Raw genomic sequence first — 440,665 nt, 5'->3', positions numbered from 1 at the left:
CTAAATCCAGCAGGAAGTGAGCTATTTCCTTTCAAAGATTTTCCTCAAAAAAGAAATTCCTTTAAAAAACATCTCCTCCTAAACCTTTTATCTTATCGGCTTCAAACTCGAAAAGATTATTCTTAAACGTTTCCTTATCAATTTTTGTGCGTAACTTTTTAAATCATCGACTGGTTTTGATGTTATGGCGCGTTTCAGGTGATGTGCGCCAAAACCTCCTGATGATTTGTTGTGCCACCTAGACACACTAAAATGCCGGTGTGGGTAGGAACCACCATAGAAAGACCAAACCAAAACTGTCTCGTTCGTCTCATCAAGACCTACAAATGTCGCGCTGCAACCCCTGACCTAACTCCAACAGGAAGTGAGCTGTCGGTCTTTGAATGTAAGATGGCGTTTTTCACAAATTCTGTCGATCAAAAATTATTTGCTCCTACACCGTTTATCATAACTGCTTCAAACTTGCACAAATTACAGCTCTACCCCTGCTGAACATTACTTGTGAAGGACTTTGTCATAACTTGAACGGTTTGGATTTTAGAAGCGTTAGAAGGTGCAGGACACAACTCCTCATGATGATCTCTGGAAGAAAAGATGAGGGCCAACACACTGTAAACTTGTGATTAAGGTGACATTTTTCAGGCCATAGACATACAAGCTTTATATGTTTGCGTTCAGAACAAATTTATCTATCTGGTGATGCTTTCAGATTGAAGATGGGACCCACGGTTTGGCATCTGGAAGGATTTGTTTGAGAAAGTTTCAAGCCATTCTGCTCTGTGTCTGAGCTGCATGCAGTCCTTAATTAGCATAACAAAGGCTTCACTCTGACACACTGTCAGAGTGAAGTGTGTGTCACACACACAGACATGACAGTATAACATTTACCAAACTCATTCCTAAAACTTTGTCATACTTATGTGACAATAATCATATGTGTATAATAACAGTAGAATTATGGCACACACAGACAGACACGGACACACAGAGACACACAGACAGACAGACACACACACACTCCACTCCCTTTTATTATACACATATGATTAGTGTCACATATGTATACAATCAGATATTAATTCAACATATTGTACACACACTCCACTCCTGCACCCTCTCTCTTTCTCTGTCTCTCTCTCTCTCTCCCCCCTCTGTCCTCTTTCTCCCTTTTCTCCCTTTCTGCATGTCTAACTCGGTCGTCTATGTCTGTGTGTGTTATACTTCTACTGTTATTATACACATATGATTATTGTCACATATGTATACTATCAGATATTAATTCAACATATTGTACCACAATTGCTAGAATTATAATTTTAATATTATTCCTTTCATTAATGTTGTTGTAAGCTACTGTCATGATCATCTCTCCTGCATCTCTCTCTGTCTCCCCTTCTGTCTCATGGGGTCCTGAGGACAGAGGAATGTTGTATGCTGTAAAGCCCTGTGAGGCAAATTGTGATTTGTGATATTGATTGATTGATTGATCGATATTTGTTTCTTGACTCAACAGCATTCAGTGACAGTATTTCAGTTACAGATGTAGTAAATTTAAAGACTCTGCAATGTTGCACCATTGCTCACTCAGAAATATTAACAAATAATTTGCAATATTAGGCTATAGGAATTATGTTCCATCAGTGTGACTAATAACATCATTGATAGAGATTATTAGTCATTGATAGTACGTCTTTGAAGCGTCATAAAGATTTTTAAAATGTAAACAATAAGACCTACATATTATGAGCATTAAACATTTCAGAGCTGATCTGACAGACTGACAGTCTGGTCCTTGTGCACAGTGTTATTAAAACAAATAAATATAAAACGACAGAGGTTTGATTTGATCATCACACATGTCGTTTCATTAGGTCACATGGCTTATGTCTACAAATTGCAAAATATATGCTCACACCACCTTCATAAGAACCCTTTACAGTTTTTAAAACTGAGTTTGACTTATGATTCTGGCTATTGTGGTACAACATGTGGGAAGTATATATTAATATCTGATGGTATACATATGACAATAATCATATGTCTACAATAGCAGTAGAAGTATGGCACACACAGACAGACACAGACAGACACTCTCTCTCTCTCTCTCTCTCTCTCTCTCTCTCTCTCTCTCTCTCTCTCTCTCTTTCTCCTTCTCCTCTACTGTAAACCTGTGATTAAGGTGACAATTTTCAGTCCATAGACATACAAGCTTTATATTTTTGCGTTCAGAACAAATTTATCTATCTGGTGATGTTTTCAGATTGAAGATGGGACCCATGGTTTGGGATCTGGAAGGATTTGTTTGAGAAAGTTTCAAGCCATTCTGCTCTGTGTGTGAGCTGCATGCAGTCCTTAATTAGTATGACAAAAAACTCGCACCCATTATTCTTCAACGTGTCCGTATCAATTATGGTGCGTAACTTTTTCAATCCTCAAATGGTTTGGCTATAAGGGCGTGTTACAGGTGATGTGCTCCCAACCCTCCTGAGGATTTGTTGTGCCACCTGGACCCGAAAATGCCGCTGTGACGGGTAGGAACCACTTAGAAAGACCAAACCAAAACTGTCTCGTTCGTCTCATCAAGACCTACAAATGTCGCATTGCAACCCCTGACCTAACTCCAACAGGAAGTGCGCTGTTGTTATTTGAATGTAAGATGGCGTTTTTGACAAATTCTGTCGAACAAAAATTATTTGCTCCTACACCGTTTATCATAACTGCTTCAAACTTGCACAAATTACAGCTCTACCCCTGCTGAACATTACTTGTGAAGGACTTTGTCATAACTTGAACGGTTTGGATTTTAGAAGCGTTAGAAGGTGCAGGACACAACTCCTCATGATGATCTCTGGAAGAAAAGATGAGGGCCAACACACTGTAAACTTGTGATTAAGGTGTCACATTTTCAGTCCATAGACATACAAGCTTTATATGTTTGCGTTCAGAACAAATTTATCTATCTGGTGATGTTTTCAGATTGAAGATGGGACCCACGGTTTGGCATCTGGAAGGATTTGTTTGAGAAAGTTTCAAGCCATTCTGCTCTGTGTGTCAGCTGCATGCAGTCCTTAATTAGCATAACAAAGGCTTCACTCTGACAGTCTGTGTGTCAGAGTGAAGTGTGTATGTGTGGTCACACACACATGAGGTTTTAAATTACTTTAAAAATGACCTTAAAAGTATTTCCATGTATTTTATCAATTTTATGTCTCTGAACCCAAGAGACTGACCTGGAGGGTTGCAGTAAATCACCTCATTTCAAGTACAAGTCAGTAACAGTGTTACAAACATCAGGAAAGAATATACATCTTTGAGGAAATGTTACATTCAACAACACAGTAGTCTCATCAAACACCTTTCTTTTGATGTAATTGACAGAAAAATTAAATGTAGTCTTTTTGAATACAACATTATATACTGAATTGAACTCCTCTGCCAAAAACAGGAAGTATGTAAACATGTGAGATATGTCAAAATGTCAGCAAACACTCTCTCTGTCTCCCTCCTGTCCCCCATCTCTCTGTCTCTCTCCTGTTACTGCATGTCACTAACTCATACTGCATGTCAGTAACTCGGCCTCTTCTTCAGAGCCTTTGTGCTCCAGTGTCTTGCAGGTTGACTTCTATCACAGCGGTGCCTGGATAGTGTGATGTGAGAATTTTCAAATATAACCTCACAATACCTTCAAAAGCACCCTTTACATGTGACATTGAGCTTGACAATGATTGCATACATTAGTTGTATACCCAAGCTTTTAACAGATGAAGAGGTTTTAAATTATTGTAAAAATAACCATAAATGTATTTCCATTTATTTGCACTAATTTGATTTCTCTTAATTCAAGTGATTGACGTGGAGGGTTAGAGCAAATTACATAATTTCAAGTGCAAGTCAATCATAGGAAAGAATCTATTTCTTTGAGGAAATGATATATGAAAAATTACAAGCTATTTTGTTTAATAACTGATGAGTCTTTGTAAAACTCATTGTCTTTTGTTATTCACTGTCCTTTATGTTCATGATTTTTCATGGTAATGTTCTGGTATTGTGTTAAAATTTTGTTTGTAGTTATGCATTATTATATTTGCAGTATAATGTTTACAAAGCAAACCAGAGTGTGTGTGTGTGTGTGTGTGTGTGTGTGTGGTCACACAGACAGGACAGTAGAACATTTACCAAACTCATTCCTAAAACTCTGAAAGAAATGCCTGATACCAAAACCTGTAAATACAAGATGTCCTGGTGAAAGTCTTTAACTCATGAAGAATGGGAATATATGTAGTCCTGCTCACTCCACTGACATTAACTAGTATATATTTGTGTGTGATTGCTGCACCTAGATCATCAAAGCAGCCAGTTCACATCACTCAAACTTTCACTAGGTCACATGAATTCAAGTGAATATGTATGTGTTGTTTGATCATCACACATGTCAAAGTTTCATTAGGTCACATGGCTTATGTCTACAGCTTTCAAAATATATCACACCACCTTCATAAGAACCCTTTACAGTTTTTAAAATTGAGTTTACTTATGATTCTGGCTATTGTGGTACAACATGTGGGAAGTATATATTAATATCTGATGGTATACATATGACAATAATCATATGTCTATAATAGCAGTAGAAGTATGGCACACACAGACACACAGAGACACACATACACACACACACATACACACACACACACACACACACACACACACACACACACACAACCCCAAGCCGCTCTCTCTCTCTCTCTCTCTCTCTCTCTCTCTCTCTCTCTCTCTCTCTGCATGTTGAGAACTCGGCCGTCTATGTCTGTCTGTCTGTGTGTGTCATACTTCTAGTGTTATTATACACATATTATTAGTGTCACATATGTATACAATCAGATTTTAATTCAACATTTGTAGGTCTTAGTATATATTTGTGTCTGTTTGCTGCACTTAGATCCTCAAAGCAGCTACACTCACTCAAGCTTTCACTAGGTCACATGATTTCAAATGAATTTGGATGTGTTGTTTGATCATCACACATGTCAAAGTTTCATTAGGTCACATGGCTTGTGTCTACAAGTTTCAAATTATAAGCTCACACCACCTTCATAAGAAACTTGCATTTTTAACCTGTGGGCCCCCTTATAAAAAATCACACCTGTCCCCTTCGGAACGGTGTGAACAACAGAAAAATATTAAATATTAACATATTTCTCTACATTTTTTTGCTTAAATCTTTTAAGCAACTTGTATTCAGATTATGCATATCTAATATTCATTCCTTTTGAGGATTTTCACAATATATTTGCCATTTTATTTACATGAAGTCACTGTTACTTTAATGAAAAAAACATGAATTAAGATTAACTTTATAATAAATGTTGGATGGATTTTTTTTTTTTATTTATCACAGTCTGTGATATGTGAATGATAAATAACAACACCAATTTTGATGCATTATCATTTTTGGGGCAGTTTCTATTTTTCAATAAAAATACACACTGTTCCCCTCCAGGACTTTTGTCTTTGTTGAAAAGAACCATAAAAATATTAATTTTTTTTTGATTTTTAACTGCATGTCAGTAGTATACATACCAAATATTCGTTGTGCGTGTATGTATGAGAGAGAAAGACAGGGAGAGAGAGATAGACAGAGAGAGAGAGAGACAGAGAGAGAGAGAGAGATGGAGAAAAATAATAATGTAACCTTAAAGCAACCTGCAGCTCATAATTTGTAATTTTTAGCGACACAAATACACACACATACATACACACACACACACACACACTCCACTCCCTGCCCCCCCCTCTCTCTCTGTCTCTCTTTCTCCCCCCTCTGTCCTCTTTCTCCCTTCTCTTCCTCTCTGAATGTCGTAAACTTGGCCTTCTGTGTCTGAGTGTGTCATACTACTACTCTTATAATACACATATGATTAGTTTCACAAATGTATAAAATCAGACATAAAATCAACATTTCTAGGTCTTAGTATATATGTGTGTCTGTTTGCTGCCCTTAGATCCTCAAAGCAGCCGGTACATATCACTCAAGCTTTCCCTAGGTCACATGATTTCAATTGAATATGGATGTGTTGTTTGATCATCACACACGCTCAAAGTTTCATTAGGTCACATGGCTTATGTACACAAGCTGGGAGATGACGGCGTGGGGATTTGAGCTGAGGTCCCTCCCAACGCTGCTTGCAGCTTTAATTATTATTAGGGACCTCGGCTGAAGGGCGAGGACCCTCTTGTTCTTGTAGTGTTTATTATTATTATTATTATTATTATTATTATTATTATTATTGTTTCTTTCTTTCAGCGTACGCGACTTTCAACTGGAATTTGACATGCTCGAAAACTCACCAAATTGGCATGCCTGTCAGGACTGGCAAAAATTTTATAAACTGAGAAATTAATCTGAAAAGTGCCAAAATGGGCTCTCTAGCGCCACCTAGAAACACAAAATGGCCGCTGCAGTAGGAACGTCGTAGGAAGATCAAACCAAAACAGCCTTGTTCATCTCATCAAGACCTACAAATCACGCGCTCGCACCCATGACCTAACTCCAACAGGAAGTGAGATATTTCCCTTTCAAAATAAGAGTTTTCCTCAAAAAAAAAAAATTCCTTTAAAAATCAACTAGTCCGACACCGTTTATCGCATCGGCTTCAAACTCGCACACATTATTCTTCAACGTGTCCTTATCAATTATTGTGCGTAACTTTTTCAATCCTCGACTGGTTTGGATGTTATGGTGCGTTTCAGGTGATGTGCGCCAAAACCTCCTGAGGATTTGTTGTGCCACCTAGACACACTAAAATGCCCGGTGTGACGGGTAGGAACCACTTAGAAAGACCAAACCAAAACTGTCTCGTTCGTCTCATAAAGACCTACAAATGTCGCGCTGCAACCCTTGACCTAACTCCAACAGGAAGTGAGCTGTCGGTCTTTGAATGTAAGATGGCATTTTTCACAAATTCTGTCGATCAAAAATTATTTGCTCCTACACCGTTTATCATAACTGCTTCAAACTTGCACAAATTACAGCTCTACCCCTGCTGAACATTACTTGTGAAGGACTTTGTCATAACTTGAACGGTTTGGATTTTAGAAGCGTTAGAAGGTGCAGGACACAACTCCTCATGATGATCTCTGGAAGAAAAGATGAGAGCCAACACACTGTAAACCTGTGATTAAGGTGACATTTTTCAGTCCATAGACATACAAGCTTTATATGTTTGCGTTCAGAACAAATTTATCTATCTGGTGATGTTTTCAGATTGAAGATGGGACCCACGGTTTGGCATCTGGAAGCATTTGTTTGAGAAAGTTTCAAGCCATTCTGCTCTGTGTCTGAGCTGCATGCAGTCCTTAATTAGCATAACAAAGGCTTCACTCTGACAGTCTGTGTGTCAGAGTGAAGTGTGTGTGGTCACACAGACATGACAGTATAACATTTACCAAACTCATTCCTAAAACTTTGTCATACTTATGTGACAATAATCATATGTGTATAATAACAGTAGAATTATGGCACACACAGACACGGACACACAGAGACACACAGACAGACAGACACACACACACTCCACTCCCTTTTATTATACACATGATTAGTGTCACATATGTATACAATCAGATATTAATTCAACATATTGTACACACTCCTCCCTGCACTCTCTCTCTTTCTCTGTCTCTCTCTCTCCCCTCTGTCCTCTTTCTCCCTTTTCTCCCTTTCTGCATGTCTAACTCGGTCTATCTGTATGTCTGTGTGTTTTACTGTTATTATACACATATGATTATTGTCACATATGTATACTATCATATATTAATTCAAAATAGTGTACCACAATTGCTAGAATTATAATTTTAATATTATTCCTTTCATTAATGTTGTTGTAGCTACTGTCATGATCATCTCTCCTGCATCTCTCTCTGTCTCCTTCTGTCTCATGGGGTCCTGAGGATAGACGGATGTTGTATGCTGTAAAGCCCTGTGAGGCAAATTGTCATTTGTGATATTGATTGATTGATTGATCGATATTTGTTTCTTGACTCAACAGCATTCAGTGACAGTATTTCAGTTACAGATGTAGTAAATTTAAAGACTCTGCAATGTTGCACCATTGCTCACTCAGAAATATTAACAAATGATTTGCAATATTAGTCTATAGGAATTATGTTCCATCAGTGTGACTAATAACATCATTGATAGAGATTATTAGTCATTGATAGTACGTCTTTGAAGCGTCATAAAGATTTTTAAAATGTAAACAATAAGACCTACATATTATGAGCATTAAACATTTCAGAGCTGATCTGACAGACTGACAGTCTGGTCCTTGTGCACAGTGTTATTAAAACAAATAAATATAAAAACAGAGGTTTGATTTGATCATCACATGTCAGTCAAAGTTTCATTAGGTCACATGGCTTATGTCTACAAATTGCAAAATATATGCTCACACCACCTTCATAAGAACCCTTTACAGTTTTTAACATTGAGTTTGACTTATGATCCTGGCTATTGTGGTACAACATGTGGGAAGTATATATTAATATCTGATAGTATACATATGTGACAATAATCATATGTGTGTAATAACAGGAGAAGTATGGCACACACAGACAGACACAGACAGACACACACACACACACACACACACACACACACACACACACACACTCCACTCCCTACCCCCCCCCCCTCTCTCTCTCTCTCTCTCTCTCTTCTTCTTTATTGACATGTTCTATAATCAATATTCAAAGCACTTAGAATTAATATAAAATAAGTGTTGTATAACAACAATGTAATTATGTTAGTAGAGTAGTAAATAATAGTAATAATAAGTAATCAATGATATATAAAATTAACATTAAACATACATGTATTTGTGTCTGAGGTTAGTATTTCATTGTTGATTTATGTGTGTGTGTGTGATGTGTGTGTGTGTGTTCATGTGTGATGTGTGTGTTGTGATGTGTGTATTAGTTGTGTATCTCAGTGTCCACTGGTGCTCAGCTCTTCAGCAGCAGATGAATTTTGCTGCAGTCGTTAAACATTTGATTTCTCCCATAAATAAATTTCTCTGTGTCTGTTTAATTCAAATTGGCATGTTTGTGTATATATGTGTGAAATATTTGTTTCTTTATGTTTTTGGACATTGAAAACTTGTCTCTACCTGTCCTCTGTCACACTAAACACTGTCCTTCTGAAGCAGAATCTGTATTTGACCTGTTTCATCAAGACTGATACAGTCTGCCAACACTTTTCACTGAAGCACTTTGGATTGTGCTCAGATTTTGCTAACGTGTATTCTCTTTTCAATAACACATAATTTACTCTGTGTTTGGTTGCTTTCAATATGTAATGTATTTTTCTTTCTGATGTTTATCATTTGGTTGGGTCTGATTGGTTGGTGTTTTTTGAGACCTTTCACCAGACTCTTTCTCTCAGCTGACTTTGTGATGTATTCTGTGGGTGACTTGACAGTGTGTTGTAATTTAATTGATCTTTTGTATTTTTAAAATATATGTCGAGTTCTGCTCTGCAGTTGTTTATCTTTCTCTGGACCTGTAGATGTTCTTACAGAACTCAGTAAATTTCTATGACTGTTTGTCCCATTTGTGAAATTTTGATTTAATTTAGGACAAATTTACTTCCACAGGAGAATTGGTTCAATTACAAATTGGAATATTTTGTATTCTGGAATGTTTGTTTCATATTTCTTTTTATCAGCTCTTCCAGCTTTGTCTCTCAGATCCTTCAGCCATGTTGGTGTTTCCTGTATGTGATGTTTCAGGTATGTAGTTTTTTGTCATGAATTTAGTGGTCCAAATAGAAATTGTGTGTATCATTAGATTTGTATTGCTGAAGATCATTATCTTTGTTTTTGTGGTATTTGCAGTCCCAGGTCTGTATCCTGCAGGATGTTCAGGTGCTGTTGTACATCTTTAGTCAAGCACAAGTGTCTGCATATAAGACTTTTGACCTCTGTGTCTTTCAGGATGACCAGGTGCTGTGGACCGATCTATTTTTGTAATTCATTGATATATAAATTAAAGAGGATGGGACTGAGGTTGCATCCTTATCAGCCCTGGGAAACTGTTTGTTTGTCAATTTTAGGCATATCTGCACATCTTTGATGAAATCTTATTTTAATTCCACTTTCAAGGAGCCTGTAGAAAAGACCCTCGTCAGATTCACCTTTCTGAAATCAACAAAACAGTACCTTTCTTTTCTTTACAACTTCTTGGTCAATTAATGTATAAATATGTGTCAGTTGTTGAATTTGGCAAAAATCCAAGCATTTATGTAAACTTATCAAGAAAGAAAATTTACTATTGTTTGTGTGATGTTACAAATGTTTTTCCGACACAGATCATGTGTTATTTGGGTTGTGTATCAGTGAATTAGTTATTAAACCTTTGTTCCAGATGTCTGGAAAACAACTGATATAATTATGTTGAATAGTTTGAGAATCTTTTAATTTTATTGTTTTATTTTGATCATTCGTTTATTCCATCGACTCCACAGCTCTTTTTGTTTTTGTGGTTGGATGGTTCTGTGAGTTCTGTTATTGGGTAATATTTGGTTTTCTTTGCGCATTCAGGGTTTTCCATTTATTGTAGATATTGTTTGATCATATTTTTGTGATATTACTATACAGATCTCTGAAGTGATTAGTCAGGTATTGCCATCTTGAAGTGCCAGTTCACTCTTTCTGGTTTTGTTTATGGTGTTCCATTTCTCCCAGAACCTGACTCTAAATTCTCACCAGAGCTGGTTCTTGGTGTGCTTTCTTTGTTTTAATATTTGTATTGTTTGAACATCATCCTTACTGAAGGTATGTTCTGAGTTTGTCTGTGATCATCTCTGTGTTTTGATTGATAATCTTCTTAGTTTTCTCATTTTGCATTCGATGTCAAACCATTTGTTGTTGTGTTTATGTTTTGGAGATTTTCAAATTAGATAATAAAGCCAAATGATGAAAATTATTGATTTGTCACAAGTTCAATGTTTTATGAAACATTTCAGACAGAAATAAATGAATTAAACTCTGTGTTGCTGATTTTCCAGCACCTCCTGGTACTTCCCTACACTGTCTGGTTTCCATCTGAATGAGTGTGTGCATTATAAATGACATGGTCGGACTGTGTTGTTGGATGGTGTTTTTCAGATTGATCTTGCTGTGGTTCTGAGTGCTCACACTTGTAGATCTGATGACTGCTCGTGCATGAACTATAAGTGCCACCAGAGTCCCCTGCACGGCAGTTAATATATTACAGACCCTGACCACAGAGCTGCAAGCTGGATGCCACTTGTATTGTACTTTATCAAAGCTCTTTCTGTTCATTCTCCCTCAGGTAAATGTTTATCTCCCTGGGTGTTCAGATATGCTCTTTCCCTGTGAGCATTCAAGTCTCACAGATCAGAATATTTCCCATGCTTTTTATAATGTAATGTCTTTCAGGATAGAAAAAACATCAGGTTATAGTATAACTGATTATGTAGACTACACATGTAGACATGTTCAACACAACATCTGTTAATTTTCAGAAATATGATTCTGTTTTTGTTATTTTTAATGTGAATGAGTTCTGATTTATACCATATTTGAGTCTCTTTGATTTTTTTGTTGATGGGATAATAATCTCATTGTATTTTGACTACCAGTAAATCTTCTCTGCACCATGTCTCAGACTGTCAGAGTCTTTTCTAATTCTGATTTTTCTGCTTTAGAAAAGCAAGTTCTAGATAATGTTCAACATGTTGTGGGTGACTTCATGTACTGAGAAAAAAAAGCATAAGATGACACTGAAAGAAAGAAAAATCATGTGTAGATAAATAAAATGGAGAATATATATGATAAGTGAACTGATAATATGTGGTTTGAAATATTTATGAAGTGTTTTCTAACAAACCATAAAAAAAAAAATCTAAACATCATGTTTAACAGTTCTATTATTTGATCATTAACTCTCTGTCAACAATCAATTTAAAAATCTAAACCCATGTTTAACTATTATTTGCTCATTGCCTCTCTTCTACAACTATCTGAGAGCATACAAGTTTGATGTGTTGTATGTCCCTGATGTCACAATGATGCTCCTCACAGCTGCAGCGTCTCCTCCATGTCTCTCTGTCTCACCTTTCCCTCCAGGCATGTTCTCCGCTTATTGGAGGTCTGTTGGATCAGCTGTGGTGTACTGCTCGTTGTGATGGTGGTGATCATTGTTCGGCCATTCTCTGCTCTTGAGTGTATCTGTCTTTCTGGATTAAATCTTGATTCTGGTGATCTAGTGTGGTTGTTCCATCTGTATTCCTGCTGAACTGTCTTTCATTACAAGATACTGCTTGTGCATCATTGTCATAAACAGTTTAGATTGGATGTTGAGCCAGAACGTGGGTTTTGAGGCACTGGACTGTTCACTCTGTCTATGTTGACAACTGCAGCAAATGTACTGCTGTTAAAGTGGTGGAGGCCTTTCACTCTTCAGAAAGTCTGTCTGTTCTGGTGCATGGATGATGATGTGCTCCTCACAGCTCACGCACCTCAGCAGCTCCAGAGCTTTCTTCTGTGCACCAGATCTTTTCTGCTCTGTGCCTTGTGAACAGGGTTTTGTCATAACCAGGAACTTTCCATTAGAGTCCATGAGGAGGAGGATGTGATGATCTTCTGCCTGGGAGTGTTTGTTGACTCTGGGCTGTGTCTGGATGTGGGCTGTTCATAGTTTCAGGTCCAGAGCTGCAGGTTGGGTCTCCAGTGGACACTATTGGGTCAAGGACTGCCCTGAGGTGTGACTAGATGGTTGACAGTTTGGTATATCTGGAAGCATTTGTTTGAGAAGGTTTCAAGCCATTCTGCTCTGTGTGTGAGATGCAGCCTCAGGATTAGGACTATGTTGTTCTTCAGCCGGTGTAGTCTGACACACTGTCTGGATCTGAGGGGGTCTGTGGACACAGGGACATGTATAGAGTTCAGTCCTCATTGCTGACTAAACTCTGTCCCTCTCATACATATGTGACAATAATCATATGTGGCCAGCTCAGCTAATAACAGTAGAATCTCTGTCTTTCTGTAGTTCCTTCACCTCACGACACACAGAGACACACAGACAGACAGACACCCTCCACTTTTGAATCTCTCTCAGTTGTGAGTTGACATTGTCAGTTCTACAGTGATGTTACATGTCATTTTATATTTTGTTGGTCCATCTGCCCCCTTTCTCTGGACTCTCTCTCCATTTCTGTCCTCATGCTCCAGGTCCTCCCTCTCCATGTCTCGGCATCTGTCGGCTTTGTCTGTGGAGGAGAACAGGGCGCTTTGACTCCCAGGGTTGTGTGCCTGTGAGATTCTCTTTCTACTATCAACACTTGGTAATTCATAGCAGCAAAATCTTGTACCACAATTGCTAGAATTATAATTTTAATATTATGGCAGTTCCATTAATGTTGATTGTTGTTCTACTGTCATGATCATTGTCTCTCCAATATACTGCATTTCTCTCTGTCTCCCCTTCTGTCTCATGGGGTCCTGAGGATAGAGGATGTTGTATGCTGTAAAGCCCTGTGAGGCAAATTGTCATTTGTGAAGATATTGATTGATTGCAGGTCCTGCCATCTTGTTTCTTGACTCAACAGGAACAGGGTTTCTGGTCTGTTACAGATGTAGTAAATTTGACTCTGCAATGTTGCACCATTGCTCACTCAGAAATATTAACAAATAATTTGCAATATTAGGCTATAGGAATTATGTTCCATCAGTTGACTAATATTCATCATTCTGAGATGTATTAGTCCTTGATAGGGAGGCTTTGAAGCTGCTGCTGCTATTGATTTAAAATGTAAACAATACACAGCCAACTATTAGCTAGGCATTAAACATTTCAGAGCTGATCTGACAGACTGACAGTCTGGAGCTTGTTTTATTAAAACAAATAAATATAAAACGACAGAGGTTTGATTTGATCATCACAGTGTCAAAGTTTCATTAGGTCACATGGCTTATGTCCTCTCCTTCCTTCCTTCTTTGTTTGTCACCTTCCTTTGTTTGATGTCTCTCTTTCTCTCTCTCTCTCTCTGAAGTTGAGTTTGACTTATGATCCTCTCTTGTGGTACAACATTTGCTCTATATCTCTATCTGATAGTATACATATGTGACAATAATCATTGTCTGTAAATCTTCTGTGTTCATCCACACTTTTGACAGACACACTGGTTGATTCACACACACACACACACACACACCACTCTCTCTCTCTCTCTCTCTCTCTCCTCACTCTCTCCACTGTCTCTCGTCTCTCCCTCTCGGCATGTAGAGAACTCGCCCGTCTCTGTCTGTCTGTCTGTGTGTGTCATACTTCTAGTGTTATTATACACATATGATTAGTGTCACATATGTATACAATCAGATTTTAATTCAACATTTGTAGGTCTTAGTATATATTTGTGTCTGTTTGCTGCACTTAGATCCTCAAAGCAGCCAGTACATACATCACTCAAGCTTTCACTAGGTCACATGATTTCAAATGAAGTATGGATGTGTAGTTTGATCATCACATCATGTCAAAGTTTCATTAGGTCACATTGGCTTGTGTCTACAAGTTTCAAATTATAAGCTCACACCACCTTCATAAGAACCTTGCATTTTTAACCCTGCTGGGCCCACTCATAAAAATCACACCTGTCCTTCGAACGGTGTGAACAACAGAAAATATTAAATTTTAACATATTTCTCTACATTTTTTTGCTTAAATCTTTGAACCAACTTGTTCTCAGATTATGCATATCTAATATTCATTCCTTTTAAGGATTTTCACAATTTATTTGCCATTTTATTTACATGAAGTCACTGTTACTTTGATGAAAAAAACATGAATTAAGATTAACTATATAATAAATGTTGGATGGATTTTTTTATTTTATTTATCACAGTCTGTGATATGTGAATGATAAATAACAACACCAATTTTGATGCATTATCATTTTTGGGGGCAGTTTCTATTTTTCAATAAAAATAGACACTGTTCCCCTTCAGGACTTTTTTTGTCTTTGTTGAAAAACAACCATAAAAATATTAAATTTTTTTTTGATTTTTAACTCCTAGTCAGAGTATACATACCAAATATTCATTGTGGGTGTATGTATGAGAGAGAAAGACAGGGAGATATATTATATATATGTATATATATATATATATATATATATATACAGTACAGGCCAAAAGTTTGGACACACCTTCTCATTCAATGCGTTTTCTTTATTTTCATGACTATTTACATTGTAGATTCTCACTGAAGGCATCAAAACTATGAATGAACACATGTGGAGTTATGTACTTAACAAAAAAAGGTGAAATAACTGAAAACATGTTTTATATTCTAGTTTCTTCAAAACAGCCACCCTTTGCTCTGATTACTGCTTTGCACACTCTTGGCATTCTCTCCATGAGCTTCAAGAGGTAGTCACCTGAAATGGTTTCCACTTCACAGGTGTGCCTTATCAGGGTTAATTAGTGGAATTTCTTGCTTTATCAATGGGGTTGGGACCATCAGTTGTGTTGTGCAGAAGTCAGGTTAATACACAGCCGACAGCCCTACTGGACAACTGTTAAAATTCATATTATGGCAAGAACCAATCAGCTAACTAAAGAAAAACGAGTGGCCATCATTACTTTAAGAAATGAAGGTCAGTCAGTCCGGAAAATTGCAAAAACTTTAAATGTGTCCCCAAGTGGGTGCATAAAAACCATCAAGCGCTACCATGAGAACTGGCACACATGAGGACCGACCCAGGAAAGGAAGACCAAGAGTCACCTCTGCTTCTGAGGATAAGTTCATCCAAGTCACCAGCCTCAGAAATCGCAAGTTAACAGCAGCTCAGATCAGAGACCAGATGAATGCCACACAGAGTTCTAGCAGCAGACCCATCTCTAGAACATCTGTCAAGAGGAGACTGCGCGAATCAGGCCTTCATGGTCAAATAGCTGCTAGGAAACCACTGCTAAGGAGAGGCAACAAGCAGAAGAGATTTGTTTGGGCCAAGAAACACAAGGAATGGACATTAGACCAGTGGAAATCTGTGCTTTGGTCTGATGAGTCCAAATGTGAGATCTTTGGTTCCAACCGCCGTGTCTTTGTGAGACGCAGAAAAGGTGAACGGATGGATTCCACATGCCTGGTTCCCACTGTGAAGCATGGAGGAGGAGGTGTGATGGTGTGGGGGTGTTTTGCTGGTGACACTGTTGGGGATTTATTCAAAATTGAAGGCACACTGAACCAGCATGGCTACCACAGCATCCTGCAGCGACATGCCATCCCATCCGGTTTGCGTTTAGTTGGACGATCATTTATTTTTCAACAGGACAATGACCCCAAACACACCTCCAGGCTGTGTAAGGGCTATTTGACCAAGAAGGAGAGTGATGGAGTGCTGCGGCAGATGACCTGGCCTCCACAGTCACCGGACCTGGACCCAATCGAGATGGTTTGGGGTGAGCTAGACCGCAGAGTGAAGGCAAAGGGGCCAACAAGTGCTAAACACCTCTGGGAACTCCTTCCAGACTGTTGGAAAACCATTTCAGGTGACTACCTCTTGAAGCTCATGGAGAGAATGCCAAGAGTGTGCAAAGCAGTAATCAGAGCAAAGGGTGGCTATTTTGAAGAAACTAGAATATAAAACATGTTTTCAGTTATTTCACCTTTTTTTGTTAAGTACATAACTCCATATGTGTTCATTCATAGTTTTGATGCCTTCAGTGAGAATCTACAATGTAAATAGTCATGAAAATAAAGAAAACGCATTGAATGAGAAGGTGTGTCCAAACTTTTGGCCTGTACTGTATATATGTAGAGAGAGAGAGAGAGAGAGAGACATGGAGAAAAAAAATAATGTAACCTTAAAGCAACCTGCAGTTCATAATTTGCAAATTTTAGCGACACAATTACACTCACACACACACACACACACACACACACACACACACACACACACACACACACACACACACACACTCCACTCCCTGTCCCCCCCTCTCTCTCTCTGTCTCTCTTTCTCCCCCCTCTCCCCTCTCTCTCCCTTCTCTCCCTCTCTGCTCGTCACTAACTGCCGTACTGCATATCAGTAACTCGGCCTCTTCTCCAGAGCCTTTGTGTTCCACTGTCTTGCAGGTTAACTTCTATCACAGCGGTGCCTGGATAGTGTGGTGTGTGTGGTTGTCTTGCTGCTGTGGTGTCAAATGCGTCCTGCTGATTCTGTTATCATTAGTCATTAGTCAAACTGAACTTGAAGTGCCTGTGCTGTCACCTAAGTACGTGGTCATTAATTAGCATAACAATGGCTTCACTCTGACAGACACAGGCCTGTGTGTGTTTGTGTGTGTGTGTTGTTTGATCATCGCACATGTCAAAGTTTCATTAGGTCACATGGCTTACGTCTGCAACTTGAGCTGGGGGACGACGGCGGGGGGCCGAGGTCCCTCCCAACACACATTATTAGGGACCTCGGCCTGAAAGGGCGAGTACCCTCTTGTTCTTGTAGTGTTTATTATTATTATTATTATTATTATTATTATTATTATTGTTTCTTTCTTTCTTTCAGCGTACGCGACTTTCAACTGGAATTTGACCCCCTAAACATGCTCGAAAACTCACCAAAATTGGCATGCCTGTCAGGACTGGCGAAAATTTTTATAAACTGACGAAATTAATCTGAAAAGTGCCAAAATGGGCTCTCTAGCGCCACCTAGAAACACAAAACTGGCCGCTGCAGCCAGTAGGAACGTCGTACGAAGATCAAACCAAAACAGCCTCGTTCGTCTCATCAAGACCTACAAATCACGCGCTCGCACCCATGACCTAACTCCAACAGGAAGTGAGATATTTCCCTTTCAAAGTAAGAGTTTTCCTCAAAAAAAAAAAAATCCTTTAAAAATCAACTAGTCCGACACCGTTTATCGTATCGGCATCAAACTCGCACACATTATTCTTCAACGTGTCCTTATCATTTATTGTGCGTAACTTTTTCAATCCTCGACTGGTTTGGATGTTATGACGCGTTTCAGGTGATGTGCGCCAAAACCTCCTGAGGATTTGTTGTGCCACCTGGACCCACGAAAATGCCCGCTGTGATGGGTAGGAACCACTTAGAAAGACCAAACCAAAACTGTCTCATTTGTCTCATCAAGACCTACAAATGTCGCGCTGCAACCCCTGACCTAACTCCAACAGGAAGTGAGCTGTCGGTCTTTGAATGTAAGATGGCGTTTTTCACAAATTCTGTCGATCAAAAATTATTTGCTCCTACACCGTTTATCATAACTGCTTCAAACTTGCACAAATTACAGCTCTACCCTTGCTGAACATTACTTGTGAAGGACTTTGTCATAACTTGAACGGTTTGGATTTAAGAAGCGTTAGAAGGTGCAGGACACAACTCCTCATGATGATATCTGGAAGAAAAGATGAGGGCCAACACACTGTAAACTTGTGATTAAGGTGACATTTTTCAGGCCATAGACATACAAGCTTTATATGTTTGCGTTTAGAACAAATTTATCTATCTGGTGATGTTTTCAGATTAAAGATGGGACCCACGGTTTGGCATCTGGAAGGATTTGTTTGAGAAAGTTTCAAGCCATTCTGCTCTGTGTCTGAGCTGCATGCAGTCCTTAATTAGCAAAACAAAGGCTTCACTCTGACAGTCTGTGTGTCAGAGTGAAGTGTGTATGTGTGGTCACACACACATGAGGTTTTAAATTACTTTAAAAATGACCTTAAAAGTATTTCCATGTATTTTATCAATTTTATTTCTCTGAACCCAAGAGACTGACCTGGAGGGTTGCAGTAAATCATCTCATTTCAAGTACAAGTCAGTAACAGTGTTACAAACATCAGGAAAGAATATACATCTTTGAGGAAATGTCACATTCAACAACACAGTAGTCTCAACAAACACCTTTCTTTTGATGTAATTGACAGAAAAATTAAATGCTGTGTGTTTGATGCATACAACATTATGTATACTTCGTGCAATCTGTAACTTTGTCTGCCACAAACAGGAAGTATGTGAACGTGTGAGATATGTCAATATGTCAGCAAACTCTCTCTCTCCCTCCCTGGCCCCCCCTCTCTCTCTCTCTCTCTCTCTCTCTCTCTCTCTCTCTCTCTCTCTCTCTCTCTCGTGTCCTGTTACTGCATGTCAGTAACTCGGCCGCTTCTTCAGAGCCTTTGTGCTCCACTGTCTTGCAGGTTAACTTCTATCACAAACTGTCAAAGTTTCATTAGGTCACATGGCTTATGTCTACAAATTGCAAAATATACGCTCACACCACCTTCATAAGAACCCTTTACAGTTTTTAAAATTGAGTTTGACTTATGATTCTGGCTATTGTGGTACAACATGTGGGAAGTATATATTAATATCTGATAGTATACATATGTGACAATAATCATATGTGTGTGTAATAACAGGAGAAGTATGGCACACACAGACAGAGACGGACACAAACAGACACACACACACACACACACACACACACACACACACACACACACACTCCACTCCCTGTCCCCCCCCTCTCTCTCTCTCTCTCTCTGTCTCTCTTTCTCCCCCCTCTCCCCTTTCTCTCCCTTCTCTCCCTCTCTGCATGTCACTAACTCTGCTGTACTGCATGTCAGTAGTATACATTCCAAATATTCATTGTTGGTGTATGTATGAGATAGAAAGACAGGGAGAGAGAGATAGACAGAGAGAGAGAGAGAGAGACAGAGAGAGAGAGAGAGAGAGAGAGAGACATGGAGAAAAAAAATAATGTAACCTTAGAGCAACCTGCAGCTCATAATTTGCAAATTTTAGTGACACAATAACACTCACACACACACACAAACACTCCACTCCCTCTCCCCCCTCTCTCTCTCTCTCTCTGTCTCTCTTTCTCCCCCCTCTCTCCTCTCTCTCTCTCTCTCTCTCTCTCTCTCTCCCCCCTCTGTCCTCTTTCTCCCTTCTCTCCCTCTCTGCATGTTGAGAACTCGGCCGTCTATGTCTGTGTGTCTGTGTTTCTCATACTTCTACTGTTATTATACACATATGATTAGTGTCACATATGTATACAATCAGATATTAATTCAACATATTGTACTATAGTTGCCAGAATTATAATTATAATATTATTACTTTTATTAATGTTGTTGTAAGCTACATTATGTGCAATAAACATTTGGGAGCTGCTATGACAGATTGCCAGTCTGATCCTTGTGCACAGTGTTATTAAATCAAATAAATATAAAAACGACAGAGGTTTGATTTGAGCTGAGGATGAATTTGTGCAGTGTAATATTTGAACGTTAAGACAAAAAGTGATGCTCAAAGAAATGACTGATCTGCAAAAATTCAATAACTTAAGACAGTCCTGAGTAACAAAGAAATGTGCAGCAGGTTAACTTCTATCACAGCGGTGCCTGGCTGGTGACATGTGAGGTTGTGTTGCTGCTGTGGTGTGAAATGCCTCATGCTGATTTTGTTATCATTAGTTATTAGTCAAACTGAGCTTGAAGTCACCTAATGACATGGTCATTAATTAGCATAACAATGGCTTCACTCTGACAGACACAAGCCTGTGTGTGTGTTTGTGTGTGTGATGTTATTTGAATGTAAGGTGACGTTTTTCACAAATTCTGTCGAACAAAAATTATTTGCTCCGACACCGTTTATCATAACTGCTTCAAACTTGCACAAATTACAGCTCTACCCCTGCTGAACATTACTTGTGAAGGACTTTGTCATAACTTGAACGGTTTGGATTTAAGAAGCGTTAGAAGGTGCAGGACACAACTCCTCATGATGATCTCTGGAAGAAAAGATGAGGGCCAACACATTGTAAACTTGTGATTAAGGTGACATTTTTCAGTCCATAGACATACAAGCTTTATATGTTTGCGTTCAGAACAAATTTATCTATCTGGTGATGTTTTCAGATTGAAGATGGGACCCACAGTTTGGAATCTGGAAGCATTTGTTTGAGAAAGTTTCAAGCCATTCTGCTCTGTGTGTGAGATGCAGCTCTCATCAATTAGCATAACAAAGGCTTCACTCTGACACACTGTCAGAGTGAAGTGTGTGGTCACACAGACATGACAGTATAACATTTACCAAACTCATTCCTAAAACTTTGTCATACATATGTGACAATAATCATATGTGTATAATAACAGTAGAATTATGGCACACACAGACAGACACGGACACACAGAGACACACAGACAGACAGACACCCACACACACACTCCACTCCCTTTTATTATACACATATGATTAGTGTCACATATGTATACAATCAGATATTAATTCAACATATTGTACACACACTCCACTCCCTGCCCCCCCCCCCCTTTCTCTGTCTCTCTCTCTCTCCCCCCTCTGTCCTCTTTCTCCCTTTTCTCCCTCTCTGCATGTCTAACTTTGTGTGTTATACTTCTACTGTTATTATACACATATGATTATTGTCACATATGTATACTATCAGATATTAATTCAACATATTGTACCACAATTGCTAGAATTATAATTTTAATATTATTGCTTTCATTAATGTTGTTGTAAGCTACTGTCATGATCATCTCTCCTGCATCTCTCTCTGTCTCCCCTTCTGTCTCATGGGGTCCTGAGGATAGAGGATGTTGTATGCTGTAAAGCCCTGTGAGGCAAATTGTCATTTGTGATATTGATTGATTGATTGATCGATATTTGTTTCTTGACTCAACAGCATTCAGTGACAGTATTTCAGTTACAGATGTAGTAAATTTAAAGACTCTGCAATGTTGCACCATTGCTCACTCAGAAATATTAACAAATAATTTGCAATATTAGGCTATAGGAATTATGTTCCATCAGTGTGACTAATAACATCATTGATAGAGATTATTAGTCATTGATAGTACGTCTTTGAAGCGTCATCAAGATTTTTAAAATGTAAACAATAAGACCTACATATTATGAGCATTAAACATTTCAGAGCTGATCTGACAGACTGACAGTCTGGTCCTTGTGCACAGTGTTATTAAAACAAATAAATATAAAAACGACAGAGGTTTGATTTGATCATCACACATGTCAAAGTTTCATTAGGTCACATGGCTTATGTCTATAACTTTCAAAATATACGCTCACACCACCTTCATAAGAACCCTTTACAGTTTTTAAAATTGAGTTTGACTTATGATCCTGGCTATTGTGGTACAACATGTGGGAAGTATATATTAATATCTGATAGTATACATATGTGACAATAATCATATGTGTGTAATAACAGGAGAAGTATGGCACACACAGACAGACACGGACACACACAGAGACACACACACACACACACACACACACTCCACTCCCTATCCCCCCCCCCTCTCTCTCTCTCTCTCTCTCCTCCCTCTGTCCTCTTTCTCTCGTCTCTCCCTCTCTGCATGTTGAGAACTCGGCCGTCTATGTCTGTCTGTCTGTGTGTGTCATACTTCTAGTGTTATTATACACATATGATTAGTGTCACATATGTATACAATCAGATTTTAATTCAACATTTGTAGGTCTTAGTATATATTTGTGTCTGTTTGCTGCACTTAGATCCTTAAAGCAGCCAGTACATACCACTCAAGCTTTCACTAGGTCACATGATTTCAAATGAATATGGATGTGTAGTTTGATCATCACACATGTCAAAGTTTCATTAGGTCACATGGCTTGTGTCTACAAGTTTCAAATTATAAGCTCACACCACCTTCATAAGAACCTTGCATTTTTAACCCTGCGGGCCCACACCTGTCCCCTTCGGAACGGTGTGAACAACAGAAAAATATTAAATATTAACATATTTCTCTACATTTTTTTTGCTTAAATCTTTTAAGCAACTTGTTCTCAGATTATGCATATCTAATATTCATTCCTTTTGAGGATTTTCACAATATATTTGCCATTTTATTTACATGAAGTCACTGTTACTTTAATAAAAAAAAACATGAATTAAGATTAACTATATAATAAATGTTGGATGGATTTTTTAATTTTATTTATCACAGTCTGTGATATGTGAATGATAAATAACAACACCAGTTTTGATGCATTATCATTTTTGGGGGCAGTTTCTATTTTTCAATAAAAATAGACACTGTTCCCCTTCAGGACTTTTTTTTGTCTTTGTTGAAAAACAACCATAAAAATATTAATTTTTTTTTTTTTTGATTTTTAACTCCTAGTCAGAGTATACATACCAAATATTCATTGTGGGTGTATGTATGAGAGAGAAAGACAGGGAGATATATATATATATATATATATATATATATATATATATATGTAGAGAGAGAGAGAGAGAGAGACATGGAGAAAAAAAATAATGTAACCTTAAAGCAACCTGCAGTTCATAATTTGCAAATTTTAGCGACACAATTACACTCACACACACACAGACACACACACACTCCACTCCCTGTCCCCCCTCTCTCTCTCTCTCTCTCTCTCTCTCTCTGTCTCTCTTTCTCCCCCCTCTCTCCTCTCTCTCCCTTCTCTCCCTCTCTGCTTGTCACTAACTGCCGTACTGCATGTCAGTAACTCGGCCTCTTCTCCAGAGCCTTTGTGTTCCACTGTCTTGCAGGTTAACTTCTATCACAGCGGTGCCTGGATAGTGTGGTGTGTGTGGTTGTGTTGCTGCTGTGGTGTCAAATGCGTCCTGCTGATTCTGTTATCATTAGTCATTAGTCAAACTGAACTTGAAGTGCCTGTGCTGTCACCTACGTACGTGGTCATTAATTAGCATAACAATGGCTTCACTCTGACAGACACAGGCCTGTGTGTGTTTGTGTGTGTGTGTTGTTTGATCATCGCACATGTCAAAGTTTCATTAGGTCACATGGCTTACGTCTGCAACTTGAGCTGGGGGACGACGGCGGGGGGCCGAGGTCCCTCCCAACGCTGCTTGCAGCTTTAATTAGGGACCTCGGCCTGAAAGGGCGAGGACCCTCTTGTTCTTGTAGTGTTTATTATTATTATTATTATTATTATTAGGGACCGAGCCCTAAGGCAGAGGACTGCTCACAGAGCAGTCCTCGCCAAAGGCGAGGACCCTATTGTTTTTGCTGTGTTTATTATTATTCTTTATTCTTTATTCTTTCTTCCGCCGCCTCTTTGAACTGGAATTTGACCCCCTAAACATGCTCAAAAACTCACCAAAATTGGCACGCACATCAGAACCGGTGAAAAATTTTATAAAATGGTGACATTACCCTAAAGTGCCAAAAAGGTCTCTCTAGAGACACCAAGGCACACAAAATGGCCGCCACGGCCTGTAGGAACGTCGTAGAAACATGAAACCAAAAGTGGCGTGTTCATCAAGACCTAAAAATCACGCGCTGACACCCCTGACCTAAATCCAACAGGAAGTGACATATTTGCCCTTTCAAAGTAAGATTTTGCCTTAAAACTGCCTTTCCTAAAAAAATCATCTTCTCATACACCGCTTATCCTATCGACTTCAAACTTGCACAGATTACAGATCAACTCCTTCTAATCAAAAGTTGTGCGTAACTTTTTCATTACTCGCTGCGTTTGGATTTTGTGGCCTCCATAAGGTGAGATGTCAGAAAAACGTCCTGACGATCTTCGAAAGCTGTCCCATAGGAAATGAATGGCAGCGGGGGGGAGAAAGAGACCAATCTTAGGGCTTTTTCTAGCATTTACAGCGTCTCCATACTTTGTGCTACAGACTCCATTCCAACTCTCAAATGTTGCCACAGGTCTCATCTATTCACTCATGTTTTCATCTTTTTCATATCTTTTACCGTTTTTGATCTGTGCCTCTCAAAGTACCATGAGCAAAAGTGGAGAAATTCTCACTTTACAATGGGTGTGTATTGCATGGAATGCTGTGAGCTAGAGTGGAGAGGGCTCTAAAAATCGTCTAAAACTTTTGTCTTTAACTCGCTGCCATGGCCACAATTTTCACTGTACAGACACAATTTATACCACAAAACGTAGGAAAATTTGTCCTGCTCAGATATGTTGACATGGAATCTCTCACACGTACACATTTTTGCTGAGTGGCTCCAAAGCGAAGGAGCGCCGATTTTCTCTCATTCACTCCCATGTAAACTCAGAGGAGAAATTTCTGGAAACAGCTTAGGTGCAACACATTTTAAACTCGCTCCCTGACCACATTTTTGACTCGAGAAATATAAAACGCGACACGTGCGTTCACGAGAAGTGGCTGTCTCTCAAAATCACTTTATTTTCTTGCTTGGACCAACGGTTTGGGCATGCGAAGCATTTGTTCGAGGAGTTAAAACCATTATAAACAGCCTTTGGTGAGCTGCTCTCCTTAGCTGTCTGTGTGTGCCACAGGTGCTGACAAGTCATTAATCGCCATGACAACGGCTGCACACACACACACATAACCACACAGCTCTCTCTGTCTGTGTGTCTCACAATCTATAAAGGACAGATTACAGCAGCAGAAACTTCATTTGAAACAGCAAATACACATTATTAACCCCTACAGTGCCAAAATGGGCTCTCTAGCGCCACCTAGACACACTAAAATGGCCACTACAGCCCGTAGGGATGTCGTATCAAGATCAAACCAAAACTGGTGTGTTTGACTTACAAATCACGTGACACCCAGGACCTGATTCCAACAGGAAGTGAGCTGTTTGACCTTTCAAAGTAAGATTTCGCCTCAAACGTGGTCTCAAGAAAACACATCTCCTCCTACACTGTTTATTTTATCAGTTTTAAAGATGCACACATGCCACCTCAACTGCTACTAAACAGATCTTCTGTATAACTTTATCTCTCTCATCATCACATTATTTTCATGATTGGACCAACAGTTTGGACCAACATTTACACAGTAGATTTATTTTGTTTTGTGTTGAGTGTCGTCTCTTCCTCAAAATAAAGGAAGAGGAATCTGATGGGAAGAAATTCGCTCATCTAATTTGCATAATGTGACATCACTTGTACATACCTACAGCTACAGAAAGCATTCAAACATCAAAACGTTCAGCTCTGTAAGGATTTTCTGATGTTTGTGGCAATATGTTTGATATTTCTAAATAATTCACAGTGACGAAATGGGCTGGGGGCGGAAATGGGCGTGAGTGCGAGGTCCCGCCAAATGCTGCTTGCAGCTTTAATTATTATTATTGTTTCTTTCTTTCTTTCAGCGTACGCGACTTTCAACTGGAATTTGACCCCCTAAACATGCTCCAAAACTCACCAAAATTGGCATGCCTGTCAGGACTGGCAAAAAATTTTATAAACTGACAAAATGAATCTGAAAAGTGCCAAAATGGGCTCTCTAGCGCCACCTAGAAACACAAAAATGGCCGCTGCAGCCAGTAGGAACGTCGTAGGAAGATCAAACCAAAACAGCCTCGTTCGTCTCATCAAGACCTACAAATCACGCGCTCGCACCCATGACCTAACTCCAACAGGAAGTGAGATATTTCCCTTTCAAAATAAGAGTTTTCCTCAAAAAAAAAAATCCTTTAAAAATCAACTAGTCCGACACTGTTTATCGTATCGGCTTCAAACTCGCACAGATTATTGTTCAACGTGTCCTTATCAATTATTGTGCGTAACTTTTTCAATCCTCGACTGGTTTGGATGTTATGACGCGTTTCAGGTAATGTGCGCCAAAACCTCCTGAGGATTTGTTGTGCCACCTAGACACACTAAAATGCCCGGTGCGACGGGTAGGAACCACTTAGAAAGACCAAATCAAAACTGTCTCGTTTGTCTCATAAAGACCTACAAATGTCGCGCTGCAACCCCTGACCTAACTCCAACAGGAAGTGAGCTGTCGGTCTTTGAATGTAAGATGGCGTTTTTCACAAATTCTGTCGATCAAAAATTATTTGCTCCTACACCGTTTATCATAACTGCTTCAAACTTGCACAAATTACAGCTCTACCCCTGCTGAACATTACTTGTGAAGGACTTTGTCATAACTTGAACGGTTTGGATTTTAGAAGCGTTAGAAGGTGCAGGACACAACTCCTCATGATGATCTCTGGAAGAAAAGATGAGGGCCAACACACTGTAAACCTGTGATTAAGGTCACATTTTTCAGTCCATAGACAGACAAGCTTTATATGTTTGCGTTCAGAACAAATTTATCTATCTGGTGATGTTTTCAGATTGAAGATGGGACCCACGGTTTGGCATCTGGAAGCATTTGTTTGAGAAAGTTTCAAGCCATTCTGCTCTGTGTCTGAGCTGCATGCAGTCCTTAATTAGCATAACAAAGGCTTCACTCTGACAGTCTGTGTGTCAGAGTGAAGTGTGTATGTGTGGTCACACACACATGAGGTTTTAAATTACTTTAAAAATGACCTTAAAAGTATTTCCATGTATTTTATCAATTTTATGTCTCTGAACCCAAGAGACTGACCTGGAGGGTTGCAGTAAATCACCTCATTTCAAGTACAAGTCAGTAACAGTGTTACAAAGATCAGGAAAGAATATACATCTTTGAGGAAATGTTACATTCAACAACACAGTAGCCTCATCAAACACTTTCTTTTGATGTAATTGACAGAAAAATTAAATGCTGTGTATTTGATGCATACAACATTATGTATACTTCGTGCAATGTGTAACTTTGTCTGCCACAAACAGGAAGTATGTGAACATGTGAGATATGTCAATATGTCAGCAAACTCTCTCTCTCTCCCTCCCTGTCCCCCCATCTCTCTCTCTCTCTCTCTCTCTCTCTCTCGTGTCCTGTTACTGCATGTCAGTAACTCGGCCTCTTCTTCAGAGCCTTTGTGCTCCACTGTCTTGCAGGTTAACTTCTATCACAAACTGTCAAAGTTTCATTAGGTCACATGGCTTATGTCTACAAACTGCAAAATATACGCTCACACCACCTTCATAAGAACCCTTTACAGTTTTTAAAATTGAGTTTGACTTATGATTCTGGCTATTGTGGTACAACATGTGGGAAGTATATATTAATATCTGATAGTATACATATGTGACAATAATCATATGTGTGTAATAACAGGAGAAGTATGGCACACACAGACAGACACGGACACACACACACACACACACACACACTCTCCACTCCCTATCCCCCCTCTCTCTCTCTCTCTCTCTCTCTCTCTCTCTCTCTCTCTCTCTCTCTCTCTCTCTCCTCCCTCTATCCACTTTCTTTCGTCTCTCCCTCTCTGCATGTTGAGAACTCGGCCGTCTATGTCTGTCTGTCTGTGTGTGTCATACTTCTAGTGTTATTATACACATATTATTAGTGTCACATATGTATACAATCAGATTTTAATTCAACATTTGTAGGTCTTAGTATATATTTGTGTCTGTTTGCTGCATTTAGATCCTCAAAGCAGCCAGTACATATCACTCAAGCTTTCACTAGGTCACATGATTTCAAATGAATATGGATGTGTTGTTTGATCATCACACATGTCAAAGTTTCATTAGGTCACATGGCTTGTGTCTACAAGTTTCAAATTATAAGCTCACACCACCTTCATAAGAACCTTGCATTTTTAACCCTGCGGGCCCCCTTATAAAAAATCACACCTGTCCCAGTCAGAACGGTGTGAACAACAGAAAAATATTAAATATTAACATATTTCTCTACATTTTTTTGCTTAAATCTTTTAAGCAACTTGTTCTCAGATTATGCATATCTAATATTCATTCCTTTTGAAGATTTTCACAATATATTTGCCATTTTATTTACATGAAGTCACTGTTACTTTAATGAAAAAAACATGAATTAAGATTAACTATATAATAAATGTTGGATGGATTTTTTTTATTTTATTTATCACAGTCTGTGATATGTGAATGATAAATAACAACACCAATTTTGATGCATTATCATTTTTGGGGGCAGTTTCTATTTTTCACTAAAAATAGACACTGTTCCCCTTCAGGAATTTTTTTTTGTCTTTGTTGAAAAACAACCATAAAAATATTAATTTTTTTTTTTTTTGATTTTTAACTCCTAGTCAGAGTATACATACCAAATATTCATTGTGGGTGTATGTCTGAGAGAGAAAGACAGAGAGATATATTATATATATATATATATATATATATATATATATATATATGTAGAGAGAGAGAGAGAGAGAGAGACATGGAGAAAAAAATAATGTAACCTTAAAGCAACCTGCAGTTCATAATTTGCAAATTTTAGCGACACAATTACACTCACACACACACAGACACACACACACTCCACTCCCTGTCCCCCCCCTCTCTCTCTCACGGTGGTGGTGTACTGAGGTGGCCTCCTAATTTTGTCTATTTGAGGAGGACAAAATATTAGGAACACTTTTAAATATATTGCATTTCAGTACACCAACACCACCCAGTACGACCTCAATAATAAAGTAGAATAATCACCTTTCTGACAAAAGCTGAAAAAGTAAAAGCTTTGTAAACGTAGAATGTGTGGCAGAACTATTGTATTGACTTGTATTAGATTGCACAAGTGTACCTAATAAAGTGGCCAGTAAGCCCCACATTTACACCACCAACAGCCTCAGCCCCTGAGACCATGCTGATCAAAAGTTATTAAAAGCTTTTCTCTATGTCAAGGGGTGTGGCTACTATGACGTTGCCCTCGCCACCAAATATGTTTGGCTTTTTGATGGCTTCAGCAACATCATATTCACATGAAATTGATACACAGGTCAAAAATGGCGAGCTCATACATCTGATAGGGGCGTCGCCCATAGGGGATGACAAAATGCCTCCATAGCGCCCCCTTGAAATTTTCAACATACCCTTCCCATAGGGGGTTTTTTGGAGTAGGAAGATGAAACGTCACACCACGTCAGGGTTAACTTACTCTGAGTTTTCACATAACCGCTTCAGTGATGCGTGCTGCTGGCCCCCCGCATAGATGCAGGAGAGCGAGGGCCCAGTCATAGCTGCTTGCAGCTTTAATTATTCTTTATTCTTTCTTCCGTTGTCTCTTTGAACTGGAATTTCACCCCCTAAACTGCATTAAAACTCACTAAAATTGGCACGCATGTCAGGACTTGCAAAATATTTGATAAAATGAAAAAATTAACCCCAAAAGTGCCAAAACAGGCTCTCTAGCGCCACTAAACACACTAAAATGGCCACTGCAGCCCGTAGGAATGTCGTAGAAAGATCAAACCAAAAATGGCATGTTCGTCTCACCGAGACTTACAAATCACTGACACCCCTGACCTAAATCCAACAGAAAGTGAGCTATTTGCCCTTTCAAAGTAAGATTTCGCCTCAAAAATCCTTTTTCTTCAAAACATATATCTTCTCCTACATTGTATATTGTATCGGCTTCAAACACACACACATTACAGGCCAGCTCCTGCTAAACAGAGCGTCTGTATAACTTTGTCATTTTTCATGACACAAACGGTTTAGATTTTATGGACTCTTACAGGTGACGTGTTACAAAACCTACAATTTTACTAGAATTTCTACGCCACCTAGACACACTAAAATGGCCGCTGCTGCCTGTAGGAATGTCATGGAAAGACAAAACCAAAACTGGCTTGTTCATCTCGTCAAGACCTACAAATCACGTGCTGACACCCCTGACTTAAATCCAACAGGAAATGAGCTAGTGCCTCTGAAAGTATCTCAAGCAAATGTGGAGAAATTGTCAGCTCTGAGCTAGACATCTTAAACCTGTGACCAAGATTGCATTTTTGTAATGTAATCTCTTACGTTGCAGATGGGCGGTTCAAATATACCAATTCACATTTTCAAGTAAAGCTTGTAGAGTAGCTATTACTATGAAAAAAACACCATTTGATTACATTTCAACTGTTAATGACCCAAATGGTAGTTTTATTATAGTGACAGGATATCTGTATTCCATGCATGTAACATTAGTAAACATCTATGGGCCGAACTTAGATGACCCAGGTTTCTTTCGTAGAATTTTCAACAGGCTGCCTGACCTGTCTAACACCAACCTGATAATTGCAGGGGATCACAATCTAGTCCTTGATCTGCATCTTGACAGGTCTTCAAGCAGAGGCTGTACTCCCTCTAATGCCTCTATAGCTTTGAATAATATTATTTCTTTTACCAATGTAGTTTACATTTGGAGGATTCAACATCCTGCTGACAAAGAGTACTCTTTCTTCTCCAGCGTCCATAAATCCTATTCCCGAATCGATTTTTTCTTGGTAGATGTTAAACTTGTGCCCACTGTGACGAGCTCAAACTACCACAATATTCTGATTTCTGATCATGCCCTGACCTCTATTGTCCTTGATCTAAATAGACCCAAACCAAGTTTCTCTTGGCGATTACATCCATCATTGCTCAGTGATGAGGCCTTTTGTAAAAACATGGCTGACAAAATCAAAAAAAAATTTGAAATAAATGACACTCCAGAAGTGTCAGACTCCACTTTGTGGGAAACATTCAAAGTTGTCATCCGAGGCCACGTCATCACTGATGAAGCCAATTTAAGAAAATCACACAAGAAATGCTTACAGGACATCGACATCGAGGTCTCTAAGCTTGAAGTGTCATACTGAAATACTAATGATGACCAGATACTACATAACATACTCAACCTGAAATATGAATATAACACAATATTGTCTAGACAGGTCAGTGATCAAATCCTCTGACTTAGACAGCGATACTTTGAGCTCGGAGATAAACTGCACACGCTACCTGCTCGTCAGCTTAGAGGTCAGCAAGCCAGCAGGGCCATTCACAAAATAAAGTCAAGCACTGGTGGTTTACTTACAGACCCAAAGTCGATTAATAACCACTTTAAAGAGTACTATGAGGAGCTATATAATTCCAAGGCTAGAGGTAACGTTGAAGCATGGTTAAGTGGATTCAACATCCCAAAACTGGATATTGACTCATGTAAAGCACTGAATGCCAGTATATCTCTTACAGAAATCATGGATTACATTAACTCAATGCCCAGTGGTAGAAGCTGTGGTTCAGATGGCATAGGTATTGAGTTCTTTAAGAAATTTGCAAAACAGATTGCACTCTTTTTGCTCAGAATGTACTCCCATGTACTGATTTTAAAATATTTACTAAAGTATTAGCAACTAGGCTCAACAAATGTATTGGTACTATCATCCACCCAGATCAGACGGGTTTCATCCCCAACAGGTTTTCTTTCTTCAATGTAAGGAGAGTCATGAATTTAATGTTTCATAAATTTTCCAAATCATCAAAACAAGCTATTATTTGTCTCTATGCTGAAAAAGCGTTCAACCAGGTTGAGTGGGAGTACCTCCTAAAAGTTTGAGAGAAATTTGGACTTTTGTTTCTTGGGTTCGTCTAATATATACACGCCAACAGCATCCATTCTTACTAATCAGGACAAATTGTCCCCCTTCCCTCTTTCTAGGGGCACGAGACAGGGATGCCTGTTATCAGGACTTCTCTTCGCGCTTGCCATCGAGCCACTGCCTATCAGTATAAGGGCACATAATTTAATTAAACCAATTAGGCTGGGAGGGGTTGATCATAAGATTTCGCTTTATGTGGACGACATCGTACTTTTCATATCCGACCCTGAACAATCTATCCTGCATCTTCTTCAGCTTGTTAGATCCTTATGTGAGGATTTTGGCATTACCATCAATTGGCAAAAAAGTGATTTTACACCCGTATCTTCAAATTTAGACTCAACGTGTTTATCTACACTCCAATTCAAGTTAACCACTGACTATGTAAAGTATTTGGTCATTAAAATATCAAAAAAACAGGTGACCTCAAAATGAATTACCTTGAAAAACTAGACAAACTTAAAGATGACATAGAAAAGTGGAGAACATTGCCCCTTTCAATGATCGGCCAGGTAAATGCAGTCAAAATGGTTTCCCTACCTAGATTTTTGCACCTTTTTCAAAACATTCCCATTTTCATTTCCAGTTCATTCTTCAAAATAGTAGACTCTTTAATTATGCCATTCATTTGGGGCTACAAAGCACATAGAATCTTGAAAGTACACCTTCAGAAGCCCAGAGACTTGGGAGGCCTAGGGCTACCACATTTCTCACACTGCTATTGGGCAGCTAATACTACAGTCTTGACTTTATGGCAACAGGGCTAACAGGAAACAGACCAGTAAAACGTACCACCTTGGCTGGCCATTGAAATTAGCCTAATTTCCAAAACATCTCTCCCTGCTATTCTTTTCTCTGCTCCAAGGCTTCCCAAGATGTACTCGAGGGGTCACTTTGTTCTGTCTGACACCCTTAAAATCTGGAACCAAATCAAGAAAGCATGCAGACTCCCAGACTTGTCAATACACTCCCTAATTTGGCAAAATCATGCTTTTCCACCCTCCATGACTGATTCCACATTTAAGGAGTGGAGCCAAATGGACATAATCACTATAAAAGACCTCTACATAGACAAGCCCTTCCTATCTTTTGAACAACTATGATCAAAATGGCACACATGTCAGGACTTGCAAAATATTTGATAAAATGAAAAAATTGACCCCAAAAGTGCCAAAACAGGCTCTCTAGCGCCACCAAGCCACCTAGGCACACAAAAATGGCAGCTGCGGCCCATAGGAATTTCGTAGAAAGATCAAACGAAAGCTGGCTTGTTCGTCTCATCGAGACCTACGAATCACGCACTGACAACCCTGACCTAAACCCAACAGGAAGTGAGCTATTTGCCCTTTCAAAGTAAGATTTTGCCTCAAAAATGCGCTTTTTCAAACTTTTTCAAAAAATATCTTCTCCTACACTGTTTATCCTATCAATGACAGAGCAACCCCTGCTGAACAAATCCTCTGAACAACTTTTTCATTACTTTAACGGTTTAGATTCTATGGGCTCCTAAAGGTGATGTGCCATAAAACCTCCTGACAATTTTCGCGCCACCTAGACACACTTAAATGGCCACTGCGGCCCGTAGGAATGTTGTAGAAAGATCAAACCAAAGCTGGCTTGTTCGTCTCATCAAGACCTACAAATCACCCCTGACCTAAATCCAATAGGAAGTGAGCTCTTTGCCCTTTAAAAGTAAGATGTCATTTTATTATCTTTCTCAAAAAATATTTCCTCCTACACCATTTATCATATCGGCTTCAAACTCGCACACATGACAGCTCTACCCCTGCTGAACAAATTTTTTAATAACTTTGAATAACTGTCATTACTCGAACAGTTTGGATTTTATAAGCGCTCAAAGGTGACGAGACAAAAAAACCTCATGACGATCTTCGGAAGAAAAGATGAGGGCCAACACATCTTTAACTCACGACTAAGATCGCATTTTTGACTCCACAAACCTAAAAACTATATGTCTGTGTTCGGGACGAGTGTATCTCTCTGCTGGTATGATCAGATTGATGATTGGACCCACGGTTTGGGAATGGGAAGGACTAGTTTGAGACATTTTAACGCATCTTAAAGTGCTTGGGCTGTCACCTTGTCTCTCCCTCAACTACATACAGCTCATTAATCAGCATAACAATGGCTTCACTCTGACAGACACAAGCCTGTGTGTGTGAGTGGTTACAGTCTTTAAAGGACAGATTATAGCAGCAGAATCTCCATTTGAAACAGCATCTACACATTATATATCAGTGTTTTCCATCTCTCACACAGTACTACAGCCTTTATTACTTCAATTCAATTCAATTTTTTTTTTTTTTTTGCCTGGATAGTGTGACGTGTGTGGTTGTGCTGCTGCCATGGTCCTGCCAGATGCATCCTGCTGCTGCTGTTATCATCAGTCATACTTCTACTGTTGTATACTATCAGATATTAATATGTTCTTTCAACATATTGTACCACAATAGCCAGAATTATAATTATAATATTATTATTTTCATTAATGTTGTTGTAAGCTATTATCATTACCCTCTGTCCTGCATCTCTCTCTGTCTCTCTCTCTGTGTCTCTCTTTCTGTCTCATTGTGTCATACGGATTACTGTTAATGTATTACGTTGATCTGTTGTTGATCTGGGATCCATTCATTTGCTATGTATTGAGAACAGGGGTCCGTTTCAGAAAGGAGGTTCAACAAACTCTGAGCCTAACCCTGAACTCTGAGTTGAGTAACTCTGAGATGGGAAACTCTGGGTTATGGGTTTCAGAACAGGTGATTTCAATCGGTTCAATCAACACAGAGTTTCTTCACCCTGAGTTAAGCACGTGCACCACGACTTTAAAAAGCCGTCATCAATGGAGCCCCAATACCACGACACCATGGCAACAAGCAACAAGAAAAGGTCTGCATTTTTTACTCCTCTGGAGTTGGATATTTTAATGTGCTAATACAGCGAATTTGAAGCTGTTTTCAGGAAGAAGAGTAACACGGCTGCAGCAGCGAAGGAACGGGAGTCGGCGTGGGTGAAAATTACTGCTCCAGTCAGTGCATAAGTTTAAATTTATTTTATACATTTATGCAATCACAATAATATTAGGCTACAGATGCAAACAGGTGGCATGTTGTTAAAGCTGAAATTTAGTTCACTTAGATGCAATCCCACCGGTGAAAAAAGAACATGAAAGCAGCTCAAGATGAAATATAAAAACACTGTTCAAACAGGTAAGACTTCAGCATAATAGTCGGGGTGCCTCTTTTTAATCATGTTTACCAGTAAATATCATTCAGCGGCTGTTTCAGTGTGCATTATCCCCAACATGATGCTTTTTTTCACACACATAAATGTCCTCACCTGTATCCTGTTAAATTAGGCCTATTAAAAGCAACATCTGACTCCTACTCAGCCAACAGAAAGAGGGCAGACGCCCAAAACTGGCGGAGGACCACCACCACGTCTTACAGAGGCAGAGGAGCTGGCCGTGAGTCAGACTATTGGGAGGCCAGTCGCAGAGGGAATCCCTGGAGGGATCCATCCTACTGTACTGTTCTACCTGTTTCTATACCATGCTCTCTGTCAAAAACCGGACTAAACTCACACGCATAACTGGCACTGCCGCAAAAATCATCGGTCTTCCCACACCCAACCTCACTGAACTTAATAACAGGGCCATCACACGTAACGCAACCGCAATAGAACAGGACTCCACACACCCACAAACGAACATCTTGTCCTGCTGCCCTCAGGACGCAGGTATAAAACGCTGAGGTGCAGAAAGGCTCACTTCGGGAAAAGCCTGATTCCCGCAGCCATTGCTGCTCTGAACAACAGGCCCCGTTGATTGTGTCATGTTTATATGCTGTATGTCATTGCTTTTTGTGTGCTGCTCGCCAGTGTGATGTGTTCTGATGGTGTCGGTGTATGTGTGTCATCATTTTTTTATGCTGAGTCCAACAAGTATAGTGCTGTGGAAAAGAATTTTCCCTTGGGGACAATAAAACCTAACCTAACCTAACCTCATCTTTGGACACAGTCACACAGGAGCCACCAGCCTTGATAAGATGTAATAGGCCTAGGCCTCCAACTTCTTTTGGGCCTATAGTTCAATGTTCATTTCCCTTTCATGGGTTTTTCTTTTGTCCCAACAGATTCTGAAGGTGTACTCGGTCTAATGGATCCTTGTGCCACTTCGACTGTAAGTAGCCAGTAATCCAGAGATTATGCTTTATTTAAAGTATAGCCTACTGAAACACAACACTCATCTTCACAGGATGATGAAGATGATGGGACCACAATGTCAGCTGCCTTCTCTGCAGTGTCTGAGAGGGAGCCTGAGAGGCCTACAGAGGTAAAATCTTGATGTTGTTACTGATAGTTTCCTCCCTAATTACAATAAAATAAAAAAAATAATTATTTGTCTTTCTGTTTATTTGACTGCTCTGGGTGGTGGTGATTGCTATTTTAAACAGTGAAGTGATTATGGCATATGATCTTCCATCCTGGATGTCTGCAGGGTGGATAGGGTCGTCATCATGCTCTTCCATTTGTAGGGCAGGGTGTTGCTCTCCTCTAATTGTGGTAATATTATGGAGAACAACACATGCCACAATAATGTCACAGGCTCTCTCAGGTGTTACCCTGAGATGACGTAGGCAGTGGCTTTCAGCAGGCCTATGGTCATCTCCACCCTGGCTCTCGTCCTGCAATGGGCCAGGATGAAGTTCTGTTGAGGGCCTGGGTCAGGGTCAGGGTAAGGGGTCATCAGAGTTGCCTGACATGGGTAACCCCTGTCACCCAGCAGACAGCCATCAAACGCTCCTGTAATGTATAGTGGATATATTTGAGTGCATTAAAGGAGGGAGACAAGAAATTGTGCAAAACTTTAGGCTGCTTACCATGTTCCAGTTTGTTGCTGATATTAGACTCACGATACATCCGTGAGTCATGTACCGACCCAGGCCACTTGGCCTCCACATTAGTGATAATGTGGGCTGCATCACATATGATCTTGACAGTGCAGAGAATGACAGATGTTAGATGCTAGTCTGCATTTCTCATTTCTAATCAAATCAAATGTCTTTACATTTAAGACACATCACCTACAAAGTAACTTGCTTTTAGACAATTTTCACTTGTTTCAAGCACATTTTCAATTGAAATAAATAGAAATAACAAACTTGCTCCACTGACAGATTTTTCTAATTATTTTTCAAGTGAAAATGTGCTTGAAACAAGTGAAAATTGCATAAAAACAAGTTACTTTTAGGTGTGATTTGTTTTGACTAGAAATGAGACATTTTGACTAAAAATAAGAAATAAATATTCTTGGTATGATTTTGAGTTTTTGCAGTGTGATACAGTCTGACATTTTGAGACAGTCAATCTACCTGCACATTAATGCTGTGAATGGACTTCCTATTCACATAGTCTCCTTAATTTTGTGAAGGAGCAATGATGGGAATGTGGGTTCCATCAATGTATCCTATCACACCGGGAAATCCTAAAAGAAATTAAAATTACTAATCCCAGTCTGAGGTTGCAGCACCATGTCATTAACTTGCCATTCCTGTAAATTTCGCCTAAAATGCCTATCCAAGGCGTACCCAAAGTAAATTGAACGCTGTTCTTGAACCGTTTGGAGTATATGGATGGTTTTGGTCTCTTTTGAAAGCAAACACTCGAAAGTTTTTCCCCAAACTGTAAGGATCACTGTAAGTGCTACTGTCATTGAGTAATCTAAGTTTGAACACACTGAGGTGGAAGGTTTTTTATTCTCGCCTGAATTTTTGTTGCAAAAAGATGCCTGCAGATGAGTGTAGCTGGGAGTTTTTAGCTGGAAAACACAATGGGACCATGACATGAAGCCTTACCTAGTCCCAGTTCAAATGTGATAACAATTCTACAGAAAATTAGTATTTTACACATGTTTTTCTAAGGGTATGTCCAGGCATTTCCAAAAATGTGCCATTTGGAGACTCCAAAAGGACTCTTGGACAACCATGGTCACATAGCTGGATAAAAGGGCATAACCTTTGAACGCCTCAACGTACAGTCATAATTCTGGGCTCTAATGAAAGGTGACACTTAGAGGTATCCTATCCCATACTCAGAATCACTATCAATATTGCTGAAAAAAAGTTACTGAAGCATAAACTAAAATTTATATGGATATGGATAACAGTTAGTTATTTACAAAACTTTCCATCTTTTCTGTATTCTACAGTTTTGCACAGTGAAACACAGAGGGGTGTAGGACACACACACAGGCACACACACACACACAGGCACACACACATACACACACACACCCCTCTATATTCATTATAGTATAATATAGTATAGTATAATATGGTAATAATATAATAATAATAATACAAGATATACATAACATTATAATATAATGTAATATAAGTTACTTTCCATCTTTTCTGTATTCTAGTATTGCAGGAGGGGTTGGGGGCCACACAGACACACACAAAACTAAAAACAAACTTTGTATTCATTACAGTAATACGTATAATAACACATAATATAGTCATAATATAGTCAAAATAATACAATATATACGTAATATTATAATATAATGTAATATAAGTTATAATATGATCAAATACTTGTCAAGAGTAATGTCTTCTCCCCTGAGAAACATTTCCTCTGCAACAGAGTCATCAGACGAGATTTCACTGTTTTCCTCAGATACTTAGTCCTCTGAGTCATCACTTGCACGCCCATTGCACTGGTCTGCAGCTTCTTTGGCAGTGTATTTACTTTTTGGCATCCTTTTCGCCATTGGTAACTCTAAAACTCCGTAAAACACCGTCAAACTCCCACCGGATTCGCTCTTCCGCATTTTGTGCGTTCTGAGCGCATTACGCACGATTCAATACTCTCTGTTATGCATGGGACGGACAGTTTCAGCGTTGATGACGTCACGTCAAGCGGTATAGTTGTTTTCAGAATTTCATTGGCTATACAATGCATCAGTCATCCAACCAATTGGTTCCAATTGGCTCAGGTTATACATGCTAGAAGGGAGGCAGAAGCTTTGTTTCAGCACAGGCTCTTGTTGGCTGTTGCAGGCTGTAGATGGGACAGGGAAGCTCCTAACTGGTCATATGAGGTGTCAATCGAAAGCTCAGAGTGCAGGCTTCATTTTGAATGCAGGACCGGCGGTGAGCTCGCATGTAAGCCAGTGTTACAAGGAGAAATACGGCGGAGTTTTTTGATATTGACTGGCGCATTTCCAACGAGGCAGTGGGCGTTTGTGGATATTATTGGAATAATAATGTGTTTTGGACTAAATACTTTACTGGATTCGATTGACTGGACCTTTGTGAATGTAACAAGACCATGTTTGTGGAAATACTTTTGACCGAAGGATGACTATGAGGCTTCATTGCTGAGTCACGTCAGCTTTGTAACTGTGTGTTTGTTTGTTTGTAGTCTGACAAAGGTGTTGATTGTACCTGCTGTGATGATTGTATCTTGAAATGATTGGCATCAATTGAATCACAAGAATCATAGCTTTCCAGGGATATGCGGCATGAGTAGCTCACGTAACATACACGCTGTGTAAATGATGTCGTCTGTGTTTAAATACCCTTTGGGCCCGCGGGCGGGCCGTCGGAGTGGTAACAGGTTCTGAATATGATTTATAATCATAAATTTTAACTGATTTCTACATCATTCAGCTGCAATCCTGTGGAACTCCTCCTTGATGACCCTCACAGGTTTATGTCCAGGGAATACAAAAAAAGAGTTTAATAGACGTTTCAGAGCTAGGGACACTTCTCACAGCACTGCAGACAGTGGCCTTACTGATATTTTCTGCATCTCCGATATTATACAGAAAACTCCCGTTTGCAAAAAACGAAGAGTAACACAAAGAGTCTGGGTAGATGAAAGTGCACGTTCACGGTTGGTGACGTTAGTTATGTCATGACAGATGAGGTTATGGATATAAATGATGGACTGTGATGTGAAACAGTACCGTTCAAAAAGACAATGTTCTGGAAATGATAATACGTCAGTTCTGGGCCTGTGAATAATCTCCCGACGAATGCGTAACTCCCTCCTCAGTAACACTGCCTCTTCGTCCACAGGGTCCTTCAAGAATGGACATGCCATGGTCGAAAAAAGTAGATTTAGAACTAGAACACACTTAAGGATCCAACTTTACCTTGAAGACAGATGATCAAACTCGCTGAAACCCACGCGACACTAAACGAATGAATGAATGAATCACACTGCGTGTGTGGCGTAAGAGGGAGGAGACAGCTAGAAACTCGAGGTTCATTGAAGAAAACCTGCTCCCGACCAGGTTAGGTTCACAGAGTCAGTTGCCATAGTAACTGACACTGGGCTTCAGTTACCTCTCTTTCTGAAATGGGCTGGAGTTACTCTGCTCTCTCTGGTTTAAGTTACCTCCCTTTCTGAAATGGAAAACCCAGAGTTTCCCTCATTTCAGGGTTAACAGACTCAGAGTTTTCACTAAACCTGCTTAGTGAAACAGACCCCAAATTTGTCACGTGATGGAAAAGCCTGGGGACATGTGAACAGTGGCACTTTGCAGTACCTAATATTGCAGAAATATGTTGGGGTTTTTTTAAATCTTTTTTCTATACAATGGACTAAAATGGACTAACTCACTAACCTGATCCCCAACCAAGAATTGGAATAATTCGAAAGAGCGGGTGGTGGGGGGGTTGACATGTTTGTTCAAGACATGTAATTGTATTTCTTTGTATTTCTTTGTTATGGTGTGATAACAATAAAAAGAATGTTGGTAAAAAAAAATATATGGCAACTATAACTACAGCAAGAAGTGAGAGAAAAATGAAGTAAATAAAAACAATTTGGTTACAATACAACATAACATTAACATTTATAACAGTCAAATTTAAAGCTGAGCTAAAAAGATGGGTCTTTAATTTTTTTTTTATTTTTTTTTTCCCAAGGCAGTTTGCTGATCTAATGGGAGGGAATTCCACCGTTTTGGGCCATAAAAACGGAAAGCAGCTTCACCAGATTTCTTGTGGGAGACTTTGGGAACTTCCAAAAAACGGCAGTGTAAGATCTGAGGGTTCTTGTTTGGACACAAAATGAAATGCAGTTGCTGATATTTTGTGTTAAAATGTAGACTTTCTTAAAATACCAAACTAAATACCAGCTAAAATCAGCCACCTTCGATGGTACCAATTAGTTAAAATTCTGGCCTGGGTGCCCGCCATGTTTCTACAGTAGCCCAAAATGTAAAAACTCAAAGAACCTCTTTATATTAATTGTATATGTTATAGTCTTTAAATGTGTAGTTTTATGCGTAATGTGTAAACCTCAGATTCAGGAGGAGTAATGTGGATTCCATCCTGGCCGTGGAAAAATGGACCAGCTCTTTACCCTTGCAGGGCTGCTGGAGAGGTCATGGGGGCTTGACCATCCAGTCTACATGTGTTTTGTGGACTTGGAGAAAGCTTAAAACCATGTAAGGAGGGTACTGCAGGATTACGGGGTACAGGGGTCATTGATACAAGCCATCTGGTCCATGTATAACAAAAGTGAGAGCTGTGTCCACATACTCGGCGTACCACTGGGGTTCAATTCAATTCAATTCAATTCAATTTTATTTATAAAGCCCAATATCACAAATCACAATTTGCCTCACAGGGCTTTACAGCATACGACATCCTTCTGTCCTTATGACCCTCACAGCAGATAAGGAAAAACTCCCCAAAAAAACCCCTTTAACGGGGGAAAAAAACGGTAGAAACCTCAGGAAGAGTAACTGAGGAGGGATCCCTCTTCCAGGACGGACAGACGTGCAATAGATGTCGTACAGAACAGATCAGCATAACAAATTAACAGTAATCCACATGACACAATGAGACAGAGAAAGAGAGAGAGAGAGAGATGCAGGTAATGACAGTAGCTTACAACAACATTATTGAAAGTAATAATATTATAGTTATAGTTCTGGCTACTGCGGTACAATATGTTGAAAGTATGTATTAATATCTGGCAGTATACAAGTGTGACAATAGTCATATGTGTATAATAACAGTAGAAGTATGACTAATGACTAATGATGGCAGCAGCAGCAGGAGGCATCTGGCAGGACCACGGCAGCAGCACAACCACACACGTCATGCTGTCCAGGCACCGCTGCGATATGAGTTAATCTGAGAGACAGTGGAGCACAAAGGCTCCGGAGAAGAAGCCGAGTTAGTGACATCCAGAATGGCCGAGTTAGCAAGATGCAGTAATAGAATACGAGAGAGAGAGAGAGAGAGAGAGAGAAGGAGAGAAGGTGCCCGGTGTATTATAGGGGGGTCCTCTGGCAGACTAGGCCTAAGTCAGCCTAACTAGGGGCTGGTACAGGGCAAGCCTGCGCCAGCCCTAACTATAAGCTTTATCAAAGAGGAAAGTCTTAAGTCTAGTCTTAAATGTGGAGACGGTGTCTGCCTCCCGGACCGTAACAGGAAGATGATTCCACAGGAGAGGAGCCTGATAGCTGAAGGCTCTGGCTCCTGATCTACTTTTGGAGACTTTAGGGACCATGAGTAACCCTGCGTTCTCAGAGCGCAGAGTTCTGGTCGGATAATAAGGCACTATGAGCTCTCTAAGATATGACGGAGCTTGACCATTTAGAGCTTTATAAGTTAACAGTAGGATTTTAAATTCAGTTCTGGATTTTACAGGGAGCCAGTGCAGAGAAGCTAAAACAGGAGAAATATGATCTCGTTTCTTAGTTCCTGTTAGTACACGTGCTGCTGCATTCTGAATTAGCTGGAGAGTTTTTAAGGACTTACTAGAGCTACCTGATAATAGAGTTACAGTAATCCAGCCTTGAGGTAACAAAAGCGTGGACCAATTTTTCTGCATCTTTTCGGGTCAGGATAGGCCTAATTTTCGCAGTAATAAGCGAAATATTACGCAGATGAAAAAATGCAGTCCGTGAGGTTTGTTTTAAATGAGAATTAAAAGACAAATCTTGATCAAATATTACTCCGAGGTTTCTTACGGTAGTGCTAGAGGCCAGAGCAATGCCATCTAGAGAAACTATGTCATCAGATAAAGAGTCTCTGAGTTGTTTGGGGCCAAGAACAATAACTTCAGTTTTGTCTGAATTTAACATCAGGAAATTGGTGCTCATCCAGGTTTTTATGTCTTTAAGGCAGTTATGGAGTTTAGTTAATTGATTACTTTCTTCTGGCTTCATTGATAAATACAACTGTGTATCATCCGCATAACAATGGAAATTTATAGAGTGATTTCTAATGATGTTACCTAAAGGAAGCATATATAGAGTAAATAGGATTGGTCCAAGCACAGAACCTTGCGGAACTCCAAAACAAACTTTGGTACGTAAGGTTGATTCATTATGAACGTGAACAAACTGAAAACAATCAGATAAATAAGATTTAAACCAGCTCAGTGCAGAACCTTTTAGGCCAATTAAGTGATCGAGTCTCTGCAGTAGAATTTGATGGTCAATTGTGTCAAACGCCGCACTAAGATCTAATAAAACAAGTACAGAGACAAGTCCTTTGTCTGAAGCAATCAGAAGGTCATTTGTAATTTTAACTAGTGCTGTCTCAGTGCTATGATGCACTCTAAATCTTGACTGAAATTCCTCAAATAGATTATTATCATGGAGAAAATCACACAGCTGGTCTGCGACTACTTTCTCAAGGGTTGTCCCTTGTTGGTGATTCTGTTGATATTCATGGTCACACAGCAAATTCTGGCCTTTGGAATAAACTCTCTGTGAGTTTATATCAACTATATTTGAGTGTACATGTGAGACCATTGAATACACTCTAGGGAAAAGTTAAAGTAACTCTTTTCTCGGAGCTGATCTTTCAACACTTCTCAGGAGTTAAAACTGAACTCTTGTGGGAGTTAAAATACTACTCCCATGTAGGTTAAATATAACTTTCACCTTGAGTTCATTTTAATGTTAACTCTTTCATAGTGTTAACAGTTAACACTAAAAAGTGTGTTTTATTTAACACTTATGGAGTTAATATTTCAAAACACTACAAAATATTCTAGGTGAAAATGACTACAAAAAAACATTGATTACCACACATTTTTATTTAAAAAAGTGCAAAAATGCTGTGTGGATACTTGTAATATGACAAGTAAAATTTTGAATCAGTGTAAACATCTTACAGCAAACATTTACATTAGGGCTGCACATTAATGAAAAAATATCTAATTGCAATTATTTTGACTGCTACTGCATTGTGATAGAGAAAATGATAATTTCATCATTATTCTCATTTTCAATTAAAAACGTGTGTGTGTGATTTTTGTAGGTATCTGTACCAAACAAAGATAACGTATTAAGTCTAGAATATGATGTGTAGGCCAGGACATGTCTGCAGCACAATATTTCTTAAAATGCTATTTTTACACACATTCAAATATTGTTCCTTCCTGCGATTTGAACAATGCAGTAGACCATATCGCAATTTCGATGAAAATTTGATCATTTGTGCAGCCCTAATTAAAACATTTAAAACAAACTGCTTTAACGGCAGCTAAACAGTTGGGACATTGTGTGGTCAAATAAATGACAAAAAATAATGTATGTCAATAAAAAAGAAATGTAGATATTTCATGAAAAAATATATAACTAAAGAACAATGTCAACACCACATCTCTAGTATGTACTGTAGTGCATAAAATCTTCAGAGTAAAATGCAGAATATGCAAACATTGTATACTGTAAATGCACTGCACAGACATCTGACAAGATTACAAAAAAACATATCTGTACTGCAGGACTTTAAACCTGTAATTAAAGTACATAAACATGTACATAAAAGCAAGGCTCAATTCCATATAGATTACAGTAAGTCAACAATGTGATAAATTAAATACAACCCTCTGACACAACTTAAAAATGTGAATCTGACATCTGCGCATCAAATGATTTGAAATGTCTTAAGAGGTACACATGTGTTATCAGTAGGAGCATGTATCTTAATCAGATGTCTTCTAAATCCAGAATAACTTGAGAATTGCAAGCAACATCCTACTTGACCACATTTTAGTGTCAAATTTTTCCCAGGGTACATTCCATGAATTAGTTTGAGGTGCCTGAACAAAAGTAAAGCTGTATCGAAGGATGAAGCACAAAGGAAACATTTTCATTGTATGAGCTAATTACTGCTTGTTCAACAGCTTTGCTCGCAGCTCTTTGACTTTTGGAGTTTCTTCTGTTGTGCCTATATCAATGTTGTACAGCGTTTGAACAGTTTGAATATTTCACAAAGTAGAAACATCATAGAGCTTCAGTGAAGAGCTGCAAAATGATACTCAGCATACAGGATATAGATAATCAGGATTCCCACACATTTTCACAGACAAAATTTCAAAACCTATTCATGAATTTTTAAAAACCCAAAGTGTAATTTCCATGACTTTAAGAAGGTTTTAGAGGTCCTGGGGAAAGTTTTAGAGGTCATACAGGAAGATTGAGGGGTTCTGGAGGAAGTTTTAGGGGACCTGGAGAAACTTTTAGGGGTCCTAGAGGAAGTTTTAGAGGTCATGGAGAAGGCTTTTAAGTCCTAGGGGGTCCTAGAGGAAGTTTTAGGGCCCCTAGAGAGGAAATTTGAGGTCCTGAGGGAGGTTTAGAGGACCTGGAGACAGTTTTAGGGGTACTAGAAGAAGTTTTAGAGGTCCTGCAGGAAGTTTTATGAAAAATGGAGCTTGAGTGCCCATGATTACTGTAATTCCTTGACTTTTCCCAAACATTTGGTGATTTTACTTGATTCCATGACTTTTCAAGGCCTGGAAAATTACTTTTTAATATTCCATGACTTTTCCATGACTGTGGGAACCCTGGATAATACTGCCAGAGATGATTGTCAAATTGTATGTCGAAGTCCAGCTGAAATTACATTTAGTCATCCTTTTTGTAGTAAAAAATAATGTCAATGTGTTATTTAAATGCATTGTTATTTTTAATTTGTTAATTTTATAATTACAAAGGCAGAGCAAAGGTCTTTGGGGAAATATCAGAAATGTTCCTTTTTGTCTGCAAACTGTTGAGATTTTTTGACAATTAAGTACTAATGATGAATGACTGTTGAAATATTACCTGGCTTATTGGCAGTGTCAGATTCTTCATTCAGGGCAGATGTCAGCAGTTTTTTTCAGGAGAGACGTCTCTCTGAGGGTCCTGGCCTCTCGGATAACCTTGTCTTTAAATCCGGTGTCCCATTTTCCCAGGAATCTGGAAGCAGTCTCTGGACCAAACATCAACAAGAAGTCCTGCAAAATCTGATAAAAAAGGGAAGGACTACCATTACAATCACTGAAAGTAAATCAAGATTTTTTTACAATTGCTTTTCAAATTCATATTTGTTGCCTACCAGTCCCTTCGTGTCCAAGAAACGAGGAAACATTTGAAGTATGTCTGCAGATTGCTGTGGGTCAGGGAGCATCTGTTGACAATACTGGAATGTTTCTTTCATCTTCTGGAAGACTAAGTCACGATCAGTGGTGTGGTGAAGAAGAGACATGGCCTCCATACAGTCATCTCCTGTTTGCTGGTCATCTGTGGAACCAAATGTTCTTGATGATGTGGGACCTCCTTTTAGCGCCACTCTGTTATGGGATGTAGATGTGGTTCTGGATTGGCGTTGCACAGTCTTGACACGCCACTCAAGAAAGCCTTTGTTGCTCTGAATGTCATAGAAATGTTCCTGAAAATAGAAGAGTACTTCTGGTTGGAGTGCAGACAATATTAAGTGTTTGATGGCCCAAGTGCATATGTGCTGCATACACAAAAGGTCTACAAACCAAAATGTAACTGCCTGAATCTTTCAAACTCCCGGTCTCTTCATACTCTTTGATCACAGTCATCCCTGCTGGCTTAGAAGTGAGAATCTGCTCCACTGCCTAAATACAAATGATATAAAATACAAAACAACAATTAACAACAACAATAAGACATTTTTAACCAAATCCACTACCGAAATCTACAGATCATCAATTGCAATGCTCAGTTCCTTAATCCCAATTTGTTTAAGCTTGGTTTTGAACAAAGGCCAATTTAAGAACAAAGTGTATGTAAGTAATAAGATTACATTTTTTGCACGGGGGCTGTCCATGACAGGTTGAATCTTTTGACACCCAGCATCACTTGATTCGCTGCTTAGACTGCTCGAGAGGGACAATGTATCTGTCAGACTTGGGGAGGAAGGCTCTTCACCATCTTGCTGCGGGAGTGCAAAATCTGAGGATCACATGCATACTGTCAACAGTTCGATATTCTCAAGGTTTAGTTCACCTAAAACAACTTGCCCCATTAGAGTTAAAATGCAAAAATTTACTCAAGGACTGTACTTAAGTACAATTTTGAGGTACTAAACTACATCTCAGTGGGAAATATTGTACTTTCTACTCCACTACATTTATCTGACAGCTTTATTTACTCTTCATATGAAGATTTTAAGGTTTTACATGAAATAATATAAGTTAATACTCCCTTTTCTATATCCTATTTAATTGTTGCCCTTTCAAAATTTGCTATGCACTTGGTGTGAAACGTGCTTTACAAATTTTATGATGCAGTACTATTGCTATGAAATGAATCAACTTAAAGTATCTAAAATTGGCTCGATGTAAATTACCTACAGCATTAAAATTATTTTTAAATGCATGTGTTGGTGATACAACCAAACAATTTAACAGTCTGCATGATGAGTACTTTTACTTTTGATATTTTAAGTATATTCTGTTGATAATACTAATATAACGTTACTTTTACTTTACATTTAGAATTCAGGACTTTAACTTCTAATGGAGCATTTTTACACTACAGAATTTTACTTAAGGATCTGAATGACATACTTCTCCCACCATGATAATATTAACCCATGAACAGTTTCACATTAACATTACTGTGTTTGCCTGCCTCCAGCTCAACTGCTTGCTTGTTAGCTAGGGTAACAAGGCAGCGCCTCCATTTTAATCCAGTGGATGTAGAGATATCAATGCATGTGTAGCAGACGGTGCATGTTTATCTTTAAAAGAAGAGCCTGAGTCAGAGCGAAGAAAGTGTAAATAAGTTAACCATAAAGTTAATAAAAAAGTTTTATTCAGTGTTGTCCGTTTATTCATCATTTATCAGACTTACATTTCCTTAATGAAGATAAAGTGGTAGAATCTGACTGTGTATCAAGCTGTCGATACATTACATTATATTAATAATATATAGTAATATATTTGTTCAGATTTAATCTGATGGGGAAAAACACAGGAGGCAGCAACTGAAAAATAGGAAGATTTAAAACATATAGGCTAGGCTATAGATCAAAGACATAAAGACATGACTGTAAACTCACAGTCTGACCCAGTAATAATATGTTTGGTGATTTGCACTTGAAAAGACGTTTAGGTTAAAATACAGTAGATTTTAAAATGCTGGACATCTATTTGTATCTTGACTCAACAGCATTCAGTGACTTTATTTCAGCTACAAATGTAGTAAATTTAAAGACAGTGAAATGCTGCACCATTGCTCACTCAGAATATAATCCCCAATATTAGGCTATAGGAATTATGTTCCATCAGTGCGACCAATAACATCAGTGATGGAGATCATTAGTCATTGATACTACGTGTCTAAAGCTTCATACCGATTTTTAAAATTTAAATAATTAGAGCTACACATTATGTGCAATAAACATGTGGGAGCTGCTCTAACAGACTGACAGTCTGATCCTTGTGCACAGTGTTATAAAAAATAATAAATATAAAAAGGACAGAGGTTTGATTGTGAGCTGAGGGTGAATTCTCGCTGTGTAATATTTGAATGTAAAGACAAAAACCGATGTCCAAAGAAATGATTGATGTGCATAAATTCAGTAACTTAAGACAGTCCTGAGTAACAAACTAATATCCAGCAGGATTTAGACTGTGACAGACGGTAAATCTCCGCTAATTAATGCGCTTCAATACAAGCTTTGACACGGACTGAATGAATGAGGAAATGAAACAGCGTGCAAGAGGGAGGAGACAGAGAAAAACCTAACCAGCGAGCAGGTTAGGTTCACAGACTCAGTTGCCATGGTGATTGACTCAGATTTTGATTTACCTCTCTTTCTGGAACTGAAAACCAAGAGTTTCCCTCATTTCAGGGTTAACATACTCAGAGTTTTCGCGAATCCCACTTTCTGGAATAGGCTACCCCTCTGGCTCCACTCAGTTTTCCAAACAAAGCAGTCTCTTGCTGCTCTGGCGTTATCTCATGCTGCATTCACTGCAGTCGGACATTGGAGATTCGCGCTCGTAAATGTCAAATTGGCCATAACTTTTCTTTGAATTCGTTGCTGCCAACTGGGGTGGCAGCAGGGGTGGCATGGCTTTCTTTTAGGGTGGCATTTGCCACCCTATGTCACCCCGGTAGATCCGCCAATGATTAATAATCAGGTCAAATTTTCAATTTGTCCAGCGCTTTTGTTTATGACCAAATACCTGCAAAAGCAGGCTAACTAAGATGTGTCTAAACATTAACATTTTAAAACTGTCTATTGCCTATGACTTATTTGCGACACTGCTGTAGCTTTATTCAATTCAATTTTATTTATAAAGCCCAATATCACAAATCACAATTTGCCTCACAGGGCTTTACAGCATACGACATCCCTCTGTCCTTATGACCCTTACAGCAGATAAGGAAAAACTCCCCCAAAAAAAACCCTTTAACGGGGGAAAAAAACGGTAGAAACCTCAGGAAGAGCAACTGAGGAGGGATCCCTCTTCCAGGACGGACAGACGTGCAATAGAATAACAAATTAACAGTAATCCACATGACTCAATGAGACAGAGAAAGAGAGAGAGAGAGAGAGAGAGAGAGAGAGAGAGAGATGCAGGTAATGACAGTAGCTTACAACAACATTATTGAAAGTAATAATATTATAGTTATAGTTCTGGCTACTACGGTACAATATGTTGAAAGTATGTATTAATATCTGGCAGTATACAAGTGTGACAGTATACAAGTGTGACAAGTGTTTCTTTAGAAGAAATTGTTTCTGTAATGTATTTGTAAAGAAGTTTATGTTGGTCCTATTATTCATTGCAGAATAGATCAAACACAGATCAAATCTATAATAATTATATCAATCGTAAGATCAGGAGTTCATAGAAGGGTCTTTGGGATCCATATTTCTCGTTAAAATGTTTATTTATCACTCTCACCTGTTTATGATTCTGTTTTAGATTTGGAAAAAAAAAAACAAGGATGGAGCGAGATAAGAGAGAGACAAAGTGGAGGTAACAGGCAGAGAGGGAGGGACACCACAGTAGTCCATCAATGAGATAAAAGCAGACAGGAAAAAAAGTCAGTTAGAAAAATAGTAAGAGCAATACAGCAGTGAGGTTGGAGTGTTTGTATATAGGTCAGTCAGCAGTGAGGGACATTCACCCATCAAGGCTCCATCAAAAAAGCACCACTTGCAGCTTTTCTGATTAGCAGTTAGATTAAAGACACATATAGAACAGCTCTGATCATCTGTCAAACTGCTCAGCCAGCAAGACCAAGCTGCACGCTGTTAAGTAATGAGGTGTTCAACTTACCGTCCTATTTCAATTTTAAATGCTGATACTAAGTTATTTGCCAAAGTCTTAGCTTCCCGATTGGAACCACATCTGGCTTCATTAAGAAGCGCCTTGCCTCAGATAATGTCCGTTGCCTTCTCCACATCATAGAAGCTTCCAACACCGCGGATTCTTCAAATGCCATTTTGTCGCTTGATGCAGAGAAGGCATTTGATCGCCTTGAGTGGCATTTTCTGTGGCAGGTTTTGCATCATATGGGTTTTGGACATAACTTTTTTATCTATGATTCAAACCTTATATAATGACCCAACTGCATTGGTGTTGACAGGGAGCATCTGTTCTAGGCAATTTCTCATACCTAGAGGATCTCGACAGGGTTGTCCCCTCTCGCCTTTGTTATTTGTTTTATCTCTTCAGCCTCTTGCCCAGGCAGTCCCGCAGTCAATCAGCCATAACCCTATTAGTATACATAATACCAAACACTTTATATCTTTGTATGCAGATGACATCCTTCTTTTCCTCCATAATGTTTCTCATAGTCTTCCTCACCTTTTAAACATCTTCAAGGACTTTGGCCAGGTTTCAGGATACAAAATCAATTGGGAAAAATCTGCACTATTACCTCTGAACTCTTCCACTGGACAGGTTCCTACCATCGCAGCCACACTAAACATACTAGTTGTCCAGATGTTTAAATATCTAGGAGTCTCAACTTTTCCTACAGTTTCAGCCACAGTGACTAACAATTATAAGAAAGTCCTTGCTGAGGTGGAAAATAGTCTTCAAAAGTGGAGCTCCTCAGTGATTAAAATGAATACTCTCTCCCGAATAAACTTTGTTAGTTCTGTGCTTCCTCTGGCACCTCCCAAAGGTTACTGGAAGAAAATTCACTCACTACTCTCTAAATTTATTTGGGCTGGTAAAAGACCCAGAATTAAATTATCTGTCCTTCAAAGACCAAAAAAATTTGGCGGTTTAGGACTCCCAAACTTTCAGTTGTATCATTGGTCCTTTGTGTTGCACCCTCTCTCCACCTGGTTTGACACAGCATCTTGTGTATCTTGGCATCCTATTGAGGAAAGTATTGTTCAGCCCCACTGATTACAAGTTCTTATTTACTCCAACATCTCTATTAAACAATCTAAGCTGAAATTCGGGTCTATCATCACTGAGCTAATTTCCACCTGGAGCGCTGTTGAAAAATTTTGTAAAGTGTCTCCCAATTGGTATCTCCAGTCACCCATATTCTTTAACTCTCGTCTCCAGCTGGGAGGGTGTCCTATATATTTTTCCAGTTGGGCAAATAATGGTGTATTTACATTATCTGATATTTTTGGGGCTGAAGGTCTCCGCTCATTCTCAGACATTCAGAAACTCTTTAACTTACCTGGTTCCTCCTTTTTCTTTTATCTTCAGTTGCGTACGGCAATGCGCACTTATGGGGTGCCTTGGGATGGCACACTAGGTTTACACCCTTTGCATAAGGCTCTGACTGGGAGTAAGGGTTTGGTTTCTACTGTTTATGCCATTCTGATGCAGGCATCAAACAAACCACTCTCTCTTGACAGAGTTTGGAAGCAGGACCTTCCATCTGATGACAATAATCTGGACTGGCACTTGATCTGGCAAAACTTGTCTTTTTCTTCCAGAAACCCCAACCACCAAATTATTCATTACAATTCCATACACAGGTCATATTTCACTCCACGCAGTTGGTTCAAATTTAGAGCTTTGCCTTCTCCTAATTGCACTCTGTGTTTACAAAAGAGCTTAGGCACCTTCTTCCATATGGTTTGGGAGTGCCCAGGTGTTGTGGTTTTCTGGAAGAATGTTTGTAGTATGCTGTCCACAATATTGTCTAAGCAGATTCCTTATTCGCCTACCATCCTATTACTTAATGACACTTCTGGTTTGAACCTACCTGCTAAACTTAAATGCCTTTTTCTGGCTGGTCTCACTGCCGCTAAAAGGCTGATAGCATGTAGATGGAAACCCCCTCATTTGTTATCCTTAAATAAATGGTTGTTAGATTTCATAGATATAGCCATTATGGAACGTTGGGCAGCTAACTTGCACCTAGCCAAACCTGGAAACATTTCATGTTGGGATGATGCCATCTCCACTCTAAAATCTTTATTGTAGCCATCTCCTTTTCCTACTTGGGTGGGTGGGTGGGTTGGATGTGGGGTGGGGGGGTGGGGGCGTTGTGGCACTCCGAGTATATATTTTCTCATTAATTTCTCCCTTTTATTTATTTTTTTCCTCTCTTCTGGTTTTATTTACTTATTTTGTATTTATTTACTCTTTGATAAACATTATTGAGTTTCTTATGACATTGACTCCATTTAAGTGGTCCAGCCCCCTTTCAAGGGCCCTATAGGCGTTGGGTTTTGAGGGCAGTATTGGTTGAGGCTTGTTTAAAAGCTCTGAATTGTTTGTATGTTCATCAGTGTATTTCATAGAGACAAAGCCTGTGGACCCCTTGAGATTTGGGGGGCGGGAGGGGGGTTGTCTATCTATTTTTCATTATTATTATTATTTTTTTTTTCTTATTTGTCAACACTCAATATTGTTGATATGTTTGGTTGGTATTATTGCCATTGTTATTTATTTATCTATTTTTTGTTTGTTATGCTACACTACCATTCTATTTTCTTTGTTGATGTTGCTATTATTGTCCAATTGATGCTTGCCACATCTGTTTGTTTGTTTGTTTGTTTTAAACTAAATGGAAAAACCAATAAAAAATTGATCACAAAGACACATATAGAGCAGCTCTGATCATCTGTCAAACTGCTCAGCCAGCAAGACCAAGCTGCACGCTGTTAAGTAATGAGGCTGCATATGAATTACCCCACAACACACACATTTCTAAAAATGTACAGTACAGGCCAAAAGTTTGGACACACCTTCTCATTCAATGCGTTTTCTTTATTTTCATGACTATTTACATTGTAGATTCTCACTGAAGGCATCAAAACTATGAATGAACACATGTGGAGTTATGTACTTAACAAAAAAAGGTGAAATAACTGAAAACATGTTTTATATTCTAGTTTCTTCAAAATAGCCACCCTTTGCTCTAATTACTGCTTTGCACACTCTTGGCATTCTCTTGATGAGCTTCAAGAGGTAGTCACCTGAAATGGTTTTCCAACAGTCTTGAAGGAGTTCCCAGAGGTGTTTAGCACTTGTTGGCCCCTTTGCCTTCACTCTGCGGTCCAGCTCACCCCAAACCATCTCGATTGGGTTCAGGTCCGGTGACTGTGGAGGCCAGGTCATCTGCCGCAGCACTCCATCACTCTCCTTCTTGGTCAAATAGCCCTTACACAGCCTGGAGGTGTGTTTGGGGTCATTGTCCTGTTGAAAAATAAATGATCGTCCAACTAAACGCAAACCGGATGGGATGGCATGTCGCTGCAGGATGCTGTGGTAGCCATGCTGGTTCAGTGTGCCTTCAATTTTGAATAAATCCCCAACAGTGTCACCAGCAAAACACCCCCACACCATCACACCTCCTCCTCCATGCTTCACAGTGGGAACCAGGCATGTAGAATCCATCCGTTCACCTTTTCTGCGTCTCACAAAGACACGGCGGTTGGAACCAAAGATCTCAAATTTGGACTCATCAGAGATCAAAGCACAGATTTCCACTGGTCTAATGTCCATTCCTTGTGTTTCTTGGCCCAAACAAATCTCTTCTGCTTGTTGCCTCTCCTTAGCAGTGGTTTCCTAGCAGCTATTTGACCATGAAGGCCTGATTCGCGCAGTCTCCTCTTAACAGTTGTTCTAGAGATGGGTCTGCTGCTAGAACTCTGTGTGGCATTCATCTGGTCTCTGATCTGAGCTGCTGTTAACTTGCGATTTCTGAGGCTGGTGACTCGGATGAACTTATCCTCAGAAGCAGAGGTGACTCTTGGTCTTCCTTTCCTGGGTCGGTCCTCATGTGTGCCAGTTTCGTTGTAGCGCTTGATGGTTTTTGCGACTCCACTTGGGGTCACATTTAGAGTTTTTGCAATTTTCCGGACTGACTGACCTTCATTTCTTAAAGTAATGATGGCCACTCGTTTTTCTTTAGTTAGCTGATTGGTTCTTGCCATAATATGAATTTTAACAGTTGTCCAATAGGGCTGTCGGCTGTGTATTAACCTGACTTCTGCACAACACAACTGATGGTCCCAACCCCATTGATAAAGCAAGAAATTCCACTAATTAACCCTGATAAGGCACACCTGTGAAGTGGAAACCATTTCAGGTGACTACCTCTTGAAGCTCATGGAGAGAATGCCAAGAGTGTGCAAAGCAGTAATCAGAGCAAAGGGTGGCTATTTTGAAGAAACTAGAATATAAAACATGTTTTCAGTTATTTCACCTTTTTTTGTTAAGTACATAACTCCACATGTGTTCATTCATAATTCTGATGCCTTCAGTGAGAATCTACAATGTAAATAGTCATGAAAATAAAGAAAACGCATTGAATGAGAAGGTGTGTCCAAACTTTTGGCCTGTACTGTAAATGCTGTGAATTCGTGCAAGCACCAACACAGCATCACTTGTAAAGTCTGTACCAGAGACCTCTGCAGCGTCAAGCTTTAAGATGGATTACAATTTAGTCTTTGTGTTTGTATGTGTGTGTGTGTGTTTACCTGCTGCATGTGTAGTCGTGAATGCATGTCACGTCATACGTGTGTTTTTGTGTTTTCAATAAGTACATGTCTGCATATAAAATGTTTGCGTGTGTGTGTGTGTGTGTGTGTGTGTGTTTGTGTGTATTTGTGATGGAGAGAGTGTGTTTATTTGTGTACAGAGGTGCCATCTTTTGTCATACACAACCTCACTTGCGGGTAGTCATCCTGTGTTTGTGCTCATATTCTTGCAGTAGTCATTGTGCGCTTAGCTGTCATACTTGCAAGGCTGTGTGCGTGAGTGCTTGCGTGCGTGCGTGCGTGCGTGCGTGCGTGCGTGCGTGTGTGCGCGTGTGTGTGTGATTACGTGCTGTCTCTGCTAGTGTCTCTACTACAATACAACGAAAGCAGCCGGCAGAGAAACAGACCATTTGCCTGGAATCTTTATGACTGATACTCTGTCAACAACTCTGAATGGTGGGGTTTGGGAACAAGTGAATAGAATAAAATAAAAAGAGAGGAAGAGGTAGACAGAGATGCTCTGTCAGAGTGAGAGAGATACGTTTAGTGACATTTTCAAGAACAGACAGTTATGACTGAGAAACAGCAACACAGAGAGAAAACATTAAAAAAAAAAACATGGATCTCATATCTTTATGATTCGCTTTCAACTATTTGTTTCCCTTCTACTGTTAAAAACAATTAATGTTCATATTTTTTTGTATTTTCTAACAGTGAAATGAAAAGTGTTTTGTGTGTGTGTGTGTGTGTGTGTGTGTGTGTGTGTGTGTGTGTGTGTAAAGCAGAAGTCAGGACATGTTTAGCGTAGCTAGGCATGAGGACTGGAGGTAGTGTGACCATAGACTGTATAAATAATGGACATAGCAATTGTGCATCACCCATTGGTTTGTGGACCCCCATTTAAAAGCCTCAAGTTCAGCATTTCATCCGTCACTGTCGTGGTTTTTTAGAGCCAGAGGCAACCATATGTGGATGAGAGGGTGGGGCTGTGGGGGAACAAGGAGTAGATCTGACTGAGAAGCTGAGGACACTATTGACAGACAGTCTGTCACTTAAGCTGCCCAGCTCTTAAATATACATAACTTTGGGCCTTGATAAAATGTTAACAGATGAGTTCTAAAAACAATCCCACACCCTGTACAGGTCACATGAATGTTAGCTATAGAGACCAAAACCGTTTTTGTACCAGGCTGTAGATATGTTTATTTCTGCTGTAAAGTTGGACAGTTTAACATGGGGGTCTATTGGGTTTGACTCTGTTTTGGAGCCAGCCTCAAGTAGCCATTAGAGGAACTGCAGTTTTTGGCACGCATTGGCAATCGGCTTCATCTTTCAGCCTCAGAGGCTTAAGTGCAACACAGCTAACTCACACCAGTGACTTAGCAGCAATACACTACTGTAGTTCTCTTAGTACTTCTCTTCAGCTAATATTGTCACAATACAGCAAAACAGCTGACAGAGAAGCTCCAACATTACGGTGACCAGACATCACGGTTTGTCCGACACTGTCGTGTGTTTTCAAGGTGGCTGTCTTGCGTTCCCACATATATTTGTAAAACACCAAAAATATTATACTTGTTTTTAGCATTTACACAGATTTATCATGTTCTGTCCCACTTATTACCTAGCCCAAAATAAAATCATAAACAATGCAGCACATGTCTGAATTCAAAACTGATTTTTCTGTTAGTGTCAATAAAGATTTGACTGTTAGTGTCAATAGTGTAAATAAATATGTTAGTGTCTGTTAGTTGTCAAGGCTGTTGCTATGACACTTGCAGCTCTTTCAGTACAGTCTGACAGAAACTTTCACGCCAAAGAGAAAGTCGGTCTCGAGAGTTTCTGAAGAGTACCCAGCAGTGAAAATGCTGCATTCTGCACACACTGCAAGTGCTCATATTAAAAGATTATACTAGGATGGCCAAACATAAGAGGTGGATATAAGCATTGCAAACACCACTGACATCTTCTTGAGACAGGCAGCTCAGGAGGGGATATTTGCCTACCATTTGGTGAGACACAATCAGAGTTTTCAATCCATGGACTGTACAGCTGGTTTTGTGTGGTTTAGTGTCATCATACAGTTGTCAAATTAACTATTCTGCAAAGGAGCTGAAAGGTGCACTTGATTGGTGTGCTAAACAATGAGATAATTATCCCCCAATCTTGATTAAAAAAAGGCCTATGGTGCGTGTGTAAGCACACACGTGCATGTATGAATGTGCAGTACACTTCAGTGTCACAGTTAGGGAGTTTGAAAATATGGTTATCCTATCCATAGTCTGATGTAACCAGACATATTGCCACAGTCCTCTGTCAGTGTCAGAGAAAGGTCTTGAATCTGCTGTAGGGGAGAATAAAGAAAACACTCTGGCCTGTTTGTGTTTCTTCAAATCAATTATAGTCATCTTGGGAGGTGCAGGATGCAGTGATGGTGCTCTTGCAAAACAGTGTCATGGGTGAACTTGTTTTGGTGGAACATTTGCATGTTGGGGGGCGAGCACTGCCATTAAAATAGCCCTGCAAAAGAAAAGGCCACAAAAACATTAACAGTCATATGTCACCTGTTAAATCCACAGACAATTTGCTGGCTGTATGGTGCTCTAGCAGGATGTTATTATGGCAGTATGACAGAAGCTGGAGTGAAGTGGAACGGTTTGGTACTGGCCGTGTCAGAAAACAGATCAACATTCTGCATTAAAGTTCTGTGACATAGAGTCTGGGGTTTACAGAACTGTGTTCACAAGTTGTTTTATTTGTTGTAGATCTTTACCACAAGTCACTGAAAGGACAAATCAGGCATGCCTTATTGCATGATCCAAATCTTTGTCAAAATGTTCCAATTTTAGTGTGTAAGTTGTTAGCTTGGAGGTTGTTGCTGTTCCCCTTTACAAATGGGATTTGGAAACGCTAACATACAGATAGCAGAACAAAGAGAGAATACTGGCCAAAATCAGTGGCCCAGTTGCAAATATTTGTTTTCTTACATTTCAGTTTATGTGCAGATAATCAAACAAGATAAACTGTGTTCACCTTGTCACTTGTACAGTTTGACCTTTTACTGCAGTCTGTTTATTTGCCACAATGTACAGATTGTACAAACTTAAGCTTTAGCTAGCAAGCAACCTGCACACCAACTGTAACAGGGTAGACTTGTATTGTTTGGTTGCAGTGATTTATTTTATTTATGATTTGAGCACCCAGTGTGTGTGTGAGAGTGCAGTGGTTAGTGGGTGTGGTTTCCATGTTTGGTGAATTGCTGTGGTGATGGGCTGATGGCATGCAGGTGTGATGGGTGTTACCTCCTAATTCGCTGAGTACTTATCAGACACACACACACACACACACACAGACAGACACACAGACACACAGACACAGACAGTTTGTTCATTTCGGCTGTGAATCTCCTCTGCAGGTATAGGCTTTTTTCGTTTTCTCTGGAAACGTTTATTGAGTACTGTTTGTCTGTTGATGTGGGATGCATTGCATGTTGTGTTGTATGTTAAGCCATGTTTGCTGTTCTTTTGTTCATTTTGGCTGTGAATCTCCTCTGCAGTTTGGGTGTGCTGAGAGGGCTGCTGGGTCTACCACACGGCTGGGTCAAGGTGGAGAGATGCCTGGTCAAGCAGAGCTACTAGAAGCGTCGTGCAACGCCGGACCTGACCAGCCGCATAACAGTGACCAGATACAGATACACCGACCTTGTTGTAAGAATATCGGCTTCGCCATACACAAGGACAGCACACCCAGCCACATTCCCCCTCTCAACTGAACTGGCTTCCAGGCCCATTTTATCCATTTTCTCCCCTAACTTGGGCCCCCATTTTAACTTTTTTTAATCTATTGAATTGTAATAAAATTACTTGCAAATTTCAGCTTGTTGTGTCTTGCCCATTTCTTCACTGGTTGTTTAAGCCGAACTGGGGTGTTCTACACAACTGTGTGTGCAAAGTTCGTTTGTGCTGTGCATGTGTAACAGCTCAGCCTTAAAATCTCAAAATTCACCTGAAACTCCCATTCTCAATATTATTTCACAATAGATCTTCTCCTCTTTATGTCCTTGAATTTATGTTATAAAGCCTCGGGGCTACCACAACTTTAGTTTTAGCTGAAAATTCTCAACTTGTGCAGTTGTTTCTTTGTCACAATTTGCACAATTTAGTGTGTTCTACTTGTTCCAGTCCTTTTTTCAACCAGTTTACATAGCCTCCTCATTGTAATTACAAATCACATGGAATTTCTGACAGCTATGCAATGCATCCTTGAAAATGTGAAAAGTATAGAAGTGTCAATAAATAAACTGGCTGCAAGCTAACACTGCTGGCAATTACATGTAGAGTGGATGAAATCAGTATTGAATGTGTCAACATTTTTTTCATTAAATATATTTCCAGTGCAGCTATTCACATGAAATTTACACCAGACATTGATATGAATTCAGTAAAACAGATAAAGAAATTATAACATTTCAGTCCCCAAAGAAAGTTATTTGCAAGAAAGTGGATTAACACAGAAATATTGAACATACAAACTGAAAAGTATATAATTGTTGGAGAAACCTTTGTTTGCAATGTAGCTTTTAAACTGCTTTCTGTGTGAAGAAATTAATCAGTCACAGATGGGATTTTGGTCCATTCTTCCACACAGACAGTTTAAATCTAGAAGATTCTAAGGTGAATCTTGATCTTCAGCTTCTTCCACAAATGTTCTATCAGGTTTTAGTCTTGTGATTGACTGGGTCACTCAAACACCTTTATTTTCTTCCTCTAGAACCAAGTTGTCTCTTTTGTAGAATGTTTTGGATTCTTGTCATGCTGAAGGTCCCCCAGCATCTTAGCCTCACTGTCCTGGTGGATCAAGATCAGATGCATAGACATTTCTGCTCCAAACATGACACATCACACTATTTGCAGAAAATAAATTGTGATTGTTAAAATTGTTCTCCTAGTAATCTACAGGCTTCTTCAAATGTTGCGTAGCAAACTCAAAACAAGCTTTTGGGCAACAAAATGATGTGCCATGTTTGGAGGAGAGACTGGATGGAAGTATAGCAGCAGACAGCAAAAGAGAGAGAGGTAGGGAGGGGGTCAAGGGATGTGTAAGCGAGAAAGAGACAGAGAGGGAGGGACTTAGAGGGAAAAGATAAAAAGAGCTGAGAGGACACACAGAGAATGGAAGGGGGGGAAAAGGGCAGATACAGCTCGCTGTTAACAGGGTGAACTAACAGAGAGAGAGAAATCACCACGGAGAGAGTTACAGGAAATATATGGACTTCACTTCTACTCTGCAGCAGCTCGGAGGGACACTGAGAGGCTTGTGTGAGGTAACTGCTCTGCTTTTCACTCCTAACACTGCTGCTTGATGAGAAAATGAACAAAAAAGCACTGACTCTATACCAGAGTTTTTAAATTAAGTCTCTGTGGTACTTGCTCGTTGACAGTTTGTTTCACGTGTTGCCAAGTATCAAGGTTATTCCTTAAGTATTTAACGTGAGAGGTGGGACAGTAAGCCGGAGGGGGTTGGGGAGTCTTTAGGCTCTCTTAAATCAATTAAAGAAGTGACAGCTAAAGTAGGGGAGCTGCAATCAGGACATGTTGTGCATTTCTAAGCAGGAAAGCCTGTTCACCCGGAGGAAGAACCTGCATTTGGTTTAGCCCTTTGATCAGTCCATGATTGTGTGATGTGAAGCTTGATTGTAGGGGTTATTTTTGGTTTTGTTTTGTTTTGTTATGTCCCCCCCCCCCCCCCCCCAGGAAGTTCAGTCTTCACTGAGCTGGCTGTAAGGCTTACTAATAGGCTTAGTGGACAGGAGATGTAGGAATTTAGAACTGTGGCAGACTGGTTGGTAAACACATAAAGGTGAATCATTCCTTTAAGATATATTTACACATTTTTCTATATTAGCCCCTTAAAACTTAGAACTGTCTTGAAGTTGACTTTTGGTCTTTTACAACTCGACTGAGAAACTGAGTTCTGCTATGAGATAATGTGGTGCTCACAAAAGTAAGGAATGCATCTTCAAGCTTACACAGTAAATCATTGATATATTAGCTTTTTTTTTTAAATGATAACCATTTACATTTTCCAGTGAAGTCATACAAATCATTAATGTAGTGAACCTTTTCCTTTTAATTCCACATTCACATAGTTGCATTATCTGTGCAGTTATATGGAAAACTGAAGGGTGTAGCTTATCAGATTTTACTGCAACCATCATATTGACAAACAAAAAGTTTTCATCCCAACTTGTCACATATCCCAGGTTTGTCAGTGAGCTTTCAAGTCTACAAAGTACATGCTAGGTATCCTCCTGCATGTCTGCTAATGAAGTTCTGGGACACTGCAACCAATGAGTGTCAACAAAAGGACATGGTTATGTGTAGGCAACAAAAGCACATGGCTAGGTTAGGAAAAAAACATCATAGTTTGGCTCTACAGTAATATGGGAAGCAAACACAGATCTCCCAGGTGAAAGTCCAGTCACAAAAAACTGAGTGTGAACTGTGTTTGGATTCTATGTGAAGGAGTGGACTTTGAGTCATTTTAAAGTACGGTCCTCACCATGTTTCTTTTCCTACACCTAACCTCCGCAACTTGATGTTAATTACATAACTGTACGTTAAAGACGCAACATCATTTGTGGGGCGCACATTCGTAGGATGTCATACAGACTGTTGTGAATGCATTTTTGTTGTATATCATACGAACCATTCTATGAGGATACATTGCACTGATGGATTTTATTTGAATTTAGTTGAAAGGCTGTTGCATGTCATACAGATGCAAAAGGGTGCCTTGTACATCGGAATCATTCGCAGACGACCACTTATCAGGCTGCTGTACCTGAATGAAAACAGGCTGGGATGATACAACAAAGAACACCGTGAATGTTTTGGAGGCTGCTGTGGATCTATAATCTAATGAAGAAAAAAACAATTCACAATACCATGGGACCAGTGACTGATGATGACTTAAGATACAGCAGTATGAATGATAACATTTGACACCTGACTCAGATGTGTTAGTTGATTTTTTTGGTCACTTTTTTTGGACACAGCATATCAGCAGCTTATGAAGTTATGCATTGGCAAACATTTGCCTATGTACTCATTCAATATAAACAAAGCAACAGTAGCATTTATTTATAGATGTGTTAGTTAATATTAAAGTATTACAAGTAGCACTATAAAATTTCCTCTGTGACTGCGATAGTCTGCTACTACATATGATCTAATTAGATAGCTCTGACTCATGCATCAGTGTAAAAGCAGGATTTTAATGTTGTAGCTGGTGGAGGTGGAGCTGTGTTTGAACTATTAACCAATGATTAGTTTCATTATGGGTTTATCTGCTGATGATTTTCTCCATGAATCCATTGATTGATTGATTGTTGGGTTTTTAAAAACGGTGAGACTTACCCAGAGCCCAAAGGAACACCTTCATAATGTTTGTTTTGTCCAACCAACAGTTCAAACCTTAACATAAAAATAAAAATAAAAATAAAAATAAAAATAGCAAAAAGCAAAAGCAGAAAAAGCTCCTCACATTTGTAAAGCTGGAGCCATGAAATGTTTTTGCATTACAAAACAACTTTGATATTATCAAAATAGAGGCAAATTTATTTTCTGTCAAATGAATAATTGACTCATATTTCCTGCTGTACTTGTACATTTTCATATGTTTTAAGTGCAAAATCTTTGTAAAGTAACCAGTAACTAGAGCTGTCAGATAAATGTAGTGTAGTAGAGGTAGGTGATGGGATAAGAAGAAAAGACTAGATTTAGATTTAGATTTAGATTTAGATTTAGATTTAGATTTATACGTACAATACCTGAGTAAATGTATTTAGTTACATTCTACCACTTAGTGCAGGTTATGTTTTATTATCTTCATAAGTATGTGAGTATGACATCACTTGTGACTTGCGTGACCTTTGCAATGACTTGACTCAACTTGCTTGACCTATGGCAAGGACTCGACCTGCTTGATTTTCACTACAGTGACTTGGGACTTGCTTGAGACTTGAGGATTATGACTTGAAACGTGCTCATGACTTGTACATGTGTGACTTACTCCGACCTCTGCTAATCATGTACGCTCCTAATGACTAATTGTGATGCTGCTTTTTATGGGTCATTTGTTGCTATACAAACAGTGGTGTAAGGTAGTCTCGATGGACCCCAGTGCATGCTACTATGATGGGCCCTTGTGCATGCTCTTGCACATGTATCATCTCGTCACATGATCAAACTGAGACTTGACACTGGACAACATCAACATTGTACATACACTGCTCAAAAAATTATGGAAGCACTTCAGTCAGACATCAGATCTTTATAAACCAATTATTCAAATTGATGTACATTGCATACTTTGTTGAGGACTAAATGATATAACAACAGTCAATGGAAACCAAAATCATTAACCCTCTGAGGCAGAGGTCGTATTAGACTTTCAGATTGTCCGTCATTTTGACGGACGGAGACATAAAAATTCCGTTATAATCAATTATTATTCGTCACTGTATTTTTTTTTTAATTATAACACATGTAATCCTTTTCATTCATTCATTTTTATTTTTATGAAATAAACACAACAAGCCATGGCATGAAGAGAATAGATGAACAGCTGACACCAACCGTGCACTCACTTTCCATGTAGACACACATTGTGCACTGTGCCTATTTTTCTCAAATTTTTCCTGCTGTATGAAGTTTATAAAACACCACCAATGATTTTTTCCCACAGATTAACAGCAAAGGTCACCATAAACACTGTTCCATTGTGTATAAACGAGCCAACAAACAATGCAATTTTACAAAATTAGGCAATACCAATTAAATTATGAACAGACTACTGACAAAAAATAACTAAATCTAAGTGAATTAACCTGCTGTAGCCTAGACTGAACTCAGACCTTCCTCCTGGTCTGTATGGATTTAAACCGTGTGCTCACTTGTGCATATTCAAATGCATCAAGTGTGATTGGTGTCATCAGGTTTTGTGTTTTTGCCTTGGACAGACAACTTCTCATCACCATTTTAATTTTGTTCTGGAGGCTGAAGCCACATTCTGCTGCCACACTGGAGACGGGGATTACCAGTGCCACTTCAGCCAAAGTTTTGAAGTCAAGAAACATTTCTCCTAGGGAAGTGATCAGGAGGAGGCTGTGGCTCAGAGTATCCTTGAGTAAGATCTTGAAACCCAAATTGCTCCTGACGGCTGTTCCGCTGATGTGTGAGTGTGTAAAAAACTGAGTAGTAGGTGACACCTTGTATGGTAACCTCGGCCACCAGTGTATGAATATGTGTGTGAATGGGTGAATGTGACTCATGGTGTAAAAAAAAAAGTGCTTTGAGTGGTTGGATGACTAGAAATGCACTATACAAATACAGGTCAGATTTCTTGATCCTGATCCACCTATTCATCCGGAGTAAATCCCGCTGCATGAGCTCCTTCTGCACCAGTGGCACAGCTTCAACCCTCTGTGATCCGTAGTGGTCACAGGCCTACAGTCAGAGGCCTACAGTTCATAGTTCTTCAATTCACTGTCAGCGTCTGGATAGCAAAATGCATTTAGTACGGTATCCAGGTCAGCAATGATGCCTACATCCTCAGAAAGGAATCTTTTTCTGATAGATTTAGTTACCTCCATGATGTACTCTGTGCGCAAAATGGAGAGGGGTTCTCCAGCAACAGTCAGTGTGTAGCTGATGGTTGTTTTAGGCAGGTCATGTTCCTCCATTTTCTTTTGGAGTTTATTTAGTCTGTGTTCGAATGGGGGAATTCTTGTAGTAAGTGTAAATATTATTTTGGGAAGTTTTTCCTTATCCGCTGTGAGGGTCCAAAGGACAGAGGGATTGCATATGCTGTAAAGCCCTCTGAGGCAAATATTTGTGATATTGGGCTTTATAAATAAAATTGATTGATTGATTAATAGTGGTGACATATGCACTTATTTCATGCAAAGCCTAAGAGGCCAATGCAGATCTGTGCGCACCATAGTGAATGTTTACAAGGTATGGACAGTCACTCTGGCGCAGCTGTTGTGCAACTCCAGCCTTTCATCCCACCATGACACTTGCTTTATCACTTGCCAGCCCAACTAATGCCGGAATTCCACTGGATGTGTGTCCGTTGCGCAACGGCTGCACTGGTTATCCGCTGCGTGCTCCGCCGTCTGTCAACACCCACCGGCTGTGTTTGTGGTGTGGAGCAGTCCAGCTCCACTGGACAGCGGGAGTCACGATGGCCCACGAGAGTGAATTCACGCATAATCGTGCGATATAACAAGATGTAGTTTCTTTAAACAGAACCACAAAACCAAAAACATTTTATTGTTTCCATCCAGAGGAGTAGTAGGAAGACATCTCGGTGCTTCAACTCAATCTGGCCTATCTACACTGTATGATCATAGTTGTGCCTAAATCTTTTATTGCTAATTAAGTACTGACATGTCTGACGACATGTCTCTGATTAGAGTGTTAATTCTGGTGTATCATTGTGTAAGCTGATCTGGGTGGAGCTGATTCACCTACTTTAAACACAGTTAACCATTTTATTTTGGTGGTCCCCACCAAACTGCAACCTTCCTTTTTTTTAATAACCCATTTAAATGTTATTAAGGCCTAAGTCATGCATATCTAAGGGCCAGGCCACTAGAGTGACAGGCTTTGTCAGATCCATTCCTTGCTCTTCCACAGCCCCAGCCTCTCACCCAAATATGGTCACTTGTGGTTCCAAAAAAAAAAAAAAAAAAATAAAGATGGTGAAGGCTTACTGCCAAACTTGAGGCTTCAAAATGGCAGTCTACAGACCAGTGGGTGATGTCATGATAGCTGTGTCCATTATTTTTACAGTCTATGTCAACAACCTGGGAGGGCTGGGCCTTTCCAAAGTATCACAAGATAAATCTGTAAGGTCAGAGAAAGATTAATGGGAGAGAAAAGTTCTGTTACTACACAATTTACAGACTTGAAGTTTAGAGGGGAAATGCAAAATGCTAACAACTTAATTCCATGTCCTTCAGTAACAGAGGTTTACCAACTTAACCGATCTCGAATTGATCATCTAGTCGATAGTGCCGTAGGCTCGCTGCAAACAACACTCGACTCCGTAGCACCTCTTAGAAAGAAGTTAACAAAGCGAAGAAAGTTCGCTCCTTGGTATAACTCTCAAACCCATAAGTTAAAAGAAAATATCGTGAAAATTTGAAAGGAACTGGCGATTAACCAAACTGGAAGAATCTCGTCTAATCTGGGCAGACAGTCTCAAAATGTATAAGAGGGGCCTTGGCAATGCCAGAGCAAACTATTACTCATCTTTAATAGAAGAAAACAAGAACAACCCCAGGTTTCTTTTCAGCACTGTAGCCAGGCTGACTGAGAGGCTGACATTAAGCCTTGTATTCCTTTAGCCCTTAGCAAAATTCTAACTATTAGAGGCAAAATTCATGACCTCCTGTCCTCAGATAGTACGTATCTGCCCTCAAACACAGCTGTAAGACCTAATATATATTTAGATTGCTTCTCCCCGATTTCTCTTCAAGAATTGACTGCAGTGATTTCTTCATCTAAATCATCAACGTGCCTCTTAGACCCCATCCCAACTAGGCAACTTAAGGAAGTCTTACCTTTAGTTAACACTCACTTATTAGACATGATCATTATATATTTATTAACAGGCTATGTACCACAGTCTTTTAAGGTAGCTGTAATTAAACCTCTACTAAAAAGCCCACCCTGGATCCAGAGGTGTTAGCCAACTATAGACCAATATCTAATCTTCCCTTTATGTCAAAGATCCTTGAGAAAATAGTCGCAGACCAGCTGTGTGATTTTCTCCATGATAATAATTTATTTGAGGAATTTCAGTCAGGATTTAAAGTGCATCATAGCACTGAGACAGCACTAGTTAAAATTACAAATGACCTTCTGATTGCTTCAGACAAAGGACTTGTCTCTGTACTTGTTTTATTAGATCTTAGTGCGGCGTTTGACACAATTGACCATCAAATTCTGCTGCAGAGACTGGAACACTTAATTGGCCTAAAAGGTTCTGCACTGAGCTGGTTTAAATCTTATTTATCTGATTGTTTTCAGTTTGTTCACGTTCATAATGAATCATCCTTACGTACCAAAGTTTGCTTTGGAGTTCCGCAAGGTTCTGTGTTCGGACCAATCCTATTTACTCTATATATGCTTCCTTTAGGTAACATCATTAGAAATCACTTTGTAAATTTCCATTGTTATGCGCATGATACTCAGTTGTATTTATCGATGAAGCCAGAAGAAAGTAATCAATTAACTAAACTCCATAACTGCCTTAAAGACATAAAAACCTGGATGAGCACCAATTTCCTGATGTTAAATTCAGACAAAACTGAAGTTATTGTTCTTGGCCCCAAACAACTCAGAGACTCTTTATCTGATGACATAGTTTCTCTAGATGGCATTGCTCTGGCCTCTAGCACTACCGTAAGAAACCTCGGAGTAATATTTGATCAAGATCTGTCTTTTAATTCTCATTTAAAACAAACCTCGCGGACTGCATTTTTTCATCTGCGTAATATTGCGAAAATTAGGCCTATCCTGACCCGAAAAGATGCAGAAAAATTGGTCCACGCTTTTGTTTCCTCTAGGCTGGATTACTGTAACTCTCTATTATCAGGTAGCTCTAGTAAGTCCTTAAAAACTCTCCAGCTAATTCAGAATGCAGCAGCATGTGTACTAACAGGAACTAAGAAACGACATCATATTTCTCCTGTTTTAGCCTCTCTGCACTGGCTCCCTGTAAAATCCAGAATTGAATTTAAAATCCTACTGTTAACTTATAAAGCTCTAAATGGTCAAGCTCCATCATATCTTAGAGAGCTCATAGTGCCATATTATCCCACCAGAACACTGCGCTCTGAGAACGCAGGGTTACTCATGGTCCCTAAAGTCTCCAAAAGTAGATCAGGAGCCAGAGCCTTCAGCTATCAGGCTCCTCTCCTGTGGAATCATCTTCCTGTTACGGTCCAGGAGGCAGACACCATCTCCACTTTTAAGACTAGACTTAAGACTTTCCTCTTTGATAAAGCTTATAGTTAGGGCTGGCTCAGGCTTGCCCTGTACCAGTCCCTAGTTAGGCTGACTTAGGCCTTGTCTGCCGGAGGACCCCCCTATAATACACCGGGCACCTTCTCTCCTTCTCTCCCTCTCTCTCTCGTATTCTATTTCTGCATCTTGCTAACTCGGCCATTCTGGATGTCACTAACTTGGCTTCTTCTCCGGAGCCTTTGTGCTCCACTGTCTCTCAGATTAACTCATATCGCAATGATGCCTGGACAGCGTGACGTGTGTGGTTGTGCTGCTGCCATGGTCCTGCCAGATGCCTCCTGCTGCTGCTGTTATCATTAGTCATACTTCTACTGTTATTATACACATATGACTATTGTCACACATGTATACTGCCAGATATTAATACATACTTTCAACATATTGTACCACAGTAGCCAGAACTATAACTATAATATTATTACTTTCAATAATGTTGTTGTAAGCTATTGTCATTACATGCATCTCTCTCTCTCTCTCTCTCTCTCTCTCTCTCTCGTTGTGTCATGCAGATTGCTGTTAATTTATTATGCTGTTCTGTTCTGTATGACATCTATTGCACGTCTGTCTGTCCTGGAAGAGGGATCCCTCCTCAGTTACTCTTCCTGAGGTTTCTACCGTTTTTTTCCCCGTTAAAGGGTTTTTTTGGGGGGAGTTTTTCCTTATCCGCTGCGAGGGTCATAAGAACAGAGGGATGTTGTATGCTGTAAAGCCCTGTGAGGCAAATTGTGATTTGTGATATTGGGCTTTATAAATAAAATTGATTGAACTGAATTGATACGAAACATGATATGACATGGCACGGAGAATTCAAGTCACCTCTGCGTGAGCTCCGATAAAGTTGTGCCAAATTTAGACTCTTATGTCTATTTTGCAAGTCTTGGTGGTGCTTTTTGTGGTTGGCTTTGGTGTGTGGTTGTGAGTCACTCATCAGGATGAGGAAATCAACTCACCATTCTGTGAACTCTCCTCCTGCTGATTTCTGCTAGCTAGCTCCTAGGCAGTGAGGTCAAGGTTTTCAAATGTAAAAAGGTAAAGCACCAACTGAAGTGGCGTCCTACTAGCTATTGTACAGACATTGAAAAATAAACTGGACAACCTCTGTGCTGCATCAGTTTCCAATGGGATATTCTAATATTCTTTGATTCACCAACAACTTGGCTAAATCCTGGACAGCACCATTCAACCCAGTGACTCTTTTTCTGTATGCCAACCTGACAGAGCAGAGGACTCAGGTGAGAGAAGGAAAGGAGCTGGGTGCTTTACCATGAATAAGGGCTGGTGTGATGGTGGAAATGAGAGGTGCTGTCCCATTCCTGCTATGGATCACTCCTGTACACGGTTCAGAGGCAGCTGCATTGCAGCACCGCTTGTGTTTGGGAGGAGCAAGCATGTAAAGATAATTCATCGTACAACCACAAACCATGGATTACCAGAAACATGGACTACTATAAAGCAGCAGTCAACAATGTAAGAAGATGTAAAAGAGGACGAAACCACAGTGCACAAGTTAAGGGAGCTGATGGGATCACATTTCACTGGAGTTGGACCTTGCATAATTCCATGTGACAAATAAATAATTGATTGATGACCACCCCCACCCACCAATCTAAATGATACAGTGCTACAATTGACCTGAGCTGTGGTGAGATAGTGGGCATCCTGACAAATTTAAACAGTACTGTACATGAGGAAGAAAGCTACTTTTAGACTTGGGAAGAATTACCAGTCAATAGCCATGTTTCCATCAGCCTGTTTAGATGCGCATCTAGAAGTATTGTTTCATCTACTGGGACCATGAATATCTGGCCCAGACTAAATTATCTGGATGGATTTCCATTAAATTTTGTAAAATGACTGACAATGTCATCTTCAGAGCCATGGTGACAAAAAAAAAAAAAAGTACTGAAACATTTTTGTGTAGGTGGTGCAAATGTTAAATAGTTTATTCATCATTTATTTATTTAGTAATTATAGCAAATGATCATATTCCCCAGGGTGGGTAAGCACTGGACTATGGAGGTATTTTGCTGTGGCATTAGAAAATCTATTGCTATTGATTGGTGAAAAATATGGTGGGCTTCTTTCCACAGTCAAGTTAACATGGTTTTATTATTTATTTATTGTATTTACTTCTAATAGACATTTACTGTTCTGCTCTTTTTGATGAATGAAGCAACTATGCGCATCACTCTCTGCACTTTACAAAAAAAATCATCTGAATACAGAAGCAGTGAAAGGCCATTGAAGAAAAGCTCTAAGTTATCTTACGAAAAATGACGAAAACTCTGTCTATGGGTGTGTGGGTGTGTCTTGTGTCTCTTACACGTTTTTCTCCTCCCTGACTTGGTCAACCCATGTGAAATTTGGCACAGTGGTAGAGGGTCATGCGAGGATGTGAATTAAGCAATATTACATCAATTGGCCAAAAGGGGGGCGCTATAGCAACTGATTGAAATTGCAAAATTTGAATGGGCATATCTCATGCCCTATATGTCGTAGAGACATGAAACTTTGCAAAGAGATGCCTCTCCTCATGAGGAACAAATCTGTCTCCAGAACCCATAACTTCCAGTTATATAGATTTTCCGCCATTTTGAATTTTTTGAAAAACACTTAAAATCAATCTCTTCCTAGGAAGTTTGACCGATCTGCATGAAACTCAGTGAACATAATCTAGGGACCAATATCTACAGTTCCCTCTTGGCAAAAGTTGGAAAACTTACTAAAACTGAGGTTCTATGAGGCAATGAATATTGCAGAGGGCGTGGCTCATCACATAAAGGTGTATAACATCTCAAGGGTTTCACCAATCACCACGCAACTTTGTAGGCATATGACCACACATAATCTGAGGGGACCCCTCCATTATTGACCCGATCAAACAAAATGGGGGAACCACCATATGGATTTTTCACAAAACTTGATAGATATGTAGAACAAGACGCCCCAAGGTGACTGGACAAATTTAACGCTATAACAACAGAAAAATGCTTAAAAATGGCAAAAATGTGACCGATCACTGTGGCTCCCCCTGTGGCTCCCCCTTTGGCCAAATGTCTTTTTTATAATCACAGTCACATACTAACTAAGGATCTCAGGTTTGGGTTTAATAGCTTTTAATTTGCAAACATATGGAACAGTTCGCGTTTTCTTAGCTAGCTACAAAAATTTGGTCGTCAATAATTTGTACATTTTTTGACTGGGCAAAATTCTTTTGATAACTTTAACACTCTTAGGTCTTCAAGTGCAATTTCTTTTAGTACAGTCGCAGCCAAAATACTAAATAAATCCTAAAAAAGCCATTAAAAACTTAAAATTGATTGGTTCCATAAAAATACATAAGAAATTTTGAGTATTGGGTCATTTTGGTACCAGTGATGAAGGTCGTTCTTTTTATTAAAAGACACAATTTTTGTTGCCAAGCTTCGTGTCTGCATAAAGCCAGCACATTTGAAAGTTCTTCAGACACAAAAATGGCTAAAACAAGGAACCTAACGCAGGAAACACGCCTGAAGATGAAGATTCTCAGCCAGGAAGGATACAGCTGCCGCCAGATAGCCAGGAAGTGCAGATGCAGTCCTTCAGCAGTTGGATACACTCTGCAGAAATACAGACGAACTAACAGCTTGGAAGACAAACCAAGATCTGGGTGTCCAAGGGTTTCTTCAACAAGAAATGACCGCATCCTGATCCGCATGTGCAGGCAAAACCGCCGAATGACATCACAGGAGCTTCAGCAGCAGTGGTCAAACCAAACTGGTGTCCAGTGTTCCACCCGCACTGTACGTGGCCGACTTTTAGATCATGGCTTAAGGTCGTACAAGGCTATCAAGAAGCCCCTGATCAATGAGACAGAGGTTAGCCCGGCGTCGTTGGGCCCAGGCACACAAGAACTGGACAGCCAGGAATTGGAAGAAGATTTGTGGTCAGATGAGTCCAGTTTCCAGCTTTATCTTCCTCCTACTAATGTGAGGGTACGCAGAAGGCCAGGCGAAGCATTATCTCCAGCATGTACAGTACCTACTGTCAAGCATGGTGGAGGCAGTATCATGGTTTGGGGATGCATGAGTGCTGCTGGTGTTGGTCATCTCACTGTCTGTGATGGCACATTGAACTCTACCAAGTATTGTACCATTCTACAAACCCACATGCTCCCTTCTGCGTGCACTGTTCTGTCGAGGTAAAAACTGGATGTTTCAACAAGATAATGCCCCTTGCCACACATCCAAGGCCAGTAGAACTTGGCTGCAGGAGCACAGTATCCAGGTCTTAGAGTGGCCAGCTCAATCCCCGGACATGAGCCCCATTGAAAATCTGTGGTGGATTATCAAAAGGTCTGTTTCAAAGCATAAACCAAAGAATTTAGAAGAATTAAAAGCAGTAATTCAAGAAGAATGGGACAAGATTACCCCTCAACAGTGTGAAAGGCTCGTGGGGAACATGCCAGCCAGGATTAGAGCTCTACTACGTGCCAATGGCAGGACTACTAAATATTAATTTGATGATGTGATGGTTTATTTATTTTTTGTTCAGTTTTGAACACATTCTCTGTTATTTGTTGACTTTGATACCGACAATGTTGAGAACTGACATATTGAAACTGTCAAGAATTTAGTTTTGTTAGTTTTTCTTGTAAACAATGAACAAAGAAATATAATTTGTATTTGTTTGTATCTGTCTAATGCAGCCACACCTTTTGAAACACAAAAAAGATTTTTCCACAAATATTTCATGATAATATTTGAGATTGTGTAAAATTTTAAGGGTGTCCGAAAACTTTTTTCCACCACTGTAAGGCTTTCGAATGTGCGACATACAGTGTGGGAGTTACATGCCAAAACGCATTGACCTTGATTGTAGCGCCCCCTGCAGGTGCACATATGTACTTTTTTGTGTCTGTAATCCCTGCAGGGGTCTGGACAAACCCACCAAATTGCACCACCCTCCCTTGCACGGTGTAGCCTGCAGCAATATTTTTACTTACGGAAAAATAATAATAATTAAAGCTGCAAGCAGTGATGAACAGGTCCTCGCACCTTCATGCAACCTGGGGGGGGGGCTGGCTGGACGCCTTCTGACGCATCAGTTCATTTTTGTCAAATTTAGATATCGCATGCAGGAGTGACTCTGCATATCCTTGATACAGTGCTGGAATGACATATTTCACATTTTGTATCACTTCCTCTTTCCACTAGAGGGAGTTAGAGAGTGCACTAATTATACATCATGTTTTTGTACATCAGATATACACCACAGCATGTAACTTTCAGATAAATCAAAAGATAAGTGTGTTCAGGGCAGGACTAATATGAATCATGTTAAGTTTGGTGGAGACAGGACCATTTATGCCAAAGCTACAGCAATTTTGTTTTTCATGGCGAGACCTCAAGATTCAACGCTCGGCAGCGGGCGCGCCATTCAACATTGGGCAAATCCTGTGATAACTTTTGGTCACAACGTAGTCAGGCATGAGGGCACCAGAGCAAGAGACAAAACAGGTACCGTCTGCTCTCCTCCAGAAATTTAGGCTCAAAATTAGCATTACCACTTATGGGGGAGTTGCTGGACTGCTTGTCGCTCTAGTGCAAATCAGTCAAATCACCTAGGAGGAGTTCGAAATAGTAGGTTTTTCATTGTTTGCTATTTTGCGAATGAAAATTTAATGCAAAGTGGGCGTGCCTTACATCACACAATTCAGCTGAATTCAGGGAACACTGAGATATAAGGTTTCAAAACGTGCGACATGTTATGTGGGAGTTATTAGCCAAAAACGCTGTTACATTGAAAATATTCGTTTCATTTCCATAAGTGTTATGGTGTTGGCACAGTGCCAAATATTAAATTAGATGGCCACCAGAGCGCCACCTAGTGGCGGATCGGTAAGTCCTTTGTCAGATATCCTCAGGAGGGCATTGACAATAATTATACCAAGTTTCATGTTAATCTGCCCAACCGATGTTGAGATATAAAATACTATAATTTAAAGAGCGCCACCTTGTGGTCATCACCCGAAACTTTGCATAGAGCCTCAGGGGCTCATGGGAAAGTGCTAACCTGAGTTTCATGTCATTTGGATACACCAGTGTGGAGATATGCAGCACTTCCTGTTTAGAATGAAATCTGCAGGAAGTTGTTATTTAATAACTTGAGTATTCTTTGGAATATCAAAATTCTTTTAATAACTTTTTGTCAGGAGAGTCCACAGATGCTGTGTGCGAAGTTTCATGCCAATCGGTGAAATTGCCTGGGAGGAGTTCGAAAAAGTAGGTTTGCGACATTTTGTGAATTTGTGGAAAAAAATGGTAGGCGGAAATGGGCGTGGCCTATACCACAAGATTCAGCACAAGTCGCTGAATGCATGGATATAAGGTTTGAATGTGCGACAAAGTATATGGGAGTTATGAGCCAAAACGCACTTTCCTTAATAATAGCACCACATAGTAGTGGAAATTCAAAACGACAATAGATTATAAAATTTGGCAGGACGCCTTCTGATGCTTCAGTTCATTTCTGTCAAAGTTAGACATCGCATGCTGGGGCAACTTGGCCTATCCTTGGGTTTAGAGCACGCCTCCAAGAGGCTTTTTTGTATGTCTCGGAGGGTTACGTAAGCCTGCCAAGTTTCATACATGTAGGTTAAACTAGCTTCAGGGGCTGTTACCGCAAACTTTTGTAGGGGGCGCTTTTGAGCCATTTTTTGGAACCCGCGAACGAGACCCTTAAAATATCAAATTTTTCACCAGTTCTGATATATCTGCAAAGTTTCATGAGTTTTCGGGTATGTTAAGCCTCCCAAAAAGGCAATTCATTTGGAGGAGGAAGAATAATAATAAAAAAATCCTTGCATTTCAGTAGGGTCCTCGCACCGCTAGGTGCTCGGGCCCTAATAATAGTAAACAGCACGATTACAATAGGGTCCTCAGGGACGACTTCGTCGTCGCTCGGGCCCTAATAAATCCTTGCATTTCAATAGGGTCCTCGCACCACTAGGTGCTCGGGCCCTAATAATAATAATAATAATAGACAGCGCGATTACAATAGGGTCCTCGGACGACTTTGTCGTCACTCAGGCCCTAATAATAATAATAATAAACGGCACAATTTCAATAGGGTCCTCCGCGGACAACTTCGTCGTTGCTCGGGCCCTAAAAATCTGAACAAAAACAACAGGTTCCCCAGCACCACTGGTCCTGGGAAACGCGTCTGCTTGCATACGCGCTCCCCAGGTCCCGCGGGCTTGGACCCCTAATAAATAATAATAAACAGCTCGATTACAGTAGGGTCCTACGGACGACTTCGTCGTCGCTCGGACCCTAATAATAATAATAATAATAATAATAATAATAATAGTAATTAATAATAATAAACAGCGTGATTACAATAGGGTCCTACGCGGATGACTCCGTCGTCACTCGGGCCCTAATAAATAACAATAAACAGCGTGATTACAATAGGGTCCTACGTACAGCGAAGTCGTTGGTCAGACCCTAATAAACAGCACAGTTTCAATAGGGTCCTACAGACAACTTGCAGTCGTTGCTTGGACCCTAATAAACAGCGCGATTTCAATAGGGTCCTACAGACAACTTGCAGCCGTCGTTTGGACCCTAATAAACAGTGCGATTTCAATAGGGTCCTACAGACGACAAAGTCATCGCTCTGACCCTAATAATAATAAACAGTGCAATTACAATAGGGTCCTACGGAAGAAGACATCGTCGCTCAGACCCTAATTTCAATAGAGTCCTCCGGACAACTTGCAGTTGTTGCTCGGTCCCTAATTTTGAATTTAATTAAATTTTTTTTTAATTTTATATACTTTATTAATCCCCGAGGGGAAATTCAATTTTCCACTCTGTTGTCAGTTACACACAGGTCCGAACACACACATGCACAAACTGGACCTATACATGCACTAAGTGGAGAGATGTCAGAGTGGGCTGTCCATGACAGGCGCTCTGAGCGGTTGGGGGTTTGGTGCCTTGCTCAGGGGCACCTCGGCAGTGCCCAGGAGGTGAAGTGGCACCTCTCCAGCTACCAGTCCACGCTCCATATTTTGGTCCGGACAGGAACTCCCTATGGACTGAGCTACTGCAGCCCAGCAATGGATAAAAAGTGAGCAATGGATTAAAATGAACATATTTAGTGCAAAGTGAAAATTGTATATGCAAATAAACAACAACAAGGGGGACAGTTCTCATAAACGTGTCCCTAAAGGTGCAGTTTATTGTGAGCAATGCTACTTATGTAGTCTGATGGCAGCAGGCAGGAAGGACCTGTGATAGCGTTCCTTCACACACTCTGGGTGAATCAGTCTATCGCTGAAGGAGCTCTCCAGAGCTTTTATCTCCTCCTGCAGGGGGTGGGAGTCATTAGTCCTCCTTTCTCCCACCACCTGCACAGAGTCCAGAGAGACTTAATACGGCCAAGAAGAGAAACTTCTCTGAGCTAGAAGCGGAAACTCTGACGTCTCAGGTCCAGTTTAACCAACTGGTTGTACTTAGCATCCTGCAACGAGACATCAGAGGAAGTCAAAAAAATGCAGTATGGAAAGAATTCACTGTTACGATCAACAGCGTTGTACTGGACAGTTGAATTTGAGGTTGGAATATTTAATTTATACATCCATGATATGTACCCATATAGTCTCTTCATATATTAATGATAATAGCCCATATATTAAATAATATTCATATTGTTATAATAGCTTATTTCTATAATTGAGGAGTGCATGGCTGTATGTATTGGGTCTGCCTCCATTTCAGGCATAACAAGATGCAGGAGACACAGACGCACCACCTGTGTCACAGTCTAACACCGCTAAAAATTTAATAACCCATAGGCTACAAGTATTTCAGTATTTACATTATTGTGTGGTTTATTTGTTTCTTTTTAATTAGGTTTTGATGATAATTGTTCAAAACATGCTTTGATTTGGGAGTGTTTAAAAATAAATAAATAAATAAATAAATACGAGCCAGGCACCCATGGTGTTCCAGTGATGTTCATCCTCCAGTCAGCCTGGAGTCAGCCCCACAGAGCTTGGCAACTACGAGTTGTGACAGAGAGCGCACGTCCATGTGGCTGCTATTTCAGTGATATAATGTGGCAAATACTTCAGTGCCAGTAAGAATATGATCCAATGACAATTCTCCAACTCAGCCAGATTTACAATGCTGCACCACATGTCCACGCACTTGTGCACACAAGTTAAGACCTGATGTGAGATTTGATCATCCCTCGGCTCATATCGACATTGATAAATGCTGAGCTATTTTTTCTGTCGTACATTTGTTTTATGAATGAGGGCCATTGCAACTCAACACTTTCTAAAGATGTCATTATATTTGATGTCCATACGCAATAAACATCCGTAAAAAGGTAATATCGATAGCTAATTTGTCATACCAGCAAAGCTGCTCTGACTTTCAAGATGTATTTTAATTTATGAATTATTGCAAGGATAACCCCGTATGTCTGGAGATGAATGTTTTAAAATGCAATGTGTCCTCATGGAATGGTTCGTATGATATCTTACAAAAATACAGACACAACTGTTTGTATGATATCCTACAAATTAGTGTCCCATGTATGACGCTACATTCTCATTGTTCAGTTATGTAGTTAAGGTAAAGTTGTGGAGGTAAGGTTAGGCAAGTAAAGTTACTGTGGTTAGGTTTAGGAAAAGAAACATGGTGAGGACATACCTTAAAATCAAAGTTCACACGGTTCTGAACATGCGACTCCAGGGGAAAATCCCAGGGGGAAGTTCTTCTTTTTTTTTTTCTTTTTAAGCAAACATTCTCTTCATTAGCTCCTGCATGTGCAAGTACCTTGCATCAGCTGTCACACTAATTCACCAAGGCTGCCAACCCTGCATGCTAAAGCCCTTTTCTAATTAGAACCCTGTGATCCAATCTGAGATCCCTGGTCCTTGGCCTGATGTGATGGTGAGACTGACTGCAGCAATGACAGCAGTCATTCACATTAAGTAAACACTTCACATCTCTTCTCAGATGTCTTGAATAAATTACCATAAGAGTAGGCATTGCGTCAAGTGTTCACTTACAGTAAATCATAAAACAGGTGAATGTTTCCTCCTCAGCTGTTATGAGGTTGAAGCACTGATCTACCTGTGTTTATTGGATAAAATCAAGCTTTTGATAAAAGTGGGAACATTTTGATCATATTTTGGTCATCAGGCTGGGACTCCAACATCACAGGTTTATAATTAATTTTGATTAAGCAAAAAGTTTGATTATTTTTATGTACTGGTTATAAAGCCTGGCGGTTGCTCAGGGAATGATAGCTGCCATAAAGTCATTCCATTCTCATTCCAAAGTCATCAAATACCGCCGCTTTGTTAGCGATTTTGGTGTCAGACGCTGATGCCAAAAAGCCACCGCGTGCCATGAGTTTGTAACGTGACCGGACAGAACTTTTCGTGGTGTTATGATAAGCCGCCGGTTGGCTGGACAGCACCTGTTGCAACAATATGCTATACAGCTGGACAGTGACAGGTTGACACACTGCTGGTAATGACTTGATATAAGTGACTAAAAAGTCCTTGCCTGGTGTTCACTCCCCATATAAATGTAGAGCCAAACCATGATGTTTTTTTCCAAACCTAACCAGGTGCTTTTATTGACATCCAAGCAGTGGTTGCAGTGTCAACAGCAGATGCAGTAGGACACCTAGTGCATAGTATGTGTGTGTGTAAGAAAGTCCACTGACAAACTGGCAATATGTGATGAAATGGAATGAGAATGTGTTGATAAAGACCCTACTCTACTCTGTTAAAGCAGATTAAACACCACTGAGCCACAAAGTACATATAGTGAAAGAGGAGAGCAGTAACAGTTTATTAAATGACAGCTGGCAGTAGTGAGAGATATAAGCAGTAGTGAGAGATATAAGAATGTCTGCTTCGCAGTTCAGAAATGGTTGTTCTGAACCTAACAGTATTTCAGTGACATTCTATAAATTACTGACACCTCACACTGAACAAAATATTATCAGAAATCAGCAGGTTATATATTTCATTAATGCAGAGTCATTCAGCTGTAAAACAAACAAATATTTATAAATATTATATATATATATATATATATATATATATATATATATATGTATGTATATATGTATGTATATATATAGATAGATAGATAGATAGATAGATAGATAGATAAATAGATAGATAGATAGATAGATTGTTGGGAACATAATTTTAGGTCTTACACGGCGGCACCAAGTATGTTGGGGTCAATTGGCTATCAGAAATAATTAATAATTATGTAAAATAATGTGACTTAATTAATATTAAATCACCTCGTGGGGCACCATTCCCGTAAAGGGAAAATAGTAGCCAGTTAAAGATATCAGTCTCATAAAATATGCTAAACTATTAATTTGGAGTTTTGATTAATAATTAAATCAATGACAACAACTAAAATTAACAGTAACGCCTGAAGGATTTCGGAGTTCTTGATGCAGCAGAGGTTGACTATTCATTCACTCTTGTGCAACATTAAACAGACAGCAAATTCTAACTAACTATATACAACCTTAGTGTGTATGTGTGTGTGTGTGTGTGTGTGTGTGAGAGAGAGAGAGAGAGAGAGAGAGAGAGAGAGAGAGAGAGAGAGAGATATGCCCCATGGCCTAGGGCCCGGCCACCAGACGCTCGCTGGCGAGCTCTCCCCCCGGGTCTGGCTCCAGGAGGAGGCCCCGCTGTCCCCATACCAGTGGAAGTGGTGGAAATGAGTTTCCTCCGTGGGGTGGCTGGGCTCAGCCTTAGAGATAGGGTGAGGAGCTTGGACATCTGGAGGGAGCTCGGAGTAGAGCCGCTGCTCCATCACATCGAAAGGGGTCAGTTGAGGTGGTTCGGGCATCTGACTAGGATGCCTCCTGGGCGCCACCCGCTGGATGTGTCCCAGGCATGTCCCACTGGTGGGAGGTCCCGGGGCAGACTCAGAACACGCTGGAGGGATTACATATCTCGTCTGGCCTGGGAACACCTTGGGGTCCCCCAGGAGGAGCTGGAAAGTGTTGCCGGGGAGAGGGATGTCTGGGGTGCTTTGCTTGGCCCTTATGCCCCCATGACCCGGCCCCGGATGGATGGATGGATGGATATTTATATATATATATATATATGTGTACATATATATATATATATGTGTACATATATATATATATATATATATACACTCCGGCTTCCTCCCACAGTCCAAAGACATGCGGGTTGGGGATAGGTTAATTGGTGACTCTAAATTGTCCGTAGGTGTGAATGTGAGTGTGAATCGTTGTCTGTTTCTATGTGTTAGCCCTGCTCAGCATTGTTATTTTTATCTTTTCCTCCAGGTGTCTAAGCTGAGGACAGTTGTGAAGAGAAGACAAGGTGATCATCTCGGTTTGTCTGCAGTCAAACTCCAGATATCACCTGGATATCCCAAAAACAGACCAAAGACTTTTTACTCTCAACACAAGCCCTTTGACTTCAGCAGTGACAGCACATTAACAGATTTCTCTCATTGCCTTGGATCTTACTGGAATTTAAACACTTTGTCATATTCTTACCTGCAGGGAGAATACAGTTTTGGATGCATATTAATTTCCAATTTGGAAATAGCCATTTTTGTAAACCTTCTATAAGTTTTCCTTTAACAGCGATACTCCCTGATGATCACAGGGGAATATGTCATTCTGTTTCTGGTGGGCTCCTGTTTCCTGTTGGACTACAGCTCCCAAATCCCTCTGCAGGCTCAACTCCAGAGCAGAACTAAGGCTGGAGTGATGTCAGCCAGGGGAGGGACAAGAGGTAACACTGTGAGGTCTTCTTTGGGAGAAGGGACATCATTAGAAGGCAGGACGAGGCTAAGGAGACATGGGAGGTCGAGGGTCCAGCGTATGAAAAGAGGATGGGTGTGGAACCAGTTCTTTGTCCTGGAGGAGTACATGGGATCTGAACCACAGTATGTTGGAAAGGTAAGTATATATTCTACACATTTCACCTTCAGAGTTTTTCTACCAGTGTCTACTTAGGTGCAACTTTAAAAGTGAAGGGCCATTTAAAAGGTCACTTAAAAGGATACAGACATCTAGTATTTAACATGACAAACTAAGTTAAGTAGTAAATACAGTAGGATCATAAATTTAAATTAAGTGAACTTGCACACAAAAAGCCCAATCAAAACTGAAGAGTTGCTGTTGCTAGTTGGTCTTAACTATGTGACAATCCTCTCCCTGCAGGACACTTCTGCATGCAGGCTGATGGCAGGCAGTCACTCTTTTATTCTCCCCTGGCTTCCATCATCTTGGTTTTGCTATGTTTGTTTGTCTTTAGTGTGATTGCTATTTTGGTTAAAGGGATAGTGCACCCAAAAATGAAAATTCAGCCATTATCTAGTCACCCTCATGCCAAGGGAGTCCTCACTACACTTGCAGAGATCCGAGGGGGGAGTGGGTAGCAGCACAACTGCACACCTAATGGCAGACAGCGCCCCAGATTACTGCTCTTCCGTAGTGTTCAAATGATGTTTTTCCAAACAACTTTTTATGTCTGGGCTTCAGGACACTTGGATCACTACGGACTAAGTGATATGGAGGTATTTTGTGGTTTCAATTATGTGTTCTTGGACATTTTAATCTGGGGCGCCGTCAGCCATTAGGTGTGCAGTTGTGCTGCTACCCACTCCCCCCTTGGATCTCTGCAAGTGTTGTGAGGACTCTAAAACTTCACCAGAGCCTCCCTTGGCATGAGGGAGAGTAGATAATGGCTGAATTTTCATTTTTGGGTGCACTATCCCTTTATTACCTTAATTTTAAAGGTAAAGTGATAGGAGTAGCTAAAAAAAGTTGAAAGGGGTCAAATGAGTATTAATGAAGTTGTAATGTTGAATGATACCAATACTTTTGAATATTTCAAGGTTCTTGAAAAGCTGCCGCTACACTGCAATGCTGCCTTAAATGTGTAAGAAGAAGGTGAAGTAGGAGTAGTTGGAAATGTGTGAAAAGGTTTAATTAGTTTGGATGTCATTGAAAAGTTGAATGACACCAATACTGTGGAATGTTTCAAGACTCTTGAAAAGCTCATGCTACACTGCAATGCTGCCTTAAATGTGTAAGAATGAGGTGAAGTATTAGAAATAGGTAAAAGAGTGGAAATGGGTCCAATTAGTGTGTGTGACTAACTGCATTCTTGAGCTCAGGCTGCCATGCCAAGCTAATGTTACCATGTTGACTCCTGTCTGAGGCAGTTAGTCTCATAGAGATTTAAGAGAGGTGTATCTCTCAAACTGTTGGCATTTCTTCAAAAACAATAACTCAAATCATTATAATCTGTAGACCCTGAGAGACAGGACAACCTGGGGAATAAGTAGTGTGAAATTTGTGTCTGTAGTCTGAAAATGTGAGCATGGTGGCAGGTTAGAAAACTGGCATGATCTTCTGTCCTCTAGAGATTTCTGGTCTCACTTAACATGAAGTTCAATGCGTCAGTGGAGTTTCTCTCACTTTCAGGCTCACTGTGCCAAATGTGTACGTTTGATTGCTTCCAAAGTAAAATTGATGGAATACAAAAGGACACAAAAGGACATGTTATTTATTTTAACAGAGGCAGTTCGGTCCTGAAGGTATGAGGCAAACCACTGAAGAGCCTGTCCCTGAAAGTCAACAACATGTTCAAGGTGATGCAGGAGAATGGAATGATCGACTGTATCGAATGCTGTTGAGAGATCTAAAAGAATTAAAACAGTGCAATTTCCTGAATCTAAAAACAAGGACAGGTCATTTGTTATCCTCAAAAGAGCAGACTCTGTACTATGGTGTTTCCTAAAACCAGACTGAAATGTATTCAGCATGACGGAGCTATCTAAGAAGTTGCTGAGTTGTGAAAAAACTACCTTTTCAAGAATTTTGAGTATAAAGAGAGCTTTGAAATCGGATGGTCATTGTGGAGAACAGATGAATCTAAGTTGGGTTTTTTGAGTAGAGGGTGAATGACAGCATGTTTAAAGCAAGCAGGGACAGAGCCATTTACCAGAGAACTATTGATTATTGATAGAATATTGTGTCCAATAGTGTTCAGGGTTTCCTTAAGTAGGCGTGAAGGAATAATGTCTAAGGGACATGTGCTAGGGTTCATATTATGTGACACTATATGTGTCAAAGAGGAGAGAGAGATTGGTGCAAATTTGTTGAGAGCTGATGAACACAGGCTTAAGCTTGATGGATCATAAGAGGGTGGTGAGATCTGGACTCGTATATTGTCAATTTTGCTGATGAAAAATTTGAAGAAATTTTTCACAAATTTCTGGTGTTGTTTCATGGCAGGTTGTGACTGTGGGGTTAAGAATTGTGTTAATTGTTTTAAATAAAACTTTAGGTCTCTGTGCATGTTTAAGGATGATACCAGAAAAATATTTGGTTCTCTCGGCTTTGACACAGAGTTGATATTTAGCCAAACAGTTTCTCAGATGTTGGTAGGACACTTGGAGTTTATCTTTTTTCCACTTACGCTCTGCTCTTCTGCTTTCCTGTCTGGCCGCACGAGTTGTGGAGTTAAACCAGGGCTGAGTTCTAATCTTAGTTTTTCTGATTTTGTAGGGGGCAATTGAATTAAGAATATTGGTGCGAGTGTAATTGAATACAGTGACCAGTTCTTCCGTGTCCAGACCTGCAGGGGGAGCTTTAGTAAGAGCAGAGGAGAAGGCATCAGAAAACTGTTTGGCAGTGTGAGGGGTAATAGACCTGCAGTAGTTTCCTGGCAGACTGGGTTTAGGAGTCTGGGAGGGAAGAGAGGTGGAAAACATAACGGGCCAGTGATCAGATAAACTGACATTGTTTATCTGAACATTGGGAACTGCAATGCCAAGAGTTAAAATAAGGCCACCTACTGCAGCAACAGCAGGGGGGTGGGCATTCTGATTCACAAAAGGATACCTTTTTCCCTAACAGCAGCCCATAAAGACCAAGAAGGTCGATTTCTGGTGTTGGTTTGTAATTTATATGGTGAGAGGTTCACATTAATTTCATTATATATATCTCCAGGAGCAAATTTAATTTTTCTGGATAAAATTCAAAATATCCTAGATACCTATGAGACAGGGAGTATAATTGTGGGAGGCGACTTCAATAATACTTTTGATAAGCTTGACCGACAGAGTCATAAAAAGGGGGGCTTCAGAGACCCTCCAAAAAAATTGAAAGACTTTTTATTGACAAATAGATTGGAAGATACATGGAGAATATTATTTCCAACAACAAAGGATTACACATACTATTCCAAGTGTAAAAACAGTTATTCAAGGATTGATTATATTTTTATCTCAAAAGCGGCTTTAGAAAATGTATTGAGTTCAATTCATTTATGAAATTGTTATTTCAGACCATTCCCCTGTATCCTGTCTAATTGTGCCGACGGAAAATAAAAAGAGTAATCGCATATGGAGAATGAACAGAGCACATTTATTTGATGCAGAGTTTGTGAAATATGTTAATGAAAAAATTGATAGCTTTATTAACATAAATGTAAATAATGGACAACAGGATACACCATCCCCTGATATAATTTGGGATACGTTTGAAGCCTACATGAAAGGAATGATAATTTCATTTTCGTCAAAGAAGAAAAATGATTTAGATTCCCAAATTAAAGATAAAGAAAGAGAAATTAAGACATTGGAATCATGTCATAAAAAGTCTTTAGAACTGGGGGACAAATTGGCCAAAGCAAAACAAGAGTATGAACTTTTACTTTCAAAAAGAGCCAATAACTATAGATTTAATTCAAATAAAGCATTTTATTTAATGACAAATAAATCTAGTAAACATTTAGCATCACTTGTAAAGAGAATACAGTCTAGACCAACAATAATTCTCAGAGACAATGAGTCAGATGCACTCATTAGAAACAATAAACTTATCAATAGTACTTTTAAATCGTTCTATGAGATGCTGTACAAATCTGAACAAGGCAATTTAAGCGATCCAAATTCCTTCTTAGATAGAATCCATTTAAAACAACTCTCAGAGGATAAAAGGGAAATTTTAAGTTCAGAGATTACCGGAGCTGAAATATTACAAACAATTAAAACATTTTCACTAAAAAAAGCACCAAATATGGATGGTTTTCCAATTGAATTTTATTCGACATTCTGGAGTAAACTGGCTCCAATATTCATTCAAATAACCAGACATATGTCAGAAAACCAGGTATTGCCCAAATCTATGTATCAGGCAATTAGCTCAGTTATACTGAAACCAGGAAAATCTGGGGAATCAACCGCTGATTACAGACCTATTAGTTTGATCAACTGTGATAATAAGATATTAACTAAACTCATGAGCAACAGACTTTCAAAGATCCTACCAGACTTGATACATAAAAACCAAACAGGTTTTTATTAAAAACAGGCGCCTGCAGACAAATACAAGAACTTGTTTTGGTATCATTCAGCATGTTAAAAAACACAATTTAAATTTGACTGTTATGGCGGTTGACGCTGAAAAAGCGTCTGACCGCCTCGAGTGGCCTTTTCTTTTTAAAGTCTTGGAAAAATTTAATTTCCCAGGGGAATTCCTCAATTTTGTGAGACTTGTGTATAAATTCCCTAAAGCTAGAATTTTTACCAACAGTGTTCTTTCAGAGGAATTTACTTTGGAGAGGGGTACAAGACAAGGTTGTCCTCTGTCCCCACTTCTCTTTGCTTTAGCAATGGAACCTCTGGCAGAGAGAATTAGACAAGATCAGCAAATCACTGGTATCACTATAGGAGAAGAACAATACAAACTGAATTTATTTGCTTATGATCTTTTGATGTACTTAAATAATTTCGATGAATCTATTCAACCTTTGCTTACAATATTTAATGAATATTCAATGGTGTCAGGCTATAAGATTAATTTAGGAAAAACAGAAGTAATGGCAGTAGGAAAATCCAAAAATACAGTAAATACGCTACGACAGGCATTTAAATGGACTTCTAAAATTAAGTATTTGGGATGTAATATTAATATTAGTAAGAAACAGATATACAACGATAATTATATTCCACTACTTAACAGCATGCAATCCAAAATGAATAAATGGTCAAATCTTCCGTTAAATATCACTGGAAGAATAAATTTATTTAAAATGATGTGGCTTCCAAAATTTCTTTTTCTTTTTTCTACAGTTCCTGTAGCACCACCAAAAAATTTCTTTAAAAAAGTATATTCCATTATTTCAGAATTCATCTGGGAAAAGAAAACTCCAAGAATAAAAAGAAAAGTTTTACATATATCAAAAAGTATGGATCCAGGTTGAAAAAGCTCAGGTCTGTCCTCAAAACCTGTTTTCCTATTTGTTTTCCAAAATTGAAAAAAATACCTCTGCCAATTTATGGTTAGAAATTTAGCAGCATCATGGAGAAAGATGAAGAGTCTTTTAAGGGAATCTATAACACTGCCGAAGCAAACTTTATTGTGGAATAACCCTTGGATAACTCTCCAGAATAAAGTGTTAAATTGGTCTACATGGCGGGAAAGAGGTATAGAAACAGTTGAAAATTTAATGAACGGTAATAAATTTATTTCCTGGACTGACTTTAAAAGCAGATATGATCAATCTAATGGGGAATTTTTCAGGTACATGCAGCTGAGGAGCTTATTCCAAAGTTTTGATTTAGAATTTTCAGGACAACATAGTGAACTAGAAAAACTTATATTCCATTCTGAAACATGTCACAGATTGACAGGCAAAGTCTATAAAATTTTGCAGAAGTCATATTTAGTTGATAATTTGTTGAAATCTAGAACTTGTTTATGGAACCAGGATTTAGGAAGGGAGGATATAAATTCCAAGTGGGAACAATGTTGGAATATAACAAGAGATATTACAGTCAATGAAAATTTACGCTTGATTCAGTATAAAATAATGTATAGAATATATTGTACCAGGGATAAAATGCATAAGTATGATGGAAAGGTTTCAAATAACTGCTTAAAGTGTGGAACCCCAGACTCTCTGGTTCATGCGTTCTGGGAATGTTATAAAGTTCAGAAGATTTGGTTGGAAATAGAGAATTGGCTATCTGAGGCTCTTGGTACGAAGCTTCATTTCCATCCATCGCTTTGTATTTTGCAAGATGTTTCAAATAATAATATGTATTTTCCACAAAAATGGATCATTCTTTTCTCATCTTTGATATCAAAGAAACTAATTCTACAACATTGGAAATTTACATATCCTCCCTCTCTTAGTCACTGGAAAAATGAACTGTCTTTTTATTTGAACATGGAAAAGCTTATAGCCACTGAAAAAAATAAAGTGACTCAATTTGAAAACATATGGGGAAAAGTATTACAAGTGTTGAGTTCATAAAGTTGTATGTTTAACAAATGTGTTTAACTAATATAGTATTCTGGTTCTTCCCACGGTTTGGGTATGAATTATCTGTGCTGATGTTATATTTAATTTATTCAGTAGGATAAATAAATAGCATGGCTTAAAACAAGGGACATCTATTAAACTGTTTAACATGAGTAAATTTAATTCGCTGGATGATAGAGATTAATGTAATGATAAAGGACATGAAATTAGAAGGTTGAGCTTGTTTGTTTTTGCTGTGGTTCTGTTATAAATTTGTGTTGTGTTTTTATTTATTTTTTTGTGTAATTGTTTTGTTTGGTGTTGTTTGTGTCTGGGTTTTTGTTTGTTCTTTCGTTCGTTTGTTTTCTCGTTTTGGATGTTTTTATTATAATCGTGTATCGTGTATCAACCGTGAAATTTTTGTTGTTTGAGAAATGAAAATAAAATAATTATATATATAAAAAAAATAAGGTCAAGAGCATGACCTTGTACATGAGTAGGGCTCTTGACTAACTGAGTAAGATAGCCATCAGGCTTTATAATTCTTTGACATATAATAGATGAGCTGGCAGAAAATTGAATTTCCCCTTGGGGATGAATAAAGTTATTCTTATTAAATTTAAGATAATGTTTAACACTTTAAAAATATTAAGATTGATTTTAGTTTTCAGGTCCTATACATGGGAAGGACATCACAGCAGCTCCTTTGCCTCTCCAATATGTACATTTTTGGAATGATGATGGTTGCCAGCAAAAAAGCAATCACGTAATAAAGGTTTAATCAAGAACCACCCACTTTTACTGGTTGTTCAAATGTGATGCCTGAAATTTTTGTTATGTAAAAATTAACCTTTGAATTGAGACTCAAGACAGCCTTATTTAAAAAAGTTGGAAAGAATGGATTGGATTTATTAAGCCATATATAATAGATTTTAAGTAAGTGCTGGCGGCTGTACTGAATAATAGAGTGCACTGTTGTTGATTTTTTGCATGATGTTAACTCTATGCACTGTCATGCCATGGGCTCTTGGTGGTGATGCCTTCAATAGGTGGTTATAGATGTATGTAAAATGCCCAAACCAGATATTTCAAGAGGTGCTGTGATGCACTGCGATACTGCCAAAACCCAAAGAAATGTTGTGATGCAGTAGTTTGATCATATCGCCCATTACTGCTGTAACTACCCCTGGTGACCTGCTACACTTGGACCCTAGGGTCTAACAAAACATTAACATAGCAAGGCAAGCCAGTCGCTAATGCCCTTGGTTCAAAAGAAAAACAACCAATGCTTTGAGATGGCTGTCAGAGGTGGCAGAGGCATGAACATGTTTTCACGTCTCATGTGTAACAGGTGGTGTGTTCCATGCTTTATTAGGGGCCGGGCAGCCTAAGCTGCCAGGACACTATTGTTTTGCTGCATGTTCTTCTTCTTCCGAGGAAATCATACTTCCCATGTGCGAAAAATCACCAAACTTTGCACAAAGGTCCAGTCCCATGCCAGATTGCCTCAACTGCAAAAACAGGCCAATAGTCCTGATGGTGGCGCTACAGCAAGCTTCTAAATTTCAAAATTTTGAAAATTCACAACAAATCAACCATATGTGCCACAGATTTGCAACTTTCACCAAAATGTAGCCCCAGTACTGAAGAAATGTTTGTACATTTAAACCTAATGCAAATTATGAAGTCCATCACTCTGTTTTGGTTTTTTTTTTTTTCAAAAACTGTAAAACTAAAAACCTGTCTCCTCCCACAATTTTTGCTCAATTGACACCAAACTTGCTACAGAGCATCTTCAGACTGTCCTACACAAACAATCCACACAGATTTTTGATTTATCAAAAACTGAGCCTACAGTGCATCAAAATGTTTGACTGTAAACAGTATTGTAAACATATACTTGCAAATTCTTGCAAAATACATTTTCAATGTTATTAAAAAAAAGACAAGATTTTGGAGTCATGGTAGATGATGTTTGGAAAATATCAGAATTTTATCTCAAAGACCGATTTTTTTTACAGCATTTTGAATTTTTGAAATTCTGTTTGCCAATTAGCTCAGTGAGATAGAGGATGGTTCTTGGTGTTGAAGATTGTGAGTTCAAGCCTCAGCTCGTGCAACATTTCCATATGAGAAATCTACCCAAAGGTCCAGTCCCATGCCAGATGTCCTTAACTGGAAACACAAGACAATAGTCCTGATGATACAGCAAGCCTCTAAATTTCAAAACTTTGAAAATTCATAACAAATCAACCGTATGTGCTACAGCTTTGGAACTTTCACTTTGAAATTTGCTTTTCCATGGCATGGATGGCTACTGTCTGGCACCCTGATGCTTGGCTTAGTCAATCTGTGAAGCCACACATGAACTGTCACTTGCCAATTAGCTCAGTGAGATAGAAGATGGACCTCAGTCTCAGAAGTTGTGAGTTCAAGCCTCAGCTAAGGCAGAACAGACATTCTAATGTGAAAATCCTATGTTCAGGCATCATGCTATGTGGATTAGAGACTACCAAGGTTAAAATAATTATGATCCAGGCAGTTTTGTGGAGAGACAAATACTCTTTATCAACACTTTTCCCTGTTATCCCTTGTCTCTTTTCCCTGTTTATTTGGCTTAGCTATCAGTCAATATGCAGAGTCTATCCAATAGCTACTTTTACATTTTAAAAAATGTTTTCATCTTTGTCACCATGGATAATGTTTAGCTTTATGTTAGATCAGGCCAGTTTGTTCATAATTGCTAGCAGTTAATGTTATTCTTACTTTCTTGTTCTTGAGTTTTTTCTTTCCTTTGTATATTATGAGTCTGATCACTTCAGCCACTCATCCACAATTTGAAGGGCATGCCATAATTATATGATGTAACTTCTATGTTGTGATATGCTTGGTTTTAGTGTGTGTGTGTTGCTCAGAATTGCCTAATTTTACCTAAAATTGCCCGGCCCCGACCATTGCTGCACAGCAGCTATAATTTCCTAACTGCTCTGGGTAAGAGTATTACCGTACTATTAGCTAACTGTTACCATTGGTGAATGCTGGTTCCAGTTCAGTACCGGAAGTCACCTTCATAATTATGCAATGTATCATGGGGGCTAGGAATAAGGTGAATAGTCTTGCAACTAGACCAGGTGACATAGATCTCCCCGGTGACCCAGCTACTCCCACAAGGCTCCTGCAGGGAGAGTTCAAAGAGTCCTGCAAGAGTGCTGTTAAAGCAGTCAGACTCCTGCTATGATTATGTCATTCTATTAACAGACTGCTATAAATAAATACATTTTGCAGGTAAGCAATTGGCACCCATGAATGTTACATTACCCCCAACTGCTGAACTGTCCCTTTCCCTTTGTATTCTAGAATTTTCATGACGATGTGTAAAAAAGATGTAAGACACTCATGTTCCTAAATCAAATTCACCAGTGATGCATGAAAGGTTATACCATATCATTTACCAGGAACTATATGTGAAGAGGTTATACAGTATAGCAGCATCAGACTGTCATCTTGACATGAACTAAAAATGTTGACAATTTAGAAATAGAATATATCTTTATTGTCCACCAGGAATTTGTCTTTGGCTCAAATAGCAAACAAACATAAACAAACAAGGTAATTTAAACACTTAACACATTAAATCAGCTCATTGTCTGTCTATGGTTTAAAACTCACTCATCAGTCACTTTTTTTAGTTAAGGATAATGATGGCATAAGCTGATGGGATGAAGGACTTCTTAGAAATATTTTTAGTTGCCAGAGGGATTCTATAACGCCTCCTGGAGTTCAAGAGCTCAAACTGGCTAAGGAGTGGGTGGGAGCTATCTGCCAAAATAGTCCTTGCTTTCTTCCCTGTCCTTTCTGTAAAGAGTTGGGTCAAGGGCTTTTGTGGCCCTTTTACTTGCCATTGTCACAACCCCAGAGAGTTTATTCTTGGATGTACAGTTAAGATGACAATACCAGGCTGAGAAGTGAGAGGTTAAAATACTCTCAAACATAGTTTTGTACACTAATTCTAAAATCTTCTGGCTAATACCAAGGCAGCTGAGTTTCCTAAAATTGAATCACTGTGAGCATCTCTTTAAAATAAACTCAGTATTGTCAGAGAAACTTATATGGAAGTCCAGGGGTCTCATTTATAAACATTGCATGCACACAAAACGAGACCTGAGTGAGGGATATGGTACTTCCCATGGAAAAGTTGCAATCTGTAAAAACAGACTTGATGGAAGAAACTTTGACCTATGGTTACGAACATTTTTGGGATGGGAGATTGGCGATGCAGATGTTGAGGTGGAAGCCTGATTGTAGAAAATTATAATATATATATTATAATATATAAAATATTTTTTTGCGCATTGTATTTTTGGCATTTGTACCTACATACATCTTTGGATCCTATGCACTATTTAAAAAAATGAGACCTCAGAACTGTACCAGGACTGTACCAAGGTATTTTAAGTTTTCCACAGTTTCAACATGTTGGCCATCAAGTGGCTCTGTCCTCAGACCCTGCTTTGTGCAAATAATCCATTCTTTAGTCTTGACCACATTAATTTCTAACTTGCTGGTGTGACACTATATTTGACCAACAATCTAAAATATATCTCATTGATCATAAATTCAGTGGTAAACAGAGAGAATAGTACAGGAGAAAGAACACATCCCTGTGGGCAGCCTGTGCCCACAGTGAGTACGTCACTTTGTCAGTCAAAATGCAGTGATTCAGTCTGTTCACCTCCTGCTGCAGAAATATTTCTCGTGAATTTTCGAGTGTGCTATTGTTCTACCTCATAAAACTGCTTTTGTTGTTTCCAGGAGAGTATTTGCAGTTATTTTAGGGGTGCTGTTGGTTTCCAGAAAGGATACCCATTCTTGTTCAAAGTTTCAGGAGTGAGGCAGTGAGATGCTATCCAGGCAGGGTATATGGGTTTATTCCCATTATTAGTTTGTGCTTGGTCCGAAATAATAATACTATTGATCCTGGATTCTATTGCTATGTGCGTAAGTGAGCTATTGATCAGAAAATAGTCAATGTGAGAGTATATTTTGTGATATGCTCAGCAGTAGCAACATTCTCTATTGTCTGGGTTGTGTAGTCTGCAGGTATCCATAAGTCGACATTCTGACATATTCTGACACATTCCTTCCCACTCGTCATCAACAACTAAACAATATGTGTCAGAATGGGTTGGATTCAATTTAATGGTTACGGACATGCAGCTTACTGTAAAATCCACTGTAAGTGACTGATGCTGGGTGAGTCTGTCTCTCCCTAGCGCTGTTCCTAGTATCATTATCAGTCCTGTCATTATTACTTATAGAGCTGTTAAACAGGACATGCATGTACACAGAAACATGAACACTCTGGTTAAAGGTGAAGTATTTAAGATTAAGGGGGATATGGTGGCATCTAGAGGTGAAATGCAGATTGCAACCAGTTAAAACTTGCCGTGGTTAGAATTCCTTCAGTGTTCATTGTCCGGGTGGGTTTCATCAGGAGCTGAATTATCCACAGAGGTCTCTTCGTCTCTATAACAAACAGAGCCTGTAATTTAAACTGGTAAAAACACTGAATAATACAGTTTCATGTCACAAATCCATGTATTTCTGACACAGTTTGGCATATCGCTTCAGGCAGCTAATCCAACACATGCTAATGTGTGGTAAACTTTCTTCTCAGATAACATAAGATCCAGATGTTCAGGAGGTGTTCAGTGTAACTTCGTTGCTGCTCATTGCAGTTGGGTTTCTTAGTAGGTGGCTGTCATGAAAACACATAAACACAAATGGCCCTGTGTGGAGCCAGTGTTTGGTCTGTCTGTTCTGGGCCAGAGTCCTGCAGGGGTCCATTTTTGAAAACCCACACCCGCCCATACCTGTAAAGCTCAATACCAGATCCAACCCATTAAACGTCATTATGTCTGAGTCAAAGCTGCAGCTCCAGCTGAGGAAAAGTCTCTTTCACTGGCCTTAATGCTTACTTAATGCTGGAATGTTGAAAGCATTCTGCTCAATTACTGCCAGGTTAGGAAATATTTTAGCATGCTCCTTCCACCACCAGAAAACCTCAAAAGTATCCTCCTTGGGTGTCTTGAACTGGATGTAGGCTGCCACCTTATCATTGGGCTGCAAAGTTTCATTGCTGGAGTCCTCCACGTCAGTGACAAATGTGATGACAGGGTCAAACATTTGACTTATGTCATTGACTCAAAATAAAAGGAACTGCGGCTTAATAATAGTGATTTAGATGTCAAAATATTACACATATACTGCACATCTATTTAATTTGTTTTATTCTGAAATATAAAAGCTATGTTTTTGTTCACATCTGCTGCCTGCCCACGTGTAGTTCATTTGTACACGTGCATCTTCCCGTGAATTTATACATGTATCTTTTTTTTTTTTTTTCCCGATTCACAGCTTTTTTGGTTTGGGTACCTGATGCAGGGCTCTGTATTGGGCTACTGTAGCAACATGACAGTGCAACATGGCAATCTCCATAAACAAAGACATGCTTTCTATGTTGATATAAACGGCTCATTCTAAAAAACTACTTTCCGTGGAAGTACAGACTAACACTGGGGAACCGGGCTGGATTATGAAGTTTGTACTGTTCTCCCCTCCTTAGTGTGTAAGTAGAAACTACTCTCCTTGGAAGTACAGACTAACACTGGGGAACTGGGCTGGATTATGAAGTTTGCACTGTTCTCCCCTCCTTAGTCTGTAGCTTGGCACTCAGATGTTAACCCTTTAAACACAGTTAGTTCAATGCTTCACAAGGTAACATTACCAGAAAATAATACAAAGACGAATCAAAGCATCCCTGACAAAAAAAAATAACAGAGTTCCACTGGTTGTCTTATTCAAGTTCAAGTTCAGTTTTGTTCCTTCTGTTATAAACTGTTCAGTTTAGTTTTAATCCTTTATTGTGACAAATGCACTATTTAAGTCAGAAGTCAAGTGGAAAAGGTCGTCATGATACTACTACCACACTGGAGTGTGACGCTCAAGTGATGGTGATGGAAGAATGGATGGGCTCCTGCGGTTAAAAGGTGATCTTGATCCAACTCCTTGGGTCAAGGCAGAGATCAGGTTCATGGGTGGCTCGCCGTCTCTCTCATCAGGTAGAATCTCAAATCCATATGTAATTTTCCATAGGATCTCAAAAACCTCACCTGTGTAGAAACAGAGCTATTACTATTTTGCATCATTAACTTCAAATGTTTTATGGCCATAATCAATATCACATAAATACATCACAGTAACACAAAGTGAGCAGATGAATAGCTTTTAACTGTACAGTTTTTCTCAGCATAGAATACTTTATCCTGTCTTTACATTTCATATCATGAATTATTAGCCTTTGAATCCATAACGTGATTATTAAGTATATTAATCAACTACAAATAATATGCATTTCCTTTTGAACTACAAAGTTAATGTTTTTAACCATTTCTTTAACATTTTTCAACTTAACTATGAATAACAAAATCATGTATGCTATTAACACGCATATTTTGAAACTAGGGATAGACCGATATGGATTTTTTAGGGCCGATGCCGATACCGATTTTTTTCCATCACCCATAGCCAATGACCGATTATGGACTGCCGATTTTCTTGAGCCGATATTTGGGGCCGATACTGCTTTTGCTCCCTCAATTTACATAAAAAAAATGACACCATGATAACAAATATTACAGGTCTCAAGTTTAAAATAAGAAACATTTATTGAACAGTAAAAAATACTAAAACAAGATGGAAAGTTGAGGTAGAACAGGTAGAATATTATTATTATTATACATTCAAATAAAAAAAGAGTTCAGTCCTCTTAAATCTTCCAGTAATGTCTTTATAAAATAAACAAATACTTAAGCTGAAGTATAAATAAAACAACAACTACTGCACACAGTAGGATTCGCTGCATGTGCGCTGCAGGGTCTTCCGGCAACACAGAGCTGCCCGTGGATGCCTGTCTGTAAATCATGCCAGGGAAAAATAAATCCGCGAACCCACGCGCGTATCGGCCGATGCCGATACAAGTAAAAAACTCAAATATCGGCCCGATATATCGGCCGGCCGATGTATCGGTCTATCCTTATTTGAAACTGTAGTCTACACCAGTACACACACTGTGTTACGCTTGACTATTCATCATTAATAACATCCATAACCAACTGTAATGGTGAAAAAGTATACAGTACACTACTAACACAAATACAAACAGCAACGACCTCGAGGCAAAACAACTGTAGCATTTTACACTTACGAGTAAGTTTGGACTGGACTCTGAGGCACTTCTGCATCCTATGCAGTACGGCTTCAGAGTTAATCATTCAACAGAAACAGCGTGCTGCTACTTCATTGATAACATTAAAATCAATCTAGACAAAGGAGGAGTTGTAGGAGGAGTGTTTTTGGACTTGCAAAAGGCTTTTCACACGGTTAATCATTCTATACTTCTGTCAAAGCTGTCCAAATACAAACTGTCCATGAATACTCTTAACTGGTTCAAGTCATATCTGTCAGGTCATACTCAGTGTGTGCGGGTAAATAATGTAATGTCACCGTCAAGAGCGTGTACCATGGGAGTTCCACAGGGTTCAGTCTTAGGCCCATTACTCTTTAGTTTATATATTAATGATCTTCCATCAGTATGTGATGATGTGAACATCGGGATGTATGCAGATGACACAGTCATCTACACACATGGGAAGGATGCTGCACAAGTGGCAGAAAAATTATCTCTTGTCATGGAGAAAGTGGCAAAGTGGCTCCAGGACTCATGTCTCGCCCTTAACGTAGGGAAAACAGCCACCATGTTTTTTATGATTAAACAAAAAGGTAGGGCAGGTCAGGTTCCTCCAGATGGAACTGTGTTTGGAGAGAAAATAAAAACTGTTGATGAGTTCAGGTATCTGGGCCTAACATTAGATCCAACTCTCAGTTTTAAAAAACACATAAAAAGGATGAGCCACACCTTGAAATATAACCTAGTTACTTTTAGATATATAAGAAACTCTCTCACAGATGAGGCAGCTAAGACCTTTCTGCATGCTATGATTTTGTCCTACTTCTTATATTGTATAACTTGCTGGTCCCAAACAAATCGTACAACTCTTATGTCACTTGTATCGCTCTACAAGCGAGCGCCGAAAACATTTGATAAGAAAATGCGAATGTATCATCACTGTAACATACTCGCTAAACATAACATGATGAACTTTGAGAACTTCCTGATGTATTCCAATCCCAGGCAGGTTTTTAAAATTGTCCATGGTACTGCACCTCTCCCACTTAAAAAATTCATTCAGCTCACTTTGGAGCAGTCAAACAGAGCCACTCGATCAAGCTCAAGGGGACAGTCAATCAGTCAATCAATTTTATTTATAAAGCCCAATATCACAAATCACAATTTGCCTCACAGGGCTTTACAGCATACGACATCCCTCTGTCCTTATGACCCTCGCAGCGGATAAGGAAAAACTCCCCCCAAAAAACCCTTTAACGGGGGGAAAAAAAGTGCAGTGCAGTATCCCCAAATGTAAAACAGCTTTTGCCCAATCATCCTTCTCCTATAAGGGAATAAGAGAATGGAACAAGCTCCCCACAGACCTGAAAATCTGTGTTAGCATTAAGGACTTTTCTAGAGACTTAAAAAAATACATTCTGAGTAAACAAATGTGCACTGATCTGGATGCATCATAACGTTCTCATTTGTGATCCGAGTTTATAACTGTGTGGAGCTACTGGGGGGAGGGGTGTTTGGGATGGGTGGGGTGGTTGGGGGGATAGATGCAGCACTTTAGTGGGTCATGGGAGGGTGGTATGAATCATAAGCACTTTAGTTGGTGGGATATGACTTATTGTTGTTTTTTTTTTGTTATTTGTTATTTTATGTGGGACCGCAGATGGAAACTAGCTGTCAGCTAAATCTGGTGTTACGCATCTCTTCTTGTGATTCGAGATTAATGTTTATAACACATGGTCTCTGTTAAATAAAATTATTTAAAAAAAAAAGTTAGTGTGGTATAGAGGGAAGCACACATTTTACATGGCAGGCGCCGATATCATCTGTAGCACGAGCTAACATCGCTAGCTGCGTTAGCATTAACTCATCAAGACATTGATAAACGCAGTAAAACCCCCATCGCACAAGTCCTCGGTTCCTCCCTCATGTCTCCCGCGAGTATCTCGGAGTGTTAGCTTTGTGTTTACATCAACATTTCTCACTGTAGACATTGTGTAATTTCACTTGTTTCTCTTTGTCGTCTGCTCGTGTCATTCCTGCGCCTATGAGTATTTTTTTTTTTTTGATTGATTGATTTTTATTTTAGAAGAGTGTCGTGCACCGAATTTAAATGCCCAGCCCACATGGACTTATAAGACACTACAAAAACAAAACAGGTTCAAGACAGGATACTTAGTACATAAATGGCTCAAAACATTTGACCACAGTGGTGAAGGCAAAAGGCCAAGCAGAAACAGCTTAGTTAAAATAACCATAGACTAGAGTCTTTAACGCCTTTAAACATAAAGAGTCTTCTTACGCAACTGGAAGGCATTCCAGATAAATTGAGCTAGATGAAAGACCTTATTTGTAAACAAAAAAAGAAGTCTTGACTCATTGGACATAAGAAGTAAATGAGAACATTCAGCTGCAATTTTACAAAAAAATTCATGTCTAAGATCATGGTATAATGGACAATAAAACAGAAAATGCATTTCATCCTCAACCACCCCAGATCACATAGTTGACACTTCCTATCTTCTTCTGGAACAGAATAAAAACGACCGGTTTCCACTGCCAGAGGTAAGATACCACATCTCAACTGGGCGCAGACAGATCTCAAAGCTCTGGTCAGGTTAAGAGTGACATAGCGCTCTGGCTGATAGATGGATTTTATCGTACAAAATGTTCTCAATTTAGGCTTATATAAGACCTCTTCGGCCCATCTCTGCTTATAATTAGCAAATAATAATGCTTTGATCTGCTTAACACTGCAAGGTAATCTATTTCTATATACATATAGAAGATCTGCTTCTTCAAACACCCCAGCAAGCTCTCTTGCCCAGGAGTGGCCATTACATGACCTGAGATTTGTCATTATTTATCTTCATTCTCCAATTATTGCACCAACTATAAACAATATTCAATACATTTTGGAGATCAATCTCAGATTCTGCAAGGAGGACTATATCGTCTGCGTACAGTAAAGTGCCAACGGTGATATCACCTAAACTAACACCAATATTTGACTGCTTGATTTCCAACACTAAAATCATTAATATAAATGGCGACAAGTCCCCTTGTTTAACACCAAATAAAGTTGGAAACCAGCCTGTTCGGCATTCACTGAGTTGAACACAGGCCACTGGATTTTGGTAAAGAGATTTCAAAGCATAATAAAACTTCCCATCTATAGCCTACCATCTTTCAGTAATTTCAGGTGAAGCAAATTATGATCTATACAGTCAAGGGCTTTATGAAAATCAATAAAGCAACAAAAAGTAGCCCTCCCTTCCTTAATTCTAGCATAAACAATAGTACATAAAGAATGTATGTGATCAATACAGGCTCTATTTTTGCGAAAGCCATTTTGTTCATCTACTAGCAGACTAGATGATTCCAGATAATGATATAAACGCTGATTAAGAATGCTTGAATAAAGTTCATCGACACAACTAAGAAGGCTTATCCCCCTATAATTCATAGGTACTCTAAATTCATTATTATTGGATTTAGGGATTGGTTTTATTATAGCTTTAAGCCAAACAGAAGGGACCAACTGGAGCTCAAAACAGGTGTAAAAGAAGTTAACCAAAATTTGAAATAAATAAGGTATTTTCAATAATTCATTTGTTATATTATCAACACCTGTTGCTTTTCTCAATTTAAGTCTGTCAGTTGCACCTTTAACTTCCACATCTGTGATACTAGAAGATTTAATACTCCAGTCTCACGGGCTGTGGGTAATAATCGGCTACAGTTGTCTTTCATTTCTTACACACCCCACAGGTAGGAACCAAAATCACCCTATAACAATAGTAATGATGCATCAATCCCACAACAATGACTATCCCCACAATGACCCTAACAGTCATGTTCAAACAGTGAAATACAAAACCAACCTCTCAAAATAAATGTAATACGATAACTCAGATTACACTAGCATTTAAAAATGGGTTGAGAGGATAAAGTGCAACACACACCGCCGCTGTGCGCCGCACGTCAAAACGCCCACCTCCATTATATTCTATGAACCAACCCACACTGGCGCCGGCCGACGTGCCGTGCCGCTCTGCTTCAGCCCACTGCTCTATTTCCAGCACAGCCGGCGCTCATGGCGGCGCTGCGAGAAAGCCTTTTATGTACGTCTCGTCTCGTAGGATCAACTCCGGTTGTTTCAAATTTTTAATAAGACGACTTTGACAAGAAACTCACCCATGAAATTCAAGTTGTTGTTGCCTCAAAGTTTTTCCTCTTCTTCTGTTACTAGCAGTTGGCAACTGTTGGCAACTAGTGTACATACAGCCACCTAGCAGGCTGGGGTGGGAAATACATGTTGACGGTGCCGCTGCGTGCCACTGCCAGTGTGTGTTGGGTGGCGGCCCTTGACGGCCACAGCGTCGCGCTGGCGGCGGTGTGTGTTGCACTTTAGAGGCCTGCTGCATATTCCACTCCAGAACATTTTTAGAGTCAGTCATCCTTTCAAAGAACAAATTGTCCCATTCATCCACTTTGCCTCCAGAAAATAAAAACCCAAAGTCTGTTTCCCATTTTTTCAAAACACAATCAGTCTCAAAAACAGAGGATCCATTTTCTAACACCACTTCCACTGGGATAGATTTAACTCTTTTAGGGCCCAAATCATTAATTACTTTCCAAAATGATTGGGGGTTATTTGTTTGCAGCTGCTCTATTTTTAAAGCTAGCCCCCTCTCACATTTTGTTTTGCAAGCCCTCGGATTTCTATCAAAATTGTGTTGTCTAACTTTAAATTCATTTCTTAGCAGCTGTTTTTTGTCACATCTTTACCATCCCACTTTAGAAATGAGGAGGGTTGAAAAACATTTCTAACCACATTACCTTCAACTCTGTGTTCCAATAAGGCTTATATTTCCTCGAGAGTCGCCCTCTTTTCAGGGATGGCCTGAATAAAATCACACCAGATTCAGTCTTTTTATAAATATAGTTGCAAAGATCATCATACCATTTATCAATATCTTGCAATACAAGCTCCTCGCTGAGAGGTGGGACTTTCTACCTTTAACCAATGGGAAGTGTGCACCTCCCTGTTTGACCAATGACAGCTGGTCTAAGCAGAGTGACTGTGATTGACACCTTGTTTGATCAATAAAACTATGCCAGAGCAATGTAGTTAGGTTGACAAGTAAAAACAAACAAACAAACAAACAAACAAACATTCAAGCAACTTGAAGACAACTGAGGGATGATACGGGAATATTGTAAGGAATAAACTCTACTTACAGAGAAAATATACTGTAGCCTGTAGCTCTAACTGCCTCTCTGTACACTGCACTGATGTGTGTCTGCACGAGACCGTGAGACATGGGCACCGCCTTCATGTGTGTTCATGTGCTTTTGTTGGTCTCTGGCGCAAGCGCGCACATGTGAGCACGGTCCACAGAAAGGCAGTTAGAGCTGCAGGCTGCAGAGTTCAAATGACGTTTTTCCAAACAACTTTTTATGTCGGGGCTTCAGGACACTTGGATCACTGTGGACGAGCAGTATGGAGATATTTTGTGGTTTCAATTATGTGTTCTTGGACGTTTTAATCTGGGGCATCGTCAGCCATTAGGTGTGCAGTTGTGCTGCTACCCACTCCCCCCTCGGATTTCCGTAAGTGTTGTGAGGACACTAAAACTTCACCAGAGCCTCCCTCAGCATATGGGTGAGTAGATAATGGCTGAATTTTCATTTTTGGGTGCACTATTCCTTTAATGACTTTGTCGAGTCATTTTGGTGTCAGTGTGAGCAGCACCATTACACAAACACATTAGCCCCTTTCCTGCATCACAGAGCAGGTAGATTTTAACATCTTTCATAGTGAGGACATGTATCATTTCGAACACAGTGAAATTTAACAAAACATTCTAGAACACTGGACACAGATTATTGTATTGAGTAGTTGTTTAAATTTTTCTAACTCCATAAACTATCAGGTATCACAACTGCTGTCAAGCTGTCAGAGGCACATTGAGCTCTCATTTCATACTGAAGCTGCAAGGGGTGCAGTAGTCTCACTCTCATCTGATGCTAAAGCCATTGCGGTGTCTGTCTCATTTGTAATGTATTCTTCTGTCAATCACTATCTTTACAATCAGGTAGGCCTGTTTCATCCTCGTCAAAACTTTCTTTGCTGTTGCCTTCAATATCACATTGACTGGCTCTGACATATAACAAAGAAAAGTTTGGAACATCAAACTTAAACATTGTTCTTTATGGGCCTATTTTCTGTATTTTATGCCAATATTGGCTCTGACAGTGCATCGCATTGTGGTGTGCATCCTATGTAACTGTAAATTAAAGAAAGAAAACCCAGGAAACCTAGTTCTGCTGTGAGATCATGATATTGATTGACTTTCTTTCATCTTGATTATTACAGTGAAACTGGTGCTGTCATAACTTCCCTCCTTTCTAATACCATAATGTCATCGCACATCCAGGGTCAACTCAGTTAAGCTTTGGCTACAAAATCTGGCTGAAATTCAGGGCAGTGCACACAGCTATGCTTCACGCAGTTGCTCAGGATAGTGCAAGCACACTCTTCGTTGAAAATAATGGCCTTACTTTATACAGTGTCACACTTGTGCATTTGGTGTTACAGCAGGGTTATAAATACTAGGTCAGGAGCGATATACCTATAGCTGGAAAATAGATTGCTGGGACAGGAAGAATGACATCAATCTAAAATGTCTGCTGTTCCAATCTCAGTGATACAATACAAAAGTTTGAAATAATTGATCCATTGGTGAACATTCTTTGGTAAGAATTTGTCAGGAAGCCAGACAGCATTAAATAGTAAGAGGGTGCTGTGGGTAACTAATGTATTTAAAATCACAGCCTTCATATCTTTATGGTCAGTAGAGTGTTAGGTACATAAATAATAATAATTCCCAGGAGAATTTTTTCAGCTCTGTCGTTTCTTACTGTCTGTCCAGAGAGGAGTTAGTTCCACAACAACTCTGAATTACATCACTGAGAGTATAAGGAGGAGTTTAGGGTGGTTCTGTGGATAAGATCACTTTGACAGACCAACTTGCCAGCAGCTCTCCACCAGCCTGCCCACCAAAATAGACAGGCAACAGCTTTTTCTCTGCAGGAGGCCTGAGACCTCCAGCTGGAGCCAGAGAGAGAGACAGAGAGAGGGAGAAGTAAAGAAAAGGTCAGAGACAGAGGGACCAGAATTTCTGTTGGTAAATCAAAGGACTTGTATTTGTGTCAAAACATGTCAGCACTACATGCAGCTCTGTGATGTGATGAGAAACTCTATTTTGTATGTTCATAACTGAGAAAGCCTGATTTGACTGTTGCTGTCTTAGTACAAGCTTTTTTCAGTTTTAATAAATAAGCAGCTGTTGGTGGCCAACCTGCAGCAACACAGGCTTTATTTAGTTACCCGGACATGACCAGAAATGTCCATATAATTGTCAGTTAAGAAAGTTATGGATACATTATTCAATAAATTTAGTGGAATCATCACAAACAAATGGTACAATGAACAGTTACCTTACGCTAGGGCCACACCGCCCGCGGAAGCGCCGCGAATAGCCTCAAAGCGCCGAGAAGAGAAGGCAGTTTCCTTTTGGCGCCCATGTTAACCGACTGTGTCGTCCACACTGGCCGCGCCGCGCTGGGAAGCTCCGCGGCAGGCTCACTATTTGCAGCGATCAGTTCGGCGTCTGTCAGATTCGCTCGCGGCGTCAGCCGCGAGCAAATCTGACAAGCCAGGCAGTGAAAAACAAGAGCTGGGAGCAGAATCGCTTGTCGACGGCGTGGAGGAATGCGCATCTGATGTGAACGGAGGTGCTCCGGCGCGCGCGAGAATTTCGGTGCGCTGCGCTTCCGCGGGCAGTGTGGCCCTGGCGTTATACCCCTTTATATGCAATACAATCAAATAAAAATCAGTGCACTTAAAATAAAAAAATGATGAGGATAAAGATTAGTCATTTTAACACTAAAATCTATGAAATACAACATAAATATACAGTGTAAGCATCTGGACTGAAGCAGGGAATTAATTTTAGGTGGACTTTCATTAACAGGCAGCTGCAGTAAAGACAAGAATATAAACACAAAACTATTTCAGATTGTTAATCAATATAACTGAATTCAAGATAAACTAATGACATATCTAACAGGAACCATGTCAGATCAATTAGTTTCATTTTTATGCCTCTGTACTGGCAATAGCTGTGGCCAGAGGCACATTGTTTTCAGGCTGTTCGTTCATCCAATTCTCATGAGTGCTATATCTCAAGAACACCATGAGCAAATTTCTTCAAATTTGGTACAAACATCCACTTGGACTCAACAATGAACTGGTTAGATTTTGGAGTCATAGGTTAAAGGTCAAGCTTGTTGTGGCATCATCTGTCGTATTCACGTTAACGTCATATCTCAAGAATGCCTTGAGGGAATTTTTGCAAATGGCACAATCTTTCCCCAGGCTCCAGGATGAACTAATTAGGATTTGGTGGTAAATGGTCAAAAGTCAAGGTCACTGTGACCTTGCGTCCATGTCATTTCTATGAACGTGATATCTGAAGAACAGAAAAGAGAATTTCTTCAAATTTCTTCATCCACTTTGAGTCAAGGATGAACTGTTTTGAATTTGGTGATCAAAAGTCAAAGTTCAAGGTCCCAGTAACCTCATCTATTGCATTCTCTTGAATGTGATATCTCAAGAACCCCATGAAAGTAATGTCTTCAGATTTGGCAAAAACATCCACTTAAAAATGAAGAATGACCTTGCATCAGTCTTGTCTCATTTTGTGATATTTCAAGAGGGCCTTGAGGAAATTTCCTCAAATTTGACACAAGCATCTGTTTGGACAAAGTGATTAGAAGTTGGTATTCGAAGATCAAAGGTCAAGGTCACTGTGGCCTGACAAATCATGTTTTTGGCCATAACTTATGAATTATCAATCATCAATCAATCAATTTTATTTATAAAGCCCAATATCACAAATCACAATTTGCCTCACAGGGCTTTACAGCATACGACATCCCTCTGTCCTTATGACCCTCGCAGCGGATAAGGAAAAACTCCCCCCAAAAAACCCTTTAACGGGGGGAAAAAAACGGTAGAAACCTCAGGAAGAGCAACTGAGGAGGGATCCCTCTTCCAGGACGGACAGACGTGCAATAGATGTCGTACAGAACAGATCAGCATAACAAATTAACAGTAATCCACATAACACAATGAGACACAGAGAGAGAGAGAGAGAGAGAGAGAGATGCAGGTAATGACAGTAGCTTACAACAACATTGTTGAAAGTAATAATATTATAGTTATAGTTCTGGCTACTGTGGTACAATATGTTGAAAGTACAGTACAGGCCAAAAGTTTGGACACACCTTCTCATTCAATGCGTTTTCTTTATTTTCATGACTATTTACATTGTAGATTCTCACTGAAGGCATCAAAATTATGAATGAACATATGTGGACTTATGTACTTAACAAAAAAAGGTGAAATAACTGAAAACATGTTTTATATTCTAGTTTCTTCAAAATAGCCACCCTTCGCTCTAATTACTGCTTTGCACACTCTTGGCATTCTCTCGATGAGCTTCAAGAGGTAGTCACCTGAAATGGTTTTCCAACAGTCTTGAAGGAGTTCCCAGAGGTGTTTAGCACTTGTTGGCCCCTTTGCCTTCACTCTGCGGTCCAGCTCACCCCAAACCATCTTGATTAGATTCAGGTCCGGTGACTGTGGAGGCCAGGTCATCTGCCGCAGCACTCCATCACTCTCCTTCTTGGTCAAATAGCCCTTACACAGCCTGGAGGTGTGTTTGGGGTCATTGTCCTGTTGAAAAATAAATGATCGTCCAACTAAACGCAAACCGGATGGGATGGCATGTCGCTGCAGGATGCTGTGGTAGCCATGCTGGTTCAGTGTGCCTTCAATTTTGAATAAATCCCCAACAGTGTCACCAGCAAAACACCCCCACACCATCACACCTCCTCCTCCATGCTTCACAGTGGGAACCAGGCATGTGGAATCCATCCATCCTTTTCTGCGTCTCACAAAGACACGGCGGTTGGAACCAAAGATCTCAAATTTGGACTCATCAGACCAAAGCACAGATTTCCACTGGTCTAATGTCCATTCCTTGTGTTTCTTGGCCCAAACAAATCTCTTCTGCTTGTTGCCTCTCCTTAGCAGTGGTTTCCTAGCAGCTATTTGACCATGAAGGCCTGATTCGCGCAGTCTCCTCTTAACAGTTGTTCTAGAGATGGGTCTGCTGCTAGAACTCTGTGTGGCATTCATCTGGTCTCTGATCTGAGCTGCTGTTAACTTGCGATTTCTGAGGCTGGTGACTCGGATGAACTTATCCTCAGAAGCAGAGGTGACTCTCGGTCTTCCTTTCCTGGTCCTCATGTGTGCCAGTTTCGTTGTAGCGCTTGATGGTTTTGCGACTCCGGCGGGGACACATTTAAAGTTTTTGCAATTTTCCGGACTGACTGACCTTCATTTCTTAAAGTAATGATGGCCACTGGTTTTTCTTTAGTTAGCTGATTGGTTCTTGCCATAATATGAATTTTAACAGTTGTCCAATAGGGCTGTCGGCTGTGTATTAACCTGACTTCTGCACAACACAACTGATGGTCCCAACCCCATTGATAAAGCAAGAAATTCCACTAATTAACCCTGATAAGGCACACCTGTGAAGTGGAAACCATTTCAGGTGACTACCTCTTGAAGCTCATGGAGAGAATGCCAAGAGTGTGCAAAGCAGTAATCAGAGCAAAGGGTGGCTATTTTGAAGAAACTAGAATATAAAACATGTTTTCAGTTATTTCACCTTTTTTTGTTAAGTACATAACTCCACATGTGTTCATTCATAGTTTTGAAGCCTTCAGTGAGAATCTACAATGTAAATAGTCATGAAAATAAAGAAAATGCATTGAATGAGAAGGTGTGTCCAAACTTTTGGCCTGTACTGTATGTATTAATATCTGGCAGTATACATGTGTGACAATAGTCATATGTGTATAATAACAGTAGAAGTATGACTAATGACTAATGATGGCAGCAGCAGCAGGAGGCATCTGGCAGGACCACGGCAGCAGCACAACCACACACGTCACGCTGTCCAGGCATCGCTGCGATATGAGTTAATCTGAGAGACAGTGGAGCACAAAGGCTCCGGAGAAGAAGCTGAGTTAGTGACATCCAGAATGGCCGAGTTAGCAAGATGCAGTAATAGAACATGAGAGAGAGAGAGAGAGAGAGAGAAGGAGAGAAGATGACCGGTGTATTATAGGAGGGTCCTCTGGCAGACTAGGCCTAAGTCAGCCTAACTAGGGGCTGGTACAGGGCAAGCCTGAGCCAGCCCTAACTATAAGCTTTATCAAAGAGGAAAGTCTTAAGTCTAGTCTTAAATGTGGAGACAGTGTCTGCCTCCCGGACCGTAACAGGAAGATGATTCCACAGGAGAGGAGCCTGATAGCTGAAGGCTCTGGCTCCTGATCTACTTTTGGAGACTTTAGGGACCACCTTGGACTTTAGGCCAATTAAGTGTTCCAGTCTCAGAAGTAGAATTTGATGGTTAATTGTGTCAAACGCTGCACTAAGATCTAATAAAACAAGTACAGAGACAAGTCCTTTGTCTGAAGCAATGAGAAGGTCATTTGTAATTTTGACTAGTGCTGTCTCAGTGCTATGATGCACTCTAAATCCTGACTGAAATTCCTCAAATAAATTATTATCATGGAGAAAATCACACAGCTGGTCTGCGACTACTTTCTCAAGGATCTTTGACATAAAGGGAAGATTAGATATTGGTCTATAGTTGGCTAACACCTCTGGATCCAGGGTGGGCTTTTTTAGGAGAGGTTTAATTACAGCTACCTTAAAAGACTGTGGTACATAGCCTGTTAATACGATATATTGATCATATCTAATATATGAGTGTTAACTAAAGGAAAGACCTCCTTAAGTAGCCTAGTTGGGATGGGGTCTAAGAGACACGTTGATGATTTAGATGAAGAAATCACTGCGGTCAATTCTTGAAGAGAAATTGGGGAGAAGCAATCTAAATATATATTAGGTTTTACTGCTGTGTTTGAGGTTAGATAGGTACTATCTGAGGACAGGAGGTCATGAATTTTGCCTCTAATAGTGATAATATTGTCATTAAAAAAGCTCATAAAATCATGACTGCTAAGGGCTAAAGGAATACAAGGCTCAATAGAGCTTTGACTCTCAGTCAGCCTGGCTACAGTGCTGAAAAGAAACCTGGGGTTATTTTTGTTTTCTTCTATTAATGCTGGGTAATAGTTTGCTCTGGCATTGCGGAGGCCCCTCTTATAAGTTTTGAGACTGTCTGTCCAGATTAAATGAGATTCGTCGAGTTTGGTTAATCGCCAATTCCTTTCAAATTTTCGCGATATTTGTTTTAACTTACGGGTTTGTGAGTTATACCAAGGAGCGAACTTTCTTTGCTTTTTTTAACTTCTTTTTAAGAGGAGCTACAGAGTCAAGTGTTGTTCGCAGTGAGCCTACGGCGCTATCGACAAAATGATCAAAGTCGGTACGGGAAACCTCTGTTACTGAGGGACTTGGTATTGAATTTAACGACGGAGTAATCTTTTCCTTAAATTTTGCGACAGCACTATCTGATAAACATCTAGTATAGTAACTGTTGCTGAGTGGCGTGTAATTGAGTAAAAAGAAATCAAAAGTAATCAGATAATGATCCGATAGCAAGGGATTCTGTGGAAAGACTTTTAGGTTATCAATTTCAATTCCATACGTGAGAACTAGATCGAGGGTATGGTTAAAACAATGAGTGGGTTCATGTACACCCTGACTGAAGCCAATGGAGTCTAATAATGAGATAAACACGGTAGCCAGGGAGTCATTATCAACGTCAACATGAATGTTAAAATCGCCTACAATAATAACTTTATCTGATTTAAGAACTAAACTGGATAAAAACTCTGAGAATTCAGATACAAATTCAGAATACGGGCCAGGAGCACGGTATACTATAACAAATAAAAGTGGCTGCGAGGTTTTCCAGGTCGGATGTAAAAGACTAAGAACGAGGCTTTCAAATGAATTAAAATCTAGTTTAGGTTTAGGGCTGATTAACAGACTAGAGTTAAAAATGGCTGCAACTCCCCCTCCTCAGCCGCTGCCTCGAGGAATGTGGGTATTATTATGACTGGGAGGAGTGGATTCATTTAGACTAACATATTCATCTGGACACAGCCAGGTTTTAGTGAGACTGAGTAAATCAATATGATTATCTGATATTAATTCGTTTACTAACACTGCTTTAGACGATAGAGACCTGATATTTAACAGTCCACATTTAATTCTCCTGTTTTGTCTTTCTGTCACAGAAGAGGTTTTAATTTTTATGAGGTTGTTATGCACAACTCCTCTTTGTTTAATTTTAGATTTAAATAATTTAGGTGGTTGGGGGACAGACACCGTTTGTATAAAACTATGAAAACTATGGCTGGGTAACTGAACTAGAAGCTCAGAGAGGCGTATAGGACTGCGACTCTGAGTGCTGGTCTCAACTCTGGGTTGTCAGGGATTTAAATTACTAATAAAGTTTGCCAGGTTCCTAGAAATGAGAGCAGCTCCATCCAAAGTGGGATGAATGCCGTCTCTCCTAATAAGACCAGGTTTTCCCCAGAAAGTTTGCCAATTATTAACGAAACCCACATCGTTTGCTAGACACCACCTGGACAGCCAGCGATTAAATGATGACATGCGGCTAAACATGTCATTACTGGTCAGATTTGGGAGGGGTCCAGAGAAAACTACGGAGTCCGACATCGTTTTGGCATATTCACACACCGAGGCAATATTAATTTTAGTGACCTCCGATTGGTGTTACCGGGTGTCATTGACGCTGACATGAAAAACAATCTTACTGAATCTACGTTTAGCTTTAGCCAGCAGTTTTAAATTAGATTCAATGTCGCCCGCTCTGGCCCCAGGGATACATTTGACTATGGCCGCTGGTGTTGCTAACTTCACGTTCCTCAGAATAGAGCTGCCAATAACCAGACTTTTATCCTCAGCGGGTGTGTCGCTGAGTGGGGAAAAGCGGTTGGAAACGTGAACAGGCTGGTGGTGAGCTGCGGGCTTCGGCTTGGAGCTGTGCTTCTGGCGAACCGTAACCCAACCTCCCGGCTGAACGGGAGTTACCGGAGGACAGATAGCAGAGGCTAAGGCTATGCTATGTGGCTCCACACCAGCTACAGGGGGCTGGCTAACTACCGCAGCTACTGAATGGTTTTCCATGGTGCGGAGCCGCGCTTCTAATTCACTAAGCCTCGCCTCCAATGCAGCAAATAAGCGACACTTATTACAATTACCACTGTCACTAAAGGAGGCAGAGGCATAACTGAACATTTGGCACACCGAGCAAGAAAGAGCAGAGGGAGAAGCCATCGCTAGCTGTAAAGCTAATGTAGCTACCAAGGCTAGTAATGTGCAAACAACAGCTCAGAGCTTAGCAAGAAAGTCGTAGAAAGGAGGAGAGCTATAAGTGCTTAAACAGAACCAGTGTGGGTTAAGACTGGAAGTAGACGTTAAAGCAACTGAAGTGAGAAAACAGGCTACTAGAATTCACCAGAGCAGTACAGAGACGCTGTCACAGAAACACCGGAAATGACACAACTCGCTTACCGCAATACGTCAGCACGTCCACGAGCACGTCCCAGGTGCTAATTAATATGCTAATTATGACTAAGTTCATACAAATATCTAATAGGATGAAATTATGACAATTTATATCCAAAAGGTCAAAGGTCAGCTTTACTGTGACATCATAATGTTCTGCAAAACACTCTGGCCATAACTCAACATCATAGCTTAGGAATAGAAGGGGAGACATTTGGTCAGATGTTGAATTGGTGACACTCATCTTGGGTATCCACTTTGAAACTGTGCTGACTGTATAGGTCTTTGCTCATTAACAGGCGGACCACAGTCCGAGTCCGGACCCAGATGCCATCCTATACAGACCTGGACCTTGTTCCAGGCTCACCAATGAGCATCTGCACATGTGTATGAGATTGGCCCTGACACCATTCCAGCCCAGATTTAAAATCCTGGCAGGACAAGCTCAAGCTCAGTTCTCTCACTGAACAACAAACAAGTGGGGAGAGTGGGAAAAGGGGGAAATAAAGACAAACTGTAAAACTGTTCAATTGTTATTTATTATTGTTACTATTATTATAAAATTGGTTGAGACTGTTAAGTCAAGATGTGAAACAGTTTTCAAGCTGTTGCTACACTTTATTTTACTTTTTCTAAAATTAAGCACTTTATTTTAAGATGCACAATTCTTCAAAAACTATTTCATTTATTTTCTCCATTTTATTTTTAGATGCATATCTGTATAGTTCAGTGTTAAGTGGCAATTAATATTGTCGAAATGTTTCTGAATCGTACTTTCCTTTTTTTGATTTGATAGTCAGATGTTGATTACTTGCAGATGTTTATACTTACTATTAGGCTACTTCAGTACAGACTAAAAAACTTTGCATAAGTTAAAATCCTGCTAAAATTATGTTTTAAGTGTGTAAACAATCTCTGTGTTTATATAAACTTTATATAAAGTTTTTTTAGTCTGCAGTGACTGTTGCGATTTTACACTCTGATTTCATCACACTGTTAATTGGCTCCCATTATTTTAAATGTAGCATTTTCTGGTATAAGATAACCAGAGTGTTGTTTACATCCCACGCCATTAACAGTTTTTTGTCTCGCAGTCGCAGACACTTTCGGTACCGAGTCATCCCATTTGATATGACGCAGCCTACTTCATTCATGGTTCTGATGCTGTCACTCATAATAAACACCCCTGCCTCTTTCACAGGAACACGCTCATGGCTGAATGGGAAAAGGCAGAGTTGCCTGAACTAGTTGATAACCGGCTTTGTAATACCGCTTATCCAGACAACCAATGTTAGGGTTTGTCAGACCAGGTAACCAAAAGATATCCTGGGTCAGTTGAACTGGCTTCATAGTACAGAACTCTGCACAGACAACTAAGGATAACATATCAAAATCTGCTGGACTCCCCTGTGTCAAACATGAATCCAACTTATTGAAGAAGAGGAAGGCAACTGTTTTCTGTTCTCTCACAGGCCGCACTTATTTTGTAGCGAAAACTTCTTAGTCAACAGAAACCATGGATATGTTACATTGTATGTTTCATACATATGTTGTAGTGCAGGTTAAATGTATTTTATCTGAATTTCTTATCAAGAGAAGGAGAGGATGGCGTATTATGTGACATCTAGCCAAAACAGCTGCCAAGTTGCATACAGTAGCAGACCACGGTTCAAAACCAACAAAATGGGCCATGGGCCAGCCATGTTTGTAGAGATAAAAGCAAGATAAGATGGTGTTAAGAAAAAGAATGGAAAAATGGTGGTACCAGCCTCACTCTGATGATTTGGGAGCTGTCCATGATGCTGAAACTTGGAAGTGGATCCTCAAATAGAAAGGTCTGTACAACAAATACAACCAACTAACACAACTCAACACATATCCTAGGTACAGGTTGAGGTGGAATCTCCCTGGATTTCTCGCTTCACTGGTCATTTGTGACATCTGTGAGGTTTCTGAGTAAAACATCAATGTGTTTATTAAAGTTTATTTCCACTTTGTTTTTATCTGATAAGCCTGAATCTGCAATCAATGTGTAGCATAACGGCGTGATCGTGGATCCATTTGGATGATGTAATGGATTAGATGGCTGGATGAGACTTTTTTAGAACCACAACATTGTGGATAAAATCTGGACCACTCTAAACCTCCCAGTCTTATATCATGATGTAATGCAGCTGTTTTGGAAGATAAGCATTTGTTGTTTCCTATGTCATCTCTTATTAATTCACCATAAATGTGCCAGTGAGTAATGTTTACCCCCAGCAGCTTTGTGTCATCCGAGAACCGTCACCTTATCGTGGTGGAGGAGTTTGAGTGCCCTAATGACCCTAGGAGCTATGCTGTCGGGGGCATTTTGCCCTAGGGTTTCCCATGGCAGATTGGTTCTGGGCGAAGGGTCAGACGAAGAATGGTTCAAAAGACCCTTCGTGATGGACAAAAGCAAGGAAATGTGTACCTGGCCCGGAGGGTTACCGGGGCCCCGCCTTGGAGCCAGGCCTGGGGTTGGAGCCCGTGGGCGAGCGCCTGGTGGCCGGGCCTTTGCCCATGGGGTCCGGCCGGGCCCAGCCCGAACCGGCTACATGGGCTCATCCCCCTGCAGGCCCACCACCCGCAGAGGGATCCAGAAGAGATTGGTGCTATGTGAATTGGGCAGCAGACCCAGGCGGGGGCCTTGGCGGTCCGATCCTCGGCTACAGAAGTTGGCTCATGGGACATGGAATGTCACCTCTCTGGCGGGGAAGAAGCCGGAACTTGTGGAAGAGGTTGAGCGCTACCGGCTAGATATAGTCGGCCTCACCTCAACACATAGTTCCGGCTCTGGAACCCAAGTCCATGAGAGGGGTTGGACTCTCTCCTTCGCTGGAGTTGCTCCGGGTGAGAGGTGGAGGGCCGGGGTGGGCTTTCTGATAGCCCCCAGACTCTCTGCCTGTACGTTGGGGTTTACCCCGGTAGATGAAAAGGTTGCTTCCCTGCGCCTTTGGGTCGGGGAATGGGTCCTGACTGTTGTTTGCGCTTATGCGCTTAACAACAGTTCAGAGTACCCGCCCTTTTTGGAGTCCCTGGGACAGGTGCTGGACAGTGCCCCGACCGGGGACTCCATTTTTCTGCTGGGGGACTTCAACGCTCACGTGGGCAATGACAATGGGACCTGGAGGGGCGTGATTGGGAGGAATGGCCTGCCCGATCTGAACCCGAGTAGTGTTCAGTTATTGGACTTCTGTGCGGATCGCAGTTTGGCCATAACTAACACCATGTTCAAACATAAGAATGTCCATCGGTGCATGTGGCACCAGGACAGCCTAGGTCGCAGGTCAATGATTGACTTTGTAGTCGTATCATTTGACCTGCGGCCACATGTTCTCGACACTCGGGTGAAGAGAGGAGCAGAGCTGTCAACTGATCACCACCTGGTGGTGAGTTGGATCAGATGGTGGGGGAGGACACTGCGCAGACCTGGCAGGCCCAAATGAACAGTGAGGGTCTGCTGGGAACACCTAGCGGAAGAACCTGTCCAGATGATCTTCAACTCCCACCTCCGGGAGAGCTTCGACTGAGTCCCGAAGGCAGAGGGGACATTGAGTCCGAATGGGCCTTGTTCCGCTCTGCCATTGTTGAGGCGGCAGTTGCGAGCTGTGACCGCAAGGCCGCTGGTGCCAGTCGCGGGGGGGGGGGGGGGGGGGCGGCAACTTGCTCACACTGTTTACAGTGGGGGCGGGGAGCTGCTGACGTCAACTCGGGACATTGTCGGGCGGTGGAAGGAATACTTTGAGGAGCTCCTCAATCCCACCAACACGTATTCCAGTGAGGAAACAGAGACGGGGGTCTTGGGGGCAGGTCGTCCAATTTCTGGGGCAGAAGTCGCTGAGGTAGTGAAACAACTCCGAGGCGGCGGAGCCCCAGGGGTGGATGCCCTGGATATCTCAAGGCTCTGGATGTTGTAGGGCTGTCCTGGCTGACATACCTCTGCAACATTGCGTGGACATCGGGGGCAGTGCCTCTCGAGTTGCAGACCGGGGTGGTGGTTCCCATTTTCAAGAAGGGGGACCAGAGGGTGTGTTCCAACTACAGGGGGATCACAGTCCTCAGCCTACCTGGTAAAGTCTACTCCAGGGTGATGGAGAAGAGGGTCTGGTTGATAGTTGAACCTCAGATTGAGGAGGAGCAATGTGGTTTTTGTCCCAGACGTGGGACCGTGGACCAGCTCTCGCCGGGGTGCTGAAGGGGCATGGGAGTTCGCCCAACCAGTCCACATGTGTTTTGTGGATTTGGAGAAGGTTTCCGACTGTGTCCCCCGGGGCATCCTGTGGGGGGTGCTTTGGGAGTATGGGGTTGGTGGCCCCTTGCTAAGGGCCATCCAGTCCCAGGTCCAGTCTCAGGTGGAGGAGTTCAAGTATCTTGGGATCTTGTTCACGAGTGAGGGTAGGATGGAGCGGGAGATTGACATGTGGATTGGGGCGGCGTCAACAGTGATGCAGGCGCTTAACCGGTCCGTTGTGGTGAAAAGGGAGCTTAGCCAAAAAGCAAAGCTCTCGATTTACTGGTCGATCTAAGTTCCAACCCTCACCTATGGTCACGAGCTCTGGGTAGTGACTGAAAGAACGAGATTGCGAGTACAAGCGGTCGAAATGAGTTTCCTCCGCAGGGTGGCTGGGCTCAGCCTTAGGGATAGGGTGAGGAGCTCGGACATCCGGGAGGGACTCAGAGTAGAGCCGCTGCTCCTCCACATCGAGAGGAGCCAGTTGAGGTGGTTCGGGCATCTGGTAAGGATGCCTTCCGGATGCCTCCCTTGGGAGGTGTTTCGGGCATGTCCAACCGGGAGGAGACCTCGGGGCCGCCCCAGGACACGCTGGAGGGACTACATCACCCGGCTGGCCTGGGAACACCTCGGGGTTCCCGCGGAAGAGCTGACGGAAGTGGCTGGGGAGAGGACTGTCTGAGCTTCTTTGCTGAGGCTGCTGCCCCCGCAACCCAGACCCGGATAAGCGGAGGACGATGAGTACGAGTATGAGTATGAGTACGAGTACGAGTACGAGCTTTGTGTCATTGAACATTAGGTAGGTGACTCATAATTATATCATTATTACAAATCAGTAATGAAGTCATACTCTGCAAATGCTTATCTCCATGTTGTTTTATTATGTGGCTATGACCAAAAGTTGTACCATTACGCTCTAAAAAATGCAACATTCTTGCACTTTTTGGGTTGAATCTCCATGGTTTAATGCACTAATTGTTTGCATCAACTGGCTTCACATGGCCTTACCCCAAAATTCATCTAAAGATTTCAGAACTTTTCAGGTGAGCTAGCACAGTGAGCTTGGATCACTATCTACACTTAAATAATGACATGTAATGTGTCATCTTTAAGCCCAATTCAGACTAGTCTCACCACCAGACAATCAGAGATCTCCGCCTTCTGATAGTCTGGGGACACTCCTTTCTAAAGTGTGTTTAACACACTGGCGAAAACGGCCGGCAACAAAGCAACGCCTCTTGCATTTTTGAAAAGGACACACCTTCTCGGAAATGTGCGCTCCCCCTTTTTCGTCCGCAAGGAAACAAACACACAGAGAGCTTGAAAATGGATGCCAAGAGATTAAACTCCGTTTTATCAAACGTGTGCTCATCCGTGAAGAAAGTATTTTTTCCAGCGGATGTCTTAGTTACAACATGATTGAGCTAACTGGAGTAGTTTCATGTCGTATCCGACAACAGGAGGCTTTTAACAGATGACGTCCAGATGTTAGCTTTGCTGCTAGTGTTAGCTGTCCCTATCAATTGATGCTTTCTAGACATCGTGATTTCCCAAAACTGAATAAATACCACACATAGCAACACAAAACTGCTTTGCTAGCTCAATTATGTTGTATCTAAGATATCCGCTGGAAAAGATATTTTTTTCACGGACCGTTTAATGAGTTATTACCTACTACAGACACCGCTAACGGCTAACAGGGCTAACAGCTAACGGTTAGCCCAGCTAAACGTGCACACAGAAATAGTAATGTTTGTTCAATCATTATGTTTATAGACTTTACAAACATTGGATTAGTCTAAACGGTGATACAGTGATGTGAAAAATGTGATATGTAGGCTATATATATAGCTAAAAGCTCTGCTGGTTTTCTACCCGGACTATAGAGGCAATCGCCTTGTTCTTTACAAGGTGATTGCCTCTATAGTCCAGCCGGACGGATGAGTCATGGCCTTGTAAAAGATTATGTTTGTTATTTTTAGGCCTGAAGGCCGGGCGAAGGCCCCCTCCGAATGAAATCGTCCGTAGGACCCTATTGTAATCGCGCTGTTTATTATTAGGGCCCGAGCAGGTCACAGACCTGCGAGGTCCCTATTGTTTTTCTCCTGATCATTAGGGCCCGAGCAGGTCACAGACCTGTGAGGTCCCTATTGTTTTTCAAATGATTTTTTTTTTTTTTTTTTTTTTTGTTGCAAATGATCGCATTTTTCACTGCCTGAACATACCCCAAAACTAACCAAACTTGGAATATAAGTCACACCTGGCAAAAAAATTTGTAATCTATTGTCCTCCTGAATTTCCACCACTAGGTGGCGCTATAATTAAGGAAAGTGCGTTTTGGCTCATAACTCCCATATACTTTGTCGCACATTCAAAAACCTTATATCCAGGCTTTCAGCAAATTGTGCTGAATCTAGTGATATGGCCACGCCCATTTCTGCGTGCCTTTTTTTTTTTTTGCAAATTCGCAAAATGTCGCAAACCTACTTTTTCGAACTCCTCCCAGGCAATTTCACCGATTGGCATCAAACTTTGCACACAGCATCTGTGGACCCTCCTGACAAAAAGCTATTAAAAGAATTTCGATAGTCCAAACAATAGTCAAGTTATTAAATAGCAACTTCCTGCAGATTTCGTTGTAAACAGGAAGTGCTGCATATCTCCACATTGGTGTATCCCAATGACATGAAACTCAGGTTAGCACTTTCCCATGAGCGTCTGAGCCCATGAGGGCTCTGTGCAAAATTTCGGGTGATGACCACAAGGTGGCGCTTTTTAAATTGAAGTATTTTATATCTCAACATTGGTTGGGCGGATTAACACGAAACTTGGTATAGTTATTGTCAATGCCCTCCTGAGGATATCTGAGGACTTACCAATCCGCCTCTGGTGGCCATCTTATTTAATATTTGGCACTGTGCCAACACCATAACACTCATGGAAATAAAATTGATAGGGTAGACTGGCCCCTGTAACTCACACATCAAAAATGACCAGCAGGTGGCGCTATTTTCAATTCAAAAGTATTTTTGGCTAATAACTCCCACATAATATGTCGCACATTGTTAAACCTTCTATTTACGTGTTCTCTGAATTCAGCTGAATTGTGTGGTGTAAGCCATGCCCACTTTCACAATAACTTTCCATTTGCTAAATCGCGACAAATGAAAAACGTACTTTTTCAAACTCCTCTTAGGCGATTTGACCGATTTGCACCAAACTTTGCATGTGGCATCTGTCAACCCTCCTGACAAAAAGTTATCAAAAGAATTTTGATCGTCCAAAAAACGGCCAAAATATAAAACAACAAATTTCTGCACATTGTTTTCAAAACAGACAGTCTTTCGTATCTTGACTAAATACAGTCGGATTACCACAACACTTTTGCTAATTGTGTTCCATGGCCCGATGAGGGTTTGTGCAAAATTCGGTGCAAATTGGCCAATAGGTGGTGTTCTGGTGGCAGTCTAATTAGTGTGAATGGAAGTAAATTGGAAAATCTTCAAATCCCCTTCAAAACTCATCAACTTTCAACCTCTTCTTGTCCCCCATACTTTGAGCTAGAGACACCATGTCAACTTTTAAAGAGTCAGAAGACCTTGAACTATTGGGCATGTATTCAGCTTCTACCTGAGTCTCACTGATGTGAAGTGGATTGCGCTGGTCTCTCCTCTTCCTCGGGTTGATAATCATCTCCTTAGTCTTCTCTGCATTTAAGGAGAAATTATTTGTGTGGCACAAGGACACCAGCTGAGCCACCTCCTCCCTGTAGTCTGTCTCCACCCCACCAGTGATCAGTCCGATGACTGTTGTGTCATCCGCAGACTTGACGATGGTGGTGTTGCACTGGGTGGAGGCACAATCATAGGTGAAGAGGATGTAAAGAAGAGAACTCAGCAAACAGCCATGGGGGGTCCCTGTGCTCACCGTCCTTGTGCCTGGTACCAACTCTGACTGTCTGGGGTCTGTCTGTGAGGAAATCCAGAACCCAGCTGCAGAGGGAAGGTGTCAGTCCAGATGTCTCATTTACATGTCCGAATGTTATATACTCAGATTCAATCTTTAAGTCATTTACCATCACAGTAACAGCGTGATATACATTAGTACCTGTAAACACTCATAAAAATATTGTAAAAATACATATGTGGGTTGGGTGCCTACTTGTATACCGGATATGTAAGTAAGACATAATGTTTATTTTTTTATTTATTACAGCTGACAAGACATCTAGGTGCACGGCCCCCGACGGCAGCATGCCCCGACGTGCGTGGACTGCGAGGGCCCGTTCATTGCTGCTTGCAGCTTTAATTAGGGCCCGAGCGACGACGAAGTCGTCCGCGGAGGACCCTATTGAAATTGCGCTGTTTATTATTATTAGGGCCCAAGCAGGTCACAGACCTGCAAGGTCCCTATTGTTTTTATCCTGATTAAGGCCTGAGCGACGACGAAGTCGTCCGAGGACCCTTTTGAAATCGCGCTGTTTATGATTATTAGGGCCCAAGTGATGACGAAGTCGTCCACGTAGGACCCTATTGCAATCGCGCTGTTTATTATTAGGGCCCGAGCGACGACGAAGTTGTGCGAGAGGACCCTATTGTAATCGCACTGTTTATTATTAGGGCCTGAGCACCTAGCAGTGCGAGGACCCTATTGAAATGCAAGGATTTTTAGGGCCCGAACACCTAGCGGTGCGAGGACCCTATTGAAATGCAAGGATTTTTTATTATTATTAGGGCCCGAGCACCTAGCGGTGCGAGAACCCTATTGAAATGCAAGAATTTTTTATTATCAGGGCCCGAGCACCTAGTGGTGTGAGGACCCTATTGAAATGCGAGGATTTTTTATTAGGGGGCCAAGCCCGCGGGGCCTGGGAACCGCGAATGCAAGCATACGCGGTTCCCAGGACCAGCGGTGCTGGGAACCGTATTGTTTTTGTTCAGGTTTTTATTATTATTAGGGGGCCAAGCCCGCGGGGCCTGGGAACCGCGAATGCAAGCATACGCGGTTCCCAGGACCAGCAGTGCTGGGAACCCTATTGTTTTTGTTCAGGTTTTTATTATTATTATTATAGTTATTCTCTATTTTTATTTTTCCATTGGTAAAAGTGATGCTGCAGGCTAAACCGTGCAAGGGAGGGTGGTGCCATTTGGAGGGTTGGTCCAGACCCCTGCACGTACCTCAGACGCAAAAAATGACATAGATCCGTCAGCAGGGGGCGCTATAACCAAGGTCAACGCGTTTTGGGCTATAACTCCCACACTGTATGTCACACATTCAACAGCCTCATATCCCCAGATTCCCTGAATAGTGCTGAATCACCTGGGCTGGGCCACGCCCATTTCCGCCTATAATTTTTTTTCACAAAATCATGAAAACTGGAAAACCTGCTTTTTTAAACTCCTCCTTGGGATTTTGTCCGATCGGCGTGAAACTTGGCACAGACAGTCGTCAGCTGGACCTGATCTAAAGTTATCAAAAAAATTTTGTTCGGTACAAATATGCACAAATTATTAACAAATACATTTCGCTAGCTACCTATAAAAATGCGAACTGTTGCATATCTCAGTCAAAATAAATGCTAACAACACTAAATCTGAGATCCTTGCTTGGCATGTGACTCTGAGGGTATGAGCCAAATTTGACTAATGTTGGCCACTAGGGGGCGCTGCAAATATGGGAAAATTATATCTCTCAAATGACAGCACCGATTTGTATGACATTTGGTGAGTATGATGCTGGGTCACTCCTGAGGCCATAACTTGAAGTTTATCACGACTGGTCAAAGTGGCCGTGGCTTATTACAAGATCAACAACAAACATTTATTTTTATACTGAGGGCTTTGAAATTCACGGGGTATATATAGAATAGCACACAGACCACCCATACCAAAAATTGTGTGTCTACTCCACTAGGTGGCGCTATAACGGAGGCAAACGCGTTTTGGCCTGTAACTTCCACATTTTAAAACACATCTTCATAAACTTTATATCCACGTGTTCCCTAAATAGAGTTGCATCTTCTGACATAGGCTACGCCCACTCCCACTGCATATGTCTCTTAGTAAGTCACTACACATCAAAAACCTAATTTTTCAAACTCTTTAAGCTCCATCTGCACGAAACTTTACACATACAATCTCCAGACTGGTCTGATCAAAAGTTATCAAAAGAATTTTGCTACTCCAAAAAATTTGGTACTTATAAATAAACATTTTTTTTCTGCTAGCTAAAAAACACATACCGTTGCATATTTTTGTCAAAGTAAAAGCTATCAATATCAAACTCAATTCACTTGTTTCAGACGTCAACCAGAGGCTCTGGGCCAAATTTGCCACAAATTAACCAGTAGGGGGTGCTATAAACAGAGAAACATCAAGTGACATGAGAGTTGATCAGATTCGCATGAAATTTGGTGAGCGTGATGCAGAGTCGCTCCTGAGACCAGCCATAAAGCTTAGTGATGTTTGGTCGGGCCGACTTCCAAGGGCTCCGCGACACCCGGGGGCCGAGTTGCGCAGGGAGGCTTGCCTTTTTGGGAGGCTTAACATACCTGAAAACTCATGAAACTTTGCACACATCTCAGAACTGGTAAAAAATTTGATATTTTAAGGGTCTTGTGCGTGGATTCCAAAAAATGGCTCAGTAGCGCCCCCTACAAAAGTTTGAGGAAACAGCCCCTGAAGCCAGTTTAACCTATGTGTATGAAACTCGGCAGGCTCATGTAACACTCCAGGACCTACAAAAAAGCCTCTCGGAGGCATCCTCTAAACCCAACAGGAAGTCGGCCATTTTGAATTTACTGTGCAATTTTGATGCATTTTTGGCCATTTCCAGGGGTCATAAATGAACGAACTAGTCCTAGAGATTTCATTCGATCGACTTCAAACCATGGTCTGTTCCATCACAAGACCTTGAAGATGAAAAGTTATCAAAAGCTTGAGTTTTTGTCAATGCGTGTGACCGTGGGATGGCGTCAAAGTTAGGGGTCTCGCCACTAAACAGGAAGTAGTTTATAACTCCAGCATACATGGTCCAATCTTGCCCAAACTTCACAGAATTGATGACAGTCCCGCCCTGCACACATCTACATGTCAATAATTAGACATAAACATCGCGCCCCCTACTGGCAACAGGAAATGTCATGGTTTAGACTTTAATGTACATCTCCTACAGACTTGACCAGATCCACTTCAAACTTGGTGAAAAAAGTCATAAGACATTGATGATGCTTTATTGTGGAAACTGTGAGTTTTCGTCGAAGGACATGGCCATGGCCTGGTGGCAAACTTTGATGTTTCACCGTGATGATAAACGTTGCTGTAACTTGACTCCACGTGGGAATATCTTGCCAAAACTTCACACATATGATGACAGTCCAGCCCTGAACACATACAGAGGAATTTTGAATCACCGCCATAGCGCCACCTTCTGGCAGCAGAAAGCTACTTTATACATTCTTTGATGTCCCGCTTCTAGCAGGTTAGTCAGACCCACCTCAAACTTGCTGGTCTAAGTTCTTAGACCTTGATGATGCTTAAAAATGAAGCTTTTTAGTTTTCATCAAACGCTGTCACCGTGGCGCCGCCTTGTTCGCCATCAAACACGATGTTGTTTTGAAGGGACAAGGGATGCTTGAAAACTCACCAAACGTGGCATACACATCACGGGTCACAAGTCCTGTTGTCTGATGTGATTTTTGTGCTTTGATGCACCAAGATGGCTCAGCAGCACCCCCTAGAATATTTCAATTAAGCAGCCCCCAAAGCTGGTTTGACCTGCATGTATGAAACTTGGTAGGCAGCTGTAACACTCTATTACGTACAAAAAAGTCTCTTGGAGCCATGCTCCAAACCCAACAGGAAGTCCACCATTTTGAATTTACTTGTGCCACTTTTGTGCGTTTTTGCCCATTTCCAGGGCTTGCCAGACACTTATCTTTGGATTCACCTGAAATTTCAGTGCTGTGGTCTATATTTGATGTACACAAACATGACATATTATTAGTGTCTACGTGTGCTGCAGAGGGTTTAATTTTGATATCTCGCCATGAAACAGGAAATTGCTATAAATTTGGAGTAAATGTTCCGTTGTCCGCCAAACTTGACATGATTCATATTCATCCCACCCTGAACACATTTATATGACAATATTCCGTGATAGTCATAGCGCCACCTAGTGGTGAAAGGAAGTACTTCTAACCAGAAACTTATCTTTGGATTAACCTGAAATTTCAGTGCTGTGGTGTGTATTTGATGTACACAAACATGACATATCATTAGTGTCAATATGCTGCAGAGGGTTTAATTTTGAGGTCTCGCCATGAAACAGGAAATTGCTATATTGTTGCCGTAAATGTTCTGATCTCCATCAAACTTCAGATGATTCATATTAGTTCTGCCCTGAAAACATTTATATGACCATATTTCCTGATACTCATAGTGTTAGCTAGTGGTGACAGGAAGTAGGTCTCAAACACTTATCTTTCGATTTATCTGAAAGTTAAATGCTGTGGTGTATATTTGATGTACAAAAACATGATGTATAATTACTGCACTCTCCAACTCCCTCTAGTGGAAAGAGGAAGTGATACAAAATGTGAAATATGTCATTCCAGCACTGTATCAAGGATATGCAAAGTCACTCCTGCATGCGATGTCTAACTTTGACAGAAATGAATTGACAAGTCAAAAGATGTCCTGCCAGCCCCCCTGAGTTGCGTGAAGGTGCGAGGGCCCGTTCATCGCTTTTTGCAGCTTTAATTATTATTTATTATTATTATTCTTACAAGAATATAATCCCCAATTTGGCCCTTTTCCCAAATTAAAAAATGCATCGACCTGTAGCACAACAATAAACGTTAGGATTATGAATTAAGTGGATTTAAAACCGCTGGTTTTTGTATTGGAAAGCAGTGAGATTGTAAAATGTTCCTCAGTGCATGGACAGTGTGGTCACAAGTTGATCTAGCTAGTTCCCAATGTGAAGACATAGCTGGCTGTATGTTATCGGATTTTTAATGGATCTGTCAGTGAAATGGTGTTGTCATAGTGGTGAACCATGTTAATTGTGTGCTTTTAATTTATTTTCCCATAATGAAGCGGGTTTGAATCCCGTGAAAATATTCTTTTTTACGTTTCACAGGGCTGAACAGTTCTTTAATATGGCACATGTTTATTTAGGCAGGCACCAGAGACGAAACTGTGTAGGCCTATTTAGAAAATTTATTCGAGATAGGAGTTAGATTTACAGGAAAAGCAACTTGGCCTCTTCCTGTTTTCAACATTCCGTCATAACAAGTGTGATTCAAACCGCGACTGAGTGTCGGTCCGTGACTGGGTTCCTCCAACAAGAGTCCAAAGACGGATCAGGTCGGCTATATTTTGATATTTTTATGAAAAACTGAATAAAGAGGCCTTCGCGAGGACAGCTACGTGTTCTCTTCCTGGTTGAAAACAGCTGTTGTCACTACGACAACCACAGTCGCATTCGGCTGAAGGTTGCCAGTTAACAGGGTCGCGAGTAAATCCGAAACACCGGACATCGATCTCAACACGCCTGTGGAAATGGTCTGGAAAATGTTTGTTTACGAGGACTACACTGAAAGGATGGAGCGCAGAAGCTCAGGAATGGTTCAAACGCTTTTCTTGAAAGATACTGTCTTATCATCTGTCGGCATCACAAAACGAGCAGACGTGGTAAGTGATCGTTGTGTAATTGTGCTCAGCATCTCTCTGCTGTAATGTTGACGTTAACGGGCCCCATCAGCAGCCGGCCTCTTAAAAAAAATTTAATAAATAAACGCCGGTCTCTTTTATGAACTGGTGGTGTTTATGTGACGTTTTTGGCATTTATATAGAGCGCTAGACCCGGATTACACACATCCACAGACACAAAGAAGCACATCCACACACACGTCAACACGTCATCTCAGCTGATTGTAAACTGATAAGATGGTGACAAGACGCAACTTCAGTGTTAATTTAAAGCTAGAAGTTTTGAAATATTCCGAGGAAATATCGGGGAAATACGCCGCGAGGCATATGACGCCTGGTTGGCAGAGGACGGTGTTTCGGATTTACTCGTGACCTTGTTAACTGGCGACCTTCAGCCGAATGCGTCTGTGGTTGTTGTAGTGACAACAGCTGTTTTCAGCGAGGAAGAGAACACGTAACTGTCCTCGCGAAGGCCTCTTTATTCAGTTTTTCATAACAATATCAAAACATAGCCGACCTGATCCGTCTTTGGACTCTTGTTGGAGGAACCCAGTCACGGACCGTCACTCAGTTGCGGTTTGAATCACACTTGTTATGACGGAATGTTGAAAACAGGAAGAGGCCAAGTTGCTTTTCCTGTAAATCTAACTCCTATCTCGAATAAATTTTCTAAATAGGCCTACACAGTTTCGTCTCTGGTGCCTGCCTAAATAAACGTGCCATATTGAAGAACCGTTCAGCCCTGTGAAACGTAAAAAAGAATATTTTCACGGGATTCAAACCCGCTTCATTACGGGAAAATAAATTAAAAGCACACAATTAACATGGTTCACCACTATGACAACACCATTTCACTGACAGATCCATTAAAAATCCGATAACATACAGCCAGCTATGTCTTCACATTGGGAACTAGCTAGATCAACTTGTGACCACACTGTCCATGCACTGAGGAACATTTTACAATCTCACTGCTTTCCAATACAAAAACCAGCGGTTTTAAATCCACTTAATTCATAATCCTAACGTTTATTGTTGTGCTACAGGTCGATAAAGCCAATATTCTTATACTCACGTGGAAATACTTTATTTTAAATTAAGCAATAAAGGTCAATCAAATCATCAGTGCTTTGATTGACCTATTTGTTGATTGCCTTCTCCTCTCTCACTGTGCTCATATCTCCTAAACCTTGGGTCATAAATAATTTTAATGTACAATATGTGTAAATATGTTTCATAAAACAGAAATACATTGGAAAATGATAGGAACGTAAACATCTTGTGACAAGTCACTATAAACAGTTTACACCATGACCTCAGTTCATTATCTTCACATTGATAATTTCCTTCATATCACCGCAGTGGGGTGCCACGGTGGTGTGGTGGTTAGCACTGTCGCCTCACAGCAAGAGGATTCCTGTTTCGATCCCGGGTGTGGGAGCCCTTCTGTGCGGAGTTTGCATGTTCTCCCCGTGTCAGCGTGGGTTCTCTCCATGTCCAAAGACATGCACATTGGGGACTAGGTTAATTGATAACTCTAAATTGTCCATAGGTGTGAATGGTTGTTTGTCTCTATGTGTCAGCCCTGCGATAGTCTGGCGGCCTGTCCAGGGCGTACGGCCTGTCCCGATGTCAGCTGGGATAGGCTCCAGCCCCCCCGCGACCCTCAAGAGGATGAAGCGGTTAGAAGATGAATGAATGAATCACCGCAGTGTTGTTGTGTTGCTGCAGTCACTTTGTAGAAGCCTCGTATTTGTGTGTCTCCCGGCAGCATCTGTGCGCAGCTCTCGTGGTCTTTTGGGGTGGTGATATATTACCTCATAGCCTGACCTTTGCAATGGCACTCCAATCTGTCGCTGAAGAGCATGACTGCTAAACAAAAGCCCAGTTTCCACGAGTAGTACGGTACAGTTCAGCTCAGTTCAGTATGCTTTTTTCAGTTTCCACTATAAAAGGTTGTGGATGGTACCAATAGAAACCTTCCATACCATCTCCCTTTTTGGTACCCCTTCTGCTGGGGTACCTAGCACATAGATCTGGTACTACACGGTGGGGCTTCGAACACTGCATTCCATTGATTGGTCAATAACAGACGGTCACTCTTGCTCAGGCTAAGCTGTGGCTGGTTTTGAGGCAGAAACCACTGTTTGTACCTTACAGAGTTTAGTACATGAGTAAACTGTAACTACAAAATCTAAGGATGTTTTGCTGGCTCTTGCAGTAGCTGGAGTCTGAGAAAAAAATAACAATTAACTGGGCCGACTCCCGGCAACTTTTAAGATGGAACATTAAGTTGTAATATTACTCAATGCATGAGCTGAGGATGTGAATCATTCAACACACATTATATTTAACTGTGACAACTTTGACCGCTCCATTACTTTTTAAATGGCATACACTTTTAGTAATGATTGAATCTTCAAGCGTTTATGTATCAATTTCTGCCGGGTAATGTGAACTGCAAATATCCCAATCATCATTTGGAGAAAAAAGAAAAGGGTTGCGGAACTCTGTTCCTGTGGGCTACAGCAACACTAAACCCCTGAGCTTGCCTGAGAAGGACTACATGCACAAACCCGCTATTTTTAAATATCCCATGGAGAAACTCTCACTGCAGCCTGTTCTATTTTCTTCTTAAGGGTAGTGTATGTGGTGGAAACGCTAGGGTCTAGGTACCATGTCTGAGGGGTTCCTTTTTGTACTAAAGGTACTATGTCGAGGGTGTTTGGTGGAATTGAGGCTAAAAGGACAATTCCAGAACATTTTATGAGGTTATCAGCATTCATCAGAAACAAGCATGACTCCTACTCTTAAAGCCGAGGTTGCAATATTTTGATTCAAAACAAACGACAGCAACATTTATCACGAGCAACATATACTTTACACAACATTTAAATGTTGTGGAAATGATATTCATCCTACTTTATTATACTCAACCAGGGATCATGAAAGAATAGAATGGAAAGGGATCAAAACCAGACCAGCTAATAGGTTTAGAAAAGAAAAGACTTATTTTCATTAAAATTACACATTCCTTCAGAATATCAGGCCTTCTTCTCTGAAATCATTTTACAGAGTCCTCCAAATCAGTGGTATCACCTCTAATTCTGACTGACTCAATGAAGAATTGATGCCAAATATAGCAGAGGGATGAAATATTGACATAAAGTGATGTAAGTTGGTGAAAGATTGATGCTAGTTTGAGAGATGAGATGAGCATCAGGGCTGCTGTCTGTGCTAATGTGTGTAGCTGATAATAATTTGTTGGTTATAATTTATTAATGTAGTGCCACGTGATGCATTCGATTCAGGGACAAAAACTGGAAGTAATGGAGATTGTGACTGCACAGGTTGATAGACGATACAACATCCCTGTAGTTTGGGTGTGTAGGTTTGTATTCATTTTAAAGACTTTTTTTTTGGCAGGCAGCAAAAGTAGGAGAAGGGTTAAGTGTACAAGTGTGGTGCCAGTTAAATGGCAATAAATGATTCGCTCAAAAGCTCAAGATTTCATGAGTCTAACCAACTGTTAGATGAAGCTGTATGAGAGCCTGGTGGTGTGGGAGCAAATGCTGTATTCCTTGCACCAAGATATCAGGGCTCTGACCTCCTCTCTGTATCATCACTGTCAATGATTAGTACAATGATGTTCACTGATCAGTCCGATGACAGGCATTGATCAGGCTGATGATGGTCAGTGACCAGGGTGATGATGGTCAGTGATCAGTCAATCAATCAATCAATCAATCAATTTTATTTATAAAGCCCAATATCACAAATCGCAGTTTGCCTCAGAGGGCTTTACAGCATATGACATCCCTCTGTCCTTTGCACCTTCACAGCGGATAAGGAAAAACTCGCCAAAAAAAACCTTTAATAGGGGAAGAAAAATGGTAGAAACTTCAGGAAGAGCAACTGAGGGGGGGACTCCTCTTCCGGGATGGACAGACGTGCAATAGATGTTGTACAGAACAGATAAACATAATAAATTTACAGTGCTCCATATGACAAAATGATACATAAAAAGAGACAGAGACAGAGAGAGATGCAGGACAGACAGTAATGACAGTAGCTTACAACAACATTAATTTAAGTAGTAATATTATAATAATAATAATAATTAATAATAATTATCAAATAATTGTTGTACAATATGTTGTAAGTATATATTAATATAGATAGTATATGTATGTGACAATAATAATCATATGTGTATAATAACAGTAGAAGTATGACTAATGACAACAGGATCAGTAGGAGGCATCAGGCAGGACCATGGCAGCAGCACAACCATGTCACACAATCCAGGCACAGCTGCGATATGAGGTAACCTGCCAGACAGTGCAGCACGAAGGCTCCGGAGAAGAAGCCGAGTTAGTGACATGCAGTAGAGCCGAGTTAGCGAGATGCGGTAACAGGGCATGAATGTTAGCAAAGGAGAGAGAGAGAAGGAGAGAAAGTGCTCGGTGTATTATAGGAGGTCCCCTGGCAGACTAGACCTATGTCAGCCTAACTAGGGGCTGGTCCAAAACAAGCCTGAGCCAGCCCTAAACATGAGCTTTATCAAAGAGGAAAGTCTTCAGTCTAGTCTTAAATGTGGAGATGGTGTCTGCCTCCCGGACCGAAACAGGAAGATGATTCCACAGAAGAGGTGCTTGATAGCTGAAAGCTCTGGCTCCTGATCTACTTTTGGAGACTTTAAGAACCAACGAATAATCCTGCATCGGAGCGCAGTGTTCTGGTGGGATAACAGGGTACTATGAGCTCTCTAAGATATGACGGAACCTGACCATCTAGAGCTTTGTAAGTTAGGAGAAGGATTTTAAATTAAATTCTGGATTTTACAGGAAGCCAGTGCAGAGAAGCTAAAACAGGAGAAATGTGATCTTGTTTCTTCATTCCTGTCAGCACACATGCCGCTGCATTCTGGATTAGCTGGGGAGTTTTTAAAGACTTATTAGAGCTACCTGGTAATAAGGAATCACAGTTATCCAGCCTAGAGGTAGCAAAAGCGTGGGCCAATTTTTCTGCATCTTTTTGGGACAGGATCAGTGTTGGGCAGTAACACTAATGCCGTTAGTTTTGGCAGTAACTAATACTCTAACGCGTTAGTTTTTAAATTCAGTAACTCAGTTACCGTTACCAAACGGTGCGTTACTGTGTTATTTTTGGCCAGATTTTAAAACGGCGCACAGCATGCAGTATTCCTTCACAAACTGAAGTTCCCTTTCACTAAAACATTTTAGCCCTAAACAATAAAAGATAGTCAAGTCAGATAGAGGTATATGAACAATATGAACAGAGCATCTTAATGAAACACGTCTCTCACCATTTCTGAAGTCACTGTCGACCCGCTGGCCTCACCACAGTGCTGTAATGTGACATTAAGCAGAAGCGCTTCTGTAGATTTTTAGTCCCAGTAACGTTATATCCAGTGACATCCATTGTTATCCAGAGGAAGCTTTTGTTGTGGACAGACAATGTCTGCAGTGGGCGACAGACTCGACATCATCATGTAGCTCTTCAAATGTTCTCTTTAGCTCATTTTCCATATTTGTATCAAAGTACCGTAGTTGTAAAATGTTTAGCTGCCTGACAGCGAGTGACTCCACTGTAGAAGATGGTTGCATATTTCCTATACCGTTCAATTGTTTTGTCAAGTTGTAGTCTAACAGTCCCTTGGTTAAACTCCATCCACTGTTGCTTAGGCGATGTAGCTATGAGCCAATACAATTAGGAAATGTTTTGGGCTGCAGGTGTAGTTTATGAGGCCTTTCTTATTGCAATGATGAAAAGATGTTGAAATGATGGTGAAGGAAAAGACTCTGCTGATACAGGTTTGTTTCAGACCAAAAGGACTTTATTTAGCAAGCCAAGATATCAGTTCAGATTTCTGCAGCAATCTGAGGAGAGATTCAGTCAATTGAAACTCTCTCTCGTCTGGACCCCCAAACTCCACGTTTTATAGCCTGTCAGACATCATTCCGGATAGCATAATGAGAAACAGAGCCAACCTCCTAATCAAAAGTGGTCATATCCTTCTCCAGTTTTAGAAGGTTATTTGTCCGTGCAAAACAAAATAATGTATGCATGCATTCCTTTAATTACCCCTGGAAGGGTTCTGGATGTAGATTCTACATGCGTAAACACGATATGACCGTGGCACATTACTGCTCCTCAGCAGGCCACTTATATATTGGGTCTATGGGCTCTAGTTTCCCGGCGGTGCGCAGGGTGGCGAACCCCATGCAGAGCTAGTTTCGAGCAGCGCAACCCGAGGTACGCTCAGTTTGGTAGTTTGGCAGACTGAGGTGCGCTGAGATGGGTGTGGTGGCGCAGCAGGGGGAGGTGTCGACAGATCCAGCTTGGCGCAGTGACAGTTTCCTGCCAAAAGGCTTCGCCGAAGGTGCGCTAAAAGCTCGCCAGCTAAAACCAGGTCTACTGTCAGCGCAGGCGGAGCACAGCCGATGTAAGCCGAAGTTTGGCTGACCGGCGGACAGTGCGCACACGTCAGCAAAACCTCACAGGCAGGTTTCCAGAATATCAGGCACATTAACAACACAATAAATAACCCAAAAAACACTATTCAATGCAACTATCTGCAATCAGCACATAAATGTATCTCTATATCAACTGTCCCGTCACATGTGATGTCAGATCAAAGGGGATTGGCACCGTTTGGCACGTTTGGCACGCGTAATGGAAACCCAACCTGATTTGATTAACACAGCTGCAAACTAATGAGTTCACATCCCTCTCAGCCAACCACAAACAGCCACAGCATCAGATAGGGAGTATATATTCAGCATCTGTCATCTTAGAAAAGTCAAAAGTAAAGAAACAGAGTGAGACTACGAAAGAGAAAGAGAGAGCGCACGCTTGCACAAGAGAAACGCAACATTGATTTACAATTGTGGTGACCTCCTCCCAGGCTACCTTTGCATCATCAGCCCGTGGAGGTCTGCACGCAGTTCCGTATATTTGGACACTGCGAGCTTGGACCTCCTGGACCAAAACATCAGTTTCCTCCTGGGAGAAGTTTGGCTGTCTGACGCTGCTGTTCTCTTTTGCCATGGCGAACTGAGTAAACTCTCATTACGCCTTCATGCGGCGCATTTAAGGGCGAGGAGAGGGGCTCATTTGATTGGTGTGATGTGTGTAAAATCCACTCCATGCCTTCTCTCCTCCCTCTTTCTGACTTGCGCATGTAGGAGGGACGGAGGTGGGAAAGAGGAATAGCCGCGCCAGCGCGCACGGTTTGCCAAACTTGCAAAATCCGCCTGGCCAGTTGGCGAAGCACAGGTGCACTGTGCCTCCGCTTCGCCCGGTCTGCGAAACTAGAGGCCTATATGTCATGAAGCCCAAACCCTTCAAAATGTTCCTTATTAGAAACAATTGCAGTATGTGTCATGTAATTAGCATGTATGTATCCTGTGGATGACCCCTTGTATCTGGACAAACTAATGGCTTCCTGTGTACATCTGTAGAGCTGTAGGCCCCACAGCACTGTTAGAAAGATGGATTCATCCTAAACGACGGGAGTCCGGGTGGTCAGAAGTCTCTAAATACATCCAAAAAATAATCAGCATTAATGTACATCTGATAAGCAGATACCTCTTTCCCCCCTTCGGGACTACACAGAGTCCCGAAAGAAAGAATAGTCACACATTTCAAATTTTCTTTCATTTGACTTAATCACACTTGCTTGCTTCAACAAGGTCCTCTTCATCCGATCCTATTTTCTAATTTCAAAGTCCTATTTTAGAATCTTCAATTTTGGGATCAGCTAATTTACTAATTTCCTATTTAAGGTCATATAGCATCTTATTTTAAACTATTTTAGACTAGGTAAGCTAATCACTTATCCTACTTAGATCAAATTCGGCTAACCTTAGCCCCATGTAGATCTTCTTCCAGCTACAAATACCGAAAGGTACACCTCATTCCAGTGACCTTCGTCACCAAACGTATGACTCTTTTGGGTGTAGGGGTAAGAAGACCCACAGGTCAGCTGTTACCTCCTACTCAAAAACTACCCCTCCTAAAAGGTGGGAAAAAGGGTAGGAGACCTTTCTAATTGGAGAAAACCTCACCCTTAAGCCAATCAGGCTTATCAGAAACTGGTGCCGTAGCATTGTTCCAACCTCTGATCGTTCCGACCTCTCATTAGTCCGACGTCCCGTTGTTCCGATATGTGATTATACTAGGCTATACTGTATTTGTGTACCATAGAGGATCAGCAACGCAACAAACGTAGGCTACTGGTCGAGATACAAGTGTCATAGAGAGGAGAGAATGAAACACCATAACCTCCTGTTATTAACTCTAGGGTTGTGTGGGGAGCTTTCCACGGTGCTGAACGACTCCCGGCGAGCGTATTTCTGCCTTGATGGTGTGCCGCAACCGGCTCTGGGACAGCTGGGAAAGACCTGAGGCAAAGCAGGCTCACGGCTTATGTGTTTGCCACTTTCTTTTTTATTTTCACCCACACCATGATCTTTTCCTAACCCTAACCAAGTGGTTTTTGTGCCTTAACCTAACCAGACCTTAACCACAGGACATCATGATGATTTTGGAACAATGGGACTTCGGAACAATGGGTTTAATATGGTCAGAACAATGGGATGTTGGACCAATGGGCAGACCCCAAGGAACTCCTATTACAGTTAACAACTACCAATTAGCATTGATCTTCTAATTTTATGGTCATTCACCTCTACAACTTTCACTACTTATATTTTCTCAAACATCATAAAAACTCAAAATATTAGGCATGCAGTAAACAGAAAAAGTAAAGCTTACAGTATTATATCGCTAAGATTATCACCAATATATAAATGTCTTCATTTCACTCTTTTTCTGAGTTCCTTAATGTATAACAAGGGATTACAAAGTATCCATGACATCAGTATCAGAGATTGCAACAAACAAAACAACACTCAATGATATAAAAGATACATAAGAAATATAGGAATATATCAAATTCTATATATCAACGGGTACATGTATATCAGCTGTGTCATCCAAATTCTTAACCCTCAGCAGCGTTGCCTCCTAGTGTAGTGTAGTGTAGTACGATACTGTCCATGATACTCTGAATCAGTGTATCCTACTACTGTACTATCCTGTCCAGGGCCCCCAGTCCAGTTTCATTGTCCATGTTTGAGTCTCTGAGTCCATTAGGGCGTAGGGGTCCCTGAACAATCAACCACTCTCAGGTTGGTCTCCCCGCTGTCGTCCTGGGAAGAAAGAAAATACCAACCAGTATTTTGCAAAAAACCCCATCAAATACTACGTAATACCTTGTAACTAAGCAACTTCTGTTACTATGTGAGTTTAGATCAGACATGTCCAAAGTCTGATTCTGGAATCAAAAACAGCTTATTACCTGCTTTCAAATGGTCCCCCATTTATCTCCATATTCCTTTGTATGGCATGGCATGTGTTTCTGCTTAGCTCCACCTGTCATGCCATACTAACATCATAATACAGCCTCAAATGAACACCCAATAAATGCAACACAACCAAATTCAAATTATTATGCAGTTTTTATTTTCAATTTTTATTCATTTCTCACCATTCTTCATTATTTTCTATTTCCATTCAATTTTCATTTCCCCCCTTAACCACTCTGATTCCTATTCACAGTCTGGATACCTCTGATCCGGGCAACACCACTGTCAATCACCACTCATCCTTCACATCACCAAGCTAACTTTTATTCAGAACAACTCAGTTAACCAAAATACCACATAGCAAACCAAACCAAATAAAATCAAACAAATCACTCACTCAAAATGACAAATAAACGATCAAACCACTACAAACTGGTAACCTTCAGAACTAAATGATGGATTTTTGCTCCACTTGTCCTACTTTAAACTAGGAAGTTGATATCGGTGTTGTCAGTCCTCCTGCTTCTTCAAAAATTCTCGGCTTTGTGATAGTGCTTTCCAGAGTTACAATTTTGGTTCTGTAGACTGACCCTGACCTCAAGCCACGCTTCTTCTTGCTCTCAAGTTGTGGGTCATAATAAGAACACTTATACTCTCCTTGGTCTTCCTGCTGGACCTTACATATAAAGAGGCTACAGTATCCTTAAATCTTCAATCTCCTGTGATCGTTGAGCAGCAACTACTTCTTTGTTGGATCTTGATCCTGGAAGTCCTCTTGGGCTTCTTCTTCTGTTCTGTACTCTCTCCTGGCTCCTCTGAGCCTTCAACATCTTGGCTCTGAGGGTGTGGTGCCTCTTCTCTTGGCGCCTTGACACAGTGCGACAAGTGATACTACGTCGGAGACCCTTTGACCTGGACTGCTGTCCTGGTACTGTGAACGACTTCAAATGGTCCTTCGCGGCGCTCGTTGAACCATTTTCTTCTGAACACCTTCACCAACACCTTGTCTCCAGGTTGCACTGTGTTTCTCGTCTGCTCTTCAAGACTTTCTTGCGCCTCCTCTTGCCTTTGCCTGTCCGAGACATACGTGGATATACTTCTATGTAGGGTCACCAAATATTTGACGTATGCCTTCATTTTGTCTTCCAAAAGGGACAGACTCGGACCCTTTCCGCTTGTACGCAAACAAGGTGTTGGCATCCGTCTGCTCGTGGCCAATTCATGAGGCGTCATACGCAGATCGTGGAATTTGCTCGAACAACATGCCATCAACGCTAGCGGAAGCGCTGCTACCCAATTCAGACCTGTGTGTTGGCAGATTTTAATAATATGGTTTTTCAAAACGCTGTTCATTTTTTCGCAAAAACCTTGGCTTTGCAGATGGTAAACAGCTCCTAGATGTTGTTTAATTCCTAATTTTTGTAGGATTAATTACACTGTTTTTTCCACAAACTCCTTCCCATTATCTGAGGATATCCGATCTGGAAGCCCCCACCTACTTATGACTTCGCGACATAGGAACTTGGCAACAGACTGAGCGTCTTTCCGTTTAGTTGGACAGGCCTCTGGCCATCATGAAAATCTGTCTACAATGACTAGCATGTATCTTTTACCTCCAACGGGTTTTATCATATCGACGAAGTCTACAACTGGCTCGCGCATGGGGCCTTTTGGAGTTGGAATGTAACCAGGAGGGACCATCACACCTCCCCTAACATTGTTTTTCAAACAAATAGTACATCTACCTATGACATGATCAATTTGCTCAAGCAGGTACAGTACCCAAAAACCATACTCTTTTGTAATTTTTCTCTTGACCTCCCCCCTTGCAACATGGGCTTGCCCATGTGCGCCCTGAATCAAAAGACCTAGCAAATCAGGAGGTGCTACCATCAGTCCCTCATGCTTTCTCCACAGGCCGGTCGAATCTTGACTCGCACCTCTGTCAAGCCATAGCTGTCTATCTATCGCATGAACTGCTTCTTGCATTAAAATCACGAGCGCAATCATGAGCGTAATTTTGTCTTCTAGGTCCACCTCATGTGTGACCATAAAAACCTTACCTGATTGGTCTGCTCCTGTAACTGTTTTTGCAGCCTCATCAGCCACTTTGTTACCTCATGTGACCCGTGATATGGCTGATTTATGTGCTGCACACTTAGCTATTGCTATTTCTTTAGGCTTCATCATAGCATGCAACAGTTTCATTATTTTTGCATAATGCTGTATGGGAGAACCATCAGTTTTCTTAAACTCTCTGTTTTTCCACACAGAACCAAACAAATGACATACATTGTGTGTGTAGGCCGAATCTGTATCGTCAGCTGCGCCAAAATCTGCAACAACTTAATTGAGTCTTTATAACATGCTTCCCTGTCTGGTTAACAGATGATGATGTCATCTACATACTGAACAATAGTGCTATTCTATATCTGACCTATACCCTCCAAATCATCTTTCAGTACTTTATTGAACACATGAGGGCTATGCTTGGACTCCATGGGGAGTCTCTGGTACTGATAAAATTGATATGTAAATCCGAACAAGCCCTGAGATTCGACACTAACAGGAATACTAAAGAAGGCTCCACACAAATCTATCACTGTGAAGTGTGTAGCATCTGGCGGGATTTGGGCTAACAAAGTATGCGGGTCCGGCACTTCTGCTGGGAAATCAGTCACCACTTCGTTTACCACTCTTAAGTCATGTACCAAGCGGTAAGAATCATCTGGCTTCTTTACAGGCAGTAGGGGTGTGTTGCTCTGGGGGTGCTCGGTTATCTTCAAGACACCTGCTTGCAATAGTCCTTTGATATGTGGTTCAATCCCCCGGATTGCCTCCTCTTTCAGTGGGTACTGGTTCTTCTAGGAAGGTCGGGCTCCCGGTTGGAGTTCAACTGTCACTGGCTGGGCTGATTTCACAAGTCCAATGTCTGTACTATGTCGTGACCACAAACATTCTGGAACTTGTCGCAGCATCTCTTCTCTCATAAGATCTGCGTCAGACTTCACGCTGAGAATTGACTCATGAGTCATCTCCACAGTCTGTGGTTGTCCCCATCCATGAGCAGAGATCATAATCTTTATGAATCGTTGGTCTTCACTTATCCAGATAGCTCTGTTTTCTCTTGTTGGTACGAAGATGGCCTGTTAAAACAATGTAAAGTATATTGTATGAATTATATATGTGTATATATATATATATATATATATAATTATATATATGTATAGCCTATATTTGCACACACATAAATCAATCAGAGTTTGAAATGATAATTTAAATATCATGAAATGTTATGTGACACCATAGACCACGGAACCGGGGGGGGGGGGAAGCCATGGCCCGGGTAACTTTTGTACTCTGACATAGAGGGCTGCATTGGGATTGGGTCCCGCCAGGTCCCAAAGGTCCCCATTAAACAGTAGAAGAAGAAGAAGAAAAAGAAGAAGATGTAGCCTAGCGACAGGATGTCAACACAGGAACTTGGTGCACATGCATGAGCGTTTCCACTCCATATTTATTCATAAATGGACGAATATGCCCTGAACCAGCTTTCATACCAATTTGCCGCTTGCTCCACCTGTCTGTCTGTCTGTCAGCTCCATCTGTCATGAGACAAACATGAAAGAAAACGTGCAGTTTATTGTGTTTCACCAGCGACGAGCTGTCATTATGCACGACTATTACGCACGTCTGCGCGCTCTTTATAACTCACTGTGTGAACCTATGTTGCATAATAAAGATTTGCCCCCTCGTAATTTTTAACCGCCCCCTTAGTAACTTCATCCTGGCGCCGGGCTTGCCTTAACCTCAATCACTGCATGATTATATATAGGTAGACGAAACAAACAACCCCATGAATCTCTTTATTAATAGCCTATAAAAATGACGAGTTTTCTCCTGTGGGACGGGAGAAGACACAAAATCAATGCATCTCTATTATTGTGCGGGCATAAATTCTCAGAGTTTTGCGGGAGTGGGCGGCAGTGGACATAGGCCTATACATTACGGTTGCGGGCGGTAATGGTCAGAAATTCAGCGTTCTGGTTACTTTTCAGTAACTGCGCAGGTGCGCTTGTTTTGTTGTTGGGTGTGTGTGTGTGTGTGTGTGTGTGTGTGCGGCTCTGCACATCAGTCTGATTTGAGTGCTGACTTGTGATGATAATGAATATGATGTTGATTTAGATTCAAGGCAGCAAGATGAGTTTTGGTTGTGGTTGTGGACTGGATGTACTTTGTTGTTTGCTATAGTTTCATCTGTGCGTGTGTGTAAATAGGCTTGGCCTGTTGTGTGTGAATGTTAGAGTGGGATCAGAGGGGTTAATCTGAGCAAGCATGTGTTCGTGTTCATGCGTGTACTGTAGATGTGACTGGCGTCAGAATAAAAAAAAGTGCTCCGCAACGTTATTTAATACATCAGTAATATTGTCTGTTTCAATGCATGTGCCCCCCCACCCCCTCCGCATGACTTGAAATTATGCCCCCCCCCTTGTTAAGATGTGTTCCGTGGTCCATGTGTGACACTATGCTGCAATTAACTTTATTTTGAAAAACAGAGTCATCACCTGCCTGTCTGGCTGTACTGCGGCACGCTCTAAGGTCTGTGAAAACGACCCTAATGTTAACGTTAATGCTCCCGCTGTCTCTTCCTGTCACTTTCATCACGCTGTCATCATCTGAGCAAATGGCACTGAACTTTTCCGTGCTTTCATAGCTCCTTAGCTTTGTTTTAAACTCTGTGAAACTTAACTTCTCATCACTTTGTGTAATATGGATGGAAAATGGCTTCAATGAGTCTGGCAGGCCCGGCCCGGCCCGTCCCTCTAACTGTAATTACGAGCCCGAGCCCGGTTTAAACCCGACATTTTTTTTAAGGATATGAACGTGGACATTGAGGGCTGACTCTCGTCTGTCTTTGCATGTCAAGCCTTTGTCATGTGCCTCTGAAGTGTCGAAGTCCCCGTCTTTTTGCTGTCATATACCAGCATCGTGCTGCACTTGGTACACTTGACGAAGCCAACACACGTAGTCACCGTCAACAACACACATGTGCACAGCCAGTGGCACCGTCAAGGAGGGGCCATTTATTAATTTGCGACACCGGCTACCTGTTTACCACGCCCCCCCCCCCAGACAACCTGGTCAGTGTAAGAGCACTTTCAAGATCAATAGTATTCGAAACCATTTTAATTGTTTTTATGTGTAGGTGAGGACAGACCTAAGGAATAGGCAGCATCAATGGGCCACCTCATACAACAGAGCCTTTGAGCTCTTTGTCAAAAAAATCAAGAAAAATAAAGTGCTCTCAACCAGGCTGCAAACTGTGCCATTAGATATCATGTTCTTCATCAAGATAATCATCTCTGTTTATCTTCATAGCTGCCCCTTGTGGCCCCAAAATTATGCAGCTTGAGCTAAGCTGAACTTACTTGGTTGACGACTCAGCCACTCATCTGGACTCGATTGGACAGCACTCTTGAAATACTTGAGCGTGCAGTGATATGGATATTCAGGGAACCTAGCGTCAGGCATGCTTGCAGCAATAAACTTCTCCCACACTGTGGCTGGCTTCAATAGATCTTGACTTAGATTTCCGATCCAAAACACTGACAAAGTCTCAGTCTCCGTTGTCATGAATAATTGATGACAAATGTCATAGGGCACTTCCACGTGACAGCCGCCAGGTGTGCATTGTATTGTACAATTCAGTCTGCATAAAGCATCTCTTCCCAGGAGTGCGATGGGTGTGTGTTCTGACACCAATATGGGTATTGTAGTCTTTTGGTTACCATAGCAGAGCTCCATCGGTTTTGTGGAGGGAATCAGCTGTTTTATACCCTCAAACCCACTTGTCCGTACAAACTTGCCAGACATGGGGTGATATGTAGTGTCTTCGTGTAGTGTCTTCAGTCTCCACTATTTGCTCATCTTCATCTAAAATATGGTAGCTGCCCTCTTGACTGATCATTGAGAGTTGGGGATAAGTTTTAGTATACTTAGTCTCCTTCTCATAAGGTGGGGGGGCTCCTCACTGGGACCGTATGTGAGAAAGGTATGTCAGCTTTTGCTATTAGCTTCCCTGCTTCCTCTAGATTCTTCCCTGTCTCCTCTGTTTGTCTCTCCCTCGCACCTTTAGAGGTCTTTAATAATTTCTGTCCCTCATCCTCAAACAGCTGCAAAATACCAAGCTCTGTCTGTCTCTTTTCCTTACGTCTCTGTCCCTGCTTACCCTGCTTTGGACACGGGGAAGTACTGTTTTGGTGTAGAGGACACACTCAAAGCCCTGGAGATGGGAGCAGTGGAGATCCTCATAGTCTACGAGAACTTAGACACCATGCGCTACATTCTACGTGTACATGGGGCCGAGAGCAACGGAGCAGAAAACGATGAGAAGACTTTGTACTTGACGCCAGAGCAAGAGAAAGACAAGTCCCACTTCACAGACAAGGAGACGGGGCAGGAACATGAGCTGATCGAGAGCATGCCACTGCTGGGGTGGTTTGCTAACAACTACAAGAAATTTGGAGCCACGCTGGAGATAGTCACAGACAAGAGCCTACATATAAAATATTAAGAAGATTAGTTTAGGATATAGGCCTGTAGTTACACAACAATAGATAATGCACAGACAGAATATGAGGACTGTGATGGCCACCACCTTCTTGTTTTGCTAAAATAAATTGATTATGATCTGCTGCCGGCCAAGGTTGATCAATGTCAGGCCAACGTTTATGCCTTTTTGTAGATACCTTTGTAATACCTTTTGTGAGAGGATTATTTTTCTGTACTATGTCAACAGGAGTAATTGTCTTTGATGTTTAAGAGCCCATCTCTAGCATTATGTAATGAAACCCTTGTATTTTCTTATCATCAGCCCTAAAAATCACTCAAATCAAATCAAAATGATTAAAAGTTTATTCATAAACCTCCGTATTACCACAGTCAATCCTAAACAAAAAGCAGAATAATTTTGCCTGAGGTTGGCAAACTCATCCTCAAACCCAATAGTTTCGCTCCCCCTTAAAATTGTGAAACAATTCAGACTCTTTTTCCTAACACTTTCTTTATTAATTGTTGATACTCAGAAAAATAAAACAAACTTTCAATAATTCAAATATTTGTTCCTAAATCAGCTCGGGTCAAATCAGACCATGCACAAATAATGAGACTGTCCGATGATGACTCACGGATTATGATGAAAAACGTAACCCGGGACCAGATTTCTGGACCAATTAATCCTATCAATCAACTGAATTGATCAAGCTGTGATCAATAAACAAGCAGACCAGGGGATCAATCAAATGACCAAACCAGCCTTTAATGATCAATTAATTTTTATTTTTTTTATTTGTTTTATTTTTTAAACCTTCTGTGTTTGTTTATTTATTTTAGTTATTATTATTAGTTTTGTTTGGTCAGTTCCAGCGTTATTGTTCACTCCTAATGGTTGAGTGACTAATCAATCCTCTGATCAATCAGTCGACCAACCAAATAATCCTAATCAATCAATCAATAACTCAACTCGATGAATAATTAATCAAACCAGTGACATTCCATTAATCAGTGATATGCTTCAGATAGTCAGTCAGTTGCCAACTTCCCCTCTAATAATTGCAATATGTCATATATCAGGTATATGTGAAAGAAGCATACATGTGTGTCAACAATACTATTTATAAATTAGTGTATATATGTGTAAATATAGGCGTTTGTTTAAATATATGTGCTTGTGTAAAGAGTTTGTGGGTAAAATCGCACTAGCCTGGCTAATTTTGATGCGGGACTCGCAGGCGACGTCGTCAGCAGGCCTCAGTCGGTGTGAGGTGCATCCAACTGTTCCCTCATCTGTCCCTTAGAAGACCCAGATTTAGGTGCAATCCTCCGTTTTTATTTGGACTCTCATACCCCACGGGAAAAGAGGAAACAAAAACAATGGTTCAGTGCTTTATAAATGCAGCAAACAGCTCATTCTGATTTGCATTCTGACTAACTGCTTAAATCAAATTTGATCATTCACGTCAAACCACATATAATTCAAAATAATGCATTACTTAATAATCAGCAAGTCAGCAAGTGGAGTGATCTACCTCAAACTTTAATCAAAAATCTTCCAAACATTACACAAATTCAGCTTAAAAACCCCATTACTATTTAACTAAAGTTGAACATATTCATTTTTAAGCAAAGACCATGTTCAATAATTATTGTCAATAATAAATCCTTTAAACAAAAAGTATGTAAGTGTATGTATGAGTGTGTTCTGCACATGTATGATTGTTCTGTTCTCGAGTGGCTGCTAAAGGTCACCAGAGCGCACTGGTGGGTGTGGTCAAATGTATTATCTCTGAAACAGTATCAGTTAAAACCGCAAGAAACTTCAAAGACATATTAAGTACTCAGTCATAACAATAACGTTTTATTTGCCAACACTTTGGGTCATTTAATTTACACCAACAGGTGCTTTTTAACAAGAATTTCGTCACAAACTGCAATTAATGACAGGCACAAGGCAGCCAGTGATTTTCCATCTATTTGCTTAAATGTTTGCTTCAAGGAGGTGCGGTCCAGAACAACCCCATCATTTATGGAGCCAACTATGTGCGTCTAACCCGCATGCATTCACCCACGCATTTCGAAAATGGTAACGGGATTCAAACGTGCTTCATATGGTTTATCGACTTTAGGCCACTCAAAAAGGCCACTAACTCAGCCCTAACAACATCAATTCCGTGATCTCAATCCAGTAATCTAAAACCTATCACGCATACAATAATAAATTCAGCCACATAAACACTCAGACAACTTATGTCATCTCATACCAGTAACAACCACCACTTAATACTCAGAAGCACCCAACTTCCACACAAAATTAAAGCTGCAAGCAGCGATGAACGGGACCCTGGGCTCTCGCTGTTGGCCTCCAGCTCACATAGACAGTGCGAATTATTCGTAAGAGTCAAATGTCGATAAAACAAGCAATGTCAAGAGAGCGCACGGTCATTTTTGGCAATAGAGGGACTTTATATTACAATACATTATAATTTGTATTTAATTTTCAACCGATGTATTAACTAAAATGTACCTGTGATATGTAAGCTATGGAAACAAAATGTCTTGTCCAAAACATCTACATTGAAATGAAATACACTGTCATGATTAAGTAATGTTAACAGCACCATGGTGTCTGTCATACTGTTAAGAATTGAAGTGTTCCCCATGTACTGTAAAAATCAAAGGTCTGTGGTGACAGTACTCCTGCTTTGTTGTGTAACACATTGTGATGTAAGTACATGAATATGTAAATACATAATATACATTTTAACAGGATAACAAATATTAACATGGACAAAACGTGAATTATAAAGGAGAGTAAATCATAAAACAAAACGATTTTTACAAAGACTAAAGTGGAGATTAAACAAAGGAGCTTGTAATTTTGGAGTGTCACATTTCCTCAAAGATGTGTATACTTTCCTAATGTAACAGCAGGCAGACACTAGTTAATTTCAGTGGAGAAACTGCGCAGGACTACACGTATTTGATCGTGTACTGCTGCAGCACAGTTTTAGCTACAGTTTTGATTCAGATTCTAAATGAGGCAAAAGAGTTTGACCTTGAAATCTTGTATTTACATGTTTTTGCTATCAGGCATTTATTTTGGAAAATGTAGGAATGAGACACATGAGCTGGTCAGTTTAGTCAATGTTATCCTGTCAGGTGTGTGTGACCACACACACACACACACACACACACACACACACACACACACACACACACACACAGGCTTGTGTCTGTCAGAGTGAAGCCATTGTTATGCTAATTAATGACAGCATGTAGTTGAGTGAGAGGAAGGGGGAGAGACCAAGAACTTAAAGATGGCTTTCAAATTTCTGGAACTACTCCTTCCTGGATTTTTTCTAACTCTTCCGTTTAAATGTTATTAAGGTTTGAAATTGCGCATGGTCACTTTGTGTGACAGGTGGCACGCTAACTAGCCGCCGGCTCCGCTGCGGAGCTGAGCTCAGACTCGGCCGTCAGCTCGGCATCATCTCAGCCAATTCGGGCCGATGTTCAAGGCATTGAACCTGTCCTCTCAGCCGTGTTTGTGCCTTTCAGATATTTCTTCAGGCAAATATTGGAGTAATATGGCTTGGTGTTCGACTAATTATACCAACAGACCGTCCAAGAAGTCTGTGCTCCAGGTTTTTCGGTAAGTGAAATTCCGAAATTCTAGTATTATTTTATTTATGTTTATATGTTAGCACTAATTAGCGGTCACCATCTAGCTTGTCAGCAGCGTGTATCTGTGTCTGCAGTCACCACCTAGCTTGTCAGCTTATTATTATATTATTAAGCCTTTATTTAGGACATGTAAAATCACGTTGATACCGGAGGTCTCATTTTCAAGTGCGACCTGTATCACAGCAGCAACATCCACATCAAGTTAAAGAGCCACAGACAATACGATGTAACACAAGCTTAGCTCGTAAACTAGCTAACCAGCTAGCTAATGGTTAGCCTTCAAGCAAGACGCCAGTCCGGGGATGCATCGAAATCAGAACCTAATAGAGAAGGGTTAGGATATCTGTGACATATGAGAAGGTTCTGTGGGTATTTCTCGGTATTGAGGCTTATATAGTGAGGCTAAAAAAAACAACAACACGTAATTGGCTGATTATCAGTCTGTTTGCCTCACTATAAAAATGTCACAATACCTTTGCCTGAGGAAGACCCTCTCAGAGTTGGCAACATAGCAACAAGTGATGCCTCCTTGGGGGCTTCAAAACTATTGTGTCCAGCTAATTGTTTGTTTTTCACTTTGAGCCCTTTTATCCAGTCACATTCTTCTGTGTTAAAACTAGACTTCTAACAGAGCAGCAAACAAAGGTTACTCTCCAAAATCTTCTCAGGCTCTGCTGCTGGGTGTAAGGTGCTTAGTTATCTTCAAGTACAAAGTTAAAATAATCAGGCCCACACAGAAATGGACTGCTTCATTTTTTGTCAGTGACAATGTTCAACATTAATGCTTAATGTTTTATCTGTAGTGTATGATTTGTTTGCCCTTTCAATTGACAGTCAGATTTGATTGTGAAATACAACATTCAGTCAGTAACAAAGACAAAAGTAGTGCAAATATAAATAGAATTTATTGAAATTTTAAACAAGTTATAGATGAATATCAAAAACTCAACATTAGCCATGACAGCCTGGGTTATGATCAGGCCGAGCAGAATGTGTCCTAAAGGCCAAATTCAAAAGCAGTGACACTGCCAACAGTAAGCAGTTCACTGCATTTGGAGGTGGTCTTTAAGACAATTAACTAATTTACTTAAAAACATATAATTTCTCCTAGGTGTGAGATGAATGTGTCTGATGTGAGGGTGCTCAATTATGGCACCATTTAAACTATGAACAAATGTAGCCATAACACTGTACACTCATTTCCTGGCCTTATCAATCTTTGCTGGATTGCCACCAGCCTCCCACCTGCACCTTTGGGCCAATGAAGAAAATAATATCTTAATGCCAGGATGCTGGAGGTGAAGCTGGTGCAGGTCCTCCTTCATCATGCTGACCAGCTTGACACTGCTGACCTTCCCCGTGTCACTGCCGCCTTAGTGGAGGATGAGGACATCTGGTGCTGCTCTTCCTCGCAGGGAGTGGGAAGGAGAGAAGGCCTCTCCACTGCAATCCACCCCAGCCAAACCAGCAGACACGGACGCCCAGCATGCTGAGGGTGCCTCCCAAGGTCTCTGCAGCTCTCTGGACACCACGCCGTACATAGCTGTCACCAATGCTCCACACTGCATATGAAAGTAAAATGAGTGTAATAAATAATTAGCGTTATATATTTAAAAAAAGTTGAAGCGTTTTTTTAAGATAACATGATTCATTGTTTCAAGGTTTGTTGTATAATGTTAGTTTCAGCTAAACTCAACTTACCTCAAGTTTCGTGAGGGAGCTGCGGGGGAGCTGGCATCAAGCGGGAGCAGGCAACACCACAGGGCTAGCCAAAGTAGTGTAGCTTCTTAGCCTCGTAGCTCGTTAGCCTAGCTTGTTAGGCTTAGCTAATTTAGCAGCGCCAAGTGAGGTGGGCATGTTTAAGCAACTGGGCTACCTTCAGCCCGCCTCTTTGCCCATTTTTGATTGGCCGGGAGTTGGGCGGAGTCAGGCACTGCCAAGATGGCGACGTCCAGAGCGGAGTATTTTGAGCTTCAAATCCACTCTTCAGAAACGGATGGGTGATGTCGCGGTGACTACGTCCATTATTTTATATAGTCTATGAGCTAAACTAAATAGAGGACCATAGAGGATTTAACTAAATTTTTCCCAAATTCAACTGAATTATAAATTTTTCCCCTTTTTTTGACAAATATCCTGCATGCAATGGCCATCAGCCAGACTGTACACTAAGACAAAACACAGGGAGCCTCTGTGTCACCATGCTCTCTATTGAATCTTATAATCCAGAATAATAATCAAATCTCCCCCTCATAAAACTCAATATTTGCTCATCAGTTAAAGGCACTGCTTCTCTCTCAGCAACCCTTCCAGCTTCACAGCCTGCTTTTCCCCCTCACACACACTCTAAGGCTGAGCTTGTGACCAATTCAAAGTTCTCTCTGACAACAGCGACAGGAACAAGTACATCATCCGAGAGATCTATCACCGTTTGTTTAATGAGCACTCAGAACAACACAAAACAAACAACATCACTTAAGACAACACAGGACAACACTTAGTTTAAAGTCTAATCAGTCTTTATTTTAATTTATGTTCTGGATGTAGATTCTACATGCATAAACATGATATGACCATGGCGCCCAGGGCTGGACTGGGACAAAAAAATCGGCCCGGGCATTTTGAGCCTAGTCCGGCCCACCAGGTATTGATGGAAAGACAATGAAGCCTATGAATGAAAACAAACTTTCTTGTGACACCGCTTTTACACTGTCTTGTTGGTGTATATGTACTTGTCTAATAAATTTAAACCTACACCATCCTCCCAGTCCCATTATTCTATACAGTACTTACTTAGAGGAACCCAAAAGGCTGCTTGGTCTAGTGAACCTCCTGAACAATGAACGTATGATGGGATCCTGAAAATTGGACAGTGAGGAACAGAGGTGAGACATGATCATTGATAAATATTCAAAATGAATAAATGACAGATTTAGTAATATTTTCATAGACTGTGTACTCACCACATCAATAAACAGCACAGCAACACATAATACTTCCTCAAACATGGCAACCTTTAAAAAGTGAAGGGATATTTTAAATTATACAACAGTTAGTTCCGGCCCTGCAATCTGATTGGTCAAGAGACAGTAAAACCGTGATGATATTGGAGTACAACATCACGGTTTCACTGTGTATGTATCACTCCGCCTCACAGCTGATTGCAATCAACAATCAAATCAAAACTGACGGTTAGTGTCAGTTAGGTCAGCAGTTGCATTGTAGGCTAATTAATTCATCCACTGTCAAACAGCCAAAAATATGGATTTATTTCCTAAAATAAGTTTTGAATTGAACTATGAATGGTCATCAGAGGAAGATGAGGGAGAGGAGAAGCTGAATCCATCTGAGCACACATCCAGGTTTGTCAGTGTTTCATCAGCGGAGCTCAATGACTTGGAGAAAAGCAACATACTGTCAGATCAGAAGGCAGAGTCGGCTGTGCCTGTGAAGCGACAGTCCACCATGCAGTCACCAGAGACTTATTTCACCGGCAGCACAATTAGGCTAATGGAAACGTGCAGATAAATGTGTATAAAGAGTAAGTGCCTGGCGCACCATGTCTGCGTTACATAGCAACGGTGACAGCGGAGTCCTGAGGGAACTAAAGGCCAAATTCGGCCTGCGGCCTCGTGCCTATGACCGAATCACAGCCGTGACGATATCACTACAACATCACGAGCTCGAGTGTGATATTGCTTAATTGAATGGAAACATGCCCACAATAAAAACAAAATACAGGTAATTATTGTCCACAAGAGTTTGTTGTTACATGTCAGTAAAAAAAACAATAAGATAAAAACACAACATATCTAGAATAAAGAGGATATTTATGTATAAAAGACAAATACATTTAAGTAGTTACTTTTAACTCCATGCCACTTTTATGTTAATGAGCAGCATCACATCTCCTGGCAAATCCTAATTTGATTCAATGTAAATTATATTTGCAAGTGGGTTTATGATGAATACTGGCCTAATCATTTGGTTTTACATGAACATTTTTGCTCTGTTGAGCTTTAGCTGTTTCAGAGTAAAGAATTACTGCATAGTGCACTTATATCAATTAATAGACATTGAAATATTTTACTACCTAACTAATAAAGACTATACTTAACTAACTAAATGAATAAAATAAAGTTACTGAAGCACAAAGATCACCATCACTAGTATAACATCACAGAAACAGCCCAGCAGTAGAGAAACCCCGTCATGCTGCTCAACAGCCAGCTAAATTGTTAAATGGCCTACTCATAACTATGCTGTGTTAAGAGTTAGCAAGCACAACGAAAATAAACTATCAACCAAACTTGATTCATATCTGACCCAGGTAGACTGCTGTTCATCACTTCTTACCTGAAGTTCAAATTCCCCTCCAGTCGCACCGACTGTGCCGTCGTCATATAATGCGGCAGCCGCGGGTCTCCTCCTCCTGCCTCCCCTTCGCCTCATCCACCTGCTGACGGCCACCTCCGCCATCATCACCTGCTGCGGCTGCTTTGGATGCCAGTGCGGGTGCGGTCACTGATGCTGACGCTGAAGAAGCTCCGCCATAGCCAGCAAACATCTGTGTTATTTTAACACATTTGGCAGCATCTTCCTAAAGGGCTTGTCTCTTTTTCTCTCTTATTTTTTCCGCACCTCCTTTGAGTTTCTTCTCAATTTTGTCAATCTCCTCTCTCTCTGTATGATTGATTGACTGGCAGCCGAGGCCCAAGTGTTAGGGGGCATCGGCCCTCATATCATGACATGACTAAAAAAAAAAAAAAAAAAAGAAAGGCCCGGCCCAAAATTACCATCGGCCCACCGGGCAAATGCTCCGTATGCCCGATGGCCAGTCCAGCACTGGTGGCGCCTTACTGCTCCTCAGCAGGCCACTTATATATTGGGTCTGTATGTCATGAGGCCCAAACCCTTCAAAATGTTCCTTATTAGAAACAATTGCAATATGTGTCATGTAATTAGCATGTATGTATCCTGTGGATGACCCCTTGTATCTGGGCAAACTAATTACTAACTAACAAAAAAGTTGCTTTTCTCAGTAACGCATTACTTTTTGGTTTAAGTAACTGAGTTACTAACTGAGTTACTTTTTAATGAAGCAACTAGTAACGGTAACTAGTTACTATTTTTCAGTAACTAGCACAGCACTGGACAGGATAGGCCTAATTTTTGCAATGTTACGCAAATGAAAAAACGCAGTGCGTGAGGTTTGTTTTAAATGGGAGTTAAAAGACAAATCTTGGTCAAATGTTACTCCGAGGTTTCTTAGTGCTAGAAGCCAGGGCAATGCCATCCAGAGAAACTATATCATCAGATAAAGAGTTTCTGAGTTGTTTGGGGCTGAGAACAATAACCTTAGTGAGTTCAGAGATCAGACCAATGATGGTCAGTGACCAGGTTGATGACGGTCAGTGATCAGACTGATGATGGTCAATGAACAGGCCGATGACAGTTATCTTGTCAGCAAACATATTGATGATATTGGGGCTGGTAAGTTTTTGGTGGTCATATGTCAAGGTCTATGCCTTCATCCGTCTCATTCTTGTCAGAATCATTAGCAGCAGCTGCTAGTTTGTACTGCTGTTGCTAGATCACACTTTGAAACACAACCATTGACAATAGACTTAGGTGTTATTATTAAAGAGTTCAACATTTAGAAACTGAGTTAATATGCTGCATCAGGACTGTGTGTCACATCTGATTGACAGTGCTGACAACATTAGCAAACATCCCCACAACTGCCATCTGATTCACATTCACTCCTCTATTCTGGAAGTTCGTTAAGACATCAGTGATAACAAAAGAGCACTCCTCCAGTTCTCCCTCACAAATCTCTCATTTGTCCTTGTTTATTTAATCGGCATTTAAAATCTACCTTGCCTTGCTTAGCTGTCTTTAGGAGATTCCTCCCAAGTGTAAATACATTTTTGGCCTCTCAGGTGTATGAAGGTTTGTTATAAAGAACATGAAAAAATGACCATATCAATTGCTGAAAACATGGTGAATCACATCTTGTGTTTTACACATTATTACTGACCCCACTGACTTTAACAATAAATCACATTTAATTGTGACTGATTGCTGCTGTAGTTGGAACCAGATACACCAACACATAAAGGAGCTATAAGATTAAATGTTGTGTCTCTGTGTACTTTTCCCTCCCGCAGCTCCACACAGACATGGACCATGGACACAATGCTGTCAAGTACACTCTGTCAGGAGAAGGAGCTGGGTCCATCTTCACCATTGATCAAATTACAGGAGATATACATGCACTGGTGGGGCTTGACAGGTCAGTACTATCAATAATAATAACAATACAGAAGTAATGTCTGAAGTGCAATGTTCTAATAGAGAAATGACTGGTATCTAATAAACAATCTGTGCCATAGAGTTCACTGAGGCCACTGTGACAGTTTAGTGACAGATGAATTAAGGCTGCAGACAGCAATGAACAGGCCCTCCCACTATTGCCCATGCTGGGGGTCCTGGCAGGACGGCGGCTAATTGGGCTGTTAATTTCTGTGAAAGTCAAACATGCAGTAGTGAGATGGTTTATCCTACATAGAGCGTGGACATTGGAATGACCTATTTCACATTGCATACCTCTTCTGGTGTCCACTGTGTGGCGCTGAAGAACACACTAATTAAACTAATGTTGCTGTATATCAATTGTAGACCACACCAGTGAAGATCAAAATGAATGAAAGAATGAATGAATGAACTTTATTTATATAGCACTTTTCATGCATAAAATGCAGCACAAGGGGTTTTACAATTTAGACAGCAGAGACAAACAGCAAAGAAATAAAATCATGCAATTATACACTCAGTAACACTCATTCAAGGAGAAAAGAGAAGAATAAGTAAAAAAAAGAAACCATATACACAAACACACAATTAAGAATATTAAAACAGATAGTTGCTAGTTATAGGCTATGTTAAAAAAGGTATGTTTTGAGTTGTTGTTTAAAACTGTCCACTGAGCAAGCAAGTCTAATATTTAAAGGCAGGGTGTTCCATAAGATTATTATCAGACAACATTTGTTTCCTGTTGCCAGTAAGTGGTGCAATGACACCTAGTCTGTTGATGCCTTCAGGTCTGGAGCCTTATAAAACAAGTGAAATTTGGGGCAGACTGGACAAGGTACAAGAAAGTTAGGACAACTTCCTGTTTCAAGGCAAATAAGCCATTGCCATGGCAAAGTTGTTTGAGGTAAACTTAGAATCTTCACAAGTAAGCATCATCAAGGTCTTGCGACTCTGTGGCCAAAAATGTCTTCAGGCAGTGACTCGTATCAAATATATGAAGTTTGGAGCAGATTGGACCATGTGCAGTGGGGTTACACACCACTTCCTGTTTTGTAGAGAAACATCAAAATTTGATGCTTCACCATGGTCGAACGGTTGGATGAAAACTCAACCTTTCAACAACTTCTAATCTCAAAGGCTTTTAGATAGGATGGACCAAATTTTAAGTAAACTAGATGAAACTCTAGGAGTTTGTTGAAGTATGAGCCCTGTAGAAGGCAAAAAAAAAAAAAAAAAAAAAAAAAAATGCACAAAAATTACAGTAAATAAAAAAAATGGCTGACTTCCTGTTGGGTTAAGGTTATGGCTCCAAGGGATTTTTTTGTACATGTGCCTCCCAGTCTTGTACACTTAGGTGAAACATGCTGGGGGGCTACCTTATTGATGTTGTGGAGGGGCCAATACTGAGCCACTTTTTTAACACTCTACAAAGAGACCTGTGAAATATCAAAATTTTCTTCAGTTCTGATACGTGTGCAGAGTTGGATCAAAGCACCTTTAAGCCTCAACAAGTTAATTCATTAATGATAACTGCTTAATTCCTTAAAGGGATAGTGCACCCAAAAATGAAAATTTAGCCATTATCTACTCACCCTCATGCCGAGGGAGGCTCTGGTTTTAGAGTCCTCACAACACTTGCAAAGATCGCAGGGGGGAGTGGGTAGCAGCCGGTAGCAGCACAACTCCACCTAATGCAGGCTGACGGTGCCCCAGATTAAAAAACAGAGTTCAAATGACGTTTTTCCAAACAAGTTTTTATGTCGGGGCTTCAGGACACTTGGATCACTACGGATGAGCAGTATGGAGATATTTTGTGGTTTCAGTTGTGTGTTTTTGGATGTTTTAATCTGGGGCGCTGTCAGCCTGCATTAGGTGGAGTTGTGCTGCTCCCCACGCCCCCTTGGGATCTCCGCAAGGGATATGAGAACTCTAAAACTTCACCAGAGCCTCCCTCGGCATATGGGTGAGTAGATAATGGCTAAATTTTCATTTTTTTTCTGTTTTCATCCTTTAAAGTTTCAAAAGGGCTTTTTTGCGTCCTCCAGGAGGTCCAATTCTTTTTAATCTATACATGCTTCCTCTTGGGGATGTCATCAGGAGGCACAGCATCAGCTTCCACAGTTACAGTTAGATGACACACAGCTATACATCGCTGTGTCTCCTGATGACACAGGTCCAATTGATACCCTTTTTAACTGCATTTTAGATATCAAGTCATGGATGGCAGTGAATTTCCAACAGCTCAACCAGGACAAAACAGAGGTTTTAATTATTGGCCCTTAAGGCGAGAGAAAAACTTTTATCAAAACTACAAGATTTTAAACCTTCACAATGTGTGAAGAACCTGGGCGTCATTTTTGACTTAATTTCATTCCACATATAAAAAATGTACCAAAGATAGGTTTTTATCATCTTAAGAATATAGCCAGAGTCCGCCAGTTTCTCTCTCAGGCTAACACAGAGGTGCTGATGCATGCTTTTATCTCTTGTCGTTTAGATTATTGTAATGCCCCGCTCTCTGGCCTTCCCAAAAAGACCATCTCTAATCTGCAGCTACTCCAAAACTCAGCCGCACGAGTGCTGACAAAGACCAGAGGGTGGGTGCACATTAAACCGGTTTTAAGATCACTGCATTGGCTCCCCGTGTGTTTCAGGATCGATTTTAAGGTTCTTTTATTAGTTTTTAACCTTTTCAAAGCTTAGCCTATTTTATAGGCCTCATCTCAAAAATTGCATACCCATAATGAAATGAATATATCTCTGCAACCACAAGGTCTATTTGAATACTTTTGGTGTCATGGTAAAGGGAACACTTGTGAGATTTGTTAAGATGTGTAAATATCAGTGTATGTGTTATATGTGAAGAGTAAATGAAGATGGCACACAGCACAAATGAAACATTTTGGGGTTCGCCTAAAAATTTTTTTTTTACATTTTCAGGATGAGTATCCCTTTGGAATGATGCAGCTGCAGCTCTAAACCCCAATCAAATCATAGTACAATATGTGAACATTAAATCTGCAAAGGTTGATTCTGATAAAGTGAAGCAGAACAATATTAGAGGTTTCAGTACAGACAATTCAGATTAGCTCTCCAAAATTGCACCATGTTTACATGTGATTTTTGTCATGTACAGTCCTATATCTTTAATTTTTTGTTTCTGTAAATCCCTAATGATGTTCAGGATATACACATACAACTGTCCGTTTCGTTTTTTTCCTCCATTTCCCACTCCAAACTGACCAATACACACCTACTACATTTGAAACTGAGTTTCTATTCTGAGCTGTGGAGGCCGTATCTCCGTGATGGCTTGGCCGATTTAAGTGATTGACACCTTGTTTGATTCATTAGAGCCAATAGAATGACGCTATACCCACCAAAACAAGACTGACAGCACTGTAAGCCAATCAGAGTCAGCAGAATGCATTGTGGGGAGATGTCGGCTGCTGTGAGTGGTCATTGTTATGCTTCCCCCGCAACCTCCGGCCGTCAAGTTTTTCCACCCGGATTCATTTGAATGACGGACAACAAGTCGGTAAACGGGAATGAAGCGTGATTTAATGGCAGAATGAGCTTTTCACGGCAAAAACAACAAGGTAAGAGAAATACTACAAATACATTTTGGCGAAAAGATTTCTGTTGTTGTTTTTCTTTGGCCTCTATCTCTCTGATGCTTTAGGGTAGAGTGCTTTGGTGCATATGTGTGGAAACAGCGACTCTCAGCTTTCATTTGAGATGAACGGAGTGTGTTTTGCATAACGTCTGGTCGAGTTAGAGCCCGAAATATACAGAGTGGGTCAGGATATCGGTGCTGTATGGAGTTGGATTTGTTGTTGTTTATTTAGTTGTTGTTTGAGCTGTGTTTAGGGCATGTAAAAAGGGTTTTTACAGCCTTGTAGCCCAGGTTCTGCTGTTTAATTTGATGTGCAACATCACTATATTCTTCGTGATGAGTGTATTGTTTCACACTGTGCTTGCAAAGTCACTCACAGAGTCCCCCAGTTGGGGGACTTTTGGGCTTAAATGTCTTAACGGTCTTGGGCCATTTTATTTATCTGACCTGCTTTTATCATATCAACCCTCGCGGATCCTGAGGTCCTCCAGCACCGGCCTTTTAATCGTTCCAAAAATAAGAACAAAAACCAATGGGGAGGCTGCATTCAGCCATTATGGCCCTCACTTATGAAATAGCCTGCCGGGGAGCATCAGGGCTGCAGAGACTGTTGATGGTTTTAAAAGGAGGCTCAAGACTCGTCTTTTTATTTTGGCTTTGAACTGATTTCTTTTACTCTTTTAATTCTTCTGTTATATTTTATTTTAATCTCTTATCTTAGAAAATTATTTATTTTTAAATATTTATACATTTTATTATTATTAAATTTCTAAATCTTCAATTTTTTTAAATGTATTTCTTTTTAATCTTTAAATCTTATTTTTTTTTCTAAATCCTTAAAGGGATAGTGCACTCAAAAATGAAAATTCAGCCATTATCTACTCACCCTCATGCCGAGGGAGGCCCTGGTGAAGTTTTAGAGTCCTTACATCCCTTGCAGAGATCAGCGGGGGGAGCGGCTAGCACACCTAATGGCTGACGGCGCCCCAGACTAATGTCCAAGAACACAAAATTGAGACCACAAAGTATCTCCAACATGCTCATCCGTAGTGATCCAAGTGTCCAGCCCCGACATAAAAAGTTGTTTTGAAAAACGTCATGAACGTTTAAGCCTCTGACTGCTTCTCTGTGCTCCACGCTCACATGTGCACGCTCAGGGTGATCGGTGATGCACGGTCTCTGAAGAGCAGCAGTCTTGTCAGTACTGATGTCCAGATTCTCAAGTGCAGGCATCTCCAATTCCCAGTCTGAGCAGCAAAGACTTTCCTCATCTGTTGGCATTGCTTTGTATTTGAAACAACTACACCACCAGGTTTTCAGTGCTCGACTCCGGTATTCTGCGGCTGGCTGAGGCTCATGAGCTGCAGTGGTTGCTTCGTCCAGTAGCCTGAGTTCTGCGTCCGTATACTCGGGCTCAAACAAATATGGCTCAACAAAGAAATGCTGTCCTTCCTCGATTTCAAAGTCTTCAGACATGTTGGGCTGTCCTTTGCTAAAAGACCGCAGTGCAAATCATCTTTTAGCTGCAGTGGTTACCATTGTCTCCCCCTGCGGTGCATGTGTCACATGATGTAAACACAGGTAAGCAAAGCTCATGCTTTCACTGGGTGAGCGCGGAGCACAGAGAAGCAATCAGAGCTACAGGCTACAGTGAGGCTAAAAACAGAGTTCATATGACGTTTTTTGAAACAACTTTTTATGTCGGGGCTTCAGGACACTTGAATCACTACGGATGAGCATGTTGGAGGTACTTTGTGGTTTCAATTTCATGTTCTTGGGCGCTGTCAGCCATTAGGTGTGCTAGCCGCTTCCCCCGCCAATCTCCGCAAGGGATGTGAGGACTCTAAAACTTCACCAGGGCCTCCGTCGGCATATGGGTGAGTAGATAATGGCTGAATTTTCATTTTTGGATGCACTATCCCTTTAAATTTTTATGCATTTTATCATTATTTTATCTGGGTCAGGGTGGTCTCTGTGGCGGCGCTCCCTGTGGCTGTAGGCTGTGACACCTCTCAGTGTGGATGAGCTCCCCATAGGTGACTGTGTGTGTGTGTGTGTGTGTGTGTGTGTGTGTGTGTGTGTGTGTGTTTATATGTGGGGGTGGGAGGGGCGGGTTTTCAATATGGATGCAGTATTTTTGTCGTATGTTTTTATTTGGTGAAGCACTTTGTGTTGCATTTTTAATGTATGAAAATTGCTATAAAGTTAAAAAGTTTTTTTTTTGTCAAGTTAAAGTTTGATTTAATTAAAGTTTGATTTTGCATCCGCCTGTGCTCGGTGTTTGGGCCGTAATAATGTGCTCCTTGTTATTACATGGCAGTCAATGCAAAAATGATAGGAGTAACAGCACGTGATGCTCTTAGTCTTGGAATGGGCTATTAGCAATGTTTTACTGTAAAGGCCCTGACACACCAAGCCGATGATCGGCCATCACTCAGTGTTGGGCCAACGGTGAGCATCTGTCATCCTAGGCGGTGTGGTGTGTCCTGCACTGTTGCCTCTTGTTTGCCCCCATCGGCTCCTTATTTTGGCCGATACAGCAAGTTGAATCTGTGACAGCAGCACAGCCTGTTGGTGAATGACATCAGTCATATTTACATATTTACATGATGTCATGTATTTGTACCTATTGTTCATTAATATGCACTGTACTCTTCAAATAAAGTGAAAAATTGTTAGGAAAATTCTGAGTGGCAGTTCAGCTCAGCGGACAAAAAGAGAAACAGATGTGAGGAAAGCAAACAAAGAGCTAATGTCCAGAGGGAGTAAGACCAAAACAAACTTGCTTTATAAGGTCAGATTATTTTTCTTTATCCACTGAGTTTTTTAGCAGAAACATTTCCTGATGGTTTGTGTAATTGTTCACTAGCTCATGGTACATATACTTTGTTCTTTCAACACTGGACTGTGTTGTTAATATGCTGGCTGGCGGGACCATATCTGTGTTTCCCGGGTTCTATGTTTGCCAGGTTCTATGTTCCCCACTTAACCCTGCAAAAAAGGTTCTGTGTTCCCCGCTTACACAAAAAAGGTTCTATGTTTCCCGGGTTCTATGTTCCCTGCTCAACCAAGCGGGAACCATAGAACCTGTTTTGGTTGAGCGGGGAACATAGAACTCGGGAAACATAGAACCTTTTTGGGTGGTAAGCGGGGAACATAGAATCCCCTGACAAGCTATCTAGTAGGGGTGGGAATCATCAGAGGCCCCATGGTATTATATTATCACCATAATTAAGTCATGTGTACAGTAATCAAGCACAATATTATTGCAATATACAACATGTTGCTATATGCTGAGTATCAGTATTGGGGGTGATGTGTTACAAAAGTTAATGTAATATATTACTGTAATGCATTACAAAAGTAAAGTGTTACCATACCATTATACATTACATATATTAGCTGTAAAGAATTAATATAACATGTTACCAACAGAATTTCAGGTAATATTATTACATTACCAAGTCACGTCAGCATTACCATCCAAAATAAACTGTTTGTTTTCACATTTGTCATCATCCACACTGATCACCACTGCGCCGCATTAATATTAATACATGTACGTACATCTATTCTGTGATATTTTACAGGGAGCAAAAGTCCTTCTACACACTTACTGCCCAGGCTGGTGACATCCACACAGGCCTCCCTCTGGAGCCGCAGTCTGAGTTCATCATTAAGGTGCAAGACATCAATGACAATGAGCCACGATTTCCTGATGGTCCCTACAGTGCCAGTGTCCCTGAGATGGCTCCAACAGGTAGGACTGTATTATCATGGGGTTACCTATTTTTGTGCCATATGGCAACCATCTTTTAAAGGTGCTATGCAAAACCTTTGTCAAATAGTACTATATAGAACCATATAGCAGTATATTGCTTATAATTTTTGAGCCTGGGAGCCCTTGAATGATGCCAGATAAATCCATGGAGAGTCAATATGCTTCTAAATTATATTTTTACTTAAAATATGAATTATTATTAATCATTTTTTAAGAAATGGTACCATAACAAATTCTGAGTCCTGTACTAAATGCTTGCTGGGAAATACAATGTGCTACAAACCTTTCATACCTGCACAATATTATCGTGCACATGGGAGCAAAAAGTTTGAGAGTCATCACTTTAATGTGTTATCCTCTGGAAATACACTGTTTGTAGGCTGTGTTATTGTAGTGTTTTTATTCTTACCACACAGGGGCTTAAAAAGATCTTTGTGTAGCAGCCGTGGTATATAGCACCTCAACATATGCTTAAGAACCATTTTTCTGTGTGTTGTGAATTGATACAAGGACACGCTTTAACATCTTTATGAGATTCACCGGACTTTCAGCTCACTCCAGTGGCAACCACCTGCAGCAATACTTGACGCCTAAAGCAACTGACTTAATGTATAGAGCGATAAAATCTGGGTGGGCGGGAGGGGAGGTGGATGGGTCACACAAACAGGACTTTTATCCAGGACTTCAGAGTTCATAAGCCATGTGAAAAAGGTCGGTGTAGTTTTGACGTAACATTACTTGATTTGTTGAGCACTGACGTCACTCACATAACTATGTTATGTTATGTAACAAACAAAAAACCTAATCAAGAAGTTTTGTTGCCTGAAGTTAACTGTGTCTGATTCACAATGAAAGGATGCAGTAGAATCCAACAAGCATCCACAGTACTTGCTCTTGTTTGAATTCCTTGGATATTATGAGCAGGATAGGATTCAGTAGATGATCACCATCACAAGCACTCCAGAAGGAGGTCAGGAGTCATAAGATACAGGACATTTGACTTTGGCTGAATTCATGGCTTTTATTTTTAATTGCTGCTGTACTTTTAGAAAATGAATAGAAATTAGACCAGAAACTAATTTGAAGTATTTTAACTATAAATGTTCTGTACCATATACTGTATGTACCGGTATTTCAAAATTATCTTTTTTTTAACTTAAATTCACCATGATCAAGTCAATTTTTTCCACAAGGTCACATTTTTCAAAAAATTCAAAAAGGATTAAACTCCAGTGCGCATCTTCAGAAGTTCTTGTCGGATGGTCAAACAGCTTCGGAATCTCCGGAATCTCTGAAACATTCTGAAGCCGAAAATTCACACCGTCCTCATGCAGTGATTGGCCAGCTTTGCAGAGATGAAAAGGGACCAGGGTCTAAACTTCTCTTTCTAGTTCTCCTTTAATCATTCTTCACATGGGTGTTTCCATCCCTTTTCATGTAAACAACCAAGTGCAATGCTATAAATGACCTCCAAGAGAGACAGTATGAAAATGTGCACTGCCGCATCTTTGTGATGGCTGCTTCTAAACAAATATGAACACTTCAGACTTTCTTATCCTCTCAGTAGCATGATTAATCTCAATAATACTCCATTTGTACTTGGAGTTAACATATGTGATTTGAATCTGGACACGTTCTGTGGATAAGTAAAAACATGTCACTGCAAGTGCAAATACATGCAGAAAACCCCAATCTGAATACAACTTTAACAACCATTCCAAACCTGGAGGTGGTGTGGATCTCAGGGAGGTGTTACTAATATCTGTAATTTACCGATATTCATATGAAAATAAATTCACCTGACATGTTGAAAGGACACCTGACTTTCTGCCTAATTCAAGTTCTCTGTCAAAAAGTGACAGACAAGCTCTTCCTCTAAGTGAAAACCAATAGAACCCAAAAAGCAGTGTGGCTTCCCTTGACCTAAGAAACACCATGTTTGTAGAAAAGTTTGCCTCACTACCTATCTAATTTTTATATTGTGAATTAAATGCAATGCAGACACAATAACCACAAGATAACAATAGTGCTTAATGACAGTAGGGGCGAACCCTGCGCAGAGCTAGTTTCGAGCAGCACAACCCGAGGCGCGCTCAGTTTGGTAGTTTGGCAGACCAAGGTATGCTGAGATGGGTGTGGCGGCGCAGCAGGGGGAGGTGTCGACAGATCCAGCTTGGCGCAGTGACAGTTTAGTGCTAAAAGGCTTCGCCGAAGGTGCGCTAAAAGCTCGCCAGATGAAACCAAAACTACTGTCAATGCAGGCGGAGCGCAGCCGGTGTAAGCCGAAGTTTGGCTGACCAGCGGACAGTGCGCACATGTCACCAAAGCCTCACAGGCAGGTTTCCAGAATATCAGGCACATTAATAATGCAATAAATACCCAAAAAAACACTATTCAATGCAACTATCTGCAATCAGCACATAAATGTATCTCTATATCGACTGTCCCGTCACATGTGATGTCAGATCAAAGGGGATTGGCAGCGTTTGGCACGTTTGGCACACGTAATGGAAACCCAGCTTGATTTGATTAACACAGCTGCAAACTAATGAGTTCACATCCCTCTCAGCCAACCAGCCACAGCATCAGATAGGGAGTATATATTCAGCATCTACCATCTTAGAAAAGTCAAAAGTAAAGAAACAGAGTGAGACTGCGAGAGAGAAAGAGAGAGCGCGCATGCATGAGAGAAACACAACATTAATTTACAATTGTGGTGACCTCCTCCCAGGCTACCTTTGCATTATCAGCCCATGGAGGTCTGCTCGCAGTTCCGTATATTTGGACACTGCGAGCTTGGACCTCCCGGACCAAAACATCAGTTTCCTCCTGGGAGGACTTTGGCTCTCTTCTGCCATGGCGAATTGAGTAAACTCTCATTGCACCTTCGTGCGGCACATTTAAGGGCGAGGAGAGGGGCTCATTTGATTGGTGTGATGTGTGTAAAACCCACTCCAAGCCTTCTCTCCTTCCTCTTTCCAACTTGAGCAGGTAGGAGGGACGGAGGTGGGAAAGAAGAGTAGCTGCGCCAGCGCACACGGTGTGCCAAACTTGCGAAATCCACCTGGCCACACCCAGCTGTGCCCCCGCCTTGCCCGGTCTGCGAAACTAGACAGGGTTTTTGGTTCGACTCAGCGCTCGGTTTAGCTTGGATTCATTAAGTTGTATTTGCTGCACACACACACACACACACACACACACACACACACTAAGCCAGACTTAGTGGCCCATCTGTCTGCTAAATACCATTACTGAGAGGTAATTTAAGTCAAGGTCTTTAGGCCTTAAGCTGTTAATGCTTCAGCTGAGGCACAAAGTGCTCTAAGAGAACACAAGTGTGACCCCATTATGTCTCTGTTGCAGGGAAATACAGCAACAAACTGTGCAGCAGATTAGCTGTGGTAATGAACAGTACAAGTATCCATTTGATAAAAAACATACTTCTATCCATGAGGAATCGACTGCTAAGAATAGATTCAGCCATGTTTTCTCTTTTCAGAGCTGTATTCTGTGGAGCTGCTGGAGTTTTGAAACATTTTTGGTAACAATCTAATATAAGGAACTGGAAAGTCCCTATAGGGCAGGTGGGAGGGGGGTGGACAGGTCCAATGAACCCCAGACTTTCACCCAGGAGTCCGCTGGTCACTTTCTGCTTTCTGTGTCAATTTAGAGGTTTTTTGTTTTTGTTTTTTCTTCTTAAATTAACCACGTGCTTATGTGCCTTAAACCTGGCCTTTTTTATGTTCCCTAAACCTAACCACATCCTTTTATTCCCGAAACCTAACTATGTGCTTTTATTGCCTAAATCTGACCACATGCTTTTGTTCCCTAAACCGACCCACATACTTCTGTTGCACATGGGAATAAACATAAATACCAGGTGTATTACTGTCATAGTATGTTTACTTTGACAAAGAGTGTATACATCTAACAAGCGGAAACTGCACATTTCCTTTGAAACCATAAGTGTATTTTGAAAAGATACAATGCATGTTCCAAGCAAAAATTGACATGGCGTCACAGAACATCAACAACAAATGCAAGAAGATACCTAATGCGTCATATTTTGAAAGTCCACAGAAAGAAGTGATATGTGAGCAGTCGCGATGAGAACACATGGGAAGCTCAGTTGTCATGGAGATCTCCTGAACCTGTGAAAACACTTACAAGTTACCATTAGTTAAAGTTTAGTGTGTTTTGTGGCTCTGATAGAACTTTTTAAAGTCTGAACAGGATCAGGATCAGAGAAGGCAGTAAGAAGAAAAAATGCTATCAAGTTGCGATATGACAGTATGATAAATATTTTCTGGAGGGGGCATCACCAAATGCCAGACTGCAGTCCGGAACCATAGTGAGTGACATTTCCATCCAGACCTGTGACCAATTTCTGATAATTTACTGAGAATAAATAATGATCTAAAAGGAGTGTTGTGCTTTTCCAGTGGTCACGGCTATAGATTGTAGACATAGGTAATCCAGCAAAAGCTTGCTAAATGCTAATATCAGGTCAGGTATAATCTTTACCATTTTCACCATTTTCATTTCCACATATTAGACTGATGGAAATGTCATTAGTTCTGCAGGTATTTGGCTGCAAACCAAAAGTTGGAGAATTATTTGAAACAAATTTATTTAAGCTGAGATTGGATAGATGTGAAATGTTTCGTACATGTGTCTATTGTAGAGTGTCAAACAACATCCAGATCTTTGCATTGTTGCCATGGCTGTAAGATGCTAACACATGCAATCACAACCCCAGTGTCCTACTGATAAACCTTGATACCTAAGCCCCAATCCACTGAAAAACTACATTCTTACCTTTGGTGTATTCATGTAAGTGTACTTTGTTTGCATGTTGTTAGTTCAGGTTTTTCAGAGGACAAATTGAGGGAGTTCTATGATTTCAGAAACAAAATTTGATGTTGACTGTGTTTCATTTGTTTGGATTTAGTATTATTTCATCCTGGGATTGTCTGATCTGCAACACATATGGAGGATAATCAGCTTTTCTCTAAATCTCACTGGTTTGGCGTTAACCCAAGCTGTCATCTAAACCATGCTGGCACCTAAATGCCATGTAACTGATATCTTAATGCCAGTGTTAGTGAAATAAAACCCTGATGATGATGTCATCAGTATCCCCACTGAAAGTTAAATGCAACAGAAAATCCAGCAGTCCCCCTGTGTTCTGTGCACAGGGGTGCATGCTATCATACTAAATCACAATGAGCCGCACAGTAACCACATCTGCCATTATAAACAATGCTGCAGTAGGCTACAATAAATACTACAGAAATGTCATATTTAAATTGTAAATTGTGTTAGATTTGTTAGTCAACTGTGTGTATATTAATCATGTGACAAGTCTACTGCCACAGCTGTGAAGGAGAATGCTTTCAAAGCTGTCACCCCTTGAGCTATTAATAAATGTAGATAATCTTTACAGTCAAAATCATTTTTTACCAATATGGTTATGATTGTGTCAGTCATTATTCTGCTCTTCCATGTTAATATTGTGTTGACCTATAAGGTGCTTCAGGTGCTACTTTTGCCAGAGAAGTCATGAAGAACTTGTACTCCTTGTACTTATTGTGCTAAGGTGAATGACGGTAAGCACACTGAAACAAGTGTATGTAAAACAAGGTGTTATTCCATGTTCTGATGCACTGATGATCAATAAATTAATCTCCAGGATCTGACACTGCATCAGCCAAGATGACAGCACCAGTGGTTCGCACACTAACATGATAAAAAAATACCTCATTATCTCAAAAACGTAATACTCTGAGATGTATAAATTAATAGAACATTACCTTTTCTTTTCTCCTAAAAACTTAATGATTTAATGTGTGTCCTTTACCTAAAATAACAAGACTTTTTACTTGAGATTTCGATTCCCAATGCAAAGGAAGATTTATTGTATTTCTTGTCACGCCACTTCCATAATGTGCTTCATAATGTGCCCTGTGGAAAAAGAAGATTTATTGTATTTTTTTTGTTAAGAAGGGAAACCTATAAATACATAACCTGTGTGTGTGTGTGTGTGTGTGTGTGTATGTGTGTATGTGTGTGTGTGTGTGTGTGTGTTTGCTCAGGAACCTATGTAACACAGGTGACTGCCACAGATGCAGATGACCCCACATATGGCAACAGTGCACGTATTGTCTACAGCATCCTTCAAGGCCAGCCATACTTCTCTGTGGACCCCATGACAGGTGACAGGACAACAACATTTATGTTAGCACTTCTGTATTACAACTTCCATGAAAAAAACAAGACTTATTTATACAGTTGTATAACAGATCTGTGACTTTTGAGTGAACCCACAGCTCACACTCCCAGTGTGTTTAGATGGAATTCTGTATAGTAAAGTGTGAGCATTAGCATTATTACTTCACTTGCTGTGAAGTAATAATGCTAACTACTGCACCACCGTGCCTCCAGGTAGAGAAGTTCTTTTTTTATATCTTCAATTCGTGCATAAATGCATGCAATAAAAGGCATAAGGGACACAAAAGGCTTGGAGCAGCAGCTAGAATGAGTTCCAAGCTTTGCTGCATTGACCTATATCCTTCCTTTTATCCGTCCTAATCAAAAGTTGACACCTAACTTGCACCCACACTGTGACTCTCTGCCCAGTTCAGCTCTTTACAACTCACCAACAAATCAAACTAACATAGAGGAGATGAGTATAAAAAAACTGTGATTGGGGCGTCGGTAGTGTAGTGGATAGTGCCAGCGCCCCATGTACAGAGGCATCGCCTCGCTGCAGCGGCTGCGGGTTCGAATCTGGCTCGCGGCCCTTTGCTGCATGTCAGTCCCCACTCTCTCTCTGTCTCCCCATTTCACTCTCTGTCCTGTCAATAAAGGCAAAAAGCCCATAAAAATAATCTTTAAAAAAAAAAAAAAACTGTGATCTTCAGATGCAAAAGTCTTCAGTCTGGCTTGATGAATTATAGGTTTATAGTGCAAATCCTAGTAAATAAACCACTGTGTCTTGCCAAGACTACTCAATCACATATCATGCTATGTATAAAAACACATCAGCATGAATCTGGCAAAAATATACAATGAAATGAATTTTTCACATACAGTTGAGGACAAGTAGGAGGGCTACCTCTACCCTGATTGCCATGCTCCTCAGTGTGCTCGTTTTCTTTCTTTCGTGTATCATCAGATGGCCAACTGTCGTGCAACCACGCCCTCATCTCCGGTCCTAAGTCAAAGAGGCTGGATTCTGAGGGTGGGCTGCATAGGGGGCAGCCGGTGATTATGTGCTCGGCAGTCTGTTCAGATTCGCCACACTCGTATGCCGCACTGTCCAATAGGCCCCACTTCATCAGAGATGACTTGAAGCGGCCGACCCCAGTGCGTAGACGGTTCAGCGAGGTCCATAGATGGCGTGGTAGGTCTTCTCCTTTTACACCACCACCTGGGTGCTGGATGTATCGGTGGATGCAGGAGGGCCCAGCCGCCGGTGTTGTTGTGGCTTTGTGCAGGATGTGCCAGTCGTACTTCTGGGCTTTTCTTGCCAGGGCGAGGGTAGCTGCATCCCGTCGGAGACTGGTCAGAGAAATTCCAGCGAGGACTGGCAGGTGAGACATGGGGGTGGGTTTCAGACAACCAGTCACTATCCGGAGGGCACTGTTGATGGCAGTGTCTATCTTATTCATGTGAGGGCTTCTGCTCCAGGCAGGGGCACAGTATTCGGCTACGGGTAGGACCAGGGCTTGTGTGGATATGCGTAGGGTCTGGGGGGAAGCTCCCCAAGTCAAACCCGCCAGGCGGTGGATGAGCGAGACTCTAGCTGTAACCTGTAACCTGTAACCAGTTTCAGATGTAGACCACGGTGCCAGACAGTGTCGTAGGCGGCTGTCAGCTCCAGCTTACTTATTATCCTGAAAGCTGTCTTCAATGTCCTGAGTGAGTAGCGTTACCTGATCCACTGTTGACCTGCCTTGGCGGAAGCCGGCTTGTTGCAGTGGGAGTTGTAGGTCCACCACTGGCTCGATGCGGCTGTGGATCAGCCTTTCCAGGATCTTATATGGGACACACAGCAGTGAAATGGGCCTGTAGGACTTCGGGTCTTCGGCGGGTTTATTCGGCTTTGGAAAGGCTATGGCGGAAGCACGGCGCCAGGTCTTTGGGATCTTGGACCTCCTGAAGCATGATGAGAAGAACGAGCATAGCCAGCGAGATGTTCTTACGCTTTGGTGTATGACAAACTCTGGATGGATATTGTCTCGACCTGGTGCCTTGCCCGGCTTCAGTTTGTTGATTGCTGCACTTAGTTCAGCTGCTGTGAAGCCTCCTGAAAGGTTGGCATCGGCGCTGGCTGCCCTGGAGAGAGAGGATACTTCACATGAGGTCAGTCTTGTGGAGTTTTTGTCAGCATCCGGAAAGTGGCTTTTTTTTTAGGAGCTGGGAAGCAATGGCATCTGCTGTCACTGGGCACCTGCGGGGCATTGTTTTTCTCCCTGAGAGCAGGTTGATGGTCTGCCATGCCTTTCGGCTTGAGTGGGTGAAGTCAATAGATTCCTGCTCCTTTAAAAAGGGGTTACACTCTACTATCAGTTTAAGCAGAACCCATTAAATTCCATTGTGCCCTGACCCCAGCGGTTTGTTGTTGCCTTGGAATGACAAAAATGTAATTCTAATGACAGTAACCACATGTCTGAGGATCTCTTTTTCAGTACTGTTGTTCTGCCTCACACTGTTAGGCAAGAGAAGCATCCACTTTGCCTGTGTTTAGACCTGTGTTAAAGAAAGCATCATTTGTCACTGTTTTGCTCTCTTTTCTGGATCCTCTCTGGAGATTTCCAATCACAGAATCCACTGATAAATGCATGCCTTTACCATCGCAGGACTCAGCAAGGTTAGCAGTAAATTGAGTTTGTCAACAGCGAGTGAAGTAGCCATTCTCTTGTCACAATTTGGTTGTTTTGAAAACAGCAGTAAAGTCAATCGTGGTGGTAAGACAACATGTCTTACATCTAGTTCCAGACTCTCTCACTGCTGCAGGATATTTGGCAGCCCAGCTCTAGCAAGCTGGAGCTGGTCTGGAATGGGTCCCCATGGAGCAGAATCTCCAGGGAACGTGGAGGTGCGAAGACGGCTCACAGTCCCAACAGGTGATTCACCACTAATTCCCTCAATGGTTGCACTCGCAGCAGAGCTATTGTTGCAAGCTGGGGGCTTCTCACTGTCCAGGCTGTTCATTCTCATAAGGGGTGATCAATCGCTAACTCATTGCCACATGCTGCCTGGTAACATTAGCTATTCTGACAGGTGAAGTAATAACATCACTACTTGAGCTATCATCATTGCTAGCAGGTACCTCTCCAGAGTAGAGAAACTTTACAGGTTACGTGATTGTTAATGTAATCCCCATCAGCTTCAAGTTGATGTTGATTTGACCCTTTTGACCTTTTAATTATGCATCACATGACTCAGCTAAGCAATGAGGGGAGGGTCTGTCAGCTCACAGTCACACTGTGTGAGTAGGTGAAAAGCAACACATATAAAGAACTGAACATACTCCTGTTCTTACGATCAGTTTGTGATGAAATTTCACGTCATCATCTTCTGATTAGATCACCTGCTACAGATACACCAGGACGATATTCCTAGTCTATGACACTCAAGTGTGATATGTATGTATATGTATTTAACAGTCATAATCACAAAAGTAGCAACAGTATTATCAGTAATAAAGGCTGAAGTAGTATGTGGGAGATGGAAAACACTGATATATAATGTGTAGATGCTGTTTCAAATGGAGATTCTGCTGCTGTAATCTGTCCTTTAAAGATTGTAACCACACACACACAGGCTTGTGTCTGTCAGAGTGAAGCCATTGTTATGCTAATTAATGACTGCATGTAGCTGAGTGAAAGACAAGGTGAGAGCCCAAGCACTTTAAGATGAGTTTAAAATTTCTCAAACTAGTCCTTCCTGTTCCCAAACCGTGGGTCCAATGGTTAATCTGAACATACCAGCAGAGAGTTACACTCGTCCCGAATGCAGACATATAGGGCCAGATCCTCAAAAGGATTGCACTGCTTTTGCGACCGCTAAACCTCTGCAAATGAGAGAAAAAAATAGCGTGCAATCCACAAAGCACACGCAAAGGGTGAAATGCACGCAAACTGAACACAAACTGCACTGCCACTCCTAGCTGCACCGGTCCAATTTGCATGTATGTAAATTAGGGAATATTCATAAATTCTGCGCAAAATTGCCCCCTTCTTATGCAAATAAGCCTCATTGCAAATACCACCTAATCCACAAAGGCCAGCGCTAATTGCCACAGGCAGTAAAGCGGTGCTATTTAACGCCAGTGAGACCTGTGTATTAAATCGGCGCAATTTCTCTTTCTCCCTCTCTCACCCTCTCTCTCACGCAAAATGATTGCAAATTTCACTCAGTTGGTGGTAACTGTGGAGCATAGCCTATATAAGGGCTGTCATGCCAGGACTCCGGTAATCATGGCAGCAGTGATTGTAGCCAGGCGAAGACACCATAATGGCAGGCGCGCACCAGAAAGGATTTATCGGAAGAGAGTATCACTTTTTGATTTAAGTGACAATAAAATCATTTGCAGATACCGGTTGCCAGGCCGCATGATCCTTGCGCTACTAGATGACATCAAGGATGACATTGAGCCTGCCACCCAGAGATCCCATGCTTTACCTGGCATTGTCAAATTAGTGTCTACTAGTGATGCGCGGATGGGCTCTGACGGCATCCGAATCCGCATCTATCCATCTATCATCCATCCACCACCCATCCGAGCAAATTATTTTTCTGTAATTACAGACCGCATCCACCCGCACCCGCATGTTTATATTATCGGGAAAGATTAGATCCTGACCGATCCCGTCAGCTGACTGACATTAAAATAATCAATAAAATGGCGCCGTTACTCCGTGCGTAAAGGCGCACATTGGCACTCTTAATGAGGAGACACTCATTTCTGCTGCTGCAGGGATCACTGTGTTAAATAAACCCTTCCACATGACACATTTAAAGAGTATGCTTACCCAGCCAATCATACACTATTTATCAGCGGGATATAAGCATGATGATATAGAGGGCCTATTGTATTGCACACGACACAAGTAGGCTCATTTCACATTTTAGAGCATGCAATACATTTTCCCCTCATTAATGTTTGTCAAAGCAATTTGTAAACTTTGTTTTTAAAGGGTGCGATTTAAATAAAAGTTATTATTAGGCTATTATTTTCACCCGCCCATAACCCATCCGCCATTAATCAGGTTCATTTTTATCACCCGATCGACCTGGCGGTTATAACTGCCATCCGCGCATCTCTAGTGTCTACACTACAGGTTCTTGCATCTGGCTCTTTCCAGAACCCCATTGCAGGCGTCTCAGGGCTCTCACAGTCATCCATCAGCAGGGCCATGTGCCGCAAATTGCGCTCAGCTGCCAAACTTTGTGGGCGTGTTAGCGCCGGCATATGATTAGAGCAAATTCTTTTGAGGATAAGGCGCTAAAACAGGGCAGATTGCGTGAGCTAATTCTGCGCAAATAATGGCGCTATTAGCAGGAGCAATCCATTCTTTGTGGATCTGGCCCATAGTTTTTATGTTTGTGGAGTCAAAAATGTGACCTTAGTTGCAAGTTAAAGATGTGTTGGCCCTCATCTTTTCTTCCACAGATTGTCATAAGGTTTTGTTTCATGTCAACTTTGAGTGCTTTTAAAATCCAAACCATTCGAGTAATGACAAAGTCATTCAAAATTTTTGTTTACCAGGGGTAGAGCTGTCATGTGCGTGAGTTTGAAGCCAATACGATCAACAATGTAGGAGAAAACAGTTTTTGAGAGAGAAAATTTTTGAAAAACAACATCTTACATTGAAAGGGCAAATATTCGCTGCAACTTTATTCACTTCCTGTTTGTGATGGGTGAGCATGCTGCTGAGATCTGCTGTCCTCTTGAAGTAGACGAGTAGTTTATATAGATCCAAAGATAATTTATAAAAAAAATATAATAGAGTGAAAGACAAAAATGATCAGATAATGAGTCGCCAGCCGTCCTGGTAGGTTATCCTGCAAAGACTCGGCCTACCTTAAGGTTTCTTCCTTTTTGCCCGAATAAGGGTTTTTTTAGGGAGTTTTTCCTGACATGCTTTGCAGTCAAAGGCTGAAGACAACGAGATATAGCATAGCAGCACGGCAGCTTGCTCAGCCAGCATCGAACATTACTGGCTGTTGTCCTATTTCTGCATTTACCCACGCCTTGACGACCGGCACCACCCAGCCGTTAGCTTAGCTCAAGCTAGCCAACGTGCTACATCCATGGCCTGTGACAACATAATGCTCACAAAAGCAAATAAACAGATTACAGACCTTAAGGAAGACATCCGCCAACTCTCTCAGGAACTGCAAGATAAACAGGCCATGTTGACCTCCTGCCTGGACCTGGCTCACGAACAGTCCTTGCACATTGTCTCCCTCAAAGCGGCCCACCAGGACACCGTCCCATGGGATACCTCCACCGGTCCACGGCCTTTCTCCTCCAAACCCAGCCTCCTGACATCCTGGGCTGAAGTTGTGATCCGCGAGAGAAAGAGACTCCAGGATGCGACTGCCTCTCCTCCTCGCCTGAGCTTCTCCAATCGCTTCGAGGCACTAGCAGACAACCCAGATCTCCACCCGGCTAGCATAGCTCAAGCTAGCCAACGTGCTAGCCCCACTGCTAGCTCTCTGCACACGGCTGGTGGTGGTTGTGCAACGTCTGGCTCTGGAAAAGCCGCTGGCCCCTCTCCGCCTGCGGCTACTGGTGCTTCGCCCTCGGGCTCAGGTGGCTTCACATCTGGGGTAACGTCAGCTAGTGGCTCTGCTGCGGTCTCGGATCGCCAGCTCTCCTCCCGGACAACTACCTCTGCTTCATGTCGCAAATTCCTGAAGGAAGCCGTCCTCAGACGCTCCGGAGGCCTCCTCCACCCCACGCACCCGGCAGACTCTCCTCCTCCTAGGGCCGTAACGGCCAACACCTGTCCGGCCGTGCCCGGTCACTGATCCCGCGGCCAGCGGATGGCCCGGACGCTGGCTCGCCACCATCCAACCCGGCAAAAACCCTTCCTCGCCCACTCTTCCCTCCAACCACCCTGATTATTGGAGACTCCATCACAAGGAATATCCGCTTCTTCAATGCCACCACCTCTTGTTTCCCCGGAGCCACAGTTCCGGTAATCCTGGGAAAACTCCCTGGGCTGCTGCAGTCACTCCCTTCCTCCATTACCTGAATCGTGGTGCACGTAGGGACTAACGACCTGGTTCAGGGCGCCTCTGAGCTGACCAAAAGTGCTTTCACCTCCCTCCTGGACTTCCTACGCACTTGTGGAAAGTCCGTTTTTATTTCCGGTCCCATTCCCACACTTGGTCGCAGGGACGCTTGCTTCTCCAGGCTGCTCCTGCTGAATACCTGGCTCAGGCCTGCCTGTTACGCTCGAGGCTTCAACTTCGCTGACAATTTTAATCTTTTCTGGAACCGTCCCTCTTTATTCAAACATGATGGCATTCACCCTACCTCCCTGGGAAGCTGCACGCTGGCAGCCAATATTCAGCATGCTGTACATCACGTGCCACGTGCATGACTATTTACATCACACGCCCCCTCCACCGACACACTTCCTCACCCCGTTCCAACTGCAGCACAGAGCACAGCCCCGCTCACCAGCACCTCCGTCTGACAAACATTAACCCTCCCACTGAGACATTCCCCAAAGAGTCCATCATAAAGCACAGACCTTCTGCACTCCTGCCACCCCCTGTGCTACTCAAACCCAACAACACCTAAAACTGGCTCTACTCAACACCCGCTCACTGACCAACAAAAGTGCCATCCTACAAGAATTCATCACTGACAATAAACTGGACTTCCTCTACCTCACCGAAACCTGGCACAAACCCCTGTATTACTTCTCCCTAAACCAGACCACACCCACTGACTACACCTACACCAACAAACCCCGCCCAGATGGACGGGGTGGTGGCGTTGCTGCCATCTACAAGAAATGCTTTAAAATATCCACAATCTCCATACCGCCTGCTCAGTCCTTCAAACAAGTCGCCCTCAAACTGTCTGGTCCCACTTCCCTGGTCATCGCCATCATCTACCGCCCTCCCAAACCAAACAGCTCCTTCCTCTCAGACTTCGCCGAATTCCTCACCCAGCTATCCGCCGTATCCCCCTCAGTTCTCCTGCTGGGGGACTTCAATATCCACATTGATGATCCAAACTGCAAAAGTGCAATAGACCTCCTGCAACTGCTCCACTGCCTTCACTTCACCCAGCATATCAACTTCCCCACGCACTGTCGCGGCCACATCCTGGACCTAGTCTGCTCTGCCGGTCTCACCCTCCACCAACTCTCCAGTACTAACCTCCACATCTTGGATCACCTGGCCATCACTGTGGACTTCAAGACCCCCCTCCCTCCCCCAAAACTCAAACGCATTATATCCTTCAGAAATATCAAGTCCATCTCCCCCTCTGCTTTCTCTGACTCACTGGCAAATACTCTGTCCACATTCATCACCCTGCTGATCCCTAACCCCTCTGACCTGATCACCCTCTACAACAACACACTGTCCCTCTGCCTCGACAAACTGGCTCCCTTAAAAATCAAAAGTGTTTCATTTACTCACTCATCTCCCTGGTACACTGCTGAACTCCGTCACTTGAAAACCCGTAAGCGCCAGCTTGAAAGACTTTACAAGAAAACCAGTCCACCGTCAATAAACTCCCCAAACCCTGCGACAACACCCTCTCCTCCATCACAACTGACAAATGCAACTCCTTCCTGGCATTTTTTCAATCAAAGATCAAAACCATCTACTCTCAACTCCCACCACCACCACCACTCAACCACTGTCACACTTCACCTCTGTCTCCCCCCTGGAACTCCTCCCCATCATCTCCAAGATGAAAAGCTCCACTTCCGTCCTGGATGCCATACCATCCTCCATCATCAAAGTCTGCCTCCCAACTATCTCCCCACTCATCACTACCATCATTAACTCCTCCCTCACCTCTGGCTCTATCCCTAAATCCCTGAAACTGGCCGCTGTCACCCCCATCCTCAAAAAACCCGGCCTGGACCCTGACGTCACCTCAAATTTCCGTCCCATCTCGAACCTTCCCTCTCTGTCAAAAATTTTGGAACATGTTGTCGCCTCCCAAATCAAAACCCACCTCCACTCTCATGAACTATATGGACCATTTCAATCCGTATTCAGCCCTCAACACTGTACCGAAACCGCCCTCCTCAAAATTATTAACAACCTCCTCCTCTCTGCTGACTCTGGCCACCTCAACACACTCATCCTCCTCGACCTCACTGCTGCCTTTGACACCATCAACCACACCACTCTGCTATCCCGCCTACAAACTTCCCTCAACATCACTGGCTCTGCTCTCTCCTGGCTCAAATCATACCTCACCGACAGACATCAGTTCATCCACGTCAACAACTGCACCTCTGCCACCGTCCCCCTGCTTCAAGGTGTCCCTCAGGGCTTGGTGCTTGGTCCTCTCCTCTTCATCATCTACCTACTCCCCCTTGGTTCCATCATCCGTTGTCATGGTCTCCATTTCCACTGCTACACTGACGACATCCAAATCTACATCTCCACAAAATCCATCACCCCGGCCACCCGCTCTACCCTCACCAACTGTCTGACTGAACTCCAAACATGGCTGCAAGCCAACTTCCTCAAACTCAACTGTGACAAATCTGAAATAATACTCATAGGCCCAAAATCCTTTTCTACAGCAACACAAAACTTCACCCTCAGCACCTCCAATTTTTGCCAAAACATAATCAAAAGTCATCTCATGTTTTTATTATACCACATATGATGGGAAACCTTGCAATTTTTCTGTGTAGCATTATATATGTATGGATGATTTGCAAAATACTGGATTAAACTAACAACTGGATTTAAGCACAGACAATCTTTTACCTCAAGTTGGAATAAGGAATGCCAGTATGCTGGAGGACTCTGAATGGATAAAACAGTGGTAATGGGGCCATACATTCTAGTTTTTATCCACTGGATGAAGAAATATCAACTATTTTGTTGCCTGAAATTATTAATTAGGTTACCAGCATCAAACCCCCAGATTTTCCAATCATTCTGTCCTCTCATCTTTCTTTAGTTTCTGATCACTTGTTCTTTCATAACAGGTGTGATACTGTCTTCTTCTGGGATGTCTTGACTCCGTGTTGGTGACATGCCAATGCCAAGTCTCCCCTCTGTGTCTTCTTGCACCCTCAATGATATCAGTTTATTCTTAAGCATCTTTGACGGATCAGGTGTGAATATTTCAGAATGTTTTAAGCCCAGTTCTTGTCAGGCTTTACCTTTGCCAAGATGCCTGTCACCTTGTTGCTCAGCTGCAGACCGTGGTAATCTCAGCTGTGGTTACCAGGCCAACAATGAAAACCACAGTCACAACACTGGGATGCATGGATCCAGTTGTCTCTCTCAGCTATCCAGATGCAGTCATCAACAGCACCTGGTTTGGCCTAATCCACTGTGGCTGCTACCAGTGTTGTCTTCTGAGGTCCTTGATCACCACCCAGTCTCCCAGCTAGAAGGTGTGAAGTTGTTCCGCTGTGGCTCAGGAAGGGCAGTTTTGACCTTAGAAAAGATGTACTTCAAAAAACATGGTTTTGCATCAGGTGGATTTGATGCCTTGTCAACCAGTTCCAGACAGGGATGTGGTTCTTCATCTTCAGCTGCTAGGAGTAATGTTGATTAGACATGGCACTGCTTTAAGGTAACAGTGAACATGGTCAGTGATATACTTGCCAGTGTAGTATTCCTGCACTAGTCAGGTGAGCAGTTTTTGTCAGTAGAAGTCAAAGTCAATACGTCAGTCATGGCCAAATGTCTTCCCCCTGAGTGATGTCATATAAGGGTTGGGAGACCTCCACAAAATCACAAATCCATGGATGGCAATACTCTACTAAGCCCAGAAAGGACATCATTTGTTTTTTTTCTTTTTAGTGCACAGCTTTGGAACATCCAAGATCTTCTGGATGCGGTCCGGATGGCCAAGATAACGTGCTGAATGGTGCACTAGCTGCAGCTTATTTTTATAAACTTTGTGACCATTGTCAGCCTAAAAGCAGAGCAGAGACACTGTGTCAGCTTTACAATTCTCTTGTGTGGTGGAACACACCAAGTGATCACCACCATACTTTACCAGTGTACTGCCATGCATTGGCTGCCATGGTGTAATGTTTACCATTGAAAGTGAAAGCAAACCAAAACTGTGTGTGTGTGTGTGTGTGTGTGTGTGTGTGTGTGTCTGTCTGTCTGTCTGTCTGTCTGTAGCTCTATGCTCTGACCTGCCTCCACTGTCTCCTATGGCTGCATCAGTGGTAATCCTGGTTAATAACCAGAGAACCTTTAAGGTGATCCCTCCCTTTCAGAGTCTTTTTCAAGTTTCTCAGTATCAGGGCCATGTGCCTTTTGGGGAGGAGGTAGAGCCCTCTCTCTTGCCCTATGTTTCCGTTTTTCCTTCCTTTAAAACTTACTCTTATCTTTAATTTCTTGCTTTAACATCAAACCTGCCAAGGATTTAGTTTCCCTTCTTGTAGTTTCCCACCTTCTCTTTAGGAACTTTAGGAAAGCTTGCCAATTCATTCTTCTTCTTCTTCTTCCCTACTTTCTTTTCCCTCTCATTTTCCCATAACCATGCTCTGCATCTTCCTAAACAATATGTACTCATTATTGGAACCCCCCCTGGGTGATATGGTGCCAAGTGGAAGATCCTCAAACACATTTTTTCCCCATTTATCTACCATTAATTTAGCAGGACCTGAGAGTGGGTTAGGTAAAGATTTTAGTTTCCCCCTTTGTTCTTCATGTTTGAACTGACTCACAAGGTCAGATGTGTTTACACCTCCAGTGGGCTTATTATTCACACACAATTCACAATCACACTGATCTTCCCATACACGTATGGTTTGATCTTATCAGGCATACACTACCTTTGAGCAACTCATTCAGCCAGGTGGTTTGTACGACACTTTCGTTCAGAGCAACCCCCCCATAGTACGTCTATGTATACTAGACACCGAATAAGCCACCACAAAGTATATATATATATAATTATTTCATTAATTCATACATTCACCCATTTTATTATGGTGCACTATAATGTACTCTCTATATATTTGTATTATATATACATATATATATATATATGTATATATATATATATGTATATATATATATATATATATATATATATATATATATATATATATATGTATGCTATTATATACTATTCTAGTATTTGTCCTGCCACAAATATTTATTTCTATGAGGATTATCTAGAACTCTTCCACCCTCTTTCAAACTCCTTTTTTTTTCTTTTTCTTTGTTTTGCTTTCCTCAAGTCAGTTCTAAAACCTTTTTTCCGGAATTACATAGAACTGATCTACAATACCACAAAGGATTTATATGCCAACGAGCTCGGTGGGAGAAAGACTAAAGAAAGAAAGAAAGAATAATTAAAGCTGCAAGCAGCGTTGGGCGGCACCTCTGACTCACGCCGTTTTGGCCTTCAGCTCATGTAGACAGTTAATTACAAAGCTTTTAGACAATTTTAGACCCCTCTCCACTCTAGCTCACAGCTGACAATTTTTCCACATTTGCTCATGTTACTTTTAGAGGTACTATCTCACTTCCTGTTGGATTTAGGTCAGGGGTGTCAGTGCGTGATTTGTAGGTCTTGATGAGACGAACAAGCCAGTTTTGGTTTAATCTTTCTACAACATTTCTACAGGCCGCAGTGGCCATTTCTGTGTGTCTAGGTGGCGCTAGAGAGTCCATTTTGGCACTTTTGGGGTTAATTTTTTCATTTTATCAAATGTTTCGCCAGTCCTGACATGCGTGCCAATTTTGGTGAGTTTTTGAGCATGTTTAGGGGGTCAAATTACGGTTCTTCAGCCGAGGTCCCTAATTAAAGCTGTGAGTAGTGTTGGGCGGGACCTCGCACTCATGCTCGTTTTGGCCTCCAGCTCATGCAGACATTGCAAGTTATTTGTAAGAGTCAAAATGTCAAGAAAACAAGCAATGTCAAGGGTACGCAAGGTTATTTTTGGCAATAGAGGGACTTTATATTACAGTACGTTAGAAAATGTATTTAACAGTCATAATCACAAAAGTGGCAACATTATTATAAGTAATTAAGATTGTAGTAGTATGTGAGAGATAGAAAACACTAGGGCTGACCCAAAAAATTCGAAGCTTCGTTCGATGGCACGAGATTCGATTGTGGAAAAAAAAATTCGATTATTCGGGCTTTTTTTTCTCCCATTTTTTGGGGGGACCTTGAACGCAACAACATCTCCGACAAGGAAATACAAAGCCCGACGTGCAATGAATGGAGACCTATTATCCTGCTTCAACACAGACAACTAAATTCTTTCAACAATGTGACTCAAAATAATGATAAAATAGATTTTATTGATGTAAAATAATATACTGATGGTGACATTTTCCACTGGTCCGCTGCACTCTGGGTCTGGTGTCAGTGACACATGCTGCTCTGAGTCGCGCATCTGCCTGCTTGTGCTGTAGTGTGCACTGAGGGTTTTAATTTTTAGTGTTAAATCAAAAGTTAAACACCACTTACCAGCAACCAGAAGTGTTTTTTCATTTGTAAATATTTTTATCTTAATTCTAGGGTTGCAAGAAACTACCTTTTCGCCATAATTTGTAAGTTATTAACTTTTTTGGACTTTTTTTTTTCGCTTTTTTTCTCAGAGAAAGAGGGACGAGGTACGGAGGAATCCTACCTATAGCTAAGCTGTCCACGGAGGATCCGATATCTTGCAGCATGTCTGACATCAATGCGATACGAGTTGCGTATAAGCATAATCAACTTGCAAAACAGAGAGGAGAGAGTTAACTGCACACAGTGTTTTGTTTAATGTCTCATTGTGGGTGTTTACCACTAGGACGGTGCCTCGCACTGTCTGTCCTATGGTTTGAAGTTGGCCTTGTTATTGGTTAATTTGTGCTCTGATGTCAGTAATTTCGGCCTGGAGTTTGCCTATGTGGTGCTTAAAGGTGGACAGGCTTACTGCATTGACTGAGGAGACTCCAATGCTGAAAAGAGACCCGACGGCAGCAGCTGTGGTTAGCATCCCACCAATAAACCTTTTGGATCTCTTATTGTGTCCACCTAGTTCTAATTGGGTGATTGTGAACTTCTGTAGCTACTGCAACATGTAGGTCGTGTCTGCCTCAGCGTGACATATAACCTCCCTGTTCCAGCTCGTGCCAGCCCAACTGGTTAGCTGAGTTGTGACAGGGACATTCTTTTTACATACCTCCAGGGGATTCAACCTAACAAACACCCTTTGTGTGTGTAGGCGACAGTCAGTGATCAGCAGCACAGATTGTTCCTTCAGAACAATCCCAGTGTGCTGCCCCTTTAAGAGAAGGTGAATGTTGACTGTGGTGCTGCGCTGTTTGTTCATGCGGACTTCCCGTAGTTTCCTTTACACTGAAAAGCCTTGAAGCAAACTGCTGTTTTTTCTACTCCTCATTTGTTCGCTTTTTCTCTGCTGAACCCTAAAGAGCATATGTCTGTGAGTAATACTTACCTATTTATGTTAAACTTACCTGTTATGGTCTTCTGAAACAGTAAATAGATATGTGGAAAACTTAAAACGGGAGCGATGCTAACGCCTTAGCCTGTCTATGGCATTTTCAATGTTAAGTTAGCATTAAGCTAATCGTTAGTTAGCTGTAGTGGCTAATCCATGATAATTTCAGCACGTTTGTGTATATTTGTGTTGTGAATAATAATTAATGACTCAGCGTTTGTTGATATGAAAGAAAGAGTCAAATACATTACAAATTGTAACATTTTATTTATTTATTTTTCATTTCTGTATTGCAGTTTCACAGTGCTTCTAAAAGTAAACATCTCAAACTTACCTGCTAACTCCTGGATGTCTATTGAGGAACCCTGTTAGCTATCTGCCAAACTAGAAATCAGTTATATCCTAGTAAGGGCAGAATACCCAGAGTAAGGTCCTGGTTCTATGATCTCGGGGAGCACCGTTGCAGTGATCAGGCCGAGGATCAAGAAGGTGAACAGTCAAAGCATTCTGATGAGGAAAATGTACATGGTTAGGGAGAAATTTGGACTGTGCTATGTAAATTGGATTAAAGAATCAGTAGAGGGTGAAATAAAGTGTCACCCCCACTTATAACAAAATTATAAGATTGGTTTAGAAAGAGAGAGGGACAATAACTCGTGGGTGAAGCTGTTGGTGGCAGACTGGAGTATGAGACACCTAACGTTAAGGTAGTTTTGCTACTGGTGTTACACAATACTGACACTTTTTTTTTATTGTTTAGCAATTTACGATTAGTTTCCACTAGTAATTGTCACCCCCAAGTGTTTGACGACTCCTTTCAAAAACTAAACAGAGATGTTGGCATCCCCGTTACTTCCCATGGGGGTTTTGTGAGGCTGGGTCTTGGTCTGAACCCATTTGAGAGTTGGCTCTTTCTGGCCTCTCTTGATTCGGATCTGGTACACAACAGGTGAGAGCTTCTCTGTGATCACGTAAGGACCTTCCCAGTGGGGAAGAAACTTGCGAGTGAGTTTTCCTGGGCCCTGGTTGCTTGCTCCAATGGGTTGGGCAAAAATGTAGTACCAGATCTTGTCCCCCCACTTGGAGTTCGTCAAAGGATGCTTTTTGGTCGTAGTGTGGTCGTCCTTCCACACTGTCTTCTAGACTTTCCTGGGCAAAGGCGAATGTGGCCTTTAAGTGTTTGTTCAAGTCAGTCATATACTGATGGGTCGTATATGCTGTTGTGATGTTAGCCTCACCTGGCTGGTAAAGCAGGTGTAGGGGGAGGGTCATTTGTCGACCTGTCATCTTTTGGAAGGGAGAAACTCCTGTTGTATGGTGGGGAGATGGCCATCAAGACCAAGGGCAGTTTTACATCCCAATCTTTGTGGTTGGATGCCACATACTTCTTTAGTATGTGGACTATCATTTGGTTTGCTCGCTCTACCTGTCCCGAAGCCTGAGGGTGATGACTGACATGGAATTTGGCCTTCACGCCCAACAGCTCCCAGAGGTGTTGCATGGTTTCAATGGTGAAGTGTGTCCCCCTGTCTGAGTCGACACGACTGGGCAGACCAAACTGAGAGAAGATGTGGTTCATCACTAAGTATGCAGTGGTTTGGGCTGTGTCATCTGGGGCTGACAGGCCCTCCACACATTTGGTGAAAGCGCAAGTGACTGTGAGGAAATATTTGTTTCCTCGGGTTGATTTTTTTAGAGGCCCCCCCAGTCAATCTGCAAGTCTGACCATGGGAAAGCCATGCCTCTTGGCTGTAAGGAAGCTCTGTGGAGTGGTCTTGATGGTTGAAACTGGCAGCAGACCAGGCAGCCACTGATGTAATCTGCCACATCTTTCTGCATGTGTGGCCAGTATACCACCTGCTGGAGAGCATTATATGTTGCTTTAGTTCCTTTGTGTCCTCCACATGGGGAGTAATGGGCATGCATTAGCATCACCCCTGGTGGCTCTGAGTCACTACAAATACAGGTGAAGCAAGTGTATTAGAGACATGCACCAGAAGGCCGCTGACGACACGTAGCGCAGGACGCACATTGTAAAGGTGCCGCAGGCCGGGAATGGACTTGAGATCATTGCTGGAGATGGTATGGACAGCAGGATCACCCAAAGAAAGCAACATTTTATTGATGGCAGGATCAAGAGACTGGAGGGAAACCAGATCAGAGTCAGAGAAGGCGGCAGTGACTGCGAGAGGAGCACGCGCAGGTGCGGCAGTCGGGGTGGAGGCTGCTGCTCGAGCATGACTGACCGCATAAACAGAAGGGGTGGGTGGGTTGGGGAAAGATTCTGGGCAGAGTCGCCAGGACGTCCCGTTAATGCCACCTTGTTTAGCCAGAAAGTCGGCTTGGTCATTGAGCTCTTTGTCTTGGCCAGGCGCACGGGAATGGCCTTTGACTTTTTTCCAGTAGATCTGCATGTCGTTGTCATTGTGTGTTTCGACCATGTGAACACAGGCCATGAAGAGCTCTCTGTGTCAAACTGGTTTCCTGTTTGACGTTATGAAGCAATTGTGTTCCCATGACGGCAAATGGCAGGAAAAACTGAGACACAGGTAGTTGGAGTCAGTACAGATGACAAAGGTTGAAAGGAGCATCCATCCACATATGCCATGATCATGTCTTTGCAGACATTCTGATTGAAGTAGTGGTGACGTGAGGGTTCAGACAGAGAAGGCTCACAAGTCAGAATGCGAAGTTGAAGGCATGTTGTCAGCACACCGTTGACAGGCAGCAAGTTCAGTGCCTAAGGGGTTCTTTCGGTTTTTGTTGTAATGCACTTCCATGTCAAAGCTCTGTAAAGCCATCAGCCATGAGGCGACATGAGCGTTGGTCACCACACCTTCTCTAATTCATTGACTGTTAAGGAAAGCTGCAGGTAGGTGGTTGGTCTCAACAATCACTTTCTGGCCACCAAGATAGTTCGAGAAATGCTTAACAGCCCACACTGTGGCAAGCAGTGCTTTTTCACAGTCTGTGTACTTGAGCTCAGGGGCCAGCAGAGTTTTGCTGGCATATGCTACAAGGTGTTTGTCTGAGTCGTGGAGCTGGTACAGACCTGCACTCATGCACTGGTTAGAGAATCCCACTTCCAGATGGAATTCTTTCTGACAGTCAGGGTAAGCCAACAGGTGCCGTACAGAGCTTGTCTTTTAAAGCTTGCATAGCTCATTCCTGTGGCTGGTCCCATACAAATAGGGCATCTTTCTTGAGCAAGTCAGTCAGAGGTTTGGCCAAATCTGCGTAGTTCTCTATGAATTGTCGAGAATAGTTGCAAACTCCCAAAAAGCTGCGGAGTTCGGATATGTTTGATGGTGTCTTGATGGTTGCAATGCCTTGAACTCAGTAGTTCTACACCCTTTGATCCCACAAGGAGGCCCACGTAGTTCACTTTGGTTTTGCACCATTGTCATTTGGATAAAGAGATCTTTGCTCCAGCAGCCATTGGCCTAGCACATGATCTGTTTCTTCCACGTGATAGTCCAGAATAGGACTTCGTACCAAGATGTCGTCAACGTAAATAAGGGTTCCCCGGCTGGTAGCAGGAAGATGTTGAACTCAGCAGGTGAGTTAGCATTGCCAAACGGACACCTGGTGAAGGTGTACTGATGAGGTGAAGGTGAAAGCCAGTTTATGTTGGTCTGCAACACGCACTGGGATGGTCCAGAAACCCAATGCCATATCCATGGAGGTGAAATATCTGGCACTCCTGACTTTGGGAAGATCCTGGTCCACCTGTGTCACAGGCCATCTGGACAAGGGAACTTGTTGGTTAAGTTTGCGGTAATCCATGGTCAGTTGCCACTTGTCATTTGGTTTCAGTACTGGCCATAGTGGTGCTGAGTAGGTACTGTTGCACGGCCGAATGATTCCTTTTTCCAACGAGTCATCTTTGATTTCCTGTACAGGTTCATAGTATGCCAAAGGAATTTTGTATAGTCACACATATGTCGGGGGTGCGTTCAGAGGAGTGGGGATCTGCACCGAGTGAATAGCAGTCAGGACACAGTCAAGAGAGTCTTTGGCAAAGGAAGTTTGATATCTGAGGAGGACGGCGCAGAGCTTTTTGCACTCCTCATCACTGAGAGCATTGGTTAAAACTCATTCGACTTGCGATGCAAAGTCTGGTTTGGGCTCGATCGTCGAATCGGAGGAAGCCCCTGTGGACTCCTTTGTTATGTTTTCATGAGGTGACACAGGGCAGGAGTCTGGTGCGGAGTCGACAGACATAACAGTGATAGTTTGAATTGCCATTTCTTTGTAATCTGCAAGGTCGACACGACAGACACAGTCATTGTAGTATTGTGGAAGGAAAAGGGGTGATGGCCCCTGATGGTTTAGTGTACACTACTTCACCATCGGGATCATTCAGGAGCAGTACGGAGGGCATGCGTCCTATCACTGGAATTCTTAGTTCAAAGTCATGGAATTTGGTGCTGACCAACCATCCCAAAGGAGTGGATTTGGGGATCAGTATGTTTTTGTTAGTGCGGTTATGCACCAGAGGGTAGGTTGCTCTTGAACTCACGTCCGTTAGAGGGGTAGCCTCTAAGGACAGTCCCAGTTCAAAGAAATGAAGAGAAGGTTGGAAGAATGCCTGAGAGTGGGGGTGGTTTTGACCTTGCTTAATGTTTGAACGCAGGGTTACCTCTTTAGTGTTAGCAGGTACCTTCACATGTTGTTTGTTACCTACCTGGCAAACTTCAGGGATGGTTTGGCCTGATTTTATGTTCTCAGGCTTAGGAGAGTCAGGTTCATCCTGAGCTCTGGTAAGAGACCAAAGAATGTTGTTGATTGTGTCCAACTGGGCATCCAATCGCACCAGTATGTCACTGCCGACGCAGACCACATGCGGCAGGTTCGGGATGACAACTAAGAAATGGGTTAATTGTGCCATTAGCTTTCATCGTCGCCTTGGACTAGGGGTCTAGAGGGAAGCGTGAGGATCCCTGTAACAGCTGCGCATGGGGATTTTGTTGTGTCAGTGACTCATAGAGCTCTTGGCTGATAGTTGATGCATCGGCCCAGAGAGCCAAGGTTACGTCATTGACGTTGGCATTTTCAAGTTTGATGCCGTTTACCACTTTTGGGCAGTATTCACTTTCCCCATCGGAATCAGTGAATGAACACAGGAAGGTGTCAAGAACACAGCATTGAGCCGCACCGTGTTGGGGAAGGGAGATAGGCAGAGGTTGACGAACCTGTGCCCAGATGTTTAGCCACTTGAAATCAATCAGTGGTTCGAACTGATTGAGAAGATCCTTGCCAACTAGAAGAGGAATGGCGTTGAGGGATGACACGTACACAGGGTGGACAAAAGTCATTGGTCCGATAGTCAGCTGCACCAGTGCCATGACTTTCGTATGGTTGGACCTCGAGAGAGCAGGTCTACAGTTTCAATTCCTTGTTGGAGCAAAGTGGTATTGCTCGCAGTGTATTGAACAGGGATGCTGACATCAAGGTGATATCTGCGGCGGAATCAAGGAGTGCTTCATGCACAAGTTCGTCTTCAAGTGTCATGGACAGATAGAATTTACAAGCGACCCCTTTCTCGGTGAGGTCGCACAAGAACTGGGTGGTTCACCCTGCATGGTTAGGGGGTTCTCCTTGGAAGAATCATCTTTTGAGTCCAGCTGAACCACCAAGACAGCACTGGGAGGTCTTAACTGAGACAAGTTTTGTTCAGGAGAATTGGACTGGACTGTCGTGACCCGGTTTGAAAGCAGTGCAGGCTCGGGTCATGGGGTCCAGGTAGATTTCTTCAGCCTCTGCTTCAGGTGAGTGGGTCAAATGACCTGAGGGGAGGGTTCAGGGCATGCGGAAGAGACGGAGAATAGGTCAGCTTTATCCTTTTTTTTCTCTACGTATGTTCTGTATGATGTGTCTGATAGCGTCAAGTTCTTCCTCACTAATATCAGCTTTTGTAGACTTACCTCTGGAGTCATTGTCCTTCTTTGCTTCTTCTTCAGATGGATCCTGCTTTAAAGGTTGTTTGTCCTGGAAGTAAGTGTCTTGTACTTTACGTCAATCACTGTCTTTGCGGTCCCGGGTCGGGCGGTTCTCCCATTGTTTTGGTGAAAACTTATCTGATCCGTAGTTTGGGAAACGGTGATTTCCTTTAAACTTTGGTTTCTGGTTCTGACCCGACCAACGTGGTCATGAGCAGCCATTACTTTAATGGACTGGTTTAGGTGGAGGTGGTTTTTCTGTCCGACCAGGCTGATGAGTTTCGGGAGGGGCTGTGTGGTGGTCATATGGTTTGCCGTTAGAAACCTCTTCCAACTCCGAAGTTGTAGCCTCAAGACTCAAGATTGTGTTGGGTTCTCCGTGTTTAGTCATGTTTTGTTTTTCTTTAGTAAAACCCTTTAAAGCAAGTTCTCATAGGTGTCGACTTGTTAGAGTACGAAGACATGCCGCGATACCAAGATGGATGCTAATAATGGCATGGAGGTTCTGGATAAAGAGAGCCTTGAAATGCAGGTCCTCCTCCATCCCAGGTTCATTTCTGGAACCAAAGTAGGTGAGACACAGGCGATGATAGCATTACTGAGGAGATTTGTTTCTTCCCTGTTTGACTGTCATGGCAGAGGTCAAACCAGTTTTTGAGAAGTAGTCAGAGAATTCTTCAAGCAGTGCTTGGCAAAGAAGGGTATAGTCGGTCCTGATATAATCAGGCTGCCAGTCAATGAAAGCACTGACGTCTTGACGAGAGGTCACCTTGATAAGGTAAATCTTGTTGTTGACTGTGGCGTTAGGAAACTTCCATAGATAGAAGTCAATACCTCTGAGGTAGAGATTGATGGGATGTGAACCACCAAGATTGGGTTCAAAGCGAGTTATGTTGCGTACGATTTTATCAAGGTCTCTATCAGTCAGGTGGGGCTGTTGAGCGTAAATGTTACTTACCTGTTTCAGTGGTGGCCGGGTGTCCCGAGAATGGGAGACCTGCTCGGGTGGAAACAGTGGGGTGGGTCACACAGGCAGGTCTCTGCTTGAGGGACCCTGCGCAAGGTGAGCGCCAGTCGCTGGATCAGGATGTCGAGTGAAGGCCCCCCGGTTTACTCAGCTGGGGGCCGGGTGTCCCGGGAACGGGAGGCACGTTCAAGTGAGAACAATGGAGAAGATTGCAAGGGTAAGTCTTCTTGAGATGATTTCAGAGACTTGGTATTTCTCTTTTGACTCTGTTCAAAGGAGTACTGTAACTCTCTCTTTGCATCTGCAAGTTCTTTTTTGATAAACTGTTGGCGTTGGGACTCAGCAGCTCTGTCTTTGGCGTCTGCCAGTTGTTGGCGCAGATCGCTGATCTGCTCTTGATCCATATCTTTATACTTAGCCTGGAATTTGACTTGAGCTTTCAAGTCTCCTATTTCCTTGGCGGCTTTCTTGAGGAGGTTTTCGGCATCATCACGTTCTTGGGTTACTATTGTGAGCCTTTGTGTGGTTGCAGATAGTTCCATGTCACGGTCATGGAGGTGGCTGACCAACTCTGCGTTCTTACCTTGCAACTCAGCATTCTCTTCATCTTTTGAAGTTGCACCATCAGTGTCCTCCTGTGAAGTATTAGGTCGGGCTTTCAGCTTGCTAATATCTCTTTCTGCTTTAGCAAGAGCCTGTTGAGTGCTCTCGAGTGTTTGTTTGAGGGCTCTCCGCTCAGCTGACATCACAACTGCCATTTTTCCTGACATCTCAGTTAGTGCTAGGGCTGACCTTTGAATCCATTTATGGACATTCAAAGCTTCAGAGTTGTTAACCCTCGGCGCATACTGCAGCACAATCAAACAGATGCGCAACTCAGAGCATCAGAAGTGTCTCTGACACCAGATTCAGAGCAGACCAGTGGAACTGGAAAATGCATATTTTACATCAATAAAATCTATTTTATCATTATTTTGAGTCACATTGTTGAAAGAATTTAGTCGTCTGTGTTCAAGCAGGATAATAGCAGGTCTCCATTGTGTGTCGGGCTTTCTATTTCCTTGTCAGAGTTTTTTTCTTTTTTAATTACTACTTACGTTTTTCAAGTGATTTCCCAAATTTGTTGTTGAGTTGTGATATGCCAATTGCTTTTGGCAAATCTGGCATTCTGCTTTCTTGGGGTTGTTGGGGCATATTTTAAAGTGCAGCCACACATCTGATGACCTCTTGGACATGTCTGCCAGCTCTGAGTGCGCTCGTTGTCAGTATCAGATTGGTGGGGGTTAGTGTTGCGTTTAAGGCCTCCCCCCAAAAAATGGAAAAAAAGTGCCAAAGCTTCGAATTTTTTTTTTTTTTTCACAGTCGAATCCCGTGCCATCACCGAAGCTTCGAATATTTTGGGTCAGCCCTAGTTAGTACCTTGTCTTTTAGTGGGGTGACTAAAGTTGTGGTTGTTAATTGTAACAGTATAAATTCAAGTTCGGAATGTTCAGTTTTCTGGGTATCAATTGCAAACTTAGGTATCAATTCTTTAGTCATGTCTTAGACAGTCTCAAAACGTATAAGAGGGGCCTCCACAATGCCAGAGCAAACTATTACTCAGCATTAATAGAAGAAAACAAGAATAACCCCAGGTTTCTTTTCAGCACTGTAGCCAGGCTGACTGAGAGTCACAGCTCTATTGAGCCTTTTATTCCTTTAGCCCTTAGCAGTAATGATTTTATGAGCTTTTTTAAATTATAACTATTCGAAGCAAAATTCATGACCTCCTGTCCTCAGATAGTACCTATCTAACCTCAAACACAGCTGTAAGACCTAATATATATTTAGATTGCTTCTCCCTAATTGCTCTTCAAGAATTGACTGCAGTGATTTCTTCATCTAAATCATCAACATGTCTCTTAGACCCCATCCCAACTAGGCTACTTAAGGAGGTCTTACCTTTAGTTAACACTCATACATTAGATATGATCAATGTATCTTTATTAACAGGCTATGTACCACAGTCTTTTAAGGTAGCTGTAATTAAACCTCTCCTAAAAAAGCCCACCCTGGATCCAGAGGTGTTAGTCAACTATAGACCACTATCTAATCTTGCCTTTCTTTCAAAGATCCTTGAGAAAGTAGTTGCAGACCAGCTGTGTGATTTTCTCCATGATAATAATTTATTTGAAAAATTTCAGTCAGGATTTAGAGTGCATAGCACTGAGACAGCACTAGTTAAAATTACAAATGATCTTCTAATTGCTTCGGACAACGGACTCGTCTCTGTACTTGTTTTATTAGATCTTAGCATGGCGTTTGACAATACTGACCATCAAATTCTGCTACAGATACTGGAACATTTAATTGGCCTAAAAGGTTCTGCACTAAGCTGGTTTAAATCTTATTTATCTGATTGTTTTCAGTTTGTTCACGTTCATAATGAATCATCCTTACGTACTAAAGTTTGTTTTAGAGTTCCTCAAGGTTCTGGGCTTGGACCAGTTCTATTTACTCTATATGTGCTTCCTTTAGGTAACATCATTACAAATCACTCTGTAAATTGTTATGCAGATGATACACAGTTGTATTTATCGATGAAGCCAGAAGAAAGTAATCAATTAACTAAACTTCATAATTGCCTTAAAGACATAAAACCTGGATGAGCACCAATTTCCTTATGTTAAATTCAGACAAAACTGAAGTTATTGTTCTTGGCCCCAAACAACTCAGAGACTCTTTATCTGATGACATAGTTTCTCTTGATGGCATTGCTCTGGCCTCTAGCACGACCGTAAGAAACCTATAAGTAATATTTGATCAAGATTTGTCTTTTAATTCTCATTTAAAACAAACCTCACGGACTGCATTTTTTCATCTGTGTAATATTGCGAAAATTAAGCCTATCCTGACCCAAAAAGATGCAGAAAAATTGGTCCAAAAATTGGCTTTTGTTACCTCTAGGCTGGATTACTGTAACTCTCTATTATAAGGTAGCTCTCATAAGTCTTTAAAAACTCTCCAGCTAATTCAGAATGCAGCGGCACGTGTACTAACAGGAACTAAGAAACAAGATCATATTTCTCCTGTTTTAGCTTCTCTGCACTGGCTCCCTGTAAAATCCAGAATTGAATTTAAAATCCTACTGTTAACTTATAAAGCTCTAAATGGTCAGGCTCCGTCATATCTTAGAGAGCTCATAGTGCCATATTATCCCACCAGAACACTGCGCTCTGAGAATGCAGGGTTACTCGTGGTCCCTAAAGTCTCCAAAAGTAGATCAGGAGCCAGAGCCTTCAGCTATCAGGCTCCTCTCCTGTGGAATCATCTTCCTGTTGCAGTCCGGGAGGTAGACACCGTCTCCACATTTAAGACTAGACTTAAGACATTCCTCTTTGATGAAGCTTATAGTTAGGGCTGGCTCAGGCTTGGCTTGTACCAGCCCCTAGTTAGGCTGACTTAGGCCTAGTCTGCCGGGGGACCCCTATAATACACCAGGCACCTTCTCTCCTTCTCTCCTTCTCCTTCTCTCTCTCTCTCTCGTGTCCTGTTACTGCATCTTGCTAACTCAGCCATACTGCATGTCACTAACTTGGCTTCTTCTCCAGAGCCTTTGTGCTCCACTGTCTCTCAGATTAACTTATATTGCAGCAGTGCCTGGATGGTGTGACGTGTGTGGTTGTGCTGCTGCCATGGTCCTGCCAGATGCTTCCTGCTGCTGCTGCCATCATTAGTCATACTTCTACTGTTATTATACACATATGATTATTGTCACATATGACAGATATTAATATATACTTTCAACATATTGTACCACAACAGCCAGAATTATAATTATAATATTATTCCTTTCATTAATGTTGTTGTAAACTACTGTCATTACCGTCTGTCCTGCATCTCTGTCTCTGTCTCTCTGTCTCTCTGTCTCTGTCTCTCTCTCTCTGTCTCATTGTGTCATACAAATTACTGTTAATTTATCATGTTGAACTGGTCTGTATGACATCTATTGCACATCTGTCCGTCCTGGAAGAGGGATCCCTCCTCAGTTGCTCTTCCTGAGGTTCCTACTGTTTTTTTTCCCCCGTTAAAGGTTTTTTTTGGGGGGAGTTTTTCCTTATCCTCTGTGAGGGTCCTAAGGACAGAGGGATGTCATATGCTGTAAAGCCCTGTGAGGCAAACTGTGATTTGTGGTATTGGGCTTTATAAATAAAATTGATTGATTGATTGATTGATGCCCACCAACGCTGTCTCGAGTTCATCAAGGCTTGAGGTTCCTAGCTTGAGGGTTCAGAAGAGTGACCTGTAGCCATGTTGGCTTTAGCATAGACTTAATGTACAAAGAGTTTGGTTAAAGAGTTTTGACCTTTAGGTACAGATCAGTGAGATCACAAACGCGTCAAATTGAGAGAGTCCATCAATAAGTGTAATAGGAGCCAGAAGAGGATATATTTATATTTTTTCAAAATGTGTAAGGTGTGTAGATATTTTATTTTATCAAGTTTTTATTTTTTTTATTTGAACTTGATTCCCCTTTTTTTTCAATCAATCATTTGATCAAAATTGTGTATATAGGTCTCTCTCTCTCTCTCTCTCTCTCTCTCTCTCTCTCTCTCTCTCTCTCTCCCTGCTCTCTCTCTCTCCTCTCTCTATGTATATATATATATACATATATATAGATATGTGCATGTTTGTTAGCTGTACAAATCAATAGTGCTCTTAGTAGTTATAGAAAATCAGATTAGTGAATTTAAATTTTCTTTTGAGATGAAAAATAATTATTCTCCTTTTGAGAGGAAAATAATTATTTTCTGCAGTAGCAGTCACATAAAACAGTAATTGGCGAGTTTTCAGTAACTAGACTGGTTAGGCTATTTAAAATTTCCTGTGGTAAAAACAGTCAAAATCACATAGCACAGTTTGTAATTAATCACAATTCAGATCAAAAACACACAAAATAAATACTTATTTATGAATGGGAAGACAACTCTTAAATTCAAATGTGGTTAAATACCCTTTAAAATGAAATCAGGCTTAATATAGGTTAACTCAGATTTAAAAGAAATTGTTTTGTAAAGGATAACATTCATCATCTCATTAGATAATGGGTTTATCAAAGTTAACCAGACTTAACTTAAATCAATGTTTGGTATTAAGACTCTCATCAATTTTAGACACTGGCTGCGGTCGGAAAGTCTTTTTTGCTTAGGAAGGTTCCTAGCTGAGTGAAATGACCCGGAAGTATTTTAGTGGCCGCCATGATAAGAGCTGTTTGAATTCTCTAAACACTAAGGAAAGGAGGTTCAATGCTTCCTTTCAGATCTCCTTTAGCATAGGATACATCGGACCTTCCTAAGCGATAGGAAAGGAGATAATTTAATCCCACAATGCTTTGCGGGAGCAACCGTTCACGGAGACAAACGAATAAACCCAAAGAAGTAGGAGAAGAGGAAGAACGAAAAGGGACAAAAGGGAAAGAAAAAGAACACCTGGCTCTCAACATGACTGAAAAGTCACGGAGATCACCATGTAAGTCACCGTTACATGAAGCTTTGCCCGTCTCATGCCATAACTTGATAATATGCATAATGTTATATGTTCCAAACTCTCAACAATATGTTAAACCCATGCAAACTATAAACGTCACGCTACTGTTGTAACATTACTCAATTCAAGTTAATATTGTGGTGTAAGATATGCTCAGTGTGCATTAATCATGTCACTATTTGTGCGTTGTTGAATCGCCAGCTTTTAGCAATATTAATTAATTAATTTTTCTTCAGTCACAGATGCTGACATCTCTGCACTCATACGGGCACGTGTGCGGCTGGAGCACCTCTTCAGCGGAAGGAGGAATGCGGCCAAAGCCGGCTGGGAGTAAGTAGTCATCCTTGTGGGTCAAAATGTTGATGTAGCCTAATGAATGGTGGCAAATTAAGCTAATCCTGACCTACAGGCAGGTGGTGAAAGAAATAGGGTTGGAGGGGCAGGTGTCACCCATGCAGGCGGCAAAAAAATGGGATAACTTAAAGACAAAATACAAGGTAAAGCAAATCAGTTGGCTGGGAACTGTGGTGGGCCAGTGTCTGTGGGTATTATGTTGCACAATAAATTGCATTTCTTGTATATTTTGTATAGTATTTTGTTCACATTTCTTAGCTATATTGCAAGCCCATATTCTTTACATTTCTACCTCTTACTATTTCTCACTGCTTCCATATTCATTTATTGTTCATTGCTGCCACAACAACTGACATCTCTGTTGTGGGGCTAATAAGGGAATCTTAATTCTTTAATGGCCAGTAACAGTTAGATTATTCCATGATTGGTCACTATACATTCTGCCCCAACTGCCCTTTCACTAACATTGTGTTAATCATGTTAATAGGAGCTGAGAAACCCACCCACAGACACGGGCACAGACAGCTACCTGGTGAGGCAACAGCAGCTACCTGGCCATGGTTCAGTGACATGCATGAGGCACTTGGGGGGAGGCCATCCATTCAGCCTCCCACCCTTGTTGCCTCATGCTCAATGCCACACCATGGCCAGGCTGCTGCTGGAGCCTCATTCCCTGTCTGTGCAGAGGCCTTGCCAGCCTCCCTCCCCCCTGAGACGGACAGTGAAGAGGAGGAAGCGTCTCCACCACCATCCACATCCACCTGCTCCCAGCCACCAACCAAGAGGCCAAAGAGGAGTGGGGTTGTAATTGGCCTTCCTGAGGGAGCAGGCCCTCAAAGATGAGGCGAGAGACCAGGCTCTCTATGAGCAAAATGAAAGATTCCTCGCAGCCTTGAAAGTCATGCATAATAATAAAGACAAATAAAAGAAAGGTAAACCTTTGAGTCCTGTTGTGTTAAATGCAAGTGAAAACAAAGGTGTTCAGTTGCTGAAAAATGGAATAGTAATGACCAACACATTGCATCAGTCCCCATAATGCCACTTTATTATTGAGGTTGTAGTGGGTGTTGCTGGTGAACATTACATTGTAAGTTGTTAAATATTTTACCCACTCTGTTCCTAATGTTTTGCCCCCCTCATGTTAATGGAGTGCGCAATATATTAGGAACACTGTTAAATCTACACACTCCAGTACACCACCACCATCCACTGTGACCTCAGTTGTAAACAAAGTAGAATTATAACTTTCTGACAATGTCAGAACTGAAAATGTATAGCCTAAGCTTAAGAATAGACTAAGTAAAATTCTGGTTTAAATACTCGGCATGATCTTAATACCTATGAATTATGTCATGGTGTATACTGATTTGGAGAGACTTCAGTTTTCATTGTATCCTCTTAATATCAACTTTGTTTTATTTGATTTATTCCCTGTGAAGAAATTTGATATGTGGGGATATGAGTTCTATGTATGTATACTCCTAAAGCTGGTGATCAAAATATAAAAAATATGAGAAAAAAATAGACTATGGCTGAGTTGTATTGGTTTGCACAGGTGTACCTGATAAAGTCACAGAAAGATCTACTATAATACGACAAACACTGTGTGAAAAAAAAAACGAAGATGGGTTCATTGGGATGGATAGTACTCAGCTGGGAAGATGGGTGATTGCCCAGTATTCAATGCTGTGTGTGTTGGGCCCTTAATTGCCTAATATCTTTGGGGAATCAACTGTCACATTAAATATCCACCGTCTGTATCAACCATAATAACTTCAAGGCACAATCATGTCAACATTTCAAGGTGTTTACTGAGTTTTGTGATCGTTTTCAACATAAGTTTGTGTTTCAAGAAAAAGGGATATGAAACATTTTTATTTAGATGATGTTTTTAATTCAACATGTTTGCAACTTAAGAATGGTATGTACAGTAGTAGATTTCTAAGCCTAACATATTTCCCTCTCTTGCATACAGTTGAACATTTGTCATAAATAATCACAATGATTCAGGAGGGTGAGTGTGAGCAACCATTTTCAGCGTTTCAGTTTTGTGACTGCCAATCTATCTTTTTTAATTCAATTCAGACATTGGTAATTAAGTCATATTTTTCACTGTGCTGTCCACGTTTATATAGCCTGCATGAGGCAACATGGTGAGTAGGCACGGGGCGGAGTATCTGAGATGCGCTTTTTGTAGTCCATCTTCAGTAAACTGTAGTTTCACCACGGTCGACCTACGTCACTGACATCCGCCGTCGCATGATGACATAGCCCAGTGTAATTGCGGTCGGATTCTCTCAGCACTGCGGTTCTCTTTTCCTAAGTCCTTATGAATTCTCCTACTCATCTTTCCTTGACCTTGTAACGTTTTCCACCAAGGTCAAGGACTAGTGATTAGGAATAGACGATAGGAGGGACTTTCCGACCGCAGTCACAGTTTCAATTTGTGAATCAAACTCAGTTAACCAAACAACCAGGAGAGGGTGCTGTTCAATTTGCACACCAAATGTAATGAGGCAAAGTAAGCAGGAGAGGGCGCTGTTCAATTTGCAAATTCGATGTAATGAGGGACAGCAACCAGGGAGGGTGCTGGTCAATTTGTAAATTCAATGTAGTTAGGTAAAGTAAACAGGAGAGGGCGCTGTTCAATTTGTAAATTCAATGTAACGAGGCAAAGCAACTAAAGAGGGCGCTGTTCGATTTAAAGGCTGCAGTGCAATTGGGCAGAATAGCCCAAGAGGGTGCTATTCTGAGGAAGTACTAAATAGTACTAAGAAGAAGTTTAGCACCGTCCACTGAGTGACTTTAGCTGTTTTAGCCTTAGCAGACCACAGTTACTCAAAACACCTAGGGCAAAACATTGTAGGCAATCATATTGCAGCAGTTTAGAATTTCACTAAACCCACACACAGATGAGCACAGCGACTTCATCTGTTTAGCACAGTTACCCAGGCAGGGCAATCAGCTAACACTTCATCGTTCGGCGACGATTTCGTTCACTCTTACCAAAGTAGTGAATCAACTTTAAATCTCAGCAACAGTCAGTGCTGTGCCAGCACAAGCGTTACCATAGCAACGATAGTAACAACTTTTTATCCCTTCACTGCTGTCTCGCAGCTGTCTCGGCTAGGAAGCTAAACTAACCAGGAGACACAGAGGATCTGAATTAATTATAACTTTCTGGAGTATCGCAGCAAAGCTTAATTAAAACAGCACACAATTATGACTCTGTGTTTCATGGAAATCAATGTGTCAAATAGGCCTTTTCTTAATGTGTGAGGTGACACTTAAGATATCTGAGAGATTCAGGTGCCAGCAGCACCGTAATTGAAACATTAAGGCTTACCGTTGTTTGGAATCGACATATATTTACCTCACACGGTGGCACCAAATATGTTGGGAATCAACTATATTTATCTCACACAGTAGCACCAAATATGTTGGGGTTTAATTGGCTATCGGAAATAATAAATAATTATTATTAATAATGAATAATTATGTTAAATAATGTGGCTTAATTAACATTAAATCACCTTGTGGGGCACCATTCCCGTAAAGGGAAAAATGATAGCCAGTTCAAGATATCAGTCTGATAAAATAGGCTAAACTATTAATTTGGAGTTTGATTAATAATTAAATTAATGACAACAACCAAAATTAACAGTAATGCCTGAAGGATTTTGGAGTTCTTGACGCAGCAGAGGTTGATTATTCATTCACCCTTGTGCAACATTAAACAGACAGCAGGCATGATTCCAAAGAATTATATTTATTCACAAATTAGCAAAGCAAACCAAAACATACAAATTCTAACTAACTATATACAAGCTTGGTGTGTATATGTGTGTTATGTGTGTGTGAGAGAGAAAGAAGAGAAAGACAAAGGCGGGTGTAGTGATCAAGTAACCGTTTGGCCTACAGAACAAAATGGCTGACAACAGAGAACTACCAAACGGTAACGGATTAGTACAGAGATTGTTTAGTTGTATGCAAGAATCTGTTTGCGAACAGTATTAGCAAACTAAACACTTAGCTTTGGCAAAGCCAACTAATCAATGACCTAACTGCAATCTATCACAACAATACTCAGTAAAGAGCATCAAAGCACATACAACAAGTCAAACAGTCTTGCTTAGCCTGTAAAGCTGTGATAAGCTATGCCCAGTTGTTACATTACCGATCCTTGAGTGGATGGGGAAAGAGTCACTTGGTGCTGTACTGCTCTGTTAGCTGGCAGAAGAAGTCTGGGAAGGTGTGGTTTCAGCTGCAGTCTTTGTGGTGTCCTTTGTTCCAAAGGTTCTGATCCGAGGAAGCTGGTCGCTCGGGTTCCTTGCAGAGTTAGACGCTGGTTGCTAATTCACTTAGTTCCTTGTTGCCTCTTTCATTGGTTTGTGCCTAGTTCCTAGTTTGCAAACCTTATGTTTGCCAGAGAGTCTGTGATCAGTTGCCCTCCCTTTAGTGGTTTGGGCTGTGGAGCAGAGGTTCGGGCCTCTGCTGACCAGGCCCAACCGGAGAGAGATGTGAGCTGTTGAAGCTCCTGGTGCAAGAAGAGAGAGAAGGCTTGGAGGGAGCAGACCTTGTACCGATGCCTGTGACATCACAGAGTCACATGTCACTGTAAAAGGTCTTGTCCAATCAAGTTTTGGGACTTGAGTCTCACTGAGGTGTGAGGTGAGACCTCCTGTGGAGATGGGTGCAACTTCGTTCTCTTTGTTTGAAGACAAAGAGCATGCAGAGGAAAAAGCCTTGAAATCAGTGATGATTTTACCAAATGACAAATCATCTGTGGTTCTGTGAATCCCAACACCGTAGTTTAGCTCTAAAGTTCAGTGTTATAACACAAATATATAATTTACCATGGTCTAAACGCGAGGACTTAAATCATCTAGCCTTTGGGTTTAGCGTCATCCACCCAAAGGTTGTAATTTTCTGCAGTTATTAATGCTCACACACAAATCAGAAGTACAAAAGTAAAACACACACGATTGATCCTCCAGTGGACAGACTGCTCAGAATATGCAAATATGATAAAACTTACGGGGGCTATCGGGCAAATTTGTTTTCACTATTGCCATTAAAATCGCCAAGGTTTGTCTGTTTATATAACTTGTTTAAAGGAACAATGATTTGATTAGGTTTCACACAGACACACCATATATGTAAGGGAAATACCTTTTTGAGAATATTTGCACTCGTAATAAGATTTTGGGGCACCACCCTCCTAATGAAGGAAGCAACTAATCAAATTAATAACTCCGTAAACGAATTATTAGTCAGCACGCTTATCAATAATGAATCAATCTCAATATCTGGGTTATAAATCCTCTATACAGGGATCTCAGCTCCTGTCCAAAAGATACACACACAACGACTTGGCAATAAATAAACATTTATTTAAGCTAAATATGTAACTGAATAAATGAATAGCAAATGATAATTACATGACACAACACAAAATCAACAGTATAAATAACTCACACGAGAGTTACCTCTCATTTCTTTCCATTTATAGTTTGGCGATAGTGGGACAGAGTATGTTAAGATATATATATAAATTGGGAATGCAGGGATGTGCAAAACCATTCACCTAATGAAACCTAAATTAAAATCAGGATACTTAACTAAGCCTCTTACGCAACCTCACTCTTCACCACACAGCGGCTTACTCAAGTTATGGAAGTTCTTTGCCTACTTTTTAGCAAAAGGAATCAAAGGCGAAGCTCCTCTTGGGGCCCCAGACTGTCGCTTCGCAGCTCCCAGACTTTCCAGCAGAATGAAGCCAGCTGTCACACAGCAGTGTGGGAGCGGTTGAGTCTGTGGTGTCCTGCAGGTGGCCGTTTGTGGTCGTTTCCTTTGCGCTGCAGAGAGTCTTTGGGCTGGCAGCCGCTGGTTCCGATGAATTTGGGGCAAAGAGGTCAGTCGGCAGGTGCTGGTCTACTACGTTATGATTGCTCGCTTATTATAATGGTGAAAACAATATCGGTGGCAGTTTGATATTGTTGTCAAAGTTATTATTAATGTGCAAAAATGTTGAAAACACTGGAGATAAAAGAAACTGGATAAGCAAAATTTAAAAGTTTAAAATAACTTTGATCGTGAGCACAAAAGAGTTACGCAGGAACCAAACATAACTGGTTATAAACATAAGGCGCAACAAAAGAGTAACGAGAAAACAAGAGAGCAGGAGAATACAAGAAGCGGGAATACAAGAAGCAAGAGAGCAAGCCGTGCTGAGCGCACTCATATTTCTCTGATCAAAGTGGGCGGATTTGATAAGGTGACCTCTCTAGTTGTAAAATAGTCTTATGTTATTTTGGAGGAAACTTAATGCTTTTCTTACATGAGGTCATATACTTTGATATGGACACATACTCGCGATGGACACATACTCTTCCCATTATGGGCAAAATTGATTCTTAACATCCAATTAAAAATACAAATTAACATTAAATCAAAATACAATTATTATGCCGCGTATATAAGCAGAGTACCGTATAAACTAGGCTACTTCAAATAAACACACTCTAGACTAACCTATAGTTGCAATATATAATGAAAAACAAAATGAAGAAGCACATATTCATGCAAACAAGTTGATTAATGAATCCCAATTATATCTTAATTCTAACTATATGGACTTCCTTACGGGAACTCTTCTTAACTCTGCCACAAGATGGCAGTATGGCTCCATATTAGATGAGGGGTTAACAGTTGGAATTGAAATTGAATTTTGCAACTTATCAATCTTTTGTTTTACAGGGTTAAAGCAAAGTATCATTCAAATCTAAGACATGAATTGTACACATGCACAAGTTTAGAATATAGGAAAGCAACCAACAAAAAGGAAACAAATGTATAATCTCACTTCTAACTGACATTTCAATTTTGTCACACAGAAACATTTGGTAAGAGAGGGGAGGGCGTGATCCCCCGGGGTGACAGGAGGGGACAGGATGTGGCTGAGAAAGGAAGCATTGTCTTAAGATCCTGGCAGGGCTGTTAATCAAGGCACGTTGCCTCAGGGCAAGAGACCCTTTTACAAGTTAATGACTTAAAATTACTTAAAAAGCATTTGCAGCATTTGTACCTGCAGTGAACCCTTTACCCCCCCTTTTGGCACCCGGATGTATGGAGGACGCATCCCTCCTGACCGGAGTAAGCTCGGGGGCAGGGTAATAAACATTTGACCCTCGCTTGTGGTTGTGGCCCTCTCATTGTCTATTTACTTGTAGTCCAGAATCTGGAGAGTTTAGGAAGGCTGTATGCTCCTACACCAGACACAAAACAAATGTGTCACATGACCCTTGTCTGACAGGAATTTTATGTTGTTCTGTCATTATGTTAGTTTAACATAGCTGTTGTTTCGATATTTAATTCTATGTCATATGAACATAAAAACACTGAGTACACATTTTACAACTTTTTTTAAAAAAAATTTCATTGAACTATAAAAATATTCTGTGGCAAGCTTAGGTTTCTCAATTGCAAGAATAAGAAATGAACTCTGAACTAGGAAATGCTCTTTATTTCATCTCACCACAACTTTATGTTAGATATTGTAATATTTACACGGACTGGAGGTCATTGACTGTGTGTGTGTATTAAACACATTGTACTGTAATATTCTGATCTAATAAAGGTTAGATCTAGAGTCTACTGTATCTATTCCTCTATATGGAAGGCTAAATAGCATAATGACCACCCTTTTCAACCCCACCTCCTCCAGGAGTGATCAGGACAGCTCTAGCCAACATGGACCGCGAGGTAAAATCAGAGTATCAGGTTCTTCTCCAGGCAAAGGACATGGGAGGTCAGCTGGGAGGGCTGGCCTCCACCACCACCATCAACATCACCCTCAGTGACGTCAATGACAACCCACCACGCTTCACTAAGAGTAAGAAAGTCTTAACAATAATGTCTGAATGGTTGATTGTTTGGATTGGTGAATGAGTCTTTCACTGGTTTGTCTGTAACGATCAATGACCAAAATCAGTCTACATGTTCTTTCTCTAATTGCACTTAATTGCTTTTCACTTTGTCCCCCTTCTCTCTCTTTCCCTCAGGTATTTTCCATCTGCGGGTGCCAGAGTCGGCGTCAGTTGGGTCAGCAGTGGGTCAGATTCAAGCCCACGATCTGGATGCTGGCAGCAATGCAGAGGTGGATTTTGCCATTGTTCCAGGAGATGAGGGCAACATGTTTGACATCTTCTCTACCAGCGAAAGTCAAGAGGGAGTTGTCATCTTGAAAAAGGTACATTCACTCATCATTAGCTGCACATTAGCTCCTTTTTACACACATACATATACTGTACTCCAGCTTGATATGCATAATAATCAATTTGGTTATTCATTCTCAAATATGGCCAGGACTCAAATAATATCTGGGAGTTTGGCCAGTCTGAACCAACTAAGGATCATGATAGCTAACATGGGCAGGCTGAGGTGGAATCTGTAACATCATGCGTAAATTCAGCATTATGTCAGTTTCCATATCACTAATTACGTACATCTGGACAACAACAGCAATTACAACAATTTTTACATTCGATCTTGATGTCAGTCCTGAGACTAAAAGTCCATGTTTAATACAGTCACATTTAGTCAACCTTGTCCTTTTCATTTTTAGTTCAACCCTAGTTTTAGTCAGGTTTTTAGTCAAGCCCGAAGTTGAGCCTTTAGAGCAAACCTCAGCAAACTGCTGTAAGATAAGAAATCATTTAATTGATTTGGTCTGATCTGATAAATTAAGCAATACGACCAGATATGGAACATACTGTCTTTACAACAGATACCCATTGATTTAGTTATAACAGTTTCTATCTTCCGTTTAAATACATTTAGAATGACAACACTTTTTCTAGACTTCTATATACTCTGAAAATACTTTTTTAGAGCCCGAGCAATGACTGCAAGTCTTCCGCGGAGGACCCTATTGAAATCACGTTGTTTATTATTATTTATTAGGGCCTGAGCGACGACTGCAAGTTGTCCGGAGGACCTTATTGAAATCGCGCTGTTTATTATTAGAGCCTGAGCAACGACTGCAAGTTGTCTGCGGAGGACCCTATTGAAATGGCGCTGTTTATTAGAGGTCCAAGCCCGCGGGGCCTGGGGAACGAGTATGCAAGCAGATGCATTTCCCAAGATGAGCGGTGCTGGGAACCCTATTGTTTTTGTTCAGATTTTTTATTATCACTATTAGGGGTCCAAGCCCGCGGGACCTGGGGAGCACACGCGTTTCCCAGGACCAGCGGTGCTGGGAACCCCATTGTTTTTGTTCAGATTTTTGTTATTATGAGGGCCCGAGCACCTACCGATGCAAGGACCCTATTGAAATGCAGGGATTTTTTGTTATTATTATTATTATTATTATTAGGACCGAAAGCCGGGCGAAGGCCCTATTGAAACTGAAGGAATTATTAGGGCCCGAGCACCGAAGGGTGGGCAAAGGCCCACTTGAAACTGCTCCGTTTATTATTATTTGGGCCCGAGCACCAAGCAGTGCAAGGACCCTATTGAAATTCAAGGATTTATTATTATTGTTAGGACTCGAGCACCGACCGAAGGCCGGGCGAAGGCCCTCTTGAAACAGAAGGAATTATTATTAGGGCCCGAGCACCTAGCGGTGCCTCTTGGAGGCATGCTCTAAACCCAACAGGAAGTCGGCCATTTTGGATTTACTGTGCAATTTTGGTGCATTTTTGGCCATTTCCAGGGGTCCTAAATGAATGAACCTAGTCCTAGAGATTTCATCCGATCGACTTCAAACCTTGGTCTGTCCCACCCCAAGACGTTGAAGATGAAAAGTTATCAAAAGCTTGAGTTTTCGTCAATGCGTGTGACGGTGGGATGGCATCAAAGTTAGGGGTCTTGCCACTAAACAGGAAGTAGTTTATAACGACAGCATACATGGTCCGATTTGCCCAAACTTCACAGGATTGATGAACGTCCCGCCCTGAACACATCTACGTGTCAGTATTTAGAAATAAATATAGCACCCCCTACTGGCAACAAGAAATGTCATGTTTTAGACTTTAGACCAGATCCACCTCAAACTTGGTCAAAAAAGCCAAAAGATGTTGATGATGCTTTATTGTGGAAACTGTGTGTTTTTGTCGAAGGGCGTGGCCATGGCCTGGCGGCGAACTTTGATGTTTCGCCGTGATGATAAACATTGCTGTAACTTGACTCCATGTGGGCATATCTTGCCAAAACTTCACACATATGATGAGAGTCTAGCCCTGAACACATCTACAGAAGAATTTTGAATCACCGCCATAGCGTCATCTACTGGTAACAGAAAGCTACTTTATACATTCTTTGATGTCCCGCTTCTAGCAGGTTAATCAGACCCACCTCAAACTTGCTGATCTAAGTCCTTAGATCTTGATGATACTTAAAAATTAAGCTTTTGAGTCTTCATCAAACACTGTCACCGTGGTGCCGCCTTGTTCGCCATTAAACACGATGTTGTTTTGAAGGGACACAGGATGCTTGAAAACTCACCAAATGTGGCATACACATCACAGGTGGCAAGTCCTGTTGTCTGATGTGATTTTTGTGCTTTGATGCACCAAGATGGCTCAACAGCTAGAATATTTCAATTAAGCAGCCCCCAAAGCTGGTTTGACCTGCATGTATGAAACTTGGTAGGCACCTGTAACAGTCTATCACGTACAAAAAAGCCTCTTGCAGCCATGCTCCAAACCCAACAGGAAGTCCGCCATTTCGAATTTACTTGTGCCACTTTTATGCATTTTTGCCCATTTCCAGGGCTTGTAAATTAACGAACTTATCCTACAGATTTAATCAGATTGGTTCCAAACTTGGTGTATGTAAGCCTGACTACGTTGTGACTAAAAGTTATCACAGGATTTGCCCAATGTTGAATGGTGCGCCCACTGCCGAGCGTTGAGTCTTGAGGTCTCGCCACAAAAAACGAAATTGCTGTAGCTTTGGCATAAATGGTCCAATCTCCACCAAACTTCACATGATTCATATTAGTCCCGCCCTGAACACATTTTCATTACCATATTGCCTGATAATCATAGCACCACCTCGTGTTGAAAAGAAGAACTTCTTACCAGACACTTATCTTTGGATTCACCTGTAATTTCAGTGCTGTGGTCTATATTTGATGTACACAAACGTGGCATATCATTAGTGTCTATGCGCGCTGCAGTGGTTTTACTTTTGATGTCTTGCCATGAAACAGGAAATTGTTATAAATTTGGAGTAAATGGTCCGTTGTCCACCAAACTTGACATGATTCATATTTGTCCTACCCTGAACACATTTATATGCCAATATTCCGTGATAGTCATAGCGCCACGCACTGGTGAAAGGAAGTACTTCTTACCAGACACTAATCTTTGGATTCACCTGAAATTTCAGTGCTGTGGTGTGTATTTGATGTACACAAACATGACATATCATTAGTGTCTATACGTGCTGCAGAGGGTTTAATTTTGAGGTCTCGCCATGAAACAGGAAATTGCTATATTGTTGCCGTAAATGTTCTGATCTCCATCAAACTTCAGATGATTCATATTAGTCTTGCCCTGAAAACATTGATATGACCATATTTCCTGATACTCATGGTGCTACCTAGTGGTGACAGGAAGTAGGTCTCAAACACTTATCTTTTGATTTATCTGAAAGTTAAATGCTGTGGTGTATATTTGATGTATAAAAACATGATGTATAATTACTGCACTCTCCAACTCCCTCTAGTGGAAAGAGGAAGTGATACAAAATGTGAAATATGTCATTCCAGCACTGTATCAGGGATAACAGCCCCTGAACATCGTTTAACCTAACTTGGCAAGTGTATGTAACCCTCAGAGATGTACAAAAAAGCCTCTTGGAGGCATGCTCTAAACCCAACAGGAAGTCAGCCATTTTGTCTTGACTTTTTTTTGTCACGGCGATTCCACAACTTAAATTTGAACAAACTCCTCCTTGGGATTTCGTCTGATCAACTTCAAAGTTGGTACAGATCATTCTGAGAACATGCTGATCAAAAGTTATTAAAAGCTTTTCTCTAAGTGAAGGGGTGTGGCAGCTAGGGCGTGACAAATTTTGGCAACTTTTTGTTTTCTTGCCATCGAATTTTAAACGGCTCTCCCGCCCACATACTTGATCTCAGCAGCTTCAAACTTACTGAACATGATGATGGCCCTGCCCCGATCAGCCCGATATGTTAATATCCCACCTTATTCATAGCGCCCCCCGGTGGTAATAGTAAGTGACCAGTTTTTACTTTAACATGTACTAATGCCACAAACTTGACCGCATGAACTTCATTCCACTTCTAATGCATGCAGAACAAGTTGGTGAAGCTACCTTATGAACGCTATGAAGCTACGTCTAATGGTGTCCATGTGGCAGAGTGGCGACTATTGATCCCTCGCCACTAAATACGTTTGGCATTTTGATGGCTTCAGCAACCTCATCTCCTCATGAAAATTTATACACAGGTTAAGAATGGCGAGCTCTTACATCTGATAGGGGCGTTGCCCATGGGGGGGGGGGGGCAAAATGCCTCAATAGCGCCCCCTTGAACTTTTCAAAAAACCCTCCCCATAGGGTTCTTTTTGGAGTTGGAACATGAAAATTGGGACACATGTGTATGTTGTCCAAATGCACATAAAAGTCCAATGGTCTAGGACCAATGGTCTACTCCAAACAGGAAGTCAGCCATTTTGATTTTGACTTGTCATTTTGGCGTGATTTCCACGTTGTATTTTAACGAACTAGTCCTAGGGATTTCATCCAATCGACTTCAAATTTTTTACAGATCATCCAGAGACCATGCTGATCAAAAGTTATTAAAAGCTTTTTTCTATGTCAAGAGGCGTGGCTGCCATGGCGCCTCCCAATTTTTTTTACAGATCATCCAGATCAAAAGTTGTGCTCTGCATGTCTGTAGATCAAAGGGCGTGGCTGCTATGGCGCTGCCATTTTTAATCCATCGTCATGCATATTGAAGCAGCTCTCTCTCCCACATAATTCATCCAAACTGCTTCAAAATTTCTGTACATGATAAGAGCCCCGCCTTCTATGCCTCCACATGCTCGTAGGCAGTTTCGCTCATGGCGACCCCTTGTGGAAACAGGAAATGCAATTTTTTACACTGACAAACACCAACTTCAAGCTCCTGACCTGACCAACTACATTTTGTAGCCACATGATGATCAAGTTGATGAATCTCCACAGTGACACACATGTCCTGTCATGTTGCAGGTTGCCGCAGCGGCGACTTTTCCTCCTTCGCCACGGAACATCAACTTGGTATAAATCATTCATGCATTGTCCAAATTTCACATCTGTGATGAGGGTCCACCCCTGAACGCACCTGGCTACATCTGGTTATGCTCGTAGCACCACCTGGTGGATGAACGAAACATTGCGTTCATTCGCTCCTGCCAGGTTTCTTCTCCCTTCTCGCATTGCACCACAGCCCCCACGTGCCTCAGACCCCCACTGTTGCATGGGGGAGCAAGGGCCCGATCACAGCTGCTTGCAGCTTTAATTCGGGCCCGAGCAGGTCACAGACCTGCAAGGTCCCTATTGTTTTTCTCCTGTTTATGTATTTATTTATTTATTTATTTATTTATTTACTTTTGTTGTCTTCCGCCCATATGATCGCATTTTTCATTGCCTGAACATACCCCAAAACTCACCAAACTTGGAATATAAGTCACACGTGGCGAAAAATTTTATAATCTATTGTCCTCCTGAATTTCCACCACTAGGTGGCGCTATTATTAAGGAAAGTGTGTTTTGGCTCATAACTCCCATATACTTTGTCGCACATTGAAAAACCTTATATCCACACGTTCAGTGAATTGAGCTGAATCTTGTGTTATAGGCCACGCCCATTCATCCAAGCATCCATTTCTGCCTTCAGTTCTTTGTCATAAATTCGCAAAATGTCACAAACCTACATTTTCGACCTCCTCCTAGGCAATTTCACCGATTTGCACGAAACTTTGCACACAGCATCTGTGGAGTCTCCTCACAAAAAGTTATGAAAAGAATTCTGATATTCCAAACAATACTCAAGTTATTAAACAACAACTTGATTTCGTTGTAAACAGGAAGTGCTGCATATCTCCACATTGGTGTATCCGAATGACATGAAACTCAGTTTACTACTTCCCCATGAGGCCCTGAGGCTCTGTGCAAAATGTCAGGCGATGACCACCAGGTGGCGCTCTTTAAATTCAAGTAATTTATATCTCAACATCGGTTGGGCGGATTAACACGAAACTTGGTATAGTTATTGTCAATGCCTGTCTGAGGATATCTGATGAAGGACTTACCAATCCGCCATTAGGTGGCGCTCTGGTGGCCGTCTAATTTAATATAAGGCACTGTGCCAACACCATAACACTCATGGAAATAAAATTGATAGGGGTGGTATAGACTGGCTGTAACTCACACACCAAAAATGACCAGCAGGTGGCGCTATTTTCAATGCAAAAGCGTTTTTGGCTAATAACTCCCACATAATATGTCGCACATTGTTAAACCTTCTATTTACATGTTCTCTGAATTCAGCTGAATTGTGTGGTGTAAGCCACGCCCACGTTCGCGGGAACTTTCCATTCGCTAAATCGTGACAAATGAAAAACATACTTTTTCGAACTCCTCCTAGGCGATTTGACTGATTTACACCAAACTTTGCATGAAGCATCTGTGGACCCTCCTGACAAAAAGTTATTAAAAGAATTTTGATTGTCCAAAAAACAGCCAAAATATAAAACAACAAATTCCTGCACATTGTTTTCAAAACAGACAGTCTTTCGTATCTTGACCAAATACAGTTGGATTACCACAATACTTTTGCTAATTGTGTTCCATGGCACGATGAGGGTTTGTGCAAAATTCGGTGCAAATCAGCCAATAGGTAGCGCTCTGGTGGCAGTCTAATTAGTGTGAATAGAAGTAAATTGGAAAATCTTCAAATCCTCTTCAAAACTAATCAACTTTCAACCTCTTCTTGTCCCTCATACTTTGAGCTAGAGACACCATGTCAACTTTTAAAGAGTCAGAAGACCTTGAACTATTGGGCATGTACTCAGCTTCTACTTTTTGGAAAAATACATAGGTGGGTTGGGTGCCTACCTGTATACTGGATATGTAAGTAAGAGATAACATTTATTTTTTTTAATTTATTACAGCTGAAAAGACATCTAGGTGCACGCCCCCCGATGGCAGCACGCCCCAACGCACGTGGACTGTGAGGACCCGTTCATCGCTGCTTGCAGCTTTAATTTTTTTTTTCTTCAGCCAAAATGGTCGCATTTTTGACTGTCTCAACATACCCCAAAACTCACCAAACTTGGAATATAAGTCACACCTGGCGAAAAATTTTATTATCTATTGTCCTCCTGAATTTCCACCACTAGGTGGCGCTATTATTAAGGAAAGTGTGTTTTGGCATTTAGGCATGGATGAATGGGCGTGGCATATACCACAAGATTCAGCACAATTCACTGAATGTTCAAATGTAAGTTGTGGAAATCGCCGTAATGAAAAAATTCAAAACAAAATGGCCGACTTCCTGTTGGGATTTTACCATGACGTTAGGAGACTTTTTTGTGTGTCTGGGTATGATACATGTGTGTACCAAATTTCGTTTGCCTATGACAAACTAACCCCAATGGGGAGGGTATTTTGAAAATTTGTAGGGGGCGCTATTTCAGCTTTTCGCACCGACCATGTGCAACCACCCAAAAATACTGAATTTCGGATGTGGCCAGACGAATGTGGAAAGTTAGAAGCATTTTGAAATTTGGGAAAGGGGCGAAATTGGGACACGAAATGGCGTAATAATAATAATAATAATAATTAAAGCTGCAAGCAGCGTTTGGCGGGACCTCGCACTCGCGCCTGTTTCCGCCCTCAGCTTATGTCGTCACTGTGAATTATTTAGAAATATCAAACATATTGCCACAAACATCAGAAAATCCTTACAGAGCTGAACGTTTTGATGTTTGAATGCTTTCTGTAGCTGTAGGTATGTACAAGTGATGTCACATTATGCAAATTAGATGAGCGAATTTCTTCCCATCAGATTCCTCTTCCTTTATTTTGAGGACGAGACAACAAAACAATACAAAACAAAAGAAATCTACTGTGTAAATATGTTCAACATGGTGTTTTACTGAGATTTATGAAATCCAATATGGCCACTGCCTAGTGACGTAACAATATGCAAATTGGATGAGTTAATTTACTCCTATCACAAACTTTGGGTCATGATGAATAGTTTTCTCATTTACAGTATGCCTTTATCTGTCACCACTTTCAAGCCACAGCCTTTTGAAATGTTGAAATGAAAATGGAATATTTTCCTCAATTAACTCTGGCACCTAAAGGGTTAAAATGGAGATGCTGCCCCTGTCATGTCTGAATGTAAGATGTAGACACGCACAGACATCATGTTTCTGTGAGTTTGTGTGTGATAGCGGTTGCCATGGTAATTAAGTAAGCGCACCTGGCAGACAGACAGAACACAGAGAGACATCTTTTAGTGGAGATTTAACTCCTCCAACAAAGGCGAGGACTTCTTTGTGAGTAGTCCACTACTGTTGGGCCTGGTCACTTATAAACGCACGCAGCAAAAACAAGAGGGTCCTCGCCTTCGGCGAGGACTGCTCCTTGAGCAGTCCTCTGCCTCTAGGCTCGGTCCCTAATTAAAGCTGCAAGCAGCGTTTTGCGGGACCTCGCACTCGCGCCCGTTTCCGCCCCCAGCTTATGTCGTCACTGTGAATTATTTAGAAATATCAAACATATTGCCACAAACATCAGAAAATCCTTACAGAGCTGAACGTTTTGATGTTTGAATGCTTTCTGTAGCTGTAGGTATGTAGAAGTGATGTCACATTATGCAAATTAGATGGGTGAATTTCTTCCCATCAGGTTCCTCTTCCTTCATTTTGAGGAAGACATGACAAAAACAACACAAAACAAAATAAATCTACTGTGTAAATCTGTTCAAAATGTTTTTTGACTGAGATTTATGAAATCCAATATGGCTGCCTGCTGGTGATGCCACAATATGCAAATTGGATGAGTTAATTTACTCCTATCACAAACTTTGGGTCATGATGAATAGTTTTCTCATTTACAGTATGCCTTTATCTGTCACCACTTTCAAGCCACAGCCTTTTGAAATGTTGAAATGAAAATGGAATATTTTCCTCAATTAACTCTGGCACCTAAAGGGTTAAAATGGAGATGCTGCCCCTGTCATGTCTGAATGTAAGATGTAGACACACACACAGACATCATGTTTCTGTGAGTTTGTGTGTGACAGCGGTTGCCATGGTAATTAAGTAAGCGCACCTGGCAGAAGAGCAGAGAGAGACAGACACCTCTTTTAGTGGAGATTTAACTCCTCGAACAAGTTTTTCCCATTCCCAAACTGTTGGTCCAATCATGAAAATAATGTGATGATGAGAGAGATAAAGTTATACAGAAGATCTGTATATGTACAGTGAAAATTGTGGCCGTATGAGCGAGTTGAAGAGAAACTTGTCGTCGTCCTCCGCTTATCCGGGTCCGGGTCGCGGGGGCAGCAGCCTCAGCAAGGAAGCCCAGACAGTCCTCTCCCCAGCCACTTCCATCAGCTCTTCCGTGGGAACCCCGAGGCGTTCCCAGGCCAGCCGGGTGATGTAGTCCCTCCAGCGTATCCTGGGGCGGCCCCGAGGTCTCCTCCCAGTTGGACATGCCCGAAACACCTCCCAAGGGAGGCGTCCGGAAGGCATCCTTACCAGATGCCCGAACCACCTCAACTGGCTCCTCTCGATGTGGAGGAGCAGCGGCTCTACTCCGAGTCCCTCCCGAATGTCTGAGCTCCTCACCCTATCCCTAAGGCTGAGCCCATCCACCCTGCGGAGGAAACTCATTTCGGCCGCTTGTATTCGCGATCTCATTCTTTCGGTCACTACCCAGAGCTCGTGATCATAGGTGAGGGTTGGAACGAAGATCAACTGGTAAATCAAGAGCTTCGCTTTCTGGCTAAGCTCCCTTTTCACCACAACGGACCGGTTAAGCGCCCGCATCACTGCTGACGCTGCCCCAATCCGCCTGTCAATCTCCCGCTCCATCCTACCCTCACTCGTGAACAAGATCCCGAGATACTTAAACTCCTCCACCTGAGGAAGGACCTCCCCCCTGACCTGGTGTGGGCAATCCACCCTTTTCTGGCTGAGGACCATGGCCTCGGACTTGGAGGTGCTGATTCTCATCCCAGCCGCTTCACACTCGGCTGCGAACCGCCCCAGTGAGAGCTGGAGGTCACTGTTCGATGGAGGTAGGAGGACCACGTCATCCGCAAAAAGCAGGGACGAGATTCTCCCATCACCGAACCTGACACCCTCCACCACTCGGCTGCGCCTAGAAATTCTGTCCATAAAAGTTATGAACAGAACCGGTGACAAAGGGCAGCCCTGGCGGAGTCCAACCCTCACCGGGAACAGGTCCGACTTACTGCCAGCCACGCGAACCAGACTCATACTCCTTCGGTACAGGGACTGGATGGCCCTTAGCATGGGGCCACCCACCCCATACTCCCAGAGCACCCCCCACAGGATGCCCCTGGGGACACGGTCGTAAGCCTTCTCCAAATCCACAAAACACATGTGGACTGGTTGGGCGAACTCCCATGCCCCCTCCAGCACCCTGGCGAGGGTAAAGAGCTGGTCCACGGTTCCGTGTCCGGGACGAAAACCACATTGCTCCTCCTCGATCCGAGGTTCAACTATCGACCGGACCCTCTTCTCCAGCACCCTGGAGTAGACCTTACCGGGTAGGCTGAGGAGTGTGATCCCCCTGTAGTTGGAACACACCCTCTGGTCCCCTTTCTTGAAAATGGGGACCACCACCCCGGTCTGCCACTCCAGAGGCACTGCCCCTGATGTCCACGCAATGCTGCAGAGGCGTGTCAGCCAAGACAGCCCTACAACATCCAGAGCCTTGAGATATCCGGGACGAATCTCATCCACCCCCGGGGCTCCGCCGCCTCGGAGTTGTTTCACCACCTCGGCGACTTCTGCCCCAGAAATTGGACGACCCGCCCCTGAGACCCCCGTCTCTGTTTCCTCACTGGAATACGTGTTGGTGGGATTGAGGAGCTCCTCAAAGAATTCCTTTCACTGCCCGACAATGTCCCCAGTTGACGTCAGTAGCTCCCCACCCCCACTGTAAACAGTGTGAGCAAGTTGCCGCCTTCCCCCCCTGAGGCGCCGGACGGTTTGCCAGAACCTCTTTGGAGCCGATCGATAGTCTTCCTCCATGGCCTCACCGAACTCCTCCCACGCCCGAGTTTTTGCCTCTACGACTGCCGCCGCCGCGCTCCGCTTGGCCCGCCGGTACCCGTCAGCTGCTTCTGGAGACCCACAGACCAACCATGCCCTGTAGGCCTCCTTCTTCAGCCTGACGGTTCCCCTCACCTCTGGTGTCCACCAGCGGGTTCGGGGATTACCGCCGCGACTGGCACCAGCGGCCTTGCAGCCACAGCTCGCGACCGCCGCCTCAACAATGGCAGAACGGAACAAGGCCCATTCGGACTCAATGTCCCCCTCCGCCCTCGGGACGCGGTCGAAGCTCTCCTGGAGGTGGGAGTTGAAGATCATCTGGACAGGTTCTTCCGCCAGGCGTTCCCAGCAGACCCTCACTGTTCGTTTGGGCCTGCCAGGTCTGCGCGGTGTCTTCCCCCACCATTTGATCCAACTCACCACCAGGTGGTGATCAGTTGACAGCTCTGCTCCTCTCTTCACCCGAGTGTCCAGAACATATGGCCGCAGGTCAAATGATACGACTACAAAGTCGATCATTGACCTGCGACCTAGGCTGTCCTGGTGCCACGTGCACCGATGGACATCCTTATGTTTGAACATGGTGTTAGTTATGGCCAAACTGCGACCCGCACAGAAGTCCAATAACTGAACACCACTCGGGTTCAGATCGGGCAGGCCGTTCCTCCCACTGTCACGGTCCCACTGTCGTTGCCCACGTGAGCATTGAAGTTCCCCAGCAGAACAATGGAGTCCCCGGTCGGGGCACTGTCCAGCACCCGTCCCAGGGACTCCAAAAAGGGTGGGTACTCTGAACTGTTGTTCGATGCATAAGCACAGACAACAGTCAGGACCCGTTCCCCGACCCGAAGGCACAGGGAAGCAACCCTTTCGTCTACTGGGGTAAACCCCAACGTACAGGCAGAGAGTCTGGGGGCTATCAGAAAGCCCACCCCGGCCCTCCGCCTCTCACCCGTAGCAACTCCAGCGAAGGAGAGAGTCCAACCCCTCTCAAGGACTAGGGTTCCAGAGCTGGAACTATGTGTCGAGGTGAGGCCGACTATATCTAGCCGGTAGCACTCAGCCTCTTCCACAAGCTCCGGCTCCTTCCCCGCCAGAGAGGTGACATTCCATGTCCCAAGAGCCAACTTCTGTAACCGAGGATCGGACCACCAAGGCCCCCGCCTTGGTCTGCTGCCCAATCCACATTGCACCGAACCCTTCTGGATCCCTCTACGGGTGGTGGGCCTGCAGGGGGACGAACCCATGTAGCCGGTTTGGGCTGGGCCCAGCCGGACCCCATGGGCGAAGGCCCGACCACCAGGCGCTCGCCCACGGGCCCCAACCCCAGGCCTGGCTCCAGGGCGGGGCCCCGGTAACCCTCCGGGCCAGGTACACGTATCCTTGATCATAACCATCATGAAGGGTCTTTTGAACCGTTCTTCATCTGACCCTTTGCCCAGAACCAATCTGCCATGGGAAACCCTACCAGGGGCAAAACGCCCCCGACAGCATAGCTCCTAGGGTCATTAGGGCACTCAAACTCCTCCACCACGATAAGGTGAGGGTTCTCGGAGGAGGTTGAAGAGAAAATTTCTTAATTAATTTTCAGCTGCTCTTCACTCTAGTGATGACATCACTCACTCTAGCTCACGCAATACACACACCCATTATAAAGTCTGAGAAGGGCTGAAAACTTCATGTATTTTAAACTGACTTTGTAGAAAAACTAAAAGAGATATTGAAAATTTGAATTAGTTCCTGAAAGTCGACAACAGCGTCAACATTTGAGAGTTGGAATGGAGTTTCTACGTCAATGTATGAATTCGTGATGTGTGGGTGAAGATGAGTGAGTTTGAAGGATTTTCTCATTGACTTCCATTATAACAAAGTTTCAGAAAACGCTGAATATTTTTGAAAGTTTGAATGGTATTGAAAAGTTGAATCATATGTAAAATGTCACCAAAATGATGAATATTTTCCATTTTGAATGGCGTTTCTAGCTGAAAGTATGAATCGGTAGTCACAGTTTGAAAAAAGGTGAAATTTTTAGATTTTTGAGGATTCCGTAATGCATTCCCAATGGGAAAAGGATTTGGGAAAAATCGGAAATATCTCGGAAAGTATGAATTTTAGGAAAAAAGTGAATACATCCGTGAATGTCCTAATTCAGCTGAACGTTTTCATGTTTGAACGGTTTTAATCGGTTGAAGTTTGTAGAACTAGTAGCGGTCCAACTGTTTTTGCTCCATCCGCTTTAATAGAAGTCGGAATTTTAACGTTGAATTCCTGGGAAAATATGAAGGTTATGGAAAAATTTGAAAGTTTCCGATAATGTCCTCATGAAGCTGAATCTGAAGAAGTTTGAATGGTTTGAATCGGTTGAAGTATGTTGAAGATAATTGATGTTGAAAAACGCGGCGGAAGAATAATAATAATAAGAAAAATAAAGAATTTTGGTAGTAGAAGAACATAGGTTGTGAATGCTTGCAGCATTCACACCCAATAAGAAAAATAAAGAATTTTGGTAGTAGAAGAACATAGGTTATGAATGCTTGCAGCATTCACACCCAATAAATGCACCAAAAACAATAGGGTCCTCGCCTTCAGCGAGGACTGCTCTGTGAGCAGTCCTCTGCCTTAGGGCTCGGTCCCTAATAAACGCACCAAAAACAATAGGGTCCTCGTCTTTGGCTAGGACTGCTCTGTGAGCAGTCCTCTGCCTCTAGGCTCGGTCCCTAATAAACACACCAAAAACAACAGTCCTTTGGCGAGGACTGGTTACAGGTCAATAGTGTCCCCGCAGGTTTTGACCCCTAATAATAACAATCTGAACAAACTTCTAATAAACAGCACAATTTCAATCGGGTCCTACGCGGATGACTTGCAGTCGGCGCTCGGGCCCTAATAATAGCTGGTACAGCATTCCATTCATGTGCCGCTTTGATTGAAAAGGCAGATTGACTGAAAGCTGATTTTCTCAGTGGGATGATGCGGTTTCCTCTTGTGAGATTATACTTCACTCTGTTGCAAATCTTCTTTTCTTTCTAAAAGAAAGATTAGGATCTATCACGATCCCAAGGTATTTGGCCTCTTTGACAATTTCCAGTCTTTGTCCAAGTACAAATATGTGTAGCTCAACAGTGTTACTAGCTTTCTTGATAAAATACATGCTGGTGGTTTTTGACATATTTAATTGTCGTCAACATTGATTTAACCATTCAGTAATATGGATCATTGCATTGGTTAAGATAGAGGCAACTTGACTTTTTGTAGTGTTGTGTACATATTTTACAGTGTCATCAGCATACATTATAGTCTCTATCTCTGGGCATACAGTTGGCAAACCATTTACATGTAGGCTAAATAGGAGTGGGTCCAATATGGATCCTTGTGGGACACCAGTGGAAAGGCTGAGAGCAGTGGATTGATTGTTGTTAACTCTGACTATTTGTGATCAATTGAAGAGGTAAGACTCTATCCAGCTAAGGGCAACTGGTGAGAAGTTAAAAGAAAATAACTTGGAGAGGAGGACAGCATGGTTTACAGTATCAAAGGCTTTCCTAAGATCTAAAAACACAGCCCTGACAACACCACCCTTATCCAGTAATGCTGGATATGCTGGATATCCAGGGTAGCTTGTACATCATATCTCGACATGGAGAGTCCATGACCAAATATTGGTATGTGATGAGGTCGGAGTGAGAATGTGTTTATTTGTCAAATGGTCAAATTATTCATTACAACTATTATAATCTACATTATAGAACAGGTAGTTCTGACCAAGCAATCGAATTGGTCAAAAAGACATTTAGAATGTGCTCAAATCAGCATCACAGCACACCTTTCTCATCACTAGAAAAATACTCATTTCCATTGCAATTTTGTAACTGCCAGAGCTGGAGCAAAAACCAGAAGGCTACAAAACTGCTACAAAATGGATTGTTTTGTTGTTAATTTATATTTATACAGTGGAGTAAGTTTTGATGAATGGTTGAAAGAAGATGAGAAGAACACAAAACAAAAAATCAATATATGGCACTGTCAGATAAAGAGCTCGGTCAGTTAGAAAGGTTTAGAAATGAAATCAGTACATTAAAGCAAAAATAACAACAACAAAAAAACAAAAACACCAAAAATGTGTAGTTAGGTTATCTCATAAACAAATAATCTACCAAATGTTCATGATAGGCTTTTTCTTGCAGCTGTTATATTAACAGTTATAGAATAATTAACTTAAACAAAATAATTTCTGAACTTTTTCCTAACCACTGCATTTGCAGAAATTCTCCAACATATTTATATAGGCTAAGTTTAAATGAGATTAAATGAGTCAGTGTTATCTTTTTTAATGAATATAATGGTGGTGTCAGTGCAGGTGCTGCCTCCCTGTAGTGCAGACGGCACAGGAGTGTGGCCGCCATGAAAAGTTGTTTTTGAAAAGATAAACGCCATCAAATATGGACTGAAGCAAAAATATTTTGTTCTATAAAATCATGCTGTAAATTCTGGAAATGATTACATCTACCTTGTTTCAATTTGTTTTGACTTTTGGACTTTACAGTTACTGGAAATGTCTGGCATCCCCCATCAGCTGTTCCGGTAACTAAATTAGCTTAAAAATGCATGTAAAGTTTGTGGATGTATTAGCTAAATCTGTGCATGAAAAAAAGTAGAAATGTCTAGAAAGTATTAAAGCTCATGTTTGTTTGCAGACTCAACAGGGACTAGAAATGTGTCTATAGGTTGTTACTATGGGTCTGCCTTCTTGCTGGAGTAGTAAACTAGGTTTCATTAAATACAGCAGTCTACTGATGTGACTGATAACTGCTCAGTTATTAGTCAGACCCCATGCATTTCCATGGAAATGGAGACAACAGTCACAAAATGTTCTTTTTATTTGAAAGCTAATTGGCCCTCAACGTGAATACATTTTGATTAAATCTTTTATTTTGTTGGTAATAGTTGTAAAATCACAAAAGTACACTCGAGGGTGTGCTTTGACATTATTTGTGGTACTTCAGTGATGCTTACAGACATTGGTGCAAGAGCCTCAGTCCTGATGGCATCACTGTCATGCCACAAATTGCATCAAAGCACAATTAAATCCACATGATACTGTAAATGCAGCATTATTTCTCTGAGATATCATAACAAAATCAGGTTTAAATTAAGTATATAAGGTTTACACCATGTCTACACAGCAGCAGCTTCAGTCTAAACAGGATGGGTTTGAGAGCAGTACTGAGGAGGTCCCCCATATTTCGTCAGCTGTCAGAGTCCAGTACACAATCAGTGCAATTGTGCATGTAAAACCAAAGAAAATAAATTAAAAGCATAAAAACATTTATGGTCTGAGTAAAACACAAGCCATTGTGTAGTGTATCTGTTGGAAAGATATGTGTGAGACTGACAACTGAAAAATGCGTCTGAGGTGGCTCCTTGTGTAAAGCTCACACATACAGAAAAAGCAGTTTGAGAGACAATTCTTTGTGCAGCTCTTGTCTTATGATTTTCATCCCCTCACATCTCTCCATTCCTTTATTCTAATGTTTCTGCAGACTCTGGACTATGAGACTAAGAAGTCCTACACCTTCAAGGTCGAGGTATCCAACGCACAGGTGGACCCACGTTTCCTCCACCTAGGGCCCTTTAAAGACTCAGTGACAGTCAAGGTGAATGTCCTGGATATAGATGAACCCCCAGTCTTCACTAAGCCATCCTACTCTGTGGACGTATACGAAGACACTCCTCCAGGAATCATCATCAGCTCTGTGACCGCTCAAGACCTGGATGCCAGCAGCAGTGCTGTCAGGTAACAACAGTCAGTGGTAACAATATACGCACACATAGCCACTGTCAAAGTACACAAGGGAACTAAACATTGTTTTGGCTAGTAGTATGATGTAGATTTAGTATTAGCATTTTAGTGTTATTTAATATCCAGTCCTGGAGTTAGGCTGCACTTACCAAGTTCCGATTTAGTGTTGAGGGGAAATTTCACCATCACTAAATTAAAATGGGTTGCACCACAGAAATACTAGTGCTACTACCTTATTATCTACACTCATTGATTGACAGCGGAACTTTTATGTGTAGGAATTCTTTTACAGTATTTGCTGTTTCACATTATTTGTGTATGAATATAATTTCTATGAGACAGGAGATTAAAGGTCAAGTCCCTCTTGTACCGATAATTAAGATTGATTTCTTTGAACCCTGATGGTAATGTTATCCTATGTATTTCCTAAGTGTGATTTTTTTTTTAATCCTCATCCCAACAAAACATCTTATCTGCCTAAACTAGATCTTAATCACAAAGGTGGCCTATCAGAAAACACCCAACTAGAATGAGAGCATTGATCACATCTGGGTTCTGATGACAGAGTACCCAGCCCTTCACCCTAATGTTTCCCTCTCATGTGGACTGCTCTTATCTCTGCAGGTATTCCCTGGAATGGCAGACAGAGTCTGACAGCTGTTTTGACATTGACACTGTTGAGGGAACCATTTCCACGAATGATTACCTGGACAGAGAGACAGCTGTTCAACACAATATCACTGTACTGGCAACCAAAGTCAGTAAGTATTACACCAAAAACATTGTACATCTGATACAAAGCATTCACATCCAAGAGCTGACAATCCACAGAGAAAACACTGACATCACATTATTCACCTCTAAAAGTTAGAATCATTAAAATCAAATGGTAGACATTTTTTAAGCAATAGCCATTCAATGTGGCCAATTGGCATTGCACGACATGGGAATCTTTCATGCAGTTTAAATTGCCTACCAATGCATGATCTGTTCAGAATTTATTTTGAATTGGATACATTAAATGACACACGTTTTTATGAAATCTGGGCAAATTGAACTTTTAAAACAAAATGTCAAGTCAAGTCAGTTATATTAATAAAGCCCATCATCGCATACTTCCTCATTTGTCTCAAGAGGCTTTATATTCTGTACAGCATACAGCACTCTCGCTTCAGGTAAGAAAGAAGTCCCCAATAACCCTAACAGGTTGTAGATAGATTATTAACATATATGAAGAATGGATCCAGTTGGGTGTTGAGCAACTTAATTTGACACCAAACAGATCAAATCTGGAAAGAAGACACAAACATGAAAGAGGCAAAGCTCATGCATCAAGGAGGTGAAACTACAAAGAGACAGAGAGACAGAGATGAGAGAGAGGCATACAGCTATACTTGTGGAACACAAACAGAGGGTTAAAGAAACGCAGTGTTTTTCAGAAAGTTCACAATATTCGCATTATAACAGACTGTTCACCAATCAGCCAAAACATTAAAACCACTGACAGGTGAAGTGAATAAAACTGATCTTGTCACAGTGGAATGTTCTGCTGGGTAACCTTGGTCTGCAGCAGTGTTTGAGTGGTGGAGTGTGTCAGGTGGCTTTCACATGAATGCCACAACCAAAGGTTTCCCAGCAGAACATTGCTTTGCATTCATTGAGACTGGGATCGACCTGCAGAATGGTTTATGGCAACAGGTACAAGCCTGAAGTCACGAAAGAATGAGCAAATAAGTGAAAGGTAAGGTGAAAAAATGAGTTTTGAGGCCTCAGCAGAGTGTCTGATGTTAGCTGGAGGAAAATAGGTAAAGACCATGTAGTCTGCTGACTACTTTGTAGCTCTGGGGACAGACAGGAGCCCTGTATTCCAAGGCCAGAGAGCACACAATGGAGTGTGAGGTTTAAGGAGATCAGAGAGGTAGAAAGGGGCATTCTCATTTAGAACTCAGAAACACCATAAAGTGTGATCTGAAATGGATAGGGAGCAAATAAAATAAGATACACCTTTATTTATCCCACAATTGAGAAATTCTAGTGTTACAGCAGTCAAGGAGAAAGAGTCAGATTAAACATTTCAAAATTTAAACTTAAAAAACTTAGAACTTAAAACCTAGGCATGCAAAATAAAGTACAAAAATACAAGAAACGGTGATAAATAATAATAATGATAATAATAATAATAATAATAATAATAATAAGTGGATAATAATGAGAAGTGGATAATGAGCAGGGCGGCACGGTGGTGTGGTGGTTAGCACTGTCACCTCACAGCAAGAGGGTTCCTGGTTCAACCCCGGGTGTGGGAGCCCTTCTGTGCGGAGTTTGCATGTTCTCTCCGTGTCAGCGTGGGTTCTCTCCGGACACTCCGGCTTCCTCCCACAGTCCAAATACATGCAGATTGGGGATTAGGTTAATTGATAGCTCTAAATTATCTGTAGGTGTGAATATAAGCGTGAATGGTTGTCTGTCTCCATGTGTCAGTCCTGCGATAGTCTGGCAACCTGTCCAGTGTGTACCCTTCCTCTCTCCCAATGTCAGCTGGGATAGGCTCCAGCCCCCCCGTGACCCTCAAGAGGATGAAGCGGTTAGAAGATGGATGGATGGATGGATGGATGGATGGATAATGAGCAGTAAATAAAAATGAGCAGTGGATTAGAGAGAGCACACCTAGTGCAAGTGATTGTATCTGCAAAAAAACAGCAAACAGCTGTGGTGTTTATAAAGTGTCTATAGTGTCCATGAAGTGTCCATGGTGCAGTTTACTGTGAGCAGCGCTGGTTATGTTGCCTGACAGCTGCAGGCAGGAAGGACCAGGACCTGCGATAGCATTCCTTCGCACATTTTGGGTGAATCAGTCTATCGCTGAAGGAGCAGGGGATGGGAATCATTAGACCTCAGAGATGACAGCTTGGCTGTCATCCTCCTTTCTCCCACCACCTGCACAGAGTCCAGAGAGCATCCCAGGACGGAGCTGGCCTTCTTGATCAGCTTGTCTAGTCTCTTCTTATCTGCAGCCGAGACGCTGCTGCCCCAGCAGACCACTCCGTAAAAGATGGCTCATGCCACTACAGTGTCAAAGAAGGTCTTCAGGAGTGCCCCCTGCACTCCAAAAGACCTGAGCCGCCTCAGCAGGTAGAGTCTGCTTTGGCCTTTCCTGTAAAGTGCTGTTATGTGATTAGTCCAGTCCAATTTATTGTTAAAATGAACACCCAGGTACTTATAAGATGTCACCATCTCAATGTCCTTTCCCTGGATGTTCACCAGTGTTGGGCGGAAGAGTCTGCACCTGCAGAAATCCACCATCAGCTCTTTGGTTTTCCCCGCGTTGATCTGAAGGTGGTTCGTCAGGCACCAGTCCACAAAGTCCTGGTTCAGTTCTCTGTACTCCCTGTCATTCCCATCTGTGATGAGATCGACTATGGCAGAGTCATCAGAGAACTTCTGCAGATGACAGGTGGGGGTGTCCTATGAAAAGTCTGCACTGTAGAGGGTGAAGAGGAACGGTGCCAGCACTGTCCCCTGCGGGGCCTCTGTACTGCAGACAACCAAGTGCGATACACAATCCTGGGTCCTGACATACTGTGGCCAGTCTGTGAGGTAGTCCAGAATCCAGGATGTGAGGTGATTAGCCACCCCTACGAGCCCCAGTTTGTCCCTCAGAAGCACAGGCTGTATGGTGTTGAAAGCGCTGGAGAAGACAAAGAACATGATTCTCACAGAGCTTTCGGGCTTCTCCAGGTGAGAAAGAGCTCTATGTAGGAGGAAGATGACAGCGTTGTCCACCCCAATGCCAGGCTGGTAGGCAAACTGCAGTAGGTCCTTTGGAGGGCCTACTGCAGGGCGGAGACAAGACAGGACCAGGTGCTCCAGAGTCTTCATGAAATGCAATGTTAATGCCACCAGTCTGAAGCTGCTGAAGTCCTTGGGTGCGGAGCCTTGGGTACAGGTATCACGCAGGATGTCCTCCACAGCTGTGGTACTCTCCCCAGCCTCAGGCTCAGGTTGAAGATGGTTTCAACTATCCCACACAGTTGGTCTGTGCAGGACTTCAGGAGCCTGGAGCTGATACCGTCTGGACCCGCAGCCTTCCTCTTCTTTATCCTCCTCAGCTGATCTCTCACCTGACAGGTAGTGAAGGACAAGCTGGAGCAGGGGGTCTGTGTGCTGGGGGTGGAGGTGATGAGATGGAGCAGGGGTGGGGGAGGTGTTGAAGCATTGTGCCAGGAGTGTAGGTGGGGGGGAAGGTGAAGGTGAGGATGAGGGGGGTTGCAGCCGTGATGTCTGGGCCAGGGGAGGGGCAGACTGATCAAATCTATTGAAGAACAGATTCAGATCATTCACCCACTTCTGTCGCCTCTGGCCTGGCAGTCTGGTTGTTTGTGTCCTGACTGAGATGGTTTTCAGACCTCTCCAGACCCCGCTGACGTCGCTCTGCTGCAGCTGTTCCTCCATCTTCTTTTTATATCCTTCCTGTCCTCACCTGATGTTTCTCCGTAGCTCCTTCTGCACGGCCTTCAGTTCCTCCTTGGTTCCAGAGTTAAAAGCTCTCCGCTTCTCCTTCAGGAGAGCTTTAATATCAGGAGTAATCCAGGGTTTGGTGTTGGAGAAGCAGCGTACAGTCCTGGTGGGTACGGTGCTTTCCTCACAGAAGTTTATATAATCCGTAATACATGATGTCAGACTGTCAATGTCCTCCCCATTGGAATTGCTGAGTACCTCCCACACAGTGGTCTCGGAGCAGTCCTCCCAACCACCTCTTCACAGTGCGGGTGGTTGCTGGTTCCCTCTGCACCAGAGGTCTGTAGACATGCAGAAGATGAACCAGGTTGTGATCAGCTTTTCCCGGGGGGGCAGGGGGGATGAATGGTATGCCTCCTTGGTGTTGGCATAAAATAAATCCAGTGTTTTATGGTCTCTGGTGTGGCAGGAAACATATTGGGTGAAGGTGGGTAGGGTGGTGGATGGATAGGCGTGGCTGAAGTCCCCAGAGATCAGAAGGAGGGCCTGAGGGTGCTGTGTTTGCAGCCTACTCGTAAGAATGTCACAAGCAGACTCAGCTTTAGCAGATGGAGGGACATACACTGCTACCATAATGACATTAGAAAACTCCCTGGGTAGATAATATGGTCTCATGCCAACAGCCAGCAGCTCAATGTCCCTGCAGCAATGCTGTTCCTTGATAGTGATGTGCCCAGAGTTACACCATCTATCATTCACAAACATAGCCAGCCCTCCTCCTTTCCTCTTACCGCTGTCCACTGTCCTGTCGTGTCTGATGAGATGGAATCCATCCAGCGCGGTGACTCAGCACCGACAGCTTGTCCATCTTGCTGTGGAGCGATCTTAAGTTCTCCGTTACAACGGATGGGAGGTCAGGTTTGTACTGCCTCCTCTGGTATCGGCGCTGCACTCCGGTGCGACATCCCCGTCTCCTTCTCCACAGCTGGCGGGGAATATTGTGCCTCTCCTCGGGCCGCACTGCGGTGTGATGCAGCGCTAACAAACGGGTGAAAACAATGGAGCCACAGCTGGGTGCCGGGTCCCCGCACACAATCATGTCCGTGGAAAAATAGCTATAAAGACAGCGGTCTTCATCTCCATACCAAAACAGAGCATAAGTGCTAGCTAGCTAACTGAAATAAAAATCCAAATTAGAAAGTTAAATGAAAAAGAAATTGAAAAAAGCTCAGTGGTGAGCAGGAGCTGCTGTAACAGGCATTTGCACTGGGGGCGCCATCTTGCTACATCTCATGAAATCAAATGAAGGGAAGTTAAAATTGAGCAAGCATCTAAGGATTCAGTTGTGTTCACTCCAGCAGATAATGGTTTGCTTTTGGAAGAATCCAAAAGTTACAAGCACACGAACAGATTAGATTTCGGTGGTCAAACGGCAATGCCACTTTGACCTTATATCCATCTCATAGTTATATTCTGTTTTTGTGAAACTGTCTGAACTTGCATTAGACCAATATGACCATATGACACTGCATACCAGTCTGAAATATCTTTGTGAGCCTGACCCAAAAAGAAAATATTAGATCAATCAACTTATTCAAAATAACTACTTCATAACCAAATAAGAAATTATCATTTTGCACCATTTAACTAACAATAGATCACTTGGACACACCCTAAATGCACTTGTGCCATGCACTTTAGACCATAAGCTGTAGATCGTTTAAATAGGGCCACTTTATTTATTTAGTACAAGTATATCAAATGTAAATGGATTAGTCTTTCCTGTCACTCTGTCTGCATATCAAGCAGTGGTGGGAGTAAGTCGCACATGTGCAAGTCATAAGCAATTCAGATGTCATAACCTTAAGGTCTCAAGCAAGTCCCAAGTCACTTTGGTGAAAATCAAGCAAGTCAAGACGAGTCCTTGCTATAAGTTAAGCAAGTCGAGCCAAGTCACTGGTCAAGCAAGTCACAAGTCAAGTCATACTTGCAAACTCATTAAGATAATATAACGTAAACTGCACCCAGCAATGGAATGTAACTAAACACATTCCAGACTCAGATTTGTACTTAAAGTACCTGAGTCTCATTCCACCATCTAACTCTTCTACACTGCATTTACTGAACAACTTTAGTTACTCATTTACAAATTGAGATGTGACTCTCTCACTATTTCCAGAATTTTTACAAACCACACAATCAATTAATTACTGGAGAAAATAATCAGCAGATTAACCCATAATGAAAAATAATCACTAGTTAAAAGTTCAAAATGAGCTTCACCTCAGCCAACTACAATAGTAAAATCTTGCTTTTACATCAATGCATGAGTCAGAATCATCTATTGATATCATATTGGTACACTTCAACAGTCACAGGGGACATTTTTATAGTACTTACTATACTATTAGTACATTTTCCTGATTATACTTACGTACTTTTATTTAAGCAACATCTTAAATGCAGGAATTAAATACTTTTAAATACTTCCTTTCCTGCTGCAAGCCCTCTGGTCAGGATGAAAGACATTCCTCTCACATAACACATCTGCTTCATTGAGAGAGCAGATGAGATAGTAACGCACTGTTAAAATTCTCAAACGCGAGCCAATCAGGAATGGTAGGCCAAAAAAAAAGTCACTGGAGAAACTCATCTGCAGATGCACACGGCAAGTGCACGTACACACATTTACAGATAGTGAACTTATGTTTTGACAGCAGGCAGGAACTGTCATTGTGCACTGTGGCAGAATAAAAACCTTGTACAAATAAAGCTGCAAGCAGCGTTGGGCAGGACGTCGGACTTGTGTCATTTCGGCCTCCAGCTCACTTTTTAGACGATTTTAGACCCCTCTGTACTAGGGGTGTGCTTTAATACGAATAAGTTATTTGTATAGGCATGAATAATGCCTTTGAAACAGATATTTATTCTATACAAATATACCAGTTATTATTATTATTGGATGGGAAAAAAACATGCGCGTCATGTACTTTTTTTTTTTTTTTGGTCATGTGGTTGAGAAACGCTGCGGTAATCAAACAAATCAAACACTGGCTATGCCTGCTTACAGTGAGACGGTAAGACACATTTTCACTCACTCGTTGTCTGCCAGATAGCTTTAAGTTGAACGGTCATCACAGCAGCAAGTTCCTTAATCCTGTGTAGGCCTAATGTTAGCTGGTCTTTCTTTGGTATGGAATTGAAAGCGCATTCCACCGGCAGACGTTATATCCAATTATCCATTGCTGTTATCCACAGTGACCGTAGTGCTGTAACTCTAACTTGTTAGCTAGCTGTATCTGTAACCGACCGACCCTGTGCTGGGTTGAGACTAGACAGTAGCTAAGCCTACTGCTGCTTGCTTTTGTCCCATTGGCTGTTCAGAGCTCTACGGTGTGAGCATTTTACTGGCATTTGCGACTAAAAATAGTTTTGTGTGAGCAAAAGAAATCATTCAGGAGCACACTGTGCGAGTACAGATTTCAACCAGCAGCAGAAACGAAAGGCGAATTCTGCACGGGGGTCACAGACAGGAATACGGCGGAGCACTATGGCCACCGCAAGATAATGTTTACCGACGACCAAGAAGCCTGGCTCCAGGTCCAATAATTTCTGCTTCGTTGGTGTCATGCGCCACAGTGACTGTTAGTACCCAGCCCACTGTGGGTCTATTAGGGAATGTATTAAAATATACCAGCCGGGTTGCATGATGTGTCTGGTTTATGCACTGATAAGGGACTGTTCTTAACTTATCAGAGGAGGGTGACTGGTTAAATATTATTTTATGTATTCAATTTATTTTGATCCTCCCTGTAGCCACAAATATTTTTCCTTGAGCTTTTCAAAGTGACTGGTGGATTTGATTTGTAAAGCTGTTTTCCCTCCCAGTCCAAACTGATCATTCATTGGCCCATGTTAGAGACTGGCCTAAGCCTATTGCCTAACAAAAAGCTCAGTGACAAAATGTTTAAAAGAGTGTGTTCATTAAATCTTCATTTTCCTGGTTCAAATTGTCTGGTCGGTGTTATTCTTATATAAACTATGTCTTATATAAACTATTCCCAATGCAAAACAGATAATAGCAATAATAATAATAATAATGATGGTGATAATAGGTATTTTTTATTATTTTTTTTATTATATATATTAGTATGAGGATATGGAAGGATGGAGCTGCTCTCATTTCTAGGAACCTGGAAAATGTTATTAGTAATTTAAATCCCTGACAATCCAGAGTTGAGACCAGGACAGAGAGTCAGTCCTATACGCCTCTCTGAGCTTCTAGTTCAGTTACCCAGCCATAGTTTTCATAGTTTTATACAAACCGTGTCTGTCCCCCGACAACCTAAATTATTTAAATCTAAAATTAAACAAAGAGGAGTGGTGCATAACAACCTCATAAAAATTAAAACCTCTTCTGTGACAGAAAGACAAAACAGGAGAATTAAATGCGGACTATTAAATATCAGGTCTCTTTCGTCTAAAGCAGTGTTAGTAAACGAATTAATATCAGATAATCATATTGATTTACTCAGTCTCACTGAAACCTGGGTGTGTCAAGATGAATATGTTAGTCTAAATGAGTCCACTCCTCCCAGTCATAATAATATCCACATTCCTCAAGGCAGCGGCCGAGGAGGGGAGAGTTGCAGCCATTTTTAACTCTAGTGTGTTAATCAGCCCTAAACCTAAACTAGATTATAATTCATTTGAAAGCCTCGTTCGTAGTCTTTTACATCCAACCTGGAAAACCTCGCAGCCACTTTTATTTGTTATAGTGTACCGTGCTCCTGGCCCGTATTCTGAATTTGTATCTGAATTCTCAGAGTTTTTATCCAGTCTAGTTCTTAAATCAGATGAAGTTATTATTTTAGGCAATTTTAACATTCATGTCGACGTTGATAATGACTCCCTGGCTACCGCGTTTATCTCATTATTAGACTCCATTGGCTTCAGTCAGGGTGTACATGAACCCACTCACTGTTATAACCATACCCTCGCTCTAGTTCTGACGTATGGAATTGAAATTGATAACCAAACAGTCTTTCCACAAAATCCCTCGCTATCGGATTATTATTTGATTACTTTTGATTTCTTTTCACTCGATTACATGCCACTCAGCAACAGTTACTATACTAGATGTTTATCAGATAGTGCTGTCGCAAAATTTAAGGAAATGATTACTCCGTCATTAAATTCAATACCAAGTCCCTCAGTAACAGAGGTTTCCCGTACCGACATTAACCTCTCCCGCATTGATCATTTTGTTGATAGCGCCATAGGCTCGCTGCGAACAACACTTGACTCTGTAGCTCCTCTTAAAAAGAAGTTAACAAAGCAAAGAAAGTTCGCTCCTTGGTATAACTCTCAAACCCTTAAGTTAAAACAAATATTGCTAAAGTTTGAAAGGAATTGGCGATTAACCAAACTGGAAGAATCTCGTTTAATCTGGGCAGACAGTCTCAAAACTTATAAGAGGGGCCTCCGCAATGCCAGCGCAAACTATTACCAAATAGAAGAAAACAAAAATAACCCCAGGTTTCTTTTCAGCACTGTAGCCAGGCTGATTGAGAATCAAAGCTCTATTGAGCCTTGTATTCCTTTAGCCCTTAGCAGTAATGATTTTATGAGCTTTTTTAATGACAAAATTATAATTATTAGAGGCAAAATTCATGACTTCCTTTCCTCAGATAGTAGGCCTACCTATCTAACCTCAAACACAGCTGTAAGACCTAATATATATTTAGATTGCTTCTCCCCAATTTCTCTTCAAGAATTGACCACAGTGATTTCTTCATCTAAATCATCAACATATCTCTTAGACCCCATCCCAACTAGGCTACTTAAGGAGGTCTTACCTTTAGTTAACACTCATATATTAGATATGATCAATATATCCTTATTAACAGGCTATGTACCACAGTATTTTAAAGGTAGCTGTAATTAAACCTCTACTAAAAAAGCCCACCCTGGATTCAGAGGTGTTAGCCAACTATAGACCAATATCTAATCTTCCCTTTATGTCAAAGATCCTTGAGAAAGTAGTTGCAGACCAGCTGTGTGATTTTCTCCATGATAATAATTTATTTGAGAAATTTCAGTCAGGATTTAGAGTGCATCATAGCACTGAGACAGCACTAGTTAAAATTACAAATGACCTTCTGATTGCTTCAGAGAAAGGACTCGTCTCTGTACTTGTTTTATTAGATCTTAGTGCGGCGTTTGACACTATTGACCATCAAATTCTGCGACAGAAACTGGAACACTTAATCGGCCTAAAAGGTTCTGCACTAAGCTGGTTTAAATCTTATTTATCTGATCATTTTCAGTTTGTTGACGTTCATAATGAATCATCCTTACGTACTAAAGTTTGTTTTGGAGTTCCGAAAGGTTCTGTGCTTGGACCAATCCTATTCATTCTATATATGCTTCCTTAGGCAACATCATTAGAAATCACTCTATAAATTTCCATTGTTATGCGGATGATACACAGTTGTATTTATCGACGAAGCCAGAAGAAAGTAATCAATTAACTAAACTCCATAACTGCCTTAAAGACATAAAAATCTGGATGAGCACCAGTTTCCTGATGTTAAATTCAGACAAAACTGAAATTATTGTTCTTGGCCCCAAACAACTCAGAGACTCAAGGCAATTGAATCGAACGCAACTGGACTTGGTTTTGTCTTAGAAGACGTTTCACCTCTTATCCAAGAGGCTTCATCAGTTCATGCTTGTCTGACTAGGCTGAAACTAGTCTGACAAACTGGTGTGGAAGCACCCAGGTATTTAACCTCTGGGGAGCTCTTCACAAGGCCAATGATGTCACTGGTTCGTTAGTGTTCCAATGGTGTGTCAACGACAGTCGTTGAAACTCCTGCTGCAACGGTTGTCACTGGAGTCATTAGAGTCACATGAGGCCATTTGTGAACGACTGTTGTTTTTAGAGGTTAAGTTGTTAAGCCTCCTGGGCAAGGATGAAAGGACAGCATTATAGGTGGGGGATAGGTGGTGTCGCAGACCTCCTCCTCTATTGAGAGATGGCTTTTCCAATTTCACATAGATGGCCGCTGTGAGGGTCCAAAGGACAGAGGGATGTTGTGTGCTATAAAGCCCCGTGAGGCAAATTGTGATTTGTGATATTGGGCTTTATTAATAAAATTGATTGATTGATTGATTGATTGATTGATCATGTCCAGCAAGTTTGAAGCTGCTGAGATCAAGTATGTGGGCGGGAGAGCCGTTTGAAATTTGATGGCAACAAAACTAAAAGTCTCCAAAATGTGTCACGCCCTAGCGGCCACATCCCTTGACATACAGAAAAGCTTTTAAAAACTTTTGATCAGCATGTTCTCAGGATGATCTGTCGCTAATTTGAAGTCAATCGGACGAAATCCCTAGGAGGAGTTCATTCAAATGTAAGTTGTGGAAATCGCCTTAACGAAAAAATTCAAATCAAAATGGCCAACTTCCTGTTTGGATTTTACCATGATGTCAAGAGACTTTTTTGTGCGTCTCGGTATGATACATGTGCGTACCAAATTTCGTTTGTCTACAACAAACTAACCCCAATGGGGAAGGGTTTTTGAAAATTTGTAGGGGGCGCAATTTCAGCATGTCGCGTCGACCATGTGCAACTGCCCAAAAATATCAAATTTCGGATGCAGCCGGACAAATGTGGAAAGCTAGAAGCATTTTGAAATTTGGGAAAGGGGCGAAATTGGGGCACTAAATGTCGCAAGAATAATAATAATAATATTTAAAGCTGCAAGCAGCTGTGATTGGGCCCTCGCTCCCCCATGCAACCGTGGGGGCCTGAGGCACGAGGGGGCTGTGGCGCGAAGCGAGAAGGGAGAAAAAACCTGGCAGAAGCGAAAAAAAGCAATGTTTCGTTCATCCACCAGGTGGCGCTACGAGCATCACCAGATGTGGCCAGGTGCGTTCAGGGGTGGACCCTCATCACACATGTGAAATTTCGAGCAAATTGGACAATGCGTGAAGGATTTATACCAAGTTGATGTTCCATGGCAAAGGATGAAAAGTTGCCTGCAACATGACAGGACCATCTCCAAGGTCTGTCATTCCTGTTTTGACTAGCATCAGGAAAAACAATGTGTACTCGAAGCGCACAGCTACTCTATCTAATCCTACTCCAGTTATGCATCAGCCACAGACTGTGTCAGACAATGTTAGTACACTAAACTTAGCTTTATTAAATATCAGATCTCTGGCTGGCAAGTCACTATTAATTAATGATTTTATTATCAAGAGAAACCTTGATTTTATGTTTTTAACTGAAACTTGGTTAAATGAAAACAACAATGCAGCAGTACTTATTGAATCAGCCCCCCCAAACTTCCATTTTATCAGCTCAGTTCGAGAACTCAGGAAAGGAGGTGGAGTAGCCACTTTATTTAAGGATGTTTACCAGTGCAAACAGTTGTCATATGGAAAGTTTGAGTCTTTTGAATATGTTGCACTGCAGTTGAGATCCTCCTGTCAAGCAGTATTAGTAACCATTTACAGGCCTCCAAAATATAGTGCACACTTTGTTGATGACTTTTCTAAACTATTGTCTGTTGTCTGTATTGATTTTGACTGTGTTGTTATAGTGGGTGATTTTAATATTCATATTGATAATCCCAAAGATGGCAGTGCGAAAGAACTTTTCTACATCCTGGACAACTTTGAACTTTCCCAGCATGTAACAGAGCCAACACACAATAAGGGACATGTTTTAGATCTAATTATCTCCAAGGGGCTCAACATTTCTGAGGTTGTGGTGACTGATGTTGCCTTTTCTGATCATTACTGTGTTTTCTTTAAAATGGCCATCTCCGCTGACACCAGTAAAAGTACAACAGGGGTAATCAGAAGACGCTATATCAATGAAAACACCTGTACACTATTCCCCCAGGATTTTATACCCACACCAGCTCTGCCCTCATTCTCTGTCAATGATGTGGTTCATAGTTTCAGCTCTAAAGCTATGAATATTATGGACAGTATTGCCCCCATGAAGGTCAAAGTTGTCTCTGGTAAGAAAAAAACACCATGGAGGAACACCACACAGGTAAAAGCTCAAAAAAGAGAATGTAGAAAAGCAGAACGCAGGTGGCGAAAAACCAAACTCCAGGTTCATTATGACATCTATAAGGAAAGTCTGCACATCTATAACAATGCACGGACTTTATTTACTGTTGTTGACAGACTGACAAACCCATCAGTGTCAGTCCCTCCTGAACTGCTATCCACCAAGGCATGCAATGACTTTGCTTCTTTTTTCACAGACAAGATTTTAAAGATAAGACAGACAGTCTGTAACTCCAACACAGTGGCTATTTCACCTGTGCCTCATGAGACTACTCCAGTTAATTTGGCACTTTTTCACCCATTAAATTATGCTACTTTGACAGACATAGTTAGAAACCTTAGGTCCACTACCTGCTGCCTTGACACTCTGCCTACAAGCTTTTTTAAAGATGTTTTTAACTGCATAGCATCAGATATACTGCAGATAGTCAACTGTTCTCTTCAGTCAGGCCTTTTTCCAGCGGCCCTGAAGACTGCAGTCATTAAACCTCTCTTAAAAAAGCCTAATCTGGATGCCTCAGTAATAAATACTACAGGCCCATATCAAACCTACTATTTTTAGGAAAGATCATTGAAAAGGTTGTTTTTCAGCAACTTAACACCTTCTTGGAGCAAAACAATATCTTTGATGCCTTTCAGTCTGGATTTCGAGCACATCACAGCACTGAGACTGCACTTGTAAAAGTTTTAAATGACATTCATCTGAGCAGTGATGCATCAAAGATTTCGGTTCTGGTATTACTGGACCTCAGTGCTCGACACAGTTGACCATAAGATACTGCTCAACAGACTAGAAAAGTTTGTGGGACTTTCTGGCACTGTGCTAAATTGGTTTAAATCTTATTTACAAGACAGGGATTTCTTTGTGTCACTTGGCAATTATGAATCTGTGCGAACAAAGATTACATGTGGAGTTCCTCAAGGGTCCATTCTTGGGCCTCTTCTGTTCAACATCTATATGCTCCCTCTTGCTCAGATTATGGAATATCATAACATCTCCTGCCATACTTATGCAGATGACACACAACTTTACATAACAGTGTCACCAGATGACCACAGTCCCCTACATCTGCTAAATAAGTGCATTGACGAAATCAATACGTGGATGTGCCAGAATTTTCTACAACTAAACACAGAAAAAACTGAGATAGTTGTTTTTGGCCCCAAAGAACAAAGATCAATAGTCAGTGCTCACCTTGACGCCATGACACTAAAACCTACAAATCAAGCCAGAAATCTTGGTGTAGTTCTGGACTCAGACCTAAATTTCAATAGTCACATTAAGACAATTACTAAATCAGCCTACTACCACCTTAAAAACATAGCAAGAATAAAAGAATTTCTGTCTAAACCAGATACAGAAAAACTTGTTCATGCTTTCATTTTCAGCAGGCTGGACTATTGTAACGGTGTCTTCACAGGCCTGAGTAAAAAATCAATCAGACAACTGCAGCTCGTCCAGAACGCTGCTGCCAGAGTCCTCACCAACACCAAGAGAGTGGAGCACATTACACCAGTGCTTAAATCACTGCACTGGCTTCCTGTGTGTCAAAGGATAGACTTTAAAATCTTGTTACTTGTCTATAAAGCACTAAATGGTCTCGGGCCTAAATACATCTCTGATTTACTTGTACGTTATGAAGCACCCAGACCCCTCAGATCATCTGGAACAGGTTTACTCAGTGTTCCCAGGATCAAAACCAAACAAGGTGAAGCAGCCTTTAGTTTCTATGCTCCCCGCCTGTGGAACAAACTTCCAGAATATCTGAGGTCGGCTGAAACTGTCAGCTCATTTAAATCAGGGCTTAAAACATTACTATTTACTGCAGCTTACCAGTGAACTAGATATGTAACTTATTGTTAGGATAATCTGTAGCTATTGTTTTTATATTTGTCTGCTGTTGCTTTTGCTTTATGTTTGCTTTTTAAATGCATTTTCTGCACTGTTTTTCTTGCTTTTAGCTTTTGTTTTTAATGATCTATTGTTCCTTTAATGTTTTATCTTAACATATTTCCCTTGTAAAGCACATTGAATTGCCTTGTGTATGAATGGTGCTATATAAATAAAAAAAGAAGAAGAAAGAAAAGAGGACACGTGTGTCACTGTGGAGATTCATCAACTTGATCATCATGTGGCCACAAAATGTAGTTGGTCAGGTCAGGAAGGTCAGGAGCTTGAAGTTGGTGTTTGTCAGTATAAAAGATGGCATTTCCTGTTTCCACAAGGGGGTGCCATGAGAAAGATTGCCTACGAGCATGTGAAGGTGTTGAGGACTGGGCTCTTATCACATACAGAAATTTTGAAGCAGTTTGGATGAAGTATGTGGGAGAGAGAGCTGCTTGAATATGCATGGCGATGTATCAAAAATGGCAGCGCCATAGTAGCCATGCCCTTTGATCTACAGACATGCAGAGCACAACTTTTAATCAGCATGGTCTCTGGATGATCTGTAAAAAATCTGAAGTCGATTGGATGGAACCCCTAGAACTAGTTCGTTAAAATACAACATGTGGAAATCACGCCAAAATGACAAGTCAAAATCAAAATGGCCGACTTCCTGTTTGGAGTAGACCACTGGTGCCAGAGACTTTTATGTGCGTCTGGACAACATACACATGTGTACCAATTTTCATGTTCAAACTCCAAAAAAACCCTCAGGGGAGGGGTTTTTGAAAAGTTCAAGGGGGCGCTATAGAGGCATTTTGTCCCCCCCATGGGCAGCGCCCCTATCAGATGTAAGAGCTCGCCATTCTTGACCTGTGTATCAATTTTCATGAGGACATGAGGTCGCTGAAGCCGACAAAAAGCCAAACGTATTTGGTGGGGAGGGAGGCACCATAGCAGCCACGCCCCTTGACATAGAAAAAAGTTTTTAATAACTTTTGATCAGCATGGTCTCTGAATGATCTGTAAAAAAATTTGAAGTCGATTGGATGAAATCCCCAGGACTAGTTCGTTAAAATACAACATGTGGTAATCACGCCACAATGACAAGTCAAAATCAAAACGGCTGACTTCCTTTTTGGAGTAGACCATTGGTGCCAGCGACTTTTATGTGTGTCTGGACAACATACACATGTGTACCAATTTTCATGTTCCAACTCCAAAAAAAACCCTATGGGGAGGGGTTTTTGAAAATTTCAAGGGGGCGCAATAGAAGCATTTTGTCCTGGGCTGTCAAAATTGCTCAAAAATGACATTCGAATGTTCCTTCTAAAAATAACTCATAGATTCGAACCATTTGAATTTTTTTTTTCGCATTATGTCCACAAGAGGGCAAACTAATATAAGGAAACATACTTGTATATGTATTAATACAAGGAAACATAACTACTTGTAGGTATTTTTATTTCAACATAAACATCTTTGAAAAGATACCTACACATTAAAACACATAAAACAATTATCTATAACATTACGTTAGAAATGACCGCGGACCTCTCACTCGCCCCCCCCCCGACCTGTCATGCCACACCGCTCGCGGAAGCGCTGCGAAGAGCCTCGAAGCGCCGATTCACCGATTGTGTCATCCACACCGGCTGCGCCGTGCAGCTCCGTGGCCGGCTCTGGTCTATTTTCTGCGTGAATAGCGAGCGAATATGTCAAGCCGGGTGACGGAGACAACAGCTGGGAGCAGAACCTCTTGTCGACCCGCTTGGAGAAATGCGCGTCTGATGTGAACGGAAGTGCTCACTCGCAAAGAGGACAGCTGTGGTGGGGTTTTTTTCTCCACAATCGAATATCAATTTTCACATTCGAAGGTCCATTTTTTTTTTCAAATTCGAATTTAAATTCGAATTTAGAATATTCGTTGACAGCCCTACTCGTATCAGATGTAAGAGCTCGCCATTCTTGACCTGTGTATCAATTTTCACGAGGACATGAGGTCAGTGAAGCCATCAAAATGCCAAACATATTTAGGGGTGAGGGATCAATAGTCACCACGCCACCACATGGACACCATTAGACGTAGCTTCACAGCATTCATAAGGTAGCTTCACCAACTTGTTCTGCATGCATTAGAAGTGGAATGAATTTGATGCGGTCAAATTTGTGGCATTAGTACATGTTAAAGTAAAAACTGATCACTTCCTGTCACCACCGGGGGGCTCTACGAGTAAGGTGGGATATTAACATATCAGGGCGTTCGGGGTGGAGCCATCATCATGTCCAGCAGGTTTGAAGCTGCTGAGATCAAATATGTTGGTGGGAGAGCCACTCGAAATTCAATGGTGAGAAAATGAAAAATTGCCAAAATTTGTCACGCCCTAGCGGCCACGCCCCTTGACATAGAGAAAAGGTTTTAATAACTTTTGATCAGCATGTTCTCAGGATGATCTGTCCCTACTTTGAAGTCGATAGGACGAAATCCCTAGGACAAGTTCGTTCAAATGTAAGTTGTGGAAATCGCCATAAGGAAAAACTTAATAAATAATAAAAACAAAATGGCCTTCCTGTTGGGATTTTATCATGACGTCAGGAGACTTTTTTGTGCGTCTCGGTATGATACATGTGTGTACCAAATTTCGTTTGCCTGCAACAAACTAACTCCAACGGGGAGGGTATTTTGAAAATTTGTAGGGGGCGCTATTTCGGCATTTCGCACCGACCATGTGCAACCGCCCAAAAATATCGAATTTCTATTGTGGCCAGACGAATGTGGAAAGTTCAAAGCATTTTCAAATTTGGGAAAGGGGCGAAATTGGGGCACTAAATGTCGCAAGAATAATAATAACTAGAGAAGCAATTTCTGAAGAAATTGCGGGTGTGAATGCTGCCAGCTGAAGCCACGCTGCAATGCTGCCTTCAATACAATAGAGTTTGAATGACTTGAATGTTTGAAAGTTTGTTGAAAAGCTGACGCCACACTGAATAGCTGCCTTTAATAAAATGAAGTTTGAATGATTTGGATATTTGAATGTTTTAGTGAGATTTATGAAATCCAATATGGCTGCCGCCTAGTGACGCTACAATATGCAAATTAGATGAGCGAATTTACTTCCATCAGATTCCTCTTTCTTTATTTTGAGAATGAGATGATAAAAACAGCACAAAACAAATCTACTGTGTAAATATGTTCAAAATGCTGTTTTACCGAGATTTATGAAATCCAATATGGCCGCCGCCTAGTGACGCCACAATATGCAAATTAGATGAGTTAATTTACTCCCATCAAAAACTTTGGGTCATGATGAATAGTTTTCTCATTGACAGTATGCCTTTATCTCTCATCGCTTTCAAGCGACAGCCTTTTGAAATGTTGAAATGAATATTTTCCTTAATAAATTCAGGCAACTAAAGGGTTAAAATGGAGATTCTGCCCCTGCCATGTCTGCATGTAAGATGTAGACACGCACACACATCATGTTTCAGTTAGTTTGTGTGGCACAGCGGTTGCCATGGTAATAAACTAGGTGCACCTGGCAGAAGAGCAGAGAGAGACAGACAGAACACAGAGAAGAGACTTCTTTTAGTGGAGATTTAACTCCTCAAACAACTTCCCATTCCCATACTGTTGGTCCAATAACAAAAATAAAGTGATGGTGAGAGAGATAAACTTCTTGTGAACGCACGTGTCATGTTTTGTATGTGTAGAGTCAAAAATGTGGTCACAGGAGCGAGTTTCAAATGTGTTGCACCTCAGCTGTTTCCAGAAATCTCTCCTCTCAGATTACATGGGAGTGAATGAGAAAAAAAATCGGCGCTCCCTTCGCTTTGGAGCCTCTCAGCAAAAATGTGTACGTGTGAGAGATTCCATGTCAACACGTCTGTGACCAGGACAAATTTTCTTACGTTTTGTGGTGTAAATTGTGTATGTACAGTGAAAATTGTGGCCGTATGAGCGAGTTTACAGCTGCTCTCCACTCTAGTGATGACATAACCCACTCTAGCTCACGCAATACACACCCATTATAAAGTCTGAGAAGGGTTGAAAACTTCATGTATTTTAAACTGACTTTGTAGAAAAATTAAAAGAGATATTGAAAATGTGATTTAGTTCCTAAAAGTTGACGGCAGCGTGAACGTTTGAGAGTTGGAATGGAGTGTCTATGTCAATGTATGAATTTGTGATGTGTGGGTGAAGATGAGTGAGTTTGAAGGATTTTCTCATTGACTTCCATTATAACAAAGTTTCAGAAAACGCTGAATATTTTTGAAAGTTTGAATGGAATTGAAAAGTTGAATCATATGTAAAAAGTCAGCAAAATGATGAATATTTTCCATTTTGAATGGAGTTTCTATCTTAAAGTATGAATCGGTAGTCACAGTTTGAAAAAAGGTGAAATTTTTAGATTTTTGAGGATTCCATAATGCATTCCCAATGGGAAAAGGATTTGGGAAAAATCGGAAATATCTCGGAAAGTATGAATGTTAGGAAAAAAGTGAATAAATCCGTGATTGTCCTAATTCAGCTGAACGTTTTCATGTTTGAATGGTTTGAATCGGTTGAAGTTTGTGGAACTAGTAGCGGTCCAACCGTTTTCGTTCCATCCGCTTTAATAGCAGTCGGAATTTTAACGTTGAATTCCTGGGAAAGTACGAACGTTATGGTTTCCAATAATGTCCTAATGAAGCTGAATCAGAAGAAGTTTGAATAGTTTGAATCGGTTGAAGTATGCTGAAGATAATTGATGTCAAAAAAGGCGGCGGAAGAATAATAAGAAGAAGAAAAATAAAGAATTTTGGTAGTAGAAGAACATAGGTTGTGAATGCTTCCAGCATTCACACCCAATAATAATAAATGACTTCGTCGTTGCTCGGGCCCAAATTAAAGCTGCAAGCAGCGATGAACAGGCCCTTGCACCTTCACGCAACTCGGGGGGGCTGGCAGGAGGCCTTCTGACGCGTCAGTTCATTTCTGTCAAAGTTAGATATCGTATGCAGGAGTGACTCTGCATATCCTTGATACAGTGCTGGAATAACATATTTCACATTTTGTATCACTTCCTCTTTCCACGAGGGGGAGTTGGAGAGCACACTAATTATACATCATGTTTTTGTACATCAAATATACACCACAGCATGTAACTTTCAGATAAATCGAAAGATAAGTGTTTGATGAGACCTACTTCCTGTCGCCACTAGGTGGGTCTATGAGTATCAGGCAATATGGTAATGAAAATGTGTTCAGGGCGGGACTAATATGAATCGTGAAGTTTGGTGGAGACAGGACCATTTATGCCAAAGCTACAGCAATTTCGTTTTTCATGGCGAGACCTCAAGATTCAACGCTCGGCACCGGGCGTGCCATTCAACATTGGGCAAATCCTGTGATAACTTTTGGTCACAATGTAGTCACGCTTACATACACCAAGTTTGGAGCCATATTGGTTAAATCTGTAGGACAAGTTCGTGAATTTACAAGCCCTGGAAATGGGCAAAAATGCACAAAAGTGGCACAAGTAAATTCAAAATGGCGGACTTCCTGTTTGGTTTGGAGCATGGCTCTAAGAGACTTTTTTTAACGTGATTGAGTGTTACAGGTGCCTACCAAGTTTCATACATGCAGGTCAAACCAGCTTTGGGGCTGCTTAATTGAAATATTCTAGGGGTTGCTGTTGAGCCATCTTGGTGCATCAAAGCACAAAAATCACATCAGACAACAGGACTTGCAACCTGTGATGTGTATGCCACGTTTGGTGAGTTTTCAAGCATCCCTTGTCCCTTCAAAACAACATCGTGCTTAATGGTGAACAAGGCGGCGCCATGGTGACAGCGTTTGATGAAAACTAAAAAGCTTCACTTTTAAGCATCATCAAGGTCTAAGGACTTAGACCAGCAAGTTTGAGGTGGGTCTGATTAACCTGCTAGAAGCGGGACATCAAAGAATGTATAAAGTAGAACACAGCAGTTTTGGTTTCATGTTTCTACGACTTTCCTACAGGCCATAGCGGCCATTTTTGTGTGCCTAGGTGGCGCTACAGAGCCCATTTTGGCACTTTAGGGGTTAATTTTATGATTTTCTAAAAATTTTCACCAGTTCTGATATGCGTGCCAATTTTGGTGAGTTTTTGAGCATGTTTCCAGTTCAAAGAGGCGGCGGGAGAAAGAAAGAATAAACGCACCAAAAACAATAGGGTCCGAGGACTGCTCTGTGAGCAGTGGGTGAAGTGAACTTAAGAAAAAAACATTTTATTTTCAGAATCAGAATCAGAAATACTTTATTGATCTTAAATTATTTATGTTACAAGTGCTCCTTGCAAAAGAGGAAAGATACTTGAAAATATGAGAAATTTAAACAATGGTATTTACAAATATATAGTTAAATAAACAGGCATTATTAACAAACATAAACGTAAACATATATATATATATATATATATACAGTACAGGCCAAAAGTTTGGACACACCTTCTCATTCAATGCGTTTTCTTTATTTTCATGACTATTTACATTGTAGATTCTCACTGAAGGCATCAAAACTATGAATGAACACATGTGGAGTTATGTACTTAACAAAAAAAGGTGAAATAATTGAAAACATGTTTTATATTCTAGTTTCTCCAAAATAGCCACCCTTTGCTCTGATTACTGCTTTGCACACTCTTGGCATTCTCTCAATGAGCTTCAAGAGGTAGTCACCTGAAATGGTTTTCCAACAGTCTTGAAGGAGTTCCCAGAGGTGTTTAGCACTTGTTGGCCCCTTTGCCTTCACTCTGCGGTCCAGCTCACCCCAAACCATCTCGATTGGGTTCAGGTCCGGTGACTGTGGAGGCCAGGTCATCTGCCGCAGCACTCCATCACTCTCCTTCTTGGTCAAATAGCCCTTACACAGCCTGGAGGTGTGTTTGGGGTCATTGTCCTTTTGTTTTATAAATGATCGTCCAACTAAACGCAAACCGGATGGGATGGCATGTCGCTGCAGGATGCTGTGGTAGCCATGCTGGTTCAGTGTGCCTTCAATTTTGAATAAATCCCCAACAGTGTCACCAGCAAAACACCCCACACCATCACACCTCCTCCTCCATGCTTCACAGTGGGAACCAGGCATGTGGAATCCATCCGTTCACCTTTTCTGCGTCTCACAAAGACACGGCGGTTGGAACCAAAGATCTCAAATTTGGACTCATCAGACCAAAGCACAGATTTCCACTGGTCTAGTGTCCATTCCTTGTGTTTCTTGGCCCAAACAAATCTCTTCTGCTTGTTGCCTCTCCTTAGCAGTGGTTTCCTAGCAGCTATTTGACCATGAAGGCCTGATTCACGCAGTCTCCTCTTAACAGTTGTTCTAGAGATGGGTCTGCTGCTAGAACTCTGTGTGGCATTCATCTGGTCTCTGATCTGAGCTGCTGTTAACTTGCGATTTCTGAGGCTGGTGACTCGGATGAACTTATCCTCAGAAGCAGAGGTGACTCTTGGTCTTCCTTTCCTGGGTCGGTCCTCATGTGTGCCAGTTTCATTGTAGCGCTTGATGGTTTTTGCGACTCCACTTGGGGACACATTTAAGTTTTTGCAATTTTCCGGACTGACTGACCATTTCTTAAAGTAATGATGGCCACTCGTTTTTCTTTAGTTAGCTGGTTGGTTCTTGCCATAATATGAATTTTAACAGTTGTCCAATAGGGCTGTCGGCTGTGTATTAACCTGACTTCTGCACAACACAACTGATGGTCCCAACCCCATTGATAAAGCAAGAAATTCCACTAATTAACCCTGATAAGGCACACCTGTAAAGTGGAAACCATTTCAGGTGACTACCTCTTGAAGCTCATCGAGAGAATGCCAAGAGTGTGTAAAGCAGTAATCAGAGCAAAGGGTGGCTATTTTGAAGAAACTAGAATATAAAACATGTTTTCAGTTATTTCACCTTTTTTTGTTAAGTACATAACTCCACATGTGTTCATTCATAGTTTTGATGCCTTCAGTGAGAATCTACAATGTAAATAGTCATGAAAATAAAGAAAACGCATTGAATGAGAAGGTGTGTCCAAACTTTTGGCCTGTACTGTATATAGTAAGCTGAACAAGATTATTTACACAAACAGAATATATACAGTTAGGGTGAAATGGGGTTATTGCACAAGTTACATTAGATTATTGCAGTGTGTGAAAAAGTCTCAGGGCCACTCAGAGGGAGCAGTTGTACAGTTTGATGGCCACAAGCAGGAATGATTTCCTGTGGCGCTCAGTGGTACATCTTGGTGGTATGAAAGTACTCTTGTGCCTGACCAGCACATGGTGGAGTGGGTGTGAGACATTGTCCAAGATAGTTTGTAGCTTAGACAGCATTTCTTCAGTTAGTAGTGGTGTGACAGGGACAGGCAAAGCGAAGGCCTGGAGGGAGGTAACAGATGCTGTTAATGTTGTCTCCGTAGTACAAAGAACCATGTCAGAGGTGAAGCGTAAATGGTTTGATATGAAACTGGAGGCAAAGAAACGCATAAGCACACACACAAAAATACAGCGGTCACCAAACAAACATAGGATTCATTTGTGGGGTTTTGAATAAAAACCCCACCAGAAACCAGAGATGTTTTGTGCGTAATGGATAAACGCTAAATCAGTGTTGGCTGTTGGAATGTAGAGCTATTTAACATTTATTTTAACAAATGATACGGATAACCTATAGCCTACAGCAGTTTTGCATGCATCGTCTTCAAATTATTAGAATCTTAATAGCCTAAAGCTCTGTTTTATATAACGTAAATTAAACATTTTTCAAATCAGATTTATTCAATCAAATGATCAAAAAGCCACAAAAAAAACATGTTGTCTCAAATAATTCTTTCAGCTGGCGCGTGCTCCTTCGTGGCTCCACCACCTGCTGCCCCTGCTGCCCCTGCTGAACCCAGGCACCAAGGCTGAAGAGGCTGTGATCCGGCTGTCCTTACGGATATTTTTATTATCATCATTCAACATGTAGAAAGAATGTGTAATCTATTGAGTTGATTTACATAGATAATTCACAATCATGAACCTAATCTGGATCTTAAACCTGCTAATTGCCAACTAATTTAACGAAATGTGTTATATTGTTAATATTTTGTCATGTTTAGATTACGTATTTCAAAGGCATATGTGTATTGTGTACTGCGCAATACGAATTAAAATGGTAATTTCCAATAGTGAAAAGCAATATTTATGTGTTTTACTAAATTTACACAAGCACTACGAGTGGTCAGGAGCAGGAGTAGATTTTGTTTGTAGCTACGAAAAGATCGGAGCTACTAAAATGTACGGATATGCGGACATGTACATAAATTTCCATCTGCGAACAGTTTACACACAAATTCCTTCTGCTCACGTTTCATGAATGAGACCCAGTAAACGCAGCAAAAACAATAGGGACTTTGTCCTTCAGCCGAGGTCCTTAACTAGTGCTGTCTCAGTGCTATGATGCACTCTAAATCCTGATTGAAATTTTTCAAATAAATTATTATCATGGAGAAGATCACACAGCTGGTCTGCAACTGATTTCTCAAGGATCTTTGAAAGAAAGGGAAGATTAGATATTGGTCTATAGATGGCTAACACCTTTGGATCCAGGGTGGGCTTTTTTAGGAATGGTTTAATTACAGCTACCTTAAAAGACTGTGGTACATAGCCTGTTAATAAAGATATACTGATCAGATACTAAAGGCAAGACTTCCTTAAGTAGCCTAGTTGGGATGGGGTCTAAGAGATATGTTGTTGATTTAGATGAAGAAATCACTGCGGTCAATTGTTGAGGAGAAATCGGGGAGAAGCAATCTAAATATATATTAGGTCTTGCAGCTGTGTTTGAGGGCAGATAGGTACTATCTGAGGACAGGAGATCATGAATTTTGCCTCTAATAGTTAGAATTTTGTCATTAAAAAAGCTCATGAAATCATTACAGCTAAGGGCTAAAGGAGTACAAGGCTCAATAGAGTTGTGACTCTCAGTCAGCCTGGCTACAGTGCTGAAAAGAAACCTGGGGTTGTTCTTTGTTTCTTCTATTAAAGCTGAGTAATAGTTTGCTCTGGCATTGCGGAGGCCCCTCTTATAGGTTTTGAGACTGTCTGCCCAGACTAAACGAGAATCTTCCAGTTTGGTTAATCGCCAATTCCTTTCAAATTTTCACGATATTTGTTTTACGGGTTTGAGAGTTGTACCAAGGACCAAACTTTCTTTGCTTTGTTCACTTCTTTTTTAAGAGGTGCTACGGAGTCGAGTGTTGTTTGCAGCGAGCCTACGGCGCTGTCGTCAAGATGATCAATTCGGGAGAGTTTAAAGTCGGTACAGGAAACCTCTGTTACTGAAGGACATGGTATTAAATTTAATGACGAAGGAATCATTTCCTTAAATTCTGCGACAGCACTATCTGAGAAACATCTATTATAGTAACTGTTGCTGAGTGGTGTGTTAGGTTATCAATTTCAATTCCATACGTCAGAACTAGATCGAGGGCATGGTTAAAAGGATAGTGCACCCAAAAATGAAAATTCAGTCATTATCTACTCACCCTCATGCCGAGGGAGGCTCTGGTGAAGTTTTAGAGTCCTCACATCCCTTTGCGGAGATCGGCGGGGGAAGCGGCTAGCACACCCAATGGCTGACGGCGCCCCAGACTAACGTCCAAGAACACAAAATTGAAACCACAGAATATCTCCAACGTGCTCATCCATAGTGATCCAAGTGTCCTGAAGCCCCGACATAAAAAGTTGTTTCGAAAAATGTCATATGAACTCTGTTTTTAGCCTCACTGTAGCCTGTAGCTCTGACTGCTTCTCTGTGCTCCACGCTCACATGTGCGCACTTGCGCGAGAACAGCAAAAGCATGAGCTTTGTTTACCCGTGTTTACATCACGTGACACGTGCACCGCAGGGACAGACATCAGTGACCACAGTAGCTAAAAGATAATTTGCACTACGGTCTTTTAGCGAAGGACAGCCCAACATGTCTGAAGACTTTGAAATTGAGGAGGAACAGCATTTCTTTGTTGAGCCGTATTTGTTTGAGCCCGAGTATACGGACGCGGAACTCAGGCTACTGGACGAAGCAGCTGCCGCAGCTCATGAGCCTAACCCACAGACAGCCGCAGAATACCGGAGTCAAGCATTGGAAACCTGGTGGTGTAGTTGTTTCAAATGCAAAGCAATGCCAACGGATGAGGAAAGTCTTTGCTGCTCAGACTGGGAATTGGCGATGCCTGCACTTGAGAATCTGGACATCAGTACTGACGAGACTGCTGCTCTTCAGAGACCGTGCATCACCAATTACCCTGAGTTTCCAACACTACTGACCCTTGGTGTTCTGGAGACATTTTTTTATTCGCCCAAGATCAACTGGAAGAAAAGGCAGAGGCCCGTAGGACGAGATGGCAGGCTTTCAGAGGAGTAAGTCATTCATTTCCACCGTAGTTCAGGCGGACAATGGCATTGGTCTCGGATATGTGGTTACTGTTGTCTCTCCCTGCGGTACACGGGTAAGCAAAGCACATGCTTTCACTGCTCTCGCACAAGCGTGCACAGGTGAGCGCGGAGCACAGAGAAGCAGTCAGAGCTACAGGCTACAGTGAGGCTAAAAACAGAGTTCATATGATGTTTTTTGAAACAACGTTTTATGTCGGGACTTCAGGACACTTGGATCACTACGGATGAGCATGTTGGAGATATTTTGTGGTTTCAATTTTGTGTTCTTGGATGTTAGTCTGGGGTGCCGTCAGCCATTGGGTCTGCTAGCCACTCCCCCCACGATCTCCGCAAAGGATGTGAGGACTCTAAAACTTCACCAGAGCCTCCCTTGGCATGAGGGTGAGTAGGTAATGGCTGAATTTTCATTTTTGGGTGCACTATCCCTTTAAAACAGTGAGTGGGTTTATGTACACCCTGACTGAAGCCAGTACAAGTCTAATAATGAGATAAACGTGGTAGCCAGGGAGTTATTATCAATGTCAACATGAATATTAAAAACGCCTACAATAATAACTTTATCTGATTTAAGACCTAAACTGGATAAAAACTCTGAGAATTCAGATACAAATTCAGAATACGGGCAAGGAGTACGGTACACTATAACAAATAAAAGTGGCTGTGAGGTTTTCCAGGTCGGATGTAAAAGGCTAAGAACAAGGCTTCCAAATGAATTAAAAATGGCTGCAACTCCCCCTCTTCAGCTGCTACCTCGAGGAATGTGAGTATTATTATGACTGGGAAGAGTGGATTCATTTAGACTGACATATTCATCTTGACACAGCCAGGTTTCAGTGAGGCTGAGTAAATCAATATGATTAGCTGATATTAATTCGTTACTAGCACTGCTTTAGATGTTAGAGACCTGATATTTAATAGTCCGCATTTAATTCTCCTGTTTTGTCTTTCTGTCACAGAAGCAGTTTTAATTTTTATGAAGTTGTTATGCACAACTCCTCTTTGTTTAATTTTAGATTTATAAAATTTAGGTGGTTGGGGGACAGACACCGTTTGTATAAAACTATGGGTGGGTAACTGCACTAGAAGCTCAGAGAAGCGTGTAAGACTTCGACTCTGAGTCCTGGTCTCAATTCTGGTTTGTCAGGGTTTTGAATTACTAATAAACTTGGCCAGGTTCCTAGATATGAGAGCAACTCCATCCAAAGTGGGATGAATGCCATCTCTCCTAATAAGACTAGGTTTTCCCCAGAGAGTTTGCCAATGATTAACGAAACCCACATTGTTTGCTGGACACCACCTGGACAGCCAGCGATTAAATGATGACATGCGGCTAAACATGTCATCAGTGGTCAGATTTGGGAGGGGTCCAGAGAAAACTATGGAGTCCGACATACAGTGGTGGAAAAAAGTTTTCGGACACCCTTAAAATTTTACACAATCTCAAATATTATCATGAAATATTTGTGGAAAAATCTTTTTTGTGTTTCAAAAGGTGTGGCTGCATTAGACAGACAGAAACAAATACAAATTATATTTTTTTGTTTATTGTTTACAAGAAAAACTAACAAAACTAAATTCTTGACAGTTTCAATATGTCAGTTCTCAACATTGTCGGTATCAAAGTCAACAAATAACAGAGAATGTGTTCAAAACTGAACAAAAAATAAATAAACCATCACATCATCAAATTAATATTTAGTAGTCCTGCCATTGGCACGTAGTAGAGGTCTAATCCGGGCTGGCATGTTCCCCACGAGCCTTTCACACTGTTGAGGGGTAATCTTGTCCCATTCTTCTTGAATTACTGCTTTTCATTCTTCTAAATTCTTTGGTTTATGCTTTGAAACAGACCTTTTGATAATCCACCACAGATTTTCAATGGGGCTCATGTCCGGGGATTGAGCTGGCCACTCTAAGACCTGGATACTGTGCTCCTGCAGCCAAGTTCTACTGGCCTTGGATGTGTGGCAAGGGGCATTATCTTGTTGAAACATCCAGTTTTTACCTCGACGGAACAGTGCACGCGCACTACTAAAAGAAATTGCACTTGAAAACCTAAGAGTGATTCTTAATGCAATATTTCACAAATGCATGGGGTGTCCGAAAACTTTTTTCCACCACTGTAGTTTTAGCGTATTCACACACCAAGGGAACATTAATTTTAGTGACCTCCGATTGGCGTAACCGGGTGTCATTGCCATCGACGTGACTAACGATCTTACTAAATCTACATTTAGCCTTCGCCAACAGTTTCAAATTTGACTCAATGTCACCCGCTCTGGCCTCAGGAATACATTTGACTATGGCCACTGGTGTTGCTAACTTCACGTTTTTCAGAAAAGAGCTGCCAGTGATCAGAGTTTTCTCCTCAGCGGGTGTGTCGCTAAGTGGGGAAAAGCGGTTAGAAACATAAACAGGCTGGTGGTGAACCATGGGCTTCAGCTTGGAGCTACGCTTCTCCTGGACAGTTACCCAGCCTTCCGGCTGCACAGGGGTTACCGGGGGACCGCTAGCAGAGGCTATGCTTTGTGGCTCCGCACCGGCTACAGGGGGCTGGCTAACTACCGCAGCTACTGAGTGATTTTCCATGGTGTGGAGCTGTGCTTCTAATTCACTGAGCCTCGCCTCCAACACAGCAAATAAGCTACACTTATCACAGTTACCACTGTCACTAAAGGAGGCAGAGGCATAACTAAACATCTGGCACACCAAGCAAGAAAGAGCAGAAGGAGAAGCCATCGCTAACTATTAAGCTAATGTAGCTAACAAGGCTAATAACGTGCAAACAACAGCTAAGAGATTAGCAAGACAGTCATAAAAAAGAGGAGAGCTATAAGTGCTTAAACAGTACTAGTGTGGGTTAAGACTTGAATTAGATGTTAAGCAACTGAAGTGAGGAAAAAACAGAAAGGAAGTTGGTAGAGTTCGCTAGAGCAGCACAGAGACGCTGTCACAGAAAACAACATACAGCAAACAGCAAATCACACAACACGCTTACCGCAATACGTGAGCACGTCCAAGGGATTAGAGAATGAAAGGATGAGGATGGAGGGATGAAGGGATGAAGATCGAGAGTCGAATGGATGAGGGATGAAGGGATGAAGGGTTGAGAGATGGAGGGATGAGGGGATGAGTGTCAAGGGCCAGATGGATGAAAGGTTAGGGATGACAGGATAAGGATCAGGGGATGAAGAGTGAGGAAAGAAGGGATGGGGGTTGAGGGATGAAGGAATGGAAGACTGAGAGTTGAGGGATGAAGGATGGGTTTCTTGGTAGCAGGCAATCGGGATGATGGATGTGTTGGGGCAGGAATGCAGGAGGGATCCCAGGAGTGAATCTGAGTGGGGGAGTTGTCTCTTTGTGAGCTTGACTTCAGATAGAGCCCCCAAGAGAGCTTCCCATCCTTTTCGCTGCCGCAGAGCCGGGTGGTGACAGAACAACAGCGACTTACTACGGCCATGCACAGGACCCCACAAACTCAGTGCCAAAAAACAACACCACCAGCACAACACAGCCTGGCGACAAAACACACTCCTCAGAACAAACAGACTTTGCCTATTATGGCTGTTTACACTAACCAAAACAGATAAACTTACCACGCTTGTCAAACATCTCCCAATCAAAACACAGACTGTGCAACTCATTCATAAAAACGAGGCGCACCGCTTACCACAGCTACAGCTGATCTCTTATGTCACCGAGTTAACGAAACGAGCCCCCATTTGTCAACGCTGTCTGTTTGTTCTGAGGTTGTGTCGTCAGGCTGTGTTGTGCTGGTGTTGTTTTTTTGGCACTGAGTTTATGGGGTCCCGTGCATGGCCTAAGTCGCTGTTGTTCTGTCACTGCAGAAAAAGCATAAGCAAACAAAAGAAGAAAACAGCAGCAGCTTTTGACAGACACACACGCAGGGACAACTACAACTAGTGGAGCAGATTGGTCGTCACAGCAGTCACGTTTCACTGTCTCATCATTACTATTACTGTTTACCTCGGCACACGCATGCGTTTTAATAAAACATTATGGTATATTTCATGTTTTCAGGAAAGAGAATAAATGCACTTACCCTGCCATTCTTTCAGCCAAGCTAAGGTTGATGGTGCACGTTCAGCTGAGCCAAGGCATGCGCCACAGGAAGTACTTTCTCATGCACAGAAGATAGTTTTCTTGTGCACACAAGATACTTTCTGGTGCGCATGAGAAACTAAAAAAAAAAAAAATAGCATGCTTTTTTTGTTGTTTTTTTTAAAAGGAAAAAAGGCAGTGCAGTGCGCCTCATATTTTGGACGCTGCAAAATGCTTTCTGTGTGATCGGTGCCTTAAGCAGGTAGGTATGACAAAAGAAGAAAAAAAGCAGGGGGAATGCATACGATCTAAAGTGATCTTTAGTGAAGAACTAGTGAAAATTAACCACTACAAATACAGCTGGGCTAATTTAGGCCTTTCTACGCACACATGGAAATATTTGAAACTGGATATTTTCCCCCTCCATTTTAAAAAAAAATCTTTCCACACAACCTTCCACAGACTTGCTGTGGCGTTAGCTGTCTCCCCTTAGTCTCAAAGGTAGTGAAGTATACAGGCTAATGTTACCTATTTCAAAACACCTACTGGAGAACTCACTGTTCAATACAAGAATGAAGGACCTCACACTCACTCTACACATGCTCAAGTTTTTCTTTCACCTCTTATCAACAGCAATCCCACTCTGGACAGTGTCCCACCATCTGCTGGTGCAACCAGGCCTTATCCTAAACTGTCATTTATGGCAGACTGTAAACTGTGGACACTGGGTGCAGCAGACACCTCCATTAGTGCATCCACACCTCCAGTAGTGCAAACAACACACTTGCAAAGCGGTAGTCTGCCATTGTTGTGGTTGTTTCTTGCACTCACTCATTATACAAAGCAATAACGGCCATGTGCAAATTGATGACAATAAATATCATAATTTCCCAAACGCTCTGTTTTACATATCCACACAGACACACATTAATCAGACCTCTGTAAAAGATCTGCAATTTTGAAATTAAAAAATTGTGACCTTAACTCTGTATGTGGATGAGAGGCCACAACATAGAGGAAATATCTATTTTCACCAGGAAAAAAAAACAAACAAAAAAAAACCAACTTTTGTTCTATTGTCACACATTTGGATCAATAATGGTAACCCTCATAACCCTAATGTACAGTGATGTGAGTCCATAACACAAAGTCTACTCATAAGTATTTCAACAGTATCACCAGGCCTGGACATCTGTAAACACTGTTCAGTATGATTTAAGTCTCGTTTGGAGGAGATCACCATAACAGGGAGGTGCAGAAAGTATTCACTATGCTCCTCAGTAATTTAACATGGCTTATGGTCTGTTATAGACATGGACACTCCACAAGACATAGCCAAAAGAGAAACCCTAAAGCCTGCCCTGGGGGCATGGGGGGTGAGAGTTGAAGGTGAAGCAAACACACTGCATGAAGTGAATGTGTGTCTGAAATTGCACTCTCTCGAACTCAGTCAAATCTGAACACACTAACGTGAAACATTATATTAACATTATATTATATCATTTTGATTCAAGATTCAAGACCTTTATTTGTCCCCAAGGGGCAACTGATTCTGCCGCAGGAGCAATAAAAAACAACAGCAACAAACAACAATGACAACAACAAGGTTGACACACACGAGCCAACAGTCACATAAAATCAGTCATAACTAAATAAATAAAAACGCATACTTGAATAAATATGAACTAATGATGATGCTACCTGTACTGTACAGACTTAAGCAGTGAGATGGCAGGGGGTATGAAGGAGAATTTGTATCTGTTAGTTTTGGCTAATGGTTGTCTGAGACGGGAACCAGAGGGCAGGAATTTAAATTCTGAATGCAGGGGCTGAGTGCTGTCGGACATAATGGATTTTGCCTTCTTTGATAGCTGGTTATTGTAGAGTTCTGAAAGGGTTTTTTGCTGAGCAATGATTTTACTGCTGACTTTTGTTATCTTGGTTAATGAGTTTTTCTGTTTCAGATTGAGTGATGCAAACCAGCAAATAAAAGAAAAGGTGACAACAGACTCAATAAAAGATCTATAAAACATTGTCATCAGAGATCTGTCGACCTAGAACTTTGCCAACTTCCTTAGGCAAAACAGGCGCTGCTGGCTTTTCTTGATCAGCATGTCGGTGTTTTCCTCAAAAGTCAGTTTATCGTCGATTATCATGCCCAAGTACTTGTACGAATTGACAATCTCCACAATTTCTCCATTTACAGTGGCGTTTACAGGGGCAGATGGTTGCATCTAAAATCAATGCACATGTCCTTTGTTTTTGTGACACTCAGTTCCAAAAAGGCTTCATTGCACCACTTTAAAAACTCATTTAAAACGGGACCATGGGACATTTCAGTGTCATTTAACAGGCTCACAATAACTGTGTCATCTGCAAATTTAACAATGTGATAGTTGTCAAATTTACTACGGCAGTCGTTTGTGTACATGAATAAAGGAGAGGAGAGAGAACACAGCCTTGTGGGGATCCAGTTGATGTTTTTAATAGAGTGGATATGTGCTCATTTACTCTAACCCTCTGAGACCTGTCAGTGAGAAAGTCCAAGATCCAACCCACAATGTTACAGTCCAGCTTGAAATGTTCGGTGAGCTTTTCCACCAGCAGGTGGGGCTGAATCGTATTGAACGCTGAGGAAAAGTCCACAAATAACAGTCTGGCATGGTTCTTGCTGCCCTCTAAATGCTTGTGAATGAGGTTAAGAAAAGTGATGGTGGCATCCTGCACCCCCTGTGGGTGCGATATGCGAATTGAAGAGGGTCCAGAAGATGTTCAGTTTTGCCCAGTAGTTCCTTTTTTATGAGTTTTTCCAGTGATTTCATTATTAGTGAGGTCAGGGCAACTGGTCTGTAATCATTCAGGGATTTAGGGCGGCTGTTTTTGGCGATGAAAACAATTGTGGATTGTTTCCACAGGGTCAGAACTCTCTGTTGACTGAGTGACAGATTAAAAATATGGTTAAAGATAGGGCCCAGTTGGTCGGCACAGTGGATCAGCAAACGGCTGCCAATATTGTCAGGGCCAGGGCTTGTGTTCATTTTGCAGTGCTTAAAAGTATTCACAACATCCTGAACAGAAAAGAAGGGAGTGAAATCACTAGAGCTCAGAAAAGTTCTTTTTAAAACAGCAGTTTCACTACTAAAATCATGGATATCAAATCTAGAGTAAAATTTGTTAAGTTCCTGTGCTAGTGCCATGTCTGAGGTGAAGCCTTCTAGCGCCACCCTTTTCTTTCCTTTGTCATTTAGTCCAGTCATGGTTCTATTACTGTCCCAAGCTGAGCCCGAGTTGTTGCTCCTCAACTTGTTTTCAACTGTTTGTTTATAGCACAGCTTGGCCCTCTTGATTTCAAATTTGATTTCCCTTTGGAGGGAGTTAAGCTCAGAAAGATTGCCCAGTTTAACAGCCTGTTTTTTTCCTTTTCAGTAACAGTTTGAGATGTTTGCTCACCCACGGTTTACTGTTAGGATAGATCTTCACTTCCTTTTGGGGGATTACAATATCCTCACAATATGAGATCCATGAACTGACAACATCTGTGAGTTCATCTAAGTCCTGAGATGATTCAGTAAACTCCTCCCACACTGTGCAGTCCAGACAGCCTTGCAGTGCCAGTTTGGACTCCTCCGTCCAGACTTTCACCTTTCTGGGGGTCACTTTCCCTCTCTGCAGGCAAGTGCGATATGTGGGAGTCAGGTGAATGCAGTTGTGATCCGCTATGCTTAGAGGGGGAAGTGGTCTGGATTTGTAGGCTCCTTTAATCTGGCCATAGCATTGATCCAATATCTTTCCCTTTCTGGTGGGACAGGTAACATATTTGTAGAAATTCCTGATAGTTTTGTTCAGCAAGCAATGATTAAAGTCACCCATAATTAAGTTAGGAGCTTCAGGACACAGTGATTGCAGCTTCTGTACGGTTTGCAGGATCAGATCTGACGCAGAGCTCTCTGAGGCTTTTGGATGAATGTACACGACAGTAGGGAGGGCGCAGAGAAACCGAGAGCAGTTCAATATCCTCAGTGCAAATACTCTCTCTGACTAAGATATTCCTGCACCAGCGTTCATTGATGTACAAACATACACCCCCACCTCGTGATTTGCCCGTGGTCATGGCCTCACAGTCCGTGCGTAAAGGCGCACCAAACCCGTCTATTGCAAGCTCGCCATCCATTCTCTCTCCCCCAGCCATGTCTCCGTCAGCGCCAGGAGGCAGGCTTCCTTGAACTCATGTTCGTAGCGGATATGGGCCTGGAGTTTGTCGATCTTGTTACGGAGGGATCTGGCGTTGCCCAGTATGATAGAAGGCAGCGGGATGTGAGACAGGGACTGCCGTCTCGCCTGTACGCTCACTCCTCCTCTCCTGCCCCGCTTCCTCACCTTACGGAAAGGCACGTTGGCACGGCCCTTGTAGTTGCTGTCAAACTCCTCCAAGCTGGGAAAGACCAGGTCCGATGGTGGAGCAGTGCCCGCGGGATTGCTAGATCCAAGCAGGAAATCTCTGGTGTACTGGAGCCTGTCAGGCACATGGTCGACGAGCCAGCCTTGAGCCAGGTAGGACACTGTCAGTAGAAGTGTCAGTACGAACCACTTCATGTTCGTGTTGAGTAACATGCTGATTTTGCGGTCTGTGGATGGCGATCCGCCGTTGTGACGGACAGTGGAAGTCTATGACAAGTTAACACGACTAAGAAATAACTTCAACAGAGCGCAGTACAGCTAAAAAACAATAAAAACAGACATAAATCAGACAGACAAGACGCCACTGCTGCCGGTCGCTGCATGCGACCCCCAAGATTTAAGCTTCCCAAGGACATTGTTGTCCATCCATAAACATCCATAACTCCACTTAGAAATCAGAAAAAAGACTTTTCAGACAGAACTTGATTAAGAATCACAACATTTCTAACTGTTCTGCTGTTTCAAGGTAATCCAGTGATGTTGTCTGTACAGCGCATCCATGGGTACACTGCAAACAGAAAGTAATCATAATTCAGCATACATTTAACGGTGCCAATTGGTCAAAATGTTACCAAAAAGATGAAGAAAGAAAAATAACAGGGCTCTGTTTGATGGTCCCCTGGGCCCTCTGATGGTGTTAAAAATGTTCTATAGTTATATTTTAGTCCTCTGTGTTGGCTAAGCTTGTTTTCATCTATTAGAGTATCAAAACCTTTCGACTTACTCAATTTTCAAACAAAAGTCAACACTGAGTTTATTAAAAAAAAAAAAAAAAAAAAAAAAAAGAATCTGAAAAAAGTAGCACAAGCAGCTTTTCATGTGGAAAAATGGAGGGATCCACTTAAAGAAAGTATATTCCTGAGGCAGGGCGTGAAAAAAATAAGCACTCAGGAAAGGGTTAAAATCGCTCACCAGTGCAGATACTGTAATGTTAAAATCACCCCATCTCCCCTAGAGAAATAAATTCTGTCCAAATTAGGTTTATCTCTGACTTTTGATCGTAAACACAGAAGAGTTATCTCTGACAAGAAAGCAAAATTCTGACAGTAATCATAAGGATTAAATAAGTGTTAGGTTTTGGATGTCATAGTCAGGCTTGTGCACATTAAAGAGGGTGCTTGTTATGAGGTTTAAACTGAAAATTGTACTTTCAAAGTTTGGACTTACTTTCCCATCACATTCATAGGATTTTGAACACTATCAATTACAGAGTTACTGAGGTTCTTCCTCCTTATTTAAAGTAACTCTTAATCCACTTTAACGTCTCATAGTCTGAAGATGTGCTTCATTATTCACAGAGACAGTCTTTTCTATTATTAAAGAGGATTTTTGACCTGCAGCCACTTGTCACCTCATAACTCAGCCCACACTGCTGTGTTCACAAGTTCCTTAACTAACAGGGCAGCTGTGGCTCAGCAGGTGGAGGGGGCTGTCCACTTATTGCAGGGTTAGTGGGTTGATCTCCAGCTCTTCCTGTCCACATGATAAATAATAATTAACTTTATTTATATATCATCTTAACATACTTACAAAGTGCTGTACAAAACTAAACTCATTTAAACACAAGGACAATTAAATAAACTTAAACCCCATATCCATCAAACACATACATCAAACTGGTATTTTTCCTTTAGAACTGTATGTTCCCCAGTTTTTGTCTTGAAGTGCCCAATGGGAACATCAATTTTTGAAAGTGCTCTGGTATTGAGAGAGAGCACTGCAACCAGCAGTGGCAAAACTGGCTGTAATGTAACTACTCCATGTATTATGCACAGTGTTGGGCAAGTTACTCTCAAAGTGTAATCAATTACATACTACTTATTACCTTCATTTGAAAGTAGTAAGGTACTTTACAATATTACTTTGTGTGTAGAGTAATATGTTACTTATTACACTACTTTTGTGTTACTTTCACCAAAATGAGTTCAGAAGAACTAATGTTGATTTTAAATGGATGAGGGTCATCTTGTTTCACAGCAGGTAAGCAAAGCAGAGAAGCTCCAGTTTATTACAGTTCATTTCAAATCCAGTGCTGCACAGGTCTGACCCATTCATGCGATCGCATACAGTGGTAACCACTTTGTATTAAAATCGTCTGCTATTATTAATAACAGCGTGATGATATGGAACTGGGATATTCAATTAAAATCCAAAGAGGTTTAGTTAGAGATAATTTCCTGAAGCAAAGTTCTGGAACATCGTAATGTCTAACTTGAGATATGATTTAGTGTGATATATTACTGAAGTATCCTAGTAGTTATATCAACGTCTGCATGTGATCAGCATCAACGACTGTCAAATCAAATAAAGAAAGTACAATTCAAAAACATTTCGACAATATTCATTGTCACTTAACATTGAACTATACAGATATGCATTTAAAAATAAAATGGAGAAAATAAATATTTTTTGAAAAATTGTGCATCTTAGAATAAGTGCTTAATTTTAGAAAAAAAAATAAAGAGTAGCAACAGCTTGAATTTTCCTTTCTTTGTTAACTGTTTCACATCTTGACTTAACAGTCTCAACCAGTTTGACAATAATTAAATAACAATTGAACAGTTTTACAGTTTCTCTTTCTTTCCCTCTTTTCCCACACTCCCCACTTTTTGTTGTTCAGTGAGAGAACTGAGCTCAAGTTTGTTGCCAGGATTTTAAATCTGGGCTGGAATGGTGTCAGGGCCACTCACATACACATGGGCAGGTGCTCAGTGGTGAGCCTGGAATGATATTTCGTTTTTATTGTGTTCATGGTGGAGAAAGCTGCTTCGCAGCTGCATGTGGAGCCTCTCGCTCACTCGTCTCTTCTTCTGTGTTTCTCTCTGTCCTTCGCTCACTCACCTCTTCCTCTCCGTCTTCTCTCCCTGTCTCCCGCTCACTCGCCTCTCTGTCTTCTCTTCCTGTATCGCTTTCTTTCTTTTTCTATATTTCTATCTTTCTATTTTTCTATCATCTTTCTGCTTGTCACTCACCTCTCACCTCTCTCATCTGACTGTATACACAGATTTGCAATGTTAATTGCCTGGTATGCAAAGATTTGATTGGCTGGGTGGCATCATGTGGAATGGCTTAAATGACATGCAATTGGTCTGTGCGTTTCTTGATCAGCTAAACCAGTGCCGTAAAGACTAGAAAAGTTGCGCTGGTTTAAATAGAAGCGTCCCGTCAAAATTTAAAATCCCTTAATAATTTACTGGTTATAGGTCCGGGTCCATGTAGGACAGCATCTGGGTCTAGTGACTAAGGTACTATACAGTCAAACAATCAATAAGCAGTAATTGATATTTATATATTTTCAGTTTGACAGTCAAGGATGCATCTAGTTTTTGTGCAGACTAAGACTGAACTCAACATATGGATCCCAGCCAAAAGACATTTTTGAATATAATTATTCAATCAATCAATCAATCAATCAATCAATTTTATTTTTAAAGCCCAATATCACAAACAAGAATTTGCCTCAGAGGGCTTTACAGCATATGACATCCCATCACAGCAGATAAGGACCCCAAAAAAAAAAAAAAATGGTAGAAACCTCAGGAAGAGCAACTGAGGAGGAGGGATCCTTCTTCCAGGACAGACAGACATGCAATAGATGTCATACAGAACAGATCGACATGATAAATGAACAGTAATCCACATACAAAATGATACATCAAGAGAGACAGAGAGAGATGAAGGACAGACAGTAATTAGAGTAGCTTACAACATCATTACTTCAAGTAATATTAGTAATAATTTATAATATAATTTATTTATTATTAATAATAATTCCAGCTATTGTGGTACAATATGTTGTTGGTATATATTAATATATGATAATATATGTATGTGACAAAAATCATATGTGCATCATAATAGTGGCTAGTCATACAAAAATAATGGATGTTCTGGTGTTGCAGTTTTCTGTCTAAAGTCCCTGAACGGAAACACACAGACAGACACACACACACACACACGCACGCATGCACACACACACACACACACACACACACACACACACACACACACACACACACACACTATGAGGGGTGAAACGTATCAGCGAACATGCACACACTGCATTCACTGTGTACTTGATACGTGTACATTAAATGTGCAACCATCACTGTATACTTGCTTCGCGTCCACTGCGCGTGCATTCACCGTGTACTTGCTTCACATCCACTGCACGTGCATTCACTGTGTACTTGTTACACATGCAATGCGTGTGCAATGCCAGCACACGCCTAGACATGTGATTACACGCGTAGACACGTCATGTGATCGCAGGGATCAAAAGTGTCAGCTCGAAGCATCAACGCATCGTGTTACGGATGTGTGACACGTATATATATAGACTAGGCCTATATATAGACTCTATATATATATATATATATATATATATATATATTACACTGTATTCTGATTGGTCAGTCGGCATTCAGAGGTCTGATATTACTGTGTAATGACCGTTGCTATGTAGCCCAGCATTGCTAGGGATGCTAGCGACGCTGCCCTGACAAGGAGATTCAGCCGTTGCCGGCAGTTTTTTTTTCATGTCGCATATCATACGAAAATGATTATAAATTTCAATAGAATAAACTTGCCTGATTAACTGAAAACAATTATACAATAACGAAAAAAACAATAGCCTATCGAAAATATAAGTCAAGTCAAGTAAATTGATCATCTGAAAAAAGCCCATTTTACTGCGCTGAGACTCACAGCGAGCAACTGACACTGAAGTGTCCCAAAATGCGTGTGACAGATCATCTGATATAATACTTGTAGCTTTATATCAAAGAAAAAATGTCTCATGAAATTGTTTTATTTTTAATGTAAACTGTAAATGTATGTTTATTTAACGTTTAGAGTGATTCCAGCATATGGTAGTCTGAGTAGACTGTTAGCATTGTGACTGAAAATATTTCCCCATAATTTACATGGAGTATTAGATTTTTAAAAGGTATCAAACTAGGGTTTCACCCTCCTGGTCACAGGCTGAGGTGGATTAAAATGAGGTGTGTTAATTCAGCACCATGGACAGCTCCACGTATTTATCATTAAACAGCGACCTGCTCCACTTCAACCTGTGATATCCACAGATTTGGGTCATTCAGTTTTAATTATTAATTAATAGCGTAATAGGGTACGGCGGATTAAAACCAGCGGACCTCTGTGTTATACTTTCCCAAACTATAGGCTTTATTGTGTGTAGAACCACTTTCTATAGGCGGCAGCTGGCTTAACTCGTCAATAATGTTCGAGAAATATGTTTGAAGTCCACAAAAAGTAATTTATTACAAAAAAGGTCAACAAAACAGGTTAATTTTCTGTCAAATATTTTTTTAAAGATGTGCACTCCACAGACAGAAAGCACCGCACGGAGCGAGGTTTTTGAGCGCACTCGGCTTTCAGTTATAACTTACAGGACTGCAAATATAACAAAAACACTTAAGATGTCATACTTTAAAACAAACTCTCAACACCAAGCGGCTCACAGCATGACAGACGCCTATGGGGTGCCGTTTGTAAAGTGTCTCACGCTGAAAATAACATCAACATTTTGCCACATTTAGCTTCAAACAATGTTTAAAAAAGTATTGTGATTTTTTTAACGTCACCTTTTACCACATTTACAGCAATATTTGTTAACTTAGAAATATATTAAATAGTTAAATCTAAATATTAAATGTGGCACCTAAATGTTAAATGTTAAATCTAAATATTAAATCTAAATCTAAATGCTAATCTAAATCTAAATATTAAATATAAATATAAATGTTAAATCTAAATGCTAAATATAAATATAAATATAAATATAAATCTAAATATTAAATCTAAATCTAAATCTAAATGTTAAATCTAAATGTTTTGGGTGAAACTAAATATTTAGCTAATATGCAAATTCACACTGCCGGTCACCGGAAGTACCAAAATAAAAGCTCGAGATGGTCAAACTGTTTATAGAATCAAATAACGAATTAAAACCAACTTATCGGGGGAAATGGACACTTGAACATCCATTAGCGTGATAATAACTACCTAAAATAACAAGAAACGTGTTTGGAGAAATTTTATTTGATGTGTACTTTGAGCTGTTAGTGTCCCTTCTGAGGGAATCACCTTGTTGTTTACAAATACTTCCGGGTAGAAAACCAGCAGAGTTTAGCAACATATATATATATGCACATCTCACGTTTTTCACGTCACTTTATCACCGTTTAGACTGATCTGGTGTTTGTAAAGCCTATAAACACTATGACTGAACAAACATTACTATCACGGTCTGAAATTAATAACATGGTTATCGTAGATTAGCGGGCTAACTGTTAGCTGTTAGCCCGTTAGCGTGTCTGTAATGACTCACTAACTCTAAACGGTCCGTGAAGAAAATATTTTTCCAGCGGATGTCTTAGTTACAACATGATTGAGCTAACTGGAGTAGTTTAATGTCATATCCGACAATGGGAGACATTTAACAGATGACGCCCTGATAGCTGCTGCCGCGCCACTGGTGCTTTCTAGACATTGTGATTTCCCAAAACTGAATAAATACCACATCGCAACACAAAACTGCTTTGCTAGCTCAATCATGTTGTAACTAAGACATCCGCTGGAAAAAACATTTTTTCACGGACCGCTTAAGAGTTAATGAGTCATTACAGACACTGCTAACGGGCTAAGAACTGACGGTTGTTAGCTTAGCTTAGGTTGTTAATCCCTCCGAAGGGACACTAACAACTCAAAGTACACGTCAAATAAAATTTCTCCAAACACGTTTCTTGTTATTTTAGGTAGTTATTATCACGCTAATGTATGTTCAAGTGTCCATTTCCGATAAGTTGGTTTTAATTCGTTATTTGATTTTATAAACAGTCTGACCATCTCGAGCTTTTATTTTGGTACTTCCGGTGACCGGCAGTGTGAATTTGCATATTAGCTAAATATTTAGTTTCACCCAAAACATTTAGATTTAACATTTAGATTTAGATTTAATATTTAGATTTAACATTTATATTTATATTTAGCATTTAGATTTAACATTTAGATTTAGATTTAGATTTAATATTTAGATTTAACATTTAGATTTAGATTTAGATTTAGCATTTAGATTTAGATTTAATATTTAGGTGCCACATTTAATATTTAGATTTAACTATTTAATATATTTCTAAGTTAACAAATATTGCTGTAAATGTGGTAAAAGGTGACGTTAAAAAAATCACAATACTTTTTTAAACATTGTTTGAAGCTAAATGTAGCAAAATGTTGATGTTATTTTCAGCGTGAGACACTTTACAAACGGCACCCCATAGACGCCCGCACACACAAAGCTGGAAAGCGGGAGGACACTCTTAATTCCCCAGTCCTTAACTAACCTCCACCCTACCCCCGGAACTTCTCCACCTATGCTGGCTGTCTTCGCCCCCCCTCCCGGCCATGAATGCAATAAAGGTGGCTTCGTCGGGCACTTTACAGCAGCTCCGCTTCCCAGAGCCAAACTGTCACTCGCTGGGATCTCCTTTCTCAGTTCGTGCCCTGCAATCAAGTCCAGCTGTGTATGATCAGTCCAGAGTCTCTGTCAGATCCACAGGTGAACGCATTGTCTTTGATTACTTGTCACCATGGCAACCAGTCCGCTCAACCCCAGTTCATTAGCCAGCAATATGAATAAATATTGGACGGTGATTAGAAATTCGTCCAACATGGTGCAGGGAAACTATTTTTCGGATCGACCCAGGAGCAGTAGCATCGCTATGCTAACTAGCTTGCTATGCTAATCAGACGTGCGTGCGTAGACACGTCCTGTGATCACAGATGTCAAAAGTGTCAATTCTTGAAGCAACAACGCGTCGTGTTACGGACGTGTGACACGTAGCATCGCTATGCTAAGTAGCTTGCTATGCTAATCAGACGTGCGTGCGTAGACACGTCATGTCATCACAGGGGTCAAAAGTGTCAACTCTTGAAGCAACAACGCATCGTGTTACGGACGTGTGACACGTGGCATCACTATGCTAACTAGCTTGCTATGCTAATCAGACGTGCGTGCATAGACACGTCATGTTATCACGGGGTCAAAAGTGTCAACTCTTGAAGCAACAACGCATCGTGTTACGGATGTGTGACACGTATAGGCCTATACTATATAGGCTATATAGACCGTTTAAAACTGGACAACATAAACATTCTAAATGGGTCTCTTTGTATTTCCTGTTTGCATGTATGTTAATACAGAAGCTGACAGGAAGTAAACAGGGACCAAAGTTGTTGCCCTAGCCACAGAATAGCAATGAAACAGTCCATATATACTGTACATATATATATATATATATATATATATATACTGTACATATATATATATATATATATATATATATATGTATATATATATATATATATATATATATACACACATATATACAGTACAGGCCAAAAGTTTGGACACACCTTCTCATTCAATGCGTTTTCTTTATTTTCATGACTATTTACATTGTAGATTCTCACTGAAGGCATCAAAACTATGAATGAACACATGTGGAGTTATGTACTTAACAAAAAGGTGAAATAACTGAAAACATGTTTTATATTCTAGTTTCTTCAAAATAGCCACCCTTTGCTCTGATTACTGCTTTGCACACTCTTGGCATTCTCTCCATGAGCTTCAAGAGGTAGTCACCTGAAATGGTTTCCACTTCACAGGTGTGCCTTATCAGGGTTAATTAGTGGAATTTCTTGCTTTATCAATGGGGTTGGGACCATCAGTTGTGCTGTGCAGAAGTCAGGTTAATACACAGCCGACAGCCCTATTGGACAACTGTTAAAATTCATATTATGGCAAGAACCAATCAACTAACTAAAGAAAAACGAGTGGCCATCATTACTTTAAGAAATGAAGGTCAGTCAGTCCGGAAAATTGCAAAAACTTTAAATGTGTCCCCAAGTGGAGTCGCAAAAACCATCAAGCGCTACAACGAAACTGGCACACATGAGGACCGACCCAGGAAAGGAAGACCAAGAGTCACCTCTGCTTCTGAGGATAAGTTCACCCGAGTCACCAGCCTCAGAAATCGCAAGTTGACAGCAGCTCAGATCAGAGACCAGATGAGTGCCACACAGAGTTCTAGCAGCAGACCCATCTCTAGAACAACTGTTAAGAGGAGACTGCGCGAATCAGGCCTTCATGGTCAAATAGCTGCTAGGAAACCACTGCTAAGGAGAGGCAACAAGCAGAAGAGATTTGTTTGGGCCAAGAAACACAAGGAATGGACATTAGACCAGTGGAAATCTGTGCTTTGGTCTGATGAGTCCAAATTTGAGATCTTTGGTTCCAACCGCCGTGTCTTTGTGAGACGCAGAAAAGGTGAACGGATGGATTCCACATGCCTGGTTCCCACTGTGAAGCATGGAGGAGGAGGTGTGATGGTGTGGGGGTGTTTTGCTGGTGACACTGTTGGGGATTTATTCAAAATTGTAGGCACACTGAACCAGCATGGCTACCACAGCATCCTGCAGCGACATGCCATCCCATCCGGTTTGCGTTTAGTTGGACGATCATTTATTTTTCAACAGGACAATGACCCCAAACACACCTCCAGGCTGTGTAAGGGCTATTTGACCAAGAAGGAGAGTGATGGAGTGCTGCGGCAGATGACCTGGCCTCCACAGTCACCGGACCTGAACCCAATCGAGATGGTTTGGGGTGAGCTGGACCGCAGAGTGAAGGCAAAGGGGCCAACAAGTGCTAAACACCTCTGGGAACTCCTTCAAGACTGTTGGAAAACCATTTCAGGTGACTACCTCTTGAAGCTCATCGAGAGGATGCCAAGAGTGTGCAAAGCAGTAATCAGAGCAAAGGGTGGCTATTTTGAAGAAAGTAGAATATAAAACATGTTTTCAGTTATTTCACCTTTTTTTGTTAAGTACATAACTCCACATGTGTTCATTCATAGTTCTGATGCCTTCAGTGAGAATCTACAATGTAAATAGTCATGAAAATAAAGAAAACGCATTGAATGAGAAGGTGTGTCCAAACTTTTGGCCTGTACTGTATATATATATATACATATATATATATATATACACATACATTTATATATATATATATATATATATATACACACAGTGTGTATATATACAGTATATATATGTATGTATGTATGTATGTATACCTACTGTATACATACACACACACACACACACATATACACATATACACACATATATATATATATATATATATATATATATATAGATATAGATATAGATATAGATAGATATAGATATTACACAGCTCTATTTAAAACTGTATTCTGATTGGTCAGTCGCGGCATTCAGAGGTCTCATATTACTGTTATTTTCCCAGTATTCACCGGTTCATTTTACATTAGCCCTTACATATATACTGTATATATATATACAGTAGGTATATTATATATATAGCCACTATTTTTAACACTTCTACAAGAGATCATTTGTTAGCCTATAATAATAATAGGATACTTGCAGCTTTATATCAAGGGGAACAAACTGTGTCTCATGAAATTGTTATATTATTTATATATAAATAATATAACAATATTCCTGCCACAAGGTGGAGTCTGGGGTTTGTGAATCAGTGCCATAATACCAGACTATAGAGATTTCGTTTTTATTTTGAATAAAAATGAAATCTCACGTTTCCAGAGAATGGTTTCACTTCAGATTGATAGTAGACCACCTCAGAATGTCACACACCAAATTTCATTTGATTCTGATGTAGAATAAGAAAAAAATAAGAGCCTTCTTAAAAAGTCAAATATGAGAAAACACCTCATATTTGACTTTTCTTATTTTAAAAAAAGCTATTTTCTAGAAAATGCACTTGAATTAATTCCACTGCCACTGTAGCTGCTCAATAATGAAGCCCGCTCTTCTGCAGCTTCTCTTTCCTCTAGAGTTCCTCCAGACATTTCCCCACTACTTTCTGTTTAACATAGCCTATCTCACCAGAAAATGGTGGCAGCTGGGATATCTTTAAATTATTGTGTAACTGTTTTTTTTCCCTCCAATGTTATTTTAATTCGTGAACATGAATGTAAACAAATAAAAACAAATATACAAAGTCGTGAGTACATTCAAGTTACAGAGAGGATTTTAAGGCTTCATAAACATTCAAAGTCCTGATGGCTTTCATATTGGTCAGTTCATATTTTAACTGGTGTATATTGGGTTTCCTTTCCGTCCACTTGCTTTTGTGGATATGAAACTTTCCATCTAAAATACGATGGTTTAAAAATACAGATGTCTTCTGTCCATATTGTTTTTCTTCAAATAAAAAGTAATGTCCTTTTTTTTCTTTTTTCTTTTTTTTTTAGCAAATTAATCTTAACCCCACAGAAAGAATCAAATTGTCAACATCAATCCAAAATAATTGAACATAAATACATTCATAAAATAAATGAACAATAGTTTCTGTGTCAGTTTGCAGAATACATAGGATTCAGACAGAAGGTCCGTACATTTTAAGAGTTTCTTTTGTTGGATAAATTAAATGTGTATCTTTAAAATAAACATCACCACCTTTATTATTGACTATATATTTTTTGTAGTAAGTCAAACCACTTTCCAGTTAATGTAACTGTACAACTGAGGTTGTCTGGAATCTGTCAATATCAATGTGCTGTTGATTAAAAGCCGAATCTCTCAAAAATACTTTGGTTGATCTGCTGTTTATTTATGATATGCAGTAGGTCACAAAGTGATATGAACTTTTTGATTTATACAACGGAGAGAAGGAACAATATAACCCTGCCTGCACGGACGAACGGGCCGCATGATGGGGTCAAACGCATCATGTGCATAATTAACCACAAAACAAGCAAATACTTCATCTTAATGACATATAACACCCATTATGCTTCAGCTGAATCTTCTAAGCAAATGCTGCTAGAGAAATTATACATAATAAATGAAGACAGTGACATTTTCAATAAACAACAACGAGTTGAACGTTCATTTCAAGCTTTTGTAGTACAACGAATTTCAGAATTGTGCGAGTGACGGAGAGCAGGCGGCAGTGTTTGATGCAGGAAACTCGATATGGACTTGAAAATCAATTTCGGAGTGGGGATTTCGGAATGGAGGGCTGTCCCCTGTTGGAACATTGTGCACGCACAGCCCTTCACCACCTGGATCCTAAAATAAACACCTGTTTTATTACATAATCATGCTTCCGTGTTGCGCCATTGAAATAACAAGAATTGCGGTTTAATACTCTTAATTATAACAGCCAGCTTATTGAAAAATGTCAGGTTTAAATCGGGCTCGGGCCCATAATTACAGTTAATTGGGCGGGCCAGGCCGGGCCAGTCCTGGACATAACATGTCTGAAAAGCTGTTTCCATAAACAGTCAAATTTGCAAAAGGGCAAAATGCGAAAAAAATGTAAACATACAGATGGAGGTTTGCAGCATTTAGGATCCAATTCAATAACAGGCTATATATTCACAATTAGGCTGTTGTAGCCTATATATTATCTTAGTTAAATATTTTTAAACCACAGCCAGACATTGAGGGTGGTCAGTAGCTCTGATTTGTGAGGATAAAATGAAGATTAAAAAAAAATCACACGTGTGTATATACACGCGTATGTCTGCAGCGACTTGATTCATTTATTCATTCCACTTCTTGTGAAGCACACACACGCCTGCCTGCACATGTAAACTTTGGAGACAAACAGTTTGCCAAAATAGGCTAATGTGACGTGTTCAGGTGTTAATGATGTGTACATGCACTGAGGAAGCAGATGAGCTCTGTTTCTGTTCAGTGTTCATAAATGATACCAACTGATGTTTTCTTCCCACCTAACATTGAATGTTGCTTATAATAAATGATTGATATTCAAGGTAAATAGTCAGATGCCTTGGCGTCTCATAGGATGTACATTGTAGCCATCATGTCATATCTGAGGTCACACTGATACACTGTCAGTATGTTGGATTAGCACAGCAGACTGTGTCACTGAATGCATAGTCATAACTGACTTCATGTTGATCCTTACAGATAACCCTCTGCTGGCAGCTAAAGTGTCAGTGACGATCAACATCCTGGATGTCAACGAGTTCCCTCCTGAGCTGGCGCTTCCTTCCGATACCTTTGTGTGTGAGAACGCCAGAGTGGGACAGGTAAACTCTACTCCATCTGCCTCAAATGATTGCTGATTGTTATGGAGAAAAGGAGCAACACTAAAAACGAATTTCCTCATGTTATAGTCGTTATAGTCATACTTTTCTATGATCAATTTTAATGATTTTAATATTTCTATTCTGATAAAGACTTCATATAATTGAATTACATATTAAACAATACATTCTCACTCCAACCTTGTCACATGTCGACGTTTGGTGATGGACTTTCAATGTCGACATATGATGTGCAAGGTACCCTGGGTGTGTTGGTTGTTGACATGCTGGGACTCAGTGACTCGTTGAGGCACCACCTTTTATCGAATGAGCTCCCTGAGTCAGTGAGCTGAACAGATTATCTCTCTGTTGGCTTCCTGACCAGGTGATCCAGACAGTCAGTGCTGTGGACAAAGACCTTCCTCCTGTCGGCCAGAGGCTCTTCTTTAAGTCCCCTAAAGAGCTCCGCAACAGAAACTTCACTGTTAGAGATTTTGGAAGTAAGTAAGAGGGGGGATAAAAGAGAAGAAGAAGATGGTTACAAACTCTTTTAATGTATTATGACTACCTTAGTATCCAGCTACAACAACAGCTATTTTCAAAGAAAAGGCTCTAATAAGCTACTGCACACTACCTGCTCAACAGCTAACACCAGACAGACACAGATTAAGACTAGCTGCTGAACATCATATGTGTATAATAATAGCAGAAATATGACTAATCGTAAAAGCAGTCGTAGTGGCTCAGAGAGAAAACCAAGTTAGTGACAAGCATTAATGGGATATGAATGTTTGCCAGTGGGAAGAGAAAGAAGGAGAATTCAGGAGGAGCTCAGTGAATCATGAGAAGTTTGTTTGCAGTGTTGTTTAAGTTACTCTCAAAATGTAATATATTACATACTACTAGTTACCTTCACTTGAATGTAATAAGTCACTTTACAATATTACTCTCTGTGTAGAGTACTAGGTTACTTTTTAAACTACGTTTGCATTACTTTCCTCAGAAGAACTAATGTTGATTTTAAATGGATGAGGGTCATGTTGTTTAAGGGCAGGTAATCAGAGCACAGAAGCTTCAGTTTAATACAGTCAATTTCATTTCTAGTGCTGTGCAGGTCTGACCCATTCATGCATTCACATACAATAGCCCCTTTTCCACCGCAGGTACTTTTTTCATTTAACCAGGATATTGAAAAGTCTCGGCGTGTTTCCACCAAAATTACTCAGGGAAAAAACTCACTCAAACCCAAACTTTCCCTGAAGGGGGTAGGACTTTTCAGATTACCTGTTCCTGTTACCCGTTCTGCACTTCCTGGCATGGGCAGCCACTGCAAATTTCATTTCTACAAGCTCCACTTCATTTGTGTTTTGATTAAGGATGGGTACTGCGGGTCCACGCTCAGTATTTGGTCCGGATGGGGACTTGAACAGGCACCCCTTCGGTTCCCAACCCAAGTCCCTATGGACTGAGCTACTTTTTGCTAAAACTGGTTAAAGGAAAAAATGGGTTTCTAGAGTCCTTACAATAGAAAATCTCTCCCTCCTCTCTCTCACAAAAGACCATTATTGTTGTACTAAACCTACTAGTACAAAGTAGTCTGCCATAGAAAAACTATCACCTCACTGTGTAGGATTATATACAGCTACCCAGTTGCTCACTTGGTAGAGTGGGTGCCCCATGTACAAAGGCTATACCCATGCTGCAGCGGCTGCAGGCTAAATTCCAAAGCTACGCTGTCCAATAAAGGCAAAAAGCCGAAATTAATTAATTAATTAATTAATTAATTAGATAATAAAAAAATATTTTGCTGCATTTTGCTAAGGGTCAGGGATTAATAACACATTGTCAGATCTATATCCAATAGTTGCATTGTTGCATTGGTTCATAATTCTTTCCAGTCCCTTATCAAAATAATTTTGGTATTAGAGATTTTATTGCTGAAACAAAAAGAAAACACTTGCTGCTATTTAACATTTTATCTGATACCCATTGTTCTCCCTGCTAAATAAAGAGTGCTTCTGTCTCTGTTGTCTCTGAATGTTGCTTTGGGGTGTTCGGCTTTTACAAATCCTCCCCTGACATTTTGAAGGCCCAGTCCTGTTCATGGTTTTAAATCATGCTAAAATTGTCTCTGAAACCCTCTGATGAATTTATGTTAATTTTAGCCTAAAGAGAACCTGCAGATATGAAGTGATAAAGTTCATACTCACTGCCCCGTAGGCTAAAACGAGGATTTTAATGACTTGCTAATACACATTGTTTTTATTTTTCTTCACATTCCTCTACAGTGTGATTGGCCTCTCTTGACCTCACCTGAGGTCACTACTGTAGAAATGATTACGTGCGCAACTTCCGGTGATATAGCGGAAGTAGCAGTAAGATAGTTAGTCCCGTAGACTGTCTGTGGTTAGTCCCGGTGACTACTCTTGGTGGCTAACCGCCAACGACAGCACTGTTGTTGTTTTTTATTGACGTTATTTGCCTTCAGTTTAGCAAATACTGATTTATTTTTTAAAAAAATATTTAACTGATGTTAACTTAGCATTTACTTAAATGTCTTTGCAGAGCTCTGGTACCTCTTGCACTGTCCGTGTCTGTAACAACTAACAACCAGTCTAAGCTAAATTTTTATCTTCAGCAACTGTGTGTTGAACATGTAACCAGAACAAAAATGGATTGTTCCTGTTGCCAAAGGTACCATTGATATGAGAAATAAAACCACAAGAGTTTCACAAGACATAGCAAAAAAGTATAGTAGTATACTAGTACTGCACACTAAATCATAGTAAGTAAATCAAGTAAATCATAGTAGTAGTATAAATCAGAATTTGCAGAAGAGAATGACACCTAGACTGACAGGTCCATCACTCAACGTCAGTACATGATATCCCCGTCTTTCCCCATCTGGCTTCATTGTCAACCTATATTAGAAAATTGCTCGTTGTAATATCAACTCAGCAACATACCTTGAAATACGTATTTAGTCTGCAGGGCTGAGAATGTGTTACTGATTTACCGTACTTCCTCTATATCATATAAAAAATGAATGCCAAAAGTTATTTCTTTTACTACTACTTTATATTACTATTACTGAAGTCTGCTGCTAAATTCAGCATCATGTTTCGCTCAGAACAGTTTTTAATAAATCAGAAGTAAAAAAAACTTGTCGTTAAACTGTGTCGTTAATTCAGACGAGCGGAGGATTAGCTGGGAAACATCACATTTATTCACTTTACATGGAGCTACAGTTAATACTGAATTGTGTTAAATGTTTGCCGAATGTGTTAGTTTCTCTTAATAAGTCATCAGAAATCATAAATCATCTGTAGATTGAGCAGATGTTTACCTTAAAGAGCAAATTGCAGGTTAAAGTTTTCACAAAAGTTATACTTAACCTTGTGTGAAAATGACCATGTGAAAAGTTAATGCAGGATTTAATATGTTTTACAAGACATAAGGGCATGTATTCAGAGGAAAAAGTGGCTGTTTTGAGCAAAGCTCCTAAAAATGCTATTTTTTGAACATCACATTATATTACGTAATGGGAAGGAGTTGTTCTCCTCAGCTCTGCCTCAGCCTAGTGAACAGTAGTAGGTGGTAGTGAGTCTGAGCGGTCATTGTGTAGTGAGTTGGTCTGTTTTCAGTAGTTTTATTTTACATTTATTTATCATCATCATCATGGTAAAGTATTGTGTTTGTGCTGGTTGCACAAACTCCAACCTGTCAGCACACTGGGTCCACCATTTTCCTAAGAGGAAAAGGAACACTGCTATCTTTCGTGCCTAGGTGCGTTTTATGCAGGTGAAGAGACGGGACTTGGGCATCTGTTACGAAAAACGCGGTCGTATGTGGCGCTCATTTTAGACCGGAGGATTATTATCCCAGCGATATGATGGAGTTCATTATGGGATGCTGATGCCAGGAGCGGGTGAGACTCAATGCTGGCGCAGTTTCTACAGTGCACACATCGGCTTTATCAAGTCCACCATCAGCAGCAGCTTAATGGTCATAGATCTGTCAGAGATTCAGCTCGATGAAAATGTGAGCTGTGCACCGTAAGTATTGTTTTCTAACGTTTGCTAACTTCCAGATTAGTCGAAATAATGATTTTAAATAATGAGACACAACGTGTGATACGTGTTGATTGTTGTAAGGCAACCTAGCTAGCTTGTAAACCCAACATTACTCTTAAATCTACAATTAGCTGCACATGCCACACAGCCATTTACATTATGTAGGAGGGCAAAATATTAGAAAAACCTCTCAGTATGATGCAGGCTGGTACAACTCCAACACTAACTATGACCTCCATAATTAACATACAATTGAACTAACACAGCTTAGACCGAATGTCAACAAACACTGAACATTTTAAGCTTCATAAATGCAGATTTTGTGACAGAGGTGTTGTATTAGATGGCATCAGATTGTACAGGTGTACCTATTAGAGTGGCCACTGAATGTATGATGTTGCACAATTATATAAGGTAGACCTCTTTTTTTTATCCTAGCTCTCCAGGTTCAGCCCAAGATGGTCAGTGTGGTGACTCAGACAGAAAAGTTTGAGAAATGAACATCAACTCCACTGGCCAGTCCTGTACACAAGTGATGATGAATCCTCCTCTGTTTTCATGAGTGAAATGAGTGAGTCATCTGACGAGGAACTGTCAAAAGAGCCACCTCAAGGATCTCCCCCTGACCTCAAGTAAGACTTCTTCATTTAATTTAGATTAGATAGATTATGTGTCACCAAAGTGTGTCATAGTCAGAAAAAATAACTTTTTCTTTGTTCAATGCTGCTGACAAGTTCACTGTGTGCCAAAGCCAGCTGATGTCCTTGTTTAACATTTGCCCTGCCTGTTGTGGAGAAACCCAGGGAAACATAGAGCAGCAGGAGGGAACTTATGTAAAAATAAAGCAAGTAAGAGGATATTTGTGAATTCTGAAAGAGAAAGGAAGTTCATAACCTGTATGTTAATTTTTATTGATTTTCTTTGTTTTGTTTTTTGTTTTGTTTTGATCTATTTATATACTTTGCTATATTTATGGTATAGACTGGTAATTTTTTGCCTGTCATATACATCTCTTAGGTCTGTGCAACATGTAGGCATGAGCGTTATTGGCAGAACCAGCCAATGCTGCACCGAAACATGCCTGCCTGCAACCTCTTATTGAGTGGTGCCATCCACTTCTCAGGTTGCATGGCTACCCAGACCATACGAATGCTGAAGCTGTTTGGGCTTCAGTGCATCAGTACCAGCACCTTCTTCCGCCATCAGCGACTATACATAATTCCTACCATTATGCAGGCCTGGCAGAATGAACAGGCAGGCATCATCAGAGATCTGAATGAGATGGGGGATGGGCTGATCCTCTCTGGTGACCGCAGGTAGTCCACTTCGGCTTGTACCACTGATACAGAAAGCAGGTCAAAACAACATGATATAGTTTAATATATCACTTTTTGTGCTTTAATGTCTGACCACAGATGTAAATTAGCTATATAGCTAACTCTGGCCCAACATCTGTGTTGTGCATGTATGGAGGTATTTTTGTGTCTTTTTGTTGCAATCATATAAAACTGTTTTGAGAGCATATTTTTTGAACTGCAATCAAAAATCAAGTTTGTAAGTAAAAACATATGATCATTTTGCTTACAAATCAGTACTCTTTGCTTGCAAGTTAAAACGTTTTGCTTGCAAATCAGTCTTCTTTGCTTGCAAGTTAAAAAGTTTTGCTTGCAGATCAGTTGTCTTTGCTTGCGAGTTAAAAACTTTTGCTTGCAGATCAGACCTCTTTGCTTGCAAGTTAAAGTTTTGCTTTCAAGTTCAACTGCACTTAATGGGCGCGGCCTACGCTGATAGATGAGAGAAGAGTTTCTGTTGGTGGGTTTGATGTGGCTCCAGAGTGGGCTACACCCCTGATTCCCTCCCTCCCACTGGAAACACTCGACAGTCGGCATTACTGCTACACCCCGGGGCATCAACGGTACTGACCGTTACGCCGTCAAATAGTTCTGCCCTGGCTAGACAAAAGCAATCTACATGCACCAGTTCAAATAAAACATTCTTGCTATTATTAGTTATGTAAAAACATACCTGCTCATTGATTTTCGCCACAGCTCCTGCATGGAATTCACTGTGAACTACAGAACTCCCATGTTGCTTTGCAAGCTGTCATTCCGATCGAGGCTGGCCAATAGAGATGTGTCTTACAGCTTTCAGTTTAGGCCCCGCCCACCAGGTTCAACTTTTTACTCGCAAAACTTTTTGACGTGCAAACGGAAAAAAATGACTCGCAAACAAAACCTTAGGATTTGCATTTTTTAATCAATAATTTTTTACTTGCAATAAAACATTTTTTGATTGCAATATTGATACTTTTGCTCTCAAATCTTTTTTTTTGATTGCAAAACCTACTCTGTTTGATTGAATAATAAAGAAACAAATGTAGCTCCATATGCATGGCCCCTGTTAAATAAACTAAACTGTTTTTGACATTGATAGGTCAGACTCTCCTGGCCATTGTGCCAAATACGGCACCTACTCTTTGATTGAGGACAGAATAAACAAGGTTTTGGATCTTCAAGTTGTCCAGGTAAGTTAACGTTATTAGACACACAAATCAGTTGTCTGATGACACAGTAGTAATATGACCAAATGTTTTTTTTACAGAGCTCAGAGGTCCCAAGTAGCACCTGGTGTGAAGTAGAAGGTCTGAAGCGCAGCGTAGAATTTCTTAAGGAGCAACAGATGCAAGTGTCAGCCCTCATCACAGACAGAAATTGTCAGGTAAAGACACACAACAACAGATATGTACGCACAAAGTCTTGGCACTGACAATATTTACAGCTAAAACTACATTTTCTTATGATTAATGTGTCCCGCCCTTTAGGTTGCTAAGTGGGTGCGGGAGGAGTTGTGTCCAGAAGGAACAAGCCATTTCTTTGACATTTGGCATTTTGGTAAAAGTATGTATCTTGATAAAGGTAATTTTGTTTTGGTTGGCTGTTGTTTATAATTACATTTTCTTTTTTAACATTGTGTGTTTCTATTCTGAAACAGGTCTAGGGAAAGCTCTGGATGCTGCTGCATCAGTAGCAGTGCAGCAGTAGCTCAGTCCATAGGGACTCCAAAGTCGCCTGCCCAAGTCCCCGTCCAGACCAAACATGGAGTGTGGACTGAGAGGTGCCAGTTCACCTCCTGGGCACTGCAGAGGTGCCCTTGAGCAAGGCACTGAACCCCCCAGCTGCTCGGGGCGCCTGACCAAGGCAGCCCCCTCACTCTGACATCTCTCCACTTTGTGCATGTATAGGTACTGTTTGTGCATGTGTGTGTGTTTCAGACCTGTGTGTTAATGGCAAAAGAGTGAAAACATTGAATTTCCCCCCAGGGGGATTAATAAAGTATATAAAATATAAAATTATTATATTATTATTATTATTAGAAAATAATTTAAAAAAATTAAATTAGAGGGAGTGTGAGGACCTGAAGCTGTGGAGGCCAGCTGTTATTAAAGCCTTTGGAAACACAGCTTGAAATAGTAAAAATGCATATATTATATCAAAGTCGAGTGTCTCATTAATCATCCACAAAAGTCTGAGTGAAAATAACCATTAATAACTATTAGAAAACCTGGTTTAAAAACAGCTCATTTTGCTGTTTAGACCACTTGCCAGGACAGAGTGGGCGTGGCAAATAACGCTCTGATTGACAGCTCCCTTGTTTTGATTGACATCTGCCTGGCTCAGCTATGGCTGCCACAAATTTAATCCAGCCGTACATGTTTGAGCCCTCTGATGATTCAGAGGACGAAGCAGAAGCTGAAAATGATTCCTTTCAGGTGGTCACTGAATGGTAAGTTTCAAAATGTTTTGTGCTTCATATTAATGTTACTAGTGTGAATGGTTGTTTGTCTCTATGTGTCAGCCCTGCGATAGTCTGGCGACCTGTCCAGGGTGTACCCTGCCTCTCGCCCGATGTAGCTGGGATAGGCTCCAGCCCCCCCGCGACCCTCAAGAGGATGAAGCGGTTAGAAGATGAATGAATGAATGAATTAATGTTACTTCGTAGAATAGTTAGCATAACTTTTACATGCAATGTTACGGCCAGGCTCCACTGGCTGCAAACGTACAGCGTAGCGTCGCGGCATATTCATTTGGGCTCCACTGACTGCGTACGGAAGCGACACGTAGAGAAGCCAGCGGGGTTGTTTACTGTTTGCTGAGCCGAGAGGCTGCATGAAATGTTAAAGCATTTTCCACCGAAGTTATTACATATATTTGAGTTATCTACAAGTTTACTGTACTGTTTGTCATCTACTCGCTTTCAAATGTCCGCCACGAGTTGTCACACCGCTCCCGTTGCCAGTGGAGCCGCTGTAATTGATTAACAGGAGGGCGAGCTGCTACGGGACTCGCGCTGCAGACGTGCCCGGTTGAGCCCGGCCGTTAGCTGAGATGAATAACAACGGGAGGCTAGCGCTTTGCCTTTCTTCATTGAGATACGTTTTCATTGAAAACATAAATCTGCTCCGTTTTTCTAATAATAGCCTTTTTCATTCAAACACATCCAGTCTTAATAGATTAAATATGTCTTTACTCTGACACACACACCGACCCTCAAAGCGGGAGAGACCAGTACCGGCCGGCCGTCTCTCTCGATTTAGCTGGAGCAGAAAGGTTTTGTTGCACTGCCACTGGGGGGGGCGGGATGAGACAACTGACTGATGATTTATGATTGGTTTGGAATTTATTGCGTAATAAATCTCAGAGATAACCATGGCCAAATCAAACCCAATTTCAAGAATGTACAAAAACTTAAAAGACAGATATTTCGAATTTGGATGGAAACAGATTTCTAATTGTTTTACATGTTTAATATTATGTACATAAGACCCTAAATTACATAGTTAGAAGGCTATTGTGGATTTGGGTTTCCAGAGGCTTTAACCACCTCTACTGGACTGCAGCTTCCACTCATGATGGAGATCCAGATGTGATGGAGGCCAAGTGGAAAAGCATGGTCAACCATGTTCAGGACATTCATGAACATGACACTCCTGAGAGGAGAGAAACTCAGTACAACCATAAATGACAGCAAAATGCAGTAGACGGTCACACTAAACTGAAATGAAATAAGTTCACATAAATTAGGTAAGTAACATAAATAAACAGGCCCTATTGCCTTTTGCTGTCATTATGGTCGAGCTGAGTTTCTCTCCTCTTCTCTGTTTCACCCCAGGCAGAGCTGAGCACTCCATATGTTCTCCACTGAGCAAAGCAGAGGAGAGACAATGAACCAGGTTGAGTTGACAACAACTACACTCGTTACTTTACTGTAAGTGCAATAAAAGCTTTGTGAGTAAAAAGCAAGTAAGAGTAATTTATTCTACACAAAATATGGACAGATGACAAGGCAGGGGGCTTTAAAATCACAATGTTATGATGGTAGAGGCTCAGTGGTCAATGACAGCCATCAGCGATGGACCACGGCATCGCCCATCGGCCTGATCCTACTTAGTATTTCATATTAAAATTCAACAGCATACATACTGCACTAAAAAATGACAGTAAAATGGAGTCATTGCCACTCGAAATAGTTTGAACAAAAAACATTATAACCTACATGGAGATAGAAATTATTAAAGGGCTATTGTATTACATTAAATCAGTTTTAGCTTGGTGTATTCAATAAACGAGGAACTAGTAGTTATTAAGTTTTTAATATTCTGTCCTTTCAATGGATAATGGCACTTTTTAGTCGCAGTGCTGCTTCAACACACTTCACAAGAAAAATTAGGTTTTACAAATTTTCTATATGTTATTTTTACTTCTGGGGTTATTCACGTGTACAACTTGTGATGGGCACATTTTACTTTTTCTACAGGCTTCTCTTGGCAGTTCTGCATTTCAACAGCAATGGCAGCAGAGAAGTTGCTCGAACCAGTGATGGTGAGGTATGTTATGTGGTTCGCTACCCAAGGTTCTGTAAAGGTGACTGGGTAGTCCATCCTGTCAAGGAGAAGCCATCATGCGGTTAGCAGTTTCAGTCAGTCCCTAAATATTATTTATTATGTGAGTCAGTCCGAGTCAACAGTAATGACAATGACTGCGATGTAAACATTTGTTTCCTTTCTCTAGCATATGCATCAGCCCTCATGGAGTCTCTGAGAGTGGGATACTCCAGATCACCACAGGCTCTACGAGAGTACAGTGCTGTCTTGTCTTCCACTACACCTGCCCCGCTTTCCAGATCCTTTCAGAAGATCAACAAGGATGAGGCAGTTGGCCTGTATCTTGCACGGCATTCACGATTAAACACAGGACATTAGTGTAGCACAGGTGTTGTGGTTTGAGTGACTCATTCTTTGCTTCGTTTTTCAAGTTTTCTCAGTGTTGCAAGAAAGCATTTTTGACCTTTTTTACTGTTTATTTATGCTTATTATGCTTATTATACTCAAATACACATATCTCATGACTTTCTATATGTGTATTTTGATGTAGATCCAAATGCACATTAAAACATTTTCTATAAATTAAATATCTAATTGAGAAGTGAGACGGCTTTTGTTGGAAGTATGCACTCTGAGTGCTTTCTAGTTTTAAATGGGTCAGTTGACATATTTTTCTTTCTTTCTATCATTTCTCAATGATATACATTTACACATCCATGTACATATGTGACCAGCCATGGAAAAACCAGGAACAAGTCTCCCGAGAGGCATTTTGAGTTATTTACAGATTCTGAAAGTGTAGTTTCTAAGCTTTGCAACGATGTCTAACACATGGAAATCTGAAAATATTTGAAGAAGTTGTGGCCATTTGAATGCAGGCGCTCCTCAAACTACTTTACTGAGAAATCCAGCCTGAACGATTTTGAATTCTCTGCTCATTTGCATCTCATGTAGATAAGCCCTACCCCCTACTGGTCTAGCTCTCAGTGACATCTGGTATCTGTTAGCCTGCAGGGCAGAAACTATTGTAGTAGTTTCAATCAATCAATCAATCAATCAATCAATCAATCAATCAATCAAACTTTATTTGTATAGCACTTTTCATACATTAAAAATGCAGCACAAAGTGCTTCACAGAATAAAAACAAACAAAAATAATACATACATATTGAAAACCCGCCCCTCCCACCCCCACATATAAACACACACACACACAGTCAATATAGTCAATAACATGGCTGGGCACTGAGGAACCAGGTGAGGAAAGAACCACCTATGGGGAGCCATCCACACTGAGAGGCGCTACAGCCCACAGCCACAGGAAGCGCCGCCATAGAGACCACCCCGACCAGACAGACCGGGGTGGACTCCACACATGGTGTGGAGATTAGGAAAAATTAAAGAGTTAAAGATTAAAATAATATTAATAATAATAAATAAATAAATAAAGATTTAGAGACTAAAATGCATAAAGATTTAAAAATAAATAATTTAAAAGCAATAGAAAGTAAAAAGAACATATAATAGAAGAATTAAAAGAGTAAAAGAAGTCAGTTAAAAGCTAAATTAAAAAGGTGAGTCTTGAACCTCCTTTTAAAAACATCAACAGTCTCTGCAGTCCTGTTGCTCTCCGGCAGGCTGTTCCATAAGTGAGGGCCATAGTGGCTGAATGCAGCCAAGTTTCTCTCTCTGGCCTTCAGGACCAATAATTAAAACCTCTGTTTTGTCCTGGTTGAGCTGTAGGAAATTCACTGCCATCCATGACTTGATAAAATGCAGTTAAAAAGGGTATCAGTCGGCCCTGTGTCATCAGGAGACACGGCGATGTACAGCTGTGTGTCATCTGTGTAACTGTGGAAGCTGATGCCGTGCCTCCTGATGACGTCCCCAAGGGGAAGCATGTATAGATTAAAAAGAATTGGACCTAAAATTGACCCTTGGGGCACCCCACACCTAATTTCATGCCTTCTGGAGGAACATGTATCCATACTTACAAAGAAACAACGATCTGTGAGATAAGAGCTGAACCAGTTAAAAACAGTACCAGTGAGGCCCACCAGGTTTCTGAGTCTATTTAATAAAATGTGGTGATCTACTGTATCAAAGGCGGCGCTTAGATCCAGTAGTACCAAGACTGTGAGTTTTTGTGAATCAACATTCAACCTGATATCATTTAAAATCTTTAAAAGGGCTGTCTCGGTACTGTGGTTCATCCTAAAACCAGACTGATATTTCTCTAAAATACTGTTTCTTTTTAAAAAATCATTTACTTGGTTAAAAACCAGTTTTTCTAAAATCTTACTTAAAAACGGTAAGTTGGATACAGGTCAGTAATTATTAAAAATGTTGGGATCTAAATTACTCTTCTTCAGAAGGGGCTTCACCACTGCCGTTTTGAAGGCAGCGGGGAAGACACCCATCTGAAGAGAGTAATTCACTATATTTAAAATCTGTTCCTCAAAGAATCCATAGAATGTCTTTAAAAGTGATGTGGGAATCAGATCTAAAAGGCAAGTTGTTGGGTTTACCTGGGAGAAAACTCGACCAAGTGTCCTTGCATCAACCAGGACAAAACTCTCCAGTGTTTCCTCAGTTAAAAGCAATGATCCAGGTGTGTTAAAAATTACATTCCGTTGGGATAAAAGACTGGACCTGATATCATCGATTTTACTTCTGAAGTGGTCTGCAAAGTCCTCACAGGGGGCATCTGTTGATATGTTGGATGGTTTATTAAAATTGGTGCTGGTTAAAAGATCAAAAGTGGAGAAAAGAAATTTGGGGTTGTTTTTATGATCGGAAATGAGTTTTGAAAAGTGGGATATTCTTGCCTGTTTGACTGTTTTATTGTAGGTTTTGAGTTGTTCGCGTAATATTTCAAAATGAACTGTCAATTTGGTTTTTCTCCACCTCCTCTCTGCACTCCTGCATTTTCTTTTCAGTCTTTTGATGTTATCATTTCTCCATGGGGGTGTAGGTTTTGTTTTTCTGATTTTGGTTAAAAGTGGAGCCACTGAGTCAAGTGTTGACTTTAATTTACTGTTAAAATTGTCCACAATAAAATCACATGGTGCAGGTAAAATTTCAGCAGGAGTGCTCTGTAAAATCTCGATAAAATTTGCAGCCACTTCAGAAGTTAGGTAGCTTCTCACCGTTCACCGGGGCCTCCTGATGGCTAAAACTGGTGATGTTAAAATACACACAGTAGTGGTCAGACACAGCCAGGTCAACAACAGAGGACACACCAGTGGACAGGCCATAGGTTATGACCAGGTCCAGGGTGTGTCCTCTGTTGTGAGTCGGCTGTGTGACGTGCTGTTTAAAATCCATGCAGGTTAAAAGGTTTAAAAATTCTCTGGACATTGGATCCGAGGTATTATCAACATGTAAATTAAAATCACCAGTTATTAAAATTCTATTGTAAGTGGTGTGTATGACTGATAATAGTTCTGAAAAATCAGTGATAAAAGAGGTGGAATGGTGGGGTGGTCTGTAGACTGTGATACAAAGAATAGGAGGGCTGCCAAAAACAAAGGCATGATACTCAAATGATGAGTAGCTGTTAAAAGAAACTTCAGTAGAGTGCAGCGAATTTTTAGTGACTGCAGCAGTTCCGCCTCCTTTTTTACCCCCCCCCCCCCCCCAGTAGAAAATAAAAAATTAAAATTTGGTGGGCAGGCCTCGGTGAGAACAACAGGTGCGTCAGTGCCAAGCCATGTCTCTGTTAAAAGAATACTGTCCAACTTGTTATCTAAAATCAGGTCATTTATGATAAAAGTTTTATTTAAAAGAGAGCGCACGTTCAGCACAGCCAGGTTAATGTCTGTGCCGAATGTGCACTCATCATCACAATGTGGTGAGTGTGGAGCAGGTGTGAGGGGAACTAAGTTTTTGGGGTTGCTGTTGGTCCATGGTGAAGTTGTTCTGTTAAATCTGTTTGAAATTCTGAGTGGGATGGATGTGGATGTGGGAGTGGGTTGGGGATGAACCAAAGAGGAAACCAGGGGGGCGTGTGCTTCCAATGTACGTCAGTCACATGGGGCACGCTGAACAGCGTGCTGAATGTTAGCCGCTAACATGCGGCTGCCCAGCCTGCTCGGGTGAAGCCCATCAGCCCTGAAAAAAAGAGGACCGGTTCCAAAATAAGTTAAAATTGTCGATAAAAGTGAATCCATAGGTGCTACAGGCGGCCTGGACCCATGAATTGAGGGACAGTAGCACTCAGTAGTAGTGTTGGCAGGGGACCGCTGATAAAGACCGACTTACCACAGTTTTTTAAAAGGTTAAAAGGAGCAACAAAATCCATTTTTGTCTGCTCTGATTGCCGGCGGGCCGTGTCATTTGAGCCCAAATGGAAAATCAGCCGATTTATGGAGGAAGGGAGTGAATGAAGCAGTTCTGGAAGTTTGTCAACAATGACCGGAACTGTGGCTCCAGGGAAGCAGTGAGTTGTGGCGTTGAAAAAACGAATATTCCTAATGATGCTGTCTCCAAACAACACGGTGGAAGGAGGGAAAAGAGGACGAAGAGGAACACGATGGGGATTGGGTGACTCACATGAGGCAGGTGGACGGTCCATGCTGCGTGACCGGGGGGGGGGCAGGAGCGGCGGCGACTCGGCGGTCCCGGTCCCGGCAGGAGCAGCGCCATCCCGGCTGTGGGAGAGGAGTCCCCCGGAGCGTCTCCGTACAGCTTCCTTTAGGAGCCTCCGACGCGCCGCGGAAGCCGATGTCCGGGATGGGAGTCGATGGTCGGGGTCCTGCAGCCGCGGCACTCCGGTCCACAGGTGCCAGCGAGGAAGACGCGGATCCATCCGCGCAGGGCGCTGCAGGTCTACCACCGGCCGGCCGAGAGGGAGCCACAGCACCGTTAGACGCCGAGGCCGACTCCTCCAAGCGGGGAGCGGCTGGAACAGCACCGATCGGCGGGGAAGGAGCCGCAGCGGCAGCGTCTGGATCTCCGTCCGATGCCAGGGCGCTGTAGCGGTTTGACAGGCTGAGGCGCGGAGGTGAGGCAGCACAGCCAGGGCCTCTTTTACCCCTGCCGACCACCTCCACCCAAGGCCACCGGCGACTCGGTGTTGAGCTGGAGGACGGTGGAGGCCAAGCGCTGGGATCCCAGTGCACCGTGTCCTGGAGGGCCGCCGTGAGTGAGGCGATCTGGAGCGACTGTTCATGAGCCACCTCCTGGAGGGCGGTCAGCATGGAGGATTTGATGTTTAGCTCACCAGAGAGCCGGCGAATGTCCTCTTTCAGGTCAGAAATCTTTTTGTCTGCTTTTACAAGCTGGGGGTCCACATCGGCGTGCATGGATGTAGCCATATATAGGCTATGCTGGCGGAAGCTTTCCCACCTGTCAAGCAGGCCGTGTCTGGCTGTTAAAACCCCTAATGCTTTAACATCCAGTGATTAAAATAACGTCCGATTAAATGAGATAAATAAAAACAAAAATAAAAACAGCTGGGGCCTGTATCACGAAGCGAGATCAACCTTTCCTGGGTTACCCAGACCTATCCTGGGTTGACTACCCCTAACAATGGTAATCAGGATAATCGGTATCACGACGCTGGATATCAACTAGGTAACTCAACCAAGAGTTGCTTTATCAAGAGCCGTGAACGCGCACGCAGCGGACCAATCACAATCATGAGAGAAGCGCAGCGTCACTGAGCGTCCTCACAGAGCGCCGTATGTGAGGGGAAACAAGTATTTCTTGTGAGAATCAGAGATTAATTCTACTAAAATATGAGGAGGAGAAAAGCAACATTACAGAAAAGGCCAACACCGTGGCAGCTGCAGGAGGAGGAAACATACGTGGCAACGCATAACGGGATGAATAATGTTTAGTTTTAGTTTAGATTAGTTTATTTGCACATATGTTAAAAACAGACAGTATAAAATTTACAAGATTAAAAAAAGAAAAGTGCCAGAGAAGTTAGAAGCCACTAAAAGCTTATCAAAGAAATTCCCCTGTCAAAACATCAATGAAATCAGAGAAGAAAAAAAAACGAGTAAGGAAAGAAGAAAGAGGGGAGGAGAGAGGGAAAAATCAAGACAAAACAAGGTAGCAAATAAAATGATGTGTAGGTTAAATTACTCATCACTGGTTCAAGTAGCTACAGTACCTGTACCTGTACATCTGACACTGATCACACCCTTGAATCCCATGAAATCAGTGCTACGCAGATGAACTGCGTGTATTACAATTATCGTCTAATATCATTGCGTCTGATAAATTGGTCTTCTTTGTCATAACGTTATATATGCTGCAATAAAGCTTAAAGCTGACGCCACAATTAAATCATATCAACACCAAACTGATAGTCTGAATAAAATCATCCTGATATTGAGCTGTGTTAGAAATTAACAGCTGCGCAAAAATATTCCTAGTCTCCCTCTTTAAAAAACAAAAAGGAAAATCCCTCAAACACCATGAAGTGTAGACATGATAGGCTACTTTCTACATTTCCAGCAGCAAAGCTGTCAGTTAGGCCCGTTATCTTTAACAGGGATCATTTCCTCCAACAAAACAAAATGTTGGCACTAAGTAATGGTGCTATTAAGTGTCCACAAATGATCAGTTTCTTTCTTATGACATTTCGACTTCTTTCCACTCCTTTTTGAGCAGTCTTTTCATTGTCTGTTGTTGTTGCTTTCTTTTCTTTTTTAATGTTCAAAATAAACTTTCAAATCAAAATCAATCAAATGAATTAAACTTCCCGTCATGACTGGGCTGCATTTCTGTCAGCGGAGTCATTTTTTTCCGAACATCTGATTGGCCAGTGGGTGGTGCTTTTTATAGGATCAGATTCAACCCTGAACTTACCCTGCTCCGGAGCAGGATAGCCGTTCAGAGTAAGTTACCATGGTGATCTACCCCGATAAGAACTGAACCGGCTTCGTGAGACCAAAAACCCAGGGTTAACCCTGAAGTTACCTCGCTAAGACATTAATCCTGCTTCGTGATACAGGCCTCTGATGTCCAAGCAGATAGCTTAAAAGTTTGAACAATGTAGTTAATGTTGATGTAGTTATTTTCCTTAAGCACTTCAGTGGACTGATTAGAATCAGAATGTACTTTATTGAAAGAGAAATGCTTTTGTTACAAAAGCCCCTGAATAAAGTTGATCATTGGGGGTGTACTATTCTGTATACAAACGTGTGTTTTGTGTTCCTCTGTGTGTGCGTACGTACGTTTAATCCACAGTAAATGCCCTAAAACTCAAAAATATACGATCGGCCACCCGGTCAAAATACACACATTAAACAGTTAGAATTTTAAACGTAGGTCTTGGGCCAGGGTGGTTTGGATCCCGTAGAAAGTGGGACTTATCGGTGCGGGCCCAAGCACTGGGCCCGTTGAGATGAATGGGTGTCTGCTGTCCACAGCTGCAGTCAGTCCGGTGTCCAGAAAACAGCACAGAAGGTGTAAAATGGGTTCTGGGGTGGCCGAAGTGTTCACGGGGTCTTTCCCTCTCAGGTGGGCAGTATCGTTGTGGTCGATCCGGTTGTAGAATGGAGAAAAAACTAGTATATTGCTAAAAGTTAGCGAAACGCTAAAGTAGTTTGGTGTGGCTGTGTCGGCACCAGTCACACAAGTGTCCCAAAAAGCTTAAAATCCGCCGGTCAAAGACACGAGATCAGCCATCCACCATCCTGGCCAACGTACAGACTTTAAGGCAAATAAAATCTTAAAAGTAGTAGATTAATTAATTAATGAACACCGAGCAGATATTTCCCTCAGAATCTAACGGTTAAGCTAGCTTGCTAATCGTCAACAAACGAGTTAACGTTCACCACCACAAACACGTATCGTTACCGTGGTTTTCAGCAGAATGGTGGAGAGCAGAGATGTTATAAAAGGTCCAGAAATTTAAATCCTCGTAGCAGTTCCTTATGCAGGAGCGGCTGGCTGCATAAGTAGCCATGTGGTTCAGCTGATTGGCCGAAAAAGAACAAAAGCACGTGAATAGCCAAAGAAAGCCAGTATGCAAATTTACTGTTGTTATCGCCGCACCCCCAACTAGGATCAGAGCATTTCCTCTAAAACAATACAAATTCATATACAAAGTTTATGGTTTTAAGGCCACCAATACTATTATTTGAAACATGGAGTGGCTTCTTCATGATTTCAACTTACACATTCTGCAAAAAAACGAAAATCACTCATTTTTTAAAAAAAAAAAATCGATTTTTTTCTTTTTTTCCGACTTGTGCTGGGCGACTTGTTGCTGGGTTTCTCGTGGGGGCCACATATTTTAAAAAGTTCGAATTTTGGTGTTTTGGTTGTTTCTGTTTCATATTTTTATTGATGTGTATATAAGAATAACAAAGGCACTTACATATATCAGGGCATTCTGGTGTCAGCATTCGACATGTTTGTATACACCATTAGATTTAGATTAACATATTTTTAAGAACAAACAACGATTACAAAAAATAGAACCAGATAGACAATACAATGAAAAAAGTATTTAAACATAGTCTGTATAAAATGATTAAACTGGTCACATAAACATAAGAACAAATAAAAAATAAAAGTGTGTGTGTGTGTGTTACTTCCAATTCTTTAGTAGAGTATTGGCTATACTCTTCCAGAAGACCAAAAATGCAAATGTGTGGTGAAGTGTCAATACTTTTTGAGAATACCTTGGACATGGTGCTGAAGTACATTTGCCAAAAATTTGTCAGGGCTTGACATGAGAAAAGCATATGCGTAAGATTGCAGGGTGAGCCTCTACATCTGTCACAAACATCTACCGTATTTGGGAAAATCTGTGCCAACCTTGTCTTCAAATAATGACATCTAAATAAAACTTTAAATTGTACTAACGTCAAACGACACAAATAGAAGTTTTGTGAATGACCTTCAGTGCAGATTCCCACCAATACTCATCAAAAACCAATCCCAGTTCACGCTCCCCCTCTTGTGTTGATGGTCAAATGGCCATCATATGACTGAATAGAACTATAGATTTTTGAGATTAAAGACCTTTGTAGAGGATTGAATTGTAAAAGTTTACCCCATGGCTGCTTAGGTGGAAGGTGAGGGGAGTTGGAGAATAAAGATTTTGCACAGTTCCTCACCTGCAAATATCTAAAGAACAAAAGACCCCTTCCTTATAGAAATCTTTAAAACATTTCAGTCCCTTATCCTGCCATAAGGAGAAAGTGAGATCGGTAAATGTGGGTTTAAATACAGGATTTTTAACAGTGGGAGCCGTAAATTTAAAGTGTTTCCTAAATTGAAACCATATCTTAAGCGTAGCAGTAACCACAGGGTTGCAGGTAAGGCCAGAGAGGTTTGCGGTGACTGGACCAGTTAATAAAGCAGAAAGAGAGGCTGGGCGGCACGACTGTGCTTCCAGTTGACACCAAGGTACACTAGTTGACATGGACCAGAATGTAATTTTAGTTATGTTTGCGGCCCAGTAGTAAAATTGAAAATTTGGCAGAGAGAGGCCGCCATAGAACTTACAATTCTGAAGTACTTTTTGTCTAACTCTGGGTGTTTTGCCATTCCACAAAAAATGGCAAATAGTCGAGTCTACTGTTTTAAAAAAAACTATTAGGTAAAAATATAGGCAGACATTGAAACAGAAATAGAAACTTTGGCAGGACATTCATCGTGATTGTATTTATTCTCCCAATCAAAGAGAGAGGGAGGGAACTCCACTTTTGAAAATCTGCCTTAATTTCAACTAAAAGGGGAAAGAAATTTTCAGAGTGAAGAGATTTAAAAGATCTGGCTATGTGAACCCCAAGATACCTAAATCCTAAAGGGCTCAATTTGAAAGGAATGTCAGACTGGGAGAGTTGCATTGCTAGTTTATTGACAGGATAACATTCAGTCTTGGCAACGTTAACTTTATACCCTGAGAACTGGCCGAATCTACGAAAGAGTGAAACAATGGCGGGGCAGACTCTCACTTGATTTGCGACATATAGCAATAAGTCATTGGCATATAACGATAGTTTGAATTCTGTATGAGTCCTGATGATGCCATTAAAAGTGAGAGAAGTCCTCAAATAAATAGACAGGGACTCTGTTGCGAGTGCAAACAATAGGGGAGACAGGGGGCAGGCCTGTCTACAACCTCTATTTATAAAAAAAAAAAAAAAAAAAAAAAATAGCCGGATTGAATGTTATTAGTGGTGATACTGGCACAAGGGAGTGTATAAAGAAGGTGTATCCACGATATAAAACTTTCACCAAATCCGAATTTAGCTAAGACCGCAAATAGATAATTCCATTCAACTCGATCAAACGCCTTTTCGGCGTCAATCGATATCACTACTTAAGGTGTAACTGTTGTTTCTTTCGAGTAGATTACATTTAACAAAGTACGAACATTATAATAGAGCTGACGCCCCTTTATAAAGCCAGTCTGTTCCAAGGCGAGCCAAGGCCTTTGCCAGAATCTTTGTATCTACGTTCATTAAAGAGATTGGCCTATAGGAGATGCAAAGATCCGGATCTTTGTCCTTTAAAAGAACACTAATAGAGGCTTGTCTCAGCGTAGGAGGGAGAGAACCAAGTGACAGAGATTCCACATAAACAGAATGAAGTAATGGAATAAGTTTGTAATGAAAAGGTTTAAAAAAAATTAGACCGGAAACCCATCAGGTCCCAGGGCTTTATTATGTTGCATGTTTTGTAAAGCTGAATTTAGTTCTTGAATGGTCAGAGCAGAGTCTAAGTTCATCGAAGAACGTGTGCATATCAGCTAGATCTGATGAGAGCTCAGACGCATACAGGGATTCTTAAAAAGATGAAAAGACAGAGTTAATAGCATCCAGGTCTTCCTGCAACGCTCCCGATCCGTCCTTAATGTGTGGTATTAAACGTGAGGCTGCTTGACAACGCAACTGGTGAACTAGCAATCTACCAGACTTGTCGCCATGTTTGTAGTATCTAGAACGGGAGTGAAGTAACAAGTGCTCTGTCTCATTAGTTGTGATAAGATCCAGCTCAGTTTGTAAGGCCACGCGATGCTGCGAAAGAGTGTCAGATGGGGCGGTCGCAAGCTGTTGGTCCACTGATTCTAAATCAGATGATAGCTGTTGAATAGTTGACATCCTTAATTTTCTGATATGTGCAGAGTATGAAATTATCTGACCTCGCAAATATGCTTTTAAGGACTCCCACAATAGCACCTTAGAGAGAGGTTCTGAATCAGAGTGGTTAAGAGCAATAAAATCCTCTATTGCATTTGTAATAAATTTATGAAATTTGTCATCCGATAAAAGTGAGGTGTTGAATCGCCAATGGGTGGGATAGCGATGTCCCTGAGCTGGCGTCGGATGTCATTGAAAGCTGCACGGGCTTTGGCTGTCCTTGCAGTGAGATCCAGCGAAAATGGAGATTGTTGAATTTTTCACCTTGATTTGCTGCTGGGCTCTGGCACGTCGTAGGATATCAACACAGTCTGCATAATAGTGTAAACGTGCTATTATGGGACGAGGACATTTGCCGGGTTTCGGCTTGGGTTGTAGAGATGGATGCGCACGGTCAACAACTGGCTCTTTTACTAAGCCGAGAGCGTCTTTAAGCAGGGTGGAAACTGTGGCCACGTCGACCGTGCCATGCTCCTCGGGTAGACCTATTAACCGGATATTGTTACGGCGAGACCTCGCCTCCAAATCTTCACACTTACTATCAAGAGTAACAAGTTGGGCTGAAAGTTTGTCCACTTTACTTTTGAGTGAAACCACGTCGTCAGTGTATGTCGGCAGTGAGCCTTCCATGTCATTCACAGTCACCTTTAGTACATCCACCTCCGACCTGATAGCCGCCATGTCAGCATTTAGTTCCGTCTTCACGTTTTGCAGCTCGGACTTTATCTGGGTCAAGTTGTTTGTCATTGCCGACTCTAATTCAGTCTTGAAAACACCTACCATCTCTTCTCGAAGAGCAGCGAGCAGTTCAGCCTTAAAGTCTGCAGAAGTCATGCTCGGGACGGCGGCAGTTTCTTCTGGAAGGGGCGCCCCAGCAGCTGGTGGTTGCAACACTCCGCGGCAGGGATGCAGGCAAGGGGGCAGGCCTTGTTAGCGTAGCCGCCAGGTTGTTCGTACTTTTTGGTTGACGTGTCGACATGTAATGCAGTCACAACAAGCTTGTGGAGTCAAAATGTAATAATAGGAAGTTCATGAAAAAGCCCTAATGTTCATTCAAGAGAGTTTTGCACACAGACACGTCTTACTCCATTAGTCGCTAAGCCCCTCCCTCGGTGTTTTGGTTGCTTTACAGAATGTGCCTTATTTTCTTATCTGCAATTCATGAACAAATAAATACATTAATATAAATACATTGATAGATTATATATCTCTCTATATATTTATCTATATCTGTATATAGCCTAGATAGATCGATATAGGACATGTTTGTTATTAACCTTAGGCTGCTGTGCATGCAGGCCAAATTAATGCAGATCTGTTTGATGATCTAAATTTCATAAAAAGTTTTTATACAGTAAGACACTTTGTGATTGTGTTTTTTTTTTTTTTTCATTAATTGTCACCCAAATGAGGTCATTCAAAGCCTTTGTATATTCCTCCTTCCTCTGGAAACTGTCTTCTGATGGCAGACACAACACAGGAAGGTAAGGGCTTTCTTATGTGTCTGCCCAGAATGCCATAGGCCCAGCGGACAACTTGCCTGTAAGCTGTATAGCAGTATTGCCTGGGGATAGGGGCACAATATCAATATTAATGTCTTATTATTAGTGTCATCAAAAAGTGTAATACAAGTAGTGATGACCTAAATATGGACAACTTGTAATAGAAAAACACAATTATTCAGATTGTTTTAATGTTGTCTCCAATTTCATTTTCATCTACATATAAATACATAGCTGTACTGTTTACTATTATTATTCTATTTCAAATAGGTAAAGTCAATTTAACATAAAAGGTCAAGTATATGATTTAAAATCAATGACTTCTAGGTTTAGAAATCTGCTGAACACTCAGCATCAATATCTACTTCGTTATCTTGGTCCACAAGGGTTTTATTCTAATTGTATAGAAAATCAGACAATTGAAAGAACTCAACAAAGTTAATAGATTATTTTTGCCCTAAACATAAGATAAAGATAAGATAAGATACACCTTTATTGATCCCACAATTGAGAAATTCCAGTGTTACAGCAGTCAAGGGTAAAGTGTCACAACTGAACCTGAATCTGAACCCAAATGCACAACTCAGAGACGGATTAAAGTGCAAATAAACAATCTTTAATTTCAAAGTAACAAAGGAAAATCGCTCATACAGAGGAAAATCTAAAACCAAATCAGAATAACAAAAAATCACTTTTGCGAGGAAAACAACAAGGATCGAGGAAAAGGCTAGATAAAGTATCAAATTAACATAAAACTAGAAAATGGTAAAAGCTGAGCAAAGTATCAAAAGAATACATAACCTGATAAACCATAAATGGGACATGGAGGACCTCAGACTTGACGAGACAAGACGAACTGGCACAGGACAAAGGGAAACACAGACTATATGTACCCACACACACACACACAAGGTAATGGGAAACAGGTGGAAACAATCAGGGCAGGGCAGACAATCAGACCGGTGGGAACACACGAGAGGAAGGGGCAAGTTACCTGAAACGAGAGGAGAGTTGGATGTCAAAATAAAACAGGAAGCCACGAGACAACATAGACACAAGACAGAACTAAAAATAACTAACTTAACTTCTTGGACATGACATAAAGAGTCAAATTAAAGATTTCAGTATTTAAAAAAAACTTCAAAAAAAACTAGGCATGCAGAAAAAAGTACAAAAAATACAAGAAACAGCAATAAATAATGATAATAATAATAATAATGAGCAGTGGATAAGAAGTGAGCAATGGATTAAAGCGAACATATTTAGTGCAAAGTGAATATTGAATGTGCAAATAAACAACAACATAGGGGGCAGCAATGCTTATAGTGGTGTTTATAAAGTGTCCATAGTGTCCCTAAAGTGTCCATGGTGCAGTTTACTGTGAGCAGTGCTGGTTATGTAGCCTGACAGCAGCAGGCAGGAAGGACCTGCAATAGCGTTCCTTCACACACTTTGGGTGAATCAGTCTAGCGCTGAAAGAGCTCTCCAGAGCTTTTATCTCCTCCTGCAGAGGATGGGAGTCATTAGTCCTCAGAGATGACAGCTTGGCTGTCGTCCTCCTTTCTCCCACCACCTGCACAGAGTCCAGAGAGCATCCTAGGACAGAGCTGGCCTTCTTGATCAGCTTGTCCAGTCTCTTCCTATCTGCTGCTGAGACGCTGCTGCCCCAGCAGACCAATCCGTAAAAGATGGCTGATGCCACCACAGTGTCAAAGAAGGTCTTCAGGAGCACCCCCTGCACTCCAAAATACCTGAGCTGCCTCAGCAGGTAGAGTCTGCTTTGGCCTTTCTTGTATAGTGCTGTTATGTGGTTAGTCCAGTCTAGTTTATTGTTAAGATGAACACCCAGGTACTTATAAGATGTCACCATCTCAATGTCCTTTCCCTGGATGTTCACCGGTGTTGGGGGGAGGAGTCTGCGCCTGCGGAAATCCACCACCAGCTCTTTGGTTGATCTGAAGGTGGTTCGTCAGGCACCAGTCCACAAAGTCCTGGTTCAGTTCTCTATACTCTCTGTCATCCCCATCTGTGATGAGGCCGACGATGGCAGAGTCATTAGAGAACTTCTGCAGATGACAGGTGGGGGTGTCGTATGAAAAGTCTGCAGTGTAGAGCGTGAAGAGGATCAGTGCCAGCACTGTTCCCTGCGGGGCCCCCATACTGCAGACAACCAAGTCCGATACACAATCCTGGGTCCTGACATACTGTGGCCGGTCCGTGAGGTAGTCCAGGATCCAGGATGTGAGGTGATTAGCCACCCCTACGAGCTCCAGTTTGTCCCTCAGAAACGCAGGCTGTATGGTGTTGAAAGCGCTGGAGAAATCAAAGAACATGACTCTCACAGAGCTTCCAGGCTTCTCCAGGTGGGAAAGAGCTCTATGCAGGAAGAAGATGACGGCGTTGGTCTGAAGCTGCTGAAGTCCTTGGGGTGCGGAGTCTTGGGCACAGATACTATGCAGGATGTCTTCCACAGCTGTGGCACTCTCCCCAGCCTCAGGCTCAGGTTGAAGATGGTTTCAACTATCCAGCACAGTTGATCTGTGCAGGACTTCAGGAGCCTGGAGCCTCCTTGGTGTTGGCATAAAATAAATCCAGTGTTTTATTGTCTCTGGTGTGGCAGGAAACATACTGGGTGAAGGTGGGCAGGGTGGTGGATGATGGACAGGCGTGGTTGAAGTCCCCAGAGATCTGAAGGAGGGCCTGAGGGTGCTGTGTTTGCAGCCTACTTGTAACAGAGTGGAGAATGTCACAAGCAGACTCAGCCTTTGCAGATGGGGGGACATACACTGCTACCATAATGACATGAGAAAACTCCCTGGGTAGATATTATGGTCTCATGCCAACAGCCAGCAGCTCAGTGTTCCTGCAGCAATGCTGTTCCTTGATAGTGATGTGCCCAGAGTTACACCATCTATCATTCACAAATACAGCCAGCCCCCCTCCTTTCCTCTTACCGCTGTCCACTGTCCTGTTGTATCTGATGAGCTGGAATCCGTCCAGCACGCTGCTCTGCCACTACTCCCTCTGATGGCAAGTCAGCGCCGACAGCTCGTCCATCTTGTTGGGGAGCGACCTTATGTTCCCCATAACAATGGACGAGAGGACGGGTTTGCACCGTCTCCTCCGTTGTCGGTGCTGCACTCCAGCGTGACATCCCTGTCTCCTTCTCCGTAGCTCGCTGGGAACATCGTGCCTCTCCTCGGGCCACACCATGGTGTGACGCAGCGCTAACAGCTGGTCCCGGGTGTAAACAAAGGAGCCACGGCTGGGTGCCGGGTCCCCGCACAGGATCCACTGTCTCTCAGATTAACTCATATTGCAGTGGTGCCTGGATAGCGTGACGTGTGTGGTTGTGCTGCTGCCGTGGTCCTGCCAGATGCCTCTTGCTGCTGCTGCCATCATTAGTCATTAGTCATACTTCTACTGTTATTATACACATATGATTATTGTCACACATGTATACTGCCAGATATTAATATATACTTTCAAAATATTGTACCACAGTAGCCAGAACTATAACTATAATATTATTACTTTCATTAACGTTGTTGTAAGCTACTGTCATTACCGTCTGTCCTGCATCTCTCTCTCTCTTTCTCTGTCTCTGTCTCTCTCTCTCTTTCTGTCTCATTGTGTCATACGGATTACTGTTAATTTATTATGCTGATCTGTTCTGTACAACATCTATTGCACGTCTGTCCGTCCTGGAAGAGGGATCCCTCCTCCCCCATTATAGGATTTTTTTTGGGGAGTTTATCCTTATCCGCTGTGAGGGTCCAAAGGACAGAGGGATGTTGTATGCTGTAAAGCCCTGTGAGGCAAATTGTGATTTGTGATATTGGGCTTTATAAATAAAATTGATTGATTGATTGATATTATGCAGTGCGAAATAGATGGATAGATAGATAGATAGATAGATAGATAGATAGATAGATAGATAGATAGATAGATAGATAGATAGATAGATAGATAGATAGTGATGGACTTGGGCTCATCCTACTCTCCAGTGTGCTATGTGTGAGCTCAGTCCTGCGTGTTCTTTAACGAAGCAATAGGAGAAGATATTCGGTCTCAGTTAATGTAGTTTATTAAGCAGTAAAGGAATAAAATTACAGAGCTCTGGGTCTCAACTTCACGTCCCTGACGAACAACAAAGGTGTGTCAGTTCACGAAGTCTGACCTCCTGTCCTTTCCCTGACCCAGTATATTTTGAGCGTAACAGAGTGTCATTGTGCACGCAAGGCGTTGTCCTCTTCTCATTGGCAGTTCCACTTCCTCCTTCACCACACCACGCCCCTGCCTCGTGTTAATCTGACTCCTTCCCGCTGACAGTGGGGGCGTGGTTCCTGTTTTGAAAGACAAGAGAACAACACAACTCCCTACACGTGCTGTACCTTACTATCTATACATCACTTTCTATTCTTTTTACCATATATGAAACTAATTATCTAAGCATTGCTGTATGTGCTCCTCAGACTTCATGTCTCTTCCTCTCCTGTACTTCTCCACTTCTGCAAAGCAAACTCATTCAGATCAGCTGAAATCATCTCAGTATTCTCATTGTTCACACATCTAAAACTTATATAGTGAAACACAACTGATAGTAAAACACATAAAATCATTCTATTCCCAACAGTCCTCCTTTTGGCCTCATAGGACTGAGGCCACTTTTTTAGTCCCAATGTATCCAGGTCCCCCTTTTTATGTCTTGTGATTACTGCACTTTTTGTTTCTTTTGAAACGAAAGGTTATAACTCCCCCTTTTGGTCTCATACACATGAGACCACCTTGTCTTCTCCTGAGTCTGAGTCCGAATCTGAATCAGTAGGCGGCCCTCCTAACAGGGTGGCCGTCTCCATTTGAGTCATCTGATATGGTGGGGGCTGTGGATGTTTTCTCTCCACAGCTGTCACTATGATTCTTTCACAGAGTGACCGGATACATGGGATACAACAACAACCACATAATGCTAACACCGCGAGCATTCCCACCAGAGACAAGAATACCGATACCACTAAATCTTTCCACTTACCGAACCACTTCTCGAAGATACCACCCAGGGGTTTATCAATGCCTGAGTGTTCATGCATTTCCTCAGAGAGCGTGCGCAGCCCTTCTAGCGCCTTAGTTACTGACCCGTCTGGAGCTGTGTTGTTTGGGATGAAGGTGCAGCAGAGGCCCTGGAACATAGAGCAGACACCCCCTTTCTCCGCCAAAAGCATGTCTAACGCAATTCGGTTCTGTACTGTCATCAGGGAGGTAGCTGCCAGTTGTTCAGAGAGTCCTCCGTCCCTAGTGCTGTTGGCCAGTCTAAGAACATTGTAATGCACATAATTAATTCTGTCCACATTTTTGTTAGGGGTGATGGGAAACAGTGCAGCTAATATGGGTATGTTTTCACAACCAGCAGCCACTTGGTCAGCCAATTTGTACTGGTCTGGGACCCCACGAGGAACACCTATGGCGTCCATATACGTGGTTGTTCCCTGGCTCATATCAAATGCATTTCTTTTCTGTCTACCTGAGTTGGTCTGGGTATCCCTCATCCCTAACAGGACCAGGGGTACAGCCAGTCGGACCAGTGCACACGTACCAACCCAGGAGGTGGAGGGTCTTATCTCCACAGTACCAGAACAGGTCCCCTCTAGCCTGAACCATGCTGCTGGCGTTCTGCCACGTACTCACATTCAGTGTTCTCTGGCACCAGTCAGCTTGCATCTGTTCCATATCAGTTACTACCCCGGTGGAGAGGTTCCTATGGAAACAAGTGTAATTAGCGATTCTGGGACTAAAAGTTGGTGGGATAGTGTGATTCTTTATGTGTGGAAACAGAGAACTCAGTGGTACAATTAGCAGGATCAGGATACATGGTCATATTTATCATGCAGTTGAAACCAATAGGGTCTGTGTCAGGATACAAAGGGGCTGGTGTGGTGAACAGCGTAGGTCTAGCAGATGAGCATACAATGCAATTTGACATGTTCATGGATTCTGCTGTCACCGCCACCCAGTCTAACCATAAGTTTCTGTCTCCATAGCCTGTGGCCAATCTGACTACGTCACTGCGGGTCAATTTAGAGTAGTCAATGTTTATCACGCCTGTGTTCTGTTGGGGTTCAGGCGCCTTGGTTACATTACTTGGAGATACGGTGGTTTTAGTAGGGGTAGGATTCAATAAGGTTAGTTTAATTAGTTCCATGGTATCGGTGCCACTGTGGTCTACTCCCAACACCAAATACATTGTGTTGTTGGTGCGATCTCCGCATTTGGTGCGGTGCCTGATTGAGTTTGACCATGGGTTTGTTGTGAGATTATACACGCTTAGCAATACCGGATTCTGCTTATGGGAGCCTGGGAGAGGCTGAAGCTGCTGCCTCTGTATCTTTATCTTTTTCCCAATGTCCTGTTCTCCTACCCTATATGGCGGTGGGTCCCAAAGCCCAGAATACGTCATCACATCTCTCCATCTTCCACACCACGGATTGTGTGTGGGCCCTCCCCATGAGAATCCGCATATGTACACGTCATACCCCCTCCAATTTGGATCCTTTCCTTTACAGTTTATTACGGAGCACAAGTCAAACTGGAACCCTGTACTTTGCCCTATGATGTATGTCAATTCTACTCCACCATACTTAGCTATGCAAGAGTCTGACGTTCCACTCCCTGGTGTGTTTCTCCTGGTTCGGTTTCGTGGTGGTTCTACGGCTTTGTCTCTGAGGGAAGACTCATAATACAACAGAGGTAAAACAATAACACAGGTTAACACAACAACTCCCAACACACACCACTTATGGTGGCGTGGTTCTAATCCAAATAATTCTAATAGCAATTTCTTTCTTTTTTTTTTTGTATTGCAAAAAGGTAAATATAAACGTGTAAAATATAAGAGTAAATATGGAGTGTAAATGTTCTGCAAGCGAGTCTTTCTTGTATCCTGGCTTTATATTACTCAAACGTACTCTGGGCAAAGTGTTGCTTCAAAGGAGCTTCAAACCTTCACATTGATCACAGGATATCTCTTCCGCACTTATGCTAAGCTAAATGAATAAATGTCTGTGTGAGTAAGCTGTGTGTTTGTTTGTTTGTTTTTTTAATCTTTAGTGTCTCTTATGTCCTCCAGTGTTCAGGCAGGTGTCTCTGCCACTGCACACTGACTCCAGTGATACCATGTGTCACCTTTTCCCTGGAGTTTGACGGCGTGGGACGTCCGTTCCACGGCTTTGTAGAGACCAGTCCACCTTGGCTCTGACCACTTTCATTTGATCACTTTGAGCAGGACCCACTCTGATGTTGGGGGATCTTTCCCTTCTGCTCCCTCCCAAGCTGTGGTCACCTGTTTGGAGAAAGCTGACACCAATGCTGTTAGTTGGTCATAATACGGTTTGTATTGCATAGGGCTTTCTATTTCTTCTGTAGTTTGGATCCCAGCTCCCGGTCCCGGGAACTGGTGTCCTGTTTTTAGTTCATATGGCGTGAACCCTGTCAATGCGTTCACTGAGCTCCTGATTGACATTAGAGCTAGGGGTAGAGCATCTACCCAGCTCATTTTAGTTTGAGCACAGATTTTGCCTATTTTTCCCTTAATAGACTGGTTCATCCTTTCCACCTTGCCCTGTGACTGAGGATGATAGACTGTGCCAAATGTGTGTTTTAGCCCCAATGACTTCTCTACCTGCTGTAGGTCTTTGTTTTTAAAGTGAGTTCCGTTATCAGATCTGATTCGTTTGGGGAACCCGTGCCTGGGGATATATTGATTTATCAGAAATCTGATTACTGTTTTTGCATCCTCTGATTTAGCAGGTATGGCTTCTGGCCAGCCAGTGTATGCATCCACCGCCACCAGAAGGTACCTGTGCCCTCCCACTCTTTCTATCATATCTGTGTAGTCAATAATGACCTCTTGACCTGGGAGTTTAGGGAGAGGAAATTTCCCTTGGTGTGGTTTCACTGTGGGTCTGACATTATATTCTGTACATATTTTACATTCTCTGATGTGATTCTCAATCATGGCTGGCAGAAAAGGGTGCCACCAATGCGTGAGACCTCGCACCATTTGCACCTTTCCACAATGAGTCACCCCGTGAGCCTCCTGGAGGACTGATCTCATCAGCCCTGGGGGTAACACTGGTCTTCCGTCCGGAGACCTCCACACACCCTCTGTTCTTACTGCTCCTCTCTCTTTCCAGATTGTAAGCTCCTGTGGAGAAGCTTTCTGCTGCTCTGCTATTAACATATTTACATCACAAGGTGGCAGGAGGTCATGTACTGTTTTCTCTGTTTGTAGCATGATATACTGTGGACTATATCCTGCCTTTCTCTTGGCTGCCATGTCTGCAGCCTCATTTCCCCTAGCGATAGCTGTCCCTGCTTTATCATGGCCCTTACACTTAATGACTGCTACCTGTGCTGGCTTCATCAGAGCCTCCTGTAGCCTCTTCATATCTTTTTCGTGTTTAATGGGGGTCTTTGCTGCTGTTAAAAAACCAGATCTGATCCACTGTGTCATTTCCACATGGATTGCTCCTACAACATATGCAGAGTCTGTGTAGATGTTCACTCTCTTCCCTTCTGACCATTCTAGAGCTGCAATCATTGCCTGGAGCTCAGCCAACTGCGAGGACTCTTTCCCTGTCATCCTTTCCGTGAGGACTTCCTCAAACCCTGTTTCTGTCTGTCTCACCACTGCATATGCTGCTTTCAGTCCCTCAGTTGGATGCCTGAAACAGCATCCGTCTGTGAACAGTGTTTCCTCTGCGTTAGTCAGGGGCTTCGCCTGCAAATCTTCTCTCACCCTGTTGTCTTTCTGCACCTTTTCCTCACATCTGTGTGGCTCACCCTCTCCCATGTTATCTGCCATGTTTACACCTTCATGTGTGAATGTTATGTGTGGTGCATTCAAGATCTTTTCCAGCCTCGTCTGTCTGAGTGATGTCATAGTAAATGCCGCTGAGTTTACATATGCCACTATGCTGTGCGTTGTTAGTACAGTCAGTGTGTGTCCCATCACTATGTGTGCTATTTTCTGCAAAATTTTTGCCACTCCTGCTGCATGTCGAGTGCACGGTGGGTGTCTATCCTCGGTTGGGTCTAAGGATATGCTTACATACATCAGCACCTGTCTGCCTCCCCCTTTTTTCTGAAAAAGCACACCAGAGGTGGTGTGTGTCTTTTCAGAAACATCAAGAAAAAACGGTAGCTTGTAGTCGGGGATGGCTAGATCCGTAGCAGTAGAGAGTGCCTGTTTGAGGGAGATAAATGAGGTTTCAGCGTCAGTGGTCCATACCAGGGGAGCAGTAAGATTGCGCATGCCCTGTGCGTTAACCATGGCACGCAAAGGATGGGTTAGTTCGCCATAAGAGGCCACATAGTGCTTGCTGTACCCTGTGAGGCCCAAAAATGACAACATGTCTTTCACGGTGTGTGGTTTTGGGTGATGCAGAATCGATTCTCTGTGTGACGGGGACACAGCCGTGCCCTTCGCCGACACTATGCGGCCCAGGAACGAGACCTGCTGCCTACAGCATTGTAGCTTGGTTTTAGAGACTTTGAACCCTGTGTGGTGTAGGCGTAGTAAGACAGAGCGTGTGGCCTCCAGGCAGGTGGAGGGATCGGGTGCGGCCAAGAGGATATCATCAACGTACTGGATTACCACAACCCCTTCTGGTAGTGACAATTCGGCCAGCTGCTGTTTGAGAACCTGATTGAAAAGACCAGGTGACAGGATGAAACCCTGTGGAACGCGGGTGTAACGTAGCTGTCTACCACGATGAGTGAATGAGAAAATGTCGCGGGGGCGCAAAGTAGAGGTAGGCAGAAAAAGGCGTTCAAGGTCTATACAGGAAAACCACTTATGTTCTGGCGACAGGCTAGACATGGCGGTGTATGGGTTTGGCACTGGTACTGTGGGCGTGGAGATTACTGCATTAATGCGTCTGAGATCATGCGCCATGCGATATTTGCCTGTATTCTGTTTCTCTACAGGAAGAATGGGTGTGTTCCAACTGGAGTTTGAGGCCTCCAACACTCCAGCCTGTAACAGACCCTCTATAGTATCTGCAATACCAGCCTCAGCCGCTGGCTTGTGGCGATATTGATTCTGCCAAATCGGTGTCCAATCATTTAACTCAAATGTAATGGGGGTGACCTGTGCACAGTAGCCCACATCGGTGGGTCCAGAAGACCAGAGAGAGTCAGGAAGTGTGTGTAACATGTGTTCTGCGTCTGGATGGTCAGTCTTTTCCCTACCATGAAACCTCTCTATCTGTCGGTGTTCCAGGATCGCCTTGTCTGTAGCTCCCTGCCTGATGCAATATGCTTTCTCAGAGGGTGAGAAATCCACCTGAGGAATTTGAGTGCGGATCCAATCAGTGAGTTGCATTAACCTCTTACACATAGGGCCCAAGTCTTTGGCCTGATGTTTTGCATGGATTGCCAGAGATATGTGAGGGGAGGCTTCTTCCTCCCCCTCATACCACTGTTGCTGTTCTGAAGCGAGGTCAACAGCTGCAGCCACTCCCTCATTACCCACCAGTATACAGGACGACTGTATATCCCACATGTGACCTTCAATTTCGTTATAAAATGCCTGCTGATACATCTCATCCCCTTTTCTATCATAATAAAGTGTTACATGGAAGGGATCAGGAGGAGGTGTGTAGGGATTTAATGACTGAACCCAAGGGCGCCATGACTGATAGAGAGCGCAAATCCCAGGAGTTGCTGTGGTGTTTGGCTCTGCCAACTGTCCTTCAGCTGTGGGGGATGTGTCTGCAGATAACAACATTTGTGAAGATGAATGTACAGTTGACAATGAGCAGTTCACAGTGTACCCGTTTGGGAATGTCACTATCAGTCCGTCCGGGCTGCACAGGATGGAGGCTCCACACTTTAATAACACATCTCTGCCCAAAAGGTTAACAGGACATGCCATTGAGGAAACAAATGTGTGTGGAAATGTCTGATCTGCTTGGAGTATGGTAGTGGTGAGTGGTTTTGTGAGCGGCAGATTTTCTGATTGACCCGAGAACCCAGTTAATTCAACCGCTGATGATGACATGTGAGTAGCAGACACAGGGAGGTTTAATGTGGAATACCGTGCCCCCGTGTCTAACATGAAAGGCAGTTCTTGATTCAGTACTTTCAGTCGCAGGTAGGGGTCTGCCAGCCCCTCCTGCGTAGGGGTTCTTGGGCCCCGTCAATATCCTTGGGAATCTTCCCAGGTCATCAGAGGATATTGACCCTGCGGAGCGACAGTGGCATTGGGTGCTTGATGCACATAATCTTGATAACCTCCCCTGTGCGGTCCCTGATATCCGCCTCTGGGGGGTCTATTTCCGCCACCCCTGGGAGGTCTGAGCTGCCCGCCTCGCATCCGGTGCATCCTGTCCTCCAACCACTCGGGGTCAGCGTTACATGAGTGGGTCTGGTGTGGACAGCGTTCCCGCCAATGCGATGGGTCTCCACAAAGGAAGCACCCCCCATCGCCCTGACCCCCTCTTGGGCCGCCATGATTTTCCCCCCCTGCCTCTGAATCTTCCTGTACCACCTCGGGAGCCGCTCCAATGGGGAGGGCGAGGGTCTACCCCCTCAGGGGTTGGAAAAAGATCTGGGGTAACTGTGGGTGATGGCTGAGGCTGCTGAATCATTTGATTGTTTGATTTTTTGTCTTTTTTCACATCGTTCGTTTTACGACGTGCATCCTCCAATTGAAGTTTGAGCAGCTGAACCTGTGCTGAGTCTGTGCTTTCCTTCTCTTCCGCCTGTTTAGCTCTGTGTTTTTTCATGTGGTGTGTGAGGTGTTTCTCCCACTGTTCAGTGAAACAGCCAGGAAGGTCAGGATTGTTCTCTAATGATTCTTTTACCTTCGTAGGCAGTCCCTCTAACATGGCCTTTCTGAACAGGGTGGTTTGTAGGTCACAAGACCCTGGGTGTACACCAGCCACATCTACCCATGTGTTCTTACATCTGCTAAGGAATGTTGCAACGTTTTCGTCAGGTTCGATGTGAAACGTGAGCGTGTGCATGGCGCCAGACGGAATGGGAAACTGTTGTCGCATGGCCCGACCGATAGCAGTGGCATGGTGGGCGAATGGCTCTTTATCCGCTAAATTAACTGTTTTTGCCAACGTCTCAAGTGCAGTTAAATCCCAGCTGGAGAGCTGTTGTCCCAATAGCGCTCTCCAGTCCCCTAATGCTAATTTGTGACACATGGTCTGTTTACAGAAACGCTCCATCCAGGGGCCTCCTCCCTCTAATGGCGGGGGCATCTTATCCGGGATGCAGTGCGTATCTGTAAAGGAGAAGGGTTGGTATACCTCTCCTCCTCCTGGGGTCTTTTCCAGGAGTGGCATGGCGAATGTTTTTGGCTTGTTCTTATTTTGTCGGAGATTATAAGGAGAACGTGGACGACCTGAACGTGAGCTCGCAGCACTGTGTGGCATTTTGATTGACTTCATTATTCCTGTTAGTCTTACAGCCCTCGTATCATGGTCGCCCTCAGAGTCTGACCCTGACCATCCTTGACTTTCCTCATCCTCCATTTCCTCTATCTCAGAACACTCCTCTGGTTCTTCTATCCTTTCCTTATTTCTCCTTTCTCTGTTGCTTCTGTCTGACCTCTCTCTTTGTGCCCTCAACTGAAACACTGCCTCTGCTAGTGGCCTCGGCTCCTCCTCCGTTGCTACCACTTTAGAGGTGCTGGAGGAAAGAGGGCCCTGTTTCATGCTTCTCTTACTGTCTCTGCTCTCTATGCTGCGCACATCATCCTGCATGTCCCTACTCCTGTTTACGGATCTCAGAGTCTCCTGATGCACATTCTGCGTGCCCGCCACAATACTCATCACATCCTGTTTCAATGCCTCCACCTGTACGATTCCCTGTCTTATTTCCTTCATCACTTCCTCTTTGGCCTTCACATACTCTTCTTCCCCTATCGCATCTGTATTAAGCACACCGTCTTTAATCATCAACATTGGCATTTGCATATTCTTCCCTGAATATGGTGGGGGAATTGGAGCTGTGGGTGTTTGGGGTAGCTCAGGATACAACCTATTAGAGGTGGGCTCTGGTGGGGGTGAGGCTGGATCCTTTGCAGGAGCAGACAGAGGTTGCTTATCTTTGTTTTGTTTTTTGTGACTTTTGTCTGTGTTTTTCCAATAGGCCTTGGCTGTAACTGCCATCTGATGGAGCAGAGCTCGTTTGCGCTCCTTCATTTCTTTCTGATTTTTCCATTTTCTCTTCATAAATTTAGGTTCATTCTCCGTTTTAGCGTGTTCTTCCAAATTATTTCGTGCTTTTACTTCTGCAGCCAGCAATTTCTTTGTAACATTTACTACCTCCTCATCCCCAGGAAGCTCATTTTGGGCCTGTAATGCCTTCCATAAATCATCAAACTCCTTTCCTACAGCCTGTGTCTGCTTATCTATTACTCCTGACAATAACTGTTTCCTAATCTCCCCGTACTGTGTTTTTACTAGGATGGGAGGACACCCACCCTGCTCACGACAGTCCCTGTCAAATTCACCGTCCATGATGTCTCTGTTCCTCCTCTGTTCTTACTTATTTCACTCAGAGGGTACTACTCGTCACGATGTTACAAAACTTCACACAATTACAACAATACACACAATACTCAGCGCCACGTGACCGCTCTGCAGCGCAGTCCGCGTGGACTTATTTTCCCATTTCTACCGTTGTGATTTCGCTGCTTAAGTTCCACCAAATGCAGGCCGACACACCCAAGCTTCTACACCGCTCTCCTAGGAGGGTGCGGGGTGCCTATGGCTCGGCGGCAAATGGCTTCTATCTTAAGGCGAAATTACACAACTTCCTCTTTTTCTTCCCCACAGAACGCGACCACCGCTCGGGCACAAAAAGAGTTGGAATTCGAGTCACCTCTAATAGACTCTACACAACTCTTCCGCCCCGTAAAAATAGCTGGTTGTTGGTAAGCCACCCACAAAACAATATCCCCTTAAAAGACTTATTTATTTACACTCCCAATATAAGGGTGGTTCTGCGGACCATTGAATAGATGTCTCAACATGAGCGATAGTATTCAGTGTTAGGGATCACATGGAAAACGCTCCCCTGCCCGCAGAACTCTGTAACCTCTTTTTTGTGTTGTAACAATCTACACAAAGGTCTTTCAACCTCAGACAACCTGTGTCTTCAGACTATATTCTCAGCTGTCCAAGGGGCAACCTTATGGGTTCCCCCCCCCGAGCTTATCAACCTCAGGACACTCGTCTTTTTCTTTTTTAGAGATTAGATGGAAAACCTAATCTCAGGGCTTTTCACCCGACTATGTTTCATATTTAGGAGTCAAATTTATGATTTGCTCCAGGGCCTTACACCCGACTATGTTTCGTATTTAGGAGTCAAATTTATGATTTGCTCCAGGGCCTTTCACCCTGTCCTGTCGAGGTGTTGACTATGTTTCGTATTTAGGAGTCAAATTTATGATTTGCTCCAGGGCCTTTCACCCTGCCCCGGGGCATTTCACTTTTGTTTTGTTTTAATTTTATTCCTTTACATTTTAGACTAGGAGACTTTAGTACAATGACAACACAAGTTTTAGTGTTTCCAATTGCAGAACTTCGATAAAACAGGCGTCTGCTTACCTTCTTTTTAGGCCGCGGCAAGTGTTGTCACGATACTGCTGTCCTCCGCTGTTGAATGTCTTTTATCCCATCACTCCTCCGGCTTCAATCACGTCTGGGTCACCAATTGATGGACTTGGGCTCATCCTACTCTCCAATGTGCTATGTGTGAGCTCAGTCCTGCGTGTTCTTTAATGAAGCAATAGGAGAAGATATTCGGTCTCAGTTAATGTAGTTTATTAAGCAGTAAAGGAATAAAATTACAGAGCTCTGGGTCTCAACTTCACGTCCCTGACGAACAACAAAGGTGTGTCAGTTCACAAAGTCTGACCTCCTGTCCTTTCCCTGACCCAGTATATTTTGAGCGTAACAGAGTGTCATTGTGCACGCAAGGCGTTGTCCTCTTCTCATTGGCAGTTCCACTTCCTCCTTCACCACACCACGCCCCTGCCTCGTGTTAATCTGACTCCTTCCCGCTGACAGTGGGGGCGTGGTTCCTGTTTTGAAAGACAAGAGAACAACACAACTCCCTACACGTGCTGTACCTTACTATCTGTACATCACTTTCTATTCTTTTTACCATATATGAAACTAATTATCTAAGCATTGCGGTATGTGCTCCTCAGACTTCATGTCTCTTCCTCTCCTGTACTTCTCCACTTCTGCAAAGCAAACTCATTCAGATCAGCTGAAATCATCTCAGTATTCTCATTGTTCACACATCTAAAACTTATATAGTGAAACACAACTGATAGTAAAACACATAAAATCATTCTATTCCCAACAATAGATAGATAGATAGATAGATAGATAGATAGTATTAGACGATCATTACTAGTTATAGCCCCATATGTGATAGCAAACTTTACAATGTTGTGATGTGAACAGTGTTAGATAACGCTTGCTAACGTTCATAGATATATGTGTGTATATATGTATCTACAAGCTAACGCCGGTCACTGACCAAGACACCTGCCCAGTCCTCCACTGGTTCTCCTCGCACCACAACGGAATCTCTCTCCCCTGACCATTATTTCTTCTGACCCTGGTCTGTTCCTGGCCGCTTTGACGCCTAATGTAGCGTTCACACCGGGCGCGAGTGAAGCGAATTACTCGCACGTAACGCGCCATGCGTAACGAGTGAGTTTAGACGCCTGACCATTTTGTTAATTCACGTTAACGCGTCATTTGTGCGAGTAGCGGGGAAGCTGGCTGTGCTAACTGGAGCTAAGCTAGTGCTAAAGTTCATAGTACAACCATTCGGCAAACTAATTAAGGACACATATTTACAGAACTTAACAAGTAGACCAGTGTCCTCTGCGACTTTCACCCAAGCCTGCTCCTTTTTGTTGCGGCCTCTGTAGAGTAGACACGTAGTATCATATAGCTCCGGGTAGCCGCACTAAGTTTCTCCTCCATCTCGGCATCAACAACTGGACGTCAGGGCGTCAAAATGTCACTGACGACCATGGCTGAGATAACCACCATCGCTGCTTTGTACCTGCTCTGGAAGTCCCAGATGCGTTGGAGGACCCAGCGCCGTCGTTTTTGGGTTCACCCTATCCTGCATTAGCGCATCCAGCTCGGCGAGTTTCACCACCTCCTCCAGGAACTCCGTCTGGATGATAGCCGCTTTCAGCGGCACTTCAGGCTGACTGGGGCCCATTTTGAGGACCTGTTGGCAAGGGCTGGCGCCAGGATCTCCCAGCAGGACACCAACTACAGACGCTCCATTTCAGCTGCCATCTGAATCTGCCATCTACCATCTGTCTCTGAATAAGTAGCAGTTTATTGTTGTGTCAACAACTGGACGTTGTTGACACACGCCGGTGATGAGCGATGAGGCATTGGACGCGAATTTCACGTCCATCGCATCACGCTAGCCACATCCATCGCGCCGCCCGTCACGAATTCGCGTCTTATCGCGTCTTTGCATTGACTTTGTATGTAATCTCAACGCGTGAATATGCGAATTCGTGTTTGGTGTGAACGCCCCATAACAGGCTCATAATTATAAGGCTGTGGTCCATCATATTTCTATGAATACACATTCACAACCTCTTCAGTGTCACAAATAGCATTAATATCCATTATTTTCCTGTTGTTCAAATTGACCGCACTCCCTCCCATTACATCACTTCCGGTTTAGCAGATGCGGAAGTAAAATTCTCTCACAAAAACGACTTCAGAGGTCGCTGTAGTGTATATATTCAGTATTATATATTCAAAATTCAGTTCCTACATCATTTTCCTACAGATTGATGCACTGGGGTCTCCAACCTGCAATCTGCTCTATAAACTAGCTCGGGCCATGTTAAAGTTAACAATATTTTAATGGAGCAACGCAAGCTAATTGTTATCATGCTCGGTTGAAAAGGAAAAAAAAACAATGCTTTGAGATGGCTGTCAGAGATGGCAGAAGTATGATCACATATTCCTGTTTGAGCTGTAATAGGTAGTGTGTTCCATGTTTCATTTCCCAATTGCTGTTGGAAAGAAGAATAGAGTACTGTAAACAGACTATTACAATTGGAAATCACCGGTCTTGATTCAACGCCGGAAGTCACACATATTTCACGCAAGGTATCATGAGGGCTAGGAATAAGATGGATAGAGGGGTTATGAAGGAAACTGCCTCCTGAAGCAAAAGGGGAAAAAATGGTGTATTGTCAGGGACTTTAATGAAATTTCTGTAAAAAGAAAAAAAAAAGTGTAGCACTTGCCAACTTAGGGATTCAAACCTTGAATCTCTGTATCCCCAGAGCAGGTGACATATCCACTGTGCCACCAGAAAGACATGAGGCCCATTTCCACCGCAGGAACTAAGAAGTAATTTTCTGGAACTTTACAGGGGCTAAACAAGTCCCTGCCTCGGAGTAGGTACTCAGAACTGCCCCGAAAGACTCCTGGCTGGGGCTTGGGGTTTACTTGGTGCTGATTGGATATACTCAAGGAGGGATGTGACGACAACAGAAAGCAATGAAATAGCCGGCATTTTTAAAACTCAGCAGACAAGGGTTAGCTCGTTCATATAGCTTCCGCCACCATGTAAAAAAAAACTCTCTAAATGGCCCGTGAAAAAAATATTTTTTCCAGCAGATATCTTAGTTACAACATGATTGAGCTAGCAAAGTAGTTTTGTGTTGATATGTGTGGTATTTATTCAGTTTTGGGAAATCATGATGTCTAGAAAGCATCAGCTGACAGGGATAGCTAAAAGCAGCAGCAAAGCTAACATCAGGACGTCATCTGTTAAAAACCTCCCATTGTCGAATACGACATGAAACTACTCCAGTTAGCTCAATTATGTTGTAACTTAGACATCCGCTGGAAAAAATATTTTTTTCATGGGCCATTTAGTAAGTTATTACTAATTACTTATCGGCTAACAGCGTCCCAACGTCGCCCCGGTCAAAATGGTCGCGCAACGATTTCGTCACATCCAGAGCCCGTAACTTTACAGGAACCTTTGTCATACTCCGCTCTCTCAGTGGAGACACGGCGGTTGAGAGGGCCGAGCAAGAGGACGTTCCTGTAGTAGATCCTGCCCCCCAAGTAGTACCAGGAACTTCTTCAGTGGAAACAGGCCTATGGCCTCACACACACCTTCTTACAACTTGAGCCGATACTACTACATGTGCATAAACTGGGGAAGTTTTTGTCTTTTTAGGATTACAGCACTTACAACAGTCAGTGCATTGGTGAGAAAATCTCACATCACTCTGCTGGTTTCTGGTGTATTGTCAGATATTTTGGTGATATTTGGTTTAAAATTAAATGAAATAGATCAATTGCACATACAGTACAAATTATATTAAATATTATATATTATATATTAAATATTGCTGCGGGCTTAGCATTAAACTGATGTGAACACCATTTTAAACATGTGATATCTAGTATCCAAAGAATGTCTGTGCTGATTTTGGTAGCATTTGAAGAAGACTTGTGGAGATATTAATCTAATTGATTTTGCATATTCTGAAAATTATAAAGTGATGGACTTATGAATTGACCAGTGGTTGCAGTGAGGTCAACCTTTGTCACAATTCAGTGGATGTGCTGAAAAAAAATCAGCTCTGTAGGACATACTATTATTATTATTATTATTATTATTATTGTTACTATTTATTATGATTTTTTGAAGTTTGAAATGTGAAATGTCTTAAAATTTTGATCTACTTTGTAAGCAATGTCCTTTTTAAGCAATATTACCAAATTTTATGCATCGACTGAGTCATGACCCTAGATGGTGCAAACCCAGTTTCTTACAATCCCTATAGCCAGGGCTCAAAATGAACACCTGCTAGGTGCCAAATGCAAGTTCATCCAATTGAGGAAGTAAAAAATACATTAAATTATATACACAACACAGTGAGAAGTGAGGTAGAGGTTGTGTGCAATTGGTTATTACCAGCAGTGCAAACAAATGGTTAGCATGTAACTACTTAGCCACAGAGGAACGACTGTAGAGAGCTCTGAGTGCTCTCTGTTAGACAGAGGTGAGGTGTTATATAGCGCTATGGCTTGGGGGAGGAATGATTTCCTGTATCGGTCCTTGTGACAGTGAAGTTGTATCAGTCTGTTGGAGAAAGAGCTCTGCTGTCTGTCAAGAGCTTGGCCTCCAGCTTCCTCCTGTAGGAGTCCTTGCTCTCCCTCAGCTTCCCCCTCAGATCATGCTGCACCCTCCTCAGTTCTTCCCTGTCCCAAGACCTGAAGGCTTTCTTATTATTATTAGGAAGTACTTTCAGGCCGCTGGTGATCCATAGCTTGTTGTTAGGAAAGCAGCTTACAGTTTGGGTTGGCAGGGTTGTGATTTCACAGAATTTGATGTACTCTGTGATGCAGTCACGCATGCTGTTGATGTCCTCCCCATGTGGCTCACAGAGCACGTCCCAGTCTGTGGACTCAAAGCAGTCCTGCAGCGTCGCATTAGCCTCCTCAGTCCATCTTTTCACTGTCCTTGTGGATGCAGTCTTCTACTGGACAAGGAGGACATACTTTGTGGCACTGTACGCGTCCTAAGCATTTGCATACAGGAGATCCAGTGTGCTATTGTCTCTAGTGGGACAGTCAACATACTGATAAAATGTTGGAAGTGTTTTGTCCAGTGTGGCATGATTGAAATCCCCAGTAATAACCACAAAAGCATTTGGGTGCTGAGTTTGAAGCCTTTGCGTCTGTTGAGTGAATGACGTCACTTGCTACTACTGCATGAGCTGATGGAGGAATGTAAACAGTGGTAACAATGGCAGACGTGAATTCCCTCGACAGGTAGTACGGACACATTCCAACAGCTAGCAGTTCAATATCCAGGCTACAGAAATGTTCTTTCATGTGAACGTGTTTACACGTTGATTACACCACCTCTCACTCACACACACAATCCCTCCTCACTTCATCTTACCGCTCCATGAACCATCTCTGTCCACCCATACAGTCCTGAAGCCGGGCACCACCACGCTGTGGTCTGGGAAATGCGAGTGCAGCCATGTCTCTGTAAAACAAAAGATGCTGCACTCACGGTATGCCCTCCGGGTCTTAATCGGCATGGTGAGGTTGTCCGTCTTATTTCCCAAAGACCTCACGTTCCCCAAGATGATCGCTGGGATGGCAGGTCTGTATTTCTTCCATTTCTCTCTCTGTTTGGCTCCAGCTCTGCAACCCGGTGTCTCCTCTGCAGCTCCCCCGGGATTTCAGGCCTCGCTCCTGGGAGCAGCACAGGTTTACACAGCGCGATCAGCCGTTCTCACGTATAAACAATGCTTTCACCTGCATGTGAATTTTTGGTATACTCTTCAGGAGTTGATTCTCAGAGGTTGCTGTGACAGCAGTGAGTCAGTGAAAATAATTACTACCTGGGACATTGTCGTTAGGTTAACAATACCCTCTGTTGGTTTTTAGACAACACTGCTGGCATTGTGACTCGACGCTCGGGCTTCCAGCGGCACCTGCAGGATGTCTATGTTCTTCCTGTTGTGGTTGAAGACAGTGGTTACCCTGCCCAGAGCAGCACAGCCACCCTCACCATCCGAGTGTGTTCCTGCGAGGCCAGAGGCTCACTGCTGACCTGCTCAGCTGAGGCTATCTTCCTGCCCGTGGGCCTCAGGACTGGAGCTCTGATGGCTATTCTGTTATGTGTAGCTCTACTGACTGGTAAGCTGAGCTTTCCCCTTTTACATAACTCCAGCATAATCTGATGAAATATCTAAACACTGTTCAAAGGACTAAAATAAGCTAATTTTCATACATTTGACTTATTTTGGCCTGCCCAGGTCAGTCTTAGATTATATATTTTGGTTCTGCTTGCTGGCTGCCATGCATCTTTCACTAACACACCAACATCTAACGTGTACTCACAGACCTAAGTTTACCCAAGTATATAAGTGTCCAACCTTATCATTAGAATTTACTATCATAGTTACTTATCAGAATGTTACAGAAACGTGCCAATGCATTTTGACATAAAGCCTTCCTCAGAGTGCACATGACAGAAGTAATTTATCTTTTTTAAGGACACATAATGTGATCACCAACCAAAAGAAAACAGTGACACTTGCACACCTACAAAGAAGATTTTCTCTGCAATCCCACAAAACAAAACAAGGTAATAAATAAAATAAAAATAAAAAACAGATTCTACAATGGTTACGGTTACATGATGGCTTCTCATTCAGAATGAAATAAATCTGAATGAAATCATTTGGAATTAAAGTTTTTCCAGGTAGTTTACATGGGAAATATTCATTCCAAATGAGGGTTTACATGGGAGATCAGTTTAATCGCCTTTATTTGGGCCTGCACATGGTTTGGCGGATGTTACGTGTTTACGTTTACCGGAAGAAAACACTGTAGTCCTCCCTCCGGATAACAAGATGCTTGACGACACCATTCTTAGTGCCTTTTTCAGGCTTGTTTTGCTTATATTCTTGAAGCAGCAGTATGACAACAACCTTGTTCTGCTAATGCTTCGTCTGTTGAGGAGGAGAAGGGAGGTAGAAGGTCGAAGAAGGGAACTAGAAGACCGTGCTTTGGCGTATGGAAACCAGTGAGTACAACAAGTCTGACTCCTCTATCTCAGCCCGTTGCTATGCGCGCTATGTCATCGCGCCAGAAGGGCAAGGAAACGAGCATGAGCAGAAAGAACGGAATGGCTGGAATCGGTTAGGAGGTGTATACAAGACAGAAAAATTCTTCCATTCGGGTTCTGAAAAGGAATATTCCACCCCTGCGCACCCGATTAGATTTTCTTTCGGGTTGTCTGTTTTCATTCGGGTTGAGGTGTTTACAAGGAGCATTTCTATTCAGGTAGGGATTCCAACCCGAATGCAAAAGGAATACATGGCTCCATGTAAAGTCTCCATGTAAGTCTACCCAGAGCACTTCTCTTTGAGACAGAGGTTGCTAAAGTGTGCTTTTAAATACCCTTGTGTAAGTGAGGAGAGGCAGTGAGTTTGCCAATGTGACATAAATAGTGTCAGGATAAAAAGCAATCTGTATTTACCTAGATTCAGGAAATCAAATACAGATTGTAGGAAAAGTGCACTCACCAGTTTTTCTCATTTGAAAACAACACAATACAAAATCTTGCTACAATCTCCTCTACTACAGAGATGTGAACTCTACATTATCTGCCCAGTACCAAACAGCATTTAGCAAGTAGCTGGTAACATTGTGGAATGTTTTGCAGCTAAAGAGACAAACATTTTTCTCAGGGGTTGGCAGAGACCAAAACAGAGCTAAAACGTACGTGAATGTCAGTTGTAACCAAAAATAAAACTCTGCTGTGTCTGCTGGTTGTGTAAATAGGTAATTTGTTGCTGACAGTTTAGCCAAAATAAGGTCAAAGGCAATATGTTAGACTTTAGGATGTTAGCTTGTGATGGAGGTTTTCTTCAAAAAAAGAAGCTTTAAATATTATGACTTAATCTGTATAAATTGGTTATGCTGCTACCAGCTCATCTTGTTTTGGGATAACTTGTCCATTTTGCCCCAGCTTCCACCAGTAGACACTTCACTTTCCATCTGTTGTCAGTTGATGCCTTTATCAGTGCCTGGTATTTTGAGATTGTTTGCTCAAAAGCTTCCTTTGTCCTCTCTCTCACAGGTCATTAGTTCCAGCATGTCATTCCTTGTGCTTTTAGACAAGATTAATAAATCTGGTCTGAGAGATGTAATGGTAATCTCCTGGGGGGGAGATGAGGTGGCTTCTGAGGTCAGCACTCAGCCCCCAGTCTGTTGCTACTTCCTGCAAGCTGCTGTCATGGATACCAGCCACACTCTCGCATCTGACAAAGTGGATGAATGTTGGTCCTTTTTGTTTTGGTCTGATCTTCTTGGCTTCCTCCTCCAGCTTTGCTGTTATTGCTGTCAGGAGTGGAGCTGCCTCTATCTATATCATCCATCTGTGCTTTTTTTTTACGTGAGGATAAGATGTGCTCCAGGGTGGCCAGTTGTCCACATGGTGTGCAGCTTGGATCTTACTTTGGTCTCCACTGGAGGAGGTTTGTTGAGCTTCTGAACAACTGGGCCTCGATGATCTTTGTTGATCCTACAGTATGACAGTATGCTCTAGATACCAGGGGCGATTGTTCTGAGACAACAAGGGAGGCTGAACTTCCCCTAAAATTTCATAGAAGAAATGGTCAAATATGCACTATTGAATTTACATTTAAATAAGAATTTACATTGCATTAAACTATGACTATGATCAAACGTCAGCTGTTTATCACCAGTTTTCATTCTTGTGTCAGCAAGGTGGGCACGGAGCCTCCAAGCATTCCCATGAGACAGCGTTAAGCATGTTTTTTTTCATGCAGTAAAGCGAGGCGGTCATTGGATAAATGTGACAGAATCGTCACTTCCAGGGAGGCTCAGCTTCCCTGGGACCTAATGGAGTGGTAGGTGAGAGAGGACGCTTGGTGTACGCATGATGATTGGAGGAATTGTTTAAAAGGCTGAACCCCTTTGTGATTGACAGTGCTTTGGAAATACACACTGGAATCGTCACATTTTGAGCTCAGTCCCATGCAGTTATTTATGAGTGGAGTCTTCTGACAGAGTACTGTCCGGAGTCCCTTATTTCCATAAGCCATATAGCTCATTTTCACCATTTGTACAGTACAGTTCAGGTGTTTAAACCCATCTGAAAGTCTTTGAGGTGTGTTTTGCTGTGGTTCTATGGCATGAGTGTGGTTGGAAAACAGCTTCAATTAAATGTTCCTTTTATAAGTTACTGCCTCGCTACAATATGACTAATTTTATGATGTAAACTTAAAGCAGCTGTGCGGAACTTTTTACCATTTATAAAGCTGTCCCTAGTTCGTATGTATCTATAAGGACTTGGCTGTACTTTCGATGTCATGTTGTTCAAGTCGTGTTCATCTTAACAATAAACTGGACTGGACTAATCACATAACAGCACTATACAAGAAAGGCCAAAGCAGACTCTACCTGCTGAGGTGGCTCAGGGGGCACTCCTGAAGACCTTCTTTGACACTGTGGTGGCATCAGCCATCTTTTACGGAGTGGTCTGCTGGGGCAGCAGCGTCTCGGCTGCAGATAAGAAGAGACTGGACAAGCTGATCAAGAAGGCCAACTCTATCATGGGATGCTCTCTGGACTCTGTGCAGGTGGTGGGAGAAAGGAGGATGACAGCCAAGCTGTCATCTCTGAGGACTAATGACTCCCATCCTCTGCAGGAGGAGGTAAAAGCTCTGGAGAGCTCCTTCAGCGATAGACTGATTCACCCAATGTGTGTGAAGGAACGCTATCGCAGGTCCTTCCTGCCTGCTGCTGTCAGCCTACATAACCAGCACTGCTCACAGTAAACTGCACCATGGACACTTTAGGGACACTATGGACACTTTTGCTGTCCCCCATGTTGTTGTTGTTTATTTGCACATTCAATATTCACTTGCACTTTAATCCATTGCTCACTTTTATCCACTGCTCATTATTATTATTATTATTATTATTATTATTATTATTATTATTATTTATTGCTGTTTCTTGTATTTTTTGTACTTTTTTTCTGCATGCCCAGTTTTTTTTAAAGTTTTTTAAATATTGAAATCTTTAATTTGACTCTTTACCCTTGACTGCTGTAACACTGGAAGTTCTCAATTGTGGGATCATTAAAGGTGTATCTTATTTTACGGCGGATAAAGGAGCACCATCTAAAAGAAAAAGAATGGAAGAAGCCTAAACGGGACAGTGATAGGGCTCAAGCCCAAACGCATGTAAACCTTGGTTGGGCATTCACCAAGTGGAGAGAGTTGAGAGATTTGAAAGGTTTTAAAACTGATCCCAAGTTGGCCCTTTTCCTAATCGACAGGTATGTAATTTTTGTTTTTATTTAGAGAATATACCGCAACTTGTTAGATGTTGTTTCACTTCAATATATGACGACATGGAAGTTATAAGCAAGCTAAATGTAACGTTAGCTGATGATGACCGCTTTTGTCTAGTAATGTTACAACAAACGCCACAAAATTATCTGCGACTGTGACCATGAACACAAATATACAGCAGGCAGTTGTCCTCAGTTTATAAGAAATTCAGAGCTACACCAGAGCATTTATGATTTTCCTCTGACTCTCCAAAACAAATGCATGCGGTAATTGCCGGTTGCAGTCGAGATTTTACGAATGAAGCCGAAGGCTGCAGTCAGAATTTTACAACACCAGGCTCTGGGTGTCATACCGCTTCGACCAAAAGGGGCGCTATAATCAACGAAAACGGAAAGTTCCACACATCTGCTTTAAAGTGAGCTTCCACTGTTTGAAAGACCAGCAGCCGCCACTGCTAGACACCTTTTGTCTCATTTTCACTGCTATATGTGGGTACTTGTTTTCCAACATGCAGTTGGTCATTCTTCGTGCTTTGATGGGCAAGAAAATCTTGCTTTTCACATTATAAAGAGAGAGATGGTCCAGAACTGTGAAAGCTGCATGGACTTCTCTTTTGGAATAAAGCACCCCTCTGCTGTCATCTATCTCTCTGGCATTGTTTCCTTTGTCCACACAATCTTCAGAAGCTTCCCGAGTGTTGTTGTTAACGTTGGGCAGTTTTTGTAAACCTGATAAGACTGGGACGTGATGATATTTAATGATGTTCATTCCAAGGGTCCATTTTGCTTGTGCCAAGTGGACACAAGTGAGGTGATTTTGTGACATGCATATCTAAACATATAAATTTAGTATGATCTGGGTAAGTTGAGCTGAAATAAAAGATACAGTTGAAGGCTGGGTAAGTTTAAAACACAGACATTATTTGGGAGTTGTAAAAGCTGCAAGCTCATCCTTGGGGACTTATTCTCCCAAATTAAAGAAGAAGAGGTGTTTTACATTTTCTCAAAAAAAAAGTGCTACAAGGGAATATGGTTTGGAATAAATAAAGAAATCTGGGTAAAATAGGCATCTGAATAATGTTATCCAGATTATATTTGTGAGATAAAATTCACATTCTTTATAAACTGATGCTTTTATTTTAAAGGTTTCTGGAATACAGCTGATGATGATGAAGAGAGGCATTGTACCTTTGAAGTAATGCATGTAATCTTACACTAGAGGGCGCCAAAAACCAATGGCAAGCATCTAATTAACACAGGAAGGTGTTTAAGTTTAAGTTTATTTACTTTATCAATCCCCTGAGGGAAATTCAATGTTTTCACTCTTGCTTGTCAATTACACACAGGTCTGAAAGACACACACATGCACAAACAGGACCTATACATGCACAAAGTGGAGAGATGGCAGAGTGAGGGGGCTGCCCTTTGGTGACATCAACTTAGAGAGGCTGATTCTTCATTTACTTCTTACCTCCTATAATCTCATTTCATTTCTGCCTCTGTTACAGAGAATTGTAGTTTCATAACCACATGTACAGCCAAAGCATGTGAAAGCATGTAGGGCCACATGCACACTGCTCTCATTGTTTGTCTGAATGTGTGAAATGATATGAAAGCAGCATGGAAGGAGTTTTTTTTTTTATCCAACTGATTCACCCCAGTCATAAGAAGTGTGTGTGTGTGTGTGTGTGTGTGTGTGTGTGTGTGTGTGTGGACTGACTGATGGCATGTCAGAGAAGAACTGCAGCCTCCCGAGGACATTGTGCCTTTGTTATATATATATATATATATATACAGTACAGGCCAAAAGTTTGGACACGCCTTCTCATTCAATGCATTTTCTTTATTTTCATGACTATTTACATTGTAGATTCTCACTGAAGGCATCAAAACTATGAATGAACACATGTGGAGTTATGTACTTAACAAAAAAAGGTGAAATAACTGAAAACATGTTTTATATTCTAGTTTCTTCAAAATAGCCACCCTTTGCTCTGATTACTGCTTTGCACACTCTTGGCATTCTCTCCATGAGCTTCAAGAGGTAGTCACCTGAAATGGTTTCCACTTCACAGGTGTGCCTTATCAGGGTTAATTAGTGGAATTTCTTGCTTTATCAATGGGGTTGGGACCATCAGTTGTGTTGTGCAGAAGTCAGGTTAATACACAGCCGACAGCCCTATTGGACAACTGTTAAAATTCATATTATGGCAAGAACCAATCAGCTAACTAAAGAAAAACGAGTGGCCATCATTACTTTAAGAAATGAAGGTCAGTCAGTCCGGAAAATTGCAAAACCTTTAAATGTGTCCCCAAGTGGAGTCGCAAAAACCATCAAGCGCTACAACGAAACTGGCACACATGAGGACCGACCCAGGAAAGGAAGACCAAGAGTCACCTCTGCTTCTGAGGATAAGTTCATCCGAGTCACCAGCCTCAGAAATGGCAAGTTAACAGCAGCTCAGATCAGAGACCAGATGAATGCCACACAGAGTTCTAGCAGCAGACCCATCTCTAGAACAACTGTTAAGAGGAGACTGCGCGAATCAGGCCTTCATGGTCAAATAGCTGCTAGGAAACCACTGCTAAGGAGAGGCAACAAGCAGAAGAGATTTGTTTGGGCCAAGAAACACAAGGAATGGACATTAGACCAGTGGAAATCTGTGCTTTGGTCTGATGAGTCCAAATTTGAGATCTTTGGTTCCAACCGCCGTGTCTTTGTGAGACGCAGAAAAGGTGAACGGATGGATTCCACATGCCTGGTTCTCACCGTGAAGCATGGAGGAGGAGGTGTGATGGTGTGGGGGTGTTTTGCTGCTGACACTGTTGGGGATTTATTCAAAATTGAAGGCACACTGAACCAGCATGGCTACCACAGCATCCTGCAGCGACATGCCATCCCATCCGGTTTGCGTTTAGTTGGACGATCATTTATTTTTCAACAGGACAATGACCCCAAACACACCTCCAGGCTGTGTAAGGGCTATTTGACCAAGAAGGAGAGTGATGGAGTGCTGCGGCAGATGACCTGGCCTCCACAGTCACTGGACCTGAACCCAATCAAGATGGTTTGGGGTGAGCTGGACCGCAGAGTGAAGGCAAAGGGGCCAACAAGTGCTAAACACCTCTGGGAACTCCTTCAAGACTGTTGGAAAACCATTTCAGGTGACTACCTCTTGAAGCTCATGGAGAGAATGCCAAGAGTGTGCAAAGCAGTAATCAGAGCAAAGGGTGGCTATTTTGAAGAAACTAGAATATAAAACATGTTTTCAGTTATTTCACCTTTTTTGTTAAGTACATAACTCCACATGTGTTCATTCATAGTTTTGATGCCTTCAGTGAGAATCTACAATGTAAATAGTCATGAAAATAAAGAAAACGCATTGAATGAGAAGGTGTGTCCAAACTTTTGGCCTGTACTGTACATATATATATACATATATATATATACATACAGTACAGGCCTGTACTGTACATATATATATACATATATATAAATACATACAGTACAGGCCTGTACTGTACATATATATATACATATATATATATACATACAGTACAGTCCAACTAAACACAAACCAGATGGGATGGCATGTCGCTGCAGGATGCTGTGGTAGCCATGCTGGTTCAGTGTGCCTTCAATTTTCAATAAATCCCCAACAGTGTCACCAGCAAAACACCCCCACCAGGGAACCAGGCATGTGGAATCCATCCGTTCACCTTTTCTGTGTCTCACAAAGACACGGCGGTTGGAACCAAAGATCTCAAATTTGGACTCATCAGACCAAAGCACAGATTTCCACTGGTCTAATGTCCATTCCTTGTGTTTCTTGGCCCAAACAAATCTCTTCTGCTTGTTGCCTCTCCTTAGCAGTGGTTTCCTAGCAGCTATTTGACCATGAAGGCCTGATTCGCGCAGTCTCCTCTTAACAGTTGTTCTAGAGATGGGTCTGCTGCTAGAACTCTGTGTGGCATTCATCTGGTCTCTGATCTGAGCTGCTGTTAACTTGCCATTTCTGAGGCTGGTGACTCGGATGAACTTATCCTCAGAAGCAGAGGTGACTCTTGGTCTTCCTTTCCTGGGTCGGTCCTCATGTGTGCCAGTTTCGTTGTAGCGCTTGATGGTTTTTGCGACTCCACTTGGGGACACATTTAAAGTTTTTGCAATTTTCCGGACTGACTGACCTTCATTTCTTAAAGTAATGATGGCCACTCGTTTTTCTTTAGTTAGCTGGTTGGTTCTTGCCATAATATGAATTTTAACAGTTGTCCAATAGGGCTGTCGGCTGTGTATTAACCTGACTTCTGCACAACACAACTGATGGTCCCAACCCCACTGATAAAGCAAGAAATTCCACTAATTAACCCTGATAAGGCACACCTGTGAAGTGGAAACCATTTCAGGTGACTACCTCTTGAAGCTCATGGAGAGAATGCCAAGAGTGTGCAAAGCAGTAATCAGAGCAAAGGGTGGCTATTTTGAAGAAACTAGAATATAAAACATGTTTTCAGTTATTTCACCTTTTTTGTTAAGTACATAACTCCACATGTGTTCATTCATAGTTTTGATGCCTTCAGTGAGAATCTACAATGTAAATAGTCATGAAAATAAAGAAAACGCATTGAATGAGAAGGTGTGTCCAAACTTTTGGCCTGTACTGTATATATACAGTGGTGGAAAAAAGTTTTTGGACACCCCATGCATTTGTGAAATATTGCATTAAGAATCACTCTTAGGTCTTCAAGTGCAATTTCTTTTAGTACAGTCACAGCCAAAATACTAAATAAATCCTAAAAAAGCCATTAAAAACTTAAAATTGATTGGTTCCATAAAAATACATAAGAAATTTTGAGTACTGGGTCATTTTGGTACCAGTGATGAAGTTCGTTATTTTTATTAAAAGACACAATTTTTGTTGCCAAGCTTCGTGTCTACATAAAGCCAGCACATTTGAAAGTTCTTCAGACACAAAAATGGCTAAAACAAGGAACCTAACGCAGGAAACACACCTGAAGATAAAGATTCTCAGCCAGGAAGGGTACAGCTGCCGCCAGATAGCCAGGAAGTGCAGATGCAGTCCTTCAGCAGTTGGATACACTCTGCAGAAATACAGACGAACCAACAGCTTGGAAGACAAACCAAGATCTGGGCGTCCAAGGGTTTCTTCAGCAAGAAATGACCGCATCCTGATCCGCATGTGCAGGCAAAACCGCCGAATGACATCACAACAGCTTCAGCAGCAGTGGTCAAACCAAACTGGTGTCCAGTGTTCCACCCGCACTGTATGTGGCCGACTTTTAGATCATGGCTTAAGGTCCTACAAGGCTATCAAGAAGCCCCTGATCAATGAGAGACAGCGGTTAGCCCGGCGTCGTTGGGCCCAGGCACACAAGAACTGGACAGCCAGGAACTGGAAGAAGATTTTGTGGTCAGATGAGTCCAGTTTCCAGCTTTATCTTCCTCCTACTAATGTGAGTCGCAGAAGGCCAGGCGAAGCATTATCTCCAGCATGTACAGTACCTACTGTCAAGCATGGTGGAGGCAGTATCATGGTTTGGGGATGCATGAGTGCTGCTGGTGTTGGTCATCTCACTGTCTGTGATGGCACATTGAACTCTACCAAGTATTGTACCATTCTCGAAAGCCACATGCTCCCTTCTGCGTGCACTGTTCCGTCGAGGTAAAAACTGGATGTTTCAACAAGATAATGCCCCTTGCCACACATCCAAGGCCAGTAGAACTTGGCTGCAGGAGCACAGTGTCCAGGTCTTAGAGTGGCCAGCTCAATCCCCGGACATGAGCCCCATTGAAAATCTGTGGTGGATTATCAAAAGGTCTGTTTCAAAGCATAAACCAAAGAATTTAGAAGAATTAAAAGCAGTAATTCAAGAAGAACGGGACAAGATTACCCCTCAGCAGTGTGAAAGGCTCGTGGGGAACATGCCAGCCCGGATTAGAGCCCTACTACGTGCCAATGGCAGGACTACTAAATATTAATTTGATGATGTGATGGTTTATTTATTTTTTGTTCAGTTTTGAACACATTCTCTGTTATTTGTTGCCTTTGATACCAACAATATTGAGAACTGACATATTGAAACTGTCAAGAATTTAGTTTTGTTAGTTTTTCTTGTAAACAATAAACAAAAAAATATAATTTGTATTTGTTTGTATCTGTCTAATGCAGCCACACCTTTTGAAACACAAAAAAGATTTTTCTACAAATATTTCATGATAATATTTGAGATTGTATAAAATTTTAAGGGTGTCCGAAAACTTTTTTCCACCACTGTGTGTGTATGTATATATATATATATATACAGTACAGGCCAAAAGTTTGGACACACCTCCTCATTCAATGCGTTTTCTTTATTTTCATGACTATTTACATTGTAGATTCTCACTGAAGGCATCAAAACTATGAATGAACACGTGGAGTTATGTACTTAACAAAAAAAGGTGAAATAACTGAAAACATGTTTTATATTCTAGTTTCTTCAAAATAGCCACCCTTTGCTCTGATTACTGCTTTGCACACTCTTGGCATTCTCTCCATGAGCTTCAAGAGGTAGTCACCTGAAATGGTTTTCCAACAGTCTTGAAGGAGTTCCCAGAGGTGTTTAGCACTTGTTGGCCCCTTTGCCTTCACTCTGCGGTCCAGCTCACCCCAAACCATCTCGATTGGGTTCAGGTCCGGTGACTGTGGAGGCCAGGTCATCTGCCGCAGCACTCCATCACTCTCCTTCTTGGTCAAATAGCCCTTACACAGCCTGGAGGTGTGTTTGGGGTCATTGTCCTGTTGAAAATAAATGATCGTCCAACTAAACGCAAACCGGATGGGATGGCATGTCGCTGCAGGATGCTGTGGTAGCCATGCTGGTTCAGTGTGCCTTCAATTTTGAATAAATCCCCAACAGTGTCACCAGCAAAACACCCCCACACCATCACACCTCCTCCTCCATGCTTCACAGTGGAAACCAGGCATGTGGAATCCATCCGTTCACCTTTTCTGCGTCTCACAAAGACACGGCGGTTAGAACCAAAGATCTCAAATTTGGACTCATCAGACCAAAGCACAGATTTCCACTGGTCTAACGTCCATTCCTTGTGTTTCTTGGCCCAAACAAATCTCTTCTGCTAGTTGCCTCTCCTTAGCAGTGGTTTCCTAGCAGCTATTTGACCATGAAGGCCTGATTCGCGCAGTCTCCTCTTAACAGTTGTTCTAGAGATGGGTCTGCTGCTAGAACTCTGTGTGGCATTCATCTGGTCTCTGATCTGAGCTGCTGTTAACTTGCCATTTCTGAGGCTGGTGACTCGGATGAACTTATCCTCAGAAGCAGAGGTGACTCTTGGTCTTCCTTTCCTGGGTCGGTCCTCATGTGTGCCAGTTTCGTTGTAGCGCTTGATGGTTTTTGCGACTCCACTTGGGGACACATTTAAAGTTTTTTGCAATTTTCTGGACTGACTGACCTTCATTTCTTAAAGTAATGGTGGCCACTCGTTTTTCTTTAGTTAGCTGATTGGTTCTTGCCATAATATGAATTTTAACAGTTGTTCAATAGGGCTGTCGGCTGTGTATTAACCTGACTTCTGCACAACACAACTGATGGTCCCAACCCCATTGATAAAGCAAGAAATTCCACTAATTAACCCTGATAAGGCACACCTGTGAAGTGGAAACCATTTCAGGTGACTACCTCTTGAAGCTCATCGAGAGAATGCCAAGAGTGTGCAAAGCAGTAATCAGAGCAAAGGGTGGCTATTTTGAAGAAACTAGAATATAAAACATGTTTTCAGTTATTTCACCTTTTTTTGTTAAGTACATAACTCCACATGTGTTCATTCATAGTTTTGATGCCTTCAGTGAGAATCTACAATGTAAATAGTCATGAAAATAAAGAAAACGCATTGAATGAGAAGGTGTGTCCAAACTTTTGGCCTGTACTGTATATATATATGTATATATATATAGAGAGAGATAGATATATATATACATAAGCAGATTAATGCATCTTTGGTCTTCTGTCAGGAGATGAAGGTGTTCTCTGAGAATCTAAGGATACATTCAGGCTAATAAAGGCTCAAAAGGCTTTAGAACTTTGGGGCCCAACTTTGCAGACCTTTAAACCGTGAGCGCGCACTATATTAAATAATAGGGCACTCAGACAGTGTCAAACAACGTCAAAATACGTTCACTAAAAGTGCATGCTTTTCACACAGATAGGCTCGGATTTTTAGTATAACTATCTGACAACATAACGGAAAGGAGCAATAAACGTTTGTGTTTACCTTTAGTTGGATTCGGACATGTTCCTCTGCCTGTTCAGGGCTGTACGTTTACTTTTTTAGCCCATTTCACTGGTGCCACAGAGGGTGATAATTTTGTAGCACAGGCCAGAAAGTTTGTAGCACCTGTCACGATAACAAATTTTGCTGGGCAATTAATTACTTCAGAAATTATTGTGATAAGTGATAATATTGCTTAATATTGTGCTTTTAAGACCATTTTTATTATTGCTGTAATTTTGCTGTTTTTAGACCATTTTTTAAACTTATATAATGATAATAAAGGCATAATGACGCAAGACCACCCTTTTAAAGAGAAATAAACATTTATTTAACAAGAATATTTACGAATGCATAAAAAAGAAAATTTAAATATCCAAAATAACATGTAAAAATAGCAATATAAATAAATAAAGACCTTATAAATACAAAAAAATAGACTGTCAGTCTGTCACTCTCAGGTGTGCAGTTAAGTTGGTCGTATTTGCTCTTTTTGTTGAGATGGTTTTAGAACAAACCCGGCATACCAGCTCGTCCAAATTACTGGGCTCCCCTCTGTCATTTGGTTTAAATCCAAAATACTCCCACATAGGGGCTATGGCATTTGGTTTAGGAACAAGTTCCATGTCTTTCTCTTACACTCAACTCTGTTTATTTCTCCATCTTGTCTCCCCCTCACGAAGATCGCACTGTGTCTGTGTTTGTAGCCCATAGCCCTGCCTCCTCCACAGAGATATAGAGACTCGATATAGAGACTCGATGACAAGAGCTTTCCCTTTGTTTATTACACTAATGAACCAACTCACCTGGCTGCCAGACAATGCATGGCAGTGAACGCTCTTGTCGTCTCGTGAAAAAACGAGAAAAAAACAGACCACACACACAAGTGGCTCGCAAGCAGTCTGTCGCACATGTGCTACTAGGCAAATAAATTCATCTCACAAACATTTTTTTCCATCGCACGTGCGACATACATGTTGCACTGTACAGCCCTGCTGTTGCAATTTGCTCCCTCTCTCTCCTCGTCCGCTCTTCAGTTTCAATGAACTCTGCATCCGTGTACGTCCGTGTACTCTGTGTTCAAACAAATATGGGTGGTCATCAAATTCAGATGGCTCATCCAGATCCAGTTGGTCAAATTTGGGTAAAAATTCGTTCGACATGTTTGTTGTGGCAAGTCAAAACACTCAGAGAGTGAAAGTCTAGCTCTGAAATCGCATGTCTCGTGAGATTTGAGTTGTTGCAGGAGGTTACCGCTGGACTGACCTTACAAACGCGAGGAGTTACTCTATTTGGAGTAGTCATGGCTGAGTTTTTACCCAGTGCTTTGAGTGGTCGGATGACTAGAAAAGCACTATACAAGTGCAGGTCCATTTACCAGGGCAAATGGCACTTCCTGGTATGGAAGCATTTTGGCTGTGATCTTCCGATTAGTGGACAACCTGCTCTCCTACTCCTTCTAAGATGAAACTAATCCTATACTGACTGATGTCTAGCATTGAAGATCAAACAGACAGTCCTTGAGGGTTTAAGTTCAAGTTACTTGTCACAAGTACCATGAAATGCTGTAGTGCCCTGGCTCATCCTTTGCGTACATTAATAAATACAGGCAATCCATACCAAGCCACATAACTATACACCTGCTGTACTTAAATGTGCATTGCATACATAAAATTTACAAAAAGTGATCAGTGCATGTGAAAGCAACACTTATTTAGCAGCCTGTCTGTCTGTGTAAAATCAGAATCAGAATCAGAATCAGAAATACTTTATTGATCCCCGAGGAGAAATTATTTGCGTTACAGGTGCTCCTTGCAAGAGTGGAAAGAAGTGAAAATATAAGAAATTTAACAAGAGTATTTACAGATGTATAGTTCAAATAACCAGGATTATTAACAAAAAATAAAGTAAAAAAATAAGATGTGTATATATATATATGGAGAGAGAGAGAGAGAGACAGAGATATTTTGTAACCTAAACAAGATTATTTACACAATATATATACTCACCTAAATAGATAATACACAGAATATATACAGTCAAGGTGAAATGGGGTTATTGCACAAGTTAGATTAAATTATTGCACATGTTGACAGTGGGTGAAATAGTCTCAGGGCCACTCAGAGGGAGGAGTTGTACAGTTTGATGGCCACAGGCAGGAATGATTTCCTGTGGTGCTCAGTGGTACATTTAGGTGGTATGAGTGTGCCACGGAAAGTGCTCTTGTGCCTGACCAGCATATGGTGGAGTGGGTGTGAGACGTTGTCCAAGATAGTTCGTAGCTTAGACAGCATCCTCCTCTCTGACACCTACCATCAGAGAGTCACACTCCGTTCCCACGACGTCACTGGCCTTGCGGATCAGGTTGATGAGTCTGTTAGTGTCCGCCACCCTCATCCTGCTGCCCCAGCACACAACAGCATAGAGGATAGCACTGGCCACCACAGACTCATAGAAAATCCTGAGTGTAGTGCAGCAGATGTTGAAGGACCTCAGTCGCCTCAGAAAATAGAGACAGTTCTGGCCCTTCCTGTAGAGAGCGGCAGTGTTCTTAGCCCAGTCCAATTTATTGTCCATGTGTACCCCCAGGTACTTATAGCTCTCCACAATGTCCACACTGACCCCCTGGATGGAAACAGGGGTCACTGGTGTCTTGGTCCTCCTCAGATCCACAGCCAGTTCCTTTGTCTTTGCCACGTTGAGCTGCAGATGGTTCTGCTCACACCATGTGACAAAGTTATCCAAAACAGCCCTGTACTCATCGTCATCCTCATTACCCTTGGTTATACATCCAACTATAGCAGAGTCATCAGAAAACTTCTGAAGATGGCAGGTCTCAGTGCAATAACTGAAGTCCGTGGTGTAGAGGGTGAAGAGGAAGGGAGAGAGGACAGTCCCCTGCGGGGCCCAGGTATTGCTGACCACTCTGTCTGACACACAGTGTTGCAAGCGCACATACTGTGGTCTGCCAGTCAAGTAATCTACAATCCAGGACACCAGGGGGGCATCCACTTGCATTACTGTCAGCTTGTCACCCAGTAGAGCTGGACGGATGGTGTTGAACACACTAGAGAAGTCAAAAAACATGACCCTCACAGTGCTCACCGGCTTGTCCAGGTGGGCGTAGACGCGGTTGAGCAGGTAGATGATGGCGTCCTCAACTCCAAGTCGGGGCTGATAGGCGAACTGGAGGGGGTCCAAAAGTGGCTTGACCATGGGCCGGAGCTGCTCCAAGACGAGTCTCTCCAGGGTCGTCATGATGTGGGAGGTCAATGCCACGGGTCTGTAGTCCTTGGAGCCACTGGGACACGACGTCTTTGGCACAGGAACGAGGCAGGATGTCTTCCACAGCATGGGGACCCTCTGGAGACTCAGGCTCATGTTGAAGACATGCTGAAGTACTCCACATAGCTGGGGGGCACAGGCTCATCAGCTGTCTTCTCACATGGTCAGCAGTGAAGCACACTGTGGAGGTGACGGCACGTGGGGGAGGGGTGTAGTCCTCATGATGGAGAGTGCAGTCAGTCTGGCCACGGGTGAGGAGGTGTGAGGAGGGCTCACGCAGCAGGCTGCTGGGGTGTGAGAGGGAGGAGTGGGGGAGGAGGGTGGAGTGGGTGATGGTTGTCCAAGACAGACAGCAGTCTGCACTGCAGGGCCAGCAGTGTCAGCAGTGATGGTCCTCATTCCACTCCAGACCGCTCTCATATTGTTCTGCTGGAGTTTCCACTCTAGCTTCCTCCTGTACCTCTCCTTAGCCTCCCTGATCTTCATCTTCAGTTCCCCCTGTAATGTTCTCACCTCCTCCCTGTTACCAGCTCTGAAGGCTGAAGGCTGATTTGGTGGTCAAAGGTCACTCTGACTTCATCTGTCTCATTCTCTTGAAAGAAACATCTTAAAATTATATTCAATTAATCAATCAATCAAACTTTATTGCAGACTCCAACATCCAAATAAACATACAATCACATACAGTACATAAAACAAAAATACAGTAAAAAGCCATTATATCACATTATATAAAAAAAGTACTTGTGCATATTCAGTAAAAGGCATCTAATAAATAAGAGCAGCAAAAAAAATGCAATTTAAAAAGTGCTTATACACATTTTATAAAAGGCACAAATACCAGTGTTTCCACATATAGGATTGGTATCTAACAGAACTACACCTAGGGTTGGTCAGCTGTATAATAAGATTATTCTGGGACCCCTGCAGTCTTCTCCAACATCAGTCTTCTCAGGGTGGCCTGGAAGGTGTTTATCCCTAAATCACAAAAAAGCTTGCTGGCACTACTACCCCTGGGCTGCTTGAGCAGGATTCTGAGACAGTCATTATATGCAACCTGGAGTTTACGTAAGCTCTCTTTCTTATACCTCACCCAAAGGGGGGCCGTGTACATAGGGGTGCAGTAAGTTCTAAACAAGTTCACCTTCACTTCGCCAGAGCAGTAGTGAAATTTTCTCACTAACATATTGGCTTGGACATATAGCATTCTTCTCTGTCTAAGCATGTCAGCATCATCCTCCATCTTATCATTGATGATGTGGCCTAGATATTTTGCATTGGTACATACAGACAGGGTTTGACCAGACAAATAGAAACCTGGGAAATTAAGATAAAAAAATATATATTGTATATGTGATTGTATATTTCTCTATATTGTTCATATTGTGTATATTTCTTGCATGGCTTTCAGTGGATTATTTTTTTGAAGACAGATTAGTACGGAGCCCCAGACATTACATGGGAAAAAAACCATTAAATTTATGGCCACAAAATAGGTGTAATGTGCACACGAAATACTAATTAATAATATTAATATAATTCTTGGACAACTGGGTAAGCAAATCGAGCGCACCTTCCCTAGAAACGGTAAGGTAGAGGAAGAGGGGTTAAAGCTACATGATGGACAGGGATAGTATGATTGAGTTTTAGTTTAGGCTGGGGATGAGCTACAAAGACATTCTGAAAAGCCTGGCATTTCAAGGAATCATTATTACCGAGAGGCATTTAAATAGACTATTGAGAGCCAGGTTGCTTTACTGGCAGAGGTACGACTTGGACTCCGAGATAGATTTCATTGTTGACCAACTGCAAGGCTCTGGAAAGGATCATGGTTACCGGTGGATGTATACAAAGTGTAAACAACACGGTATTTCTATCACAAAAGAAGGCATCAGGATCCTACTCACTCTACTGGACCCACTGGTTCCCAAGTGTGCCAAACCAGACGTCTCAGGAGGAGGCAATATTTTGCTCAGAGACCTTACTTTGTGTGGCACATAGACTCATATGACAAACTGAAGCCATATGGGATATACATTAATGGCTGCATCGATGGGTTCTCACGCAATATCACTAACCCTCACTAACAGCGACCCGAAAAGTTATCAGGGGGTACTTTGTGGAAGCAGTGGAGCGCTGTGGGGGCTGTTCCAGACTTGTACGAACTGACATGAATACTGAGAATGTGGTGGTCAGACACATTCAGCGGTTTATTGAGAAATGATGTGGATGACAGAGCAGCGGAGAGAAGCTACATCACAGGGACAAGTAGAGAATTGAGAGCTGGTGGGGAGTGATGAGAAAAGAAGGAATCAAACCCTGGATCACGCTTCTAGGAGAACTGAAGGATGAGGGATTCTTCAGTGGGGATTTCGTTGACAAAGCTCTGTCACAGTTCTGTTCATTGCCAATCATTAAGGTAAATTGCCTATATTATGATCACAGCAAGAAACCCTGAAACTGTATCATCAACTCTGCATTACCGTCATGTAATCTTAGAGATTTAAGCCACTGTGAGTTTATGTTTATTTAATGTGTGCGATGTATTGATTCTTTAGACTGTTGTGAAAATAAGACACATAACAATGCAATTTACTTTTATTTGTTTAACACAAACGTATAAGGCCCTCCAAGAACACCAATGCGCCCAGTGGGATACCTGATGTCATGTACATGGCCCCTCACCTTTGGGGTGCAGAAGACTATCTTGTTCCACTGACTTAAAATGTGACCACATGTAAAGACAGCTGCACATTTTTAAGTTCGGTCCCATGTGACATGGATGTGTTTGATTTGTGCACAATAATAATGGAGGAGTCAAGCTTGGGGTTCCTATCTACCATGTCCCAGGCACTCGATTTATATTTTCATTTGAGGGACATGGCTTTTTTTTTTTTGGTGGTGGTGGGGGGGGGGGGGGGTCTTTTTAGCCTTTAATGTATAGGACAGACAAGCGTGAAGGGGGGAGAGAGAGAGGGAGTGACATGCAGCAAGGGGCCACAGGCCGGAGTTGAACTCAGGCCGCTGCGGCAACAGCCTTGTACATGGGGCGCCTGCTCTACCACTAAGTCACCGGCGCCCTATTTGAGGTAAATTAAATGGACAAAAGCATACAAATCATGTTGTACATTCGGTACTTTAGTAAATATTATTACAGCATAATGTACATATTACTTTTCATAAACCAAAATATGTTGTTATATGTTTTTGGTATTTTGCTTTAGGGTAAAGTTCAAACAAAAGTAAACTGAAATCTTATTGGCATCACCTAAATGGTAACACAAAAAATGTATCCCTCTGTAACAACGACAATAGAACCCTGGACAGCAACCACACAGCCTGGCAATGACATCATAAATCTAATGTTATGATCAATTGACAAGAAGACCAAGTAGGCTACTGTATAGTATATCATTATGATGGTTGTATCATCAATGCTCCTTATGTTTCCTGAGTCTCTGTTTTAATAACGGTGGAAAAAATCACAATCCAATGTTTGATAAAGAATTGTGTCTTCCATAACAAATCACAACACATTTACAACACTGGAAATTGAGGTGTAAAATAACTATGGGTGGTGTCATTAGAAATGTTCAAGTGTAAAGAATGTAACACAGACGACATCAAAATTTTGTACAAACTTGAATGGTTCATTGGTCTTTTTCAAAATACGCCATAGTCAAAAACAGAACAGGTTGTATTTTGTACGTAATAACAGGATAAGAACAGTTTTCAAACCTCCTGTTAGCCAGCCCCATACTGATAGTTACAAAATAAAGTTATCTGGTCCTGTTGGCCCATAAATGGGCACGCCCTCTTTTTCATTTGGTTGTCATTTTGGCTGTGATCATGCTATAAAGTTCATAGGTTGCACAGAGGTCACTTTTCCAGGGTACATCATGCTCATGGAAGATCTCCTGTCTACACCTTAAAATGCGCTGTATACAACTTTGGGCCCTGTTCTCCTGTTATGGCCAAAGATGGGCCCTATTGAAACCCATTATAAATGCAAAAAACACACATTTTTACCTGGTGGTTATTTTTTCCCAGGAAGATGATTTTTCTATTTTCATGGCTTAATTCACAACAGGGAAAGTCAAAATATAGGTTTCTAAGCAATTTTTGAAAATTCATTCAGGAATAACATTGTAGCACCTTTGCAAAAAAACAGGCAGTGACAGGCTGCTCCCCCCCATGCACCGTTGGCCCCTACCTGGCCAGATACAAGAGGAGGAAACTGCGCATATGCATGGAGGAAACTGCACATATGCATGTGTGACTTGAAGGGAGTTGACATATTATCTTTATTTGCAAGCAGCAGCTGTAAAACTAAAACTTGTCGCAGCAGCTCCAGACCCGGAGATCCAGCCCGGTTCTATCAGCGGAGCCTCCCAGAGCACTTGCAGGGAATACCGCCTCGCTTCCCCACGAAGATGCGCGAGGGAGACCACTGAAAAAAATTACGTTTTTTTTTTTCAAAACTCTGATCTAACTATTATCTTCATTTGCAAGCAGCAGCTGTAAAACTAAAACAAGTCACGGTAGTTTCAGACCCGGAGATCCACCCCGGTTCTCTCAGCGGGTGCTCCCACAGCGCTCCCTGATAATGCTGCCTCGCTTCCCTGCTAAGATGCACGAGGGAGACCGCTAAAAGATTTGACGCTTTTTTCAAAACTCTGATCTAAAATATCAGATTACACTGCTTCCCCTCGGTCGATCAAGGTCAAATAAAAAGTATAATGATCTTTGAAATCCCCTCTTGGCGATTTGTGCCCAATGACAGCTCAGCTTGACACAGAAAGTCATGTGATCAGGCCATTTCGCTGACACGCCACCTAAAATTGACTGCGCATGCCCATATAAAATGAAAAAACCCTTCAACAAACTTTATGCAAACAAATCAGTGTGGACACTGTTCAAAGGCAGGCATATGCCTGTTCCAATAATAGTAGGAGTAAATCAGATTATTATTTTTGATTTATTGGAATTTTTCAACATTTTTTTATGAAGATATTAGCGCTCCATCATTAAAACAAGTCATGAAAGGGTTAATTTATAAATATATTGATGAAATAACACATTACACATCAGAAAACAAATAAAATTAAGCAAATATAAAAAAAAATTGTAATACATATTTTTACTTTTACGTGGTATGGGTTAGGATCATAGGGCCCAAAAATGGGCCCAACAGGAACAACGTTAGTCCTAATAAAGAGGACCTGGGGGTTTTAACAGCTCACTAATTTTTAAACACCTTGAAAACATCAGTCAAGGCTCACATTCTTGTTTCTACTGGGGTTGCTACAAACAACTGTAATAATAATATAAAACATGCTTAATCAATTGGATTTTGGTATCAAAATAGTTATCTGCATTGAAGGGATAGGTCAGGTTTTTTGAAGTGGAGCTTTACTTATGCCTAGTCAGAGTACCTGCAGTAGACAGCGCTCTGTGTGGAAGGCACACATGCTTTTTCCACAGTGTCAACAGGTGCAGCGTTGAAATTCACCCTTACCTTTACTCACTCTCACGCATCCAATAATTTCACCTATCAGTATGCTCAACACTCAATCACCCTAAGGACCACAATGGAAATAAGCTTCCAGCTTTATTGTGTTTTGTATCCTTTTGATAATGGTGGGCCTGTGTATGTATGGATACGTGTTCATTATCAATAAAGAAGTCAATCAATCAATCAATACCTCATACAACCCCACTTCAAAAAATCCGAACTATCCCTTTAAGCTTACCATTTGATTGTGAAAGAACACAGCAACCACTTTAAAAGCAGATAAAATAAAATGCCCCACATAAGTAAAGGCACAACGAGCAATGTAGTTAAAATAACAAAACCATTCAATCTAGCAAGGAGCTGTCAATTAATTAATACATACATATGCATAATATAGAATGCCAATGGATATTTAAAGGAAGTTAAGAATGTAGCTATAAAGTGTGTAGTTATTCACATCATTAGTTCTTCATGTGATATACTTTTGATAACATTTTTTACAAGATGTATTTGATTACATTAAAAATTAAAACATATAACATTTTTAAGAGTGTGCATACTTTTGCAGCTAGAAGTCTGAAAGAATATGTTGAAAAACTGAATGCAGGCCCAATCTGAATTTGTGCGTTGAGCCTATCTGTTCTGGTGTGACTAGTCTAGTAGGAAAGTATGGTTCCCATGCACCCCATGGATATTGTCCATATTGGATATATTGTCCCATGATACTGTTGGACGGCCATTTTTGCAGCAATTTCGCATTTCTGAAGAAAATCGAGAATTGACATATTTTTTGAATTACACATCGTACAGAGACAAATGAACCCATTTTTCTATATAATTTTGGCAAATTACTATATAGGGCCGTACAGTGTGACATATATGTTGCACGTGCGATGGCTAGTAGCATGTGTGCGACAGACTGCTTGCAAGCCGCTTGTGTGTGTGGTCTTTTTTTTTTTCCGTTTTTTTCACTAGACGACAAGAGCGTTCACTGCCATGCATTGTCTGGCAGTCAGGTGAGTTGGTTCATTAGCGTAATAAACAAAGGGAAAGCTCTTGTCATTGAGTCTCTATGTCTCTGTGGGGGAGGCGGGGCTATAGGCTACACATACAGACACAGTGCGATCTTCGTGAGGGGGAGACAAGGCGGAGAAAAAAACAGAGAGTTGAGTGTAAGAGAAAGACATGGAACTTGTTCCTAAACCAAATGCCACGGCCCCTGTGTGGGAGTATTTTGGATTTAAACCAAATGACAGAGGGGAGCCCAGTAATTTGGATGAGCTGGTATGCCGGGTTTGCTCTAAAACCATCTCAACAAAAAGAGTGAATATGACCAACTTAACTGCACACCTGAGAGTGACAGACTGATAGTCAATGTTTTTTTTTGTGTGTTTATAAGGTCTTTATTTATTTTGCTATTTTTACGTGTTATTTCGGATATTTAAATTTTCTTTTTTTTGCATTCGTAAATATTCTTGTTAAATAAATGTTTATTTCTCTTTAAAAGGGTGGTCTTGTGTCATTATGCCTTTATTATCATTAGGCCTATATAAGTTTAAAAAATGGTCTAAAAACAGCAAAATTACAGCAATAATAAAAATGGTCTTAAAAGCACAATATCACTTATCGCAATATCTTCTGAAGTAATTAATTGCCCAGCAAAATTTGTTATCGTGACAGGTGCTACAAACTTTCTGGCCTGTGCTACAAAATTTTCATCCTCTGTAACACCAGTGCTATGGGCTAAAAAAGTTAACATACAGCCGTGCTATATATATGTAGTATATATACTATGTATAATATAAAGGTAATACCATATATGTATATGTATAACCAAAATATTTATATAGGTCATAACCTCTATATTATCTAAATTTATATATATAATTTTACTAATAATATTTTGTCTAGGTTGGTGGAAATAGCTCTGGAACATACAATATAATACCATACCATACCATACCATACCAACTTTATTTATTAAGCACTTTAAATAAATATCACAGTTTGGCCAAAGTGCTGTACAAAAGCACTAAAAAATATAACGCATAAAAACATGTTATACACAAACAAACAGCAATGCAATGCAGAACAATACAATCAGTATGCTAACATCTCATACTGTGTCAAAGGCCAAGGAGAAAAAGGTGCGTTATTAGCCTTGATTTAAAAACAGGCAGTGAAGGGGCCTGCCTGATGTGAATGGGCAACTCGTTCCAAAGTTTAGGAGCTGCGACTGCAAAAGCCCGATCCCCTCTGAGTTTCAGCCTTGTTTTGGGAACGACAAGGAACAGCTGATCAGCAGACTGGAAAGACCGAGTAGGCTCATAGGGCTGAAGCAGGTCAGAGAGGTAGGGTGGAGCAAGGCCATTGAGGGATTTAAAAGCAAAGAGGAGAGTTTTAAAAATGATTCGATAGTGCACAGGGAGCCAGTGGAGGGAGGCTAAAATGGGGGAAGACCACAGGGCAGACCCAGGACCAGGTGGAGAGATTATATCCCCACACTGGCCTGAGAATGCCACGGGATCCCCCGGTCAGAGCTGGACGATGTGGCCCGGGAAAGGGAAGTTTGGGGTTCCCTGCTGGAGCTGCTGCCCCCGCGACCCAATCCCGGATAAGCAGTTGAAGATGGATGGGTGGATGGATGTATAGATGGACTATTACAAGATGTGTAATATCACATATGTATCAAGCATCATATGAGAGATAGTTGGGTTATATTTATATTCATTCATTTAATTAGTATTTCTTTCTTTATGTCTTTCTTGCTTTCTTGCTTTCTTTCTTTCTCTATCTACATAAGCCAGCAGTGCATTTTTAACAGTATGTTCCAGTGCTATTTCCACCAACCTAGACGAGTTATTATAAGTAAATTTGTATCATACATATAAATTTAGATATAATATAGAGGTTATGACCTATATGAATAATATTTTGGCTATACATATATGTATTACCTTTATATTATACATAGTATATATATATATATATATATATATATATATATATATATATATATATATATAATACATATGTATAGTAATATAATATACAGATTTTTTTTATATTTTCCAGGTTTTGATGTATATAACTTGTTAGAATCTTGATAATAACACTTTATACCAATTATACCAATCACTTTCTCATGCCAAAATTATATGGAAAAATTGGTTCATTTGTCTTTGCGATGTGTAATTCAAAAGATATGTAAATTCTCAATTTTCGTCTGAAATGCGAAATTGCCGCAAAAATGGCCACCAAACGTTATCATGGGACAATATTTGGAGCGGGGAACATCAAAATTTGTTAAGTAGACACCCTAAGGATTCCAAAAATGTATGGCAGATAAATATATCCATGGGGTACATGGGAACCATACTTTCCTACTAGACTAGACCATGTTCTAAACAAACTTTCAGTCAATATTAATTTTCTGTTTGGAAAAAAATATACAACACACACACACACACCTGGCAAGCAAAGACAGCAGCTGCAGTGGCCTACATTTTCTTTTTCAAGAGTCTGGATCACATCTTCTTCAAGTTTGCACTACATCAAAAATTCTCACAGCCGAGTATCCATAGTTGACCTCTAAACCACAGGAAAACAAAATTAATTAACAAGTAGCCTTAAAAAGTAGTAGATTTTCCAGATTCTCGATCTATGATTCCAAATCACCTATTGCCCCATGTTCCTGCTATTATTATTATATTGCAAAAAGCAACACTGTTGCTGCAAATACAGTGTAAAGATAGACTCATCAATTTTCTAATCAGTGTTCTATTAACTGTAATATACCAGCAGCGTCAGCAAACGAGGACCAACCATAAAAACATCAAAAGTGGAAACATAATGGTTTTAAGGAATTATAGCACATTTCATCTGCAGGTAAAAGTCAGACTGATCAATAATATAGTGAACTTTTAATCTTCTGTGATTTTATTGAAGGAAAAAATGTCCAGAGAACAATACAGACACATTCAGTAGTTCAGTCAGAGCAACAACAACCTGCAAATAAACACAAATTAAAGCTGCAAGCAGCATTGGGTGGGACCTCGGACTCACGCCGTTTCGGCCTCCAGCTCACGTAGACAGTTAAAGACAAATGTTTTAGATGATTTTACACCCCTCTCCACTCTAGCTCACAGCTGACAATTTCTCCACACTTTCAGAGGCTCAAGCTCACTTACTGTTGGATTTAGGTCAGGGGTGTCAGTGTTTTGTAGGTTTTCATGAGACGAATAAGCCAGTTTTTGTTTGATCTTTCTACGACATTCCTACGGGCCGCAGTGGCCATTTTAGTGTGTCTACGTGGCACTAGAGAGCCCATTTTGGAACTTTTGGGGTCAGTTTTTTTCATTTTCTCAAATTTTTCGCCAGTCCTGACATGCGTGCCTGTTACGCACCCTTCTAGGGGTCGGGAAGTGTAACATAAAAATGAGCCGACAACAAGGTAATGCATGACAAAAGGTCAATCAGTTCAATTCAATCAATTTTATTTATAAAGCCCAATATCACAAATCACAATTTGCCTCACAGGGTTTTACATCATACGACATCCCTCTGTCCTCAAGACCCTCGCAGCGGATAAGGAAAAACTCCCCCAAAAAAACCCTTTAACGGGGAAAAAAAATAGTTGAAACCTCAGGAAGAGCAACTGAGGAGGGATCCCTCTTCCAGGACGGACAGACGTGCAATAGATGTCGTACAGAACAGATCAGCATAATAAATTAACAGTAATCCGTATGACACAATGAGACAGAAAGAAAGACAGAGAGCGAGACAGAGACAGAGAGAGATGCAGGACAGATGGTAATGACAGTAGCTTACAACATTACTGAAAGTAATAATATTATAATTATGATTCTGGCTATTGTGGTACAATATGTTTAAAGTATATATTAATATCTGATAGTATATGTATGTGACAATAATCATATGTGTATAATAACAGTAGAAGTATGACTAATGATAACAGCAGCAGCAGGAGGCATCTGGCAGGACCACGGCAGCAGCACAACCACACATGTCACACTATCCAGGCACCGCTGCGATATAAGTTAACCTGCGAGATAGTGGAGCACAAAGGCTCCGGAGAAGCAGCCAAATTAGTGACATGCAGTATGGCCGAGTTAGCAAGATGCAGTAACAGGACATTCTCAGAGCGCAGTGTTCTGGTAGGATAATATGGCACTATGAGCTCTCTAAGATATGACGGATCCTGACCATTTAGCTTTATAAGTTAACAGTAGGATTTTAAATTCAATTCTGGATTTCACAGGGAGCCAGTGCAGAGTGAGTTTATTCACCACCACACAGATAGAAATACACTTTACAAATAAGGAAGTTTGTCTTCAGGGTCAGCACATGATTTGTAGGTCTTGATGAGACGAACAAGCCAGTTTTGGCTTAATCTTTCTACAACATTGCTATGGGCTTCAGTGGCCATTTTTGTGTGTCTAGTTGGCGCTAGAGAGCCCATTTTTGCACTTTTGGGGTCAATTTTTTCATTTTATCAAATTTTTCGCCAGTCCTGACATACATGCCAATTTTGATTATATGAGTAAGACCAATATATTGCCATGCAGATGTGTTCAGGGGCAGACCATGATCACACACATCAAATTGTGGCCAATAAGAGCAATGCATGATGGAGTTATAAGGACTTGACATTCCATGATGAAGGATCAAAAGTCGCCATGGGCAGCCTGTTACATGAAAGCACATGTGTGTCACTGTGGAGGTTCATCAACTTGATAAATACGTGGCCACAAAATGTATTTGAGCATGTGGTTGGTTTTTATCAATTGAAAAATATAGCATTTCCTGTTTCCACAAGGGGGGCGCTATGAGTTACAGTGAGTATGAGCATTTTGTCCCCCCCATGGGCGGCGCCCCTATCAGATGTAAGAGCTTGCCATTCTTGACCTGTGTATCAATTTTCATGAAGATATGAGGTCGGTGAAGCCATCAAAAAGCCAAATGTATTTAGTGGCGAGGGATCGATAGTTGCTACGCCGCCACATGGACACCATTAGACGTAGCTTCACGGCGTTCATAAGGTAGCTTCACCAACTTGTTCTGCATGCATTAGAAGTGGAATGAAGTTGATGCGGTCAAGTTTGTGGCATTAGTACATGTTAAAGTAAAAACTGGTCACTTCCTGTTACCACTGGGGGGCGCTATGAGTAAGATGGGATATTAACATATTGGGCCATTTGGGGCGAAGCCATCATCATGTCCAGCAAGTTTGAAGCTGCTGAGATCAAGTATGTGGGCGTGAGGTCTGTTCGAAATTCAATGGCGGGAAAACGAAAAGTCGCCAAAGTTTGTCACGCCCTAGCGGCCACGCCCCTTGACATAGAGAAAAGTTTTTAATAACTTTTGATCAGCATGTTCTCAGGATGATCTGTACCAACTTTGAAGTCAATCGGACGAAATCCCTAGGAGGAGGAGTTCAAACATGTCAAAAATTAAAATCAACATGGCCGACTTCCTGTTGGGTTGACGGCATGGCTCCAAGAGGATTTTTTGTGCGTATTGGCATGTTCTATAAGCCCACCAATTTTCATACCTGTAGGTGAAACTCACAGGCGGGGCTCAAGGCACGAAATTTTCTAGAGGGCGCTATGTCGCCATTTGGCCCCGTCCACATACAACACTGCCGAAATATCAAATTTTTCGCCAGACGAGACGCATGTGCCAATTTTGGTGAGTTTTTGATTTTGAAAAAGAGGCCAAATTGGAGTTTACATGTTCGTAATAACAATAATAATAATTAAAGCTGCAAGCAGCGATGAACGGGCCCTCGCACCTTCATGCAGCTCGGGGGGGGGGGGGGGGGGGTGGTGGCAGGATGTCTTCTGACGTTTCAATTCATTTCTGTCAAAGTTAAACATTGCATGCAGGAGTGACTTGGCATATCCCTGATACAGTGCTGGAATGACATATTTCACATTTTATATCACTTCCTCTTTTCACTAGGGGGAATTGGAGAGCACAGTAATTATACATCATGTCTTTATACATCAAACATACACCACATCATTTAACTTTCAGATAAATCTAAAGATAAGTGTTAGGGATGGGCAACACAAGCAAAAACACTATTCGAAAATCGTGGCAACTATTCGACAATTTTTCGAATAATTGCCCCCCGGAGCCACGCACACAGAGATCCATTCATCTTGAAAGGCCCGAACATACTCGGGCGGTACGGACTCCGCAGAGGTCCGCGTGGACTTAAAGCGGACGTCCGCAAGCCCTGTGCGCGCACACCGGTGACTGCTCGGCATTTATTTTTCACATCGCAGGGATTTTTCATGGACATTTTTACAGGAAACTACAACGCGGAAGTGCGCTCGACTATGAAAGCCCAAATGACTGCGGACATTCCTCACGGAGTAGTAGTCTCTGCATGTTTCTCCTGTTTGTAGAAGAGCATCAAACTAGCTGGTAGCCCATCTCACTCCGCTGTAGCAATCCTAGACTGCCCTCGTGCGGTTAGGAGCTGAATTGCATGTCAAATATAGGGGGAGAAATTAGACGGCGAATAGTAATAGTTGCATTAAAAAATCAATTTTTCAAAAATAAAACGACTATTCGAAATTCGAATATCGTAACCCATCCCTAATGAGTGTTTGAGACCTACTTCCTGTAACCACTAGGTAGCACTATGAGTATCAGGAAATATGGTCATATAAATGTTTTCAGGGTAGGACTAATATGGATCATCTGAAGTTTGATGGAGATCAGAACATTTATGGCAAAAATATAGCAATTTCCTGTTTCATGGCGAGACATCAAAATTAAACCCTCTGCAGCGTGCATAGACACTAATAATATGTCATGTTTGTGTACATCAAATACACACCACAGCACTGAAATTTCAGGTTAATCCAAAGATAAGTGTCTGGCAAGAAGTACTTCCTTTCACCAGTAGGTGGCGCTATGACTATCATGGAATCTTGTCATATAAATGTGTTCAGAGTGGGACAGATATGAATCATGTCAAGTTTGGTGGACCATTTACTCCAAATTTATAGCAATTTCCTGTTTCATGGCGAGACATCAAAAGTAAACCCTCTGCAGCGTGCATGATTATCACGAAATATGGTAATGAAAATGCGTTCAGGGCGGGACTAATATGAATCATGTGAAGTTTGGTGGAGATGGGACCATTTATGCCAGAGCTACAGCAATTTCGTTTTTCATGGCGAGACCTCAAGATTCAACGCTCTGCACCGGGCGCGCCATTCAACATTGGGCAAATCCTGTGATAACTTTTGGTCACAACGTAGTCACACTTACATACACCAAGTTTGGAGCCAATCTGATTAAATCTTTAGGACAAGTTCGTTAATTTACAAGCCCTGGAAATGGGCAAAAACGCACAAAAGTGGCACAAGTAAATTCAACATGGCGGACTTCCTGTTGGGTTTGGAGTATGGCTCCAAGAGACTTTTTTGTACATGATAGAGTGTTACAGGTGCCTACCAAGTTTCATACATGCAGGTCGAAGCAGCTTTGGGGGCTGCTTAATTGAAATATTCTAGGGTGCGCTGTTGAGCCATCTTGGTGCATCAAAGCACAAAAATCACATCAGACAACAGGACTTGTGACCTGTGATATGTATGCCACGTTTGGTGAGTTTTCAAGCATCCCTTGTCCCTTCAAAACAACATTGTGTTTGATGGCGAACAAGGCAGCGCCACGGTGACAGCGTTTGATGAAAACTAAAAAGCTTCATTTTTAAGTATCATCAAGGTCTAAGGGCTTAGACCAGCAAGTTTGAGGTGGGTCTGATTAACCTGCTAGAAGCGGGACATCAGAGAATGTATAAAGTAGCTTTCTGTTGCCAGTAGGTGGCGCTATGGCGGTGATTCAAAATTCCTCTGTAGATGTGTTCAGGGCTGGACTGTCATCATATGTGTGAAGTTTTGGCAAGATATTCCCACGTGGAGTCAAGTTACAGCAACGTTTACCATCACGGCGAAACATCAAAGTTCGCCGCCAGGCCGTGGCCACGCCCTTTGACGAAAACTCACAGTTTCCACAATAAAGCATCATCAACGTCTTATGACTTTTTTCACCAAGTTTGAAGTGGATCTGGTTAAGTCTGTAGGAGATGTACATTAAAGTCTAAAATATGACATTTCCCATTGCCAGTAGGGGGCGCTATGTTTATCTCTAATTATTGACATGTAGATGTGTTCAGGGCGGGACTGTCATCAATCCTGTGAAGTCTGGCCAAAATTGGACCATGTATGCTGGAGTTATAAACTACTTCCTGTTTAGTGGCAAGACCCCTAACTTTGACGCCATCCCACGGTCACACGCATTGACGAAAACTCAAGCTTTTGATAACTTTTCATCTTCAAGGTCTTGGGATGGGACAGACCAAGGTTTGAAGTCAATCAGATGAAATCTCTAGGACTAGTTTGTTCATTTATGACCCCTGGAAATGGCCAAAAATGCACCAAAATTGCACAGTAAATTCAAAATGGCTGACTTCCTGTTGGGTTTAGAGCATGCCTCCAAGAGGCTTTTTTGTACGTATCTGGGCGTTACATAAGCCTGCTGAGTTTCATACATGTAGGTTAAACTAGCTTCAGGGGCTGTTTCCTCAAACTTTTGTAGGGGGCGCTACTGAGCCATTTTTTGGAACCCGCACACGAGACCCTTAAAATGTCAAATTTTTCACCAGTTGTGAGATGTGTGCAAAGTTTCATGAGTTTTCGGGTATGTTAAGCCTCCCAAAAAGGCAATTAATTTGGAGGAATAATAATAATAATAATAATTAAAGCTGCAAGCAGCGATGAACAGGCCCTCACACCTTCACGCAAATCGGGGGGGCTGGCAGGATGTCTTCTGACGTGTCAGTTCATTTCTGTCAAAGTTAGACATCGCATGCAGGAGTGAGTTTGCATATCTTTGATACAGTGCTGGAATGACATATTTCACATATTGTATCACTTCCTCTTTCCACTAGAGGGAGTTGGAGAGCGCACTAATTATACATCATGTTTTTGTACATCAAATATACACCACAGCATTTAACTTTCAGATAAATCAAAAGATAAGTGTTTGAGACCTACTTCCTGTCACCACTAGCTAACACTATGAGTGTCAGGCAATATGGTCATATAAATGTTTTCAGGGCAGAACTAATGTGAATCATCTGAAGTTTGATGGAGATCAGAACATTTACGGCAACAATGCAGCAATTTCCTGTTTCATGGCGAGACCTCAAAATTAAACCCTCTGCAGCACGTATTGACACTAATTATATGTCATGTTTGTGAACATCAAATATAGACCACAGCATTGAAATTTCAGGTTAATCCAAAGATAAGTGTCTGATAAGAAGTACTTCCTTTCGACACAAGGTGGCGCTATGATTATCAGGCAAAATGGTAATGAAAATGTGTTCAGGGCGGGACTAATATGAATCATGTGAAGTTTGGTGGAGATTGGACCATTTATGCCAAAGCTACAGCAATTTTGTTTTTCATGGTGAGACCTCAAGATTCAACGCTTGGCAGCGGGCGCGCCATTCAACATTGGGCAAATCCTGTGATAACTTTTGGTCACAACGTACTCACGCTTACATACACCAAGTTTGGAGCCAATCTGATTAAATCTGTAGGACAAGTTCGTTAATTTACAAGCCCTGGAAATGGGCAAAAACGCACGAAAGTGGCACAAGTAAATTCAAAATGGCGGACTTCCTGTTGGGTTTGGAGCATGGCTCCAAGAGACTTTTTTGTACGTAATAGAGTGTTACAGGTGCCTACCAAGTTTCATACATGCAGGTCAAAGCAGCTTTGGGGGCTGCTTAATTGAAATATTCTAGGGGGCGCTGTTGAGCCATCTTGGTGCATCAAAGCACAAAAATCACATCAGACAACAGGACTTGTGGCCTGTGACGTGTATGCCACGTTTGGTGAGTTTTCAAGCATCCCTTGTCCCTTCAAAACAACATTGTGTTTGATGGCGAACAAGGCAGCGCCACGGTGACAGCATTTGATGAAAACTAAAAAGCTTCATTTTTAAGTATCATCAAGGTCTAAGGACTTAGACCAGCAAGTTTGAGGTGGGTCTGATTAACCTGCTAGAAGCGGGACATCAAAGAATGTATAAAGTAGCTTTCTGTTGCCAGTAGGTGGCGCTATGGCGGTGATTCAAAATTCCTCTGTAGATGTGTTCAGGGCTGGACTGTCATCATATGTGTGAAGTTTTGGCAAGATATTCCCACGTGGAGTCAAGTTACAGCAACGTTTATCATCACGGCGAAACATCAAAGTTCGCCACCAGGCCGTGGCCACGCCCTTCGACGACAACTCACAGTTTCCACAATAAAGCATCATCAACGTCTTATGACTTTTGTCACCAAGTCTGAAGTGGATCTGGTCAAGTCTGTAGGAGATGTACATTAAAGTCTAAAACATGACATTTCCCATTGCCAGTAGGGGGCGCTATGTTTATCTCTAATTATTGACATGTAGATGTGTTCAGGGCAGGACTGTCATCAATCCTGTGAAGTTTGGCCAAAATTGGACCATATATGCTGGAGTTATAAACTACTTCCTGTTTAGTGGCAAGACCCCTAACTTTGACGCCATCCCACGGTCACATGCATTGACGAAAACTCAAGCTTATGATAACTTTTCATCTTCAAGGTCTTGGGATGGGACAGACCAAGGTTTGAAGTCGATCGGATGAAATCTCTAGGACTAGTTCGTTCATTTATGACCCCTGGAAATGGCCAAAAATGCACCAAAATTGCACAGTAAATTCAAAATGGCTGACTTCCTGTTGGGTTTAGAGCATGCCTCCAAGAGGCTTTTTTGTACGTATCTGGGCGTTACGTAAGCCTGCCGAGTTTCATACATGTAGGTTAAACTAGCTTCAGGGGCTGTTTCCTCAAACTTTTGTAGGGGGCGCTACTGAGCCATTTTTTGGAACCCGCACACGAGACCCTTAAAATATCAAATTTTTCACCAGTTGTGAGATGTGTGCAAAGTTTCATGAGTTTTCGGGTATGTTAAGCCTCCCAAAAAGGCAATTCATTTGGAGGAATAATAATAATAATGATAATAATAATAATAAAAAATCCTTGCATTTCAATAGGGTCCTCGCACCGCTAGGTGCTCGGGCCCTAATAATAAAAAATCCTTGCATTTCAATAGGGTCCTCGCACCGCTAGGTGCTTGGGCCCTAATAATAATAATAAAAAATCCTTGCATTTCAATAGGGTCCTGGCACCGCTTGGTGCTCGGGCCCTAATAATAAAAAATCCTTGCATTTAAATAGGGTCCTCGCACCGCTAGGTGCTCGGGCCCTAATAATAATAATAATAATAAAAAATTGTTGCATTTCCATAGGGTCCTTGCATCGCTAGGTGCTCGGGCCCTAATAATCATAATAATGATAAAAAATCCTTGCATTTCAATAGGGTCCTCGCACCGCTAGGTGCTCAGGCCCTAATAATAATAATAAAAAATCCTTGCATTTCAATAGGGTCCTCACACCGCTAGGTGCTCGGGCCCTTATAATAAAAAAATCCTTGCGTTTCAATAGGGTCCTCGCACCGCTAGGTGCTTGGGCCCTAATAATAATAAAAAAACCCTTGCATTTCAATAGGGTCCTCGCACCGCTAGGTGCTTGGGCCCTCATAATAAAAAATCCTTGCATTTCAATAGGGTACTCGCACCGCTGGGTGCTTGGGCCCTAATAATAATAATAAAAAATCCTTGCATTTCAATAAGGTCCTCGCACCGCTAGGTGCTCGGGCCCTAATAATAATAAATAATTAAAGCTGCAAACAGCTGTGATTGGGCCCTCACTCCCCCATGCAACCGCGGGGGCCTGAGGCAAGCGGGGGCTGTGGCGCGAAGCGAGAAGGGAGAAAAAACCTGGCAGGAGCGAAAAAATGCAATGTTTTGTTCATCCACCAGGTGGTGCTAAAAGCGTAACCAGATTTGAGTAAAGTGGGATATTAACACATTGGGGAATTCAGTGCCGAGCCATCATCATTTCGAGCAAGTTTAAAGCTGCTACAATCAAGTATGTGGGCGTGAGAGCCGTTCGAAATTTGATGGCGAGAAACTGAAACGTCGCCAAAATTTGTCACACCCTAGCAGCCATGCCCTTTGACCTACAGACATGCAGAGCACAACTTTTGATCATCATGGTCTGTGGATGATCTGTAGCCAATTTGAAGTCGATGGACGAAATCCCTGTGAGGAGTTCGTTCAAATTTAAGTTGTGGAAATTGCCATGACAAAAAAAATCAAAACAAAATGGCCAACTTCCTGTTTGGAGTTTACCATGACGTCAAGAGACTTTTTTGTCCGCCTCAGTATGATCCATGTGCATACCAATTTTTGTTTGCCTCCAACAAACTAACATTAATGGGGAGGGGATTTTGAACATTTTTCAGGGTGCACTATTTTGGCATTTCGCGTCGACCATGTGCAACCGCCCAAAAATATCGAATTTCTGATGTGGCCAGACGAATGTGGAAAGTTAGAAGCATATTGAAATTTTGGAAAGGGGCGAAATTGGGACATGAAATGTCGGAATAATAATAATAATAAACAGCACAATTTCAATAGGGTCCTCGGACAACTTCGTCGTCGCTTGGGCCCTAATAATAAACAACGTGATTTCAATAGGGTCCTCCGCGGACAACTTCATCGTCGCTCGGGCCCTAACAATAAACAGCGTGATTTCAATGGGGTCCTTGGATGACTTTGTTGTCGCTCGGGCCCTAATAAACAGCGCGATTTCAATAGGGTCCTCCACGGACGACTTCGTCGTCACTCGGGCCCTAGTCTCGCTCACCAGACCTTTCTCAAGAAAAGAAAGGGCTGGACTGGCTCTCACTTTAAGATTGGAGAACAAAATGCCCCGGCTGCTTGTATTTCGCTTGCAAAAATATTGCCGGGGGGAAACAGGTTTTGATGTAACACGCCCACAAAAAATACCACCTACAGGATGCGAACCATGGCAGAAAAATGGCTACATCCCGGCAAGATCAAACACCGCAAAAGTTAGTAAAGGACGTGTTAAAAACGGTTGAAAACTGCTACACAACCAGAGGTGGTAGGGCGGGACTTCAGCGGGTCACTCGTTCCACCCAGTGAAAGGCTGATCTATTCAGCAAACTTCCGCCCACTCATACTACTCGGGCCCTAATAATAATAAACAGTGCGATTTCAATGGGGTCCTCGGACGACTTCGTCGTCGCTCGGGCCCTAATAATAATAAACAGGTCATCCTTCGGCCAAGATCCCTAATTATCGGAGCAGTTTCAATAGGGTCTTGGCCCACCTGCGATCGGTGCTTGGGCCCTAATTATATGTATGTATGTATGTATGTATATATACATATATATATATATATATATATATATATATACACAGTGGTGGAAAAAAGTTTTCGGACACCCTTAAAATTTTACACAATCTCAAATATTATCATGAAATATTTGTGGAAAAATCTTTTTTGTGTTTCAAAAGGTGTGGCTGCATTAGACAGATACAAACAAGAAAAAACTAACAAGAAAAACTAACAAAACTAAATTCTTGACAGTTTCAATATGTCAGTTCTCAACATTGTCGGTATCAAAGTCAACAAATAACAGAGAATGTGTTCAAAACTGAACAAAAAATAAATAAACCATCACATCATCAAATTAATATTTAGTAGTCCTGCCATTGGCACGTAGTAGAGGTCTAATCCGGGCTGGCATGTTCCCCACGAGCCTTTCACACTGTTGAGGGGTAATCTTGTCCCATTCTTCTTGAATTACTGCTTTTCATTCTTCTAAATTCTTTGGTTTATGCTTTGAAACAGACCTTTTGATAATCCACCACAGATTTTCAATGGGGCTCATGTCCGGGATTGAGCTGGCCACTCTAAGACCTGGATATTGTGCTCCTGCAGCCAAGTTCTACTGGCCTTGGATGTGTGGCAAGGGGCATTATCTTGTTGAAACATCCAGTTTTTACCTCGACGGAACAGTGCACGCGCAGAAGGGAGCATGTGGCTTTCGAGAATGGTACAATACTTGGTAGAGTTCAATGTGCCATCACAGACAGTGAGATGACCAACACCAGCAGCACTCATGCATCCCCAATCCATGATACTGCCTCCACCATGCTTGACAGTAGGTACTGTACATGCTGGAGATAATGCTTCGCCTGGCCTTCTGCGTACCCTCACATTAGTAGGAGGAAGATAAAGCTGGAAACTGGACTCATCTGACCACAAAATCTTCTTCCAATTCCTGGCTGTCCAGTTCTTGTGTGCCTGGGCCCAACGACGCCGGGCTAACCTCTGTCTCTCATTGATCAGGGGCTTCTTGATAGTCTTGTAGGACCTTTAAGCCATGATCTAAAAGTCGGCCACGTACAGTGCGGGTGGAACACTGGACACCAGTTTGGTTTGACCACTGCTGCTGAAGCTGTTGTGATGTCATTCGGCAGTTTTGCCTGCACGTGCGGATCAGGATGCGGTCATTTCTTGCTGAAGAAACCCTTGGACACCCAGATCTTGGTTTGTCTTCCAAGCTGTTGGTTCGTCTGTATTTCTGCAGAGTGTATCCAACTGCTGAAGGACTGCATCTGCACTTCCTGGCTATCTGGCGGCAGCTGTACCCTTCCTGGCTGAAAATCTTTATCTTCAGGCATGTTTCCTGCGTTAGGTTCCTTGTTTTAGCCATTTTTGTGTCTGAAGAACTTTCAAATGTGCTGGCTTTATGTAGACACGAAGCTTGGCAACAAAATTGTGTCTTTTTTCTATGTATTTTTATGGAACCAATCAATTTTAAGTTTTTAATGTTTTTTTTAGGATTTATTTAGTATTTTGGCTGTGACTGTACTAAAAGAAATTGCACTTGAAGACCTAAGAGTGATTCTTAATGCAATATTTCACAAATGCATGGGGTGTCCAAAAACTTTTTTCCACCACTGTATATACTGTATATATGGCCAGAACTGACCAGGGATGATAGAAGTGTGAAGAAAAAAAATAAAGAATAAGAGGCTGAGACAAAGTCATTTTGCATGTATATAGATATTTTTCCACTTACCCATCACTTTTTCTCTGTGTTTTGCAGTCATGGCAGCGTTATACATGGGCCAGAGTCACCACAAAGAGAAAGACACCCTGATGACATCAAAAGAGGATATCCGTGATAATGTCATCCACTATGATGATGAGGGTGGCGGCGAGGCTGACACTCATGCATTTGACATGGGCACTCTGTGCAACACACACTCGCACCGCACCAGCACTCAGAGCACCACCTCCAAGAAGGAGAGAAATGGCTACGGAGATGGTGTTCTGCTGCATCTCAGCAGCCGCTGCGACGATGTCAGGTCACCCGACATCCATCGTCAAACAGCCAGTGTTATCACTGCTGTCGGCAACAAGGCTCCGCTCTCCTCCTGTGGTAGAGTGATTGGAGGCGATGCTGAAATGATAAGGGAGTTCATTGCACAGCGGCTGGAGGATAATCAGCAAGGTTATGCCGCCCCACCCTATGATTCACTGGCGACCTATGCCTATGAGGGTGATGGCTCGGTGGCTGGCTCGCTTAGCTCCATAGAGGAGTCATGGGTAATTGACGATGCAGGGGATTTTAGCTCCCTTGGTGACTGGGGACAGCCATTCAAAACACTGGCTAGCATCCTGAACAGACACCCGCCTGCTATGACTGAGGAGAGCTGAGAGGAAGCTGGACAGCAGAGAGACTTTAGGAGTCCATGTGGGAATTAGCTTACTTTCATAGATTTTTTTTTCTTCACTGTGACAGGCACTGGATAGAATGATGTAAGTACTTTATCCTTTAGAAAGCTGTCCATGTGAAGTTAAGTTGTAGTCAGGTTAGCTGCAGAAAAGAGAATCTAGCTACAGGTGTGTGAAAAGGTAAACTGGATAGCTCCTTAAAGTGCCTGAGGTACTAAATGTTTACATATATTTTAATTCATGTAACTTAATAAAAATATCTCCATCTGATATGATTTCAACATTTGATCCTTAAGTCTCATTGGCATATTGCCTAACAGAGAATCAAATGCTCAGACATTCATCTCCCCATCAAGCTGTGGCTCAGGAGTTCGCCTCAGCCACCAGTGTAGTATTGTAAGTAGTGAGAGTAGAGCAAAAAGTGCTTTGAGTGGTTGAAAGACTACAAAGGTGCTATACAAGTGCAGGTCTATTTACCATCAGGATGAACTGGAACAACTTCTTCTTCTTCTTCTTCTTCTTCTTCTTCTCTCAACTTTCAATCTAGTACCATCATCAGGTCAAAATTTGAATTTGTGCAATGCTTTGGTTTTTGACCAAAACCCTGAATAAATGAGACGCCCATCAGTCTCAGCTATAATTTGTCCTTACAGTTAATTAACAAATTGAGCAATCTAATATGGTCAACTAAGGTGGTGACCATGGTAAATATAAGCCTATTAGTGAACTTGTGAGGATGTTAACATGCTAATGTTAGCATCCTGACAGAAAGTCTAGCATGTTTGATTTTCTTTTTTCTTCCACGGCTCTTTCCCCACAACCATCACTTTGACCAATAGGAACACGGAGCAGTCTGCTGCTGTGGGTAACTGTATGTCAACAACACCCCAGCCTTTTTGACATTTCCCCCAAGGACTACCACAACAGAGTGTACTAGAATTACCACCCTGCGGCTGTATGCATCAGTCAAGTGTCTCTTACAGTTTACATCCGTGTCTGTGAAAACATGGGTGCTTCACACACATCTTCCCCTGGGCAGCACAGAAGATCTATACAATCAGCACAGTTTCAAGGTGGACACCCAAGATGAGTGTCACCAATTCAGTATCTAACCAAATTTTTCCCCTTATGTTTCTGAGATATGACATTGAATTTTGACCAGAAAGTGTGTTATGCAGAATGTTATGATGTCACAGTGAGGCTAGCCTTTTGGATATAATATATCATCATAGACATTTGTGTTCAGTTTTATCATCATTTGCTTATGAATTACTGAATTATGGCTGAAAACATGTTTTGTGAGGTCACACTGACCTTGACCATTGACCTTCAACTACAGAATTCTAATTAGTTTGTTCTTCAGACCTATTTGTGATGTCAGATGTCAGGACATACTAACGTACGTACAGATGGACGGACAACCCAAAAACATAATTACTCTGGTCACGACTATTGCCCGCACACAGGAATAAAAAAAGGAAAAATGCTGGCGTGAAACAGTAGAGGAACTTCAGCAACCTTGTGAGTACTGCCATTAGCATCGAGTTAGCAAAGAATGTTAATTCTTCATAATTGAGAAGGATAAATTATTTGAATTCATGAATAGTGTCTGGGCCTTTACTTACCACAACTGCAGAGGGTACCAGCTTCACTTGAAACAGACTACATTAGACACAGGCCTTTATTTCTCATTTTTTCTATTTGTACTTTTAATCCGCTCCTGTTTATCCTGTTTAAATTAATGCATCTCGCCATTATTTCAAACCCAACACTTCCTGCAACAGTTAAATATTAAAAGTCACATGTCATTTCAGTGGAGAAAATCTTTTCATATTATAAAAAAAAGTTTTTTTGTGAAACATTTGCAGGATCTTGTGGAGAATTCAGTGACTTGCATGGTTTTTATGTGGTACTTCAAATGTAGCTCCTGCTATCTGATGGCACTTATTAAGTAACTACTAAAACAGTTCAGCTGGAATATGAACAGCCATAATATTAGTAATAACAATAAAAAAAGACAAGAATAATCAGATGACATTACACATATCATGAAAGACGACCAGTGAAGATTGGTCGTGGACCAACGTGTAGTCTGGCGTGTTTGTCAGCCAAATCACAGAAAGATCTTTTTGACTCCAGAATCACCTAATCTGACATAGTGACTGTCCAAACAATCAATCAATCAATCAATCAATTTTATGTATAAAGCCCAATATCACAAATCACAATTTGCCTCACAGGGCTTTACAGCATACGACATCCCTCTGTCCTTATGACCCTCGCAGCGGATAAGGAAAAACTGCCCAAAAAAAACCCTTTAACGGGGAAAAAAAACAGTAGAAACCTCAGGAAGAGCAACTGAGGAGGGATCCCTCTTCCAGGACGGACAGACGTGCAATAGATGTCGTACAGAACAGATCAGCATAACAAATTAACAGTAATCCACAAGACACAATGAGACAGAGAAAGAGAGAGAGAGAGAGAGAGAGAGAGAGAGATGCAGGTAATGACAGTAGCTTACAACAACATTATTGAAAGTAATAATATTATAGTTATAGTTCTGGTTACTGCGGTACAATATGTTGAAAGTTTGTATTAATATCTGGCAGTATACAAGTGTGACAATAGTCATATGTGTATAATAACAGTAGAAGTATGACTAATGACTAATGATGGCAGCAGCAGCAGGAGGCATCTGGCAGGACCACGACAGCAGCACAACCACACATGTCACGCTGTCCAGGCACCGCTGCGATATGAGTTAATCTGAGAGATCATCCTGAGAACATGGTGATCAAAAGTTTTTAAAAGCTTTTCTCTATGTCAAGGGGCGTGGCCGCTAGGGCGTGACAAATTTTGGCGACTTTTCGTTTTCTTGCCATCGAATTTCGAACGGCTCTCCCGCCCACATACTTGATTTCAGCAGCTTCAAACTTGCTGGACATGATGATGGCTCCGCCCCGAACGCCCCGATATGTTAACATCCCACCTTACTCATAGCGCCCCCCGGTGGTAACAGGAAGTGACCAGTTTTTACTTTAACTAATGCCACAAACTTGACCGCATCAATTTCATTCCACTTCTAATGCATGCAGAACATGTTGGTGAAGCTACCTTATAAACGCTGTGAAGCTACGTCTAATGGTGTCCATGTGGCGGCGTGGCGACTATCGATCCCTTGCCACTAAATACGTTTGGCAATTTGATGGTTTGAATGACCTCATATCTTCATGAAAATTGATACACAGGTCAAGAATAGTGAGCTCTTGCATCTGATAGGGGCGTCGCCCATGGGGGGGACAAAATGACTCAATAGCGCCTCCTTGAAATTTTCAAAAAACCCTCCCCATAGGGTTTTTTTGGAGTAGGAACATGAAAATTGGTACATATGTGTAAGTTTCCCAGACGCACAAAAAAGTCTCTGGCATCAATGGTCTACTCCAAACAGGAAATCGGCCATTTTGATTTTGACTTGTCATTTTGGCGTGATTTCCACATGTTGTATTTTAACGAAGTAGTCCTAGGGATTTCATCCAATCGACTTCACATTATTTACAGATCATCCAGAGACCATGCTGATCAAAAGTTGTGCTCTGCATGTCTGTAGGTCAAAGAGTGTGGCTGCTATGGCGCTGCCATTTTTGATCCATCGCCATGCATATTCAAGCAGCTCTCTCTCCCACATAATTCATCCAAACTGCTTCAAAATTTCTGTACATGATAAGAGCCCCGCCCTCAACGCCTCCATATGCTCGTAGGCAATTTTGCTCATGGCGCCCCCTTGTGGAAACAGGAAATGCCATCTTTTACACTGACAAACACCAACCTCAAGCTCCTGACCTGATCAACTACATTTTGTGGCCACATGATGATCAAGTCGATGAATCTCCACAGTGACACACGTGCCCTGTCATGTTGGAGGCTGCCGCAGTGGCAGTGGCGACATTTCATCCTTCGCCACGGAACATCAACTTGGTATAAATCCTTCATGCATTGTCCGATTTGCTCGAAATTTCACGTGTCATGAGGGTCCACCCCTGAACACACCTGGCCACATCTGGTTACGCTCGTAGCGCCACCTGGTGGATGAACGAGACATTGCGTTTTTTCACTCCCGCCAGGTTTTTTCCTCCCTTCTCGCTTCACGCCACAGCCCCCGTGTGCCTCAGGCCCCCGTGGTTGCATGGGGGAGCGAGGGCCCGATCACAGCTGTTTGCAGCTTTATTTATTATTATTATTATTATTAGGGACCTCAGCCAAAGGACAAAGTCCCTATTGTTTCTACTACGTTTATTATTATTAGGGACCTCGGCCAACGGACGAAGTCCCTATTGTTTCTGGTACTTTTATTAGGGACCGAGCCCGTAGGCAGAGGACTCCTCACAGAGGACTCTATTGTTTTTACTGCATTTATTATTCGGGACCGAGCCCAAAGGCAGAGGACTCCTGACAGAGGAGTCCTAGCCAAATGCAAGGACCCTATTGTTTTTGTTGCGTCTATTTAGGGACCTCGGCCGAAGTCCCTCTTGTTTCTGGTACGTTTATTATTATTAGGGACCTCGGCTGAAGGACGAGGACCCTGTTGTTTTTGGTGCGTTTGTTAGGGACCGAACCCGAAGGCAGAGGACTCTCACCGATATTAATAACCCATATTAAACAGCCTTTGCTGATCTGCTCTCTCATGAGCTCTCTGTGTGCCCCTCAGGTGCAGGCAAGTCATTAATCGCCATGACAACGGCTGCACACACAGACACACACACACACACACACACACACACACACAGAGCCCTCTGTGTGTGCGAGTCTCACAATCTTTAAAGGACAGATAGCAGAATCTTCATTTGACACAGCATCTACACATTATGAACCCCTGAAGTGCCAAAATGGTCTCTCTAGTGCCACCTAGGTACACTAAAATGGCCACTGCGGCCCGTAGGAACATTGTAACTCGCTCATGTGATCACATTTTTGACTCCACATATATAAAAAATGACTTATGCGTTGGGGAGAAGTGTATCTCTTTGACCATCACATTATTTTGATGATTGGACCAACGGTTTGGGGACGGTAAGAACTTGTTCGAGGAGTTAAATCTCCACTAACAGAGGTCTCTTCTCTGTGTTCTGTCTGTCTCTTTTTGCTCTTCTGCCAGGTGCACCTAGTTAATTACCATGGTAACCGCTGTCACACACAAACTCACAGAAACATGAAGGTGTGTGCGTGTCTAAATCTTAAATGCAGACATGACAGGGGCAGAATCTCCATTTTAACCCTTTAGAGTTTATTGAGGAAAATATTCCATTTTCTTTTTTCTTTTTTTTAAAGATATGTTTTTGGGCATTTTAGCCTTTAATTGATAGGACAGACAAGTGTGAAAGGGAGAGAGAGAGAGAGGGAGGGACATGCAGCGGGTCCATGTCATCGGTCCGACAGCCCATTGGTCCGACATCCCATTAGTCCGATTGTCCGCGGTGCTGAACGGCTCCCGGCGGGCATATTTCTACCTTGATGGTGCATCACGACCGGCTCTGGGTCAGCTGGGAAAGGCTTGAGGCGAAGTAGGCTCACAGCTTATGTGTTTGTCACTTTCTTTTTCATTTTAACCCACACCAAGATCTTTTCCTAACCCTAACCAAGTGGTTTTTGTGCCTAAACCTAACCAGACCTTAACCACAGGGCATCATGATGATTTCGGAACAGACTTCAGAACAATGGGTTTAATATGGTCGGAACAATGGGATGTCGGACCAATGGGCTGTCAGATCAATTGGCAGTTCCCCATGCAGCAAAGGGCCACAGGCTGGAGTCAAACCCGGGCCGCTGCGGCAACAGCCTTGTACATGGGGCGCCTGCTCTATCCACTAAGTCACCAACACCCCAAATATTCCATTTTCATTTCAACATTTCAAAAGGCTGTCGCTTAAAAGCGGTGAGAGATAAAGGCATACTGTAAACGAGAAAACTATTCATCACGACCCAAAGTTTGTGATGGGAGTAAATTAATTCATCTAATTTGCATATTGTGGCATCACTAGGCGGCGGCCATATTGGATTTCATAAATCTCAGTTAAACAGCATTTTGAACATATTTACACAGTAGATTTATTTTGTTTTGTGGTGTTTTTGTCATCACATCCTCAAAATAAAGGAACAGGAATCTGATGGGAGTAAATTCGCTCATATCTAATTTGCATATTGTGACATCACTTCTACATACCTACAGCTACAGAAAGCATTCAAACATCAAAACGTTCAGCTCTGTAAGGATTTTTTTTTTATGTTTGTGGCAATATGTTTCATATTTCTAAATAATTCACAATGACGACATAAGCTGGAGGCCGAAATGGGCACGAGTGTGAGGTCCCGACCAACGCTGCTTGCAGCTTTAATATGGGTTTGAAATTTCTCAAACAAGTTCTTCCCATTCCCAAACCGCTCATCCAATCATGAAAATAAAGTGATGGTGAGAGAGATCCTCTTCTCGTGAACGCAAGTGTCATGTTTTATATGTGTAGAGTCAAAAATGTGGTCACATAAGGTTATCAATCAATCAAACAATTTTATTTATAAAGCCCAATATCACAAATCACAATTTGCCTCACAGGGCTTTACAGCATACGACATCCCTCTGTCCTTGAGACCCTCGCAGCGGATAAGGAAAAACTCCCCCAAAAAAAACCCTTTAACGGGGAAAAAAAACGGTAGAAACCTCAGGAAGAGCAACTGAGGAGGGATCCCTCTTCCAGGACGGACAGACGTGCAATAGATGTCGTACAGAACAGATCAGCATAATAAATTAACAGTAATCCATATGACACAGAGAGAGAGAGAGAGAGAGAGAGAGCGAGAGAGAGAGAGAGAGAGAGAGAATATGCGAGCAGAGCAGTCATGCTTCATGATAGCTCTTGAATCAACCAGTTGTTTTCTGTCGAAAAGTTGGATGAACACAGAAGATTCATGAGAAAATTGTAAAAGGAGTGATGAAAATTCATCAGAGGAGAGAAAGAGAGCAAAAGGAAGAGGAAGAAAGAGAGGAAATACAGTTGGAGGAAAACTTCAGAGAGAGAGAGAGAGAGAGACATCAAACAAAGGAAGAAAAAAGCAAAACAAACAAAGAAGGAAGAGGAAGGAGAGGACAAGGAAAGTGACAGCAATCAGCCAGCTACTGGACACTGAAATCAGTGAGTTTTGTCAATTATATCTATAAAACAAGCTCCAACTGAAATATTGAAGCTAACAGCTAACAAGCTAATCCTAGCTAAACAACAGTTGGCTGTGTGTGGTTGCCTAGCAACGGCATCAATAGCAGCAGCAGCAATAGAAGCCTCCCTATTTCAAGGCAAAACATACAGATCCTTGAATATCAACAACTGTGTCAAGATGTCTACCTGCTCTGAAACAATCGATTATCCTCCAGCTGTTAAGAGCAAAACAGCAAGGAACAAATATAAACAAAAAACACTGCGAGACAGACCAGAAACCCTGTTCCTGGACCACTACAAAGATGGCAGGACCTGCAATCTAATCTTCTGGACTGATGAACCCTATGCCTGGCTGAATGTCATCAGCTCTTATTACTCAACAGTAAAGAGAACAGGCATTTGTAATGGATGGAAAATCAGTATATTGGAAGACAATGATCCAGACTCAACCAGAACAACAATCAACCTGTTCAAAAATGGAACTGCCATGATACAAGGATACCTTGGACAGTTTGAGCACGATTTTGCTGCTATGAAACCAATTGTTGAGAAGGAGAAAGAGAATCTCACAGGCACACCAACAACCCTGGGAGTCAAAGCGTCCTGTTCTCCTCCGGCTCCAGACAAACGGCCGACAGATGCTGACAGCGAGTTTCCTCTCCTAGAGCGCTCTGAGGACCTGGACTGCATGAGGGAACAGTTCTCCCAAATGGAGATCGAGTTAGTCCAGCTCAGGGAGCAGATGGACCAACAACAACCTAACTCTCATCCCAAAAATGACATCGTAACAACACTCAAGAGAGAACTGGACAATGTCAACTCACAACTGAGAGAGATTCAACAAGAAGCAGCTAATCAGAGGAACCAGCTGGATCATCTCAGGGAAGAGGTGAAGGAACTACAGAAAGACAGAGACGACTGTAGAGCTGAGCTGGCCACATTGAGAGAGGAACTGAAGGAGAGGGACAGAACATTGTCCAGTCAGCAAGTAAGACTGAACTCTATACAGTCCCTTATGTCCACAGACCCCTCAGATCCAGACCAGGTCCAGCCAAACTCAGACTACACCGGCTGAAGAACAACATAGTCCTCTCCTCGAGGGCTCACTCCCTCCAACGCAGCCGAATGTAGCCCCTACTCACCTTCCTCTCCCAACCAGCTCCCCACTATACATATACCAAGTTCAACCTCTAGTCACACCTCGGGCAAGTCCTTGACCCAACCACCAGCCAACCCCATGTCCACTGGAGACCCAACCTGCAGCTCTGGACCTGAAACTACCGCAGCAGCAGGAACAGCCCCACATCCAGACACAGCCCAGAGTCAACAAACACTCCCAGGCAGAAGGGCTGACATCCTCCTCCTCATGGACTCTAATGGAAAGTTCCTGGATGACAAACCCCTGTTCCCAAGGCACAGAGCAGAAAAGATCTGGTGCCCCAACACGAAGAAAGCTCTGGAGCTGCTGACGGTGCGTGAGCTCGGTGAGCCGAGCCACATCATCATCCATACAGGCACCAACGACTTAAGGCCCCAACAGGACAGAGTGGCAGACTCTCTCAAGAGAGTGATCGAGAAGGCCTCCACCACTTTCCCCAACAGCAAGATCGTCATCTCCACACTGCTGCAGAGGAGAGACTTCCACCCCCGCACCATAGACAGAGTGAACTTCAGCCTCTCCAGGGACTGCGCACTCAAAACCAACGTCTTCTTGGCTCAACATCCAACTCTAGACCTGGACTGCCTTTATGACAACGTCCATTTGCACAAAGAAGCAGTCCCCATCTTTGCCAAGACCCTGAAAGACGTTGCCCTCAGCAGGAACCCTACAGATACCCCAAGGAACAACCGCACAGCGCAGATCCCACGCAGACCATCAAGATCTCTTCAACCCTCCAGACCACCCAGACCCCCACAATACACTCACCCCAAAGCATCAGAGAGAATGGCCGGCCCACGACACCCACCGCATCACCACCATCACAACGAGCAGCCTACACCACAGCTGATCCAACACAGACCTCCAATACCCAGCCGGAGAACCACCCTGCCTGGAGGTCCCGTACCCCCCCTCCTCCCAACAGCAGAGATGAGACTACAAGAGCAGCAGAACATCGGACAGAGCTACGCTGCAGCTGTGAGAGGAGCATCGGCCTCCCCCTCCTCTGGTGACATCAGGGACATACAACACATGTTAAACTTGCTATGCTCTCGCCTCATAGGGATGTGGTAGAAGAGCCCAGAGCTTAATGAGCAAATAATAGTTAAACATGATGTTTAGATTTTTAAATTGATTGTTAGAAGAGCAGAGAGCTTAATGATCAAATAATAGTTAATTGTTAAACATGATGTTTCGATTTTTTTTTTTTTTTTTAAGTGGTTTGTTAGAAAACAACAACAATTCCTAACAATATTTCAAACCACATATTATCAGTTCACTTATCATATATTATTTCGCTCCTTTTATTTATCTACACATGATTTTTCTTTTCTTTCAGTGTTCATCTTATGCTTTTTTTTTTTAACAGATCACAATTACAGATGAAGTCACTTACAATAACATGTTGGAACATTCAAGGTCTCAGAACTTCTGCTTTTGGTCTAAAAAGCAGAAACTCTGACTTTATTAGAGAGTTAAAAGACTCTGACATCATTGTCTTACAGGAGACATGGTGCAGAGAAGACGTTTCCACTGGTCGTCCTCAAAAATACAATGAGATTATTATCCCATCAACAAAAATCCCACAATCACACAGGAAGAGACTCAGGAGGCATGATTATATGGTATAAATCAGAACTCATTCACTCATTAGAAATAATTAAAAAAGCAGAATCATATATTTGGCTGAAAATTAACAAAAAGATGCTTTGTGTTGAGCAACATGTCTACATGTGTGCAGTCTACATCCCACCATCAGAATCCCCATACTATAACCCTGATGTTTTTTCTATCCTTGAGGAAGATATTAACCATTATAAAAGCATGGGAAATATTCTGATCTGTGGAGACTTGAATGCTCGAACAGGGAAAAGAGCAGACACTCTGAACACCCAGGGAGACAAACATTTACCTGGAGGGATATACTCCCCCCTCCCTGAATGCCCAACCAGAAAGAGCTTTGATAAAGTCACAAATACAAGTGGCATCCAGCTTCTGCAGCTCTGTCGTGCACTGGGTCTGTACATAGTCAACGGCCAGCTGCGAGGGGACTCTCTGGGTCGCTACACTCAGCTCTGGGCAGTAGCACAGTAGACTACTTCATCACAGATCTACACCCAGTGTCTCTCAGAGCCTTCACAGTCAGCCCCCTCACACCCCTCTCAGACCACAGCAAGATCACAATCTATCTGAAAAGGGCACCATCCAACAACACAGTCCCCGACCATGTCAGCTTTATAACTGCACACACTCATTCAGATGGAAACCAGACAGTGTAGGGAAGTACCAGGAGGCGCTGGAAAATCAGCAAATACAGAGTTTAATTCATTTATTTCTGTCTGAAATGTTTCCTCATAATAACATTGGTGTAAACTTTGCTGTGAACAAAATCAATTCAATTTTTCATCATTTGGCTTTATTATCTAATTTGAAAATCTCGAACAAAAACATAAACAAATAAACAACAACAAATGGTTTGACATCGAATGCAAAAACTTGAGAAAAACTTTAAGAAGATTATCCAATCAAAAACACAGAGATCCAGATAACCAGAACATACGCCTTCAGTATGATGATGTTCTGAAACAATACAAATATACCCTAAAAACAAAGAAAGAACAGCACACCAAGAACCAGCTCTGTGAAATCGAGGAATCCTTAGAGTCCAACCGGTTCTGGGAGAAATGGAACACCATAAACAAAAACCAGAAAGATGAACTGGCACTTCAAGATGGCAATACCTGGACTAATCACTTCAGAGATCTGTATAGTAATATCAAAAAAAATAGTGATAAAAACATTATATACAATAAATGGAAAACCCTGGAATCTGCGCTAAAAAAAAAAAAACAACCAAAACCCCCTAGATTACCCAATAACAGAACAAGAACTCACAGAAACCATCCAATCCGTCAAAACAAAAAAGAGCTGTGGAGTCGATGGAATATTAAACGAAATGATCAAATACTCAAACAATAAAATTAAATTGGCGATTCTCAAACTATTCAAGATAATTCTATCAGTTGGCACTTTTCCAGACATCTGGAACAAAGGTTTAATAACTCCAATTCATAAATCTGGGGATAAATATGATCCAAATAACTACCGGGGGATCTGTGTCACTAGTAACCTGGAAAAAATATTTTGTAACATCATTAATAAACGAATAGTAAATTTTCTTTCTGAACATAATGTTTTACATAAATGCCAAATTGGATTTTTGCCAAATTCCCGCACAACTGACCACATATTTACTCTCCACACCTTAATTGACCAAGAATTAAATGTAAAGAAAAGAAAGGTCTACGCCTGTTTTGTTGATTTCAGAAAGGCCTTTGACTCCATCTGGCACGAGGGTCTTTTCTGCAGGCTCCTTGAAAGTGGAATTGGGGGGAAAACATACGATTTCATCAAAGATATGTATACAAAAAGCAGATATGCCATAAAAATTGGAGACAAACAAACAGCCTTCTTCTCCCAGGGCCGGGGGGTCAGACAAGGATGCAACCTCAGTCCCATCCTCTTTAATTTATATATCAATGAATTAGCAAACCAATTAGATCGGTCCACAGCACCTGGCCTCATCCTGAAAGACACAGAGGTCAAAAGTCTCCTATATGCAGACGACTTAGTGCTGCTCTCACCCACTAAAGAGGGTTTGCAACAGCACCTGAACATCCTGCAGGACTTCTGTCAGACCTGGGCCCTGACAGTAAATACCACAAAAACAAAGATAATGATCTTTCAAAAGCAATGCACAAATCTAATGAACACACACAATTTCTATTTGGACAACACTAAATTACAACAGACAAAAACTACACATACCTCGGCCTAAACATCACATACACAGGAAACACCAACATGGCTGTGAAGGATCTGAGAGACAAAGCCAGAAGAGCTTTCTGCGCCATAAAAAGAAATATAAAAACAAACATTCCAATTCGAATCTGGCTAAAAATATTCCAATTTGTAATTGAACCAATTCTCCTATATGGAAGTGAAATCTGGGGTCCAAAATTAAATCAAAATTTCGACAAATGGGACAAAACAGTCATAGAAAGTTTCCACACTGAGTTCTGTAAGAACATCCTGCAGGTCCAGAGAAAGACCCCAAACAACGCCTGCAGAGCAGAACTCGGCCAATACCCCCTTATTTTAAAAATACAAAAGAGATCAATTAAATTTTACAACCACCTGAAGTCAAGTCACCCACAGGCATACCATCACAAAGCCCTCAGCTGCCCAGAGAAGAGTCCCCTCGGCCGGCTGGTCCTGAGGCTCTCTGCAGACCAAAACACCAACCCAATCAGACCCAACCAAATGATAAACCATCAGAAAGAAAAATACATTACATATTGGAAAGAAACAACCAAAACACAGAGTAAATTACAATGTTATCTGGCCCTAAAAAGAGAATACACGTTAGCAAATTATCTGAGCACAATCCAAAGTGCTTCAGTGAGGAAAGTGTTGACTATGTACAGACTCAGTGGACACAGTCTTGCCATAGAAACAGGTCGCCACAGATAGAGCTGGCTGCCAGAGGAGGACAGACTCTGCTCCCAGTGTGACAGAGGACAGGTAGAGACAGAGCTCCACTTCCTCACCTCATGTCCAAAATATCAAACGTTAAGAAACAAATATTTCACACATATAACACAAACATGCCCCGATTTGAATTTAAAACAGACACAGAGAAACTCCCTTATTTACTGGGAGAAATCCCCAAATGTTTAACGACTGCAGCAAAATTCATCTGCTGCTGTAACGAGCTGAGAACGACCAGTGGACACTGAGATACACAACTAATACACACACACACACACACACACACACACATGAACGAACACACACACACACACACACACACACACACACACACACACATAAACACAACAATGTAACACTTCAACCCCCTCAGACACACATACATGTATATAGTTTAATGTTAAATTTTATATATCACTTGTTATTACTTATTATTACTATTATTTACTACTACTTTTACTACTAATACTATTACTATTATTGTTGTTATACTATTTTTACACTTATTTTATTTTATGTTATTAATTCTCTAAGTGCTTTGACAATATTGTTATTATAACTTTCATGTCAATAAAGCGAATTTGAATTGAATTGAATTGAGAGAGAGAGAGATGCAGGTAATGACAGTAGCTTACAACAACATTAATGAAAGTAATAATATTGTAGTTATAGTTCTGGTTACTGCGGTACGATATGTTGAAAGTATGTATTAATACCTGGCAGTATACATGTGTGACAATAATCATATGTGTATAATAACAGAAGAAGTATGACTAATGACTAATGATGGCAGCAGCAGCAGGAGGCATCTGGCGGGACCACGGCAGCAGCACAACCACACACGTCACGCTGTCCAGGCACCGCTGTGATATGAGTTAATCTGAGAGACAGCGGAGCACAAAGGCTCCAGAGAAGAAGCCGAGTTAGTGACATCCAGAATGGCCGGGTTAGCTAGATGCAGTAATAGGATACGAGAGAGAGAGAGAGAGAGAGAGAAGGAGAGAAGGGGCCCGGTGTATTATAGAGGGGTCCTCCGGCAGACTAGGCCTAAGTCAGCCTAACTAAGGGCTGGTACAGGACAAGCCTGAGCCAGCCCTAACTATAAGCTTTATCAAAGAGGAAAGTCTTAAGTCTAGTCTTAAATGTGGAGACGGTGTCTGCCTCCCGGACCGTAACAGGAAGATGATTCCACAGGAGAGGAGAACAGGTTACAAATGTGTTGCACCTCAGCTGTTTTCCAGAAATTTCTCCTCTCAGTTTACCTGGGAGTGAATGAGAAAAAAAATCAGCGCTCCCTTCGCTTTGGAGCCACTCAGCAAAAATGTGTACATGTGATAGATTCCATGTCAATATATCTGTGACCAGGACAAATTTTCCTATGTTTTTTGGTATAAATTGTGTATGTACAGTGAACATTGTGGCCATGGCAGCCAGTTAAAGACAAAAGTTTTAGACGATTTTTAGAGGCCTCTCCACTCTAGCTCACAGCATTCCGTGCAATACACACCCATTGTAAACTGAGAATTTCTCCACTTTTGCTCATGGTACTTTGAGAGGCACAGATTAAAAACGGCAAAAGATATGAAAAAGATGAAAACATGAGTGAATAGATGAGACCTGTGGCAACATTTGAGAGTTGGAATGGAGTCTGTAGCATAAAGTATGGAGAGGCTGTAAAAGCTAGACAAAGCCCTAAGATTGGTCCCTTTCTCCCCCTGCTGCTGTTCATTTCCTATGGGACAGCTTTCGAAGATCGTCAGGACGTTTTGTGACATGTCACATGAAGGAGCCAAATCAAAACCGTTCGAGTAATGAAAAAGTTATACAGAAGATCTGATTAGCACGAGTTGATCTGTTATGTGTTCAAGTTTGAAGCCGATACGATAAACGATGTTGGAGGAGTTGATTTTTTAGGAAGAGCAGTTTTGAAGCGAAATCTTACATTGAAAGGGCAAATAGCTCACTTCCTGTTGGATTTAGGTCAGGGGTGTCAGCGTATGATTTGTAGGACCTAGGTGGCGCTAGAGAGCCCATTTTGGCACTTTAGGGGTTCATTTTTTGATATTCTAAATTTTTTTTGCCAGGTCTGACATGCGTGCCAATTTTGCTGAGTTTTTGAGCATGTTTTGGCAGTCAAATTCCAGCTCAAAGAAGCGGCGGAAGAAAGAATAAAAAACGCAGCAAAAACAATAGGGTCCTCACTCTGTGAGCAGTCCTCTGCCTTTGGGCTCGGCCCCTAATAAACGCTACAAAAACAATTGGGTCCTCACCCTTCAGCCGAGGTCCCGAACAAGAGTTCTGAAGATATCAGTCAGTGTCTGTTACCAGTAGTGTAGATCGTCCATCAGCTTATGATTGTGACCAGGAACCCATCCATATCCAGTAAAGTCAGCTGGGAAGCACCGCACTCCGAGTTCCCCCAGGAGCGAGACAGCTGATCTTGCTATGAATCCCCTACACCCCACTTCCACTGGACAAATCCTAGTTTTCCATCCTCGCTGCTCAGCTTGTGCTCCTAAGTCTGCACATCTAAGCTTTTTTCTTTCATAGACTTCTTCCACTGAGTCTTCCCAAGGAACTGTCAGCTCAATGAAATAAACTATCCATTGACTCACTGAGCACAACACTATGTCAGGCCTCTGCTTGGTACAAACTATTTCCTGGGGAACAACAAGCTTTCCCCCTAAATCTATTTGCATTTCCCAATCACAAGCACCTTCTAGGCGGCCGCACCCTTGCCTCCTTACTAACTTATCCCTTCTGTATTTCTCCCCCTCACAGACAAACTGAATTGCTGAACTCCTATTCTTAAAACCCTCTGAATTTACCTGTCTTCGTTTCCCTTCGATGCCTGCAGCTTAACTGTTCAACACCTGGTTATGTCGCCATGTATACTAGCCTTGTGACAAGCTAACTTTACAGCCTGACAAAATATGCTTTGAGGTTGTGGTACCTGAACACAATGGGCATGATGAGTCCCCATTTACCCATAGTTTTAGGTTCTGGGGGTTGGTAACACATCGTATGTAGCTTCTACCAGGAATCTAAATACGATTCTTCTCCGTACTCCACAAGTCCCTCCAACTAAGCTTCCTCTTCTCTACACTTTACCAATTCAACCACTGTCCCTGCTTAGCCTGGGCCACTACCTTTGCACCCCTTAGTATCTCCTCCTGTCTACCTATCTGTTCCACAACCATCTTTTATCTTTGAGACCTGCTTTATTCCATACCGGTTTGCCTGAGCCAAGCCCCAGGCCTCCCCGGCCAAAATGAACATTACCTACAATCTCTGCATGCCTAAGAGCTGCCTCTGCCTCCTGAACTGCCGATCTTGGCTTTGACTTCCTCCCCTTGGATAGATTTGGAACCACACTCCTAACTACCACGTCCTTACTCCCAGATAACAAGAGCTCTGTCCTGACCTCTGTACATTTAAATTCCTCTATTAAACTAGATACTGACAGCTGAAGTATCCCTTTTCCATATAATGCAACACTACACCTGTAGTAGGAGCACCTAGGAGTGCCCAACCACTTCCTAATATAGGAGCTAACCGACCTTTCATTTCTCTCCACAACGGATATTGTAATTTCATAAATTGACAATGGCCACATTAACCTAGGATATAGCCCAAATTGCAAACACCACAACTTCAACTTTCCTGGAAGTTCTGATTTATCTATTCTACATCTTTTCTAAATTTCACCACCTGTTCCTCATCATTCAATTCCACATTGTACAACTTACCTAAGCTCTTTACTGACTTTTCCCTAATTATTGGGATTTCCTCATCATCTATGACAAACTTCCTGTCACTTAACTTCCCTCTGCGTATTGAGATGCTTCTAGACTTACTAGGTTTGATCTTCATGCTGGCCCACTTGAGGTTCTTATTTACCTTCTCTAGTACCCTCTTTGTACATGGCATTGTTGTGGTCACCAGTGTCATGTCATCCATGTAAGCCCTAACTGGTGGAAGATGTAACCCGTTCTGCCATCTCTACCCACCTACCACCCACTTAGAAGTCCTAATGATTACTTCCATCGCCATAGTAAATGATAATGGAGAAATTGTACACCCTGCCATGATGCCAATTTCTAGCCTCTGCCAACCTGTTGTGAAACCTGCCGTACTTAGACACAACCTAATATCCTGAAAATATGCTTTCACTAAGAGGCCGTTTACATGTACACGGTGATTTTGATAAACGGAGACATCTTCCTTCCTTTGTGCCCTTTGTTTACACGCAATCGGAGATTTCTCCTCTGAAAACGAGTCTTTCTAAAAACTTCGGCCAGAGTGGAGATTTTGGAAATCTCTGGTTGCGTGTTTGCATGTAAACTGAGATAAATGGAGATAAATGGAGTTATAGGCAGCCCACGTCACAGTATACGCCGGAACTTGCGCCTGTGTAAAAAGTGTAACCTATGTTGCTATGGTGACAATGGATACATGGAAGGCTTGAGCTTCTCGTTACACTGCCACCTACAGGTTTGGCATGCTCTTGTGTATATATACACGGGTAAGTGTAAACGAAGATCTTTTTGAAAACGGAGACGGTGAAATGTCCGTTTATGAAACTAGCCAGCAACGTGTAAACGGCGTCTAAGTTAACAACTACATGTGGCACTTTGAAGTAGTCAAACGCACTCCAAATGAGGCTATGCGGTACTGAACCAAACGCATTTGCAAGATCTAAAAATATTACATGCAGGTCCCTTTTCTTAATCTTCGCTGCCTGAATCTGGTGCCAGATCATGCTAATATACTCTAAACACCCTGCAAAATCTGGTATTCCTGCCTTCTGCACCATAGTATCTAATAAGCTCTTCCTTTCTAAGAAGCTAGCTAATCTCTGTGCTACTACACTAAAGAAAATCTTTCCCTCTAAATTCAAGAGAGAAATCATCCACAATTGGCTAAGGTCCACAGACTCCTTCTCCTTAGGAATGAGGACACCGCCTGCCCTACGCCATGCTTTTGGGATCATTTGTTTCTCCCAAACTATTCTTAGCTGTTTCCACAAAAATGTAAGGATATCAGATGCACATTTATAAACCCGGTAGGGGACTCCATTAGGCCCTGGGGCTGAAGAAGCCTTTGCACGCCTGACCACCTCCTGAACTTCCTCCCACCTAGGTGGCCTGACATCCATCTCATGCTCTATCCCTCCTAATGGAGGGATATCTGGTGGAAAACCTATAAAAACCTATAAAAACTATACTATTCTTCTCTAAATCTGAATATGTATTTCTCAAATATTCTTCAACCTCTAACCTTTCTGCTTTAAGCTGCCCTCCCTTTTCCTGGCTCAACAATCCTTTAACAAACTTAAAAGGGTCCCTGAAAAAATCTGTCCTTACATGTTTCTTCTTCCTCCTCTTTTTCCTGAGATGCTCTGCCCTTCTAAGAACTGCTAGCCTGCTTCTCAACTCCTCTTGCAACACATTAATTCCCTCCCTTTCTTCTTGTGTAGCCTTTTTCCACTGCTTTCCTAACTGTCTCCTTTCCTTAACTAACTTCTCTATTTCTCTTTGCCACCTAGACTTACTTGACTGTACCCTCTCACCCCTCTTTCTGTCATGCACCCTGTAGCAGGAAGGGAAAAGGAAGTGAGAGCACAGCCTTGTCCACCTGAGCAGGAGAGGAAGGAGGAGGGGAAGGTGATAAATTAAGGGACACCTGTGAGCTGAAAAGAGAGAGGGAAAATCAAACAAAGGAGACTTGAAGGAGGATAGAAAGGAGAAGTGAGAATGGGAAACAAAAGAGGAAATAAGTAAATGGGTGAACCCAGCACTGGTTTAAAATGAAAAGACAACAGTGAATGAACAGTGAGCTCACCTGACGTGCTGACGTATTGCGGTAAGCGAGTTGTGTCATTTCCAGTGTTTCTGTGACAGCGTCTCTGTGCTGCTCTGGTGAATTCTAGTAGCCTGTTTTCTCACTTCAGTTGCTTTAACGTCTATTTCAAGTCTTAACCCACACTAGTTCTGTTTAAGCACTTATAGCTCTCCTCCTTTCTACGACTTTCTTGCTAATCTCTTAGCTGTTGTTGCACGTTACTAGCCTTGGTAGCTACATTAGCTTTAAAGTTAGCCTTTTCACGTTTCCAACCGCTTTTCCCCACTCAGCGACACACCCGCTGAGGATAAAACTCTGGTTATTGACAGCTCTATTCTGAGAAACGTGAAGTTAGCAACACCAGCGACCATAGTCAAATGTATCCCTGGGGCCAGAGCGGGCGACATTGAATCTAATTTAAAACTGCTGGCTAAAGCTAAACGTAGATTCAGTAAGATTGTTATTCACGTCAGCGGCAATGACACCCGGTTACGCCAATCGGAGGTCACTAAAATTAATATTGCCTCGGTGTGTGAATATGCAAAAACGATGTCGGACTCCATAGTTTTCTCTGGACCCCTCCCAAATCTGACCACTGATGACATGTTTAGCCGCACGTCATCATTTAATCGCTGGCTGTCCAGGTGGTGTCCAGCAAACGATGTGGGTTTCGTTAATAATTGGCAAACTTTCTGGGGAAAACCTGGTCTTATTAGGAGAGACGGCATTCATCCCACTTTGGATGGAGCTGCTCTCATTTCTAGGAACCTGGCAAACTTTATTAGTAATTTAAATCCCTGACAACCTAGAGTTGAGACCAGGACTCCGAGATGCAGTCCTACACGCTTCTCTGAGCTTCTAGTTCAGTTACCCAGCCATAGTTTTCATAGTTTTATACAAACGGTGTCTGTCCCCCAACCACCTAAATTATTTAAATCTAAAATTAAACAAAGAGGAGTTGTGCATAACAACCTCATAAAAATTAAAACCTCTTCTGTGACAGAAAGACAAAACAGGAGAATTAAATGCGGACTGTTAAATATCAGGTCTCTATCATCTAAAGCAGTGTTAGTAAACGAATTAATATCAGATAATCATATTGATTTACTCAGTCTCACTGAAACCTGGCTGCGTCCAGATGAATATGTCAGTCTAAATGAGTCCACTCCTCCCAGTCATAATAATACCCACATTCCTTTAGTCTTTTACATCCGACCTGGAAAACCTCACAGCCACTTTTATTTGTTATAGTGTACCGTGCTCCTGGCCCGTATTCTGAATTTGTATCTGAATTCTCAGAGTTTTTATCCAGTTTAGTTCTTAAATCAGATAAAGTTATTATTGTAGGCGATTTTAACATTCATGTCGACGCTGATAATGACTCCTGGCTACCGTTTATCTCATTATTAGACTCCATTGGCTTCAGTCAGGGTGTACATGAACCCACTCACTGTTTTAACCATACCCGCGATCTAGTTCTGACGTATGGAATTGAAATTGATAATCTAACAGTCTTTCCACAGAATCCCTCGCTACTGGATCATTATCTGATTACTTTTGATTTCTTTTTACTCGATTACACGCCACTCAGCAACAGTTACTATACTAGATGTTTATCAGATAGTGCTGTCACAAAATTTAAGGAAAAGATTACTCCGTCATTAAATTCAATACCAAGTCCCTCAGTAACAGAGGTTTCCTGTACCGACTTTGATCATTTTGTCGATAGCCCTGTAGGCTCGCTGTGAACAACACTTGACTCTGTAGCTCCTCTTAAAAAGAAGTTAAAAAAGCAAAGAAAGTTCACTCCTTGGTATAATTCTCAAACCCGTAAGTTAAAACAAATATCGCGAAAATTTGAAAGGAATTGGCGATTAACAAAACTGGAAGAATCTCGTTTAATCTGGACAGACAGTGTCAAAAATTATAAGATGGGCCTCCACAATGCCAGAGCAAACTATTACTCAGCATTAATAGAAGACAATAAGAACAACCCCGGGTTTCTTTTCAGCACTGTAGCCAGGCTGACTGAGAGTCAAATCTCTACTGAGCCTTGTATTCCTTTAGCCCTTAGCATTAATGATTTTATGAGCTTTTTTAATGACAAAATTCTAACCATTAGAGGCAAAATTCATGACCTCCTGTCCTCAGATAGCACCTATCTAACCTCAAACACAGCTGTAAAACCTAATATATATTTAGATTGCTTCTCCCCAATTTCTCTTCAAGTATTGGCCGCAGTGATTTCTTCATCTAAATCATCAACATGTCTCTTAGACCCCATCCCAACTAGGCTACTTAAGGAGGTCTTACCTACAGTTAACACTCATATATTAGATATGATCAATGTATCCTTATTAACAGGCTATGTACCACAGTCTTTTAAGGTAGCTGTAATTAAACCTCTCCTAAAAAAGTCCACCCTGGATCCAGAGGTGTTAGCCAACTACAGACCAATATCTAATCTTCCCTTTATATCAAAGATCCTTGAGAAAGTAGTCGCAGACCAGCTGTATGATTTTCTCCATGATAATAATTTATTCGAGGAATTTCAGTCAGGATTTAGAGTGCATCATAGCACTGAGACAGCACTAGTTAAAATTACAAATGACCTACTGATTGCTTCAGAGAAAGGACTTGTCTCTGTACTTGTTTTATTAGATCTTAGTGCGGCATTTGACACTATTGACCATCAAATTCTGCTACAGAGACTGGAACACTTAATTGGTCTAAAAGGTTCTGCACTAAGCTGGTTTAAATCTTATTTATCTGATCGTTTTCAGTTTGTTCACGTTCATAATCAATCATCCTTACGTACTAAAGTTTGTTTTGGAGTTCCGCAATGTTCTGTGCTCGGACCAATCCTATTTACTCTATATATGCTTCCTTTAGGTAACATCATTAGAAATCACTCTATAAATTTCCATTGTTATGCGGATGATACACAGTTGTATTTATCGACGAAGCCAGAAGAAAGTAATCAATTAACTAAACTTCATAACTGCCTTAAAGACATAAAAACCTGGATGAGCACCAATTACCTGATGTTAAATTTAGACAAAACTGAAGTTATTGTTCTTGGCCCCAAACAACTCAGAGACTTTTTATCTGATGACATAGTTTCTCTAGATGGCATTGCTCTGGCCTCTATCACTATAGTAAGAAACCTCGGAGTAACATTTGATCAAGATTTGTCTTTTAATTCTCATTTAAAACAAACCTCACGGACTGCATTTTTTCATCTATGTGATATTGCGAAAATTAGGCCTACCCTGACCCGAAACGATGCAGAAAAATTGGTCCACGCTTTTGTTACCTCAAGGTTGGATTACTGTAACTCTCTATTATCAGGTAGCTCTAGTAAGTCCTTTAAAACTCTCCAGCTAATTCAGAATGCAGCAGCACGTGTACTAACAGGAACTAAGAAACAAGACCATATTTCTCCTGTTTTAGCTTCTCTGCACTGGCTCCCTGTAAAATCCAGACTTGAATTTGAAATCTTACTGTTAACTTATAAAGCTCTAAATGGTCAAGCTCCGTCATATCTTAGAGAGCTCATAGTGCCATATTATCCCACCAGATATCCCACCAGCGCTCGGAGAACGCAGGGTTACTCGTGGTCCCTAAAGTCTCCAAAAGTAGATCAGGAGCCAGAGCCTTTCAGCTATCAGGCTCCTCTCCTGTGGAATCATCTTCCTGTTACAGTCCGGGAGGCAGACACCGTCTCCACATTTAAGACTGGACTTAAGACTTTCGTCTTTGATAAAGCTTATAGTTATGGCTGGCTCAGGCTTGCCTTGGACCAGCCCCTAGTTAGGCTGACTTAGGCCTAGTCTGCCGGAGGACCCCCTATAATACACCGGGCACCTTCTCTCTGTCTCTGTCTCTGTCTCTCTCTCTCTCTCTCTCTCTCTCTCTCTCTCTCTCTCTCTCTCTCTCTCTCGTGTCCTCGTATTGCAGCGGTACCTGGATAGTGTGATGCGTGTGTGTTATCATTAGTCATACTTCTACTGTTATTATACACATGATTATTGTCACATATGTATACTATCAGATATTAATATATACTTTCAACATATTGTACCACAGTAGCCAGAACTATAATTATAATATTATTACTTTCATTAATGTTGTTGTAAGCTACTGTCATTACCGTCTGTTCTGCATCTCTGTCCCTGTCTCTGTCTCTCTGTCTTTCTTTCTGTCTCATTGTGTCATACGGATTACTGCTAATTTATTATGCTGATCTGTTCTGTACATCTATTGCACGTCTGTCCGTCCTGGAAGAGGGATCCCTCCTCAGTTGCTCTTCCTGAGGTTTCTACCGTTTTTTTCCCCCGTTAAAGGTTTTTTTGGGGGGAGTTTTTCCTTATCTGCTGTGAGGGTCCTAAGGACAGAGGGATGTCGTATGCTGTAAAGCCCTGTGAGGCAAATTGTGATTTGTGATATTGGGCTTTATAAATAAAATTGATTGATTGATTGAAATTGATTCAGCCGCCTGGAGCAGCCCTCCAAATCACTGACTTTCCAGTGGAGAGAGTCGTTAGCAACCTGTAGCTCTTTGCAGGTTTTCTCTAGTGCATCCAGGCAGGTGTCGTGGTTTGACACAGCTTTGGCAATCCCATCAACTTTCTCCGTGACCGCTGATTGCTCCTTTTCATGAGAGCGAGGGAGTTTTCCAGAGAATCCAGACGAGTTGTGATGAACTGCCTGGTGTCTTCAATTAATTTCCTCACTTCTCCACCTTCATTTTCTATAGCAGCTAATATTGCAGATAGCGAAGGTTGAGCTACACGCTGTTGTCAGCTCGGTGTTGGTGTGGCACGCAGCAGTAGGAGCAGATTTGTCTGATAGTTCAATCTTGGTCTGCTTACCAGACCTAGTTTTTCGCCATCCAAGCCGCAGGTAGCCACAAAAATTCAGTAGGCAAATACAAATATGCTGCTACAGACTTAAGGTGATTTTAGTGCATAAATTAAGTTGATTGTGAGCAGAGGCTACAGCACACACCTACTCCATGCACAGCCGGAACAGTACATTCTTGATCTTTTTGCATTTGTTGTTTACTTTATCAATATGTTGACACCAGGTAAGCTTTTTGTCCAACACAACTCCAAGAAATCTAATTACTTTAACCTGTTCAATGACTTGTCCATATTAATTCAGGGATACTGATTTATGAAGCTTAGCGAAGCATATTACTTTTGATTTTTTCACTTGACAGTTTAAATCCCCGTGTGTTTGCCCATTCTTCAACTGTATTTATTACAGTTAACATTTTGTTTTTAAAGTACTCCAATTTCAGTGGGGTTGACTGCACTTCTTCTTCTTTATTTCTTCTTCTTCTTGAATGCAGTTCCATCATTTATTTTGCTTTAATTTCAATACCAGCTTTCAGTTGCATGCCATCACCTACTGTACCAAAGTATGTAAAACAGATTCTAGCTTACATTATTCTGTAGAAATAAAATACAATTCATCTGGAGGGGAAAAAAGATAAAAAATAAACACAAAAAAAAGTCTTATATTCTATTAAACAATCTGATGTTTATTAAGAAATTGAATACCCTTCTCTGAGTTCCCCACACCTTGTCTCTATTTCAAGGATTCTTCATTCAGTGATTCTCTATTGCCATTCTAGCCATGCAAATACATGAAAAGAATGAAATGTAGTACTCAGGTCTCTGTGATTATTTGTTCCTATTATCCCTTCTCAATTCTATTCTCATCCAGGCGCCACTCTAACCCTTCGTTGTAATCTTACCCTTTCTTCATTATATTTGACACAATGCATTACATACATGTGAATTAACTTTTCACACTGATTTGATCACACATTTTTCCACAAAGTGTGATCAAATCTTAATCTGGATATAACTGTCTACTGTCCTTTACTATTTCCTGTGACACTCTGCTGTGTCATCTGTATTTTATAGTATGTTCTGCTCTTGATATCCTCATCCCACTTTTTCTGCCAAAATTGTGATATTTTCTGCTTGATTAGTTCTTTACGTTCCCCTTTTCCAAATAGAAGGTACATCATATGCCTCATGTCTAGTGCTGTTTCAGCTGTCCTGTCAGCAAATTTTTTACCCTTTAATCCCACATGTGCGGTAAGGGTATGTAAGAATGTTTGGGAAAAAAATTCCCTGCAGTTAAGGGTTAAATTAGAGTTGAAAAGGGGGTTAAAAAAGATCAATAAATAACATTCAACACACATAAAAAAGGTTTGGGAAAGCATGTAAATGAAGTTGTTTTGACAATAAATGAAACTTCCACATAAAAATTGGGTTCTTCTTAGTTAGCTTCGTCCTCACAACAGAGCATTTCGAGCAATCTCAGTTGTCTGTAAACTTGAAATATCAGCAACAGGTTGAGCTGTGAGAACTACAGTACAGGCCAAAAGTTTGGACACACCTTCTCATTCAATGCGTTTTCTTTATTTTCATGACTATTTACATTGTAGATTCTCACTGAAGGCATCAAAACTATGAATGAACACATGTGGAGTTATGTACTTAACAAAAAAAGGTGAAATAACTGAAAACATGTTTTATATTCTAGTTTCTTCAAAATAGCCACCCTTTGCTCTGATTACTGCTTTGCACACTCTTGGCATTCTCTCCATGAGCTTCAAGAGGTAGTTGGACTTCAGTGAGAATCTACAATGTAAATAGTCATGAAAACAAAGAAAACGCATTGAATGAGAAGGTGTGTCCAAACTTTTGGCCTGTACTGTATATTCTCCAGAAGATGGCAGTGTTTGACAATGCATTAAGACAACAGTCCTTTGAAATGTCTTTGGTTTCAGGACAGCTGGTCTTGCCTGTTTGAGTACAGAAGTCATGAATAGGATTTGTTTACAGGCCTAAAATAACCTGGGGTGGTGGGGCATCTGTGACTGTTAAAAGCAGGGGTCATACATGTTCTGCAGTAGTATGTTAGTTCACAGTAAGCAGAAACTAAGAAGTGCACTATTCAAAGGCTTCAAAACTGTTTAATGAAATATACTAAGAAATTGAAATTAAAGCAGCACACTTTGTCATTTCCAGTAGATAGATTGTTAGCACAGTGACCACAGTGTGTCAGATAGAGTCATTTTCAATCCAAAAGTAATGATACACAATCAGATTCAGATTCAGATTCAGACAACTTTATTTATCCCGCAAGGGGCAATTCATTTGTAGCCTTCCCAGTGTACATTCATGTATACATCATACAAACAACATCGTCACTGTCAAGGAAATGTATTGAGAGCATGGGTCAGAGGAGAAGCTACAGTAAAAGCAATAAATAAAAGCATAAATAAAAACAAGAAATAAAAACAACCTAAAAATGTCTTCTAAAGAGTCATTTAAAGTGGGTGTGGTCTGAGTTCAGCAGCTTAATAGCAGGAGGAATGAAGGACATACAGTAGTGATTAGTTTTCCTTAAGGGCACGTTATAACGTCTGCCTGATGGCATAAGGGAGAATTCAGTCAATAAAATGTGGTCTGGTTGGCTGATAATTCTTTTTGCTTTTTTAGCCACCTGTTCCTCCTTGATTGTGTCCAAGTCCCTCTGGTGAGCTCCAATAATTTTGTAGCACACTTTGTTTCCTTGCGGACGAGAAAAGGGGAGCGCACATTTCCGGGAGGGTGTGTCCTTTTAAAAAATGCAAGAGGCATTGCTTTGTTGCCGGACGTTTTCTCCGATGCGTTAAACACACTTTAGAAAGGAGTGTCCCCAGACTATCAGAAGGCGGAGATCTCTGATTGTCTGGTGGCGAAACTAGTCTTTCAAAGACAACCCATTGTACCAGCATGTAAAAGAAAAGCTTAGAAGGCTTTCGATAAAAGAATGATAAAAATTCCGTAATATCGTATCACAGACATTAAAAGAATTTAGCTTCCGCATTAGATTAATTCTTTGTTGACCCCGTGTGGCAATCAGCATTTCCATCAAATTTAAGCTGTGAGTCAAACAAGATATTTATAAGAGTCGACAACTTCCACCTTTTCATTATGAATGATGCTTTCGAGACTTTATCCTGACTTCAGTGCAGCTCTGTATAAAAAACGCGTTGCATTTAACGAGGTTAAAGGCCTGCTGTACCATAAAGGTGTGCGCTTCAGACTTTTGCACCCTGCTCGTTTGCGAGTCACACTCGATTATGGTGAAAACCTCACCTTCAATACACCTGAAGGAGCCAAGACATTCTACAATGAACGGTTTAAATAGCCCACTGTTGAAACAGTGTTATTAGTTCTTCGGGGCTATTTTCCACATGGCTGGCGCTCCATTTTCAACGGATTTTTATTTTTACCTCCTCTTCCTTTCGCTTTTTTTCTTTGCTCTTTCTTTCCCTCCCCTCTCACCTCTGAGCCAGCATTATTGCTTACACCTGGACATTTCTGTTCTTATTTTGGATTTTTTTTCACTCAAGCAATCCTGGATTTGCGTTTGAAGATGAAAAAACTTTAATTTTACTACTTGAGGAACTGAGACATCCTACACACTGAGTGACTTGAAAAGACTCATTTAGGCTGAGGGAGCCTCTTCATAAATCGATTGCTTACCGGCAAAACTTTTCTGCTACACTGATGAACTTTATCGGTTGCCTTTTTTTTTTTTCTTTTTCTTTTTTCTTTTTTCCCCGTGGTGTAGAAGCGAAAATCAGGGCCTGGAAGTGGGCCAGATGGCATCCCGACCTCATCTTCTACTTCTCCTGCAGATTGTCCTCTGAGTTGATTTAGTATCTTAGGTTCAGTTGGCTGACACTTATAGAAACACTGGAGTCAAATAGAATCTGGTGCAATCGAGTTTAATGTGTTCACAAGCATTAACACATACAACTCAATGAGTCAGGCTCCAGAGCAAGACTGAAGTTTCACTCTCTGCGTTCTCCCTTTTATGCTGGTGAAGATTCGAGTGAATCTCCACCCTTTTCTACTGGTGGCAGGTCTTTTTCTTTTCAGCCCTTTTCCATCTGGTCGAAATCTATTGGTGGCAGGCCCCTTGGGCCCTTGTCCAAACATGACCTAATGGTGTAATCCCTGGGCCTGGAAATCCCCAAATTTTCCCACCATTAGATTCGAGCCTGGTTTCACTTTATTTTTAAAAAACATATGAAACCTGGGGATTTTCTCTATACAATCCCCTGTGCCTTCATGCAATGTGTCTTAGAGTGTGTGTCATGCAATACAAATGTTAATGTGTGTGTGTGTGTGTGTGTGTGTGTGTGTGTGTGTGTGTGTTATTATTAAACAGTACATGGTGTGGTATATGTGTGCTCTTCAATGTGAACCTTGTGTTATGAATGCATAGACTTGTATAACAGTGTTTTAACACACATAGATGCATAACAAACAGTTTTACAGGAACTTATACATAAAACATTATTATATGAACTTTTACTCTTAATCAACTTATGCAGTACAACACCTTTACCTGATTAAAGATTAAATCTTACACTACATTCCCCCCTTTGGGACTTCATAGTCCCATACTACTTAACTAAGATCAGTAAATGTCACACATAAACCAGCTTCAGTGTGCCTAACTAATCACACTGCGTGAGCATTATGCAATAATGTTTTGAGTACACGAGCTAAGCTTGATGGCCTCACTGTTATTTTTCCATTGCATGCATGATTGTTTATAATGGCCTTCTTATACGTAGGTCACAATTGACAAAATACATGTCATTCTTAGCCAGTATTGCTGTCCGGTTGTTGTCCATCAGACACATAGATAGATGTGCCCACCATCCGCAGGCGCCGATAGGACGCCACCTGGTCCCTCAGCATTCCAACCTCCTGTTGTAAGGCTTGGTATCTGACCAGTTGTTGTTGTAAGGCATCCCTAGCCTGGGTCAGCTCCAGGACTTGGTTACGTAGGTTGGCTATCTCTTGTTCAGTTAGCCGCATGTGTTCCCTCTGCAGCCGTTTGTTTTCAACCTTTCTGATTTTGTAGGAGGCAAAGCGAATTCTGCGGAACCTCTTCCGCAGTATTAGGGGGTAACTGCGCACAAGTTGGCAGAATGGGCCTGCGGGAACAGGATGGAGCTGGGTGCGCAGTTCTTTTTCGAAGTCCAAATGCCTTTTTGTAGTTGGCACTCCATCAGGCAGGCTCCAGAGGTGACTTTCCACCACCTCTGGACACACTCCGTACTCCTGTTCCAAGACCTCACGTGTTTCCTGTGATAGGGCCTGTACTGACAGGTGACCCTCACTGTGGGATGCCAAGTACGCCTGTGAGAGTGGCACTATAGGCGGTGGGCTGGTAGGTGAATAGGATGACAATGGTCCAATATCATCCTCTGACGATGACAATAGGTCAGGGTAGTGCAATGGCAGCAACCTAGTGCGGGCACTGTCCTTAAGGTTTCTCTTAGGTGGTGCCTGTGCTGCGGTGGTTGTCTGAACCTTTAATGCGGCTTGCACCAGGTACTGGGAACACTGCAGACCTGGATTCACATCCCCCTGGCTTCCTTCTCGGCTGGGACCCGCCTGGACTCTGCCATCCGGATTAGTGTTACTGGTGATTGGGTTGGGCGCCTCTTGGTGGGCCCCACTCTGACTGGGGCTTCAACCGGGTCCGGGGTCTCTTGCAGGATGTAGCGAAGCAGGGAGTTGGTGGAGGGTTGGGTCGGTGGCTGAATTGATGGCAGGGGTTGGGCGTAGAGCTGTCTGAGCGTCATCTGGTTGGAGTGTCCATGTATTTCCATCGGGGCACCTCCGCTGGGGGTGCAGGTCGGTGCGGGACGGCTGGCCATCAGGCAGGGTAACCCTGGGTGGAATGGTGGAGGTGGAGATGGCGGATATGGTGGAGAAGGCTGGTTCGGCACACTTGGCCCATGCTGTTGGCACTGGAACCCAGGTTGGTCCCCCAGGTTCTGCTGGTATGGATGTGGGGTTCTCCAGTTCTCAGCCATATTCTGCACCTATCTTAAGGTTGTAAAGAACATCTTTAATGCACTTCACCTTTTGGTTTTTCTGCCTCTCCCTTCAGCTCTTCATTCTATACATAAGCCATGCGAGTGGGGTTAATTATTAGTGGTTAATAGTTAGTACTGGTCTGGTGACAGCAAGGGTTTTAGGCTCGTGGCCCCCTCCGTTCTACATAATGTCCTCATATTCTCCTTCCACTTGCCTATATTTCTGCTCGTATTGGACAGCTTCTATTGCCATGCCTCGTGGCATTATCTCATATTGGTTTTTGACATATCACCCTATGGTCTGGTCTTGGTCCTTAGGAACCTTTCCCTGAAAGCCACTCATGTCTTCATAGGGCTCTGCGCCTTCAGTGGGCCGTGGACCTTGGTCTATTATGACAAACTGTCCCATGTGGGTTTCCATGGCCTTTCTGAACACTAACCGCACTAAGGGAATAACACAACAAGCTACTATAAGAAGCGCCAACACAATAAGTCCCAACAGCACTCCTATCATTCGCAAAATCTTCCCAGGGGATAGTTTCCCTAGCCAATCCCAAACTGAGGAAATCCTGGTGTTCCAATTGGAGTGCTGCACATGTTGGTCTCTTAATCTACTTATGTTCTGCAAGGCTCGGATTAAGTTGCCTCCTCTCCTGTGTGCATGGGGATGACAGTACAACAGTCTTCTCCTGTCACATCACAGACCCCTTGGTCTTGAGCAAGCATTGTCTCGATAATGAGCCTGTTTTGCACTGTCATCAAAGATGTGGCATGCAGTTGCTCACTTACTCCTTGTAAAGCGTCTATGGTCCAGTTTACAAATCTCTGCTGATTATACCACAAATAATTCACCCAGCGGCTATTATGCTCTACGTACTGGGCGTTCGCTATGTATCCAAAGGGCGTGGAACCCCATCCTCTGGCCCACGATATCCAGTCCTCTGATATAGCCTGTTGCCCTTCGGGTATCCCGTACGGTACCTGTCCATATGTAATGTATATGTTAGCATCCTTCTCCCAGGAGTATGTTCGAGTGTCAGCCGATCTACAAGACCTTGTTTGAGTACTGTTATTTAGACTGTTGTTCAGACTTATTATCATAATTTGTCCTGTTAACATTATTGGGGCACAGATTCCTGTCCAGTTCACTGGTAGTATAGCTTGTACCTGGCGATCGCTCTCACATATCCAAAATATGTCTGCTAATAGCTCTGTGCCATTACTAAGGTCACCAATCCATACCCGATGGTTCTGTGTGTAGTTGCGTGACATAATAGATGAATTCTTTGAGGCGCCGCTGATCACCTGTTTGCACTGAATTTTAGCTTCTTCAGTGGTATTACATATCTTGTCCTGCTTCTGGTTCGCATTAACTGTGACATTTACATACCTGCACTGGATCAGCTCCTCCGCCTCTTTGGAGGTGTTGAGAGAGGTGGAGTTGTCTAACCAGTACTCTATATTAGATCCGTGTGCTACGCAAAATGTGAATACGATATCTTGTGCCAAAAGCACTACTGGTGGTACTTGATACTCCTGTTTGATCGGTTCAGGGGCGCCTTTAAGACTTACAGGACAAATTGCAGTGTCACTGGTGTGTCTCCCTCTCCCTGCTGCCATCCACATGGTGCACTGAGCAAAACAGAAAGCCTTTCTTGCGCATTCCTCTATATCTGGGAGAGGCCTGACCCTTGGTAGGCCCCTCTTCCTGTGACATGCTATACATGAGCTACTGATGACTTGTTTAGCAGAGTATTCTAGCCATTGATAGAACTTATTGGACTTCCAGGTGGTCGTTCTTATTACCTCTACTCTCCGTACCCTCACATCCCTTGATTTTCTCTGGGGCATTGGATCCAACTCAAGCCACTGGCGGGCTACCTTTATAGGTATGCTGCGCCCTGTGTCTGTGTCGGTGCAACCTCTTACATCACACATAACTCTTGCTGTCACCTTCCCCTCTGCACTACAGCGTGGTCCTATGGACCGGCCATGCAACCTAATGCTTCCTGGACCCTCCATCAATATGTCGTCATAAGCATGCGATTTATAGTAGGTTAATTGTACTATCTCTCTATATGGTATCTTGCCCGGCTTTGCGGCTATGGTCCCTAGTGCCACTGCACACTCGCCTACTTGCTCCTGGCTTTGTCCACCTTGCTCTGCTCCTTCACTTTGTTTCACTCCTGCCAGGATGAGCAATAGGGTTAGTAATACTACAGCTACTATTCCTATTCTAACTCCTCCCCCCGTATTATCTGGGCCCTCAGGCCTTCCCTGGCCTGGTCTACCGTGAGGCTGGTCCCTCTCTGGGGCCTGTGTCTCCTCTGTCTGCATTGCCTGTGTCTGCGTCTGACCCCTTTGTGTCTCTAGCCTCGCCTGCTCCTGAGCTGCTACTTTCTGGGCTGCTGCTTTCTGATCTGCTGCCTTCTTCTCTTTCTCCTCCTTCTGCCTCTGCTCCCTCTGCTGTCTCTGTTCTTTCTGTGCTTGGGCCCTCATCACCATCCCCGCGGCCATCAGATGACAACTCATGAGGTTCATCGCCAGCCACTGTGGACGGGGTGCCTCCCTCCAAGGTGCTCTCTGATGACACCCTCTCTGGCAGCGACCCACTGTTGTCACTCCGAACTCTGCCCCGGTCCCATCTGAGCGCTGAGCATGCTGACCTCCTGGTCCCCTGTTCCTGCGGGGAGGCATCGCCTTCCCCCTCTGGATTACCCTCTATTTCCCTTGGGGCGGCCTCGCCTTCCCCTTGTGGATCTGCGGGAGCTGCTCTCTGTCTGGCTGTAGGCCGAGGTATAGGTCTCTCTGGGTTGTTAGCTCTGCAGCAGTGGTTAAAATGGAACCAAACGTCCTTACCTTCAACTTTCAAGGTAGTTGGTGTGGCTAATATGACCTTGTATGGACCCTCTCTTCGTGGCTGGTCCCACTTCCTTTTGAACACCTTGACGTACACCCACTGTCCAGGAAGTATTCTTTGAAGGTCCTCTGGGATTTCGACCCCTCTGTCCTCGGTGGTGGCTTTCACCTGCTGGAACACAGCCCTGTGGATACGAGTCAGACTTCGTAAATAGTCAAACATTTTACCTTGCAGCTGCTCCAGCGAGGGCCCTTCGAAGGGACCTCTCAAGTATGGTATTGGCATGGGTCAACCCGTAAGCATTTCATGCAGTGTTAGATGCATGACTCTGCTGGCTTGTGAGCGCACTGACATTAGAGCAAGTGGTAAAGCATCCACCCAATTGAGTTTATCTCCGCTATCTGCCACTATCTTAGCTATTTTGGCTTTCAAGATACCATTTGCTCTTTCTACTGCTCCCTGTGACTGGGGATGGTATACGCAGCCAAACTTTTGTTTAATTCCCAATTGCTTTAGTGTCTCTCGCACAACATTGGACACAAAGTGGTTCCCCTTGTCTGATGAGATGGTATCTGGCATCCCAAACCTTGGGAAGACTTCTTGACACAGAAATTTGGCAACTGTTCTGTGGTCTGATCTTGTGGTGGCTTTTGCCTCCACCCATCTACTGTATCTACATATAACCACCAAGATATATCTCATTCCTCTTGCTCTCGACTGTGGTCCCATGTCTATGTAGTCTAACATGAGGTGTCTAAAGGGACCATCTGGAGGTGGTATATGTGCCAGAGGGGCTGTAAAAACTTTCCTGATGTTGTATCTTGTGCAAGTCTCGCATTCGCTTAGTACTCTATCTACTGTGGCTGCCATGAATGGTGACCACCATACTGCTTGCAATTTTCGTAGGATCTCCCCCCTTGCACAATGGTCACTACCATGCACCCAAATTATTGCGTGTCTTAACAGCAAGGCTGGTAGGACAAAATGACCATGACTATCTCGCCAGAGACCATGCATTGGACCCTGGGGCACTGTTCTGATAGCTCCACGTTGCACCCATAGGCGTTTTTCGTTTTCACTAACTCTGTTTTGAGCCATTATAAGAGAAGACATGGTAGTGAGGGGTTCACAGTCTTTTATGGTTAGTATGGGTGCCATTGTTGCACCTATTGCTGCCTGTTTGGCTGCCTCATCAGCGAGGTTGTTCCCTTTAGCTATCAATGAGTCAGTCGTTTGGTGGGCTGGACATTTAATTACTGCTAAAGCCGTGGGAAGAAGCATGGCTTCCAATAGTTCAAGGATGGCATCTCCATGAGTGACAGGAGTGCCGTCAGCTCTGCGAAACCCCCGTTGTTTCCATATGTTAGCATGAACATGACAAATGCCATAGGCATACGCTGAGTCTGTATATACATGTAGTGACTTTCCTTCTGCTAATTTACATGCTGCTGTTAGGGCTTTTATTTCTGCAAGTTGGGCTGAGCAAGGCTGAGAGAGTTTACATGATTGCAATATGACAAAGTTCTGGTCATCGTTGTCGAGTTGAACAACCCCGTAGCCGGCATGGCTACCAGTGGCATCACGGAAACATGACCCATCAACAAATAATGTGAGATCAGCTGGAATTGGCTGGTTGTGTAAATCTTCTCTAGCACGCATAAATTTGTCTGTATCATGAATATAATCATGTGGCATACCTTCTGTTGGTAACACCAGTTTAGTAGCTGGGTTAATGATGGTACAGCGCTGAATGTTGAGTTCAGGGGCTGATAGGATCACCTCATAGCCTGTGCGTCTGGCTTGTGTTAAAACAAAACGTGGACTTGTCAGTAGCGCATGAAGTTGGTGGTAAGGATACAACGTCACAGGATGTCCCATGGTCAGTGATGATGCCTTCTGAAATGCAAATACAGCTGCGGCTAGCCCCTGATAACAGGGCGGCAGCCCAGCTTCTATGTTGTCTAGCTTGGTGCTGTAATATGCTAAAGGTTGCTTCCCTGTAGGTGTACCTTGCATAGGCACAGCACAAGCAAAGCCTGATCTTTCAGCTACATATAAATGAAAAGGTTTAGCGTAGTTAGGAGTCCCCAACGCTGGAGCGGATTGCATGTCTACTTTTAGAGCTTGGAACGCTCCTTCTGCTTCCTCTGTCCACACCAACTGTGCTGCATTATTGGTTTGCCCTGCTGCCCTTATCAGAGCCCTGAGTGGAGCAGTTTTAATGGCATAGTCACAAATCCACGGCCTACTGTAGCCTGTCATGCCCAAAAAAAAAATAGCATTTGGCCCACCGTTTGCGGTTGAGGGGCCTTGATTACTGCCTCGAACTGAGATGGTGTGATACATCTTTTGTCCCCACTCAACTGTCTGCCCAAGTACTCTACAGACTGCTGGCAGAATTGCAGCTTATCTTTATTGACCTTATGCCCTCTGTGTGCTAAAGCTGTGAGCACGGTGATGGAGTCTTTCTCACATTATTCTTTTGTGGGGCTACAGATTAGCAAATCGTCTATGTACTGCAAAACTGTGCTTGGCACATTCAAACTCACCAAATCTTGTGTCAACACGCGGTTAAAGATTGAAGGCGAATCTGAGAACCCTTGTGGAAGACGCGAGTAAGTGTATTGCTGATTCTCGTACGTAAAGGCAAACAGATACTGAGAATCTGGATGTAGCGGTACACTGAAAAAGGCTGAACACAAATCAATCACTGTGTACCACTGGGTGTCTGGTAGGATGTTTGACAGCAGCGTGTGTGGGTCTGGAACGAGTGGTACTTCGTCGTCTACCACTGCATTAACTGCTCTCAAATCATGGACTAAACGGTAGTCCGTTGAATTTGGTTTTCTGATGGGAAAAATGGATGTGTTGCAAGGGCTTTTAATTTTAACCAGCACCCCTGCTTCCACCAGACCCTCAATCGTTGGCCTGATAGCGTCAATCGCATGCTGCTTGAGAGGATACTGTTTCTGATATGGTAGACTGATGTGTGGCTTTAGCTTAATGTGAACGGGTTGGGCTGATTTTATTAATCCTACATCGGTCTTATGGGCTGTCCTCAACTGGGGTGGGACCTGGTTTAGCATTTCACCATGTTCTGCAGTGACTACCATGTGTGTGGGTGTGCTTCCATCTACCATTACTTTATCTGCTACTGCTTCATCACCCACCTTGACTGAGATTCTGATAAACTGCTTATCTTCTGAGATGTGAATGTCTTTGTTCTTTGTGGGCATCCACTCTTGCACCTGCAGGGCACGCTTGACCATAGGACCAAGATGATGAGACTCATAACCTTCTGCCACTAACAGTGTGACGTGCGGTGTGGAATTTGGTACCTGGAGGGATGGTGGATTGGTCAAGAGGGACGGTAGATTGGTCAAACAAACCCTGGACCGGATGGCAGCGTGAGACCGCGAGACCACTGTGAGATTTTGAGATTCAACATGGCGGCGCCTAGCTGCTAGATTAGATATCAACAAACTAGCCAAACAAATATAATTACCTAACGGGTGACAACTCCAGCCTGCACCATCAGCCAGAGTGTAGGACCTAGAAGAGTTTATCGATCACTACTATTACGAGTGCATCATGGAGGGTCCTGTCGACAACCCCAATAAGAGGAAGAAGACCGACTCAGCCACTGATACACAAGACTTATTATCCTCCGAATTCAGCGTCTTGGAATCCATCAACAAGAAGCTAGAAGTGCTCGGTATGCTTCACCAGGAGATAAAAGACCTGAAGGTAAGCTTGGAGTTCACTTACCAGCAGATTAGTGACCTGCAGCAAAACAACGCTGAACTCCACTCCACCTTAGTGGCGGTTGCTTCAGATGTAGATCTCCTCAAAAAGGAAAATAAACTCCTGAAGGAAACTGTCCTCGACGTGCAGTCCAGAAGCATGAGAGACAATTTAATCATTTCTGGCATCCTGGAGAGCACACCAGACAACCCAGAAGTCCAGGTAAAAAAGTTCATGGTGACGGCCCTCAAGATCCCGACGGAGACTGTCAACAACATCACCTTTCACCGCGTCCACAGGCTCGGACCCCGAGGAGGTCAGCGTCCTCGTCCGATTATCGTCAAATTCGAACATTATCAGCAGAAAATGCTCATTAAGAGTAAAGGACGAGAGCTAAAAGGCACTTCGTTTGGTATGATAACGGTAACGATCAGTTCCCTAGGGAAATCAACGAGAGGCGGAAAGTGTTATATCCCATTTTAAAAGAGCACAGGCAGAGGGGAGATAGGACCTCTCTTGTGGTCGACAAATTATACACAGATGGGCAGCTGTTCCGCCACTCTAACACCACCCCATGGCTCTTCTAAGTAACCACAAAACAAAGTAGAACCATAGCTTAATTGTATTATAAAAGGAATAAAAAAAAAAAGACCAAAACATGTGTGTATGCACATATATATATATATATATATATATATATATATATGTATATGTATATATATATATTTATTGGGGCTGCACTATTCTTGAAATAAATAAATAAATATATGTATGTATATTTCATTCAAAATGATACTCTGACACATTTCTCCTGCAACAGATAATTAAGCATTCCTGCGATTGCAATGCAATTAATCATGCGGCCCTGGTATATACAGTACAGGCCAAAAGTTTGGACACACCTTCTCATTCAATGCGTTTTCTTTATTTTCATGACTATTTACATTGTAGATTCTCACTGAAGGCATCAAAACTATTGATGAACATATGTGGAGTTATGTACTTAACAAAAAAAGGTGAAATAACTGAAAACATGTTTTATATTCTAGTTTCTTCAAAATAGCCACCCTTTGCTCTGATTACTGCTTTGCACACTCTTGGCATTCTCTCGATGAGCTTCAAGAGGTAGTCACCTGAAATGGTTTCCACTTCACAGGTGTGCCTTATCAGGGTTAATTAGTGGAATTTCTTGCTTTATCAATGGGGTTGGGACCATCAGTTGTGTTGTGCAGAAGTCAGGTTAATACACAGCCGACAGCCCTATTGGACAACTGTTAAAATTCATATTATGGCAAGAACCAATCAGCTAACTAAAGAAAAACGAGTGGCCATCATTACTTTAAGAAATGAAGGTCAGTCAGTCCGGAAAATTGCAAAAACTTTAAATGTGTCCCCAAGTGGAGTCGCAAAAACCATCAAGCGCTACAACGAAACTGGCACACATGAGGACCGACCCAGGAAAGGAAGACCAAGAGTCACCTCTGCTTCTGAGGATAAGTTCATCCGAGTCACCAGCCTCAGAAATCGCAAGTTAACAGCAGCTCAGATCAGAGACCAGATGAATGCCACACAGAGTTCTAGCAGCAGACCCATCTCTAGAACAACTGTTAAGAGGAGACTGCGCGAATCAGGCCTTCATGGTCAAATAGCTGCTAGGAAACCACTGCTAAGGAGAGGCAACAAGCTGAAGAGATTTGTTTGGGCCAAGAAACACAAGGAATGGACGTTAGACCAGTGGAAATCTGTGCTTTGGTCTGATGAGTCCAAATTTGAGATCTTTGGTTCCAACTGCCGTGTCTTTGTGAGACACAGAAAAGGTGAACGGATGGATTCCACATACCTGGTTCCCACTGTGAAGCATGGAGGAGGAGGTGTGATGGTGTGGGGGTGTTTTGCTGGTGACACTGTTGGGGATTTATTCAAAATTGAAGGCACACTGAACCAGCATGGCTACCACAGCATCCTGCAGCGACATGCCATCCCATCCGGTTTGCGTTTAGTTGGGACGATCATTTATTTTTCAACAGGACAATGACCCCAAACACACCTCCAGGCTGTGTAAGGGCTATTTGACCAAGAAGGAGAGTGATGGAGTGCTGCGGCAGATGACCTGGCCTCCACAGTCACCGGACCTGAACCCAATCGAGATGGTTTGGGGTGAGCTGGACCGCAGAGTGAAGGCAAAGGGGCCAACAAGTGCTAAACACCTCTGGGAACTCCTTCAAGACTGTTGGAAAACCATTTCAGGTGACTACCTCTTGAAGCTCATCGAGAGAATGCCAAGAGTGTGCAAAGCAGTAATCAGAGCAAAGGGTGGCTATTTTGAAGAAACTAGAATATAAAACATGTTTTCAGTTATTTCACCTTTTTTTGTTAAGTACATAAGTCCACATATGTTCATTCATAGTTTTGATGCCTTCAGTGAGAATCTACAATGTAAATAGTCATGAAAATAAAGAAAACGCATTGAATGAGAAGGTGTGTCCAAACTTTTGGCCTGTACTGTATGTATGTATGTCTATATGCAGATGTACATGTAGGTACATGTGGATATATATGTATATATAATCAACACAACACTGACTTAGTGAAAAGGAAAAAAAAGGAAAAAAAAAAATCTCACAGGGTGTGAATGGACACTTCACATACTCCACCCAGCATTCTCCCTTTCCTTCTCTATTTTTTTCCCTCCTTCATGCCCCCCCCCTCCCCCTATCCCTCTCACTCAATCCCCCTCCCTCACCTCACACACAAATACACTCCATGTAACCCCTCTGTTTTTCAGGTTTGTGAATACCTCAAGGCGCAGGCCCTTCTGGTTGTTGAACATGCTTGTATATATTCTAATGCTCTGCTCCATAACTCTGCGATGCTTCACCATGACACATCGGTTGACTGTAATACATACACTTAACAATTACATGTACTCATGCAAATTCCACGCAGATAGAAACTCACATAGAAACACACACAGATCATTCTCCATACCCACACACAGTATGATAAAACCCCCACTTTGTCAATGTCACACCTAAACTTGGTTTCCTGGAACGTACATGGCATCCGCTCACAGGCGAAGAAAATTAAAGTGATGGACTTTGTCACAAAATTGAAAACAGATATTTTTCTCCTACAAGAAACCCACTTGCTAAAGTCAGAAGAAAAATCTCTTAAAGATCCAAATTTTAATCAAATTTTTTCATCCTGCTATAACAACAGATAAAGAGTTGTCTCTATCATGGTTCACAAGAGACTACCATTTACTTTAAACAGCATGGTAACAGACCCAGAAGGCCGCTACATCATTATTCAGGCAACAATCTTTAACAAATTATATACAATCATTAATCTGTATGCCCCTAATAATGATGATCCAGCCTTCTTTCACACAATCTTCTCTCTACTATCTAACCTGTCAGACAGCTCGACAACTATAATTGGAGGAGACTTTAACACAGTCCTAAATGGTTCATTAGACCGATCTAGTAACTCAGTACACACAAAGCAATCACAATCGGCTAAGGTAATACAGGAATATATGGATGATTTTGGGCTTGGCGATGGCTGGAGACTCAAATACCCATCGAAGAGGGAATATACTTTCTTCTCTCCTGTGCATCGCTCATTTTCAAGAATTGACTTTTTTCTATTAAATAACTCCATTTAACAAAAAATTACCACAAAAATACACCCGATCATTATCAGCGACCATGCACCAATATCACTCAATCTGCAAATAGAAACCACCCATAAACGGCCCCCAACATGGCGCTTTAATATCTCTTTACTTAAAGACCCAGACTTTGACAAAATGGTGAGACGGGAGTGGGCAAACTTCCTTGAAGACAATGACTCTCCAAATTTATCTCTATCTTTAATATGGGAAACTGGGAAGGCAGTAATCAGAGGAAAAATTATATCATACTCCTCCTACAAGAAGAAACAGGAATTGCAAGCAGAAAAAAACATTGAGGAAAAAATTAAACGACTAACACAGGAATATGCAAACAATCCAAGTGATCAAGTATGGACCCAATTACAGTGTACAAAATCGCAACTGGACAATATTCTATCAAAGAAAACTGAATTTATCATACAGCAACTAAGATATAATGATTTTGAACAAAGTAACAAATCAGGAAAATTTTTGGCTAATCAGCTCTAGTGCAATAAAGAAAAATCTCTGATACCAACAATCCAGGGGCTGTCCGGAAATTACACACAATCTCCTCAGGAGATCAATCAGATTTTCTATTCTTTCTACCACAACTTATATTCAACAGTAAACAATCCAAACCCAGAAGATATTCAGGCTTTTCTCGATAACCTAAATTTACCTCAGTTATCCACGGAACACAGAAATATGTTAGACGCCCCCCTGACTATTAATGACCTGCAGAGTGCATTAGACAAAATGTCAACAGGTAAGGCTCCAGGTCCAGACGGTTTTCCTGCCGAATTTATAAAACATTTCTGGACAATATTAGCACCACTTTTCATCAGGACAGTGACAGAGATCAAAAAGAACGGAGGTATAAGACCTCACATGAATACAGCAGCAATCAAATTATTACTAAAGCCAGACAAAGACCCCACACTTCCTTCTAGCTACCATCCTCTATCACTAATCAACAGTGATATCAAAATTATCTCAAAGGCACTTGCTTCTAGACTGGAGAAAATAATCGCATCAATAATTCATAATGGTCAAACGGGCTTCATTAATGGCAGACACTCGAGTAATAATGTCAGAAGAGTTCTTAATCTGATAAGTAAAGTACAACGCGTTAATACAAAAGCAATTATTCTGTCACTTGATGCAGAAAAAGCCTTCGACAAGGTCAACTGGTCCTTCCTATTTGCCACCCTGAGTGGATTTGGCTTTGGAGAGTCATTTATCCAGTGGGTATCAGCCTTATATAATTCCCCTAAGGCCACAGTCACCACCAACAGGATCACATCTAAAAGCTTCATTTTGCAGAGAGGAACCAGACAAGGGTGCCCACTCTCACCTCTACTGTTTGCAATATTCATTGAACCATTGGCTATGGCAGTCCGTCGGCACAGCAAGATCATAGGTATCCATTCCGCCAATTCAGAGCGTAAAATTAATTTATACGCCGACGACATTTTACTTTATCTACAAGAACCGAAATCGTCTTTACATGAAGTATTTAATCTCATAACAAATTTTTCTAAACTTTCGGACTACTCCATCAACTGGTCCAAATCGACAATACTGCCAATAATGGAGAACTCTTGGAATCCTGCAGACCAAAAATTTTCTCTTCGTGTGGGCAACATAAGATATCTTGGCATAAATATTTCACCCAAACTATCAGACCTGGTCCACCTGAACCTGCTGCTAGATAAGATCTGTGGTGACCTGAAGCGCTGGAATAATCTTCCCATCTCCCTCCTGGGACGAATAGCCACAGTTAAAATGAAAATTCTACTATTCTACTATTTTTTTTCCATGATTCCCTTCACACCCACATTGAAATGGTTCCTGTCATTAGATTCTGCAATTATAAAATTCTACTCAAAGAACAAAACAGCAAAAATTAGCCTAAGCACCCTTCAGAAAAACAAATTGGAAGGGGGACTGGACGCTCCTAACTTTAAACTTTACTATTTAGCGAACCAGCTACAATACCTATTGAAATGGTTATATCCTAACGAAGACTACAACTCCTGGCTTGAACTAGAACAGGCGGACTGCAACAATATAAAACTCTCTGACCTCCCGTTTATCACCACTACACTCAGACGTCATAACTGTTTTAAGAACCCAATGATTGCTTCCACCTTATCAGCCTGGTGGAAAACACTAGAAATCACAAACTCTCCGATAGAACCTTGCTTGCTCTCTCCAATTTGGCACAACCCGGATTTTGAAATTAACAAAAGACCTCTCCATTTTAGCACATGGGAGATGAAGGGAGTAACTCATCTCCATCACCTTTTCCAAGACAATATACTTATGACATACACAAACATATTTCAAACTTTTGAAATAAGAAATGGAAATTTTCTACAATATTTACAATTGATAAAAACAATCAAGAGGAGAATTCCAGTGCCTCAGGACACTTTGCAGCCACCAGAATTTGTCAAACATATTACAAAGCTTTCTCCGAGTAATAAGAAGAACCTTTCTAAGATTTATAAACTACTGTCAAAGACCAGTTCTATACATTTACCAATTTTAAAATGGGAAAAGAGCTGGGTGTATCACCGGACCCTGACTTCTGGACTCAGATATGCAAAAATACATTTAAGATGACAAGACACACTAATATACAACTTATCCAATTTAAAGTACTCCACAGAACACACATCACCCAACAAAAGATGAATAGAATGGGCTTTAGTCAATCTGACGCATGCACTCAGTGTACTCAGAACACTGCTGACACCTACTTTCATGCACTCTGGTTATGTTCACCCGTCCAGCAATTTTGGTCAACAGTCACTCAAAAACTCTCCTCCATTTTGGACTGCAGGATCCCATTATCTCCCAACCTGTGCTTAATTGGTGACCTGATGACAATTGACCTCCCAAACAGCCACTGCAACTCTCTTCTTGTAGCTCTTGCCATCGCCAAGAAAACAATCCTAGTCAATTGGAAAGATAAACAGACCCTCAACATCAACCATTGGCTGAATCTCCTTGTAGAACATATTTCGCTGGAGAAAATATCTGCTGGCCACAGAAACCAATTAACATACTTTACAAAAAAATGGTCACCATTTATTCACTCACTAAACGTGTCTGTATAGTGCCACTCAGCCTGTGAGCATATGCCACCTGTACATATAAATATTACAACTCAAGAAAGACTGTTGTGTAATATGTAACGGGTTTCTGTTAATGATGTAACCCCTAATCCCTCTATCTCTCTCACCACAATATACCACAGCGGTTCATCAGAACTCAAGATCTTAAGCATGTGTTAGGTGCACCTTCTCCCCCTTGAATCCGGGCCTGCTCCCTGGCTCTGTGGGGGATCGCGGGGCCGGGCAATTTCCCCTGAGGGCGGGTGCGTCTGGACTGCTCGCCCTGTGTGCCTGGGGGGGGCGGGGTGTCCTTGTGCTCCCTGTGCCTGGGGTGGCGTGGCCGGCCCCCCTGGGGGGGCTCCTCCCCCCCCCCTCCCCCCCCTTCGCTCCGCTCCCGCCCTTCCCCCTCCCTCCTCCCTCCCGCCTCTCCCTGTCCCTCCCTGCTCCTCTCTCCCGGCCTCGGGCGGGCCCGGGGTGGGGGCTGGGGGCTGCCCGCGGGGGGTGTTCTGGTGCTGCGCAGTGTGGGCCTGCCCGTTTGTGTGCGGCCGGCGGTGGGGGGCGGGTCGGATGGGCTGGGGGTCCGGCTTTGGGTCTGTGGTGGTCTGGTGGGGTACTGGCGGGGTTGCGGGTTGGCCTGTGCTTCTGCGCATCGGGGTTCGGGGGGGCTGGGTGGGGCCCGTCGTCCGTGCACCCTGGTGGCGCGCCTCATCCTTCTGCTGGGGGTCGATTTGCTGCGGGCGGTGTGGCCCAGGTTGGGACCATTGCGGGGGCCTGACGCTGCAGTTGCTTGTGGGGTGGGGTGGGGTTGGGTGGGGGCCCATTGGGTTTCCTTGGGGCCCGCCTGGCCCGCTGTCCATGGGCACTGGGGGCCTCGCGGCGCCGGGGTCTGGTTGGCGCCACCTTCTAGCCCCTCCCATCCATCTCTCCAGCCCTCGGGCCGGGCCTACACTGGCCTGGCCTCCTAAACCACATTTAGTTCACTCACCACACATTCCACAGTTTTAATGCACCACATACACTCACTCTTCGAGGTGCAGACCACTGATGGATTGGGGGGCTTCATGATGGGGCAGGCTATGGGACAGTGGTGTCCGGTAGCCCTCCATGCTGCCCCCTGGCCCATCCTTATCTGCTCTCCAATTTTAAAGCACCACATACACCTACATCTTGTGGGACAGATGGGAACAGGTTCCAGGTGCTTATGGCTGCATGGGCTGCAGGACAGCAGTGTGCTGTAGCCATCAGCCTTGCCCCCACCTGTCTCCTATGTCCCTCAATTTTAATGCACCACATCACACTTATGGGCACTCACATTCACATTCACGGTGTAGGGTCACGGTCCGCGTCGGGTCGTGGGTGGGTGGCCCCTCCTGCCCCGCCTGTCTGGGGCGTGTCTCTGGCTCTCTGGGGGTGCCACCCATTGCCGCCCCGGGTCCCTGGGCCTGCGTGGTGTCCTGCGGCCTCTGCGGCTCCCTGGTCTTGGGGTCTGGGCACTCCTGCGGTCTTGGGGTGCCATTCTGCCCCCCTTCCCCTGCAGGGCTGGCCCTGGACCCTGGTGATGGTTTTCATAAACACATTGGGAGGGTTCAAATACACGCATGCATGTTTGATACTTCAGCTCCGTGACGCATCGCAAAGAACCGATGGGATCACTCCAAAGGGGCCCACTTGCGTCTCAAACCTACCACACCGCGCTGGCAGCTCTTCTCTACAATCAGGCTTTCCCCCTCCACCAAGACTCTCACATCTTTGGTGTTCAGTATAGACTTTTCTTTTGTTTTTGTTTTTCAGTACAGTATAGTAGACATGTATATGTTTATTTTTGATAATCTGCATGGAGCACAACCACCTCATGGCCACAATACATCAGCTACACTGCCTGTTTCTCCTCTGTTTTTTTGTTTGTTTGTTTATTTGTTTGTTTGTTTTTCTTCCTTCTTCTCCGCATGCACTGTCACTATACAACTCAGGACTTAAGCACCTGCCCCCTCCCCCTTGCTTGTTTCCTTACTTCCCCCTTGACACACTTTGGTGTATCACGGCCCTCTCTGACTCATATTAGGAAGTTTTTCCAATAAAGGCTGTTAGGCTAGTCTCCAGGGAGGGTGGGTGACAGTCACAACCACGCATTATGGGTATAAAATACTTGACTGCAAGATTAACAGTGCATCAATCTTCACAAGACACTTACACCCTTTTGTGGCGCTAAGCTATGAAGACCAATGCAGACAAGTTGTGAAGAAAAAAAAAAAAAAAAAAGGAATTTGGTACCTGAAACCACCCAGACAATTCCTCCGGAAGGCGGGCAGCCGCTGCCACACCTTCTGGTCCCAAAAACATGTCTTCACTTGTGACTAGACATGGTTTCTTGTTAATTACTGCGTCCCAGTACTCCTGGTAATCTACATGAGCCAAATCTTTGTCATACATGTGTGTGCAGTGCAGTGGCAGAGTGGGAGTATGTGCTGTGTCATAGTGAAGTTGAATCCACACCTCCCATTCAGTCCATGCCTGTTTGAGGTGTGATTCTACTGGTGTTAGCTGGAGCCAGTAGGCAAGTGCTTGTCGTTTTTCTGTCGTGTCCTGGGGAAGCTGTGGCATCATGTGCTGTGGGGGTTCGTCAGGGAAATCCAAAATACAGTCCATCTTGGGTGCACATGATTTTCCCTTTTAAGGAGCACAGAATGTCTCTTCCTAACAGGTTTACTGGGGTATGAGCTGAGTATAGCAAGGGTGCGCATATAACTTTGCCTGCAATGAGCATTGGAACAGGTTCCGTCAATGGTATGACTTGTGATTTCCCAGAAAAGCCTATTGTCTTTATAGATGACGTGGAGAGGGGGAACCTGGAACCTTCTTTTCCAATGCACGAATATATAGCTTCTGTGTCTACCATGAAAGGGTATTCACGGTCGTGAATGACAACAGGTATGACTGGTTCATCTTGTGACTGCAGTGATATTGCTGGTGACATTAGTTCCCCTTCAGGCTTCTCTGGGCACCCCTACCAGGGGCGTCCCTGCTCCGTGTTAGGCCAGTTTTGTGCTGGGCCGTCCCATGGATTACTAGGACAGTGGGCCCGTATGGTAAATGGACCTGCATTTGTATAGCGCCTTTCTAGTCATCTAGTGACCACTCAAAGCGCTTTTTACACTACGAGTCACGTTCACCCATTCACACACACATTCATACACTGGTGGCCGAGGCTACCATACAAGGTGCCACCTGCTACTCAGTTTTAACACACTCACACACCGATGGAACAGCCATCGGGAGCAATTTGGGGTTCAGTATCTTGCTCAAGGATACTTCGACATGCAGCCTGGAGGAGCCTGGGATCGAACCGCTGATCTTTCGATTGGTGGACGACCCGCTCTACCTCTGAGCCACAGCCGCCCCATATATGTATATACGTATATGGCCTGGTTGACCACGCCCCCAGCACAGGTTATCAGGTGGAGCCGGATTAGCTCCTGGATAACCTGTACCCATGTCTGGGCGGGCCTGGTTGCTGGTTGGGCGCGGTTTGCTGGAACACGTGCTGGTTTCCTGATATGTAATTTCTGCCCCCCTTCCAGCCTCCCCGAAACGTTGTATCTCCTCTGGTTCCATCTCGGCCCCGCCCCCTTTGGGGCCGCTGGTTGCTGCCGCCTCTTGGTGCTTGCTGCTGGTAATAGTAATGGTAATGCGTGGTATTGGCAGAACTGTCATTCCCCGTTGTGTTTGGGTCTGTGGGGGTTGGCTGCGGAGGCACCTGGGGCTGGACCGCCTGGGGAGCTGCTTGGTTTGCCATTACCATGGGGGCCTGAACTTTGTTTTTTTCTTTCTCTTTTCCCTTTTTGACCAGCTTACTTAGCTCTCCCAGCTGTAACTGTGTCAGCTTGTTGGCTAGCTGTTTACTGTCCTCTTCCATTTTCTTTTTGTCTTTTCTGTAGAGCTCCACATGATGGATAATATGTTCTGAAAACAGTGGCCAGTCCATTTTCATCAATCCTACCACACCCTCTAGGCGTCGCTGCACATCTTCTGGCATGGCTTTTTTAACCATCATTTTAAACAAGCTCTGAGTCGTTTTATTAGCATTCCATGCTTCCCCTGTCTCTTCCTTCCACCTTTTCTGGAAGCTGTGTAGGAACTTGGAGGGACACTCATCCTCCCCCATGGTCTCTCCTTCCAACTTGGATGGGTCTCTTTTTGCTGGGTAGTGCACTCTCAGTTGCTGCCACACCCGGGAACGGTAGTCTCCAAAATTCACCCCATCATGTACATTGGTTCCGATGACTGTACCTAATTGAGCGTCCGTGAATATCTCCTTGGTGGTTTGTTTTCCTGCCACATAGGTGAGTATAGCTTTGATATCTCCCACAGCCAGCTGTATACCTGCTGTGGTTTCTTCTAAAGCCATGATCCATTTATTGGCCCCATCAGTAAGCACTGGTAGACGTTCCGCCAGGCCTATCATGTCCATGAAGGGCCAGGGCTCATACTGTTTTCTTCCACTAGTTTTTGTTATAATGGGGCACATGGGGGAACTTTCGCTGTCTTCATCTGATAGGTCCACCAGTTGATCACCTACTGTTTTCCCGTTTCTTAATGTCATGCCAACTTGGTTTTGGCTTCTTCTGTCTGTTTTCTGTCCTTTGTCAGTGGCCTGTACTTCCTCTGACCGTGCTCTAGCGGTCTCCATAGTGCCTTGGAGTGTCAGAGTTATATGCTCTGTTGTGGGGCTAACTTGGGGTTCTCTCTGTCTCTGCTGAGAAGCCCTGTGCTCCTCCAGCCGCTCCTCCAATTTATCCAACTCCTGAGTCATATGCCACACCCTGTCCTCAGCCCTCTGGGCGGCTCGTTCCAACTGCCGGAATACCTGTTGGTCATGGGTGTCGACCGGTGATGCTTCCCTTGAGGCCCTTTTCTCGGGACCCCCGCACCCATTGGATGATTCATCTTTCATTTTCTGACCTGGGTGAGGTGTGGGGTCGATGGTGGCCACCTCTTGACGCTCTTTCTCCTGGCAAACTCGACGGTTCTCCATCTCTTGCTCTAGCCATTTTTGCAATTCTCGTTCCTGCAGGGCACTCAAGGGCCTGGATTGTGGTGCCAGCCCTTCCTCCTTTTTCCTTTGTGATACTGCTGTGGGGGACCTGGATTCCCCAAAAAGGAGGCTTGAGCAGCTTGAATGGTGAGCAGACTTTTTCATAGGGAGGCTCGCATAGCTCGAATGGAGGGACTCGTATCCGTCGCCTCGGCTTTCCATTCCTTTTGTGCGCTCACCTCTCTCTGGGGGATGTGTCTTCCGCACTGGCGAGGTCTGTCATCTCCAGATCGATTGGTTGCTCAGCATCTCTTCCCTTCTTGCCCTTATGTGCCTTGGTGTATAATTCAAAGTCAGTTGCTTCTGTGTCCCTGTCTTCATCCGACGAGCCGGTAACTTTTTCCGTGGTCCTTGCTGTTTCTTTTTCTTGGCCTCTTGCTTAGTATTTTTAGTTAAGGTCACTGTGAATTTCCCTTGTAATTGACCCTCCATCTCCATGGCTTTTGCATCTCTTAGTGGATATTGGCCTATTATTGGCTGTGTTGGCTCCTGTGGGTATGGGGGCGGTGGTGGTGTCGGCATCACGGGAGCTGTAAGCATGACTTCTGTTCCTGATCCTGGTGTTCTTTTTTCTTTTCCTCCAGCTGCACCATCTGTTTTCTTCCTCCTGCTTGTCTGAACCATCCTAACACTTCCCTCTCCTTAGCTCTCTTGTTCTTTATCTTATAGCTGGCTTTGATATCTCTGGCTTCAATGTATCTTAATTCTGACTCCACTTCATCACAGCATGCTAGACTGAAGATACCTTCCATTGGCCAATGATTTTTCCCTGATGTTCTTTTGTGCCATTTGCTCGCACATTATGTAATGCGTTTCACTCGACTTGGGTGTTGCTGCATTACTACCTCCACTGGGGTTAAGACCCCTATTTCCATCTTTCCCTGGTTGGCTCCCATGGAGCCTTGTTTGGCTCCGCTAATTCTTGGGATCTCTGGCTGTTCGTCTGTTTCTTTTGTGCGTATTAATACTATGATTTTCCCTTCTGTTATGGCAGTTTTATATTTCTTCTCTCTATATGGGTTGTACTCTAATTTGTGTGACCCGTCCCCTTGGGAGACTTGGGTTAGACACCCAGATTTACCTGTTTCCCACTCAACTTTTCTGGGCACGACAACAATTTGCAGCCGTGGAGCGTATCTCACCCCGTCTTGGCCTCGTATACTTATCTGGTGCAGAGGCAGTGAAGCTACTGGTCCGTTCTTATAATTATCACACAAGCTCTGCAATAGAGGGTTTAGTGAATAAGGGACCCACAGTCTGCGCAAAATCTCTTCCCACGGGGCACCTGGAAACTCTTCTTTTACTTTTTTCAAGTAGGTGAATTTAGTGATTTGCCAGAGTTTCTGCTTAATTTCCTGCTCGTCCTGCCAATGCTCAGCCCCCTCGTTATCTACATAGGTTCCTTCCAACCAAAAGTGTGTACGTATCCCTTTATATTCTACAGGACCCTCTGTACTGCAGTGTTCTTCTTCTATGATCTCATCTCCACTATCGTCTCCCACTTCCATCTATTTTAGAACTCCTTTTTCCTTTTTCCTTTCTCTCTGATCTCACCTCGTTAAAGTTTATTACAACGGTGAAGCTTATGTACTTGATTTATTGGTTAGGTCTTTTCTACTGTCTACATCTCACCCCCCTCCTTATGTCTGTTAGGTTAGTCATCTAGTAATTCATCAGTCTTTTTACATTTACTTTTTATTCAACACTTTACTGTATTTACAACTACTGTTCACATCTTTGTTTTACACTTTACTGTATTTACAACAATCTTTATATGTTACACTTTGATATGATACAACTTTATATACTGATCGATCTGCTGACTGTTTTCTTTTATTGTTTAACTCTTTGGCACTCTGCCCATTCAGTCCTGTCCTCCCTACACAACACTCCTGCCCTTTCAAGCTTAAAGGAATGTTGGCAAGGTTGACAGCGGTATCTGCAGATATGCTCTCATGTATTTAAATTTTTACTTTCTCTTTTCTCTCTTAGCTTGGCATTCCACCTGCGCGGACCTGCCGTCCGACACAACACCCCCGCCTCTTCAAGCTTAAAGGGGTGCCAGTAAGATAGGCAGCGGTAACTGCGAATATGCTTTGTATATCTCTTTCCTCTTTTCTTACTCTGTTTCTTTCTCTTTTACCGGTTATTTTCTCTTCCCTGTATAACTCTTACAGGTTTCTTCTACACTTGTGCACCTCTTATGTTTGTTTTTCTTCTTAATACTTTAAATACTCTATCTTTTGTTACCTTTGTTACCATACATTTAACACACACACATACACTCTTTCCGCTCCAAGATCACACTTATTGCACCAGACTCAACCATCTCCAGTGATGTTAGTTGTATCTCAATAATGCCCTTAATTAGTTCCTTAATCAATCAGCACACCACAATTAGGTTCTTAGCGGAGGGAAATTTGCCAAATACCTTTGACCTGGGCGGCCCCAGCACTGCACCCCAGACACACCCGGTTTAGGCAGAAAAAGGCTCTGCTTACCTTATTTTGGTGGCCACCTGTATGTCTGGCGTGCAGCCCAGTGCTCCGGTCTCCGGTTCTGACTTCCCCTCCCTCCTGGCTGGCTCGCCACTTGTAGAAGCGAAAATCAGGGCCTGGAAGTGGGCCAGATGGCTCCCAACTTCGTCTTCTACTTCTCCTGCAGACTGTCCTCTGAGTTGATTTAGTATCTTAGGTTCAGTTGGCTGACACTTAGAGAAACACTGGAGTCAAATAGAATCTGGTGCAATCGAGTTTAATGTGTTCACAAGTATTAACACATACAACTCAATGAGTCAGGCTCCGGAGCAAGACTGAAGTTTCACTCTCTGTGCTCTCCCTTTTATGCTGGTGAAGATTCAAGTGAATCTCCACCCTTTTCCTTTAGTCCTTCCTACCTGCATTCGAATCTATTGGTGGCAGGTCTTTTTCTTTTTAGCCCTTTTCCATCTGGTCGAAATCTATTGGTGGCAGGCCCCTTGGGCCCTTATCCAAACATGACCTAGGCCTGGAAATCCCCAAATTCTCCCACCATTAGATTCGAGCCTGGTTTCACTTTATTTTTTAAAAACATATTAAACCTGGGGATTTTCTCTATACAATCCCCTGTGCCTTCATGCAATGTGTCTTAGAGTGTGTGTCATGCAATACAAATGTTTAAGTGTGTGTGTGTGTGTGTGTGTGTGTGTGTGTTATTAGTAAACAGTACATGGTGTGGTATATGTGTGCTCTTCAATGTGAACCTTGTGTTATGAATACATAGACTTGTATAACAGTGTTTTATCACACATAGATGCATAACAAAAAGTTTTATAGGAACTTATACATAAAACATTGTTATATGAACTTTTACTCTTAATCAACTTATGCAGTATAACACCTTTACCTGATTAAAGATTAAATCTTACACTACGGTGGGACACCAGCTGATGGCCACCATTGCGGAGATGCTCCCACCCTGCTGCAGATTACAATTAAGGTACCTTAGTTATTTGACCCTTGGAAAAATTCCTAAACCTTATGCTACACACTGGGACATGAATAACTTTAATATATTTCGAGATTTATTCTTAAACGACCCATGTACACTATACACAATACAGTTTGAATATTTTATTTTGCTTTAAAGGTGTACTTTGGGTCCTATAAAGTATAATGTTGATATCGGTTAAGTTATTTCTCTCTAAATGAAATAACTGTTTCCTCTTTTCTTTTTTCTCTCTTTTTTTTTTACTGTTTACTGTTCTACGTCCATAATTTATTAGAGGGATACAGGACAGGTTTATATTAATGTAGACTACTCCTATCTATTTGTTTGGTTGCTCGTCTTTGCTGTAGTTTTGGTGAAAGCATTAATGAGCTGCGAAACATAAAGATGAACAGGAACCTCTGTAAGCAGGTTATCTGTAAGGTTGCACAACCGGAAGACGTATTGTCAAAATGGGTTTTTGCAGCTTGACTCAATTGGGGAGACAAGTGTAGGGGTAAATGTTTATATGTGTTATTTTATGTGTATTTTCATTTCATTTTTTGTTTTTTAGGGGGTACATTTTTATTTTGAGAATTATCAAAGCCACTGCATTGTGCTGGAGTATAGGTTATTTATAAATTTGTGGTGTGATAGAACAGAGTACAACATGACTGTACTTATTTCTAATGATGAACACGGTTAAATTTATAACATTCAATATTAAAGGCCTGAATATCCCAATTAAAAGAAAAAAAGGTTTACTCATACCTGAAGAAACTTGATGCGGATATTGTGTACTTACAAGAAACACACCTCTCAGAGAATGAACATAAGAAACTTAAGAGAGAGTGGGTTGGTCAGGTGTTTGCTTCATCCTAAAATACTAAATCAAGAGGAACCGCAATCCTTATAAATAAAAATATCCCTTTTACAGCTACTAAAACGATATTTGACTCCATGGGCAGATTTGTGCTTGTTCAAGGGCACATGTACTCTGAATCTTGGTCATTATTGAATATTTACACCCCCAATCTTGACGATCCGTCATTTGTTCAAAATATCTTTTTTCCAAATTGCATAAACATCAGGAATTCATTTAATTGGAGGTGATTTTAATTTTTGCCTAGACACAGTTCTGGATAGATCTTCTGATAAGCCACTTTCTCTCTCTAAAGCTGCTAAACTAACAATTTCGATTATGAGAGACCTAAATTTGACAGACGCTTGGAGATGTCTACATCCTGGAGACAGGGATTATTGTTTTTATTCACACCCTCATGGCACTCACACACGTATAGATAATTTTTTGCTTTCCACTCAGGTATGCCATAGAGTGTTGGATACGCAATACTTACCTCATTTGTTGAGCGATCATTCCCCCCTAACTTTGTCTATTTTTATGCCTAATAAAGTAAAAATTTCCTATAGATGGAGATTTAATTCTATGCTTCTTAAAGGGCCAGTGTGTTACATTGGCATATTTGGCATGGTTTATTGTCAATCTGAATCTGAATCTGAATCTGAATATTCTACCCATTAATATGTTTATATAAGTGTATAATCGCTATAAAATGAAATTCGTTTGGTTTTCGTAGCCTTATAATTATGCTTTTATATATATATATATAGCAAGGGCCTTGCTTTAGAGAGGTCGCCATCTTGTGCCACAATGTATGTACGGCAGACCGAGCGGACAATCCAGCCAGCCAGAGAACGCGTTTCGCGTGTATAAATGAACCACCGAAGACTGCGGAAAGAAGGAAGAAGGAGGAGGAAACAGCAGAGAGTGTTAGTAGTTCGTAGATAGAGAGTAGTGAAAAGTGTTTTTAGTTATAAAGTTTGCAAATGAACCATACTTACCACGCAACAGGAGAGAATGAAACCGAACCGTCATCTGCGAGGAAAAGAAGACGCAACTTCACTCCTTGTGATGCACTCTCTGCGGCGCTTTTCCTCCTGATGATACAGTACAGGCCAAAAGTTTGGACACACCTTCTCATTCAATGCATTTTCTTTATTTTCATGACTATTTACATTGTAGATTCTCACTGAAGGCTTCAAAACTATGAATGAACACATGTGGAGTTATGTACTTAACAAAAAAAGGTGAAATAACTGAAAACATGTTTTATATTCTAGTTTCTTCAAAATAGCCACCCTTTGCTCTGATTACTGCTTTGCACACTCTTGGCATTCTCTCCATGAGCTTCAAGAGGTAGTCACCTGAAATGGTTTCCACTTCACAGGTGTGCCTTATCAGGGTTAATTAGTGGAATTTCTTGCTTTATCAATGGGGTTGGGACCATCAGTTGTGTTGTGCAGAAGTCAGGTTAATACACAGCCGACAGCCCTATTGGACAACTGTTAAAATTCATATTATGGCAAGAACCAATCAGCTAACTAAAGAAAAACCAGTGGCCATCATTACTTTAAGAAATGAAGGTCAGTCAGTCCGGAAAATTGCAAAAACTTTAAATGTGTCCCCAAGCGGAGTCGCAAAAACCATCAAGCGCTACAACGAAACTGGCACACATGAGGACCGACCCAGGAAAGGAAGACCGAGAGTCACCTCTGCTTCTGAGGATAAGTTCATCCGAGTCACCAGCCTCAGAAATCGCAAGTTAACAGCAGCTCAGATCAGAGACCAGATGAATGCCACACAGAGTTCTAGCAGCAGACCCATCTCTAGAACAACTGTTAAGAGGAGACTGCGCGAATCAGGCCTTCATGGTCAAATAGCTGCTAGGAAACCACTGCTAAGGAGAGGCAACAAGCAGAAGAGATTTGTTTGGGCCAAGAAACACAAGGAATGGACATTAGACCAGTGGAAATCTGTGCTTTGGTCTGATGAGTCCAAATTTGAGATCTTTGGTTCCAACCGCCGTGTCTTTGTGAGACGCAGAAAAGGTGAACGGATGGATTCCACATGCCTGGTTCCCACTGTGAAGCATGGAGGAGGAGGTGTGATGGTGTGGGGTGTTTTGCTGGTGACACTGTTGGGGATTTATTCAAAATTGAAGGCACACTGAACCAGCATGGCTACCACAGCATCCTGCAGCGACATGCCATCCCATCCGGTTTGCGTTTAGTTGGACGATCATTTATTTTTCAACAGGACAATGACCCCAAACACACCTCCAGGCTGTGTAAGGGCTATTTGACCAAGAAGGAGAGTGATGGAGTGCTGCGGCAGATGACCTGGCCTCCACAGTCACCGGACCTGAATCTAATCAAGATGGTTTGGGGTGAGCTGGACCGCAGAGTGAAGGCAAAGGGGCCAACAAGTGCTAAACACCTCTGGGAACTCCTTCAAGACTGTTGGAAAACCATTTCAGGTGACTACCTCTTGAAGCTCATCGAGAGAATGCCAAGAGTGTGCAAAGCAGTAATTAGAGCGAAGGGTGGCTATTTTGAAGAAACTAGAATATAAAACATGTTTTCAGTTATTTCACCTTTTTTTGTTAAGTACATAAGTCCACATATGTTCATTCATAATTTTGATGCCTTCAGTGAGAATCTACAATGTAAATAGTCATGAAAATAAAGAAAACGCATTGAATGAGAAGGTGTGTCCAAACTTTTGGCCTGTACTGTATATCTCCCCAACGATGGTAGCAGTAGCACCAAATCCCATTCTGTGCATTCAGCCTCTCTTCTCATCCACTCAGCATCAAACACATGGAGTTCCTCATCTGTATGCTCCAGCTAAAACAGGTATGGCTCTGGGTCTGTGTCCGCTACAAGAAACTCTTCAAAATCGTGTTCAAAGTCATCCATTGCAGCTACTATAGTCCGGAGATATTGCTAGGCTAAATCAACAGCTGAGCTCTGTTTACCAGCTACGCTGTCAGTCAGTGTGTGGGCTGGAGATTGGTGGAGCAGAGAGGGAGGGGGTGCCCACTCGGTATGGTAAATAAATATGTGTTATGAAGTGTGTGCGTTACGCTAGAAGTGTTGGAGTGCTCAAATAAACTGACCTTTTTCCCTGAACGCTCCTCTGGTCTCCTGCTCGTGAGGGATTCATTACAATATCGTAACATGGTTTAGATTTCTAAATAAATATTCACCTCGTCGCTAGATAGACCTACTCCTGAAAAACTTGTGCGCAAGGCTTTTTGTCCCTACGAGGCCGTCGTCATTTACCTGACGGAAGGGGTGAGCAAGTGAGCCCTGCAATCTAGAATTTGACCACTTATGTCACTGTTTTCAGCCCATTTTACACACTGGCCCTTTAAGCGACCAGACTTTTGTGCCTTTATTAGAGAACAGATAAATTTTTTTACATTAACAAATAGACATTCGGCCCCAAATATTTTCACTTTCTGGGATGCGCTTAAGGCTTATCTAAGAGGGCAAATTATGTCTTTTACAAAGGGATTACAAAAGAAAAATTGTGCTGAGCTTGACTCTCTCGAATCTGAAATTCAAACACTTGAAAAAAATTATCAAAGAACTTCAAATAAAGACTTATATAGAATTCTGATGAACAAAAAAATCAAATACAATAATCTGAATACATATCAAACTGAGAAATCTATTATAAGGTCAGTTAATTTACCATGTTTGGCTGTGAAGGATAAAGAATTTATGAGTAAACCATTCTCAGTATCGGAACTAATGGAAGCTATCAAATTGTTACCTTCAAACAAATCTCCTGGGGAGGATGGTTTCCCCCCGGAGTTTTTCCAGGAATTTAAAGATGTCCTAGTGCCACACTTAATGGAAGTCTTTGAACTAGCAAGGACAGAAAAACAATTCCCTCAATCGTTCTATCAGGCCACCATATCAGTTATTCATAAAACAGGGAAAGACCCATTAAAATGTGCTTCATATAGGCCGATTTCCTTCTTAAATACCGATTATAAACTTGTAACGAAAATGATATCCAAGAGACTGGAAAGAATACTTCCTCATCTCATTAACCCTGACCAAACTGGATTTATAATTAATAGGCTTTCATCTAATAATTTAAGACACTTCTTTGATATTATCCATTTTGCTCAGAAAAAAAAACAACCTAGTATTGCTTTCTCTCTTGATGCAGAGAAGGCCTTCGATCGGCTGGAATGGCCTTACCTTTTCCAAGCACTTGAGAAATTCGGTTTTGATAAGTACTTTATTGACTTAATAAAATCCTTGTATAGGTCTCCGAAAGCCAGGATTGCAGTTAATGGGATTACCTCAGACTCTTTTACCATCTTTAGAGGCAACAGACAGGGATGCCCAATTAGCCCCGCCCTTTTTGTGCTTGCCATAGAACCTCTGGCCGAGGCCATTAGAGCAGACCCCAGTATATGCAGTTTTCAAACTGGATCCTTTTTACATAAATTGTCACTTTTTGCTGATGATATTGTTCTTTTTCTAACAAATATTGAAAGTTCTCTCTCCCATTTAGTAGATGTGTTGAATTTGTACAGCTCTCTTTCAGGTTACAAGATTAATCTTGATAAAAGTGAAATATTACCATTGTTAGAATTCAAATATGACAATATTCAACACAAATTTCCCTTCAAGTGGTCACCTAATGGGCTTAAATACCTGGGTATATCAGTGAGTAAGGATTTAAAGAATCTATATAGGCTTAACCTCTTGAATTTGTTACAGAGAGTAGAAGAAGATCTGAATAAGTGGTTTAACCTTCCTCTTACTCTGTTAGGACGAATTAATGTTATAAAAATGAATATTTTACCTAAATTTTTGTATGTGTTTCAATCTCTTCCAATTCATGTACCTTCTACATACTTTTCTTCATTGGATAAAATGATGAGAAGATTTATTTGGCGAGGTAAATCTCCAAGAATCTCACTTTAAACTATGCAAATACTTTAGACTTTACTTGCTGCACAATCTAGATTTTTGGCTCAGCTGTTTGATGGAGATCCTTCTGTCTCATGGCTGAATATTGAAAATCTGGACATAAAAGAGACCATCCCATCTGATGTTTTGTATAAATTGGATGAAAAGTCAGTTAGATCTATCACTAATAACCCTATCATTGTGCACTCAATCCAAACCTGGTCCAAAATACATAGAATGTTTGGGTGGGACAGTTTTCTATCTCCTAAGACCCCTTTATGGTGAAATAGACTTATTCCCATTTTTTGTCAGAACAGAAACTTTGAACAATGGTCTAAAAGGGGTATCACACACTTGGAACATTGCTATACAGATCGAATTTTTATGTCCTTCCAGCAGTTGAAGGAGAAATACCAACTGTCTGATTTTTTTAAAATATCTACAGTTGAGGGATTTCATAAGGGTTAACCTTAAAGGACGGTGGATTTTACCCAAGATGTCACCTATAGAACTAATTTTCCATGAAGGTCAACCAATGCTTAGAACCATCTCTAAGGTTTATGAACCCCTGTTACCTTTTTTACTAGTACCTGAATCGGAAAGATTTAGGCTTAGGTGGGAGAGGGACTTTGGCAAAGAAATTGATCCAGGATTGTGGAAAGATCTATGTAACAATGGTGTCACATGTACATTAAATTCAGGATATCCACCTTATTTTTCACGGAAACACGGAGCCAAAACAGAACGCAGCCAGCTTCCGTTTTTTTGTGCGACACTTCCGGTCCAGCACTCTTACCACTGTGTAAATGGGAATCGCCTTGTTGTTTACCTTGCTGAGTTTAGCTATATATATGTATATATCACATTTTTCACGTCACTTTTTCACCGTTTAGACTAATCTGATGTTTGTAAAGTCTATAAACACAGTGACTGAACAAACATTAGTATTTTCTCTGTGTGTAATTAATAACATGGTTATCGTAGATTAGCTGGGCTAACCGTTAGCCGTTAGCCGTGTCTGTAATAACTCACTAAACTCACAAAGTGGCCTGTGAAAAAAATATTTTCTCCAGCGGTTGTCTTAGTTACAACATGACTGAGCTAACTGGAGTAGTTTCATGTCGTATCCGACAACGGGAGGCTTTTAACAGATGACGATCCCGATGTTAGCTTTGCTGCTAGTGTTGACGTTAGCTGTCCCTGTCAGCTGCAGCCACTGATGCTTTCTAGACATCGTGATTTCCCAAAACTGAATAAATACCACACATAGCAACACAAAACTGCTTTGCTAGCTTAATCATGTTGTAACGGCTGGATGGTTGATGAGTACATGCTGATTCAGGTGCTATCAGAGCCAATCCGCGCATCACTATGGCTTAATAATCAACTCAGTCAATAAAAACAACCCGTCCTGTGTTAGGAGTCTATGTCGCTGACAGAAAGAAAGAAAGAAAAGGGAAAAAAGATAGAAAAGCAGCGTACACCTCACATATTTATTTCTCACAGTTGCGCACACATTTGGCTGGCATGCAGAAGCACCGTCTGTGTATCTGTGTGTCGAGGGTGTGAGCTGCAGCTTCAGCTGCTCAGGTAGAGAGGCTGTGTAGCCTGGTGTGTTTTTTCGCTGATTCGGTTCTGCAGGTTCTCTGCTGGTACACTGGAGACGGGGATCAAGCAGTTTGTCTCACTCGGGATAGATTGTGGTTTTTTGGTTCATAGTTTATGATTGACGTGCGATTTATTCACGTTTAGAGGGAATAAATTTCCGTTATAACGGAAACGTGGGCACAGTTATCTATACAAAATACACAGACTAACTAACTAACTAACTGATTGACTAACATTAACAACTGAAAATTGAAAAAAAAATAGCTTGCACCGTAAGGGAAAGCATGAGGAAAAGCGGCTGACCGGAAGTCACACACACAAAAACGGAAGTTGATCACTATTTAATTCCCTGTTTGAAAATAAGGTGGATTAATTCAGTTTAACTATTTACACCAGACTTATTTTAGTCCTTCTAAGCTACATAAGTTTAATTCCAGTGTTTCACCCCTGTTTCAGATGTGGTCAAGTGGAAGGCACCTTCTTTCACTCTACCTGGCAGTGTAGCAAATTACAGAGATTCTGGCAAGGGATTTGTGATGTTTTATCTGCAATTAATGGAATCAATTTTCCAATGGACCCTGAGGTATGCGTCTTGGGAAACTTCGTTCATTCTAATCTTATATGCAGCTACTCCATTAAGCTTGCTGAAATTTTATTGACAATTGCCAAAAAATGTGTTGCAGTGAAATGGAAGTCAGATCTCCCAGTGCCAATTGCACTGTGGCTCTCAGAAGTAAATAGGTGCATACCTCTACTAAAGATAACCTATTCTTTAAGAAACAGGATTAATGTATTTTATAAAATATGGCAACTCTTTATGAACTATGTAGAGAATCTCCCATCGTACATGATTGAATGATTTGTTTGTATAGTCTATTTCCTCCACACAAGTATTGTATAAAAATGTTTTGTGGCTAAAGCTAACGTATCGCTCAACTTTATCTATTACTTTTTTTTCTCTTTCTTTTTCTCCGTTTCTGTCTGTTTTATACACACAGTAGCTTAATTGTTTATTTAGTTTTGTCTTAGTTTATTTTATCTTATTGTCCAACTTATTTTTGTGATGTTAGCAAGGTATGAGTGTTTGTTTATGTGATTTGTGTTATAATTGAAAAATCAAAATAAAATTAAAAAAAAAAAATGAATGATGCTTTCTTTTGGCATGTCATTGTTCTTGTGACACCCAGTAATGTGTGGTTACATTGTGTGATGTGTGTGTGTCAATTATATATATTTATGTGTAAATTTAAAATTCTGTGTCAACTGAAGCAGCCAAGCTGTACATGCACTCAATGATCCTTTCTCACATGAATTACTGTCTAACAAGCTAGTTGCAAGCCAATTACACTACACTCAAGCCACTGCAGTTATTGTATAAACAGACGATAAAAATCTTAGATAAAAAGCCAAAACAACACCACCACTGTACAATCCTAAAGAAATATGGCCTTCTGAATTGGGAAAACATGATTAAGTATGTAAATATATGTCTTCTGTTCAAAATTATACATGGCTTAGCTCCTCCTCCTCTCCAATCTTTTCTTAAGATCAGAGCAAGTACAAATCAAATCACAAGGGGGGTTTCAAGAGGGGACTGTGTTGTTCCACTAAAGAAAAGCTCCTTTAGTCAGTCAGCATTTTCTGTTAAAGCCTCCCGAGAGTAGAACAACATCCCAACACATATTAGGGATGTCGGGACATATGTCATATTTAAATCTCTTTTAAAACAGTGGCTAATTAGTAACCAAATTTGTCAGCATTGAAAATTCTGTCAGCTGCTGCCACTTTGTTAATATCAGATGGTTATTTGGTCCCTGTGTCCTGTTCTATGTATGGCTTGTCCAATGTGAAATATCTTTTATGTTGTACCCTGTTTGTGCATAAGTGTTGTTTTGTATGCACTCTGGGCTAGTCACTCTGGTTCTGACTGATGTCTAACCAGCATGCTGCATGGAGGGTTGGCTTGCTTATGTCTTAAATACGTATTGTCTTGCATACATGTTTTTAACTGCTTTCTTGCTTGCATGTTTATTTGCTTGCTGTGAAGTTCGTTTTGTCCCTTGTGTTCTGTATTAATTGTAAGGCTGTCTTATGTTGTCTTGTTGTCAATTGTATGTTAATTTTAGCATTGTCATTATTACTTGTTGTTCACACACTAATCAATTTTAATTAGTTGTAGTTTATTGATCGGTGCTTTAAGATAAGACTGATGTTTGTTCCCTCAACATAGTTCTACTTTGTTTTATTTCAGGGAGCCTTTATAACACCTGGCCAGGGACAACAGATGAAAATTACCCTTTGGCTAAATCTGGCATATTTACAGAAATGTCTATTAATAATGCTCTGTCCCTTGAAATAAACAAATAAATAAAAATAAAAAAATAAAAAGGGGAACTTAATTTATATGCTTTGTAAAATTATATTATTATTAATTATAATTATTTTATTAGTCTTATTTTATTGTCTCCCAGGTGGGGCGGCTTGATGGGTCTAGCACTCAGCTCTCATCTTCAGACTGGCAGAAGCGAGAGAAAGAAGCACATTACCTGTTGCTCATCTCATGATTTTCCCTGTTGTTTACAGGTTAGTGCATAGTAAAATCACACACATGTGGTCTGTATAACTTCTGTACCATGTAAAGGTAAATACCACCATATGCTCTTTTTGTTATGATGTGTATTTTGTTTAGACTGAGGTTTTAAGGTAGCATAGCCAGAATGCTAATGCCGGAAGGCTAATGCTGTAACCGTGCACTTGCTTAGCTCCCCGCACATGGTGTAGCTGTGTGTAGCACTTAATGTTCATCATGTCTTGGTTCAGTGCTCCCTTGTCATGTTGTGTATAGATGCTCCTATTACATCTTACAAGTTAGTATATGAAAACTGTCGTGTGTATGCATTAAGTAACAGTTTTGAGTCTAAGGAGTGAAATGCTAACTTGCTAGCTCTGCCGTCTGTCTGTGGGATTTCCCACTGTGTTACTATGTTGTTAGCATCCTGCTAAGCGAGGACTAGCGTCCTGTTAGCCCGTCTATCTGGGAACCTTTTGCGCATAGTAGTGTATCTACTGAGGCAATAAGTAGAAAAACAAATAAGTTTGGAGACCAATGTATTTTTCTTTTGTGTACCTATGAAGAGTATACATGACTGTTTATAGTTTTGTTCATAAAATGTAAATTTAGATTATTTTATATTTTATTTTTATTTTATTTTATATTATTTTGTACTGAGTTTGTACTGGCACTGAGTGTGGGAAAAGAACTCTGGAGTTTCAGATGCTTTTAAAGTGCAAGGGATAAAATGGAAGGATTAGCTCTCCATTTTTTGGTCATGAGCTGATCCCAAAAAAACCTACAATACCTGTGACTGATGGAGCTGGTGGTGCAAGACTTTTGAGAAGAGCGGTGGCTGTGATCGACTGAGAGTGGAAGCGTAGCTGAGAGTGACCGACTGTGAAGGACTGGGGAGGACGTTGCAATGGCAGACAGCGAGAGGAAGAGACTGGTGTGGGACATCAGGAAGAGCCTGCTTTCTCTGTCATTAGACGAACTTTTCCAGATTGCTGTTAAAGGGAAACAACTTTGTGTGTCGCGGCTGCAGCACACTTGGATCACTATGGATGAGGAGTATGGAGATACTTGGTGGATTCAATTTTGTGTTCTTGGACGTTAGTCTGGGGTGCCGTCTGCCATTAGGTGTGCTAGCCGCTATCAAGATCTCCACAAGGGATGTGAGGACTCTAAAACTTCACCTGAGCCTCCGTCGGCAGATGGGTGAGTAGATAATGGCTGAATTTTCATTTTTGGGTGCACTATCCCTTTAAGGTTGCATCAGTTCCCGGCAAGGATCCTGCAGAGCTGTCTGATGGAGATGCAGAAGGGTGCTATGAATACATCCACACATTCATATACAGTAAGCAGAGCCGGCCCAAGGCATAAATGAACTAAGAGCAATCTAATACTACTTAGAGCAATTAACAATTAACAATTAACATGGTAATTAACTAGGTGCACCTGGCAGAAGAGCAGAGAGAGACAGACAGAACACAAAGAAGAGACCTCTGTTAGCAATTAACTTCAAAAAAGAAAATAATAATAATAATAATAATTTATTATTTTTTTCCATGTGTGAGTGTTGATGATTCATATATTATCAATTGCACACTCTTGTACAAAACGAGAGTTACAGATGTAACTAAGGTTCTATGAATTCTGGATGACCGCCAGAGACGGTATGAAATACCTGGATAAGCATCACGCGCATGCTCAGATCGAGACATAATACCAACAAAGTCACGTGACCTGGGTGACGCAAGCGACCTGATAAAGGAGGCAGGCACCCAGCGATCGTCTCCTACAGAATCTTCTCGTCAAGATTCCGAGTGACAATGAACTCTGGCGGTCATCCAGAATTCATAGAACCTTAGTTACATCTGTAACTCTCATTCTATTTCATTCTTCCTGACCGCCAGAGACGGTATGAAATACCTGGATGACCTATACCAACAAAGTCATGAGGAATCCGCATTTACCGAGATTCAGTTGCAGGCCGAAGGAACAGACAAGACAGCCGTCGCCACAGGGTGGGGAGCGGCCACGTTAACTCTGTAGAAGCGGGCAAAGGTACAGGAAGAAGCCCACGCAGCTGCAGCACAGATGTCATTCAGCGGAACGCCCTTCAAAGCAGCCCACGACGTGGAGACGCTCCTGGTCGAATGGCATCTCACTGGGGGGATCTGAAGGCCCCTGAGCCTGTATGCATGAGATATGGTATCAACAACCCAATGCGAGAGTCTCTGTTTAGACAAGGCACAGCCCTTCCTATGCCCTCCATGACAGACAAACAGAGCGTCAGACTTACGAAAGCCAGCAGAAACCTCTATGTACTGTTTCAGAGCGCGAACAGGACAAAGAAAGGGGACATCAGGAGGTAGTTCCTCCATCCCTGATTCTGGGGCAAAAGCTGCCAAACTGATAGGTTGGTTAACATGAAAGGCAGAAAGTCTCTTAGGGAGGAAAGAGGGGTTGGGCCACATAGTAACCTCCAATCCATCAGAATTCCACCGCAAACAGTCACTGGCGACGGACAGGGCATGAAGCTCACCAACCCGTTTTGCAGATGTAACAGCGAGAAGAAAGGCAGTCTTGCAAGACAGCCATCTGAGGTCAGCATGTTCCAGGGGCTCAAATGGAGAGCACAAGGCTTCCAGGACAACAGGTAAATCCCATGAAGGCACCCGCACAGCATGTGGAGGCCGCAATCGGAGAGCACCTTTAAGAAACCTGCCCACCAGAGCATGTGACCCCACAGATCGACCATCCACAAAGGCATGTCAAGCAGAGATAGCAGCAACATACATCTTTATAGTAGAGGCAGAGAGCCCTTTGTCCAGCAACGTCTGCAGGTATTTGAGCAGTACAGGTACAGAGCAATGCTCTGGGTCCACATTCTGACTGCCACACCAAATAGAGAAGAGTTTCCACCTGTTGCCATACAGCAGCCTAGTCGAGGATGCCCGAGCACTGAGTATGGTCTGGACAACAGTCTGATCACAGAAATTCAGTAATGAGTCCGGCCCTTCAGGGGCCAGACATGCAACTGGAGGCTTTCCGGGTGAGGATGCCAAATGCTCCCCCCAACTGCGACAGGAGATCCTGCCTCAGTGGGAGAGGCCAAGGCACACCATTGAGAAGCCGACGGATAAGAGGAAACCATATCCTCCCGGGCCAGTAGGGAGCCACCAGCAGCACCGTGTGATTGCACCTGTCTATCCTGTGAAGTGTCAGCATGAGCAGTGGAATCGGAGGAAAGGCATACAGCAGGCGGTCCGGTCAGGAGTGTGCCAGGGCATCCTGCCCCAATGGGCTGGTTGGTTCCGAGAGGGAAAACCACAGCGGGCAGTGTGTTGACATCTCTGAGGCAAACAGGTTGACATCCGCTCTGCTGAACCTCTCCCATATCATCTGAACCACCGTGGGGTTCAGCCTCCACTCTCCCGGAGGGGGCCTTTGTCGAGAAAGCATGTCTGCAGCTGTGTTCTGTACACCCAGCAAATGCATTGCCCTGAGACTTGCAAGGCGAGGTGAGGCCCATTGAAGGAGCCTCTGAGCCTCCTGTAGGGAATGACTGGACCTGGTTCCCCCTTGGTGGTTCACATGATAAACTGTCGAAGTGTTGTCTGAACGAACTAAGACATGCCTCCCTTCCAAAAAGGGAAGGAAGTGCCTGAAGGCTAAGTGCACTTCACGCAGTTCCAACACATTTATGTGCTGGAGCCTCTGCTGAGGACTCCAGGTTCCCCTGACTGTCCTGTGGTTCCAAACGGCACCCCAACCCGAGAGGGAGGCGTCTGTCACCACTACTTCCCGCCGGGAAGGAAGAGAGCCCAACACCGCTGGAGAGATAGGCCCTGCTTCTCCAGGGTTTGAGAGACCGGAGGCACTTGCCTGAGACCATCACCATCCTGCCTTGGTGCCTCCTGGGGTCGAGGCCCAAACCATTGACCCACACCTGTAGGGGGCGCAGTGAGAGGAGTCCCAGGGGGATGACAGTCGATGCGGCTGTTAATTTTCCCAGTAGCTGAAGTAATAGACCATATGTCAACCTTGTACCTTTCTGAACACGTGAGACAAGGTTGAGGATGTCGTCCACTCTCTGTGGGGAGGGAGAGGCCCTCATCATTACCGAGTCGAGGACGACCCCAATGAACACAACTCGCTGACTGGGAACTAAACAGCTCTTTGCAAAATTCACAGTAAGACCTAACTGGGTCACATGGGTCAAAAGACACGTTGTGTCGTGGATGGCCTGCTCGCGGGTCGCGGCGCATATGAGCCAGTCGTCCGAGTAAGGGAGAATACGAATGCCCTTGTTTTGCAGAGGCGAGAGTGCTGCCGCAATGCACCTGGTAAAGATCCGAGGGGCGAGTGAGAGCCCGAAGGGGAGCACACGGAACTGGTATGCCTGTCCCTCGAAAGCAAAACGAAGAAACTGCCTGTGGGGAGGTGCTACTGGCACATGAAAATAAGCATCCTGCAGATCGACATTTGTAAACCAGTCTCCCTCTGAGACCACCTGAAGAACATCCGCTGTGCGAAGCATATGAAAACGAAGAACCTTTATGAACTGGTTCAACTGTCTGAGATCGAGGATGGGGCGAAAGCCGGCATCCTTCTTTGGAACAAGAAAATAAGTTGAATAGAACCCTCTCATTTGGTCCAAACTTTCTACACTCTCGATGGCGCCTTTCTCCAGAAGCACTGAAATGTCCCGCTTTAGAGCCAGAGACCTGAGGGGGTCCTTGACAACAGTCATTCTGACCCCGTTGAACTTGGGGGGTCGACGCCTGAACTGAATACTGTATCCCTTGGAAAGAGTTAACAATACCCAAGGGTCCGAAGTCAGGGCCTCCCACTGGCCTAAATGTTGTGGGGAGAAATGGCCGGCGCCTGGGTCTAGGTAGTCAGGTCCGACTCCCACGACCTTTGGGCGGCTTGGGGTGTCGGTCGGCAGGTGGTCCATATCTGGGCGCCCTATCCTTAGGCGCCCAAAAGGCAGGCTGCTGAGGGGTCCTATGGAAACGGCCCTGCTGGAACGAGGGGCGGCCGGCTCTTGAGTCACCCTGAGCATTGGCTGCAGGGCGGGGAGCGCTAGCGTGTCTTGGTCTAGGCAATGCGGCCTGGCGTAAGTCAGCAAACTGTTGCTTAACTTTATTCACCTGTACACTGCGCTCTAAAGCCTGTTGGGCTGCAGGTCCAAACATCTGGCCTGGAATGACAGGTAGAGTGCGAAGTGTCTTTCTACATGCCTCTGACAATGGGGACTGGGCAAGCCACACTTGGCGCCGGGCCAAGGTCAAGGTGGACATCAGTCTCCCAAGCTCTCTGGTCATGAAAGCAAAGGCCTGGAGTGAAGCATCACTGAGGCCCTGTGCCTGGGCATCTGCTCCAGCAGTCTGGAGAGTCTGGGATAGAGCCAGAACCAGGTGGGAAAGGGAGTTGCCAATACGCCCCATCCGAGCCGCTATATCATAGCTCTTGGTAAGGAGGTCATCAGTGACTCTACACTGTGGGCATGGACAACGAGCATCAGGTCTAAGGGCTTCATCCGGAGACACTATCAGCGAAGCGATGGAAGCATCAATGGCAGGCATCTGATCCAGACCATATTGGGCGGCATCCTTCATGGCAGCCAAAGCCCTGCAGTCACTCGGCAGGTGAAGGAAAGCCTTGGGGTCCGGCCAACACCTCTGAAGTTCAGTGATGTATGGCTCAGAGGGTGGAACCCTGAAGGAAGATGGTTGAGGGGCATGTTTGAAAAAGGCATTAGAGGGAGCAGCCTCTACAGGGGCAGCATCCAACCCAAGCCATGAGACGGCCAATTGGATGGCCTGTTTAACTGTAGAAAGACTGGCCTCAGCATCCCTCAACGAGTCTGCACCCGATCCATGAGAGTCTGTCACGGAGGGAAGGGGGGACCCCCCCTCCAGTTCTTTCTGTCCCCTTGCGTCATCATCGGTAAAGAGATTCCCAGAGGCTGTAATAGATAGTGTGTCCTCGTCTGGCTGGCTAGCAACAAGGGGTGAGGAAGCTAGGCTATCGCTCCCATCACAGCTCTGTGGTGGTTTTCCGAGTGGTGGCTCTGAAGCAGCAGTGCCAGCAGTAGCTGAGGGACAACCAGGCTGCAGATTAAGAAGAAGGGCCTTAATCTGGGCAAACTCAGAGGCCAAAGTGTCCACTTTAGGGGCCAAAGGTTCAACACCCCTCCGTCTTTTCTTAGCGACGGAAGCATCATCCTGAGTGTGTCCGCGACGTTTGGAGCCGGGAGGATGGCTGTATGCGGGTGTCCCGGAAGGGGGTAACCCAGCCTCAGCAAAGCTACTATCAAATTTAACCAACCTCGCAGTCCTCTCTGCTAATGGCATGCAGGTGCAATCAATGCAAGCATTTTCAGTCAGCGCCTGCCTGAGGTGTTCAATGCCAAGGCACGAAGGGCATCTGTCATGGCCATCCTCTGGGTTGAGAGGAGCCATGCAGGAGATACAAACAGACAACATAGTCACAGAGGCTGTCAGTTGAGCGGGAACACTCGTATAATCCAACAAAAAACCAGCAAGTGACGCCGAAAGGCGAGCGGTGTAGCAGCAGGGCGAGAAACACCCGGCTACAGCCAACCCAGCACCGTGTCACAGTAAAAGCACCGGCGACGTTGCAGCAGAGCGAGAAAACACTCGGCCATGAACTCCGTCAAACCAGCACCTGTAGCGCCGTAAAGCTGGAGATGTAGCAATAAAGCGAGAAACACTCGGCTACAAACAAGCTAACAATGTAGCAACAGAGCGAGAAAGACTCCGCTGCAAATTAACGATGTAGCAACGGAGCGAGAAACACTCGGCTACAAATAAACTAACGATGTAGAAACAGAGCGAGAAACACTCGGCTACAAATAAGCTAGGGATATATTGTTTGCTAAGCCACAATACAGCCGTCAGAGAGGCGAAGCACCCCACGAGGGCAGTCAGTAGCAGGAAGGCTCCGGCTAGCAAATGCAGTAATCAACCCGGCTGAGCAGAGGCGCTTAGCGGGGATGAGGCACGCCCGCCGGCGATGAAAAACAAGCTACTTACCTGTCGCAGTCCGAGCTGTGGTCGGATATGCACGGCGGGGATGAGCGCCGGCTACGCAGCCTCTGGAGGACGAATTCATAGCTCCAACCGGTGGTTTCGAGGCTACTGGCGTAGGCGGCAAATTAATACAAACAACGACCTGTGCGCTAAGGCGAGAAGATGAAAAGGAGACGATCGCTGGGTCCCTGCCTCCTTTATCAGGTTGCTTGCGTCACCCAGGTCATGTGACTTTGTTGGTATTATGTCTCGATCTGAGCATGCGCGTGATGCTTATCCAGGTATTTCATACCGTCTCTGGCGGTCAGGAAGAATGAAATAGAAAGACAATATTATGTTAACAGAGTGTAGTTTCCTACTGCCTCTGCTCTAGACTAAATGTCAGAGCTCTGCTAGTAAGGAGCTAGGAGCAGGTGGCTAATAATGTAATGCAACAAAGGACATACCCTTCAGGGGCAGAAAAAAGAAAAAGAGAGAAAGAGGAAGAGGAGAAAAGACAACAAGATAAAGGTATGTTTGCATGTCTTGGTAATGTAACGTTTGGTGTCAAAGAGATTTTGAAAAGTTTCCTCAAATTAGGAAAGTCCCTAATTATTGTTGATATTTTGTTCCAACTATTTTAGCCTATAATAGCAAATTAGCTAGCTAACGTTAGTTCAAAGAAACTTCTCTTTTAACTGGAAGGTTAGATAGCTTACTATTCAAGCTAATGTTTTTGTGTTTGTGTATGAATAAGTTGATTCTTGGTGTATATATAGGTTATGTATATATATATTCTGGGTCACTTTTTGGCATCAAAACAACGTTTTTGATAACAACGTTTGATAGCAAATGTTTAATAACTAACATTAATTACAGACGCGGTGAGGTTTGCTAGATATGTTTTTGCATTAATGAATTAACTTAGTTAACTTATAGTTTGAGATATGTTGTTTGCTGCAGAGCATAGTAATTTATGTGAGTAAATAAACATATTCTTTTTACATCAACTCCCTGTTATGCTCATGAGTTATATGAAACTTCCCCAGGAGCACTGTTAAAGTATTTTGGAGGAGGCACTGACTCAGCCCAGGGGCAGTCCACCTCCTCAGGCTCAGCCAAGGCTAATGAAACAGGTGAGGGGAAAAACTCCATATATATTTAATTTCTAGTTAAATTATCTCATTAAGATATACTAATATAACAAGACATAATCATATGACAAGGGACATGTTTTTCATCTTAGATCCATTTCCATCTTCTGTGCCCACTGTCTCCTCTGTGTCTGCTACAACCTCAGCTCTACCTGGTAAGTTAACAACAAAACAGCCTTTGTAATTGCTCAGTGTACTGCAGAACATTCTGAGATTAATCATTTTGTCCAAAAATATTAATTTAATTTCCCTATATTTTACTGCTTATTTATTTAAAAATAAGCAGCATAATTTTCAAGTGTAATATGACATCTAACATGGCTAGCTTTTGTTGTTGTTTTTCATCTTAGATCCATCTCCATCCTCTGACCCATTCTCTGTGCCCACTGTCCCCTCTGTGTCTGCTACAACCTCAGCTATAGACGAATTTGTGTATGCCGCCATCTTGCGGCGGCGCCATTGCTGCGGTGCCATGTGTCAGTCACCAATTCATTATGCTGTCATTGTGAACTGACTCTCTACAATGACAGCATCATGAATAGCTGGATTGATGATGTTAACGTTAGACAGTGGCCTCTGGTAACTGATGAAGGTATCTTAAATGAGTGCCTATATTAATTTCGAAATTAATCATTTGTTTGAGCGATAAGCAGGAAAGATTAGAGTAATAGGGAGAAAATAGACTATCATTAAACACTGTGTAATATAACGTTAGAATACGTTACGTGTGCTGACGTTAGCAAGCTAGCAGCGTGACATTTAATCATTATGGACAATCTACGTGACCATCACATCATATTGAAGGCGATCAATATTGATTGCCTTCAATATGATGTGATGGTCGTCTAAAAGGCGGTGAAAAATTTACCCGACCCATCCGGAGCTCAGGTAATTTTGACCTTCAGTCAGAGACCTGTAATTGCCGTTTTTCTGGTCATTGGGGGCCAGGCCATCAATAAAATATTCTTGAATACCTAAAACAAAACACAAACACGTGTTGTTGATCTTTTTAGTCACGCAGCCTGTCCATAATGATTAAATGTCACGCTGCTAGCTTGCTAATGTCAGCACACATAACGTATGCTAACGTTATATTACAAATAAACAAATGATGAATTTCTAAATTAATATTGGTACTCATTTAAGATACCTTCATCAGTTACCGGAGGCCACTGCCTAACATCATCAGTCCAGCTATTCATGATGCTGTCATTGTAGAGAGTCAGTTCACAATGATAGCATAATGAATTGATGACTGATACATGTCACAGCAGCAATGGCGCCGCCGCAAGATGGCGGCATACACAAATCGCTCGCCGAATTAGTCTATACCTGGTAAGTTAACAACAAAACAGCCTTTGTAATTTTATTTTATTTATAAACCATTTTTGTTACCTTGTTTCAGGTCCCACTGTTCATTTACATCATTATTTAAGTATTTGTTTGATTTTTTTTTTTTTTATTTAATACCGTCTGTTTTTGTACATTTGCTGTTGCAGTTTATTTAAAACAAATAATAATAATAATAATAATAATAATAATAAAGCAGATTGTGTTACAGTAAAGACTGGTTTATTTTGTTACTTTAAGTTGGCCTAGATGACATTTGGTATCCCACTTAGTACTATATCACTTTGAATATTAAGTGTAAATCAACCCCAGGCTGCTCTTGTAGCTGAATTTGCTACTATTTCAGATTAAAAACCATAGCTGGGTAAAACATGCCAGGCTGCTTTTTGAGGTTTTATGTATTCTCTGTGTGACCAGTGGGGGGAGTTGCTTACTTTGCCAAATATTAATTGAAAGATTTTTCTGCAAGTTTGCAAATCTGCTTCCATGGCCTTAATCACTGTGGATTACAATCTAACTACAACAAAAAGTTCTCACCTCTAGTTTTACAAGTGATGACCAAGTAGAACATGAAATAACTTATAGTAGGTGTGTGAATGATCAATAATCAGTATTATTGGCAGTAATAGAGGGCCCCAAAATCAAATTTTGCTTAGGGCCCCATGGAGGCTTGGGCCGGCCCTGACAGTAAGAACCTGCTGGAGGCAGAGGACAGTGGCATGGGTGAATTGCTGGCCCTGCAAGATGCTATTGAAGAGACTGTACAGTCTCAGAATAGTGTTAACTGCTGAGTCAAATGTAAGTGCAAAGCCACTGTCCATGCCTGTATCCACTTCACCTGCTGAGTTAGCTCACCTAGCCACAGCTAATGCACCAATCACTGATGCAACCAGTGTAGCTACTGCTGCCACAGCAAACACACAGCTAGTTTCTGAGGCAACTGATGATGCTACATTGAGTTATGCAAATGTTTTGCCAGATAATGTTAAGAGAATGCTTTTGGATTAAGATTTGAGTAATGTGGTGTAAAAAGACAGTTCCTGATCAAGTAGAATGGTTATACTGCATGGGTGATTAAGAAAACAAGATTATGTGACTATCACATAACCATGTTTAATACATTTGTTCTTATAATACTGAGTGTGGGGTATCTATATGTGTTGAAATGTTGATATGCACGACAAAGTATTCATAATATACGCTCACATTGTATCCATATACTAAAGCACGTACGCACTCAAGTATAACCTATTATGCTCTGTGAAATAATAATACACACACACATTCAAATGTTTGTATTGTCTAGTGCACATTAAAGGTTCATATTGCATGAGATCACATAAGGGCACAAGGGACTGTATAAAGAAAGTCCCTAAAATCTGCATGTTTTTTTAAAAATAAAGTGAAAGTGAATCCGGAGCTAAGGGTGGGAAATTTGGGGAACTCCAGGCTCAAAACGAAAGTATTACATCATTAAAAATGGGCCTGCTCAAGATTGGACAAAAGAAAAAGGTATCCACCAATAGGATTGGGTTAAAGTGGGAAGGATTAGCAAAAAGAGGTGGAGACACTGCCCAGTCTCCACCAGCATAAAAGCAGGTGCGTTGAGAAGTGGTTTTCAGTCCAGCTCCGGGGCTTGACTCGATGAGTTGTATGTGTTAAGCTTGTGAACACATTAAACTCGATTGCATCGGACTCTGCCTGTCTCCAGTGTTTTCTTGAGTGCTGATTAGTTGATTCCAAGGTACCAGACTGACATCTGAGGACAGTTGAGAAGCATTGTTGAGGACAAGGTCGGGAGCCTACAGGCTCACTTCCAGACACCAATTTTTGCCTCTTCAGTAAAAAGCTTCACCACCTTGTGCACACACCCACCTCACAAACCATGACACAGCCCACACTCACACAGCCCACACCACCTAACAGAACTTCACCTCACAGTAACCTATAGCCAGACATTTCCAGACACACTGCACCCACACAAGTAGTCTCCTTAAAGGATCTCTCCTACATTTACCGCAATGAATTTAAAGTTCAAGTTGGCCAGATCGGGGATCACTCATCTGACATCACTTACAACAGTGTGTGTGTAGGCAGATAGAGGAGGGAGTAAAGGATAACTTTATTGATTCTGAGATAGTGAGAGGTGTGCTAAGGATTATCAGGCCAGGAAATTTTAAGGACATGCTCATCAATAAGGAAGACATGACTGTGGCTGAGTTAAAGGGGTTTCTCCAGTCACACCTGGGGGAGAGAAATAGTACAGAACTATTTGAAGAGCTAATGGGTCTCATTCATGAAACGTGAGTAAATCTGTGTGTAGATTTGCACATATAAGCCTACGCTACTAAAAACCTACTCCGGATTCAGGAATGCCGCGGAAAACTCAGATTTGATCGTAAACACGTGTGTATGATCATGAATGCCAATCCATCGTAAAGTGACAGCATGCTCCCGACAATAAGCAATTAGCATAAATCCCCGCCCATGAATAGTCAATGACCACCATATAAGGAGGTGTAGGTGCATCCAGTCGACCTGACAGTCATGGCACAAACAAAGAAAGAGAAAGAAAGAAAAAAGAATTTTTCCAAAGCGGAGATCGAAATAATTTTGGGTGGAGTGGACTTAAGAAAAAACATTTTATTTTCTTCAGTTAGTAGTGGTGTGAGAGGGACAGGCAAAGCGAAGGCCTGGGGGTAGGTAACAGATGGTGTTAATGTTGTCTCCGTGGTACAAAGAACCATGATAGAGGTGAAGCGTAAATGGTTTGATATGAAACTGGAGGCAAAGAAACGCATAAGCACACACAAAAATACAGCGGTCACCAAACAAACAGAAGATTCATTTGTGGGGTTTTGAATGAAGTGGGAACGGGAAACCAGAGATGTTTTGTGCGTAATGGATAAACTCTAAATCAGTGATGGCTGTCGGAATGTAGAGCTATTTAACATTTATTTTAACAAATGATACGAATAACATATAGCCTACAGCAGTTTTGTATGCATCGTCTTCAAATTATTTGAATCTTAATAGCCTAAAGCTCTGTTTTATACAACGTAAATTAAACATTTTTCAAATCAGATCTATTCATTCAAATGATCAAACAGCCATCATCATTCAACATGTTGAAAGAACGTGTAATCTACTGAATCGATTTACATAGATAATTCACAATCATGAACCTAATCTGGATCTTACACCTGCTAACTGCCAACTAATTTAACTAAATGGGTTATATTTTTAATATTTTGTCATGTTTAGATTATGTGTTTCAAAGGCATCTGTGTATTGTGTACATAACAGAGCGTAATTTGAATTAAAATTGTAATTTCCAATAGTGACAAGCAATATTTATGTGCCTTACTAAATTTACACAAGCACTACGAGTGGTCAGGAGCAGAAGTAGATTTTGTTAGTAGCTACGACAAGATTGGAGCTACTAAAATATTGATGAATGCGGACATGCACGTAAATTTCCGTCTGCGAACAGTTTACACACAAATTCCTTCTGCTCACGTTTCATGAATGAGACCCAATGTGTGCAAGACAAAATGAACAGGAGTCTCCTCAGCAATTTCTGTATCGTGTTATCGGACTGAAGCAGAGAATATTGTTTGAGTCAAAACAGCCAGGAACTGGGCTTAAGTATAGCCATAACACAGTGCAAGGTGTCTTTCTGCACACAGTGCATCAAGGGATAGGACACAAACACAATGACATTCGCAGGGAGCTGAAACCATTACTCTCAGACCACACAATATCTGATGAGACAATCCTGAAACACGTCATGAGGGTAACTAGTGATGAGAGCGAGCAACAGCGTAGGCTGGGGTCAACACAACACACAAAACACACTGCTGCACATAGTGCGCAAGTTGAGGGAGAAAAGGTGAACCAGCCAAACACAAAGAAGGAGTCTGCTGAACATAAAAGTAACAAAGATACAGTACAGCAGCTTACAGAGAAGATAGAGGCTCTCGCTAAGCTAGTAGACTCGCTGACAGCGACTGTACAGAAAGAACCAGCATGCCACTGCTCACCTGCCAAACCTAAAGTAAACAGAAGGGAGAGACTCTATGGGTGTCCAAAGTGTGTGCAGGAGGGCTCACAGGATTGTAGGCACTGCTTCTCCTGTGGTGAGCTGGGCCACAGAGCTGTAGGTTGCTTAAAACAGGTCCATGTCATTGGTTCGACAGTCCATTGGTTCAACGTCCCATTAGTCCGACTGTCTGCGGTGCTGAACGGCTCGCGGCAGGCGTATGGTGTGCCGCGACCGGCTTGAGGCAGGTAGGCTCACGGCTTATGTGTTTGCCACTTTCCTTTACATTTTAATCAGAATCAGAATCAGAATCAGAAATACTTTATTGATCCCCGAGGGGAAATTGTTTATGTTACAGTTGCTCCTTGCAAGAGAGGAAAGATACGTGAAAATTAAAAAGAAATTTAAACATTAGTATTCACAAATATAGAGTTAAATAAACAGGAATTATTAACAAACATAAACTTAAATAAATATATATATATACATATATATATATTGTAAACTGAACAAGATTATTTACACAAACAAAATATATACAGTCAGGGTGAATGGGGTTATTGCACAAGTTAGTTTGATGGCCACAGGCAGGAATGATTTCCTGTGGCGCTCAGTGGTACATCTTGGTGGTATGAGTCTCCCACTGAAAGTACTCCTGTGCCTGACCAGCACATGGTGGAGTGGGTGTGAGACATTGTCCAAGATAGTTCGTAGCTTAGACAGCATCCTCCTCTCTGACACCACCATCAGAGAGTCACACTCCATTCCCACGACGTCACTGGCCTTGCGGATCAGTTTGTTGAGTCTGTTGGTGTCCGCCACCCTCAGCCTGCTGCCCCAGCACACAACAGCATAGAGGATAGCACTGGCCACCACAGACTCATAGAAAATCCTGAGCATAGTCCGGCAGATGTTGAAGGACCTCAGTCGCCTCAGAAAATAGAGACGGCTCTGGCCCTTCCTGTAGAGAGCATTAGTGTTCTTAACCCAGTCCAGTTTATTGTCAATGTGTACCCCCAGGTACTTATAGCTCTCCACAATGTCCACACTGACCCCCTGGATGGAAACAGGGGTCATCGGTGTCTTGGTCCTCCTCAGATCCACCGCCAGTTCCTTTGTCTTTGCCACGTTGAGCTGCAGATGGTTCTGCTCACACCATGTGACAAAGTTATCCACAACAGCCCTGTACTCATCCTCATCACCCTTGGTGATACATCCAACTATAGCAGAGTCATCAGAAAACTTCTGAAGATGGCAGGTCTCAGTGCAATAGCTGAAGTCCGTGGTGTAGAGGGTGAAGAGGAAGGAAGAGAGGACAGTCCCCTGCGGGGCCCCAGTATTGCTGACCACTCTGTCTGACACACAGTGTTGCAAGCGCACATACTGTGGTCTGCCAGTCAAGTAGTCTACAATCCAGGACACCAGGGGGGCATCCACCTGCATTGCTGTCAGCTTGTCACCCAGTAGAGCTGGACGTATGGTGTTGAACGCACTAGAGAAGTCAAAAAACATGACCCTCACAGTGCTCGCCGGCTTATCCAAATGGGTGTAGACACGGTTGAGCAGGTAGATGATGGCGTCCTCAACTCCAAGTCGGGGCTGATAGGCGAACTGGAGGGGGTCCAAAAGTGGCTTGACCATGGGCCGTAGCTGCTCCAAGACGAGTCTCTCCAGGGTCTTCATGATGTGGGAGGTCAATGCCACGGGTCTGTAGTCCTTGGAGCCACTGGGACGCGACGTCTTTGGCACAGGAACGAGGCAGGATGTCTTCCACAGCAAGGGGACCCTCTGGAGACTCAGGCTCATGTTGAAGACATGCTGAAGTACTCCACATAGCTGGGGGGCACAGGCTTTGAGCACCCTGGGGCTGACACCATCAGGGCCTGCAGCCTTATTTGAGTGGAGTCTCATCAGCTGTCTACTCACATGGTCAGCAGTGAGGAGGGGGTGTAGTCCTCATGATGGAGAGAGCAGTCAGTGTGACCACGGGGGGAGGAGGTGGGAGGAGGAGGAGGGGGGGGGGTCAAGCAGGAGGGTGTTGAGGTGTGAGAGGGAGGAGTGGGGGAAGAGGGTGGAGTGGGAGATGGTTGACCAAGACAGACAGCAGAAGAGTCGGGGATGGGCAGGTCCAGCAGTGTCAAATCTGTTAAAAAAACAGATTCAGTTCATTGGCCCTGTCCACGCTGCCTTCAACTCCTCTGTTGTTGGTCCTGAAGCCAGTGATGGTCCTCATTCCACTCCAGACCTCTCTCATGTTGTTCTGCTGGAGTTTCCTCTCCAGCTTCCTCCTGTACCTCTCCTTAGCTTCCCTTATCTTCATCTTCAGCTCCCCCTGTATTGTTCTCACCTCCTCCCTGTCACCAGCTCTGAAGGCCCTCTTCTTTGCATTTAGGATGGCTTTGATGTCCTTTGTTACCCACGGTTTGTTATTTGGGTAACAATGGACAGTCCTGGCTGGGACAGTGGAGTCCACACAGAAGCTGATGTAGTCCGTGATGCATTCTGTGAGCCCGTCGATGTCCTCCCCATGTGGCTCACAGAGTGCCTGCCAGTCTGTCACACCAAAACAGCCCTGCAGTGACTCATAAGCCTCCTCCGACCATCTCCTCACTGTCCTCATGGTCGCAGGCTGGCTCTTGACTAGTGGTACATAGCAGGGGTTGAGGTGCACCAGGTTGTGGTCTGACCTACCCAGAGGGGGGAGGGGGGAGCAGCTGTATGCATCTTTGGCGTTTGCATACAGCAAGTCCAGTGTCCTCTCCTCTCTGGTAGGGCAGCTCACATACTGTGTGAATGTGGGTAATGTTGTTGCCATGGTGACGTGGTTGAAGTCACCCGAGATAGCTATGAAGGCACTCAGGTGTTTAGTCTGCAGGCGGGCTATGGCGGAGTGAATGACGTCACATGCCGACGTCGGGTTGGCAGAGGGGGGGATGTAAACAGTCACAATAATGGCATGTGAAAACTCCCTGGGCAAATAATACGGCCTGAGTCCAACAGCAAACAGTTCAATGTCCGGGCAACAGATTTGTTCCTTAATGGAAATATGGTCAGGACTGCACCAGCGGTTATTTACTAGAACAGCAAGCCCCCCTCCTTTCGCTTACCGCTCTCGGTGCAGTCCGGTCGGCCCGAACAGTCTGAAAGCCGCTGATGGAGACGTTGTTGTCGGAATGTCCTGGTGAAGCCATGTCTCAGTGAAGCACATCAGACTACATTCCCGGTACTCCTTCTGACTTTTGGCGACCGCTGTCAGCTCGTCCATCTTATTTGCCAGTGACCTCACATTGCCCATGATGAGAGAGGGGAGACACGGCTTATATCTTCTCTTCTCCGTAAGCCTCCGTTGTCTCAACCCTGCTTTTTTCCGCCGCTGTTTACTTCCTCCCCTGCATCCTCTGTGTGTTTTCCTCCACAGTTCAGCTGGTATCTCCGATGTTCCGGCCGCCAAGCCAGCCGGCCTCAGCGCGATCAGCTGATCTCTGGAGTAAACAATGCGGCCATGAAGTTGTTGCGCAATGGTGCCGGGTCCGAATGAAATAAGTAATTCCAGGGTGAGGAAAACGAGTACAACTCTCTCAGTCAGCATGTTTTGAGAGGGCGCAGTTTCAAAATTACAATCACAAAAAGCAAGCACAAATACCAAACTTAATAAAGCAAAAAAGTAAGAAAACTGAGAAAAACGAGCAGGAGCGACTGCAACAGGCTGCACGCGCGGGCGCATGCGCACTAGGACCTCAACCCACACCATGATCTTTTTCTGACCCTAACCAAGTGGTTTTTGTGCCTAAACCTAACCAGACCTTAACCACAGGGCATCATGATGATTTCGGAACGGACTTCGTAACAATGAGTTTAATATGGTCGGAACAATGGGATGTCAAACCAATGGGCTGTTGAACCAATGGGCAGTTCCGGCTTAAAACATCCTAAAGGTCAGGGAAACGCGAACTGGTTACTGCAGGGGGACGAACAGTAACTGGAGCCCTTCTCAAGTCCCACCAAGCTGATGCAGAAGCTACAGTAGGCAGCACCCAGGTTATGGATGGAGACAAGAGCCCAGATACAACCACTGACACAGCTCATGGCATGGAAAAGCCAAGTCATGGAAAGGGTAGCATTAACCCTTTGTAAGATGTTGCAGCCTCCAGCAATGAGCCTGTTGCCAAACTAATAGGCAGGAAAGCTTTAACAAAGTGCATCCTCAATGGCCTGGCAGTGGATGCTCTATTAGACACTGGAGCTCAAGTAAGCCTAGTAGACAAACAGTGGAAGGACAAATACCTACCTGATCTTGACATACACCCATTGTCTGAGCTCATGGAACTCATGGAGGACAAAAAAAATGTCGGAAGGTCATGTAGTAAACGGAGAACTCATTCCCTTTGATGGTTGGGTTGTCATATCTGTGAACTTACCAGGGAATGAGTACCCACACCTATCAATCAGTGTCCCCTTTCTCGTGAGTTCATTACCTCTAGAGATGCCACTGATCGGATTCAATGTGGTTGATGTAGTGATCCAGGGAAAACCCGAAAGACTAGCTCAGACCCTAGCTCAACAGATAGGTGGCGCCATGTCCATTTCTAGCAACACAGCAATGAACATTGTGCACTTTGTCCAGACCAAAAAACCAGGTGCATCCTAGGGACGCTTGAGAATAGGTCAGAAAGATAAAGTTATCCCTGCCGGCAGTGTAACCTGGGTAAAGTGTAGAGTACCACCCCAACTTGACCCATCTGACTCATTAGTGTTGCTTGAACCTGAGGAAGATTGTGTGCAGCTACAACAGCTGGATGTGGGGGAGGGACTGCTAGAAATCGAGATGGGGAAGACACCCAATGTAGCTGTACCCCTAGGAAATCATACCAAACATGACATTGTCTTGCCTCGAAAATCTTTGATTGGTAGTATTCAGCCCATCAAAAAGATTGTGGAAACAGACTCACCTACGAAGAAAGACATGAGAGTTCAGAGTGCCACCACTCTCCCAGCTGTTGCCAACTGCTTGCCATCACTGTGGCAGCCGCCAGTTGATCTAAGCCACCTAGGAGAGGAGCAACGAGAAATGGTGAAAAAAATATTATATGAGGAATCTCCTGCTTTTGCAAGGGATGCTAATGATATTGGCTGTATCCCGAGCCTACAGATGTCACTAATGCTGTGTTCCCACCAAACGCGATTTACTCGCACGAGTAAATGAAAATTCATTGTGCTACTCGCTCGAGTTTGGACGCTGGGCCATAATGTAAAATTTGCGTTATCGCGTCAGATGCGCGAGTACGAGCCCGCCCATTTTCACTAGATAACAACAGCATTACTTCCGCCATTTCTTTCTCTCATCGACCATGGCTGAGATCACCATGATCGCTGCACTGTATCTGCTCTGGAGGTCCCAGATTTGTCTGAGGGCCAAACGCCGCCGTCGGTTCTGGGTGCATGATACCCTGTGGAGGCGCACTGAGCTCGGCGAGTTCCACCATCTCCTACAGGAGCTCCGCCTGGACGACGGTCGGTTCCAGCGGTACTTCAGGCTGACTGGGGCCCAGTTTGAGGACCTGTTGGCGAGGGTTGGCGTGAGGATCTCCCGCCTGGATACCAACTACAGGCGCTCCATTCCAGCTGCGGAGCGCCTGTCCATCTGTCTCCGGTAAGTTGCAGTTTATTGGTGTGTCAAAATCAGTAAATATTCTCTGTATCTAGCAAGACACTGACCAGGAAAGGACCGGGAGGTTTAGCTGCTGCTCTGCCGAGAACTGGTGCTTCATAGCCGGCCATAACTTGAGCTGCGAGCCTCGTTGTTGATGTCTTTGTGTGTGTGTGTGCGTGCGCGTGTGTACAAAACTTTATTTATAATGTATGAATAAATTCTAGCTCTTGACCTGCTTGTCATGTTTTTAAATAGAAAATTAGCTCTTGTTTTATCCACTGCAATAAAGCAATAGTGCAACCTCAGCATTTTCATGTGTAGCCATATCAATAGAATATTATTATTTGTTGTGTATCTTTTTGGTTGTGTTTTGTATTTTGAGTCTTGTGAGTATGAATGTAATGTGTTTGTGTATTTTCTGTTTTGAAGTATTGTGAAATGGGCGGCACGGTGGTGTGGTGGTTAGCACTCTCGCCTCACAGCGAGAGGGTTGCCAGTTCGATCCCGGGCGTGGGAGCCCTTCTGTGCGGAGTTTGCATGTTCTCCCTGTGTCAGCGTGGGTTCTCTCCGGGCACTCTGGCTTCCTCCCACAGTCCAAAGACATGCAGATTGGGGACTAGGTTAATTGGAGACTCTAAATTGTCCGTAGGTGTGAATGTGAGTGTGAATGGTTGTTTGTCTCTATGTGTCAGCCCTGCGATAGTCTGGCGACCTGTCCAGGGTGTACCCTGCCTCTCGCCCGATGTAGCTGGGATAGGCTCCAGCCCCCCCGCGACCCTCAAGAGGATGAAGCGGTTAGAAGATGAATGAATGAATGAGTATTGTGAAATGATTTATGTACAGTAGCTAATGGGGTTCTAAATAAACTATAAACTGCCACCTACAGTATCACTTCATTCTCTACAACTCAGCTAAATTAAATGTTTTCTATGGTGCAGATACCTGGCCACTGGCATTTTCAATTGTCCTCTTGGCTATCGTGGATGCCAGGTATTGCTTCTGAGTGATTGATGTCGGGGGCTATGGGAGGACGAGCGATGGTGGTATCCTGGCCAACTCAGCCTTTGGTCAGGCACTTCGCTCTGGCACCCTCGATCTGCCTGCTGACCATCTCTTACCTGGAGCTGACCACAGAGGACCCCAGCCACACGTCTTTGTGGCTGATGACGCTTTTCCACTCCGGAGACACCTCATGAGGCCATTCCTTGGGCGCACCCTTCCTCGAGACCGTCAGCTGTTCAATTACCATCTGTCCCGGGCATAGCTGGTGGTGGAAAACGCCTTTGGGATCCTGGCATCTCAGTGGAGAAGGTACAGACGTGCTCTCGAGGTCCATCCAGATGTTGCCAAGAGGTGCGTGAAGGCGACCTGTGTGCTCCACAACTTCCTGCGGAAGATGACCCCTACGCCTGCGATGAGAGGTAGCATCCCAGGTGGTGACGTGGAGCCGCTGCCAGGTCTGGGCAGAGTTGCAGCAAACAACTCTGCAAGAGAGGCCATCAGGGTGCGGGAGACCTTCACAGCATACTTCTCCGCAGAGGGAACGGTCCCGTGGCAAGCCAACATTTAGTGCACAAGCACTCCTACAACAGCTCTTTTAAGAGCCACCCACACATTACTATTGAGCAAACATCCTGCAGTATTACTATATTGACATTAAAATTGAAATAAAAATGAAATGAATGAATGTATATAAGCAACAAAAATAATATGCCTGTTCATGCATGCTAGGTTATCAATTGATATCATATTGTGAGATAATAAAGCTTTAATTTGGCATGTCTACACCACAACATAATACAATAAACACCAAAATAAAAGCAGACATCACTGATATGCTGACTATCATATCAATGGTGCTATCTGGTATTATTGTAGACACAAATATACCATTTAAAATTTTAATTTAGAGACGGACAACGTGTCCATTTGATTTCTAGAACTGGTACTTTTTCTGTAGTAGCTGTGTATCCTGCACAGTTCAATCATCCTACAGTATACTTTATGCACTATATCCAGTGCAGATGTTGTGACTCAATATGACCACATTTAGCAGCAACCCAAACAAAACCACCTGTACACGGTAAGTAAATGATCAATAGCAATTTGGAACATGTCACATGTACTTACTATTTTATGTATTTAAATGTATATATTGTTTTACTGATGAGGTAAATAAAAACAACAGTCTGTTAACTCTTCCTATATACATTTACTTTGTCTCCTTTTATATTGATGTGAAGAGCCTCAGGGACACCTGGGATTATTCCTGGGATTTTTCCTCAAAAGCCTGGTTTGTTCCCTGCAGAGATTGTTGCCCCAGTAGCTAATAAGCTATTCATCAGGCTCCAAATTAAGCAAAACAGTGTTAGATTCATAAATAAGTTCATGAATTTGGAATTTAACGTATTCCTTCCTTTGGGGCGACAATCTCTGAAGGGAAGGAACCAGGCTTTTGAGGAATAATTCATCCTCTGAGGGGGGAGGTTGAGGGGCAGGAGGAGTCCGACGGAGGGAATCGAGGAGAAGCCGCTCGATCTGTGTCTGCCTGTCTTGCTCATTCACCCCCCTGGCTCTCTTCGTGGTCCTCCTCGTCACTGTATAAAATGGACACATCATATTTTGTGAAACTACTGCATCCAGTCAACGCAAAAGATGACAATATCCAAGTTAATATTTGTTAAACTATTGAAATCAGGCAACAGACAAAAAAACATGAGTCAAACATGAAAGGTAATCAATACAGTACTTGTCATAGTGTCAGAGTACACTTAATGAAAAAAATATACTCGTACCATAAAAAATGTAACTTTTGTCATGTACATACCGTTGGGTGGTCTTGCAGCAGCAGGGACAGCAGCATGGACAGCAGCAGGACCAGCAGCAGGGACAGCATTGTCACTGTCTGCCTCACTTTCTGAGGACTGATATCGTGGCTGGTCTGTAGTAGTGTAGTACAGATGTCTTAGTTTTTTGTTTGATACATACAGCATATTGTCTACGTCATTCTAACTTTCAGTGTCAATTACAGCACATAAAGCATTTAATACACCCATTAATACATCATACAGTTCCGCTCACAGTAATATCTAACCCTTTAATGCAGTGAACCCTTAATGTACAGAAAGAAATGATCCCAGACTTACTAAAATTTCCCTTATGTATTGTTCATTCTAGATATTGCGTATTCAAAGAAATCAGTTTCAGTCATAAATAAATTTAACCAATTCAGTAATTTCTAGTGTTTTTGTGTTCTTCAGCTGGGTTGTTCTATCCATTCTTCACATGTTTTGAATTGCAGGTTTGGTGTAGGTGAGAGTACAGATTAGTTTGGGGTATTTTCACATTTTCTTTGTCAGTTTTTTAGTGCAGGCTGTGAAAAGAAATCTATGTCTGTAATGTTACTGAGACATCTATACAAGTCAGTTATCCATTTATACAAAAAACATTTTCAATACTGTACGTGTGTGCGTCTTCATTTGTCAACAAACCTCCGATATCAATCCCGGATGGGCCTGCTGCTGTCTCTCCCTCGTCCTCCAGCTCGACTGGCCCTGCTCCAGACTCTGTCCACTCTGTCCACTCTGTATCATAGTCTGCGGTCCTATCTTCCTCGACCTGACACATGTTACCGCTCGTCTCCCTCGGTGCAACAAAGGGGTCGAGGAAAGATAGGACCGCAAAGTACTTCCGTTTCTTCCCTGTCCCTGCTGCTGCCCCACTCTTTTTCTCTGTCTCCTTCTTTCTTTCTTTTAAACAGGTGTCCCTGAGGCTCTTCCACTTTCTCCGGCAAACATCCACTGACAAAAAATACACACGTAAATTAACTGGTCAATCTAGTAAGCTAGACAAGTAACTTTAACGTTATGCCGGGAAAGCCAGCTATGCTAAGTAGGGCTATGCTAGTGCTAACGTTCATAGTACAGTATAACCGATAGCTGCAAACAAGCAAAAGATATTTACAGAACTTACCAGGTAATCCAGCCTTCTCGCTCACCTTTACCCAGGCCTGCTCCTTCCTGTTCCTGTCCCTGTACAACACCATTGTGGTGTCGTACAGCTCGGGGTGTCCGCACACTGCAGCTATCAACTTGTCCTCCATATTTGACCGGCACCAGGCAGGGCGCGAGAACGTCAGGACGTCAGTGACGTCTGGACAATCTCAATGTTGATTGGCTGTCGCGGCAGTGTCACGAGAATACCCTTTGGCCTCTCTAATGCACCTTCAGCCTTTCAAAGGAGTATGGAGGAGATGTTGGACTCACTCAGAGATCAGTGCTGTATCCCCTTTCTAGATGACATTCTGTGCTATGCAAAGACCTTTGAGGAGCATGTGGAGGGTGTTCACAGAGTCCTGAGGGCACTCCAGGGACATGGCGTGAAGTTAAGACCTGAGAAATGTGAACTGTTTTGCAGACAAGTGAGGTATGTAGGTCGTCTAGTATCTGCAGAAGGTGTGCACACTGACCCAAGAGACTTAGAGGCAGTGCAGTCACTCAAAACAAGAACACCCCAGACAGTTGGTGATGTGAGGCGGCTTTTGGGTTTCCTTAGCTATTACCGCAGTTACATACAGGATTTCTCACGCGTTGCAAAGCCAGTGTATGAGCTCCTCCAAGTTAAACCTAGTCTCGCCACCAGACAGTCAGAGATCTCCGCCTTCTGATAGTCTGGGGACACTCCTTTCTAAAGTGTGTTTAACACACCGGAGAAAACGGCTGGCAACAAAGCAACGCCTCTTGCATTTTTGAAAAGGACACGTCCGCAAGGAAACAAACACACAGAGAGCTTGAAAATGGATGCTGAGAGATTTAACTCTGTTTTATCAAACGTGTGCCCTGCGGATTTACTATTGGTTCTGCAACGTAGGGAGTTTTTTTAAACTCTGAAATTGTATCTGCCCATCTAAACACAAAATCAGGGAGAAAGTCATCAGTCTTTAGTTAAGCAAAGTGTCTAAAGACTGACTTATGAGTCTAAGTTAAACCTGGTGTGTCCCCAGTACAGCCTCACCAAACAAAATCCAGGGGCCCTCAACTGTCTTCCAAGACCCCAGTGGAGTGGACTGGTGAGCACCAGAGAGTACTGGAGCAACTCATTGATATGCTCACTAATCCCCCAGTCTTGGCATACCCAGACTTCAACTTACCGTTCTTGCTACACATAGACACATCCGAGCAGGGCCTTGGCGCTGTGCTCTACCAGCGCCAGGAGGGCAAGTTAAGGGTTATAGGGTATGGCTCCAGGACCCTGTCACAGGCTGAGAAGAGCTATCGGCTACACAGTGGAAAATGAGAGTTTTTCGCGCTGAGATGGGGAGTGTGTGAAAAATTCAGGGATTATTTATACTATGCCCCGCACTTCACCATTTACACCGATAATAATCCCTCAACCTATGTGATGAGCACTGCCAAGCTCAACACAGTCGGGCACCGGTGGGTGGGGGAGTTGTCAGATTTTCGGTTTGAGATAAAATACAGACCCGGAAAGGCAAAGATGCTGACACACATAAAAACAAACAAAAATACTACATACATATTGAAAACCCGCCCCTCCCACCCCCACATATAAACACACACACACACACACACACACACACACACACACACACACAGTCAATATAGTAACATGGCTGGGCACTGAGGAACCAGGTATATACCTATACCTATACCGACTGACAGGTGAACGGCAGCAACTTGTCCTCCCCGCCAAGTACAAGCCAATGGTATTAAAGTGCCTTCACGATGAAATGGGCCACATTGGCACTGAGCGAGTGTTGTCCCTGGCCAGGGAGAGGTTTTACTGGCCTTATGAAAAAAGAGGTTGAAGACTATGTTATGAGAAGATGTCCCTGTATAACACAGAAGAAACCCACACAACATGTCCGTGCCCCAATGGGCACAATCACCTCAAACTCACCTTTGGACCTTGTGTGTATAGATTATCTCCATCTTGAGCCCAGCAGAGGAGGATATGAATATATCCTAGTCGTAGTGGACCATTTCACAAGGTTCGCTCAGGCGTATCCCACCAAAAATAAGTCAGGGAGGACAGCAGCTGAGCAGATTTTCAGTGACTTCATCCATTGCTTTGGATACCCTGGTAGGCTGCATCACGACCAGGGTCGTGAGTTTGAAAATGAGCTTTTCAGGACCTTGCAGGAGAAATCTGGGATTGGACACTCGAGGACAACCTTACCACCCTCAAGGCAATCCTGCCAAGAGGTTTAATAGGACCCTCTTACAAATGCTCAGGACGCTTGCTGACAAAGAGAAAGAGCAGTGGAAGGACCACCTCCAACAGAGTCTGCATGCGTACAACTGTACCCGACACGAGTCAACCCTACTTTTTGCTGTATGGGCGCCACCCCCGCCTTCCTATAGACTTGCTGTTTGGGTTAATAGGTGAGAAGGATACAGTGTCACACAAAACCTATGCTGAAAAATGGGCAGAAGAGATGACAGAAGGGTACAAGATAGCTAGTGAAAACAGTAGACTGGCAAGTGCACGGAACAAATCCTAGTATGACAAAAAACTTAAAGGTGTAGTCTTGCATCCAGGGAACAGGGTCCTCGTTAGAAATTTCAGTGAGCGAGGGGGCCCAGGAAAACTTAGGTCATACTGGAAAAAGGGTATCTATCTGGTTAAAGAGCAGGTAGCAGACAACCCAGTTTATGTAGTTTGCTGTGAGGGGGTTGACAGACAAAAGACCAGAGTGCTCCACCGTAACTTACTGCTTTTGGTCAATGACTTACCAGTTGAAGCCCCACCACACAGGCCAGAACCCACGGCAAAGAGACAAGGCAAACCAAGCGCCAGTCAAATGACAGAAACATGACAAGACACCAAAGTGACATAAGTGACACTGACTCTGAAGGGAGTACTGAGGGGTACTGGTTGAGATTTCCTGTAGCGGACAGAGAGCTGACAAAAAAACGACACTAACTGTGACATACCTACCTCAGTCCAGACAAATCCAGTTCCTAGAGCAAGCAATGGCAATGTTTAAGCACCTGTAAGGGAAGAGAGACAGGTCAGGGTACCTGCAAGAGAGAAGGGGGGAGGGGGGGGGGGGGGGCATAACCCTGTAGAAGACCCACCCAGAGAGGTTAGAAGGTGAGCCGAAGGTGAAGGTGAGCCGTCACTGCAGCCCCAACCTACTGTCGCCACACTCACCTCACCCTATGCACCAGCGTGGACAGGATCTTACTATATTCCACCACCTGCAGGTTTTGCACCTTACATCCCATACATATACACGCCCAGACATGCCACACCCTTGTTGTTCTAAGTATTTGTATTATATTTTGAAGGTTTGGAAAAGATTAAGGTTTTAAGATGTCAGGAGCCATTTCTATGTGTCAGGGAGCGTGTGGCACCCAGTAATGTGTGGTCACATTATGTGATTTAATTTTTGTCAATTATATATATTTTAAATGTGTAAATTTAAAAAGGGGAGCTTAATTTACATGATGCTTTGTAAAATATTATTTGGGGTTGAATTCCAATTTATGTCACAAGGGGGCATCGTCTCCCAGGTGGGGCAGCTTGATGAGTCTAGTACTCGGCTCTGGTCTTCAGACTGGCAGAGGCGAGAGAAGGAAGCACATTACCTTTTGCCCGTCTCATGATTTTCCCTGTTGTTTACAGGTTAGTTCATAGTAAAATCACACACATGTGGTCTGTATAACCTCTGTACCATGTAAAGGTAAATACCACCCTATGCTCTTTTTGTTATGATGTGTATTTTGTTTAGACTGAGGTTTTAAGGTAGCGTAGCCAGAATGCTAATGCCGGAATGCTAATGCTGTAACCGTGCACTTGCTTAGCTCCCCGCACATGGCGTAGCTGTGTGTAGCACTTAATGTTCATCATGTCTTGGTTCAGTGCTCCCTTGTCATGTTGTGTATAGATGCTCCTATTACATCTTACAAGTTAGTATATGAAGACTGTCATGTGTATGCATTAAGTAACAGTTTTGAGTCTAAGGAGTGAAATGCTAACTTGCTAGCTCTGCCGTCTGTCTGTGGGATTTCCCACTGTGTTACTATGTTGTTAGCATCCTGCTAAGCGAGGACTAGCGTCCTGTTAGCCAGTCTATCTGGGAACCTTTTGTACATAGTAGTGTATCTACTGAGGCAATAAGTAGAAAAACAAGTAAGTTTGGAGACCAATGTATTTTTATTTTGTGTACCTATGAAGAAATACAGTATACATGACTGTTTATAATTTTGTTTATGAAATGTAAATTTAGATTATTTTATTTTATTTTATTTTATTTTATTGTGTACTGAGTTTGTACTGGCACTGAGTGTGGGAAAAGACCTCTGGAGTTTCAGATGCTGTTAAAGTGCAAGTAAGACACATACATGTGTATAAATAAAAGACTGGCAGAAGCGACAGAAGGAAGCACATTACCTGTTGCCCGTCTCATGATTTTTCTTGTTGTTTACAGGACAAATATTCAACACAAATAATCTGGCAAGAGGCCTCCCATCCGGGGCCTGTTACATTCTGCCTAAAATCAATGAATAACTCCTTGGTCTTTAATATATTTAGATCTAAAAAATGATCTTTGCACCATTCAACAAAGTCAGGTAAGGCCTGGCCATGGTTTGAGACTTGGCCCTGAAGAAGAGTCAGGAGAGCAGTGTCATCAGAAAATTTTACAATATAACTGCCTTCCTGTGACGTTCTGCAGCTGTCTGTGTACATAATAAAAAGCAAAAGAAAAAGGACACAACCTTGGGGTGAGCCTGTACTTGAAAGCCTGGTGCTGGACATGTGTCCGTTCACTAACACCTGCTGGATTCTGTTTGTTAAAAAGTCTAAAAGCAACAATAAGAGCTGAGCAGGTAAATAGGATGCAAGGTGGTCAATTAAGATGTGAGGCTGCATCTTATTAAAAGCATGAGAAGTCCGCAAATAAAATCCTTGCATGGGACTTTGATTTCTCCAGGCACTTATACACTCTGTCCAGAATAAAGAGCTTTGCATCGTCGAAATCCTTGCCGGTCTGGTAAGCAAATTGTAAGGGGTCTAATTTGCCATCTATAAGGGAGACCACCATATCTTTTATGACCTTTTCAAAAATTTTCATGACAAGGGATGTAAGTGCAACTGGTCTGAAGTCACTTAACTCCTTGGCATTTTGATGGTGGACGTTTTCCAGATTGTGGGTATCTGGCCACGTTCCGCACACATCTGGAATAGTTTAGAAAAGACTTCATTCAACTGTTCAGCACAGTAGCGCAATGTGCATCTGCAGATGGCATCAGGACCTACAGCTTTCCTCATGTTTACCTTTTTTAAAAAACTTGTGACACATTCCTGAGATATCACAATATCATTTTCAGGTACCAGTGAACCTTTAAGCAAGGTAACATTTTCCAAAAAGTCAGTTGTTTCAAAATGAGAAAAGAATTAATTAAAAGCATCTGGCAAGTCTGAGTCATTCATCCCATTTACGGGTTATGGGTTGTTTTCCCTCATTAATATGATGATTAATGGATGCCATTGTTTTAATACCATGCCAGGCTGCCTGAAGGTTGCCACTGCTATACTGCATTTCGCTTTAGCCTTACTTATTTCATTTTGCACTTCTCTTGAGGCAGTCTTCTTCTCCTGAGGATCCCCTATAAAGTAAGTCCGTTTCTTTTTGTTGATGACTGATTTAAGTTCCTTCGTTACTCAAGGTTTATTATTGGGATATTTAACCACCGTTTGGTCGGTATCACAGAGTCCACACAGAATATAATCAGTGTACAATCAGTGTGGTTAAGGCTACTTTTGAAATTAAATGTAGATTACTGAAATACAGAATGGAATACAGATTACTAGTTACTGTGTTGAACATATAATAAGTGATGTAACTATTTTAATTACTTCATTGAAGTAATGTAACCTATTACATTAGATTACATTTCTAAAAACATTTCTATGGCAAAAGAGGACATTTCTAAAGCAAAAGATGCATTTCTATGCCAGAAGAAGATATTTCTGTGGGAATAGACATTTCTCTGCCAGAAGAAGACATTTCTATGGCAAAAGAAGACATTTCTATGCCAACAGAAGACACATGTAACCCCTGCAATCACTACCAATTTGATTGGTAATTGGAATTTAATTGCATATTTTTTTCTCAGTAACTGTACCCGATTACAATTAAATTATTTTGTAATTTAATTACTGGAACTAGTAACATGTTAACTACATATTCCCCAACACTGCATACCGTATTGTTAACTTGCTGGAATTATGGGAGAAAATGTTATTTATTTTTTTTTTTTTTACAATTTAACTGACTCATTTGTTAAAAAACAAGTTTGCATTACAAATGCATCACAAGTCCAACAAAGAAATGAAAGAATGAAAATGGAATAACGAAAAACATCACTATAAAATGTTTTTTAATGAAGTTCAGCGCAGGTAGGCTAATCAAACACAAGGACAGCCTTGACAGAAAAGATATAAATAACCTACCACTCTCTCTGCATCTTTACCTCTTTCTGAAGCACACCAATCTAAAAGCCCAATAGACCACAAACTACAGGATCATTATCATAACACCAAAATGAGAGATTAAAGCTTAAATAATAAATAAATATAATATAATAGCTTATTACAGGGATATCGTATGCTGTAAAGCCCAAAAATATACTTGAGTAAAGAGTGAACATACAGTTTAAAAAAAAGGGACATGACAAGTAGCTACTCTTCCCTGAAAAAAAAAAAAAACTTTTTTACTCATAATGACAATACAGATTTAAAAAATACATAAGTACCACGTTGTATAATCCCTATTAACCAGCAATGGATTTTTGAAAATCATAGACTACAGATGTCAAATTGATTGAATTGAATTGAATTGAGATGTTTATGAAAGCACTGAGAGACATCTGTTTCACTTAATAATGTATTTGTATTTGTTTTAATCTAGTGGCCTTAAAATAGTAAAATCTAAAAGCAGTAGTCCTGTCCGGATCAATATACTCTATCCCTGATATGTGTATGTTGTTCTGATATGAAAAGTGTTGATCACTCTGTTACATGCATGTGTGACAGGCCTGCAGACCAACAGGCACACTTTTGGGTAAATTAATGTTACTATATATTCCTACTGCTACTGAAAATTCGAGTTTGAGTGAATTGAATCTTCACAGTGAGACAGTGAAAACAGCTGGTATTGCTTCTAAATTTGGAAATCAGCCATGTTAACAGCTTTGAACAGGGAGAAACCAAGATGCATTTCATTCCTACACTACTCAACTTGTTGCAGATAGTATTTGCCACATTATAGTCCTGAAAAAGTTATTTTACCAACGAATTTCTTTTAAAATCCTTAAAAGATATCTCACTGCCTAATCAAACCAGGAGGCTGCAGTTAGGTCAAGTCCTACAGTTTATTTTCACTCAATATGTCAGTAATAAGTGTTGTAATTTCAGTGTGTGTGCAGAGAAAAACAGTAAAAGACCTTTAATCAAATTACTGGAAACTAATTGACACACAGCAAACCTAGAAGTTTGAGCAAAGGATGAATGTTTGAATTGTGGAACTTTAGGCAAAACACACTATATGCAAGCAATGTGTAGAATGTTGTTTGCAAACAGCCCTGAAAATATAGCATCTATTACTCTTAAATTATGAGAATTTAATTGATTACCATGAAAATGTTCTCGTCTGACAGATTTCATCATACTGTTGATATTCAGCTACAGAGCTACATGTTTAAAGGGGAACTATATCCATTTTCAATATTCCATATGTGGTCTAAGATGGTCCAAAATATTAGTAGCCTAAACATCAACAACTCGCTCCTAAATCCAAAAGCTAAAGAGCTCAAACTCACATTTGTTGTGTCGTAGGGTATAAAGTCTGGAGCTGTTCCGTAGACAAATTAATTGGAAAATATATTCTAGATGACACTGAGAAAACCCAGGGGATAGTTCAGAATATATGGGTATAGTTTCTGTTTCACAAATGAGAACACTACTATAAAATATAAGCTCAGACACATCAAACCAACTTAGGAGAACTAGTGGAAACGAAAGTGACCAACAAGTTATTCATGAACACACTGCAAAGACTACAGCCAACAGCCAACCAGCACGTACATTCCCCAAATGCGTGAGAGGAAGTAACTCCCCACACAAATACAGATGGCAGTCGTCTGTGTTCTTCATTCAAAGAGAATCACACGAAGACCATCTTGTTGCTAGTTAGCCAGTTAGCACATTAACACCACAATCCAATGTGAAAGGAACAGAGCATATTTATTGTGCACTAGTGAACAGTAACACAAACCATGGGGAAACATTTCTGTTAAAGAGCTAAATCTAATTCAGCTTCCAGTGAAAGCATACAGGGGCTGACAAGGAGCAGGTTTTTTTTGTTTTTTTTTTAATGGTTTTTTGGTTAGATGCCTGAAATAAGGTCTGAGGTAACACAATCTTTAGAGACTTTCAAGATAGGCTATGTTCTACAACATAAAATACATCAGTAAATACCCCACTCGTTAACTCTGAAGCTTTCGTGTTGTTGCTAACGAGTAGCTAAATGAGACTACAGAACGTCATCACGTTGACCACGGCTTTGCAACCATGCTGTGGTTGGTTGGTGTAGTCCCTTTATACCCTAATGTTTGCTTTTTACTTCTGGTGATTGCATTTAGGATTGAAAAATCATAAAAGTGGTGTTTATTTGTGAAGTTTATCTTGCTGAACAAAATGTGGAAGTATCATAAATGTCTGTTTGCCACAGAGCTTATTTTCTGCACTAATCCAAAATCCAACGGAAAAATCACATAGGTTTTGTGTCAGGGGACCCAAAGGGCGATGCTAATTCCTGCACTGTTTAACTTTCTGTTGTGTCGGTGAAGATTCTCAGTCAGTCAGTTCTGTTGTGTCATCCTTGGAACACTCTGTGGAGCTGCTCCAGCCTTTCTACCCTATGACATCATGAGTTTAAGGTTTACTTCTCTGATTTCTGGCTTTGAGAGAGAGTAGCTCAGAACTAAACTTTTCTGGGCTATGGATATATCATATTGGAATTCTTAATTTAAGGGTTGTTCCCCTTTAATATTTCTGGCTGTAGGCCCATGATCTATTTGCAGGTGAGAAC

At 42.0% G+C, this 440,665-nt stretch overlaps 2 protein-coding genes and 1 long non-coding RNA gene across 7 annotated transcripts; 1 reads left to right on the top strand and 2 right to left on the bottom strand.

Moving 5' to 3' along the window:
• Positions 1 to 34,869: 34,869 nt before the first annotated feature.
• Positions 34,870 to 39,103, bottom strand: LOC125902846 (uncharacterized). The gene is made up of 4 exons (XR_007451192.1): positions 38,946 to 39,103; positions 37,719 to 37,831; positions 37,227 to 37,338; positions 34,870 to 37,149 (listed from the first exon to the last, which is right to left on the bottom strand). It is a non-coding gene; the product is annotated as an uncharacterized LOC125902846 (long non-coding RNA).
• Positions 39,104 to 44,524: 5,421 nt separating this feature from the next.
• LOC125902838 (uncharacterized) lies at positions 44,525 to 49,535 on the bottom strand. Its single transcript, XM_049599472.1, has 5 exons — positions 49,442 to 49,535; positions 47,430 to 47,578; positions 47,143 to 47,241; positions 46,713 to 47,045; positions 44,525 to 46,620 (listed from the first exon to the last, which is right to left on the bottom strand). The coding sequence occupies exons 2-5, from the start codon at positions 47,451 to 47,453 to the stop codon at positions 46,465 to 46,467; spliced, it is 612 nt and encodes a 203-aa protein (XP_049455429.1). The 5' UTR covers positions 47,454 to 47,578; positions 49,442 to 49,535; the 3' UTR covers positions 44,525 to 46,464.
• Positions 49,536 to 60,712: 11,177 nt separating this feature from the next.
• LOC125902789 (cadherin-12-like) lies at positions 60,713 to 346,932 on the top strand. Of its 5 annotated transcripts, XM_049599389.1 has the most exons (13): positions 60,713 to 60,876; positions 81,014 to 81,637; positions 150,675 to 150,799; positions 158,026 to 158,195; positions 164,312 to 164,431; positions 199,398 to 199,565; positions 199,735 to 199,922; positions 216,543 to 216,796; positions 217,427 to 217,563; positions 265,240 to 265,361; positions 265,744 to 265,858; positions 308,436 to 308,687; positions 346,096 to 346,932. In XM_049599389.1, the coding sequence occupies exons 2-13, from the start codon at positions 81,332 to 81,334 to the stop codon at positions 346,707 to 346,709; spliced, it is 2,571 nt and encodes an 856-aa protein (XP_049455346.1). In that variant the 5' UTR covers positions 60,713 to 60,876; positions 81,014 to 81,331; the 3' UTR covers positions 346,710 to 346,932. The 5 variants fall into 5 exon arrangements, with proteins under 5 accessions (XP_049455346.1, XP_049455348.1, XP_049455349.1 ...); XM_049599391.1 differs by lacking the exon at positions 308,436 to 308,687 and having other exon boundaries at positions 60,714 to 60,876; XM_049599392.1 differs by lacking the exons at positions 60,713 to 60,876; positions 81,014 to 81,637 and adding an exon at positions 101,585 to 101,914.
• The last annotated feature ends 93,733 nt before the right edge of the window (positions 346,933 to 440,665 follow it).

Source organism: Epinephelus fuscoguttatus, linkage group LG15 (genome assembly GCF_011397635.1).
Source record: "Epinephelus fuscoguttatus linkage group LG15, E.fuscoguttatus.final_Chr_v1".
NCBI classification, from domain to species: domain Eukaryota; kingdom Metazoa; phylum Chordata; class Actinopteri; order Perciformes; family Serranidae; genus Epinephelus; species Epinephelus fuscoguttatus.
Note: the sequence above shows the minus strand (reverse complement) of the source record. Positions and strands in the feature narration are given on the sequence as shown.

Excerpts from the sequence above, each read along its gene's own strand:
- LOC125902838 (XM_049599472.1), bottom strand. The coding sequence starts at position 47,453 with ATGGACAGCCCCCGTGCAAAAAAT. Across the intron at positions 47,242-47,429 it reads ACAGCCCCCGTGCAAAAAAT|GCAGTGGAGCAGATTCTCAC; the intron begins GTAATCTTATTA and ends ATTTGTATTTAG. Across the intron at positions 47,046-47,142 it reads ATTCAGGCAGTTACATTTTG|GAACATTTCTATGACATTCA; the intron begins GTTTGTAGACCT and ends TTCTATTTTCAG.
- LOC125902789 (XM_049599389.1), top strand. The coding sequence starts at position 81,332 with ATGATCACAGGGGAATATGTCATTCTGTTTCTGGTGGGCTCCTGTTTC. Across the intron at positions 265,362-265,743 it reads AGAACGCCAGAGTGGGACAG|GTGATCCAGACAGTCAGTGC; the intron begins GTAAACTCTACT and ends CTTCCTGACCAG. Across the intron at positions 265,859-308,435 it reads CACTGTTAGAGATTTTGGAA|ACAACACTGCTGGCATTGTG; the intron begins GTAAGTAAGAGG and ends GTTGGTTTTTAG.